At 40.0% G+C, this 576716-nt stretch overlaps 2 protein-coding genes and 2 long non-coding RNA genes across 4 annotated transcripts; 3 read left to right on the top strand and 1 right to left on the bottom strand.

The window, feature by feature from the left end:
• Positions 1-235980: 235980 nt before the first annotated feature.
• Positions 235981-491849, top strand: LOC127440510 (heparan-sulfate 6-O-sulfotransferase 1-A). The gene is made up of 2 exons (XM_051697135.1): positions 235981-236782; positions 489468-491849. The coding sequence occupies exons 1-2, from the start codon at positions 236262-236264 to the stop codon at positions 490189-490191; spliced, it is 1245 nt and encodes a 414-aa protein (XP_051553095.1). The 5' UTR covers positions 235981-236261; the 3' UTR covers positions 490192-491849.
• Positions 264002-272416, bottom strand: LOC127440511 (uncharacterized). Its single transcript, XR_007897142.1, has 3 exons — positions 271400-272416; positions 270317-270490; positions 264002-264840 (listed from the first exon to the last, which is right to left on the bottom strand). It is a non-coding gene; the product is annotated as an uncharacterized LOC127440511 (long non-coding RNA).
• Positions 301510-359222, top strand: LOC127440512 (uncharacterized). The gene is made up of 2 exons (XR_007897143.1): positions 301510-301789; positions 357707-359222. It is a non-coding gene; the product is annotated as an uncharacterized LOC127440512 (long non-coding RNA).
• An 11118-nt stretch (positions 491850-502967) lies between the features above and the next one.
• Positions 502968-549001, top strand: LOC127440509 (UDP-glucose:glycoprotein glucosyltransferase 1-like). The gene is made up of 40 exons (XM_051697134.1): positions 502968-503002; positions 503865-504006; positions 504222-504301; positions 504407-504537; positions 504636-504748; positions 504885-505059; positions 505908-506004; positions 506159-506240; positions 506325-506425; positions 507055-507154; positions 511072-511132; positions 511999-512090; positions 512368-512518; positions 513388-513507; positions 513627-513712; positions 514191-514326; positions 520681-520812; positions 521005-521169; positions 523577-523697; positions 524260-524358; positions 525620-525714; positions 526434-526640; positions 526791-526922; positions 529571-529701; positions 533862-533957; positions 534293-534395; positions 534548-534627; positions 534866-535055; positions 536370-536528; positions 536618-536703; positions 539966-540050; positions 541785-541873; positions 541960-542064; positions 542497-542581; positions 543629-543811; positions 544624-544784; positions 544922-545036; positions 545556-545672; positions 546637-546793; positions 546945-549001. The coding sequence occupies exons 2-40, from the start codon at positions 503873-503875 to the stop codon at positions 546968-546970; spliced, it is 4578 nt and encodes a 1525-aa protein (XP_051553094.1). The 5' UTR covers positions 502968-503002; positions 503865-503872; the 3' UTR covers positions 546971-549001.
• The last annotated feature ends 27715 nt before the right edge of the window (positions 549002-576716 follow it).

Below are 576716 nucleotides of genomic sequence, written 5' to 3'. Positions count from 1 at the left end.
GAATATCAGGAATGTATCATATATGTAAACCCTGATATTACACCACATCAAGTTTTCTTTAATAGCTGTGCACACAGCATATACACATCGACGGATGGTCCTTATACTAAGACCGAAAGTTTCCCCCATTACTTGGTGCAGGTTGCCAGCTTGAACAGGGCCATGATGATTTGCTTTCAGGTCGGAACCGGTGACAACCTGCGATAGGCGCAATATCAGGACCAATATTACAGTCCTATCAGAAGGGCAACTGTTCCCTTTTGATTGCAATTCCTCCTCTTCTGATTGAATTTATTTGTGAAATTAAAATGACAGTAATCTGGCTATTTTCAATGAATTGTCTCAATACTTTCCCCATTTTACAAAGACTTCGGGGGACAGCGAAAGGTACACAATTAGCAATATACACACATTTCTGTATGGAAATGGCTTAAGGGCAGATTTATTTTGCAATAAACCAAAACTTATGTGACAAAGTGGGGTTTTTTTTAAGCAAGACGTCATCACGCACACCATTTTTATCGATAAAAGTCCATTTGAATGGAAACAAGCAGAAGACGGCAAACTTTGCCAGATTTTTTTACGCATTTTCACTTTGTTGATAACAAAGAGAGAAAAGTGGATGGAAACTAGGTTAGTGATGCATTGTCCTTTGTTAGTTGGCTGATAAAGGCTTTTGTTGGCAATTAATTGATAGTCTATGTATTCCATTTTAAGAGTGTAGTCCATCATTAGAACAAGGTGATGCAGGCAGAGATCAGTGAGGTGCATCGCAGTTCAACCAGCAGGTCATTTTGGTGAGGTCAGTGGCGTATGAAGTATCCCATGTCTTATGGTTGGGGCCTGGCATCAGTTCATCCTCTGAAGTCCATCATAATAGAAGTGATGTCTGGCTGGCACATAGCAGTGGAGTCCAACACCAAGCAGGAATGGAGCTGGATCTGGCCGGCTCTGGTAACCTCGGGATATGAATCCCGTGGTTGAGACAGGGAAACAAATAGAATAATATAAGCATAGATGTCATTCAATTTTTTGCAGAGTTATAGATCAAGATAAATGTTTCTGGTTCCAGCAGACCTAACTAAAGCAGCCTAATTGTGAGTTGATGGATAAATTAGGTGTATGCCTGGCTAAATAGATGAGTCTTTAGTCTAGACTTAAACTGCGTGAGTGTGTCCGCATCCCAAACAGTATTAGGGAGAATATTCCATAGTTTAGGAGCCAAATAGGAAAAGGATCTACTTCCTTTTGTGGATTTTGATATTCTAGGAACTATTAACAGGCCAGAATTTTGCAATCAGAATTTTGCGATCGTAATGAACGTGATGGAATATAGCATGGTAGAAAGTCACTTAAGTACTAGACCATTCAAAGCTTTGTACGTAGTTAAACAAAATTTAACAGGTAGCCAATTTAATGATGATAAAATGGGGCTAATATGATCATATTTCTTGGTTTTAGTCAGCACTCTGGCTGCTGCATTTTGAACCAATTGAAGTTTATTTATTGAACTTGCAGGACATCCTCCCAGTAATGCATTACAATAATCTAGTCTTGATGTCATGAACACCTTAATTATTTTTTCGGCATCAGCAACAGAGGGCATGTGTCGTAACTTAGCAATATTTCTGAGGTGGAAGAATGCTGTTCTACAAACACTGGAAATTTGATTTTCAAAGGACAGATTGGTATCAAATATAGAACCTAAGTTCTTCGCTGTAGAAGAAGATGTAACAGTACTAGGGCTGTCAAAATTAACACGTTAATAACGCATTAACGCAAATTCATTTTAACGGCACTAATTTTATTAACGTGTGATTAATGCAGCGCGCATTTTCTGTTTGACCCGTGGCCTAGCCCGTAGTTGGAGAAATGGAGATGCAGCCATAGACAGTAAAGGATGCAGCAGCAAACAGAAAAGGAGAAAGAAAAAGGTCTTCTGAACGGAAAATTCATATACAAAACGATGTCTGATGGTTCTGTTGACAAGACAAAAGTTGTCTGCATTTATTGTCGATGTGAATTAAGTTATCACCGCAGCACGTCGAGTTTAAAATATCACTTGATGGCGAAGCATACAACTGAAGCAGGTAGCTCACCGTTACAAGCAAGATTCACAACGTCTATGAAGAGGAGAAAGCTGAGGAGGCGTTGAGACAGACAAACACGGTTGCACTCACCAGAGACTACTGGACTTCCCTCAGTAACCATGGCTACCTAGGGGTCACAGCACATTATTTTGACACACACTGGAAACTTCGGTCGCACGCTTTGACCGTTATGAAGACAGACGAGAGGCACTATGCTGACGTTTGCGCTGAGCACTTTCTGCAAGTAGCCAGACAGTGGAACATTGAACTCAAAATTAGCACACTGACCACTGATAGTGCACGCAACATGATTGCAGCGGCCAGGCAGATCCCGTTCGAGCATATGCCTTGCATTGCACACAGCCTCCACCGAGCTATCACAGTTTCACTCCAGAACAGCCCGTTTGACAGCGTATTGGCAAAATGCAGGAAGGTAGTGGGCCATTTCAAGCATAGCCCAGCAAACGCAGCCGAGCTCGAACAGCAGCAAGTTGCACATCTTCAAAAGAAAGAGTCACTCACACAGGAGGTGTCAACTAGATGGAACAGCACCCTGGAAATGATAAAGCATGTTCAAAGTAATCAAGAACCATTGAGAGATGCACTGGCCCTACATGCAAGCAACATCAACATGCCAACAGCAGCTGTACTCAATAAACTGAAAAGGTTGGAGACTGTGCTGGAACACTGCAGGTAATTTATTGATACTCTCATTTATTATGTTTGTTTCTCAGTCAAAGTAAGGTTGTGTCAAAAGTGGGGAAGTGTGTGTGTGTGTGTGTGTGTGTGTGTGTGTGTCAGTGAGAGTGAGAGATTGAAACGCACACCTATAAATCGTAAATAAATAGAAACTGATAATTTGTGGATAATTTGTGTTTTTTTTCCAGAGCTGTATATGTATATATAAGATATTTATAATGTAAGAGTGGATTTCTCTGTTGTTCTGATGTGTCTCTGACAGTGTGGTGTGTGTGTGTGTGTGCACGTGTGTGTGTGTCGTGTGTTTGTACACGTGTGTGTCAGTGAGAGTGAGAGATTGAAAGTGAGTGAGAGATTCATTATGTCTAACTAAAGTGCTTTTCTCTATTATTGCAGGTAAGTGAGTGAACTTCTAGGAGGAGAGAAGTTTCTTTCTTGCTCAGTTGTGCTGCCAGCGTTGTGTCATCTATCACGTGTGATGGAGGTCTCAGAAGATGACCCAGCATACATGATTAAGTTTAAGGAAACTTTCACAACAGACATGGACAAACGGAAGGAAAAAACCAACATCACATGGCTGAGGGTTGCAACAGCACTGGACCCCAGGTTTAAGGACCTCAAATGTCTGAGCAGGGCTGACAGAGCTGAGGTGTGGAGTTCAATCTGTGCCTTGCTCCGGGAGAGGGGGGAGGGGCTTGCACAGCGAGATAAACCAGTGACAACTGAGCCACCTAAGAAGAGATCATATCTCATGTCTGTGCCAGAGTATTCATCTGATGATGAAGAGGACTGTATTGAGAAATGTGTGGAGCGCTACAAGGCAGAGCCCTCTATTGGCATAGAGGACTGTCCCCTGCAGTGGTGGTCCAAACATGAAGGGGCACACAGTGAGATGGCCAACCTTGCACGCAGATACTTATCAACACCTGCCACATCCATACCTTGTGAAAGATTGTTTTCACTGTCAGGGCATGTTGTTCAGAAAAAGCGAGCTGCCCTGTCATCTGAAAATGTAAACAGGCTTGTCTGTTTGAGCAACTGGCTCAGTGCAAAGAGAGAGAAGTAATGGGAACCAGTGGTTTTTCTATGTTCTTTTCTCCATGTGTTTAATAGACATGAACAAGTTCTTTGAAAAACATGTCTACCATCTTTGAAACATGTCTATGTTCTTTATGCTCTATGTTTAGGGTGGTTTCAGTAATAATAAATGTACATTTTGCATGTTCAGAAGATGTGAGCTGCCTGTCGTGCGCAAATGTAAACAGGCTTGTGTAAGTAAATTGCTCAGTGCAAAGAAAGAGAAGTAATGGGAACCTGGTATTTCTATGTTCTTTTTTTCATGTGTCTAACAGACGAACAAGTTCTTTGAAAAACATCTATGACCTTTGAAACATGTCTAGTTGAGTATGGTTTCACTAATAATAAACATAAATTTGCATAAAGCATCCATATTTGTCCATGCCCATGTTGATTAGAGTATTAAAAACTTGAAAAGTATTAATTTAAGGTACATTTAGAACAGATAAAAATGTGCGATTAAGTTGCAATTAATCACAAGTTAACTCATGACAATCATGTGATTAATCGCGATTAAATATTTTAATCGATTGACAGCCCTAAACAGTACATCTGAAACAGTTATAAAAGCATTTGTACTCTAACAAATACTTAGGGATAGGTTTATCTCTAGGAGAATATAAATGAAGTGGGCTCAGTAGTCTGGGAAAGAGTTAATAGCTGGCACCTTTATTAACAATGCAACAATAAAAATAAAGGAAACATCCCAGAGTAATTCAGTAAAATTTTCCTCCCAAAGTTTCAATGTCCATTCATTTCAGAAGGATTTCTCCAATGTCCATTGGTGTTTAGGTTCCCTGGTCATTGAAATGTAGTAAAAGCATGAAAAGGCCTTTTAGTTATTATTTTTTTTTCTCTCTCTCTACCTGGGTAGTGTGCAGGGTCGGGAGGTTTACTTTTGAAATGTATTCCACAACAGATTACAGAATACATGCTGTAAAATGTAATTTGTAATGTATTCTAAATACTTTGGATTACTTCTTCAGCACTGGTAGATTTTTCACTTGTTTTGACTATAAAAAATACACATGTTAAAAATACATTCTCTGAAAAACCTAAATATCTTATGCAGTGTTGTTTCTAAAACAAGAAAAATCAAACTGATCTTGTTTTAAGGATTTTTAGATATTTTTATAGGAAAACAATACAAATATTATTATCAAGAATATGATTTTTGCCCTAATATCAAAGGTCTTACTAGAAAAAATCAATTATGATCTAACGTGAATTTTCTTGATAAAAAAATATGATTGTGTCTGGTAACGTGCATGTAAAATGGATAGAAATCGTCCTGGTTACTTGCGTAACCTCCGTTCCCTGATGGAGGGAATGAGACGTTGTGTCGATGTAGTGACACTAGGGGTCACACTTGGGAGCCTGAGACACCTCTGGTCTTTTATAAAAGGCCAATGAAAATTGGCGAGTGGTATTTGCATGCCACTCCCCCGGACATACGGGTATAAAAGGAGCTGGTATGCAACCACTCATTCAGGTTTTATGCTGAGGAGCCGAGACAAGGTCCGGCCATTTCAACGGGTAGTTCAGCGTTGTGGCAGGAGGGACACAACGTCTCGTTCCCTCCATCAGGGAACGGAGGTTACACAAGTAACCAGGACGTTCCCTATCTGTCGCTCACTCGACGTTGTGTCGATGTATTGACAATAGTGGTTCCTATAAAATTGGCAACAACTCGAGGCAGTTGATGTGCCAATGCAGTCGCGGGCCCGTCCACAAGCTGGCGGCTGTGTGCCCATTGCAAACAGCGCCCCAGCCTGTTTTGGAGGCGTCTGTCATGACCACGACGCATCTGGAGACCTGTTCTAGGGGAATACCTGCCTGTAGAAACGAGAGGTCGGTCCAAGGGCTGAAAAGACGGTGACAGACTGGCATGATGGCCACGCGATGTGTCCCGTGGCACCATGCCCTTCTCGGGACTCGAGTCTGAAGCCAGTGCTGAAGCAGTCGCATATGCATCAACCCGAGCGGGGTGGCCACCGCTGAGAATGCCATATGCCCCAGGAGCCTCTGAAAGAGTTTCAGTGGAACCGCTGTTTTCTGTTTGAATGCCTTCAAACAGGCCAGCACCGACTGGGCACGCTCGTTCGTGAGGCGCGCTGTCAAAGAGACTGAGTCCAACTCCAGATGCTCTGGACCGGGAGGAGCTTGCTCTTTTCCCAGTTGACCCGAAGCCCTAGTCGGCTGAGGTGTGAGAGCACCAAGTTCCTGTGTGCACACAACATGTCCCGAGAGTGAGCTATGATTAGCCAGTCATCGAGATAGTTGAGCATGCGAATGTCCACTTCCCTTAACGGGGCAAGGGCTACCTCTGCGACCTTCGTGAAGACATGAGGAGACAAGGACAGGCCGAAAGGGAGGACCTTGTACTGATACGCCTGACCCTCGAATGCAAACTGCAGGAAGGGTCTGTATCAAGGTAGAATCGAGACGTGGAAGTACGCGTTCTTCATGTCTACCGCCGCGAACAAATCTTGATGCTGGACGCTCGCCAGAATGCGTTTTTGTGTCAGCATCTTGAACGGGAGTCTGTGTAAAGCCCGGTTCAGTACTCGCAGATCCAAGATTGGCCACAACCCACCGCCTTTTTTCGGTACGATGAAGTAGGGGCTGTAGAACCCCTTCTTCATCTCGGCCGGAGGGACAGGTTCTATCGCTCCCTTCCGTAGGAGGATAGCGATCTCCACACGCAAGGTAGCAGCGTTTTCGTCCTTCACCAAGGTGAAGTGGATACCGCTGAACCTGGGCGGGCGCCTGGCGAACTGAATTGCGTAGCCGAGTTGGACGGTCCGGACCAGCCATCGTGACGGATTGGAAAGCGCAAGCCACGCATCCAAGTTCTGAGCAAGGGGGACCAAGGGGACAATGTCGTCGGACGTACCAGATGGCGGGGCAGAGCTCGAGGTGCCACACCACGTCATGGCCATGCTGAGTCTAGGGACATCGAAGCACTTACCTGGCTCCTTGTGACCACCCCCGGAACAGCCTGGGATGGGGGAGGAAGAGGCCTGTCCTCGTGACCCGTGGAGACTGTCACATCGGGTGTGGATGTGTGCCACAGCAGGGCACTCAGGGGCGGGAAGACCACTGCTGGAGCGCCAATCCTGCAAGGAAAAACCCGTGGACGGTAGTCATGATGACGACTGTGCACACTGGGTATGTAACCCAGGGAAGAAGGAAACTGCTCTTTTGCTGAACTGTTGGGTACCGCAGCCACTTGGGCATGCGGCGAAATCAAACAAAAAGGCAACAAAAGATTCTCCACCCGGCCCTCCACCAGGGGATGGAGTGGTCTTCTTCTCTTGAGCCAAAGGTGGCACTCCTGGACCACGCTGGAGAGACCGCGCCGTGACCTTTGTTGCTCGGAGAACGAGGTCAGTCACCGAGCGCAGTTCCTGTATCAGATCTGGGGCGGAACTACCCTCATGCAGTTCTTTTAGCGCCTTGGTGGACCTGCAGGAGAGCCATGGCGTGCAGGGCAGAGGTGGCTTTTCCAGCAGCACTGTAGGCTTTAGCCGTCAGGGACGACATGAACCTACAGGGCTTGGACGGGAGCTTTGGGTGTCCGCGGCAGGTGGCGGCGCTCTGCGGGCATAGGTGCACCGCGAGCGCCTTATCCGCCGGGGGAATCGCCGTATAGCCCAGGCCGCCCTGCCATCGAGGGTAGTGAGGAATCAGGACCGGGCAGTAAAAGGTGCCCCCCACGATTTCTTCAGCTCCTCATGCACTTCCGGGAAGAAAGGCACTGGAGCGGGGTGTGGCTGCTTTGAGCGGCACCGCGAGCCCATGAACCAATCATCGAGCCGCGAGGGTTCAGGGGAGAGCAGAGGTTCCACTCTAGCCCGACGCTCACGGCCACCCGGGAAAGCATGTCCGTCATCTCTGCATCAGCCTGTGACTGGGCAATTGTCCCCGAAGGGGGGATCCCAGCTGAGGCTTCTGCATCTGACTGGACAAGCCTGCTCTCCGATGCTGCGCTCGAGAGCTCATCATCTTCGGGGGCTCCAAACAAGAGGCCAATTTTTTCCACACTATTTTAACAATACTGGTGCAGTATTGATGCAACATTTTGATATTTCATATCAAACTGCATGAAGTGTTCACTAATTAAGATTTATGAACATGAGCATGCTCAAAACACATAAATCAAGTAAATTTGTTTGTATGATGTTGGTTTTCCATCTAAAACACACATATTTTAAACACAAAACACTTTATTACAGTCACCAGCCTGCTACATATTTTTTTTGCACTCATAACTGCATGGATGATGCAATTCATTAAACAAAAGAACACATCCATTGAGAGTCAAATTATATTTTAGTGCAGGGGTCGGCAACCTTTTTGACATGTGCATGTATGTGATTTTGTGAAGTTTGTGTCCACTTGTGAAAATGTTTCTATTTTGCATTTTCTATTTTATTCATTTATTTTTCATTACAAATTATATTATCAGCATATAGTTTGAGTGAAAAATTTGTGCAAAACCTGATGATTATGATATAATCATGATCCTGCATGTGAATTTTCAGATTATCTTGTGAAAGTACTTTTTATATTTTGTCATGCATTTTTCAAACTCATGCAGAGGGGTAATCACTAGCACGCAAGCAACAGCGAGAGAGAAGCAGGCTATTTTATTTATATGACGTTTTTCACACCTGCATTCTAATGTACATCTTGATGTAATCCTTCCTCATGATCACGCAGCATGTTTTCATCAGCTGAATGGGAGCCTGAAAACTGAGCGTACGTTCGACACGATAGATCACGACATTCTCTTGAATAGGCTGGAGAATTATGTTGGCATTAGTGGACTTGCATTAGCATAGTTTATGTCCTATTTATCAGACTGCTACCACTTTGTATGTGTAAACGAGGAATTGTCAAATCAAACTAAAGTATGGAGTGCCACAGGGATCAGTTTTAGGGCCTCTGCTTTTCTCCTTATACATGTATAAGATATTATCAGGAATCATGGAATAAGATTCCACTGTTATGCCTACGATACCCAACTTCATATTTCTTCTAAACCCAATAAAAATTCGCAAGTCTCTAAATTAGCAAAGTGTATCACTGAAATCAAAGATTGCATGGCCAGAAATTTCCTTCTACTCAATTCAGACAAAACAGAGATACTAATTATTGGATCAAAAACCTTTAAAAATAAGCTACTAAAATATAATTTGACTCTCGGTGGATGTACTGTTACATCTTCTTCTACAGCAAAGAACTTAGGTGTTATATTTGATACCAATCTGTCCTTTGAAAATCAAATTTACAATGTTTGTAGAACAGCATTCTTCCACCTCAGAAATATTGCTAAGTTACGACACATGCACTCTGTTGCTGATGCCGAAAAACTAATTCATGCGTTCATGACTTCAATACTAGATTATTGTAATGCATTACTGGGAGGATGTCTAGGCAAGTTCAATAAATAAAATTCAATTGTTTCAAAATGCAGCTGCCAGAGTGCTGACAACAACCAAGATATATTATCATATTAGCCCAATTTTATCATCGTTACATTGGCTACCTGTTAAATTTCGTATTAATTTTAAAATTCTGTTAACTACATACAAAGCTTTGAATGGTCTAGCTCCAAAAAGTGACCTTCTGACACGCTATATTCCATCACGTTCATTACGATCACAAAATTCTGGCTTGTTAATAATTCCAAGAATATCAAAATCCACAAAAGGAGTTAGATCCTTTTCATATTTGGCTCCTAAACTATGGAATAATCTCCATAACACTGTTCGGGATGCAGACACACTCACGCAGTTTAAGTCTAGACTAAGACTCATCTATTTAGCCAGGCATAAACCTAATTTATCCATCAACTCACAATTAGGCTGCTTTAGTTAGGTCTACCGGAACCAGAAACATCTATCATGTAATATTATTCTATTTGTTTCCATGTGTCAACCTCGGGATTCATATCCTGAGGTTACCGGAGCCTACCAGAGCCGGCCAGGTCCAGCTCTGTTCCTGCTTGGTGTCGGACTCCACTGCTACGTGTCACTGAGTGATGACGACAAACTACAGCCAGTGCTAGCCAGACATAACTTCAGTCTTTTGACTTCAGAGGACGAACTGATGCCAACTCCAACTGTAAGACATTGGATACTTCATATGCCAATGCCTGAACCTTGGACTTAGGATGGACCTCACCGAAATGACCTGCTGGTTGAACTGAGATGCCCCTTATTGAGCTCTGCCTGCAGAGTCTATTGATGGCCTACACTCTTGAAATGGAATACCTAGTCTATAATTTAATTACCAATAAAAGACTTTGTAGCTGTCACAGATAAAAGTGTATTTTCTTTCTAAACATTTCAGTTACTTAATTTATGGAAAGGTATTTTGTTTATTATAAATCTTGTGTAATAATATGAATGTTCATTTGGAAATTGTATATTTGAGTTGCATAATAATAGTGACACCTACAGGTGAACAAATGAGTAGTGTTAGTTTGAACCTGTTATGTGATCTGGCTAGCTATGTGAATACCAGAACCACGAAGAGATGCACACAGACTGAGAAGTGTCTGATTAGAAAGAATATCTGATCGAAAAATGTCTCCTAATGTTTCTTGAATTTCTGATTGGAATGCGCACATGGTATGTTTGGTTATTTTTGGTTATCGTTCATTAATTTATAAGTTAATGTACTGTGTGTATTGATTTCAGTTTATAGGCTATAGGCTTGGATAAGCTACGTCATGGACAGAAAACTCACTCACATTATGTATCTAAAGGAAATTTTTATTTATTTTCAGTTTTTTCACGGTGTCCATGTGGTGTTTAGGATGTTGACTGTGCTGACCCTTTGAAAGAAGACATTAAACATAAAGGCATCAGTTGAAGCGTGGTTCTTCTGATCAGAAGAAATATTCAGGAGCCGTTAAAGTGAAAAAACATGTAACTACACCCCCCTGGAAGAGAAAGGGTGTTCACCCATGTGAAGAGAAAGATTGATGCCAGCCCTCGATGTGAAGAGCATAGTCTAGCCGTCCCCGGTGGAAAAATGCGGCCATTGGTGGAGGTGAGGACATTGCCATTCAAGTGAGCAACGTGATTTCATCGCATCGAAGACTCCATTACTACACTTCGTGTGCCTACATATCCAGCATTCCTTGCTGCACGGAGGTAAAACGCAAGAAGAAGATGGTCCTGCAGTGACCAAGGATAGCCGCAATGAGGCAACATTGTGCAGTTTTTGGGCAATTGTCCAATTGACAGTTATCAATAAGTCTCACTACCTTTGGAATTACAGGTCAAACTGTGTCTTTCAGTTTGAAATCTCAGTTCTTAGTTGATGTTGCTCTAACACTTATTGTAGTTTAAAATTGTCTACAAATGGTTGAAATGAAAATTTGCATTTGATAATTTTGTAAGTTGATAGAGGTGTGTAACTTGTTTAATAATTGATATTGTGTAATTTCCACATGGTGTTATAGCTTGCTATCAGTGTTTAATGTTTGAATAATAGCGCGGTTTAAAATAAGTGACCAACATGGATCAAGATAGATCAGATATTTGTGTATTAGATCAGGTAATTCAGGTTCTTGAAGATGAAAAGGCACAAATAGAGGAGAAATTGGAAACTGAAATTGATGTCTCAGTCAGACAAAAATATGAAGAACACATAGCTGAAATTAATGAAGATCTTGAGGTTAACAAGGTGAGGCTCCAGGAGTCATCATCAAAAGTTGCACAAGAGGTGAGGCGATCAGAAAGAGAAAGGCGTTCAACAGAAAAAATGCTTGAGTTGAGGCGAGACGAGTTAGCCAAAAGGGAACGAAAGTTTATGTTTACATATGTAAACTTTAAGGCTGAAGCTCTAAACTAAATTAAGAATGCTCTAAAACTGAGTTAGGTGAAATGATAGTGGCTGTGGAGAAATATGAGGAAGAGTTAAAACAATTGTATGAGAGTATATGTGCGCTGAAGTTATAAAGCATGTAGAGAGGAAACAGGATTGCATGCATGCAGATGAAAGGCCTGGGAAGGAACAGAAACGTCTCATAGCAGTGCTCTGGCGTTAATGCTAAGCCCATTTCAAGGAGCTTAAGTGCATCCAAAGGAGAGAAAGGTTCCAAACCCAGTCCTTCTGCCATTCAGGATAAAAGGCAAATAGAATGTGTCTGCTGTCAACAAAATCACTTTATATATAAATGTGAAAAATTTGCAGCAATGCCTCTTGAGGAAAAGAAAAGGTTTGTCATTAACAATAAGATGTGCTTTGGTTGCCTCAGACTCGGCCGTGTCTCCAAAAACTGTAGAAAGCAAGCCACTTGCAACATCTGCAGACATGGCCACCCCTCACCGCTTCATGAAGAACGTCTGCCAGGAGAAAGGCCAGAAGCTCCACCTGATGAAAGGGCTTCCACTAGCTTATGTAGTGTGGGAATGGACAACTGTGATCACACTTCAATGATTGTACCATTGTGGCTCTCTTGTGCAACAAAGGACAGCCCAGAAACCCTAGTCTATGCATTACTGGACATGCAGAGCAGTAATACATTTATGGATCTGGAGGTCTGTGACAAAATTCAAGCAAAACACCAAACCTGTTAAATTAAGGCTGCCAACAATGACTGATAGGGCTTCAATAGAGAAGTGTCGAAGTGCGGTTGGACTAAGGGTAAGGGGTTATAGTTTGCAAGAGTACATCGAGCTACCACCCATATACACTCAAGAATACATTCCCTTGGAACAAAATAGCATTCCCACTCATGAAAATGCTAAAAGGTGGACTCACCTACTCAGCATTGTAGACAAGATACCAGATCTACTGAACTGTCCAGTAAGGCTTTTAATTGGCTATGACTGTGCAAAGGCTCTGAAACCCAAGCAAGTGATATCAGGGGAAGACTACGAACCATACGCAGTCAAGACTGATTTAGGCTAGAGTATAGTGGGCTCCATAACACCTCATGCTTGCTGAAGAGATGTGACAGGGTTCTGCCATCACAATTCTGTGAAGGAACTCCCAACTATCACACCTGCCTCTGTAATTAAAATATTAGAAGCAGATTTTTGGGACACAAACCCAAGAGAAAGGACAATATCTCAGGAGGATATTCAATTTCTTCAACAGTTAGAGGGAAAAAATTCAACACAACAGAGAAGGACATGTGGAGATGCCCCTACCATTCAGAGAGCATCCTCAGCTACCGAACAATAAGCAGCTTGCTACAGTTCTGTGAAACATTTGTAAAGAAAACTGGAGAGAAGTCTCAAGTACAAAGAGAACTATGTGAAATATGGACAGTGTCTTTAGAGATGGTGATGCAGAAGAAGCAGATGCAACACCAAAAGAGGGCAATGCCTGGTACATTCCGCACCATGGGGTGTATCATCCCAGGAAGCCAGAAAAAATAAGAGCGGTATTTGACTGCTCAGCCAAATTTGAAGGCACATCTCTAAATGACCACTTACTCACATGGCCAGATTTAACAAATGCTCTGACTGGAGTGTTATGTAGATTTCGTGAGCATCAGATTGCAGTTATCTGCGATGTGGAGAAAATGTTCCACCGCTTTCATGTCAGTCCAGAAGATCATGATTTCCTAAGATTCCTATGGTGGGAAAATGGGAACACTGCAAAGGAGCCCAAGGAATATCGCATGCGAGTGCATATCTTTGGAGGGGCATCTCCTCCGGAATGTGCGAATTATGGCATGGAATATCTTGCCAGCAAATATGAAAGGGACTACCCGCTAGCAGCGAGCTTCATTCACAAAATTTTATATGTGGATGATGGACTTATCAGCGTTGATTCAGTCAAGAAGGCCAACAAGCTAATCAGTGAAGCGCAAGAAGTCTTAGCTAAGGGAAAATTGCATTTACACAAATTTGTGTCCAATAGCAGAGAAGTCTTAAATGCAATTACAGAGAGCGAACGTGCCAGTGTAGTGAAGGATGTAGACCTGAACTACAATGAACTTCCAATGCAGAGTGTACTAGGGGTAAAGTGGAACATAGAGACTGATGCGTTCTCATTTAAAGTCGACCTTACTGAAAGGGCAGCCACTTGGTGAGGAATTCAATCAACAGTTGCGAGTGTGTACGACCCATTAGGGTTTCTTGCTCCCTATATCTTGACTGGGAAAGGAGTGATCCAAGAGATGTGCAATCGGGAGTTAGGATGGGACGAACCTCTTTCCTCTGAACTGAAGCCAAAGTGGGATACATGGCTCCATGATTTGGAGAATCTTCAAAAAATCCAAATACTAAGATGCTTCATTCCTGAAAACATGGGCATAATCCAGAAAATAGAGCTGCATCATTTTTCAGATGCCAGCAGCAATGGTTACGGGCAATGTTCATATATCAGGATTGTTACTGAGGAACAAGTGCATTGTACATTGGTCATGGGAATGGCCAGAGTGGCCCCATACCATGCCTTGAGCTGACTGCAGCTATGGTTTCTGCCACAGTAAGTCGTTTTTTTTAGAGAAGAGCTTGATCTGAAAATAAATCAGGAGTTTTTCTGGACCGATTCACAGGTAGTGCTAGGGTACATCTACATAAGAGACTCTACAGACCCAAGACGGTGGTTCTATGTAGAAACAAGTCAGAATCCTGCAGATTGTGCATCTAGGGGTCTCAAGGTGGCAGACCTGATTGATTCAAGTTGACTAATGGGTCCTAAATTCTTATGGGAATGGGAGATTATCACCCCGATCTCCAGAGCTTCTTGTTGGTGACCCAGAGGTAAAGGTCCTGAAAACAAATGCCTGTGTAAGAGGCAGCTTTCTTGAAAGACTATCAAGATTCTCTGATTGGAAGCCCTCAATACTATTGCTCAGATCAAAAGTCTCGTGAATAGAAACAGGTCTGGGTTCATTAGTGTAGAGGAGAGAGAGAAAGCCGCTCTTGTGCTCATCAAGGCAGCACAAAGAGAAGCCTTTGAAGAAGTCCTGAAATGTCTTAGCCAAAGCCCTGCTAAACTACCAAATAATAACTAGATATACCAACTTGATCCCATCCTCCAGAATGAGCTGCTCAGGGTTGGAGGGCAGTTGAGAAAGCCTAACGCAGCATTTGAGTTGAAGCTTCCAGTAATCCTTCCCAAGGAAGGTACTGTCACACAACTAATACTTGACTACTGTCACAAGAAAACTCAGCACCAAGGCCGAGGTCAAACATTGAATGAACTCAGAGCCAGTGGATATTAGGTGCTAACAAGGTAGTGGCCAAGCACATCAAAAATTGTGTCACTTGCAGAAAGCTGCGTGAGCCAGTCGAAGAACAACCTATGGCTGACCTTCCAGTTGATAGAGTAGAACCCTCACCCCTGTTCTTGTACACTGGAATTGACTGTTTCGGCCCCTTTTTCACGAAACAAGGTCGGAAGGAATTCAAGAGGTATGGTCTGTTGTTTACGTGTTTGAGCTCCAGAGCTATACATGTAGAAATGTTAGAGGATCTCACAACCGGTGCATTTCTGAATGCTTTAAGATGCTTTATAGCCATCAGAGGAGCTGTACGACAGATCAGATCTGATCAGGGTACGAATTTCATGGGGACAAAGGATGAGTTGGAGAAAGGTTTAATGGAACTAGACAAAGAGAGGATGTCTACCTATCTTGCAAGTAAACAGTGTGACTTCCTTATGAATGTTCATGAAGCAAGCCACATGGGAGGTGATTGGGAACACCAATTAAGGACAGTCAGGAGTGTGATGAGCGCTGTTCTGGAACAAGCTAAAGGAAGATTGGATGACATCTCATTGAGGACATTTTTCTATGAGGCAATATCAATTGTGAACAGTCGTCAGTTTACCATAGCCACAATAAATGACCCAAAGAGTGTTGAGCCTTTGACACCTAATCATTTGCTCACGATGAAGACATCAGTGCCTCTTCCACCTCCTGGCAAATTTGTCAGTGAAGATTTGTATGCCAGGCAAAGGTGGCGGAGAGTGCAGTATTTGTCGGAACAGTTTTGGAGCAGATGGTGCAAGGAATACCTGGCCAACGTAAGTCTCAGATAACAGTGGCATACGCCTAGATGAAATGTTCAAGTTGGGATGTAATAATTGTCAAGGAGGACAATATTCCCAGAAATGAGTGGAAACTAGCTAGAGTTGTTGAGACAAGTGTGAATGATGATGATTTAGTGTGAAATGTTAAACTCCAAATAGGACAAAGTAATTTAGGAAATAAAGGTGAACACTTGGTGCAGACATCTTTTCTTTAGTGTCCAGATCAAAAATTAGTGGTAATAGTTGAGAATAATTCCTAAACTATGATTAAAAATACAAAAATAGATGTCTTAACATCTAAAACATTGTTGTTTAAATAGAAGCTCAAATAAAAGTAAAATAACACTGATTATGAAAGTGTTGAAAGATATATGGAAGTGACAGCTTATAGGAAAATTACAAGATTTATTTGATTTTGATCAAAATATTGCTGACATAAATCTTTGTAATTTTGGTGGCAGTGTTGCTGTCACAAATAAAAGTGTATTTTCTTTCTAAATATTTCAGTTACTTACTTTATGGAAAGGTATTTTGTTTATTATAAATGTTGTGTTATATTATGAATATTCATTTGGAAATTGTATATTTGAGTTGCATAATAATTGCCTAATTGGTAATAGTGACACCTACAGGTGAACAAATGAGTAGTGTTAGTTTGAACCTTTTATGTGATCTGGCTAGCTGTGTGAATACCAGAACCACGAGGAGATGCACACGGACTGAGAAGTGTCTGATTAGATAAAATATCTGATCGGAAAATGTCTCCTAAATTTCTGATTGGAAGGCGTACATGGTATGTTTGGTTATTTTTGGTTATTGTTCGTTAATTTATAAGTTAATGTACTGTGTGTAATGATGTCAGTTTAATAGGCTATAGGCTTGGATAAGCTACGTCATGGACAGAAAACTCACATTATGTATCTAAATGAAATTTTTATTTATTTTCAGGTTTTTCACGGTGTCCATATGGTGTTTTGGATGTTGACTGTGCAGACCCTTTCAAAGAAGTCATTAACCATTAAGGCATCAGTTGAAGCATGGTTTTTCTGATCAGAAAAAAACTTTCAGGAGCCGTTATAGCCTTCATCAGCCAACTAACAAAGGACAATGCATCTTTGTGAACTTCTGCAGTTAATCCAGGATGGACTTAAAAAACATTAGTCATTAATCTTATCATCTCATCTAATCTTGTTTTTTTAAACACTGGACCTTAACGCTTAATTTACAAATTTTAAACCATGACTTGCACTGAACACAAATAACTAATATTGCCATTATATTCATGTTGTTTAGACAGAGGGGAACTGGCCCCCACAGTGAGCTTGGTTTCTCCCAAGGTTATTTTTCTCCATTACCCAACATCTTATGGAGTTTTTTGTTCCTTGCCATAGTCACCTTCAGCTTGCTTAGAGGTTCTAAATACAATTATTATTCAATTACATTTTTATACACAATTTACAATCATATTTAATCAAACTACACAATGATCACTAAGACTTTATAGATATTACAGTTTCATTTTTTTGCATGATTTTCCTGTAAAGCTGCATTGAAACGATGTGTGTTTTGAAAAGCGCTACACAAATAAAAATGACTTGACCTTATGATAAAATCGATAAAATCCTTAAGAGGCAGACAATCACAGTTTAAAGGGACCAGCTCCCTCACAGTGTCATTAAGACCCATCTAAAAAATGGGCCTGAGGGATCTCTCATGCCAGTTCAGCAGTCAATTTACAAAAAAGAAAAAAAAAATCAAGCAGTTCTCCGCCACAGGAGTGGACCCTTGGAAAAGTTGCTCGATCTGTTCTGCTGGATCCATAATGAGGGGTTGGTTCTTCTGTCATGGTATGTGAAGGGAAAAGGTGGGAGAGTGAGGATCCAAATGCAGAACTTTAATTATAAACAACAGAAAAGGATACAACGATGACGGTAACATTTGAAAAAGAAGGTAATACAAACTCGACAGCAGTATGATGACTAACGACGCACTACATACAAACAAGAACCGACACAGGAACAAAGAACAAGAGGGTATATATACACATGGGTTAAAAAGAAGATGAGGAACACCTGGGATACAATCAGGAGGGAAACCAGACATGACAATGATACAAATCACTTTCAAAATATGAGTCCTTGGGGGGAAAACATAAGAATGATGTGACAACTATTGTGCTGCGACGGAATATCTGGTTCAAACGAGGCTTTATTCCTAACCGATTTAGACACAGTAGTGAATAAACACCTAGGATTGTTGTGGTTATTTTCTATGAGTTTGTTAAAATATGCTCACCTGGCAGCTTTTAGTGCCTGTCTGTAGCTACAGACACTATCCTTCCATGCACAGTGAAATACCTATAATTTTGTATTCTTCCACTTGCGCTTTTCCGAGCTGCTTTATTGAGAGCATAGGTGTAATCATTGTACCATGCTGTGGGGTTTTTTTTTCTTAAAATTTCTTTAATTAAAGTGGGACAACAATATCAAGAGTGCTAGAGAAGACTGTATTTATATTTTCTGTTATTACATCAAGTTCTAGACTTTTTGGCTTACTAAGTATATGAGATAAATCAGGAAGATGATTATTGAAGCTATCTTTAGTGGTTGAAAGAATAGTTCTAACTGAATGATAGCGTGGTGTAGATTGATTAACATTAGCTGATCGCAGCATACAAGAGACGAGGTAATGATCTGAGATGTCATTGCACTGCGTCAGAATTTCTATAGTATCAACATCAATTCCATATGACAGAATTAAATCTAGCATATGATTATGGTGATGAGTTGGTCCTGTTACATTTTGTCTGACTCCAAGAGAGTAGAAAATATTGATAAATGCTTATCCAAAGTGTCATTTTCATTATCTAGTATGTAAATGTTGGAGTCACCAACAATTAAAGCTCTATCCACAGTAACTACTAGGTCTGATAGAAAATGTGTAAATTCACCAAGGAAATCAAAATACAGCCCAGGTGATCTATATACTGTAGCAAGGGCAAAAGATGACAGATAAATGCATAAACCGGGCTTTCCTCGATATTAAAGACTTGATATTAAAAACTGATGTGGCACATTTTCATTCTAGTGAGATTTTCCTAATTTAAATTATATGGAGAAAGGCAACCCTCACAAACAGTAGACAGCCCTGAAATTATAAACAGCAATGAGGTGGAACAGAGCAACACAGTGCTATGCGCCAATATATATATATATTTAATTTACACATCATCAACCATACAAAACTGTTTCATGATTTTACAGTAGTAACAGTAACTGTGATATTTGACAAAAATGTTATAGTTTCATATTAAATAATCTGTTAGGTAGAATCTGTTATACCTTTTGTATCTATTATATTTTTATTACAACAGTGGCAGTTGTATTTAAAGTTTCTAAATGTGATTTGGCTACTATTTGTTTCATAAATTCAATAATTTATTGTTATTATTATTATCCTTATTATTTAAAGAGTAGCTACTTTGACCTAACCATGGTAATGAGGAGCCATCTGGTCTTACCTGTGCTTATATGGCATTGTACTGTATAAGGGCAAGTACATAAAGGGCTTCACTTTCTGGACCTCCAAGACTTATAGGCAAATTATGAACAATGTTTTCCTCTCGTGTAATATGTGTTCTGTTTGAATGATGTTTGAAATTAGGAAATAAACTGGAAAATAAATATAAAAGGCTCATAAAAATAAATAGGCTTATCAACTTTTAAAAGGGGGGAGAGAAAACTTCTGGTATCTTTTGTTATTGACATCAACAATATAAATAATGGCACTTGATACATGTTCTTATACTTGAAAACCATGAACGAAACTATGCTAGATAAAATTAAATCCAACCCAGGCTACATACAGTTTTTTTCCCATGGTGGGTCGCCACTTGATGTCCTATGTAAAATCTGGGTCCCAAAGCAAAACCAGTTGAGAACCACTGCTTTGAAGTACAATAACATGGAGTTGATTATATGAGGTTGTGTGTTGTACAAAGTTTTATACAGCTATTTGTGGTTGTGTTAGGTTTTCTGAGGCCATGCATGAGACAGCATGAAGATATCTGAGTGTCTGAAAGAACATCCCATGACCCGCTGTCTTCCCTTTGGCAGCCCACTGCCTGATAAATGATGATTTAGATCTCCACTGCTTGCAAGTTCTGCTTTTTAACTGTGAAATTAATTTTAATTTTACACCCTCCAATGAGAAGCAGTTATACTTTTTTATATATATATATATATATATATATATATATATATATATATATATAATAATTACACTGTCACTCTACATAGTATAAAGTGTGTGTTTGTGTGTGTGTGTGTGTGTGTGAGAGAGAGAGAGAAAGAGAGGCAGAGATGATGAGGAAGAAAAGGAAGATGCTGACAACCTGAACACTGCTGTTTCTTATGTTTTCTCTTTCCCATTGTCCACAGCTGTATTACCCTCGATCTAGCAACTTTACAAGACTGATTCTCCCTGTGGACTGCTTCTCTATAACAGAGGCTTTTGGGAAAAAAAGCAGGATTATTTTCTAAAAAAATATACTTAATGAGCATTAAACTGCTAAACAGAAAGAAAGATACAAAAATGGCACACAAACAAATGCAATCTGACAGCCAAAATTACTAACACAATACTGACACTGACTGAATTTTCTTACATTTTAAATCTGAAATGCAGGGGCTCTTATTATTTGGCTTTTGACAAGAACTCTGGGTGTGAAAACAGCAAGATACTGTTTGTGCCCTCATTATTATAAAGCAAATTTGCAACTTCCAATTACATATTCTAATCGAATTAAGGATCTATGACATAAGCAAGTGTAAAGATGGTCAGCTTGTCAAGAACAATAATTCAGATTTTGTATAATTTGGTGGATTTACATCAGCATTAATTACTGAGTCACTCTTATTCAAAACACCATTTCATCAAAATCATTAACATTTAAACATCCATCTTACTGGGTTAACAAATCATTTAGTTGTAATTATGAATTCAGTTTGATTCTGGCAAGTTATCTTCTTACTCTCTCTGTCTCTCTCATACATTTCTCGACTGAAGTTTTTAATTGAAAATGTAGTCTGAAGTCTGTTCCTAATTTCAGATACAGTAATGTATGGATAATCTAATTAAAATTAGCCTGTGCCATTTTACAGTGTAAAAACAATTGATCTTCTGTTAATTAAGTTTTAAACATCATTGATGGAATTCAAAATTACTAGTGAATCATAGACAGCCATCAGTGCCTCCCACAGCAGTTCGATATATAAAATGGCTCACTGAGTAAGACACATTAAAACACCTACCACCCCTTTCCTTTACATCAGACACTGTATAAAACTGTTTTTACAGAAAAAAATTTGCAAAAAGTACACTGTTCTGTTTCTGCTGTTCTGTCTATACAACACTGATTCAAATTACAGAAATGAAATAAAATCACATTAAAAAACATGCAGGTGTAATACTGGGGAAAATATCAGTAGTTGACAGGGAATTTATGATGTGATCTTTAAGAAAGCATACCGATTTTTAGTGAGGACTCTAAATAAGACGTTGTCCAACTAATCCTATTTGCCTATATACAATTATTTTTTGTATTTATTTATTATTTGTTTTACTGCACTATGATTTTTTACATTTACATTACATTTACATTTATGCATTTGGCAGACACTTTTATCCAAAGCGACTTACAGTGCACTTATTATAGGGACAATTCCCCCAGATCAATGGTGGTGGCTGTGGGGGTTGAACCAGCAACCAGTTATGTGCTTTAGCCCACTACGATTTTGGGTTATATGATGATTTTATGTTTTTTGTAAAATTATTTGACATAGCATTATTATTTATTGCACTCACAGACAGTATTTCATGATTTTTAAGACAGAGATATTGTAAGTATTAGTACATAAATATAACCACCAATATTTGGTGCATTTTGTATGATTACATACAGTATTATAGCAATTACCATACCTACATTTTTGCTAAATGTATGTGTTTATGTAGCAAAACATACATGCAAGAGTTTACTGGTGAAATAAACACTAGAGATGCTACAATAGCACCACAAAATGATGTGGTTGCTTCAGTTTACATTTGTTTTTATGACACTATCATTTAGGTTTAAGGTTTTGAGTAGGGAGGTAGGTTTTGTTGATTTAAAACTAAATTATTAACCTTAAAAGCCTCATCTGTTTGGGATCAAATTTAACTACTTTTTAGCACCACACATTGGACATTTCACCTTGGAACTGGTGCGATACATGTAATGAACAATGTTATATGATTTAGTGAAAATGTCGCCACAGTCACATCATTTTCATGAGAACAGCCTGCAATTAAAGGCACAGTGTGTAATATTGGCACCATAAGCCACACCAAACTGAATTGCAAATTGACTGTTTTCAATATGTTTTCCAAACACTCCATCTGTTGTCTGCTGGATTGTCCCACCCCAAATCAACTCTGGTTAAGCCAGTGTTGAGCTGGTTGGGATGCTCAAACAAAAAGAGCATGTTTTGATAGTGCCACATAGCTGAAGTTTTTAATTTTTTTAATTTTATTTAGGAAAACAACCTACGAATGCCTGTCTTATAGTGATCTGCAGATTAAACTTGGAAAGAAGATAATATTTTGGCATACATCACCTGTAAATACAGTAGGCCTACTCCAAGACATTTTCATACATGTCATGTTAAAAAAAAAAAAAAAAAGAAATAGAAAAAACTAGACTGTGTAAGTAGATGCATGCCGCAATTCGCGACTGATCAAATAATTCTTGACTTTTAGTTCAAATTTAATCCCTGTTTGGAACAAATATAAAAAAATTATCGCTGTGTGCAGTCTGTAACCTATACTGAGTTATACATAGCTGAATTACCTCATCTCAGACAAACACCCCCTCCCCTCAGCCACACACTAAGGTCCAGACAGACATTGAAACCAGAGCTTTGACAATAACTTCCAGCCCCCCTTTTGTCTCCTTCTTCACCAGTACCTGAATAGTTTAAACTAAGGAATTTATACTGTAGACAGACACTGGCAGACGGGAAACCTTGCTGTGTTGCCAGGCTTTGCCCAGAGCCCCACAGTTTCCAGAGAGATTATAGATTGAGATCCCCCCAGCACCGCTCTAACTCCAGAAGCCCCTGTGACCCTTTTAAAACCTTCTCTGGCTGCCAAGGCCCACTGGCACTCTGAGCTCAGGCTATGGGGTTCCTCTAGCCAAGAGGGCACCATCTGTCCTGCCCTGCTTGGTATTCGTTCAGGGGCTCTCTGACACAAGTCTTTTTTATCCAGACACTTGTTGTGATGGCAGCACACCTCTCTGTCTGTGGTGTGAAATGTTTGTGCTGTGGCCAGACCCAATGTTGTGAAAATGTCAACTGGCTGTGACAGAATTGTGAAGGCACTCTGTAGTGTGTTTTTCTCTCTTTCTCAATAGGATCTTGCACATGCGATTCTAGACCCTATTCAAGGGGACTTCAACTAGGGGATTTCCTCTTAGTCTCTCTAAAAGTCTGTGGTTATCTGATCTCTTTTTGTGTGAACCAAATCTTTCTATCACAGGACAGATAATAGTCTCTTCAACCTCAATTTGACAAAATTTGTGGTCAATGGAGTTTGCCTCCTCAGATTTCTAATACACTTACGGTATATAAGTATAATTTTTTTATATACTTATACTATATATCGTTGTATTTAAAAACAATAAAAACGTGCATATAAAGTAGTATTATCTAGCATTAGATACATTTCAATATCACCTCTAGGCCTAGCCAGTTTTGGGTTTAGCACCTTAACAGACACAGAAGTGACCTGTAGCAGTCAGATATCAGAGTCTTAGAGGCGAGTCTTGTTGGATATACAGTTATTAAAGAGTTTTTTGATGAAAGTGCAATCCGATATACCCAAGACAAATATATACAGTTTTGAATGGTTTACTAGAAAAAAGGTTTGTCAAGCAATATTTGAACCCTCGACCTCTCACACTAAAATTACAAAACATTCCTCTAGACCAGGGGTTTTCAAAGTCTTGGACAGTAAGCCCCCCAAAGGGCAAGTTGATTACTCAAACTCTGGTATTGTTTCTCCCTTGATATAACACATCTGCAGAGGCAGAATATGAATAAACAGAGGCAGAGCTGTGTTGCTTTATAATAGATTTGTGAATGCATAAAACAAATTTTGAGCACGCACACACCCTCGAGTGAGAGCAGGGAGATTTCATAGAGCAGCGTAGTATATTTGAGAGCACATGTCCAGTTTTGAGCGAGAGCCAAGGATGTCCGTGTGCTAGCTGGCACAGCCGGTACATGGATGCGCTCTTGCATTAACAGTATTATAATGCCATAGAACTATGGTCTATTAAGCTGGACTATGGTCCATTATGCCAATAATTTTCATTTATCTTCACAATACATTTTATTGTATTTATCTATCTTTTGATTTTACTTGGTGAAATGATCATCAATCTCCGCATCTACCCTGACATGCTCTGGCGCCAATTTGAAAACCGTGGCTCTAGACTAATATTTCCCCTTTAAGAATTAAATCCTGGATTCACCCCTAGTCTCTTGTCTTGTCTTCCTTTTCCTCAGTGATTTCCTTCTGTCATTATTCTCTCATATTTGGCCTGGTTAATAAGATAGCATTTTATCAAATCACATAGAGCAATGTAACTATAAACTGTAAACTAATCCAGTGCATTGCAGTTTGGTTAAAAACAACATCAAATTATTAACATGGCTCAGCTTGTGCATCTATTTATGCATCAAATTAGCAGGAAACATATTTAGAGTAGTTAGATCCCCAGAGATTGATGTGGTTTAATTCCTATGTGAGTGGTTGAAGCTCTTTTTTACATTATTTTTTCCCCCTATAACTTCATGTGTGATATCACCATTGTTTCACAAAGTATTATTTTTAGCTTCTGAGAAGCTGTTTGGGAGCTTATGTGGATGAAAAAAAGTCAGAAAGAGAGAAAGGGTTAGAGAGAGAAACAAACCAAGAGAGAGAAAGATAGCCTTCTGGCATTATTTTTACATCTGTTTTATGGAATATGAAACATCATATTTACAGCCTACAACTTGCTATGCTGATACATTAAAAAAATGGATTATGGATTATGCAGGAACAAAATGTGTTGTTATGATGCCCTAAGTTAGTGCAGGGGGGCTGGGCAGGGCACAGTGATCTGTCTGGGGGGGGGGGGTTGCAATGTTTTGATAGGGCCACATATAATGCAAACTTTAATACAGTGAAAAAGACACTCTATTAGCATAACATATATATATATACACACATATATATATATACATATATATATATATATATATATACATTTCCTACATTCTTTTGAATGTCCATGTACTAAAATAAAATATTTGATGCCATGAGTGTACCTTCATTTACTATTACTATTATTTTGAATGGCCATGGAAAATGATGCAATGTGATAACAGTTTTACCTGGTCGCAAAAGTAGTCGTTAATTTACCTGATGAACTTTCACCTTTTGCTGACCCTTTATGCTTCGCAGAGCTAATGTGTGCTTCTAAATCACTTGCACCTTTATTAGCAACTGACACATAAGTAACAGCTTTACATGTTATACATTCTGCTTCACACGGATCTCGACCTGGACGAAAGCATGGGAATTTTTTGTGCAAATCTTCTATAAATTTGCACTTTCGTTTGGGCATTGTCTCCACTCAGCTGTCATTTGCTGCTACTGTCAAGCAACTGTTTGATGCCGAACACAACAGCGCTTTGCACGTTCGTGGAGAGATTGACAGGCAGGAATTTGGCCAATAGTGGCATCGCTTTGCATTTTCTAGTCTTGTTTGTCGGTTGTCAGCAAGCCAGCGCCCACACCTGCCATGGTCAACGAGCCAGTTCTTGAAGCCTGGTCCGTCCCAGAGCCAGAGCCTGAAGCCTTGTCTGTCCCAGAGCCAGCGTCCTCAGTCATGAAGGCTGTTCCCAGAGCAGTGCTCCCGGCCGCCCGGAAGAGGAGGAGGAGAAGGTCTCCTACTCTCCAGTCGCTGCCAGCACTCCCGGCCATGGATGCCATTCCGCAGTCGCTGCCAGCACTCCCGGCTACGGAGGCCGTTCCCCTGTGGGGTGTGGGGGGGGGGTGTACTGTTACCTGTCTCTCTGTCAGTCTGGGTTTTTGTCTGACAGGACCATGCATTATTGTCCCATGTCTGTCTTGTGTTTTGTTGTCTGTCTCTGTGTGAGCACATAAAAGGGTGAAAGTCTGCTCGATCATGATAATATAAGAGACCTGAATCCACTCGGGGATCCCAGACGAATCTATTATGCAAGCGGGCCACACAGCGCATCGGGCTGACAGGAACAGTGTCTCCGGTAACAGCAAGGGCAGGGGGCTGTGCATCTTCTCTAATAATAAGTGGTGTACAAATACTACCATCACAGACAGACACTGTTTGCCACAATTAGAGTACGTAACACTGAGATGCCGGTTTTTTACCTGCCGCGGGAGTTCACGGTTGTTATTGTTATGGCTGTATATATCTCACCAAGTGCCAATACCAAGCTAGCACTGGAAGTTTTGTTGTCAGCCATTAACAAACTGCAGACTGCTTACTCTGATGGGATTTTTATTTTAGCTGGAGACCTGAAAACTGTCCTCTCTAAATTTTACCAGCATGCGATGTGTCCTACGAGAGGACAGAATGTTTTGAATCATGTTTACAGTAATATAAGGGACGGATACAAAGTCACTACTCTCCCCCACCTGGGTCACTCCAACTATCTATCCCTTTTTCTCACCCCTGTATACAAACCTCTCATCAGGAAAATAAAGCCATCTGTGAGAATCATAAGGACTTGGCCTGAGGGGGCTTCCATCCAACTTCAGGACCTTTTTGAGCAAACTCATTGGGATTTATTTGCATAACAAAACATAGAAGACTACACATTTACTGTCCTGTCCTGCCTACAGTTATGCATTGATAATGTCACTGTTGAGAAACACATTAGATGTTACCCGAACAACAAACCATTGATGATACGAGACATTAAGCTCCAGCTGAGACACCGTGACTTAGTCTTCAGGTCTGGTAATCATGAACTGTATAGTACAACCAGGTCCAACCTGAAGAGAGGCATCAAGGAGGCAAAAGTAGCCAAAAGGCAGAAAATTTAAGGACACTTCAGTAATGGAGACCCACGACGAGTATGGCAAGGTATCCAGCACCTCACAAACTATAAAGGCAGTAAAGCGGAGGAATTAAACCACTTCTTCACCTGATATGAAGTCATGATGGATGAGACCGGGTCTGCACCGCAACCATCTACTGACAGCCTGGCACCTTCTGTCACCACAGCTGATGTCAGGAAAGTGCTCCGTAGTTTCAATCCCAGGAAGGCTGCTGGCCTGGATGGTATTCCGGGGAGGGCACTCAGAGATTGTGCGGATCAGCTGGCAGAGGTATTTTGCAACATCTTTAACCTCTCCTTGTCAACCTGCACTGTCCCCAATTGCCTCAAGTCTGCCACCATCGTGCCTGTCCCAAAGAAGACAGTTATCAACAGCCTTAATGATTACAGACCTGTGGCTCTCACCTCCACTGTGTTGAAGTGTTTTGAGAGGCTAGTTCTAAGACACATTAAATCGACACTTTCTCCCGCTCTGGATCAACACCAGTTTGCATATAGAGAAAACAGGTCAACAGATGATGCCATCAACACAGCTCTTCACACTGCGATGAATCATTTGGAGCACCTGGGAACATCTGTGAAGATGCTGTTTGTGGACTTTAGTTCTGCATTAAATACAATCATCCCCAGAAGAATGGTAACCAAACTGCTCAACCCGGGTGTCAGTGACTACATATGCATATGGATTAAGGATTTTTTAACAAACCGAACACAGACTGTCAAGCTGGGGACCCATTAATGCTCCACTCTGACACTCAGCACTGGAGCTCCACAAGGTTGCGTGCTGAGTCCTCTCCTCTACTCACTCTACACCCATGACTGTACACCAACCCATAGCACAAATACAATAATTAAGTTTGCAGATGACACCACTGTGGTGGGGCTAATATTAAATGGGGATGAGTCTGCCTACAGGGAGGAGGTTGCTGAACTTTCAGAATGGTGCATCAATAACAACCTGGCACTTAACACCTCCAAGACAAAGGAGCTCGTTATTAATTTCAGAAAACAGAAGGAGGAACCTACCCCTCTGTACATCGGGGGAGAAATTGTGGAGAGGGTGACCACCTTTAAATTTCTCAGCACACACATCTCCCAGGACCTCACATGGACTGTAAACACAACATCTCTGGTGAAGAAGGCACAGCAGTAACTGTACTTCCTAAGGACACTGAGGGAAACCAATCTGCCCCAGCAGTTGCTTGTGAACTTTTACCACTGCTCTGTCAAAAGCATACTAACTTACGGCATCCTGGTGTGGTGTGCTGGCTGCACTGTGGCCGAGAAAAAGCTCAGCAGGGAGTTATCAACTCAGCACAGAAAATCACCGACTCACAGTTGCCTTCACTTGAGGACATTTACAAAACCAGATGTTTATGTCGGGCCAGAAACATAATAAAGGACTCTTCTCACCCCGGCAACCACCTCTTCACTCTGCTGCCATTAGGAAAGCGCTATCGGTCTCTTAAGACACACACCTCCAGACTCCTGAACAGTTTTTATCTGAGCGCCATCAAAGAATTGAACTCTAATTAATAAGGAGACTACACATTATAAGTTACAGGGTTGTGCAATAATAATACTGCTTTTTATTGATTGACTATTTATATTTTTATATTTTTGTATATTTTTATGCCTTTTTGTCTTTATTTGTTGTATGTATGTTTTCATGTATGTGTGTACCACTGAGGAGAAGCACTACATTTCATTGTACAGTTGTGCAATGACAATAAAGGTATTCTAATTCTAATTCTAATTCTTATTGACGTTGGTGCATCGTGCTTATGTCATCTTGGCAGCATGCACTCGCGTCAATAGTTTGTCTGTCTCTTATGATCAGGGGTGCGCCTCACGTCGCGCTTGCGTTGCGTGCCAAGGTCGTGAGCTGTCTTCATGTTGTGCTGAGGTTTGGTCACTTCGATTCATTTATATCACCTGTCTCCTGTTAACCCGTTTGATTTCTCTCTCTATTTTAGCCTCCTTGTGTGTGCTGTCCAGTGCCAGTTCATCTTGTTTGTTCCCCTATGTCGGTCCTGTTTGTCGGTCCTGTTTTGTCCCAGCACGGTCCAGTTGGTCCTATGCCCCATTCTCCTCTTCCACAGCCTGGATTGTCTGTTTCCCCTTCGGGATAGTTTATGTTTGTTTTTTCCCCCTAGTGGGAGTTTATGTTGGATTTAGACATTGTTTTTTTTTTTTAAATAAATCCCCTTATGTTTTAACTCTGCTTTTGGGTCCTGCCTCTGCATTCCTTGACACATGTTTGGTGGAAATTTGGGATGAGTGAATTGCTCTTCCACCCCACTACTAGCACAAGCCAAGGACTGGGAACAGAACTAATTACAGCAAAGAGGTAACTATAATGAATGAATAACATTTTTATTTAAGCTGCATAATGCATTCAGGAATTTGTCTTAAGTAGTAACACATTTAAAAAATAAATAAAAATAAAATAGCTAATTGTTTAGTCCCACTAGGGTCTAGTGCAAGGTCAATGCAGAGTAATGATGAGAATTTACTGTAAATAGCCTTCTCTCGTTCTTGCCATCTCTCTCTCTCACTTGGCTGTTATAACCTTGAGGCGTATAAATAGGTGCAGTTTGCTTTATGCATTACCGCTGTGTGCCGAATGATCCATTGCTTCTGATTTAACTAATAGAGGACACATTGACATTTTTAATGTATTTTTAGCCCTTAGTTTCATGCTGGGTTTCAATTAATGGCCTTACCGTGAGGTGCCACTCTTGGCTGGGCACAGGCAAAAAAAAAAAAAAAAAAAAAAAAAAAAAAATCCAAAAATGACCCGATATTACCCTCTTAATTTGTATGATAATTAGTGTTTCATTATCTTTTTTCCCTTTAATTGTTCTCACAAAAGGGGGTTTATTGAGATTTACACCAGGGGACTCTTACCTTTTTCTGTGCAAAGATTACATGAATCATATTCATGGGGTACAACTATTCTCCTTACAGTACTTGAGTAAATTTTTCACATTTGAATTTTTTTTTTTAAGAATAAGTAAATAATAGTACTTTTCCTTTTACTTGAGTTGATTAAAAATGAAGTATTCAACTTCGCTACAATTATTTTTCACCACAATTACAAAGTACAAAAAAAAACAAAAACAAAAAACATATTTCTTAATTTTTAGGAAGAAAGTTATAAGAGTTAAATCTGTTTATAAACTAAAACACGCTGTGCGCAGCACGACGGAAGCCGCAGGGCACAGCATCATGAGCACAGCAGCTGCTAGAGGCCAAAACTGTGCAAGGGATAGATATTATATAAAGATGGAATGAGAAATCACAAAACATAACGTAACCAAATGCTACAATTTACTTAATAATAATATCTCAATATGTTAAATAACCATAATGTTAATTAAGACTTTTATTATTACAACTGTAATGCAATAATACATACAGAACAGCCACTTTTAGTGTTTGAATCAATCATATCTCTCATTAAACACTGTGTAAAATGTTTATTTTTGCCTTATTTTATTCAGTTGGCATGTAGGAGTTGATAACAGTTTGCTAAATAATCTCATTCCATATCTGGATAATTGCTAAAATATCATTGAGGAGAAATTTCCTCCTCTATGATATTGCATTATATTAGTTTTGTACAGAATGTTAACTTAATGACCAAAATACTTGGACATACGTGAAAGAGAATAAACCTGAAATTGGAATGTGTTTCAGTCACAATGCACATTATGTAGTTTAGAGACGATTTAGAGACATTTAGAATGTTACAAATTACTATTTCTATTTAAATAAATGTTGTATTCTTAACATTTTCTGTTTGTCTAAGAATCCTCTTGCAGCAATACAGGCCTTTGGCATTTAAAAGCTGCTAGTTTAGGACCTGTGATGAGTCTGTTCCCAAACTATAGACTGTGATTTACTTGTCTTTTTGTTGTGCATCTGGCTGTCCACTTCCCTTTCAGTCTTGGTTAGAGATTATTTTTTCAAAACAGTACTGCATGGAATAGCCTTCATCTCTCTAAAACAATAGACTGTAGGAGAAAATAGAATTTCAGGTGAAATGTTTCTTTTTGCCTATTTTTTCAACCAAAATTTGACTCGTAAGTGTAAAGCAACTTGTAAGAACTTAATACCTCGGCAAATGGGGGAAAAAAAACCCATTGTATTATGATTTCTGCATGGTAGTGCAACCATTTTCAGTTGCTCTAATAATAAGAAAATTGTCTTGAGTACCAAATTACCACTTTAGAATGATTTTGTAAGGAATAGGTGACACAGTATTTTAAAGTACATTCTTTTTTAAAGTAGAATATAATAAAATATATGTGTGACGAGGAGGAGGCAAAGGTGGGCAAGGAGGAAGCGGGAACCGGCTGAGCAGTAAACGTATCTTTTAATAACATAAATAATCTTGAATAAACTTAAACACATACACACACAGCAGTGTGGCTCTCTGTCTCTCGAACTGGCACCTCCGGCTTGTCTTTATCCCCCTCCCAGCTGATTAGCGTGACTCAGGGCCGAGCGTGTGTCCTCACGGCCCGGCCCCGCCCTCCTCTTCGTCACAATATCATAGAAAAGAATATATAAAAACCTAAAAAGATTTTTGTATACTTGAGGATAGAAACATTTGAGAGACTGGGGAGAGGAGCCATGAGTGAATGGGCCAAATTTTTGAGAAAATCTTTGAAAATACTAAGGTCATGTGACTTTGTATAACCACTCTTGCATTAATGTGCAGTGTTTATTTAAAAGTAGCATGGCAGCATTCTTTGACAAGGCAGCTGACCTCTGAGTAATTCTTCCTATCTTTTCAATGAGTTATGCAAGCTGTAATATTTAAAATAAAAGCATTCATTTTGAAGCTATCTTTACGTTCTTGCCCTTTAAATATAATATAATATAATTACGTTCTATTTCTACTTTTTTCTATTTGTAATTGACATTTTTTATTATTGTTATTATTATTCAACTATTCTTGTACAATTTTTACAAAAATGTGACATAAAACAGTAAACCTCCTGACCAGCAGGAATCGCTATTGCAGTATGCACTAATATCAAATGCTGACCAAAATATTTTAAAGAGTGTAAACAGAGGAGGATAACCATGTTCATCAAAAGATAATCTGCATTTACACATGTCCAGTGTTTTCCTAGGCTCTGCTGAAATAAGTGGAAGTTGCATTAACTGTCATTAAGTAGACTTTCAATATTTTATATCTGTTTGTACAATCCTGTGTAATCCTTGATAAACTTAAACCTATGGCTTGTTTGAGTAAAGCCGACTAACAGTCTGTAAATCTTGACTTTTTGGAACCCTCAACCAACCTGAAACAGATATCTTGTGATTGTAACGTTCTTGATCTTGATATTTTAGTGTTTTGTTTGCATGGCAGTCAGAGAAACAGTAAAGTAAAAGTTAAAGCAGATGTATGTAAGGATGCACCGATCCGATACCTGGATCGGTATCGGCTCCCATACTGAAGCTTTTAGACAGATCGGGTATCAGTCCGACGAGCCTGATCCAAATCCGATACTGTGTGTTAGTCATGTTCGGTACTGTCAAGCTCCAAAAATGACATAAAAGAACCATAAAAACACCAATAAAGCAGTTGATATGACTCGTGCATTTTATGCAAAGCCACTTGAAGACATGCGATAGTTCTGTGAATCACAAAAGGCTGTGTTTAATAAGTAAATTTATAGTATGCGCAGCGCCAGTGCGTTAGTGAGTGCTCTGCTTACACAAACTCACACACAGGCTGGTGATGCACTCACGGCTATTTTTAGCCTTCACAGTGGTGCGCAATATTTGAACGCTACTCAAGAACAGCATCTCAGATGTAGATGCTCAATAGTTCGGTTCACTTATAATATGCATTTAGAACGGCACCGGAGGTGCATTTTACCAGAATTTGAATAAGAAGTGAATTAAACTACTGTGAACTTACCTACAAACAGACACATACAAGACTTCCTGGAGAGTTCAGAATGTCAAAATAAAAGCATGAGGGTTTAAAAGTGCATGATTTGAATATATTACTGTTGTATTTCAAATTCAAATTAAATGTCAATAATAATAAAAATATTAATAACAATTTATTATTATTATTATTATTATTATTATTATTATTATTATTATTGTCATCATTAGTATTTGTTTACAATTGATAACAATATTTAAGTTGAATGGGTTCCATAAAATAACTGTGTGAATGAACAAAAAAGAGACCTGAATCCTTTAAAGTCCAGATGCATGCTGAAACACTTTTGAAAAAAAATAAAAAAATAAAAAAAGAGGGGCAAAAATAAAACACTGGTTTCTTTTCTACTGAAGACTTGAAGACTAGAATTACTGTTAATTTTGCTGCTACATTATCCAGTATACTAGTAAATAATAAAGTGTTTCTTAATAAGCTATATATTTATATTGAAATAATGTGTAGTTAGAGGTTTGTGTGTCTTTACATATTAAAGAGTACTCCCAATTAGTTCCACACAATAATGTAAAAATATTCTAAACTGATTATGCAAAAAAACAACACTGGTATCGGCTTGGGATCGGTATTGGCCGATACTGAGATTTCCGATATCGGAATCGGAAGAGAAAAATTGGTATCGGTGCATCCATAGATGTATGTATGTTTTTCAGTGTTAAAATAAGTGCTTTCAGCGTTAACACATTAACACATGCGATTAATTTTAAATGTTTAACACATTATTTTTTTTAATCGCGATTAAAGCATGTACCGATTTGATATTAGATTATGACATTTTATTCAGCTCCGTGTGAGTTGAAAATACTGTTAGAGGGTAGAACCCTTGCGATGTGTCCAGCGAGGACATTACACTCAAACACACAACAGCGAGTCTATGCCAATGATCATGTGCTGGAGAAAGAACCTCTTATAAAACTAATGCTGAAGAAGGGACATTGCGGGATTTCACCGAAGTCCTTCACACATCTTTTGTAAGTCAGCATTTTACCACATAAGCATGTCAATTCTTACAAGCCTGCTGTGCAGATAGTTTTTCTCCTTATGTGCATTCCATATCTAAAGGGAAAAGAGAGCCTGCCGACTGATTAATATTAAATGATTTAATGCGCATTGCAATGAATACTAGTTCTTTCAATAGGTCATCATCCCACTTAGACTTTGGGAAATGTTTAATGTTATTCTAATTTGAGCTATTTTAGTGAATTTCTGTCTTTTTACTGTGGATTTTAGAAAATGTTAATAAAGCATTTTTGCTACATACTATATTGTTTTGTTCTATTTTGTTGTTCTTTCCAAAGAACAAATAAATGCAGTATGACAGGAAATAATTATACATAGAAATAGAATAAAATTTTACTACTTTTAAAATCTGAGATTTATTGCGATTAGCTATGAAACATTATGAGATTAAAATCTATTAAAATTTGTAATCTACTGACAGCCCTATTTAAAATACTTTTTTCTATCCTCCTTAATATGTTAACTATAAGTAAGCCATTTGTAGGTTAATGTCACCTATAGGTAGCCTATAACTTTGTGGCTCTATCAAAACATTGCTTGGCTCAACCAATGGTGAGAGTTTGAGGTGTGGCTATCTGTTTGCACAACCAATGGAAGACGAGGTGAGTTTTCTGTTATCTGTTCAAAAACAGTTATTATATTTGCAACTCTGTTTGTTGACGCTAATGGTGCAGAAATTTCACACTTCAGCTTTTATGCAACTTCTAAGATAAAAATATGCTTCATATATTAGAGATTATGTTTTTATGTAAAGCTATGTGTATGGTATTACATCTTTTGATATCTCCTCCTATACAAACATATTCACTAGGCTAAAATGTGAAAATAACTTATCCACACTCTCCAGTTACAGTCCATCAGGGCCACGGTTATTTATATCCATTCATTTCCCCTGTTAGAGAAATCGGCTGTGGCAATGATGCAGGTCCAGTCACACTTCATGAACAGCTTGAAGGGTCATCGTCTTCTCCCCTTAGCTTTCATCCTCCTCTTGATTAATAAAGCCTGATTGTGCTGGAGCACTTAGTGACCCAAAAAGCTCAGAGGAACCCATAAGAAAGTTTACAAATTACAAATAAGATTTTTTACATTTTCAGTCATGCATTTGGCAGATACTTTTATCCAAAGTAACTTACAGTGTATTCAAGCTACAGTATACATTTATCAGTTTGTTTGTTCCCTGAATCAAACCCATGACCTTGGTGTGGATAGCACAATACTCTACCAGTTGATCTATAGATGCCATGTTTAATATTTCAATAGTCTTAACTCCAATGTGACTCTCTAACTATACCTCAAATTAGAGAGTAAATGGAGACATTTGTCTTCAGATTTTTTATTTTTTTTCTTGAGAAAAAGTCACACGTATCCAGTGGCATAGCCAAGAGTGGGCCCCCAAATTAGACCCGGGCCCACCCAGAATATTAGAGATTATTCTTTGACTTCACATATATATTTATAAAATAGTTTAAAAAATGCATGAATTCTGATTTCTGAAAGTGTGAAAGAACTGTTTCAATGTGTTTTTGTTTTTTTTTTGGTTAAAAAAATGTGGCCGAAAACTCCATTTTTATTGAGGCCCAACCAAAAGTAATTTCCTGGCTACACCCTTGCATGTATCTTCAATAGAGTTTTTGAAGAATGCTCAACAATGTCACAAACTGTGCTCAGATTTGCTAAAATGTCAAAGATTTCAATATGAGCACAAATATTTCTGATTAAAATTTTCCAAGACCAAATTATCTGAGCTTTACTCTTACTGTATTTCTACGATTAACATTTTTTCCCCCCTCTAAATTATTTTTTAAAAATCACAAAGACAAAGAATGTTAATACATGATTGAAATTAATGTCAACTCCCTGAAGTCTCCTGAACTATGAACAAACTTGAATTGCCTGCATGAGCAATACAGTTTAATGTATAGTGATACTCAAGCTTTAAAAATATGGCTGTAACGTTTGGTTAGTGGAGAGGAAGAGAGGAGATGCAGGAGTATCTTTCAAGTCTTTAATAAGGAAGCGCGCTGGAGTGGAACAAAATATAATGCTAATCAACCAAATAACACATTAACAACACAATGTAACAATACAAGAACTGACAAGGAATGAATAAAACTGGAGGGTATTTATACACACAGGTGCTGATGAGGAAATGGAGGACAGGTAAGGAAGATTGGGAACAGATGGCAGTGATGAGGGCAGTGCATTATTGGAAGTGTTGTCCGAGGGAAACTAAGGAAGGATGACAAAACCAATTCAAAATAAGAGTCCATAGAACAAAACAGTGAATAACTGTGACAATGGCTGTACCACAGTGTTTTTTATTCATTACGGTTGTAATTATGGCAGTAATGTTCCTAGATAGTAGTGGTATTCGGTTCAACTTGGTTGTGAAGCAGCATTTGCGGCTCAGGTAATGGCATGTATCCGAGCCCAGTTCTGCAATAGGGGCTGAATATTCAAATTTCAGATTTGAATTTGACAGCCTTCTACTGCATGTGCATTACCTGCGAGGCCACAGCTCTTACACAGCCCCCCCCCCCCCCCCCCCCGTTTAACTGTTGTTAAAATACATTAATTAAAGAAGGCATTTAATGGGATAATATCACTGCCCAAATCATAACACTGCATATAAAATTAACCGAACCATAGTAAATGCCACACTGTTTCTCAAGATCATGATAGCCGCAAATGGTCGTTGCTTTTTTCCCCTTCCTTGTCCTGATAAAACACTCTCAAGGAGAGTTTAAAATGTGAAAAATTCTATGACAAAGAAGAATAACACTGAAAAAAAAAGAAAAGAAAAAAAACCCTGAATCCATTAGATTTCCATTCTCAACCACCAAAAGTACAGTGCAATCTGGTCACAGCACACTTCTCCTCCCACATCTGTTTATGTATCTGTCACAGTCACTCTCTGTAGTCTAAGATCTAACCTGGGAAGACACACACATGCCTCGTAATTGCCTACCAGACGGTGTAGTGTTCAGCCCAGCTCCCCATGTGTTCATTTCCTGCATACGCGCCAGACTTAGCTCTCTCATTCCATTGCCATTCCTCTCTGAGCAATCCATCCATGCATTATTTTCCCTTCAAATCCATGTACCCATCCATCCATGAATCCATACAGCTCAAAGCCCCCTTCCCCCCACCCACTTTCCAAACCCCTCTCTCAGTTCATCACAACCCTTGGTGCCCTCACTCTTCTGTGGAGTTGACTCCCATTGGGTGATGCTGTCATCTGTAATGACAGTGAGTTCTGAGGCTGAACCGGCTGTGTTTGTACTGAAAAACAGCTTGCATAAAGCCTTTTTTAGCCTGTAACCTGCTGTACAAACAGGCTCTGGGGCTGGATGAACTGTCTGTACTATTCTAATGTGCTTAGTGCTTAAAATGTGCAGTTTTCTTTGTAGTCGGTAATGATCTTTGAAGAGATAAGTGCCACTGTTTGAAAAGCATCATTGCACAAATGGGATTTCTGTGCATCAGGGACACCTGCTTATCTCAATGATATGTTTTTACTCTGTAGATCAGGGGTTATTTAACTAAAGTTACAAGAGGTCCAGTCTCTAAATTTCCTTCAGATATTCACAATGTTTCAGGAGTGAATACACTGTATGGCTATGAAATTTGATGAGCATTGTGCATTTCAAATACCTTTGTTAAAGTAGGATAAAAAAGTCCTAAATAGTCAAAATAATCTACCCAAGGCTGCTGATTTCTCCAGTGTAGTCTCATAAATAATTTTTTACAGTTTAATTCTGATTGTTTTGTTTTTTTTGTACACCACTTTTCACAATAGAAAAAAAAAGAAAATCCAAAGCAGGTTCAGAGAGGATAATGATGTCTTACAAGCTCCAGTGAGCAATCCAAATATGACTGTGGCAAGAGAAAAACTCCCTAAGTCAAAATAAATAAACAAACAAATCTCACTTTTTAAGAAAAAAATAGGAAAAGATTTGTATGATTGTAACTAGGGTTCCCTGTCTGTCACTCACTCGACATTGTGTCGATGTAGTAACACTAGGGGTTCGCTCTTGAGAGCCCCAATCACCTTTGCTTTATTCAGAAAAGGCCACTGAAAATTAGCGAGTGGAATTTGCATGCCACTCTCCACCCCTGACATATGGGTATAAAAGGAGATGGTGTGCACCACTTATTCAGACTTGTTCTTCGGAGCCGAGTGCATGTGTGTTCGTCCCGTCACATTACCTTCTGCTGCTGCTGGAATTTATGCCGCATATCAGCGGTCACCCTCGCACGATCGAGTGTTTTGCTTCCCCTGGGTGCTTCGGCGGCTGATTCCACAGGTGTTAAAAGAATATATTTCAAAAGACTATATTTCTCTAAAAGAGCTCGCACAAACGATTGCCGTCTTTTTAAAGATGTGCTTTCGCCTTTGTGCTACTGGGTGTGCCCGTTATCTCTCCCCACCAGATGGCGACAAAATCGAGTGCTTGGGTCGCCAGCATGCCGAGGCAGCTTTTGTGGAGGGGTCATGTTCTCACTGTGAGAACATGCCCATGAGAACGTTGCGGTCACGGCTCTCTTCCTTCTTCATGAAGCAGAGAGCCACCGCGGCTGCTTCCCGACCCGGTCCGTCCTGGGTTGAGACTCAGGCGGCTGCGTCGGCGAGCACCGCGGGCGATCTGGATGTGGATATGGGAGCGTTTCCGCCAGCTCAGTCCCCGCGGACCTCCCATCCCCCAGCACGTTCGTTCTGCCTGGTAGAGTTCACGAGCAAGGCATTCGGTCCGCCTCAGAGTGGATTTAATTCGTTCGGAGCTCGCGACGAGGATGAGTTATCGGTCACAGTATCGGAGGGTGGGCTTCTGCTTTCGGAAGCAGGCGAATCTTCTGAGCTCCCGCTCTCGGGTGGTAGAGCTCAGAATGAGGTGGACGATGAGTTGGCAGCCGTGCTTGCCCGGGCGGCCGCGAACATCGGCCTTGTCGTTGCTGTGTCCAGTTCACACCCTGTGCATTTATCTGGACCGCGCGCAGAGCTTTAGATGCTCGGAGCAGCTCTTTGTCTGCTTTGGAGGGCAGCAGAAGTGGAAAGCTGTCTCCAAACAGAGGTTGTCCCATTGGATTGTGGATGCCATTTCTCTGGCTTACCAATCACAAAACCTGCCGTGCCCTTTGGGAGTCTGGGTGCACTCCACCAGAGGTGTTGCGTCCTCCTGGGCACTGGCGAGGTGCGCCTCTCTAACAGACATATCCAGAGCAGTGGGTTGGGCTACACCCAATACCTTTGTGAGGTTCTACAACCTGCTCATAGAACCGGATTCAACCCAAGTGTTACGGGGTAACAACAGGTAGGCCAGACAGCCGGTCGGGTGTATCACTTGCATTGCGCCTTTCCCCTTTTAAGGTGATAATGTGTTCTATCTTGTCCACAACAGTTCCCCGCAACTGGTGAACACTGGACGCCTCTTTAATTCCTTAAGCACTATTCGGTGGTGAACTCGGCAGAGGAGTAACGCTGCCAGGCCCAATACTCGTGGTATGCCCCTTTTCAGGTGAGCCCCTGTACTTGGGCTCAGTGCTCTATACGTGGTGATTCCCCCCTTAGTAATCCCGTATGATGTGTTTCCACTGTTCAGTTTCCCCTGAGGTGAACCCTTTGTTTCCCCTCGTCAGAGCTCTGCTCTGCCTTGGCCACTGTTGCTGTGTACCCTCTGTAGGAATTTTGGTAGTATAAATGTACACGGGATAGGTTAAAATGCCCACGTACCCCCACCATTATATGTTAGGAAATTTAGTATGTGTGAGCTAGGAATTAAATTAAACTGTCCTTATCCTACATTATTATGTAAGGAAATTTATAATCAGATTACCCGAAGTATTTAACTAATACACCAGCACTTTGAGAAAAAGTCTGGAGATGTACTTGCGTGTCGTTGCGTTTCCTTGCGTTGCGTTTCCTTGTGTTGCTTTGTTCTTTGGCTCTTTGTCGAAAGTTCATTCCGTCGATGTTTTGGATCTCTGTTAGATCGCTGATAGTTTGTTGTCTGGATGAAGCTGGTGGGCTTTGAAACGAGGCCTTCTGCAAGGAAGACTCGTGACTCCCATAGGGTGTGTGAACCATAGAGCAGAGAGTGAGAGGCTTCCTCGGGACTTTGTGTCCCGAGGATTTCCTTGGACTCTACATGGCATGGAGGATCTGGAAGAAGTACGAGAGGATTTGAAGAGCAGGAAAAGGAAGAGAAGATGAGCAAGCAAATGGGACAAGAGAGGCCAAAGAGTAGTGAGGTGTGTTCTTCCTGTATAGGAACTTTTGAACTGAAATTGGCCACACCCCAAAGGCGTCCTGAGCCAATCAGAAGTGGCTTTTCAGAGTCACATGGTCGGCTGGTCTGTCCTTTTCACAGTTGATTTAAAACCCTTTGTGTGAAGAATCCTTACACTCTTCCCACTCCAAAAATAGTGAATGTTTAATCATGAACTTTTATATTTTGAAAGCAGTGCAAGAGACATCAAAATTCTCTATGTAAACAAGCAAGCATTTATATACTAAATGTGACATACTTTCATAAATATTACACATGTAAGTGACAAAACATGAAAATCCCTGGTTACAAATCATACTGGTTAATTCATTGGCTTTACAACATGGATAATACATTACAAGTTATGAGAAACCTGGTTGTCAGAGTATAGTTACTTGAATAGTTACCATTCTTAGTAGAATGAGATGAATAATACAAGATTGATGATTATACTTATTGATTTGTCAGTTAGAAGTGATTACAAATCACTACACATATTTTAAAAGGTACATCAGGCTATAATCATTAATTTGTCAGTTATGAAAGTAATCACAGGTCAAAGTAATTTTCAGAATTATCTAGCAAGGCTAGGTATAGTGTATATTGTAGGTTTAAATGCATTCTGTACATTTAAGAGGGTTAACTCAGTGAAGGTACAACGTTCATGGATTCCTTCACGAGTCTCTGTTTCCTGATATGGCCATGGACTTATGCATTTAAGGTCACAAGGTCTTACTTGGTCATTTGGTCTTACAGAGGGTTTAAGTTTGTGGAACAAAGAAGGGTTTTCCATATGGGTTAGCTCTGTCATTACAAACCCTAGTTTGAGATTAAGCAGGAATGGTGGAGACGGTCTCCTTCGGCAATTTAGGCACCATGGATTCATTTTTATGACTCTCTAATGGCTTGGTGGGGGATCTCTCTGATCTGTGGAATGTGGTGTTGTGTTCATTTGATGGCTTCGTTTGTGGATAATCCTACACCTCTCCGTAGATAGGGTCCTCCCCAGTGGCATCATTCCATATGTGAACTTCCCCGTCGGTAAGTCCATGTGAGGTATTCTCCACATGTTAACCTCCCTCTGGTAGGATGTGGTCTCCGTAGTGCTCTCCCTCCTGGAGAGGGAAGAGCACTTCCCCAGCACTATTCTAGCAGGTGCTTGGCTGGAAATTGCTTAATACAAGAATCAGGAAAGGCCACTGCCTGTAGCCTCCTCGGGTAAGTGCTTCCTCCCACCCTTATCGGGACTAGGGAGATGCCTTACCTACCTCGCTGGAAGGTCATGACATGGTCGAGCGCTCACTGTGAGGCATGCAGCAGCCTGCCCGTGTTCGCTCCTCCGTACCTCATGACACGGTTCAGTGCCTGCGGCATTTTGTATAGGAACCCCTAGTGTCACTACATCGACACAACGTGGAGTGAGTGACAGACAGGGAACATCTTGGTTACTGATGTAACCTCTGTTCCCTGATGGAGGGAACGAGACTTTGTGTCCCTCCTGCCGCGGCACTGAACCGACCGCTGACATGGCCGGGACTCTCTCTCGGCTCCTCAGTACAACTCTGAATGAGTGGTGCACACCATCTCCTTTTATACCCGTATGTCCGGGGTGGAGAGTGGCATGCAAATTCCACTCGCCAATTTTCATTGGCCTTTTCTGAATAATGCAAAGGTGATTGGGGCTCTCAAGAGCAAACCCCTAGTGTCACTACAACGACACAACGTCTTGTTCCCTCCATCAGGGAACAGAGGTTACATCAGTAACCAAGATGTCTCCTTTTATGTAACTGCAAACAATGACTAACATTTCCATTTGAAGTGATCCTCGGTGATTGGACTAGTGATGGATTAATTTAAAGGGATGGTTTACCCAAAAATGAAACCTCTGTAATTTTTTACTCATCCTCATGTTGATTTCTTTTTTCTGAGGAACACAAAAGTAGATGTTTGACAGAATGAAAGGCAAGTCACCATTCACTTTTAAAAGTATTATTGAGCACATACAGAGGTCTGCTGGTACAATTTATAGATCTATGCATGTCATTTGGCATCAGACCTTCTGGAACTCATTCAATTCATTTCAATAGAGGCTAGTTCAAACTGTATTGTTTTGCTGGGACAAAAGCAAAGTTGGCAATGGGACATATATAAATATTCTGGCATCTCACCCACAAAGAACACACAAAAGGTCTTTACATTCATTATTATTTTACTTAATTGAGAAGCACTGTTGCCTGTTCACTAAGAAAACCATGACAATATGGTGCTCTTCATCAAAAATGATAGACCCTGGAGTCTAGTCCAAACCTTGTGTAAAATCCACAGCCATTATAAAAATCTTAAATCTTGGACCAGTACTGTGTGAGGGGTGTCAAAAGCTGTTTAAAACTGTAACAAAACCAAAGCTGCTGACCTAAGCAACATTTCCAGCCATCATAAGTGCTTTCATGACACGAAAGCTGTACCAAACAGTAGGCAGCAAAATTGGTGCCTTTTAAAATCTAAGACAGTATTGCATGTACTGTATTCTTCACTGATCCTGCAACCCCAGAATGCATTGTGATGAATGCTGTCACGGTCCCTGTGAATTCGGCAGTTTGTTCTGTTTGTTTAGTTTTTCTCTCCCTCATGTCTCAGGTGCTGCCGGCATGTGTGATCAGTGTTTCCATGGGAACACTGATTGTTTCCATGGGAAAGCTGATCATGCCACTAATTAGTGTGCTGACAGCAACTGTTCTCCGTTAGTTTTCTGCCTACTTAAACCCTTCGTTGCATCATGATCTTTGCTAGATTGTTGTTGTGTGTTCAAGTAACTCACATCGCTCTCTCTGCCGCAGTTGGTCCGGTCTCGTGTATCTGTATTGGTTTCCTGTCTCTGCCTGTGTGTGTCTGGAGTGCAGTTACCTTCCAGTTTGCTGCTGCTCTTGTCCTTCTGCCCACATATTCTTCAACGGAGGATTCCTCACGGATCTGGTCCCTACTACCGTGACGCATACACTTTCATGAACACACTCTTCACGGAGGATTCCTCATGGATCTGCTCTCTACACTGCCATGACGCATGCACCTCTACTAACACACTCACGCCTTCCTGCTGCAGTCGGTGCCGGGTTCCCCATGCTTTGCCGGCCCTGCTGTGTTCTAATTTATTGTCAATAAATCATGTGAACTGTTCCTCTGCTCTTGGGTCTCTTGCTTTCTGACAGAATGCTGTGAGAATGAATCTGTGAAGAGGGAGGAGCCGAGCGTGCGTAGTCATGGCCCCGCTCCACCCTCCTCCTCGTCACATCATCCAAGATGGTTGACAGCCTCTATTGACCTTTTCAATTATGTAAACGTGCTACTGTGCATATCGGGTCCTGAAGCATTTCCGGTAGTGGCATTTTTAAAACCCAAAAATATCAAAACTATATGACTAGCACATACTGTAGTTTTCAACTAAAAATTAAAATTATTTTATCATTTACTCACCCTCATACCATCTCAGATGTATATAACTTTCTTTCTCCTGCTGAACACAAAGATTTTAAAAGAATAATTCAGATCTGTAAGTAATACAGTGCAAGTGAATGGTTCAAATGAAGGTCCAAATATTTCAAAGGCATCATGAAAGTAATCCACATGACTCATGACAGTGGTTAAATCAATGTCTTCTGAATCTATCTAATCAGTTGTGGGTGAGAATAGACCAAAATGTAATTCCTTTTTCACTATAAATCTTGACATCCGCAGTCTCCTTGACAATCATGATTTCAAGCTCCATTACACTTCCTAAAGCGCCTTCTAGTGTGCTGCGCAAGCACTAAGATGTGTAATCGAGTTTGAAATCGTGATCATGCCTAGTGATTGCAATGGCAAGATGAACATTGAAAAAGGACTTACATTTTGGTCTGTTCTCACCCAAAACTGACTGGATCACTTCAGAAGACATTGATTAAATCACTGGAGTCTTATGGATTACTTTAATGTTGCCTTTATCTGCTTTTTGGAGCTTCAAAAGTCTGGCCACCATTCACTTGCATTGAAATTACCTATAGAGCTGAGATATTCTTCTACAAATCTTTGTGTTCCACAGAAGAAAGAAAGTCATACACATCTGGGATGGCATGAATGTGAGCATGGGCGTCTCCAGGGCTGGGCTACCGGGGCTTAAGCCACAAATGTTTTCCATAAAATCCTGAAAGTTTTGATCATTTTTTTGTAGTGACGTCAAAAGTACCAGTGCATGGGTATCAAGTTGATATGAAAACATGTTACATTTTATTATTTCAATATACATTTCAAAGTTAGGGTAATATACTGTATATAAATGAATGATTCCTGTCTTTCTATGGTATTGACAACACCAAATACAGACTCAATTCAGTCCCCATAAGTTGTCTTGTCAGCAGCTCCTTTCCAGCTCTCATGTAACCTTTGTGTGCGCATGCAAGAAGAGAGCTTGCGGCACATGATTGTGGCTGTGTGTCTTGGAAACTGTAAGTTGGTCCATCCAGATGCAGTAAGTACCAAATATTTACATATATAACCCTGAAAACAAGGAGATATATATACAGATATACTCGAGGAATTTGCTAACTTTAAAGTCACGAGTCAGGACATTTGCGTGCTTAGCAAAAATCTTTATTAAGACACGATACAATAAACATAGCAAACTTTTGCAGATCTAGCTATTATTTTCATCTCTAGTACCTATTTAGCCTGATTACAACTTGCGTACTTGTACATTATTAACGAATCAGTGAAAACTGTATACAGCCATACACAATGTGTGTCAGACTACGGAAAGCCGAAAGGGACAAAATAGTGTTTCTTTTTTAATCGCGTTTTAAAGTATATGTGTTAAAAGCATGCAATTTCTGATCTTTGAGCATTTCTAAGACTAAGACAAAAGTTAGTGAGACTTTTTTATTTTACTGTTTAAATGGCACCTCATAGATGTATTAAATTTTTTATTCAAAAGTGTATTATATTCCAATATTTCATCAAAGTATGGCCCCATATCCACAGAGGTCTGGGCTTAGCCCCAAATATCCACTGACCCTAGCACTGCCCCTGAATGTGAGTAAATGATAAGAGAATTACAATTTTTGGGTGAAATATCCCTTTATGCCTAGAAAAAATAAAACAAATAAGATGTATACAAAAATTAGGTGTCATTACAAATGCTTTAAATATGATGTTGAGGCAGCAACTTTTCTCAAAGGACATCAACACTCAAAGGACACCATTACTTCATATGACACCCCAAAGTGTACCATTATTTTGTTGACACTGATTTTATTTAAAATGCGTCAAGACCAGAGAGGCGGTAAAAACGTATCACAGTTTAGATTAAATATTTGATCGCTCCCATTATAAACAATTAGATTTATAAGGTTAGAGCCTGTGAAGAAATACTGACTTAACTAGCCAGCTCTGACTCTACCTATCACACTTACAGTTAGTGAGCAAAAATTTCACTCACTTACCAGAGATAAAATGTATGCTACATATCCTACAGTTGCTAGTACAAATCCAGTTGTCTCTCCTAACTGCTGCAATCCAGGTATCCATTTTTGGTTTGTTTTTCGAAAGGCAAAACACCTTAGTTCTCATTAGTTCCAGGCTTCCAGGGAGCATCCAACCAAAGAACAACATGGTCCAAATTTGAATGTTGACATTTTATGACAATCTTGTTAATGTTATCGCCACGAGTCACTATAAATGAAGCGCCTCCCACCAGGGCCTGTTCTAAAATGGGATTATTAGTGGGTAATTTTGATCTTTAGGCTGGGCAAGTGGTTGTCTCTTCACTGGACCGCGAGGGGGGTGTCAGATGTTTCTGGGGGCTCTGCCCCCCTAAACCCCCCCCCCCCCCCAAACCATACCTCCCACTGTTGTTTTAAATGTGTTTACAACCAAAAAGAAGTGTTCTAGGAACAAAGATGTCCATTCCCAAACCAACGAATAGTTGTTGAAATGGTCTATAATATTAGTAGCATATTTGGTACTGATTAAAAGTACTGTTGTACTCAGTATTAGTATGTGTTTTGTTTTGTTTTTTCTCATTAATGTATTGACTAGTTAGCTTAGCAACATGCTAACATCAAAATCTATTTAAATCAACTGTGAGCATTAGATGAGTCTCTCGTGCCCTTCTTGTTAGTAATAACCTGATATATAGCTATCCATATTTGGCCATTTTGAAATTATCTGTCAATATCGGTGCCTACTTGAGGAATCAGGAAAACCAGCTTATTGTTTGCGTAATAGTGCCAAATCTACTAATAACTTTGTCAGTGGACAATGTCAAATTCAATTTAGTGAATTTTATGAAAATAAAGGTTCATTTTATATCAGATTTTTTTTTTTTTTTTTTTTTTTTTCATAAAATATTTATTTATTTTTTGTTCTTTTCAGCTTTATATTTTAAACTATTTTCAAGATATCGGTATCAGCTTTGGCCATTGAAAAAATTATAAAAGTCAACCACTATTTATGAGGTCCACTGTTTGTGTAGTATGCATGAGAAACCGGTATTGGAGTTGCTGCCCATGTAAAGCATTTCAGCATTTCAAGAGTCACTTTTATGATGTCCATTTTGGTTTGATGCTACCTTTGAAGGTAGCTTTCCTGGTAGACAGTTGACAACAAGCCAGTACACTAGGTTTTGGTACAAAGCTAAAGTTACTCTTTAATTTTTCTCTCTGACCTCATTTACTCACCCTTTCATCAGTTCTTACCCATCTCTCTCTCTCTCTCTCTCTCTCTCTCATGTCATCTTTAATCCTCTCAATACAGACCTTCTGATGATGCTAGTGATGAAGGGGATCACAGGGAGGCTGGTAACTGGACCCTGCTGTAATATGGATGAGGAATGACAATTTGAATTTGGAGATTAATGGATTATCTGGAAATGGCTTGTCACAGTGCCACAGCCAATGACCTTTTCAGATTGACGGATGACTCCATTTTACCTAAACGAATGCACCAGTCCAAGGGGCAGTATGGCCACTCTCCCTTCCCTTTTTAATATGAGAATGAGAGAAGCTTATATGTCTTGGAATGTTGGAGTGAATGTGAAGAGATTATCAAATTATCACAGATTATCAAATAGATTTTGTTGGTATTGTATAAACCATAAAGGTTGACACAAGAAGACGGTATTGTCTCTATCCACTGTTTGAATTTCACATAAAGGCCAATAGTACCTAAATGGTGAATAAAGAAGTGCAATGTATGTCGTATAGTGAGAGAGAATAAAATATGTCCTTATTCAGAGATGCAAATTCTCAGATTGCATCACATTGTGTAAAGGAAATTAAGGTAATTTGTTATATGTAAACATAATGACAATGTTTAATGTTGAGGCTACCGTATCTAATGATCCCATGGGCTATAAGCTATCCTGCTGAAAAAAAAAAAAAAAAAAAAACATCTCACACTAGTTTAAGATGGTTTGCTGGTCTTAGCTGGTGTCCCAGCATGGCCAGGCTGGTCTTTCTGCTGGTTTTAGAGTGGTTTGGGGCACATGTGAGCTGATCAGGCTGGGAAACCAGCTGGCTGACAGTTGAGCATCGGCTTGGCCAGGGTGGCTAGACCAGCTTAAACTGAATAAGATCAGCAAACAAGTCTCAGACAATGATAAAAAAAGTGGATGTGAAAGCAAATAATCCTGAGGTAAAAGAGAACATATATATTTTATGTCTTTGAATAATACACTCAAACCATCTATTAGCCTAGTTTAATTTTCATGGAAACAAACACCTGATACTGTCTTAGACATCAGAATACCTATTGCACAAGAAAGAATTAACATGAATGTGTAATGAAGGTCTCGATACATACCAGAGTAGATGTTGTTTTAATGAGGTATTTAAATATGCCTGCTATTCATGCAACATATCTATTTACATATTTTTTCCAAGAGTGGATTTACATTTTAATTAGCACCTATGACCTTGCATTGGTTTTGCACAGTCAGGAATGTACCCTCTAATGTATAAGCACATCAGAATTTCATTTCATGAGGTGAATGTTGGAAACTGATATTTGTTTTCTAAGCAGTCACCCTTTGAAAACATAGGAGTTAAAGTAAAGTAGTCCTTCTGGAGCGGTATCCTGGGTTTTCAGCCACTTGACAATTGAAAGGCTCCACCAGTTTGATATCTGCTATATGATTGATGATGTGTTATCTAAACTATTTCTGTCACGTATTCCCTGTGTTTTGCTTAGACTTTTATTTTTAAATTCTTGTTTTGTTCCCCATTCCTGTTTCCTGTTAATTTTGTAGTCCTTTGTAGTTTCATTTCATGATTGGGTTTCCCCTGATTGTTTTCCCCAGGTGTTCCTCGTTGCCTTGTTTGCCCATTTGTATTTAAGCCTTTGTTTCCCCTGGTTTCTTTGTCAGTCTTCAAATGTGTTGTCATGTTCTGTGCCTGGTTTTTGTTTTTGTTTTTGTTTTTGTTTTTGTTTTTGTTTTTGTTTTTGTTTTTGTTTTTGTTTTTGAGTACTTATTCTGAGTTTCCATTAAAAGCTGCATTTAGATCCTCATTCCTTGCCTGCCTCCTCACATAAAGACTGACCAAGGAATGGATCTAGCGGCTGCCAGAATTCTACTCCTTCAACAAGGTGACCGTCCAGTTGAGGCTCATGTCTGTGAGTTTTTAGAGCTGGCAAAAGAAGTGCACTATCCAGACCGCTCTCTGGTGGTTTTCTTCCGGGCCAGTCTGAACAGTGCACTGAGGGAACTGATGCCTCTGGCTGTTCCTCACTGGACCCTCTGCAAATATGTGGAAAAGGCTCTGGAACTTTGCGGTTCCCATTATACAGTGGATTATTGTGGGAACCCCGGGCCAAAACCTTCGTCTTCGGATCCCTTCGCGAAGCCTTCCACGGCCCCTGCCAACCTCGTCCGTCCCAGAGCCTGTGTTGCCAGCCTCGTCGGTCCCAGAGCCAGTGTTGTCAACTTCGGCCATCTGGAGAAGAAAAGTTTCTGTTCCCAAATCTCTTCCCGTGTACGCGACCACAGAGGTCATTCCCGAGTCTCCGCCCATGTTCTCGAACACTGAGGTTGTTTCCCATTCATCCAGGACTCTTTATCTCGAGCCTACCACGGCTTTGCCCCTCGAGCCTACCACGGCTCTGCCCCCAGAGCCTATATCTGCTCTGGTCTCCTGGCCGCCCGCCTGATCTGCTCTGGTCTACTTGGTCCTCTGAGCCTGCAGCGTCGCCCTGGCTCTCCATCCCTCTGGCTCCACCTTGGTTCCAAGCCTCCCTGACTTTGCCTTGTTCCTCTGCTCCCCTTGTGTCCCCATGAACTACCTGTTTTCCCCCCACACCCCATGGACAATTGTTTTTGTTTGTTTTTGGAGCATCTGGAATCTGCTCCTTAAAAGGGGGGGGCTCTGTCATGTATTCCCTGTGTTTTGCTTAGAATTTTATTTTGAAATTCTTGTTTAGTTCCTGTTTACTGTTAATTTTGTTCTTTTTGTAGTTTCTTTTCATGATTGGTTTTCCCCAGGTGTTCCTCGTTTCCTTGTTTGCCCATTTGTATTTAAGCCCTTGTTTCCCCTGGTTTCTTTGTCAGTCTTCACATGTGTTGTCACGTTCTGTACCTGGTTTCCCATGTTTTTAGTTTTATTCTGAGTACTTTTGTTTATCTTTGATTTCCATTAAAAGCTGCATTTAGATCCTGCCTCAATTTCTTTAGCTAAAGATTGCTTGTTGTGAGTGCAGTCTCTATAAAATGAGTTTTAAAAAAACCTTATCCAATAGTCATGAAAAGTTATTGGTCAAAAGATGTGGGAACCCTGACTGGCAAGGCACTTTGGAGCATCATTATACAAGCGCAACAAACTCCTTTGTGCCGTCCTTTGTAGCTAGATTACTGCGTTTCATAGCAAGGACATATTTGTTTCATTGTACTATTAGATAAGGATATTCAAAATGAAAATTAAGATTGGCTCTCATGAGCAATATCAGAGAAAAGTTTAAGAAGAACTTTAAGATAAAGAATGATTAAATGTCTTCTCATTCCACTAATTAAAAAATTACCAAAAGGCATGCACCATGTTTTTTGGGAAATCATACCATGGGAAAGCCATAGGGCATGTAATATGATAATTCCATGGTATTCCATGTACTATGTACAATGACTCATGAATATGGTAATAATTCAGTTGCATTGTATGAAATAAAATAACCATAGTATTACCATCTGAAATGGTACCTGCAAAGTTTTCATAAGCAGTCTCTCATTAAGGCGCAGATGGTGAATGTCTTTGTTCTTCGCTCAAAAATGGTCGAAACAGCTGAGCAACTGTTTGCGAACATTCTGACACCGCCCACGCTAATTGGGCTGGGGTATATAGGAGCATTTAAAAATGAGACGTACTCTTTCAAAATACAACATTAAAAATAACCAATGTGATCTTAATATGTGTTTCATTACTACAGTGTTCCCAAACTGGGGTACGCGAGGTGACAATGGGGGTATGTGGATAAAATTCTGAGATTTACTGTTCTTTTAATTTCATCACAGTCTAAAATAACATTCAAACCCAGTTCATGTATTTCTCTCTGGCAAAAATAATTTTGCGTGCCCTCTAGTGTAGAAACACCAGAATGGTTGTGTCATAAAGGTCAAATAAATATGCAAAGAAATAACCCTATCTTTTTCATAAAAAAAAAAGCATCTACTCATGCGTTGTGCATCACACAAGTATATTTTTTCACCAGCCCAGCACACTGCTAGGTGACGTAGCTTAGTGACAGCAAAAACAAATTAATACTTCACTGTTTTACCAGACTCGCACATGTCAGTCGTCCACGATTTTAGTTTGTCTGTTTTTTTTTCGCAGTTTAAAACGTAATTTGTATTAAAGGTTAGATGCATAGGGAGTTTTGATTCTGATGGTATAAGTTAATAAGCTTTGATGACAGGTATCAGACATCTGGTGCGACCAAATAATTTTCCACATTCACACGCAGTAATTTTCACGCACATTTGCTCGCACGCTAAAGACCTGTTTTTACATTGTTGCATAATGTTTTTTTCAGCAAATGAGCTCTCAACCTTGCTAACAGTGTCAAATGTGACAAAAAAGCACCTTGAGCTGACCGCGCAATTGCACAGGTACTTACCTACAATGCTCGATGTCGGCCGGCAATGCCAGACCTGCAATGAGTGTGGGGGGTTAAGTTATATCATTCCTAGCATACCCATCTCAATCGGTAAGCCATTTATCCAATATGTATACGATTAATATAACCTGTACAAAACATGTACAATTACAACATGTTTAATATAAGGGAGTTATTTTACAAAGATAATTGTGTTAAATATACATATTTTCAAAATACCTTGTGTGATTGTTGTCTATGCGTTAGAGAGGTGGCAAGCTAAATGATGTTGAATGTTTGGAGGGGTACGCCACTGTAAAAGGTCTGTGAACCACTTAATTACTACATGCCTCATTAGGGATGTGCATGACTAATTGACTAATCGAGCAATCGTTCTTCACCAGCTAATCGGCTTTAAAAAAACACTACTCAAATATTGCTAATTAATTTTCCTTCGCGCATTTGCCTGCCTTGAGAAACACTGAATTATATTGTACTTTCCCTTTGAATCTCTCACCAAATCTCGCAATTACAATTGAGTCCATTGGGGTGCGCTGTGGATGTTTGTTGTAGAGGTATTGGAGGAGTGAAGGAATTATGATGCTATCTTTGTCCGTCACTGGGTCCGAACATCTATACTACTATACTATATAGTATGCCAAAAACAGTACGCCAATGGATTAGAATGTCCGAATCCACTGTATTCATGAAGCAGTAAGCGAGAAATACCCAGATGACCTACTATTTCCGGTGAGATTCTGAAGTGCAGATTGACTGGACACTTGACGATCCCATAATCCTTCGGGAGCTGAGGCAACGTCACGTTCAAAACACTGGATTTAAAAGAACGCCGGTGAACCATGAGGTGGATGGCTCTTCTCAACAGTAAGTGCTACATATACCAAGATAATTGTTCCTTGTGCTTAAATGGTACTTGCTTAACAAAACCAGAGCAGATCATTTTCACATTTGTTGTTTTTCATATATTCAAGTGAAGGGTCAATGCCCAGGTCCCCAGATGAAGTATGTCCAAAATCTATTTATACTACTCACATGCTTACCTAAAAGAACTTACTGTTATGGCAGCAGATAAGTCTGTCCTTCATCAAATACAGTGCATACTGTGACAGTACGTGTTTTCGGATGCAATGCAAATGTGATGTCAAATGTGGCAATCCTTGTAATAATTTGATTCTTATTTAATTATTCTGTATAGGTATATAGTCATGCCTACCAACTGAAAAGGATCTGCTTTTATTGTGGAAAGAAAATGTGAAGCTGTACGAGAAACTCAGAAGCTCATCAAACCAGTGTGTGTGTGTGTGTGTGTGTGTGTGTGTGTGTGTGTGTGTGTGTGCGCGTTAAATCTCTGAACCCCGACAGAACACATTTTATTAAAAAGCCAACTTTCACCACTTGCTTTTCTTAATAGTAACATGTGAAATTATAAAAAAGTGATAGCCTTTATGTTGACTTTATACAGTATAAGAGGATTAGCTTAATGCCATCAGTAGTGGTTTCTATGTAGAGCAAGTATTTTTGCTGTTATTTATTTATTTTTGTTCATTTTTATTAATGCATATTGTTTATTTATTTATTTATTTATTTTTCCGGTAAAGAAAAGCATAGTTTGTTGAAGTTAGTTTATTTTGAAACCATTCTTAATACTACTACTGTGATAGACTACATATAGTAGGTCCTACTAGGAATAGAATACATCTAAGATCAAGAAGATAATGTGTAATTTATCATGTTTACATTCTGCATTCATGCCGCTAATGCTACCGCTAGCAGGCATGGCCATGATATGCACCAGTTACCATCTGTTATTGTATTTTATAGATGTTTGTAGACTTGATTGATAAAAATAAAATAAAATAAAATAAAATAAAAAAATCACATGACATGATTTTGGAAAATGTCTTTTATGCAAACTATTGTACAGATGCAGTTTAGATTGCACCAACTCGACACTTCAGTGTGTTCATGTTGACTGATCTCGAATGAGTGAAGAAATCTACCAGAAAAAAATGTTATCAAAGTAGCAATAATCCACACCCACTGGTGACATGGACCAAAGGCTGTTAGAAGGTGTTAACAGCCTGTAGGAAGTTTTCCTGATAGTTTGCTCTGGCAAGCAGTTTTGAACCATCTCAAAATCAAAATCACCTTCTATTTGGAAGGATTTTGTTCAAAATGACGTAACAATTGTTCTTTCTTTGATTTCGCTAGAAGTATATTGGCCCCTTTAGCATTCAGGAACATCTTGGATCAGACTATGAATTCTTTCACCTCATAAGTGAATATTTAATCTATATCAATAAAAAGCAAAGCATCAAATGATAAAACTAAGTGTATTAAATATTAGCAGTGTGATGTCTAAAGACTGTTGTAATAATAATTAGCGTTCATACTAAGCATTCTGATTGTCCGATTCTCTTACATGCAGACATGTACCTGTACTTCGGTTATTGAGCTCTAGTCAAAACCTCCTATCAAAAGCTCATACTTTGTTGTCCATCTGATGCTGTAATTGTTTTTTAACAAGCTGAGTCAACTGGCATTTATAGTTGCAGTTCATGCAGACAGGTCTCATGTTTTAATGGTTGCTAAGTGTGGAGTAGAAGATAAGATGAATTATATACTGAGGTTGTAAATGCCACTCACTGTCTCACAGACTGCTGCAGTTAGTGGTCATGTTAATTAAAAATGCTGCATGACAGTGCCATATGCACTTTACTGTATTGGGCTGAATTCCATCAGCTGTCTCTTGACGTATTGGTGTCATGACAGCCTGACATGGTGTTTACCTTTTTTCAAAAGCAACCCTGTAGGATTCTCTCTCAATTATGAGTATATTTTGCTAGGTGCATATTACAATTTGTGGTATCACTCAATGTAAACAAAGCAACATTATTTAGATATGACTCAGAGTACCCAGGCTGTAGCATGACACACGCAGTGCTGTCGTTGAAACACACAAACACATTAGCAGAGTTCCCACCTTAAATGTCTTGTATAGGTCACATTTAACATTTGATTAAGCCATCATGACCAGCAATGCTATAATAAGGGCAAGCCGGAATTATTTTGGTGGAAATTATTCATTCCTACAGTAAGAAACCAATTTCAAGTCACTCACTCAGCGCTAATAAGGCAAGAAGAAATTCTTCTAAAACTTTAAATGTGAAGAAGTGTGCACATTTTTCAATCTTAAAATACTTTCTTGTGTCCCAGGTTAATACACAGACAACTCTAAGTAAACCATTCGTAGGCTTCCTAGAAAGTGGAAATTTCAAAACATAACTGTATTTGTTTGAGAAGAGCAACTTTTCAAGTTCCAACTCAATGGCGTGAATTTTGGGTGGGACTGTGGGGCGGAAGGGGTTGGTAAGAGTGTTTGGGAAACCTGTTTTTACGATTCTAAAAATGTCTTTTTCTCACACCAAACTATCATATGAATTCAAAAGTCATATAGAACACTTTTATTATACTTTTGTTTTTGGAAAAAAAAATAAAAAATAATAATAATAATTGGCCAATGGGGTACGAAAAATAAACTTAATTCAAAAGTTTATTTCCCTTATGATTACAGTTCACTTGGCATTGCATCAAGCTGACGCATATGGGAAATTCCTTTTCCCACGACCTAGTTGAAACCCATCTATAATGATGCCAATTCTAAGATTGGCCATGGTGTTTAAGCCCCGCCCTTTTAGGCACGAAGCTCTCCGGTATATAAGCAGGCACGAAAACATCATTTCTCAGAATTTTCTTCCTTCAAGACAGCGATTCATCTCTCATCTTAGAAGCCTTCTACATTTGTTACCATCAAAATACATGAGTCAGCATACGTAATCTTCGCAAGCTTACAAGACTCTCCGCTCAACTGCAGTGTTCCGGCGGACATTCTACACCTCACCGTTAGACGCTGATCGTTGGTGAATGGGTCCTCGCTTCAGCGACACACCTACTCCATGCAGCACTTCGGCCTGAGTATCCTTTATTGCTATCTGCTATATTAAGTGTCACTTACGTGTTCGCGTCTTTTTAAAGATGCCGTTCCGTAAGTGTTCCATATGTAAGGGGCACATCCCGCCATTAGATCAACATGAGAGCTGTGTTCGCTGTCTGGGCCGCGCCCATGCAGAGGTAGCTCTCATGGAGACAGACTGCCCTCACTGCGAGGGCATGAGTCTCAAGGCACTTCACTCGCGAATCGCCCTTGTTCTGATGGACAATTCGGCCTCCTGCACCCGCCCGCCTCTTCTTTGACTCTCGAGGGATCACATGAGGAGGCATGGCAGAGCCGCGAGGTTGAGCAGGATAAATTTGAGGTGGACCTCATGCCGGCACACGCCCTGCAAGCCCCTCAATCTCCATGTATTGTGTCTGTGCTGGTACAGTATGTGTGTGACGAGCTTCGTCCCTCTGCAGGAGCGCACAACGTTACGTTCGGCAGTTCTGACATTGGGGATGATGCTGTTTCTCTCACTGCATCTGACACTGGCGAGTGGTCAATGGAGGACGTCACCACCACTTCCCCCAGCGAGGGTGAGGAGCACGCATGCACCACTGACAAGGAGATGCTTTGCGTCCTTTCAAGGGCAGTCAAAGAGTTCAGTCTTGAGTGGTCTCCTCCAGAGGAACCGAAAAATCTTGCCTGCAGTCCAGATGTTGTCAAGCGACCACTTCCAACAGATCTGCCCCGTTCTTCCCGGAGTTTCAAAACGAACTGACAAAAACCTGGCGTGCACCCTATTCCACTCGCTCGCACAGCGATTCCACTCTACTCACTAAAGTGGACCATGGGGGAGAAAAAGGTTATGCCCAACTACCCCCTGTGGAAGAGGCGGTAGCGGCACATCTCTGATCCATTCATCCTTCCAAGCCGTGCCGACTAACATCCGCACTGGCTGGAAAAGTATACTCAGCAGCGGGCCAAGCTGGTGGCGGTGCTCCAAGTTTTCCAAGCTAAGCTCCTCAAGCAAATGGACGAGCAAGGCTACGATCCAGGGACATTTAAAGAGCTTTCCTGATGAGATCATGGATCCGAGCAAACGGTACATTCCACAGAAGAAAGAAATTCATACAGGTTTGGAATCACATAAGGGTAAGTAAATGATAGAATTTGACTGATTACTGAACTATTCTTTAATCATGAAAATATACCATTACTCAAGGTTTTTTGTTTTGTTGTTTTTTTTTTGTTTTTTTTTTGCTCAAAACATTAAATATAAAGAGTGAATCATGGCTAAACAACATTTTCTACAGGACGTCAGTGGTCAGAAATTAAATGAATTGTACTGTATAGTCTATGCAAGATGGATTCTCACAATGCACTCTTTAAAATCTTGCCCACCCTTTTTGGAAAACAATCTATGTAACAGCTATACTTTAAGAGGCTTCTTGGATCATTGCGTTCTGAGTGTGGCTTTCAGGGGGTGTGGACTGTGAAATTAGAGCTGGAATCTTAAGGTGTCAGAAACTAAAGTTCAGAATGGTGGAGATGTCAAACTCTGAAAACAACTGAAAGCCTCTTAGGTTGTGCTATGGGACCTATGCAGCTACACTCTAATATTGTTCCTCTGTCCCTGGAGAAATATGAGATTATCCATTAGAGGACAGGCACTGGCATTGTTCTGAGATCGGTTAGACTTTGGACTGGTTAATGTCACCCACAAAATGATGGGAAAAGCCCCATATTGTGGTGCTGGGAATAAGTCCTTCCCACCCTGTTTCCATGCGATTCAATTTCCAACCTAGTCTCATTGAAAATTTTTTACTCTATATTCATTTTTGCAAACTGACTTGTACGTGCCGCTTTCCATGTTTCGCTGCAGTTTCTTGGTGCAATGAACACAAGAAGAGTTCACAAGAAGTGCTACAACAACTGTGTGGCTTAATCACTGTCACACAAATCACGAGTACAATTGCTGATTTTGATTTTTATAAAAATGTATTTTTCACTCTATTACTCACCCTATGTTGTGAAATCAAAACACTTTTACTTTAATTTCTTTTTCTTTTTATTCATTTCTAATTTGCATTTTAAAACACTATCGGTGAGGTCTTGGTTAAGGGTAAGGATGTCTGTTTTGTTAAACTATAATTTATCTTTTAGTACACTACTGGTTAGGTTTAGGGTATCATTTTAGGATATGGAGGTATGTTTTACTTATTAAAACCTCCATCTAAAATTCACCTTAAAAACCTTGTCTCATTACAACCTCATTTTGCTCAGTTTTGTCACCCCTCGCTGGACATTTCACTTGAAAACTGCAGCCAAAGGTGTAATGAAGCACGTAATTTCAATTTTGCAAAAATGTTGCAATGCTCATGTAAATTTCATGAGACCAGGCTGACAATTTCAGCATCAAAATATTTTCCTAAAAGTGGAGTCTTACCCAGGGTTTTAATAGTTTTGAAAATTTAACTAGTTTAGTTTATGTTTATTTCATTTTGTGTTTTGGTTTAAAATTTAATTTTAATGTTGCGTACTGTAAATAGTTTTTGTTTAGTTTGTATTTTTTTTAAATGACTACTTTCAGCATAGTTATTGTTATAATATAGCAACACAAATTGTTACAGGAGATCTTCATATGTCATGTATTACACTAAGCTTCCTCTAAACTTCGAACTCATTTATCGATATTACTTTTTAATGTAAATGTTTATCACTTACTTTGTATATCTCCCTGAGTGTGGACATGTTTGTGTGACATCATGCCCCTGCATCTTGGCGAAATCAGAGTTGAGAATTTCTGCATGAGCCTACAAGTTGTAATTCTGATTTCAAGATGCATTCCATTGCACTTTTCCTAGTAGGAAGTTGTAAAATCTGACTTTACGATGTTGAATGGAATGCAGCACTACTTTTCAAAACTTGATCCGACACTGAATGCTCAAACAGCCTAATTTACACTTAGAAGACTCCTGATGTTGCTATAACAATGCAAAAAGCACTTACCAATATACTTGAAGTGAGAATCAGTCCTCCCTGTCCTGTTTAATAAATTAAGCAATCACACAGTCATGCAGAACATCTCGTGCTTTTAAATCCATAAAGATCTCTTTCTCAGTGGCGATAGTGGCAGTGATGACGATCTCATGCTCTTCGCTTTCAAATTACGTACATCACTTAAAGCGTGATTGCGTCACTCAAGGCCAGCTAGAAGGCCTTGACCAGGACATATCCTAAAGATCACACCCACCAAGAACAAATAAATCAATCTGATTGGCTGATGAATCTGACAATCTGACTTCAGTTGCTCATTCATTTGCACTGTTGAGGGATTCTGTGGAAATTCTGAAGGCCTGAGGAGATGGAGCTCAAACTCACGTGCTGCTTTGGGCATGTGATATGTGAAACAGCTGTCACACTTCGCTTGTAAGCATCAAGGAATAAATTCTGACTGGATAAATTTTTCGTTTTTCTCTCTTTGTTTGTAGATTAATTAAGAGTGGAAAGCGATTAAAAATACATAGGCAAAAAGGTGATTGAGAATGAAAGGATGAAAAATATTTATTTATTTGTTATGTTAGGCCAGCAGAGAAGGCTTTGCTGGCCTTGAGAATTTGCCACTGAAATCAGACTATCCAGCTTTGATTGAAGATACGAAAACTAAAGGCTTTTTTTTTTTTTTTTTTACATTTTGTACACTGTGTAATTTTCATACAGGGCTCCAGGCTGCGACCAAAAATAATTAATTGTGACAATAATTTAAAATCTAGTCACCATAAGCGACATTTGGGTTGTGTGTGTTCATATGCGGTTTCGTCAGATATCATCTTGTGAGTTACTGAATACATCTTTAGAGCACGCACCACTAGTGTGTCTCGAGCCGCTTTTCACCCGTTCTGTTGTGATGAGCTCGCTGCACCTCACACTACAACAAACCCAGTGCGAGAGAGTCGTGAACAAATGACTCTTTTGATCCGGGCTTTTTCATGAATCACCAGAAAAGAACTGAGAGTGTGAACTCAGGAGCTCAGGTTAGCAGTTTGAATCAGAGTCACTTTTTCAGCAAACCATCCGTCAGTGTGTTCACAACTGGGAGCACAGACATTGCAAAATAGAGGTCCCATGTGTATTTCGGGCTTCTTTATAATTAAAAGTCCGGCACCACTTTTGTAAATATCTGCTTATGTAGATTCTGAAGGACAGTACTAAATAATAATAAAAAAAAAATGTATCTCTTATATTTGTATAAATTATGAAAGGGGTGTGAACATTTATGAGACAAAAGGGAAATACAAACTTACGTATCTTCTCAACTATATATACTGTTTATTAAACCTCCGATTAAAGGTGGAGTAAGCGATTCCTGAGAAAGACTGCTGATATTTGAACTCAACAGCCAAAAAAAACACACCCCTCCCTTCAGAAGCTCCGCCTCCCAAATTCATGCACACTAGAATAGCGTTGTGTGGATCAGTCCTATCCACTTTGTTTATTTTCCCATTTACAGAGGCAGGGCTGGGTACAAACACCAGATTTTTTTTCAGTGCACACACAGAACAGACAGCTAGTGGACCGTGAAGAGATATTCATGGAATCTGTCAAAAAGTGGATTGGACTTAAATGACTTACTCCACCTTTAATGGGCTATCTGCTGTCTTCCTTTTCTTCTGCTTTCTATCTTGTTTGTGAACAACAATCTAAATCATTATGAATTATATGATTTGGCGACTAAAAACAGCCATTTGGCTCCTTAATGTTTCAGTTAAGGAGTCAATGGCTTCTAAGTAATTTTTTAGTCTGGAGCCCTTTCATGTGTATTTTAGTGTTTTATTAGTTATTATTTGTTATTTGTGATTTATTAATATTAAAATGAAAAGCCCTCTAGCGTTACATCATATCCGAAGTAATTTAGCTTGCTCAAAGCCTAATGTGACCATTTATTTATTTCAATTTACGAAAATATTTTTTTCACTGCTTGGTTTTGTTTCCGTAATACTTTCAATTAACGATAATAACCTTGGTCTTACCACATATGCAAGCAGTTACAGTAAATCCATATTTGCCGTGGAGTCTTTCCCGTATGCAAGTACTGATGCAGCCCAAGTCCTCTGGTCTGCTGTCAGCATCGGTCTAATGATGCATGTCACTGCTTCATCAGTTAATCTAATGAGAGTGAAATGTCTTTTCTCCATAATCTATCATTCCTGTAGAGAAGCCCAAGTACTCATATCTAGTACGATTAAAGAGCTAAAACTTTGGTTTGCCTGATGGCACAATTTGCCATTGTGGCAGACAAGCCTCTTGTTCATCGTAAAGGAGGAAGCGGGAACCGGGTTATCAAACAAAAAGATTTGAATAGCCAAAACACAACATAAAACTGCTTTTCAGCAAAACCAAAACACACATTAACGCACACACACAGCGGCTGCAGCTCTCTCTCTCTCTCACTCTTAACAAAGCTAGAATATAACAGAACGCAGGTGTCTTGAGATGCACTTTTGATGTTCTTTTTAACCAAGCCTTTGCGTCACATACGCCAGTGATCAGAGGTTCGCCATATATAAATGGCTGTTTGCAAATGACAGAAAACCATTTGGCATTACGATTATCAAATGTTTGTGCATGCACTGCTGTTATACTGTATGTAGCTACACACAAAATAGTATTTCTCCCACAACTGTTTACATTCTTAAACTTATTGTTTATCAGTTGCCCCATGTAAAGGTTCAGCATCTTGACATTTTCAGTGTGCATTTTCCTGCTGGCCGATGCACTACCACATAACACAATTAATCAAATTACAGGTTGCAAGCTGTAAGACTGATTAGTTTTGAGTGTAACCTGAAATGAACCTGATTAAAATGTTTGGCGCTACGGGCGTCTGTGGGAGGGCTATTGCTGGTGGAGCTATACTCTCCCTCTCTCTCCCACCCCAATTCCTACTCATCATGGGGAAACCAAATTAAAGCTGACTGATGATGAGCAGCAGCTGAAATATTTGTGTATTCAGACATACAATCCCAATTGGAGCCCCTCCCTGAGATAAAAGTGAGAGAGGATAGTTCCGAAATGTTTTCAATAACAACCTGCATATTGTAACATTGAGTACGTGGAGTGGAAGAGAGGAGATGCAGGAGTGGATACTTTCAATCTTTTAATAATAGACTCAGGAGTAGAACAAACGCTGGAGTGGAACAAACAATAAAGCTCAACATCATAACATAACTCAACATAACACTTCAAGGACTGACGAATGAATGAACAAAACTAGAGGGTATTTAAACACAAGGAGCTAATTGAGGGAATGGAATACAGGTGAGGATGATAAGGAGCAGATGGAAGTGATGAGGGTAGTGCACTATGGGAGATGTAGTCCAGAGGAAAACTTCAAAATAAGAGTCCTTGAAGAACATGAGGGAGACAGACTGTGACACATATACAGTTAGGCAAACTTTTAAATTCAGGAATTGGCTTCCTTTCAATTGGCAAAATTGAATTGTCAAAATAATTAACACAGCCATCAAAACAGATTAAAATTTTTCCATACAGATCATTTAAAATGAGAGCAATGTGGAAAAGTGTTCTCCCATTCTAGTCCATGAAATTAATGTAATTTATACTGATATATATATATATATATATATATATATATATATATATATATATATCACACACACACACACACACACACACACACACACTGATCAGCCACAACATTAAAACCACTGACTCGATTAAGAGTAAATAAGTAGTTTGCTGAAAAACTACTCAAGTAATTAAGTTACAAGTTACTTTATGAAAATTATATTATATATAGTATATATGCTTCCATTTTTAGAACACAAATAATTTTTTTGTTCTTGAAAGAAACTTATGCTTCCTTTCACCAAGGATGCATTAAATTGATCAAAAATACTGTCAAAATCATTAATTGCCAATATTATTATAGTTTGAAATAATTGTTTTATGTGATATTTATTACAATTTTTCTTTACTCGTGATGGCAAACATATACTATGTTACCTATTCCTTACAAAAGCAATTGTAAAGTGCTAATTTGGTACTCAAGAAAATTTTCTTATTATTAAAACAATTGAAAATGGTTGCATTACCATGTGGAAATCACAATACAGTGGGGTTTTTCCCCATTTGCTGAGTTCTTACAAGTTGCTTTACACTTGCAAGTAAAATTTTGGTTTTAAAAATAGGCAAAAAGAAACACATTTCTCCTGAAATTCTATTTTCTCCTAAAGTCTATTGTTTTAGAGAGATGAAGCCTATTCCATGCATTACTGTTTTGTAAAAAGAATCTCTAACCAGGATAGAGAGGGAAGTGGACGGCCAGATGCACAACAAAAAGTAAATCACAGTCTCTAGTTTGAGAAACAGACTCATCACAGGTCCTATACTAGCAGCTTCTAAATGCCAAAGACCTGCATTTCTGCAAGAGGATTCTTGGACAAACAGAAAATTTTAAGAATACAACATTTATTTAAATAGAAATAGCAAAATGTAACATTCTAAATGTCTCTAAATCATCTCTACATAATGTGCATTGTGACTGAAACACATTCCTATTTCAGGTTTATTCTAATTCACGTATGTCCATAGTATTTTGGCTATTAAGTTAACATTCTGTACAAAAGTAATATAATGCAATATCATAGAGGAGGAAATTATCCTTAATAATATTGCAGCAATTATCCAGATATGGAATGAGATTATTAAGCAAACTGTTATCAATGCCTACATGCCAATTGAATAAAATAAGGCAAAAATATGATTGATTCAAACACTAAAAGTGGCTGTTCTGTATATGTATTATTGTATTACAGTTGTAATAATGAAGTCTTAATTAACATTATGGTTATTTAACATATTGAGATATTATTATTAAGTAAATTGTAGCATTTGGTTACATTACATTTTGTGATTTCTCATACCTTCTTTATATAACATCCAACCCTTGCGCACTTTTGGCCTCTAGCGGGTGAGACAGGGCAGGTAAGTACAGTACAGCACCGTGAGTGAGAGTGTTACCCACTAGAACAGTTTATTTTGAACAAGAGGGGCGAAGGATTACAGAATTGAACACGGGAGTACAATACCGAACTAATGCGGATTGATATAAGTGAGATCCCGTCTGTGTGCGCGATGGTGCGAGGAACCAGACGGTGGGAAAATAAATGACGTTCAGTGAAAAGTCAAAAGACGTTCGCAATGTATGTAATTGTAACTATATCAGATATTATTAATAAAACATGGGAACTTGTTGCATGGGCATTTTTTGCCCCCATATTTTGAATTTCTGGGACATTTTTGTCAATTTCGGTGGAATTTTTGCTCCGAGTCAGAATTTATTTATTAAATTTTTGTTTTATAATTAAATAAATGTATATGGTGGCACAATTATATTTTTGTTTACAAAACTAATTCAAACATTTAAGCATACACCTTCAGATCAAAAGATTTTTAAGATCATGAGAAACATTTCAGTCAAGTGTTTGAAAAGTTTTGACCGGTAGTGTACACACACACACACACACACACACACACACACACCACAACAGTTCAATGAACAAATACATTTAAAAAAATTAAGAAAAACTGAGTGCGGTCACAAAAAACACATTTGTGCATGGAACTACTTTCTTACGCCATGGATCAGAATCTGCCGTTGCTGGTTCAAACCAAATGATGTGGCCAAGCCTTTCAAAAACATCACTTAGAATTACTAGTATCACGCTTGGGCTGTTTCTAACATGTTATTGGAGAAACAAGGATGTGTGTGTGAGAGAGAGAGAAAGAAAGAGAGAGAGAGAGAGGGAGAGAGAATGTGCGATCACTTGTTGATGATGCTGTAGTCTGTTAGTCAGCTTTCTGAAGATAATGCGATTTTGGTGAAATGCATCTTATTTTCTCAGTGGAAAAATAGCCATTCAAGTGGGGGTATTTCTCTCTATTTCGCGGTAGCCGGTGCGCAAGAGTCTTTCACTACAGAAACCGCAATCTCCTCTGCCATTTTGTCCTCTCCAATGTGGAAAGTCCAGTAAGAGGTAAGCGCCTTGAGTTTGTGTAATTAATCAGTCTGTTGTGTCTCTCAGCTGTGATGAGCCTTAATACTGTTCACAACCCCCCCTCAGGGAGGAGGGGTTGTGGGGTTTAAATGTTGATTTTATATATATATAAAATCATAACACACATATATATAAAAAAACATTTCATTGTTATTGTATGATTTAATAAAAAAAATGTTAATTACAAAATGTGTTGTGTCTCAAGTTTAGTTAAGTGTTTATTTAGTAAGAAGAAGAGGACATAAAGTGGTTAGGGTGCGTTCAGCGCTCAAGCTGGCTGCTATGACCAGTCCACGGGAGGGTGTGGGTTTTGAGCAACTCGCACGTCGGCATGGAGTTAAGGTGCCAGTCGCCGTTGAGTGCTCAGTGGAAGACTGTAGTTTAGTGGTTGGAACTGTTGTTGGACACAGCAGTATAAGGTCCATGTCTAGGATGAACGGTGCCATTGTTCTGTTTTTGGACTCTGTGGAGAAAGTCAACAGTCTTGTACAAGAAATAGTGATAAAAAACACAAACATCAGTTTTTCCGCTTGTTAACCCCACGAAGAAGATTGTTTTGTCAAACGTGCCCCCATTCATAAAAGATTAGGTTTGAGAGCGCGAGTTAATTCGCCATGGTCAGATGGTGTCCACAATTAAAAAGTTTCCTGTTGGAAGCAAATCTCCACTGCCTAAACACATTGTGTCTTTTAGAAGACAAGTGTTTATGGAACTGAAGATTGGAACAGATAAGTTGAATGTTGCTTTCAAGTTCAAGGTTGACTGGTTTGACTATGTAATTTTTGTCAACTGAAACAATGAAATGCTTTAATTGTGGAAATGAGGGGCATTTAGTTTGGGCCTGTCTAGAGAAAAGGTAGGATCTTCAAACTGACTGCAGAAAATGATGTACAGATGGACGTGGCAGTATCGGTGTTAGAAGGAGAAAGTAAAGAGTTAATGGAGTTAAATGAATCTGCTTTTAAAATACCAACGACAAAAAGAAAAGCGGTGCAATCTAGAAAGTGGAAAAATTTGAGAGGTCATGTGAAAAAGCAAGCAGAGTTGAAGGAAAGTGCAACAGAGGGTGCTGTTTGTAGTGAGATGGAATAAACATCAGGCAGTGATAGTGAAAGAGATTTGTCTGATCAGTCAGTAACAGATGGACAAAGAACAGATGCCTATTATAGCTTAGAAAGAGTTCATAGTTTTTTTACAAGTGACTAAAGGGAAAATAAATGTTATTGTGGATGACTCTTTCCAAACAAACTTCTGTTTGTTGAATCCGGAAAACACAGGAGGGGAGGGTCTTAGCGAGACTGAGATTTACCGGTTAATGAAGAATTTTCAAAAGTTGCATTCTTCAAATGATTTTGAAGGATCTTAAGAATAGAGGAGTATAAAATCATGTCCAATGAGGCAGTTCTTGTTTCTGTACATAATTTTTGTTGTGAGTAATATCAGAATATCCTCTTTAAACTTAAAAATGGACCACAAGATGTCATGAAAAGTGTATATTATTAATTATTGAAGCTAAAGAAAATGGATATTGCTTTTGCACAAGAAACACATTGAGACGCTCTTAATGAGGTTGAATGGCAGAGAGATTTGGCTGGTTCTGTGATATTGAGCCATAAGAGCTCTATTAGTGCAGGAGTAGAAGTTTTATTTTCAAAAAAGTTCTCACCTCTATCTTCTAAAGTTTAAGATTTTCTTTTTTTTTAGGTAGATTAAAGTTTCAGCAAAATTTGACAATTACATTGCTATTGATAAACAGTGTTGGGTAAGTTACTCTAAAAAGTAATTACTAATTACTAATTGCATATACAGTGTAATTAGACTACTGTTGTCGTGATATAAATAGGACCCAGACACAGGAGTAAAAATATAACAATGTTTAATGAGAAAATGTCAGGTATATGATGGAAAAAATATGAAGTAGCACAAACAACGGAACAGTCCAGAAATTAGGTGGAAGATGAAGGTGGAGAACTCCGACGGCGGCAACTGCAGCGGGGAGAGAGTAGAGGAAATGTATATTCCAGGGTGTGAGATGGCGACGACTGGAGCAGAGAGAACCAGAGGTGGGAAATCCTGTTGTATGGAGCTGATGGTAATGGCTGGAGCACAGGAAAACAGGCAAAAATATCCAGACTAAAAAAATACAGAGAACACGAGTAACAAAGCACACAACAAGAGAACGATCTGATACTGAACTCACACAAAAAGGCTGCTTATAAGGGAGAGAGAAGATAGTGTGCAGGTGCCGAGCTAATCAAGCAGAGGCTGGTAGCCGCGATTAACAACACCAGGGAGACACACAGAAACAAACCAGCAGAATTAATCCTCCCATGACAACTGTACTAATACTCTGTCTGAAAAGTAATTGCATTACTTATTAGTAATTACTTTCTAAAACCCTTATCAACCTCGACCAGATGAAAAATACAAGGATAGACATGAAACTGTTCTTTTAATTCTTTCAAATAAATAATATAAAATCAAATAAATTATTTATGAACTGGCCAAACATTTAAGGGGGCAGCATTAATTTAGAAAACATATATTTTAACATTAGATGTTAAATTTCGATTTTGAATTCACTATTGTTTTATATAGAATTGTTCTATAGTCTATAAAGTATTAACACAATTACATCAGAAGTGACTGTAATTAAATTACTGAAAAATTAAGAGTAATCCTTTACTTTTTTCAATGAAAAAGTAATTTAATTAGAGTAATTAATTACTTAGTAATGCATTACACCAAACACTGTTGATAAATATATATGCACCGGTACTTGCTCATGAGAGGATGATCTTTATAGAGAAGTTATCAGATACACTTCAAGTCAAGTCAAATTTATTTGTATAACGCTTTTCATAACAGGAGTTGTTTCAAAGCAGCTGTACATGAAATTATGCTATAACAGAAAATGAATGAATATAATGGCAACATTAGTTATTTATGTTTAGATATATTAGTGGTTAAAATTAGTAAACTAAGTGTTGTGGGTCAGTGGTTAAACAAAATGATTTTTCATGAACTATAAGTTTTAGTGTTAAAGTCCTTGAAGTCATCCCGAATTAACTAAGGAAATACATGTAGATGCATTGTTCTTTGATTTTGGCTGATTAAGGTTTTTGTTAGTGGTTAATTCATTTTATACCATATGTAGTTCATTTTTTTTTTAAGAGAGTGTTGTCCCTCCTTTGACTAAGTTGATATAGTTATCATTCAGTGAGGACCATTGCAGTCCGGCTGGAAGCTTATGGCAGGTAATTTTGGTGGACTCCATCCTGAGCCCATGCTTCAGACAGTGGCTCATGAAGTGAAGTCTGGCTGGCACATGCTGCAGTTGGTCATCATCACTCAGTGACACAGTGGAAGCTGGACATCAGGCAGGACCAGAGATGGATCTGGCAGGCTCTGGTACCCTCAGGATATAATTTAGACAGGTAAAGAAATAGAATAAAATTAATGTAGATGCCATGCACTTTAAAGCAGGGTGTTTCTGGTTCCGGCAGACCAAACTAAAGCAGCATAACTATGAATTGAGGGATAAATTGCATGTTTGCCTAGCTGAATAGATAAGTCTTTAGTAGACTTAAACTGAAAGAGTGTGTCTGAGTTCCAAACACTGCTAGGAAGACTGTTCCATAGTTTAGGAGCCAAATATGAAAATGATCTCCCTTCTTTTGTGGATTTTGATATTCTCTGTATTATTAACAGGCCAGAGTTTTGCGATTGTAGTGAGCGTGATGGATTATAGTGCGATAGAAGGTCACTTAAGTACTTTGGAGCTAGACCATTCAATACTTTGTAAGTAATTAACAGAATTTTAAAATTAATATGAAACTTAACAGGTAGCCAATGTAACATCGATAAAATGGGGCTGATATGATTATATTTCTTGGTTATAGTTAGCACTCTAGCTGCTGCATTTTGAACCAACAGAAGTTTATTTATTAAACCTGCAGGACATCCACCTAGTAATGCGTTGCTGTAATCTAGTCTTGAGGTCATGAATGTATTAATTAGTTCCCTATCTGTCACTCACTCGACATTGTGTCAATGTAGTGACACTAGGGGTCACTCTTGGGAGCCCGAGACACCTATGTTCTTTGATAAAAGGCCAATGAAAATTGGCGAGTGGTATTTGCATGCCACTCCCCCAGACATACGGGTATGAAAGGAGCTGGTATGAAACCACTCATTCAGATTTTCTCTTCGGAGCCGAACGGTCATGCTCATTGAGTTGAATCCTACTGTTCATTCACCTCTACTGGATCTGACAGCGCATTTCAGCGGCTTCTCCCTCCTCTGCACTGGTGCACTGCAGAGAACGCCACTGGGCGCTTCGGCAGAGAAACAAGAGAGTATATTTTCTGAAAGAGCTTTTTTCCTCTAAAAGAGTATATATTTCTCTAAAAGAGCGGCACACACGGAACGTCTTTTTAAAGACGCGTCTTTTTAAAGATGCCTTTCCGATTGTGTGTAATTCCTGGTTGCGGTCGTTATCTCTCAACTTTGGATGGTCATGATCACTGTCTTTCATGTCTGGGCGCGACCCACATGGAGGCAGCGTTTGTGGATGGTTCATGTTCTTATTGCGAGAACATGACCATGGCAACGTTGCGGTCGCGGCTTGCTTTCGTAAGAAAGAGGTGGCTCCCCACCTCAGTCCTTCTACCTACGGGTATGAGGCCAGCGTGGCTAGCACTGGGGGAGATTTGGGGACCCCAATGGGATCGTCTCCGCCGGGTATCCCCCGCGGACCTCGCATTCCCCAGCACGCTCATCTGCGCCAATCGGACTTCCGGATGAGTTCGCCGGCTCATCTCACTGTGAGTCTGGCTTCTTGTTTGGAGCCCGCGAAGATGATGAGCTCTCGAGTGCAGCATCGGAGGGCGGGTTTGTCCAGTCAGACGCAGAAGCCTCAGCTAGGCTTCCCCCTTTGGGGACGATTGCCCAGTCACAGGCCGATGCCGAAATGACGGACATGCTTTCCCAGGCGGCCGCAAGCGTCGGGTTAGAGTGGAACCCTCCGCTCTCCCCTGAACCCTCACGGCTTGATGATTGGTTCCTGGGCTCGCGGCGCCGCTCAAAGCAGCCACGCCCCATTCTTCCCAGAAGTGCACGAGGAGCTGACGAAATCGTGGGAGGCACCTTTTACTGCCCGGCCCTGATTCCGCTGTTCCCCCTCTTTCACTACCCTCGATGGCGGGGCGGCCAGGGGCTATACGGCGATTCCCCCGGTGGACAAGGCACTCGCGGTGCACCTATGCCCGCAGAGCGCCGCCACCTGGCGTGGACGCCCTAAGCTCCCGTCCAAGCCCTGTAGGCTCACGTCGTCCCTGACAGCTAAAGCCTACAGCGCTGCTGGACAAGCTACCTCTGCCCTGCATGCCATGGCTCTCCTGCAGATCCACCAAGCCAAGGCATTGAAAGAACTGCACGAGGGTAGTTCCACCCCAGATTTGATGCAGGAGCTGCGCTTGGCGACCGGGCGGAAAATCTTTTGTTGCCTTTTTGTTTGATTTCGCCGCATGCCCAAGTGGCTGTGGTACCCAACAGTTCAGCAAAAGAGCGGCTTCCTTCCTCCCTGGGTCACATACCCGGTGTGCACGGTTGTCACCATGACTACCTTCCACAGGTTTTTTTTTTGCAGGATTGGCGCTCCAGTGGTGGCCTTTCCACCCCTGAGCGCCCAGCAGTGGCACACGTTGTGCGCCACCGATGTGGCAGTCTCCACAGGTTACGAGGACAGGCCTCTTCCTCCCCTTTCCCAGGCTGTTCCGGGGGTGGTCACAAGGATCCAGGTAAGTGCTTCGATGTCCCTAGACTCAGCACGGCCACGACGTGGTGTGGCACCTCGAGCTCCGCCCCGCCACGAGGCCCCACCTGCCGGTACGTCCGACAACGTTTTCCGCTTGATCCCCCTTGCGCAGAACTTGGACCCGTGGCTCGCGCTTTCCAATCCGTCGCGATGGCTGATCCGGACTGTCTGACTCAGCTACGCGATTCAGTTTGCCAGGCGCCCGCCCAGGTTCAGTGGTATTCACTTCACCTTGGTCAAGAGCGAAAATGCTGCTACCTTCCTATGGAAGGGAGCAATAGAACCTGTCTCTCCAGCCCAGATGAAGAAGGGGTTTTACAGCCCCTACTTCATCGTACCGAAAAAAGGTGATGGGTTGCGGCCAATCTTGGACCTGCAAGTACTGAACCGGGCCTTACACAGACTCCCGTTCAAGATGCTGATGCAAAAACGCATTCTGGCGAGCGTCCGGCATCCAGATTGGTTTGTGGCGGTAGACCTGAAGGATGCGTACTTCCACGTCTCGATCCTTCCTCGACACAGACCCTTCCTGCGGTTTGCAGGAAGGTCGAAGAGGCTACCCTTGCCCCATTAAGGGAGGTGGGCATTCGCATTCTCAGCTATCTCGACGACTGGCTATTCCAAGCTCACTCTCGAGACATGTTGTGCGCACACAGGGACCTGGTGCTCTCACACCTCAGCCGACTAGGGCTTCGGGTCAACTGGGAAAAGAGCAAGCTCCTCCCGGTTCAGAACATCTCTTTTCTCAGTTTGGAGTTGGACTCAGTCTCCTTGACTGCGCGCCTCACGAACGAGTGCACCCTGTCGGTGCTGGCCTGTTTGAAGGCGTTCAAACAGAAAACAGCGGTTCCACTGAAACTTTTTCAGCAGCTCCTGGGGCATATGACATCCTCGGCGGTGGCCACTCTGCTCGGGTTGATGCATATGAGGCCGCTTCAGCACTGACTCCAGACTCGAGTCCTGAGATGGGCATGGTGCCACGGGACACATCGCGTGGTCATCACGCCGGTCTGTCACCATCTTTTCAGCCCTTGGACCGACCTCTCATTTCTACGGGCAGGTGTTCCTCTAGAACTGTCTCCAGGCGCGTCGTGGTCACGACAGACACCTCCAAAATGGGCTGGGGCTCTGTTTGCAACGGGCATGCAGCTGCCGGCTTCTGGACGGGTCTGCGACTGCATTGGCATATCAACTGCCTTGAGTTTTGGCAATTCTGCTCGCCCTGCGGAGGTTCCGGCCGTTGATCCAGGGCAAGCACGTGTTAGTTCAGACAGACAACATGGCAACGGTAGCATATGTCAACCACCAAGGCTGTCTGTGCTCTCATTGTATGTCACAACTCGCCCGACATCTCCTCCTCTAGAGTCAGCAGCACTTCAAGTCGCTGCGAGCCACTCACATCCTGGGCAACCTCAACACTACAGCGGACGCGCTGTCATGGCAGGTTACCCTTGGGGGAGAGTGGAGACTCCACCCTCAGGTGGTCCAGCTGATTTGGAGTCGATTCGGACAGGCACAGGTGGACCTGTTTGCCTCCCAAGAATCCTCGCACTGCCCGCTCTGGTACGCCCTCACCAAGGCTCCCCTCAGCATAGACGCACTGGCACACAGCTGGCCCCCTGGCCTACGCAAATATGCGTTTCCCCCAGTGAGCCTGCTTGCACAGACCCTGTGCAAGGTCAAGGAGGACGAGAAACAGGTCGTCCTGGTAGCACCCTACTGGCCCACCCAGATGTGGTTCTCGGACTTCACGCTCCTTGTGACAGCTCCCCCCTGGCGAATTCCCCTGAGGAAGGACCTTCTTTCTCAGGGACGGGGCACCCTCTGGCACCCGCGACCAGACCTCTGGAATCTCCATGTCTGGCCCCTGGACGGGACATGGAAGACCTAACCTGCGGTGGTAGACATGATCACTCAGGCTAGGGCTCCCTCTATGAGGCGCCTGTATGCCTTTAAGTGGCGTCTGTTCGCTAAGTGGTGTTCTTCCCGACGCAAAGACCCCCAAAGATGCGGAATCGGATCAGTGCTTTCCTTTCTGCAGGAGAGGTTGGAAGGGAGGCTGTCCCCTTCCACCTTGAAGTTGTAAGTTGCCGCCATAGCAGCACACCACGATGCAATCGATGGTAAGTCCTTAGGGAAGCACGACCTGATCATCAGGTTCCTAAGAGGCACCAGGAGGCTGAATCCCTCCAGACCACGCCTCGTTCCCTCATGGGACCTCTCTGTAGTTCTTCAGGGTCTACAGAGAGCCCCTTTTGAGCCTTTGCAGTCAGCAGAGCTTAAGGTGCTCTCCTTGAAGACTGCCCTCCTGACTGTGCTCACTTCCATCAAGAGGGTAAGAGACCTGCAAGCGTTCTCTGTCAGCGAAACGTGCCTGGAGTTCGGTCCGGGTTACTCTCACATGATCCTGAGACCCCGACCGGGCTATGTGCCCAAGGTTCCCACCACCCCTTTTAGGGACCAGGTGGTGAATCTGCAAGTGCTGCCCCAGGAGGAGGCAGACACAACCCTGTCATTGCTGTGTCCGGTGTGAGCTTTATGCATCTATTTGGATCGCACGCAGGGCTTTAGAATCTCTGAGCAGCTCTTTGTCTGCTTTGGTGCACAGCGGAAAGGAAGCACTGTCTCCAAGCAGAGGATCACCCACTAGCTCATTGGCACCATAACTATGGCATATCTCGCCTAGGACATGCCGCCCCTGGTAGGGCTACGAGCCCATTCTACCAGGGGTGTAGCGGCTTCCTGGGCCCTGGCCAGAGGTGCCTCTCTAACAGACATTTGCAGAGCAGTGGGCTGGGCAACATCCAACACCTTTGCAAGGTTCTACAACCTCCGGGTGGAACCGGTTTCATCCCAGGTAGTGGCATGCAACACTAGCGGATAAGCCCAGGATAGCCGGCCGGGTGTATCGCTTGCACATAGCGCCTTCCACCTCCTTTTGAGCTGAAGACGTGCGCCATTAATTCCCAGTAGTGTTCACAAGTTTGTTCCCTGGTTGACTTCCTCCGAGCCCTGTGGCAGTCGAGTTTTCAGAGATATTAACTTCTGGCCCAGTACACGTGCTAACTAAGAGTCCTGTTCTGGGGTGGTGCTCCGCATGTGGCGGTTCCCTGTAAGGCTAACCCCATGCGATATATATCTTCCGCTAATTCGTTTTCCTGTTGGCAAACTGCATCTTCCTTGGGCAGAGCCCCTCTGCCCCAGTCTCCATGTTTGTAGTAACTCCTCCCCCATTGGGCAGGATCTACCTTGAAGACTCTCCACATGGTTGGAAAGACCATGTGATGTATCCTTCCACTTAAATATCCCCCCCTCTCTTTGGGTGAGGTGTGGTCTTCGCTGTGTCTTCCCCTTGGGAGGGACACCCCCGACTAGACCTGGCGGCCCAGTCAGATAATCCCCCTTCTTTTTTAGGGAGTGGAAAAAAGAGAAGGGGAAAAGAGGCCATGACTGGGTTAAGCCTGTCTCTGTCTTTTGGGTAGTCGACTTGTCCCCAAAAAGGGCCGTTCGACACTCATCACTATGTTGGGGGAGGTTATGTGTTGACTTGGTGTGCTGGCTATGAGGCACACAGTAGTCTGCCCACCACACACCGCCAGTACATGTAACACAGTTCAGCCATTTGTGGCGTTTCGTATAGGGACCCCTAGTGTCACTACATCAACACAACGTTGAGTGAGTGACAGATAGGTAACATCATGGTTACTTGTGTAACCTCCGTTCCCTGATGGAGGGAATGAGACATTGTGTCCCTCCTGCCACAACGCTGAACTACCCGCTGAAATGGCCGGACCTTATATCGGCTCCTCAGCATAAAACCTGAATGAGTGGTTGCATACCAGCTCCTTTTATACCCGTATGTCCGGGGGAGTGGCATGCAAATTCCACTCGCCAATTTTCATTGGCCTTTTATCAAAGACCAGAGGTGTCTTGGGCTCCCATAAGTGACCCCTAGTGTCACTACATCGACATAACGTCTCATTCCCTCCATCAGGGAACGGAGGTTATACAAGTAACCATGATGTTTTTCGGCATCAGAAACAGATAGCATGTGTCATAACATAGCAATATTTCTAAGGTGGAAGAATGCAGTTCTACAAATATTGGAAATTTGTTTTTCAAAGTTTAGATTGCTATCAAATATAACACCTACATTTTTTGCTGTAGAAGTTGACGTTACAGTACATCCATCAAGAGTCAGATTATATTTTACCATCATATTTTTTTAGGTTTTTGTTCCAATATTTAATACTTCTGTTTTATCGGAATTGAGTATAAGGAAATTTCAAGCCATCAACTCTTTGATATAATTTCTACACTCTGTTAATTTGGAAAATTGTGAAATTTCGTTAGGTTTCAAAGAAATATAAAGTTGGGTATCATCGGCATAACAGTGAAAATGAATTCCATGGTTCTTGATAATGTCTCTCAGGGGGAGCATATATAGGGAAAAAGCAGAGGCCCTAAAACTGATCCCTGTGGCACTTCATACTGAACTTTAATTTGATCTGACAGTTCCTAATTTACACAGACAAAGTGTTAGCGGTCAGAGAAACAGAACCTAAACCAAGCTAATGCCTGTCCACAAATGTCAACATAATTCTCAAGCCTATCCAAGAGATTGTCATTATCTATGGTGTTGAATGCAGCACTAAGATCTAAGAGCACTAGAAGAGAAATACAGCCGTGATCAGATGATAAGAGCAAGTAATTTGTAAATCTGATAAGTGCAGTCTCTTTACTATGATGGGGCCTAAATCCTTACTGAAATTCTTCATATATACCTTTTCTCTGAAAAAATTAACATAGTTGGGAGGACAATACTTTTTCTAGTATTTTCAGCATAAATGGGAGATTTGAAAATGGTCTATAATTAGCCAATTCTCCTGGATCAAGCTGTGGTTTCTTGATAAGCGGTTTGATAACTGCCAGTTTAAAGTTTTTTGGGACATTCCCTAAGGATAATGAGTTAATAATATTAAGAAGAGGCTCTGAGATTACAAGAAACACCTCTTATAGGAGTTTAGTTGGTATTGGATCTAACATACATGTTGTTGATTTTGATGTTTTGATCATTTTTGTTATCTCTTCCTGACCTATAACAGCGAAGGATTGAAGTTGCTTGTAGGGAATAATTCTAGTCTTCTGGGGTGCTGTGGCATACGGATGCATAATTCCAAATTTGTTTCTGAGGATTTCGATTTTAACAGTAAAGAATTTCATAGTCATTCCTACTATGTTGCAATGGAATATTTGGTTCAATCGAAGTTTTATTCCTAACCAATTTAGCCACAGTACTGAATAAACACCTAGGATTGTTGTGGTTATTTTCTGTGAGTTTGCTCATATGCAGTCCTGGCAGTTTTTAAAGCCTGTCTGTAGTTAGAGACACTATCCTTCCATGCATTGTGGAATACTTCTAATTTTGTATTCTTCCACTTATATTCCATTTTCCGAGTTGCTCTCGTGAAAGCATGAGTGTGATCATTGTACCATGGTGGAGGATTTTCTCTTTAACTTTCTTTAATCAAAGGGGGGAGACACTATCTGGAGTGCTAGAGAAGACTGTATCCATATTTTTTGTGACAACATCAAGTTCTTCTGAACTGTTTGGCGTACTGAGTATTTGAGACAAATATGGAAGATTATTAGTGAAGCTATCTTTATTAGTTGAAAGAATAGTTCTACCTGAACGATAACATTGTGTAGATTGAGTGACCTTTGCTAAGTGCAGCATACAAGAGATGAGGTAATGATCTGAGATATCATTGCTCTGCGGTAATATTTCTATATTATCAACATCAATTCCATATGATAAAATTAGATCTAGCGTATGACTTTGGTGATGGGTTGGACCAGTCACATTTTGTCTAACCCCAACAGAGTTGACAGTATCGATCAGTGCTAATCTCAGTGTATCATTTTTGTTATCTATGTGGGTGTTGAAGTCACAGACGATTAAAGCTCTATCCACAGCTACCAATAGATCTGACAGAAAATCAACAAATTCTCTAAGGAATTCAGAATGTGGCCCTGGTGGTCTATATACTCTTGCAAGAACAAAAGATGACAAAGGCTTTTATTTATATCTGACGATGTCACATTAAGCATTACCAGCTCAAAATAATTAAACTTATATCCAGACCTTTGAGTAAGACAAAAAGTATCACTGTAAATTGAAGCAACACCTCCTCCTCGGCCTTTCAGATGAGGCTCATGTTTATAACAATAATGTGAGGGAGTAGACTCATTTAAACTAATATATTCATCTGTTTTAATTCAGGTGTCAGTCAAACAGATTGAATCCAAACTATGATATGTAATAATTTCATTTACAATTAGTGAACTGGATAAAAGTAATCTAATGTATAGTTGCTCTACCTTTTATATGATATTTATCTTAATAATTTTTATAGTTTTTATTTTTATTTTTATTAATTTTTTTCAAGATTGACATCAATAAAAAAAATATATAAATGACTTAAAGGTTTTGTGTTTGGTAGTTAATGGAACAAACACAGTCTCTATATGATATATAGGTGATTCAGTCTCTATGTGTTGTAGTTTATGTGACCTGTGTAATGTCTCAAGGCAGCTAGCAGATGTTCTGATTAGCCAGTTTGTCTGCTTCCTGACCTGGGCCCCAGTTAGTTATAAATACTGTCACTATTAGTATTATGAGCCATATTACTAGAGAGGAGAGTGGCACCTTCCCTGGAGGGATGGAGTCCATCTCTCTTTAGCAGGTCAGGTCTTCCCCAAAAACTCTTCCAATTGTCTATGAATCCTTTGCTGTCACTCAGACATCCAGCCATTCAGTGACACCTATCTACTACAAACCTCATCACCACGAGGAGCAGGGAGGGAGCCAGAGCATATTACAGTGTCTGACATCATTTTTGCAAGTTCACACACCTCTTTAACATAATCTTTAGTGATCTACAACTGGCGAAGGCAGACATCGTTAGTGCTGACATGAATAACAATCTTAGAAAATCTATGTTTAGCACTTGTAAATTCGATCTGATGTCAGATGCTCTGACACCCGAAATGCATTTAACAATAGTGGCAAGAGTCTTTATTCCCATGTTCCTTACAATAGAGTCACCGATAACAAGGGCTCTTTGCCCTATGAGTATGCTGCCGAGATGTCACCCAAACACTCTGCTGCGGGGGCTCTACAGCTAGAATCAAAGTGTGTGTTGCTCGCAAGTAGCAATAACGTGAAGTAATGCCATGACTTACTGCTTTAGGTTTTTGATCAGCAGTGGTTTGAGATTGATGCCAAAAAAAAAAAAAAATGTGTGCGGTAAAGCATGCAGTTTAATTGCAATAAAAGTGTAAAGGCGGGTGTATGCAGTAAAATGCACGTAGTTGTATCACATTAAAAAGTATAAAAGCGGAAAAAACGGGAGAGATTAAAGATTAAATGCTGAAAATGGAAAGATAAGCAATGCTAAGCAGGCTAGCAGGCTACAAACATGAGCACTAGCGGGAATGGTAAACAGCGTCACCACCAAGGAACAGTAAACAGTGTCACCATGAACCTGAGCTTCAGTGCTCCATGAAATTCAGAACTGTGATTTGACTGATTTTTTTATTTTAGCTGGAGATTTTTATTGTACAGTTAGTAACCTGGATAGAAATCATATAGAACGTCATGTGGCGTCAAGACATACATTTAAATGTATTGTTGAGACATGATTTGGCTAGTGTTTGGAGAATTAAGAATGGGGAAACTAGGCAGTATTCATGGGCACATTCTAGGGGTGATTACATTTAGCTAGACTAGATAGAATTTATTGTTTTAAGCAGCACCTACAGATTTTTAATCATTTGTTTTAAGTCCAGTTGTTTTAAGTCCAGTTGTTATAACTCTCTTAAAATAAAAAGTTCTTATTGGCATTTTAATACATCTCTGTTGAATGATGATTTTTTTTTTAATTTTTTTTTTTAAGTTGATATTTTAGATATTTTTGGGAACATTGGAAAACACAAACTCAACAATTTGAGTCTTTAAATCAGTGGTGGGATGTTGGGAAAGTTTAAATTCAGCAGTTTTGTAAGCAGTACGCTTTCAATACCTCAAGAGATACCACTAGAGCAATCGAACATCTAGAAAATGAAATTACAGAGCTTAAATTTTTGGAAGAAATTTTAAGAAGTCAAGATAATTTGAGATTTTTTTTTTAAAGATCTACTGAGGACAAAAACACAAGGAGCTTAGTGCGTGCATGTTTTCGAAACATTAATGAGATGGACGCACCATCCATTTTTTTTTTTTTTTTTTTAGTTTAGTGAAAAAAATTGGCAAAGTAAGATCATTCATTGTATTCTTTATGAAGACGGCAAGGAGTTAACATAGCCTACAGAGATTCTGAGAAGAGCTGTTGAGTTGTATTCTAGGCTGTATGCTTGTGAGCATAAGGAAGAAAATGAGATGGCACAGAGATACTTTGAAGGTTTGCCTCAAGTGCCAGTAAGTTTAAATGCTGATGTAGAACAGCTTTGTCAGTGCAGGAATTGTTCACTGCAGTGCAAAGCATGACTAATGGTCGGGCTCCAGGTATAGATGGTCTTCCTATAGACTCTAAGTTCTTTTGGGGTGTATTGGGCACAGATCTTTTGGCAGTCATCAGTGAAAGTCTTGCTGAGGGGCAGCTGCCATTAAGCTGTTGAAGAGTTGTCCTTACTCTAATACCCAAAAAAAGGTGATTTCAGAGAAATAGGTAACTGGCGACCTGTCTCCTTACTCTGTGCAGACATGAAAGCTGTATGTAAGGCTCTTGCTCTCAGATTAAGAAAAGTAATGGAATACATGGTTCACATAGATTAATCTTATTGTGTACCCGGTAGATCTATTCTAAGTAATATTTAATTTGTTCGTGATTTTTTGGATTGCTCTAGTCATTTTGGATTTAAATGTGGTCTTATTTCATTAGATCAAGAGAAAGCTTTTAACCGCGTAGAACACCAGTATTTATGGAAACGTTATATTTTGGGTTTCTTTTCTATTTTTACTGAAATGGTAAAAGTATTGTATGGGGTATTGAAAGTGTCCTGAAAATCAAAGGTGATTTAAGTGCTCCTTTAAAAGTAGAGTGAGGCATAAGACAAGGATGTTCCCTATCTGGTATATAAATGGTTATATTTGAACGTTTGTTGATCAAATTTTGTGCTGAGTTTATGGGATTCAAGATTGCAGAGGAATATCCTAAAATTCACCTAGCTGCATATGCAGACAATGTTAAAGTTATAGTCCAAGGACAAGAAGATGCAATAAAATGTTTTAGTTGGAAAGAGAGTTTGAAATAATTACATCTGCAAGAATAAATTGGGAAAAAAAGCACAGGTCTCATAAAGAACCAATATTACTAGGTAATTTAATGTGGGAAAGAGATGGATTAAAGCACTTAGGAGTATACCTGGGTAATGATTTTATAGTAAAAAAAAAAAAAAAAAAAAATCTGGGAGGGGTTTTTGTAAAAAATAAAAGGTTGGAAAAATGGCAGTGGCTTTTGCCACATATGTCATATACACTGTAAACCCTAAAGTTGTCATTACTGTAAAAATCAAGTTGTCTTAAGTATTACTTGAAATGTCAAGTTTTGGACTCATAACTCAAATATTTAAGTTCATTGAACTTATTTTTCTTAAAAATCCATAGACTTAAGATTTGAAGTGTTAATAACTCAAACTACTGAGTACAAAATTGAGGCTACGGGGAATACCCACAATCCTTGTTGCTTGAATTATGTTTCCTTGTGCAGAGGGAACAGATTGGGGAATTTAAATAATTGTTATTAAGAATTCATAGATGTTTTAGCTCTTTTGTTGTATTATTTATGCTTTGTTGCAAATAGTTGTTTGGTGTAATGTCACCATTAGGGTGATCTGTGTCTCTTTGTTCAAGTTGGACCCTGGTCACACTATCTCAGTTCTCTTTGTGCATGTGCAGCTGAAGTACATATATGCACTTCTTTAAAGAATTATTTAATAACTGATCTAGAATCAGTTATCATCTTTATTTGAGCTGAGCTGTTTGTTGTTTGATTTAAAATTGAATCAATTCAATTAAAATGTACAACAGTAGAAACAACAATATTTAAATTAAATTCTAAGTCTACTTGCATGTAGTTAACTCAACTTAAATAGTTAAATTCACTCTACTTGAAAACCAAGTTAATTGAACTTAAATACTCAAGTTTTAGGAGACCCCATTACTCAATGGAATTGAGGGAACGAGTTTACTCAATCAAATGAGTGCAATGAACTTATTAAGGTTTTCAGTGTAGAGGGAGACTGCTAATTATAAAAAACTTGGTTGCTTCAACTTTATGGCATAGGTTAGCAGTACTAGAACCTTCTGGAGGAATTTTAGTAAAAGCACAAGCATTAATTGTGGATTTCTTTTGGAAAAAGTACCACAGAGTATTCTTCATTTGCCAAAAGATGAAGTGGGGCAAAGTCTTATTCATTTATTGAGTTGAAAAGCTGCTTTTCATTTGAAGTTCTTGCAGAATGTCTTGTATGGAAATACACATGCATCGTCAGGGTTGCCTGCTGAGTTGATTTTAAAACAAGTTTTTAATTTGGGTCTTAAACAAACTGTTTTTCTTATAAAATTGTTGGATGTGAAAGATCTGTTTTTAAAGCTCGGGATTTATTGGAGTGTAGAAAGATTATATGTAAAAGTTCTGGTTATTAGAGGAACCTATTGTTTATGGGGCAAGATTAGATGTTGCATGGGAAGGAGCCCCAAGATTGAATTAAACCTTAATTAAAGCTCAAGTTTTAACTGTGAAACATCTGATAGAGCTGGCAGGGGTTGATTTCACTAATGTGGGTGCTTTGGCTGAGAGACAGAATATACATTCTACTCATATAGTGGGACAGATTTTGGACAGATTTCGGAGAGTGCTTTCTGAAGAGGAAAAACATTTGCTTCTAAAATGGACTGATTGAGAAGAAAGACCTAATCCAATTGATTCCTTTCCTGATTTGGCTGTAAGTTCAAAAATGGAAGAAGTATCTTAATTGTTATTTAAAGGTAATCTGGGTGACACAGCTTTCAGATCTGTTGGGGAGAAAAACTGTCTATGCATTTTGTGTTAAAGTTCTGAATAAAGGAAAATTAAAGGATAGATTGGATAACCCCTGGAGAACTTATTTTGGGGTTGAGAGAGGAATAAAACCTGCACGTGAAGCTCTTTATAAGCCACCGTTGACAAAAAAAATATATATATATAATACTTTTATGGTGCTTTTCTAGGTTTCCTTTGTGGAATTTGATTGCCCGTGGTCACTGTGAACCATTGTATGGAATAGATCTATGCAAATTGTGTAAAAATAGGGGCATACAGGTTTGGAATGACATGAGGATGAGTAAATAATGTATTTTACATATTGTGTAAAAAAATATATATATATATTTGTATTTTTTATGAACTATTCCTTTAACATATGGACAAATGGCAAACACACAATCTGACTTTACCACATGCAGAATGACTGCAAGCGGCACCGAGGGAACTGAGTGTCAGAAAAGAGATGTAATCCAGGGAGCAGAAATCCAGCTGCTTCCAAAGCAGGTAAAGGCGCATTAATGTGCTGCCAGAGTGTGTAGAGCTCTGTTTATGAATTATTCATGACCACTGTGCAAAGGACAAGATTCTCACTTATGAAGTGGCATGACGGCCCCGCTCTGACAATTTGTCCTCCACACTCCCATTTACAGGTGCAGAACAGCAGCGGTTCAATCTATATTATGGCTCAGAAGTGTGTGGCAATAACTGCCTGTTGCACCTCTACAGGTCTGCACATCACTCAGAGGCTGCAAGCATGGCTGCCTGCTCACTCTCAACTTCAGCTTCAGTTAATGAAGGATTTCTATAATTAACAACACTAACTGGTTTTGTGATTTTCATAATTTATGATTAAAATAAGTTTGGAATATGGCCTGCATGGCATTTATACCACAGACAAATTTGATTCAAATTATAGGAATATTACAGGTTAAACAAAACTTAAAGGGATAGTTCACGCAAAAATTAAAATGCTGTCATCATTTACTCACCCTGATGTTGTTCCAACCTGTAATTTTGCATTGAAACTCTTGATGTGAGCACTATGAGAGAAGCTTGTGGCTTGCATGTTCACTCAAGAACTTGTTTTCAGCGCTACAGGTTTGGAACGGCATGAAGGTGTGTAAATGATGACAGAGATTTTTTTGCGTCTTTATTTTTCAGCTACAAAATCACAATTCTGCCACCATTAACTCACCTTCATGTTGTTCTAAACCAGTATGAATTAACTGTTTCCATGGAATACAAACAGAGATATTAGGAAGTATGTAAGTCATAGTCACCATTCGCTTTGCATTTTTAAAATGAAAATGAAAGTAAATGTTGACTGAGGCTGTCATTCTGCCTAACATCTTTTGTGTTCAGTAGTCTGTACTAAAAAATAGTATAAACCTTAAAAGGCAGATTTAAATAAATTTACAAAAAAAAAAAAAAAAAAAAAATATATATATATATATATATATATATATATATATATATATATATATATATATATATATATATATTTTTTTTTTTTTTTTTTTTTACTGAATAATTAATAATTAAGTGCATTAACAAAAATACTATCTTCACATTTCTGCTTTAAAACCCTCAAGTAAGATTGCTTCATACACTTTCATAGTAAGAGCACCAGTGTAAATGTAATTTTCGCTTGTTTTTATAAATAAAATTGTTTGTGGTAATCGACAGCATGATATAGATATTCAGCAGAGTTTAAGTGGTATTTTAATGTGCATGCAGTAATATTTTGTTTATCATCTTGGACTTAAACCAAAATCTAGGGGTATGGATGCAGCATAATTTAAATGCTACAGTTTTAATTTACTGATGCCAGTATAGACATTCAATGCTCACATTAAGCCATGGATCATTTAAATGTATTAACCCTCCTGTTGTCTTAATAAACTGCACCCTCTTTTTGTCTTCGGGTCATTTTCAATAGGTCTTTTACCATTGGGGGAGCTTTTAGCCCCATTGTACCCTATTATATAAAATCATGCATGTAAACTTATTTACTAACATTTTACCTGTTCAAAACTTTGTGTGTGGACATGTGCTTGTGTGCACAAACCCTGTTTTAGAGTTTAGATTATGCAACTTGTGGGAAATAAGATGTACCCAGTAGAGCAGGTGGGGAAGCTTGAGAAAAGTATGGGGCAGGGGCCAGAAAGTCCCAAGGTGAAAGGTCACAACTGGTTCTTCCCATACAGGTCAAAATTGGAAGGAACAATACGTTTTAAATAGTTCTTTCTCTTAATTTCAAACAAAAATAAATGTTCATTTTAATTTTTTTTGTTTTGATGGTCTTGACAAATTCACAATGTTTGGTGAAGTACCAAAAACTATGCAGTATTTTATAACGTATTCTCTACCTGTCCCGGGTCAAAAATGACCCTAAGACAATAGGACGGTTAAAGAGTTCAGTTGTCCAATAACAGGGCGGCTACTGAGATTAAGCGAGTAGTATTCAGCTGGTCACGTAATCCTAACATGATAGCCCCCATGTGGAGACCCTCTCCATGTTTTTTGATGAGGTAAAAAGATACTGAGTGTACCTTTATGTTTTTGTAGGAATAAGTCAAAGCTATGAGCCTAAAACTATATGGCAAATACACTGTGCTGTGCACACTGATAGATGGTCAAACTACTACTGCTCAAAAGTATCACTTGTTCCCTACTAGCTTTCACTGTACTGCCAAATGTCACATACTGGCCAGTAAGCAGTACTTATTCTGTCCAACAGAAGATTGTGAAAGAGCACTCTGCACTGTAATCAGTGACTGACACTGTCTGTCTTGTATGGCTTCGCCCACAGGTCATTCCAAAAAGCCAGACAGGCAGAACTCAAAAGTGGACTGTATGAGCAAAAAGCAATTTCATGCTTCAGGGAAAGGAATTGAGATGTGCCATTCATTCTGCAATTACCTCACACTTTATTAAGAACAAAAAAGGAGTAGATATTGAAATTAATAATCCAAATGAGGTGACGGGGCAATGGGTAATTGAGAAAGAAAAAGAGAATACTAAGAATTCCATTTTCAACCACAATCCCCAGTATCCCCTATCTACAGAAATATACGACAAAGATGACATCAAAAATCTTTTCATGGAAAGGTACCAAAGTGGTTCATGCAGAGTATCTCATGAAGCCCCTGGCATTTACTGCTAAATTGATTAATGACATTTAAATGTAATTGAAATATTATGTCTGTGGGATAAAAGGTAGCATGAACGGAAAATGTCACCAATCATCTTTTGTCAAACCCAGAGCTGACAAAAGAAAGAAAGAAAAAAGAAAGAAAGGAGAAAGAAAGAAAAGAAAAGCTAAAAGACAATGTAAGAGAACACATTTGTACGCCCCTTGATTGGATCCAACAAAGAAAGAAAGAAAGAAAAGCTAAAAGACAATGTAATAGAACACATTTGTACGGCCCTTGATTAGATCCAACGATGAAAGAAAGAAAGAAAGAAAGAAAGAAAAGCTAAAAGACATTGTAATAGAACACATTTGTATGGCCCTTGATTAGATCCAACGATGAAAGAAAGAAAGTAAAGCTAAAAGACAAATGTAATAGAATACATTTGTACGACCCTTGATTGGATCCAAGAAAGAAAGAAAGAAAGAAAGAAAAAGAAAAGCTAAAAGACAGTGTAATAGAACAAATTTGTACAGCCTTTGAATGGATCAAAGAAAGAAAGAAAGAAAGAAAGAAAGAAAGAAAGAAAGAGATAAAGAAAGCTAAAAGACAATATAATAGAACACATTTGTATGGCCCTTGATTGGATCCAACGCAGAAGTTGGTATTGCACTAAAATAAAAATGACCTCAGTCATCTAATACAACTTAATGGGTGCAGTCACTGCTATTGAGATATCCAGCTGGGTATTAATAGCTCAATTAAAGAAAGAGTATTGGATTTCTTTCTCAAATGCTACGTTAAAAGGAACATTGATACATGCAGGAGCTTCAGGGATTGATTTTACTTCTTAAGTCTAGAGATCACAATGGTATTAAAACTTCTGTGAGATGTAAGGATCTCTTTCTTTCTCCAAACTGCAGAGCCTCTGCAATAAAGGAAGGGGGCAAGTTTAGCGAGAGGTGCCGCTACTGTGCTGTAAAACTTAACTAACTTATGGTAATGTTTTGTCAGTTTTCTTTGCACATTGTTGTATCATCTTGATTAACATTCACTAAAGCCTTACTTAGTTTAGGGTCAGTTACTGTGCTCAGGTATTCTGCCAATTTATCTGCTTTGGGACAGATAGCATTCCAATTTACTATGTTGAGCTTTGCTAATATCCAATGTTTTAGATATTTTTCTTCTTGTGTTTTAATAATTTGATTTGGTCTAGCTGGTGTTTTGTTCTGGGGCTCAGCTGAACATGCTTTGGATTGTAAAGTTAGCTCTAAGATCAACTGGCTGAGGGAGCTTCTCTCTGGGGTCAGCTCTTGGTATCTTTGGACTTTGTTATGGAGGGTCTGTGTATCAGTTTTTTAGGTGGGTATGGATTTTGTCAGAGTTTTTTGCTTTAATGTTTTATTTTGGCCACTAGAGGCCCTCATTGTGTTTCATTTCAGTTTCCCGCCATTTTATCATGTGTTATTGTTTTCACCTGTGCCTCGTTCTGGACTGTGTATTTAAGTTGATCACTTCCTTTTGTTTCTTTGCTTGGTTATTGATGTTCCTAGCCAGTTACTGCCGTAAGTCTGCTCTAGTTCCAAGTACTAAACTTTGTAAGCCTTTTGGTTTGTTCTTTCCCCGTGTTTATTTTTTGCTGTTTTTTTATGTCTTTTTCTTGAGTTTTTTGGATATTATTTTTCCTCCTTTCGGATCCTTTTCTGGACTAAAGATTTTTCTGTTTTTTGTGATTGTCAGTAAGAAATTGCTTTTGTACTCTTTTGCTATTTTTGTTAATAAACTCTTCTGAGTTCTTTTAAGAGCGCGTCTGACTATTGGTTTCAACTCCCCTCTGTGGCTCAGTGGTAGAAATGAAGACTCTTGCGCCAGAGACCCAAGTTCAATTCCTGGCTCTGACAGAATAGAATAGAACCCAGAGACGCCTAACGCTCAAGAACTCCTGGCCACAATTGCTCAGCAGGAGTCCACAATCCAACACCATGAGTCAGCACTAGTCCAGCAGGAGATTGTGATGGCTAAACATTCACAAGTGCTGTTGGATCTCATGATTTCTGTTCGTCAGATCGTCCTGGACTGGCTGCCCTCTACCTCAGCTACTGCTTCTACTGCTGCCTTGGTACCCCTTCTGGATTCTTGAGTACTCTCTCCTCTGATTGAACCTCGCCTACCTCCACCACAACATTTCTCAGGTGATCCCAGTGCATGTGATGAGTTCCTGACTCAATGCTCTCTCACATTTGAATTACAGCCATCTTCCTTCCCCTCAGATCACATATGTTATCACCCTCCTTTCTGGCAAGGCTCTTTCTTGGGCAACAGTGGTCTGGAAGGCACAGGCACCCTTCTGTTCAAGTTATTCTATGTTTGAAATGGAGTTCAAGCGAGTCTTTGACCACCCCCTCAGTGGCCGGCAAGCCTCTAAGAGACTTCTCACCCTCTGACAAGGTAATAGCAGCGCGGCTGAATGTGCCATACAGTTTCGGACAGTTGCAGCAGGGAGCGGCTGGAATGAAGAGGCCCTCATGGTGTGCTTCCTGAATGGTCTGTCTGAGGCAATCAAGGATGATATGGCTACCAGAGAACCTGCTCGTGATCTCGAGACCCTCATGGATCAAGCAATCTGGCTGGATAATCACCTGAGGGAGAGAAGCCTGAACCGGCCATCTGTTTCCACATTGTCTGCCAGTCCAGCACTTGCTCCAATGCTACCAGTGCCCCACGAGTACTCGGAACCCATGCAATTGGGAAGGACAAGGCTTTCCCCATCAGAACGAGACCGTCGCATGAGAGAGCGCTGTTGTCTATATTGTGGAGTGTATGGTCATTTTCGCTCTGCCTGCCCCGAGCTTTCGGGAAACGCCCAGTCCCGTACAGGCAAGGAAGGACTGTAATGGGAGTTACACGCACAGCTTCACCTTCCAACTCTGGATTGTTCCTTCCCACCACACTCACTTGGGGAGATCAAAAACACCAACTCCAGGCATTGATTGATTCTGGTGCTGCCGGGAATTTCATGGATATTTCCCTTGCCAAAAGTCTCCAGATTCCTATTAATTCCCTTCCTGCTCCCCTATCTGCGACAGCCTTGGATGGAAGACCGTTAGCTCCAGGGAAAATAACCCACCTCACCTCTCTCCTTGGTCTCATCACTTACCAGCACCAGGAGAGAATGTGCTTTCACCTTATACAGACTCCAGAGTTTCCTATTATCCTCGGTCACCCCTGGCTCCTCCAGCATAACCCACACTTTGACTGGTCCACTGGCGCTGTTCTCAGTTGGGGTCCCACCTGTCAGACTACATGCTTGGCCCAGAATTCCCCTGATCTTGTTCTCGAGTCCCAAGAAACCCTAGATCTGTCTCAAGTCCCTGCTCAGTACCACCACCTCAAAGCAGTGTTCAGTAAAAGGAAGGCCACCTCCTTACCTCCTCATCAACCCTATGATTGCGCCATTGAGCTTCTCCCAGGAACCTGCCCCCCCAGAGGTCATATATTCTCTTTGTCTCCCCCCGAACGAACTGCTATGGACAAATACATAATGAATCCCTTGTGGCAGGTATCATCCAACCATCCACTTCCCCTGCTGGAGCTGGATTCTTTTTTGTTGGGAAGAAGGATGGCGGACTCCGGCCATGTATTGATTACAGGGGCCTTAATAAGATCACTATTCGAAACCGCTATCCCTTGCCATTAATGAACACTGCTTTCGAAATTCTGCAAGAAGCCTCCATCTTCACTAAGCTTGACTTGCGCAATGCCTACCATCTCATGCGCATCAGACAAGGAGATGAATGGAAGACCACCTTCAACACGCCCACTGGGCACTATAAATATTTGGTTATGCCCTTTGGTCTCACCAATGCTCCTGCAGTATTTCAAGCTCTCAATTAATGATGTTCTCAGAGACATGCTCAACCAATTTGTGTTTGTCTACTTGGACGATATCCTCATCTTCTCGAGTTCCCTCCAAGAACATGTAAAACACATCAGTAAGGTTCTCAGACGTCTTCTTGATAACCATCTTTATGTTAAACCTGAGAAATGCACGTTCCATGTGACCAAAGTTCAGTTCCTGGGGTTAATTATCAAGCCTGGCCAGATACAAATGGACCCTCAAAAGGTTCAAGCAGTTGTGGATTGGCCCTCCCCCTCGTCGGTAAAGGAAGTACAGCGTTTCCTTGGTTTCGCCAATTTTTATCGCAAGTTCATCCGGAACTTCAGTACTGTGGCGGCTCCTTTATCTGCCCTCACCAAGGGGAACACAACCAGCCTTAATTGGGGACATGAAGCAGAGTTGGCCTTCAGCAAACTCAAAAGCCATTTTACCTCTGCACCTATTCTCATTCTCCCTAACCCAGATAAACCCTTCATCGTGGAGGTCGATGCTTCGGACGTAGGGGTTGGAGCTGTGCTGTCCCAAAGAGGGGAGGACAACAAGTTGCATCCCACCGCCTTACACCGACTGAGACAAACTATCATGTAGGGGATCGAGAGTTACTGGCAGTTAAGCTAGCGCTTGAAGAGTGGAGGCATTGGCTTGAGGGGGCCAAACATCCATTCCAAGTATTCACGGACCACAAAAATCTGGAATACATTCAGCAGGCAAAGCGACTCAACCCCCGCCAGGCACGTTGGTCCTTATTCTTCAACCGTTTCCAGTTCATCTTATCCTACAGCCCCGGCTCTAAAAACCTAAAACGTGATGCTTTGTCCCGAGTATATGTAAACACTCCTCAGGAAGATTCTATTGCATCAATTATCCCCAATTCCAAGATAATAGCTCCTATCAGGTGGGATCTGGAAAATACTGTAAAACAAGCCCAAGCCCGAGAACCTGACCCAGGAGGGGGGGGGCAACCCACTGCCTGTTTGTCCCTAAAGCTGTCCGCTCCCAGATCCTCCAGTGGGGACACTCCTCTCATCTCACTTGTCATCCTGGTACCTCTCACACTCTTGAGTTCCTCCAAAGATGATTTTGGTGGCCAACTATCAAGGAGGATGTGACAACATTTGTGAACACATGTCCCACGTGCAACCAAAATAAGGTCCCTCACCGCTCTCCACAGGGGCTATTGCATCCTCTCTCCATACCTCATAGACCTTGGTCTCATCTTTCGATGGATTTTATCACTGGACTTCCGCTATCACGAGGCAACACCACTATCATGGTCATAGTTGATAGATTCTCCAAGGCCGCCCGATTTATTCCTCTGCCCAAACTACCCACCGCTAAAGAAACTGCTGAATTGATTATAAACCATGTCTTCCGAGTCTTTGGCATCCCACAAGACATCGTCTCTGATCGAGGACCCCAATTTCCCTCCCGATTCTGGCGGGCATTTTGTCAGTCTCTGGGGGCTACAGTGAGTCTATCTTCTTGGTTCCACCCGGAGTCCAATGGGCAAACGGAGAGGCTTAACCAAGATCTTGAGACTACACTGAGGTGTATGGCAGCTAACAACCCATCCTCTTGGTCTTCCTTCGTCATGTGGGCAGAATACGCTCACAATACCCTTCGCTCCTCTGCTACAGGCATGTCCCCTTTCGAGTGCCAGTTGGGATACACCCCTCCTCTATTCCCTGAGCAAGAAGTGGAGGTTGCAGTTCCCTCTGCTCAACAGTTCGTTAAACGTTGCCACCAGACATGGAAAAAAGCCAGACTCAAGCTCTTGAAGGTCTCTCAGCAGTATCAGCACCAAGCCAATCGTGTTGTCCAATTTGAAGTCATGATGTTGGTTTTGGTGACTGGGTCTTTTTAAGAATGTCATTATTTTTCACTTTTTTTGGTTAACTGACAGGGCTCATTTCTGACAGAAGTTGTGCAGGAGGTCCTGCTGTAGATCCTCTTGGGCGACAGGAGCACCAGATCATCTGCAAACAGGGGGGATTTGACTTCAGTGTCCAGTAGAGTAAGACCAGGTGCTGGAGACTGTTCTAGGGCCTTCACTAGTTTATTGATATACAGTATATTGAATAGTGTAGCACTCAGACTACAGCCCTGTCTCACTCCACAACTCTGAGGGAGGTAATCTGTGTGTTTGTTGCCAATTTAACAGCAAATTTGTTGTTAGTGTACATTGGTTGGATAGTACATTGATTTAAAGTCAACAAAGCATGAGAAGATTTTACTTCTGTTTTGGTTGATTTGCTTGTCAGTTAGGGTATGTAGAGTGCAAATATGGTCTGATGTGCAATATTTTGGTTGGATGCCAATTTGGCATTTGCTAAGGGCATTTCTGTCTGAGAGAAAGTAGAGGAGCCTGCTGTTTAGGATGTTGCAGAAACGTTTACCTAGGTTGCTGTTTACACATATTACACAGTAGTTATTAGGGTCATATTTTTCTCTGATTTTATGAATTGGGGTATGAGGCCCTGGTTGCAGATGTTGGGCTATACACTTGCAGTAACCATTCACTTTCATTGTATGGGAAAACAATGCATTGAATGATGACTGAGGCACATTCTGCCCAACATCTTTTGTTTTCCAAAGAAAAAGAAAATAATTTTTCAGTGAACTATCCTTTAAGTAATAGACTGCTGCTATTATATGGTAAGAGGACTTGTAGAATGTTCGTTGTCTGGGCAATGAAGGAGTCAAGAGGCAGCGAACTGTAAACGTGAGTGTTTTTATTACTGTTCAGCGTCGTTCATAAAAGATAAACAAAAAGGCACTCAGTGGCCAAGTAGTCACACACACACAAACAAGTAAAGGCTTTTATTGATCACACACAGGTACAGTCTCTCTCTCTGGTCTCTCTCTCACTCTGATGCCTTGTGTACCTTTTTATGTCTCCCTCCACCATCACTACAACAAGAAACGTGTTAGAGATAATGACAACCCAGGTGACGAGCCTTACCACTCTCTCTCTCCTGCAGACAGACACTTGACCATGCCTCCATCACCACAGGAGTGTTCCACCCATTTCCTTTGTAACCTCTTCATGTTTAGGTTGGAACTGATACTGGGAATCTCACAGTAACAATTTGTTTTTAAGGGAAATCCATCGTTTGACCATGAAGTCAGCTTAGGTTTATAAAAATGGTGATTTACTTTTGTCTCATCAATGTTTGGTCAGTATTGTGAGAGGTCACCAAAAATGGGACAGACCATCAGTAAGTCGACAAATCAAATATGTCAGTCAGGCCAATATGCAAGCGGGTTGAAATTAAGGTCAAGGTTACTGAAATGTTCCCAGACTGCATTTCGCTTGATTGAAATCATATTACCTCCAGCACTAACGGATGGAATGAAGCGGTCTCTTGTGTATCAGTAAAATACGCATGGATTTCAGACAAACACTTGGGCGGGGGTTCCATATCTGTCACTCACTCGATGTTGTGTCAATGTAGTGACACTAGGGGTCACTCTTGGGAGCCCAAGACACCTCTGGTCTTTGAAAAAAGGCCAATGAAAATTGGCGAGTGGTATTTGCATACCACTCTCCCGAACATACGGGTATAAAAGGAGCTGGTATTCTCTTTTCGGAGCCGAACGGTCGATGCTCACTGAGCTGAATTCCCACGGCTGTTCATTCACCTCTGCTGGATCTGACGCTGCATTTCAGCGGCTTCTCCCCCCTCTGCACTGGTGCACTGCAGAGAACGCCCCTGGGCGCTTCGGCAGAAATAAAAGACTGGGGTGGCTTGCTTTTCATAAGAAAGCAAGCCACCCCAGGTAGACCTGTTTGCTTCCCAAGAATCCTCCCACTGCCCGCTCTGGTATGCCCTGACCGAGGCACCTCTCGGTACAGACGTGCTGGCACACAGTTGGCCCCCTGGACTATGCAAATATGTATTTACCCTAGTGAGCCTACTTGCACAGACCCTGTGCAAGGTCAGGGAGGACGAGAAGCAGGTCGCTCTGGTAGCACCCTACTGGCCCACCCAGATGTGGTTCTTAGACCTCACGCTTCATGCGACAGCCCCCCCTGGCGAATTCTCCTGAGGAAGGACCTTCCTTCTCAGGAGTGGGGCACCATCTGGCACCCATGATCAGACCTCTGGAATCTCCATGTCTGGCCCCTGGATGGGACATGGAAGACTTAAGTGGCCTACCACCCACAGTGTTAGACATGATCACTCAGGCTAGGGCCCCCTCTACGAGGTGCCTGTATGCCTTGAAGTGGTGTCTGTTCGCTAAGTGGTGTTCTTCCCGACGCGAAGACCCGCAGAGATGCGCAGTCAGATCGGTGCTTTCCTTCCTGCAGGAAGAGGTTGGAAGGGTGGCTGTTCCCCTCCACCTTGAAGGTGTATGTAGCCGCTCTAGCGGCACACCATGACACAGTGGATGGTAAGTCCTTAGGGAAGCACGACCTGATCATCAGGTTCCTGAGAGGCACCAGGAGGTTGAATCCCTTCAGACCGTGCCTTATTCCCTCATGGGACCTCTCTGTAGTTCTTCAGGGTCTACAGGGAGCCCCCTTTGAGCACCTGCAAGCATTCTCTGTCAGCGAAACGTGCCTGGAGTTCGGTCCAGGCTACTCTCACGTGATCCTTAGACCCCGACTGGGCTATGTGCCCAAGATTCCCACGACCCCTTTTAGGGATCAGGTGATGAACCTGCAAACGCTGCCCCAGGAGGAGTCAGACCCAGCCCTGACGTTGCTGTGTCCGGTGCGTGCTTTACGCATCTCTTTGGATCACACGCAGAGCTTTAGAGTCTCTGAGCAGCTCTTTGTCTGCTTTGGTGGACAGCGGAAAGGAAGCGCTGTCTCCAAGCAGAGGATCGCCCACTGGCTCATTGACGCCATAGCAATGGCATATCACACTCAGGACGTGCTGCCCCCGGCAGGGCTACGAGCCCATTCTACCAGGAGTGTGGCGGCCTCCTGGGCCTTGACCAGTGGCGCCTCTCTAACAGACATTTGCAGAGCAGTGGGCTGGGCAACACCCAACACCTTTGTGAGGTTCTACAATCTCTGGGTGGAACCGGTTTCATCCCGCGTAGTGGCAGGCACAAGCAGGTAAGTCTGGGACAGCTGGCCAGGTGTATCACTTGCGCATAGTGCCTTTCACCTCCCCAGAGCTGAAGACATGCACTGTTGACTCCCAGTAGTGTTCACAAACTGTGTTCCCTGGATGACTTCCTCTGAGCCCTGTGGCAGACGAGTTTGTGGAGAAACTCGCTTTCGGCTCAGTACATGTGCTAACTAAGCCCTGTACTGAGGTTGGTGCTCCGCATGTGTTGGTTCCCCATAGGTAACCCCATGCGACGTATATCTTCCACTAATTCATTTCTCTGTTTGGTAAACTGCATCTTCCTTAGGCAGAGGCCCCTCTGCCCCAGTCACCATGTTTATAGAAACTCCTCCCCCGTATGGTAGGACCTACCATGGGACTTCTCCACATGACATACTTCCGACAAAGCTCAGCAAGACCATGTGACATATTTCCTCTCTGGGCGGGGTGTGGTCTCCGCGGTGTCTTCCCCTTGGGAGTGACACCTCCCCAATGTAGACCTGATGGCCCCAGTCGGTTAACAAATTTCACTCTTTTTTTGGGGAGAGAAAAAAAAGAGAGGATAAGAGGCCATGACTGGGCTAGCCTGTCTCTATCTTTTGGGCAGTCGACTTGTCACCAAAGGGCCGTTCGACACTCATAACAGCATTGGGGGAGGTTAGGTGTCGGCCTGGTGCACTGGCTACGAGGCACACAGTGGTCTGCCCGTCACACACCGCCAGTTCACATAACACAGTTCAGCCAGTTGTGGCGTTTCGTATAGGGACCCCTAGTGTCACTACATCGACACAACGTTGAGTGAGTGACAGATAGGGAACGTCCTGGTTACTTGCGTAAGCTCCGTTCCCTGATGGAGGGAATGAAATGTTGTGTCCCTCCTGCCACAACGCTGGACTACCCACTGAAATGGCCAGGAACTTGTCTCGGCTCCTCAGCACAAAACCTGAATGAGAAGGCCAATGAAAATTGGTGAGTGGTATTTGCATACGGGTATAAAAGGAGCTGGTATGCAAATACCACTCACCAATTTTCATTGGCCTTTTTTCAAAGACCAGAGATGTTTCGGGCTCCCAAGAGTGACCCCTATTGTCACTAAATCGACACAACGTCTCATTCCCTCCATCAGGGAATGGAGGTGTGGCAGCGGGGGCGTGGTCAAGCATCTCTCCGGAGAGAGAGAAAGCGGTAAGTGCGCTTACACCTGAGCTAAATTATGTCTAACACTGGTCTCTAATTTCAGTGAGCACGGGGAGCGCGGCATAGAAGAGCCACACCGCAAGTAGACGAGAGAGAGCCTGGGTACCAGAGATCATATTGTGAAGCTGAGAGTATATTATTGCGAAGTTGAGAGTTTATTATTGTGAAGTCGAGAAGTGATTATTGTGAAGCTGAGATCAGTGTGGTTATTAAAAAAGACCTTACCTGTGAGTAGAACAACCTGTCTCCCATGTCCTCCTTAAAGACTGTCCACTACACTTGTGCCGAAACCCAGGAAAGAGGAGGGATTCCCGTCGCAGAGTCCTCGACACTGCCATCCACCCAGGGGAGCACCGCTGCCATCCGATGGGGGACGGAGTAGCCCGACCACCCGGACGCGGGGAACGGCCGCCATCCACGAGGCGAGTGGGGACTGGACTCCCCGACCTAGTGGTAGGGCCGCTGCCAGGGGTGGAGGAGTATCCCCACGGGACGCTGGGAACGCGGAGGGGCGTTCTGTCCGCTGGGGGTCGGAGGTCTGACTCTGGTCTGCCCGGGGAGGAGCAGCTGCCGTCTGCCTGAGAGGGTGGAGGAGTGATCGAGGACCAAGCGACGGCGCATCAGAGAACCGGTGAGTGAGTTTCTTTTTCTCTCTCTCCTCTCTCTTTCTGTGTTGGCCTTTCCCTCGCCTATTTTGTTTTTTTTGTTGTTGTTTTTCCTCTCCTGTCTCCTCCCAGGTCGAGGAAGGCGGGGATGACCCGCCGGCAGTCGGGGCGCAAGGCACGCCCCCGGAGAAGAAGGGGGGATGTACGTCATGCCGGGGGCTCTCCGGCCTGAGGCAGTGCTGGGAGGAGTGTAGAGCCGAGGAGGGTGGGGCCGGGCTGGAATGACGCACGCCCGGTCCCCAATCAGCCTGATGGGGTGCACGAGGGATAAAAGCGGCCAGGGATGACGGTTCGAGAGAGAGAGAATTACAGGCAGCTGTACTGTGGGTGTGTTTATGGTTGTGTGTTTTTGTTTAAGTTGTTCATTAAATTATTATTGAAGTTGTCAAGCCAGTTCTCGCCTCCTCCTTTCCTCTGAACCCCCTTACAGGAGGTTACGCAATTAACCAGGACATTATTGATCATTCCTGCTGCCATGATCAATAACAAATGTACACAAATGTCTCCTTTAAATGAAATTTTGTTTACTGCCTGCTTTCCATGGGTGTTAATAGCACAAAGTTAATTACACAAGGCCAATAGCATTGTTTTTTGAATACATTTTTATTTCATTTATATAAACCAAGTTGTTCCTCAGGGCTCAGTTCTTGGTCCATTACTATTAATTATCTATATTATGCCTCTTGGACAAATTATTCGACGTCATGGTTTTAACTATCACTGCTACGCCGATGATATACAAATATATACAGCTCGCCGGGCAGATTCTATTCACCAGACTGCCTCGTTATCCTCATGTGTCAATGAATTGAAGGGCTGGCTTAACTCAAATTAAACTTGAGTAAAACTGAGATCATAATTATTGGTCCATCAACACTAACAAAAAATCTAACTAATGTCCCTAGCTGTGACATTGATGCTACTCTAATTTTCCCATCTGCCACAGTCAAAAACTTAGGTATCATTACTGACCCTTCACTGACCCTAGATGCCTATATTAACAAGCTCTCTAAAGCAGCATTTTTGCAACTACATCGTATCGCCCAAATTTGTCCCTACATTAGCCTGAAAGATGCTGAATCATTAGTCCATTCATTTATTACATCTCGCCTTGACTACTATAACGCTTGCAATATATTCATAATTCTGCTGCGAGAGTACTAACTTATGCTAAACGATCTGCACATATTACTCCCATCCTATTTTACCTTCACTGGCTACCTGTCGCATCCCTTATTGCATACAAAATTCTACTGCTTACATTTAAGTCACTCCACGGTCTAGCTTCTTCTTACCTTTCTGATTTACTTTCTCCCTATATTCCTATTCGCTCACTCCGATCTTCTGGGTGCGAACTTCTTCTTGTTCCTAGATTCCACCTTTCGTCAATGGGCGGCAGGTCTTTTTCTGTTGCGGCACATAAGATATAGAACTCAATTCCCCTGGCACTCCGAACTACTACCTCTATCTCTGAATTCAAAACTCAGCTCAAAACCTATTTGTTCTCTCAATATTATCAGTCATAATGTGTATATGCTTCATGTACTGCTCATTGTATTTTTATGCTTACTTGTACTGGATTGAAATGTCTAATTGTTTGCACGAACTGATATCTGCTATATGCAACTGCATATGTTTTTTTGTTCCAGACTGGGCAACTGTCCACTGTCCATGTGATTGTCTGTATGTTTGTTATGTTACTGTTCTTTATTGTGATACGTCCTTGAGCTCTGGAAAGGCGCAATATAAATTAAATATATTATTATTATTTTAATCTATAACAAGCCTAATTTGCATAGAAAGGATGTGCATTTGCACAGAATAGATTGGCAATGACTTACTTTGTCATTTCGCAACCTACATCAACTGGAAATGCAAGCTGAAATGCCGTGTGCAAAAGTGGCACAACTGTTTAGTGAATTCACCCCTTTGTGTTTTTAACAGGTGTGCTGGGACACAAATGCACATGCATGCGAAACACCACAAGACAGCAGCCACAGGATTTTCTTCACCTAAAATGTGTTGCCAGTATGCCAGATGGCCCCTGTATGTGCAGAAAACAGGTTCCCCTCTCCCTCACTGTAAGTGGAATAATAAAGAACCAAAGGCCATCAATCAATGACACATGCAGATCTAACCTGAGTACAAACACTAGACTGATCTGTTTTTTCCCAATCATGTCGTTAACATTTGGTCTCCAGTAGATGAACAAAGACTACTGGTTGTTTTTTGAAGCAGTCGAAAAGCAGGAGCTCTCAAATCACATCAGATGTTCGTGAATCATAGTCGGCACCAAAAAGTTCTTAAAACGATGCAGGAACATTTGATCCTGCTCAGACTGCTGAATTCACTCACCTGTGCTGTATCACAAACAACAAACACTCACCAGATCTGCAGTCCCTTTAAAGTTTCTGTATTTGAAGGTGTTAGAGCTAGTCATAGGACTGGTGTGAATGGACTAGTGTGCATCAGGGTTATTATAGTTTTTATTTTTAATTTTGTTTTTAATTTTATATTTGATTTTGTCCTATTAATTTTCATTTATTTTCACTCTGTAATTTTTAGTTTTAGTCTTTTAAGTGTTTTCTAGTTTCAGTTTAGTTGTAGTTTTTTATGTATTTATTTTTATTTTTATTTTAGTATTTTATGGCTGCCAAAGTTAAGGCGTTAAAGCTGATTTTTTTTTTTTTCAGTGTTAAAATACTCTCTCATATCCCACCTTGTTATGCAGAGACAAAGCCATTTGTAGGTTTATCTCCCCAAAAAGTGTAAACATGTGCTCTGTGGTGTTATTAGGCATCACTTTGTTATAGATACAGCAACACTAACCCCTCCAGTGGCATGCGTTTAGTGTGGGACTGTTTGATAAGTTGTTTGAAAACAATGATTATTTGTGCAATTCCATTTGGTGATGCCAGTGGTTCAGAAATTACACACTTTAGCTTTAATTGATTTCTCAGGGATGTCTAGTGTTATCGCTACAGTGTCATTTAAATTAATGCAAGTTTTAAAGGTTTTAAATTGTGTAAAACACTGAATAAAAAACAAAAATGTAAATTTTCATTCCTTTTTTATTTTATTTTATCTTAGTTAGCTACTATTGGAACTTGGCAGTGTGATACTGCAACTTTTGTTGACTTTTGTTTGACAAATTGCTCATGTTCCTCATTTGTAAGTTGCTTTGAATAAAGGCATCTGCTAAATGACAATGTAAATGCAGTTAGTTTTAGTAGAGTCATGGAAATGTATTTTAGTTTTAAAAAAATATGGATTAAGTAAAATACAATACAGTGAAGTGTTTTCATGTAGTTTATAACAACATTGCATGTAGCTATGTACTCTAGCATAGCCTGACAGTGCATGATAAACCTACCTTTAAAAGGCCTCATGTTGGCTTGCCTTTCTTTTATCCAATTACAGTTATGATTAACCCTCAGAGGAGGATCCTTTCTTGCTTGTGTAGGGTCTCTGCTATAATGTTAAGGATATAAGTGCTGCAGAGACATTACAGATACACTCTTGTATGGAAACGTAAGCCTCCAGACCAACCCTCCACCTCAAAAGTAACTATGATATCATATGTTTGACAGATTGTGTATATCTAAATGAGGGCATAATAGCCACCTGTTAGCTCATGCTGCAGTATGAGCCTTTCTCGGAAGGTAATATAACATGTTTCTCATAAAGGAAATCTTATGCAAGCCCTCTTCGCAATTTTAGAGTGGTCTGGATATAATATAATAGTAATAAACCTTGTTGCAAGTTTCTACCCTTAATGACATAATTAAATACTTTTGATTTTTATTTAAATGTACACACGAGTTGAAGATTTCAGTCATATCACTAGCCTAGAAAAAATTTATATTCTACATGGGGGTGTAAGCACCTTCTTGCCATGTTGAGATCACATATAGCAGTCATCTTGAACTTATACTTAAAGTTTCCAATAGTGGCTAACAAGATAAAATTGGTGGTATACTGCTGGCCATGTGATCTCATACTAATAGGCTACTGATATAACTGGATTCATTATTGTAACACAGTTCAATGGAAAGGAGGAGGCAAGAACCGGCTTGATGACTGTAAAGGAGGAGGCGAGAAGCAGCTTTCCTTGTTTAGGTAAGGATTTATTTTCTCTCTTTGCAGCACAATTTACAGTCTCACGTTATGCACTAAGTTAAACCACTATCACACACTGCTTCACAAAATAAACTCTCATTACTTGTAATAAAAAATCTTTGCTCTGGTTCGGGTCTGTCGTGCCCAGTCTCTCTCCCTCTTCTATTTGCGGTGTGTCTATTTATGCCGCTCTCCCCGTGCTCACTGAAATTAGAGACAGGTGTTAGACATAATTTAGCTCTGGTGTAAGCGCCCTTACCGCTTTCTCCCTCTCCGGAGAGATGCTTGACCACGCCCCCGCTGCCACAATGATATAAATAATATTTAGTGATTAACTAAAACAAAAGCACAAACACACACAGGTGTTGGACAGCTGTCTGTAACTCTCTCTCTGTCGCACTGCCATCTCCAGTCAGCCTTTATCCCTCTCGGGCTAATCAGCCTGATTAGGGGCCGGGTGTGTGGAATCACGACCCGGCCCCGCCCTCCACCCTGCCACATTCCTCCCCCGTTCTCTCAGGCCAGGGAGCCCCCGGCATGACATACATCCCCTCCGCTCTTTCCCCAGGATGGAACGCCCTGCTTCGTTTTCGGTAGATGGAAGGGGTCTCCCCCGCCCCTGGCAGTGGGTCTCCCACTCCAGGCGGTCGGCCAGGAGCCCCTACCCACTCGCGGTCGGCGGCAGTTCCTCCACTTTCAGGCGGCCGAGCTCCTCCGTCCCCCGGCAGATGGCCGCGGCTGCTCCATTGGGGTGGATGGTAGTGGCGAGGACTCTACTACGGCGCATCCCTTCTTCCTTCCTGGATTTCCGCACCAGTGTAACACAGTTCAATGGAAAGGAGGAGGTGAGAACCGGCTTAATAATATAAATAATATTTAATGATTAACTAAAACAAAAGCACAAACACACACACACAAACACACACACACACACACACACACACACACACAACACATCGGACAGCTGTCCGTAACACTCTCTCTGTCGCACTGCCGTCTCCAGTCGGCCTTTATCCCTCTCAGGCTAATCAGCCTGATTAGGGGCTGGGTGTGTATGCCACAATTATCTTGTGAGTGTATGTTATTTTAAACATATTGTTGTTCACAAGAACTCTTTCGGGGTAAATCTTTATTGTAAATCTTAGGGGGAAAAAAACTGAGTGCACTTTTAAACCCTCTTCTGCAGTTACTCAGAGTATACTGTATTTATGTTTGATGCAGTACAGATGGTAATGCTAGTTGCCTTGGAGAAGTCATTATAGGTACGGCAGTATGGCTGGTGGCATTGTCATGCTAGAGGGTCATGTCAGGATGAGACTGCAGGAAGGGTACCACATGAGAGATGAGGATGTCTTCCCTGTAACGCACAGCGTTGAGATTGCCTGTAATGACACAAGCTCAGTTCGATGATGCTGTGACACACCGCCCCAGACCATGATGGACCCTCCACCTCCAAATCGATCCTGCTCCAGATTACAGGCCTCGGTGTAACGCTCATTCTTTCGACGATAAACACGAGTCCGACCATTATTGCGACTTGTTAGTGAAGAGCACTTTTTGCCAGTCCTGTCTGGTCCAGCGAAGGTGGGTGTGTGCCCATAGGCAACGTTGTTGCCTGTGATGTCTGGTAAGGACCTGCCTTACAACAGGCCTACAAGCCCTCAATCCAGCCTCTCTCAGCCTATTGTGGACAGTCTGAGCACTGATGGAGGGATTGTGTGTTCCTGGTGTAACTCGGGCAGTTGTTGTTGCCATCCTATACCTGTCCCACAGGTGTGAAATTCGGATGTACCGATCCTGTGCAGGTGTTGTTACATGTGGTCTGCCACTGCGAGGACGAGCTGTCCTTCCTGTCTCCCTGTAGCGCTGTCTAAGGCGTCTCACAGTACAGACATTGCAATTTATTTCCCTGGCCACATCTGCAGTCCTCATGCCTCACGCAGATGAGCAGGGACCCTGGGCATCTTTCTTTTGGTGTTTTTCAGAGTCAGTAGAAAGGTCTCTTTAGTGTCCTAAGTTTTTATAACTGTGACCTTAATTGCCTACCATAAAGATCTATAAAGTTATTTGGATTTTTACAAAAGTATCTTTAAAATACAGTGTCCTGAAAAAGGGAAATTTCTTTTTTTTGCTGAGATTATATACAGTATAAATACAGTATATATATATATATATATATATATATATATATATATATATATATATATACAGTGCATCCGGAAAGTATTCACAGCGCTTCACTTTTTCCACATTTTGTTATGTTACAGCCTTATTCCAAAATGGATTAAATTCATTATTTTCCTCAAAATTCTACAAACAATACCCCATAATGACAATGTGAAAGAAGTTTGTTTGAAATCTTTGCAAATGTATTAAAAATTAAAAATGAAAAAAATCACATGTACATAAGTATTCACAGCCTTTGCCATGACACTCAAAATTGAGCTCAGGTGCATCCTGTTTCCACTGATCATTCTTGAGATGTTTCTACAACTTGATTGGAGTCCACCTATGGTAAATTCAGTTGATTGAACATGATTTGGAAAGGCACACACCTATCTATATAAGGTCCCACAGTTAACAGTGCATGTCAGAGCACAAACCAAGCCATGAAGTCCAAGGAATTGTCTGTAGACCTCCGAGACAGGATTGTATCGAGGCACAGATCTGGGGAAGGGTACAGAAAAATTTCTGCAGAATTGAAGGTCCCAGTGAGCACAGTGGCCTCCATCATCCGTAAATGGAAGAAGTTTGGAACCACCAGGACTCTTCCTAGAGCTGGCCGCCCGGCCAAACTGAGTGACTGGGGGAGAAGGGCCTTAGTCAGGGAGGTGACCAAGAACCATCTCTGCAGCACTCCACCAATCAGGCCTGTATGGTAGATTGGCCAGACGGAAGCCACTCCTCAGTAAAAGGCACATGACAGCCCGCCTGGAGTTTGCCAAAAGGCACCTGAAGGACTCTCAGACCATGAGAAACAAAGACTGAACTCTTTGGCCTGAATGGCAAGCATCATGTCTGGAGGAAACCAGGCACCGCTCATCACCTGGCCAATACCATCCCTACAGTGAAGCATGGTGGTGGCAGCATCATGCTGTGGGGATGTTTGTCAGCGGCAGGAACTGGGAGACTAGTCAGGATTGAGGGAAAGATGAATGCAACAATGTACAGAGACATCCTTGATGAAAACCTGCTCCAGAGCGCTCTGGACCTCAGACTGGGGCGAAGGCTCATCTTCCAACAGGACAACGACCCTAAGCACACAGCCAAGATAACAAAGGAGTGGCTCTGGGACAACTCTGTGAATGTCCTTGAGTGGCCCAGCCAGAGCCCAGACTTGAACCTGATTGAACATCTCTGGAGAGATCTGAAAATGGCTGTGCACCGATGCTCCCCATTCAACCTGATGGAGCTTGAGAGGTCCTGCAAAGAAGAATGGGAGAAACTGCCCAAAAATAGGTGTGCCAAGCTTGTAGCATCATACTCCAAAAGACTTGAGGCTGTAATTGGTGCCAAAGGTGCTTCAACAAAGTATTGAGCAAAGGCTGTGAATACTTATGTACATGTGAGTTTTTTTAATTTAGTTTTTTTTTTTTTTTTTATTTTTAATAAATTTGCAAAGATTTCAAACAAACTTCTTTCATGTTGTAATTATGGGGTATTGTTTGTAGAATTTTGAGGAAAATAATGAATTTAATCCATTTTGGAATAAGGCTGTAACATAAAAAAATGTGGAAAATGTGAAGCGCTGTGAATACCTTCTGGATGCACTATATATATATATACATAACACAAAAGGCTTTTGTAATTAAATGTGTACATGTCATTTATTTCTACACTTGCTTTCATATTATATCATATATATGATTTTCTACTCCCTATTTGCTGAATTGTTGTTGTTGTTAGGCAAATGTTAATTATAATAATAACTATAAAACCAGCAATGATAAAAATGATAATAAAAATAATGGAATCGGAGTAAATTTTAATTATGAATTTTATTGAATTCATCCATCTGCTCAACAGCAAGATTTGTTTGGTAGCAAACCTCAGAAAACAATTCACAAAAACAACAACATTACTAACTCTCTTCAAAGCTTCATTTGAACTTTTTTTTTTATCTTTCTCTATGTCTCAAGGGGCTGAGTGCTCTGACATCACAATCCGTGAGTGCTTTCTCCCATTCAATGAACACTGTGTGACTGTGGCAAATTTTTGCAAAAGAAAATTATGTGGTTCATTACACGTCTCAGGGCAGTTCTGAAGTGAAATGTCCACGTTGTGGCACTAAAAGTAAGTGAAATGTTCTCACGAATATATGAGGTTTTTAAGGTTAATGTTCTATCAAGATTTAAATCAACAAAACAGACCTGCCTACCCTAAACCTTAAAGGAACGTTCCGGGTTCAGTACAAGTTAAGATAAATTGACAGCATTTGTGACATATGTGTTTATTACCACAAAAATGTATTTAGACTCGATCCTCTTCATTAAAAAAAAGTAAATATTGAGGTTACAGTGAGACACTTACAATGGAAGTGAATGAGGGCAATCAAAGTGAACGTGGACAATTTTTGGAGGGTTTAAACACAGAAATATGAAGCTTATAATTTTATAAAAGCACTTACATTAATTCTGTTGACACTCATGTATTATTTGGCTGTAATGTTTTTACAGTAGTTTTAGGGATGTTGACATTACATTGTCATGGTAACAAAGTTGTCAAAATTGCCTATAACGTTACACAGAAAGGGCGAATAAGTGATTTTATCACAATAAAATCATGTTTACACACATATCCTTTATATCTTGAGGCTATACTTTTGAAAAAGTGAGTATTTTAACGTTAAACAATTTGGCCCTATTCACTTTCATTGTAAGTGCCTCACTGGATCCTCAATTTTTGCTTTTTTAAAGAAAAGGAGGAACAAGTTAAAATAAATGTTTGTGGTAATCAGCATTATGCCACAAATGCTTTCGACTGAGCTTAACTTGTATTGAACCCGGAACATTCCTTTAAACCTAAACCTAACCGATAGTGTCTTAAAAAGCAAATGTGAGATGAAAAACACAATTTCTGAAGCAACCACGTCATTTTGTGGTGCTTCTATGACACTTTCAGCTCACGTGTCGACTTGCATTCTCTTCAGGACTCGTACCCCAGTCCTTTGTATCGCATATGCAAAGCTCTATCAGTTGAGCTACCGTGCAATTTAATCACACTTAAACACTTGGTTATGTAATGCAAATGTTAAAATGAGTCATGTGGTATAGTAAAAGTGTTTAGATGTCATAAGATAGCATTGTGTGAGGAACAGAGCGAAAAGTATGTGTTTATGAACTGATAATCTGCCGTTTTACTCGGGATTTGAGTGAAAGGGGATAAAATTAATTGGTTTTTTTAGCATCTCTAGTGTTCATTTCACCAGGAAACTTTCACATTACGTACAACAGGACACATGAAAATCATTTTGCAAAAATGTAGTTATTGTAAGATGATTCCATGACCAGGTTTCGAATGTCACTGGGGGAGAAATACGACAGTCGTCAGAGACAGTAATAAGGTGACAACACACCAGTCTAATTTAACATCCCTCTCACACAATCTCCTCTCTTGATTTCATTCTAGCAAGAAACAAGTTACTTTTTACTTTTTTAATACTTTAGTACAATTTAATATGAATACTTGTTTACTTTCACTCAAGTATGGTTTTGGCTAGATACTTGGACTTTTAATTGAGTAAGACTTTCACTCAGTATCCATACGCCCTGGTAGCAAATACCTCGAGGAGTGACAAGTTGTATGGGTACATGTGTGAATATGCTGTTTTCAGCGCTCTCAGAACAGTTCATGTTAGAAGCTGCCGGGTTCAGGTCAGTTTATCAAGTAGGACTTTGGGTTCAGGTTTGTAATTTATTAAAAATGATATAGGCCTTCCGAACTTCACAGATACGCACAAACAGATGAGTTAGGGTCGTTCACCCGAATGTGTTTTTGTGTGCGTCTGCTCGGTTTTTTCATTGTTTTCCAAAGTAAATGTGCTAGACGAATGTCCTTGACTGCTGCACCGCATCTCGCTGTTTCTACAGTGCCTCATGCAGGTCTGAAAGTTGTGTTTGAGTTGTGCCTGCAATTTTGGTTGCCTGCTTGATGATGATTCTTGTGAGTTTTCCTTACTTTTCACTGTTAGAAAGTTATATCAGGATGCAATATTGAATGTGAGGACTGATTCGATGATTAACCAGTATAGTACTGTTAAAATATCCTGTCTAACATTAAAACCTTTCAACCTCCTCCGGAGAAACATGTGCTGTTGGGCCTTTTTGTTGACCCCATCTGCATGATGTGTGAAGGACAGGCGATGGTCGACCTAAGTGCCCAGGAACTTGAAGTTATCGACCAGTTCCACCACCTGCCCTACAAGCCTGAGTGATCCAGAGAGAGGGTGTGAGGTGTCAGGTGCTCACCGCCCCCCGCAACACAGCTTTTTGTTCTTGCTAATGTTCAGTTCCAGGGAGCTTTCCTGGAACCAGAGAACCATAGTGTCCACATACTGCCTGTATGTGGACAGAAAGCGCTCCTCTGTGAGGCGGGCCACCAAGGCCATATCATCAGCATATTTAAAAAGTGATAGTCTGTTGCTATTGGGGCCTCAGAAATCGAAAACCCGCCCCTGGACAGGGTTTGAAATTAACACCCACCAACCCGTCAACTGAAAATCAACAGTGGTGGGTAACGCTGTCAACTCACTAGCCAATTTGGCGGGTTAAAATTTGAAGTTCTATCACAATGCAGGCCATCTATCTCAGTGATTCCCAACCAGCAGTATGTGTACCCCAGGGGGTTCTTCTCATTACATCTCGATAACAGGTCAAAAGGGAAATAGAACAGAGAGAGAAATGGCAAAAATGTAGAACATCCTAAAGATTTACTTTTTTATTTAATTGCTTCTGCAGCAGTGCACCGTTTGACTGACAGGAGGCTTTGTGTGTGCGTGCGTTACATCGCATGTGCTTCGAGAGTGCTCATGGTGCAGATACGGTCAAATGCACTTCAAAATATGGCCAAAATGCCCATCTTGAAAAGCCTGGATGTAGGGAAAACATATGGGAACATCAGCCAGGCAAAGCTGTTAATGCATAGCAGAGGAGGAGAGAAGAAAGTTGAGGGAGAGTGTCCACTGTGAAATAAATTTCTGTGATGAAAGGATGTTTTTTGTCATTTCTGAATAAAAGGGAGAGCGGGGCTCAAACTAACGCAGGCTAGTTGTAACTCATGGAAGTTTCCACAAACACTGGTAAGATGAAACTTAATTTGTTTACATGTTGCCATATCAACACTTTGTAGAGAAAAAATGTGGGCCAAAGAAAAAAAAAAAAAGCTTTGAAAGATATCACAAAAAGTTCATTTCACAGTAGCAAAAGTAAAATTTCATACAAAAGTTATCACTTAATGTTCTATTTTCATCTCTGTTTTTAGTGTGTATTCAAAACGAGGCAAACTTGGTACAACTTTTGATACAATTGACCCTTCGCTAAGTTCCGCCCTCCTTGGTTATGGTTGCTCGCTCTGACAAGCTCTGCAGAACTCCCCATAGGAATGAATAGGAGATTGAGACACGGTTTTTGGCTAAATATTCTCATAAATGGAATGGATAATATTTCTACAAGGGTTGTATAAAGAGTGACATTGTAATGCATATTTAAGTTTTTCAAGTTTTTTGTAAAAGAAATTGTTAAATTACACTGTAATTTAATTAAAAACTGTGGAGACTGTGAATCAGAATCAAGGCAAACGATTATTACAGTCACTTGAAAATTTACAGTCATTTAATAGCGATAATACATCTAATAACATTAGCATAAGTGAACAGAACTGTTCATAATGTCTCATAACACTCATTTTGATGCTGTTTATTTACTATTGTTTTTACTATGACCTGAATCAATACATAAATGAATTAACGTTCAGTTATTAGCTTTAATTTACCTTGGAGCAAATTGTAAGTGTCGTTGCAGATGATATATGTTCATTTGGGAATGAGGGCTGACACAGTTTAATCTGTAACATGCTCTTCTCCAGATTTATTTAAAGATTATTTTTTAAAAAGAAAGAAAAATACTGCGGGTATCCTCTCTGGGTTACTCGTGTCACTATTACAAATGACCTGGTAACAACGTGTTTTACTTTTTTTTAATGATTATTTTGATAAAATCTCACTCAAAAGTACTCAAACACACATTAATTCCATAGGCTGTCATTGGAAAATAGCAAACGCGTGTCAGAGTAATGGCAGCAGGGCAACAGTTGCTAAGACAGGATTGGTCAGAAGTGCTTTTAAGGCAGGGTTTTGTCGAAGGGTCAGAGGGTTGTTAGAGGGGAATTTTATTCTGTCATATGGTCAGTGTCAATGTGGCCTGACTATGGGGCATGTTGTAACATTTCACTTCACTTCTTTCCAGGTAGATGACGAAAAAACTATATGCCGTATTCATGAAACAAAACCACATATTTGTACCATACGTGTAAAGTTAATGTGAAAACTCGGAATTAAAATTACTCTGAACCCCAAGAGTATTTACACAAACTTGAGAAAACCAAAAAGTGTTAGTTTGGGCCCCGCTCTCCCCCAAGACATACAGATATGCATAATTCACTTAGAGAAAATCATCAATACCATCACATAGAAACTGAAATGTTGCTCTGGTTATTCTGAAATGCCAGACACAAAGCTTGTCATCAAAATGCTTGGCTACTATAAACTCCCAGAAATCTGTGACATCAAAGTTCCTTTCAAGGCAAGACATTCCACTTGGCGGCCATCTTTGGAACGCTCCCGGGCAGGCTGGGCAGCTATCTACTTGAACGAGGAAAGACAGAAATCTCCAAAATGGTTGGTCAAGTTTACGATCAAAGAACTTATTTAAAGTCAGCAGTAAAAATCTGACAGCAATGGTATCATAAATTGTGCTTCTTTAGATCAGATCACTGTCAAAAATGCTATTTTTCAGGCTGGTTCAGGCGATGTCTTTATCTAAAAGGTGATTGGCTCTTTTACCTAAAAGGAGGGACTTCCTTTTCTACATCGGTTCTTCATCCAATTTCTCCCATTCATTTCAATAGCAGTCTCTGGTGACACACTTTCACTCCCAGATATAAGGCATCTGCCGCTGAACGCTAGCAAACATGAGGTTTGTTCTAAACCCCAAGTAATTCATTATGTACATTTAATAAAAGAGCCACTGTGGCTTCAACTTCCATTCCACTTTCTGTTTTGTGCCAGCTTCTCCATAAGTAACAATTTTGTTCTATTAAACAAACGCGTTGGAAGCGCTGCTTTATCTGCAAATAGTTTTTTGCGATATTTTCAGATTTTGCACATAAATTAAATTTGTAACTTGGATGGAAACATAGCTTGTGTCTTAAAAGTAGTCCATGCGACTTGTTCAGCATACTCTGAATCATCTGAAGGCATACAATTAGGTGAGAAACAACCTGAAATTTAAGTTATTTTACAGTGAAAATTGCTTTCCTTTGCACGTTCAAATAATCGGGCTGTTCACGTGAGAACTTGAACTGTTTTTGCTTTCGAGAGCCATTGTTTTTGAGAGCCATCGAGCTTAAGAAAACACATCATACTGTCTGCTGATGACCAACAATGCTAGTCTTTTCAAGAGAGAGAGCAGCTGAGGATAACTGCAACATCATTACGGATTGTTATATCTGACAAAATCTGATGTGTCCATGACATCTTGCTTTTGCTGTTTCCTGACTTCTGCCCTGACTGTTTCTCTAGATTGTGAAAGCAAGCATTTTCACATGGCTTCCTCCTTTCTCTCTTTCACTCCTGTGTGATTGGTTCAGAGCAGGCTTTGTCTCTGCAGGTCTGGGATCAGTGATTGCTTGTAGGTGTCATGGTGCTGGGCAGTGAAAATGCTCTGTTCTTGTGGAAATGAGACAAAGAGGTTTATAAACAATAACCCTGTTAACCTGCCTAGGCTAAGAGCTTTTACATGTGTACTTCAGGAAGCTGCAATGGATGCCTGTTCTATAGTAGGTTTAAATGAGAGGAAAAATGGAATCCTTTGTCAAGAAGACAGAATTGGCCAAATCTGATATAGTCTAAATTTGATAGGATGAGTGCTAAAAATATATGTAAATGCATGTTAGTACATATTCACATATATATTTAAATATAACGATAAGAGATGGAATGTCATTGGTGCTAAAATTCTACATTCTATCAGTTAATATTATAAGGGAGTGCTCTACATATCCCACTTTTAAGATTAATCTCAAACAATGGCTTAAAACAAACCAGATCTGTGATCACTTTAACTTGGCATGCTGCACAATGTATATTGCCCCTTTCTACTTGTGTATTTTACTTTTTACCATTTTACATATCAAATTCATCTCCCATGACCCATTTCAAACAAAGGTTTAAGGCAAACCAGATCTGTGATCACATTTAACTTGGCATGTTGTATAATGTATTTAGCCCTATTCTACTTGAGTATGGTGTATCTGTAACTGTATGTTGTCACTTATGTATTGTATATTTGTATCTGTATATAATCACTTGTAATGTCTCTGTTCCCTGTCTGTCACTCACTCGACGTTGTGTCGATGTAGTGACACTAGGGGTTCGATCTTGAGTGCCCCAATCACCTTTGCTTAAAATAGAAAAGGCCAATGAAAATTGGCTAGTGGAATTTGCATGCCACTCTCCGCCCTGGACATACGGGTATAAAAGGAGATGGCGTGCATCACTCATTCAGATTTTTTCTTCGGAGCCGAACGCATGCATTGTGTTCATCCTCTCACCTTTCGCTTATGCTGCTGGATTTTACGGCGCATATCAGCAGTCACCCTCGCACAGTCAAGTGTTGTGCTTCCCATGGGTGCTTCGGCGGCTAAGTCCGCGGGTGCTAAAAGAGTATATTCAAAAGAGTATATTTCATTCTAAAAGAGCTTGCGCAAACGCTTGCCGTCTTTTGAAAGATGTCCTTCCGCATTTGCGTTACTGGATGTGGCCGTTATCTCTCTCCTCCGGACAGCCATGAAATCTGTCTCAAGTGCTTGGGGCCCCATGCCGAGGCAGCTTTCGTGGAAGGATTATGTTCTCATTGCGAGAACAAGCCCATCAGAACGTTGCGGTCATGGCTCACTTCCTTCTTCCTGAAGCAAGGAGCCACCGTGGCTGCTCCCTGACCCGCTCTGTCCTGGGCTGATGCTCAGCCGGCCGGATCGGCAAGCGCCGCGGGCGATCTGGATGTGGATATGGGAGCGTTTTCGCCGGCTCAACCCCCGCGGACCTCCAATCCCCCAGCATGCTCATTCTATCCGGAAGAGCTGTCGAGCGATACAGGCGGTCCGCCTCAGGGCGGATTTAATGTGTCATTCGCGGCTCGCGACGAGGATGAGCTTTCGGTCGCAGCATCGGAGGGTGGGCTTCTGCTATCGGAAGTGGACGAATCTTCTGAGCTCCCACCCACGGGCGGTAGAGCATAGGATGAGGCGGACGCTGAGACGGCAACCGTGCTTACCTGGGTGGCTGCGAACATCGGGCTGAAGTGGAACACCCTGAGTGTTCGCGGTTGGATGATTGGTTTCTGGGCTCGGAGCGTGACTCACGGCTGCGCCCCACCCTGGTGCCTTTCTTCCCGGAAATGCATGAGGAGCTAACGAAGTCGTGGAAGGCACCTCTTTCTGCCCGTACACGCTTCGCGGGCTCGTCCATCCTGACTACCCTCAATGGCGGAGCAGCTAAGAGATATGTCGAGCCTCCCCAGGTAGAGCATGCTGTAGCGGTGCATTTATGCCCGCAGGGCGCAGCCACCTGGCGCGATCGACCAAGGCTCCCTTCCAAGGCCTGCAAGTTCTCTTCCTCAATGACGAAGGCTTACAAGGCCGCGGGTCAAGCCGCTTCCACCCTGCACGTCATGGCCAACCTGCAGGTTCACCAGGCCAAGGCGCTTAAAGATCTGCACGAGGGTGGGACGAGACCCAGGGCTGATGCAGGAACTGCGTAATGCGACTGACCTCACCTCGACCTGGGCTGGACGATGTCCACTCTTGTGGTCCAAGAGCGGCACCTGTGGCTCAACCTTGCGGAGATGCGTGACACCGAGGAAGTCCGCTTTCTCGATGCGCCCATCTCCGATGGGGGGCTTTTTGGTGACACTGTCGAGGATTTCGGCCATCAGTTCTCGACGGTGAAGGTGCAGACTTAGGTGATTGAACACATCCTGCTGTGGTGCGACCCGGCCGACTTCAGGCCACAAAGTCCTCCCCTTCGGTCTGTCCCTATCTCGGTTGGACTCGGTCACTCTCAAGGAAGACCTTCAGGCAGAAGGTAGCGGTGCCCGTGAAAAAATTTCAGAGGCTTCTGACACATATGCTATCCTCAGCGGCAGTTCTCCCCCTTGGGTTGATGCATATGAGACCGCTTCAGCACTGGCTACAGACTCGAGTGCCAAGGTGGGCATGGCACCCGGCGTGTGACCATCATGCCACAGTGCCGTCAGGCTTTCAGCCCTTGCTCGGACCTGCCGTTTCTATGGGCAGGTGTTCCCCTAGAGCAGGTCTTAAGGCACGTTGTGGTCATGACAGACGCCTCGAACTCGGGCTGGGGCACCGTGTGCAACGGGCAGGCAGTCTCGGGGATCTGGACAGGGCCGCGACTCCTTTGGCAGAGCATCAACTGCTTAGAGTTGCTGGCGGTATTGCTGGCCCTGCGGAGGCTTCGGCTGTTGATTCAGGATGAGCAGGTGTTGGACCGACAACACAGCGACCATAGCCTACATAAATCACCAAGGCAGCGTACGCTCACATCGCATGTCTCAACTCGCCCGCCGCCTCCTCCTCTGGAGTCAACAAACATTGAAGTCGCTGCGAGCCACTCACATTCCGGGTGTTCTCAACCATGCAGCGGACACGCTCTCACGGCAGGCGCTGCTTCGTGGGGACTCCACCCCCACGTAGTCCAGCAAATTTGGGAGAGATTGAGGAGGCGCAGGTAGACCTGTTCACCTCCCAAAAGTTCTCTCACTACCCCCTTTGGTACAGTGCATCCGGAAATTATTCACAGCGCTTCACTTTTTCCACATTTTGTTATGTTACAGCCTTATTCCAAAATGGATTAAATTCATTATTTTCCTCAAAATTCATTATTTTGGCACACCTATTTTAGGCCTGCCATAGCAGCTCACCACGATACACTGGATGGCTGTCCCTCACGACAGTGCAACCTGATCAACAGGTTCCTCAAAGGCGCGAGGAGATTGAATCCTCCTAGACCGCGCCTGATCCCCTCTTGGGATCTTTCTGTGGTCATAACTGTCCTACAGAGAGCCACCTTTGAGCCCCTGGAGGAGGTCGAGCCCAGCACTCTGTCTCTGAAGACGGTCCTCCTGGTGGCGCTCACTTCCATCAAGAGGGTGGGGGACCTGCAGGTGCTCTCTGTTACCAGCGAATGCCTGGAGTTCAGGCGTGCGCACTCTCACGTGATCTTGAGACCCCAGCCCGGTTCGTCTTGAGATCTACGTGCCCAAAGTTCCCACCACTCCTTTTCGGGATCAGGTGGTGAACCTGCATGCGCTCCCTTCAGAGGGGGAAGACCCGGCCTTGTCGTCGCTGTGTCCAGTTTGTGCCCTGCGCATCTATCTGGACTGCACGCAGAGCTTTAGACGCTCAGAGCAGCTCTTTGTCTGTTTTGGGGGACAGCAGAAGGGGAAAGCTGTCTCCAAGCAGAGGTTGGCCCATTGGATTGTGGATGCCATTTCTCTCACATACCAGTCTCAGGACTTGCTGTACCCCATGGGAGTCCGTTCGCACTCCACTAGAGGTGTTGCATCCTCCTGGACACTGGCAAGGGGGGCCTCTCTGGCAGACATATGCAGAGCTGCGGGTTGGGCTATGCCCGATACCTTTGCGAGGTTTTATAATCTACACATAGACCCGGTTTTGACCCGAGTGTTACGCGGTAACAGCAGGTAGACCGGGCAGCCAGTTGGGTGTACCGCTTGCATCAAAGGTGATAATGCGTGCTTTTTGTTCACAGCAGTTCCCCGTACCGGTGAACTCCGTATGCCTCTTTAATTCTTTAGCATTGTCTGGTGACGAACGCGGCGGAGGAGTAACGCCACCAGGCCAAGTACTCATGGTATTCCCCTTTTCAGGTGAGCCCGTGTGCTTGGGCTCAGTGCTCCATGCATGGTGATTCCCCTTTGGTAATCCCGTATGATGAGTTTCCACTGTTCGGTTTCCCCCTTAGGTGAAACCTGTGTTTCCCCTCATCAGAGCTTTCTCTGTCTCGGCCACTGTGCTGCGTACCCTCTCTGTAGATAGGGTCCTCCTGTGGTATCACTCCATATGTGTACTCCCTGTTGGTAAGTCCATGTGAGGTATGCTCCACATGTTAACCTCCCTCCGGCAGGATGTGGTCTCCGTAGTGCGCTCCTTCCTGGAGAGGGAAGAGCACTTCCCAGCGCTATTCTAGAAAGTGCTCGGCGGGAGATTGCTTAACAGCAAATTGAGAAAGGCACCACCGGTAGCCTACTTGGGTAAATGCCTCTCCCCCCTTAACGGGACTAGGGAGACGCCTTACCTAACTTGCTGGAAGGTCACGACGTGGTTGAGCACTCGCTGCGAGGCATGCAGCAGCTTGCCCGTGTCCACTCTTCCATGCCCCGTGACACGGTTCAGCGCCTGCAGCGATTCCTGTAGGAACCCCTAGTGTCACTACATCGACACAACGTCGAGTGAGTGACAGACAGGGAACATCTTGGTTGCTGATGTAACCTCTGTTCCCTGATGAAGGGAACGAGACATTGTGTCCCTCATGCTGCGGTGCTGAACCGGCCGCTGACATGGCCGGGACTCTCTATCGGCTCCTCAGCATAAATCTGAATGAGTGATGCACGCCATCTCCTTTTATACCCTTGTGTCCGGGGTGGAGAGTGGCATGCAAATTCCACTCACCAGTTTTCATTGGCCTTTTCTATTTTAAGCAAAGTGATTGGGGCTCTCAAGATTGAACCCCTAGTGTCACTACATCGACACAACGTCTCGTTCCCTCCATCAGGGAACAGAGGTTACATCAGTAACCAAGACGTTTTTGTTACCTGCCTAGGAACTACGGATGTAAATTAGCAGTGTTGCTAAAATCCGGCCTGTTTACATTTACTTTTCTACTGATGTTCATTAACGTGCATACTCCATATTAAATAAACAAACAAACAAATATCATTACATTGTACATATATAATAATGATATGAGCTGTCAATGTTTTTGAAATAATGTGTACAATTTACAAGTAACAATATTGAGTTTACATTGATTTGCATAGCAAGTGCTAAAATTGTACTGTCACTATGTACAGAGTTCAGCGTGCATCTCACAGTGCTCTGGTTTATTTTTAGCGCATCCATGCTATTTGTGATTAAAATTAATATTTTTTTTAACTTTTTTATATGACTGTAAAGAACAGAAAGTATATAAAAAGGTGCATTTTTCAATGATAGTGCAGTGTGGATTGTCATCTTTGATGGACACACATTACAAGGAAGAAATGTTCTAATTTAACCTCAAGAACTTTTCAACAAAACAAGGTGATTTTCCAGGTATTCCAGTACTTAAATTTCTAAAATCTGAAACCTGTTAACAGTTTAAAAAAAAATAGCAGTAGGGGTAAAATCAAGCAATAGAGAGATTATGATGTTTGTTGGGTCATTTCATTTATGATCACATGGACAGATTGTAATTTCAAAATAATAAGTTTTGCCTCGATATGGTTCGTCATTTTTTGGTTCGATATATCATCTCATCCCTAGTAAAGAGAGATGTCAATAGTCTGCCTAACATCTCCTTTAATGTCCCACAGCAGAAAGTCTTATGACTTTGGAATGACATGAAGGTTAGTAAATGACAGAATTTTAAAGCGATAATATACCCAAAAATGAAAATTTTCTCATTATTTACTTATCCTCATGATATCCCAGGTGTGTATGACTTTCTTTCTTTACCATAACACATTTGAAGAAAAATAGAAAAATATCTCCGCTCAGTAGGTCCTTAAAATGCAAGTGAATGGTGATCTGATTTTTGAAGCTCCAAAAATCACAGACAGTCAGCATAAACGTCATCCATACGTCTCCAGCTGTTAAATTAATGTCTTCTAAAGCAACACGATCACTTTTGGCAGGGGGTCCGCAAATTATTGTTTTATCCACCATTGCCAATTGTAATAATCACTCACATGCGAGCTATAGCTAGAGATAAGTGTATGTATTTTAATCCATCGATATGTTGAATTTCCTCACACCTGCATGCCAAAACTTCCTCTTTCTTTTTAATCCTAGCCTATATTCGTGCATCCTGTTGTATTTAGTTTTGAATTTATTGGAATGCTAATCACTATTAAAGAAAACTAAAAACTAAATTAAAGGAAAACTGAGCTAGTCAGCAGTGGACAAACCATTCACCCGCCCATGCTCATTATGAGCCGCTCAAAGTGCGACACACAGAGGGTCGCATGAGTAAACGCATCTGCTTTGCATTGTTCGTGCTGTGTGGTTGAGCAGATGACAGCCTACAGTTTCTTTTATTATTAGTTGTGTTTTGCTTTCAGAACAATAGCCTACTTGCATGGTGTAAATAAATAGTTACAGCTGAGATTATCAAGCTGGCATACATGGTCCTTAACGTTCCACACACAAAAGACTGCGACATAATTAAAGGTGTACTCAGTCATTGTTTTCCTCATTGCAAAGTTTAACTCCTAATTAAATTTTATTTTAAAATATATGTATAAAATGAGATGAAGACTCCATATTAGTAACTTTATAGAACTTGTTTTATTCTGCATGGACAGAGTCTGTCTGTCTGTCTGTCTGTCTGTCTGTCTGTCTATCTATCTATCTATCTGTCTGTCTTTCTGACTGTGTCTATCTGTCTGTCTATCTATCTGTATTTTTCTTTTTAATAAGGAGGGGCTATGGAACAGTGATTAACAAGGAAAATGAAAAATATCACTTCATTTCAGAAAAGTTGCAGACTCCTGCTGTGCGTTATTTAATGATTATTTAAAAATCTTTACAACATAAACATCATAAAGTATGTACACCCAATAATATGGTAGCCTACCATACACGTTTTTATAGGCATAAAACGCAATACTCAGTTTTACACAATATGTAACGGGGTCACGGCTCCGTCTCTCTACCCACCAAGAGGTCCCTGGTCTAAAAATTGTTGAAGACCCCTGCTCTAAATCAGGCTTCTGTTCAGAAGTGGTATGCACGTGTGACGTAATCACATTGGCATTTGAAACCAGTGAGAACTGACACACGTGAGTCACAGCCGGAAGAGCAGCGCTGTTTACAAGGGAGGAGGAGGAATGCTGTACAGAAGCTTGGTTGGTTTTGGTTTAGATCTGTATTTATCTGTTTCTTTACTCACAATGGTGCATTTATGTGCTTATCCTGGATGTCTCAACCGAGAGGAGAATGTGAGATTACGTCCGTATTATGGCAACGGTAATACGTCACATGAGAGACCGTGTAAAATTCAACCTTTCAGGAAGTTTACCCAAAGCGTTGGACTATAGTTAAAAAGTACTTACATTTGTTTGCTAAATTAGCTTAACAAGCTAAACTACCCTCATCAACCAGTTTCACCAGGTAATTTTACTGGTGAACAGCCCCAAATATGTACCATCCTGGAAAATTCATGCTGGTAGAAGTTGGTGTTCTCAGCAGGGGTAATACACCTGTAAAGAAACTCAAAGTAACCTTATAATCCCTATGACAAACACACACAAGAACTTCCCTCTTGATACTCACCCCCTGATGCCTGCCCTCTCAAAATAAACAAGTTTTGTGTTTGTAGGGGCACTGCGGAAAGATCTGGGCAGTTCTGAGTCTCAGAATGAATGTGGTTAGGTGATTGAGTCTCATGGGGATGAGGTGATATATAATGTATATGTCTGACAGCCGGTAGCTGGGACTGCTTTCGGCCCTGCAGCAGAGCTCTGATTCATTGTTGAAACATAAATAAAAGCCACTGGCTATTATTTAGAGAGAAGATGTTTTGAAGAAACCCTCACCCTGGGACATGAGATGGAGAGAGTGTGAGGAGAGAGGGAAGAGGGAAGAGAGAAGGATGTGAGGGAAATCTTCAATAACTAAATAAAATAAATAAATACAATATTTGTGTTGAATAGAAGATGCTCTTTTTTTCTGCTCAGGAAGGAAGGATCATTGGGGGCCATTGACCTGGGAGCCTCTTGGGTTGTTTGGTTTAATAGGCCTCCTGATTGGTTCTTCCAAAGGTTTTGGTAGTAAACACACTTAAATTAGTCACACTGTCTCTTTCTAGGTCTGTCTCTCTACACCACCAGCCTTAAGTAGGCTTGAATCCAGCGAGAGGCATAATTCATCATGGACATGACAAATTACAGAAGCCTACTTACCGGGAGAAGAGATTGAGTTGCAGTATCTTTGTGTGTAGGTGGGTGTGCGCTCTGTTATGTAAAAAGTGAGGGCAGTGATATTGGAAATTAGAAGGTAGATTTTGATTTTCTAAAGAGGAAAATGAAAAACAGTCAGGCAGAGGGGGAGGAATTCGAATGGTTTGTTTTGAGTGTGACGCCCACCCCGGGGACCCTCATGAGCCAGATGGCTAATAAGTCTGCTGAGGAGATTTGAGCTTTGCTTTGGGGCAATGGCTGAGGATGCTGAGATTGCGTGAGGATGGGAGGACCAGGTATGGAGGGAATTTGTTGGGCTGGAAACAGAAGGAATTTCTGAGGTACCTGGGGTGAGTTATGAACTCTGATCATCAGCGGTTTGCATTCCCTATAGGGCTAATAGATCCATGAGACATCCAAACCTAAATTACCACTGGGGAATTACTGTCAGATCAGCCTCTCTCGACATTGTCTACATCAATACATTTAATCTACAATTATGAACAATTTTACACAATGAAAATGGTCTTTTGTTTGCTCCTAAACCTCAGCCGCTTGTCTCAGCAAATGCAAATCTTGCAACTAGATGCATTCTAAAAGCCCCTTTAAGCTGGTGTGTATTTTTATTTTATTTTATTTTATTTTTTTATGTTAAAGAAACAGTTTAGCCAAAATTGATAATTCTGTCAATAAATTCTTACCTTCACGTCTTTCCAAACCCATGGGATGTTCTTTCTTCAGTGGAACACACAAACAGTGATTTTTTCCCATTCTTTTTTCTCTTTCACTCCATTAGCCTAACTGTAGGCTGTTTACAGTTGCCAAGCAACTTGGCGCATTAATATAGTATTCTATTGATCTGTGGTCACAGGTCAACTATTCAACGGCTTTGAAAGTGGCTTATCCAATCAGATTTCAGAGCCAGAACTATGAGTTTCTCAAAGTATAACTCTCAGCGGTGTTAAAGACTCTTGAGCGAGTGCCAGGCATGCTCTTTTGCTTCCGTAAACTGACTGCAACAGCAGGTGCAGGGTAATGGGAAGAGATCCCCTAAGGTGTTTGTGCACAGATTAAACTATTTAGATTCTTGGCTTTGATTGCATAGCTCACCCCTGTAAGTGCTGAGGGCTTCTCAAGAGCAGGGCAAGAAAAAGGAAATCTCGTCTCTGCAGAACTATTCAAGTGGCCAACTTTAGAAGAAATCTGTGACAGGATGCTTCCTCTACATTGCTAACTGACAGAATAAGGAAAAAAAACCTGCCAGTATAAATGCATAAAGGTGTGTTTATGGAGGTATAAAGAGACCTTGGTACAAAATGTGACCATCCGTAATCCTTTGTACATAGGCATTACAATAAGGACACATATGTTGCATAGCACAAGTGGGCTAAGGCTTACTAAAGAAGATATTGAGATGCATAGAATGATGGTCTCACCAACAAAATTCCCAGCAGGTATAAAAAATAACTAAGTGACACTAAGTGAAAGCTTCAGTTTAACAGGCTTGAGCAGAAGTTTTAGTATGATCCTCCTACGTACTTTAGCCACTGAAAAGTTCATTTGAAAACTATCAGTATTGAATGTCAATCTTTGTCAAGTCTTTTTCAAGCAAGTCCGTCCACTCTATTACCATGTTGGCAATGCCCCCGGACAGCTATTTCTAGTCATGCAAGTGCAGTTCTATCTACTTGAATGAGAAAAGACTGAAATAACATTACCATTGTTGTCAGATTTTATTGCTGATTTGACAGATGTTATTAAAACGTAATCTAGACAAGCAGTTTTGGATATTTCGGTCTTTATTGAAGTAGCAAAGCACTACAGATATATGCCTATTACATGAATAGAAAATAGCTACAATGATGGCCACCAAATAAACAGACCTGCCTTAAAGTGACTTGTGCATCCTTCAAGTGGAGTCGAAAATATTGTAATTACGAGATACGAGCACATGAACAACCAAACAAAGTCATATTTACCAGAGGAAACTCAAACTTCTTGATGATACCTAAGTTAGAAAGGGACTATTGTCATGAAATATAGTGGAAAAGAATGATTTTTCACAATTATTTAAATTTCAGGGCTTCGTTTCCATAATATTCATTTGTTATACAGTATATGACTTATCATATAGTCAACTAATCTAAAGCTAAGACTAATGCTTATTCACCAGTACAACAGAAAAAAAGAGCTTTTGCCGCCGTTCATTGTGTAATTTATTATGTTTGGCTTCTTCAGTATTTTGTTTCTGACTTGAATGCATGACAATGTATGCCTGACTCATAGAGGTCTGCATGGGCCTTAAAAAAATCCCTGAACCCGACCCATACCCGAGATAGTGTGGCCCGACCCTACTTGGCCCGAAAGGTTGAATTTTAAGCCCGAACCCCACCCAAACCTGAAATTGCTCACTCTCTTTATAATTGCTTCTCCAAGCAAGCATTGTGGCAATAGGCTGTATTTTATTTAAGCTTCATAGGCAACATTCCTAACAGTATTGTAACAATAAATATACACAGTTTTAACTAGGCATGGTAGCCCCTTAGCTCAAAAGAAAAAAAAAAAAAAAATTTACTTACGTTCAAGTGCTGAAACTGTGCTGTGGTGTAGAACAATCTGGAATCATATGAGACAATGTAACCTCACTTCTTTGCAGCCTTAACTTGTTCAGAATGTTGAATCTTTGTGACACCTGCGCTAAAAACAAGCTAAACGCAGCACAACAAATGAAAGAGAACAGTGTCTCGACATGCGTTTTTGAAACTTCTTTTAACTTGACACAGTATTTAAAAATGTGCTGGTCCTGTGCGAGATGCTGAAGAAACAGCGAGATGCATTGCAACAGTCAAAGACGTCCATCCAGTATGTGTTTACGTAGGAAACAATGGAAAAACAGAGCAGACGCGTGCAAAAGCATGTTCAGTGTAAACGGCCCCTAACGCAAGAGAATGTGAGCGAAACAAGTTAGGTAGGCCTGTTTTTTGTTTTTTTTTCTTTTTCATTGATTACAAACCCGAACCCAAAGTCATACTTGATAAAACCGTTCCAAACCCAGTCCGAAATCCGGCACTTTCTCAGGTCCCATCGGGCCCAGGTTGTGTTACAGACTTCTACTGACTCAAACATAGGAGCTTCCCAGGTGTACATGAAGGCAGCAATTCTTTCCATTCGTTTTTCGATGAGTTGCCTGTCACTTCTTTTATATTATGTGTCTTTAACCTTGTCCCCACAACAATCCAACTGACAGGAAGACAAGATGAGAAGGCCTTTAAACTAAGTTTGACCTGTAAGACAGGTGCCTTTTTTCCCTCTTCGTCTCTTTCTCTTCCGGTCATTGTACACCTTCCTGTCAGCTAATCACATCTCTGTCACCTCCTCCTGCTGGAATTGAGATCTTTCTCCTTGATCTTGTCTGATATTAAGGACGTCCAGCAAAGAGCTGCGCCCTGGCGTCACAGTGTCTGGAACACAGGGATATACAACCCAGGCTCTTCCTCCATTCAGAGCTCACCCTCTGAATTATTTAGATCTAAATCCCTCCACATTGAGGCATCTCATTGAGGCCTCCTTTCTACATATGTTTTCTTTTGGCCCAGCTGAGCTGGCAGCTCACAACTTGTTGTGGCAGCTTATCAGGTGCTGCCTTGTGGTGTGCATTGTGATTGCTTGTGCAAATCAAATCAAATCACTTTTATTGTCACACAACCATATACACAAGTGCAATAGTGTGTGAAATTCTTGGGTGCAGTTCCGAGCAACATAGCAGTCGTGACAGTGATGAGACATATACCAATTTACAATAAACTTCAGATTTACACAAGACAATTAAAATCTAATATACACATAATTACACACAACACAATATACAAATAATAACATACAATGTACATTATACAACAGCAGATGTAATCAGTGTTGGTGTGTCTGAGATGCTTTTTTTTCTCCGCATGAATGTGTTTACATTTTAAATTTTGCTTACTTCAGCAGCATGGAAATTTATGAGGGTAAGTGGGTGTAGCTGAACTGTTGATTTTGGCCAGATACGATAGAGATTTGAATACCAAGCCAAAGTTTTAAAACAATACATCTTAGTAGGGTAAGTAATTAGATATTTGATTTAGACAGTATTGATGCTGACAGTAGGTATCTCCTATTTCCTTTCTAGTTTACTGATGCATTCAATTAGAAGAAAGTTTTTGAGACATACTTGTAAGTAATCAGATTTTTATATCAAAAGCAACTTCAGTACTGTAACGTTGGGGTCTAGGAGTGGAAGAGACGCAGGAGCAGATTCTTTAAATCCTTTAATAATAATTGCTGGAGTAGAAACACACAATAAATCTTTACACTAGCAATCGCTGGAGTGGAACTAACAGTAACATAACACTTCATTTAACACAATGTAACACTTCAAGGACTGACAAAGGATGAACAGAACTAGAGGGCATTTATGCAAACAATGACTAATGATGGAATGGAGGACAGGTGAGGAGGATTGGAAACAGGTGGGAGTGATGAGTGCAGTGCACTATGAATGAAGTCTGGGGGAAAACTTCAAAATATAAGTCCTTGAAGAAAATGAGGGAGACAGACTGTGACAAGTACACTTATTATAGGGATAATCCCTGTAAGACTACAGTATATGCTCCCATTATAATCAGTGGAGCTGTTAGTTTTTCTTCAGTATAATGATTTTTATTTATAATATTTAATTTTATAATTATATTTATATTTAATCAGTTTTTATTACAATTTTGTTAATTTTTAATTTATATGTGAAAAATGTTTGCTAATTAATTTTATTTGTTATATATTTGAATAAATTCTGACAATTACATCAAAGCCAGCTCATGATGGCAGAAAGACAATCAATTAAATTACTTTGAATGAATAAAATATGTTGTCAAAAATTAGGAGCAAGTCCACAGGCCAGTTATGAGAGTGCGAAAACTCCGGCACCAACACTATTTCAATTGGTGTTATTTTTAATGGACCGACCCCTGCAGGATATGATTCAACAACCGATTGGTTAACAGCATAAACCTTTAACCAAGGCACCACACCACTCTTACTAGTTTGATAGTATTTTTACAGAAATTTGTGTGACCCAAATACTATACATCCTAAATATGCATTCACTTTTTATTTTATTTTTTTATCTTTTTAAATAAATTCAATTTAATATTAAATATCCCTTATAAGGAAGACTGACTTCCTTCCTTAGGGGTCCATTCACACCAAGCACGTCCTTCTGTCTAAAAAGGTTTGACAGAGTTAGAGAACACAGGTGTTTTGAAAAGCGTTGTTAAAGGGTTAGTTCACCCAAAAATAAAAATTCTCTCATGATTTACTTATCTTTAAGCCATCCCAGATATGTATGACTTTCCTTCTTCAGCAGAACCGAAATGAAGATTTTTATAAGCCCATTTCAGGGGCTGTTTGTCCATACAATGCAAGTAAACGGATGCCATCAGGCTGCTGGCTGTTTGACGGTCCAAAAGGCCATAAAAGTAATCCACACGACTCCTGTCGATCAATTAATGTCTTCTGAACCGAATCATTACATTTGTGTAAAAAATAAATAGATAATCAAAACTTTATTAACTTTTAAAAATCACTTCCCATTTATTTGCATTGTATGGACAAACAGAGCTGAAATGGGCTTATAAAATTCAGCCATGACAACTCTCGGTAAGGTTTGGCATGTTGAGGTAGGTAAGATAGATAAGATATCGGTCTTGGCAGACTAGATCTGTACACTGCTGCTGCTGCTGCAGCAGAGCAAGTAACTGTTACTAAATGAACATACTGAGTTAGCATGTGATCATGCTGCTGCTGCTGCTGCTGCTGCTGCTGCTGCTGCTGCTGCACAAAACACTGCAAAAGACATGCTGCATCGAGCATGAAAGACATGCTGCTGCACAATTAGGCATGCGTTAAATCCCATGTAGCAGATCTAGACAGGTGGGAACTGGGGATGGAGGTGGGTTTCAGAGCGAAACTAACTTAACTTACTAGTTAAAGTTTAGAAAATATGAGTGAAATTGATCATGTTAAATTTGACCATCTACAACAACTGAAATGAGTCCAACATGGTGAATTATCTAAATTTACCTCAGTTACCGGCTGCCTCACGGAAGGACACTGAAGGATAAAACAATTCAAATCTAAAGTGATATGCAGTGATAGACTGACAAAACATTGTGTAAAATGATGAATAAAAATACATTTATTCTTAACTTTTTCTACCGACACATCCACTGATGGTTGGCCTGATTCAAAAACGTGCATGCGCAGAACTCCGATTTCTCTAACCAAGTTTCAACATAGAACAAATGTTATGATTTTTGAATATTTGTTATATTTTCGACCTAACAACATTCTGATGTACTGACCAAATGGTGAATGTTGATTCAACATTGAAAATTGATCGACGACTGATCCCAACATCTTGCTATCTGGGTGGCCTGTCACTGAGATAATTGAGAGTCTGGCCTTCACTGTCAGATTTTCAACTCACACCAATTCACGCACAATTCAGGCATTAAAAGCTTAATCACAGCCCTCATTTAAGCGATTCCACTCTAGCACACTCTTGGTGCATAATTCATTGAGAGGATGGAGAGCCGTTTATGAACTGGCCATCATTTTCCCAAGCCAAATTTGACAATCGATATCTCCAGAGTTAAAAATAAAATACAAATGATCCCTCCCACCCTTCAAAATGCAATGTATCCGTCACCGTATTAGGTTTGGACCACAGTATACACGAGGATGCACGCCAGCAATATGCTGTGTGTTTCTTACTGTGGGCGACTGCTCTGATCTGCAGACTGCACAGTTCATGAACATGTTGCTAGTCCTCCCACATCTACTATATTTGAAGTGCAAGATCTATTATGCAAGTCAATACCAACTCCCACTAGCTAAAAGCAAAATCATTGATCATACAAATAAAACACACTCTTTATCTAATTCTCTCCTTCCTTCTGCATTCCACTTTTTTATGCTGTCTTTCCAAGAACAGTATTTGTACTATCAGTGCTTGAAAGAATGTACTAAGTAACTGTGTTCATTTCAGCAAAGACTATTTATTTTATTGAACAATATTAAAATGATAAAGTGTTGGCTACTTTCACCAAAGGCATAATTGTCTGTTTGATGCAAGGGGTCAAGGTTTGACTGGTTAGCATGGGCCAGTTAAGGCTAGTTTATACTTGCTGGGAGAATAGGCTACTTTTAGGCTACATCTACATTAATGCGGATACATCTGAAATGGCGTTTTCATTTTCAAAACGCTCTCCATCCACACTGCCGTTTTCAAGCATTTTCCAAAAGTTGCTCGTCCACACTGAAGCATATGCAAACGGTTAAATCCCCTTACTGCATATGCGAAAAATCACTGTTGCACGTATGGTCTGAAAAACAATTGTCCTCATGTTCCATCGCCGGACACCAAATCCAAGTAAACTTCCCATCGCCTTTGAAGGAATGCAATGTGAATGTTGTACAAAGTAAAATGTATCTTTAACAATCATATCAAACTGAATATCAGGCACAACAGTGCCACTATAACACAAATATGTCATTGTTTTCAGATATATCCGTTTTCCCAGTCCTCACTACAACGTGAAGACTGTGTATTCAAGGTGGAAAGGGTGGAAAATGATTATGTTTTACAAATATGTGACTTTTTTGTGCAAAAAACTTTACTAATATGATAAGTGAACCCCAAGGAACATATAAAAATAATAAAAAAGGCATGTCATGAGCCCTTTAAAGCTATAAATAAATAGGGTTACCTATCTTTACTAAAAAGTTTTGTGGCGGTACCATAGTATAATGAGGGTGTTTGGTGGTTGTACCTTGGTACTTCGATACAATTTTGCCATGTTATTTACATGGCTGTCTAAAAATCTTAAGAGTATACCATGAAATTACTATGTTAAGTCAAAAATAAAGTGGTATTACTGTGGTACCTTGTCCAAAAACATGGAAATATGATGTTACTTATTTAGTGTAGTCGAAGTACTATAATGCTTGATACCTTTCATATATACAGTCTAGAATCAGAAAATTAATTTCAAAAATCTTTTCTATATAATTTAGTCTTGAGGTATGAAAGGTGAGGTGTCAGTCATACATGGGGATGTTCAACTTCAGTTACTGTTTTAAATCTATAGAAAATGTTGAGTGGGATAAACCAATCTAACAATTTGTCAGACAAGGCGTTTGAAACCTCCCATTTCAACCAATGTGAAAAACAATACAGAGAACTGTCAAGTTATTTTAAGTCAAGCTATTTTATTTTTTATTTGCACAGCTTACACAGGGTACACTGGGCATTGAAATGTTTGGGACAAGGCTCAGGTCACAGAAACAAAGACAGTGCAGGACAATTTAACATACAGGCAAACAGCACAGATATAGAAGTAAATATAGGGAATGCAGATGCAGAGAGGTATTCGTAAAAAGACAGTACTGGGTCTTGAGTAGGGGTGGGATTCCAATATTAAACAATACTGAGTATTGAATATTCAGAGTGAATTTCATAAGAGACCTCAGTTTTTTAAACTCTCTGTAAAACACAAATCCTCTTTGATGGCTCCCACGGGAGCGATTCTGTTGAGTGAGCCTGGCTTCTTCCCTCTCATTTGAGAGTGCATCTCAAATCTATGCTGTCACTTCCATCGAGAATGCTCTCAGGGTAATTTTGACACTACACTTCTAATGCATTGAGCAATATACACTTTGTCTGGGCACAGATTTACCTCATTGCTCTCTGCAGGGGATACATTCACTTGCTGCAATGGAGGTGCTTTATTTGGTGAAACAAAAAGAGAGGGAAAAAAAGGGAACACCTTTTTGAATCACAACTAAAATAACAATTTTGCATCTATCTTTACAATTTATTCTATTCATTAAAGTAAATGTACAAATGAGAAATTTGAACATGCTGCCAATATTGACCTTCCAAGAGATTCTAAGTACTGAGAGGAGTTTAGAAGATTAAATTGCCATAGTAGTGACACTATATCATTTTCAACCCAATGAAACAGTCATGGTTTTGTTCACAATTATTTTGTCCAGCTATAGAATTGTGATGTGCCATTCCAAGAGGTTGTGTAATTGATATTTTGATGATGTACTCACAGTACTTGTGGCAGTTTCACAGGGTCTCATACAATCTTAGAAGTACATCCTGCAAGTACAAACATTGAATTCAATTTCAGGGCACTATTTGTGTTCAGTAAGGACTTTTAGAAATAAATTAACAGAACACAGTCAGAACACCAAAACACCTGCCACAGTACTTTTATACTTTTTCAGCTCTTGAAACACATTAATCTCTCCACAACCGTTCTTTTATGCATAACTATATCCTTCTATGAGTTAATGCATATGGATTGCAGGTTTGCACATCCTGATGTTGTGTGATTGCAGTTACTGATCAGGTGTTGACAGTTCATTAAAGGTGTGTAATTAATTAATTTAATGTATAAGTACTTTCTCCTATTCCATTTTAAAGTGCAGAGACTATACTGCAAATATGTAATTCGTAGGTTGATTTCCTCTCTGTGGCGCTATCAAAACGTTCCTCTGTTTGTTAGAGTATCCCAACTAGCATAGCAACATTAGCTGGGTTTCCATCCAAATGTTTCGCATTTAAGCGTATTTCTAAAACATTGACTAAAGAAAATGCAAATCAATGTGTGTTTGCATCCACTACATTGGAGCAATTGCAAATTGTTTTATTTAATGCTGCGAGGAGATACCATAAAATTAGTGTAATATCTCATACAATGAGGGCTGAGATGGCTGCTTTGATCATACGGATTGTGAGGACCCTCTTTGATGACGAGCTGTGGCTTAAACACTTCAGAATGTCAAGGACAGCTTTCGAAGAATTGTGTGCCAAGGTCAGACCTTTTTTTGGGCCAGTCACATCAAGCTATTGCACACCCATAACATGCACAAATGGTCAAAACACTTCATTGTTTTGCAAACAAACTGTTTCCATCACCTTAATGCACATTTTGACTTAAGCAAAACTCTAACTGTGCCTATACATACACTTTCAAGCTAATTTTGAGAGTTTATGTACATATCACATTTTTCCATTCAGGTTTTTTTAAGCACAAATTTGCATACAACTTGTTGGATGGAAACCCAGCTACTAGAACAATCAGTGGTGTATGTTTTGAGCTGGACTATCTGTTTGTTCCAACCATGGTAGAGAGGAGGTGTGCAATTCTGTTTGATGAGGCTAGTGACACATAAGATATGCACTTCACATTTAAATCTTCTGGTCTTCCTTGCATACCAGGATGTCATCCTTAAATTTTGCTACCTAATTTCCTAACCTGAATTTTGCAGCCTGAGTATTCAGACCTGAATTTCATGACCCAAATTTCTAGGAGGTGAATTCACACAAAATATTCACAAAGATTTAAAATTAACAGCAAAATTTCACAATAACATCCCCAGTTATGCATATACAGTAACCTCTGTTTCCTGAGATGAAGAGAACAAGACATTGCTATGGGGAATGTTCTTTCCTCGACGACCTAATTGAAACCCTTGTACAATAACGCAAATCTTCTGATTGGCAATAATATTTGAGCCCTGTCCCTTTAGGCGCACGTCAGGCATATATAAGCAGGTGCTCAAGCATTATTACTTCAGATTTTCTGACTGAGGGACAGAGGGCATTACTCTTTTCTCAAATCAATGAAGTAGTAGTGCAGCCAGCTTTCTCAATGTCTCGTTCCCTTCATCTCAGGGAACCGAGGTTACATGCATAACTGGAGACATTCCCTTTCGATTCAGTCCACTCAACATTGCTATGGGGAACAGAATCCCATCCCACCACACTACGTGACGTCACACCCCCAGTGGTAAAACACTTAAATATAGACATGTATAAAGAGTCACAGGCCTGCAGGCTGATGACTAGTAGAAATGCCTTAAGTGTATTTATATAATCAATAACCCCACATGGGTAATACTAGATGGGGGCTAATATAGTCTGGGAATCTATACTGTATACAGTAGATCACACAATGTGATTTTAACCCTTTCACAACCCTGGTTGGAAAAGTAGGTTTTATTTTTATAGGGAGTGCTTGAGAATTCAGATGGGGTATCATAACAACAGCTTACATATTGGTGGCTGTATTAATTATAACTGGTAGCCTACCCATAACCAAGGGTTTTGGCATACTCATTGGATATATAAAAAGTGCTCTAAACAGAGAGGACTTATGAAGAGATAGATGCCACGTCCAGGTTGTAAAACCTCGCAAACGTGTTTTGCGAAGACCAGAAAGTTGCCAGACATATGTCTTGTAAGGACACACCATTTGTCCATGCCCATGAAAAGGATATGCCTCTAGTTGAATGCGCTTTTATGCCAATAGGATAATTCACACCCTATGATTTGTGAGCGAGGGCGATCACATCAACAATCCAGTGAGAGAGCCTCTGTTTGGAGACGGACATGCCTTTCGTGCAACCTCCATAACAAATAAAGAGCTGATCTGACAGTCGAAACTGGTGGGTGTGCTCGACATACACTATATTGCCAAAAGTATTCGCTCACCCATCCAAATAATTGAATTCAGGTGTTCCAATCACTTCCATGGCCACAGGTGTATAAAACGAAGCACCTAGGCATGCAGACTGCTTCTACAAACATTTGTGAAAGAATGGGCCGCTCTCAGGAGCTCAGTGAATTCCAGCGTGGTACTGTGATAGGATGCCACCTGTGCAACAAGTCCAGTCGTGAAATTTCCTCGCTACTAAATATTCCACAGTCAACTGTCAGTGGTATTATAACAAAGTGGAAGCGATTGGGAATGACAGCAACTCAGCCACGAAGTGGTAGGCCACGTAAAATGACAGAGCGGGGTCAGCGGATGCTGAGGCGCATAGTGCGCAGAGGTCACCAACTTTCTGCAGAGTCAGTCGCTACAGACCTCCAAAGTTCATGTGACCTTCAGATTAGCTCAAGAACAGTGCATAGAGAGCTTCGTGGAATGGGTTTCCATGGCCGAGCAGCTGCATCCAAGCCATACATCACCAAGTGCAATGCAAAGCGTCGGATGCAGTGGTGTAAAGCACGCCACCACTGGACTCTAGAGCAGTGGAGACACGTTATCTGGAGTGACGAATCACGCTTCACCATCTGGCAATCTGATGGACGAGTCTGGGTTTGGGGTTGCCAGGAGAACGGTACTTGTCTGACTGCATTGTGCCAACTGTGAAGTTTGGTGGAGGGGGATTATGGTGTGGGGTTGTTTTTCAGGAGCTGGGCTTGGCCCCTTAGTTCCAGTGAAAGGAACTCTGAATGCTTCAGCATACCAAGAGATTTTGGACAATTCCATGCTCCCAACTTCGTGGGAACAGTTTGGGAATGGCCCCTTCCTGTTCCAACATGACTGCGCACCAGTGCACAAAGCAAGGTCCATAAAGACATGGATGAGCGAGTTTGGTGTGGAAGAACTTGACTGGCCTGCACAGAGTCCTGACCTCAACCCGATAGAGCACCTTTGGGATGAATTAGAGCGAAGACTGCGAGCCAGGCCTTCTCGTCCAACATCAGTGTCTGACCTCACAAATGCGCTTCTGGAAGAATGGTCAAAAAGTCCCATAAACACACTCCTAAACCTTGTGGAAAGCCTTCCCAGAAGAGTTGAAGCTGTTATAGCTGCAAAGGGTGGGCCGACGTCATATTAAACCCTATGGATTAAGAATGGGATGTCACTTAAATTCATATGCGTCTAAAGGCAGATGAGCGAATACTTTTGGCAATATAGTGTATGTGTGTAATGCCCGCACATGGCATAACAAATGCAAAGACTGCTCTTCATCTGAATTAAATGGTGGGGGACAGAAGACATGCTTAAAGGCATTGATAAAACCTTAGGCACGGTTTAATTGTGGCCTTTGAAAGACCTGGTCCGAACTCCAGTCATGAGCTGTCAGTAGACAGCGCCTGTATGTCACCCACCAGTTTAAATGAGGCCAAATGTAACAGGAGTGTGGTCTTTAATGAAAGCACACCCAACTCGACAGATTCCAATAGCTCGAACGTGGGGCTCGTGAGTGTGTTCAGCACTAGATTTATGTCCCAAGTCGGCACCATAGCAGGGCGAGAGGCGTTCAGTCGCCTTGCTCCTCTAAGGAATTTTATGATCAGATCATGTCTGCCTATAGAGGAACCCACCTCCGGAGCATGAAACGCCAAAATAGTCGCTACATAAACCTAAAGCATTGACGGGGTAAAACCAGCATCCAATCAATCTTGAAGGAATGTAAGAATCTCAGCTATGGAGCAATTCTCTGTGTCTTCGCTATGTGAAGAGCACCAGTTTGCAAACACCTGCCATATTAGTGCATAGACACGTCTCATGGATGGTGCTCTAGACTGTAAAATGGTGTTTATAACCGACTGAGCCAATTCCGGCTGGTTCGATGTGCTCTGTTCAGATGCCATACATGCAGGTTCCACAGCTCTGGCTGGGGATGCCAAATCGTGCCTTGTGCTTGAGAGAGGAGATCCCTCCTCAGTGATATTTCCCACGGAGGGCCATCCAATACTTCTGTCATATCTGGAAACCAGGACCGATTGGGCCATTTTGGCGCAATCAACAGAATTTCCTCATCCTCTCGGACTTTGCTGATGACAGAATGAAGGAGGCGTTCTGGGGGAAATGCATATTTGCGTTTCACAGGCCATTTGTCACATGTAGGGAGAGGAGATGACGCTCGCTCCATTGGAGGAGACGTTCTCATCCTTTGTGTTGATCAGATTCCGCCCTGGCGATTTATGTACACCACTACTGTCATATTGTTCGAATGAATCAGAATGTGGTGATTCTTATTGTCAGAATGGAAAGCCTTCAAGTCGAGAAAGACAGCCAGTAGTTCTAGGCGATTGATGTGCCATGCACTCTTCGCATCTGTCCAGGTGTCGAAAGCCGGGCATCCATCGCACACCACGCCAAAGACAAAGTTTGAATTGATATGCAGTTTGTGAACCATCCTGGCAATGAGCAGCGTGTGAATGTGTGCCTCTTGAATAGGTGCGATAAGTACATTTCTGATTTATGTGACATAGTTTATGTGAATACAGTACACAGAAACAGCATGCATGAAGCACATGTGAGAATGTTGCTTTTGTGAACAAAACACACAAAAAAGAAATTTATCTACAATCCCGGCATACCCAGCAGGGATAAGTAGTGTGCAAATGTGCGCATCACGGGCAGCGAGTGCATTCCTGTTTCTTGTGAGAACACAATACAGAAACACATCTGTCTACCTTCCTGCTGTACCTGGCTGGAATGAGCCGTGTGTGAATGCGCGCATCACAAGCAGCAAGCACACCTGTTTCTTATGAGAACACAACACAGAAACACATTTGTCTACCATCCCAGCGTACCCGGCGAAGATAAGTAACATGCGAATGTGCGTGTCACGAGCAGCGAGCCCATTTCTGTTTCTTGTGAGAAAACAAAGCAGAAACACATTTGTCTGCCATCCTGGTGTTCCCGGCGAGGATGAGTAACGTGCCTATGTGCGCGTCACGAGCAGCGAGTGCATTTCTGTTTCTTATGAGAACACAACACAGAAACACATTTGTCTACCATCCCAGCGTTCCCGACAAGGATGAGTAACGTGCCTATGTGCGCGTCATGAGCAGTGAGCGCATTTCTGTTTCTTGTGAAAGCACAACACCGAAATATATTTTTCTATGAGCAGTGTGTAACTGTGTGCATTTCGTATCACATTCATGGCTTAGTCAAGGCACATACTGCATCGGCTTGTGTCAATGGCTGGTTTGAACCACGGTCCTCTGACTCTAAGGCCAACACTTATAAGGCGAGTTAGCACGCAAGCCGGATCTATGTTTCCGGCTCGGCTGGAGGAGATCATTCTAAACAGAGCTCTTCAACCACCTGCAAGAGGACTCGAATCAGCTCTGTATCAGTGGCATGCGCACGCTCCTCACCCTCTCTGGGGGAAGGGATGGCAATATCCTCCATGTACCAGTCATATTTGATGCTGCGAGGTACACGGCGTCATCCCCATCATCAGAACCGGCAAACAGGATGAGGCTGTGTGCTCCAACAGAGGGCCGGAGCTCATCACACACATATTGTACTGGCTAAATCTGAAGTTCCTGGTACTCATGGGGCTTGCGCCGGCACAAGGTTCTCCCTGAAATCATCCAACTTCACCTTGCGGCCCCACCGTGCCCCCTCATGTGGTTCCTTGGGCGATCCTAGAGTGTAACATCTGGAGACTCTGTCTCATGGAAACTTTTTCCATGAGAGCTGCTTCTGCGTGTATACGACCCCGTCAACACAGCTCTCATGATCGTCTGATGGCGGGATGTGCCGATCGCATGAGGAACACCTGTGAAACGACATCTTTAAAAAGACACGCTGCGCACAAGCGGCTCTTTTTGTAAAAGCCCAGAGGCTTATAAAAAATATATCTTTACAAAAACATATATATATATATATATATATATATATATATATATATATATATATATATATATATATATATATATAAAGAAAGCATACAGTCGAGCGTCTGAAGCAAAGAACCCGTTCACCCGGGAGCGTCTTCGACGGCGAGGTGGAGAAAACGTATAATTATTATTCTGATTCATTTACATGGATCATTCTTATCAAATGTTACACATTAAAGGAATACAGGTGCATCTCAATAAATTAGAATGTCGTGGAAAACTTCATTTATTTCAGTAATTCAACTCAAATTGTGAAACTCGTGTATTAAATAAATTAAATGCACACAGACTGAAGTAGTTTAAGTCTTTGGTTCTTTTAATTGTGATGATTTTAGCTCACATTTAACAAAAACCCACCAATTCACTATCTCAAAAAATTAGAATATGGTGACATGCCAATCAGCTAATCAACCCAAAACACCTGCAAAGGTTTCCTGAGCCTTCAAAATGGTCTCTCAGTTTGGTTCACTAGGCTACACAATCATGGGGAAGACTGCTGATCTGACAGTTGTCCAGAAGACAATAATTGACACCCTTCACAAGGAGGGTAAGCCACAAACATCCATTGCCAAAGAAGCTGGCTGTTCACAGAGTGCTGTATCCAAGCATGTTAACAGAAAGTTGAGTGGAAGGAAAAAGTGTGGAAGAAAAAGATGCACAACCAACAGAGAGAACCGCAGCCTTATGAGGATTGTCAAGCAAAATCGATTCAAGAATTTGGGTGAACTTCACAAGGAATGGACTGAGGCTGGGGTCAAGGCATCAGTTGTCGTATTCCTCTTGTTAAGCCACTCCTGAACCACAGACAACGTCAGAGGCGTCTTACCTGGGCTAAGGAGAAGAAGAACTGGACTGTTGCCCAGTGGTCCTAAGTCCTCTTTTCAGATGAGAGCAAGTTTTGTATTTCATTTGGAAACCAAGGTCCTAGAGTCTGGAGGAAGGGTGGAGAAGCTCATAGCCCAAGTTGCTTGAAGTCCAGTGTTAAGTTTCCACAGTCTGTGATGATTTGGGGTGCAATGTCATCTGCTGGTGTTGGTCCATTGTGTTTTTTGAAAACCAAAGTCACTGCACCCGTTTACCAAGAAATTTTGGAGCACTTCATGCTTCCTTCTGCTGACCAGCTTTTTAAAGATGCTGATTTCATTTTCCAGCAGGATTTGGCACCTGCCCACACTGCCAAAAGCACCAAAAGTTGGTTAAATGACCATGGTGTTGGTGTGCTTGACTGGCCAGCAAACTCACCAGACCTGAACCCCATAGATAATCTATGGGGTATTGTCAAGAGGAAAATGAGAAACAAGAGACCAAAAAATGCAGATGAGCGGAAGGCCACTGTCAAAGAAACCTGGGCTTCCATACCACCTCAGCAGTGCCACAAACTGATCACCTCCATGCCACGCCAAACTGAGGCAGTAATTAAAGCAAAAGGAGCCCCTACCAAGTATTGAGTACATATACAGTAAATGAACATACTTTCCTGAAGGCCAACAATTCACTAAAAATGTTTTTTTTTATTGGTCTTATGATGTATTCTAATTTTTTGAGATAGTGAATTGGTGGGTTTTTGTTAAATGTGAGCCAAAATCATCACAATTAAAAGAACCAAAGACTTAAACTACTTCAGTCTGTGTGCATTGAATTTATTTAATACACGAGTTTCACAATTTGAGTTGAATTACTGAAATAAAGGAACTTTTCCACGACATTCTAATTTATTGAGATGCACCTGTAGTTCTTCCATCTTTTACTCACCCTCGTGCCATTCCAGAAGCTCTGTAGGCCCATACAATGCATGATGCAAGTAAATGGGGACAACATTTTTGAAGTTCCAAAAAGCACATAAAACAGCATAGAAGTAATCTGTATGACTCCAGTGGTTTAATACATGTCTTCGTAAGTGATGCTATCGGTTTTGGGTGAGAATAAACCAAAATGTAAGTCATTTTTTTACTGTACATCTTGCCATTACATTCTCTATGCACAATCATGATTTCAAGCTCAATTACACTTTATAGTGCTTGACACATGCACAGAGAACTAGATGGTGCAAGGAAGTGTAATTAAGTTTGAAATCATGATGGTCAAGGAAATTTAATGTGAAAAAGGAGTTATATTTTGGTCTGATCTCACTGCAAAAGATTGGAAAACTTTACAAGACATGGATTAAACCACTGAAGTCATATGGACTACTTTTATGCTGCATTTATGTGCTTTTTGGAGCCTTACAATTTTGGTCACCATTCACAACTTTATGGACCAACAGAGCTGAGATATTCTTCTAAAAATCTTTGTTTGGGTTCTGTATAAGAAAAGAGAGTCATACACATCTGCAGTGGCATGAGGGTGAGTAAATGATGAGAGAATTTTCAATTTTGGGTGAACTTTTCCTTTACTGATTGCCACCAATAATTATTCTTAATAATAATAATTGATCTCAACCCGTTCTTTGTGATTCTCCATTCCTTTCCCTTCATACTCTACCACTGTCGGTCCTACCACTCAGTTCACTCCTCATCCATTCGCATTGCATGTCGCATCTCAGCTTTTACCTCATGTCAAACCAAATGATGCTATACAATATGTGATTTAACCGGGATAAATACTAATGTAGTACATGTGTAGTTGACAGTATGTTTATAATTATGTTCCCCACCAAGCAAAGTCATGACATGATGCTGCATTAACCAGTCATCAGTTGATGATAATTCATTAGTTAACAATGAGTTTATAATTATGTTCCCCACCAAGTTAAGTCAGGACATGATGATGCATTAACAAGTCATGGATTCATGGATAGCTAATAATGAGTTAGCAATAATACACATGCACTAAGGTGAGCCTTACCCTTTTGCACCAGTGAATTAAAGACCAATATTTTTTTAAGAAATGTATATTTGAAAATACAAATCCACCAGCATATATGACATTACAAAACACAACATTTAAAGAGAAAAACACCTTTAATGTGAAGAAAAAAACAATACTGAAAGTCAAGTGTCAATCCTCCACCAAGATGCTTTAAATTAATGAAAATCCAAACATACCTGTTAAGACATACAAGACACTTTTAAATGATTTATAAGGTGTGTTTTATCTCTATCTCTCCTGATGTCAAATCGGAAATGCTAAAAATGCTAATGTTAATGCTTAATTCGTTCAATTCAAATAAAATGTATTCAAATACTGCACATAACGTCGTCAAAATTGATATTATGAACACTCTGACCTCAATCCTCAATTCAGCCTAACAAAACAACCAATAATTTTAGATTAAAAATCTCAGCATTACCATAGGAAATAGTGGCTATGTCTCGTTTAAGAGGCTGTGCACTCTGGAGGTTGCATTTGAAGGCCGGATGCGTCATCAAGGCTGTCTCGTTTCAGAAATGCAGGTAGGACACTCCAAATGCAGCCTTCGAATGCGACCTTCTTTCACTCAAATTCGGAGGATGCTCGAGTTGTATCCTTTGTGGGCACTCACAACCCACAATTCTTTGTTTAACAGAAATTAACATCATTTGTCTGGTACAAATGTCCCCAATTTGCCTGAAAATATGATGTTCAAATGCAAGTAATGTTAATTCTCAAGTTGAAGTACCTCAGTAGATGGGTGTAAATATGTATATGTAAATAATTACAAAATATAATGTTGGATGAAGTATTATACAGTAAATATAAATGTAGAACCGCAAAATCCTTTTTATTTTCCCTCTACATCAATATAACTCTCTTAAAGTTTACCTCAATTTCCCTTCTCACTTAGAGCGCTCACACAGCTTGAAAGCCAGTTGTGCGTGCCGTCATAGCAACCATGTTATGTTCTGTTTCCGTTTGTCCTACGAAGGCCATCTCGTTTCAATGAAGCCTGTTTAATCAAGGACGCTCCGTATACTGCAGCCTTCAAAGGACGATACACAGGCAGTGGCAAGTAGCCAGCCAATTCCAAGAGAGCGCCGCTTATAAGTGCCCCATCAGAAACAAACTCTCCACATACTGTAGTTCCAGGCAGAAATACTATCTGCACTTGAAATTGATGAAGTTCACACACAATAAATGATTGAATGTTTACATGCACAGATGTTAACAGGAATAATAAAAAAACAAATTATTATTATTAACAATGATGTTGATGATGATGATGATGATAATGATCCAACAATTTTCATCATTTATAATTTTGATTTTGAGTACTGATAAAACTCACAAAGTAATCAAGAAAAATACTGAGAAATATATATATAACAAAAACAAATACTGATCCTGCAACATAAAGACAACATTTCCTATTTCTATGGTCCAGATGACGAGAGAATTTAGTGATAGGGTGAGTATGAAATAAAAGGGACAGAGAATAATGTAAAATGGGTTGAGATCAAATTATTGTTGGTCATTATAATTTTTGTGTCCATTTAAAAAATGACAGAATTATACTGCATCATTCAATGACGTTTTGTTTGATTTAGTTTATTCCCTAATGTTAATTAATGCATTAACTATTGAACATGTACTAACATGTAATTGTGGTTAGCTCTTCATTAGTTTCTGATTAGTCCATTCCTTAACTCATCATTAATTTATGCGGAAGTAACTATTAATTCAGGTATACATTTATGATTATTCATGTACTGTTATTATAAAGTGTTACCAAAATACTATGGTATTACCATCTCATGACTCCATCACTATACCATGGTCACATCAGAATAATTTTTTGTAAATGCCGGCAATGACAGGTAGAGTGACTTAAAGCCAGAGTGTGAAATTTCTGTGCCACTAGTGTCACTAAACAGAACTTTTGATAGCATCACAGAGAAAGTGGCTGTTTCTCAATGTGCATTCTTTTGTGTTCTTACATTCTCGTGGATTCGTTCTACGTCATCATCCACTGCCGAAGTTCGATTCCAATCCTCAAGAACGCAAGTACAGAGAATGCAGGAAATTACCCGGATGTGTCCTTGAAATCAAGGATGCATCGGATGGTGACTTGTGGGCAAGAACTCAGTACTAAAGTGGCAGACGAAGGACATTTATCATTTTGTTTTTCTATTTTCCCCAAGAGTTTCCCGCTGTAAGCTCGCAAAAGTCTGATGGCTCGTGAGAGTCACTCCTTCAACATTTGTTGTTTTTTTGGGCATCATTATAATACAGTAATAAACATGGAGAAAACAAGTGTTTACAGACTTTATTCTTTTAACATGTCACTAGTCCTGCAAAACCTCACTGGTGTGATGATAATGCCAGTAGTTCTCTCACTGGATTCAAATGTGCTGTGATGGTTAATTACACGACAGGAAGATAGCAGCACGTCTCAAAGCTCGCAATAGATGCGTTCTACGTCCTCCTGTCCTTCCGAGTTTGTTCTTCCAAGGTAGCTTGGCAAAACTGTTCTTCATAAGAACACAAGTCCATTCTCTGTGTTCTTAGAATTGAGAAACACCCAGTGTGTTACAGTTTTAGACAAAATCAGCCTACGAATAGTCTAGCTCACTTATAACAGACTCTGCATATAAAGCTGCATTACAAGAAATAATTTTAACATTGAAATAATCACAAAAACCAGACTTATTCAGCAGTTTTCAAATTTGTGTTTGACAGTCTTAGCTATCATGTGCTAACTTCCTAAAATACAGTAGCATACAAGCTTTTAGTTAACAGGCTGGCTATCACCTCAGCTCTCCCGGATATAAAGCACCTCAACACTGCAGTCAGCTCACTCCAAGATTTGTGACCAAACTATGCATTCCTTTGCCTGAGGGAACTGGCTTTGCATTTATCATTTTTTTTTCTTCTACCTGTTCAATCACTCTGCGGCCAGTACGCTAGTCCATGAACACTGCATGTCTGTCCCGAACACTTTTTAGATTGACTGCATTCATTTTCATGGAGATTTTCGAACACTTCATTTATTCATTGTGGAATAGGCCCATCTTCTGCGATCTGTCATCTCTTTGACAATAAAGTAACTGGCAGGGAGTTTGCATACACACACAGATCACAAAGACGTTCGCTTTGTTCCACAAAGCAATCTCTTTGCCTTTAATGTTGTCTTTTTTTTTTTTCATCTGCTAACTTCAAAGTGGCTGTTTTTTTTTTGTTTTTTTGCACACAGCATGCAAAGGTCCCAATTCCCCCCTTTTTGTTTGTATCAAAGGTTTAATTTGGTTTGTTGTGAACAGATTTCAGATTCAACCTGGTAAGCAGAGTTTTTGTCACATCAGATTATTTTGTTCATGAAGATATGAGGCTCTCTTCAGTGGAATGCCGTGATTAGTCAGCCCGAGCAACCTGATTGTGTGTTGACACCAACTTTGTCCATATTTTCTCTAATTAATTGATTTCAGATGAATGAAAGAGCCTGATTCATTTGCATATCTCATGGGATGGATGTGTGCCACTTTGGAAATAGCTCTTTTTGTTATATCAACAAACTAAGACTGGACCATTTAGAACATTTAGCTCAAATCTAACTTGACAAGCTGATGATTTGAATTCCTGGAAATCATGTTTATCTGAAATAACTGTATTTCATTTCCTTTGACAGTAGGTCTCTATTTTAGTTTTAATAGCCTCTGCATGGTAGCTGTCACCCTTTTGTGCCTTGTTTTGCAGATTTACATTGGTCCTAAACATGACAGACTATGTGTATGTGGGGTGAATTTCAGCTTCTGCGCATAGGTTCACTCTTTGAAATGGTTAGTGAAAAGCTTATAGAATCCTGTCGATAGTAAGGGAACTGTCTAACCTTTTATTATTGGTGAGTCAAAGGTCTATTGCGGGGTGGCAGGACCCTCTAGGGTCTGGCCCTTTCCTGTTCCCAGGCATATTATACTCATGAAGTGGAAACAGAGCAGAGGATTTTTTTTTTATTTATTTATTTTTTATTTTTATGATCATTAACTATGATTCAATCCCTATCACTGAAGTAACAAAAGGCTTTTTTGAAAGGGAAACAGGATGTTCGAGATAATTACTTTGAATATTTGCATTGTATGATTTTTTTTTTTAAAGCCTACCATCACTCTCATTAATCATGGTTTTGAAGTAATACATTTAAAACAAAGAAAACAACTGCCTTTTTTTTATTCCAGTTTTAACATCCAAGAAGTTGAGTTTAATTGATAAGATCACAACTCTTATTAAGGGTGTTTTGCACAGTTGGTTTGTTTCAGTGGTCTAATGAATGCAAAGTGCTTCAGAGTCACTTTATTTTCACATTTATTCTTGAACTGCTTTGCCACATCAAAGTGAAGAAATTACAATATTAACATATTGCTTTTCCGTAATAATATTCTGATCTTTAATTTAATTAAAAAGTGCATTTAATTTAATATTTAGATAAAACAATTAATAATAAAGCTAGTATCATATTTATATACTGTATAGTGGTCTGTGTTCCAAACTGTCGCTCTGAGTTTGTTTGGAGCATTCATGTCCAAATATGTAAAAACACCCTTAAAAAAAAAAAAAAAAAAAAGAAATATCTACACAAAAATTGTGTTTTACTGCAAATTACCTATTATGAGGAACAAAAGCAAGACTGAGTCAAAAACAAGAATGAGAGCTAGGCCATCATCACTCTATTTGTGCCACATAATTGACGATTTAATGCTTAACTCTCTCTCTCTCTCTCTCTCTCTCTCTCTCTCTCTCTCTCTCTCTTACTCTCTCTACCTCGCTCTCTCTATAGAATGGAATCATATCAGGAGGAAACACAGTGGTGTTGTAGTTACGAGCGAATCATGGAGATGAATATATAAGCTCACTTGTCTGTTCCGCTGCTCTAAAGAACTGCTGAACTCTGCACTTGAAATCAGGGAACTGGTTTATGATGAACCAGAACCTCCCCCACCAACAGCACAGGGCGACATGTGGCCTAATCTCTGTCTCGGAGCGAGACACAGCAAATTATGCATTGGTTGGGAACACACACACAGGCTTGAGCGCAAAATCCACTTGTTATCTTAGTCAGGCAGAAGTGTCTTGATTTTAATGGCTGTCGGAGGCACAGTCTTGATGTGTGAAGAGAATGTGGCAGTAGAACTTTGTGACTAGACTGTGAAGTAACAGCTAAACAGTTTTAACTTAACTGAAAAGCTGATCAGTTAAAAAACGCATTGCATACATGGAAATGTGTGAACAACATTTTACATTTTAGTTAGTTAATCTCATAATAAAAAAAATTAATAGGTCAGAGTGTCATTGCAGAGCCGAGGAGGGCGGGGCCGGGCTGGAACGACGCACGCCCGGTCCCCAATCAGCCTGATGGGGCGCGCCAGGGATAAAGGCGGCCAATGACGAAAGTTCGAGAGAGAGAGAATTACAGGCAGCTGTACTGTGTGTTTATGGTTGTGTGTTTTTGGTTAAGTTGTTTATTAAATTATTATTTAAGTTGTCAAGCCGGTTCTCGCCTCCTCCTTTTCACTGAACCCCCTTACAGTCATGTAGTCTTTCATTACGTTTTAGCATTAACATCACTGTCTAATAATTTTTAATCAATGGCATCTCTGAACTGAAGTCAGTAATTTGAGATAATGACTAATTCTTGCTATGAATATTCACAAATCATGAAACATGATTATCAAGTAAACAATATCTGTGATCATGCACAGAATAAAAGCATTACGAAGATTATTATATATTCACATGCTGCTGGATATGATTATGCTTTTATTAAACAGTAAGTCTCACACCATTACTGGTGCTTGCTTAGGCAAGCATCACTTTTATTATTGTCAATATTTAGGGTTCGTGGTTTGTACAGAGGATTAAACTGTGGTGCGTAAGACAAAAGTATACTTTGGTCAGTACAGGACGCATGATGCAAATTTTGTCATCAGCAGAGTGCTCAAGCGCTGAACGCATGCTGCTAGATTTTTCTAACCACATGTACTCTGAACACACAGAATGCACATGCGCCTGCTGCCTGTGTACGCGCTCACAGTCAAATGAAGTATACTTTGAAAGGCTGACGTTTGACTGTACAAATACTCTAAATGTTCGCAACAAAAAACAAAGTATACTTTGGGCTTAAGTTGGCCCTCACCGTTTTCACAACGGACATGAATGCAACCAGGTTTCATAGAATCACGTTACTATACCTACATTTTTGCAAAATTATTTTTACGTGGCTCGTTGTACAGTATATATTGCAGTAGTTTTCTGGTGAAATAAACACTAGAGATGCAGGCGCTACAATCAGGGGCGTAGGAATGATCTGAAAACTACGGGAGATGCATTCTAACATCCTGTCTACACCAGACATGAGCAGCGCGTTGTGCCAAAAGCAATAGAACCCATTATAATCAATAATGCTGTCTACACTGGAAGCGTCCGTTGCGGCGCGTCACGTTGTGCTGACAAAACGGGTGTCCCATTCCCTTTTTGCGCTGCAACCACACAAATAAACTGTTTAGAATGTTCGTGACGAGTAGAGTACTTTTAGTTATTTCTAAAAGTGAGGGGACATGTACCCCTCAGTTATAATGGTTCCTACACCCCTGGCTACAACAATGACTTTTATTCACTTTCACACAAATCACGAGTAAACTTGCAGATTATCAGCTCTAAAACACCTACTTTTCACCCTGTTCCTCACACAATGCTATCTTATGACATCACAGCCCTTTTACTATAGTGCATAACTTGTAAGATGAAACATTTTAGTGTTTGCATTACATAACCAACAAAATTTACAAGCTTGTTCAAGTGCAATCAAATTGCGCGGTAGCGCAACTGATAACAACCACTTAGTAATGCCCTAGGAACCACCCAGGGTACCCTAACGACCGCATACCTGCAGCAATGCACGGAAAAGTACTTAGAACATCTTAGCAACTGCATAGCAATGCCCTAGCATTTTGGCAGCACGATTTGCACAAGTAAGTACCACTCAAATTTTCTCAAGAATTTCTATTTTTTATTTTTATAATATTTACTATGCGTGGAAGAAGATCTTTTTAGCCAATAGCAACTTATTTTTCATAAACTGAAATCTGGTTTTCAGATACTGTATATTTTTTTCTCTTGTCGTTTTAGATTCAGAAAAAAATATTCTGCAAGATTCTGTCCTGTTGTACCCATAAAATGCAAGCTGAGCACAAGTACAGCACAGTGTATCCATTAGTCAAAACAGCTTGATTCTGATGCTGTTGTATAACTTCAGTTACACTCTGCTAGAATTTGTGTGTGCCCTTGAATTCATTATCACAGAGCAGATGGCAGAGGTGACAATGTCATATTAGCTGTAAATATACCAAATGTCATTTTAAAGAATATGTTCTGAGCTGATGTCTGTTGCAGCATCCATGCAAAGCACAAGACACAACAGATCAAAAATCACAGGTAATCAAACCTTGTGGGATGTGATGAACAGTTCTATAAAGTGTACATGTCAACTCGAATGTGTTCGATCTCACAGAACCGTAAACGAAAGGTGTCACAATCAGCGTAGCAATAAATCAGACCTTATTTTATGTCAGAATTTTGACACAACCTGTGTTTCAGCTTTTAAAATGATTTGTTTATCCTAAGCTGTGTTCCCTATCATGAAAGAAGGGCTTGACATCATAAACAACAAATCAATCTGAATCTATTTTTTGGTGTTGTATTAGAAAGATCAGGCTTTCGGCTCTTTAAATTCGTTACGTTCAAATGTCACACTGACAAATGACAGTGATTTAGTCAGAAGTAAATAACATGCAGGTTCATCCAAACTTAATGTGACAGAGTCCCGATAGGCAGAATGAAACAGTGTGCATGGTGAATGCTCCTGTGAACTCACTGTGCCTGTTAGGCATTGTAGCTCTGTTCCAAAATCTAGATAGCTGCCTCACTGCCTGCTGTTTACATAGAGTTGAAGCCAGAAGTTTACATACACCTTAGCCAAATACATTTAAACTCAGTTTTTTCACAATTCCTGACAGTTAATCGTAGAAAACATTCCCTGTCTTAGGTCAGTTAGGATCACTACTTTATTTTAAGAATCTGAAATGTCAGAATAATAGTAGAGAGAATGATTTATTTCAGCTTTTATTCCTTTAATCACATTCCCAGTTGGTCAGAAGTTTACATACACTTTGTTAGTATTTGGTAGCATTGCCTTTAAATTGTTTAACTTGGGTCAAATGTTTTGGGTAGCCTTCCACAGACGTCTCACAATAAGTTGCTGGAAATTTGACCCATTCCTCAAGACAGAACTGGTGTATCTGAGTCATATTTGCAGGCCTCCTTGCTCGCACACACTTTTTCAATTCTGCCCACAAATGAGGTCAGGGCTTTGTGATGGCCACTCAATATGTTGACTTTGTTGTCCTTAAGCCATTTTGCCACAAATTTGGATGTATGTTTGGGGTCATTGTCCATTTGGAAGACCCATTTGCGACCAAGCTTTAACTTCCTGGCTGATGTCTTGAGATGTTGCTTCAATATACCCACATAATTTTCCTTCCTCATGATGACATCTATTTTATGAAGTGCACCAGTCCCTCCTGCAGCAAAGCACCCCCACAACATGATGCTGCCACCCCCATGCTTCACGGTTGGGATGGTGTTCTTCGGCTTGCAAGCCTCATCCTTTTTCCTCCAAATATAACGATGGTCATTATGGCCAAACAGTTAAAGTTTTGTTTCATCAGACCAGAGGACATTTCTCCAAAAAAGTAAGATCTTTGTCCCCATGTGCACTTGCAAACTGTAGTCGGGCTTCTTTATGGTGATTTTTCAGCAGTGGCTTCTTCCTTGTTGAGCAGCCTTTCAGGTTATGTTGATATAGGACTCATTTTACTGTGGATATAGATACTTGTCTACCTGTTTCCTCCAGCATATTCACAATGTCCTTTGCTGTTGTTCTGGGATTGATATGCACTTTTCGCACCAAACTATGTTCATCTCTTGGTGACAGAATGCGTCTCGTTCCTGAGCGGTATGATGGCTGTGTGATCCGATGGTATTTATACTTGTGTACTATTGTTTGTACAGATAAACGTGGTACCTTCAGGCATTTGGAAATTGCTCCCAAGGATGAACCAGGCTTGTGGAGGTTTTTTATGAGGTCTTGGCTGATTTCTTTTGATTTTTACCATGATGTCAAGGAAAGAGGAATTTAGTTTGAATGTAGGCCTTAAAATACATCCACAGGTACACCTCCAATTCAGTACACCTCCTATCAGAAGCTAATTAGCTAATTGTCTAAAGACTTGACATCATTTCCAGGAATTTCCCAAGCTGCTTAAAGGCACAGTTAACTTAGTGTATGTAAACTTCTGACCCACTGGAATTGTGATATAGTCAATTAAAAATGAAACAATCTGTCTGTAACAATTGTTGGAAAAATTGCTCATGTCATGCACAAAGTAGATGTTCTAAACGACTTGCCAAAACTATATTTTGCTAATATTAAATCTGTGGAGTGGTTAAATAATGAGTTTTAATTACTTCAACCTAAGTGTATGTAAACTTCTGACTTCAACAGTAGGTATAACTCTGTACCATCTAAGGCAGCTTCCTAACCATCATGGAACCACATATGTAATTGGTTTGGAAAGTTCTACCTAGGCAGCAACACAAAAAAGTTCTCTGCATGGGAGTATCAACTTACAATTGAGTTTGACCAGGGACAATATAAGATGAGACGAGTCACTAGTATACATATAAATGGGAGAAATCATAATGCTAAATATGGTGGCTGAAGGAAAGTCTCACTTTACTGTTAAAAGAGCCAATCACCTTTTTGATTGAGACTTCACATGTGTACTTGAAAATACACATTTACTATATCAGCCTGAAAAATAATTTTTGTATATGATTTAGGTGTATGACACGTAAATCCTTTTACTACTAGAAAATACTTGCCTGGAGGCATACTGAATATGGCCGCTGAGTGACCTGACTTGCCGAAAAGGGGTCATGACATGAGGAATCAAATTTTCCTTGATCTTGGTCATTGTACTATAAAAACATACTGTAAGTTTCAGAACTCAAGACTTCCTCCTCAGTGTATTTGTTGAAACCAAGCTGTCAAAATGACTCATTCTCTGCTTCCTCCACACTTTGATGTCACATTATGGTAGATATTTGCATCTGACCACCTCCACAACAACACATCAATGCCAACTTTATCTTATCACTTCCGTAGCTCCGTCCAGTAGCGGTGAGCAGTGAGATGGCAAGAAGAAAGCAGATCAATCATGAGCAGAGAGCCAATCATAACAGTGGGCGTTTACCGTTGAGTCTTAAAGGAGAAGTAGCACCATAACAGAGCATTTCTGACAGAGGGTCAGAATCAGTGTTGAAAATGATCATGTATACAAACATATGATTGTTTTTTGTGCAAAAAAATAGTAAATTCTTTATGATATTAAACGTTTTCTATCATTAGTTTTTAGTCGTATTGAATTAATTGTAAGTACTTTATGTTTATAATAGAACACAACAGTACCCGCCCACTTTTACATCTGGAAAAATCCGGTAGTATTTTTACCATTCTTTTTTCCATAATGCTGACTGAGGACAGAACCAAAGAGAGGATGGCTGAAGCCAAGGTCATCAATGCACAGTCAGCCACTTGTGAGTCGCTGCAGTCGAGATCTAGCGGGAGGATTTCACAGTTTTCAATTGTGCTGGGTAGACACAGCAAGGCAATAAAGGTCAGACTGGCAATCAAAGGGACAAATGGTGGCATAAATCATGTCAAGTGCGATTACAAGAGACTGACATCCTGACAGAAAAGGTCATAGTTGAGCCCTGTGCTGTGAAACAAAATGTTCCCTCAGGAAAACATATTTCCACTTCTGAAGTTCAAATCAAACTTGAAAATAAAGTTTTGTTTCATGACATTTGTCATTAGCATACAGCGGCCCCAAAAAGTATTTGAACTCACTTAAAAATGTTTAAATATCCTTGCATTAAGTAAGTGGCATTTATTTTGAAAAAGACAGTACAAGTACACTTTTTAAGCAAAAAAAAATGTTTGTTAGGTTGTAAATTATAAAACAATATATATTGTGTTGTTAAAAGGGAGAACAAAAAGGCCCGGCTCCTGTCAGCTACGCTAGGGTGGGCTGGGAGATGTCATAGACGATGATGCTGTCAACACACTAATACACCGTGTGTCCGCCAATACCACAACCCCTAATCATTGCAATTACAAGTTATCAGTTTGTTCATTCATTCATTCATATGGAATGTTCTGTGTGGTTTGCAAGGTTTTCTAAAAAAGTGAGTGCAGCTACAGGTTTCTGCCCACATGATGCAGCCTTTTCAGCAACTCATCATCAGTTATTCATTTTCATTATCAATAATAAATACCAATTTACCCAATAATACCCAATATCCAATGCCTATATTATTGCTAAACTTTAATTTCAAAAAGAGGTTACATGCTCTTTTACATGAATGAAATACAGTATGCATAGTCTACATGGCAATCGAGTACTGAATAAACTACTGTACATGCGCATTCTTTTCCCGCTATTCTCTTGCCATTAATTATGCTGCATTTTAGTCAGATCATTTGTTTTATTAACAATATGTCCTTAACAACAGCAGACAAGAGGCTGAAGGATGCATTGATAAAAAATGTAGGCAAGATTTAAGACTGTTGCGGTTCTTTTTAACCATCTGAATATTGATTTAGCTATGTTTAACTATAATCTCTTCTCCTCCTTGCTCCAAAAATGTGCTTGGCATATTACATACCGATACCGTGTATTATACCTGCCTGTGATTTCGTAGGTCTCAAAGTTAATGTATAATGGAAATGTGCAGATAGGGCTACAAATAGATATTTTGTTAAAGAGGATATCCAAAATAAAATATTTACATATACATAATCTAAATAAGACCACATTTCGACAAATATCGAAATATTCTAGTTCACATAAACATGCTCACTCATTTATTATTACATTCAGTCAGTCACTGACTCGTATTTGCGTCACTTAAAATCAAAAACTGAAGTCAGCGTGCACTGGCACACCGGAGCATAAGCACAAAAAACATTCGTACCCATGCTTGTCAGTTGACATACACAAAATAACATTTTCATGTCAGTTTCTGCCTTTGTAAATCCCAGTGTGTTCCTCACTTTTGACGGAGGATCAAATCAATGGAATTTACAATCAAAACTGATCGTACAGTACGTACGTTTTATTACTGAGGCCACCAGTCCAGTATTTCACTTACATCCACTGTGTGATTTTGGAGAGCTGAGGCGGAGAGAAAGGGAGATATATGCCTGTGATACATTAACAGAATCCACATGGTCACTGTTAGAAGCACCACCAGGCTTCTTTACGGGCACTAAAAATGTATGGATTGCACAAAAATATATCTTATTACAGTTGCTTTTTTGTGATTGGTTGGGGTGGTCTACAGCCCATCCTAAATGTTTGCAACACACAGCCTGTCCCCAAACTGCTTTTAACCAATGCACAAATCATAATTATTATTATTATTGTTATTATTATTATGTTTGCCAAATGTTTGATTGGGTGGGCAAGACTCTCGTTTGGGTGGGCTAAGCCCACCCTGCCCATGCCTGCATCCGACCCTGATTTGGACACTTTCTGGTCATCAAACATTAGTGGATCATGCCCATAGTTAATGTGCTGAACTTCACATGGTTACTCTGCAATGAACAGTGTTGGGTAAATTACTGAAAAACAGTAATCCACTACAAATGAAAAATTACTTCTAATTACAAAATGACTAATTACTTCTCTAAAATTGTGTACTTCAAAAGTTTACTTTACTGATTACTTATTTGAAAAAAATAATAACATTACCAATCACTTTACTTTTAGTGACAATTTTCACAAAAAGGTTTTTGTTTTTTCACTTAACAAATTCAAAATAATGTATATTTCCTTCTTGTTCATTTTTGAAAGAAGAACATTGAAGTTAGTTCTTGCATCATATGTTTGCAGATTCATATTCGCTTTAATATTTTGTTTCTAGTCCAATAAAATTCCTGCATTTTCAAATGTGTGGCTTAATACTTTTTGGGGCTACATTAGTAGATAACTAGCCATTAATCTTTTTTATACCCAAAAGGCAAAGTTCTAGACAGAGTTTAATCCACAAAATATTTTTTTTTCATGAGATAACACGTGTGCAAAACCATAATACTATTACGCCAATCAATGCTTGTAACTGCAAACAGATACACTGGTTTCATCGTGCACATTTCTATGATCTATTAGTCAGTGATAACACACGCACACCCGGATACATCACTTTTTGCCTCATAACCACAGACTCAATAGCCCATTGACTTTCAGTGGAGTGAAAGTGCCTTTTCTCACTCAACTCATACGTACGGAATTTGCGGTGCATATATATTTCTTGATTTGAAAATAATGACTAATTCTCAGGCTGACAGGACGTTTAGTTCACCCCAGGTACACAAACACAGATGTATACAACCTTGGCCTCAATGTAACTGTAGCCTACAAACTGAGTCTGACAGAAATGCACTGTAGTCGGGTTCACCTCAAATTTAGACAAACAAATTAGGTCTTAAAAGGTTAGTTCACAATCAACAGAATGTACTGTCATTTGTCACGGCTGGTTTGGACAAAAACTCTGATTAACTTAGAAAATATACCTTTTATCATGTGTCATTTGCCATCAGGTTAGGAGACGGTGTGACTGTAGCTGCCTTCAGCCTCCTCTGTCTATCTCTCTCAGTTTGATTGAGAACTCTGTTATGTTCTGCACCGATGAAATGGAACAACAAGGATTACGATGAACTCCGATTCTTTGTTTAATTCTGCATGCAACAGCATAAGCTTAACATGTTCACATCATCAGTACTTCTTCACTCAAAGTACTTCTCTACCTTTCTCACCACAGTGCAACACCTGGCATTCTGAATGAACATAACATATTCCCCCCTTACTTAAGAGCATTTTCCCATAAGGATTCTACATAAGCAAAATACATTTCACTTCAATATCAGAAATTAACTCTTACTTTACTCTGTTTGAACTATAGGTAAATTAACTATAATAACTATAATATAACTATACTATACTATACTATAACTATACTATACTATAACTATACTATATAACTATACTATACTATAACTACTATACTATACTATACTATACTATACTATACTATAACTATAACTATACTATAACTATACTATATAACTATAACTATAACTATAATAAGTAGATCACAATACAACAACAGTTGCAATTTCAAAGCACTCACTTTCAGTTTTTTCTTGAAGCAGCTGCATAAGCTAATCAGTCAAAGCAGCTTTAGTCTGGCTGTTATAAGACCGTGTCAGCTGTGAAGCATTGCCATTTCTTACTGTCCGAAAAAATGAACGTGTTCAGTCCCACTTGTTCTCTGATTTCCATTGGTTCGGAAAATCTTGGATGTCCTTTGGAAGCTTAACACGCACATTGTCCCCTCTTTTTAAGAGAGTATGGTGTGTTCTGCACTTTGTGTCAAACCACAGCTTCATTTTAGCTTGCTGTGAAGGTATTTGTTTGCGCACGGCATCTGTGGGTGCACTAAAAGTTAGAGAGGGCAAGACATCAAGGCGAGTGCACATTTTCCTTCCATGCAACAATTCGAAAGGAGTCACTCCCGTAGTGGAATGAGGAGTAGCTCTGTAAACGTGGAGGAATTCCGTGACAGTCATTTTCCATGGTATGGATTGAATGATTACAGACAGTACGCAACCTTTAAGCACTCTGTGAAAGCACTCTATTGCTCTGTTAGCAGCGGGGTGGTAAACTGCCGTGTGCACATGAGCAATTTCCCTCACTGTAAGGAATGCAGAAAATTCAGAGGCTGTAAATTGAGGTCCGTTATCCATCACTATGCACTCAGGGTTGCCATGATGACTAAACATTAAGGTGAGGAGATTAATCACTTGTTGCGTACTCACTGAATACACAAACGTAACTTCGGGCCATTTGCTATGATAGTCTACTAGAGTCAGCGCATAACGACAGTCCCAGGTTGCTGACTCAGACCACATCCATTGCGAGTTTTTTCCATGGTTCAGCAGGAAAAGGTACAGGCTGAAGTGGAGCAGAATGAAGATTTGTGGTTTTATCCAAAGTCTGGCACAGTTGGCAAGTTAAAACAAAGTGCGTAACGACTCACCCATGCGCGGCCCCAGTATAAGTCACGTAACCGTTGTTTTGTATGCACGATACCCTGGTGTCCCTTGTGTGCAAGCACCACCAACCTATGACATAATGACACAGGTGCGACAAGGCGTGAGCCCCTCTAGACAAATTCACCCGTTACAGACAGTACTTGTCTGACATTGTAGAATGGCAGCAGAAAGGGTTCAACATTTGAAGAAGGAGACGGCCAGTGTTTCTGTATCTGTGCGTGCAACTTATGCAACACAGGACAGGAGGAAGAAGCAGCGGCAAACTTTTTTGGAGTTACAGTGGTTAATGCAGATGTAAGCAAGGCAACTAGTTCAGACTCAATGTCCGAATAATTTTCCAGGGGTCCAGCAGGCAGAGAAAGATGTGACAGGCAATCTGCAGTGGAATTGTGACAGCCTGGTCAGTAAATCAGGTCGTAATTGAAACAAAGCAAGTGTGCAGCCCAGTGCATAATATGCATTCCTGCACGATCACCTCCTTTAGTGTTAAGTGGTTAATGCCTGATGACCCGTTTTCTTTTGCGTGACGACGATCGGTGAAACCCAGTGTGAAGCATCAATTTTCTCAATTATCCCCTCTTTGAGAAGGTGATTCAATTAATCGGAAACAGCAGAGCGTACCGACAGTGGCAAGCGGTGCAGTTTTTGCGAACTGGAGCAATGTTGTCCGTGACTTTAATCTTATGGACAAAGCAATTTGTGCATCCCAGTGCACTTGAAGGAGAGGCTGGTGTCGAAAGGCACATGACAGCAGCAGAGGAGGCCTGAGATCCAGCAGAAGGAAGAGGAGAAAGCAAGCGTTGGCCCTCAAAGCACAAACATAATCCTTTTATTAAATCCATGCCCAGCAGTGCAGTATCGATATCAAATATGAAGAGTTTCGCAGAGCAGGAGACAGTATCTCTGGAAACGGTGGCTGACAAGCAACCTAACACAGGGATCGGCGCACTTGAGTATGTGACCAGACGAGCAGTAGATGGCTGCATTTTATTTGCGATTGTTTGGTCATGCGGTTAAGGACAAGCTTCACTTGTCCTTAACTGTACTGCTTGCACAGATAAGGAATGGTCCCCAGCAACGCACTTTGCTTTTGCACTTGCGGCCTCAATCTGAGTGGCAATCATAATTGTTTTTGATAGGGTTAAATCCGAGCAACAGTCTCTCGCGTATGCGATGACTCGCAATGTGTTCAATTAACTGGTCCCAGATCATGTCATCTGTATCAGCTCCAAACTCACATTTAGAAACCAAGTCTCTTAAAGCTGCAACATAATGTAGCACTGATACACTGTGATCTTGTGTACGTTTGCGAAAAGTATGTCTCTCTGCTACCACATTGATTTTGGGGTTAAAGTATATTTGCAAAGCAGTAATTACCGAATCGAGCGTATCACCTGTATTGGGCAGTGTATAGAAAAATGTGTTGTCCCTCAGATCTGAGACAATGAAGAAGTGCTCTTGATTCGGGCCATTCATTACCCATCGCATTAATTACTTACAGGTAGTTGCAGAACATTTTCTCCCACGTTGTAAATGGTATTGCCAGCTCTCCCGGGCATAGAAGGAAAGGGCTTGGAAACGGGACATGTACAGCAGACATCCTTCTTCAATTCAGTGCATAGGCATTCAGATACCTCGTCGCCAATTTTGTTATGTACTGCACCGATGAAATGGAACAACAAGGATTAGGATGAACTCAGATTATTTGTTTAATTCTCCATGCAACAGCATAAGCTTAACATGCTCACATCATCAGTACTTCTTCACTCAACGTACTTCTCTACCTTTCTCACCACAGTGCGACACCTAGCATTCTGAGTGAACATAACAAACTCTGTTTCTAATAAATGAGGCTGAGCATAGAAATGCATCTATTCTCCGACTACAAACTCATCTCATCAGACATACTGTATATAGTAAGTTATGTTCTCTGGTTTATGTGCAGCTGTGTTGTGTTCTGTTGTTAATATTGTTGTGGCGGACCTGTTTTTAGATAAACAAAATGGGTTTTCACTTGAACACCCCAGCTTGCGACAGATTCTGCTCTCGTGGAGTCACATGAACGTGCAGTGGAGAGCAAATGTCGATCAAGAGTTTCACAAAATAACACATTAGATTTTGGTTTGTTTCTCAAACTGAACCTCATTGTATGCTTTCAAAACAATCATGAGTCTCACAGAATAATTTATTAGACTTCTGAATTATTCTTTTTCATGCTTTTGAAGCTTGAAGAGGTGGTCACCATAAACTGCCATTGTATGACATCACTGAGCAAAACATTTTTTCACAATTTCTCCCTTTATGTTAAGAAACATAAAGAATACCAAATTGGTTTATAACAACACATGGGTGAGTAAACAATGACTGAATTTTCATTTTGGGGTAAACCAAAATTTGCCTAGATTTATTCTATGCAATGGGTTTTCAAAGTGCATCATATGTTCCCCAAAATTGAACTGTTTGTGAGCCATGTGTTACTCCAGAAATTGTCTAGTGTTTGTTGGTACATATTTTAAAGGCAGCATTTCCTTAGGAAGGTGTGATGAGGAGGAGGGCGGGGCCGGGCCACATGCAGCTGCAGTTTTGTGTCTTTTTGTTTTCATTAAACATTATTTTGACGGTTCAGCCAGTTCCCGCCTCCTCCTTTCCCAACCTTAACCTTGTTACAGAAGGGTTTATATTTAAATGATCTTCTTAGGGTTTGGTGTAGCAGCAGGGGGCTGCATCTGTCGGACAAGTTGATATTAAACTGTGGAATATGGCAGACATCCTTTTTACTGATGTGAGAGAGCTATCTGCAGACGTGGAGCTTAACAGAAACTTTGAAAAATGAAATCTTGGTCTTTGTTTGAAGTTTTCCAGTTTCCTGTGCCCTGCTTAAACACTACTGATATGTGGAGCAGGTATGGGTGGTGTACACAAGGAGAGGGATATTTTAAAATGTTAAAGGGTTAGTTCACCCTAAAATGAAAGTTCTGTTATCATGTCTTACCCTCATGTTGTTTCTCTTATAAGTGGGATATGAAAGGCAATGGTAGAGAGAATGTTTACGCTGCTCTTTTCCATACAATAAAAGTGGATGTAGACAGACACTCCAAAAGTGACAAAAAGCACCACTAAAGTAAAAATGTGTCTATAAATTAGCTTTCTGCGAGCAACAGACTGACATTTAAGTCAATAATTGTTTAAAATATGGCTCTCAGATCTAATTTGTGTACAATATGGCTCCTTAAGATGTGCCATGACAGGCGCATTAACAGACTAATATCACAGTGAAATTGAAAACAGTAGGATGAATCATTCTGTGCTTACTGAAATGCGAAACGTTACCCCCAGGGGCCAAAGTGGTAAGTGTTGTTGTGCATATGGGCATGTGTGAGCTCCATTTTCTGGGTGAAATGTCCATGGAGTGGCGCCAAAAGCAAGTTGTGAACCGAGTTGTTTTCAGCTGTACAGGCTTTAATACAGTGAAGACGAATGCATATTTTATAAACTACCCCCCAACCCAAATCCTAAACCTAACCATCAGTGGAGTAAATATGTAATATTAGAGCGAAAAAAAGGTGCATCTTCTGAATCGCACTCATCACTGATTATGCAAACATGATTACTTTCTTGTTTCAATGCAGGATCTGAACCAAGGTGAACGGAAGTGGACAGAAGAAAGAACATCATATGGGAGATAAATTATGGCAGAATTGTCTTTTTTGGGGGAGATATCCATATTCTTTGATAACCAGTTCTTTAAAATCTCATCCGCATATATCTTAAGTGACAAAAAAAAAAAAAAAAAAAAAAAAAAAAAAAAAAAACAATATTAAAGAATCATAAGTAGTCCATCTCATGCACAATATTCCACGTATTCTGAAGCCATACCGTAGCTTTGTGTGAGGAACATACTGAAATATCTCACCTCTATTGAAGCCTTGGAGGAAAATGGATTTGAGAGAGTCTAAACTTCTCTTTCAAATCCACTTTCCTCCAAGGCTTCAATATAGTCAAAATCTAATTTCTAAAAAGAGTATATACACTTTGGTTTTCATAATTTACATGGGTGCAGAATCTGGTTTCAGGTTGCCAAGGTTAATGTGATTTAATTAATAACACAACATGCTTGATGTATTATCCCGGAATGCAGCTCCATTTTGGAGAAATTAAAGTATTTCTCAAATCCAGATTGTTTTAAAGGCAGTAGTTTTCCAGAGGCACATAAGTGTGTTATGTGATTTAAACCATAAAGAGGAAGTGTCAGGGCCGTTTTTGAGCACACGGAGGCCCTAAGCAAAATCATACTTGGAGCCCCCTACCCTCCACATTAAAAATAAATGACTGTAAATAACAATAAATAACTATATACAATGGGACACAACTGCATTGTGTTAGCTAACTAACTGTTGGAATTTAATGCATGACAATGAACAAACACCATCTAGCCTTACATTCATTTGTTTTCTCCCCTTTTCACCCCAATTTGGAATGGCCAACTCCCAATGCGCTCTAAGTCCTCATGGTGGCGTAGTCACTCGACTCAATCCGGGTGGCAGAGGATGAATCTCATTTGCCTCCATGTCTGTGAACATCAGTCCGCACATCTTATCACATGGCTTGTTGACCGTGTTACCGTGGAGACATAGCACGTGTGGAGGTTTCACGCTATTCTCCGCGGCATCCATGCACAACTCACCACGCGCCCCACCAAGAGCGAGAATCACATTATAGTGACCACGAGGAGGTTACCCCATGTGACTCTACCCTCCCTAGCAACCGGGCCAATTTGATTGCTTTGGAGACCTGACTGGAGTCGAACTCACGACTCCAGGTGTGGTAGTCAGCGTCTTTACTCGCTGAGCTACCCAGGCCCCCATACATTCATTTCTTACCAGTGATCTGGCTGCGTTTCTCCTTCTCCTCCTGTTTCTTTTTTCTTTTTTCCACTCTTGACTTATAGGTGCACTTCATGATGACAAAAAACCCTTTGGCCGTGTGCGTGCCTTTCACATCTAGCCAGAAATCTCTCCATGCAGTTATATTCTCCCTTCCCTCTCAGGCCACAAGGGGGCCCCCTATAACTGCCTAATTGAGCCAAAACAGCTGCCTGAGTCTTACTCGCAGCTTTTAGTATATTTAAAAATAAAATAAAATAAAAAAACACCCGGCTTTGCGGGGGCCCCTGGTGGCTCGGGGGCCATAATCCTCCACTTAAACTGCTTATAGCTAGAAATTGCCCTGGGAAGTGTTGTAAATAACAAACTGTATTGCTTCATGATTTCTTGAAAGTAAAACCACACGTTGTAAAAGTCTCCCTGTTTAAAAATGCCCATGTATCAATGTATCAAACTCTTATTAAATCAAGGCAAAAATATTTGGAGTCTGGAGCTATTTCAATACTACTGCAAACATAGGCTACTCCACAGAACCTTGAACTGTGGTCAACAGGGGAACCAAGCAGTATGGACAAACAAGTCATCTTACCATTAACATGCATCTGAGATTTTACTCTGACTCCATATAGGGCAGACATATAGAGTCCAGCATTCTGACAGCTCTTAAAGGCCTTGTTCTTACTACCATATAGCAGAATGCTAAGGTCAGTAACAGGTTTTTCATGTTGTTGTTGTTTTATGATAAAGTGGCTCTCTCAAATGAAGACATGAGGATTTCTCCTTAGGAGAGAAGGGGGAAAATTTGACAAGGTTGTGAAACCAGGTTTAGGGATGGGTCATAATTTTCAACTAGTCATCCTACAATGACTACTGTATAACAAGTATTTTTTCTTAAATATATATTTTTTTGCTTCAGTATTGCAAGCAGCATTGATTTAATTCAGCATGCCGTGCTTTAGCTTTTAGACAGTTCGCATGGTAAAACCCTCTCTGAAAAGCTGGCTCTTTAAAATCATTGCCTTTAAAGCACCACAGATATAGTACAGACATCTACAGAAATCTTTGCCTGTTGTGTCTCAAATTGTCCTGTTTTATGAACATCCCACCACTTGGGTTGTGTTTTTTAGATGCTGTGTCAGTTTAAAAATAGCATTCTTCTCTACTCCCATCTGATCCATCATGTTGTGCTCTGTCTAGCTGTTTTTGAATGCAAGAACATGTCTTATGTAAATGCCCACTATGAAACACATCCGGTTGTTTTCAGGAACCACAATCCCCTAAACCAGCATAATTATACAGGGCTTTCTGTCATCTCTTAATCATCCTAATATTGTTTCAAACCCATATGGCTTTCTTCCATTGAATACAAAAGGTGAATTTTCAAAAAAGGCTTAACATGGTTTATTCGTCGAATAGTAGTGAGTCAGGGCTGTTAAGTTTGAAGGACAATAAAACAAAGCAAAAAGTAAAAGTAATTGATACAACTCATGCACTAAATTCCAAGTCATCTGAAATTATACAATCACTTTGTGTAATGAACAGAATGAAATTTAAGAAATTATTCACTCTCAAATGCATATCATAATAAAGTAAAGTGCTAAAACCAAATATAGCAGCTGTTCATAACATCAAACCTCACTGGTACTCATAGCGCCTTGTGACCAAATGTCATGATGTAATTTTTTGATTCAAAAGTGAATATCAATTTAAATGTAATTCTGTTAATCACACAAAGTGATCTCATTGCTTCGGAAGACCTGAAAAATAGTGCATGAGTAGTATTAATTTCTTTTACTGTGGTTTTACAGTGTTTCTCTCTCTCTCTTTTTTCTTTTTTTTTTTTTTTTTTTGGCCTTTTTCAAGCTTGACAGACCTGAGTTACTATTCAGGTTTATCTAGTGTAATGGATGACAACCAAAATGCAAAGATAGACTTGTGATTTTTCATTAACACATTACTGTATGTCTTTGATAGGGAGCTGACAAGTGCAAAGGTTCGGGAAAGAAGTAGGTGATACCTTACATGGCAACATAAGGCTGCAGGGTGTCTCCAGTGACAGATCTCATGCAACTTTTCCACAAATATAGAATTTTTTCATAAGGTGTCACTGAAATTGCATTGCATTATAAATGAATAATATGACATGTCCTGGGTTTATGACTGGGCTGTGCCCCCTCCCTGGAGACTTTAGGGGAGGTTCAAACAGAGGAGAAAATGAATCTTCCTGCAATCTCTTTGACTTATCTGCTACCAGCCATGTTTAGAAAGAAACCCCTGTCAAAGTGGGTTCAACTGAAAGTTGATATGTTTTTGTAAATGGCAAATGGTGGCGAAAAGAATGCCAAAATGTAAACATTTTCTTTTCATCACACGGCCTGTTTAAATTGTTTCTTGTGCTCTGTAGACCTTCTAAGATGAAAAGGTGATTGAATATTCAAAATAGTTCAGCAGCTTTGCTAACTTCTGCCATTTCTATAACACATGTTTTCTTCAATGCCATGCCCTCAAAAGTCATGTCAGCAAACCTGATATCTGCAAACCCAAACATGAAAAATGATAGACAGGCAGGGGCCGTTTGTGAATGGCAAGTTCCCTATCTGTCACTCACTCGACGTTGTGTCGATGTAGTGACACTACGGGTCACTCTTGGGAGCCCAAGACACCTCTAGTCTTTGATAAAAGGCCAATGAAAATTGGCGAGTGGTATTTGCATGCCACTCCCCCAGACATACGGGTATAAAAGGAGCTGGTATGAAATCACTCATTCAGATTTTCTCTTCGGAGCCGAATGGTCATGCTCATTGAGCTGAATTTCTACTGTTCATTCACCTCTGCTGGATCTGACGGCGCATTTCAGCGGCTTTTCCCTCCTTTGCACTGGTGCACTGCAGAGAACGCCCCTGGGCGCTTCGGCAGAAAAAAGAGAGTATATTTTCTGAAAGAGTTTAATTCTCTAAAAGAGTATATTTCTCTAAAAGAGCAGCACACATGGAACGTCTTTTTAAAGACACGTCTTTTTAAAGATGCCTTTCCGATTGTGTGTTATTCCTGGTTGCGGTCGTTATCTCTCAACTTCGGATGGTCACGATCGCTGTCTTTCTTGTCTGGGCGTGACCCAAACGGAGGCAGCATTCGTGGATGGTTCATGTTCTCACTGAGAGAACATGACCATGGCAACGTTGCGGTGGTGGCTTGCTTTCATAAGAAAGCAAGCCACCCCAGCGGCTCCCCGCCTCGGTCCTTCTACCTACGGGTATGAGGCCAGCGCGGCTAGCACTGGGGGCGATTTGGGGACCCCATTGCGTGGAACTTGGATGCGTGGCTTGCGCTTTCCAATCCGTCGCGATGGCTGGTCCGGACCGTCCGACTCGGCTACGCAATTCAGTTTGCCAGGCGCCCACCCAGGTTCAGCGGTATCCACTTCACCTTGGGTAAGGACGAAAACGCTGCTACCTTGCGCGCGGAGATCGCTACCCTCCTACGGAAGGGCGCGATAGAACCTGTCCCTCCGGCCAAGATGAAGAAGGGGTTTTACAGCCCCTACTTCATCGTACCGAAAAAAGGTGGTGGCTTGCGGCCAATCTTGGACATGCGAGTACTGAACCAGGCTTTACACAGACTCCCATTCAAGATGCTGACGCAAAAACGCATTCTGGCGAGCATCCGGCATCAAGATTGGTTCGCGGCGGTAGACCTGAAGGACGCATACTTTCATGTCTCAATCCTACCTCGACACAGACCCTTCCTGCAGTTTGCATTCAAGGGTCAGGCGTATCAGTACAAGGTCCTCCCTTTCGGCCTGTACCTGTCTCCTCACGTCTTCACGAAGGTCGCAGAGGCAGCCCTTGCCCCGTTAGGGGAAGTGGGTATTTGCATTCTCAACTATCTCTATGACTGGCTAATCCTAGCTCACTCTTGGGACATGTTGTGTGCACACAGGGACTTGGTGCTCTCACACCTCAGCCGACTAGGGCTTCGGGTCAACTGGGAAAGAGCAAGCTCTCCCTGGTTCAGAGCGTCTCCTCCTCTGGAGTCAGCAGCACTTCAAGTCACTGCGAGCCACTCACATCCCGGGCAACCTCAACACTACACTGTCACGGCAGGTTACCCTCAGTGGAGAGTGGAGACTCCACCCTCAGGTGGTCCAGCTGATTTGGAGTCGATTCGGACAGGCACAGGTGGACCTGTTCGCCTCCCAAGAATCCTCCCACTGCCCGCTCTGGTACACCCTGACCAAGGCCCCCTTCGACATAGATGCACTGGCACACAGCTGGCCCCCTGGCCTGCACAAATATGCGTTTCCCCCATTGAGCCTACTTGCACAGACCCTGTGCAAGGTCAGGGAGAATGAGGAGCAGGTCGTCCTAGTAACACACTACTGGCCCACCCAGACATAGTTCTCAGATCTCATGCTCCTTGCGACAGCCCCCCGGCAAATTTCCCTGAGGAAGGACCTTCTTTCTCAGGGACGGGGCACCATCTGGCATCCGCAACCAGACCTCTGGAATCTCCATGTCTGGCCCCTGGATGGGATGCAGAAGACTTAAGTGGTCTACCACCCACGGTGGCAGACACGATCACTCAGGCTAGAGCCCCCTCTACGAGGCGCCTGTATGCCTTTAAGTGGTGTCTGTTTGCTAAGTGGTGTAATTCCCGACGGCAAGACCCCCAGAGATGCGCAGTCGGATCAGTGCTTTCCTTCCTGCAGGAGAGGTTGGAAGGGCGGCTGTCCCCTTCCACCTTGAAGGTGTACGTTGCCGCCATAGCAGCACACCATGACACAGTCGACGGTAAGTCCTTAGGGAAGCACGACCTGATCATCAGGTTCCTGAGAGGCACCAGGAGGCTGAATCCCTCCAGACCGTGCCTCGTTCCCTCATGGGATCTCTCTGTAGTTCTTCAGGGTCTACAGAGAGCCCCCTTTGAGCCTTTGCAGTCAGCTGAGCTTAAAGCACTCTCCTTGAAGACTGCCCTCCTGACTGCGCTCACTTCCATCAAGAGGGTAGGAGACCTGCAAGTGTTCTCTGTCAGCGAAACGTGCCTGGAGTTTGGTCCAGGCTACTCTCACGTGGTCCTGAGACCCCGACCGGGCTATGTGCCCAAGGTTCCCACGACCCCTTTAAGGGATCAGGTGGTGAACCTGCGAGTGCTGCCCCAGGAGGAGGCAGACACAGCCTTGTCGTTGCTGTGTCCGGTGCATGCTTTACGCATCTATTTGGATCGCACGCAGAGCTTTAGAATCTCTGAGCAGCTCTTTGTCTGCTTTGGTGCACAGCGGAAAGGAAGCGCTGTCTCCAAGCAGAGGATCGCCCACTGGCTCATTGACGCCATAGCTATGGCATTTCACGCCCAGGACATGCCGCCCCCCTGTAGGGCTACGAGCCCATTCTACCAGGGGTGTAGCAGCCTCCTGGGCCCTGGCCAGGGGTACCTCTCTAACAGACATTTGCAGAGCAGCAGGCTGGGCAACACCCAACACCTTTGCAAGGTTCTACAACCTCCGGGTGGAACCGGATTCGTCCCAGGTAGTGGCACACAATACAAGCAGATAAGCCTGTGATAACCGGCCGGGTGTATCGCTTGCACATAGTGCCTTCCACCTCTTTTGAGCTGAAGACGTGTGCCATTAATTCCCAGTAATGTTCACAAACTATGTTCCCTGGTTGACTTCCTCCGAGCCCTGTGGCAGTCGAGTTTTCGGAGAGACTCACTGTCAGCCCAGTACATGTGCTAACTAAGAGCCCTGTTCTGGGGTAGGTGCTCCGCATGTGGCGGTTCCCTGTAAGGTAACCCCATGCGATGTATATCTTCCGCTAATTAGTTTCCCTGTTGGCAAACTGCGTCTTCCTTGGGTAGAGCCCCTCTGCTCCAGTCTCCATGTTGTAGTAACTCCTCCCCTGTTGGGTAGTATCTACCTTGAGACTCTCCAGATGATCATCAAGACCATGTGATGTATTTTTTCCACTTAAATATCCCCCCCTCTCTTTGGGTGAGGTGTGGTCTCCGCAGTGTCCTCCCCTTGGGAGGGACACCCCCTGACTAGACCTGGCGGCCCAGTCGGATAATCCCCCTTCTTTATTAGGGAGTGGAAAAAAAGAAGGGGAAAAGAGGCCACGACTGGGTTAGCCTGTCTCTATCTCTTGGGTAGTCGACTTGTCCCCAAAGGGCGGTTCGACACTCATAACTATGTTGGGGGAGGTTACGTGTTGGCCTGGTGCGCTGGCTACGAGGCATACAGTAGTCTGCCCGTCACACACCGCCAGTTCATGTAACACAGTTCAGCCATTTGTGGCGTTTCGTATAGGGACCCCTAGTGTCACTACATCAACACAACGTCGAGTGAGTGACAGATAGGGAATGTCCTGGTTACTTGCGTTCCCTCCACTGATGGAGGGAACGAGACGTTGTGTCCCTCCTGCCACAACGCTGAACTACCCGCTGAAATGACCGGACCTTGTCTCGGCTCCTCAGCATAAAGCCTGAATGAGTGGTTGCATACCAGCTCCTTTTATACCCGTGTGTCCGGGGGAGTGGCATGCAAATACCACTCGCCAATTTTCATTGGCCTTTTATCAAAGACCAGAGGTGTCTCAGGCTCCCAAGAGTGACCCCTAGTGTCACTACATCGACACAACGTCTTGTTCCCTCCATCAGGGAACGGAGGTTACGCAAGTAACCAGGGAGTTTTCTGATTGGGTAAAAAAAAAAAAAAAGCATGGGCCATAGTCATGACAGCACCTCTAATTTACTTTTCATCATTACCAAAATGTGTTTAGCAAAGGCCCAGCCCACAACCTTATTTAGCTGATCAAAGCTTTCTATTGTTTCCAGGGACGACACTTTGTGGATCTCTCCTCACAGGGTTATGCAAGGGATGAAAACTGAAACCTTAAACTTAGGTCATGTAGAGTTTGGTTTATGCTGGTAGGAAAATGCTTGCTGCAGACTTTGCCACAGTAAACTCAAGACATAAGTTATGAATGAAGATGTGAGTCAGAGGATGCAAAACATACAATGACCGCTTAGTTTTTGTGTCTTTTACCCCATAAATGTATAATTTTTTTTCTTCGCCTTTCCTGTGTTATTCTATTTATTTATTTGTGCTGTTTCTTAGTTTGAATTGATATTGATTCTCATCCAATCATCTGGCTCCACTGGGATTAGTTTGGTCAATAGCACTAATTACATCCAGCCTTCCAAATCCTGTTCCTCTGCAAATTTGACACTGTCAATAAAAATATATTTGACTTGTGTTGTTGCATTGCATAAATATTAATGTGCCTTTGACTTATTCTTTATACATAATTGAAGTATGGACGTCATACTGGTTATGGGAATGACCTTGGGTTATTAATGACTTTCATTTATGGATGAATGAACGAATGAATGAATGCATGAATGAATGAATGAACGAATGAATGAATGTGTTAAGTTTTTATTTTTTATTGATTTTATTTATTTATTTGTATTTATTGGTAGAAACAGGGGAAGCCTGGGAGTCTCTTGAGTGTGTCAAAATGTATGCCTTAAAGGAATAGTTCACTGAAAAATGAAAATTCTGTTCTTTGTTCCTTGTTCAGAAATAATTTGTTTTGCTTTGCTTTGTTTTGTTCCTGTTTGGTCATTTACATGATTTTTGACCAATAAGTTATTTCATTGTGTATTTCAATGAAACTGTTAGGTGGATCCCCAGGAGGGATTCATCTGAGCCCAAATATTTCTACTTCATAGGAATGTTGTTGAGAGTTTACTTTGGAGTAGAGCAAACAGACGTGATAGGAACTCAGGTTAGCCAAATCCCTCCCTCACTGGAGCTAGCCAACATCACTGTGTTCCTGAATATCAGAGGGAGTTGCAGGAACCTCTTATTACTATTGAAATATATTGGAACACTTAGGAAAGAGTAAACATTAAGATAAGATTTTTCCAGCCCTGCCTCAGACCGCACAGTAAGATGATTAAACCATTGTGCTTTGTCTCCCCAACATAACAAGTTAAATGTATTCCAGAGGATTCATTCCAGCTATATTGAATTCATGCCAATGATCTGATTTGCACATGCTGTTCCTATTTATAAATGACAAAACAAGCAGGAAGGGGCATCAGGGTTTCTCTTTTTCACTTTTTTATTTTTATTTTTTAACTCAGTTATATTGCTCAAAATCATTACAACAATGCTATTTAATGTTATTTAAGCAATACCATGCATGTAAGATTGCTGTTTTACTGAATATCAGCATTGTTATTATTCGGTCATTATATAACAGTTCAATAAACAAGCAATGTATATTGAGTAATTTACATTATAGACACAATATGACCTGTTATTTTGTCTGTTTTTGAGGAATGGAACTAAATGTTGTATAACTATAAACGAAACTCATATTGAAATCAGAATGGGTCTTATTGAAGCAAAACTCGTAGTGGACCCGGTAGCTGCAAGCCAAAGTTTTAAAATTTTATTTGAGGATCATAAGGAGGGAGTAATAAGATGCAGTGTGCACTGTAACAAAAGTAGTCGCTCATTGGACGAAAGTTAAGTTGATCCCAAAATGAGGGAAATTGGTTTTCAGCATGGTGTACACAACATACAGCCCTGACTAGCTGAAATATGATGGTCATTACAGATTCATAAAACACTAGCTGTAGCTCTCATCAGCTGTGCCTTGCAAACATCTCAGAGGAGCCTTTCAACTGCCCACCAGCCTGGGAAGAGCAGCAAGGCGTAGAGAGAGAAGCCATGTGTCAAACTGAACTTTACAGTCCTTCCCATTTAAGCCTGTGTGGCAAAACCCTTTTGTTTGTGAATTAATCTATGTTTTGGCATATATAATTATTAATATTTGCCCTGTGGAATTTTTTTTCAGGGGCATTTTTTTTAACTTTATGGGGGCATATAGTATGTTCAATATTTCAGTTCAATCAATTAATTAAAATAAATTCTCAATCTAGACAAACCTATAAATCAACATCAACCCATTGAATGCCATAATGTAATGCCAGAACTTGGCCCAGGATATGATACTAACAAATATATCCGAATTTCAAATAAGAAATGTAGGATTTATGCACCCATTACAGCTTCACTGTTACTTCATGATATCTCTGAATTCAACAATGAAAACAGCCCTCTGGGCAATTCAAGCAAATAGATTTATATTTAATGATGGTGTTGATAGTTTGTTTTGTTTCATGGCTTTTGAGACCAAACTAAGCGTGATCAGCTGACTGTGAGACCACTGACCCCAAAGTAATTCTTAGTCATAGCTGACACTCCTTAAGGTCTGATAATACTCATCCAGTTATATAATACGTCTCTTGTCATTTCAAGGCAGGAAGTCTTAAGAGATGAACACCCAAACCTTCTGACTTGAAATTACACTTACATTTATGCATTTGGCAGAGGTTTTTATCTAAATTAATGGTGCATTTAAGGTATACGTTTTAGCAGTATGCGCTACCCGTTGAGCTACAGGATATCCACCATTTTCCTGGGGGGTCTTTCTGGGGAACCGAATATGGGTGCGACTTCCACCGGAAGCCGTTCTATAGCATTCGCTGTCATTTTAGACCCTGTTTACAGCTGGTATTAAGACGTGTTTCAGATGATCTGATCGCAAATGGTCAGCGCTATACAGTTGTAAATGGGGTGCAAAACCTTTTTGTGATTGGATAAGAAAAAACACATACAGTGGTAGTCAAAAATATGGCCACATCACATTTAAACGCTGTCCTGATGCGTCCTGGATGTCTCAAAAGCACCACCTCTCACCTATCAATCACCCGCGGCCTGCCAACAAAAGTTTAAATTTACGTGTGGATTTAGAAGGAAATTACTGTCCGATCGGACAACTTGAAAAAGCGATTACATACCGAATGATGAGAACTTCACGGCTCTTCCTCAGTGTGTCTGTCTGATATCAACATGTAAGGTGACAAGATGACAAGCACACACATCTGAAGCTGAACTAACAGGTACGCTACTACACTAAAACAAAGGACAATTTTGATCGAAATGTTGCGTTTGTGCTTATATTAAATTTAATCTGCATCTGGGAGAAACAGTGCGCCGGTTTTGTTCACATTTTCTTTGTCTTTATGACTTTTTTGCAGTTTATTATCATTCAGTAACACACTGACATAGTGATTGATGTATGTCATCATAAGATGCAGAAATGCAGCAACAACTGTGTTTACTTGATAACGGATGAAATGCCCACATTTTGCGCTAAGCATCACATGACATAGGAAAAAGGTGGATATAACTGTAATAGAACATATCACTTTATATCTTAAAGGTATAGTCCCCCCCCCCCCCCCCCCAAAAAAAAAAATCCATCATCATCTACTCACTCATGTCATTTGTTATTTCAATATCATATAGGTGTGCTACAACAAAAGCGAAAAAAAATCACATTTGCTTAATAATTAGTGATTGGTGTTACAGCAAAATGCCAAAAGACAGTAAACAAATCATAGATATTTATGATTTCACACTGGAGCAGTTTTAGAGCTTGTAATGGATATATTTTTCTTATTTTTGAACATGTGATGCTCTCATGGTTTTTATTGCTTACCAGTATGTCACAATGACCTTTTGATACTGACAACAGAACTATTCATAACTGTTTCAAAACAAATAAATGTTAGCAATTCACAATTCATGTAATTTTAATGTAATTTTGGTAACTTTATAAAAAGGTTCCATTCGTTATCATTAGTTATTGCATTAGGTATCATGAACAAACAATGAACAATATATTTTACAGCCTTTATTAATTATAATGTTAGTTAATAAAATTAATACAACTTTTGATTTAATAAATGTAATAGTATATGTTGTAACTAACATTAAGTTCATTAGTTCATGTTAGCTACAGTAGTGTTGTTAAATAATGGAAACTTTTTGTAGTGTTACAGTAATTTTACTGTCTGGGGCATAAACATATAACTGCACAATATAACTTGCACAAGTGTGGCAAAGGTCACTTCGGTTAAAAAATTGGTATCGGTACGGGCCAGACTGGCACATGCGAGATGGGCAGACCGCTGTGTGTCTCGTAGCCAACGCACCAGGCCATCACGTAACATCCCCCAACACTCGTCAAACGGTCCTTGGGGAACAAGTCGACTGCCCAAAAAATAGGGATAGGCTAGCCCAGCCATGGCCTCTTTTCCTCTTTTTTCTCCCCAAAAAGGGTGGATTTGTTAACCGACTGGGGGCCATAAATGTCTACGTCGGGGGGGTGTCACTCCCAAGGGGAAGACACTGTGGAGACCACACCCCGCCCAAAGAAAAGGGGGGGGGGTATTTTGAGTGGAAATATGTCACATGGTCTTACCGAGTCTTGTTGGAAGTATGTCATGTGGAGAAGTCCCATGATAGATCCTACCCGGGGGGTGGGGGAGGAGTTTCTACAAGCAGAGGGGCCTCTGCCCAAGGAAGACACAGTTTACTGACAGGGAAACAATTTAGCAGAAGATATCACATGGGTCACCTACAGGGAACCACCACATGTGGAGCACCTACCTCAGTTCAGGGCCTAATTAGCACACGTACTGGGCTCCGCAAACTCGTCTGCCACAGGGCTAAGGAGGAAAGTCATCCAGGGATCACAGCTTGTGAACACGACTGGGAGTCAAAAGCACACATCTTCACCTCATGGGAGGGGAAAGGCGCTATGCGCAAGTGGTACACCCAGCCAGCTGTCCTGAAACTTACCTGATCGTACCTGACAATACGCGGGACGAAACTGGCTCAACCCAGAGATTGTAGAACCTTGCAAAGGTGTTGGGTGTTGCCCAGCCCGCTGGTCTGCAGATGTCTGCCAAAAAGGCACCACTGGCCAGTGCCCACTCCTAGTAGAGTGGGCTCATAACCCCATGGGGGGCGGCACGTCCTGAGCATGATATGCCATCATGATGGCGTCAACAACCCAGTAGGCGATCCTCTGTTTGGAGACAGCGCTTTCCGCTGTCCACCAAAGCAGACAAAGAGCTGCTCAGAGCTTCTAAAGCTCTGCGTGTGATCCAAATAAATGCATAAAGCACGCACAGGACACAGCAACGCCAAAGCTGGGTCTGCCTCCTCTTGGGGCAGTGCATGCAGGTTCACCACCTGATCCCTAAAAGGGGTCGTGGGAACCTTGGGCACATAGCCCGGTCGGGGTCTCAGGACCACGTGAGAGTAGCCCGGACCGAACTCCAGGCACGTTTCGCTGACAGAGAACGCTTGCAGGTCTCCTACCCTCTTGATGGAAGTGAGCGCAGTCAGGAGGGCAGTCTTCAAAGAAGGTGCCTTAAGCTCAACTGACTCCAGGGGCTCAAAGGGAGCTCCCCACAGACCCTGAAGGACTACAGAGAGGTCCCATGAGGGGATGAGGTGCGGTCTGGAGGGATTCAACCTCCTAGCGCCTCTCAGGAACCTGATGATCAAGTCGTGCTTCCCCAAATACTTACCATCCACTGCATCGTGATGTGCCGAAATGGCAGCTACATACACCTTCAAAGTGGAGGGGGACAGCCACCCCTCCAGCTTCTCCTGCAGGAAGGAAAGCACTGATCCAACTGAGCATCTCTGGAGGTCTTCGCGTCGGGAAGAACACCACTTAGCGAACAGACGCCACTTCAAGGCATACAGGCGCCTCATAAAGGGGGCCCTAGCTTGCATGATCGTGTCTACCACCACGGATCTTCCGCTTCCCGTCCAAGGGCCAGACGTCGAGATTCCTAGAGGTCTGGTTGTGGGTGCCAGAAGGTGCCCCGTCCATGAGAAAGGAGGTCCTTCCTCAGGGGAATTCGCCGGGGGGGAGGGGGCTGTCGCAAGGAAGCGTGAGGTCCAAGAACCACGTCTGGGTCCTCATCCTCCCTGACCTTGCACAGGGTCTGTGCAAGTAGGCTCACTGGGGGAGACATGTATTTGCGTAATCCCAGGGGCCAGCTGTGTGCCAGCACGTCTATACCGAGGGGTGTCTTGGTTAGGGCATACCAAAGTGGGCAGTGGGAGGATTCCCGGGAAGCAAACAGGTCTACCTGTGCTCGACCGAATTGACTCCAAATCAGCTGGACCACCTGGGGGTGGAGTCTCCACTCTCCCCTGAGTGTAACCTATCATGGCAGCGCATCTGCTGCAGTGTTGAGGTCGCCCCGGGATGTGAGTAGCTCGCAGCGACTTGAGGCGCCGCTGACTCCAGAGGAGAAGACGGCGGGCGAGTTGTGACATGCAATGGGAGCATAGACCGCCTTGACAGTTGATGAATGCTACCATCGCTGTGTTGTCCATCCGGACCAACACGTGCTTTCCCTGGATCAATGGCCGGAAACTCCACAGGGCAAGCAGTACTGCCAACAACTCAAGGCAGTTGATGTGCCAATGCAGCCGCGGGCCAGTCCAGGAGCCAGCGGCTGTGTACCCATTGCATATGGCGCCTGGCCCATCTTGGAGGCGTCCGTCGTAACCACAACGCACCTGGAGACCTGCTCTAGGGGAACCCCTGCCCGTTGAAATGCAAGGTTGGTTCAAGGGCTGAAAAGGCAGCAACAGATCGGCGTGACGACCACGCGATGTATCCCGCGGCGCCATGCGGCGCCATGCCCATCTCGGGACTCGAGTCTGAAGCCAGTGCTGAAGCAGTCTCGTATGCATCAACCCGACGGCGTGGCCACCGCTGAGGATGCCATATGCCCCAGGAGCCTCTGAAAATGTTTCGGTGTAACCGCTGTCTTCTGTCCAAACGCCTTCAGACAACTCAGCACCGACTCGTTTGTGAGGCGTGCCGTCATCGAGACTGAGTCCAACTCTAAGCCGAGAAAAGAGATGCTCTAAACCGGGGAGAGCTTGCTCTTTTCCCAGTTGACCCGAAGCCCCAGTCGGCTGAGGTGCGTGAGCACCAGGTCCCTGTGTGCACACAACACATCCCGAGAGTGAGCTAGGATTAGCCAGTCATCGAGATAGTTGAGGATGCGGATGCCCACTTCCCTTAGCAGGGCAAGGGCTGCCTCTGCGACCTTCATGAAGATGAGAGGGGACAAGGACAGGCCGAAGGGGAGGACCTTGTACTGGTACGCTCGGCCCTTGAAAGCAAACTGCAGGAAGGGTCTGTGTCGAGGTAAGACCGAGACGTGGAAGTACGCGTCCTTCAGGTCTACCGCCACGAACCAATCTTGATGCCGGACGCTTGCTAAAATGTGCTTTTGCGTCAGCATCTTGAAAGGGAGTCTGTGCAAGGCCCGGTTCAGTACTTTCAGGTCCAAGATTGGCCGCAATCCACCGCCTTTCTTCGGTACAATGAAGTAGGGGCTGTAAAACCCCTTCTTCATCTCGGCCGGAGGGACAGGCGCTATCGCACCCTTCCGTAGAAGGGTAGCGATCTCCGCACACAAGGTAGTGCCATTCTTACCCTTCACCGAGGTGAAGTGGATGCCACTGAACCTGGGCGGGTGCCTGGCAAACTGAATCGCGTAGCCAAGTCGGACAGTCCAGGTCAGCCATCGTGACGGGTTGGAAAGCGCGAGCCACGCGTCCAAACTCCGAGCGAGGGGGACCAAGGGGACTATCACGTCGGACATACCGGCGGGTGGGGCCTCGCGGCGGGGCGAGGGGGCTCGAAACCCGTGGCCGTGCTGAGTCCAGTGACATCGAAGCACTTACCTGGTTCCTGACGCCCACCATAAGGTTGGTCAAAGAAGTGCTGAGGTGCGAAGAGGTGCTGTTGCTGCAGGAGGACGCCCATGGCAACTAGCAGATGGGGTGCAGGGTCTTGGGCCATGCCGGGGCAGGATGTGTTGAATAGCCTCCATCTGCTGCTTCACCGCCAAGAACTGCTGGGCAAAGGCCTCGATGGTGTCGTCGAACAGGCCAACCTGGGAGATGGGGGCATCAAGGAACCATGCCTTGTCAGCCTCTCTCATGTCGACCAGGTTGAGCCAAAGGTGGCGTTCCTGGACCACCAGGGTGGACATCGCCTGCCCGAGAGACCTTCGTCGCCCGGAGAGCGAGGTCGGTTGCTGAGCATCAATTCCTGCATCAATCCCAGGTCAGAACTACCCTCGTGCAGCTCTTTTAGGGCCCTGGCTTGGTGTACCTGCAGGAGAGCCATGGCGTGTAGGGCGGAGGCAGCCTGTCCAGCTGCACCGCAGGCCTTAGTCAGAGACAACGTAACCCTACAGGCGCTGAACGGGGGTCTCAGGTGGCCCTGCCAGGTGGTGGTGTTTCGCGGGCACAGGTGCACCGCAACCACCTTATCCACCTGGGGAATCGCCGAGTACCCCATGGCAGCCCCACCATCGAGGGTAGTGAGAGCAGAGAAGCTCAGAGACCGGGTCCGGGCAGTGAAAGGTGCCCACCACGACCTCGTGGGCTCCTCATGCACCTCTGGGAAGAATGGGACCGGGGCGGGGCACGGCCGTGAGTGGCGCTCTGGGCCCAGGAACCAATCGTCAGGCTGCGAGGGTTCAGGTGGGGTGGAGGGTTCCACTCCAGCCCGTAACACGCAGCCACCCGGGCAAGCATGGCTGCACGACTGGACGGCCCGCTCTCCAATGCTGCAATCGAGAGCTCATCCACTTCGCGAGCACCAAAACAAGATTGCGAACTCGCCCTGAGACGAGCCAGCGGTCTCATCCCAGCAGGGCAGATGAGCGTACTGGGGAATGGGAGGTCCGTGGGGAGTTACCCGGCAGAGTGGCTCCCATTGGGGTCCCCAAATCGCCCCCAGTGCTAACCAACGCGGCCTCAAACCCATAGGTAGAAGGACCGAGGCGGGGAGCCACTGGGGTGGTCTTTCCCTCTAACGAAGGAAAAACCTCGACTGCAACGTTGCCATGGTCACGCTCTTGCAGTAAGAACATGAGCCGTCCACAAATGCTGTTTCCGCGTGGGCAGTGCCCAATCGTGGCCATCGGAAGCGGAGAGGTAACGACCGCAAACAGGAAATACACACAAACGGAGAGGCATCTTTAAAAAGACGCTCTCCGTTAATGCCACTCTTTTAGAAGGGAAAATATACTCTTTCAGTAGGAAGAATATACTCTTTTAGCTGCTGAAGTGCCCAGGGGCGTTCTCTGCACTTCACCAGTGCAAGAGGGGGAGAAGACACTGTAATGTGCCGTACATCCAACAGCTTTTTGAGGTGAATGGATCGGCAGAGTAATTCAGCTCGCTGAACACAACCGCTCGGCTCCGAAGAGAAAATCTGAATGAGTGGTTGCATACCAGCTCCGGGGGAGTGGCATACAAATTCCACTCGCCAATTCCCATTGGCCTTTTTTCAAAAAGCAGAGGTGTTTGGGGCTCCCAAGAGTGACCCGTAGTGTCACTACATCGACACAACGTCGAGTGAGTGACAGATAGGGAATGTCCATTTAAGGTTTAGTTTGCCCAAAAATGAAAATTCTGTCATTATTTATTCACCCTCACATATTGTTCCAAACCTGTATGACTTTCTTTCAACTGCTAAACCCAAAAGGAGGCAAAATGTTATAGGGATTGACAGTCTCAGTCACCATGCACCTTTATGGTATGGAAAAATGATGCAATGAAAGTGAATGGTGACTGGGACAAACATTCTCCTTTTGTGTTCCACAGAAGAAAGAGTCATATAGGTTTGGAACACATGAGTTTGGGTAAGTTAATGGTTATAGAATTTTTAGTTTTTTGGGGAACTATCCCTTTAATAAAAAAGTTAATGACACTAGTTTGAACTCTTTTTGCACCTTGTGTCTCCATGACGGCATGTCTGCAGTTAATATCTGGAAAGGGCACTGCAAGAGCACTGAAACGCACTCGAGAGCCACACACATTGCTGACTTGTGCAGCTCTGGGCTGCTGTCACTGCTATGATGCAAATCATTTGTTTTGGTGAGTTTTTCTGCTCATCAGCACAAAAAAAGACACACTGAATGGAAAGGTAAAACAGGTGCAGCGGGTGCTGATGTTCTCCACAATGGCACAAATGCAGTACAAAAAATGAACAGGATAGGCTGGAGATTAAAATTGTGTTTTTGACATGTTATTAATGCATAAGTCTCACTTGAGTCCCACTGCTGTAATCTTGCTGCAAACATTCATCCATTATGATGCAGTTATGGAATGCTATAATAGAGCACTGACACCTGCCTGAGACGTAAATCTGAAAATTATTTTTGCTTGCATTTGTGATATTTTCTCAATCAGCATGCACAAACATATTCAGATATGTACAGTTTTATGGACATAAATTAATAAAATGAACTTAGAATAAATTATACCCACTGATAGTGTCATTTATTTGCACACGCTGTCTGCGATGTTTTGGCGCCGGATTCACTAAAGGAATTATGTAAATCAGGTATTGATATAAACATGCCCAGAAATCTTAAATTAATCAGTTTTTCAGCTTTCAGGTCGGTTATGAATGTTCAGTTGTGCAGGATGCAGTATTCAACTCTGATTCTGGAGATCCACTGTACTGCAGAGTTTAGCTCCAACCCTTATCTCAACTGAACCAGTTTATCGAGGTCTTCAGGACTATTTAAAAAATTACAGGCAGGTGTGTTTGATTAGTGTTGGAACTAAACTTTGCAGGACAATGGCCCTACAAGACCAGAGTTGAACTGCCCTGCGTGGAATCGACATGATCACATGGGAAGTCAGCATGTTGTTTCAGAGAGTTCCAGTACCCCAGTAGCGGACACATTATGCAGACTTACTGACAAGCAGCATCTTCTGACAAACATTTTAGCATTGGCTCAAGCATGTTTACCTTCCTTTGTGTCAATCATGTTTACCTTCCCTTGTGTCAATGTCGTAGGAGCCCCGGATTCATATCCCGCATTAAAAACCAGGATGTAATCGCATTTGCATTATCAGTGAAGAATGCAATTCAGATGATGCGTTTTTCCCTCTAACATTACACATATTTACTACACTGATGGTTAGGCTTAGGTTTGGGGTTGGGGTTGGGCTGTTCAGATTATAAAATTTGCATTCCTCTTCACTGTACACCATCCTGTACAGCTGAAAACAACGCACTACACAACTTGCTTTTGGCACCCCTCCGTGTACATTTCTCCCAGAAAATGGAGCTCTCACTTGATACGCCCAACAACACAGTTACCATTTAGTCCACTGGGTACAGTGTTTTGCATTTCAGTAAGCATAGATTAACTGTTTCCAATTTCACTGTGAGATCAGTTATAGAGATCAATGTCACTCCACCACTCAGATCCAGACACATAAATCAGCTTTTAAAATGCTGAAAGTGTGCTTGACTACACCACACATCTTATTATACAGTATGTCTGGTTATAATGCTATTCTTCATCATTTGATCATCAATTGATGAATTACTGCTGCCGAGACTGCCAAAAAATTAACACAATCATCTCTTTTAAGAGACTAATTTCATGAATATTACGTGACTGTGGCAAGCTTTTTGCAAAATTATATTATGTGGTTTATTACACGTATCACAGCAGTTCTGTGGTGAAATGTCCACTGTGTGGCGGTAAAAGCGTGTTAAATGTTCTCCCAGACAGATATGTTTTTTAAGGTTAATGCGCTATCAGTTTTAAATCAACAAAACTGACCTTCTAACCCAAAACTTTAAACCTAAACCTTATAAAGGCAAATGTGAGATGAAAAACTGTTAATGTAGCTGGAAATGCAATGTAAACTTTAAAATGTATCGCCTTCTTCTGCACTATTGTAAAAGTAAATTTGATGTCATAAAATAGCATTAGCATTGTGTGAAGAACAGGAAAGTAAGTGTTTATGAAAGACCAGGTTGTCTTCTAAATACAGTTATGTTTACTACCCTCTTTTTGTGTTCACCGCCAAAATAAGCATTATCTATCATGAGCCTAATTTACATTGAAAGCGGGCATGTTTGTGCTGAAAAGAATGACAGTGCCTTAAAGGTACATGTAGTAACTTTTTGTTTGTGTCGTCTTGGACTTACAGTGACACCAAGTGGTGTGGATGCAGCATCATTCAAAATCAATAGTTTTCAGTATAGATTCCATATTAGAAATTCACTATTCACAATCAGCCATGATTAATCCAAGAGTAAAAGTGTCCAATAAAAAAACGGTTACTGAGATTACGCAAGTATTCAGCTGGTCATGTGATTCTAAAATTGCAGCCCCCATGATAGCGCCCCTGCCCCATGTAGAAACAGCTTTTATATGGTTACTGATATGACTAGAGTCCTCATCTCATACGAGTGGTTATGATTTTATAGATATACTTCAAAATTACAATTAATTTCTTTAGGAGAAAACTTTTTTAATGGGGAAAAAATTACTGAGTGCACCTTTAACTTAAATACTGATGCGCTGAAATACCACATGCAAAAGTGCCGCAGTTGGTCTAGCGAGTAACGCGCATGCCAGTTAAACTATGGTGCCCACTTGGACAATGCGAGTTGCATTCCTGCTCGTGTCATTTCCCATTCCTCATAATTTCCTGTATTCTCTCTTTCTGCTGTAACTACTTTGTCAATACTGTGAAAAAACTGTGTTGGCTAAAAGGCCAACATTTTAAAAAATGTGCTAGCAATGCATGCAGTATACTGTATGTCACATGCACATGTATTCTCAATACGCACACTTCTAATTTGTCATAGCAAATGTTCTTTCACTGGCTATTAACAATTATACAGTGAGTTTAGAAGCATGAATAACATGTGTCAGTTTTAATTAGTATGCCACAAGGCTGTTTGTAGTTCAGTGCACATGGCAGCTGAATCCTGAGTATTCCTCATGAACTTTGCCAACCTTCAGTTCTGCCCTTCACATCAGCACATTCTTTGGTGAGGATATTCTCTAATTATCATCCACTTACAGTATTTCAATAAATAATTAAAGCATAAGCCATCAATCAACAAAGAAACATTGATAACAAGAGAGGGAAAAAAAATCCAATATCCACTGAGCCCTGCAACTCAATACCATAAATAAGTTGTGTGTCCTAATATTAACATAAATCATGCTGCAAAATATTATGGAGTGTGCTGTGAGCGATGAAAATGTTGTTAATCATAGCAGATGCTAATAATTCGAAGTGTAAAAATGACACAGCCACCCTCAAATTCTAAAAGGCCCTGTGCTCATTGCTTGTATAAGAGCTAGCTCATATTTCCCTGGCAGTAAAAGTAAAGAAAATGCCGGCTATTGGAGAGATTGATAGCTATTGATTTAGCCTGAGGCAGACAGGCTCGCTCCTGTGGTTCCTGCTCTGTGGCATCTGTGGTTGTGTTGCACATTTACGGCAAATGTGGACCACCTGCAGAGCTATGCAGACTGGCAGAGAAGCTTTATAAGACTCTGTGGCGGCGGGGGCGTGGTTGAGCGTTCGTCCGGAGGGAGAGAAAGCGGGAAGGGTGCACACACCTGAGCGCTATAATGTCTAACACCTGTTTCTGAGTGCAGTAAGCACTGGGGAGAGCGATAAAAAGGGACCACGCCAGAGACAAGAGAGAGAGAGCTACCTGTCTGAAAGAGACTGTGTGTGTTAAAAGTCAACGTCTGTGTAGACACATACCTTTAAGTCACGTCTACAAAATAGGTAATGACTATTTCTGCTGTTCTCTGCAAGGAAAAAAGACTTGGGCAGAGCTAGGGATGGACTACCAGAGCTTAAGCCCTGGGTGTTTTTAGTAAAGCTCCGAATATTTTTATCATCTTGTAGGGATGTCAAAAGTACCAGTACTTTGATTTCAGGTTGATAATTAATATATAATATATATTGTAATATTAAGTAATATTTACAGTATTTAAGTAATGATACTTCTACAGTATCGGCTATGCCAAATACCAACTCAGTTCAGTAGTCAAATGCTGTCTGGTGTTTGCATGCATGCAAGAAGAGCACTTGTGAGTCCACTAGATAAGTATTTAATATTTAGACAGCCTCCAAAACAAAGAGTAATAAATGCTCATGGAATTTCCAAACTTTAAGACACAATGCCATGAACTATTTTGGTAACACTTTTAAATTAATAGATGTTGTAAAAAAATAAAAAATAAATATATATATATATATATATATATATATATATATATATATATATATATATATATATATATACTGGTGGCCAAAAGTTTGGAATAATATTTTTTGCTCTTATAGAAATAAATTGTTACTTTTATTCACCAAAGTAGCATTCAACTGATCACAGTGTGTAGTCAGGACATTAATAACGTGAAAAATTACTTAAACTACTTAAACTAGTTTTCATAAAAAAATCCTCCACGTGCAGCAATGACAGCTTTGCAGATTGTAACAACTTCACAGCAGAAGGGAAGGAGAACACAGGGAAGCGGGTTTTCCAGGCTCAGGTAAGAGTTTTAATCGGCCACTTCAGTGCTTTACAACTTCACAAACTCATCAGCTTCACAGGCACGTAGTTACTTAAACACATCAGCTTTCATAGGCACGTAGTTACTTAAATACATCAGCTTCACAAATACAACAGAATGAACGTAACAGCTTCAGGAGCACTGTGGCCTTCCTTGTGCCAAACTCTCTCCCTCCTCTGCTGGTGGTGTGGCTGCTTATATGCCGCTCTCCCCATGCTCACTGGAATTAGAGACAGGTGTTACACATAATCTAGCTCAGGTGCAAGCACCCTTACTGCTTTCTCTCTCTCCGGACAGATGCTTGACTGCGCCCCCACTGCCACATATCCCCACCACCGGGGAGACATTGCAGCTAATGTACAGCACCGGGCGCTCCTCCCCCTCCATCACCTGCGAGAGTACGGCCCCCAGCCATCTGTCTGAAGCGTCTGACTGTAAGACAAAAGGGAGAGAGAAATCGGGTGAGTGTAAAAGCGGCCCCCCACAAAGTGCAGCTTTAACCTGCATGAACGCCTGTTGGCACTGCTCTATCCACTGGACCGGGTCTGGAGCTCCCTTTTTAGTGAGATCAGTCAGCGGGCTGGTGACATCCGAATATTTAGGCACGAATCTCCTATTATAGCCAGCCAGCCCCAGGAACTGTCTCACCCCCTTTTTGGTCTTGGGCCTCGGACAGGCCGCAATCACCGCAGTCTTGTCAATTTGGGGACGCACCTGCCCGTGGCCTAAGTGGAACCCTAGATACCATACCTCCACACGCCCAATCGTGCACTTCTTGGGGTTTTCTGTGAGTCCCGCTCGTCTTAGCGATCTCAGAACCGCCCTCAGATGCTGCATGTGCCTCTGCCGATCGTGTCATCTAAGTAGGCAGCGGCGTAAGCCGAATGCAGTCTGAGGATTCGGTCCATGAGACGCTGAAATGTAGCCGGGGCTCCAAACAAGCCGAACGGAAGCGTCACAAATTGGTGTAATCCAAACGGCGTGGAGAAGGCTGTTTTTCATGGGAAATTGGTGTCAAGGGGATCTGCCAATAGTCCTTTGTCAAATCCAGTGTCTAATAAAATCGAGCAGTGCCCAACCGATCAAGCAACTCATCAATGCAAGGCACTGGGTATGCATCAAATTTAGACACTGCGTTGACTTTTCTATAATCCACACAGAATCATGCAGACCCGTCGCTCTTAGGAACTAGAACAACCGGGCTGGACCAATTGCTGTGGGATTCCTCTATTACCCCTATATCGAGCATAGCATTCAATTCTTCCCGGACAATTTTCTTTTTGTGCTTGGGCAATTGGTAGGGACGGCTACGTATCACCACCCCCGGCTCGGTCTCGATGTGGTGCTGTATGAGGTTCGTATGACCCGGTAGAGGGGAAAACACGTCTGCAAACTCCTTCTGCAACTTGGCAACCTCTGCGAGTTGATACGGTGAGAGGTGGCCTCCGCAAGTGACCGGGGTGAAATGATTGTGTTTTGTATTCACCTCTGGCCCGAGCTCCACCCTCTCCGGGACTACCATAGCCAGCGTCACAGGGACCGCCTCGCTCCACAATTTCAGGAGGTTGAGGTGGTATATTTGACATGCGCCCCTTCTATCGGTTCACTTTACCTCATAATCGAGATCCCCCACTCGTCGTGTGAACTCAAAGGGTCCTTGCCACTTGATGAGTAATTTGGAGCATGATGTGGGAAGTAATACGAGTACCTTATCTCCCGGTGCAAATTCCTGCAGCCGAGTTCCCGTCATACAGTCGGCGCTGTCGTTCTTGTGCTCGGAGCAAATTCTCCTGTGTTAGTTGCCCCAAGGTGTGGAGTTTTGCTCTAAGATCAAGAATGTTTGAATTTCATTCTTGCTGTTTGAAGGTCCCTCCTCCCAAGCCTCACGCATAACATCAAGCACGCCACGTGGGTGCCGCCCGTATAGCAGCTCGAATGGTGAAAACCCCGTGGAAGCTTGCAGGACCTCTCATACTGCGAATAACAGGGGATTGAGCCATTTGTCCCAATTTCTAGCATCCTCGTGTACGAACTTACAAATCATATTTTTAAGGGTTTTATTAAATCGCTCCACCAGGCCATCTGTTTGTGGATGGTAGACGCTAGTGCGGATTGATTTAATGCCCAATAATTCATAAAGCTCACGTAGTGTTCGTGACATAAAGGTTGTGCCTTGATCGGTGAGGATTTCTTTCGGAATCCCCATCCGGGAGATTATTTTGAAGAGTGCCTCCGCAACACTGCGTGCTGAGATGTTGCACAGAGGCACTGCTTCCAGATATCGCGTTGCATAGTCCACTAGGACCAATACAAAGCAATGTCCGCGTGCTGACCGCTCTAATGGCCCGACGAGGTCCATTCCAATTCTCTCGAAGGGGACCTCGATCAGCGGAAGAAGGCGCAATGGCACTTTTGGGGCAGCCAGTGGATTCACCAGCTGGCATTCGCGGTATGCCACACACCAACTGCGGATATCGCTGCCAATGCCCAGCCAATAAAAACGGGCTATTAGGTGGTTCAGTGTTTTTCTTTCCCCTAGATGACCCGCCATGGGATTATAATGAGCCGCCTGGAGCACCATTTCCCAACGGCTCCGTGGTATTAAGGGCTGTGTTGTATCTTCCTTTGTTTGAGCATCCTGCGTCACTCTATACAACCGCTCGTTTATAATTGCAAAATAAGGATATGAAAGGGCGACACCCGGCTGAAGTTGTTGACAATCGATCACTCTCACTTGGTCAAAGGCGTGCTTGAGAGTTTCATTTTGTGACTGCTCCAAAGTGAAATCCCCTTCGGGAAATCCCCCGAGGACGGGAGGGGCTGCAGCCTCTACCCCCCACGTCATCCTGACGTGGAGCAGACGAAGACGGCCCTGGATCCGCCTCCCCTGCCAGAGCATCACACATCTCACATCTCATGGCTTTAGTGCAGGACCCATCTGTGCATATTCCCTTTAATACATTTCTAAACTCAGGCCAATTAGTACCCACAATCAGCGGATGGGTGAGGCAGGAACTAACCGCGGCCTCCACTCTATGTTTTGTTCCCTGAAATTTAATAACAAGGGTCACTACAGGGTAGTTATGAAAATCCCCATGCACACACTTCACCCTCACTGTTTTCGCTGTGCCCAAAGCCTTGCATTGAACCAAGCGATGGTGGATAGTGGTTTGATTACAACCCGTGTCCACCAATGCTTGGTGAGTACCCCACTTGACACTTACCGGTATCCGGTACGCTCCGGCCCGATCGGGGCAGCCTGCGGAGTGTCGGGGATCTGGAACACCGTTCCCAGCTCCATGACAGGGCACTGATCCCGGAAGTGTCCCGGATCTCCGCAACTCCAGCAGACCGGCCCAGGCACCACGCCCGCACCTGCATCGGCGGGCACTTCCACCTGAGGGGGAGAGCAGCGGGGCACTTTTGCTGCTGTGGGCGATGGGAAACCCAGCGCATGGGGAACTGGCTTTGGTGGCAGGACTCCTCACCTCCATGGGGCAGGAACGGGCTCTGGGGAGAGAGCAGAGTGAGAGAGAAGAGGGGAGGGGGAAGAGATCAGGGAAAACATAGGGGAGGGGGAGAGAGAGTGGGAGGGCTCTTCCGCCATCTGGTACGCCGCCAAATGGTCCTCCGCCAGTCAAACGGCTTCCTCCGCCAGGCAGTGGCACTGGACCCACTCCGCCATTCCACTTGGCAGTCGATGAATTAGCTGCTCCAGTACCACCTGGTCGACAACTCCCGTGAAGTCATGATCCCCCGCCAGCAGCCATTTCTGGCAGGCGTCTCGGAGCTGTTGGGTAAAAGCAAACGGGCGGTCGGTCTTCTCCAGCTTCATGGATTGGAAGAGCTGCCAGCACTGCTCTGGTCTACGACCAACCCGCTGCAGGATGGACTTCTTCAGGTCTTCGTAGGCCAGGAGGTTAGCCACCGGCAGTTTTTGTGCCGCAAGCTGGGCTTCCCCGGACAGCAACGGGAGGAGCCGGGCCACCCACTGATCTCACGGCCAGCTCCAGATCTCAGCGGTCCTCTCGAAAATGTCGAGGAAGGCTTCCGGGTCATCTTCCACCCCCATCTTTAGAAGTGTGGGTGGGGGCAGGGGGCTGTGGTTGTCCGGGGTCATGGACGGGGCTCTCTCCTGGCTGAGGAGGCTCCGGATTGCATGCCGGTCCTCTGCTTGAGCTCGTAGGATCTCAAAAAAACGCCGGTCTTGGTCTTGACGCAGCTCAAGCAGGGATTGTTGGTGCGACTGGTGTACGCTGGCGAGAGACTTGAGGATCTCAGCCAACTGCGAGGACTCCATGGGGCGTACTTCAGATCTCCCGGGTTTCGGCACCAGTGTAACAACTTCACAGCAGAAGGGAAGGAGAACACAGGGAAGCGGGTTTTCCAGGCTCAGGTAAGACTTTTAATCGGCCACTCCAATGCTTTACAACTTCACAAACTCATCAGCTTCATAGGCAAGTAGTTACTTAAACACCTGAGCTTTCATAGGCATGTAGTTACTTAAATACATCAGCTTCACAAATACAACAGAATGAATGCAACAGCTTCAGGAGCACCGTGGCCTTCCTTGTCCAAAACTCTCTCCCTCCTCTGCTGGTAGTGTGGCTGCTTATATGCCGCTCTCTCCATGCTCACTGGAATTAGAGACAGGTGTTACACATAATCTAGCTCAGGTGCAAGCGCCCTTACTGCTTTCTCTCTCTCTGGACAGACGCTTGACCACGCCCCGCTGCCACAGAGATCCTTGGCATTCTAGCTGTCAGTTTGTCCAGATACTCAGGTGACATTTCACCCCATGCTTCCTGTAGCACTTGCTATAGATGTGGCTGTCTCTTCTCATGCACCTTAAAGTCTAGCTGATCCCACAAAAGCTCAATGTGGTTAAGATCCATAACACTCTTTTCCAATTATCTGTTGTCCAATGTCTGTGTTTCTTTGCCCACTATAACCTTTTCTTTTTGTTTTTCAGTTTCAAAAGTGGATTTTTCTTTGCAATTCTTCCCATAAGGCCTGCACCCCTGAGTCTTCTCTTTACTGTTGTACATGAAACTGGTGATGAGCGGGTAGAATTCAATGGAGCTGTCAGCTAAAGACGTGAGGCGTCTATTTCACAAACTAAACACTCTGATGTACTTATCCTCTTGTTTAGTTGTACATCTGGCCTTCCACATCTCTTTCTGTCCTTGTTAGAGCCAGTTGTCCTTTGTCTTTGAATACTGTAGTGTACACCTTTGTATGAAATCTTCAGTTTTTTGGCAGTTTCAAGCATTATATAGCTTTCATTCCTCAAAACAATGATTGACTGACAAGTTTCTAGAGAAAGCTGTTTCTTTTTTGCTATTTTGACCTAATATTGACCTTAAGACATGCCAGTCTATTGCATAATGTGGCAACTCAAAAACAAACACAAAGACAATGTTAAGCTTCATTTAACGAACCAAATAGCTTTCAACTGTGTTTCATATAATGGGAAGTGATTTTCTAGTACCAAATTAGCAATTTATCATGATTACTCAAGAATAAGGTGTTGGAGTGATGGCTGCTGGAAATGGGGCCTGTCTAGATTTGATCAAAAATGACTTTTTTCAAATAGTGATGGTGCTGTTTTTTACATCAGTAATGTCCTGTCTATACTTTGTGATCAGTTGAATGCCACTTCGGTGAATTAAAGTACCAATTTCCTTCCGAAACATCAAAAACTGTACATTATTCCAAACTTTTGGCTGACAGTGTATATATACAGTACTATGCAAAAGTTTTAGGCACTTGTGAAAAATGTTGCACAGTGAGGATTTATTCAAAAATAGTGCCATAATTAGTTTTCATTTTTCAATTAACATCACCCAAAGTCTAGTAAACATGAAAAAAAGCTAAATCAATATTTGGTGTGACTAACTTTGCCTTCAAAACAGCACCAATTCCCCTAGGGACACCTGGACACAGTTTTTTTTGGTTGTTGGTAGATAGGATGTTCCAAGCTTCTTGAAGAATTTGCCACAGTTCTTCTATATATTTAGGCTGTCTCAATTGCTTCTGTCTCTTCATGTAACCCCAGACTGACTTGACTCTTGTGAACACATATTTAATGCAATTTAACAACATTTTGTGTAGAGTTTTACATTTACCCAAAGAATTATCAACCAATGAACAAAACCGGGAGCTCTTTTGCCCAACATACTGTATGTTAACGTTTTACACTTTAATTTCATTTTATCTTATTTATTTTAGTTGTAACAATGTAACATTTAAAACACATGACAAATTACTCCTATAAAAATAAATAAAAACTTGCTCCAACCTGACATTTATGAAAATACAGATCAATGTTCCGAGAACACAAATCTACCTTTATGTGGAGGTGGGGGCATGGTCGAGTGCCGATTTGTAAATGGAGAGCGAGATCGGGAGATGAGAGCGGTAATGAGTCCCACCTGTGGGTGTTATCTCTAACAGCTGTTTGTGTTTTGCAGTGAGAACGGAGAGGAATAAAAAGGGGCAGTCCAGACCGAGAGGGGAGAGAGAGAACGACACACTAATTTGGCTGTCTGTGTGTGCATTGCAGTAAAATTATGTGCAAAATAAAAACTTACGTGGATTGTTTAACCAGCTCCTGCTTCCTCCTTGTCAAGAGAGTTAAGAACCTTGTCACACTGGTGCCGAAACCCGGGAAGGAGGAAGGATACACTGCTATGGAGTCCTCACCGCTGGAAGTAGTCTTCAGAACCCTTGCCGGCATCCACCAGGCCCAACTCCAGGCCCTCATGGAGCTGCAGAAGGAGCAGCAACAACACTTCGAGACACTCCTTCAGGCTCAACAGGAGAGGGCGTCTGCCGCAACCCCGGCAACAGCAAACCTCTAAGCGAGGCTTTCTAAAAGGGGGGACTTGCTAAAACTCCAGTCATGAATTGTCAATTGATAGTGCATGTAAGTCACTGTTTTACTGAGACCAGAGCCAGCAGTAGTGCAGTCTTAATAGAGAGCATGCGAGTGCTTTTAGGATCAAAGTTAGGTCCCAAGTCAGGACTGTAGCCAGCCGAGGTGGATTTAATCGTCTTGCTCCTCTAAGGAATTTTATGATTAAATAATGTTTGCCTATAGTAGCGCCACTTAAACTTTGAGCATTGATGGAGTGAGTCCTGCATCTAATCACTCTTGAAGAAATATGAGAATATCATGTATGGGGCAGTTTATTGGGTCTTCACCATGTAAAAGACACCAATCAGCAAACACATTCCATTTTGGCGCATAGAGGCATCTCGTGGACTGTGCTTTGGCCTGTAAAATGGTGTTCATGACTGAATGCATCAGTTCTGGCATGTTTAGCGTGCTCCATTCAGGGGCCACACATGCAGGTTCCACAGCTTGCGCTGGGGATTCCAGATTGTGCCTTGCGCCTGAGAGAGGAGATCCCTCCTCAGCGGTATTTCCCATGGCGAGCCATACAACATCTCTATTATTTCCGGAAACCATGGCTGATTGGGCCATTTCAGGGCAAACAATAGAATCGTTTCCTTGTCCTCTCGGACATTGCATATGACAGGGTGAAGGAGGCACACCGGGGGAAAAGCATATTTGCGTTTCGCCGGCCATTTGTGGGCCATTGCATCTGCTTCCAGCGGGGATTGGGAGATCGAGTACCAGAGGGACAGTGGGCTTTCAGCACTGAGGCAAATAGACCGATTTCTGCTTTGCCGAATATTTCCCAAATCCTCAGGACAGTCTGACGATGAAGTCTCCATTCGCCTAGTATCACATCTTGGTGTGACAATAGGTCTGCACCGTAATTCAGATGGCCTGGGACATATGTTTCTCTCAGTTAAAGGAGAAGACGCTCACTGCACAGGAGGAAGTAATGCGTCAGTTTCATCAGTGGTGGTGAATGAATTCCACCATGGTGGTTTATATACGCCACAACTGTCATATTGTCTGAGCGAACCAGAACATGACAGTTCACTATTTCTGACTGAAAAGCCTTCAAGGCTAGGAATACAGCCGATAGCTCTAGGCGGTTGATGTGCCACGCCCTCCTCGCACCTGTCCAGGTGCTGAAAGCCGAGCATCCATTGCACACCGTCCCCCAATGTATATTGGAAGCATCCGTAGTCACCAATTTCTGCCTGAAAATCTGCCCCAGCGTGACACCTCGCTGATCAAAGGCAAGAGCTTTCCAAGGTGCTATAGCAGCTATACAGTGGCGAGATATAGTGATGCGCATTCACCCATGGCGCCAAGCATGTCATGGCACACAGCGCTTGAGCCAGCACTGAAGAGGTCTCATGTGTAAAAGACCTAATGGAATGATGGTGGATGCCGCTGCCATAAACCCAAATACTTTTTGAAACAGCCTCAGTGGAAGTGCTCTCCCCAGTTTGAACTGAGACAGACACTGTAGAATGGCCTGAACGCACTCGCTCAACAGTAATGTGCACAATGGTGCTCTTGGGGTGACCGGTGGATTCACCACCTGGCATTCGCGGCATGCCACACATCATCTGCGTACATCCCCACAAATGCCTGGCCAATAAAAGCAGGCCATTATATGGTGCAGTGTTCTCTCTTGACCTAAGTGACCCGCTATTGGATTATGCTGAGCCTTCTGGAAAAGTGTTTCCCGATGGCTCCTCGGGACTAATAACTGGGTTGTATTTTCATGGGTTTGAGTGTCCTGTGTCACTTGAAACAACCAGTCACTAATCATTGAAAAATACGGATATGTGAGGGCAACATCAGGCTGGAGCTGCTGGCCATCGATTACTCTCACTGGCCATCGATTACTCTCACTGGCCATCGATTACTCTCTTGTCACGTGATGATCTCCTTCTTTTCTAGAGGGAAATCCCCCTCCAGGAACTCCCTCAGGCCGGGAGTGCCAGAGGATTCCCCTCCTGTGTCATCCTGACGCTGAGCAGACGTGGACGGCCCGGCTCTGCCTCCCCAGCCATCGCGTCACACATCACACACCGAGATTTCGGTTTGCAGGACCCATCCACACACAATGCTTTAATAATCTTTTAAATGCCGGCCAATTGGTCCCAGAATCAGTGGATGGGTGAGGTGGGAATTAACCTCACTTTATCCTCCACTCTATGCTTTACCCCCCGAAATTTAATGACGGTAGTCACTACCGGATATTTGTGAACATCCCCATGCACACACCTCACCTTCACCTTGTGTTTTGTACCCAAAGCCCTGTCATGAACCAAACCATGGTGAATTGAGGTTTGATTACAACAAGAATCCACCAGAGCTTGATATGTACACCCCTTAATTTTTACCGGTATACGGTGCATCCCTCTTCGATCGGGGACAGTCTTTGGCATGTCAGGGACCCGAATCCACATCTCTGCCTCCATTACTGGACACCGGTCTTGGATGTGTCTCGGTTCCCCTCAACTCCAACAGACCGGCCCAGACTTCCAGGCTGCACTCATGGCGGCGGAGACATCAACCTGGGAAGGATGACGGAAAGGGGTAGGGGAGGGGGCCGGCGCATAGTGCAGCCCAGGAAGGCGGGGCACCGGTTTGGGTGGAACCACTCCCCGGGTATAGGGTGAGAGGGAGGGACAAGAGGAGGAGGAGGAGAAGCAAGAGGGGAGAGAGAGAGAGAGAGAGAGAGAGAGAGAGAGAGAGATCTGGACTGCTCGTCGGCTTCCGGGTAGGCCGCCATGTGGGCTTCAGCCAGCTGTACGGTGTCATTCACCGATGTGGGGCGATGGCACTGGACCCATTCTTTCGGTTAGTTGCTCCAGCACCATCAGCTCGATGACATCTTCCATGGCGCGGCCTTCCTTGGCTAGCACCCATTTCCAGCAGGCATCACAGAGCTTCTAGGCAAACTAGAACGGGCGGCCGGCGTCGCTCAGGGTGAGGGAGCGGAACCACTGACAGTGTTGTTCTGGGGTGCGGCCAACCTGTTGCAGGACAGCGGTCTTAAGCTTCACGTAATCCAGGCTGTCCTTAGCTGGTAGTTGCTGCGCCGCGAGCTGGGACTCCCCGGAATGTAGTGGCAGCATTTGGAGGGCCCATTGGGTTTGCGGCCAGCAAGAGGCGATGGCTGACTGCTCAAAGAAACTCACAAATGCCTCCGGCTCATCCTGGGGGCCCATCTTTGTAAGCAAGAGATGCGGCTTCATTGCTGCCTACGGGGTCACGGCGGGGAATCCGCCTGGAGCTAGTCATCTCCGTAAGGCCTGCTGATCCTCAGCCTTTGCTTGGAGGAGCTCCTGGAAGCAGTGTTCTTGATCGAGGAGAGCTTGCTGGTGAGTCTCCTGGATGCTAGCCAAGGTGCAGATGACTTCACCCAGCATTAAGGTGTCCATGACGACCAGTCTTCTTCCTTTTCCCGGGTTTTGGCATGAGTGTAACAGTTCCAGCAAGAAGGAAGCAGGAGTATTTTATTATTCAGGTTTCCAGTCACACTTTTTGCCTTTTCAGGTCTATTTTAGAGTATACTCATCAGCTTCAGTGGTAACAGACAACATAAACTCAGAAGTATTACATAAACAACTTTGTAGCATTCAGGTTCTCGTAGTATTAGGTCTGCATTTCTGGGACTCTCTCTGTCGGTCTTTTGCTCCAGTGGCCTTTTAAAACCCGTCTCCATCATCACTGAAATGAGACACAGGTGTTTAATATCAATAATCACCACAATACACACACAAAATATCACAATATAACAATTGCTTTTAAGGATACACAGCACCTGCTGAATCACCACGTGAAATCAGGATGCTGAAGCGGCCCGTTCACCAGCGAAGCATCAAGCGGCAAGGCGGAGTGATGTTCGCCGGAGCACTGCAGGGGAGCGGAGAGTCTTCTCGTTGTGGTGAAGATCCCTGCTGCTGACTCGTGTAGTCGACGTCGAAGTAGTAGAGGGCTTCTAGATGAGAGATGAATCGCTGTCTTAAAGGAAGAAAATTCGGAGGAATGGTGTTTTCGCGCCTGCTTTTATAGCGGACAGCTTCGCGCCTAAAAGGGCGGGGCTCAAACACCATAGACATTATTAGAATATTGGCATCATTGTAGAGAGTTTTCAACTAGTTTGTGTGGAAGGACACTCCCTATATGCGTTAGCAGAATGCAATGTCAGGTGTACTAAGGGAACCATTGCTAGAGAAAACACACATTTGTGTAACTGGACTTTTGACTCAAAACCTTTTACAATAGTTACTGAAATATAGCCCTTGTGTACATACCTGCAGACATGTGCATGAAATCTATAACTTTTGTCCAATAATTGTTGTTTTCTTGCCTTGGGCAGGTCTTGGATGAGCATGATTGGTTGATATCTGTTGTTGCCACAGTGATTTTATGATGCGCAGATGCCCTGCTAAGCTCCTTATGCAGGCAAGTTCTGATAAGATGAGTGAAATTTAAGCCCCCAAGCCTCCTAAAAAAGGCAGCCCAGGATTGTTGGGAAAAGTTCTGCCACAGAAATTACTTTCTCCTCCCGCTGGCTTTACAAGGTTTAACAAACTCATCTTTGCAAAATACAGGAGGTTGAATGTAATGCCCTGGCCTCATTCAAACGAGAGGGTACATATTCATTTGAACCGCCTCTGTCTAAGAGTCAATGACAGTGTAACTGAAGGCTCCACACCAACACCAATGGGCCCATTACTCCGGCATGATAACATTGTCATGCACTTACCATTTTAATAAATGAAAACATTTTAAGTTCTCTTACGATACTGTCAAAGGTAACAACAGAGAGGACAATTTCCTTTTTTCACTATTTCACAATTTTCAACATCAACTTGAATATATTATTAAAAGGGATAGCTCACTCAAAAATGAAAATTCTGTCATTATTTACTCACCCTCAGGTCATTCCAAACCCATAAGCTGTTATTATTATTTTTGTATTTATTTTTTCAGTAGAACACAAAGGGTGAATGTTGAAGAATCCTCACACAGGTTTTTTTTTTTTTCTAGGGATGGACTGATATGAACATTTTTGGATGATACCGATTTTAGCCAAAAAATAGAAAAAAAAAAAAAAAAACCTTTAGGTTGATACTATGCATTAAAAATGTACAAAGAGGTATAAAAGCTATTTGGTTATTATAAAAATAAATTATTTTCATTGAACATTGATTCTATTTGTTGAACACGTGACAGGCCAAAATTTTAAGATCCACAATGAAAGATGAACAAAATACTAAAAAATATTTTATATATATATATATATATATATATATATATATATATATATATATATATATATATACATATATATATTTTTTTTTTTTTTGGTGCAATTTTGTTTTTGCATTTCTGTACAATAGAATTAACAATTTATGATAGAACATTACCAGTTAATCTTATGCATATTCGACATGCTTTACTTTTAGAGAATTCATTTAATTTGGAATGTATTTAAGGTACAAGGGCCGTCACTGGGGTACCCTCAACCTATTGTGTGATTTTAAAGGGGCATTTATATGTTTTGTTCAACTGGGACCAAAAAAAATAAAAAAATAAATAAACGTATACCTTTAAAAAGTTACCTTTTTACATTTTTAAGGGTACATACAGTTGTGCTCAAAGATCTGCACACCCTGGCAGAAATTGTGAAATTTTGACATTGATTTTGGAAATATGACTGATGATGCAAAAAAACTGTTTATTATTTAAGGATAGTGATCATATGAAGCCATTTATTATCACATAGTTGTTTGGCTCCTTTTTAAATCATAATGATAACAGAAATCACCCAAATGGCTCTGATCAAAAGTTTACATACCCTTGAATGTTTGGCCTTGTTACAGACACACAAGGTGACACCCACAGGTTTAAATGGCAATTAAAGGTTAATTTCGCACACCTGTGGCTTTTTAAATTGCAATTAGTGTCTGTGTATAAATAGTCAATGAGTTTGTTAGCTCTCACATGGATGCACTGAGCAGGCTAGATACTGAGCCATGGGGAGCAGAATAGAACTGTCAAAAGACCTGCGTAACAAGGTAATGAAACTTTATAAAGATGGAAAAGGATATGAAAAGATATCCAAAGCCTTGAAAATGCCAGTCAGTACTGTTCAATCACTTATTAAGAAGTGTAAAATTCGGGGATCTCTTGATATCTATCACTATCCTTAAATAAAAGACAGTTTTTTTTTTTTTTTTTTTTTTTGCATGATCAGTCATATTTTCAAAATCAATGCCAAAATTTCACAATTTCTGCCAGGGTATGCAAACTTTTGAGCACAACTGTATATTTACCCTAAACATGGGTACCACCCCAGTTTTTTCAATACGAATGTTTGTTCCGAACTAACTTTTGACCGGTAACAATGTAATCCTATGGCGTTATGCACATCAGGTCTGACAAATCGTCCGCCGACAATCCAAAGTTTTTTTAAAAAATTTTTATGGAGATTATTCAGATTTGTTTTTCTTCAGACTTCGATGAAAACTGACTGAACAATGAGATAAGAGCATTTTGTCAGTCATTGCTGCTGCTCAATCCAGTGCTAATCAACTGGAAAACACCGGCATACGTGCAGCTGATACACACCCCTGAAAATTATATAATTAAAAATAGTGGTCGACTGAAATTGATTTTTTTAATGCCAACATCCAGAGAGCAGGGTGGCCGACTGGCCGATACAATGCAGATTTAGCACACAATTTAATATAGTAAATAACAAACATAAAATTGCTAAAAATAATATAAATATATAAACTCTGATTTAGCACTATATTTACTAAATTAAAAAATAATATTATATTTTACATGGTAGATAGCAGTTTCTTCAGATTTCTTTTTAGTCATAAAATTTTAGCAATTTATTTGCACATGAAGAAATTGTTAATATATTAGGAAGAAGGAAATAACAGTACACACAGTAGTCCAGCAACCATGTATGGCACATACACATTAGCAATCGCATTTACTCTAATGTATAAAAATACCAAATCAAATCAATTGTACATACAGTGCATAGTGAATAAGACATTTACTTATAGCACACCACACGTGAAATGCTTTATAACAAGGTTAAAATGGGAATGGAGGAGGTGGGAACCAGCTGAATAATATTTAATGAAACAAAAAGACACACAACACAAATGCACACACATCAGCTGCGTGTGGTTCTCTCTCTCTCGAACTGCCACATCCCGCTGCACTTATCCCTCTCCTCGGCTGATTAGCCCTCCTCCTCATCACACTCCTCCCTCCTTTGCCTCTGGGCGGGGAACCCCCAGCATGACTTTTCCCCACCTCTCTAGAGCTGGGGAGGGGCACAAGAGGAGGGAAAAACAAAAAAAGAGGAGAGGGAAAGGTCAAGGCAGAGCGACAGTGAGAGAGAGAGAGGAGAGAGAGAAAAAAACGTGCTCACCGGTTCCCAGACACGCCGTCGCCTGGTCCTTGATCACTCCTCCACCCTCTGGCAGACGACAGCCACTCCTCCCTGGTGGACCGGAGTAAGTCCTCTGACCTCTGGCGGATGGAACGCCCCTCCGCATTTTGGCGGCCGGTAGGGAGCCCCTCCGCCCCTGGCAGCGGCACCCACGTAACATGGTTAAAATGGGAAAGGAGGTGGCGGGAACCGGCTGAACGGTCAAAATAATATTTAATGAAACATAAAGACACACAACACAAACGCACACATGGCAGCTACATGTGGCTCCCTCTCTCTGGAACTGCCACATCCCACTGCACTTATCCCTCTCCTTGGCTGAATAGCCCGACTGGGGGCCGGGCGTACATAGTCACGGCCCGGCCCTGCCCTCCTCCTCATCACACGTTTTTACCTTGGGCTGCATCCGAAAACATTGGCAGCTGGCTTGCTACCTTGCTACCTAATCAGTTAATGGCTTAACTGACAGCTGTTTTGAATGAATGGAACTCTTAAGGAAACTGGTCTCCAAATAATTAAAAAAAAACATACTTTCATCGTACCTCCGTATACATCCTCCAGAGACAGCATTTTCCTGGTTTCGGACTCAGCCTTGAAGTTGCGTTCATGTTCTCGTGTGGGTCCAGCGCGAGCCTCAATCTCCTGACAGTTTAAATGGCCTGGATCGCCTGCTTGGATTGTTACAAAGTGACCGTCATAATTTGTGAATCAGAGGAACATTTTATCCTGATCCTGAAGTTTTTGATTCTGGCTGATAGAATATGTGCTTCAGATGAAGATATTAGATGAGCACTCAACGGGATGAAAATGCTGGATTTTCATGAGGTTTGAATTACTTCTGTTTAAACTAGATATCTGCATATTTGCAAATGGTATGTAATAGAAGTTTTATTGATATTTGCCTTTTATCATTAGAAAAGAAACCAAACAGTGGAAACTCATCATACGGGATTACCAAAGGGGAATCACCATGCATGGAGCACTGAGCCCAAGCACACAGGCTCACCTGAAAAGGGGAATACCACAAGTACTGGGCCTGGTGGCGTTACTCCTCTGCCGAGTTCGTCACCGAACTGTGCTAAAGAATTAAAGAGGCGTCCGGAGTTCACCAGTACGGGGAACTGTTGTGGACAAAAAGCGCACATTATCACCTTTGAAAAAGGGGAAAGGCGCAATGCGAGCAGTATATCCAACCGGCCGCTCGGTCTACCTGCTGTTACCACATAACACTTGGGTCGAAACCAGGTTATGCGTAGGTTATAAAACCTTGCAAAGGTATTGGGTGTAGCCCCTTGCCAGTACTCAGGAGGATGCAATGCCTCTAGTGGAGTGCACCCGGACTCCCAAGGGGCACGGCAAGTCCTGAGACTGGTATGTGAGAGAAATGGCATCCAATGGGCCAACCCCTGCTTGGAGACAGCTTTCCCCTTCTGCTGTCCTCCAAAACAGACAAAGAGCTGCTCCGAGCATCTAAAGCTCTGCGTGCAGTCCAGATAGGTGCGCAGGGTGTGAACTGGACACAGCAACGACAAGGCCGGGTTTTCCTCCTCTGAAGGGAGCACTTGCAGGTTCACCACCTGGTCCTGGTGGGAACTTTGGGCACGTAACCAGGGTCTCAAGATCACGTGAGAGTGTGCCGCCCGTACTCCAGGCATTTGCTGGTAATAGAGAGCACCTGCAGGTCCCCCACCCTCTTGATGGAAGTAAGTGCCACCAGGAGGGCTGTCTTCAGAGACAGAGTGCTGAGCTTGGCCTGCTCCAGGGACTCAAACGGGGCTCTTTGTAGGGCAGGAAGGACCACAAAGAGATCTCAAGAGGGGATCAGGTGCGGTCTAGGAGGATTCAATCTCCTCGAGCTTTTGAGGGATTGCCGTCCAGTGTATCGTGGTGAGCTGCTATGGTAGCCACATACACTTTCAGGGTAGAGGGAGACAGCCATCTCTCCAGCCCTTCCTGAAGAAAAGACAGCACAGACCCAACGGCACTTCTCTGTGGGTCTTCCCCACGGGAAGAACACCAGTTAGCAAAAAGACGGCACTTCAAGGCATACAGCCGCCTCATAGAGTGATCGTGTCTACCACCGCTGGCGGAAGACCTGCTAGGTTCTCCACGTCCCATCCAGGAGCCAGACGCGGAGATTCCAGAGGTCCGGCCGTAGGTGCTGGAGCATGCCTTGCCACTGAGTGAGAAGGTCCTGCCTCAGGGGAATGCGCCAGGGAGGTGCTACTGTCAGGAGCATCAGATCCGAGAACCAAGTCCGGTTGGGCCAGTACAGTGCAACAAACAGGACTTGCTGCTCGTCCTCTCTGACTTTGCACAGAGTCTGTGCAATGAGGCTCACAGGAGGAAATGCATACTTGCGTAGCCCCTGAGGCTAGCTGTGCGCCAAGGCATCCATGCCGAGGGGGGCCTGGGACAGGGAGTACCACAGGGGGTAGTGAGATGAGTCTTGGGAGGCGAACAGGTCTACCTGTGCCTCCCCGAATCTCTCCCAAATCAGCTGGACTACGTGGGGGTGGAGTCTCCACTCCCCACGGAGTGTTACCTGCCATGAGAGCACATCGGCTGCATGGTTGAGGGCGCCCGGAAGGTGAATGGCTCGCAGAGACTTCAAGGTCTGCTGACTCCAAAGGAGGAGGCGGCGGGCGAGTTGCAACATGCGACGCGAGCGTACGCTGCCTTGGTGTACATAAACCACCACGCTATGGTTGCTGTGTTGTCGGTTCGAACCAACACATGCTTGTCCTGAACCAATGGCCGGAGCCTCCTCAGGGCCAGCGATACTGCCAGCAACTCTAAGCAGTTGATGTGCCAATGGAGTCAGGGCCCCGTCCAGAGCCCCGACACTGCCTGCCCATTGCACACGCTCGAGGTGTCCGTCGTGACCACGACGCGCCTTGAGACCTGCTCTAGGGGAACACCTGCCTGTAGAAATGCCAGGTCCGACCAAGGGCTGAAAGTCTGACGGCACTGTGGCGTGATGGTCACACACCGGGTGCTGTGGTACACATGCCCACCTCGGGACTCGAGTCTGTAGCCAGTGCTGAAACAGTCTCATATGCATCAACCCGAGGGGGAGAACCACCGCCGAGGATGCAATATGCCCCAGGAGCCTCTAAAATTGTTTCACTGGTGCCGCTACCTTCTGCCTGAAGGTCTTCAGGTCGATGGCTGCGAACCAATCCTGATGTCGTTCTGACGCCAGGATGCGCTTCTGTGTTAACATCCTGAACGGACGCCTATGTAAGGCCTTGTTTAGGGCACACAGGTCCAAGATTGGGCGCGACCCTCCCCCTCTCTTGGGCACGATAAAATAAGAGCTGTAGAAGCCCTTGCGCAACTCGGCTACGGGGACGGGCTCTATTGCTCCCTTCGCCAGAAGGGTGGCAACTTCCTCCCGAAGGACGACGCATCAAGAAAGTGGACTTTCTCGGCGTCACGCATCTCAGCAAGGTTGAGCCACAGGTGCTGCTCTTGGATCACAAGCGTGGACATCGTCTGACCCAGGGTGCGCGCCGTGACCTTCATCGCACGTAAGGCGAGGTCGATCGCAGTGCGCAGTTCCTGCATCGGTCCTGGGTTGGTCCTACCCTCGTGCAAGTCTTTTAGTGCCTTGGACTGGTGGACCTGCAGGATGGCCATAGCATGCAGGGCGGAAGCGGCCTGACCCATGGCCTTGTAAGCCTTCGTCATTAAAGAGGAAGAGAACTTGCAGGCCTTGGAAGGGAGCCTTGGTCGGTCGCGCCAGGTGGCTGCGCCCTGCGGGCATAAATGCACTGCTATGGCACGCTCTACCTGGGGAAGCTCGACATATCCCTTAGCCGCTCCGCTGTCAAGGGTAGTCAGAGTGGACGAGCCCGCAAAGCGTGTACGGACAGTAACCAATCATCCAACCGCGAACGCTCAGGGCAGGGTGGAGGGTTCCACTTCAGCCAGATGTTCGCAGCTGCCCGGGCAAGCACAGCTGCCATCTCAGCGTCCGCCTCATCCTGTGCTCTACCACCCATGGGCAGGAGCTCAGAAGATTTGTCCGCTTCAGATAGCAGAAGCCCACCTTCCGATGCCACGACCGAAAGCTTATTCTTGTCGCGAGCCGAGAACGACTCATTCAACCCATCCTGAGACAGACCGCCTGCATCGCTCGACAGCTCGTCCGGACAGAACGAGAGTGCTGGGGGATGGGAGGTCTGCGGGGGCTGAGCTGGCGGAAATGCTCCCATGTCCACATCCAGATCGCCCACGGTGCTTGCCGACCTGTCCAGCTGAGCGTCAGCCAAGGACGGACCGGGTTGGGGAGCAGCCGCGGTGGCTCCTTGCTTCATGTAGAAGGAAGTGAGCCGCAACCGCAACGTTCTCATGGGCATGTTCTCGCAATGAGAAAATAACCCTTCCATGAAAGCCGCCACGGCTTGCTGGTGCCCCAGACACTTGAGGCAGATTTCATGGGTATCCGGAGGGGAGAGATAACAGCCACATCCAGGAAGGACATCTTTAAAAAGACGCCAAGCGTATACGCAAGCTCTTTTGAAGGAAATATACTCTTTCTAATATACTCTTTTAGCACCTGCAGACTCAGGCTGCCGAAGCGCCCAGGGGGAGACACAGCAGTCAACCGTGTGAGGGTGACCTCTGATATGCGCCGTAAGAATCCAGTAGCGTAGCAAAGGGTGAGAGGACGAACACACAAGCATTTGGCTCTGAAGAAAAAAATCTGAATGAGTGAAGCACGCCATCTCCTTTTATACCTGTATGTCCGGGGCAGAGAGTGGCATGCAAATTCCACTCGCCAATTTTCATTGGCCTTTTCTATTTTAAGCAAAGGTGATTGGGGATCTCAAGATCGAACCCCTAGTGTCACTACATCGACACAACGTCGAGTGAGTGACAGACAGGGAACACAGATTATATACTCCTCAAAATGCATCAACACCATGGAAAGAACATAATGAAACAGTTATACCAAATTAGTAAATAAATGTTTTAATAGCGTTCATTATATTAATCTCTAACAGCTGAAGGTACAGACAGGAGACTGGTAAAACAACAACACCACAACAGAGTGAAACAGGAGTGAAATAGTTTTTAGTTTCATTTTTTATGGACTCTGTGAATAGACCTTCCATCAGAGGTTCGTCTCGTAAAATAGTCATGGATTTGGTGTGAACAGGCCTTTAGCCGGTAAATATTTTTGGAGGATTCATCAATGCATCCCTAGTTTTTTGCCATAAAATGACATTTGTATTGAACACTCTTGATAAGTACACATTGGAAGTAAATAACATCAAACATCATTCTCGTGTGTCTTTTCACCAAAACTTCATGATGTCAAAGCTATCCGATAGCCATCATATTTGATTTGAAGGCTGCTCATAAACTGCAGAGATTATCAGTAAATAATGACCTAAATTTCCATCTGTTCTACACACAATGTTATGTATGGCTTCAGAAGACTTGGAATTGTAGTGCATGAGTTGTATAAACTAATTTTATGGTGCTTTTGAAGTGCTGTTTTGTCCATTTTGGAGTTTGAGGTTGAGTAAATGATGACAGATTGTTCATTTTTGAGTGAACTATCTCTTTAAAGAAGTTTGTTTTCCATACAGACATAATAAGAGCTTGCAGTTGCAGCTGGAAATTTTTCATAAGAATCGTAGTTGCATAAATTTGTTCCCCAATGAATTACAATGCTTCCTAATCAGAGTTTGCCTTATATCATCAGGGCCATGTCATTTTTAAGATCGCATTGTGATGCTGCAACACTGCGTTTAATGTGTGATCTGTGTTGCCATGTTTGGGAAGTCTCCCTGGCCTTCCTTAGTTACTGGTGGGTGAAAAGGCATCAGCGATGCATTGGTAAATGTGTGATTTATGTGGTAACAGAGATGCAATCAAAAGTGTTCGGAGTCATCAATCACAACTATGTTTTTCTCGGCTGAGCTTCTGCATAGAGATGGTGATGCCCGCACAGTCCATTGACATGCAAACCAGAGCCCACCAGAGACATGGAGAGGAGTATCAAACTGAGGACTGACTGTTGAATGACTAATGTTAGCTTAAAGGTTGCCATCTCTTCTCCTCTCTCTCATATCATTCTTATTCCCTCCTCCTGATTAATATGCCACTACATCTCTTTGATTAAATGCCATGAAATGACTTAGCGCATCTCACAGGCAAACACGCATACAGTACAGTAACATGACATGAATGTGCTATATTGATAATGATGTAATATTCTGCATGTCCTCTCATTTGTAATAATCACTCCTGCTCAATCACATGATCAAGCTGTCATTGACAGTTCTTTCCTGGTATTTAGCAGCCATTTTTTAAATTGACTTGACCTGGCATTTGTGTTGATTCAGCCATGCACTAGACTAAAGATGCATGTATTTACAAAATGCTGCCTTAATCCTGTCCATTAGATTTAGCCAATATAAAAATAGAATGTAATCACTTTGTTCAGCATACAAGGACCAATGGTAGTTGAAATGCAATAGGTCTAATTTTTTAAACAGCATTTTGCTAATTATTTTTACCATTGATATGCATGCAGTTTTTATAACCTTTTAATTGTGCGACAACATGGGATATGTGTAGGGCCATTTAAAGAGAACTAAAAAGGAAAAAATTCATGTTGATTCATGTCTTTTATTTAAGCCCTCGTGTGTTCATTGCCTAGTTGTCTAGTATTGAATGTGATGGTATGTGATTGGTACACTGTAGTCAAGTCAAGCCATAGTCAAGTCAAGTCTAGTCTAGTTTATGTCAAGTTCATGTTTATGTCAAGCCAAGTTTCAAGTTTATGATTGCTTCATGTTTGTAGTTAGGGTGTTTCACGTTTATTAATAAACTGCACTTGGGTTCTTCATCTTCACGTCTTCGTCATTGCCATCATTGCCGCAGCCAACAACGTTACAAAAGGTGAATCAAATTATGTACAGTCAAAGCACCTAAAGTATATTATTGATACAGTCATTTAAAATTTGGACTTAAATCTTGATGTTGATTTGTTGATGTTGTTGTCACTCAACAATAAGTATGGCCAGGGGCAAGTATGGGTATATATTATATACAAGTGGGTATATACAAGTATATATTTATAAATAAATAATTTGGCACCTTAAGTGAGATCACACAATTACGCATTAATTAAAATTAAACACAGTAATGAATAAAGTAAAAAACAAATTCATTCTAAATTTACTTGAGTGAGAGTAAAAAGTACCCACTATTAAACCTACTCTAAAAGTAATTTTTTCCCCAAAAAAGTTACTCAAGTAAATGTAACAGAGTAAATGTAGTGTGTTACTACCCACCTCTGTGCTCTGCAGTATTATGGGGCTTTTCCACTGATTGGTACAGCTCGACTCGACTCGACTCTGCTCGCTTTTTGGGGGTTTTCCACTGTGGATAGTACCTGGTACTTTTTTTAGTACCACCACGGTCGAGGTTCCAAGCGAGCCGAGCCGATACTAATTGTGACGTCAAAACCCTGCAGATCACTGATTGGTCAGAGAGAATCGTCACTACCAGCATTACTGGATTTGCGCCACGGGACATCAACCCGCTAGTTTTAAAGTTAGCAACAGCGATAGCAGTATCATTTGTTCACGCGACTTTCAAATTGTAAAAAGAAATGGCTGTGCGCAAAACCACGCCGTGGTCAATAAACAAGGTGCAGACATTCCTCTCGTTAGTAGCCGAGGAGAGGATCCAACGAGAGCTGGATGGGGCGACACGAAGAGGTGGCGCAACTATGACGATCAGCCTATAATCCCACCCATGTTGAGGCTGCACTAAACTGCAGTGGAAAAGCAAGCTCAGAAAAGTAAAGCGAGCAGAGTCGAGTCGAACCGTAACGTGCAGTGGAAAAGTGCCAATAGTGAATTGCGCATTGACCTCGTTATTGCCGCTCATGTCTACAAGAGCAATCTCATCATTGGTGATCTCATCGGTCCATAGTTTGGGGTGAGGGGGTGCTTACACTTTGGCACCCCCCAAGCTGGTGGCACCCAAGGCGACCGCCTAGTTCGCCTATGCCTAGAAATGACCCTGTTCATGACAAATTTTTTACAATTGAAGTTCATTTAACTTGACACGGTGTCTTACAAATCCTGCGCTCATGTGCAAAATGTTGAAAAAACGACGAGATGTGGTGCATCATCAAAGACGTCTGTTTAGAGCGTTTACATAGCAACATAGCTATGTACATGCTACAAAGTTTCTGGAGTTTCAACTGCATTTAAATGCAGGAGTGAATCCCCTTAATTTTTATTCCATGTGGTTAAGGACTACAGGACTTACTCCCACATTTGCGATGGTTGACAAGTGGTGATCATAACGCTGCAGCGTCTCGCACCTGTGAAAAATGAATGCAACCAGTTTAACCGTTTTGTGTTTTTTGTTTTTGAGCAAAGAGATTACTAGAGACATATTATCATCTGGCAATGGTTAATTAGCTGCCGTTAAAAGAATCGCCATGTTTTGTTTATGTGCTTCTCTAAGCAGCTGTTGTTAAACAGCACGTGCACTCTGGACTGTAATGGGCTACCCCAAGACCACAGGGCTGATGAGAGAAAATACAATGGAGAAAATATGAATGAATGAATACATCTCTGTGTTGTCAGATCAAGGGATATTGATCACGTCATTAATAACTAGTTATTCAGTTCGGTTCCATACACATTGCGGGGAGTTATTTCAGTTGTAGAATGCGGTTGTCACTCCCGTATTTTAGCGAACTGTGTGTGTACAGAATAGGATTAAGCACTAAAAGGTGAACTGACAACCTGTAGTGTGTACGTGGCCATAGAAAAATGTGCAAAAACACATTCTGTGACTAGAAAACAGCTAGTTCTCTACGCATTACAAATATGGCTGCCAAGTGACTTGACTTGCCTTAAAAATACTTAAGGGTGAATGCAGGTCATTTGGGCCAGAAGTGAATGCAAAGTGGCCAAATTTACCAGAATTCACCCCAGTGCTCTTCAAACTTCCATAGAGTGCATTATATGAACAAACCCAATGCAGGATTCCTGAAGTTTCATATAAAACCTATACAAACAAGACACCTAAAACTCTTCATAAAGAGATAAAATAACAATGTGCTGCTCCTGTGAAGTTCGCAAACATTAAACGAGTCAGACACTCCTGACAAAACACAAGTCGGCACTTCACATCTCTTTTTCCTTTGAAGCAATTCAAATATAGAATCAGGGTGACAGTCCTAAAGATGGATGACATGGTTCATTGTGACTCTGAAAGTTTCATTATTTTAGAATATTCTGGATCCTTTTCCTGTTTTCCCCTGATGAAATAAGTTAAGAGGGTGAAAACAAAGATGGATTGAAAAGTCAATGTGAGTCACTCAGGAATTTTCACCTAACAAGGTTTAAAAAAAGACTAACAGACAAGATTTAACACATCGGTAAGTGTTTTCTAAATCCACGTGGAGCAATTCAAGTGTTATACTCAAATCTTGAGATTCTGCAATTAAAGCATTCACACTTTATTGTCTTGTGTGTATCTCTTCAATAGCATTAACAGACTTTGAAATGTGATCCTCTTTGAGAAGCTTTGTATTCTTTTGGTCTCCTGGGGATCATGGTTAGGCTGCATAGAGGCTCAGTCACTTCCACCCAGTGACATTTTATTATGACGTCCATTTAAGCCCCAGTGACGAGGTCAACCCGAGACAGTCTCTTTCGTCACATACTAATTGAGAGAGGTGAACCCACAGCTTTTGTGGATACTGACCGCAAGAACGACTCCAATTTCCTCAAAAGAGATGCTTTCCAATTATGAGCGCTCTGACCTTTATTAAATATCTGACCCCAAATATTTTAACCATATTAAAAAGCAAAAACTGTGACTATGTATCTTTTTTATTTCAATGGGTAAAAAAATTGATCTCTTTAATGTCTCAAATCAGTTGTTTCTCCAAAACACCAATGAGAATGGAAAATGAATGGAACTGAAGTCTCCTTCTTCTCAGATTTTTCACTGGATAAAAAGACCTTAGAATATCTTGAGTTTCAGCAACAATGTCCCACACTGTGCACAGATTTGCTAAGATACTAAAGTCTTCAAACAAAAGTCAGAGATTCATATATCAACTCAAACATTTCTAATCAAAGGATGACATCCACATTCAGTTTACTGTGTCATACTCTTACTGTATGTCAGCAGTTGTCTCATTTGTTTCTATTTATATTTCTGCTATGGAATTTTAGGAGGAACATCTGAAACAAAGTTGATATTTCAACGAGACATACCTGAGATCTCCATTAAGTCTCTCGCACACCTCTACTTGCAAAACTACAAAACTACTTGCACTTGTCAAAAGATAATTTTCATGCTTTACGGGCTCATTTCTAGGGACTAGTAAATTAATTTGGAACTGAAATTAAGAGGCCTGGGAACAGCCAAAGAGAGAGAATCATAAAACTCCCATTGCTTACTCTTTTTTTTCATGAAGTTCGGTCAAATATTGTGCTCTGAACGTCATGTCTGAAGGCAGAGGCAATCTCACGGGTCACTGCCTGCTCGAAATTAAGATACACACCCTAACTGATGCCTGTGGCACTTAGAGCCAAAATATGGGCACAATAAAATGTATACATAACCTTTGTTTGACTGGCCTTGCACTGTTTATAAACTAATCTGCTGGTGTTGATAGACACTGCTTTTGCATGTAGAATTATGCTTGAATTCATTGCACAGCTTAATGTGTGTTTGTGATTTTTGTCAGTGTGCTGCCTTATACTTGCTCAGGCATGTTTCCGTGTAAGTGAAATGTTTCCACTTTGCACAACATGCCATTATTCCGCAGACTTTGGTTTATCTAAACACTGCTTATTTTCTTGTTTTCTTTTTTTTCACTGTAGTTGCAAGCGAACCACTCATTATCTCCTAAACAGCACAGCATTAAGTAAAGAGCTGTCAGTGGCATGGTGCAAGACTGCAGCAGTTTGAAAGAGGAAAGAGTCAGCAATAGAAAGATTATTACAGAATCTTGTGGCTATTCGCCAGAGAAAACATGTTTTTGTTTGTCTGCTTTGACCCTTTGAGAGGAAGGGATCCTAAATGTTTGGAACAGGGTGGCGGACTGTGGATACTTAAACTCCTCCTGCCTAATCAAGTTGGAAAAGACCAAAAACTCTGGACAGAAGTGCAGCCTTTCTTGTCCACCTTTGTCAAACATAGGAAGAGCAGAAGAGGAGAAAATGTCAAAGGGCCAGAGTTTCGAACCTGACTTGTGTACTTATCAAGACTAATTTAAGTTGCTATTTCCCAGCACCTGCTAGAATGTGAAATCAGAGTTGAGTGAGGAAAGTTTAATGTTGAATTAAATGTTATGTGTGAAAATTTCATTCTGCAGAAAATGGTCACAACTGAAAATAATAATTAGAAGCAGGGTTGGGAAGTAATGGAATACATGTAACGGGATTACGTATTTAAAATACGAAATATAAGTAACTGTATTCCACTACAGTTACAATTTAAATAATTGGTAATTAGAATATAGTTACATTAAAACAGTATTTTGATTACTGAAGAGATTACTTTGCATTTATTGTCATTTGTTTCATTTAATATTTAGTCCTTTCAGATGGAAAACATTTATACATATAAATGATGCTATCCAAAGTGCATTTGAACAGTGGTGAAACACTGTCTTATGATGTGTTACATTCGTATGAGCGACAGAGAAGTAAGTTTGAAGTAAGTCTGGAGCAGAAAAAATTAAAATAAACCTTGTGTCAACTTTACGCTAACTTAAAATGCTATTTCTAGCCATTTTACATGCACATGTTACCAGGCATGATCATATTTTTTTATCAAGAAAATTCACGTTGGATCATAATTTCTTTTAAAATCTCTAGTAAGACTTTTGATATTAGGGCAAAAATCATATTCTGGATAATATTTTTTTTATTGTTTTCCTGTAAAAATATCAAAAAATCCTTAAAACAAGATACATTTATCTTGTTTTAGAAAAAACACTGCATAAGATATTTAGGTTTTTCAGAGAATGTATTTTTAACATGTGTATTTTGTCTTACTGTACTGGCAGAATTTTTATAGTCAAAACAAGTGAAAGAAGTACTGCTGAAGAAGTAATCCAAAGTATTTAGAATACGTTACTGACCTTAAGTAATCTAACGGAATATGTTACAAATTATATTTTACAGCATGTATTCTGGTATCTGTTGTGGAATACATTTCAAAAGGAACCCGCCCAACCCTGATTAGAAGAATGATTAATAAACACAAAGAAATGTTATGTTATAGGTTAATCACTGCCTTAAATGCATCTCAACATGGTTATTACATTTTCGTTGCACTAACAAAAGAGTACTATGGTAAGACCGTTTTTTGGACATGTACTTTGGTAATACCATGGTATTCTTTGAAGTACCTTGGACAGCAATGTCTGACCAAGACACTCTAGCAAATAAACCATAGTAATAATTTACTAAATATAGCAATTGATGCCAGCCATGATCACTTTACAAAAGAGTATCATGGTATTAACAAATTTTTGGACACTATCACAGTGGCAATACCATGTTTATAAAGTTTCTTGGAATACCATGGACTGTAAATACAATGGTAAATGAATACTGTATGTGAATCATTCAGTCTCATGATATATATCAATGTATTATGGTATTACAATTTGATATCATCAATGTACCATAATAAGGGTTGGGCCCAATAATAGAAAGAGCACTGTTGTAAATATAAGCTGAGGCCAGTTAAATGAATACAATATGTTTTTCTTCTTCAGTAAACAACCACTATCACTATATTAAAATATCTTGTGAAGTTCTGCTGATATAAAAACATGTCTTTGAATGGATTCGTTTTACTGCAGTACTGGCTTAATACCTCAATGCATTTTAAATGATGTCCTGTATCAGCAGTTTGACACTAATACATGACTAGTACACAGTGTCCATAGAAATGATGCTGTGCTTGCCTGCAATATTGTACAATAGGTATTTGTACTGATGATGTGAGTGAACTTTCAAGTGTACACTGTCATCATTTCTGTAGAGATCTATTGTACATAACACATTTAATTCCAATATAGGTACCCTTACAAAAATGTACCATGGTAACTAGAGTTTCCACAAAATACTGTATTGTTTCTAAAACAGCACTGTTTTGTTACAAATACAGTTATTGTTACTACTGGGATTAGACCTTCTGTTGAGGGTCAGAAATTGGAAACAGTGGTTGCCTTTTCTTTAGCTGAAATCGATTTTTGCCTACCAAAATGTGAAACACTGCCCCCAGTGGCCAAAATGGTAACTGTTTTTGGGTGTATGGGCACGTGCGAGCTCCATTTTCCAGGTGTAATGTCCAGGAAGGGGTGCCAAAAGTAAGCGGTGAAGCAAGTTGTTTTCAGCTGTGCAGGCAGTAATACGGTGAAGAAATCCTTGCAAAATGGAATCCGTACAACTCTTCCCCCTAACCCAAACCTAACCATCATATATCATATATATATATATATATATATATATATATATATATATATATATATATATATATGATTAGACAGACTGATTGATTGATTGATTGTTTGATAGCTAGATAACAAGACACAAATTGTTACAACATTATTCATGAGAAGATTTTAAGTCTGTAACAGCATAAGGATGGGCAACGAGGGGGCGGGAATGGGCTGAATAGTAAACATAAAGTTTTAATGTCAAACTCTTAAAACCAACATATACAAACATGCAGCACGGCCGTGTGCGTCTCTCTCTCTCGAACCGGCACCTCCGGCTGCCCTTTATCTCGCTCTCCTGCTGATCAGCTGATTCAGTGCCGGCCGTGCTCCATCACTGCCCGACCACGCCCTCCTCCTCGTCACACTCCTCCCTCACCCGATTCAGGCCGGACCGCCACTGGTCTGACTAACTCCCCCCCCCATTTCGGGAGGGGGAGACGCTGCCCTTCCAGCCGTTCTGTCAGCCGGTGGTCCACCCCACCTCCTGCAAACCTGGGGGAGAGACGAGGGGAGGCATGGGGAGAGGGAAAGGGCGAGCGGAGACACACAGAGAGAGACAGAGAGGAGAGAGAGAGAGAGAGAGAGAGAGAGAGAGAGAGAGAGAGAGAAGAACTTGCTCGCCAGATCCCGGACGTGCTGTCACCCAGTCCTCAACCGCTCCTCCGCCCTCTGGCGGATGCCAGCTCGCTCCTCCTCCAGCAGAAGGCAGCGAGTCCTCTGGCCCCTGGCAGACAGAACTGCTCCTTCCCTTTTCCAGCAGATGGCTGGCAGCGACCCCTCCGTCCCCAGGCATACGGCCATGGCTGCTCCCCTGGCAGATGGCAGTGGCGAGGACTCCACGACAGCGCATCCCTCCTCCCTCCCTGGTTTCAGCACCACTGTAACAGTGTAAGGATGGGCAAGGAGGAGGTGGGAACCGTCTGAACAAACTCAAACTCAACTTAAAACCAACATAAACAAACAGGCGCGGACTGGCCATTGGGAGAACTGGGACTTTTCCTGGTGGGCCAGCCACGAAATGGGGCCGCATGGGCCGCCGTGTTATGCAGAACGCGTAAAAAAACGGCGCCATGATATGCGGAAGGGGGCAGCGATATGCAGAAAAGGACAGCAACCCCCCCCCACTCAACAACTTTTGGGCCAGTTTCTATGTAAAATCCCAGGCCAAATTTTCTTCCCAGTACGCCCCTGTAAACAAACATGCAGCACGGCCGCATGCATCTCTCTCGAACCGGCGCCTCTGGCTGCCCTTTATCTCACTCTCCCGCTGATCAGCTGATTCAGCGCCTGCCGTGCTCCATCACGGCCCAGCCATGCCCTCCTCCTTGTCACAAGTTCCTTATGCTGATTTCTGTAACATTAATTTTACATATGTTGTTGACATCAATATGCATCTTATTCTGTGTTTTGCTGCATTAAACTGGCACTGTGTGTGTCTCTTTGTTCTGAATTGATATGCTCCTGTAATCACCAGCAGTTCTTCTGTTCATTAAGATGGCATTATGTGACATGACAGATGAGGTGATGATGTTGAAGTCTCTCTATGCTCTAAGACATCATTCCTATTTACCCAAATCTGCACAGCCCTGTCAGATATTTATGAGTTCAGACACTGTCCACTCACCTCTAAATATAGGACAGGAAAAACACACCTCACCCCTGGCACATGGAACTGGCCAGATGCCCAGCTACATGGATGTTCAGAGGAAATTTTACATCATTGCCATGTGGTGGACTTCTGAAATGCCCCTTTTCTGTGTTTACAGTAGGTGTTTTAAGTCCAATATAAATTTGTGTTCCAGTTCCATTTGATCTTAATACATTTTCCAAATACTTAATATTATTTATTAAAACCAAGACACATCAAAATCTCATTAAGATTATATGCTTTTAAACATTAACATTCCTTAAACTTAAAGGACTGGGCTCCAGAGCTTGTTAGGTGTGATTTGTTGGTTGTGATTCTCTGATTGGTCAATCTTTGTTGATCTCTTGGCTTGAAAAGTTGGAACCTTACTGTTGTGCTCTACTGCATTGACAACTAATCAGCCAATCACAATGTTGTAAAGGCACTGCCTCTCCTCATGTGACATTTTGCCTGAATTTCACAGTTCCCCCCTCACATTCATGCCATGCTTTAGGACCTCAAAAGTTGCCTCCCTAGTGCTGGTCTAGATGGTGGACCAGTATATAATTTATGCAGTTTATATGGAGTTTTCAGCAAAAGTTGCTGAGGCTGGTGCAGGGCGTGAATTAGTGGGAGTTATTTTATAGACCACTAAAGCATGCACAATGTGGCATTATTTTCTTTGTTGTTGCCTGTTCTTGTGATAAATGTAGAAATAGCAGTGTTTCCCATTAATTACCTAGACTGTGGCAGCCCGCCACAAATCAGGCTCAAATCAGTTTTGGATATTTGATTTGCTATTAAAAAGTGATGTTTGAAATATGTATTATTAGTTTACATATTTACATATTATTTTACGTATTTGTCTTTGAAAGAATTGAGAATTGTGGCAGAGGAAGCTGAGAAAGGGAGTTTCTGGCTATGGTTAAGAAGAAAGGACAAAAGTGGGGGGTTCAGATGTAGAAAACTGAGGAATAGGGAACCTGGGTCATATGTGGTGAGGGCTTGTGCTGAGGTAGAATGCCATATGGAACCTGTGACTCTGAGTTACCAAGAGATACAGTGCCAGTGCCAGTAGGGCAATGAGCTGGCGCATATGGTCGTGTTGAGGTATTATGACATATAGAACCCTGATTGCAAGTAATTCATGAAGGAAAGATGTCTGGATGGGAAGGCAAGGATGAGAGGCATTGGAGGGGATCCAGTGTCCAGCTGCGGGGGGTGGCAGGGAGACGTCCCTGACCACTGCCCCACCACCAGGAGATGTTCTCTCTGCCCTCCTCAAGACAGGGATTAACAGGGAGAGATACTGAAGATGGTGGCTCCTGGCTGATGACCCTGCTGCTGGGCTGAAGGGATTGGTGGAGGTGTGTCAAGCAATAATGTCCAGTAGGTTATTATAGCTACCTGTGCATCTGTTTAGTTCTCAGGGAAACCAGTGACTACTGTGAATAGGGCAGTTGGAGTCCAGGGAAGACTGGAGGATGGTCAGGAAAGACTGGCTGACTGCAGGAAATTCTGCACAGGGGTGGGCCGGACAGTTACCTTACCCACAGGTCCATACACAGGGGACACCCTTACTAATTACGAGTACAACTAAAGGAAAACAGCCCAGTGGTCCTCCGAGAGGCGGGATGGAAGATGGACTAATTTGGACAGACAATATGAACATGACTGGAATGGCCAAGTATAATGAGCAAAGGATCCTTAGAAGATGCAGTTGCGGGTGGATGAGGGTAACAACTTACAAAGGGCTGCAGATTTATCAAGGAAGGATGAAGTGTGGTGGGAGCAGCCAGACACAACCTCTTAATGGAAGGGTGGAGGCCAAGCTTATTATGTTTAGCGATATTGTGTACAAAGTATTCATAGGTAGATTTGGTGAAATAATAGTAAGGAAGAGTGTTCCCAGGGTGATGGGTCGGAGAGAGAAGGAGATACTTCAGCTTGTGAAAGAGTGGAGGCTGCTTTGTAAGGCTTAGAGAAAGGCAGCGGAGCAGGAGAAGAAGGGCTTGAATGTATTGTGGGATGGCATTAGGGCTAGATTAGCTGTCTTGAGGAGGCAGAGAGAATCCAACAGTGGAGAAGGAAGACGGAGTGTGAAAGGGCGAAATTAATCAAAGATCCTTTTAAGTTTGCCAGAAACCTTATGGAAGAAACGAGGAGTGGGAAGCTGGTGATGGCAAAAGAGGAACTAGAAGACCACATGGAACAGCAACTTGGTGACCCCTACAAAGACAACCCGCTTGGCTCCCCTGGATATGTCCCACGGCCAGCAGAGCCAGTAGTGGAATTTGACATAGCTCAGCTATGAGAGTGAGATGAGAAAGGTGGTAGAAAAAGCCAGGGCAACTTCAGCCCCAGGCCCGAATGGGATACCATACAAGCTGTATAAGAAGTGCCCCATGGTTCTCAAAATGTTGTGGAGACTGTTGAGGGTTGCTTGGAAGAAACAGTGCATACCTGCGGAGTGGTGAAGGGCAGTGGCCATCATCATACCCAAATAACAGCGATCCACCAACATTAGTCAGTTTAGGAGCATTGCTCTATTGAACGTGGAAGGAAAGCTTTTCGTTTCGGTGGTAGCAAGGAGGATGTCTGACTACCTCCTGAAGAATGGATACATAGACACAAGCTGCAAGAAAGCAGGTGTACCAGGTTTTCCTGGGTGTGTGGAACATGCATCAATAATATGGGAGCAGATCCAATCTTCCAAAACAGATAAGAAAGATATCCACATAGTCTGGCTGACTTGGCAAATGCCTATGGATCAGTTCCACACCAGCTTATTAGCTATGCACTGGAAATTTTCCATGTATCAGAGTGCATTAAGAGCTTGGTAGACAGCTACTATGGGGACTTGAAGATATGTCATGCAACACAGGACTAAACAATGCGATGGCAGTAACTGGAAAAAGGAATAGCGATGGGATGTTCAATCTCTGTTCACGGCTGCGTTCGAGATCATCCTAATTGGTGCAAGACAAATGGTCCAAGGAATCCGTGCACAATCTGGGGTGAGATTGCCAGCTCTGCGCAGTTATATGGATGGTGACACAAGCATCTTCCAGACTGCTGCATGTACAAACCGGCTCTTGATTGGCCTGGGCCAAAGTGAAGATTTAGAAAATCACATAGTCTTTCTATTAGAAAGGGGGTGAGGGACGATCAGATTTAATTTGAGGTGGAGGGGGAAAGAATCCTGGTTGTGGCAGAGCAGCCTATTCAAAGTTTAGGGAGAGAATACACAGCAGATCTTTCAGACAAACACATGGCAAAGTTGGTCCTGAAGCAACTGAAAGAGGGCCTGGATCAGACAGAAAATTGTCATCTCCCAGGCAAATTCAAGGTTTGGTGTTACAAATTTAGACACTAACATCACCTGATGTAGCCGCTAAAAATGTGTGAGATTTCTGCAGTGGCAGTGGCAAGGATGGATGCCAAGGCCAACAATTATATGAGGAAGTGGCTAGGCCTGCCATGTTTTCTTTCAGATGTAGCATTGTTTGAAAGAAATGCTTTACAGCTGCCTCTAAAATCACTCACTCTGGGCTACAAGCAGGAAAATGCCCGGCTTGTTTAAGAGCTATGGGAATCAACGGACCAGGCAGTGAGGGCAGGTCAAGTTCAAGTCTGAACAGGCAGAACTTGGAAGGCAGAGAAGGTCATAAACCAGGCGGTTTCAAGACTAAAGCATCAAGAGACTATTGGAAGAACACAGTTAGGAAAAACAGGCCTAGCATGGGGGATGGCTCCCAAACTGTGGTCAGCAGCCTCCCGAAAACAGAGGAAAGCAATGGTAGTTACGGAAGTAGCTAAGATGGAAGAGGAAAGGTATAAGGTTAGAGCAGTCAGCCAGCAGCAGCAAGGGTGCTGGACCATATGGGAGGGGACATCTGATAGAGTGTTAGGATGGGCTGACCTGTGGAAGGTGCCCCAGGCTAGGCTAAGTTTTCTAATAAGATCCACCTATGATACCCTGCCAAGCCCTGGGAATTTGTCTCTGTGGTATGGCAAAGAGGAGATTTTCCCCCTCTGTGAGGCCCCAAGAGCAAACTTGCAGCACATATTGGTTGGGTGCAAGACAGTCCTGGCACAAGGACGGTACAGGTGGTGGCATAATCAAGTCCTGCGGAAGCTGGCAGAGATCCTAGAGGTGCATAGAGTGAAGGCAAACAAAGGCAACCATGCTCCCCAGAGGCAGGATGTTGATTTTGTTAAAAAAGGGAAGTGTCACACAAGGCACAGTACGGAGGGAAGCCAGATCAATCTCAAATCAAAATCAAATCAAATCACTTTTATTGTCACACAGCCATATACACAAGTGCAATGGTGTGTGAAATTCTTGGGTGCAGTTCCGATCAACATAGCAGTCGTGACAGTGATGAGACATATACCAATTTACAATAACATCAAATTAACACAACACAATTTAAACATCTGTTATACATAATTACACTCAACTTAAAACATCACATTAACACAACACAATTTAAGCATCTGTTATACACATAATTACACTCAACTTAAAACATCAAATTAACACAACACAATTAAAACATCTGTTATACATAATTACACAACTTAAAACATCACATTAACACAACACAATTTAAACATCTGTTATACATATAATTACACTCAACAATATACAAATAATAACATACACTGTACAGTATACAATATGCTGTTTTTTTTTGTTTTTTTTTTACTATATAGATACTATATAGATACACATTCAATAAAAATTAAAAAATAAAAATATATAAAAAAGTGTATATATATATATATATATATATAGAATGTACAGTATTGTACTGTATTGACATTCAGGCTGTCGGTTGATAGTCAGTTGTTAAGAGAGACATAATATAATAACAGTAATATAATTTATGACAGTCCGGTGTGAGATAAAAGAGGAATAAAGTGCAGGGCTGATGTATTTTGATCGTGGGAGATCAAGAGTTCAGAAGTCTGATTGCTTGGGGGAAGAAGCTGTCATGGAGTCGGCTGGTGCGGGTCCTGATGCTGCGATACCGCCTACCTGATGGTAGCAGTGAGAACAGCCCATGGCTCGGGTGGCTGGAGTCTCTGATGATCCTCCGAGCTTTTTTCACATACCGCCTTGTATATATTTCCTGGAGGGAGGGAAGCTCACCTCCGATGATGTGTTTGGCAGTTCGCACCACCCTTTGCAGTGCTTTGCGGTTGTGGGCGGTGCTATTGCCGTACCAGGCAGAGATACAGCCAGTCAGGATGCTCTCCACAGTGCAGGTGTAGAACCGTGTGAGGATGTGGCGGTTCATTCCAAACTTCCTCAGCCGTCTCAGGAAGAAGAGGCGCTGATGAGCCTTCTTCACAACGACTTCAGTGTGGACGGACCATGTGAGTTCCTCAGTGATGTGGACACCCAGGAACTTGAAGCTGCTGACTCTCTCCACTGGTGCTCCATTGATGGCTATGGGACTGTGTTCTCTGTCTTTTCTTCTGAAGTTCACCACAAGCTCCTTTGTCTTACTGACGTTGAGGGAGAGGTTGTGCTCCTGACACCAGTGTGTCAGAGTGTGCACCTCCTCTCTGTAGGCTGTTTCATCATTGTCAGTGATCAGACCTACCACCGTCGTGTCATCAGCAAACTTAATGATGGCATTGGAGTTATGTGTTGCCACACAGTCATGTGTGTACAGGGAATACAGTAGTGGGCTGAGAACACAGCCCTGCGGGGCTCCAGTGTTGAGGGTCAGTGATGAGGAGATGTTGCTGCCTATTCTAACCACCTGGCGTCTGCTTGACAGGAAGTCCAGGATCCAGCTGCACAGCGAGCTGTTTAAGCCCAGAGCCCAGAGTTTCTCATCTAGCTTGGAGGGCACTATGGTGTTGAATGCTGAGCTGTAGTCTACAAACAGCATTCTCACATAAGTGTTCTTTTTTTTCCAGGTGGGAGAGAGCAGTGTGTATTGTAGATGCAATGGCATCATCAGTGGAGCGGTTGTTGCGGTAAGCAAACTGCAATGGGTCAAGATTGAGTGGCAATACAGAGCAGATGTAATCTCTGATTAGTCTCTCAAAACATTTGCTGATGATGGGGGTCAGAGCAACAGGACGCCAGTCATTTAAACACGTTATTTTTGATTGTTTTGGAACAGGCACAATGGTGGATGTTTTAAAGCATGTGGGGACTACAGACAAAGAGAGGGAAAGGTTGAAAATGTCCGTAAAAACACCAGCCAGCTGGTTCGCGCACGCTCTGCACATACGCTACAGAGACGGAGTGTGAACTAACCTCTGTAGCTTCAGCCGCGAGAGCTCTCTCCGCGAGGGCGGTGTTATTTCCCTCGAAACGAGCATAAAAAGTATTTAGCTCATCCGGTAGAGAGGCAGCGGTGTTCATGGCGGAGTTTTTATTCCCTTTAAAGTCCGTGATGATGTTAATTCCCTGCCACATGCTTCTAGAGTTGGTGGTGTTAAACTGTCCTTCAATCTTGCTCCTGTACTGGCGTTTTGCTGTTTTGATAGTTTTTCGGAGGGCATAACTGGCTTGTTTATGCTCCTCCGTGTTCCCGGAATTAAAAGCGGAGGTCCGCACATTAAGTGCCGCGCGAACATCGCTATTGATCCACGGCTTCTGATTCGGATAGATTCGCACAGTTCTGGTCGGAATCACTTCCTCTACACACGTTCTGATGAAACACATTACGCTATCAGCGTAAAGCTCGATGTCGTCATCAGAGGCGGACCGGAACATCTCCCAGTCTGTGCGATCAAAACAGTCTTGTAGCGTAGAGTCTGATTGGTCCGACCAGCACTGGATCGTTCTGAGGGTGGGTGCTTCCTGTTTCAATTTCTGCCTGTAAGCGGGCAGAAGCAGAATGGAAGAGTGGTCCGATTTGCCAAATGGTGGGCGGGGGAGGGATTTGTAGCCATCCCGGAACGGAGAGTAGCAATGGTCCAAAACCCGGTCCCCTCGTGTGTTGAAACTAATGTGCTGGTGATATTTTGGTGCGACTGATTTTAAACTGGCTTTATTAAAGTCCCCGGTCACAATGAACGCGGCCTCAGGGTGCGCGGTTTCCTGCTCACTTATACTCCCATACAGTTCCTTGAGTGCCCGGTCTGTGTCGGCTTGTGGGGGAATGTACACAGCAGTGATAATGACCGCTGTGAATTCCCTCGGTAGCCAGAATGGTCGACACAGAAGCATAAGAAATTCCAGATCAGGAGAACAGAAAGACTTGATGGAATGTACGTTCCTCTGATCACACCAGGATTTGTTGATCATAAAACATACACCACCTCCTCTAGTTTTACCTGAGAGGTCTTTCGCTCTGTCCGCTCAGAGCATGGAGAACCCCGCGGGTTCAATGGCTGAGTCTGGAATCTCCGCAGACATCAAAGTTTCTGTTAGGCAGATAATGCAGCAGTCCCTCGTCTCTCGTTGGAAAGAGATCCGCGCTTTCAGCTCGCAGAGCTTGTTTTCCAGAGACTGAACATTTGCCAGTAGAATAGTGGGTAGCGGGGGTCGATTTGCGCGGCGTCTTACTCTGATGAGAACGCCGGATCTATTTCCCCTTTTCCTCCTGCGTTTCCGCGGCCGTGCTGCCCAGACAAAGGGCTCCGCTTGCGTGTTTGTAAACAGCGGGTCGGCATTGAGGAATGTGAAGTCCGGTTTTCGGTGTGAGATCGCTGAACCAATGTCCAAAAGTGTTTGTCTGTCGTAGACAATAAGGCAGACAACATCCAAGACAAAAAACATAAGAATTGTAAACAAAACAAACAAACCATTGCTATGTTGTGTCGGAGCTCGCAACGCAGCAGCCATACTCGGCGCCATCTTGAGTCCATGTATCCAAGTCCAATCTTTATGCCTGGAAGTGATTGGTCAATGATGCTCGTCCTTGGCCAGCAGCTAAAATGTCCTACCAAGGTTGCCATTATCTTCTTGAGGCCGGATGTAGTGTTGTGGTCGACTTCAGCTAGGAAAATAGCAATGATTGAGCTTACTGTTCCACAGAAAGAGGGTCTGGAGACAGCCTATGAAAGGAAGAAGCTCAAATATGCTGATCTGGCCGCACAGTGCAGGAAAAATTGATTGTAAAATGGACTACCACCTACCCTGTGGAGGTTGGGTGCCAAGGATTTATGGGAACATCAATGCAGCACCTTTTTAGAGACATTGGTATCGTAGGAGCAGCTTTTAAAAAGTCTTTGAATGAATTGGCAGAGGACGATTCTGGCTATGGTTAAGAAGGAAGAACAAAAAGTGGGGTGTTCAGAAGTAGGAAACTGAGGAATAGGGAACATGGGTGATATGTGGTGAGGGCTTGTGCTGAGGTAGTATGTCATATGGAACCGGTGGCACTGAGTTACCGAGAGATACAGTGCCAGTGCCAGTTGGGCACCGAGTATGCATCTCTGTGCCAGTTGGCCAACGGGCTGGCGCATAAGGTTGTGTCGAGGTATTATGACATGTAGAACCCTGGTTGCTAGTAATTTGTGAAGGAAGGATGTCTGAATGGGAAGGCAAGCATGAGAGGCGTTGGAGGGGATCCAGTGTCCAGCTGCAGGGGTTGGCAGGGAGACGTCCCTGACCGCTGCCTCACCACCAGGAGATGTTCCGGGATTAATGGTGAGAAACATTGAAGATAGGTGGCTCCTGGCTGATGACCCCACAACTGGGCTGAAGGCATTGGTGGAGGTGCGGCAGGCAAAAATGCCTAGCAGGTTATTACAGCTACCTGTGCATCTGTTTAATATATATATATAATAAAATTAAAGCAAACTCTCTTTCTATTTGTTTTGTTTGTCTGTGATTAGACAAAACTAAATCATATTTATCTCCATTCGCTGTCTCTCTCATCATTAATGCATGATCTGCATGGCAGGCTCTTTAATCTGTTGGCTTGTTGAGGCACAGTTTTGATTTCCCTCTCGCTGCATTTTTCTGCTGCCAGGATTTATTGAAATTGAGAGATAATTCGTTTAAACAATCTCAGGCACAAAGAGGCTCTCCTCACAACTCACGAATGGGCCCTCCCCATCTTCCTGAACACCACTTCAAATTAAGATGGGTCTCAAATTGTGGCTTAGAATCCCTGACTCCATCTGTCATAACAAAAAGGGATGCCTGATATTTGTGATATTAATTTGTTTTTGAAGGAATAGTTTTTAGAAATAAATAAATTTCATTCATTTTTCAATCATTATTTACTCACCCTCATGTCACTCCAAACCTGTAAACTGTTATTTTTTCATGGACCACACATGAGTAGTTTTATAACAATCTTTACAGCTGTTTTCCATAAACCAAATGTCAAGCTCCAAAAAGGACCAAAAACCCTGTAAAACGAGTGGGAAACGTCAGGCCTCAGGTCCATAAAAGGCCCGCAAAACCATTTTACCTGGTCCGCGAGGCCATTTGAGAAATAATTTGAAAAGCAAAAAATGCCCTTGATTCCATTATCTTAAAAAAAAAAAAAAAAAAAAAACAACAGTAAAATGATGAAATATTTAAAAATATATATAATAATAATAACAATGCAAAATAATAATATACACACCTTTTTTTTTTTTTCTTGGTGCATGAGCATGTAACGGAATGCGTACATTAATTTCAACCCACAATCAGAAATTGCAAGCAGCCAGAAGTTTGGAATAATGTATAGATTTTGTTCTTATGGAAATAAATTGGTACTTTTATTCACCAAAGTGGCATTCAACTGATCACAATGTATGGTTAGGACATTAATAACATGAAAAATTACTATTACAATTTGAAAAGAATGTTCATAACTTCTTAAACTACTTCAAAGTGTTATCATCAAAAAATCCTCCACCTGCAGCAATGACAGCTTTGCAGATCCTTGGCATTCTAGCTGTCAGTTTGTCCAGATACTCAGGTGACATTTAATCACACGCTTCCTGTAGCACTTGCCATAGATGTGGCTGTCTTGTCGGGCACTTCTCACGCACCTTACAGTCTAGGGTTAAGATCCATAACACTCTTTTCCAATTATTTGTTGTCCAATGTCTGTGTTTCTTTGCCCACTCTAACCTTTTCTTTTGGATTTTCTGTTTCAAAAGTGGCTTTTTCTTTGCAATTCTTTCCATAAGGCCTGCACCCCTGAGTCTTTTTCTTTACTGTTGTACATGAAACTGGTGTTGAGCAGGTAGAATTCAATGAAGCTGTCAGCTGAGGACATGTGAGGCATCTGTTTCTCAGACTAGAGACTCTGATGTACTTATCCTCTTGTTTAGTTGTATATCTGGCCTTCCACATCTCTTTCTGTCCTTGTAAGAGACAGTTGTCCTTTGTCTTTGAAGACTGTAGTGTACATCTTTGAATGAAATCTTCAGTTTTTTTGGCAATTTAAAGCATTGTAAAACCTTTATTCCTCAAAACAATGATTGACTGACGTGTTTCTAGAGAAAGTTTCTTTTTGCCATTTTTGACCTAATATTGACCTTAAGACATGCCAGTCTATTGCAAAATGTGGCAACTCAAAAACAAACACAAAGACAATGTTAAGCTTCATTTAACGAACCAAATAGCTTTCAACTGTGTTTCATATAATGGGAAGTGATTTTCTAGTACCAAATTAGCAATTTAGCATGATTACTCAAGGATAAGGTGTTGGAGTGATGGCTGCTGGAAATGGGGCCTGTCTAGATTTGATCAAAAATGACTTATTTCAAATAGTGATAGTGCTGTTTTTTTATATCAGTAATGTCCTGACTATGCATTGTGATCAGTTGAATGCCACTTTGGTGAATAAAGTACCAATTTCTTTACGAAACAGCAAAATCTGTACATTATTCCAAACTTTTGGCCACCAGTGTATGTCCTGTGAATAATTTTGTAAATACTCAAATGGCCCTTTATTTGAAAAAGGTTCCCCACCCCTGCAAAGAATAATATAAGTAATCCATATTACTTGTGTGCAATATTCCAAGTCTTCTGAAGCCATACACTATTTTACTGCGAGGAACAGTCAGAAATTTAGGTTGTTACACAATGAAAATTATCTGATCACTATGAACTATGAATATACATAAAAGAGCTGTGTAAAAAAACAAAATGGTTGCTTACAGTATAAAATGACATGAGGGTGAATAAATGATGACAGAATTTTCCTTTTTGGCTGTGCTATTCCTTTAACCCTCTTTTATAAAGTGTCTAGATGGATTTTTAGCCGCTCTTGTAATTGCTGGGAATTTTGAAACACCTGCATACACAGCTCATCAGCTTTGTTTACTTTACTAGTCAATTTCTCAAAATACAGTCATATGAATGGAGTCAGCATTTCCCAGTGCTGGGATTTCAAAGAGCTTTGAGATGAATCTGCATCGCATCCTGGGTGATCTTTTCTAAGAGCAGTCACTAGCGTTTCTCCCCTCATGACAGAGTCACATTTTATATCTCTATGCTAATGTGATGAGCCTTCACTGGGCTGGGCTCATTAATCTCATGGATGAGTCTGCATGCTCTGGGCCTGAGCCACAAGTCAGACCACAGTGTGTGTCCCCACCCCTCTCTGCTCACAACCTGTTCCCTGAGGAGTCATGAGTCAAATCAAGTCATTTTTATTTGTATAGCGCCTTTCACAACACACATCGATTCAAAGCAGCTTTACAGAAAATCATGACAGCAGAATTCACACATTCCATCTTCCTTCAGTGCCAAAGAGATGCTGGGAGACAATGCAAAGGCTGCACAGAGGAGTTCTGTACTATATAGTCCTGATTCATATGTTTTGTGTTTAGCATAATGATGGAATGTAAAAACGAAAACTGGAAAAGAATCATAACAAAGTCATAATGTACATTAGAGTGTTTATGTTATAGTAAAAATACAGTAATGGGAAACATGAGCTGCAAGTGTAATTGTATTTTAAATTTTTTTACAAAATGTTTATTGTAAATGCATTTATAATTAGTGGTGCTTGCATCACTATTTCTATTTTTCATATAGTTAGATGCTTTTTCAAAGGGTTGTTCAAACCATAAGTGTTTTTGGATCTGTCTGCGATGGTTCATTAAATATTTGATTTTATCTAAAAACTGAGAGCGGACACCTTGATTGTTTGCCCGCAGGAGTGCCACGTTCTTTAGACACTGTGTCAAATTAAAGGTTCTGTAAGTAAAACTATTTTTTTTTTAAACAACATGCAGAAAACGTTCCTATTACTTGTCAGATATCATATTTATACATTTAGCAGTGACTTACAAAATTAAGAAGAATACAACATAAGCGAATTATCTTAAGGAGTAACATGAAATTAACATGAAAAGTGCTGCAATACTAAGTTTCAATTGTTTTAGGAAAGGTCTAGCCAAGACAGAGATTAGAGTGCAAACAAGATTTATTTTGTATTTTTTATTTTTTTGTGAAGAGCGTAGGGTTAAGTGCGCATGGAAACGTTGTGACTTTTACCATGTTTAGAAGGCAGAGAGGGAGTCTGCTTCACAGATGGAGTTGGGGAGGTCCTTTCACCATCGAGGTGCAGTCAAGCCGAAAGCCTGGGAAAGTGATATGGTGCCTCTTTGTGTTGGTATCACAAGGCGCCGCTCATTTGCAAACCTCAGCCTTCTGGTGGGAACGTAGCTCTGCAGGAATTATTGTAGGTAAGCTGACACAGACCCAGTGACTGTTCTGTATGCCAGCATCAAGACCTTGAACTCGATATGTGCAGCAACCGGCAACCAGTGTTGAGAGACAAGGAGTGGTGTAACATGCACTGATTTGGGTTTATTGAAGACAAGTCGTATTCCGGATGCATTCTGGATCATTTGCAGAGGCCTGATTGCGCATGCAGAAAGGCCGGCTGAAAGAGCATTACATTAATCCAGTCTTGATATGACAAGAGGGTTAACAAGGAGTTGTGTAGCATGTTCAGAGAGGAAAGATCTTATTTTCCTAATGTTGTAGAGTGCAAATCTACATGATTGGGGTGTTTTTGAAATGTGGTCAGTGAAGTTGAGCTGGTCGACAATGGTTAACCCCAAGTTTCTGACCGTTTTGGATGAATCCAGCTGAACGGTGATGTTGTGCTCAACAGCTGAGTTTGCTGGAAAGACAAGGAGCTCGGTCTTCGCTAGGTTGAGTTGAAGGTGGTGTTCCTTCATCCAGGCCGAAATGTCTGCCGGGCAGGCCGAGATCGAAGCAGTCAACGAGGCTCAGTAAACAGCAGGGAAATGATGACCACGGGTTGCGATCAGATCCTTTGTTAAGTCAATCATAAGACTTTCTGCACTTTCTGCCTGTCAATCATTGTGCATGTTAACAGGGCTGCCAATATGTAAGTGCAAGTACAGTGTCCTGCTCCCGTGAAATGCTCAGGGGGACCCTTCCGCCCTTCATCTTTTCCATCTCTGATGACAACGCTCTCCAAGTGTGTCTGTGTGCATGTCTTTGGAGTGTGGAGGCATGGCTAATTCAATGGCTGAAGTCTGATGGAAGTTCCAGAATGACTAAAATCACTTAGAGTACCTTTAAAAAGAACTTTTAAAACCTCATCTTGAGACACCTTCAATTTGTTATATTCATTGGGCAGCATCTAGCTTTTTTAGTGCAATAACGAGTTTAGTCTGAACAGCCCCTAATTATTAAACTTCAGTGTGAAAGGGGCTGTTCAGGCTGAATGCTTACTTGTGCTAAAAAAAGCAAGTTGAAATGAATGAATGCAGATGTCTGATATTTTAAAGGTTAGAGTTCCTTTTAACATGATATGGCAAACACATTGTGCTCTTGCATGAGACACTGAAAAAAAAAACAGCAAGATGCGATGCAACGGTCAAAGATGTCAGTCTAGTGCATGTTTACATAGAAAAATAATAAATGTTTTGTGCAGACAGACACAAAAAACTTGTTCGGTGTGAATGGCTGCTAACTCGTCCCATACAGTGTTTGTGTTACAGACAAGAAGGAGACCTCAAACCATGTGACTTGTTGATAAGAGTTGTTCTGTGACTTTCTAAGTAACTGGACTTGAATTTTGCCTGGTAGACAATAAAACAGGGATAGAATATTTAGGGATGAAAATAATATGAAGTCTTGGAGGTGGGCTCTTTTGACTGAGGTCAGAAAGTAACCATCCAGAACACCATAGCAACCATACAGCAACATGTTAACAACAACAATAGTTTATTGTGCACAATATGTTGTGTGTCATTAGGGTTGCCACCCATCCCGTAAAATACGGTATCATCCCGTATTTAACGATAAAATTATGTGTCCCTTATCTAATCAATACGGGATGTGATTTGTCCCGTATTTAAGCTGGTCAGATGGCGTCACGTGAAATCATTCCAGATCGCTAATTTAACATTGATATAAGTTGGAAAATGTGCCTATGGTGGGTAAAGGACTGTACAAAAAGTCCACAAATGGTGCTAAAACTGTGGATTTGTTTCTATATAAATGTTCAATAAGATCAAACAATGTATGAATACAATCACTAAGTCATAAAGACAAGTACAGGTGAAGGAAGAAGAAAAAAATACATATAAACCAACCAAAATGTATACATAAATAAGATAAAGGAGACAAATAATCGAAAAGATAAAAATTAATATATTTTTAACATATTTACATTTATGCATTTGGCAGATGCTTTTATCCAAAGTGACTTACAGTGCACTTATTATAGGGAACCTGGAATTAAGTGCCTTGCTCAAGGACACAATGGTGGTGGCTGTGGGGACTGAACCAGCAACCTTCTGATTACCAGTTATGTGCTTTAGCCCACTATGCACTCCACTCCACTCCACTCCACTTCTAATTCTAATTTCAGCATACAAGAAAGGGTATACAGTTTTTATTAATAATGCATATTAACTCAACGCATTTATTGCTAAAACTATGGAGGATGTGGTTAGGGGTCATGTCATGTTAGATTGCTAATTCAATGTACAGTAACTATTAAGTGTTCTCTGTAACATTGTATGATAGCGCTGTCTCTCTTAACCAGACAAACGTCATCACGAAAAGTTCACTGGGGTTACTGAAAACTTAAAAATCTCTTGTGCAGCACAATGTGACCTTGGAGCACTGACACACTTATAACCCAATATAAACTATCAGCAACTTGTAATATGACTTCTCTTTAATAAATAAGACCACCTGGGTGAGCTACAACCACTGATTTCTTTTTCATTAGTTCAGTACAGACTTGTTTGGACATGGATGCCACTTTATTCATATTTGTTTTTCTCTTTTTCTCATTATATTTTCTCTCTTTTTCTCTGTTCTCCAAATGGAGTAGATGAATAATTCATTTTATAATTAATTCATTTAACCAGCTTGATAACATTTCAAATTAAATGAAAAACCTCTGGGAACAAAACAAGGGTCCTTTATGCATTGAACAAAGTATTGTAAATACCCTCGTTTGAGCAGGTGCACAAAAACTGTCTTAAGAAAGATGTTAAAAACCAAGAGGAAACAATGACTCTACAGCCTTGAACAAGTAAACCAGCAAGGGAAACTTAAAATCACACACTGTTGGAAAGGCAACTACTATTATATTGACAGGCACTTCTAATTTTTACACTGTACTTTTCAACAGCAACTGCATTTTGCATCTCTCCTGTGCAGAGTCATGGGCCACCCATGTGAGCGGTGAACAGGGTTGGGGATTAACGGAATACATGTAACGGGATTACGTTTTTAAAATACAAAATATTAGTAACTGTATTCCACTACAGTTACAGTTTAAATAATTGGTAATCAGAGTAAAGTTACATTCAAAATGTATTTTGATTACTGAAGAGATTACTTTACTGTCATTTGTTTAATTTAATGTTTAGATTATTCAGTTGGAAAACATTTATCCATATAAACGATGCAATCTGAGGAGCTTTCGAACAGCAGTGAAACACTTTCTTAAGATGTGTTACATTCATACAAGTTCATACTGTTGTGAGTGAAAAGGTGATTATGACGTCATTGAAGAATTTTCCCTTGGGAGCTTAATAGAGGAGCTACATTACGTTTCTACAGCTTGAAAAGAAAACAGTTAGAATCGCTTTGACAGATGAAACATAAATCCAATAAATACACGATTACACAACTTGTCAATGTTTTTTTAAGATGTTAGGGTATTTTTACAAGAAATGCTAACCAATGTAGCCTTTAACATCATATAGAAAGCTACAACCAATATATCTATGACGAAAATGCACGTTGGAGCATGACTTTTTTTTCTCTAGTAAGACCTTTGATATTAGAGCAAAGATGTAATGCAAAAATCTTATTCTTAAGGAGAATTTAAATATTGTTTTTCTGTAAAAATATCAAAAAAATCCTTAAAGCAAGACAAATTTAAGTGAATTTTCATACTTTATTTACTTGTTTATAGTCAAAACAAGTGGAAAATTTGCCAGTACTGAAGAAGTAATCCAAAGTATTGAGATTACATTACTGACTTTGAGTAATCTAATGGAATACGTTACAAATTACATTTTACATAATGTATTCTGTAATCTGTAGCGGAATACTTTTTAAAAGTAACCTTCCCAACCCTGGCAATGAAGTACATTTAGCTGAAGTTAAATTTGATGCAGTGCCATTAGTGTGGTTTCTTGGCTAATAAGTAGCCAAAACTGTCTGTTCCACAGGAATTATGGAAAATAAATGCTTTTATATATATGTGTGTGTGTGTGTGTGTGTGTGACGAGGAGGAGGGAGTGGCCGGGCCGTGATGGAGCATAGCCAGTGCTGAATCAGCTCAGCAGGAGAGCGAGATAAAGGGCCGGCCGGAGACGCCGGTTCGAGAGAGAGAGGGAGACACACGCAGCTGCGCTGCACGTTTGTTTATGTTGGTTTTAAGTTTACCATTAAACTATACGTTGACTGTTCAGCCGGTTCCCGCCTCTTCCTTGCCCATCCTTGAGCTGTTACTAATATATATATATAAACAACTGAAATTGTTGAAGAGCATCACTGATGTCGTGAATTACTGGAGTAATGCTAAATTATGATCGCAGCCCTGTTTTTTGCAACACTAAATAATAATTAAAAACAAATAGCTAACCCAAATTTTCATAACCTGCATTGTTAGTGCAGTTTTATGAACAAAAGATGAATCAATATTATAATTTCCTCCACATTCTGTTTACAATAATGAGCAATTATTTATCTGCAGCAATTGGACTAATTCTAAACAATTAGAATAATTTGGTATCTTTTTGTAAATAGATTAAAGGAAGAAACATAAAGGATGGCTTTTATAACCTGTTCTAAAATGTAAACAAAGAACTTGAATCATGAGTGTGGTTCATACATATTCAAAAGGCCCTCTTTCCGTCATTTGTCAATTTCAGCTGGTCTGATTTGGAGACTAGTTGATCACTTAGCTTAACCAGCAGAGCACAGCTTAGCCAGGCTGGAAGAGCATCTTGGGCTGATTAAAGCTGTTTTTATTTATTTATTTATTTATTTGCAGCAGGGGTGTCTAAAAGGATTGTGACCCAAGAACTGTGAATATGAAACATTTGTTTCCCTCTTAGTTATTCAGAGCTTTAATGAAGATGATCAATCTAAATATTAAAGGTCACTTACAATCAAATTATTTTTTTAGCCAAGGTGAATGTGTGTGCCATGCAGAAACTCACTGACTTGGCAGTTCTCGGTTTCTATTGCTAAGTTTCCCATTTTCCCCACAACAACACTTTCCCAAATGAGCACAAGTAACTATATGAGATGATTCAGGACTTACAGCAGAATTTATCTCCATTCAAACTCACAAGGGCCAGGAATTCTGTGTCTTATTCTCTGTGGGGTAATAGTGCTCTATTTACTTACACTCCAATCCTGTCCATCTGAGGTAAGCAATACTCACACAAACTGCTGAAACACTCAAACACCCCTTATCTATTTAAGTCCACTGATATTACGAATTCAGCAACTCCACAGGCATTAAAAAATAGCTGCATAACTATGACCCAACACTCTTTTTCTCTCTCTCAATTTTGCTGGTCTTAAAAATGAACCTCATAGCTTGCTGTCACTGTGAGTGTCAAAACAAGGAATAAATAACTCCCACGTGTATCCGTTAAATCCGTGCACACCATTAATTTAGTCAAGGCTGCTGGGGAAATCTAAACCAAGGAGGTGATGGGAAAAGGTGAAGCTCTATGAGACCTGAAACATGCTCTTTGTAAGTATGCAAGTGTGAACGCTTGGTGAATGTACGTAGTGCATTTCATACCAGAATGGAGCTATAGACTTGAATGTGAAGTTGAAGTCGATTGAGAGGACTGCTCTCCCCTGACAAAATAACATAACCCACTTTGAGGAGGTGTTTTGACCTGAATGTGCAGGCTGAAGTTCAAGAAGTTCCTCAAGAGCATTTCAATGTATGGCAATGTTTCTTTATCAAATCCGTTGTTATTTTTGTTAGAAATATGTGCAAATGTAATTATTAACCTGTTGATGTGCATGCCCCCCTTATATAGATATTTCCTAGTGATATTTATTCAATTCAATTGATAGATTTCATTTCATTGATTTATTACACAGAACTGATTATGCCACTGTGACATTCCAAAGGAAATCCTCACTGATCAAGGCACAACGGTCATGTCATGTACACTTCGCAAACTATACAAATTATTAGGCATTAAATCTATTCACACCAGCGTTTATCACCCACAAACTGATGGGTTGGTCGAACAATTTAATAAGACTTTAAAAAACATGATTTGTAAGTTTGTACACGAAGACGCAAAAAATTTGGGATAAGTGGCTCAAACCCCTGCTGTTTGCAGTACGAGAGGTCCCGCAATTCTCCACAGGGTTTTCCCCATTTGAGCTACTGTATGGGCACTGGCCGTGCGGCATGCTTGACGTCATATGGGAAGCTTGGGAGGAAGGACCTTCGAATAGTAAAAACCAAATTCAATACGTTCTTGACCTTAGAGCAAAACTCCACACTTTGGGGAAGGTAACACAGGAGAATTTGCTCCAAGCGCAAGAACGTCAACGCCGACTGTACGACAGGGGCCCTCGACTGCGGGAATTCACACAGGGAGATAAAGTGCTTGTATTGCTGCCCACCTCGAGCTCCAAATTACTCGCCAAGTGGCAAGGACCCTTTGAGGTCACACGACGAGTCGGAGATCTCAGTTATGAGGTTAGGTGAACGAATAGGAGAGGGGCACGTCAAATCTACCACCTCAACCTCCTCAAACCATGGAGGGAGGCAGTGCCTGTAGCCTTGGCGACGGTAGTTCCGGAGAGTGCGGTGCTCGGGCCGGAGGTATCTCCCAAATCAAGTTCATTCACACTGGATTCACACCAGCATCTCACTGTCGCAGCTTACAGACATTGCCTGGTTGCAAGTGGAATCCGCAGACGTGTTTTCACACCTACCCGGTCACACAGACCTCATAGAGCACCATATCGAGACCACCCCGGGGGTGGTGGTTCGTAGCCACCCCTATCATCATCCTGAACACAAGAAAAATATTGTCCAGGAAGAATTAGAGGCAATGCTTGAAATGGGCGTAATACAGTAGTCGCACAGCGATTGGGCCAGCCTGGTAGTTCTGGTACCGAAGAGCGATGGCTCGGTCCGGTTCTGTGTTGACTACCGGAAAGTGAATGTGGTGTCTAAATCTGATGCTTTTCCAATGCCGCGAATTGACAAGTTACTCAATTGGTTGGGCGCGGCTCAATTTTACACGCCGCTGGACTTTACAAAGGGTTATTGGCAGATCCCTTTAACACCAATATCCCGAGAAAAAACTGCTTTTTCCACACCGTTCAGATTACACCAATTTGTGATGCTTCCGTTCGGTTTGTTCAGAGCCCCAGCCATGTTTCAGCGCCTTATGGACAAGATCCTCAGACCACACATGGCATATGCCGCCACATATCTGGACGATATTATAATTTATAGTGATGACTGGTGGCGGCATATGCAACATCTGAGGGCTGCCCTGAGAGCGCTGCGACAGGCGGGACTCACAGCCAACTCGAAGAAGTGTGCAATTGGGCGGGTGGAAGTTAGGTATCTGGGGTTCCACTTGGGTCACGGGCAGGTGCATCCACAGATTAACAAAACTGCAGCGATCGCAGCCTGCCCGGCGCCCAAGACCAAAAAGGGGGTAAGGCAGTTTTTGGGGATGGCTGGCTACTACTGAAGGTTTGTGCCTAGCTACTCTGATGTCACCAGCTCGCTGCCTGACCTTACTAAAAAGGGGGCTCCCAATCCGTTCCAGTGGACAGAGTCCTGCCAACAGGCTTTCCTTAAGGTAAAGTCCAAACTGTGTGCGGGGCCGCTTTTACATGCACCTGATTTCTCTCCCCTTTATTTTGCAGACTGATGCATCTGACAGGGGGCTGGGCGCAGTGCACTCGCAGGAGTTGGGAGGGGAGGAACGGCCAGTGCTATTTATTAGTTGCAAGCTCTCTTTCAGGGAGACAAATTATAGTACCATCGAGAAGGAGTGTCTTGCGATTAAGTGGGCTGTTCTTGCCCTCCGCTACTACCTGCTGAGGTGGGCCTTCACCCTTTGTTTCCGATCATGCTCCTCTGCAGTGGCTCCACCATATGAAGGATACTAACGCGCAGATCATCTGTTGGTATCTGGCTCTTCAGCCCTTTAAGTTTGGGTGATCCATAGACTGGGGGCGCAGATGCTTGTGGCTGACTTTCTCTCCAGAAATGGGGGGGGGGGGTAGGCAGGCCGGATGTTACCCCGGCCTGAGTCAGCAGTGGGGGCATGTGGCATGGGGGGCATGGTCATGTGTCGGTCTGCAGGAGAGGGAGAGCGGTAAGGCTCGTCACCTGGGTCGTAATGATCTCTAACACCTGTCTCTCATTATATTGATGGTAGAGGGAGACCTGAAAGGCATGCCAGAGTGTCAGAGAGGGGAGAGAGTGACCAAGAGAGTACGACAGCCTCGAACCGAGAGAGAGAGTGTTTATTATTTAGCGAGTGTTTATTATTATGAGTGTATTCATTTATTTACTATTTAGCCAAAATACATTTAAACTCAATTAAACACCATTAAACACAATTCCTGAAATTTAATCGTAGAAAACATTCTCTGTCTTAGGTCAGTTAGGATCACTACTTTATTTTAAGAATGCAAAATGTCAGAATAATAGTATAGAGAATGATTTATTTCAGCTTTTATTTCTATCATCACATTCCCAGTGGGTCAGAAGTTTACATACACTTTGTTTGTATTTGGCAGCATTGCCTTTGAATTGTTTAACTTGGGTCAAACATTTTGGGTAGCCTTCTACAAGATTCTCACAATAAGTTGCTGGAATTTTGGCCCATTCCTCCAGACAGAACTGGTGTAACTGAGTCAGGTTTGTATGCCTCCTTGCTCGCACATGCTTTTTCAGTTCTGCCCACAAATTCTCTATCAGATTGTCAGGGTTTCGTGATGGCCACTCCAATACCTTAACTTTGTTGTCCTTAAGCCATTTTGCCACAACTTTGGAGGTATGCTTGGGGTCATTTTCCATTTGGAAGACCCATTTGCGACCAAGCTTAAACTTCCTGGCTGATGTCTTGAGATGTTGCTTCAATATATCCACATAATTTTCCTTCCTCATGATGCTATTCATTTTGTAAATTGCACCAGTCCCTCCTGCAGCAAAGCTTCCCCACAACACGATGCATGTTTGGCTTTTTTATGGCAGTTTTGGAGCAGTGGCTTCTTCCTTGCTAAGCAGCCTTTCAGGTTATGTCAATATATGACTTGTTTTACTGTGGATATAGATACTTGTCTACCTGTTTCCTCTAGCATCTTCACAAGGTCCTTTGCTGTTGTTCTGGAATTGATTTGCACTTTTCGCACCAAACTATATTCATCTCTAGGAGACAGAATGCGTCTTCTTCCTGAGCGGTATGATGGCTGTGTGGTCCCATCGTGTTTATACTTGCATACTATTGTTCGTACAGATGAACGTGGTACCTTCAGGTGTTTGGAAGTTGCTCCCAAGGATGAACCAGACTTGTGGAGGTCCACAATTTTTTTTCTGAGGTCTTGGCTGATTTCTTTTGATTTTCCCATGATGTCAAGCAAAGAGGCACTGAGTTAGGTAGGCCTTAAAATACATCCACAGATACACCTCCAATTCAATACATCTCTTATAAGAAGCTAATTAGCCAATTGTCTAAAGGCTTGACACCATTTTCTGGAATTTTCCAAGCTGCCTAAAGGCACAGTTAACTTGATGCATGTAAACTTCTGACCCACTGGAATTGTGTTAGTCAATTAAAAGTGAAACAATCTGTCTGGAAAAATTACTTGTGTCATGCACAAAGTAGATGTCCTAAACGACTTGCCAAAGCTATAGTATGCTAATATTAAAGCTGTGGAGTGGTTAAAAACTTAGTTTTAATGACTTCAACCTAAGTGTATGTAAACTTCTGACTTCAACTGAATCTGTCCATATAATATGTTGACGTTAGTGTTTTGAATGTTTCTCAAAAAAAATTAAAAAAAGAATCTGTTCACTCTGTCGTGAAATAAAAATAAAGATTTTGTGTTTTAGTCCTGACCTTGGGATTAATGTTACCTCAACGATCAGTTAATCTTCAATCTTGAAGTCCACTCTGAGCAAAAATAAGAGAGATTCATTTACCTTTAAGTTTGACTGCTGCACAAATTAAAACCAGTTGCTGCGGAAGCCGCCTCAAAAAAAAAGTTAACAATCTTTGAACGATTCATAACAGATAGTTGTGGCAAACCAGTACTTTCATCAGTATTGTCACCATGCAGTGCGAAACCCCCTGGCAAACCTTACCGACATTCAGGATGTCTTAACAGTTCATTGGATCCTGATTTGACCTTGTTTGTGTCACCCTATGTTATAGATGTTAAAGATAAATTGTGTAATTTATACTGTTTATATACTTTTGCCCATCCCAGTTTAATGTGATGAGACTACTGTGAATGTCACAAAAAAATAAAATTAAAAAAATTTTATTAACATTGATTACTGATTGACTATAAAAAGTTTTTGAGGCATCAATATATTAACATAAGCCAACATTAAAATTAGAAGCCTAATTTGTGTGCTTTCCCATTTACAGACAGTTGGCCTTCCGTTTAATGTATTCTGGTGTAATAGCTTTGGGAGACCCTCAAGGGGGTGATATATTTCCTTAATACTAAATTATCGTCACCTCTGGCACCCCTAAATTTGTGCAGCTGATGTTTCACATAGTGTTAAGTTGTGGATAATATTACGCAATAGGGGATAAGTAAATTGGGGAGTTCTGGGGAAAGGGTAAAGGAGGCAAAGTTTGGAGTCATTTTGGATTGATGGAGGTGGCCAATATCCCATATGAACAGATATCATGGCGAATGGCAGGTATGTGCATCAAAAGGCAATAAACAGGTATAAACTACAATTGCAGAAGCTTTGAACCCTAGGAAAAAAATTATCAATTGATTCGGCACAGGCCAAGAAGCAAACAAATTGTGTAGCTAAATTTATAGTCTGCGATATGCAGATGCTTAAAGTGGTGGAGAGTCCCTTTTTCCCAAACATGTAAGAGGAAATTTAACTGGAGGCTACCACTCACACTTTACTAACGTTGCTTTAAGAAATACAATATGCATCAAGAAAGAAAGACTATTATGCAACGAGTAGCCCTAATTTTCTGATTATCGATGTGTGAAAAAGGCATAGATTCTAAGCCTAGCAGAGACAATTAAAAGTAATTCATTTGTAGGTTAATTTCCCCAAAATGTGTAAACAGGTAGAGAATCGTAATCACATCGAATCGTTACACCCCTAGTAAACACTGTTTTCTGTGGCACCCTGTTTGTTTGAGCATCCTGATTAGCTCAACACATTTACTCAACTAATGACATGAGTTTCTGGTGAGACTATCCTTTTTATGACCAAAGGAAAAAGTGTTCGGGAAACCAGACTGAAAACTGTTTGGAATGGACCACCAGCTCACTACTTACTGAATACTTCACAGTTTAGACCTTACTCACAGTAGTGCCATCTTTGAATAAAAATGAGGATGTGAGGGATACACATACTGTCTCTTCAATGGCATCCACTGTATCCTGTCACATCTAATTTTCTACAACTCGTGTTGTCTGGAGTGTTCTGTCTACTGAAATTTATTGGAAAGATGTTTTTTTAATGTTTCATCAGTGGAATGATCCAAAAAACACTTTAAACAACTGCACAACCCATTGAAGAGACTGTATGTCTATCCCTCACAGCCTTGCTTTTATTCCCAGAAAAAAATCATAGATGGTGCTGCTGTGAATAAGGTCTATATTCTGTCTGTACTACCTACTACTTTTTAGGAAAAGTATGTGAAACAGAATGCAATATTTGCAACAATAAATGTTTCAAATTGTAGTATGCTACATTGTTGTCACATGATCTCAGTACATTGTATGTTTCATTCAGAGATGCTATTCCAGGAATTGCCTTCATTTATGCAATTCCATTTGGTGCCTCTAGCAATACAGAAATTACACACTTTACATTAACCACATGTCAACTAACCTGTGTTTCCCTACAAGAAAACTTTAACACATAGCATCAGCTGTGCGTTGATTCTACTATGACAGTGGGGAAATGTGCGTAAGTGAAATAGTTATGCATGGTGGAGCCCACCTTGTGATACAGGAGTTGTAACTGCATAACAGAACCAGAGGGCAAGACTCACTTTACCATTCATCTCAGTGAAGCAACACAGCAACAAATGATCAGCCACAACGCGGCATTTCCATAGCTTCATAATGCAGTGGTTCCCCAGGCGCAATGATCGTGATATCAAATGACAGGCTTTCTGGAGGCCGCCGCTGCCTCTCAGTTGTAAATAAAAATATGTTAATTTGGCTTGCAGTATTTAAGCAAGCGAGTTGCAAACATCATTTGTTTGAGCTAATTTGTACAAGATCAGGCCGTTCTTGGAAGAGAAATATAAACTGGGGAATTACTGATGTTAGTGAATTCGCTTAGGAATGTACACATAGTACTTTGACAGATTATTAAAGCTTTGGATTAAATTGTTCTCAAGAAAGTTTTTTTGATTGAGTTTCACTGAGTTTACTTGGGTTTGCATTCATCTGCCATTGTGTTTGAAGTGGAAGAGGCAAATATTATTAAGGCAACATGCAGTAGCATTTAAGTATGAATAAACTGTTTGTGTAATTCTACTATTAGCATTTATACATTTTAATAATACAATTAATTAATTTTTTGTAATTTCAAGTAAATTTGTATGTAGACCATGCAATCCACACAAACTACAACAAAATATAGCAGATAATATTTTTTTGCTAATGTGGTACATTCTATTATTTTATAAGATACACTTTTATGAGGCAAAACACATTTATAACATAATTTATTACTACATTTCTCAATGCACAACTTCACACAGCTCTCAATACTGCCCACTAGCTGTGGAGGAGGAATCCAGCAGGACTAGCTCAAGCCTAAAGTTTTCTGTGTTGGTTTTATGTTTCACTGTTTTCCTCAAGAAGGGAAAAGGGAACTCTGATTCTGCACTATATATATATATATATATATATATATATATAAAAGATGATTTTTAACTTATCAAAGTAAAAACATGTATGGAAAAAATTCATTGTTTTGCTATTTATGTATTTTTTTTTTTTTTTTTTTTTTTTACTTAATGGGAAAACTAGCATCTGGTAAAAAAAAAAAAAAAAAAGAAAAAAAAAAGATTGTTTTTTTTTTTTTTTTTACTAGAAAACAAAATTTTACCTGTACTAGAAAAAGGATATTAAAGGAATATTGCAGGCTCAATACAAGTTAAGATCAATTAACAGTATTTGTGGCATAATGTTGATTATCACAAAAAATAATTTAGGCTTGTCCCTCCTTTTCTTAAAAAAAAAAAAATTAAATAAATAAATAAAATGAGGTTACAGTGAGGCACTTACAATGGAAGTGAATGTGGTCAATTTTTGAAGGGTTTAAAAGCAGAAATATGAAGCTTATAATTTTTAATAATTTTATAAAAGCACAAATTAATTCTTCTGTTAAAACTCATGTATTATTTGAGCTCTAAAGTTGTTCAAATTGTTGTTTAAATTTAGGGTTTTATGGTTTGTTGACATTACATTGTCATGGCAGCGAAGTTATAAAATTAGCTACACAGAAAAGGTTAGTAAGTGATTTTATCACACTAAAATCAAATTTACACGCATATTGTTTATGTCTTATGGCTATACCTTTGAAACAGTGAGTATTTTAATGTTAATAATTGGCCCCATTCACTTCCATTGTAAGTGCCTCATTGCAGATTTATTTATTTTTTTAAAGAAAAGGAGGGATGAGTCAAAACAAATTTTTGTGGTAATCAATATTATGCCACAAATTATGTCGATTGAGCTTAACTTGCACTGAACCCGGAATATTCCTTTAAGAAGCTAAACACAGAAAAAATAAAAACAGAAAACAATGCATTGTTATGTAGATGTTTTCACATTAAATTTGACATCATGAAACTAAATGTAGAGAGGAGCTTAGTTTAGAAAAATATATTTTGAAACTGTACTGTGACATTTCAATCGAAACTGAGGGCGTTCGCTAGAACCTTAATATTTATAGCTGTATAATTTAATTTGACATCATGTAACTACATGTGTAGTGGAGCTTAGTTTAGAAGAAAGAAAAAAAATGTCTTGAAACCAGTGGTGTAGTAGTGTCTGAAGAGGTGGGTATACTATGAATTTATGAAGGACCCCCCCAAACAAACAAACAAAACAAAACCATTTTTTAAAATAAAATAAAACAGGCACCTGGTCTCTAAAACTAATATATATCATAAAAAAAAAAAAAGAATATTGGCTGTTATAATTATAGTCCCACATGAACATGAAAATGTATATCAGGGTAATTTTCTTGTTGGCATGGTGTACAGTACACTCAGGGGCGTAGATTCCAGGGGGCGAGGTAACCTAATCTAATAACCATGGTATGGTAACTTTATGTTAAATATGTACTTAAATTAATAGGTGTCATTACTTTTCCTTTCATTAAGCTACTATGAAAATTGTTAATACTTTATAATTACTCTAATTAATAAACTAATACATACATAATATGCAATAAACTATTACGCATTGTATAGCTAATAGGAGTGTAAAATATTTCTTATATTATGTCATACATATTTCAAAATCACACAGAGGGGTAACCACTAGCATGTAAGCAACAGCAAGAGAGGAGCAGGCTATTTTACTTATATGAAGTTTTTCGCACCTGCATTCCAATCTACATATTAATGTAATCCTTCCTCATGATCACGCAGCGTGTGCAAGCCATTCGCACATCACAAGCCGATCAGCTATTTAACTCTTTTCGGTGAATTGCACCTGCAAAATCCTAAAACTTTATTTCCAGGTTTAATTTATATTTTGAAAAGACTTCGATTTTTTTAACCCCATGATTTGGGTTTATGTTTTCTCTTTTAATCGTTTAATGTAATTTTGAGTGTGACCATGGTTTAAGCAGAGTGTACCTGTATGCGAAATCTCAAGAATTAATAATGGTGTTACCCTTATTACATGACGTGTTGTTCTGAAAGCAAAAAGAAGCAAATGAAATATGGAATGTAGGCTGTCATCCGCACAACCTGACCGAAGCAAAGTGGGCACGTTTACTCGCGTGATTAACTGAAAGTGAAGTGCTGCCAATGATGCGCGAATTGCTTGCGCGCTGCACGAATCTGTTGGGTATACTGCAGTCTCCTCACATTTTTACTTTTTGTTTAGCCTCCCATTCAGCTCATGAAAACACGCTCATGAGGAAGGATAACATCATGATATAGATTGGAATGCAGGTGCGGAATTTATATAAATAAAAGAGTCTACTCCTCTCTCACCATGTCAGTGATTACCCCTCCAAGTGCCAATGCTGGCACGCCTGCCATAGGTTGCTGACCCCTGCCATATAGCCTTCATAAGAATTATGGTTATTTGTTTTATTTGTGTACTATAGTGTGCTTTTCTGTGTATAGTGAAATTGTTTTCCTACTTAGAAATATAAATTTTAATGATCTGAAATCACGAGAAAAAGGCACCACCAACAGCAGTACAAGGAATCTTTTTTTTTTTTTTTTTTTTTTTTTTACATTTTATATAATTAAGGGACACATAGTTGTCTAGCATCTGTGAAGAGCATCAAAAACTAGCACTTGTGCAAAAACATGCAGAATTTTCACAACATTTGATTGCATGTATATATTTACTTTTAGCAGGGAAATACATTTACAGTGCAAATTATGGTTACTCCAGGGATGCTTGTGCTTCAGCATTAGAGGCTGGAAATGTCCCGCCCATTACTGAAACGGAAAATATGATTGGTTAGCAAATATCTAATCGTGATATACATCATTTTTTTATTTATTTATTTTATATATATATATATATATATATATATATATATATATATATATATATATATATATATATACATACATACATACACATACAGGTATATCTTGAAACGTATTGTGACATTTCAATAGAAACCGCGGGCGTTGACTAGAACCTTAATATTTAACTCATTTTTGGTTTTGAGCGAGTCTGGAGCGCGCGTGTATTGGGAAAGTGGGTGTCGCTTTGCACGCGGGTGGAAGAGCTTCACATCGATGTGTCGAGGACTTTAAACACACTGTAGCCTGCACACACACACTGTGTCATACAGTGGTGGAAGAAGGGAGATCGTGCTCTACTGGATCTTACCCTGCAACATCCCTGATACAATGTGTCCGATCATTTACTTTCTGCCATAATGTGTTTGATTATTCACTTCTCGCGCGCGCTGCTCTGATCGCGGTGTGTTTACATGGAGACTGCGTATCGGTACCTTCAAAACCAGTCAACCGGGAAATGGTAACACATGAACCTCCTCACTGGAAGGAACATGGTTGAGAGGAGCAGCAAATTTCTGTTCATCGTGGTCGGCTCGGTTCTGTTCATGCTGATTTTGTATCAGTACGTGGCTCCGGGGATGATGAACTTCGGCTCTCCGCACGGGTACATGCTGGAAGACGATGCGGATCTCTTCCCGACTCCTGATCCACATTACGTGAAGAAATACTATTTCCCCATCCGAAATCTGGAGCGGACGGTGGATTTTGAAATCAAAGGGGATGATGTGATCGTGTTCCTCCACATCCAGAAGACCGGCGGCACCACGTTCGGCAGGCATCTGGTCCAGAATGTGAGGCTGGAAGTGCCGTGCGATTGCAGACCGGGACAGAAGAAGTGTACCTGTTACCGACCCAATAGGAAAGAGACCTGGCTCTTCTCGCGGTTCTCCACCGGTTGGAGTTGTGGCTTACACGCGGACTGGACCGAACTGACCAACTGCGTACCGGGGGTTTTGAACAAAAAGGAGAACAGAATGAAAAACCAAAGGTGATGCTTGTTTTTTTTTATTATAACTGGATGGCTCTTTAACAACATAGACAGCTGTCTACCTAGACAGCATTTTTGGGCATCGTTTGCTCGTTCAGGATTTTTGGGCACCATAGTGCAGCCTACCCACAAACGCTGTCTAGATAGGAACCTTAATAGGTTTTGATAACCAGCCCGTGTGTATTAGAACTCAGTTCTTCAATTTTAGTGAGTTACAATCATCTGCAGTATGTTCATGCTTTATACACAATTATAAAGTAGAATTGTCATTTACAAACCGGCATATTCCATCTATAGTAATGTTAGTTTCGTTGCATTTCTATGTTTTTATTTTTTTATTTTTATGAAACCATACGACAACCTTACAGAAATTTATCATGGCAACCACCAAAGTACCATAGTAATTTACTATCTAAAAGCATAGTATACTATATATATATATACTATAGATAAAAAAAAATATTACTGTTATCACTGTGAAGTCATAATTCTTTAAAATTGGATCTTCAAACAATGTAAGAAAATTTACATTTGTGAGTTCTCTCAACAATTGTCTTAATTGTCTTCAGTAACATTGCTTTGTTTAGTCAATTTGTTTGTTCACTAAATGGAAACATTCTTGTTGAGTGAACTACTAATTTCTTGTTCAGCCTACTATCAATTCTCAATATGAGAACTTTCATTTCGTCACCTTTTGAGTCTTATGTATGGTTTTTAAATTACTTTTACATGAAGTTAACTGCATTCTTTGCCTCTAAGAAAGGTATGTTTTGCATTTCAAGACAGTATGTACAATTGTTTGACATAGACTCATAATAAAGCTGACAATTAAAAAACTAATTAAGTTAAAAGATGAGCTCTTAACATCACCACACGACAATTAACAAACAGTGGCGACAAAAAACAACAACAACAATAGCAGCATAAATAAAGTCAACAAACAGCAAAACATAAGCCTATGACACTAACCGCATTTTCTTCATGTTGCAACGCATGCTTCAGGAAACTCGCAAATCAGCAACATTGTTCAGTATGAAATTGTTCATTCAGACAACTCTGTTAGGCTTGTTGGGACAATATTTGGGGGAATATTGTTGGTCTACCATGTGTTTTTATGTAGATACAAAGTAATTACCATTTTGTAGTATCTGTGACTCAAAAAACACCATAAGCTGTATAAAATGTAATATATATATATATATTTTTTTTAAATGGCAATTTTGGTTGAAACTATGGTTCCTATGATACATTTTTGGAGAAGCTCTTATGGTGTCTATTCTTTGTATTATCACAGGTGGGAAACAGTTGAAAAGACTTCGCTACACGTTTCCTTTTAGATTACTCCATATGTGTGTGTTTTCTTTCCAATGCTGCTGGTGGAAAATTACTGCGTTTTAAAACTGGTACTTGTAAACATTGGAGTAAGTTCTGCCAGGATAGTGTTTATGGAATATATTCCATATATCCCTGTACACTCTATAGCAAGACTCTGTGTAAGGAATAGCCAGCTATTGGTAGACAGTGCCATTTTGTTGCATGTTTGATATGAACTGTCTAAATGAGTTAACTATCTTTCCCCACTTACACATGATGGGCTCATAAAATTGTTGAATCTGATTCAGTCAGATAAAAAGGCACTGGAGCTGTTTGCAAAGCATAGTAAGTGTACTGTTGGAATAATGAAAAACCATTGCATAGCCCTGCACATAGACTATGTTTTAGTTTTAATAGGATTTTCTGGATTAAATTATCTAAGCCCGGCAAAGTCAAATACATCAGATCAGATTTACCAAATAATCACCAGCCCAACTCCTTTTCCTAAAAAACACATTCTACATCCATCATACCCTCGAATAAAAAAAAAAAAAAAAAAAAAAAAAAAAATGACATCACTGGTTTGGATATCCCGATATCACAGAGATGTCATTACTCATGTTGCTTTTGGCAACCTTAGGAATGCAATGCTGATATGGATGCACATTCCTCTCTTTGATTAATCTCTCCTGTGATCAAGGCAGACAGACCACACCAGTGTTATTCTTCTCTAATTCATCACACATGTGTACATGGGCACATTGTGAATTTTACACAGGTCACCAGTGAGAGGAGTTTGATCATTTCTCGTTTTTTTGAAATCTGCATTATTCTGATAATTAGATGACAAATAATGTGCGTAGATAATTTTAATTTGACACGGTGCTTTGTTGCGTAGGTCTAAGCACTCTTTTTACATTAGTCTCATTGTAGGATGAATTGAAGGATAGTAACCTTGCTCATCATCATTTCTCAAAACCTTAAAACTAAATTATAAGGGTAACTTAAAGACATTGCATTAGGCATTGATTTTGAGCACTCGAAAACATTAAAAGTCTACTTATTGGGGGCCTGGGTAGCTTAGTGGTAAAAGACGCTGGCTACCACCCCTGGAGTTCGCTAGCTCACTAGTTCAAATCCCAGGGCATGCTGAGTGACTCCAGCCAGGTCTCCTAAGCAACCAAATTGGCCCAGTTGCTAGGGAGGGTAGAGTCACATGGGTTAAACTCCTCGTGGTCGCTATAATGTGGTTTGTTCTCGGTGGGGCGCGTGGTGAGTTGAGCGTGGTTGCTGCAGTGGATGGCGTGATGTCTCCGTGGCAATGCGCTCAACAAGCCACGTGATAAGATGCGCAGGTTGACGGTCTCAGACACGGAGGCAACTGGGATTCATCCTCCGCCACCCAGACTGAGGTGAATCACTACGTGACCACAAGGACTTAAAAGCACATTGGGAATTGGGCATTCCAAAATGCCCCCCCCCCCATAAGTAACTTTGTTTGATGCATAACAAAATATGCTTTTTGATGCATATTTTGAAATGGTATTTAAAGGGATAGTTCACCCAAAAATGGAAATTGTTATATTGCAGAGGCTGATAAATCAGCCAATATTCTGACTTTTTTAATTATCGGCATCAGCCAAAACATTTTCCCGTTTGGCCGATTTGTTTCTTGAAAATCACCTGCTTGCATGTGAAGTGACCAGTCATGGTTCATTTTGTTGTTACATGCCATCATGTTACTACAATAATAGACCGGGTTTGCAACGCAGTCTCATTTATACGGTCTGTATTACAGACGCGTTTGAGCTCATAATGTTAAAGTGCTCGCCTGTATCATTCTCCCTCTCTCTACTCAGCAGTTCCCTGTAACTTTTAACTGTCTTGTCTAATGATAAAAAGGCAAATATCAATAAAACTAATATTATATACCATCTGCAAATATGTGCATATCTCATTTAAATAGATATAATAAACAAACCTCACAAAACTTATGCAGATCCAGCATCCTGTGGAGCGCTCATATATCTTCCTCTGAAGCATGTATTCTAACAGTCTCTCCTGAGCAGTTCACTGTAAATTTTAACTTACTTCTCTAATGATAAAAGGCAAATATCAATAAAACTTCTATTAAATGCTGTTTGCAAATATGCACGTATCTTGTTTAAACAGATGTAATTCATGAACCTCACGAAAATTCTTCCCGTTGAGCGCTCATCTAATAGCTTCCTCTGAAGCGCATATTCTATCAGCCAGAATGAAAACTTCAGAATCAGGATCAAAAGTTCCTCTGATTCACAAATCATGATGGTCAGTCCATGACAATCCAAGCAGGCATTCAAGTAGATCTCATTCCATAGAAGTGTGAGCACCCCTGCTGTAAATGATGGGGGTGGAGGATTTTCTTTGACCACCATACGTAACATTATATAACTACCATATGACAAAAACCTCCATATGACAAAAGCCTCCTTCCCTACCCAGTGCAGTTTACATTTCTGTCCCATAGAATCGAGTTGATTGCAGAGCTGTACTATTGGCAGGGCCGTTTCTAAGCATATTGGAGGCCACCCACAATAATATTATTTACAACTTGGACATTGTGGAGTCCAGCTATACGATTACACAAACACCTGTTTTCCCTATTCTCCAATATCCCTTAATATAAATACTAAAACTAAAATAAAAACTAAATATACTGAAAAACTAAACTTTTCAACAAATTACTAATGAACAAAACTAAAACTAAACTAAAACTAACAAAAAACTAACAAGTAAAATGAAAACTAAACTAAATTGGAGTGAAAAATGTAAAATGAAATAGAAATAAAAACTAAATGAAAAATTCAAAAATATTATAACCTTGGGTAGTAACTGGTTTAGAGATTTGCATTTGCTACCAATATAAAGTTTACATTTTCCACTGTAAAATTCTCAAAAATGAAATCAAGAACAGCAGTACCACAACCCATAATAAAATGCTCCATTAGTGTGGCTAACGCTATCTAACAATCTACCACGCTAATGTTAAAGAGCTACCTGGCAAACCATCGGTCCAATAAAAGATCTTACTTGTCAAGTAAGAAAAAAGCCATCTCTGTGTCTGTTTTAAATCCTTTTCCCGACACCTCTGAAAAACCAAACCGATGTTGATTCATGGTTTATTACGGGCTCTGTCGCTTTCCCTTTTTGCTTGAAGATTCTTCCCGATTCGAGGTTTCTTTATTTTTACAACGGTTGATTCCCCAAAGGTTTGCCTTTTTGAACGATCCCTAGTCACTCATTTGTTGTGACTAAAAGCTTTCAGCTTCAAGCTACTACCACACCTTCCACCGCACCATACAAGCATCAGACCTTCTTTTCTTTATTTACGGACATGACGTAAACACACAAGGATGAATGTCAGAAGTATCCAATTTCCAATGAAATCCATCCCAACAGCTCTTAAATATAAATCATTATTATAGGCTTACCATGGTGAATCGAGGTAAGAAAAAAAACACTGTTTGGAAGATGGATTTTTGGTGTACTCGCTCATTAATGATTTATTTTTATTTTTATTTCTAACCAAAAATTTTTTACATAGTGTAGCTTTAAAGTTTATTTGCCACATTCTTAGTTGGAATGACAGTGAAATGCTTTGAATCATTTTGAGATGGTTCAGGATCCTGCTTGCTTAAGCCTTACCTTCTTAAGGCTTGACTGTGCTCCTTCAGATTAGAAGCATGCTGGGTGGCCAAAGCACAGGCCTGTTGTCAGTCTAGTGAGTTACATTTACATTTATGCATTTGGCAGACAATTTTATCCAAAGCAACTCACTTATTGCAGGGACAATCCCCCTGGAGCAACCTGGAGTTAAGTGCCTTGCTCAAGGACACAATGGTGATGGCTGTGGGGATTGAACCAGCAACCTTCTGATTACCAGTTATGTGCTTTAGCCCACTACGCCACCACCACTCCGCGGTGCTTAGTTACAGTTCTCAGAAGCCAGCAGCATTTCCTGCATCAGGTGGGAAGCCAACTGACAGCTGTGTCAATCTGCTTGTTTGTTAGACATGTTTAACAAGGTTGTTTACATTTAAATCTCCCAGACGACAGGACTGTTTCTTGTGTCGTCTCATGTGCTCTTCATCGCCCATTAGAGTAGGGAAGGACAAGCTTTTAATTACAAATAGGTCACATTCGGATTGGCGGGATTTCCAGAGTCACATTTTCTGAATCACATTCACGGTGGGTGGCTCTCTGGGGAACTGGGAGACGTGAGAGCGATGGGGGCATTTTAATTGCTTAACTAGATGTGAATCACTGCATTCTCATTGAAGCACCAGTTTGAGTCGGCAAGCCATCTGGCATGCGGTGTGTGTTGCTGTCAAGCATGAAGCACAGGGGTTGCAGATAGACCGGTGAATGGAGGCCAGAGGAGAGTGGCTGTTTGTGTGGGTGTGAGGTGGGAGAATATGCTTCCCACAGCGATAGGCATGTGTAATCAGCCACCAGCGATTGTGTGCCCCCCCCCCCCCTCCATGGAGTACCAGGCACTACCCCTGCTGCTCTAGGCTGTGTATAATCGGTTTAATGAAGGGTCGGCATCTGCTCTTCAGGCAACACATTCAGTGGAACAGTAGAAATGGGGCCCCTATCTTTCAGACACCCTTAAAGAGTACATTTAATAACACATGTTAAGGCCAGTTCACACTGCCCCAACAAACACCAACACTTCAAACATGCAATAATTGGCTGTTGTATTTAGAATTTTGAGAAACATAACTCGTGTTCACACTGATCCAAAAACAAGGTCGTGTCTAGAAGGTAACCATCTCATGTCAAGATTCTTGCGCATTCGTGTTTTGTTGATGCTTTCGTCGCTTTCATGGGATGCGAAGTGGGGAAACTCATGAATATTAATTAGGTTATGCACAGTAAAAGATTATTATTATTATTAGTTGTTTTTTTTTTAAACAATTTATTTTCTCCCCTTATTCTCCCCAATTAGGAATGCCCAATTCTCAATGTGCTCTAAGTCCTTGTGGTGGCGTAGAGACCATCAATCCACGCATCTTATCACGTGGCTTGTTGAGCGCGTTACCGCGGAGACATAGCGCATGTGGAGGCTTTACGCTATTCTCTGCAGCATCCATGCACATCTCACCACGTGCCCCACCGAGAGCAAACCACATTATAGCGACCACAAGGAAGTTAACCCATGTGACTCTACCCTCCCTAGCAACTTAGGAGACCTGGCTGGAGTCACAGTAAAATATTATTTTAAATTTTCTGTTCTGAGTGGCTAAATAGTCGTTCTTGATGACAAATTTAAATAAAAATTTCACATAATTAATTTGATAACTTCAGCTCTAAATCTGCTACTGTCTGTCATGGGATATTGTTAGCAAGTGGTAAAATACATCAGTTGGCTCCACTGTTTGGAGTTTGACTGGTTGGGAATGAAGCCAAACATGCACGATTTACAGTATATATATATATATATATATATATATATATATATATATATATATATATATATATATATAATGTGAGATTGATTAAACATGTTTAGCGAATGTGACATTAGGCTAAAACACAGTAAATACAACTACATTGTAAAAACGTTTTGTGTTTGCTGAGAACGTATTTATTCGGAGAGTTCTGTCGGAGGACAGCAATCCAGTGGTAAAAAAAATATTTTACACATGAGATTATGTCCATAACATTTTGGGAAAGTTGATATTTTAAATTATTTGCATTTTCATTTTCTATGATTTGATGGCATTTGAGAAATAAAGAATCTGTGTTTTTCTTGCAAGTTAGAAGAGCACTTCAGCACAAATCCCTGTCCGCTTCTTGGCTACTTGTACAAATTCCCTCACAAGTTTCATCCACACAAACTGCTGAACCCAACACACATATAATTTTGTTTTCTTTAGAAGGGAACGGAATGCTTTATCAAATTCTCTAAATGTGATTGACTGCGTTTCTCCTGATCTAACTATGCAGTCGCAGCCACGCACATTCATTTTCTATGATTTTACAGGGACACTTACGTCATTGTTATGGCAATGGTTTGTGATGAAGTCCGATTATGTCAAAGTTTATTGGAGTTTGATGGAAATCATACCAAACTGCTCAAACATTCCAAGACCTGACAAACGCAGATTGAGCATGTTCAATTGGTGAAAACAGACAGCAACGAATGCCAACAATCAGCAACAGGGTAAACACATTGATCTGACAAAACCCAACAACTGTTGGATGTTTTTGTTTGTTGGAATTTGTTGGAATTTGTTGGGGCAGTGAACTGGCCTTTAGAGCTGCATGTCGGAAGAGATTGCAAATGTTTGATTAGTGTCAACTTGAAACGTGCTTGCACCCTGTTATACTTCTGTAATGTTATGTATTACTGAGTGAAACTGTATATTCAATGAGAAAATGTAAGGAGGGACTTAATTTTATCCATCAGGAATTGGGCTGCACAATTAATCAAATAAATAATAAAGATTACAATTATAGCTGCCACAATTATCTAATTGTCAAAAGGGTCAATTACAGCATTCCATATACAGTAGGTCTAATCCTGTTGCATGATTAAATCAAATGTGGGTTTTTTTTTTTTCAGCGTTTGAGCAATGTAACCAATCACAGACAGCCTGTTTCAAACTTTCTGCGTACAATTTATTCAAAATTTGAAACACAATTTTGTTTATCAAGTTGCTAAAAGAGCCACCATTCACTGTTTAGTCAGTATTTTGTTCTACTGATGTGTAAAACAGCTATAAAATAGTTCAGCAACAGTTGTCAGCTTGTTTTAAATGTGTAGCTCACATTATATATAAATATGTCATGAGGATGCCCCAACAAAATAAGTATTTTAACACCACACCTTGTGTGTTAATTCTAATAATTAATGGCAATTACATTGTCAAGAGAAATAATCGTTAATCTTCATTTTTGTTCTAATCGTGCAGCCCTAATCGGTAATTGATCGGATTATGATAAGTGGTCTCTAGGTGACAGGTGGTTAGAAGGAAAGGGTTGAAAAATAAGAGTGAATTAGTCATTTTAAACTTCATAAGGAACATATATAAAGAAAGTAAATCGGATCAATTTTGATTTCATGTTGACTTTAAAGAGGAAGTTCACAAAAACCCTCACTCAGTTTAAACCCCTATAAAGGACAAATAAATAACAACAAAGAAGTCCACATGACTCTTCTCTTTCACTTCTTCGAAAGTCATATGATAGTTGTGTGTGAGGAACAGTCTAAAATGTAGCCTAGGTCACTTTTATGACAGACTTTTCTTTTTTGGGTGAACTGTCCCTTTATGTATCCACATAATCTATTTGATGTGATTTATCATTTCTAGCCATTATAGACAAGGATAGAATCAGGATTGGGGCAGCCTGGTCAGGAGGGCTGGCGCAGTGATCAAGCAGACATAAATAACTTGAAATGGCAAGTAGGGTTGCAACGGTATGAGATTTTCATGGTATGATAACCGTCTCAGAAAATATCACGGTATACAGTATTACACAATTATTATTATCAGTTACAATGACCCTTTTTTTTTTTTTTTGGTTGAACAAATGATTTATTATAATTGAAACTTGAACCCATTTTTTTAAATTGAAGTATGTGTAAAAAAAAATCTCCCTTTTGAAAATAAATAGAATAAATAAGAAAGCTAACAGAATTATAATAATAAACCGAATTAGAAACATGATAAAAAAAAATAGCATGTAACTATAACATGTTATATAACTAAAGCATGTTAGTTTACATGTTACAGTGCATCCGGAAAGTATTCACAGCGCTTCACTTTTCCACATTTTGTTATGTTACAGCCTTATTCCAAAATGGATTAAATAAATTGTTTTCCTCAAAATTTTACAAACAATACCCCATAATGACAACGTGAAAGAAGTTTGTTTGAAATCTTTGCAAATGTATTAAAAAAAAATCACATTTACATAAGTATTCACAGCCTTTGCTCAATACTTTGTTGAAGCACCTTTGGCACCAATTACAGCCTCAAGTCTTTTTGAGTATGATGCTACAAGCTTGGCACACCTATTTTTGGGCAGTTTCTCCCATTCTTCTTTGCAGGACCTCTCAAGCTCCATCAGGTTCGATGGGGAGCGTCGGTGCACAGCCATTTTCAGATCTCTCCAGAGATGTTCAATCGGGTTCAAGTCTGGGCTCTGGCTGGGCCACTCAAGGACATTCACAGAGTTGTCCCGGAGCCACTACTTTGTTATCTTGGCTGTGTGCTTAGGGTCGTTATCCTGTTGGAAGGTGAACCTTCACCCCAGTCGGAGGTCCAGAGCGCTCTGGAGCAGGTTTTCATCAAGGATGAAACATTTCATCAAGCAGTACATTGCTGCATTCATCTTTCCCTCGATCCTGACTAGTCTCCCAGTTCCTGCTGCTGAAAAACATCCCAACAGCATTATGCTACCACCACCATGCTTCACTGTAGGGATGGTATTGGCCAGGTGATGAGCGGTGCCTGGTTTCCTCCAGACATGACGCTTGCCATTCAGGCCAAAGAGTTCAATCTTTGTTTCTCATGGTCTGAGAGTCCTTCAGGTGCCTTTTGGCAAACTCCAGGCGGGCTGTCATGTGCCTTTTACTGAGGAGTGGCTTCCGTCTGGCCACTCTACCATACAGGCCTGATTGGTGGAGTGCCGCAGAGATGGTTGTTCTTCTGGAAGGTTCTCCTCTCTCCACAGAGAAATGCTGGAGCTCTGTCAGAGTGACCATCGGGTTCTTGGTCACCTCCCTGACTAAGGCCCTTCTCCCCGATCGCTCAGTTTGGCCAGGCGGCCAGCTCTAGGAAGAGTCCTGGTGGTTCCAAACTTCTTCCATTTATGGATGATGGAGGCCACTGTGCTCATTGGGACCTTCAATGCTGCAGAAATTTTTCTGTACCCTTCCCCAGATCTGTGCCTTGATACAATCCTGTCTCGGAGGTCTACAGACAATTCCTTGGACTTCATGGCTTGGTTTGTGCTCTGACATGCACTGTTAACTGTGGGACCTTATATAGACAGGTGTGTGCCTTTCCAAATCATGTCCACTCAACTGAATTTACCACAGGTGGACTCCAATCAAGTTGTAGAAACATCTCAAGGATGATCAGTGGATACAGGATGCACCTGAGCTCAATTTTGAGTGTCATGGCGAAGGCTGTGAATACTTATGTGCATGTGATATTTTTCATTTTTTATTTTTAATAAATTTGCAAATATTTTAAACAAACTTCTTTCACGTTGTCATTATGGGGAATTGTTTGTAGAATTTTGAGGAAAATAATTAATTTAATCAATTTTGGAATAAGGCTGTAACATAACAAAATGTGGAAAAAGTGAAGTGCTGTGAATACTTTCCGGATGCACTGTAGCATAGCATGTTAAATTAACTACTAAATGAAAAATAACATCAACTGTTTGAGCTTTTAAAGTAATGTCCTATGATTATTAACAATTATGATATACTGTAGGTGCACGACAGTGCAGCCAGACTGCTCCTGTCTGCTGGTTCTCAACTGGTTTTGCTTCAGGACCCAGATTTTACATTGGAAATCAAGTGGTGACCCACCATAGTAAAAATGTAACCTGTATTTCATGTATCCTGGGTCGCATTTCCTTTTATGTTGCATAGATTTGTTCATGGTTTTCAAGTACAAGGACATGCATCAAGTGACATTATTTTTGTTGTTGACGTCAACAACAAAATCTACAGGAAGTTTTCTCTCCCCCCTTTTAAAAATTGAAGAGCATATTTACTTATATGAGCCCATTATTATCCCATTTGTTTCTAATTTCAAGCTGAAACATACACTATATTGCCAAAAGTATTCGCTCACCCATCCAAATAATTGAATTCAGGTGTTCCAATTACTTCCAAGCCACAGGTGTATAAAATGAAGCACCTAGGCATGCAGACTGCTTCTACAAACATTTGTGAAAGAATGGGCCGCTCTCAGGAGCTCAGTGAATTCCAGCGTGGTACTGTGATAGGATGCCACCTGTGCAACAAGTCCAGTCGTGAAATTTCCTCGCTACTAAATATTCCACAGTCAACTGTCAGTGGTATTATAACAAAGTGGAAACGATTGGGAATGACAGCAACTCAGCCACGAAGTGGTAGGCCACGTAAAATGACAGAGCGGGGTCAGCGGATGCTGAGGCGCATAGTGCGCAGAGGTCGCCAACTTTCTGCAGAGTCAATCACTACAGACCTCCAAAGTTCATGTGGCCTTCAGATTAGCTCAAGAGCAGTGCGTAGAGAGCTTCATGGAATGGGTTTCCATGGCCGAGCAGCTGCATCCAAGCCATACATCACCAAGTGCAATACAAAGCGTCGGATGCAGTGGTGTAAAGCACGCCACCACTGGACTCTAGAGCAGTGGAGACGCGTTCTCTGGAGTGACGAATCACACTTCTCCATCTGGCAATCTGATGGACGAGTCTGGGTTTGGCGGTTGCCAGGAGAACGGTACTTGTCTGACTGCATTGTGCCAACTGTAAAGTTTGGTGGAGGGGGGATTACGGTGTGGGGTTGTTTTTCAGGAGCTGGTCTTGGCCCCTTAGTTCCAGTGAAAGGAAATCTGAATGCTTCAGCATACCAAGAGATTTTGGACAATTCCATGCTCCCAACTTTGTGGGAACAGTTTGGGGATGGCCCCTTCCTGTTCCAACATGACTGCGCACCAGTGCACAAAGCAAGGTCCATAAAGACATGGATGAGCGAGTTTGGTGTGGAAGAACTTGACTGGCCTGCACAGAGTCCTGACCTCAACCCGATAGAGCACCTTTGGGATGAATTAGAGCGAAGACTGCGAGCCAGGCCTTCTCGTCCAACATCAGTGTCTGACCTCACAAATGCGCTTCTGGAAGAATGGTCAAAAATTCCCATAAACACACTCCTAAACCTTGTGGAAAGCCTTCCCAGAAGAGTTGAAGCTGTTATAGCTGCAAAGGGTGGGCCGACGTCATATTAAACCCTATGGATTAAGAATGGGATGTCACTTAAGTTCATATGCGTCTAAAGGCAGATGAGCGAATACTTTTGGCAATATAGTGTATCTTGAAACTTTACAACTGTCACTGTTGATATAAAATAAGGTCTAATAGATTCTACCTTTAGATTATTTCATATGAAACTATAACATTTTGTCAAAATATAACAGTTACTTTTCCTCATGTAAAATCGTGAAACAATTTTGTAAAGGTGATGATGTATAATGAAAAAAAAAAAAAAAAATTGCGCATAGCACAGTCTTGCTCTTTTCATCCTAAGTGCTGTTTGGCATGTCAAGGCTGCCCAGTGTTTGATGGGTTTGATTTGACTTCCTCTGTAACGCTTTAAACTAGAGAAGTCTCACTAGAATTGAAATTGGTCACATCAGTTTTGTGGTCTGTGCACCGCACTATCGAGGGAAGCCCGGTTGTTGCACGTGCGCGCCAGAGAGAAGAGCAGATCATGATCGTGAGCTGGTTCCGTTACACTCGTGCGAAAGTGGAGATGAGAAGCCTTTAGCTGATTGCGAGATTATCATTAAATCTGCCTCGGCAGTCCTAAATAGGCTATCACTTGGGAGGCCGCCGAAATATCTTCAATGGGAGAACTGTGGCATTGTTTTTTCCCTGCTGGATGCGACTCAGTCCAAATAGATCTGCGACCCACCAGTTGAGAAACACTGCTTTAACTCACACACACACACACACACACACACACACACACACACACACACACACACACACACACACACACACTCACTTATGTCAGACACCTTCGCCTCGCTTCTCTCTGACATTTTCTCCACTGCATGTGTGTGTGTGTGTGTGGCGCAAGTTGACTAGTCTGACAGGCAGACGAGGAGGAAAGGAGATGCGCATGCGCAGGTGAGATTCTCCATCTGGTTGCATTTTTTTTCTCAATACCGTAGATAAGCAAATGTACATGGTATGATAACCGTCAATTTTCATACCGTGGTATACCGTGAAACTGGTATACCGCTGCAACCCTAATGACGAGGTGCTGATGGGGTACCAAACCTCATTGTCGAGTTGCTGTTTTTACTATATATTTATGGTGATTATTTCTAGAAGTAAATGAAGTGGTACATTTTATTACCATTCAGTTGTGAGCTTCAAAGAGTAATTTGAAAATAAACCCATCATATTAGGCCTATATGAGTGAGAGAAGATCTATCACCAATATAAAAAGATTAAAGCACATAAAATAGAAATAAACATGTTTATTTGAAACAAAATCCTTGCCTGTGTATGTTTGTGTACATGTGTTCAAGGGATGAGAGAGAATGGGCTGTGTAACTGTCACTTTTATTCCCCTGTCCTGTCAATTTAAAGATATTGTGGCAGATTTTTAATCCCAGTCCAATAAACTGGCATAGAAAATCCTGCAGTACTGTTGTCACTCTTTTCTTTTAATTTTGTAAATATGTTCTCTCTCTCTCTCTCTCTCTCTCTCTCTCTCTCTCTCTCTCACTATCTCTCTCTCTCTCTCTCACCATCTCTCTCTTTTCCTGTTCCTTTAGTGGCGTCAGTCTCTAATCAAACAGACAAGATATTTTTCCACACTGTGGATTTATATACCCCAGGCATGACTAAAACATTAGAAGGAATGTATTTTCATGGAACATTTACTGTAATGTTTAAAAATGGCAGGTCTTACAAATGGACAGCAGCCTTCTATAAAATGGATAACAATACTTGGTGTACACTGGCATATGGGAGACCACTACAACCCAGTGCGGGGGCCCCTTTCATGGGGTTATGAACCAATGAGTTCTAGATAGATTGCCCATGTAGGAGTGTCTAAGAGTTTGTCAGCTGCTTTTCTGTGAGAAGAAAAGTTTAGAAAAGTAGCTCATTCTTAGCAGCAAATTCTGGTTGGTCCTTATTAGTCCAAAATTTCATATTTCAGGCAAGCCCACTGGAGACCTGCCACATTGAAACCTTCTAAATCTACAAAGATAAAAAGTAAATATCCCAATGGAGCATAGTAAAGGCAAAATAAAAAGAAGGCTAAAGATCAGAGAGCTAAATTGCCCAGAACAACATCACTGTTTCCATCAGTAAAGCTATTTTACTCCTGCTACAAACCAATGTAATGTTTGTACATTGACTACATAACAGTCAATGTACAAACGCTGTAAATGTACATAGGGTCCCTGTCAAATGTTTGGAAACACCTGACTGAACGTGTTTGTTCCTCATGATCGTAAATAGTCTTCCTTTTGTTAAATAGTTTACGTCATGAAGATAAAGGTTGGCTATTTCAAAGAATATAAAATGAAAGATTAGTTTTGAAATAACATGTTTTGACTGGTACTGCTGTATAGAAATTGAGTATAGGAAAAAAAAAAAAAAAGTAGTGCAAGTAGACACAAGGTAGTGCTACAGGAGAGCTGTGAGGTTTCAACCAGCATGATTGTCAGACTCCTGTTTGTAGTTCCTGAATGTATGTTTGGAGATCCATTAAGATTGGAGATCATTGTGTGTAATATATGGGAGTAGGTGATCAAATAGGGCAAATGTGTGAAGTGCAAAACACCATTGGCCTGAGTAATTTAGCAAGAGTTCTCAAGTAGTGCTTGATATTCGAGGGAGATGTTCTCCACTGTGGTCAATTATTGAAGATGTGTCCTCCACGTCTGGCCGCAGGGGCTAAGGGGCCACACTGTCATAGGTCTGGCTTACTGCTTAAGGGTGTGTTCACACTTGTAGTTTGGTTCTCTTGGTCCGGACCAAAAAAGAAAATGATACATTTAGTCCTGGTTCGCTTAGCGTTCACACTGGCATTTTTAACCGAACCTAACGATACAAAACCAAAGGTATCAGGAAAAAGTCACAACCTGATTGGACAGCTTTTATGATGTATATTTTTTAAAAACCAAGATATGCTGAATGGATGGCTGACAGCAGTTCCGACTCCTGTACCGAACTGTAATCGGCAACATAGCTCCTATGATGAGAAGAACCAGGTATGCTTGAGGTCAGTATTAGGCAAATTACTTCCTGTTTTTGGTCCGTTTAGATGTCTTTGGTCCATGTTGCGTTCATATATCAATCGAACCACACCAGAGTTCGTTTGGAAGCGGACTGAGACCCACTATTCAGGCGGTCTCGGTCCGCTTGTTTGGTGCGCACCAAGGTTCGGATGACAGCGTTCACACTTGTTAAAATGAACTGCACTAACAGAGCAGTCGCACCAGAGTTCGTTTTAATCGAACCAAACCTGCCAAGTGTGAACACACCCTAAGATTTTGTGCGCGTGCTGGTGTGGGTTTGCACACTCCACAAATTATAGTCTGATGTGGTTAGTGGTTGAGTGATCTTTGTGGTCTGGAGGTCAGTAGGTCTGAGCTTATAAAGTCCTGCAGCTCTCTGTGTGAATCCAAATTCTGGCTCTGGAAGTGTGAGCCAGATGCCTTGGCGGTCTCCAGATCTGCTTGGAGCAAAGTGTGTAGGTTCTGACGGGCCAGTTTTCCCAGGCCGGTAAGAAAAGAGTTTGGAGCCAGGCCTGGTAGCAGCAGCCTGACCTCGATGTGTTAATCCCATCAGATCAGTGTGGATTAAATACAGGCTGCTCAAAGCCCGTTATGTGGTAATGCAGAATCAGTGCTCACCCACCACAAAATCAGTAGGAATTATTCTAAGAACAGACAGGGCCCTATTGTAAGAGTGCTAGTGTTACGCGCAGCGCTATGCCATAAGTCATAAGTGCAAAGTCAGTGGGCATGGCCATGAAATTTTGGTATTTTCGTGCAAGCATGCACTAAGTCTAGGCACAAGTAGGTTTGGCGAAATCGCACTTGGGAATAATTGCAATTTAATTCTGAGGTTTTCTCTGGTTATTATTCCACCGTCTGCATCCTATTATAAGCTAAAATGTATTCCCTCAAGCACCAGCGATATAAACCAAGACTGCACATTCATAAGAAGTTGGTAGTGTAAATGGACTGTATGCAGTGAATTAGAAGAATTGAAAATTACGTTCTTTTGTGCATTAAAATGAGTCCTTGATGATTGTTGGGCATATTCCTATGATAGTGTCACACTCTTTTTATATGCATGGAAAATGTGATTCTCGTCGGAATTTGGATGTAGGCTCCATTAAATAAAAGAGAATGTAAGTATTATTAATCATTTTCATTTACTGACACACAAATCATATTAATAGTAATTTTATTGGCACGCACTTCACTTCTACGGTTGATTTTGATTTTAAAAAATTGTATTAATTTCTTGTAACATAAAAACAAAAAAAAAAGAATCCAAAAATATTTCTAAATTTAAATTGCACTTCAAACTAAATTAAAATATAATCAAAATAACAAAGTGGTCAAAAAAATCATAGCCTACCAATTCCAAACACTTCTTCCACCGGCCCATTTTGCAGTGACTTGAAAATCACTCTATGACAACAATTGGAATTTACAGATTCCAATTGATTTACAAATTAGACCATGAATACAATTGTAAATTTACACATAATAATAATAATTGAAAAATAAACCATGACCTATATATAGTTTAACACAAATCTCATAAATATTTTTTTTTCATATAAGACTCATATAAAACTCTGATTGTCAGGGACATAATTTGATGATCCAATATATTTTCATGGTTTGGACATGAACTTTATTACCACCTGCTGGTGGAATATCCAAACTGCAAATACAGGAACTGAGTTTAAACTTTGCGCTGAGTTAAGACGTGGTTTTAGTGCAACAACCTATTCACAGGAAAATAGAAAATTGCGCTTTGCACCACTTCATTACCATACAATAGACCCACAGTTTGCACACATACACCCACAATAGTGCAAACACTCCCACCCATGCCCACTTGCGCTTTGTGCTTGCATGAAAATTGTGATTAGAATTAGTGCTCTCATGAAAATTGGATAAGATGTTGCGCACGGTTGTTGCATGTAGCGCTGTGCTTTGCACGCTCACAAAAATAGAGTCCTTCGTTTCTATGTATGTTTGCATTCTTTCCTCATTTTCAATATAAGAAGAATTTTGAGAAACATATTAGTCTGTTCATTATTTCTTTGATTAATCAATTAATTGGATTTTCCACATATGCTTGCCTTCAATAATTGGCAAATTAAAGTCTATATAATGTATGCAACATATTGTATTGAAAAATTGGTTAAAATAAAGACTACAATACAAACTTTTATATTATATGCTAAATGTTATACATTTTACAATATAAAAGTTTGCATCCAACAGGTAATATTGTTTTGATTGAAATGATTGCACTTCCTTTCTCTTTTTATCTTTGATTGATTGACATGCCTGCACACTCACAAAGTATTTCATAGAAAGTAGTGAGAAGTAAGTTTTAACGACAAAAGCCGACAAAGAGCAAAAATCTGGCTAATTGATTATGAAATTTGTTGTCAACTATTTTCATTAGCAAATTTTAGCATGATTGTCGATTATTTGTTTCAGCCTTAAATAGAAGACTTTTATAAATAATTAATTTTAGGGCCCAAGCACTGAAAGTGCAAAGGCCCTACTGTTCTTCTAAGGATTATTATTACTATTATTATTGTTATTCTTTCCAAGGTTTTGGGTACTTTTGGGACACTTAACATGCTTAAAAACTCTTTTGCACACATCAGAGTTGTCGAACATTTGGGCTGGGCAAAAGTTGTAGCAGGTGGTGTGTGTGTGTGTGTGGGGGGGGCTCTGTAGCACCCCCTTGAACATGGGCGTGTAAGGGGGGGCTCTGTAGCACCCGCTTTTTTACCACAATTTATTACTACTATTATTGTCAAGGTTTTGGGTGCTTTTGAGGCACTGAACATACTTAAAAAACTCATGAACTGTTGCACACACATAAGAGTTGTCGGCCATTAGGGGGACTCTGTAGCACCCTCTTTTTCACTTACAGTCACCAAAGTTGGTACATTTATAGTTCTCATCAAGCCAGACAACTTTCATAATTACAGTCATTAACCCCACAAAATTGCAGGCTCTGAACTTTTAAATACTCCTCCTAAGGGATTCATGTGACTGTCACCAAATTAAGGCAACATTATGCCAAGACATTGAAGATGATAAATTGCGAACTGATTTTTGATATATTGAACGGTGTTGCCATGGCGAGGCAATAAATTAATGGAAAAAAATTGGAAACAGGAAGTGTCTCATATCTTCTGCGTGCATTGTGTGATTTAGGTCAAAATTGAGCTGTATGTTTGGTAATGGGGGCTGATCATATGGATGTGGCTATTGTTGTTCACGGTCATAGCGCCACAACATGGCAGCAGGAAGTGTGGCACTTACAACATGCTTTGAAATAGTCCTCTTACATTTACCCAAATTGCTTCAAAATTGTTTAGAATAATGTCTGATGTAAAATTGTGAAGGGTTACTTGATATCTTAAATCGTGTTGCCATGGCAATGCATTAAATGTTGTTATTATTCTTTTCTTTGTATATTCATGTGTTTTTGAGGCATTTGTCTTGCTTTCCTCAACAAAATGCATGTGTCCATCATGCATTGTTTTCCGAAAGCCACCGGGTGGATAGCTTGCAGCTGTATTTATAATTGTGTTTGTAATTTGCTAATAGTGAACACTTGGAGCAATGAAAACATTGTGGCCAAGAATGTATCTTCCTTCTGTTTCTGTGATTGGATGAAAGACAGTTTTCATCTCAATGGCTTTGACTGCTGAAAAGCTTCTTGTTTACCTCAGTCTTTGCTGACTATCTTGGCCCATTTCTGCTTGTTGTCTGTGGAGGTTTGGTAATTGCTCGACTGTGTTCAATAGTGTTTCTGTTAGATAATAAAAAATAAAAATAAATCTTTTTTTCCAACAAAGAATGCCTTGCGCTAAGACGTGCTATCAATCACATTTCAGAGACAATGCATTTTCTATCTCACCTCCACTGAATGAAGACAAAGTGCTAACAGAGATTGTAAGTGTGTATGAGTTGATTTAGGGCAGTTCAAGGAAAGGTGGTGACATGGGCTGCCTGTGTTTTAGTATCGGCATGTTTAGCTGAGGTCCAGCAAACAATCGTGTTTACCCTGCTTACCTGGAGGGGTTCAAAATGCTTGTGTGTGTTTGTTGTAAAGCTACAGATGTTAATTTAAATATATAAGCTTAAATTCCAAGTGCTGAATAGGAGTGTGGCAATTCCACCCATGCTAAAATATGTTAGCATTGATATTTAAAATACTGTTTTTTTATACTAAGCTAAGGTCAAGAATTTTTATTTTATTTTTTGCATTAGAGAGGGGATAATAATTTATTTGTGAGAGATAAAAGGGATCAGGGCATGTCGCAGACTGTGCTTGAACCCATATCATCTGTGTGAGCACCAGGGCTGTGTCAACCACTAGGCCACAGCTCCAAGAAGTCAATCAGTTCTATCCTTCATATGGGGCTTTTCCACTGCACGGTACAGCTTGACTCGACTCAACTCTGCTCGCTTTTTGGGGGTTTTCCACTGTGGATAGTACCTGGTACCTGGTACTTTTTTTAGTACCACCAAGCGAGCTGAGCCGATACTAAATGTGACGTCAAAACCCTGCAGATCACTGAGTAGTCAGAGAGAATCGTCACTACCAGCGTCACTGGATTTGCGACACAGGACATCAACCCGCTAGTTTTAATGTTAGCAACAGCGATAGCAGTATAATTTGTTCACGCGACTTTTGAATTGTAAAAAGAAATGGCTGTGCGGAAAACCACGGCGTGGTCAATAAACGAGGTGCAGACATTCCTCTCGTTAGCGACCGAACGAAACGACGCAAAACGAAGAAGTCTTTCAAGAAGGGTCTCAGCTATTGGCCGCACACGGACCACAACAGCCAGAGTGGTTCAAACAGAAGAAAGTGGAAGTGGTTCGACCAAGTGGACGCCATCTATGGCAATAGACCGGCGAGCAATGGGAGGGAGAGTGCCCTGCCACGGCGTTGTTGGAGTCCACGATGGAGGATGGTAAGTTTTGTAACGTTAACTCTATATTCTACTTGAAAGCTTAACTTTATTTAGTTGACCAGCTACTGGAAAGCTTGCTTCTAAAACAACCAGGCCAATTTAACTGTGTAAAATCACCATGCAACAACTGCTTTATGCAGCACAATGAGCTAGTAGCTAACAGCTAGTGGTTGTGTTATTGTTTATGGTCAGTAATGTTTGTGTCGTTTTTAAGATGATGTCACGGCAGTAGAGGCGGCGCAACTATGACGGTCAGTTTATAGTCCCACCCATGTTAAGGCGGCACTAAACTGCAGTGGAAAAGCAAGCTCAGAAAAGTAAACCGAGCAGAGTCGAGTCGAACCGTAACGTGCAGTGGAAAAGTGCCAATAGTGCATACATATGAGTTGCATATGACACAACTGATCACTTATTTGTTTTAAAGTAAAAAAAAAATAAAAATAATAATCTAATTTGAAATTATTTAAACTGTAAAAAGTAAAAAAAAAATGTTAAAGCTCAACATTTAAATCATCAGGTCAGGTGTTGTTCTTTGTTTCTGTTGTCTTACCCCACGGCCACGACCTCTTTATGGATATCATTGAGATGAAGGAAGGGCCAGGCTGCCATACGCAGTCGCACGATAGTATGGATCTCATGGCCTGTAAAGAGAAGTGTCCGCTTGAGCTGGACTCAATGTCTGCACTGCATGAATGACTGCTTCAGTGCCTCCTCTATCTCTAATGGCTTTTTGATAAACACAGACCTGACCACCCTTAAGCCTGCCCTTTGTGTTTTGCATAAATGAATACATGAACAACTCTACCTCTAATGCTCGAGCGAACATGTGCTTGCTCTGGTCCTCTCTCTCTCTCTCTCTCTTTTCAGCTATCTCTTCATATGTGTGCAGTTTTCTTTATCTTACAGTGTTGTTTACTAAAACACTCTTGCTTAAAAATACTCTCACTGCCTCCCTTCCTCTCGCTCACTAACTTTTCCCTTGTGATTTGGAATCTTATTTTAAGATTCCAAATCAGTTTGGCCTCTGCCGAAACATTCCTGGCATTGTTCTTATGATGGACGTTGGCTTTGAAGTCTTGTCGTGCACCGCACTGCCAGGTAAATCCCTTAACGATGGCACCAAATTGATTTCTGAGTGCTGTGGACAAATTGCTGTGCAGTGACTAATTAGCAATCATTTTTATAATTCATAATTAGGGCTTCCACGCTCCCTGTGTGAGCTGGCTCACAGCCAAGCTTTAATTTGTAAAGCTATGAATTCCACATCAGAATTGTAAAGCCTTACACACCTCCCCCCCAATGTATAACTGAGGCAAATGTCTTCCCTCCTTACCTAAAGGAATAGTTCAACCAAAAATAAAAGTTCTGTTATTTTTTACTCACCCTAATGTTGCTCCAAACCTGTATGACTTTCTGACGTCCATGGAACTCAAAATTATTTGATTAGGGAAAAATTAATTGATTGGGCAATGCAAATGGGAGTTGATCAATGATTTGTTTTGAGAGAAAATAACATAAATCTGTTATTACAGTCTGTTCATCACACAGAGTAATTGAATGGTTTCAGAAGACTTGAAATATTGACTACATTTACAGTGGTTTTATGTAGGGATGTGCAAGACTAGTCGACTAAACAGTTCTGATGCTGCTAGTCAACACTGGAATTACTAGTCGAATAATATTTTTCCCCATTAAACTGTTCAACATTTTTACACATTTACGTTTGGCTTTATATGTTTACAGAGGCTGCACGTTAATGACAGGCATATTAATGTTACACATTTTAAATAGAATTAATAATACAAATGTTACTTAAGAGGATATTCTGGAGCAGATACAAAGTTTCATTTCACTGCAGGCTGCGCGTGCTTCTTCCCTCTCTCACTCGCAGCGCGTGCAGGACAATGTCCTCTTGCTAGATAAGCAAACTCAGCAAAGTAGCTATGAAATCACTTCTGTTTTCGATTTTAATAAAATAAATAAATAAATAAAAAAATGATCCCCTTTTGTCCCAATATGGAATGCCCAATTCCTACTACTTAGTAGGTCCTCGTGGTGGCGCGGTTACTCACCTCAATCTGGGTGGTGGAGGACAAGTCTCAGCTGCCTCTGCTTCTGAGACATTTAGTCCACACATCTTATCATGTGGCTCGTCGTGCATGACACCACTGAGACTCCGCATGTGGAGGCTCATGCTACTCTCCGTGATCCACGCACAACTTACCACAAGGCCTGTTGAGAGCGAGAACCACAAATTGCGACCACGAGGAGGTTACCCCATGTGACTCTACCCTCCCTAGCAACTGGGCCAATTTGGTTGCTTAGGAGACCTGGCTGGAGTCACTCAGCACACCCTGGATTCGAACTCGCGACTCCAGGGGTGGTAGTTAGCATCAATACTTGCTGAGCTACCCAAGCCCCACATTTGAGTCTTCTTTAAATATGTGGATGCTTTTAAATTATTTTCCTGCCGAGCGTGCTTTTTCAAGCTCAGGATTGTCATCTCAGGTGAGTCAAGTCCCGTCTTTCACCGGACCATGTTGACATGTTAATTTTGCTCATTAAAAATGTATGCTTTTGAGTAAGTAGCCTAGAAAATGACTGTTTTAGGCTAGGAATGCCTTTTTTTTTTTTTATCTGCTGATTAAGAAGGCTATTTGAGGTGCCAACTGCTTAACAGGTTAAACTGTCTTTTATTCTGTGTGCACATAATGCTTAGAATACATTACGTTTATTGTACGCTACATCACAGGTCTATTTTTTTCTATCCTATAGCTTTTTCTTTTTTACATCGTAACTGTTATTGGTTAACGTTCTTTACACAACAGCTGTCATATTAGATCAATGGCTAATGAAATGCATGCAACTTTTCATCTTTTTTCTCTCTCTCATAGATTTGGCTTAGCCTACCTGTTAATTATTTTCAACAATGTCCTGACTGTTTTAATATGTTCAGTAACTTTTACTTGGTGAATTCCATTTAGAACAGACTATTAGGGTTGCGCAATTGGTCCTGCACTATTCATTCAGTTGTTTTCAATAAAAAAACCTGTATTCACTAAAGATGAAAGCGTGTCATGTTCTATAATGTACAATGATGATAATGCAAGGCGAGCACATCATAGTTGCCCCTTTTCAGCTGAATTTAGCGTCGGATTTGGAATAGATTAAGTATTTTAAATGGGTCACATAAACAATTTTTTTTTTTTTACTGTTTTCTGAAGGTTGTTTTCTTTTAAGACTATTCAACTCCAAAAATTTATTTTAAACATCAGTGAAATAAGTAGTTCCGCACATCCCTAGTTTTATGGTGTTTTTTTTTTCTTTTCTTTTTTTTTTTTCTCGCCATTCACTTTCATTTTCCCTTTTGTTTTCCATGGAAAAAAGAAAGCCATTCGTGTTTGAAGGACATTAGGGTGCAAATAATGACAGGAGTTTCATTTTTGAGTGAACTGTTCCTTTCCTCCTTTGTGAGACCTTCTGACTAATGTTAGGAGGCTGTTGTAGTGTCCACATCTGTGAGAAAACTCTAAATAATCTTAAGCTGTCTCTGAAAAATGTCCGCACCATGTCAAAAAGACAATAACTCTGAGAAACCATTTGAGTAACTGTAATAGGAGAAAGTTCTACAGATGAAAGTGCAATTAAAGACAACCTTCCACTGGACTGAATGTGAGGTGAACGTTTGAGAGCAATAGCACATTGTCGATGGAAAACCTTGTGAATGAAAGACAAGTAAAGTTTCATTTCGATTCATTTGCTTTTTGTTGAGTGGGCTATAACACCACAAGTGTTTTAAAGGAATATTCCGGGTTCAATACAAGTTAAGCTCAATCAGAAGCATTTGTGGCATAATGTTATTTACCACATAAAGTAATTTCGACTTGCCTTTCTTTTACAAAAATCAAAAATCTTGGTTCCATTGAGGCACTTACAATGGAAGGGAATGGAGGCCAATCTGTAAACGTTAAAATACTCACTGTTTCAAAACTATTGCCACAAGACATAAACAATATGCATGTTAACATGATAATAGTGTGATAAAATCACTTGCTAACCTTTCTGTGTAAAGTTATATCCAATTTTACAACTTTGTTGCCATGATGATGTAACAAACCCTAAAACCCTAAAATGACTGTAAAAATGACCATTTAAACAACTTTACAGCTCAAATAATACGTGAGTTTTAACAGAAGAATTAATGTAGGTGCTTTTATAAAATTATAAGCTTCACATTTCTGCCTTTAAACCCTCCAAAAATTGGCCCCTTACACTTCCATTTTAAGTGCCTCATTGTAACCTTGATTTTTGCTTTTTTAAAGAAAAGGAGGGATTAGTCGAAATTAATTTTTGTGGTAATCAACATTATGCCACAAATGTTGTCGATTGAGCTTATCTTGTATTGAACCCGGAATATTCCTTTAAGCGTACGAGTAGGGTTGCTCCGATACCAAATTTTTTGCTTTGGTATGATACCAGCCCTGGTACCTCGGTATCGATACTGACTCGATATTTAGGCAACAAAAAAATAAATAAAAATAAAAATAAAAAACTCAGATTTTTGATGAAATTACACTGAAAATTACTTGACTAAAAGAACTGCATAATGTCTTATAGATACAAATTATGCCTTTTCTTTTTTAATTTTTCTGGATTCCATGTTAAATGTTTTAATTAAATGTTATGATCAAATAGTGTTTAATCAAATACATGCTGTACAGCTTTAATCAAATGAAAATATAATCATTTTCAAAAATATAGAGCCAATAATAATATTTCAACAATTATATATATTCTGGTAAAAAACTAAAAAGATGCACAGCAGAGTTGTACTGTATTAATGACAACATTAAATGAAAACAATCTGATTACCTGAGGCAAAAGGCTGCCATGGCTGAATCACAACATGCTGATATTCAGTACACTTGCTTTTGTGATATTGCTTACAGATAATAATAATATAACCATTTAATATTATATTATTGTTATTATGAGTATTATTGCGACTACTTTGAATATTACACTTTTATACAGTAGCAATATTTCCCTGTCATAATGTCTTCTATTTCATGCATCCTGTTGAATAGAGCTCTTATTTCAGCGGGACTTTTATTTTGAAAGACCTTTGAAGTTCTTCCTGTTTGTGAAGGGTTCATTATATCAAGCTTCCGGTGACTCGCGAGCTGAAATCTCTGAGCTGCAACGGTGAATACGGTCATTTGAGAGTTCACAGCTGATTATACACTAAACACACTGCTCTGCGGCTGGATAGTATTGGACACACTGCATGAAAATCAAGCATTAGTAGTGTGTGCACCTGCTTCTGTGTGTGTGAAGGACAGAGCAGGACGGAGCCTCTAATTCATTCTGTGGCATGCATGTGACTATATTATTTCATTAAATGACATCCTTCTGCTGTTTAATGATCACACTTGGGCATATCGAGACTTTTTTATGATTAATTTCAAATGGTCTTTGATTTCATCTCAAAACTCTCACATTACATTACATTTTGCTAATAGCAGCATACTTTAATATGGTACCGAAATTAACAGATGATATCGTACCGTTTAAATTTTTTTGGTACCGTGATATTTCGTTAATATCGGTATATTGCGCAACCCTACTTACAGGTATCGTTTATGATTGGGGGTGAGATGGGGGTCAAGAGACAGTCCGTAAGAAATTATTTTAATGAGTGTAATTCCTCATAAAGCAAAACCACTGTAAAACGCCAAGTTTTTAACCTTCTATAATGCACAGTTGCTCCCCTTTACAAGTATGATGCAAGTTAATTATCTAAACCATTATAAAAGCTTGTTTGTAAATGGTTAGGTGCAAAACAAATGAACAGAAGTTTCTCAATAATGAGTTTATACTTGCCAGTTTGCCTTGTGGCTGTGGTATTTTGTTGTATAAGGTGTCTCTTGCTTAACAAGTTTCTATTTAACGAGAATTTGCCTTCATATAACCACATGTAAATTGTATTCTTAAATGAATTTAACAAGTTCAAACTTTGCTCATAAACAAATGCTATAAAAGACTATTTTTCAAAACATTTAAAAATGCATGCCCCACTTTTAAGCAGCTTCCATGCATTGCAGTTGTTTTTTGCTTATCACTTCTTTGAAACTATCAAGGATTAAAAGATGTTGAAAAATCTTAAATTATAAATATTGAGTGTTGTTTCCTGTATAATTTTCTGTATTTAAATATAACACTGCAATATTTTACTTTATATATGTAAGTAAACATTTAACATTTAAATAAGCATTTAAATATGTATGTTATTGTTATTTTGCTTTTTGCGAGAATAAACTTTAATTGCAGATTTTCAGGAACAACATTTGCATGCTAATGCAGGGTAAATAATTCTCTGAAATGCTTAAAATTGGATTGGGTGAAGTACTAAGCATGCAAGAGCTACACCTTCATAAACTTTGGAAAATGCATTGATCTTGATTTAAAGATGACTCCCAGTTACCTACTGATGCCCTTTGATAATGTTTATAAGAGAAATCAGAAGTCAAGGATTTATCTTATCATTTCTGAGTTTTAGAGGTGTATTCAGATTAGGGCTATCAAATTAAAATCGTCAAATTTAAGAAAATAGTGCACATTCAAATGCAAAAACTGTGCATTTGAATTTTAGATGTGTGCCAAAAACTGACGAAGACGATCGATCATATTCTTGCGCTAAAAAAAAACTAGACACAGTGCAACAAATACAGTTTAACAGAAATCAGGTGTTTCCAGATGCTTTTTAAATCTCTTTTTAATTAGACACAGCATCTAAACAGCAGCGGTCCTGCACGAGACGCTGAATAAACAAAAACAAAGCTAAAAAAAAAGACGTTCATCTAGCGCGTGTTTACAAAGAAAAACAAATGGATAGCTGCTAAAGTATTCGGTGTGAGCAGGCCCTTACAGTTGGTGGAGGTCTTTGGCTGTTGTGTCTTGCTCTCTTATAAGTGTTTCTCAGATTAAGCAATGCGTTTGTAACAAAGGTTTGTTGTTGGGCAAATAAAGGAGGAAGCGGGAGCCGGTTTCCATTTGAGTCAGTTTTTAATTTATCAACAAACAGAAAACGCTTTTCAGCTTACACACAAAGGGTTCGCTTCTCAGCTTATACAAATAAAGATCCGCTTTTCAGCATGCATAAACACTCATTAATAGACATGTAGTCTCTCGTGTGCCCCTCTCCCTCTCTCTGTTCACCGGGCCGTTTTTATCTCACCCGTCTCTCACTGCAAACACAGAAACAGTAATTACCAGCAAATTAATCTCAGGTGAACCTCCTTACCGCTTCCTCTCTCCCTAGACAGGTGCTCGACCACGCCCTCGCTTTCACATACCCCCAAAACCCGACTCGGGCTGGGGGAACTGTCTGGTCTGCCCAACACCCCCCCCTTTTTGGAGAGGAAGTCCACAACAGCCATCTGCCCCCCGGTCTGTGGACCACCTCAAACTTAAACGGCTGGAGTACCAGATACCAACGGGTGATCTGGACGTTGGCATCCTTCATTTGGTGAAGCCATTGGAGTGGGGCATGGTCTGAACAGAGGGTGAATGCTTGTTCCAACAAATAGTAGCAGAGAGTATGGACCACCCACTTGATGGCCAAACACTCCTCCTCTATGTTGATGTACTTCATCTCTCTCATAGAGAGCTTCCGACTAATGTACAGCACCAGGCGATCCTCCCCCTCCTAATGTACAGCACCCAGCCCCCTGTCCGATGCATCTGTCTGTAAAACAAAAGGGAGAGAGAAATCAGGGGAGTGCAGAAGCGGCCCGCCACAAAGTGCAGCTTTTACCTGTGTGAAAGCCTGTTGGCACTGCTCCGTCCACTGGACCGGGTCTGGAGCTCCCTTTTTAGTGAGATGACGTCCGAATAATTAGGCACAAACCTTCGATAATAGCCAGCCAGCCCCAAGAACTGTCTCACCTCCTTTTTAGTCTTGGGACTCGGGTAGGTCACAATCGCTGCAGTTTTATCAATTTGGGGTCGCACCTGCCCATGCCCCAAGTGGAACCCCAGATACCGTACCTCCACTCGGCAGTTGCGCACTTCTTTGGGTTTGCTGTGAGTCCCGCTTGTCGCAGCGACCTCAGAACAGCCCCCAGATGCTACATGTGCCGCTGCCAATCATTACTGTAAATTATAATATCATCCTAATAAGCAGTGGCATATGCAGCGTGCAGACTGAGGACTCTGTCCATAAGACGCTGAAACGTAGATGGGGCCCCAGACAAACCAAAAAGAAGGGTCACATATTGGTGTAACCCAAATGGTGTGGAGAAGGTCATTTTCTCTCGGGACATCTGCATTAAGGGGATCTGTCAATAACCCTTTGTTAAATCCAGTGTCGAATAAAAGTGAGCCATGCCCAACCGATCGAGAAGTTCATCAATACGAGGCATTGGATACACGTCAAATTTCGACATCAAGTTGACTTTCCTATAATCCACACAGAATCGGACTGAGCCATCGCTCTTAGGCACCAGAGCCACCGGGCTGGCCCAATCACTCTGGGATTCTTCTATTACCCCCATATCGAGCATGGCCTTTAATTCTTCCCGTTCTACCTGTTTTTTGTATTCGGGTAACCAGTAGGGCCGACTACGTACCACTACCCCGGGATTGTCTCGATGTGGTGTTCTATGAGATTAGTGCGGCCGGGGAGAGGCGAGAACACATCAGAGATTTTTTTTTGTAATCTGGCAACCTCCGTACATTGTGATGGTGAGAGGTGGTCTCCACAAGGGACCGGGGTGAACCGATTGGCTTTTAGACTCACCTCCAGACCAAGCTCCTCCCTCTCCAGAACTACCATTACCAAGGATACGGTGACCGCCTCTCTCCATGGTTTTAGTAGTTTGAGGTGGTAAATTTGATGAGCCCTGCCCCTATCCATATGCACTACCTCATAACTGACTTCCCAAACTCACCGTGTGACCTCAGAGGGCCCTTGCCTCTTCACAAGTATTTTCGAGCAAGATGTGGGCAGTAATACAAGTACTTTTTATCCCAGTGCATATTCCCATAGCTGAGCTCTGCTGTTATACAGCCAGGACTGACGTTCTTGTGCCTGTAGAAAATTCTCCTGTGAAAGACACCCCAGTGTGTGGAGTTTCGCTCTCAGGTCAAGAACGCATTAAATAAAATTTTTGCTCTGTGAAGGTCCCTTCTCCCAGTTTTCCTTCATGACATCTAACACGCAACGGGGCTTATGCCCATATAACAATTCAAACAGGGAAAACCCCGTGGAGACTTGCGGGACCTCTCACACTGCAAATAACAGGGGCTCGAGCCACTTAAACTAATTCCGAGCATCTTCGTGCATGAACTTACGAATCATATTTTTTAAGGTCTTATTAAATCGTTCGGCCAAGCTGTCTGTTTGTGGATGGTACACGCTTGTCGAATCGATTTAATACCCAATAATTCATACAGCTCGCGTAGTGTACGTGACATGAAAGTAGTGCCCTGATCAGTGAGGATTTCTTTCGGAATCCCCATTTGGGAGATTATTCTGAAGCATACTGAGATCGCATCTGGGTATCACATTGCGTAGTCCACCAGATCTAGTACAAAGCTGTTCCCACGTGCTGACCATTCTAATGGCCCGACGAGGTCCATGCCAGCTCTGTTAATGGCAACCTCGATCAACGGAAGAGAGCGCAATTGCACTTTTGGAGTGGCCAGCGGATTCACCAGCTGACATTCGCGGCATATCGCACACCACCGGCTAACATCCCCGCGAATGCCCGGCCAATAGAAACGGGCCATAAGACGGCTTATTTTTTTCCCCTGTCCCAAGTGACCTGCCATCGGACTATGATAAGCTGCCTGGAACAACATTTCCTGATGGCTCTTTGGTACTAACAACTGAGTTGTATCTTCCTTTGTCTGAGCGTCCTGCATCTCTCAATACAACCGATCGTTTATAGTTGAAAAATACAGAAATGTGAGTGCAATGCGTGGCTGAAGTTGTTGACCATCAATTACTTTAACTTGGTCAAACGTGTGCTTAAGGGTTTCGTCTTGTGTCTGCTCCAGAGGGAAATCCCCAGAGGGAATTCCCCTAAGGGCTTCCCCCTCCTTTACGTCATCCTGACATGGAGCTAACGTAGACGGCCCCAGCTCCGCCTCCCCAGTCAGTGCATTGCACACCCCACACCGTCCCTCTGTATTACAGGACCCATCCACACACAACCCCTTTAACAACACTGAAAAAGCCAGCCAAATAGTACCCAAAATTAGTGGATGGGTGAGGCGGGGACTAACCACAGCCTCAATATTATGCTTTTGACCCCGAAATAGAATGGTGACGGTCACTACAGGATAATCGTAAATATCCCCATGCACACACCTCACCCTCACCCCATTATTTGCATCCAATGCCCCATTTTGAACCAAGCATTGATGAATGGAGGTTTGGTTACAACCTGAATCCACCAAGGCTTGGTATGTACCCCTCCTAATACTCACAGGTACGTGGTACGTCCCTGCTTGATTGGGGGCTACCTGTGGAGTGTCGGGGACCCGGATCAATGCCTCCACTTCCAACAAACAGAAAGAAACAGAAAAAGTAATTACCAGCAGATTCATCTCAGATGAACCTCCTTACCGCTTCCTCTCTCCCCAGACGGGCACTCAACCACGCCCTCACCTCCACAGCATTTTTAAACACTTTGTCAAGAAAGGAGTTCAACTTGGAAATTTTTGTCTTGAGATCCTTGCGTTCAGTTCCATTCTGTTGTGTTCTGTCTGATTGAACAGCCCCTGGCCTGGGCTCATAGCCTGAGCCGCTTTCCCACCGAGTTCAGCCGAATACCACAGCTATCTGGGAATATTGCTACCATACATGCAACTGTAATGAATAAAAAACATTGTGGTATATCGCTGTTATTATAGCTTGAGTTTGGAGTAGTATACTGTGTGCAAGTGTAACATCATGTGGACTGCCTATTGAAGCCCCCCCCCCCCCCCCCATTTTACTTTTGACTTAACATTTGAGAATATGGACCGACTAAAACTTTTTATTTATTTTATGCACATTAGTTGAAAGGGGAATGCTCTTTTTTTTTTTAACAGCAATGTCCTTTGCAATAATTTGTTGATGCATGGTTTATGTATTCAGTGTGCCTTCTTGTGGATTAAGGAAACAACGTCAATTTAAAAAACAGCTCACTATAAAATTGTAATATTATTTGAATTTTGAAAATATTTAAGGTAAAAAATCTAATAAAGTTTCTCTGCTCAACTGATAGCCCTAATTCAGATGGGTATTCATTAGATCAGAAGTGTGAGTGCCAAACATGATACAAGGAGGAGATGTAGAAATTTGTTTGACATCACTCAGGGGTAGAGTGGAATCTGATTGGTTGACTTATCGTGCCCCTTATGTTTAGTGTTGGCTTACCCATTTGTGTTGCAGTGAGCCCTGGCAAGAAGTGTACAAACATCAGAAAATTGTGCCTAGTACCGGCTGGACATCTGCTTAAAGGCACTTTTTACTTGAACTGTTGGTGGATTCATCTCAAATGTAGTTAGTTTGGTTGATTTTAAATGCTGCTTTCTTGGTCCTCACAAAATGAGGGGTATGATTAATCTGGACTCCTGTATAGTTTGCAGTTGGTGTGAAATCCATAAATCCAGACTAACTTGTGGAAGTTAATCAATATCGATGACGTTCAGACCAAACTGGATCTTGCGTTAAAAAAAGATATATATAGGGCAACAAATGGAACAGCTTGCAGGTGTTCTTGATAACTTAACACAACGTCTTAAAAAGGCAGCGTTCGTTTGGTGTGAAAGGCCCCATAAGGCCAAAGTACTAAATAATTTGGTTTTCCACATGCCGATACATCTTGTGCAGTAGGACTGGATATCACCAGCCACCTCACGATACAATACATATTGCAGTACACATGTCGTGATTCGATATATCGCAATACACCACAATAGCTTTTAATTTCAATTCATTTGGGTATATTTCAGTTATAATGAATTAATGATAATTTTGCTTACAGTATGAAAGAAATTCTCTCAGCTAATGCTGTTATTCAATATACAGGGGACCTACTAACTTGTTAAATTATGGACATACAGTATACATTTTTTTAAATGTCATCATTTTGGTGACATTTTTGCTTTTTTTCAAACATAGTCCATGTATTACATCAGTAAACATGATGTATTGAAATTGCATATATTATATTGGATATATACAGTATATTGTTACATTTTTGTTGTTTACATGCCTAATTACCTAAATGTACTATTTGCAAGTATGTACTTATATGGACTTTGACAGTAGTGTTTGCTTGGTCGAACGGCTTCTTTGTAGCATCCATGCTATGTGTGATTAGAATTAAATGTTTCTTTTGTTGTTTTTGATAAATAACTGACTGTAGAGAACAGAAAGGATATTAAAGAGACATTATTAAACAACAAATGGTTTGCTTGGATCTAGTCTTTGGACTCACATTACACTGAAAGAGTCAAAACTTTTACTCTCAGCATGCATTGAAATGATCTCGGTGCGAAACTTCTTCACCACTACACCACTCAAACACTGCTGAGTGAAATCTAAAAAAATTACCTGCCAGTGGATAATTACATACATTTTTTTGTAGCATATGGGAAGTATTTATGCACATATGATTGTAGGGGATTGCAGATAGAAAGAAAGAGTGATCTTGGCATTTTAAGAATCGACATTGGGTTCGTACAAATGAAGATTATGTAGAAAATCCATATTTTTGCCCGGCCCCAGATCCAAACACGTGAATCCTGCAGGATCAGTTTGTCTCTTTCGTGCCTCATAGAAGCATCTCAGACTGCACTGAAAATATCACAATATATCACAATACATGGATCTAATTATTGATACAATATCGTGAGAAAAAGTATCGCGATATATCGATATTTGATTGTATCGACACAGCCCTATTGTGCACAGTGTGCATGATGCAAATTACATCATCAGCACAGTACACACAGACTTCCAGTGTGCAGCATAGTTTTTCTAGACACATTGTCATGCATGAACTTGCCATTGTCTTTGCTGAAAGAGTATCACAAAGCAGTCATAGTGTGCATGCGTAAAACGCGTCCGTACGAGCTCGCGGCCAAAATAGGATATTTTCAAAGACTGAGCATTTGATCATGCATGAAATGGAACGGCACACGAAAAAACAAAGTATACCCTTTACTTTAGATTCCCAGCCTCCCCTTGCCTGTGTCCTGTGCTGTCCCACTCCACAGAGCACTGATGTGGGGAGGAAAGTTTATTTGTGGGGGCCGTATGATGGCACATAATGTTCCTGTATTATATGCTTTTCTGCTGATACGGCCATGCTGTCAACAAATCCACTGAGCTGGCAGCTCTGTGAAGAAGGGAGGGAGGGAGAAAGAGAGATTTGATAAATTTTTGAAAAAAACCTTATTTACAGTAACTCCACACAAAATCAAAGAACAAAAACAGAAAAAAACATTACAAGTAACCCTTTTTAAAAAAAATTACATTAAGTTCAAGTGAAATAAATAAATAAAATAAAATTACAAAAAAAATATCAAATCACCTTCATAAACAGTACACAGTGCTTCATGACTACACCAGATCATCTCAAAGGTAGACAAATTTTCCATGGTTTCATAAAATTTGAAATCAATCAACACACTTTATTTCACCAAAGTTGAAAAACAAACAGTGATGCTTTGACAAGGCTTTTGCTCAATTTTGTTTTTTCTACTGATATAAATTGCCAGTTTTGCTTGTCCCAAAATAAAGTTCAACAACTGACAAGCAAAACGCTTGTTCTAATTATACTTATAACCCAAAAAAGTCTTTACAGAAAAAATTTAATTAAAGCAGCTGAAAAGTCCTTTTAAGAGCATAAATAATGGTTCTAATCTAAAACATTGCATAAAAGCATGAAACACAGTTTTCCTTTGAGAACAAAAAAGACATTCAGAGCTAACTTCTGGATTTAAAACAGAAATAAAAGAGTTAACAGCAATGATACCATGAAGGATTCTCCACTGTATATCCCCTACCCTCTTAGATAATGGTGGCTTATACAAAGATCTCCATTCAGGTTTTACATTCTCATTCAGCTAAAAAAAAAAGAGCGCCACGGTATGTCAACCTTTCTGTCAAAACTTTTTTGTTAAAAACCATAACACAGGCTCAACCACACAGATTCCCAATTAAAAAAAAAAAGACATGTACACCCATCTAGATTAGGTAGAAGTGTTAAACAAGGAAAACAGTCTTGAGCATTGGGAGTGCTTACCCCCGAGTAATAGTCCTTCAGCATTTGGTTCTCTTCAGCTGTGAGAGCCGACTTCAAATTAACCACAAAAAAAAAAAAGAGAAACCAAACGAACAGATCTGATTCCCAAATGCTGGGATGTTATCTCTGCATTCTTCAAATTTGAGCCAGCCAAAGTCAACATCTGACCCAAGATGATGATCCTGGATTTTTGGAGTAAAGTACTAAATCCATGTAAGTTTCAACTGTTAGTAATGTCCAGACGGGCTCCGAGTATCAAAGGTTCCTCTAACAACCAATGAAGAGAGTATGAGCTTTCAGTCTTTTGAATGTGAAACAAACTCCACACTTTAAAAAGGTTTCGATAAAAAGAAGGCATCTCTGACAAATCCATTTTCAGAGGGTTCAATAAAAAAAAAGATGTTTATCCAACCCAAACCCCCCAAATATTTGCAGTATGACACAGGCAATAGCTCTCCAGCTAAAATCAGTTGCACCATCAAACAATCTCTGTAAAAACTGCAAACGAAAAGCAGCAGCTCTGCTTTGTAAATGTATCAGTCCTTGCCCTCCTTCTTCCTTAGGTAAGTGTAAAACACTCTGTGGAATCCAGTGCAGTTTATCCCAGAAGAAGTCCACAAGAACAGCTTGAGTTACAGCTAAAAGGTGTAGTGGAGGATCCACACAGGCCAGCCTGTGCCATAGGGAGGATGCAACCAAATTGTTTACAACAAGAGTGCACCCTCTGTAAGACATGTTTGGTATCAACCATCTACATTTTTCTAGAGGCTGATAAAATGCACTCGTGCCCCACAACTTCTCCAACAGCCATGCGACATTCCTCAACACTTGCCGCAGATGCCACTTTAACTGCATGGCGCCGCATGAGGAGACTTGTACTCCCCACACCTGTGGTCGCCATGCTTCCTCCAAACAAAGTGGCAGCACGCTGCCCAAAAAACAAGTGCACACTCCCAATTTCCCCAAACCCTTTGTGCACAACACCCCAAACAAAAAAATATATATAAAGATAGATAGAAAAAAAAATTATGCTCAACACAACAACCTCATACACACTCACCACGCTCCACTCGCTCAACAGACGCTCACTCATGCGCACGAGAGAGAGAGAGAGAGAGAGAGAGAGAGAGAGAGAGAGAGAGAGAGAGAGAGAGAGAGAGAGAAATCCCAGGCTTGATTTATTGCCTCTGCAGAGGAGAGCATGAGAGAGGAGGGGTGAAGAGTGAGAAAGAGAATTCTTTTTTTGATTTGACTTGACGAGTTTGAGTTGGAGACTGACTGTAGGACAAATCCAAATAAATGAAGAGGTGATGATTTATTTTCTCCCATAATCTCTAGGAGACTTTCCTCCAATTCTTTCCTCTCCACAACCTCTGTTGCCTCTCTGTCTCTCTCTCTTGGGAACCTGCTATAGACCTCATCTGACCAATGCTTAACAAAAGCCTCTTGGAAATTACCCAGCATGCCTCTAGGTAGACAGAGAGTTCTGCCTTGATGCTTTTCTGGTCTTGGAGTGAGCGAGAAAGAGTGAGTGAGAGATAGCGAGAGTGAGAGATACAGAGAGATAGAGCGAGACAGAGAGAGAGAGAAAGAAAGAGAAAGAGAGAGAGACTGTTTCACTCTGCTGAAACCCCTGCTGTGTTATTAAGCTCTGTTAGAATCTGGACTCCACAACAGCTTCTGTGCAACTTTTCCCAGTTTATTGCTGTGTATACACAAAGTAATTGCATAACACATGGATTAAAATTCTTATAATAAGTTACACATTACCAATGTCTGGTCAAGACACTCTAAGCAAATAGACCTTAGTAAATAATTTACTAAATGCAATGAATGATCCTGGCACTGATCACATTGCAAAAATGTGCTATGGGATTCCTATAGGTTTTTGGGCACTACAAGTTATGCCCTATAGACTTCCATCGTAAGTCTATTACTATAAACATGATTTAAGGACAATTTGAAATTATTCTGTAATCTACAGCATGTCAAGGATACAGTCGATAACCACACAAAATAATTTCAAATTGTCCTTGAATTTGAACAAACAAGCAAAAATTGTGTTTATATAACGCACAAAATATTATGGATTGCACAGATTTGAAAATTTTTGGTTGATACAATACCGATATTGATATTTTACCGTATTTTGTCATCCGATTACAGTTCTGCTCAGGAATTATGTTTTAAAAATATACAAAGAGATACAAAAGCTTTTTATTGTTCTAACAATAAATAATTGCCATTGAACATGGATTGGATCTGTTGAACACTAACTAAATTTCCATCCAAAGATTTTTTGAGAAAAAAGTTTTAGCGCATCAAAATAAAGCTGATAGAAACGCAAATTATTGATAAATTTTGCAAGTGTCGACATAATATTATTTTTTTTAAGTTTAGCGCATAAAGCCTATGTCGACACGTCAGTTGTCATGAAAAACTGGCTTGGAAACAATTTTTGTCAAGAAAAATGGCATTAACGCAAAAATGTAGTGTCACATGACAGAATTTACATCACATTTGTCCTTAAACAAACAGCATAATGGAGAGGAACTCTTGAGTTTTCTTCAATTTCTTTAAAAGACACATTACCTTTATTCCTGATGGAAGTTTTTCCAGACTTTTTACGGACTGCGTTCCCGAGTCGGTAAATATTACGCCGTGTTTTACCAAAACGTTTAAACGTATAAAACGTTTTATCAAAAGGAACGAAACACCGTTTTACGTTCTATAGTTGTATAATGGATATAGACGTCCAGACGCTAGAGGGCGCAGCTTGCTTACACAATGCTGACTGAAGCGCTGATTGCAGTCCATTTTTAAACACAGCCTTTCATGTTTTAATAATCGTGTAAGAACATATTGCGATTTCAATCTTAACTCAATTAATTGCGCAGCCTTAATGGATACCATACCAATGACTCAGAAGTCAATGTTTGCTGGTTTCAAAGCATTTTGGATGGTTTTTCCTCATGGATAGGTAAGTGCCGCTTTCAAAACTGTCATGTCTGTAACAACGGTTTTTCCTCATTAATTTGAGAGCGAGAATGATTACAAATTATTACATGTTCTTTGGAGTGCCAAACCTTCTATTTTCTGTGGCTATCATTAATTTTGTATTGTGCATTTGAATTCACAGAGTTTTTATAAAGTGTGTTGATAATTAATTATAAATGAGCCATCCGTTTTTCATATCTGCATTTTTATGCTTAAAACCGTTTTGCCAATGGTTTTAATTTGGTCAGTAATTGACCCCAGCTTAGCTGGAATATGTGAAAAAAAGAATTTCACTGTATATGTGCAAATGTATAATGTGTGATAAATAAATATAATTAATTATTAATTATAATTAATTATTAATTAATTGGCCGATAAATATTGGTGGCTGATACATCGGTGCATCCCTACTAACAATGGAGGTAGGGGCAATGCAAAGAGTTTAAAAGCAGAAACATGCTGCTCGTATTTTTAAGCGCTTACATTAATTCTTCTGACAAAAATGTTTGACGTTTGAGCTATTATAGTTATCTAAATCGTCCTTTTATGGTGGGATCATTGTTCTATGCAGTTTATCTTTTTTTTTTCATTAATGAGTGCATATACATGCACACCATTCCACTGAGGACTAACAAAAATCAGCTTATTTAAAGGAATAGTTCACCCAAAAATGAAAATTTGCTGATAATTTACTCACCCTCAGGCCATCCAAGATGTATCTGAGTTTCTTTCCTCATCAAAACAGAATTTAAGATTTCATTTCAGGCCTCCTCCTCTAAACAATGCAAGTGAATGTCCTCCATTTTTGCATCAAAATAATCCACACAACTCCAGTCGACAAATAAATTTCTTCTGAATGCAAACGATTGATTATTTTTAGAAACAAAACAATACTTATATACTTTTTAACTACAAGTGTTTGCTTCCATACATCTCTGTGACGTGCGCTCATGAGAGGGATGATGTAAGCGCGTTGGTAAGATCATGCGTCACGTGGAGGAGCAGTCAGGACATGCGTCTTGGATGGCCTGAGGGTGAGTAAATTATCAGCAGATTTTCATTTTTGGGTGAACTATTCCTTTAACACGATGTTTGCCTGAGACTTGAAATCATTTGAAAATTATCAGCTTTTGACGTCAAAATGTAAACAGGCATGCACCATTGCACATAACACTTGGGCATATTGGATAAACCGTTAAAAACAGCTGTAAATGTGTTTGCATGCAACAGGAAATAAGGGTAATAGGCAAAAATATTTGTGTGCTTAAATGGTTTATGACCTTAGCCCGATTTAAAAAAAAAACAAAAACAAAAAACAGGACTGTACACGTTGTCTGCTTTTTAAGCATAATCAGTGTAAGAAGAACATGCATGTTAGCACACACACACTGACATACTTTCAAAACTGAGGTTTTTTATGTTTTTTCCGATGCAATGTTTTGCCCCATATATTTCTATTGTAAGTGCATTACTTAAAGTATGAATTTTGTTTGATTTTACAAACTGATTAAAAAAAAAAAAATGCTGTGGTAATCAACAACGTCACAGATGCTGCCGATAGTGCTTAACTTAACTTATAGTAATCATATAGTACCTTGCTATTTATTAAAGTAACATCATAGTATTACCATCTAAAGCTTTCAGTTAACCATCAATATAACTGCCACAGTATCTTTTTTGTAAGGGCATTTCCTGATTCCATTGCTCATTTAAATTTTAGCCATGTTTGTTCACAAGTGTCTGTTTCCTGAACATTAGAAAAACCATACTCTGTATTGACACAAAAGGTCTTTATGTTTGGGGATGTTTATTTAATGAAGCATTCATTTGAAGCACATAAATCTTTCTCTGCGCTCAGCTGTGCCCATTCAGACCGTCAGTCATCCTGTGTTAGTGGCCCAAGGAGGGAATCTCTCTCTCTCTCTCTCTCTCTCTCTCTGAGCAGTAGGAGGAAGATAGGATCTGTGCAAATGGGAGGCCTCTTAAAAACATGCTTCCAGATCTCTTGTGTTTTCCAGAGAAAACCAGTAGGGCCATTGTTTATTAAAAAGACCTCACCATACACATTTAACAAGCTTGGATTGACGTTTGGAAGAATCTGTGTAAGTCATGCAACTTTAGCTGTATTTATTTATTTATTTTTTTCCTTTTCTTCCCAATTTGGCATGTCCAATTCCCAATGCGCTCTAAGTCCTCGTGGTGGCGTAGTGACTCACCCCAATCCGGGTGGCGGAGGATGAATCTCAGTTGCCTCCGCATCTGAGACAGTCAGTCCGTGCATTTGATCATGTAGCTTGTTGAGTGTGTTACCACAGAGACATAGTGCCTGTGGAGGCTCACGCTATTCTCTGCAGTATCCACGCACAACTCACCACGAGCCCCAACAAGAGCGAGAACCACATTATAGCGACCACGAGGAGGTTAACCCAACATGACTCTACCCATCCTAGCAACCAGGCCAATTGGTTGCTTAGGAAGCCTGACTGGAGTCACTCAGCACACCCTGGATTCGAACTTGTGACTCCAGGTGTGGTAGTCAGCATCTTTGCTTGCTGAGCTACCCAGGCCCCGCAACTTTAGATTGTTATTGTTGGGGGGGTTTGTTGAGGAAACACTTTATTCTTTAGAACATTTTTAATGTTGCACCAGAATAAACGTTACATTTAGCATAAAGTTGGCTATAGCGATGTAGATTCAAAAATATTTTGGTAATACATAGAAAGAACAATAGACCAGAACCTGGTAATCCCACAGCTAAAAAGACAATTTTAGAGTGAGAGTGTTTTCAAAACTGCTTTGTTTTTGATGGAGGACACAACACCATTGTCGTGTAAATGAGAGTCGTACATGTAGCCAAAATATTGTTTTATTTATTTATTTTATTTTATTTTTTAAACGCAAACATAGTGTGGACGTGGCCTAAATCAGTCACAGTCACTTATGAGATTTCAATTCGATTCCATAAGCAGCTGCCCATAGGCAGTAAACAGTGAGCCATCTCGCTAGATTTTGGTTCAGAGCTATAGAAAGGACAGATATCATTAATATTTGGGTCCATCTGTATTTAAAAACTGGGCCTTGTTGGAGTCGTAGCCTAGTGGTTAGTGCAGATGTTTTGGACTCTTGCAAGTGATCCAGGATCGAATCCGACTTGCAACGTTTCCATGCAATGATTCCATTCCTTCTCTTTCCTCAATAATGTCCTGTCCCCCGCCCATCTCTGTCAATAAAAAGTGTTGAAAAGCCCAAAAATGACACAAAAATGGGGACTTAAGTGGCAAAAGCCACCATGATTCACCCTTCTGGGTTTAAACTGACTCCAGTGATAGACTGACTACTAACTGCTTCACAGACTTTTTTCGGGGGTTGACATTTCAGAAGATGTTGATACACTGGTAAACATGATGGATGACTCACAAGAGCTTTGTTGACTTGATAGTAGTTCGCACTATAGCTTTTTGTAAAAGCAGGTCTGTGCAATGACTGAAGTTAATAGTTACACAGTCATGGGCCAGACGTGTAGGCACGGATTCATGCTTATGAAAGATGGGATCAGAGTGTTAACTGCACATTTTAGCTGTCAAGTTCTAGACCATATTTCATACTTTTTGGTGTTTGTGTTTTAAAAGTCCCAGTTTGAGTTACTACAAGTAAGAGGCAGCCTTTGGAATTTAAGTAATTCCAAAGGCTTTTTTTCTGCATCTCTTGCAAATTTCAAAGCATGTGTGCTGGAAAGACAAGTAGGGCTGTGTGTCATCAGCGTAGCGGTGGTAAGAGAACCCATGTGCTTGAATGATGGGTTCCAGTGATGTTGTATATACAGAGAAGGGAAGTGGGCCAAGCACTGAGCCCTGAGGTACTCCAGTAAGTAGCTGATGTGACTTGGACACCTCACCTCTCCAGGTTACCTTGAAAGACTTACCTGAGTGATAGGACTTGAACCAGCCAAGAACAGTTCCTGTGATGCCCAGAGTAGAGGTGGTGGACAGGAGAATCTGATGGTTGACTGTGTTGAAGGCTGCAGATAGGTCCTGCAGTATAAGGAAAGGTGATCTGGATCAAGCTCTCGCCTGTCTCTGTGATTCGGTGAGAGACAGCAGGGCAGTCTCGGTGGAATGTCCACATTTTGCTGGACAAGCCATAAGATATCAGTATTTGTTTTCTTATTTATTAAAAGTTCCATATTCTAAATTTTTGTAGCATTTAATTGTCTATTTATTAGTGTTGGCAAGGTTTCTAGCACCAAAAATCAGTCATTACTTAGTTTTATGTTACCATTTTCCAGCCTCTCTTTGACCCTTAATTAAAAAGGCAGTTTTTCTATATGTAAAACTATATGACTTCTATATGTAAATGACATCTAAAATTACTTTTCTTTTTGGCTATCATCAACAATCTGTCTTACCATCACCAGGCTCCATTCACGAATGGAATCCCCACTTTTCATGATTCAATATACTATATCCGATGGATAAAATCAAGTCCCACCCTGCATTTTTCTCATTTAATCTTCTGAAATACATCAAAGTCTTTATAAGGCAAGTCAGGTCACTCTATGGCCATGTTTGTTACACTTCCGGACAGCTGTTTTTTATCAATACTAATAAAGCTTTTATCTTCTTAGATGGGGAAAGACCGGAATCTCCAAAATGGTTGGTCAAAATTACAATTGAATAACATATTTCAAAAAAATAAATTGTACATTTGTAAATTGTGCTGCTTTAGCTCAGATTGTGCAAAAAACAGAACACTGTTTTCAGGCTGGTCCAGCTAATGCATACTCTCAAGTAAACATACAGGCAGTGGATAGCTCTATTAAAAAGGTGATTGGCTCTTTTAACTGTGAGGTGGGACTTCCATTCCTAGAGCCTCCATATACAGTACAATGTTATGATTTTTCCCATTCATAAGTACACCAGTAACCCGTCTCATACCGTCTCTGAATACATAAGATTTCGGAAATAAAATTGGTTGCAATGCAGAAAGCGTTTTTATGTTGACTTTAAGCCAAGAGCATGTCGCCTTTGTCAGACTGCTTTTTTATTGAGGGCACACTGGGGTGAAACTCTGAAAATATTAATATTCCCTAGCAGCACTCTACATTTTAGTATGTTTGTTTGCTGATTTACTTAGTTTTGACCAGTTTATGTCATTTGCCTACACTATATATATATTTATATATAAATACAGCTCTGGAAAAAATTAAGAGACCACTGCAAAATTATCAGTTTCTCTGGATTTACTATTTATAGGTATATGTTTGGGGGGGGGGGGGGGGATGAGTAAAAGAGCAAGAAAATGAGTGAGGTGAAGGGAGGAAGTGAATAATGAAAGGAATGTTGGAAAGAGAAGAGAGGGTGAAGTGGGGTGGAGGGTAAACATTCCGTCATAATCCAGCTGTTGCCGTGACATTAATCAGATGACCTTTGGCTGTCAGCATCTCAGTCTATTACAAAATATGATCTGACATCAGCGAGGGAAGAATAACACTAGAGCGGCTGCAGAGAAAGTGGAAAATATGTGTGCATTTCACTGACAGAAATCCATAATGTAAAAGAGGGAGATGAAGAGAGAAGGAAATGAAGAGTGAGGGAATGAAAGAGTGAAGGAGTGCAAGCACTTGGAAGGAGCACCATGAGATGTAATTTCCCTCTCTTTTGTATGGTGATGTATTGAAAGGATTTGTCAGACTGCCATGAGTGTGAGTGACCCCTGTGCTTTCCTGTTGTCTGTATCACTTTTCATTTTTTACACACACTGTAAACCCCTCCTGATGTCCACACACAAACACACACACACACACCTGGACCAGCAGGCATTCATCTTGGTAAATGGATCATGATAACATTGGGTCGCTGACAAATAAGGGTGTTCAAGATTTAAAAAATGAGAAGTTTTTAAAAAATCCAGTTTAAAACATGTCAAGTTTGTAGTGTCCATGTTGCTTTCATACATTTTTGAAAAAATAAATAAATTATATGTATACAGATGAAGTCAGAAGTTTACATACACTTAGGTTGAAGTCATTAAAACTCATTTTTTAACCACAGATTTTATATTAGCAAACTATAGTTTTGGCAAGTTGTTTAGGACATCTACTTTGTGCATGACATGAGTAATTTTTCCAACAATTGTTTACAGACAGATTGTTTCACTTTTGATTGATTATATCACAGTTCCAGTGGGTCAGAAGTTTACATACTCTAAGTTAACTGTGCCTTTAAGCAGCTTAGAAAATTCCAGAAAACTTTAGGCAATTAGCCAATTAGCTTCTGATAGGAGGTGCACTGAATTGGAGGTGTACCTGTGAATGTATATTAAGGCCTACCTTCAAACTCAGTGCCTCTTTGCTTGACATAATGGGAAAATCAAAAGAAATCAGTCAAGAACTCAGAAAAAACATTGTGGACCTCCACAAGTCTGGCTCATCCTTGGAAGCAATTTCCAAATGCCTGAAGGTACCATGTTTATCTGTACAAATAAGAGTATGCAAGTATAAACACCATGGGACCACGCAGCCATCATACCGCTCAGGAAGGAGACACATTCTATTTCCTAGAGATGAACATAGTTTGGTGCGAAAAGTGCAGATCAATCACAGAACAACAGCAAAGGACCTTGTGAAGATGCTGGAGGAAACAAGTGGACAAGTATCTATATCCACATTAAAACGAGTCCTATATCGACATAACTTGAAAGGCTGCTCAGCAAGGAAGAAGCCACTGCTCCAAAACCACCATAAAAAAGCCAGACTACAGTTTGCATGTGCACATGGGGACAAAGATCTTACTTTTTTGGAGAAATGTCCTCTGGTCTGATGAAACAAAAATTTAACTGTTTGGCCATAATGACCATCGTTATGTTCGGAGGAAAAAAGGTGAGGCTTGCAAGCCGAAGAACACCATCCCAATCGTGAAGCATGGGGTTGGCAGCATCATGTTGTGGGGGTGCTTTGCTGCAGGAGGGACTTGTGCACTTCACAAAATAGATGGCATCATGAGGAAGGAAAATTATGTGGATTTATTGAAGCAACATCTCAAGACATCAGCCAGGATGTTAAAGCTCGGTCGCAAATGGGTCTTCCAAATGTACAGTGACCCCAAGCATACCTCCAAAGTTGTGGCAAAATGGCTTAAGTAAAATTAAAGGTATTGGAGTGGCCATCACAAAGCCCTGACCACAATCCGATAGAAAATTTGTGGGAAGAACTGAAAAAGCGTGTGCGAGCAAGGAGGCCTACAAACCTGACTCAGTTACACCAGTTCTGTCTGGAGGAATGGGCCAAAATTCCAGCAACTTATTGTGAGAAGCTTGTGGAAGGCTACCCACAATGTTTGACCCAAGTTAAACAATTTAAAGGCAATGCTAACAAATACTAACAAAGTGTATGTAAACTTCTGACCCTCTGGAAATGTGATGAAAGAAATAAAAGCTGAAATAAATCATTCTCTATACTATTATTCTGACATTTCACATTCTTAAAATAAAGTAGTGATCCTAACTGACCTAAGACAGGGAATGTTTTCTACGATTAAATGTCAGAAATTGTGAAAAACTGAGTTTAAATGTATTTGGCTAAGGTGTATGTAAACATCTGACTTCAACTGATATATATATATATATATATATAGTTGTGCTTAATAGTTTGCATACCCTGGCAGAAATTGTGAAATTTTGGCATTGATTTTGAAAATATGACTGATCATGCAAAAAAATTGTCTTTTATTTAAGGATAGTGATCAAATGAAGCCATTTATTATCACATAGTTCTTTGGCTCCTTTTTAAATCATAATGATAACAGAAATCACCCAAATGGCCCTGATCAAAAGTTTACATACCTCTGAATGTTTGGCCTTGTTACAGACGCACAAGGTGACACACACACACGTTTAAATGGCAATTAAAGGTTCATTTCCCACACCTGTGGCTTTTTAAATTGCAATTAGTGTATGTGTATAAATAGTCAATGAGTTTGTTAGCTCTCACATGGATGCACTGGGCAGGCTAGATACTGAGCCATGGGGAACAGAAAAGAACTGTCAAAAGACCTGCGTAACAAGGTAATGGAACTTTATAAAGATGGAAAAGGATATAAAAAGATATCCAAAGCCTTGAAAATATCAGTCAGTACTGTTCAATCACTTATTAAGAAGTGGAAAATTCAGGGATCTCTTGATACCAAGCCAAGGTCAGGTAGTCCAAGAAAGATTTCAGCCACAATTGCCAGAAGAATTGTTCGGGATACAAAGAAAAACCCACAGGTAACCTCAGGAGAAATACAGGCTGCTCTGGAAAAAGACGGTGTGGTTGTTTCAAGGAGCACAATAGGATGATACTTGAACAAAAATGAGCTGCATGGTCGAGTTGCCAGAAAGAAGCCTTTACTGCACCAATGCCACAAAAAAGCCTGGTTACAATATGCCCGACAACACCTTGACATGCCTCACAGCTTCTGGCACGCTTTAATTTGGAGTGACGAGACCAAAATAGAGCTTTATGGTCACAACCATAAGCGCTATGTTTGGAGAGGGGTCAACAAGGCCTATAGTGAAAAGAATACCATCCCCACTGTGAAGCATGGTGGTGGCTCACTGATGTTTTGGCGGTGTGTGAGCTCTAAAGGCATGGGGAATCATGTGAAAATTGATGGCAAAATGAATGCAGCATGTTATCAGAAAATACTGGCAGACAATTTGCATTCTTCTGCACGAAAGCTCTTGGACTTTCCAGCACGACAATGACCCTAAGCACAAGGCCAAGTTGACCCTCCAGTGGTTACAGCAGAAAAAGGTGAAGGTTCTGGAGTGGCCATCACAGTCTCCTGACCTTAATATCATTGAGCCACTCTGGGGAGATCTCAAACGTGTGGTTCATGCAAGACGACCAAAGACTTTGCATGACCTGGAGGCATTTTTCCAAGACGAATGGGCAGCTATACCACCTGCAAGAATTTGGGGCCTCATAGACAACTATTACAAAAGACTGCATGCTGTCATTGATGCTAAAGGGGGCAATAAACAGTATTAAGAACTAAGGGTATGCAGACTTTTGAACAGGGGTCATTTCATTTTTTTTCGTTGTTGCCATGTTTTGTTTTATGATTGTGCTATTCTGTTATAACCTACAGTTGAATATGAATCCCATAAGAAATAAAAGAAATGTGTTTTGCCTGCTCACTCATGTTTTCTTTAAAAATGGTACATATATTACCAATTCTCCAAGGGTATGCAAACGTTTGAGCACAACTGTATATATATATATATATATATATATATATATATATATTAGGGGTGTAACGGTTAAAATATCTCACAGTTAGGTTTGTATCATGGTTTTAGGGTCACGGTTTCGGTATGGTTCGGTATTTGTTATGTTCAGGGGAAAAAAAAAATATTTAAAATATTAGTATAAAGTTAAAATATTCTATTTGGTAACAGACACTTCAAGAGATTTGCCTTCACTACAAATCACCATGGTTTTACTACAGTAACCATAGTTTAAATATTGTATTTATAGTAATCACAAAATTACCATGGTTACTTTCATGATTACAATACTATAGTAAAAACAAGATTACTATATGGAAACTACAGTATTACTGTTGTAAAACAATTGTATCAAAACTATTATTTATGCCAAGAAAACAATGGTGACAGCAGTCCCCACTTCAGTCATGGCTACTACAATATTACTATAGTAAAACCATGGTTACTATATGGCTACAACAGTATTATTACATAAAACCATAGTTAATTCTATCAAAACCATGATTTCTGCTAAGAAAACCATGATGACAACAGTCCTTGTTATTGCAGTCATGGTTACTACAATATTACTATAGTAAAACCATGGTTAATTTTCGTCGTTTAACTAAAAAAAAAAAAAAAAAAAAGCTTTAATTACTAACTCAATATTTTAACTTAATACCTGCATTATTACGGTACATGCGTCAACGTAAAGTGCATTTCAAACTCAACTCAACGTATATTCAACGTTCGGAATCTGTACATCACTATAGAAAAAATAAACTTGTTTTTAAAATGAATATGAGAATGGATGTCGTAACGCGACTCGAGTATTTTAATCATACGCGGAAATCCCACATCTTCATCAGCGGAGTAAGGGCAACATAACGTTGGCTATGAACACCCCAATCGCTTTAGTTCTTGTTCCATGTCTGTCCGAACTAGCACCAAGTGCCTGTTTAAAGATGGAAGGGAGTGTGTCTGTGTGCAGTTTCGGGCTCACCTGCGGCTCTGTGTGCACCGCGTGCTATATATCCTCAGGTGATGTAAGCTTAAATAATCAAACATTGATGTATTACTAGTATATGGCACTCATGTCGAGCAATGTCTGCAAACAGCGCTTGTTTTGTAAACGTTTTTTGACCATGGCAGTTGTAATTGACTGCATAAAGAAAAAGTTCCCAGACAGGAGACTTAAATGACACAGGGGCTTCTCTCTTGCGGCTTGTTTTCTCAGCTTGCCATTTTGCCAACTAATGCATGCGAACTGTGATGTCATCAACTGATTTAACATACTAACAGTTAATAAGACCTATGTGAAACACAGGCAGAGTGTGTCCATCTACAGAGCCATACAGGTGCATTAACAGAGGTTACAACTGCGCATGTCTATTTGGCACTTTATTTTCTTTGCCAAACAGTATGATCCAAATGGGTTATTAAACTACAGATGAACCGCGGAGCAAATGCTTACCAAACCGTGGTTGGCGAACCGTACGTTTTGTTTTTTTAACGATAACCATTACACCCCTAATATATATATATATATATACATACATACAGCCACTGCAAAATTTTCAGTTTCTCTGGATTTACTATTTATGGGTATATGTTTGAGTAGAATGAAAATTTGTGTTTTATTCTATAAAGTACTGACAGCATTTCTCCCACTTTCCAAATAAAAATATTGTCATTTAGAGCATGTATTTGCAGAAAATGACAACTGGTCAAAATAACAAAAAAGATGCTGTTTTCAGACCTTGAATAATGCAAAGAAAACAAGTTCATATTCATTTTTAAACAACACAATACTAATGTTTTAACTTAGGAAGAGTTTAGAAATCAGTATTTGGTGGAATAACCCTGATTTTCAATCACAGCTTTCATGCGTCTTGGCATGCTCTCTACCAGTCTTTCACATTGCTTTTGGGTGACTTTATGCCACTCCTTGCGCAAAAATTCAAGCAGCTCGGCTTTGTTTGATAGCTTATGGCCATCCATCTGCCTCTTGATCACATTCCAGAGGTTTTCAATGGGGTTCAGGTCTGGAGATTGGGCTGGCCAAGACAGGGTCTTGATCTGGTGGTCCTCCATCCACACCTTGATTGACCTGACTGTGTGGCATGGAGCATTGTCCTGCTGGAAAAAGCAGTCCTCAGAGTTGGGGAACATTGTCAGAGCAGAAGGAAGCAAGTTTTCTTCCAGGATAACCTTGTACGTGGCTTGATTCATGCGTCCTTCACAAAGACGAATCTGCCCGAATCCAGCCTTGCTGAAGCACCCCCAGATCATCACCGATCCAAGTATATTTATATATATATATATATATATGTATATATGGTGATGTATATATAATATATATGAAACCTGTGGTTACTCTGCTAGGGCACTTTTGTAAACTTCAGACTTTATACATCCACTAAAAATTACCCCAAGACTAGTTGGTTAAAAGTAATTGTAAATATATGAGAAAATGAAGGTAGTTCTGAGAAAAGATCTTGCACTTATTTTTAGATTTTATTCTTTAATACAATTACATTGATACGTCATCATGTCCATATACACTTTGGGGCCACTGTACATAATTAGACGAAAACTAAGAGAATTATATACTTGGAAGAGGCTCTGTTTGCTTGCTGTAGCTGGAATTCAAACAGAGGCATGTGTGAACCCACCCCCTGTGCTTGACAAGCGTGCTAATTGAATTGTGGGAAAATGCTAATCATGTGCTGTTTCTATACATGTAGGGGAATGTTGGTTTCTTTCTGCGCTGCTTATGCAACAGATTCCTGCAAAGCACAAAAGCCCATCTCTGTTGTTGAGATGCAGAAATGTTTCTATAGCCTGTTTTTTGTGTGTAAATTCTATCAATTTATCCCATTAAGACATGGGATCAAACATGCTCAGATTCTGAGAATTTTATATGTACAGTGTTCCATGCTAGTGGGTGGTACGTAGAGGTGTAGTGGTTCAGCCTCAGGGGTGGTAACCAGAATGTTGCTGATTCAATCCCTGGGGAGCGAGCAATAAGCCGTCTCCATAGTGTACTTGAGCATGGAATATTTGACCAAAAAATTATTTCATTTACACTCACTCTCATTTAATTCCAAACATGTATGTTTTTCTTTCTTCATTGGAACACAAAAGGAAATATTTTGCAGAATGTCCAAGCTTTTTTTTTTCTCCATATCATTCCATTTCTATCCCATTTAAGCAAAAATAGACAGTGATTCACACAACCAAAAAACATGGTAAAAGTGCCATTAAAGCTGTGAGGCACAAGATTTGAATGTGTGCGAGTTTGAATGAAATAAATAATGACAGAATTTTAATTTTTGTGTTAACTGTCCCTCTACATCCCTGTATTAAGCTTGTGATGCTGTTCAATTACTTTTTACAGTGTGCAGCCTCATGTAACAGCACTGACCCAGAAATCAGTGGTTTAAAAACAGCAAATATTGTTACTGTTCATGTTTCAGAATGTTGTTAGTTGTCGTTGTCCAGTTTTAATTTCTTCGTCAGTGCACAAGACAAGCACACATTGAATAAGCTGGTAAGAATACAGATTAAAGTGACATTAAATCAGGGCAAAAATCTACCTGTGTCGATTGGTTTATGCTAAAAACATTCATGACCTTACCCCAATAAAGGAACGCGATTTAATACGTTTACATGACCACACATGTTGTTGGCTTATTATGCAAATTTGCCGTAAGATTGTGCATGTAAACACGCACAGTGTTTCTCAATGCTTGTTCTGGAGTCCTCCAGAACCAGAATTGAGAAACTCTGTCTTACGTAATAAGAGTTTGGACAGGTGATGTGAAGTTCTCAGCCGTAGCTAAGGTGGTCTTGACGGTTACCAGCTGAGTTGTGCTCTACAAGCTGATGCCAGTGAAGATAAAGAGGAAAAGGTGTCTGACAGAAGGACCAGAGTGTGGCGAAGTGTTTCTCAGATATACACCATCTCCGCCCTCATAGTCACTTAGCATTTTGACAGAGCAACTCGAGCTTTTCAAGCTTCAAGACTCTAAAGTGTACTTAACAGCTTACTATAACAACATGTTTTTGCTGTGCACTCGAGGCCTGCACCAAAGAGCACTTCCTCAGATGTGGGGTCGAAGATGATGCGCTTCTTTCTCTTTAACTCTCTCTCACTCCACTGTGTTTATTTTCACATCGTCTTCATTCACTCGCATCTGATTGACAAGCCTGCTGAATCATTGGGAGATGGTTAATGCACATTTCATGTCTCGCCGAACATTTGAACTGCTGAAAGTACATGTGGTAAAATTCGCAGTCGGAGTGTGGCTGACTTGTTTAGCTTATCAGGAGTAATGACTCTAGAGTGTTTGTTTTCACACAGCTTTGCAACTTATTCTGAGAGAGATCATTATGGGTAATTATCATGTATGCATAATGCAGCATGGGAACTTCTACCTACATGAATTATAGCCACTCGATGTGTGTGTTTAAGTGCATTTGAGAGATGTGAAGTATGTTTTTTTTTATTATTATTTTTCACTTAGAGGTAGGGGAAAAACTAATGTGTCTAAGTATTTCCATTTGACACAATACTATATCGGCATCCTAAAGCCAAGAATCAATATTTTTAATATATACATTTTTTTAACATTTATATTTTGGGGGAAAAATGGAGCTGAGTTAAGTCATTGCACACTAGATTTTTTTTTCTATTGGAGCAAAATGGAAACACAAAAATAGCTTAGTGTCAGCATGAACAAGGAGAGAGATGTTAGTGAACCAAATTGCAGTTTTTAATGAAGAGGACAATGTACAAATAGAAATCGCACAAGGCTTAATACAACTTAGCTCTATGCCACTATAGACGATGAGTGATGAAACAAGAGGGAATATATACAGACATGGGAAATCACAACACAAGGAACAGCTGGGAACACTGATGGGAAACAGGTGAATGTAATGATGACGGTGCTTGCTGGGAAATGTAGTGTGGGGAAAAACTACAACATAAAAGTCCATGAAAGAGTTAAACTAAGAGTTTGTGATTATGAAGGGATGGTGACAAGAAGGGATGTGACACTTGGAGTATAAAACCTCAAGTCTATAACTTGTTTAGTTTGTAAGGATCCCAGCCCTTGAAACATGGTAGATTTTTTTGTGACACTGATGTGCCTATGCTCTATGTTATTACTACAAATCTACGATGAAATAACAATTGAGTAAAATATTGCAATATAATGTTTTGATTCGCAAAACATTAAACTATAGGGCTGGGAATTGCCACAAACCTCATGATTCGATATTACAACAATATTTCCTAGCCGATTCGAGATGTATTGCGATATCACGATTCTGTAAGTATTGCGATTTGATGGTTTGAAATAAAAACTTCATCAAAGATCAAAACGTTAACTCCTTTTTCTCAGAAAGAAATGTCTATTGAAGAACAGTTGTGTCTGAACTGACAGTTGTTTTCACCGTAATATATAATTTGCATGTAAAAGGTAGGGATGTGCAAAACTTTTGGTTATGGTTGTAACCTGGGTTACATTGCGTCGCTGATGCTTATGTGAAAAACTCCTTTTCACCGATTTCTGAACTCCTATTTGGGTCACACCAATTCAGATGCAACTGAATTGAGCCAATGGCATTCGTGCCCGCTCAGCCAATGACATTGAGCGTGCGGCGCTCAGCTTTCTATATAAGCAGGCGGCATAACGCCATCAATCAGAATTTATCTCCTTCACTCCTGGCTTTCACCGTCGAATCGCACTTACCTGCAGTGGATAGTGCTTCCCTTCCTGAAGATGACCGTTCCCCTGCCGTGCTCCGGTGAGCTAAAATAGTTAAATATTTCCACACTTGCGCTGACTGGACCGTCTTTTTCAAGATGCCATCACGTAAGTGCAGATGTGGGAAACCCGTTCCCACGTCTGATTGAATATATATTTACCGTGTTTCCCACACAAATACATTAATATACTTGTGTCTCGGTCATGCCTTAGACACTCATTCTCTGGTTAAAAGATAGATATGCGCTCTGTTCCCTGAGATGTCGGGAACGAGACATTGCATAGCTAGCCGTGCTACTGGACGTCACTATCAGGCGGCTCAGCCGCTGCTTTCAGTCGATAAATTCTGACTGATGGCATTATGCCGCCCGCTTATATAGAAAGCAGAGCGCCGCACACTCAATGTCATTGGCTGAGCGGGCACGAAAATGCCATTGGCTCAATTCAGTTGCATCTGAATTGGCGTGATCCAATAGGAGTTCAGAAGTCGGAGAAAAGGAGTTTTCCCATAAGCGTCAGTGACGTGATGTCTCGTTCCCTACATCTCAGGGAACCAAGGTTACATACGTAACCGGATACATTTTACAACCTGCCCCTTATTGACTGACAGTATTAAAATAGTCAGCATTTGACTGATACTAAACAGTACTGATGTTTATTTAGCTATTTATTGTTTTTTTATTTATTATTTATTTAAATAGTCAGCAATTGACTGATACTAAACATACAGTACTGATGTTTATTTAGCTATTTATTTTATTTGAATTTATTCTTTTTTTTAATGGTCAGCAATTGACTGATACTAAACATACAGTACAGATGTTTATTTAGCTATTTATTGTATTTTTATTTATTCTTTATTTAAATGGTCAGCAATTGATATACTAAACAGTACTGAAGTTTATTTAGCTATTTATTGTATTTTTATTTATTCTTTATTTAAATGGTCAGCAGCTGGCTGATACTGAACATACAGTACTGATTTTATTTAGTTATTAATTGTATTTTTATTTATTCTTTATTTAAATGGTCAGCAATTGACTTACACCAAACAGTACTGATGTTTATTAAGCTATTTATTTTATTTTTATTTTTTTTTTATATTCTCAGTGTTCATTTTATTATCAGAATTTGTTGACAATGTATAATAATAATGTCAAATATTCTTTTGACTGATCCACACAGGCGATAAGTGTGTGGGACAGCACTCAATGCGTTTGATCAACACAGGGGATACGTTTGTGTGACAGTGCTCTGTGCATTGACTGATCCACATGGGATAAGTGTGTGTGACAGCACTATGAGTTTGACTGATCAACACAGGGGATGAGTGTGTGTGACAGCGCTCTGTGCATTGACTGATCAACACAGGCGATAAGTGAGTGTGACAGCACTCTTTGCATTGACTGATCCACACAGGTGATAAATGTTTGTGACAGCACTCCATGCGTTTGACGGATCCACACAGGTGATAACTGTGTGTGACAGCATTCTATGCATTTGACTGATCAACACAGGGGATAATTGTGTGTGACAACGTTCTGTGTGTTGACTGATCCACACAGGGGATAAGTGTGTGTGACAGCACTCTATGCGTTTGACTGATCCACACAGGCGATAAGTGTGAGTGACAGCACTCTGTGCGTTGATTGATCCACAATCAATTCCCAATGCACTCTAAGACCTCATGGTGGCATAGTGACTCGCCTCAATCCAGGTCGGGGAGGACGTATCTCATTTGCCTCCACGTCTAAGAGCGTCAATCCACGCATCTTATCACGTGGATTGTTGAGCGCATTACTGCAGAGACATAGCGCGTGTGGAGGCTTCACACTATTCTCCGCGACATCCACACACATCTCACCACACGCCCCACCGTAAGCGAGAACCACATTATAGGACAACGAGGAGGTTACCCCATGTGACTCTACTCTCCCTAGCAACCTGGCCAATTTGGTTGCTTAGGAGACCTGGTCTGGCCCAGATATTGATATAACAAAGATTTCCACCCCAACTGTCAGTGTCTATTGCTTTGAAGTTTCCCTATGACGGGAGGAAGTGATGTGTCAGGAAGAGAAGGTCAGTGATCAGAAAAGAGATCAGATCTCTGTCTGCGATAGGGCAATAATTGGGCTCAAATTATGTCATGTGATCTTCATCTTGTATCCTCTGAGATATATTTCTTCATATGCAGATACCCTTTGTTGGAGGTCATTGAGCTACTGTGCTATCAGAGATCAGGAGTCCATCAATAGGGTTTTTCAGCTGACACTTTTGTCTTTCACTATTATATTGATGATGGAGCACACCTGCAAATGTGTGGTTTATTTGTTTGTGAAGTGAGACAGTTATTCTTTCTGTATTACTTTTTGTCCTTTTTTGTATATGAGAAAGGAAAATCTCTTTATTATCTCATTGGTTTCTCCAAGATTGCATTGGAATTAAATGGAGAGTAAATGGAGACTCTTAACCTCATCTGGGTTACAGTGAGGCACTTACAATTTAAGTGAATGAGGCCAATCCATAAACGTTAAAAAAACTCACTGTTTCAAACGTATAGCCAGAAGACGTCAACAATATGCATGTTAACATAATTTTAGTATGATAAAAAATGCTCAATAACTTTTTCTGTAAAATTATATACAATTTTACAACTAAAGTTATGGCCAATTTTAATTCATTGCCATGAAAATGTAACGCCATAAACCCTCAAATAATCCATGAGTTTTAACAATAGTAATATGTCCTTTTATATAATAATGCATTTTTGCCTTTAAGGCTTCCAAAAATTGGCCCCATTCACTTCCATTGTTAGTGCCTCACTGTTACCTCACATTTTTGTTTTTTAAAGAAAAGAAAAAAGTGATGAGTAAAAATTTATTTAATTAATTAAATTAATGGTAATCAAGATTATGCCACAAATGCTGTCAATTGAGCTTAACTGTACTGGACTTGAAATATTCCTTTAAAGTAATTCTCAGTTGTGTTTTGTGAATTATGTAAAGGGTCAACTTTGTCTCATATGTTTCACCTAAAATTCCTTAAAAGAAATAAAAACAGTCAATTGTCAATGCTAAAATAGAGCAAGAGATGGATAGCATAGCTCAAATATTTACTCATTCTTAATAAAAGTTTGTTAAAAAACGCTATGGGATGTTATTTTTTTATTTTTTCATTTAATAAAAGTTTTAAGAATTAATTTGATTAGACACTATTTTGATTGAATTAAGATTAAAAACATGGAATTCTGGGATAAAAAGGAAAACTGGATTTGGGGAAAAATAAAACAGATTTCAGACACATAATTGAGAAACACTTGAAGGAAACAAGCTTTTCTTTTCATGTATTATTTACATTGAAATTTAACCTTACATAGGCTAATGAAGTATGTTCAATAGCACATTACCATATTAGCACATTTTTGCTGTGGTATGGAAATTAGTATCGAGAAACATGACATTTCATTGGTAGTCTGTTGGTATGGAATAATGACATTTTGGTAGCATGAGGATACTCTAGATTAGACTTGTAAAATTACAATTCTGAGAAGCAGGAGACTTAAGCATATTACTCAATTTGCTCTCCATTTAATCTCATTGCTATTTTGGCAAAACAATTGAGATTAAATAGATCTCAGATTAGGCCTAAAACTATGTTCAGATTTGCAGAGAGTTTCAGATGAGATCTCAGTATCTCAAAGTATGCTTAGATTTACCAAAACATCAAAGTGTCAAATTAAAGTCAAAAAGATTTTAAAATAAACTTGAATATTTCTCATTAAAAATGTATCCAAGACCAAATTATTTTAACTATGCTGTCCACAATAATTTTATAACCCTATACTCCTACTGTATGACATAAATGTTTAATGTGTGTCTATATTTAAATCTCCTAAGGAGTCTTAGCTGAAACTTATGATAAAAAGTAGATGCTTCGATGATACACAACATAAAATTCCATTAAATCTCCTAAACATTGAAAGCAAAGCTTCTGAACAATAGAATTGTCCTCTTGGATTCTAACTGGAAGGAAACCCTGACAATGGCATTCCACGAAATGACCAGCTAATAAAAAGAGGTTGATGATTGTGCTGGAGTCCTCTTCACTCCAGTATCTCATCTATCCGTCTTAACTCTGCTCCTTACGGTGCACAGAATGGAATTCTATCCCCCCTCAGCCCTATGGAGGGCTAGCATTTGTGAAAAATTGTTAAGCAGCTCTCTTTCCCTCGCTTAGTTCAGCTCTGTTCTTTGTGCTCAGGCAGGCGTGTTCCAAACTCTTGACATCAAAAGAAGGCGTAACTCATCAGTCTCTCACCGGGGAGACTCTTTTCACTGGGCTGCAGAACGGGGAACACGAGCGTAAAAGGAACTGTTTAGGGGCCATGAAGAGCCATGGGGGTGATTTGTGGTCCCTTTGTGTGTTTGAGGGGGGCGGAAGGGACAAGTGGAAAGTGAGTGTGCAGTAGCCTGTCTACACTGGGGCACTGGAAACATAAACACAGGCTCATAATCTCTACGCTGATCATACAAACACACATGGCCCTCATTCATCAGTTTTTGTTCACATTTGCATCACGTGTGTGCCTTCCCGTTTTTGTTTCTTCCTCCAATTCTGTTATATTTTCACAGATTAACTTTCTTCTAAACACTTCTGTTGAGTTTGAGTTAACTTCCACTTCTGCATTTAATGGAACATTCTGGGTTAATACAAGTTAAGCTCATTCGACTGCATTTGTGTCATATTGCTGATTCCCACAAAAATAATTTCAACTCATCCCTCCTTTTCTTTAAAAGAAGTTAAAAAAAAAGTAACTTAATGGGGATAATTTTTGGAGGGTTTAAAGGCAGAAATGTGAAGGTTATAATTTTATAAAAGCACTTGCATAATTCTCCTGTAAACCCTTGTGTATTAGTTTAACTGTAAAGTTGGTAAAATCATAGTTTTTCAGTTGTTTTAGGATTTTAGGGTTTACTGCTTTACATCATCATGGCAATGAAGTTGTAAAATGGGATATAATATCAAACAAGTGATTTTATCACACTGAAATCACGTTAAGGCTATACTTTTGATGCAGTGAGTATTTTTATGTTTACGGATTGGCCCCATTCACTTTCATTTTAGGTGCCTTATTTTAACCCAGATTTTTTGCTTTTGTTAAAGAAAAGGAGGGACAAGTCTAAATTAATTTTTGTGGTAATAAGCATTATGCCACAAATGTTGTCAATTGAGCTTTGAACCCATAATATTCCTTTGTCAACCTAATTTGCTCTTCCCTTTTTCTGTTTTCTGTCACTTTTTTACTTTCTGTTTCATTTATTCATTCATTCACGAATTCAATCATTCAGTCACTCATTTATGCATTAATCGACTCACTAATTGCTCACACACTCATTTATTCTTTCATTCATTTGCTCATTAACTCACTAGTTTATTCACTCTCTAAAGCGCTAATGTGTGCTTACTCAATGACTAACTCACTCACTCTATTCACCCAATCACTCACTCATTCATGAGGGTTCTTGGGTTTTATATCTGTTAAATAAATAGCAAGCGAACTGCAAAGTTTGAGCCCTGTTATTTCTTCAATTGATATTTACAAAATGTTCCAAGTTAAAAGGTACCCTCTATAATTAACACCTGTAACCCTGTAACCAAATTAATCAGAATCGAATCAGATACTATCCGAATGGAATCAAATCAAGAGCTTAGAATCAGATTGGGAAATCTGTATCGTTACCCAGAACTATCACTCACTCACTTGTTTATTCAATTGTTTATTCTTTTGCTCACTAATATACATTAATTAATTCACTGACTTGTTTATTCACCCACTCACTCCAAACTTCATTCTTTAAGTTCTTTAAAATGATCTCCTCGCTATATCACACTTTTTCTCTCTGCCTCTCAGCCAGTCATCCTGCAGTGTGAAATGGGTCCGCCAGTATAATTTGCATAGCTCTTCTGCAGCAGATTGTATAACATAACTTTGGCAAAGAGCTCCATATGGCTCCCCGTTCACTCTCTGGCCCTGCACACTGACTAATACTTCTCTCATTGAGCCTGAGTGCTGCATTAACATAATTAAAGTGGCCACACACACACGGATGGACACACACACACACTCCTTTAGCCTTGGCCTGTGTTCAAGCACCCTGCTCTGATCCATGTCAATATGGCATCTTGGTGTTCAGTTTGATTAGAGCAGTCCACGTCTGTTATTGTCATTAGATATTTTTTATCTCTCGAACCCAAACAGATGGTTGCCATTTGATATGTCAGTTCAGCAGTGGATTATAACTGTAGTTCAGAGTGTAAGATAAACCATGTAGACCCCGTCAGCTCATTTTATTGTTTGCTCTTATATGAAATGGCAGTGTAATTATTCATATATTCCTGTGTGCTAGGATGTTATCTACTTATCATTAGTTTCATGAAATGAAATGTCAGTCCACATGTTGACTTAAGCTGAACAATACTGGATTTATCATTAATGTACGATACTGTAAGTGACTTTTATTGATTCAGTGGTCCTGTATGATTTTGTCGGACATGTAACAGGTTAATGAATACACATCCTTGAATATTTCACACACTTTGAAAGTACCAGCAATATGGATCCCACTTTATATCTGGTGTCTTTAACTACTATACTTAAGCATTTGATACAATGTACTTGTTTTTGCATTGTACTTGTATTTAAAGTACCTGTGTTTAATTACATTTGTAGTAGGGCTGTCACTGTCGATTATTTTGGTAATCGAGTAATCTAACAATTTTTCTGTAAGTGAGTAATCGGAAAAATGATATAATAACTCAGATTGCATAAAGTTGTCGAGGTGAAGTCACGTAATGCTAAAATGCATTAATTAGCTTAAGTTTTGATGTATTTTATGATTGAATAACGACAACAACAATATCTAAAGCCAACAGACACCCAAAGCAGTTCTATAATCTAAAAATATGTATATTCAAACTGACAGAGATTGGCTTCTCCAAGTGTGCCCAACTTTTTAAATGCTAAATCTACCTTTTTCTTTAACTAGTTCAACATGATCTACCCATTTTAGTTTAGAACTCAAATATGGAAAAACAGGCCATGGAAATAAAATATTTTATCTTTTCAGAAAAAAAAAAAAATGTCTGCCCACCAATCTTGTTTGAGGATAAGTTATATATGTGGTTAAACTATGTTATAGAGATATAAAGCCATTTTATTAGTTTTTTTAAACAATCACCTGCACGCAAAATGGAATACAATATTCACCTGAGATACATTTTTTCACTCTTGCGTTGAGCTGCAGTAGTTGCAGGCATTGATGTGCGTGTGCTACATGCAGTTAGTGAAAGCTTGTCGCTTGTCACATACCATGTATAATGCCCTTAAGCATCTGGACATTCAGTTACTTGCTGAGTAAAAACTTAAGAATTTCACATGTGGAGATATCCATTTCTCCCTCAGGTAAGACAAAGTTTTATATTGTGTCTGTTGGGCGCGAGACGCGCAGCTGTGACTTTAACAGCAGAATCACGTTGAGCTTTGAATGACAGCATACAGACAGACCTGCAATTTTACTCAGTAAATAAAGTTCTCTGGATTCCCACACTGAGTTTTACCTGTAATAATGGCCATAAACTATAGAATATTTATCTGAAGTGGGGCATTGCGGTCTGTTTTTTAAACAATCATCACAGAATCTAATTTACATGAGGAGAAAGATTGCATTACATTCAAATGGTAATTAATTTACACAACAGAACTCAAATGATAATTTGCTGAAAATAACCTTCTTATAGCTCATCTTGATTCAGTCAGATTTATTGAACAGAATGTATTTGTGCATCCGTAACTGCGTGTACATGTAACTATGTGTCTATGTAACTTTAATCAAATCCGACGGACATCTTTTCATGACATTATTTTATGTTGCTTCATAAAAGCCTATATTGCAAAACGTTTATGTAGATAAATAGGTTTAGATTGCAGATTGAGATTTTTCCTGAGTTCAAGCTGTCCTGCGCAGCAACGAAGGACTCAACTTATCTTGTGCATCTGGACACGCAGCACCGCAATCGCATGCAGATGAGCTTACCGTTTGTGTGTCCCCGGCGGGTTTGTGAAAACTGGATGATATCTTTTCAAGTGCTGTTGCATTGCTGAAGTGATGTTTTTTAGGTCCTCCAATCTCCCGAGAAAAAACAGCATTTTCCACACCGTTCATTTTACACCAATTCGTGACCCTTCCGTTCGGTTTGTTCGGGGCCCCGCCACATTCCAGCATAGACAAAATTGTCGGAGGACAAGAACTGTCTTTGGGACTACCATACCTGGACTTTGGGACTAAGTTTAAGTTTTTTCCTGTTTTCCTATATTTTTTATTAATAAATAACAATTCATGACTGTTGTGTGATTATTATTCATGATATATACATTTGTGGGGCTACATAAGCAATCAACTGTGCAAACGAACACTTAGTTGTTCTGTATATTTGTTCAGACAATGCAAGTACAAATACAGGATTTCTGCTGCCCTCCCTGACCACTGTTGTAATATTACAACGTGTCATTAAAAAATTACTAAAACGTAAAAACTTTTAAAAAACGTTTTTTTCTGCATCAGAGGCCTCCTACAACAACATCTGAAAGGTAAAAAAAAAATGTCTGCTCATTTATTTTAAAATTTAGGGTTAAAATACACAGGGTTAAGGTCCTGTTTTTCAAATCTAAAGTGAAGCTCTGTCACGCAGCTGACACCTCTTGTCGTTATGTGTTCGCATCCTCATCTGTGTACTGCATCACTTCCACCTTATTTTCAGTTTGTCGATTCTGCAGTTTTGTAATCGAGGAATTTTTTTAGTTGAGTAATCAAATTAAATCGAGTAATCGTGACAGCCCTAATTTGTAGTTACACTGTTAACCTTACCCCTAACCTTAAACCTAACCCAACCCTTACCCTAAAACCTAACTCTAACCCCTAACCCTACTCCTAAACCTACCTCAAACTTAGTAGCAGCAAATGTGAATCCTGTGAGAATTTTAAAACAACATGTAGTTACACAGTAAATGCATTAATTTGTAGGTATTTTAATGTTAGTACATAGTTAAAAAGCACCTAATATAAAGTGTGACCTCAATATGCGTACATTATTGATCTTTATTATTATTATTATTATTATTATTATTATGAATAATAATAATAAAAATAAAATGCTGCTTAAATAATTGGTCCACATACATTAGCCTAAATAATAATCATTTACATTTTCAATATTCCAAACTTTTGGAAATGGGGTGTTTCAGTTAACAAACAGCACTTTTGGGGCATTTTCAACAAAATTTGACTGAAGTACCCATTTAAAGCAGTTCTTTTCTTGTATGCCAAAGGAACCCGAAAGTGCCGCCACCAAGTGTTTGTTTGTAAACAGTAACTTCGTCTATAGACATTGGGGACACATCCCAATATTCAGATTTGTAGTCAACTACTACTAATTAGTAGTCAACTAAGAAGCAAACAATTTGAACTTTCATTTCAACTGTTCCTCGCTGGTGGAATGACCTGCCAAACTCCACCCGAGCAGCTGGTTCTCTAACATCCATCAAAAAGCATCTAAAGACACAGCTTCTCTGTGAGCACTTGACCCAATCCCTTTAGTGCACTGTCTTCTTATTAAAATTAAATAAATAAATAAATCTCTCATCCTCCTTGCTGCTATTACAGCACTTGTGTTACTACTACTGTAATGAAACAATGCAAAATACAGTTCCATAGCTGATACATTTTCTCATTCACCCACCATTTGCTGGTTTGGCAGAAAATGGTTTTCCACCATTGTTTGTGGAATGTGCTTTACAGTACTGTCCTAGACTGACTGGCTCAGACATATGAGCAAAGTTGGACTACAGGGGAGCATTGGTACATTTTTTTTTTTTTCAGCCACGCCTTTAGGACCAAAAACCAGGATGTCATTCGTCTTCCCCTTTCTTCTCCTCTTTCACGCTGCTGACAATTCTCTCTTGCTGTTCCTCTGATGACAGTAAGTATGTGTCACTACGTTTGATTTATGAGACAGTACAAACACTCGCAGATCCCAATATGCTCCCTAACAAGACCCTAACCCCTCCCTCCACCTTCCCTCCTCTGTTTATCCTCCTTTTCTGTTCCCCCCGTACCCCCAGGGAGACAAAAGTGGTGAAGAGGGTCTGTCCCTTCGCCTAATCCCCACCTGGAGGCTTTGTCCAAGGCCCCATCTTTTCAAATATACACACACCCTTTTGTATATTGTTGCATATGCCCCTGCTTTTCTGATACATTTTTGAATCTATTGAACATATTCATGAGTATGACCATGCTCTCATTGTGTATGCATACACTTTTTATATACATCAAGGCATATAAACACATTTGTGTGGACAAGTACCCCTTTTCTTGCACTGTATCAGTTTAATCCTATTGGTTGGTGTGCGTCTTATAGACTGGTTGTATTCCCTCAGCGGCTGGAGTCTATATCCTCTCATATGTTGAGAGGGGGAGAATAAGAGGCCAAATAAAGGGTTTAACCTTGGTTTAAAAGGAAATGGTATGATGCTTTCTAGACAGCCTCCCACCGCTGATACATTTACATGTAGTTGAGTAGGTAGACATGTCCTCTGTTTGCTGTTTTTTAGGTTGAGCATTGAGAGTTAGGTTTTATATATCAGCTTAACATCTCATAAGACAAATTACAAGAATGTTTTTTACTCATTTCATTTTGTAGATATGTTTTACTAGGGGGACAGTCATGCAATTGGCCAAATCTTTTTTTGGTTAGCTGAAAACAGGCTGTGGTTTATAGTTGGGTTCCACAAATATAGACATTTAGACACTAATAGGGCTGAAAAATCATGCCATAAAAATCTGGTATAAAAATTGGCCTATATATATGTTTTAATAATTTTCTTATTAGTATAAACACATGTATTTTGCAATTTATTAAGACAGTTTTGTTTTTCATTATAAATTATCTGCATAACAATTTGAGTTAAAATTGTATTTATTTAAACATTAACATGAATATCAGAACTGTGTAGTATTTGGGTTGTTTCCCTTTTCTTTAATGACACAAGTTTGTAGAAAACCTAATCCATTATCCATGTTTTTCCAGCATGATTTGAGTGTTTCAAAGTGCATTTTTTGTGCTTCAGTGGAAGCAAGTGATCTGACCTTTTGTACCAACGAGTTTACATTGTCAGTGTCACTAATTTGCATGTTTGATTTCAAACCTTGAAATAGTACATCTTAAATGTTTTTATATCTCATTTTACATTATTACATTTCTTCTTTTTTTTTTTTTTTTTTTAAATCCTACAACTTTTTGTTTATTTCCAGGTTTAAATTTAGATTTTTAATCCCAGATTTTCAGTGTTGACATTTGGACTCCACTGTGTATTGTGCACCCATAGTTTATAGCCAGTTTATCTTCCACTTCTGCTCATTCATCCAGGCCCTTTGGGCTCTGCTTCAAGGTGAGGGGTGCCACCCACCTCGGTTTCACTCACTATCAGTGAGGGTCTGGAGCTCACCTGCTCCTGATAGGATAATTCATCAATGTTAAGGGGTAGTGGTGGCCCCAGCACCACCAAGATGCCACTGTTGGGCCTTTGAGCAAGGCCCTTGACCCTATCTACTCTGACCCCAGCTTAGCTGGGATATGCAAAAAAAAAAAAAAAAAAAGAATTTCACTCTATATGTTCAAAATTTGTAATGTGTGATAAAAAATTAATAAAGGACCAAGTCTTTGACTGTAAACCAGGGATTATTATAAACTCAGATTGCAGCTCATCTGATTTGGAAACCGGAGACAATAATCCTATTCTTTAAGCCTAATCAAATATCTCTCTTATCAGCTGTGTGGTTCACCTTCATGCCCTTTATAATGGAGCACTGAAGGCCCAGTTAATCTAACTCTCTGTCTGCCGTGCAATTCCGTGATGGCTCAACACCGACCCACAATGCTTAAATATTAATAAAAGCATTCTTCCTCCCCAGCACTCCTTTATCATTGCTGTCACTCTCAGGGGCACAGCAAGTGTGCGTTATTGTCACACACTTTTGATTTCAATTAAATTGGGCACACAGGGATAAAGAAAGTGTCGACAAGAGAGGAGAATATATATCTGTTAAAACGAGATGCATGTTTGAATGTGTGCTGCGGGTTGATAAAAGATTAAAAGCACAGAACATTAGTTTGTCGGCACTTTGTTGAACAACCAGTTCAGCCATGCCGTTCAGCTGAGAACCTCTCTGAAACCTGCTGTTGTCTGTCTTGCTGTAACACACGATAAAGGTTCGGGTATGGAAGGAGGAGACGGGGAAGCAGTGGCACACTTCAGGTAGGCTTTTATTTTCTGCTTTCAATATATTTGAGGGCAGACTTCTCAGCGCTTTTCTTTTTCAGTCAGTTCAATGTAACAAAAACTCTCAGTTAACAAACATCTCAATCTTCAGCTTCACAATAAAACAATAAGGCACACCAGTCGCTGCACTCGTGTTACTCTCTCTCAGCTCTCTGGCGTGTTTTGGATGCTTTTGAGGTCTCTCCCTGCTATTACTGTAACAAGAAACAGCCATTAGAAATCATGTCAACCAGCTTGACGAGCCACACCACTCCCTACATCTTTGATAATTATTAATTATTGCTAATAACCAAACCCGCTCCTAAATGTAGCGCACTACATTTACTGGAGCCCCATATGAGGATTTAATGAGTTAGATTATTAGATTATTATTTAATTTTAAATATTAATTAACTAAAGAAATAATTACCAATTATTTCTGATAGTAACACTGATCTAAACAACCAGTAAAGCCCTACACTTGATATGAATAATACAAAAAATATCAGTTATATGAAAGCTTTTTCTAAGGAGAGGACTATAGGTGTTTTGTTTTCTTCATAAAAAAACATAAATTTGGGACAGTATATACCAGTAGACATGATAAACTTGTAGAAATTTGCTTACCAGTATACATTTTAGATTATTATCTCTATTGCGGTAACACAAAATTGCTACACAAGAAATGTGTACAGCACATAACACGTACGCACTATGTCAGATAAATGGAGTGAGGCGGTGCAATTGCTTATTCCTCAAATTCATTTCAATGAGAAGATGAGAGGAGATTATGAAGGAAAAAGTGTGTCTTCAGTTGTGTGGAATTGGTTTGACTTTAGAAAACAGCATTTTTCAAAGTTTGTACATTGTGTATGTCGATATATAGTATAAAAATATCCATGTGCGTGTCTATCAGTGGTCAGGGCTTCATGTGAGACTGAGAAAAAAATATGAAACACATGGTTTTTCACTGATAGCTGCACATGTCATTAGATGAAAAGCATGTCTAGAACGCAAGAAAATGTCACTGAATCTGCTTCTGAGACCGGAAATTTTGCTTGAGCAACCACCAAGTCAAATTCAATGAGATTCATCCCGTGCTCCAAACATGCCTCCTATTCAAACACGCGCAGCTGTTTTGTGCAAGTGTTGCACGGACGCGCAATCTGAAACACGCAAATGCGTTTGAGTATTGAAGTCATTCCAGTCCCTTCATTTGTGCTCCTGTGACAGAAAAAGTGCAGATCACACCACTACTCATTCTGGTTTCTTTCAGTGTCATGTGGGTTTTTGAAATACACATCAAAACCCTTTCTAAAATTCAGATCGAATGATGTTTGATATTAGGAAACAAACCATCCAGTTCGAATGATGTTTGATATCAGGAAACAAACCATCCATACCGTATTTTCCTTCAGATATTTTATATTATCTTTATATGGATTACTAAAAACATCAAGAACCTATTAAATGTTTATTTATGGATACGTTTTTATTTATATGTTATTTTCTTTGTTGCTTTGCTTTGAGAAGATGTTAAGTTTCTTGAGGAAAGTTAATAATAATAATAATAATAATAATAATAATAATAATAATAATAATAAGTATAATAAAAATAAAAAGAAGACGATTAGTGCACATCATCAGACTGAAACGTGGCATTTTTTTTTTTTTACTTTATGTTTGTCAACTTGAAAATAAAGAGAAAATTATATAAGATGAAGTAGTTTTCATTTATAAAGTATTTAATTCACTGACTGCAATACTTAAAATTACACATTGCGACATAATATCTAATTACGGCTTAATATCTTATACAATTTTATAGATTTTTCAGAAAAAAAAAAAATCTAAATTCAAAATTGTTTAGAATAATGTCACATGTCAAATGCATGTGTCCACATTTCATTGTTTTCCTAAAGCCACCGGGTGGAAATGGACCCATGGTGCTTGGGCCTGTCATCGCTGCTTGCAGCTATATTATATTTTATGCTTTCTTTACCAAAAAAAGTAGATTTACAATTTACAATAATGAACACTTTTCACATGTTGTGGTAATGCTTTTCTTGCTTTTTTACCAGCATAAATCTAGTAAACTTAATTTGTTTTTAATTTATTTATTTATTTTTATTTTATTTTATTACATTACTTTGTGTTATATTATTGTGACATTCATTTATATATATATATATATATATATATATATATATATATATATATATATATATATATATATATATACAGTTGTGCTCAAAAGTTTGCATACCCTTGGAGAATTGGTAATATATGTACAATTTTTAAAGAAAACATGAGTGAGCAGGCAAAACACATTTCTTTTATTACTTATGGAATTCATATTCAACTGTAGGTTATAACAGAATGGCACAATCATAAAACAAAACATGGCAACAAAGAAAAAAATGAAATGACCCCTGTTCAAAAGTCTGCATACCGTCCTGGTTACTTGCGTAACCTCCGTTCCCTGATGGAGGGAACGGGGAACGAGACGTTGTGTCGATGTAGTGACACTAGGGGTCACTCTTGGGAGCCCAAAACACCTCTGGTCTTTGAAAAAAGGCCAATGAAAATTGGCGAGTGGTATTTGCACACCACTCCCCCGGACATATGGTATAAAAGGAGCTGTTATGCAACCACTCATTCAGGTTTTGTGCTGAGGAGCTGAGACAAGGTCCCGGCCATTTCAGCGGGTGAAATGTGCGATGTTTTGGCAGGGGAGGTGGAGCCAGGGCCATCCTTGACAGCTCCACGTCATAATGACGAGAGAGGGGGAGAGGCTGCAGCCCCTCCCCTTCTCAGGGAATTCCCTGAGGGAGATTTCCCTTTGGAGCAGTCGCGAAACAAAACCCTCAAACATGCCTTCGAACAAGTGAGAGTCATCAATGGTCAACAACTCCTGCTGGACATCGCCCTTTCATACCCCTATTTTGCAATTATAAGTGAGCGGTTGTATAGAGTGATGCAGGACACTCAGACAAAAGAAGATACAACCCAGCTTTTGATACCACTGAGCCGTCGGGAAGTGGTATTCCAGGCGGCTCATTATAATCCCATGGCGGGTCACTTAAGAGAAAGGAAAACACTGAACCGTCTAATAGCCTGCTTCTATTGGCCGGGCATTGGCGGCGATGTCCGCAGGTGGTGTGCGGCATGCCGCGAATGTTAGCTGGTTAACCCACTGGCCACACCAAAAGCGCCATTGCGCCTTCTTCCGTTGATCGAGGTCCCCTTTGAAAGAATTGGAATGGACCTCGTCGGGCCATTAGAACGGTCAGCATGTGGACATCGCTTTGTATTGGTCCTAGTGGACTATGCAACATGATATCCGGAAGCAGTGCCTCTTCGCAACATCTCAGCATGCAGTGTTGCGGAGGCACTCTTCAAAATAATCTCCCGAGTAGTGATTCTGAAAGAAATCCTCACTGATCAAGGCACAACATTTATGTCATGGACACTACGCGAGCTGTACGAATTATTGAGCATTAAATCGATTCGCACCAGTGTGTACCATCCACAAACAGATGGCCTGGTGGAATGATTTAATAAAACCCTTAAAAACATGATTCGTAAGTTCGTGCATGACGATGCTAGAAATTGGGATAAATGACCCCCTGTTATTCGCAGTACGAGAGGTCCCGCAAGCCTCCACTGGCTTCTCCCCATTTGAGCTGCTGTATGGGCAATGCCCACGCGGTGTGCTTGATGTATTGCGAGAAGCCTGGGAGGAGGGACCTTCAAATAGTAAGAATGGAATTCAATACGTTCTTGATCTTAGAGCCAAACTCCACACATTGGGACAACTAACACAGAAGAATTTGCTCCAAGCTCAAGAAGTGCCGACTGTATGACAGGGGAACTCAGCTAAGGGAATTTGCACCGGGAGATAAAGTGCTTGTATTACTTCCCACATCAAGCTCTAAATTACTCGCCAAGTGGCAAGGGCCCTTTGAGGTCACACGACGAGTGGGGGATCTCGATTATGAGGTTAAACAAACCGATAGAGGGGGCACACATCAAATATACCACCTCAACCTCCTGAAATTGTGGAGGGAGTTGGCCCCTGTGATGTTGGCTACAGTAGTTCCGGAGAGGGTGGAGCTCAGACCCGAGGTGAATTCAAAACATAAACAGTTCACCCCGGTCACTTGATGAGACCACCTCTCACCGAGTCAACTCGCGGAGGTTGTCAGGTTGAAACAGTAGTTTGCGGATGTGTTCTCCCCTCTACCGGGTCGTATGATTTCCCGTGAAAAAAACGCCTTCTCCACACCATTTGGATTACACCAGTTTGTGACACATCCGTTCGGTTTGTTTGGGGCCCCGGCTACGTTTCAGCATCTCATGGACCAAATCCTCAGACCACATTCAGCTTACTCCGCTGCATATTTAGATGACATCATCATTTAAAGCAATGATTGGCAGCGGCACATGCAACATCTGAGGGCGGTTCTGAGATCGCTGCGCCGAGTGGGACTCACAGCAAACCCAAAGAAGTGCGCGATTGGGCGGGTGGAGGTACGGTATCTGGGGTTCCTCTTGGGCCACAGGCAGGTGCGTCCCCAAATTGATAAGACAGCAGCGATTGCGACCTGCCCGAGGCCCAAGACCAAAAAGGGGTTGAGACAGTTCCTGGGGCTGGCTGGCTATTATAGAAGATTCGTACCTAACTATTTGGACGTCACCAGCCCGCTGACTGATCTCACTAAAAAGGGAGCTCCAGACCTGGTCCAGTGGATGGAGCAGTGTCAGCAGGCGTTCACGCAAGTTAAAGTCGCACTTTGCGGGGGGCTGCTTTTACATTCACCCGATTTCTCTCTCCCTTTTTTTTTACAGACGGATGCTTCAGACAGAGGGCTGGGGGCCGTACTCTCGCAGGTGGTGGAGGGGGAGGAGCACCCGGTGCTGTACATTAGCCGCAAGCTCTCATTGAGGGAAACTAAGTTCAGCACCGTAGAAAAAGAATGTCTTGCCATCAAGTGGGCGATCCTCACTCTCCGATACTACCTGTTGGGGTGGGCCTTCACCCTCTGTTCCGATCACGCCCCGCTCCAGTGGCTCCACCACATGAAAGACACCAACGCGCGGATCACCCGTTGGTATCTGGCTCTTCAGCCATTTAAATTTAAGGTGGTCCACAGACCGGGGGCGCAGATGGCTGCTGCCGATTTCCTTTCCAGAAATGGGGGGGGGGGGGTCAAGCAAGAGGAAGAGGTAAGGGCGCTTGCACCTGAGCTAGATTATATCTAACACCTGTCTCTAATTACAGTGAGCACGGGGAGAGCGGCATAAAAAGCCACACTGCCAGCAGACAAGTGAGAGAGCCTGGGTCCCCAAAGTTATTACCGTGAAGCTGATTATTATTGTGACACTGAAGAGATTATTATTGTGAAGCTGAGAATTTATTATTGTGAAGTTGAAGAGATTATTATTGTGAAGCTGAGAATTTATTATTGTGAAGTTGAGATTAGTGTGGTCATTAAAAAGCCTTACCTGTGAGTGGAGCAACCTGCCTCCCGTGTCCTCCTTAACGACTGTCTCTACAGGAGGTTACGCAAGTAACCAGGACGTTCCCTATCTGTCACTCACTCGACGTTGTGTCGATGTAGTGACACTAGGGGTCCCTATACGAAACGCCACAACTGGCCAAACTGTGTTACATGAACTGGCGGTGTGTGACGGGCAGACCATTGTGTGCCTCGTAGCCAGCGCACCAGGCCGACACGTAACCTCCCCCAACACTGTTATGAATGTCGAACGTCCCTTCGGGGACAAGTCGACTGCCCAAAAGATAGAGACAGGCTAGCCCAGTCGTGGCCTCTTTTCCTCTCTTTTTTCTCTCTCCCCAAAAAAAGAGTTAACTGACTGGGGCCACCAGGTCTATGTCGGGGGGGGTGCCACTCCCAAGGGGAAGACACCACGGAGACCACACCCCGCCCAGAGTGGGGGGGCGGGGGTATTTTGAGTGGAAATACATCACATGGTCTTTCCGAGCCTTGCCAGAAGTATGTCATGTGGAGAAGTCCCATGGTAGGCCCTACCATATGGGGGAGGAGTTTCTACAAACATGGTGACTGGGTCAGAGGGGCCTCTGGCCAAGGAAGATGCAGTTTACCAACAGGGAAACTAATTAGTGGAAGATATACATCGCATGGGGTTACCTATGGGGAACCAACACGTGCGGAGCACCTACCCCAGTACAGGGCTTAGTTAGCACATGTACTGAGCTGGCAGCAAGTTTCCTTGTAAACTCGTCTGCCACAGGGCTCGGAGAAAGTCATCCAGGGAAAACAGTTTGTGAACACTACTGGGAGTCAACAGCGCACGTCTTCAGCTCAGGGGAGGTGAAAGGTGCTATGTGCAAGCAATACACCCGGCCAGCTGTCCCGGACTTACCTGCTTGTGCCTGCCACTAAACGGGACGAAACCGGTTCCACCCGGAGATTGTAGAACCTCGCAAAGGTGTTGGGTGTTGCCCAGCCTGCTGCTCTGCAAATGACTGTTAGAGAGGCGCCACTGGTCAAGGCCCAGGAGGCCACCACACTTCTGGTAGAATGGGCTCATAGCCCTGCCGGGGGTGGCACGTCCTGGGCGTGATATGCCATTGTTATGGTGTCAGTGAGACAGTGGGCGATCCTCTGCTTGGAGACAGCGCTTCCTTTCCGCTGTCCACCAAAGCTGACAAAGAGCTGCTCAGAGACTCTAAAGCTCTGCGTGCGATCCAAATAGATGCGTAAAGCGTGCACCGGACACAGCAACATCAGGGCTGGATCTGCCTCCTCCTGGGGCATCGCTTGCAGGTTCACCACCTGATCCCTAAAAGGGGTTGTGGGAACCTTTGGCACATAGCCCTGTTGGGGGTCTCAGGATCACGTGTGAGTAGCCCGGACCGAAATCCAGGCACGTTTCGCTGACAGAGAATGCTTACAGGTCTCCTACTCTCTAGATGGAAGTGAGCACAGTCATGAGGGCAGTCTTTAAAGAGAGTGCCTTAAGCTCAGCTGACTGCAGGGGCTCAAAGGGGGCTCTCCGTAGACTCTGAAGAACTACAGAGAGGTCCCATGAGGGAATGAGGCGTGGTCTGAAGGGATTCAACCTCCTGGCTCCTCTCAGGAACCTGATGATCAGGTTGTGCTTCCCTAAGGACTTATCATCCACTGTGTCGGGGTGTGCCGATATAGCGGCTACATACACCTTCAAGGTGGAGGGGGACAGCCACCCTTCCAACCTCTCCTGCAGGAAGGAAAGCACCGATCCGACTGCGCATCTCTGGGGGTCTTCGCATCGGGAAGAACACCACTTAGCGAACAGACGGCACTTCAAGGCATACAGGTGCCTCGTAGAGGGGGCCCTAGCCTGAGTGATTGTGTCTACCACTGCGGGTGGTAGGCCACTCAAGCCTTCCGTGTCCCGTCCAGGGGCCAGACATGGAGATTCTAGAGGTCTGGTCGCGGGTGCCAGATGGTGCCCCGCCCCTGAGAAAGAAGGTCCTTCCTCAGGGGAATTCGCTGGGGGCTGTCGCGAGGAGCGTGAGGTCCGAGAACCACGTCTGGGTGGGCCAGTAGGTTGCTACCAGGACGACCTGCTCCTCGTCCTCCCTGACCTTGTACAGGGTCTGTGCAGGTAGGCTCACTGGGGGAACGCATATTTGCATAGTCCAGGGGGCCAGCTGTGTGCCAGCGTGTCTATAACGAGAGGTGCCTCGGTCAGGGTGTACCAGAGCGGGCAGTGGGAGGATTCTTGGGAAGCAAACAGGTCTACCTGTTTCTGCCCGAATCGACTCCAAATCAGCTGGACCACCTGAGGGTGGAGTCTCCACTCTCCCCTGAGGGTAACCTGTCACGACAGCGCGTCCGCTGCAGTGTTGAGGTCGCCCGGGATGTGAGTGGCTCGCAGCGACTTGAGGTGCTGCTGACTCCAGAGGAGGAGACGGCGGACGAGTTGTGACATACAATGGGAGCGTAAACCGCCTTGGTTGTTGATGTATGACACCGTTGCCGTGTTGTCTTTCCGAACTAACACATGCTTGCCCTGGATCAACGGCCAAAACCTCTGCAGGGCGAGCAGAATTGCCAACAACTCGAGGCAATTGATGTGCCAACACAGCCGCGGGACCATCCAGGAGGCTGCTGTGTGCCCATTGCATACAGCGCCCCAGCCTGTTTTGGAGGCATCTGTCATAACCACGACATGCCTGGAGACCTGCTCAAGGGGAATGCCTGCCCGTAGAAATGTGAGGTCGGTCCAAGGGCTGAAGAGGCGGTGACAGACCGGCGTGATGGCCACGCAGTATGTCCCGCGGCATCATGCCCATCTCGTGACTCGAGTCTGGAGCCAGTGCTGAAGCGGTCTCATATACATCAACCCAAGTGGAGTGGCCACCGCTGATGATGCCATATGCCCCAGGAGCCTCTGAAACAGTTTCAGTGGAACTGCTGTCTTCTTTCTGAACACCTTCAAACAGGTCAGCACTGACTGTGCGTGCTCATTCGTGAGGCGTGCCGTCATCGAGACTGAGTCCAACTCCAAGCCGAGAAAAGAGATGCTCGGAACCTGGAGGAGCTTGCTCTTTCCCCAGTTGACCCGAAGCCCTAGCTGGCTGAGGTGTGAGAGCACCAGGTCCCTGTGTGCACAACACATTCCGAGAGTGAGCTAGGATTAGCCAATCATCGAGATAGTTGAGGATGCGAATGCCCACTTCCCTTAATGGGGCAAGGGCTGCCTCTGCGACCTTCGTGAAGATGCGAGGAGACAAAGACAGGCCGAAAGGAGGACCTTGTACTGATACGCCCGACTCTCCAGTGCAAACCGCAGGAAGGGTCTGTGTCGAAGATTCGAGATGTGGAAGTACGTGTCCTTCAGTTCTACCGCCGCAAACCAATCTTGATGCTGGTTGCTCACTAAAATGCGTTTTTGCGTCAGCATCTTGAACAGGAGTCTGTCTAAAGCCCGGTTCATTACTCGCAGGTCCAAGATTGGCCGCAACCCACCGCCTTTTTTCGGTACAATGAAGTAGGGGCTGTAAAACCCCTTCTTCATCTCGGCCGGTGTGAAAGGCTCTATCGCACCCTTCCGTAGGAGGGTAGCGGATCCCGTGCGCAAGGTAGCACCGTTCTCGCCCTTCTCCGAGGTGAAGTGGACACTGCTGAACCTGGGCGGACACCTGGTGAACTGAATCGTGTAGCCGAGTCGGACGGTCCGGACCAGTCATCGCGATGGGTTGGAAAGCGTAAGCCACGCGTCCAAGCTCTGGGTGAGGGGGACCAAGGGGACAATCTCATCGGACGTACTGGCAGTTGGGGCCTCGCGGCGGGGCGGAGCCTGAGGTGCCAGGCCGTGTCTTGGCCATGCTGAGTTCTGGGACATCGAAGCACTTACCTGGCTCCTTGGGACCACCTCCGTAACAGCCTGGGATGGGGGAGGAAGAGGCCTGTCCTCGTGACCCATGGAGACCGTCACATTGGGGGTGGATTTGTGCCATAGCTGGGCACGCAGGGGCAGGGAGACCGCCGCTGGAGCGCCAAACCTGCCAAAATGGAATGGTGGACGGTGGTCGTGATGATGGTCGTGCGCACCGGGTATGTGACCCAGGGAACAAGGAAACCGCTCTTTTGCTGAACTCTTGGGTACCGCAGCATGCGGTAAAATTAAATGAAAAGGTTACAAAAGATTCTTCTCCTGGCCCTCCACCGGGGGATGGAGTGGTCTGCTTACCAGCTCCAGAGCAGCAGGTTTCATCGTCCCTGGGTCACCAAACCATCAGGGATGACGTAAACCTACAGGCCTTGGACAAGAGCTTTGGGCGCCCGCGCCAGGTGGCTGCACCCTGTGGGCATAGGTGCACCACGAGCGCCTTATCCACCGGGGGGATCACCGAATAGCCCTTGGCCGCCCCATCATCGAGGGTAGTGAGGGCGGGGGAGCTGAAAGATCGGGACAGGGCAGTAAAAGGTGCCTCCCACGACCTTCTCAGCTCCTCGTGCACTTCTGGGAAGAAAGGAACTGGGGCGGGACGTGGCTGTGAGCGGCGCCAAGAGCCCAGGAACCAATCATTGAGCCGCGAGTGTTCAGGGGAGAGTTGAGGGTTCCGGGAAAGCATGTCCATCATCTCCGCGTCAGCCTGTGACTGGGCAACTTTACCCGAGGGGGGGAGCCCACTCTAGTGCAGTTGTGTCACTACATCGACACAACGTCGAGTGAGTGACAGATAGGGAAGCTTAGTTCTTAATACTGTGTATTGTCCCCTTTAGCATCAATGACAGTGTGCAGTCTTTTGTAATAGTTGTCAATGAGGCCCCAAATTCTTGCAGGTGGTATAGCTGCCCATTCGTCTTGGAAAAATGCCTCCAAAATGCCTCCAGGTCATGCAAAGTATTTTGTCGTCTTGCATGAACCGCATATTTGAGATCTCCCCAGAGTGGCTTGATGATATTAAGGTCACTAGAGTGTGATGGGCACTCCAGAACCTTCACCTTTTTCTGCTGTAACCACTGGAGGGTCAACTTGGCCTTGTGCTTTGGGTCACTGTTGTGCTGGAAAATCCAAGAGCGTCCCATGCGCAGCTTTCATGCAGAAGAATTCAAATTGTCTGTCAGTATTTTCATTAACATGCTGCATTCATCTTGCCATCAATTTTCACAAGATTCCCTGTGCCTTTAGAGCTCACACACCCACAAAACATCAGTGAGCCACCACCATGCTTCACAGTGTGGATGGTATTCTTTTCACTATAGGCCTTGTTGACCCCTCTCCAAACATAGCGCTTATGGTTGTGACCATAAAGCTCAATTTTGGTCTCGTCACTCCAAACTACAATGTGCCAGAAGCTGTGAGGTGTGTCAGGGTGTTGTCATTTGTGACATTGGCGCAGTAAAGGCTTCTTTCTGGCAACTCGACCATGCAGCTCATTTTTGTTCAAGTATCGTCGTATTGTGCTCCTTGAAACAACCACACCGTCTTTTTCCAGAGCAGCCTGTGGGTTTTTCTTTGTATCCCGAACAATTCTTCTGGCAGTTGTGGCTGAAATCTTTCTTGGTCTACCTGACCTTGGCTTGGTATCAAGAGATCCCCGAATTTTTCACTTCTTAATAAGTGATTGAACAGTACTGACTGGCATTTTCAAGACTTTGGATATCTTTTTATATCCTTTTCCATCTTTATAAAGTTCCATTACCTTGTTAGGTCTTTTGACAGTTCTTTTCTGCTTCCCATGGCTCAGTATCTAGCCTGCTCAGTGCATCCACGTGAGAGCTAACAAACTCATTGCTATTTATACACAGACACTAATTGCAATTTAAAAAGCCACCGGTGTGGGAAATTAAACTTTAATTGCCATTTAAACCTGTGTGTGTCACCTTGTGTGTCTGTAACAAGGCCAAACATTCAAGGGTATGTAAACTTTTGATCAGGGCCATTTGGGTGATTTCTGTTATCATTATGATTTAGAAAGGAGTGGTGGTGGCGTAGTGGACTAAAGCACTGAACTGGTAAGCAAAAGGTTGTTGGTTGGATCCCCACAGCCACCACCATTGTGTCCTTGAGCAAGGCACTTAACTCCAGGTTGCTCCAGGGGGATTGTCCCTGTAATAAGGGCACTGTAAGTCGCTTTGGATAAAAGCGTCTGCCAAATGTATAAATGTAAATGTAGAAAGGAGCCAAACAACTATGTGATAATAAATGGCTTCATATGATCACTATCCTTAAATAAAAGACAGTTTTTTTGGATGATCAGTCATATTTTCAAAATCAATGCCAAAATTTCACAATTTTTGCCAGGGTATGCAAACTTTTGAGCACAACTGTATAGTTGTGCTCAAAAAAAAAAAAAAAACAAAAAAAAAACAAAAAAAAAAATATATATATATATATATATATATATATATATATATATATATATATATATATATATATATAAATATTTGAGCTTGCAAAGAATTAAAACACATCTACAGGGCCAACAAATGTAAGATATAGAGACATCTAGAGGTCGACCAATAGTGGAATTAGACAGTACCGATAACTAAGGTGCTGGAAAAGGCAGATAACATGATATGATAGTTGTTTAAAAATGATTTATTGAATGTTAATAAAAATTAACATTTTAGTCTTTCCTTAATATTGAAGGGTGCAGACACAGAGGCTACAAGAGTCCAAAAATGAAGAAACTCCCAGATGCAGTTTAATGTGCAACCAAAATCCCATTAAGCAGGAAAATTACGATTTGGTGCATAACGCTGAACTTTTAACAATCAAAAGCCCCAAAACCACTGGGGACACTTATTTTGAAATGACAGAGGCTTAGTTCTGTTACTGTGCTCTAAAGTTAAGTAGGCTATTTACCAAAATAAGCTTTTGTTGCCTAAGGCTATATATTTCACCAGCTGAGATTTAAAGAAATATTTTTCTATGCATGCCCTCACTTCTAATCCAAATATGCATTGAAGTGGGAATAAAAATATGGATAAATATTGTTAATGATGACAGATTTAGATTTAGTAAATCTCCATGAGGTGTCAGTGATTGTTTGTATTTCGCCTCTAGAAGCCGCTGTTATACTGTGGAACCAAGCCGTTCTAACTTTAGAATCCTCTAGTAAGTTCATTTATCTAGTAACAGTTCCAAAAGCAACTGTTGGCACCAATTAATTGGTAAACCCAATATATCGGTCTACCTCTTGTGACAACGAAGCACTGGCCCAATAGGGCAAGTGACAGTTCCCACAATTAGCCCTGAACTCACTCATATTGGCCCCAGGCCATCCTTATTGCTGATCTCTGATATGGTCAGATGTTATATGTGTTTTATCTCACTAAATTGCTTCATTACATTTGGCTCTGACAAATGGAGCTTGTTACTTGTTACTTATGTTACTAATGGTGTTACTAAATTCCACTTCCCTTACACAGATAGCCAGTACCAAACACTTAGACAGGTCCACTAGTCATCACAAAAGAAATTGCATTTCCATCTTACAAAATCCACTTGACACTGAAGATGCACCATCATCCAAGCCTTTACTGAAAGGAACAAAATGTGGACATGCCTTTTTAGACGAAAATTGGTTTGGGGGGTAAAACATTTTATTTGAATAGAAATCGTATTTCAAGGCTATTCCTCACTTGAAGTCGGTGTAATTCTTATTTTCTCTCATAGAAGATATTGATTCAGTCATGTTACGAATGGCTGGGTAATTTAACTTGCGACAAGATGCTTCTAAGATAGTTTTAATGAATAAAAAGATGTCACATGCTTAAAAGGTTAGTGCATTTGATAAATACATGATTGTGGAACTTTTGAGAGCAATCTGTTGATGGCAAAGTCAAACCACGCTTGAGACTTTGTGCAAGAAGAATGTCTGCAGCAAGTTCAAAAAATCTATTTGTGGATTTACTGCCATTGGCATTTTGTTCCTCTCAGACTGGCTTCACACTGTTTCTCTGGTTCAGTGGACTGGGTCAGACCGTATGTATATAAAAGCACTGCGAGGAGATTCAGGTGAACAAAGTCCTCATTGGCACCATTAATATACCTTGCAAGCATTGTACAGCAGCCTTTCCGGCTCCTCATTAGTTGACTTTAACCTTTCACAGTGACCCATTATGGATCATTGTTGACCCCAGGATGGGGTGTCTTATAAAGTTACCAGGAAACTACGATTTAAAAGAAGACAGAGGCCTTGGTGCCAATTTAAGTGCTCTCTTAAACTCCAAGCTTAGGACCGTTGCTTGGAGACTAGTGCTGCCCCCTGATAGTCGACCAAAGGTTAGTCGATGAGAAGAGTCTTGGTCGACCAAGTTTTGATTGGTCGGTTGGTCGCAGAAAAAACTACACATAAAAAATTACGAACACCGGTATTAGCGCTGGTCGGATGCTAGGTGGTACTATGGGGTAATTTTCATTAAGCAGGGTTGGGGTTAAGCCTACACAATAAAGCAAGACACCTTGATTTCAAACTTAGAACTTTATTTTTTATTTATTTTTACTAAAAATTCAAATGAAACTGGATAAGTGCAATTAAAATGTGTGTGTGAAAAGATGGTTTTACAACAGTTGTCAACATCTCTCTGGCAAAGAACCTACTTCATCTGTGCATTCTCTACCAGTTGGATATTTCGTTATCTGGGAACATACATCATGTGTGTGAATACATTTGTTTTGTTCCCTCCTTCACGATATAATAAATAAAGTGAACTGAACTCAAAACACCTCCTGAGCTGAGATGTCGGAGGTCATTTGCAGCACTCATAGACCTTGGGGTAAGCATACCGCCAAAGCTGTGGCAAAATGGCTTAAGGACAACAAAGTCAAAGTATTGGAGTGGCCATCATGAAGCCCTGACCTCAATCCGATAGAAAATTTGTGGGCAGAACTGAAAAAGCGTGTGCGAGCAAGGAAGCCTAAAAACCTTACTCAGTTACACCAGTTCTGTCTGGAGGAATGGGCCAAAATTCCAGCAACTTATTGTGAGAAGCTTGTGGAGGGCTACCCAAAATATTTGACCCAAGTTAAACAATTTAAAGGTAATGCTACCAAATACTAACCAATTGTATGTAAACGTCTGACCCACTGGGAATGTGATGAAAGAAATTAAAGCTGAAATAAATCATTCTCTATACTATTATTCTGACATTTCACATTCTTAAAATAAAGTAGTGATCCTAACTGACCTAAGACAGGGAATGTTTTCTACGATTAAATGTCAGGAATTGTGAAACAAACTGAGTTTAAATGTATTTGGCTAAGGTGTATGTAAACTTCTGAATTCAATTGTACATATTTTTTAGTAAAAATATGTACAATTGAATTCAGAAGTGTACATATTTTTACTAAAAAATGTAAAAAATGTAAACTTCTGAATTCAATTGTACATATTTCTTGTATATCGCCCAGCCCTTGGAGGGAACAAAACGAATGTATTCACATACATTCAAAGTCATTAACCTTCCGAAGCAGCAAAACTGTGTCTTGGGATGAAAGGTAATAAAACACCAACATTAAACCTGCAACAACCCACAATAAGTGATGTATTTGCCCGGACAACGAAATACCCGACCGGTAGCCCATGATGGAGAGAATGCACGGATGAAGCAGGTTCGTTGCCAAAGAGATGTTGCCCTTCACAACTGTTGAAAAGCCATCTTTCAAAAAGTTACACACATTTTAATTGCACTTCATTATTTTTTTTTATTTTTTTATTTTTTTTTTCAGTTTCATTTGAATTTTTTGTTAAAATAAATAAAAAATACAGTTCAAAGTTTGAAATCAAGCTGCCTTGCGTTATTGTATAGGCTATTGTTTAATGAAAATTACCCTATAGTACCACTTAGCATCCAACCAGCAGTAATACCAGTGTTAGTCGGTTTGAACGTGAACACTGCACCGGTATGAACATTTATATATCATGGCAACTTCTGACAGTATAAGAGTTGACTTAAGATCAGATTTCAGGAAACACAGAGACATACATAGTCAAAATGTGCCAGACAGGAACCATAAACCTTGGCTCCACTGTTGAAATATAACAATCTTAAGTAGGGATGTGCAGAACTAGATATTTTCAACTACATATTAAAAACTACATGGGTGGTTTTGGGTTCACCTGACCCCAATGGGTTTTTTAAGGAGTGTTTATCCAAAAAAAATAATCCTTTGTTTGAACTTGATTCAATCATGGACAATAGTTCCACATGTTTAAAATTAATTTTCTTAAATTAAAATGACCATGTAATTTCAACTTAAATACTACAAGTAGAGGGATCCTAACTGAATCAAGTAAACCCAATTTTATATGTCAAAATAACTCAAATAAAACTTTTTTAGTGAAGTGCAAGCTAGTGACAGGAAATGTTAGCACGCTTAATACATTCTGGCGGGAAGCACTACTTAAGTGCAACGTGGACACTATGCTATGGTTAGTACAACGTTTGCTCAATGGATAAAGCAATAAGTAGAATACTCAAAATTAGTGCCCGACCGATATATCGATATTAGCCTTTCACCGATATATTGGTATCGGCATATATTTTACTGATATGCGCCGATATGAAAACTTTTTTTTCGAAAACAATGCTTTAGAATTGGTGTCATAGCGTGGTTTGTCCAGCAGAGCACACTCCATCTCCATTGTGTACAGAGCTGACTCTGATCTGACGGTGGCTCTGCAGACAGGGTGGAGTTGAGCGGTGTCTCGGTAAGTTAACTAGTTTGTGAAATACATACTGGAAACTTAATAAACAATGACCCTATCATTTTCCCTTTTTAATATAACTAATATAACATTAACCTTGTCCCTGACAGCCATGTCACTCATGTCTGTTTGCTGTTAGCCAGCTATAGTTTGTCAGTGCAGTCAGTAATGTAGTAGATTGAAAGGTAAACATCAGAGCATCTTTTTGCAGCTCAACAGACAATGGTGCGGTGGTGAATTGTGTCTGATGAGTGTTGATTTCATGCTATGTTGTTACCTAGTTGGTGAGACACAATGCTGGAAAGTAAAATAAACCACATTTACTCTCCATGACGAGCTTATAGCTAACTAGCTAATCACGGAGCTACATTCATTGTTGTCAGCTGAGTGGAAGCTAATGAGTAAACATGTATTCACCAAACTGTTTTGTTCAGGATTCACAGCTTGGTACCCCCCTCAACCGAACAATTCCAGTCATTGCATTTATAAAATGTAATACTTAGAATTCTGGTTTTCCACCATTGAAAGTTTCCCCTGAACTTGTATAGCAGAATACGGTGTAACACTGCTGCTTATCTGTTTATCTTGACTCGGCAGTATTAATATAGCCAGCATTTGACATACTAAACAGTACTGATGTTTATTTAGCTATTTATTTTATTTTATTTATTCTTTATTTAAATGGTCAGCATTTGACTGATACTAAAAAGTACTGATGTTTATTTAGCTATTTATTTAATTTTTATTTATTCTTTATTTTAATGGTCAGCATTTGACTGATACTAAACAGTACTGATTTTTATTTAGCTATTTATTTTATTTTTATTTATTCTTTATTTTAATGGTCAGCATTTGTCTGATACTAAACAATACTGATGTTTATTTAGCTATTTATTTTATTTTTATTTATTCTTTATTTAAACGGTCAGCATTTGACTGATACTAAACAGAACTGATTTTTATTTAGCTATTTATATTATTTTTATTTATTCTTTATTTTAATGGTCAGTATTTGACTGATACTACACAGTACTGATGTTTATTTAGCTATTTATTTTATTTTTATTTATTCTTTATTTAATCGGTCAGCATTTGACTGATATTAAACAGTACTGATTTTTATTTAGCTATTTATTTTATTTTTATTTATTCTTTATTTAAACGGTCAGCATTTGACTGATACTAAACAGTACTGATTTTTATTTAGCTATTTATTTTATTTTTATTTATTCTTTATTTTAATGGTCAGCATTTGACTGATACTAAACAGTACTGATTTTTATTTAGCTATTTATTTCATTTTTATTTATTCTTTATTTTAATGGTCAGCATTTGACTGATACTAAACAGTACTGATGTTTATTTAGCTATTTATTTTATTTTTATTTATTCTTTATTTTAATGGTCAGCATTTGACTGATACTAAACAGTACTGATGTTTATTTAGCTATTTATTTTATTTTTATTTATTCTTTATTTAAAAGGTCAGCATTTGACTGATACTAAACAGTACTGATGTTCATTTAGCTATTTGTTTTATTTTTATTTATTCTTTATTTAAATGGTCAGCAATTGACTTATACTAAACATGCAGTACTGATGTTTATTAAGCTATTTATTTTATTTTTATTCTTTATTTTCTCAGTGTTCATTTCTAGAATTTGTTGACAATGTAATAATAATAATGTCAAATATTCTTTGATAAAAATATTTAAGAAAGCAGCCTTCTGAGTACCTTTGCATAGTCATATCGGTGAAAAATCGGTGAAAAATCCACATAGAAAAGGTCTGTTTTCATTCCAACTCAAAAATTAAATATATCAGCCACCATATCGGTAATCAGTGAATTTTCCCTCTCTAAAATCGGTAACAGTCGGGCTCTACTCAAAATGTATTGGTCCTCAACCTAGACTCAAGCTCCACTCTTCACCATGATGGTAACCCCCGAAACTACAATATTTCAGAAATTCTTCTAAATCTCAACATAACCAAACATTAAACACTAACAAGTGTCCCCCTTTATATTCATCTTGCACAAAGACACATCAAATAAAACTTAATTTTAACTTTTACTGTCCCTCTGGAGTACCATGCAAAGCATGCTGGGAACTAGAAATCCTTTGCCCAGTTTCAGTGTGTGTGTATATATATATATATATATATATATATATATATATATATATATATATAGATAGATAGATAGATAGATAGATAGATAGATAGATATATTACACTGCTGGCCAAAAGTTTGGAATAATGTACAGATTTTGCTGTTTCGGAAGGAAATTGGTACTTTAATTCACCAAAGTGGCATTCAACTGATCACAAAGTATAGTCAGTACATTACTAATGTAAAAAATAGCACCATCACTATTTGAAAAAAAGTCATTTTTGATCAAATCTAGACAGGCCCCATTTCCAGCAGCCATCACTCCAACACGTGCAAGTAATCTTGCTAAATTGCTAATTTGGTACTAGAAAATCACTTGCCATTATGTCAAACACAGTTGAAAGCTATTTGGTTCATTAAATGAAGCTTAACATTGTCTTTGTGATTGTTTTTGAGTTGCCACTATATGCAATAGACTGGCATGTCTTAAGGTCAATATTAGGTTAGAAATGGTAAAAAAAAAAAAAAAAAACAGCTTTCTCTAGAAACTCATCAGTCAATCATTGTTTTGAGGATTGAAGGCTATACAGTGCTTGAAATTGCCAAAATACTGAAGATTTCATACAAAGGGGTACACTACAGTCTTCAAAGACAAAGGACAACTGGCTCTAACAAGGACAGCAAGAGATGTGGAAGGCCCAGATACAACTAAACAAGAGACAAGTACATCAGAGTCTCTAGTTTGAGAAATAGGTGCCTCACATGTCCTTAGCTGACAGCTTAATTGAAAACACCGGTTTCATGTACAACAGTAAAGAGAAGACTCAGGGGTCCAGGCCCTATGGGAAGAATTGCAAAGAAAAAGCCACTTTTGAAACAGGAAAACAAAAAGAAAAGGTTAGAGTGGGCAAAGAAACACAGACATTGGACAACAGATAATTGGAAAAGAGTGTTATGGATCTTAACCCCATTGAGCTTTTGTGGGATCAGCTAGACTGTAAGGTGCGTGAGAAGTGCCCGACAAGAGTGGGGTGAAATGTCACCTGAGTATCTGGACAAACTGACAGCTAGAATGCCAAGGATCTGCAAAGCTGTCATTAGCCTAGTTTCCATCCACTTTTCGCGCTATTTTGTTATCGGCAAAGTGAAAATGCTTCTGCCTGTTTCCATTCAAATGGGCTTTTATCGCTAAAAATGGTGTGCGTGATGACATCATGCCTAAAAAAAACTTTTTAAGCATAAGTTTTGGTTTATCACAAAAAATAAATAAATCTGCCCTTAAGCCGTTTCAATAGAGAAATGTGTATTTATCGCTAATTTGCCTCCCAGATGTTTTGGTAAAATGGGGAAAGTATTGAGACAATTCACTGAAATTAGACAGCTTACTGTCATTTTAATTTCACAAATAAATGCAATCAGAAGATGAGGAATTGCAATCAAAAGGGAACAATTGCCCTTCTGATAGGACTGTAATATTGATCCTGATGTTGCGCCTATTGCAAGTTGCCAACGGTTCTGACCCGAAAGCGAATCATCGTGGCCCTGTTCAGCTGGCAACCTGCACCAAGTAGTGGGGGAAACTTTCAGTCTTATTATGAGGACCATCCATTGATGTGCATATGCTGTGTGCACAGCTATTACAGAAAAAGTGATGCGGTGTAATAAGAGGGTTTACATATGATACATTCCTGATTTTCAATTGGTTGTTTTGAACAATCATCATTGCCATCACAACTGCATTATGTCTCGCATATTTGTCCAGCAACCTTTAACGACCAACTGAACTTGATTGTCATCTAAAATTAATTTTAGTGTCATAATGCAATTTACATTTTCTGAAGAAGCTCAGCAAATGTGATCCGAGGTAAAGAGGATTAGATTTAAAATATTTAAATGTTTTAAAATGTTCAAAAGCTCATTTTCTGAAAGTGAACTCAGCATTGGACAAATAGTTCTGATAGTTTATAGTCTTGAAAAAAGTGCAGAACATTCTGATAATGTAATTCAGCCGACTTTTTTGTCTACAGAACAGGGTAAGGCTAATTTAAGTTTGTGTAAAGAAAAGGCATATATAGGTCTAAAAATAAAAATACAATTTTGTTTGGTTATTTATTTTTTTTTAATTTAATGTTTTTTCGTTTGGTAATTTATTTTATTTAATACAGGGAATTTTGCCGGCATTTTTAAAAAAATAAGCTAAACAATAATTCTATAGAATTGGGTTATATGTTAGTGTTCCAAAAATGCACATTGAAGCTTTTCTCCTAGTATTTTGTATTTATTTTTTTTTATTTAAAACATCTCTTTGCACAGAAATGATATGTTTTTTTATATTGTAGACTAATTCCATGACTGCCGTCTATTATTTTGAATGGTATGTAAAAGCAGCTTTCATAAATAAACGGATGGCTACCGCGATTAAATGAATCATAAACAGTGGCCATTCATTTGTTCTCCGTGCACTTGTCGATGTGCATGATACGAGATATGTGTTGGCACTCCTGGAAGTGTCATGTTTGCAGCATCGGATCTATATGCCGTTAAGATCAATCCACAATCACGTACAATAAATTGGCTTTCAAGGATGTATACCTTGTCGTCATGATTAACACAGGCTAACGATTGGGGTAAACGCTGTCATCTGACACTACATTTTTGCGTTATTGCCAATTTTCTCAACAAAAAGTGTTTCCAAACCAGTTTTTCACGACATTTGATGCATCGACAAAGAGTTTATGCGCTAGAGTTAAATGGAAAAATATTATGTTGACATTTGTGAAATTTTAGCGATAATTTGCATTTCCATCAGCTTTATTTTGATGCGCTACAACTTTTTCTGAAAAAAAATCCTTTGATGGAAATGTAGTTAGTGTTGCACATGGAGGATTTTTTGATGAGAACTCTTTGAAGTAGTTTAAGAAGTTCTGATTGTTTTTTTTATTTTTTATTATTGTAATAAAAAAAAAAACAGTAATTGTGTAGTATATTGGTGAATTACTCAGCAGTGAGATGCTTTCAGTGCGTGTTGAGAGTAAGTTGTTCCGTAGCGTTTCCAAAGATGAGATCCACGTGACCCATTTGTCATTGAATTATGTCTCTTTTAATACCATTTCTATTCTCTACAGTCAGTTGTTGATCAAAAACAACAAAAAAGAAACATTTAATTCATAGCATAGCACAGATGAGATAAAGCAATTTGAGTCCTGTCTCGTTAACATGCACTCCTTACAGAAATACCGGCTTTGTTAAGGAGACAGTACCGGTTTTAGAACGTGTTCATTAAATCAGTGTAAATACTTGTAAATAGTATAAATTATGCAATTAAACAATAAAAGTAAAATAATAATAATAATAATAATAATAATAAGATATGTAATACAATATCTTATTTATTATTTTTTTTTTATAGGAATTTGATAATTTTTAAAAAGCCAAAATGTGACCAAAATGATGAAAACCGAATAAAATATAAATAGTACAATTAATATTTTCATGCTGTACCTAGTTAGAAGGTCCCCTGTATAATTAACAGCATTTGCTGGGAGAGAATTTCTTTCATTTGTAAGCAAAATGGACATTATAACTGAAATATACCCATATGAATCGATATCGAATCGAACCGAAATTGAATCGAGAGCTTAATCGGAATAAAATCGGGAAAACTGTATCAATACCCAGCCCTAATTCTGTACGCCACTCCTTTATCACTTCAGTCCTTGAAGTTATTACAAATAATGCAAAACAAATGAAAAGATCATATATGTAAATAAATAAATTCACTGTGCTAAAACAAAAGCCAAACCAACCCAACTCAACCCAAACAGCTATCTTAAAATGCTGAAGTTTTTTATTGGCTGTTCAAAGAGGAAGCAGTATTGTAAGTGATAGACACAATCCAAACAATGAACCTGCTTGAGAAATAAATAAATAAATACATCACGGTTAGTTAACCCAAGTAATACATGCATCTTCTGAGATTAGAATCAGAGGATGGGATTTTGGCCAATTACCTGAAGAAAATGCCTTTGCAGCAGATCAACAGCAGTGCCGGTGGCCTTGTCAGAGGCCCAAATCTTTCCTCCAGACTAATCTCAAATCTCTTGGCTTAAATATCCCCTCTGGGTGGGTCATGCCCTATAGAGAGCACCTGTGTGTGGATGGGACATGAGAAGATGGACAGGCCTTTGATACTCTGTGGAAGAAACAGTCACAAGATGACTAGCTGTTTGTTGATGGGCATTATTAGTGACTGCAATTTCCTTTCACAAAACTGGCATGCCTCTGGACTGGGTCTTCCAACAAGTGTGTGTGTGTGTGTGTGTGTAATATGCCTGCTGGTACAGTGTTTATTATGGTCTCTTTTTGAGGAAAGTACTGGACATACTGTTTGCCCAGCTGCAATGTGCCAGCTGGTGTCGGCACTCTGAAAATGTCCTTTGGTTATCTCTTACACACACACACACACACACACACAATGATGGAGAAAAAGATTGCTCCTTCACTGGTGATGCTTCAAGTCCAGATTGTAATTATGAAACCACTGACAATCACATTGTGGAACATCCAGGGCATTAACTCATCCAGTTTTGGATGTAAAACCAAACATAGACAGTAATATTACAGGAAACATGATGCAGAACTGATGTCACTCTTTGTCCCCCAGGATATTGTGAAATATCTTTATCATCCCGAAAACATGAACAATTTACATTCATGAGATTCAGGGGGCACAATAATTTGGCACAAACTAGAAATTGATAAATATATCCAACTAGTCAAAAAAATAAGAATCCCATATCTGGCTAAAAATCAATAAACAGCTTAATCACGGGGGCCTGGGTAACTCAGCGAGTACTGATGCTGACTGCCACCCCTGGAGTCGTGAGTTCGAATCCAGGGTGTACTTAGTGACTCCAGCAAGGTCTCCTAAGCAACCAAATTGGCTCGGTTGCTAGGGAGGCTAGAGTCACATGGGGTAACCTCCTTGTGGTCACGATTAAGTGGTTCTCACTCTCAATGGGGTGTGTGGTAAGTTGTGCGTGGGTCACGGAGAGTAGCATGAGCCTCCACATGCTGTGAGTCTCTGCAGTGTCGTGCACAGCAAGCCATGTGATAAGATGTGTGGATTGACGGTCTCAGAAGCAGAGGCAACTGAGACTTGTCCTCCGCCACCCAGATTGAGGTGAGTGACTGCGCCACCACCAGGACCTAGTAAGTAATAGAAATTGGGCATTCCAAAGTTGGGGAGAAAAGGGGATAAACAGCTTCATCAAACAACAAAACATCTATTCTCATGTGCTCTTTACATTCCTCCCTCTGAATCTCCTTACTATAATGAAGACATCTTTGAGACTTTCCGCAATCAAATCAACCACTTCCAGGCCCAGGGAATTGTGCTGGTGTGTGTGAATCTAAATGCAAGAATGGGATCCCTACCTGACTACACCACAGCCAGTGGGAATAACTATATATTCGAACAGAGCTTACAACAAACCAGTGTAAATTTTCCAAGGATTAACTCCGATCCCCAAATGAATAAAAACGGGAAGCTTCTAATTCAGCTTTGCCGAAGCCTCAGCCTGTACCTCGTCAATGGCAGGGTAAGAGGGGATTCTCTTGGAAGATACGCCTACAGTTCATTTCATGGTTGCTCAACAGTTGATTACATGATCACAGATTTAGATCTATTCTCTTTCAAAGCATCCATGGTCAAACCACTAACACCCCTATCAGATCACAGCCAAATTACTGTGTATCTAAAAAGGACAAAAATACTAACATACATCCACGACCCAGTAAGCTGTATAACATTAAACAGCATTACAGATGGGTCCAAAGCAGCGCTGAAAAATACCTGACAGCAGTTGGCCACCCAAAGTATGTTCACTCATAGATAACCTTATAGAAACCATTTATCCTCACAATGGAGATGGCGTAAATCTGGCTTTAGAGAATATATATTACATTTTTGATTATTTGGAAACAATATCTAACCTTAAAACCACTTAGAAAATTAATAAGCAAAAACAAAAGAATGAAAAATGGTTTGATTCAGACTGTAAAACGATGAGGAAAAATTTAAGACAACTCGAAAATCAAAAACATAGACAACCATGCAGTGTAGATTTACATACACTCAGAAAGAAGAGAGAACAGTGCATCCAAAATCAGCTCAAAACAGTTGAAGAATCTATACATTCAAACAGCTTCTGGGATAATTGGAATCTCCTGAATAAAAAGCATCATGAAATAACCAAACAAAATGGAGATACCTGGAAAAATCACTTTGAACAACTTTATAGCAAAATAAACATGAATACAGAACAAACCCAAATAGGCCTGTATGAAAAACTAACCATATGGAATACACAATTGGAAAGTACCAAAACCCAATTAGACTACTCAATCACAGAAAAAAAAAAAAAAAAAATAAAAATAAAAAAAAGATAAAATACAGGCCCTGCCAGCCAAAACGGCAAGTGAATCAGCTCAAAAATACAAATCACAAATTTAGATTGGCCATATTAAAACTCTTCAATTTTGTTCTGAGTGTTGGTCATTTCCCTGACACCTGGAATAAAGGACTCAAAACACCCATATTCAAGAGTGTAGACAAATCTGACCCAAACAATTACAGAGGCATTTGTGTAAACAGTAATCTGGGGAAGTTGTTTTGCAGTATCACCAATACAAGACTCTTACACTTCCTTACAGAGCACGATGTCTTAAGCAAAAAGCAGATTTAATTCTTACCAAATTATTGAACATCAGACCATATCTTCACCCTACATACCCTGATTGACAAATAAACCAACCAAAACAAAACCAAAATATTTGCTTGCTTTGTAGATTTCCAGAAGGCCTTTGATTCAATTTGGCATGAAGGTCTTCTGTCTAAACTTGTATGGGTATCGGGGAAAAACATACAACCTAATAAATACAATGTATTCAAACAATCAATGTGCAATAAAAATTGGCAATAAACAAACAGGTTTCTTCACTCAAGGACGGGGTGTGAGACAGGGCTGCCCACTATCACAGACCCTCTTCAATATATACATTAATGAATTGGCGAAAATACTACAACAATCAGCAGCACCTGGCCTCACACTGTATGACTATAACATAAAGTTCTTGCTGTTCGCAGATGATCTGCTCCTGCTGTCTTCAACAGAAGAGGGTCTACAGCAGAACCTAGACATCTTGCACAAGTTCTGTCAGGCCTGGGCCCTGACTATTAACCCTAAAAAATCTAAAATACTAACATTCCATAAAAGACCCAGATGTCAGGGAAAGAGACACAATTTCACCCTTGGTATGACCAAAACTGAACAAACTACACATATCTCGGGTTGAAAAAAGTGAAACTGGAAACCTCAGCTTGGCCGTGAATGAACTGAAAGAGAAAGCAAGAAGGGCTTTGTAGGCCATCAAAAAATCTATACAATTTAAAATACCAGTTAGAATCTGGCTCAAAATATTCCAGTCAGTCACAGAACCTATTGCATTATATGGCAGCGAAGTGTAGGGTCCTCTTCTGAATCATGAATTTGACAAATGGGACAAAACCCAGATTGAAACCCTGCATGCAGAGTTTTGTAAGAGTATTCTCAGAGTTCAGAGGAATACACCAAACAATGCGGGGCGGAATTAGGCCCGATACCCTCTATTGATTCACATTGAGAAACAAGCCATCAAATTTTGGAAACATCTAAAAAATGAGCGACCCCAACTCTTATTATTTTAAAGCCCTTAAAAACCATGAAATGGATATTGAAAAAAGCCCCCTCATTTAGATGGTTCTGAGGCTGCAAAATCAGACTAACACGACTAACATGACTAACAACAGTCTGCCTCAGGACACTGACACCCTCATCCACAAAATTCACCCTAACCAAATTATTAAAGCACAAAAAGAAAATTATCTGACTTATTGGACTGAAAAAAACACAAAAACTAATTAAAATTTAATGTTATTTGGCCCTAAACAGAGAATATACAACAGCAGAATATCTGAGCACAGTGAAAGACTGCAAATTAAGAACAATTATGACTGTAGCAATCACACTCTGGCTATAGAGACAGACAGATATCGACAGGACTGGCTGTCTAGAGAGAGCAGACTATGCCCATACTGTAGCCAAGGAAATGTAGAGACAGAGCAACACTTCCTCGCCATTTGCCTTAACTATACGGTAATTCAGAAAAAAATACAGTATATCCCAAATTTGAAAAATTTGCCCTGACTTCAGAAAGTTGGACAACAATACATAACTTCAGTATTTGTTAGGTGAAAGAAGAGATTACATTTTACTAGCAGCATGGTAAACTGATGCCTGCAACAAAAAGAGTGAGGAGTCGACCAATCAGTGATACACACTCACACTCACACTCACACACACATGCATGCACACACACACACACACACACACACACACACACACACACTTAGATTCTATCCCCTAACCCTACCCCTAAACCTAACTCTGACAAAAAAACTTTCAACATTTTTATATTTTCAAAAGAAACATAATTTAGTATGTTTTTTTAAGTGATTTGAATTATGGGGACACTACAACTGTCCTCATAAACCACATTTATAGCATAATGCCCTTGTGATTACCAGTTTGTAACCTAAAAAAATTTAAAAGCACCTAAACCCGCCCACACACACACACACACACACACACACTTCTACATTATATGTTCATTTATCTTTTATTTAGTCATTTTATGATTTGTTCTCATCTGTTCAAGATTCATTGTAAACATTGTAAGTGCTTTGGCATTACATTGTAACATTTGTCATGCCAAGAAAGCACATATGAATTGAATTGAATTGAATGATATCCTCTAAACAGCAATTCCCTCCTCATCTCCCTTTCTCTCTCTTTTTCCTCTCTATCAGTGGCCAAACCTCTATGATCATGTTGGAGAAAGAATCGCCGTTGGCTAGTACATTTTTGTTTTTACTCGCCAGACCTTTGACGACATGTAGGCATAATGCAACTGAAAAGATATTAAGCAAACAGAGAAAGGGGGCCTCTTCATATACAGTTTATGACTTCACGCAAGATAGTATCTTATACATTTTAGTTTTATAGTACGCCTTATCATTTTAATCATTTTAGTCATTTTAGCTTTTTAAAAATGGACAAATTTCACATTCTATCAATTTATATGTCAGACAGTTGCATTTTTAATAATGCGACAAGCATTACGGTTTGAAATTTCATGCATGTTTTTAACAAAAATTCACAAGCTTGGAACCTAATAAGGAAAATTAGGGCTGTTACGATAATTAAATTAGGCTGACGATTAATTTTCAAGCAAATAATTTCGAATATGATGATTAATTGCCTGTTTTAGGGCTATGACGATTAATTGTCTGTTTTAGGTGTTTCACGAATATGACGATTCATTGTCATACAAACTGTCACCATGTGTGATTCACGCATGCACACAACAAAGTAATTAATAAAAATTTATGAATGTATGAATGACAATAAAATATAAAAGTATACATTTTAAAATAATAAAAATAATATTTTAATTATCAAAATATTTCTAAATAACTAAAATATATATCTCTTATTTGTCAGGTCCATTTATGTTTTCACACTTTTGTTTTGTGTGTGTGTGTGTGTGTGTGTGTGTTTTTTTTTTAACCCAGCCAACCTTTATAGCTATTTTGTAAAGCCAGTGATTTACTCGCAATGTAGAGGGCTGGTGGATTATATCTTCTTTACGCCATCAGCTTCTCTCTTCTCTTCTCTTCTCTTCTCTTCTCTTCTCTCTCTTCTCTTCTCTTCTCTTCTTGCAAGATCTTGTTTTTTTTTTCTCTACTCACAAACATCTGGTCTCTTCTAGTCTATTCTCTTCTTGTCTCAAGATTATCTTGTCTCTCGTCTCATCAAGAGCTTGTTTTTTTCCTCTTCTCACAAACATATCGTCTGTTCTCTTCTCATGAACATCTCTTGTCTCTTCTAGTCTGTTCTCTTCTTGTCTCAAAAAAACAACTCATCTCATAACTTGTTGGTTCTAGTCTCTTCTCTTCTCTTCTCTTCTCTTCTCTTCTCTTCTCTTCTCTTCTCTTCTCTTCTCTTCTTGCAAGATCTTGTTATTTATTTTTTTTCTCTACTCACAAACATCTGGTCTCTTCTAGTCTATTCTCATCTTGTCTTAAGAAGATCTTCTTGCTTCTCTTCTCATCTCCTCTTCTCAAGATTTTGTCTCCTCTCTTCTCACAAACATCTCCTCTTTTCTCAAACTTCTTGTCTTTTCTGGGCTATTCTTTTTTACCTCAAGAATACCTTGTCTCAAGAAGATCCTGTGTCATCTCCTCTTCTCTTCTTTCTCCTCTTCTCAAGATCTCATCTTGTCTTGTGAACATCTTGTCTCTGTTTGTCCATTCTTTTCTTGTTTCAAAAATATCTCTAATCAAATCAAATCAAATCAAATCAAATCACTTTTATTGTCACACAGCCATATACACAAGTGCAATGGTGTGTGAAATTCTTGTGTGCAGTTCTGATCAACATAGCAGTCGTGACAGTGATGAGACATATACCAATTTACAATAACATCAGATTAACACAGCACAATCTAAAGTCTAATATACACATAATTACACACATCACAATATACAAATAATAGCATACACTGTACAGTATACAATACACACAATATAGAATACACATTATACAATAAAAAAAAAAAAAAAAAGTATATATAGTAGTATATATAGAATATACAGTAGGTTGTATTGTACTGTATTGACATTCAGGCTGTCGGTTGATAGTAAGTTGTTAAGAGAGAATATAATATAATAATAATATAATTTAGGACAGTCCAGTGTGAGATATAAGAGTAAGATTAATAAAGTGCAGTGCTGATGTATTTTGATCGTGGGAGATCAAGAGTTCAAAAGTCTGATTGCTTGGGGGAAGAAGCTGTCATGGAGTCGGCTGGTGCGGGTCCTGATGCTGCGATACCGCCTGCCTTATGGTAGCAGTGAGAACAGCCCATGGCTCGGGTGGCTGGAGTCTCTGATGATCCTCTGAGCTTTTTTCACACACCGCCTGGTATATATTTCCTGGAGGGAGGGAAGCTCACCTCCGATGATGTGTCTGGCAGTTCGCACCACCCTTTGCTGTGCTTTGCGGTTGTGGGCGGTGCTATTGCCGTACCAGGTGGAGATGCAGCCAGTCAGGATGACTGCAGCTCTACGTTAGTCTCCTCTTGTCTCAAGAAGATCTGTTCTCTTCTTGTCTCATCTCCATACACAATGCATTAGAGGAATAAAACGGTTCTGAAAAGCCCCATCTAATTTCTTCTCCAACTTCTCTCTTTCTGTTGAAACTTGCCACAAACCAAGCCACAAGCAAAGGTGTCTGTTTGAGTCTAAAGTGGGAAGGGTAACATATTTCATCTGTACACAATGCAAACTGACTCGTTGGCCATCATTTACCTAGTCTTAAAGGCTTCCCTTTTTCAGACTCTGCAAAGCTGTTGTTCTTTCTTTATCTCTGTCTTTTGATGGACCTTTTTTTACTCATTTATCTTTCATTTTTTCCTCTTGCACTCACATTTCTATTTCTGCCCTCCTTTCCCTGCTCCATCTGCGTGCTTTTGTCCTATTCTCTCTGTCTCTCATCCCCTTATTTCTCTCTTTATCTTTCGTTTCCTTTACTCCCCCTTTCCCTCCATCTGCTGCCTTGTGGCCTGCGTGAGAGCTGTCAAGTCTTCTGAAGGTTCCACACTGGGGGGTTTTCTTTCTGGAAAGCAACAAAAGGATTTAAAAATAAGTTTGGTCTTTTCCTTATTTTAATGATTTCCCTGCATGTATTTTATGAGTATTTTGCCCTGTCTGGTAGCATGTGGATTCAAGATGAAAAGAAATCAGAAAATATTTCCCCCGTGTAACCTGTTGCTGTTGTACGAAAGTAGTTAGAATTTTAGCTTTGTTGAATGGATTAATTTTAATTGTCTGGATTAGATTGTTGTCCATAAGTAGAATGAGTCATTTGATGTATAATTTCTATTATTTAATATGGATGCTTTGAAGTTTTGACAGAGTGTTTTCACATCTTTATAATCTTTAAATTGTTTGTATTGCGTTCAGAAATGTCCTCTCTTGGATTCTTTGTTTAGATAAAGCAGCAGCAGATTAGATGTTATATGATGATATAATGCTAATTAAAGACACATATTGGCTTTATTTATCTAATTTACCATAGTAACAATAGTGTCCACCAAACTAGGGATGCACCGATACCACTTTTTTCTCTTCCGATCTGATTCCGATATCTGAAATCTTAGTATCGGCTGAAACCGATCCCGATCTGATACCAGTGTTGTTTTTTTGTATATTCAGTTTAGAATATCTTTACATTATTGTGTGGAAATAATTGGGGGTGCTCTGTAGTATGTAAAGAAACACAAACCTCTAACTACATATTATTTCAAAATAAATGAATAGCTTATTAAGAAAAACTTTATTGTTAACTCATCTACTGGATAGTGTAACAGCAAAATTAACATTAATTCCAGTCTAAATGTTCAGTAGAAAAGAAGGCAGTGTTTTTTTTTTTTTTTTTTTTTTATCTGGATTTTAAAGGATTCAGATCTATTTTTTGTTCAATTTTGTTATAAGATATCTATCAGTAATTTTTTGGAACACATTCAACTTAAATATTGTTATAATTTGTAAACAAATAAATAAATATTATTATTATTATTATTACTATTATTATTGACTTTTAGAATTTTAAATACAACAGTAATATTTCTCAATCGTGCATCTTTAACTTTAAAACCCTCTGGCTTTTATTTTGACATTCTGAACTCTCCAGGAAGTCTTGTATGTGTCTGTTTGTAGACAAGTTCACAGTAGTTTAATTCACTTCTTATTCAAATTCTGGTAAAATGCACCTCCGGTGCCGTTCTAAATGCATATTATAAGTGAACCGAACTATTGAGCATCTACATCTGAGATGTTGTTCATGAGTAGCGCTCAAATATTGCGCATGCTTGAAGGCTAAAAATAGCCACGAGTGTGTCAACAGAGCAGCAGCATTCACTAAAGCGCTGTGCGTGCATTGTTTTATATTGACTTATTAAACATAGCCTTTTGTGATTCACAGAGCTATTGCATGTCTTCAAGTGGCTTTTTTTTTCTCCTCTTTTCTCCCCAATTTGGAATGCCCAATTCCCAATGCGCTCTAAATCCTCGTGGTGGCGGAGGACGAATCTCAGTTGCCTCCGCGTCTGAGACCATCAATCCGTGCATCTTATCACGTGGCTTGTTGAGCGCATTACCGCGGAGACCCACTGAGAGCGCGAACCACACATTATAGCGACCACGAGGAGGTTAGCCCATGTGACTCTACCCTCCCTAGCAACCGGGCCAATTTGGTTGCTTGGGAGTCCTTGCTGGAGTCACTTAGCACGCTCTGGATTCAAACTCGTGACTCCAGGGGTGTTAATTGGTTTCAATACTCGCTGAGCTACCCAGGACCCTTTGTCTTCAAGTGGCTTTGAATAAAATGCATGAATCACTAATTTAATGGTGTTTTTATGTCATTTCTGGAGCTTGACATTAACGAACTTAACTAACACGCAGTACAGGATTTGGATTGGGCTCGTCGGACCAATACCCGATCCGTCTAAAAACTTCAGTATGTGGGGATGTTTTTCAGTGGCAGGAACTGGTTGACTAATCATGATCGATGGAAAGATGAATGCAGCAATGTACAGAGACATCCTTGATGAAAGCCTGCTCCAGAGCGCTCTGGACCTCAGACTGGGGCGAAGGTTCATCTTCCAACAGGACAACGACCCTAAGCACACAGCCAAGATAACAAAGGAGTGGCTCTGGGACAACTCTGTGAATGTCCTTGAGTGGCCCAGCCAGAGCCCAGACTTGAACCCGATTGAACATCTCTGGAGAGATCTGAAAATGGCTGCATCCAACCTGATGGAGCTTGAGAGGTCCTGCAAAGAAGAATGGGAGAAACTGCCCAAAAATAGGTGTGCCAAGCTTGTAGCATCATACTCAAAAAGACTTGAGGCTGTAATTGGTGCCAAAGGTGCTTCAACAAAGTACTGAGCAAAGGCTGTGAATACTTATGTACATGTGATTTGTTTTATTTTATTTTTTTTATAAATTTGCAAAGATTTCAAACAAACTTCTTTCACGTTGTCATTATGGGGTATTGTTTGTAGAATTTTAAGGAAAATAATGAATTTAATCCATTTTGGAATAAGGCTGTAACAACAAAATGTGGAAAAGTGAAGCGCTGTGAATACTTTCCGGATGCACTGTATGTAAGGAAATTTATAATGGAATTAGTCGTGTTTGACAACCATTATAAATTAGATAAATTACAAATAACTAGATTATTTGTCTAAATAAAATTCTCCACCATTAAAATCATAATACAACGTCTCGTTGTATCCGCTCACAATTTATATTGTAAGGAATTAGCTTTAATAAGGGAATTATGATTAATTCACTTATTGGAGTAATATTATTCTCATGGCTTATTGAAAATAATATTACACATATTTAGGTAGAGCTTTGAAGTGAAATCTTTTAAAAACCGGGATGAGATTATTTATCAGAATATACCACAGTCAAATTATCTTTAAAATGGAAATATGAATAATTAATCATAACTTGTTATAATTAATTATAAACATTTGGATCAGTTAATAGAATTAACTTGATGTAGCTGAATTAACATTACAATCAATTGGGGCCTGGGTAGCTCAGTGGTAAAAGACTCTGGCTACCACCCCAGAGTTCGCTAGTTCGAATCCCAGGGTGTGCTGAGTGACTCCAGCCAGGTCTCCTAAGCAAACAAATTGGCCCGGTTGTTAGGGAAGATAGAGTCACGTGGGTTAACCTCCTCATGGTCGCTATAATGTGGTTCGTTCTCGGTGGGGTGCATGGTGAGTTGAGTGCAGATGCTGCAGTGGATGGCATGAAGCCTCCACACGCTATGTCTCCATGGCAACGTGCTCAATAAGCCACGTGATAAGATGCGCAGGTTGATGGTCTCAGACGTGGAGGCAACTGGGATTCATCCTCTGCCACCTGGATTGAGGTGAATCACTACATGACCACGATGACTTAAAAAGCGCTCTGGGAATTGGGCATTCCAAGTTGGGTGAAAAAAAAAACAAAAAAACATACAAACATTACAATCAATTAATCTGTTCATCCATCAAACACTCAGTATTGATCGTCTATCAACTCTCAGAAAGGATATTTTTCATGGCCACAAAAATAACTCTTTCGTAGCATGTAGCTGTGATCACATCGTTAAATTGACATTGATTTACAAGCAGACCAGAATCAACTCGCAAGAATGTACACAAAAGCTTTATTTAACTAAATCATGAACACATAACTAATTTAAACAAACACATACACACAAATCACGCATACATGGGAAATGGAAAAGTGAAAGTGAATGAAACAGGAACAGAACAGGGGAATGAAGCTATGAAAAGAGTCATTTAACCACCTGAAAGAACCATCAGTTTCTTACTTCAAAGCACCTTTGTTAACAAAGGGGTTCACAGCTTATACCAAACCTCTGTTTAGTTAGTTAATTGTACGATACTTGCAATGCCTTGACGGTTGAGAGAGCACCCGGATGCAGTCTCAGGAGAAAGTCTTGATGGTTCCTTGAGTCGATGGTGTTGAAGTTGCAATCAGTTTCATCCGCGTTGAATGAAGAAATGATGATGAACTTGCGGTGTTAGTTTGACTCCGTTTTGGTTGAGGAAGTTACACATGGCTTGATGTGTTAAGGCTTGTCGGCCTACGACCTCGCGGTCGGACCGGGTGTTTCTGGTCCCACACGAGCAGTAACCATGAGCAGAAGGGAGAAAGAGAAGAGGGAAGAGAGGGAGAGAGGGAGGTCACTCCGACAGTGCCCTTTAACTGCTGAGGGAGGTCACTCCTCTCGAGTTTGGCTTGACCAATGAGAAAAGTGTAATTTTCCAGCGGGAAAAGTTCCTTTGTTTGGAAGCTGACTCATTTGCATGATTGGAGTAAGCTAGCAGTTTGTGCCCCTTTATGCTCTGATTAATATAACAAGCACACAATGCATGCTATAAGGGGGTGCTATACTCCAATGTTTAGGGCATTACACAAGGATTAATTTGATAGGAAGCATGATACCAATAATTTTACATTATCTTATGGTTCTGTCATAAAGCATGCACAAAACAGTATACAGTACAAAAGACACTATACGAGACAGTAATAATCATACACACAATGTCCTGAGGATATGCATGTTCATTTATAGAACAGTTTGTCTATAAATTATTGAAGAAAAGTCTGTTTTATGGGCTTTATGTGTCTTTCCTATGGGGAAATGGAGTGAGTTTCTTCTCAGCCACATTCTTTTGCTTTTGCATGTGGCTACCTTCCCCCACCTGGAATGTCTCTGAGGTCCACTAGTTGCTGGACCAGTGTCAGCAAAGGGGGAGTAAGAGCTGATAATGATTAGTGGGAGAGCAGACATCTCGGAGTCTGCTTGGGCCTACTTGGACCTTTGCCTGTTACTGTCTTCAGACGTCTGTTGGATTATTCATTAAATAATGAATAATTATGTGTCTGATTGGTCCAGATGCTACACCATGGTTAAAATCACATAAGATAAAAAAATGTTCCCCCATTCTGATGGTTGATGTGACCATTAACTGAAGCTCCTGAACTGTATCTGCATGATTTTATGTTTTGCACTGTAGGGGCTGGGTATATACAATTTCCCGATTCAATTCGATATTTCAGTTATAATGTCCCTTTTGTTTTCATATAAAATAAATTATCTCCCTGCTAATGCTGCTAATTATACAGGGGACCTTTTATCTAGGTACATTAGAAAAATATTAATTTGACTAATTATAGTTTATTACTTTTTCATAATTTTGGTCACATTTTGGATTTTTAAAAAATGAACAAATAAATGTATTCTATCATTAAATAAGATATTATATTTCATATATTATTTATGTTACATATTTATATATTATAATTAGTATTATTTACAAGTATTTACATTGATTTGTTGAACACATGCTAAAACTGGTACTGCCTCTTTAACAAAAAAACGGCATTTCTGTAAACAGCACATTTAAATAAGCGCATGATAACAAGAGAGGACTCGAATGGCTTTGCGATGCATGATTAGAATCACATATTTTTTAGTAGTTGTTTTTGATCAACAACTTACTTTAAAGAACAGAAAGGGTATTGAAAGAGATAGTATTCAATGACAAATGGGTTGCGTGTATCTCGTCTTGGACACACATTACACGGAACAACTTTTACACTCAACATGCTGTGAAAGGATCTCACTGCTGAACACTTCACAACTAAACTAGACAATCACTGGTGAGTGAAGTGTAAACATTTACCAGCCAGTTGCCAAATATATTCACTTTAGTCGCATAGTCCAAAATTTGGTTGCAAATGCAGTTGATTTCCTCTCATTGTTGTGGAGGGTTGCGCATTGAGTGAAAGATCGATCTTGGGATTTAAGAATCGATATCGTTCAAATGAAGATCACAATTAATCAGAAAAACAATATTTTTACCCACCCTTATTGCACTGCTTGCCACATGATTGGCTGATTAGATAATCGCATGAATAAGTAGGTGTATAGGTGTTCCTAATAAAGTGCTCGGTGAGTGTATACTCCAACATTTCTCTTGTAGCAAAGAGTGATCTCTGGTCTCCCAGAAATCACTCATTGCTTATCAAGAAATACAAGAGCATCACTGAGCAATATCTGTCCTGTAGACTACTTACTGCTTTTGTTGATCCTGATCAAGAGGATTAGCGAGGACATCAAATTAGAAATAGGGGAGGGGCTGTGTCCCCACAATCCTTTTCTGTCCCATCTGTTTGGACATTGAGCAAGACGAGTGCTTAGATCATCTGAACAGCTCTTATTTTGCATTCTCTGAACACTACAATGAGTTTGTGTTTTTCCTCTCTGATTTGTAAGCAGTACAGTTTAGCAAGCATCATTGTGACAACACAAATTAGCAACACTGAGAAAAAAGCCCTTACAAATCACAAACAGCGACCGCACAGAGTGCTGAGTGTTGCTAACCACTAACAGGGATACTATGGCGTATATACACATTCAGCAGGGTTTTATATTGTTGTCTGGCTGTTTTTTTTTTAATCCTCAGTGTGAGTGGAGTGTGTAATTGGGTGCTGTGATAGGTGATGAACAGGATGAAGTGGACAGGAGGTGAAATCTGAGTTTATTGTAGTCATACATTTGACTAGAGATCTCACTGTTAGGCTCTGCACCTACATAATCTGTACTCAATCCCGTTAGCATTGCGTGAACTGTGATCCTAATGAGGAACAGCTTAAACACAGGTCACGGATTTTGTACAAACACACACACACAAGTCAAACAACATTTAAACCATGTTTCACAGAACTGAAATTAAAAGCTTTCAGAATATTCTTTTTTATTTATTCATATCATGAACATTATGTTCGCAAGTCTGTTCATTATGTTGCCGTGTCTGAATTTCATAGCTCGTGTTTTTTTTTTGTTTTTTTGGTGAACTGAAAATTCACAAAAAAAGACCAGCCTGATCACATGAAAATGATGTGACTGTGGTGACATTTTGGCAAACATTGTGTGGTTCATTACACTTACATGGCAGTTCCAATATGAAATGTCCTCTAACTGTGTAAAAAATGAGTTTAAGGTTAATGCTCTGTCGAGTTTTAAATCAACAAAACCTACTTCCCTACCCTAAACCTTAAACCTAAACCTCACCAATCATGTCATTAAAGCAAATGTGTGGTAAAAAACATAATTGTTGATGCAAGCACATCAATTTGTGGTGTTTCTATGACACTTTTGGTTCAAGTTTTGATTCCAGGACTTGGACACATGTCCTTTGTATTGCAACTACAACACTATCAGTACTACCGCAAATTTGTTCGCGCTTGAATAAGCAAGTAAAAGTATTGGTTTTGTATTGCAAATGTTAAAATGAATCGCATTACAAGTCATCCGCTCTCCTAAAAGTGTTTTGATATATGCAAGGTCAAATCAATCAAATCAAATCACTTTTATTGTCACACAACCATATACACAAGTGCAATAGTGTGTGAAATTCTTGGGTGCAGTTCCGATCAACATAGTAGTCGTGACAGTGATGAGACATATACCAATTTACAATAAACATCAGATTTACAACACAATTTAAAATCTAATATACACATAATTACACATAACACAATATATAAATAATAACATACTATGTACCGTATACAATACACACAATATAGAATACACATTATACAATAAAAAAAGTATATATAGTATATATAAAATGTACAGTAGGTTGTATTGTACTGTATTGACATTCAGGCTGTCGGTTGATAGTAAGTTGCCAGTGTGGTGTTAAGAGAGAATATAATATAATAATAATATAATTTAGGACAGTCCGGTGTGAGATATAAGAGTAAGAGTAATAAAGTGCAGTGCTGATGTATTTTGATCGTGGGAGATCAAGAGTTCAAAAGTCTGATTGCTTGGGGGAAGAAGCTGTCATGTAGTCGGCTGGTGCAGGTCCTGATGCTGCGATACCACCTGCCTGATGGTAGCAGTGAGAACAGCCCATGGCCCGGGTGGCTGGAGTCTCTGATGATCCTCCGAGCTTTTTTCACACACCGCCTGGTATATATGTCCTGGAGGGAGGGAAGCTTACCTCCGATGATGTGTCTGGCAGTTCGCACCACACTTTGCAGTGCTTTGCGGTTTTGGGCAGTGCTATTGCCAAACCAGGCGGAGATACATCCAGTCAGGATGCTCTCTACAGTGCAGGTGTAGAACCATGTGAGGAGGTGGCGGTTCATTCTACTTCCTCATCCGTCTCAGGAAGAAGAGGCGCTGATGAGCCTTCTTCACAACGGCTTCAGTGTGGATGGACCATGTGAGTTCCTCAGTGATGTGGACACCCAGGAACTTGAAGCTGCTGACTCTCTCCACTGGTGCTCCATTGATGGTGATGGGACTGTGTTCTCTATCTCTTCTCCTGAAGTCCACCACAAGCTCCTTTGTCTTACTGACATTGAGGGAGAGATTGTGCTCCTGACACCAGTGTGTCAGAGTGTGCACCTCCTCTCTGTAGGCTGTTTCATCATTGTCAGTGATCAGACCTACCACCGTCATATCATCAGCAAACTTAATGATGGTATTGGAGCTGTGTGTTGTCACACAGTCATGAGGTATGAGTTCTCTTGTTACTATGTTCTTTGTGTACATTGTTGGCAAACTGCCATTTTTCATGTTGGCTTAGGTCAACATTATGTAGCATTCAAAACCAATTTAACTTACTGTACAGTACATATTTCTTGAGTAAAAAGAAAAAAATCTGTGGGAAATAAAGGACAGGACTTTTACTGCTGAAGGTACTGTTTCTACATTGCAGCCTGTCTATGTATCACTAGTCTCTGAGAACCACTCACTGAGCCCAACATTTCACATCTTTTTCTCTCTAAAGTGACACAGCTCATCTGTATGTGCTGATTGAAGTTATCATGCAGGCTGGTAATGGGCTATCACACACCAAGTGCCTCAGTCATTGTAACCTCTACCGTCTGCTTGGCCATCCCCTCTTCTGTCGTAATTGCATTTCTAACTGACTGCTTTTAGCTCAGAGGATCCTACTCATTTTTCCTCCTTCATCTTGGGTTCCATTACAGCTCTGTACAATTAGTCAAGGCTGGCATTTAGTGAGGAGCTCTGGCTCGGCTGAACCGTGAGCCTATGTAATTGAATTTGGCAGGAGGGGCAGCCCAACCGGCTTGATTTCACACCTTTCAAATGCAAGTCCATTTACAGGCAAACAGATTCAAATTACAGCTATGGGAATCAGCCGGGGGACCGTTTGGCCTACCCCGGACCCCCTCACAAGGCCTGCTAGCGAATTGGAGAGTGATTGAAAGGGGTAAATCAGCCTAATTTTTACCCAACCACATTTCCGGAAATAATGACAGGTTAGATATGGTAATGGAAATGAAAGTGTTTGCTTGTCATAACAGAGTTTTGACATTATCTCTACATTAGCTTGGAGGGGTTGGAATCAGCACCTGGCGATACAATATTATGTCGATATCTTGGTTGCAATACGATACTATTGTGATTCTTTGTTTAGTGCATTACAGTTTAAAAACATGATATATTGCAACATTTTACTCGCTTTTATCTAATTCGTTTTTTTGCGCAAAACATGCCAAACTTTCTGAGAGAAAGGAAACAAGGATGTGGAAAATGAAGCTGCTTAATTACAGAAGCATTGCTGACTCCTCACATTGAGTTCTTCACAGAAATGTTCACACAGGTGTAAAACATTGACTGGTGTACTGTGAACAGATTGAGATAATGTACTTAATGCAATGCATTATTAGATTATTAATGGTTTTCAATGCTTCTACTTGTTTACTACATTTCAGAGAAGAAATAAGAAAAGGAAAATAGTGTTCAACATCACTAAGTATCATCTTTAAAACAAACAGGATCAGCTGAGGCAACAGTTTCTCTCTGCAGAAAAACGTCATGCCTACTGATGCTTTCCTGTAATTGCAATACTTTATTGGTTTCAGGGTGTTGGCCACAAAAGCCAGGGTTTCATTCTAGAGGGTTGCTTACGCTCAGTGTTATATTGTTAATAGTAATGTTTCTCTCTTTCTCATAGTCTGAGTCAATACATCTTTATTGGCATGACTGTAAAGGATTGCAACAACCAAAGCTTGGATGTTCTTACATGGTGCTGATATATGAAACAGTTACGTGGAGTATGTTGATGTGTTACAGTGACAAGGAATGGGATAATTTAATGGAATATTCCGGGTTCAATACAAGTTAAGCTCAATCAACCATTTGTGGTATAATTGATTACCATTAAAATACCATTAAAATACTCACATTTTCAAAAGTAAAGCCATAAGTCATAAACAACATGATTTTAGTGTGATAAAATCACTTACTAACACTTTCTGTGTAAAGTTATTGCTAATTTTACAACAAACCCTAAAATGACTTTAAAAATTACAGTTTAAACAACTTTTCAGCTCATGTAGTACATGAGTTTTAACAGTAGAATTAATGTAAATGCTTTTATAAAATTATAAGCTTCATATTACTGCCATTACACCCTCCAAATCTGGCCCCATTCACTTCCATTGTAAGTACCTCACTGTAACCTCAATTTTTGCTCTTTTAAAAGAAAAGGAGGGACGAGTTGGAATTTTAGCAACATTATGCCACATTATTAAATGCTGAATGATTGAGCTTAACTTGTATTGAACCTGAAACACTCCTTGAAGTTCAACACGAAATGTCCTCTTTTACGCTGAAATCTATCATTTTACTTCGTAATGGGTTGTAAATGCCATTTCATGTTTATTTTTTATAATGCATAAGCTGCATTTTAACTATCGACATGTTGAATTTTTTCATAAATATCTGCACAGGTTGGTAGTCTTTGTCCCATATTTATATTTTTTTTTATGGCCAATGGCGATACCGATATCTAGAGAGCAGGTTTGCATATGTGGGATATAATGACAATATTTTCAAACTAAAATAACTGAATATAGAGCAATATCTTTTGAATAGGCTGTCGGTAGATTTTGGAACTGAGACTGGATGGAATGAACACTTCTGTTAATCGGCCAGTCGGCACAGTAATCAGCCGATGCCGATAATCTCAAAATGGGCAAATGCTGGACATCTGTATTTGACTACAGATTGGATCTTCTTGCATGCATGTAAACAGCAAAAACACATATGAGATCAGATTTTTTCATTACCAAATTAGGCCAAATGTGGTTTTGAATTCAATATGTATCTGAAATCTGGTAATTTGACCTACAAAGAAACACTTGTGTCTGATTTTTCTCTTAATTCTTAATTGAACTTCTATATGTGAATCACAGAAAGAGATTGGTGAAGACAAAAGTCTGTTTCTCCTTTCATTACTACTAAAAAGATAACTAACAATGCTAGATACTGCTGCTGTTCTCCAAGTGCATCTTAGCGAGGTATTCATGTAAACACTGTCAGTTATGTCTCAAGTGAATGTAAAAAAAAAAAAAAAAAAACAGGACTTGGTTTTTTAACAAAGGATATGAGTCAAAATATTAGATGTGTGCATTACGTCTTGCAGTGTAAATGCAAAATTGTAGGCACACACAGGTGTTTGTGTTACAAATTGTCCCTCTGGCTACAGTACGTAGTTAATTGCTATGGGAGCTGTGTGACCTTTCCCAAAATAATTCTACAGTAATTTCTCTTGTGCATTCTTTTTCTGTTTTCTCTTTCCCTTTCTCACTCACCATTAACTTCAAAAGGAGTGAAAAGGCCATGGCCCAGCAGTAGCTGTTGTTAATACATCAGCCCCTGTGTTTTTCACTGTAATTATGCTGTAAAGTCCAGGAGGTCTGGCTAAAGCATGTGTTTGCTTGGCTCTGGGCCAAACACAGAAGGGGAAAGCGAGGTATTTTCTCTGTTTATAAGCATCATAGCGCTGAGGCTTCACTTATTGGGGTTCTGTGCACTATTTGTGTGAAATGTAGAGCCACCCACATTAAGAAAGAGCTGTTTAGGGTTTTTGTAATTACTGTTTTGCTAGTTTTTGTGTGCAGATGACCTGCAACTGTTTTGGAGATTTATGGGGTGGAGCTGGAGAATGAAGTATTGACCTGCTTTGAAAGGAAACTCTGTTCTCTGGTGTTTATGAGAATACAATCCATCTATGTTTGCGCAAAAAACAAAAGAAAGGAATAATGCAAACCTGGACCGAGGCCCCTACATATGGAAGGCATAAACACTATTTCCAGTTCATGCACTGAGATTGGCACCCCAGTGACACTGCTCCACAGCGGTAGCAGTGCATATTTATTCTTTTTAGATGGTTAGAGAGTAGCTCATAACTAGGCATGCACGAAATCTGCTGCCGCAAAACAAATTACACACATCACATTTAAATCCATTCCATATAATTCTGCAGATTTTTCCCCAACTATCAGCCCTTAAAATGTGAAAAATGTGAACAGATTCCGTGTGGGCTTCAGCATCAGGTGCAGCTCTCATCCGTGTGTGTGTGTGCTGTGTTGGAGCAGTGACAGGACATCTCGCTGTCCTGCTGCCTGTCATAGAAGAGGGCAGACAGCTGTGCTCTGCTGAGCTAATAGTGCTGTGTGTATGAGGATTCACGTGCTGACAGAGACAGATGACAGCTGAAAGGAAGCAGCCTGCTGGAAGAAAACCTCCATATCTCACACTGCCTCTCCTAGACCACCCCTCACTTACTAGATGCTGTTATACACTTTTATTATATTTTATTAAAATCAGTAAAAATTAAAGGCAGTACTCCGTAAGTACTATGATGTAGAAATACTTTAGAATTTAATACATCATATTTTTCACATTGCTGTAATGAGAATTGAGGGGTATAATGTGTGTAACTTAATGAAAATAATGTCACAATGTAAAACAATCTTAATGGCCTAAAAATAGGCTTCATTTTCTACATTCAAAATGTAATGTCTTATTTGTTTCTTTTGATTTTGGAGTAAAATGGGACCAGGACATTTTCTTGACAAGTTTCCTAAGATTCACCCAGTAGAGTTACAAATGTTATAAACAAGTAAAACAGAATAAAAGAAAGATAATTAAAAATAAATAAAAATGTAAGCAAATTAAAATACAAAGAAGCAAAATTAAACAGTAAGTTTAAAATAATAATAATAATAATTATTATTATTATAATAATATAAATCTTTAGGTGTGTCCCAAATCACATACCTCTGCACTATTGTACACCATTTTGTAGTATAAGCAGTGCAAGTAATATGTTCAAACTGAAAATGCTCAAAAAAGAATTGTACTAAGAGTACCTGCATGCGAGTGTGGAATGTTGCACACTTCATGCACTCAGTGGTTGTGGCTTTCATGAAGCAGCAGAAGGGGCAGGATTGCCTTGCCACAATGTTGGACAGTTGTAATTAATGATGAATATGGCAACTAGCAAATTTTTTGTGAATACAGCACCTTCCAAATTTGAGTTCAATATTGTTCCATAAGTAAGTGTTGAACTGAGTTTGGCTAACGTGCTAAAGCTAGCATCAACACATCGTGTGCGTTTGAAACGTCACTTCAGATGGCTGAAAAACAGTGAATGCATCTGTGTAGTAAAAAAAAAAAAAACATTAGTTTTCTATTTGGGACAGCAATACACTTTGAAAAAAATTAGATGGCCGAGTGCAGTGTAAGTATGTTGTAGGCTATATAACGCATCATTTGGGACTTCTCTCTGTCCATATTGCCAAAACAAATTGCAGCTTGACTTTGTAAGCAAGCATTAATAACAAATAAAACAAACAACAAAATTAGATTTTAAAAAAGTAAAAACAAGTGTCTTTTCTTTCTCATCTGCATTTTTCTCCTTCCATCTGGCAGGAAACTTGCATTTTTTCAAATTGTAGTTTGTTTCAGTGCCCTTGCACTGTAATAAATAAAGTACATGATTCATACTTGTCTTTCTGCTTGGCTGCATTTCATTGTTTTGTTGTACTTCAAGTTGCTTCAAAGAATTCCAGCAATTGATTATAAGCCTTGTGTTAAACCATTAACTTTGTTTTTTCTTTCTTTTTTTCTTTATGTCCTCCTGTCCTGCCCACTTCTGCTTTTGGCCCTGGGCTGACTCACAGGTAAGCCTCTTCATCCTTGTTTCATTAAATACCGCTGTTCTATGTCCTTGTCGTTTTGAAGTCTGAATTACTTCTCTCATCATAGCTTACTGATTCCACCCACAGAAACATCGAGATCTTTCTGAAAGTGACCAGAACTTTCAGATATTTTTTATAGAATAACCTCCATGGACGGGGTCATATAAGTGGCACTTTAGGTGTGGGCTTGTCTCATCTGAGTTTTTGTCGTATTGCAAACATTTTCAGACCTACGCTATTTATTTATGTATTTTTGATGGAGAAATATGAGCTGAAAGAGGGAAAAAATTTCAAGAAATAAAGTAATGGTATGTGCTTTTATATCAGCATGAAATGTATTCGGTATGCTGTTGGCTGACAGTATATTACCTTTTGCTGTAGCAGGGCCTTGCAACAATGCAGTAGTTTACTTGCAACAGTTTTGTATTCCATCAGAATTATTTTGGCTTCCCTCTCAACTGCTTCATCCATTCCTCACGTAAATTAACCATGGCTTTACTACAGTATCAACAGTTGAACTAGGATATTTGTAGTAAAACCATAACCACAACATTTACCATGCTTTTACTACAGTAACCATATTTTTTACCATGATATTTGTAGTGGAACCGTGTACTGTAATACAGGAAAGCCAAAACTTTGATAATAAAAATTATAGTCATTCTCATAGTCATGGTTTGAAAAACCATGCTACATTTTTACTTTGGTTTTACCACAAATATCATGGTTAAAATATGGTAAGTGTAGTAAAACCATGGTTAATGTTTGTAAGTATTTCCACTTACAAATTCAATGCTATTGAGAGGGAATCCAAACTAATTGCAAGTAAACACAAAACTGTTGTAAAAAATTCCCTCCCTGTCCCATAAGGAGCTCCATACAATACTGTACATAGTAAAAAATATATATATTTACCTACATATACCAACAATAAGGTCTGAGAGGCTATAATATATTGTGAAAATTGTCACGGCTAAAGGGTGTTGTTAGGCACGAAACACTGCGACTCCAGCCGATACTGTATTCACAATATTGTTTGGCCTCGCCCTCGAGTGCCTTTTGCTTTTATACAACGGCAAATACATAATAAAGATGTTAAGGATACAAACGTTTCTAAATCATAAAATGTTTTAGTAAGCAAATTTATTAAGTACCATTCTTCTGCAAAAGAGATAAAATTCCTGACTTCCTTTGCAACAAAAATAACAATCTGCTATGTGTGCTGCGCAGTGATAATGGTTAACAGGTAATGCACATCATGGCTATTACGGTAACACTTTACAATAAGGTTGTAGTTGTTAACATAAGTAAATGCATGAGGTATTATGAACTAACTAAAAACAATATATTTTTACAGCATTTATTAATCTTTGTTAATTTATACAAAACAATCAATTGTTAATTGTTAGTTGATGTTAGTTCATAATTAACTAATGTTAACGTATACAACTTTTAATAAAAAAATAAATAAAAAAATTACATATATATATATTAGTAAATGTTGAAACTAACCAAGATTAATAAATGCTGTAAAAGTATTGTTCATTGTTAGTTCATGTTAACTAATGTAGTTAACTAATGTTAACAAATGTAACCTTATTGTAAAGTGTTACCGCTATTACTATATGTTTGCAACATGTAAGCCTACATTGCCAATAAAATAATATTGTATAAATTATAAATATTCAATTTATTGCCTAGTCCTATTACATATTAGAATTTGGGATCATAACAGTGTTTTGGAAGTTTTTTTTAACCTATTTCACTAAAGATGCTGTATTCATGTAATTTGTTGTTCTCTTAGATTTTTGGGAATAGGGGTCATAAAAACACTCCTCAGCAGTGTCTGATTTTGCATGTGAATCTGATAAGTGTGATAGGATGCTGGAGAGGAGAGAGGCAAGACAAGGGGGCATGAGCGAGGAGTAGTGGACGATGTGGATACTGCAGCAGAATACAGTTGTCAGTCCTATTTGCAGTGCTAAATGTGGTTGTTCATATGCAGTTCATACAAAATAGCAGTATTGTCTTCCAAAACTTCTGTTAAGTTTTTAGGCAGAGGGTGCACTGACAGTGAAAGTAAAAACGGTTAATACGGTGGTCTATCCCAAAACACTGACTGTGGAACTGTGGTCTTGTGTGTGTCTCATAAAGTAGTAAACCAGTTCATGTTTTACTAATTATGATCTACATATGGTTTAGTCAACAGTGATCATGCTTTCGCATTAATGGACTGCAGGGTGATTATAGTTTGAGTGTGTGTTTGTTAAGTAAATGATGTCTTGAATGTAATCCCTCCCTTGGGTGGCACTCTGTGCTCAGCAGGTGTGAACTAGTCAAACAAGGGAATCCCTACTGATGTGGGCTTAATAGTCAGCCAGGCCTCTCACCAACCGGCTCCTCCCTTCACAACATGTTTCTCTCATTTCTTATTCCATCCCTGTGGCTGCTGTGAGACAGCTTATTCTCCAGAGTGATCTCCCTCTCAGCGAGTAGTTAATTGCTGCAGTCCGTATGTTCCCAAATGATCTTCACTTCCTGCATTGTTGTGGCAGAGCAGGTAGTCGGCTGCAGGATATGTCCATCTCCCTCTGGTACCTCTACCTCATCACTTCAAAGATTTCCTTCCCTTAGTCTTTCCTGCTCTCTCTAACTTTAACACTTGCACTTTTGGTGCACACCTGGGTTTGAATGACCTCAAAGTTCGGTTCATTTGGATGATGTGAACGCTGTTTTCTGAACTCGTGTGCGCTCCCGTAAACCTCACCCGAGTCATGCTTGAAAAGGTGGTCTGAGGTACGGTTTATGAGAACTCCAGTACGGTTTGCTGCTGATATGAATGCAGTCGTACCAAATCGCTGAAGTGAACCGCTTGTGATGACAAATAATCTGATCGCAATTAAAATGGTAAAATGTATTTATCATACCTGTTTGTCTTTAAATAAATCCCCTTCAGAGAGCAGCTCCCATTCTCCACATCTTTTGCAATGCATCTGCAAGCTCATGGCAGACAAACGCTAACATTTTTCACATCATTGCACATTCAATGCATCTGGGGCAGACAAACACCAGTGTCGTTCTGTGCTTGTAATGTTTTGGTGGTAAATCCAAAGAGATGAATACTTGAATAACACAGTAAAGCTGATGTCTTCTTGAGTTGTTATCTAGTTACAGTAGCAAACAGTTGCCACTTGTACGCACGTTGATGGTGGAATCAGACTGCGGTTCGGACCCAAATAATACAATGGGAACAGAGACCAGAGAGGGCCGGGGGCGGAAACAAACTTTAAATCAGTCCAAGCAATCAAACCAAGTGTACATTTTGCAAATCCTGATTTTAATGTTAAATTTTATGTTTTTCTAGTATTTTCTGTTTCTGTCTTGGGATATGAGTTTTTTTTTTTTTTTTTTTTTCTCTCTATTGAAATGTATCATCAGCCACCAAAGCAATATTTCAGCTGCCAAAGCAAATTTAATAACAAAAGATGCCATTTTTTGATGTGCCTTTAAAAGTCTGAAGGGGAGCAAGTTGTATATTTTGGAAGTTATATGTCTTCCACCTGTTGTTTGGCAAGCAACTGGTTAGTGAATTACAGATGTGTATGAAGTAAGCTAGGCCATTAAACTTGTCAAATAGTCAAAGACTCTCAGTCAAATAGTGTCAGACAAACTGTCAAAGTTAGTATTATATGTCAAATTAAATGCAATAGTTTACAAAATAGTTTACAGGTTCCAAACCTGTATGACATTCTTTCTTCTGCGGAAAACAAAAGGGGATATTTTAATGAATATTCCGGTCTGTCCTTTTAGTACAATGGCAGTGGATTGCGATTCACTTTGATGCTTCAAAATGGACACAAAAGTATCATAGAAGTGGTACATGTGGCTCTTGCATAATATTCCAAGTCTTCTGAAAACTTCATATGATAGGTTTTGGAAACAACATGAAATTTAAAGAGCCCATATTATGCTAATTTAGAGGTTCATAATTTTATTTTTATTACTAGAATAGGTTTACATGATTTAATGTTCAAAAAACACATTATTTTTCTTATACTGTACATTGCTTCTCCTCTCTCTTCATAATCTGGCTCAAACACTCTGATTTAACTGCTGTCTCTTTAAAGCCCCCCTTTCCGAAAGGCCCAGTCTGCTCTGATTGGTCTGCTGGCCTAGTCTGTTGGCTTCCTTAACAGCTGTAAACACTAGTGTAACTATGGTAACAGTGGTGTCTGTTTTTGCCATACCAGTTTGAGTCTGAGTCAGATAATGAAAGTTTGGAAGAACAAGCTGGTCGACCCGAACCACCTTCGCAAGCACGACTTGAGCAGGACGTTTCACAGTGGTAAGTTTTAATTTTGTGGCTTTTACAACACTGTTGATTATTGTGAACCTAACAAAGCTTCAAGTAAAAGACACGTAGTGCATCTAGGCTAGTCATCTTTGCTGGAATGGGTGTAGCCGATCTTTTTCTGAGATATGAATGGAGAACAGAGGCTTAGTCCCGTTTGGACATTACAGGCGGTATTAGAGATTTAGTGAGCAAGTTAGCCGTGGACTACCATGGATAGCAGCCGTAACATTACAGCTTGTAATTATATAATTATATAAGGCTCTTGAGATCAACCATTTTGTTACACAGTTTTAGGTAAAAGCTGGCCCACAGCTGAATAGTAAACCCTTACCAAAACAATAACATTACATAGCAAATAAGCCGAGCACTACCATGGATTGCAGATGTAAAATTACGATTTGTAAAAATAAATCCATCTCCACACTTGATCACTATTCATGATAGTAAGAACAACAAACAATCTGCATAATTCTACACAATTATAGGTAAACGTGGGCCTGCAGCTGATTAGCAAAACTATTTCAACACAATAACATTAGCTAGCAGAGGCCTACAGCTGTGCACTGGGTGTACACCATAGCTACAACACAAAATTCTGCATTAAATAAATCCACAAATAGTCAAGCGTATTTACAGGTTACTCACATTTCAGCCGTTGAAGTCACGAAGAAACACTATAAGAAGACATAATCGCCAGTAAATAACAGGAGACGAAGGTAAAAACAGCAACAGTAGAAATGCACGTCAGGAGCGTGTGTATGAGAAGGTCAGGAGATACCTGCATTTGTATTACTCGAGTCTGAAGGAATATAAAGACATCTTTATGGATCTACACTTATGAAGAAAAACTGTCTGGCATCTCATTAGCAGTCATAGCGCGCATGTGGCAACCACCTGTGTATACGCACACCGTCAAATTGAGTATACTTTGACAGGCTTGCATTCAACTGTACGCAGACGCTGAGTATTCATGTCAAAATCGAAGTATACTTTGGGCTTAGAATATCAGCTTTGACCATGGTAGAACCCTGTAAATACATCTACACTCATTCACCCACACACACATTTTTCCCCAGCTGTATAAAAGGGTACATATCATAAGCCTCTATTGTTTTTCAATCAAATTGTTTGAAAGCAAATTATTGTTATCTTTATTTAAGAAGCAAAATTGCCCTCAAACTATAGCTAACAAAATTGCCCCCAAAATATAACATCATTGCGTAAAACATTCATGCACATGCATGTTTGCGCGCGCATACACACACATTGTCTTGTCCTTGTCTCCCCTCAGCAGCAGCAGCTCTTTTCTCACTGTGGTTACCTTGTCATTTCATAATAAATTCATGCAGACTGCTTCAGAGGAACATTTGGCGAACAGCTCCAGGTTTCTGAGCTTATGGGAGTTTTAAGTGTTGAAACAAAGATGATCCTTGTGTTTATGATTGAGGGAAACATTAAAAGCCATATTTATATGCAAGGTGTGTGAGCAGAAAGCTTGGAGAGAAAAACCTTTATGAGAGCTGAATCTAAAGAGACATTTTGCATGAGAACGAGTGAATGACTACCTGTATTAGCACATAAATTCTCTCAGGTATGCACACCAATTGTTTGATCTCTTCTCCTTTCTGAGATCCTTAGGGAAGGTGTTTAGAATTTGCACAGCTTGTGTACTTTGATAAAAAACATGGATTTGGATTAGTTTGATGAGCAGCTTTTATGGTGGGAAGGGAAAATTACGAGATTAGTCCAAGTGTTTGATGTTTTGTTTTGAATACTCAAGGTAAAGCCTCTGTTGGGTAGGAAACATGTACTTAGCGTGTTTATACCTCATTATATTTGGGTGCATGTCCGTATGTGTTAGCAAGGCATATTGTGTCCAGTTAGCTCTCATGTGTACTTAGCAGAAGTGAGTCCATTTCAGCAACAGCTGGTGTGCAAACAGATGAATGTTTAATTGAGGTCCAGAAGAGAGATGAGAGATCTTGCCAAAGTCTACCCCACCCAATAGGAGCAACATCTAAGCCAAGAACTGAACAGCTGTGGGGCTCATTACTGTGTGTGTTTGTGTGCATTCCCATTTGCAAAGAACACTGTGTGTTTTATGCAGATGTGGGTATGTGTTAACAGGTGTGAGCAGTATTTTTAATAGTCTTCATTTGAGGATTTCAGCTTGGGTAGATTGTGATAACTGCTGCACTAGTCTCAACCTCAGACTGCAAGACAAAGGGCCATGCATTGGCTGTCTGGTGCATAATTCACACAAAAATGGCAAGAGCTAGAGATGCACCGAAATTTCAGCCACCGACAATTTGCTGACGAAAAAGCCATTTTCGGTTTCACGCTGAAAGACTTCAAGAGGCTGAAAATCTTGGGCAAAAATCTGAACAATTACTTTAAAATGTAAAAACAGAAGCATTTGCATGGAGAAAAAGCAGCATTCATGTGAAATGATCCTGGTTTAATTAAATTTAACGTAAACGGCGGCTGATGATGAATGATTGGGCACTCGCGTTCTTGCGCATTCCTACAATTTGCAGTTCTCAGCCCAGTTTGTCCAGAAATTTCAGTTTCGGCCGATAATTTTCATTTTTGCGCATCACTGGCAAGATTGTTCTTAAGGTGGGAAACTCAGAACTGACTGGTTGGTTCACATTGGAATTGATCTGCAATAAAAATAACAGCAATGGCAACATGTAATGGATCCAAACCAGAGATTATTTAGCCTGAGACAGAGCACTTGTTTTCAAAGGAATGGAAGAAATTGGAACACTTAATATGGCAGATGTAGAATAGGAAGTCCTGCTTGACAGGTAAAAGAGCCAATCACCTTTTAGATACAGACATCATCTGTCAGTCAACTCGAGAATCTGAGTTTAAGAAGGGCAGATTGAGACTTTACTGCTTATTTGAAATGTGTTCTTTGATCTTGACCAACCGTTTGGAGATTTTGCTCTTTCCCCATTCAAGTAGATAGAAGCTGTAGTTTCATGCCGCTTGTATCCATTGAAAGTAGCGTCCCGAAAGTGTTCCCAAGATGGCCGTTGAGTGGACTGACTTGCTTTAAATGGGACTATGACCGAGTGTAGGTTTTTAGAAGGTGCTTTTTTAGAAGGTGCGAGACACAGCACAACAAACGAAGGCGTCCATCAACATATACATAAACCAACAACATTAAAAAGTGATTTTTTTTATTGGAAGAATGTGACCTGTGAGAACATCCTGTGATATGATGATTCAAACCTGTGAGAATGTACACTCAACGAGCACTTTTTTAAGAACACTATGGTCCTAATAAAGTGCCCAACATGGTCTTCTGCTGTTGTAGGCCATCCACCTCAAGGTTTGACATGTGCATTCTGAGATGCTATTCTGCTCACTACAATTGTACAGAGTGGTTATCCGAGTTACCGTAGCCTTTCTGTCAGCTCGAAACAGTCTGGCCATTCTCAGTTGACCTCTCTCATCAACAAGGCATTTCCGTCCACAGAACTGCTGCTCACTGGATGTTTTTTTTTGTTGTTGTTTTTGGCACCATTCTGAGTAAACACTAGAGACTGCTGTGTGTGAAAATCCCAGGAGATCAGCAGATACAGAAATACTCAAACCAGCCTGCCTGGCACCAACAATCATGTCATGGTCGAAATCACTGAGATCACATTTTTCCCCATTCTGATGGTTGATGTGAACATTGCACTGCTGCCACATGATTGGGTGATTAGATAATTGCATTAATAAGTAGGTGTACAGGTGTACCTAATAAAGTGCTGGGTGAGTGTAATTTCCGGCAGTCAGGGGTGCAAAAGTTTTTATTCATCCACTGGTAAGCAAAGATCCCAGAATACTGCAATGAGACAATTTTGGAGGTTCATTGCATCACAATTTTGAAAAAAAAAAAAAAAACAAGTAAACAGAATATGCTTGAGGAAAAACATTAATCTTCACATAAATGAAATTGGACGATTAATTATCAGTCAGGCAGCTTCTTCCTGTCTAAGTGGGTGGTTCTCAGTTGTTGTAAGCTACAACGTGGACCAAACTTGATGCTGATAGCCAAAGTCTGGCTACATGGGCCTGTTGCTCCGCTAACGCACACACAAACATGAACACACACAGATTAGAGCTGTGTGCCAATCTCTGTAAGACTGTAAGAGCTGCACTTCATGCAGTCATCATGGTTGAGCATGGTTTGACAGAGCTGCTTCAATCATGTGTTTGTTCATCCTCATTTAAAAAGAAACCATAGCACTCGGCACATCCTCAGGCGAAATGGAGAGAATTTAATGGGCAGGAAAGTGAGAGACAGTGTTGATTGTATCTATTCACCTCAATCTGTCAATCACATGCTATACCACTCGACACACACACATTGCAAGACTCATAAACTGCCTTCACATTAGACATAAGAGGATTGAGGGGACTAGGGGATAAATATTAAAGAGAGGGAGAGAATTGAAGAATGGTGACCTAGACAGCATTTCTGAGCATCATAGGCATGTTTGAACCCTGTTTTACACTCATTCGCCATTAATCTCTAGCCTCTGACATGAACAAGCAGGTCTAGTCCACAGAATACTTGTTTAAATTATGGACAAACACCTTATTATTGGCTTGTTGCGCTCAGTTGATAAATGTGTCTGCGTGTTTGCGCGTAGGCATGTGTGAGCATGTGCATGCATGTTTAAACATGTATGACAATGAGGATCATCCCTGAGGTGGCATCATTAGCTCCGCTGAAGCCCCTCTTTCGCCCATCCATTCAGGTTAGCGTCACTCTTGAAGCTTGTGACAGTTTCCTAGGCTCCCATCTCGGGTAGGCTAGACTGCGCATTCGAGGATGCTGCTTTGAAAAAAGCATCTTGCCTTTGAGCCACAGCATTGCGTTAATAGTTAATGCCCTGGCGGCCTCCACCCTGCCTGAAATATTCAGCCAAATATGAAATAATTATGAACATTGATGGAATGAAGCCTGCTAATTTGACTAACCCAGTTTTTTTCCGCAGAGCAAACAGCAAGTCTGCGACTGCTAGTCGTATACTCTGGGCAAATGCTGCATTGATGGGGCAGATCATAAAATAAGATATTGTTCTGATATTAGGGGAAGTGGGAGCACATGTCTTTATCACAAAGGTCTTTTGAGTTTTTATGAGCAGATTTCCAGATGGACGCATGCTCACAAGGATCGTCTGAAGTGGGTTTCTTCTAGTAGAATTTTATATGTAGGACAGCTGTTTTGTTTGAGTTACAGTGGTGAGACAGCCCTCAAAAGGGAAAGCGGTGGTCTGAAAAAGAGACAGACATAGAGATGTAGAGGAATAGAGAAACAAAGTATAGGGAACATGGTATGCTTGTTTACCTTTTGTTTGTTTGTTTGTTTGTCTTAACTGTCATTGGTTGCAGCCCATTTTGCTGATTGTGTGTATTTAGTGTGAGTTTGTATGTGCTAGTGTACATTTCATGGTAGTCTAATGGGAATAGAATAACATCTGGGAGTAGATTGGGAAAGCCTTATAAAGCACTTATCCCAGGTTCCTCTAGAGAGAGCAGTTAACAGGTGTCCAGTAATGTGGGATACCCATCTACAGTTGTCCATTACTCTTTATATATGCATTTACTGGGTGTTTCAGAGCCATGGGCACCATGCCACACTCCAAGCTCTCTACCTACCTTCTCATTCCAAATGTGTGTGAAACTAGATGAAGAGAGAACCGCTTTGCACTTTTTCTTTGGGGAAAAAAGAAGGAATGGGGATGAATGAATGAGAGAAGAATATGAGGGCTTGCTGACAACTTAGTGGGGTCAATAACATGACTGTAGACATCACTGTACCTCAGAGTCAGCGAGCCTTTCTGCTATCTTACAGGAACAAAGAATGTTCCACCAGAATTCTGCATGAGATCATTTTACAAATGGGCAAACAGGATTTAGTTATTTTAAGTTATTTATGTTTGATCTAGTGTTTTAAAAAAAGAGGGATTTGAACAGATAAAGCAAGCTGCCCCCTTATGAACTCAAAACACCTTGATGCACAACACCACAACCTATCGAATGGACTGCACTATACTTCTATACCTCACAGCCTTGTTTTCATTTGTGTCAAGTTAAACATGATGTCTACCCTAAAGTCTGTTATTTAGACCACTACTTAATATTTCGGGTTCAATACAAGTTAAGGTCAATCGACAGTATTTGTAGCATAATGTTGATTACCATCAATAATAATTTAGACTCGTCCCTCCTTTACTTTATTAAAAAAAAAAAAAAAAAAAAAGAGGTTACAGTGAGGCCCTTACAATGGGAAAACATATTTGGATGGTTGAAAGGCAGACATGCAAAGCTTATAATTTTATAAAAGCACTTACTTCTTCTGTTAAAACTTGTGTATTGTTTGAGCTGTAAAGTTGTTTAATTTGTCATTTTATGGTCATTTCAAGGTTTTAGTAAGTTGTAAATTGGATATAATTTAATGGAAAATAAAAAGGTTAATAAACTGTTTTATGACACTAAAATCATGTAAACACGCATATTGTTTACGTTTTGTGGCTACTTTGAAACAGTGAGTTTTTAACGTTTAAGGATTGAACCCATTTTTGTTGTAAGTGCCTTACTGTAACCCAGATTTTTCCTCCTTTTTTAAAGAAAAGGAGGGAAAAGTCAAATATATTTTTGTAATGAACAACATTATGCCACAAATGCGGTCGATTTAAACTTAACTTGTATTGAACCTGCTATATTTCTTTACTAAATCTCTCAATTTTGCTGTGATACAGTATCATTGAAACAGTAACCATCAGAAATAGATTTGAAGCTATTGACTACGTAATTGGAATCTTGTAAACAATATTTTCTATTTAATGCAAGAATTCACATGCAACTCTTTTATGCTTCAGTAAACCTCTCCCTTTTGCTATTATGTGATGAAAATGTGTACCTCTTGACTGTATACTTGGTGTATTGTAAAGAAACATATTTTTCATTTAATGCAAGAATGCTTGTGCAACTCTTTTATATTAGGTGATTTGGTGAGCTTAAAGTAGAATTTATCGAATGAAGCACTCAAATTTGGGATGAGTTTCAGGTTTATTCTGAATTTAAGATTACAAACAATTGGCATAATCCCAGAACTAAAATTAATCAAGTTCAAATCAGTTTAGGGGGCAGTGGTGGCTCAGCAGTTAAGCCTCTGGGTTACTGATCAGAAGATTGGGGGTTCAAGCCCCAGCACTGCCAAGATGCCACTGTTGGGCCCTTGAGCAAGGCCCTTGACCCTATCTGCTCCAGGGGCACCATATCATGGCTGACCCTGCACTCTGACCCCAGCTTGGCTGGGATATGTGAGAAAAAAAAAAAAAAAAAAAAGAATTTCACTGTATGTGTGCAAATGTATAATGTGTGATAAATAAAATTATTATTAATTATAATTGTTTGTCATTTGTATTCTGCTTGTTTGGGTTCAGGACTCCTCCAGACTGAATCAATGCTGACCTGAACTGAATCTGAAACTGGGCATGTGTTCCCTGCACACATGACCTCTATCAAAAAGCCCACACTGTCAATGTCACAGGCTAAGATGGTTGACATTTTAAAGTCTTACATGGACTTGACACCCACACTCATGCGTGCACATACGCTGATTTATGCCAGCACTCAACATCTTAATATATCAGAAATGTGTTTTGATCATTTGTGGTGTTTTTGTCCAAAGTAAGAGGTCATTGTGTTTTTTGTTTATTTGTTTTCTTGTATGTATTTTTCTGTTTAACATGTCTGTTTAATATATCATACATTTTCAAATAATGCCACAACACATTGTCATTTCAGTCAAATTACCTTTATTTCTTGAACATGCTACCAAACCATCCATTTTGCTGTGTTACATTTCCAGTTCACATGCTGTACAACCAAACATTGCATCTGCTCTCAATCAGTTCTTAAAGTAACAGCCATACCCCTCAAATTGGGCCGTAGCATTTGTTAATGTTGTCAGAGGGGGGGAAGTTAAAGGTGCACTCAGCGATTCCTGAGAAACACTGTTGATATTCAAACTCAACTGCCAAATCAAACACACCCCTCCCTTCAGTGCTCCTTTGGAAGCTCCAAGCCCCAAAATCATGCATGCAAATTCATTCCTTTTACCTCTCGGATGTCTCTCCACCGCTGAAAAGCCTCGCCGATGTTGACATGGCTCCTAGCCCTCGACTCATCATAATCCTTCTTTTTTAGTTTATATTCATCTGACCTTTTTCTCTTGGTCTGTTTCTCAGCCATTTGTCCTCCTTGGAGTTTAGAAAGTGCACATCAGCAGATTTGCCATCGCTCTTCTAATGAATTTCCCTCTCACTCTGCCCCCATCCTGTGCACGCGCAAGAACCACCCCCTGTTGCTGATTGGCTGGAGTAGCATTGTGTGGATCGGTCCGATCCACTTTGTTTTTGTCCTATTTACAGAGCCAGAGCTGTGCACAAATACTAAATTTGTTTTCAGCCCACCCACAGAATGGAGAGTTAGCAGACTGTGAGGAGATATTTGCAGAATTTTACAAATAGTGTATTGGATTAGAATTACTGAGTGCACCTTTAATAACAGTGGGTTTTTGTCTTTAGTTTTGCTGTTAAGTACTCTTTCTGTAACAAATCTTGTATTGTCTGTGTGCGTACTGGTTGGTTTGTCATTCTTTGTACTTTATTGTGGATATTTGATTGTTTTGTTTGTTTTCATTCCTCCTTGTGGAAATTGGTTCATTCCGGGGGAGGAGCTAGACCCTTTAAAACAGGGAGCTTTAGAGCTCGTGTGAGTTCCATCAAATTGAAACTTGAATGTTAACAGTGTTGTGAATTTGGGCCATTTGCTGGTTTAGCCATTGTTGCATTTTTTTGTTTTTGTACAGTTTTTTTTTGTTTGTTTGTTTCTATTTTATATTTTCACTGTAAATAATTTTTGGCACCTTAATAAACACAATTTTGGGATCCACTTCATCACTGTCTGGCACGTTATTTTTGCCTCTGACCATTGGGCCACTCTACAGTCAATACCTGCATCGGCTGAGATCTATAATCATAAAGTTAGCTGTCATGGGGCTAGTTATTCATCTGTATAGCTGTTAACCTTTGGCCACTGCACAAAGTGAAGATTCACTGCCTACATGGTGCACACACATACAGTACATTATACTGTATCTGCAAGATGCTTCTTTGCAGAATTGGCACAGAATATGCAAGCTGTTTTTTTTTTTTTATTTTATTTTATTTATTTAATACTGCCCTGATAAAGCCATTTGACATAACATATATTTGCATACAGTATATTCCACAATACAGAATGATAACTGATATTGCCCAAATTACTCTGTTCAAACTCTGTTCAAACGAGTCACGAATGGCCTCCTTGAGAATCAATGAGTGTAGTCTTTTTTGATAGTTGTGCACACACATTAAGAATCCAGGGAATGCCTAAATTTAATTTGTATAATTTCAGTTGCACAAACTTCGTAGCTGTTTCAGTTTTGTCTTGTGGTTTATACTTACAAATCTAGTATGTAGCTTCTCCAGAGCTCTAAAAAAAATAATACAAATAAAAATCTCTCATTTTTAAAAAGTACTAAACATCTTACAGATTCTGCAAAGGATATGCAATGAGAAAGGCAGTATGTAAACTTATGAGCACAGCTGTAATGCATATACCACACATTTGGTGGTATATGCATTATTCTGTGCTTTCCATCTCAAGAGAGTTCTAAACTATGAAACCAGAGATAGAGGCAAATATGAATAAAGGTGTTGAATGAGTTCAGTAAGGTCAGAATGAAACTATCAGGCTTTGCAGAAACCTTTTTATTGCTCTTATGCCTCCCTTTCTGTGATAAACTTTCTGAATAGCATGGTCAGATGTTGACATCCAATAGGTTTATTCCCTGTACGTTGTTTAATTTGTAAATGTTTTTTATTTTTTTATTTTATTTATTTATTTTATTGGGGCATTCAGTAGTTCTCTAGCTAGTGTTATCATTGCTCTTCTTCGTGTACTTTAAGTACTGATGTTACAGTGGTGTTAGACGCTATGCTGCCATCTTTCGACGTGGATCAGCATAATCGTCTCTGCTGCCCCGTCAGCTTTGGAATATCATTTGCATATGGAAAATGTCGCCGTTTGAGGTCATTTCTAAAGTTATTTATTACTCCTATAATATAATTGCTTTGCCTAAAAACAAATGTCAGAAATCAAGTGAACATGCTTCTACTGTAAAGGATAGATTATTATTGTCCCTCATATCAATAATCTTTGGAGACACCTCTACGTTTCACGTTATTTCTAAAGACAGTTATTACCTTTATTAGAGAACTGCTTAGCGTAAAATAAAACTCAATTATCTAGCAATACAGAATGTTATGGTAAAGGAAAGATTAGAATTGTTTTTGATTATCAAATTTAGCATGTCCATGAATACTGTATTTGAAGAACTCGTTTTATTTCCAAGCAACCAACATCATGGTTTACACAAAATCCACAACAATTGCTGTACCAAGCTACTTTGCACTAAACTAATGAAGATGTAGATGCCTTACCGTTACCGATGTTTACTCTAGTTTTTTTTTGCCTTTGCCAGTCTTTCTGTCTTCTTGCTTGAAGCAAGTTGCTTCAGACCTTTTTCTGCTTCTTCGGCAGTACAGCTACTCGATCTCCCGTTGTCTCCACTGCTAAAGCACAATAAATAAGTATGTTCCATTGTGTTCTGTCATCATGACAAATTTCTTGTGTGTATAAGCATTCTTGGCAAAAAATATCATTCTGATTATTTTCGCTCTTCGCGTCAACAAACAATAATATTCTAAGCATAGAGTATCTACACCAGCGGCAGCCAGTGAGCGCGAGGATTCTCTTCTTCTCCGTTTAGTGAAACACCGCGGGTCATGTGATTTCAACATGCCGAAACACATTGAAGGGGGTGACCCGCACCATGTAGAATAAAACACTTTTTATAGAAAACTATTATGAGTACAGTCCTCATCTCATGTGAGTATACACCATTCGGATCAAACTTCACAAAAACACAATCAATTCGTTAATGTGCAAAACTTTTTATATTGGCTCCAAACTACTGAATGCACCTTTAACTTTTCTTCCTCTCTCTCCACTCTCCTCTCTGGATTGGTGTATTTTTTCCTCCTTGCTTCTTAGTCAAAGGAGACTTGTTGTGACTTCAGTTACTTGGAGCGCTTGGTATCTCTATCAGGTAAACAAAGGCTGCATTAGAAATGGTGTCAGCTCCTTCATTAAAGATTAATCACATCAGGTCCCTCAGCAGAGCTCCTGAAAGGGCAAAGCTAATAAATGCTGCATCATGGGAACCATGTGAACACTTATGGGGGTCCCCTTATGAAGAAATGATAGAGGAATCGCTGAGCTCTTCTCTTCTCTATTAGTATGTTTGTAATCTGTTTCTGTTGGATACAGTGTTTGGGATTTGTGCCTGTCTGAGGAAAGCTAAGGTGTATTATACTGCATTACAAGCAGAACATTGCATTTGTATCCACTTTTGTTGCGTTACTGTATGTGGAACTAGTTGTCATTTTTTTGTGCCTCTGTAATTACTTGTGCATGTAAGAGTAAGTCTTTAGATTACCTCATATCTGCCATCATGCATGCTATTTTACAGATTCATGAATTATTCATTCCTCTGACTGCATGTGGTGTGCCAACTGCGTTTAAATGCAGAACCGGGGTCTGTTTGATTTAAAGACTGGCTGGCTGGTAGTATAAGTCTGTTATTATAATGATAGTGAGACTCTAGCAGGTGTATTGAGACAGAAGAGGAGGAAGCGTCCATGGGGAGGGCGTATGGCCCTGGTCAGTCTCTGCAAGCACATTCCAGTGTGGTGTGCTGGAGGTATCCGGGAGAAAACTTGGGAAATGAATTTCCCACTTCCAGAGCATAGGTGTCAGACAGATGCATGCTGGGATAGAGCTCACACTTATCAGATCCAGAACTTCCCACCACACACCTGGGTTCTAACTCATCACATGTGTGGGTATATCTGCTTGGTTGTATGACAGATGGGTGTGCAATAGTATGTGCCGTACAAATATTCATGTGTTGTATGGTAATGGTTGCTTATATCTTATTGTTTATCCATTCAGGATGCTTTTTAAAGTGCCATTTCTTATATACAGTACCTGCATGCTGGGCACATGCTGAATGCTTTTCCTTTTCTATCTGGTCCAACTTTAAATAATCATATTAATAATTGCATTTTAGCTTTGTAAATAAATTAATACTACAAAATGTTATTTTTCTTTTGTTTAAAAACTTTTTTTAAATCACGAGAAATATTAATTTAGTCAAATGTGTTCTTTTACTATGGGCTGTGTGATGCCTGTCTGGTTTATCTCCTGCAGCAGGTGCCACAGGAGAGGGCTGAAAATCATGTTTATATAATTGAGGGTGACTTCTGGAATGGTTTTGGGCTTGAAACACAAAGCAGATGTTGCTTGGAGGAATTCACAGGACAGTTACTCCAGAATGTATACATTCCATTGCTGCTCAGTCAGCCTGGGACATTCCAACCAAACCCATGCTAAGAGGAAACGAAAAAGATGCAGAGGGAATGATATCGTACTTCCCAGTGGAAGCACTTTGGGACTGTGACTTTGGATTTGAATATGTGTCTGCGTGTGCATTTTTACCTGTGATTGTGAAAACAATGCTTGAAATCTATGAATTCTTAAAGGGCTATTGGGTGATACATCTGTTCAATGTGTGTTTCTATCTGCACAGTGTTTTAAGGTGTGTCCCTGTCAAATGTTTGAATGGCATTTAGCAGATGTTTTCATGAGGTTCATGCAAGAATGTCTACACAATATAGTTGAGGTACTCCAAGATCAAATTTGGTCTTGTCATTTAAAATCGTTGAATGGATTTGAATATTTGGGACTCGAACAAAAATCTGTTTCGACCGGCCGAGTTCATGGCAGACCATATTTACTTTCGGGTCCTGGGGTGCATTTCCCAAAAGCACCATTAACCAACTATTGAAACTAAAGTTTCATCGTTAACAGCATAGTTTAACGCAGTACAGCCGCAATCTATACGCATATTACGCAGTCTCCGTAGGGCACCAACTACCTAGGGGGGCACCATCTTATCCTTGGTGGGCACCAGAAACTTCACCAGCTGCCCTGCCTCGCACATTATACTTTATTCTAGGACCTGATAGCAGTAGAAGAACACAGACGATCACCTCGCAGCTCACACCATGTCAAATTATTGCGCATTGACACATAAGTGCTATTCTTATATGTTCTTGAAGAGTGTGCATGTGCGTATGTGCTCAAGTGCATTGGGAGAACCCTGAAGTCTGATGTGGAGGGAAACCCTTCTATTGCAGCACAATGCATCGGTCCCATTATACAGTGCACGCCGCTTATGTGTCTTCAGCAGCTTTCAGATGCAAATGATATTTCAAAGCTGACGGGGGCAGCAGAGACGATTATGCTGATCCACATCGAAAGATGACAGTATAGCGTCTAACACCACTGTAACATCAGTACTTAAAGTACACGAAGAAGAGCAATGATAACACTAGCTAGAGAACTACTGAATGCCCCTATTAAAAAAAAATAAAAATAAAAATAATAATAATAATTAAACAACGTACAGGGAATAAACCTAATGGATGTCAACATCTGACCATGCATTAAACAGCTTTCTGGTGTACGTGTAAATGAGCTTTTGTAATTTAATATTAGCAGAAATTATTACTCATCCCCCTGTGTTATGTCATTAATGACAGCTCTATATTGTCGAACCAACTTGGTTCGAACAAAGGATGTGCAACGTAGTTCCTACGGTTTCGGGAAACAGTTGTGACTAGCTAGTTAATTTATACAATTATGCATCTTACTATGGTGGTTAAGCAGTGAGTTACACCATTGTATGGGAAACACCCTTGGCTGGTCTCGACGTGGACTCTGCTGTTATGGTCCTGGTCTTGAGTCTACCTACAACACTACTATACAATCAATAAGTGCATTTACATGCACACAAATACACTGATAATTAAAGCTGCAAGCAGCGATGTGGATTTCTCCTCAAAACTGCAAATTATGTAAAAATTGTCATGGTAGAAACATGTACTTCACACATGTACACATCGTTTCATTAATTTGTTATTAAACATTGCAAGAATCTTCATATGAACTGGTGATTGAATCAAAGTATCGGTTTTATGACTAGCGAATTTGTAAAGCATTATTTTAGCATTAGCGATAATAGTAAACTGTAATTCTGTCATCTTGTGACATATCAAGGTGAAATTTTGCACATTACTTCAGAGTGATGTCATCTTGAAGTCTGTTATGTTGGGAAAAAAACATTAGTCAAAATGGCATTAGATTTTTTGGACATATGGATATTGAGACAATGTGGATATTTACATAAATGCGCACCTTTCAGCCATTTTGTATTGTATTCATTTTTGCTAAATAACAAATTGAAAGAAATGTATCCTACACATATATACCAAGTTTCAAGTCAGTTGGAGCTATGGTTCAGGAGGAGTAGATTTTTGTAGTTTTGGAGAAATTTGTATTGTACAGGAAAATCCATCATGGTGGACTTTATGGGTTCTAGAGTCTTTTTTGTTCCTCGTGAGAAATGAGGCATATATACCAGGTTTCAGAAATTTTGGACTTATGGGGTGGAAATGGCATCACTTTGAAAATGGACAAATTGGTGCGTGGCCTGTAGCAACACCTATAGGCTCACGTGGGCCATTTTTGATATGGTAGTTACTTGTGGTATGTAGTATCAATGTGCTAAATGTAAAAACTTTTTACCAAGAAGATCTTGAGTTATTGGGCAATTTAGAGCTACAGGAATAATAATAATAAGAACGAGGGACTTGGGATCTCTGGGTCCGTCGTCATGTCCTTACTGGCCCCTTACTATTGATAGGGCACTCCACTGATTCCCTGCAATTCAGGATCAGCCTGATGAGAGGGCTGCTCTTTATAGTTAATATGTAATGTTATTTCATACTGCTTAGTAAATATTATTATATGTATATTGTTTTTTTTATTAATTTTTTTTAATGAAATTTGTAAGTAGTTCTTTAAATTACTATGGTGTATGAAATTTGTGTCTTTTGTTTAACCATAACTGTAATAAAACTAACATTTCATCATTATTCAATATGTCATTTATTATGCCTCTTGATGAAGCAGAGCCAAGTAACATAGTACTTCACATCGTGCAGACTACTTTTTGTACATTTACAACTTATAAGTGAATAACACTCCTTTCAGCATGTTTTTGTTCCTCTCCATGGATGAATCAGTGACAAAGTGGAAGGGCAGGCTGGCATTTCATCAGTTTACACCTGCAAAAAGAAACCGATTTCACATTATTTGTTTGTGTGTGTGACATGCACACTGAGTATTTGCAAGACATGATTATTTATATCAGATCCACCACAGACATTCACCATTATGAGGAGCTTGGTATCTCTATGTCTGATGTAATGATCTTACCGCCGCCTTATGTGAGGAAGATACTGGTATACCAGTCCCACATTCTCCCAGCCATGTTACAGAGCCTGTGGTACAGGGGGGCAAATAGGATGAGAATGACCTTGATCACCTGAAAAATGACCAAAGAGAAAGCAGAGTAGTAAAGTAGTATGGTACTCACCAAGTACATGAGAGCTGTGCAACACTCCCTTTTGTATTAGCCCATGTTTTGAGTACCGCACACTGAAGCATTACTGAGAACTATGAAATAAAATAAGCAAATGTTAGTTATGGTTATATTTCAGTTGTTTTTTTATTGTAAATTGTGTATTTTGTCCTTGTAATTGGTTTATAATCTATGGAATTTGTGCATTGTGGGCTTTTGTTTACCACAAATGCACTGTAATTGAATGTTATGAATGCTATTTAGTAGCCGTTATGGTTATGTTGCTTTTATTTGTTAAAATATTTATATTGTTATTCATTATATTGATATTTATAAATAAATAAAAAAACATTTTTTTTTTTTTTTATTATCTATAAACAAATGCATATAAAAAGCATAGATCAATAGATAAAATTAAATAAAATCTAATTTTAAGAATAATGGTAATATGGAACTTATCTCTTGTCTCTCACAGAGCAAATATACATGTTTTTTGACATCATGTGGCTATTTCTGTATATTCCCTATATACTCTTGTAACACATTTGAGCATCTAATGGTGATGGAAGAAAACGGTGTGACTATACTGCATTACAAAATTAAAAAATAGTAACTATGCCAACACAGAAACAAAAACAAAAATGGCTTCAAACTTTATTTTAATTGTCCAGCCAATTGTCATACTCTGTTTGTTGGAATATGAGCATAGTTGAGCGAAACCCATCTGACACAAGACAGATCATAATCCAAGAGACCCGATTTCAGTCATAACTCAATTTTGTAAAATGTGTATTTTGCCTTTGCATTAGAGTTTATTGCTGATGAATTACATATCTGTCAGAGTTTTCTGCTTTAATGTTTTATTTTGGCCACTAGAGGCCCTCATTGTATTTCTTTTCAGTTTCCCGCCATCTTATCATGTGTTATTGTTTTCACCTGTGCCTTGTTCTGGACTGTGTATTTAAGTTGTTCACTTCCTTTGTTTCTTTGCTTGGTTATTGATGTTCCTAGCCAATTACTGCCGTAAGTTTGCTCTAGTTCCAAGTACTAAACTTTGTAAGCCTTTTGGTTTGTTCTTTCCCCGTGTTTTTTTTTTTTTTTTTTTGCTGTTTTTTGATGTCTTTTTCCTGAGTTTTTTGGAGATTATTTTTCCTCCTTTCAGATCCTTTTCTGGACTAAAGATTTCTGTTTTTTGTGATTGTCAGTAAGAAATTGTTTTTGTACTCTTTTGCTATTTTTGTTAAACTCTTCTGAGTTCTTTTAAGAGCGCGTCTGACTATTGGGTTCAACTCCCTTCTGTGGCTCAGTGGTAGAAATTAAGACTCTTGTGCCAGAGACCCAAGTTTGATTCCTGGTTCTGACAGAATAACTAAGCCACACTATGAACCCAGAGATGCCTAACGCTCAAGAATTCCTGACCACAATTGCTCAGCAGGAGTCCACAATCCAATGCCATGAGTCAGCACTAGTCCAGCAGGAGACTGTGATGGCTAAACACTCACAAGTGCTGTTGGATCTCATGATTTCTATTTGTCAGATCCTGGACTGGCTGCTCTCTACTTCAGCTACTGCTTCTCCTGCTGCCTTGGTACCCCTTCTGGATTCTTGAGTACTCTCTCCCCTGATTGAACCTTGCCTACCTCCACCACAACATTTCTCAGGTGATCCCAGTGCATGTGATGGGTTCCTGACTCAATGCTCTCTCACATTTGAATTACAACCATCTTCCTTCCCCTCAGATCGGGCCAAGATTGCATATGTTATTACCCTCCTTTCTGGCAAGGCTCTTTCTTGGGCAACAGCGGTCTGGAAGGCACAGGCACCCTTCTGTTCCAGTTATTCTGTGTTTGAAAAGGAGTTAAAGCGAGTGTTTAACCACCCCCTCAGTGGCTGGCAAGCCTCTAAGAGACTTCTCGCCCTCCAACAAGGTAATGGCAGCGCGGCTGTATATGCCATACAGTTTCGGACAGTTGCAGCAGGGAGCGGCTGGAATGACGAGGCCCTCATGGTGTGCTTCCTGAATGGTCTGTCTGAGGCAATCAAGGATGATATGGCTACCAGAGAACCTGCTCGTGATCTCGAGACCCTCATGGATCAAGCAATCCGGCTGGATAATCACCTGAGGGAGAGAAGCCTGAACCGGCCATCTGTTTCCACATTGTCTGCCAGTCCAGCACTTGCTCCAATGCTACCAGTGCCCCATGAGTCCTCGGAACCCATGCAATTGGGAAGGACTAGACTTTCCCCATCAGAACGAGACCGTCGCATGAGAGAGCGCTGTTGCCTATATTGTGGAGTGTATGGTCATTTTTGCTCTGCCTGCCCCGAGCTTTCGGGAAACGCCCAGTCCCGTACAGGCAAGGAAGGACTGTAACGGGAGTTACACGCACAGCTTCACCTTCCAACTCTGGATTGTTCCTTCCCATCACACTCACTTGGGGAGATCAAAAACACCAACTCCAGGCATTGATTGATTCTGGTGCTGCCAGGAATTTCATGGATATTTCCCTTGCCAAGAGTCTCCAGATTCCTATTAATTCCCTTCCTGCCCCCCTAACTGCGACAGCCTTGGATGGAAGACCGTTAGCTCCAGGGAAAATAACCCACCTCACCTCTCTCCTTGGTCTCGTCACTTACCAGCACCAGGAGAGAATGTGCTTTCACCTTATACAGACTCCAGAGTTTCCTATTATCCTCGGTCACCCCTGGCTCCTCCAGCATAACCCACACTTTGACTGGTCCACTGGCGCTGTTCTCAGTTGGGGTCCCACCTGTCAGACTACATGCTTAGCCCAGAATTCCCCTGATCTTGTTCTCGAGTCCCAAGAAACCCTAGATCTGTCTCAAGTCCCTGCTCAGTACCACCACCTCAAGGCAGTGTTCAGCAAAAGGAAGGCCACCTCCTTGCCTCCTCATCGCCTCTATGATTGCACCATTGAGCTGCTCCCAGGAACCTGCCCCCCCAGAGGTCGTATATTCTCTTTGTCTCCCCCCGAACGAACTGCTATGGACAAATACATTAACGAATCTCTTGCGGCAGGTATCATCCAACCATCTACTTCCCCTGCTGGAGCAGGATTCTTTTTCGTTGGGAAGAAGGATGGTGGACTCCGGCCATGTATTGATTACAGGGGCCTTAATAAGATCACTGTTCGAAACAGCTATCCCTTGCCATTAATGACCACTGCTTTCGAAATTCTGCAAGAAGCCTCCATCTTCACTAAGCTTGATTTGCACAATGCCTACCATCTCGTGCGCATCAGGCAAGGAGATGAATGGAAGACCGCCTTCAACACGCCCACTGGGCACTATGAATATTGGTTATGCCCTTTGGTCTCACCAATGCTCCTGCAGTATTTCAAGCTCTCATTAATGATGTTCTCAGAGACATGTTCAACCAATTTGTGTTTGTCTACTTGGACGAGATCCTCATCTTCTCGAGTTCCCTCCAAGAACATGTAAAACATGTCAGTAAGGTTCTCAGACGTCTTCTTGATAACCATCTTTATGTTAAACCTGAGAAATGCAAGTTCCATGTGACCAAAGCTCAGTTCCTGGGGTTCATTATCAAGCCTGGCCAGATACAAATGGACCCTCAAAAGGTTCAAGCAGTTGTGGATTGGCCCTCCCCCTCGTCGGTAAAGGAAGTACAGCGTTTCCTTGGTTTCGCCAATTTTTATCGCAAGTTCATCCGGAACTTCAGTACTGTGGCGGCTCCTTTATCTGCCCTCACCAAGGGGAACACAACCAGCTTTAATTGGGGACATGAAGCAGAGTTGGCCTTCAGCAAACTCAAAAGCCATTTTACCTCTGCACCTATTCTCATTCTCCCTAACCCAGATAAACCCTTCATCGTGGAGGTCGATGCTTCGGACGTAGGGGTTGGAGCTGTGCTGTCCCAAAGAGGGGAGGACAGCAAGTTGCATCCATGTGCATTCCTTTCCCACCACCTTACACCGACTGAGACGAACTATCATGTAGGGGATCGAGAGTTTCTGGCAGTTAAGCTAGCGCTTGAAGAGTGGAGGCATTGGCTTGAGGGGGCCAAACACCCATTCCAAGTATTCACGGGCCACAAAAATCTGGAATACATTCAGCAGGCAAAGCGACTCAACCCCCGCCAGGCACGTTGGTCCTTATTCTTCAACCGTTTCCAGTTCATCTTATCCTACCGCCCCGGCTCTAAAAACCTAAAACCCGATGCTTTGTCCCGAGTATATGTAAACACTCCTCAGGAAGATTCTATTGCATCAATTATCCCCAGTTCCAAGATAATAGCTTTTATCAGGTGGGATCTGGAAAATAATGTAAAACAAGCCCGAGAACCTGACCCAGGAGGGGGGCCAACCCACTGCCTGTTTGTCCCTAAAGCTGTCCGCTCCCAGATCCTCCAGTGGGGACACTCCTCTCATCTCACTTATCATCCTGGTACCTCTCACACTCTTGAGTTCCTCCAAAGACGATTTTGGTGTCCAACTATCAAGGAGGATGTGACAACATTTGTAAACGCATGTCCCACGTGCAACCAAAATAAGGTCCCTCACCGCTCTCCACAGGGGCTATTGCATCCTCTCTCCATACCTCATAGACCTTGGTCTCATCTTTCTATGGATTTTATCACTGGACTTCCGCTATCGCGAGGCAACACCACTATCATGGTCATAGTTGACAGATTCTCCAAGGCCGCCCGATTTATTCCTCTGCCCAAACTGCCCACCGCTAAAGAAACTGCTGAATTGGTTATAAACCACGTCTTCCGAGTCTTTGGCATCCCACAAGACATCGTCTCTGATCAAGGACCCCAATTTTCCTCCCGATTCTGGCAGGCATTTTGTCAATCTCTGGGGGCTACAGTGAGTCTATCTTCTTGGTTCCTCCCGGAGTCCAATGGGCAAACGGAGAGGCTTAACCAGGATCTTGAGACTACACTGAGGTGTATGGCAGCTAACAACCCATCCTCTTGGTCTTCCTTTGTCATGTGGGCAGAATACGCTCTCAATACCCTTCGCTCCTCAGCTACAGGCATGACCCCTTTCGAGTGCCAGTTGGGATACACCCCTCCTCTGTTCCCTGAGCAAGAAGTGGAGGTTGCAGTTCCCTCTGCTCAACAGTTCGTTAAACGTTGCCGCCAGACATGGAAAAAAGCCCGACTCAAGCTCTTGAAGGTCTCTCAGCAGTATCATCACCAGGCCAATCGTAGACGCAGACCAGCCCCCACTCTGCGCCCCGGCCAAAGAGTCTGGCTCTCCACCAAGGACATTCCCTTGCGGGTGGAATCCCGTAAACTTTCCCAGAGGTTCATTGGCCCCTTCAGGATTGCCAGGAAAGTAAACCCAGTTACTTACCGTTTATATTTGCCTAGGTCTTTGAAGATAAATCCCACTTTTCATGTCTCGCTGTTAAAACCTGTTTTGTCTTCTCCTTTTTTTACGACAGGTAAACTTCCCCCTCCTCGTATCATTGGTGGCCAGCCAGCCTACACAGTCCACAGAATACTGGATGCCCGTCGAGTACGTGGGTCCCGGCAGTATCTTGTGGACTGGGAAGGATATGGCCCTGAGGAGCGCTCCTGGGTCCCTGCCAAGGACATCTTGGACCCCAAACTAATTCAAGAATTTCATGCTCGCAAGTCCAGTCATCCAGGAGGGAACGTCAGGAGCCGTTCCTAGAGGGAGGGGTCCTGTCAGAGTTTTCTGCTTTAATGTTTTATTTTGGCCACTAGAGGCCCTCATTGTATTTCTTTTCAGTTTCTTATGTGTTATCTTATGTGTTATTGTTTTCACCTGTGCCTCGTTCTGGACTGTGTATTTAAGTTGTTCACTTCCTTTGTTTCTTTGCTCGGTTATTGATGTTCCTAGCCAGTTACTGCCGTAAGTTTGCTCTAGTTCCAAGTACTAAATTTTGTAAGCCTTTTGGTTTGTTCTTTGCCCATGTTTTTTTTTTTTTTTTTTTGCTGTTTTTTTATGTCTTTTTCCTGAGTTTTTTGGAGATTATTTTTCCTCCTTTCGGATCCTTTTCCAGACTAAAGATTTTTCTGTTTTTTGTGATTGTCAGTAAGAAATTGCTTTTGTACTCTTTTGCTATTTTTGTTAAACTCTTGAGTTCTTTTAAGAGTGCGTCTGACTATTGGGTTCAACTCCCTTCTGTGGCTCAGTGGTAGAAATTAAGACTCTTGCACCAGAGACCCAAGTTTGATTCCTGGCTCTGACAATATCATGCTACTTTCAATTGCAACCCATTCCTAATATTAGCATTAGAATATAGGCTATACCTCACACAATAGCATTTGATTAAATTTTCACTGTACAGGAAAATCCTTCGTGGCGGACCTTATGGGTCTTTTTTGTTCCCCATGAGAAATAAGGCATGTACACCATGTTTCAGAAGAATTGGACAAATGCGGTGGAAATGCCATCACTTTGAAAATGGGTCATTTGGGCGTTGCCTGTAGCACCCCCTAAGGGCGAATGTGGGCCGTTCTTGGTGTTGGGGTTGCCGGTGGCCTGTAGTATAAATGTGCCAAATTAGAAAATTTTTTACTGGTGACTTTTTGAGATATTGGGGTGCAAGGAGAATAATAATAATAATAATAAAACCACCAATAACAATAGGTTTCCTCCTACCCGAGGAATCCTAACTACCAAAAAACATCTTATTCAAAAAATCTGACAGCACATTATTAGGTTATTTTCTGCTTTTGGCATCAAAATGCAAACAGTATTTCAACACTTTTGCTCATTGAATAAGCCAGTAAGACCAGTGGTAAAAGTGTTTATATGCAATGCAAAATCATATTTTTGTTTTTGTGATGTTTAAGATTTAGGATGCATGTGCTGTAAATCCACTCTTTTGTGATGTTTATCAAACTTTTGTTCACAAAAATTATGCTTAAAGCAGTATTGTAATACATTCTAGATGGTGCACTCTTTCACAGATAACTATGCATTGTATGTGTGCTTCCTTCTAGCATGGACCTTCTCTAATTTTATACCAAAAGGCATTTTTCATCTTATTTCAAACATAAAACTATTGAAACTTGGCAGAGACTTAAATAAAGACATTTTACAACCCCAATTCCAAAAAGTTAGGACAGTATGAAAAATGCTATTAAAAACAAAAAGGAGTGATTTGTAAATTACATTCACCCTTTGCTATATTGAAAGCACTATAACAAAACATTATATGATGTTTTACCTTGTGAATTTCACTGTTTGTTTTGTTTTGTTTTTTATGTACAGTAATTTCAAATCAGATGATTGCAAGACAGGGCAATTTAAGACTAATAACAATTTGATGAGTTAAAATAACAAGACAATGTGAAACAGGAGATGTTAAACAGGTGAGGCAATCATGTCAGTATATGGAGCCTCTAAAAACAGCCTAGACCTTCAAGAGCAAGGATCATTCAAGATTTGTCAATTTGCCAACAGATGCTTCAGCAAATAATCCAGCACTTTGAGAACAATGTTCCCCAAAGACAAATTGGAAGGATTTGGGGCATTTCATCCTCTACAGTGCACAATGTAGTTAAAAGATTTAAAGAATCTGGTCAAATCTCAGTGCATAAAGGGCAAGATGAAAACCACTTCTGAATGCACGTGATCTCTGATCCCTCAGACATCACTGTCTTAAAAAACATCATTCATCTGTAATGGATATCATGAACATGGGCTTGGGATTACTTTAGTAAACCTTTGTTAGTCAACACCATTTGCTGCTGCATCCACAGATGCAAGTTAAGACTTTACTATGCAAAGCAGAAGCCCTACATCAACACTGTCCAGAAGCACTGCCGACTTCTCTGGGCTCGGTCTCATCTTAGATGGAAAGTAGAACAGTGGAACCGTGTTTTTTGGTCACGATGAGGACAGATGAGTCCACATAGTCCAATAGTTTTTGAAAAACATAGCTGTTGTGTTCTCCGTACCAAAAAGGAAAAGGACCTTCCAAGCTGTTATCAGCGTCAGGTCCAAAAGCCAGTGTCTGTATTGGCCAGAGGTGTGTCAGTGCCCATGGCATGGGTAACTCGCACATCTGTGAGGGCACCATTAATGCAGACAGATATGTACAAATTTTTGAGCAGCATATACTGCCATCCATCACCGTCTTTTCCAGGGATGTCCTTGCATTTTCAGCAGGACAACTTCAAACCACATACTGGCCGAATAAGCAGAGAGTTTAGATTGGCCTGCCTGCAGTCCTGACCATCTCCAATTGAGCTGAAGACATGCATAATGGATGAATGGGGAAAAAGTCCACTTTATAAACTTAACAAACTTGTGTCTTCAGTGCATAAATGCTTAATAAGTGTTATTAGAAGAACTGGTGATGTTTCACAGTGGTAAACACTCGACTGTCCCAACTTTTTTGGAGTGTGTGGCAATCATCTGATTTTAAATTGCTGTACATAAAAAATAAATAAATAAATAAATAATTCACAAGGTAAAACATCATATAATGTTTAGTTGTAGCACTTTCAGTATAGCAAAGGGTGAATATAATTTACAAACCTTTTTGTTTTTAATAGCATTTTTCATACTGTCCAAAATTTTTCGGAACTGGGGTTGTAGATAACTTTTCTTTGAAGTCAATTCCCTCGCGGCGTTTAAACCGTAAATCCAGCCCAGCTCCATGGGCTCACAGCTAAAACAGTTAGCTAGCACAATAACATTCTTTTAACATGTCTCTCAAGGGCTATGGTGTGCGTGTCTCAGACAGTGGGCAATCCTGTGCGTCTCTCTGTCATCAGGTGCTTCTCCACTGGAGATCACTGAAGTTCGTTTAATTCACTTTCACCAATTAAGACTCTCAAAATGACTGTACTTTTTCATGGCTGTTGCACTGAGGTGCAATTCAAGCTCATATATTAGCTCTAATTTTGTGTGCACCTTTCAATTTGTCCTCTATAGTTGGATATATCAAGTTATTTTATTAACGGTGCTTGCTTTGGCAAGAAATTCTGTTGATCGTACTTAGGGTAAGGAATTTGAACAATAACCTAACCCTAAAGCCCAAAGTATACTTCTATTTTGGTGCAAACGCTCAACGTCTGCATACAGTCGAACGCGAGCCTGTCAGAGTATACTCCATTTGACGGTGCGCGCATACTCAGGCGGTTGGCACATGTGACTGCTATTAGACAAGAGACTATTTCTCTTCAGGAGTTTAGACCCATAAAGATGTCTTTATATTCCTTCAGACTCGAGTTATACAAATGCAAGTATCTCCTGACCTCCTCTCAGATGCCCTCTTGACATGCATATCTACTGTTGTTGTTTTTACCGTCATCTCCTGTTATTTACCGGTGATTACATCTTCTTCTAGCATTTCTTTGTGATAGCAACGGCTCAAATGTGAGTATTGCCACCTTGTAGATCCACTAATTCATGCAAATAATTCCAGGCACATGCGCATTCTGCACGTTCAAAGACACGTGGATAGAATCGGGCTGCACGCATTCATTGCTTGAGCACTCTAGCTGAGGACGAGATTTGCGTCACGCGTCAGGAATCACGTCTGACCGAAGTATACTTTGGGCTTAAGTATTTAACTTTGGCTGCAACTTATCTCATACCGTTTGTGCTATGGGCATGATGGACACCTCAAATTGTGCAGCTTATTGAGGAGGGGTGTGCTTTTACCTTTCTAAGTGATCAACATTAAATTTTCACCTGGCAGACAATAAAATGGCCAAACAAATGTACATCAATGGGGATCACGATATCATAGAGACTTGTGGCTGGGCTCTTTTGACTTGGGCCTGTGTGCAACCAGCCAGATCATCCTAGCAACCACATAACACTCATATATTCTTCAGAAATGTAAAAATCTAGTTATTTCTTTATTATTTCTGCCCACTGTTTTTCATGTCATACATAACTTAATAACTGATTGAAAAGAGACAACAAAGTGTTTTCTCTTATTCATTTTCACAGTGAGTTTCTTTTGTTTTTTCGAAGTTGAAATTAAAGAGAACTTTTTTGTTTGTGCTTTTATTTTTTCAAGGCTGTATCTATTATTGGGATCACAAAGGGATGCTAATGCAGCTATTGAATGCAAGTTCCAAGTCATATTTAATAATTTTTTCTATCTTTTTGCTCCTTTATTGCTTTGTTGTGAATTTGTATGGCTCATAAAATTGCAACATGAGTATTCCAATTAACAAAAAAAACAACAAAAAAAAAACTTTCTTCAGATTTGAACTAATGACTGGGTGTGTTTCCCATGACAGTACATCATCACCATTATGGCCTGTAATGAGCCCTACTTGTGTCTCGCTGTGACAGACAGTTTAATGATTTCTAAAGGGAGGGAAGCACGCACCTTCAATCTCTGAAACACTACACCTTCTTTTAGATGTCTCCGCCATGGCCTTGACAGCCAGATAAGTGCTGGCGGCTGCTTTTAGGCCCGAGAAATGATGTGGACTCGCAGCCCGTACCTCTTGGTACATTAACCTGCATGTAGTAGAAGATGTTGGTTGGAGTAATGGACCAGACTGCAGGCTGATTTTCCTAGTTCACCTCAACCCGTCAAGACACTCATGTGTGTCTGAAGAATATCTCAGCAAATCCTGCAAGATACATGTGCTGTCAAACACACGGTTTGACATATTATGTTCTGAATGTCATTGCATTAGATACAAAATATCAAACCAAGTTGCATCGGCAAACTAATTATTAGTGTTAGACCTACCATTAATATGTTTTACATTGTAACATTAATGACATTTATGTACATTTTACCCCCTCCCCAATTGTCATTACTGCAGTGTGAAAAAAGATGGCCATTGTGATATTCTTATTAACTAGAAGAAAAAAAAAAGATGTATATATATATATATATATATATATATATATATATATATATATATATATATATATATATATACATCTTTTTTTTTTCTATATATATATATATATATATATATATATATATATATATCAACAGGATATACTACTGTATTACAAAGGGAAAACAATGGAAATAGTAAAAGCAAAACATCTGGATGCATTATGGTAATGAAAATTGGTGGTAAAATGTGCCTAATTGTCCTAAAAATAATGTCACAATGCAAAAAATATTGCTGGTCCTAAATGTAGGCATCATTTTCTTTATGCCTAATATAATTGTTTGTTTGTTTGTTTGTTTGTTGGGGGGGTTGCACTGATTTGAAGTTAAATATGACAATGACATTAGTTTCACTGCTTTTGTGAGAATCACCCCTTTGTTCCTTTGTCTTATTTTTGAACAATTTAAAATCTAGAAGTCTTCTTTTAGTGGAACAGTTTGTTTAATAAGTGTATTGGTGCTATATTTATTCAAAATAAATGATTGGTTTGATACTTTGTGATATAATCCAAAGACATTAATACATACATTTTAAAGTCTGATTTAAGTGCCCAAAATATTTTTTGCGGCTACTTTGAGGACAGAGATACAATTTAGAGAAAAGGATTTATCTTTTCCCTCTCAAGCATGGTTCATTTTCTCCAAGAATAAAACAGACATGCTGTTGTAATGGAGGCGAGTGCATATGCATGTCCCTTTATAACACTCTCACTTAATGAAAGGCTGGTATGCTACATTTCCCTCCACGCTGCACCAAGCTAAAGCACCTCTTTGTCACGCTTTGGTGCAGTAATTAGGAGCAATGTTAAATGCTGTCTGGGACAGAGAGAGGCGTTCGGTTGCACTGATATGCTGTAGCCCTCTGCTGATTAGAGACCTGCTCAACAAAGCTCTTTTGTCTTTATTCAGGCCTCCTCGCTCAGATGTGCATTGTGTCGAAGCTCTGGCTCATGGTTGATCTGTTGTTGAAACATCCTTTGAAATATCATCTCACTCAAACTGACTGGGGAGACACAACAGCCAGGCAAGAGTAACGTGTCAGTCACATCAGACGAGAATTCTGGGAGGGGAACTGAAAATAAATATGTCCCAGACTATCCTATTAAGGATACTATTTGTGGACTTCAGTTCAGCCTTCAATACCATCATGCCTGATCTTCTCTCAACCAAACTGACCCAGCTCTCCGTGCCCACCCCAGTCTGTCGATGGATCACCAGCTTTCTGACAGATAGGCAGCAGCTAGTGAGACTGGGGAAACTAACATCCAGGACCCTTACTATTAGCACTGGTGCTTCTCAGGGATGTGTTCTCTCTCCACTGCTTTTCTCCCAGTACATGAATGACTGCACTGCAAAAGACCTCACTGTCAAGCACCTGAAGTTTGCAGACCACACTACGGTCATCGGCCTCATCCACGATGGTGACGAGTCTGCATACAGATGGGAGGTTGATCAGCTGGCTGTCTGGTGCGGTCACAACAACCTTGAGCTGAACACACTCAAAACAGTGGAGATGATTGTGGACTTCAGGAGAAATCCCCCTGCACTCCCTGGTTTGGTGGTTTGGTTCATCCACCAAATCAGACAGAAGGAAACTACAACGGACAGTCAGGACTGCTTAGAGGATTACTGGTGCCCCCCTGCCCACCCTCCAAGACCTGTACATCTCCAGAGTGAGGAAATGTGCAGGTAGAATCACTCTGGACCCCACACACCCTTCCCACTCCCTCTTTGAAATGTTGCCCTCTGGCCGGCACTACAGAGCACAGAGCGCCAGGACATCCAGGCACAAGAACATTTTCTACCCTCAGGCCATTTCCACATGAACAGTTAAACTGCCTCAGGACTCTCCCATAGTGCAATAATGTAAATAAATATCTCATGTACATATGAAACAAGAGTTAGGAGTACCACAAGGAAGCATTTTATCAGTTACCCTTTTAGTATCAAAATCAATGGCATTGCAAAAGCCATCGAGTCGGGTATCCATTGCAGTCTTTATGTTGATGACATCGGTATTTGCTACAGAAGCAAATCCATGAATAACATTGAACAGAAAATCCAGCTGACAATTAACAGAATGCAGTCCTGGTCAGTATCAAATGGTTTTTAGTTTTCAAAGACTAAAACTGTTTGTATACATTTTTGCCAGCTACGCTCTCTCCATCTTGACCCAGAAATATTCATGGATGGTGAAACTTTCCTTAAAGTTGTTAAGGAAACCAAATTCCTTTGAGTAACTCTTGACAGTAAACTGAATTTTATCCCTCACATAAAGATTTTAAAAGATAAATGTCTTAAAACCTCAAACATTTTAAAGGTTTTAGCTAAAACAAAATGGGGTGCAGAAAGTTCAGTTCTTTTAAATACAGAGCACTAATTCGATCACGCCTGGATTATGGAAGTATAGTGTATGGATCAGTCAGGAAATCATATATCCGACTCTTGGACACAGTACATCATAAAGGCATACGTCTGGATTTAGGGGCCTTTAGGACATCGCCAATTCAATGTTTGCACGTAGAAGCAAATGAACTTTCTCTGGAGCACAGATGCCTCAAACTAGCCCTACAGTATACAGCAAAGCTGAAGACCAATAAAGAAAACCCAGCCTACCATCCTGTTTTCTCAACCCCTTCTTCAAGCCTATACGAACAAAAACCAAGACATATCCGTCCTTTAGGACTACGAATCAAACCACATTTACAAAATCTCAAAGTAGATCTGAGCATACTGGAACAGACACACTTCAGTAAAATTCCCCCCTGGAACTTTAAAAAAAACAAAAATAATCTTAGACTTAACAAGAAACAAAAAATCTGAAACCCGCCCAAATGACTTTCAACAACAACAACTTTTCATTAGAGAAATATTTCCATCACATATCCCTATATATACAGATGGATCAAAATCTGAGGATCATGTATCATTTGCATTTGTGATCAACCATCAAAAAAAAAAAAAAAAAGAATATCCATCCCCAATCACAGCTAAATGTTTACAGCAGAGACAAACACAATCGTCTTAGCACTGGACTTAATAAAGAAATAGAAACATTCTGATAATTTCAGATTCAAAATCATGTCTTCATGCAATGTCATCTTTAAAAAAATTATCACCCAATGCTTGTAAATGTTTTATGCAAACTGCTGGATTTGTAGGCCCAAAATTTCAATATCTGCTTCTGCTGGGTACCTGGACACTGCGGAATCCCAGGAAATGAGGAAGCAGACACTGCTGCAAAAGAGGCTTTATCAGCGGATTTCAAAAAGTGTCCAATACCTCCCACTGACCTAAAACCCATAATAAATTAATATATTAAAAACAAATGGCAAACTGAGTGGGATCAATGCACCATGAACAAGCTCCATGAATTAGCCCTATTGTTGGCAAAAGAATTTCCTCTCTGTTTTCAAATCGCTGGGACCATATTGTCTACACCCGCTGTCGAATAAGTCACTCCAGGATAACACACAAGTTTTTAATATTAGGAGAAGATTCACCAACATGTACCTTCTGCCAGAATCCATTATCCCTGAAACATGTTTTATTAGACTGTACTAGTCTTAACCCCGTGAGAAACTTTTTTATTCAGTCAGCACTCTGGAAGAAATTTTAAAAAAAGTCAAACTGAACACAATTTTAGAGTTTTTAGGAAAAATAGATTTTAAAAACCTTTTATAGAATTCCTTACACATTTCTCGCCATGGAAATAGCCATAGAAGCTGGCATGGCATTAAAAACAAACAATTAAACAAACAAACAAGCAACAAACATGTACATATGTAAATCCACTCAGATTTAATTCAATAATTGTACATACCTCTACCTTGCACATACATTACCACTTGCACATGTACATATGCCATTCTATGTTATATATCCTATTATTTGTATGTATATTTATAATCTTGCCTTGTTTTATATTCTGTGTAATGTTCTGTGTGCACTTGTTTCTCCTATCTCCAAAAAAAAAAAAAATAAATAAATAAATAAAATCCTTGTGTATACAAGAACACTTGCCAATAAAGCTCATTCTGATTCTGACTAGTTAATGTTTCTAAATGATTAATGGTTTCATTACTTTCTTCTGTTAATAGAAAAGTTAGACTTTTTTTTTTTTTTGTGGGACAGAAATTAAGATATTTTAAAGAATATCCAAGCTGCTCTTTTCCATACAATGAAAAAATATAGTGACCAGGGGCTGTCAAGCTCCAAAAACGTGGGATAAAACTAACAAAGAAATAGCATATAATGGCTTTCTGCAAGGAACAGACTGAAATTTAAGTCGTTACTTACTGAAAACTTGCCATTCACCATAGCTCTCAGATTTCGTATGCACATGTATATATTCAGACTTGGTGTCCCATGTTAATTTCGAGACACGTAAGAACCAATGTTGTTGAAAGTCATTGCCTTGAAACAATGCATCTTGGCATGCCAGGTTCCAAAACTTGCATTTTGGTCAGCCCCTTACAAAAGCTTCAGAAGACTTGGAATATAGTGCATGGACTACTTTTATGGTTTTATTTTGTCCTTTTTGGAGCTTAGAAACCTCTAGTTACAATATTCTTTCATTGTATGAAAAAGATAAGCTTGGTGATTCTTCAAAACATCTTATTTTGTGTGTATAATATTCAGTATATACTGTATATATTTAAAGAAAGTTGAGTAAATGATGACAGCATGAGTATAATCGTGGAAATATCTTACATTTGGCATGCCATGAAATATCTTTACATTTGTCTTGCCATTATTATTTATAAAATGTTTTTTCTTACACCCAGAATATGTTGAGCTTCCTTTCTCAAATGAGAGACACAAATGCTCTTTACAATATTTGTTACATTACAGAGGTTAAAGGAATAGTTCACCCTAAAAAGGAAAATTCTCACATTATTCACTTACCCTGATGCCATCCCAGATGTGTATGACTGTCTTTCTTTAGCAGAACACAAATTAAGATTTTTAGAAAAATGTTGAAGCTCTGTAGGTCCTTATAATGTAAGTAAACGGGCGCCATCAGGCTGCTGGCTATTTGACGGTCAAAATCTTGTGTTCTGCTGAAGAAATACAGTCATACACATCTGGGATGGCATCAGGGTATGTGAATAATGAGAGAATTTTCATTTTTGGGTGAACTATTCCTTTAATGAAGTCAACCACTCCGGTCATGATTGGCCTGTGCACAATTGTGCCATCTTGCTCTGTTGCAATGCTCTCTGTGTTGACAGAAAAGCTGTGTGTGTGTGGGTGTCAGCTGCTGTCTGGCTGTGGATGGATATTTGAGCTTGTCCCAGTCTCTGCCTCCCCTGTTTCCCTTTTCCTGTGTGAATAACAATCACGCACACTGAAAGACTTTCTCCACAGTCTGCATTTCCCACACCAGGACAGACCCAAGGGGACACTGACAGGGTTGGGGAGTAACGAAATACAAGTAACGGGAATACATATTTAAAATACAAAATATTAGTAACTGTATTCCACTACAGTTACAATTTAAATCATTTGTATTTAGAATAGAGTTACATTCAAAAAGTATTTTGATTACTGAAGAGATTACTTTGCATTTTATTGTCATTTGTTTCATTTAATATTTAGTCCTTTCAGATGGAAGAATATATACATATAAATGATGCGATCCAAAGTGCATTTGAACAGCAGGTGAAACACTTTCTTATGATGTGTTACATTCATACGAGCAGACAGAGAAGTAAGTTTGAAATAAGTTTGGAGCACAAGAAATAGAAATAACCCTTGTGTAAATTGTCAGCTTTACGCTAAGCTAAAATGATATTTCTAGCCATTTTACATGCACATGTTACCAGAAATTACCACATAATTTCTTTTTTCTAGTAAGACCTTTGATATTAGGGCAAAAATCGTATTCTTGATCATTTTTTTATTGTTTTCCTGTAAAAAGATCAAAAAAATCCTTAAAACAAGATCAATCTGATCTTGTTTTAGAAACAACACTGCATAAGATATTTAGGTTTTTCAGAGAATGAACGTATTTTTCACATGTGTATTTTGTCTTACTATACTGGCAGAGTTTTTATAGTCAAAACAAGTGAAAAAATTGACCAGTGCTGAAGAAGTAATCCAAAGTATTTAGAATACATTACTGACCTTGAGTAATCTAACGAAATATGGTACAAATTACATTTTACAGCATGTATTCTGTAATCTGTAGTGGAATACATTTCAAAAGTAACCCTTCCAACCCTGGACACTGATATATGTGCCTTGAAGTCTTGACACTTTCACTTGGTTCTTTTTCATTCGTTCTGTATCTCTCCCTCTCTTGTTCTCTTTCATGTGGTAAGTCTATACTTCCTCACCTCAAACAAAGTTTCTGGATCAAGCATTTTCACATTATTTAAAGGGAATTTTCACCCAAAAAATGAAAATTCTGTCACACTCTCATTTTGTTCTAAACATGTAAAAGTAGATGTTACCAGAATGTTAGCCTCAGTCACCATTCACTTTCATTGTACTTTATGAAAAAAAAAAAAAAAAAAAGATGAAAGTGCATGGTGACTGAGACTAACATTCTGCCTTAAAATCTTCATTTGTGTTCCGTGGAAGAATGAAAGCCATATGGATGACAGAATTTACATTTTTAGTTGAACTATCACTTGATAAATTGTTGGCATACCAATTCACATACTCCTGATAGATACTAGCAATATGTACTTTGCTGGTGATGGTAAAGTACACACTTTTGAGTATGAGCTTGTATTGGAGCATACACGGAAAAACTGTGCAAAAACTTGCGAAATATAAATTAAATAATATTTTTTTATAATTTTGTTGTAACTAAATCTTAATGGTATAAAATTAAGTAAAATCAACTTCATGCCATAATATTGATTAAAGTGAGTAAATTCAACAAACATTTTAGTGCAATACAGTAACTTTTACTTACAAATATGATATGCACGGTACTTAAACATAGTCAAATTTAAAAGAACATATTATTTGAACGTCACATTTTGAATTTTCCTACAAACACGTTTAATCATGTACCTCCTGACATACAGAAGCCCCCCACCAGGAAGCTTGCTATGCAGTCTATGAGACAACATCACCTTGCATTACTGGCAATAGAAACAAGATGTAGAGCTGTGCATGCAGATCATTTTTTTTTTTGATCATGAACGGGCCATTTTGAACTTCAGACTCCACAAAACAAGAAGTTAACAAATATGCCAACAAAATGAAAAATAAAAACATTAAACTTGCAGTTAAACCATGCAAGCTCATTAAGGCTACATTCACACAGTCATTGTTTGGGATTGACAACCGTATTAACTTACAGGTGTGAGTCTTGAAATGTCCCGTTCATACAACATCGTACAGTAGCAGTCTGTATGAATGAACAACCAAAGTCACAACCATATTCTAACCGCTGTAACTATAGTGACGACTAAAAGATGGCGATGTCCATAATACCGTCATGTCTTATCACAATTGCCGCCACATTATTACATAAATGAGTCCAATCGAGGTGCGAGTTCATCCATCAGATCATTATTAACCATCAAGGATTTGAATGCGTTTTAACCACGTGCAGAGCGCAGCATTTGTGTTGTGTGGCTTGAGCTCGTGAGCAGCCGGTGGAAGCCAGCGGTTGATTTTTTAGATGACACGCAGCTACTTTCTCCATCTCAGAGAGTTAACAAAACCCCACATGAAACACGAGACACTTGCATGTACAGTGCAGCATGTCTCTCACTGTACATGACCAAACTAACAACTAGTTGTCCAGTGCGGTTCCGTTCACACAGCACAGGTTTGCCAAGAATGCGGTTGTGAGACCTGAAAATATGCGGGTGTCAGTTTGGTAACAGAATGCGATTGTCACACCCATAAATAACCATCCTGTGTGGACGTAGCCTACTTATTTAAGCCCGGTGCATGCTAGGAACACCAGCTTCGGAAAGTTAGGTAACATTTACTTATTTCATTCACCAGTAAAATTTGCTCAAATTAGCACATAAATATGACAAGGTTTTCTACTTTAGGATTGATACATGACGACACATTGTAAAGATAACAAACAACCATAAATATTATGTATTTATGAGCCAGAACATTCATTTTTATGAATGAATGTAGAATTTACTTAATATTTTCAAGTTCATGCTTAAACTGGCTTATTTAATGTAGAAAGTACATAATCTTCTACTGCTATACTTATTTCACCACAATGTTTTTTTTTTTTCAGTGTACAGTGTACTACCTTTATATATTATAGTATATTGTCTTGATACCACAGACCCCTTTTTGACCCTCTTTATTTGTGCAATGATTGTAATGAGTTATTGACAAAATTTGCCCAAAAAGATGCATACGTCATAAAATCACTGGAAATAGCATACTATACCTTTGTGAATAACCTGCTGTTTTCAATGCAGTAAGCTTTAGTATACACTGATACTATAGTAGCGTACTTTGTCAGATGGGATGCAGCTAGTGTCTGCTCAGTGCCTTAAATTGCCGTTTACCATCCACACAGATAAAGCACATATTTCACCTTGCTTTCTTTAGATGGTACACATGCAAAATAAATAACGCACAAACCTGAGTGTGTTTGTGTGTGTGTTTCGGATGGTGAGGAGGAGTGGTTATGTATAAATATGTCTCACTTTGTATCACCAGTCTCTTTTATTGCCCACTTCTGGCAGTTATAGTCAATCTTTTCAGCTAATGCTGATTTGAAATGACAAACCACATAGGGTTGGTTTTCCACAGCTCTGCGAGGCATCTGAGAGATTCCAATGATTTTATCAGGCAGATATTTTATCGGATGACTCTCCTTTCCTGTTTTTCTGCGGACTACATTAACTTTTTTCCCCACAGTCTGTGTTTGATGCAAGGGGAGGAAGCGGGCCACCTGCTCCAGAACCTCCGCTGCGGCACATGTGAGACTAATTCTGTCGTTGTGTCATTCTTGAGAAAAAAAAATAAAATAAATATTCATCAAAATATTGTCTCTCAGCTGAGTGTAAATTAATAAATTACAGCATCTGGCACAGATGTTTCTTTTTTGTCTTGGCAGAGCAGGAGTCTTTCATTATTGTTCAATTTGAATGTTGCTGTTTTTCTTTGAAGCATTTTTGATTGCTTGCTGAATGGAATATTAATGTCCTGGTTTGGTAATGTAGAGATGCATTATATAATGTAAACAAACACACATCAAATAATTTGTTTAAAAGAGAAATATCCCTGCTGGAGAAACTAGCCTAACTAATTTGCTGGTCCATACTGGTTTAAGATGGTTATGCTGCACAGTCTGGACAAGCTGGTCTTCATGTGGTCTTGCTGGCCAACCAACCCAATCAAGCCGATCCTGAGCTGGTCTTGCTGGTCTCTCAACCTGACCTGCTTATAAGTGCTCAAAAACCACACTGAAACTGGGAGACTAGCTTAAACCAGCAAATCATCTTAGACTGGTTGTTTTTAAGCAAGATTTCCCTTCTATCTGTGGAAGTTTTTGTAACACGTTTTAGGCTTTGCAAAATCAAGCATGTTCATAGTTATGCAACAGCACATAATTTCAGAAAAGGTAACCTCTGGTCATCTTTCACTGAAACGAAGAACTCAGCATGGGAACTTTGCTGTTTCCATTTACTTCCTGACACTTTCCTGCACTCTTCCTCTTTCTCTTCCCTCTTTTTCATGCAATTTTGTGTGTCTCTACTAAGTCAAGTCAGTTTTATTTACATATTGTTCCAAAGCAGCTTTACAGAAATGCCTTAATTCCGGGCCAAATGTGACTGAAGGGGTTTATTTAGCTATAACAACCAACTGACTGCACATTATCCTGGTTATTACATGGCTACTAACCAACAAAATAAATACATGGACATAAAGTAGCATGGAAAATATGTAATTTGAGAAGAAAGAAATCGCTGAACAGCTGGAATCAACCTCCAGTTCTGTTGGTTTATTTTGTGAAAATGACTGTCTGACTCCTCAAAAATCAGCCTATTACAAGACTACTTGCCAAATAAATAAATACATTTACATGAAACAATGATTTGCACTGAAATTCTGTAATTATGTGTAAGGAGATTTGGAAAAACTGTACGCAGTATGGATTAAAGTGGCCACGTACCTCCATCATTATGTAGGCAAATTTATAATGGAATTAGCTGTATTCGACAACCATTATAAGAAAGATAAATTACAAATAATTTGATTATTTGTCTGAATAAAATTCTCCACCATTAAAATCGTAATACAACGTCTCGTTGTATCTGCTCACAATTTCTTTTGTAAGGAATCAGCTTCAATAAGGGAACTATGATTAATTCACTTATTGGAGTAATATTAATTCTCATGGCTTAATGAAAATAATATCCCAAATATTTAAGATATGAGCTTTGAAGCAAGATCTTTTAAAATCACTTCTCTCAGCAAAGTCTGGAGAAGTACTTTTAATAATTTAATAATTTTCTTTATTTATCACACATTTGCACATATACAGTGAAATTCTTCTTTTTCACATATCCCAGCTAAGCTGGGGTCAGAGTGTAGGGCCAGCCATGATACGGCACCCCTGGAGCAGATAGGGTCAAGGGCCTTGCTCAAGGGCCCAACAGTGGCATCTTGGTGGTGCTGGGTCTTGAACCCCTGACCTTCTGATCAGTAACCCAGAGCCTTAACCACTGAGCTACCACTGCCCCACTTGTGTTGGGGCATACTTGTGTTTCCTTGCGGTTCTTTGGCTCTTCGTAGAAAGTTCTGGTTGTTCTGTCAATGTTTTGGACCTCTGTTAAAATAATGGATGTCTGTTGCAGGGATGATGAGGTGGGGTTTGAAGCGAGGGCTTCCACAAGGGAGACTCGCGACTCCCGTCATGTGTGTGTGTCGTAGCACAGAGAAGGCTTCCTCCGAGCTTTACTTTGAGCCTTCCTGGACTTCTACATTGCGCGGAACTTGAGGGGTGCCAGGGCGAGGCTGCAAGCCACGAGGGCAAGTGCATGGAGGCTGCAGAGCTGAAGAGGAAGTGAAGAACTGAGAAGAGAGCAGAAGAAGAGAGAGAGCTCCTCCTTGTAGGAAAGTTTTAAACTGAAATTGGCCACACCCCAAAGGTGTCTTGAGCCAATCAGAAGTGACTTTTCAGAGTCACATGGTCAACTCATTCCTTTCCAAATTTGATTTACAATCCTTTGTGTAAAGGATTCTTAAAAATTCCCGCTTTAAAAAGTACATGTTTTAATCATAAATTGTATAGATTGAAAACGGTGCAAGAGACATGACATTCATTAACATCAACATTATCTACGTAAACAAGCAAGCATTTATAGACAAAATATGACCTACTTTCATGAATATTCAACGTGCTAGTAACAAAACATGAAAATAGTTGGTTAATTCATTGGTTTTACAACATGGATAATACATTAAATGTTATGAGAAACATGATTGTCGGGGTATAGTGTCAGGTTAAGTTTGGTATATAAAATTATCTTGTATGCTTTGTCCAACATGCATAGAGTCAAAAGTTTGGTGCCTGTGTGGAAGTTCAGAAGGTCATGCTGAATCTGCCCCATGTCACTGTCCCGTGGATTGCAGGGCCTTTCTGACCAATGGCCCTTTTTATTTTAAATCATGCTGTTTTGCTGTTTTAGTAGAATGGTTAATCTCCTTGACCAGCAATTTGACATTCATTAATTATCTCAAATCAAAAACCTATAGGGAGCTTCAGCCTCCCAAGAGAGGACCCTTCGAGGGGAGTGTGATCTTGGACAAGTCTCCTTTGTTCAATTTATTGGCCAGATGTGGTTCATCTCATTTAGCTGGGCCATGCCAGACTTTAGGGTGCCATTTTGGCACTCTCTTAGTTTTATGGCTTTGAGGAATTCCAGGGTTAAAAGGTTGGGTTTTCCTGGATTCAAGTCATTTTGCATAGCAATTGTTTGTTCTTCTGCACCGAATATACTATATATGTGAGAAATAAATCGCTGAACAGCTGGAATCAACCTCCAGTTTGCATCGGAGTTCTGTTGGTGTTTACTTTGTAAAAATGACTGTCCGACTCCTCAATATTAAGCCTATTACAAGACTACTTGCCAAATCAATAAATAAATGTACATGAAACATTGATTTGAGTTTGAATTATTTTATTAGCTAACTTAAGCTGGAGAGACGGCTCTTAGAACCCGGATGAGCGGTCTGATATGTCTAAATCCCCAGATGTGCGGTAGTTACAGAGCAATATCTGACTGCTGGATGGCACCATTGATCAATCAGAATCAAGTATTCCAGAGAGCCATGTAATAATGAAAGATAATGCACACCCAAGCTGTTAATGCCACGATGTGCATTAATGTTCAATAATTCAACAGTCTGGACTAAATTATTCCACTTATAGCATCTAAAGACATTTGGTATAGAATTACTTTTTTCACCACTGATTACGGTTGTTATTCTAACTTGCTGCACAGTGAGCAGAAAGAGGATAAAGAGGCTGCTAACGGGTATAAAAATGAATTAAACAACAAATAAACATGCGAATACAAATCTGAGTACACGTGATGTAACGTGAGTCGTGACAATCAGATGTTGTGTTGAGCGATAGAGACTGTTTCAGCGATCATGAGCACTTTTAGCTTTACTCCCTTCAACATGAGTGCTCTCTCAATCAAACATGAGCGTTCTGCAGGTGCTCTTAATATCTCATCATCTGTCACTCATCTCAGCGCTATTCTGTGAGGATCCCAGTTTAAATTAGATTAATTTTGGTCACAATACCACTAATAACAGATGTTACCGTTTAACACAGTGTTTCCCAACCACTGTGCCGCAGCACACTAGTGTGCCGTGAAATATTGTCAGGTGTGCCGTGGAAAATTATAAAATTCCACAAAATAAATAAATGCATGAAAAAATATATATATATTTCAGGTTTTCGTTTTGAAACCATAATCGGTCACTTTTGGGATTGTGAAGAGCAATGATTAATGTGCAAAAGTGACTGATATTTATACGCGTTAAAGGTGATTCATATGACTCACGTCAGCGCTGCAGAATACATTGAAGTCTATGAAGTGACGCCACTTTACACCGAAGTGTTTTTCACACACACGTTTTTGCTTTACCAATAATGTCTTTGAGAGTATTAAGCAACAAGAAATATTTAAAAACTGTCCAAATTTGTGAAAAGACATTGAATTTGACATTAAATATTACCTTATCGTTTACGAATATCAGAGACCCCATTTATTGAACTAATTTAAATTCACCAAGAAAACGCTTAGACCTAAACATAAACAAGTTACTTTATTACTTTCTGCTATCAAAGCAACTTCAAGCTTTTTTTCCTCTCTTCCAAATACATGTTTTCAATGTTTATTGTGCAGACCTCCCGCTTTTTTACGTGGCAAACTCGTAAAATCGCCCCTCTGTGACGCTTTCTGCAACTCTTGTCATGTGGAGGGCAAAGCGCCGCGTGACGTTGGCGTTGAACGGAGCGTTGGCGCCTCGACTCATCTTATGTGAAGTGCACTTTACAATGATGAAAGAACATTATTGAAACTCAAAATTATTATTATTTGTCTATTATTGTGGTCTTTTCTGATAAAAGCCATGCTCAGCTGTTTAAATAGGTTACTGTAGGAAAATGATACCGTAGATCTGCTTTGTGTTTATAATTCTTATACTGAAGTCAGTAGATTTGTAGCCATGCAAGTTTTAATAAAGGAGAAGGTAAGGACGTTATTGAAACTCACTATTATTAGACTATTTTTGTTGTCTTTTTGGATGAAAAATAATGCTCAGACTGAAGGAAGACTATAGATCTGCTTTGTTCTTTTAATGCTTAAACACTATAAAGTCTCTTGGTAGATTTCGGTCATGAATGACTCAAAATGATTCACTGACTCACTCAAAGCACATAAGATGCTCATTTGTCACCACCTAGTGACTTTCCAGAAGGGGTCACTGAACTAATCAGTTAAAAAAAATTAGACAAATTTCTGAAACAGAAGAAAGCCTCACCAATATACTCTTTATTTTGCAGCTAATTCTGCACAATTGTAAACTTGAATAAACTTGAATCACTAAAATAGCTGGAATTGGTGCTTTTAGCTTATTCTTTAAAAAAAAAAATATCACCAGAAATAAATTTCGTGGACCAGTGATTGTCTTACCTTTTCGCCCCTCATGATTTTGCATCCCTGTAATTTGTTGTGGCATTGCAAGAACAAATCTACAAATTAGAAAAGAAGCAAATGATTTGTATTTCATTACCCATTTAGCACTCTTGCCACCTGTGACCTCACACAGCATAGCCTACCTATGTGATTTTTTTTTTTTTTACACTACTAAGACGGACAGAAAACATGGACAAGTTCTTGAAAAGGAATAATATTGATGATGGTTAGCCTTTGTGGGATAGTGGTGTGCTGTAGAATTTGTTTTAGTCCTAAAAAGTGTGCCATGGCAGAAAAAAGTTTGGGAAACACTGGTTTAACAAGAATTTGTTTTAGTCCTAAAAAGTGTGTCAATAATGGCACCGCGTCTTCACGCATTTGCTTAATAATTAGTGATTTGTGTTACAAAAAGATGCCAAAGACAGTAAACAAATCATAGATATTAATAATTTCTCACTGGAGCAGATTAAGAGCTTATAATGGATATATTTTTCTTATTTTTGAAAGTATCTCTTCTGTGTGTGATGCTCTCATGGTTTTTACTGGTTGCCAGTATGTCACAATGACCTTTTGATATTGACAACAGAACTATTCATAACTGTTTTCAATACAAATAAATGTTAGCAATTCACAGTTAATGTCATTTTAATGTAATTTTGGTAACACTTAATAAAAAGGTTTCATTTCTTTAACACTAGTTAATGCATAAGGTATCATGACCAAACAATGAACAATATATTAAATATATTATCTATTTATTATAATGGCAACCGCAGTGCTAATGGCCTGAGAGATAGGTAGGTTTGTTGCTCTCAGCTCTGAGATACTTGCACACTCCTCAGGTTCACTGGATGTTCACTCTCACAGCTGTCTGCCTCATTTCAGACATGTTTTTGTGCAACATTAGTCCACATGTGCTTGTGAAATAATCTACTGTCAAGCACAACCTTGTCTCATAGAATGAGCATTACTATAACTACATTTTTGCAAACTGACTTTTATGTGCCGTTTTCTACATTTTGCTGCAGTTTTCTCGTGAAATTAACACTAGAGACACTACAACAACTGTGCATTTTATTCATTTTTGCAGAAATCACAAGTACAAGGTCTGATTATGACTTTATAAACAACTTTCGCTCTATTACTCACACACTGCTTTATTATGATATCAAATTATACTTTGAAAACAACACATTTTAACGCTTGCATTACAGAGCCACCTACATTTACACTTATTCCAATATGCGTATCTTCCGCGGTAGCTCAACTGATAGAGTGTTGTATGGAGTCAATATATATTATATATTTGCAAAAAAAGAAAAAAAAAAGTATTGCAAAAGACAAAGCTGTGTTTAATTGCAAAAAACAATGTATGTTGTAAACAAAACCCAAGAATTGCGATCCTTTTTTTAATCAGCAACAGACTTTTGGCATCAATTTTTGTGCAACACAGTTTCACTTTGCGGAAAGTATTTTTTCTTTGCGATGCTCCTTTTAATGTTCATGGTACTTCTTTTTGTAAATAGGAGTTTTTAAAAATGTAGTTGAGGTAAAAATAGCAGACTGTAACATCAAACCACACAGGCCAGTGATATTAGCTAAAAAGCTACATGAAGCACAAAAGCACTTCACCAGGAATTTCACCCTAAAAATGAGCTTTTTTCAGGTTTTAACATTAAGTTGACACTTTAATGTAAATTCACAAATGAGACACCTTAAATCGAAGTGACATTTTTCCACTGACCATGTCCATTTGTTTTGAAGGGCATCATGGTTCATGTAAACTGCTTATGCTCCTTGACCTCATGAATAAGCCACACCCCACATGATGTCGTCATACTCGAAACTCCGCCCCATGTCAAAACAGTGCCACATAGTGAAGCACAAAGAGAAATAAAGCGCAAAGGGAAAGAGGTACTGTGAACATTAAAAGGAGCATCGTAAAGAAAAAATACTCTCTACAAAGTGAAACTCAAAGAAAAAGAAGTGTTGCAAACAAATTGATGCCAAAAGTCTGTTGCAGATTTTAAAAAAGGATCTCAGTTCTTGGGTTCCGTTTACAACATACATTGTTTTTTTATGCAATGAAACACAGCTTTGTCTTTTGCAATACTTTTTTTTTTTTTTTTTGCAGATATATAAGGCATCATGTCTCCATAGTGTTGGACTTTGAACTTGAAAGACTGCAGTGAGACAAAGGTATAGATGTGACACAAAATGACGTGGTTGCTTCAGAAAATATGGTTAGGTTTAGGTAAGGGTAAGAATGTCTGTTTTGTTCACCTCTCATTTATCGTTTAGGACACTATTGGTCGCCGATACGGTCGCCATTACATCATCTCTGACATTTGGATACGAAAGTCGAATTTTGCCCCCTATTGACAATCGTGATTAAATTTTAATTTGCTCGTTATCAATAATATTCGCTGCAAGGTCGAAGATATACACGGATCGCAAAATCAGAGTATCCACATCTACAAAACTGTCCACAGGTTGTAATGTAGGTAAGTAAAGTTGCAATGTCCTTTTCCCCAGACATTCTCTTTTCGGGATCTTAAAAAAGTCCTGCCGTGATTTCTAAATCATCTAAAGTGCCTAGGAGTTGGCTTTGTGTTCATATTGACATGCTCTCTAAAGTCACACATACATGCAATACATTGTCTGTATGTGTTTGTCATTTAAAAACCCTTTAAACCTAGCAAATCAGTTAAATTCTATCCATCTTCACTCCCTCCCTCCCTGCATGCTCCCTGTGTGTGTAATAGAGAGGGAGAGAGAGCATGCGAGCAAGACACAAGCTCTCTCAAGCAAGTCAAGTCAAGTCAAGAAAAAGGCACTTTTTGATGGAAAGTTTTATATTGATATTTGCAATACATATATCTGAAAATGTCTGTTTTGTCATTTTGACATTCTGTTCGCCACTAAAGTTAGTTAGAGCTACTGTCTGATATAGATATACATAGCTCACTTGGGCTTTTATTAATCAGGGAAAATTCCTGATTTATGTCGGAAAGTTTGCGTAATTACGATGTATAGGCTGATTTCAGATATAAAATCAGTGACTGAATGGCTAATGTTTAGTCTTTGAAATGAGAAGATTCCCTATTAAGTCAATAGGCACACTCAAATGTTTGGTCATACAAATAAGGCAGCACAGTGGCTTCAGTATTGTGACATCATCAGCAATTCAGTTCTTTATTATAAATCAGAATTCAGGACCCAGATTTTGGATTGGATGAACCAACACTGCCAAAATTGTTTATCGTACAAAAGTAAACAAGGATCCCTTAAATTCTAACATAAAAGTGTATTAATATTACCATTAACTGCATAAACCCAACAATATGCAGAATTATGTTCTGTATTATGTTCCCAATTGCAGGGAAAATGAGCAATTTTGGTTTCTAAATGTCTTGAATTTTAATGATTTTATGGCCTTGGCAGCCAATAATTCACAAAACACATGTGCCGTGCTCGACACAAACCATGTTTTTCCAGCGAACTCCTATTTAATGTAGTCAGAGTCATTTTTACGTTTACCTGTGTTTTGTTAATGGTTTTCAAGGATGAGAGCATGTTACACAACCTGTCCATGTTGGCATCTACCTAATTTGTCTAGCTTTTTCAAAGAGAATTTGCACCAAAATACCAGAGTAGAGTTAGACTGAACTCACAGAATTTGATGTCAACAACAAAAGATAGATACAAAAGATATGGGAATCACTGTTATTTTGCTATCCAAACTATGCAAAATTATATGGTTAGGTTTTATTAGTATTTTATTATTTTCATTTAGCATTTGTATTCAATGCTGTCCACGATTCTATTAGAACTGACCTACGACCCAGTTTTTGGTCGCAACCCACCATTTGAGAACCACTGGTTTAGAGGAAGGATGTTTCCATTTAAAAGATAGAGAGAGCTTCTACAGCTTCTGAGCTGCTATTGCACCAATCTCCAGACAACTAACATCTCTTAAAATCAAACACACAGCTGTCGTGGTCTCATTCAGTCATGAACCAAACCCCCAAAGCTCCCAAGGAATCGTATCTCCAAATGTCTCACCAGAGCCAACCCAAGGCATCTTTCAAGATGCAACTCTTGAGTGCACTTGAAGAGCCAGGATAGTGGAGGATTTCAGACTCTGCCCTAGTTTGAAAGCTTGAACAAGGGAAGGGGCCTCAGGCATACATGGAGAGCCGGGTAACATGCACGGAGTCCCAATTGTGATGTCTACCTCCGATGCCCGCATACATTAATAACCTCTGCTCTCTGATTGCCACAACTGTTAAAATCAGCTCCTTGACATAGTTATGCCATTAACATACAGTATATGGATTTTTGGGGTTTTACTGCTTTAGAGGATGAGAGAGTTAGAAGAAGCCTCCGGCTCAAGACATTGAAAAGATTCCTGGTATTCCTTCATTTGATTTTGCATTGTAATTTTATAAAAAAATATATATATTCAGCCACTATTCCTGAGATGAATGCTGAAACCTCTCCACATCCACTGTCTGGCATTAAAGTTTGATTAGACTGTATATTTCATGATGTACACTAGTATCCTGCACTCATGACATAATTGAAATATTTGCAGCAAAACAAAGATGTCAGCAAAGGCCTGAGGGACTAAGAGAGAAGTGTATCGACTTTGGATTTTACCCTTGGTCATCTCTCTTTCCTAACGTAGCTCTCTAAAGACATTCAGCTCTACAAACGCTGCCTCAAGATACAACGAACAAATTCGACCAAATGCTTTTTTTTTGTTCGCTCTGCACACCATCCCCACCCCTGTTCTCTCTCTCTCAATTTTTTCGTCTTTTTCCTTGTCCTGTATTTCTCCCTCAAGCATTGTCCCACTATGAATATAAATAAGGCCAAGAATATTAACAGTCCCTGCATTCTCTCATCCTCTCAAGCTTGACTAAAATAGATGTTTACATGGGTCGCAAATTTAGCTTGAGAGTGAAGAATACAGTATGGGGGATTTTTAACAGTAAATGCTCGGCTGGCTTCCACTTTAGAACACGCTGGTTCATTTGCATGTTAATATTTGTCTCACTCAAGGTTCCCATGCGACAGGGACCTACAATAATGTGCTCGAAAACGATGCACCACTGACTATTGTGAGGGAAAAACTCAGCCTTCGGATAATAACAGCTCACGGTATCTCTCTTTCTAAAGCACTGACAGTCAAACACCTCCACTCATTGTAGCATATATCAGTTAAAGACATTTTTTTTTCAAAGAAGCCTTGGAATCGATGCGAAAGTCCTTTTCTGCAAACGCTCGCCATGGGAGAGTAGATCAATACAGAGCATGCCATTATAGCACATCCTCGTTGTAAATGTAGAATGGAGTGCCCATCAAGCCGCACATCTCTTTTTATTTCCACTCAATTGATTCCCCGTTTCCCATAGCAAGACTTCTACCACTGTTTTTGGTGGAGTCGTTCTTTTCTTTCCGTTACTTTCAATGTATCATAGGTCCCAGAGCCTCTGTCTTTCTGCTCCCTTCATTAGTTCTACACTTTCTCCGAGAGACATGCTCTCTGAGGCCCTGGGGCCAGGACAGCTATATCTCCCTGCCCAGTATTTTTTATTATTTATTTATTTTTAATGAAGGATATGCATTTGTATTTGTTTTGGCATTTGTAAGTCCCCAGACAACAAACTTTGTGTCTCTGCATCTATCTTGCTGTCTCGTGACATTAGAGACCAGTGAGAGTTTCGGCCCCTTTGTTGCCGTCGTCAGGTTTCCGCTCTCTCAGGCTATGGGGTTACAAACAGCAAAAAGGTGATCGTAATCACTTTTGGAACACTCCACTCCAAATTTTAATAAAGACATTACTAGCTTGACCTGGAAACTGACAAGCAAGTAATTTCTGGATTTATTTTTGCCTTTTGCTCACTTTATCTCTTTGAGTTTGGTTCCAGCATTACCTCATTGGTTGTTCATTCTTGGAATGTGTTTGAGAGGCATTATGAGACCGAAGAATCTCGTCCTTATGCAGTAAAAATGAGGGAGGGAAACAGAGAAAGCAGGAGACATTTGTTTAAACATTATTCATTATCTTGTTTCCACAGAAACCTTGAGTTCCCTATCTGTCACTCACTTGACGTTGTGTCGATGTAGTGACACTAGGGGTCACTCTTGGGAGCCCGAAACACCTCTGGTCTTTGAAAAAAGGCCAATGAAAATTGGCGAGTGGTATTCGCATACCACTCCCCCGGACATACGGGTATAAAAGGAGCTGGTATGCAACCACTCATTCATATTTTCTCTTCGGAGCCGAACGGTCGATGTTCACTGAGCTGAATTCCACGACTGTTCATTCACCTCTGCAGGATCTGATGGGGCATTTCAGCGGCTTCTCCCTCCTCTGCACTGGTGCACTGCAGAGAACGCCCTTGGGCGCTTCGGCAGAAATAAGAGTATATTTCTCTAAAAGAGCGGCACACACGGAACGTCTTTTAAAGACGCGTCTTTCCGTTTGTGTGTTATTCCTGGTTGCGGACGTTATCTCTCGCCTTCTGATGGTCACGATCGCTGTCTTTCGTGTCTGGGAGACCCATTGCGAGAACATGACCATGGCAACATTGCAGTCACAGCTTGCCTTCGTAAGAAAGCAAGCCACCCCAGCAGTTCCCCGCCTCGGTCCTTCTGCCAACGGGTATGAGGCCAGTGCGGCTAGCACTGGGGACGATTTGGGGACCCCAATGGGACCACCTCCGCCGGGTATCCCCTCATGGACCTCCCATTCCCCAGCATGCTCGTCTGCCCTGATCGAGCTTCTGGATGAGTCTGCCGGCTCATCTCACGGCGAGTTCGACCTCTTGTTCGGAGCCCGTGAAGGTGATGAGCTCTCGAGCGCAGCATTGGAGAGCGGGCTCGTCCAGTCCGACACGGAAGCCTCAGCTGGGCTCCCCCACTCGGGTACAGTCGCCCAGTCACAGGCTGACGCCGAAATGATGGACATGCTTTCCTGGGCAGCCGCGAGCATTGGGCTAGAGTGGAACCCTCCGCTCTCCCCTGAACCCTCACGGCTCGATGATTGGTTCCTGGGCTCGTGGCGCTGCTCACAGCCACGCCCTGCCCCAGTTCCTTTCTTCCCGGAAGTGCACGAGGAGCTGACAAGGTCGTGGGAGGCACTTTTTACTGCCCGATCCCGATCTTTCAGCTCCCCCGCCCTCACTACCCTCGATGGTGGGGTAGCCAGGGGCTATTCGGCGATTCCCCCGGTGGATAAGGCGCTCGTGGTGCACCTATGCCCACAGAGTGCCGCCAACTGGCACAGGCGCCCAAAGCTCCCATCCAAGGCCTGTAGGTTTACGTCGTCCCTGACATCCAAAGCCTACAGTGCCGCTGGACAAGCCGCCTCTGCCCTGCATGCCATGGCTCTCCTGCAAGTCCACCAAGCCAAGGCGCTAAAGGAACTGCACGAGGGTGGTTCCGCCCTGGGATTGATGCAGGAGCTGCACTCGGAGACCAACCTCACTCTCCGGGCAACGAAGGTCACGGCACGGTCTCTCGGGTGGGCGATGTCCACCTTGGTGGTCCAGGAGTGCCACCTTTGGCTCAACCTGGTCGAGGTGGGAGAGGCCGAAAAGGCACGGTTCTTTGCTGCCCCCATTTCCCAGGCTGGCCTGTTCGGCAACACCGTCGAGGACTTTGCCCAGCAGTTCTCGGCAGTGAAGCAGCAGAAGAAGGCTATCCAGCACATCCTGTCCCGGCGTGGCTCAAGATCCCACACCCCGCCTGCTCGTCACCAAGGGCGTCCCCCTGCGGTGACTGCACCGGCTCCGCCACAGCCCGCCCCTGCAGCCCGGCCCCGGTGTGGAGCCCACCGCAGGAACCCACGAAAGGCTTCGATGCGCCCCTGACACGGGCAACCCAGGGACGACGAATCCCACTGCTTTGGAGCTGTTAAGCAGACCATTCCATCCCCCGGTGGAGGGTCGGGAGGAGAATCTTTTGTTGCCTTTTCATTTAATTTCGCTGCATGCCCAAGTGGCTGCAGTACCCAAGAGTTCAGCAAAAGAGCGGTTTCCTTGTTCCCTGGGTCACATACCCAGTGTGCATGGCCGTCATCACAACCACCATCCACCATTCCATTTTGGCAGGTTTGGCGCTCCAGCGGCGGTCTCCCCGCACCTGCACGCCCAGCTGTGGCACAAATCTACCCCCGATGTGACAGTCTCCATGGGTCACGAGGACAGGCCTCTTCCTCCCCCATCCCAGGCTGTTCTGGGGGTGGTCACAAGGAGCCAGGTAAGTGCTTCGATGTCCCTGAACTCTGCACGGCCACGACACGCCGTGGCACCTCAGGCTCTGCCCCGCCACTAGACCCCACCCACTGGTACGTCCGACGAGATTGTCCCCTTGGTCCCCCACGATTCAGTTCACCAGGCATCCGCGCAGGTTCAGTGGCATCCACTTCACCTCAGTGAAGGGAAAGAACGGCGCTACCTTGCGCGCGGAGATCACTACCCTCCTACGGAAGGATACGATAGAGCTGTCCCTCCGGCCGAGATGAAGAAGGGGTTTTACAGCCCCTACTTCACTGTACCAAAAAAAGTTGGTGGGTTGCGGCCAATCTTGGACCTGCGAGTACTGAACCGGGCTTTACACAGACTCCCGTTCAAGATACTGACGCAAAATCGCATTCTAGCGAGCGTCCGGCATCAAGATTGGTTCGCGGCAGTAGACCTGAAGGACGCGTACTTCCACGTCTCGATTCTACCTCGACACAGATCCTTCCTGCATTCGAGGGTCGGGTGTATCAGTACAAGATCCTCCCTTTTGGCCTGTCCTTGTCCCCTCGCGTCTTCAGGAAGGTCGCAGAGGCAGCCCTTGCCCCGCTAAGGGAAGTGGGCATTCGCATCCTCAACTATCTCGACGATTGGCTAATCCTAGCTCACTCTCGGGATGTGTTGTGTGCACACAGGGACTTGGTGCTCTCGCACCTCAGCTGACTAGGGCTTCGGGTCAACCGGGAAAAGAGCAACCTCCTCCCGATTCAGAGCATCTCTTTTCTCGGCTTGGAGTTGGACTCAGTTTCGTTGACGGCATGCCTCACGAACGAGCGTGCACAGTCGGTGCTGACCTGTTTGAAGGCGTTCAGACAGAAGACAGCAGTTCCACTGAAACTGTTTCAGAGGCTCCTGGGGCATATGGCATCCTCAGCGGTGGCCACTCTGCTCGGGTTGATGCATATGAGACCGCTTCAGCACTGGCTCCAGACTCGAGTCCCGAGATGGGCATGGCGCCACGGGACACATCGCATGGCCATCACGCCAGTCTGTCACTGCCTCTTCAGCCCTTGGACCGACCTCACATTTCTACGGGCAGGCGTTCCCCTAGAGCAGGTCTTCAGGCGCATCATGGTTATGACAGACATCTCCAAGATGGGCTGGGGTGCTGTATGCAACGGGCATGCAGCCGCTGGCACCTGGACAGGCCCACGGCTACATTGGCACATCAACTGCCTCAAGATGCTGGCAATTCTGTTCGCCCTGCCGAGGTTTCGGTCATTGATCCAGGGCAAGCATGTGTTAGTTCGGACAGACAACATGGCAACAGTAGCATATATCAACCGTCAAGGCGGTCTACGCTCCCGTTGTATGTCACAACTCGCCCACCGTCTCCTCCTCTGGAGTCAGCAGCACCTCAAGTCGCTGTGAGCCACTCACATCCCGGGGACCTCAACACTGCAGTGGACGCGCTGTCATGGCAGGTTACCCTCAGGGGTGAGTGGAGACTCCACCCTCAGGTGGTCCAGCTGATTTGGAGTCGATTCTTGCGGGCACAGGTAGACCTGTTCGCTTCCCAAGAATCCTCCCACTGCCCGCTCTGGTACGCCCTGACCGAGGCACCTCTTGGTATGGATGCGCTGGCACACAGCTGGCCCCCTGGACTTCGCAAATATGCGTTTCCCCCAGTGAGCCTACTTGCACAGACCCTGTGCAAGGTCAGGGAGGATGAGGAGCAGGTCGTCCTGGTAGCACCCTACTGGCCCACCCAGACATGGTTCTCAGACCTCACGCTCCTCGTGACAGCCCCCCCGGTGAATTCCCCTGAGGAAGGACCTTCTTTCTCAGGGACGGGGCACCATCTGGCACCCGCGACCAGACCTCTGGAATCTCCATGTCTGGCCCCTGGACGGGACATGGAAGACTTAAGCGGCCTACCACCCGTGGTGGTAGAAACGATCACTCAGGCTAGGGCCCCCTCTATGAGGTGCCTGTATGCCTTGAAGTGGCGTCTGTTCGCTAAGTGCTGTGCTTCCCGACGCGAAGACCCCCAGAGATGCGCAGTCGGATCGGTGCTTTCCTTCCTGCAGGAGAGGTTGGAAGGGCGGCTGTCCCCCTCCACCTTGAAGGTGTATTAAGCCGCTATAGTGGCACACCATGATACAGTGGACGGTGAGTCCTTAGGGAAGCACGACCTGATCATCAGGTTCCTGTGAGGCACCAGGAGGTTGAATCCCTTCAGACCATGTCTTGTTCTCTCATGGGACCTCTCTGTAGTTCTTCAGGGTCTACAGAGAGCCCCCTTTGAGCCCTTGCGGTCAGCTGAGCTTAAGGTACTCTCTTTGAAGACTGCCCTCCTGACTGCGCTCACTTCTATCAAGAGGGTAGGAACCTGCAAGCATTCTCTGTCAGTGAAACGTGCCTGGAGTTTGGTCCGGGCTACTCGCACGTGATCCTGAGACCCCGACCGGGCTATGTGCCCAAGGTTCCCACAACCCTTTTTAGGGACCAGGTGGTGAACCTGCAAGCACCGCCCCAGGAGGAGGCAGACCCAGCCCTGACATTGCTGTGTCCGGTGCACGCTTTACACATCTATTTGGATCACACGCAGAGCTTTAGAGTCTCTGAGCAGCTCTTTGTCTGCTTTGGTGGACAGAGGAAAGGAAGCACTGTCTCCAAGCAGAGGATCGCCCATTGGCTCATTGATGCCATAACAATGGCATATCACGCCCAGGATGTGCCGCCCCCGGCAGGGCTACGAGCCCATTCTACCAGGGGTGTAGCGGCCTCCTGGGCCTTGACCAGTGGTGCCTCTCTAACAGACATTTGCAGAGCAGCGGGCTGGGCAACACCCAACACCTTTGTGAGATTCTACAATCTCCGGGTGGAACCGGTTTCATCCTGTGTAGTGGCAGGCACAAGCAGGTAAGTCCGGGACAGCTGGCCAGGTGTATCTCTTGCGCATCGTGCTTTTCACCTCCCCTGAGCTGAAGACGTGCGCTGTTGACTCCCAGTAGTGTTCACATTCTGTGATCCCTGGATGATTTCCTCCAAGCTCTGTGGCAGATGAGTTCACAGAGAAACTCCCTGCTGGCTCAGTACATGTGCTAACTAAGCCCTGTACTGGGGTAGGTGCTCCGCATGTGTTGGTTCCCCATAGGTAACCCCATGCGACGTATATCTTCCGCTAATTTGTTTCCCTGTTGGCAAACTGCGTCTTCCTTGGGCAGAGGCCCCTCTGCACCAGTCACCATGTTCGTAGAAACTCCTCCTCCGTAGGGTAGGATCTACCATGGAACTTTTCCACATGACATATTTTCGACAAAGCTCGGCAAGATCATGTGACATATTTCCACTCAAAATACCCCCCCCCCCCCCCGGATGGGGTGTGGTCTCCATGGTGTCTTCCCCTTGGGAGGGACACCCCCCTGACACTCATAACAGCGTTGGGGGAGGTTACGTGTCGGCCTGGTGTGCTGGCTACGAGGCACACAGTGGTCTGCCTGTCACACACCGCCAGTTCATGTAACACAGTTCAGCCAGTTGTGGCGTTTCGTATAGGGACCCCTAGTGTCACTACATCGACACAATGTCGAGTGAGTGACAGATAGGGAGTGTCCTGGTTACTTGCGTAACTTCCGTTCCCTGATGGAAGGAATGAGACGTTGTGTCCCTCCTGCCACAACGCTGAACTACCCGCTGAAATGGCCGGGACCTTGTCTCGGTTCCTCAGCACAAAACCTGAATGAGTCGTTGCAAACCAGCTCCTTTTATACCCGTATGTCCAGGGGAGTGGTATGCAAATACCACTCGCCAATTTTCAATGGCCTTTTATCAAAGACCAGAGGTGTTTCGGGCTCCCAAGAGTGACCCCTAGTGTCACTACATCGACACAACATCTCGTTCCCTCCATCAGGGAACGGAGGTTACGCAATTAACCAGGACGGTATGCCCTTAAAGGGATAGTTTGCCCAAAAATAAATGTTCTGCCATTATTTTTCTCTCATGTTGTTCCAAACCCATTTGACTTTTTTTTCTACCATTCCCTTTCATTGCATGCAAAAAACAAACAAACAAAAGAAAAGCAAAAATATAAAGATGGAATGAAAGTAAATGGTGATTGAGGCTACCATTCTGATGTGTTCCAAATAAGAAAGAAATTCATATGGATTTAACATGCGGGAATGATACAGAATTTATTTTTTTATTTTTTTGGAAGAATTATCTCTTTAACAAAGGTTGGAATCCTTTAAAAAGACTGTTTAAAATCTACAACCTCTGGTTACCAGCCCAGATTTTTAACCACTACTAGGCTACACCAATAACTGAGCTGCCCAATATCAGGCTTCAGTCACATCAATTAAGTCTTCTTTGTCTATGACTTTATGCGACTATTTCTCGGGAAGAAAAGACAGACATATACTTTGATATCAAAGTCTCCACATTAATACTAGGATTTCTCATCTGCAAATAATGCACATGCATGCAGAATCAATGCTTGCCCAAAGGCTGGATCTATTTTTCAGCTTTGCGATAATCCCCCCTAATCATTCCATTAATGCAAGTGTGTAAACGAGAGCCACCCCTTCTCTAAACCCTCATTAACCCCACTGGATGGCAGTTGAGTGTCAGGACCTCTCCTTTTCTCAAAGACCTCTCAAAGCCAAAGCCTTTAGGAGAAGAATCTTCAGAGAGAGAAAGGGATTAGTTGGGTGATTCCCACGAAAGCTGTCAAGAAAATGTGCTGGTCCTATTTTACTCCAAAATAAAAGAGAAACAAATAAAAAGTTATATTTTGAATATAGAAAATGAAGCCTATTTTATGGCAATTAAGACTTTTTACATAATTTTCATGACAATTATACACATTTTACCTCAATTATCATTAAAAATTTGGTCATAATGATATTCTCATTACTGCAACATGAAAAGAAAAAAAAATCATTACTGAAGGTGTGAACAGTTATGCAAATTTAATTTAAATCTGTTAAATTGAAATTTATCAAATTTTACCCCCCAATTTTCATTACAGCAATGTGAAAAAAAGATGGTCATTATGATATTCTCAGTACTGCAGTGTGAAACAATAAATTATATATATATATAATTTATTTATTATTATTGCACTGATTTGGGGTTAAACGTGACTTGGATGTTTTTTTGGCAGGTTTTATTAGAATCGCCCTGGTATGAATGCTCAGTCTTTCAGTGAATGGCCGTCTTGACACTGAGATCTGGAACTTCGATACAGAGGAAACCTAGGACCTTGATTAGCCACAGATGAGCATCACATTTAAGATGTAAGGCCCTACCTGAAAAACATCAGCATTAACATTGACTGATCGGAGCAATCAAGGTCTATTGTAGTGTTTGTTGAGGACACTGTCTGAAGCTCTCAGCTCGATGTCCATCAAAAAGGTGGAGTTTAGGGATAAGAAAAGGCTCCAAAAGGCCAAAGCAGGCCAGGCCAGAGGCTCACAGGGGCTCCCCTCGGGGTGGATCTAAGCAACTATCTGGGCATGGCCTGGATCTGCATTTTTCTCTCTCTCTCTCTCTGTCTTTTTTTTTTTTTTTCTCTGCGAGATGCCTGGTCTGGCGTAAAGGAGAGCCAAGTTGACAGCTGCATTTGTGCTGGAATTCCTCAGCATCTAATCGGAGGTGGTGGGGGCAGCGGATGAAAGGGTCTGTTCTCCATATGTGCGAATGGAAGGGGTGTCTTGATGGTTACTGGCAGGCAGGAGGGTAGGAGGTCGTGAAGTTAAAGAATGAAATAGAAAATGGCCCCTAAGCTGGTTTATGTTTCAGTGGACTGAATCTGCCTGTCAGAGTCTGTCAGATCATTGGGATCGTCATATGAAGATGCAAAGGCTTTGCTCTGTCTTTCTCTTCCTCTGTTCTTCCCATTGTCCGCCTATGTCTTTTTCTTTTTCTCTCTCTTTTTCTGAGGAAAGTGATCCTCAAAAGATTGCCTCAAAGGATTGATTCATGTACATTATACAATTAAAGTTAAGTTTAGGGCTGCAATTATATATTTATAATATAATATTTATATATAGATAATTGATTAATCTTATATTTTTTCTACGATTAATCGATTAATCGGATAAAAAAATGACATTTTATTTCCTTTATTTTATTAAAATAAGATTTTTCAAAAAACTGATATGATAAAGGACGTAAGGATTTGGTTTGATTTACATTACTGAATTTATGATTCTATACTCTCACAAAACTTTGAACAAAGCCTGAATCATGAAAAGTTACATTTGAATGTATTATTATTATTTCTTTCAGGACATATGCGAAACAGTTCCTTTACTTGTAAAACTTAACAAAAAGTGCACATCATTAAAGAGTAAATGATCCATAGGGCATGGTGTGGGACAAAAAAATCAGCCCTGCAGAGGGCATGGTGACACCAGAATAGAAATATTAATGATTGCCCAACTGAAAAATACATAATTATGTTTGATACATATGTTTGAACACAGTCACTGTTTACATACATTTAAGTATATTTATATTATAGTTTTAAAATAATATTTTCACCGATTACATGTTTCTAAGCTATTCTTTAAAAAAAAAAAAATGTGTATGCTTATCCAGTAAAATAATGTTTGACATAGTATAAATTTACTAGTGAAATCAGACATTACATGTGGCATTATTAGGAGGACTTTCAAATACCAGGACCCTTATAATTATTATACATTATATTCAGCATTACATACAGTTTAATATAGTACAATCATCTGTAATCCATGTGCAAATTAACTCTCGCACTGAAAAGACTCATCCCGGTGCTTACTGTATTACATGAGCAGGAGAAAACACTTTAAAACCCGGCACACCTTGACTGCTGACACTTCAGTCTGATATCCATGAAAGCTGTACATTTGATTGCATTGAAACTTAAATCATGATGTTGGACAGTTTAATCAAAATGATTGTGCTCCCTTTCTCCATTGCGATCGGTTTGATTAACACGGATGCTCGCGCTCGCTTGCTCATTAGAGTTTAACGGAGACTCGCTTGTGGTAAGAACAAACGGTTTTGCGGAATACGCGGCTGATTTTGAATTCATAACATGTTTACATTATAAAACATTGAAAATAGCAGTAAAATGTAAGTGATGCGCTGAAGAGGAACAACTCTCGCGCATCAAACAAACAGCATACACTGTCAACGCACCTGACGCAGCAACCGCTACACATTAAACTGTATGCTTCTTATGATCTTCTTTGATTAGCCGGTCCCACTGCTCATCAATGCCCACAGGCCCATATGCACACTGGCACGGAGCTGAATTCCGACAACCAACTAGGGTTTTTCTCTAAAATACCGTAAGCTCCTTTAGGAACTTATTTGCTTTGCTACTATTATGTCAAGAAGTGTTTCAAATACAGGGAAACGTCAATGAAACTGTTTTTTCTTGTTGCAATTTCCTAATAACTTCCCGTAAACATCGAGAGTAAAGAATATTTCAGTAATCATACCTCTCTGACTTTCATTTGTAGGGCTTTACTGTTTGTTTAGATCAGTGTTACTATCAGAAATAATTAATAATTATTTCTGTAGTTATTAATTAATATTTAAATTAATTAATTGGATCTAACTCATTAAAACCTCATATGGGGCTCCAGTAAATGTAGTGTGCTACGTTTAGGAGCAAGTTTGGTTATTAGCAATAATTAATAATTATCAAAGATAATTATTAATTATTAAAATCAATAGAACATTGATGAGAATCAATGTTAGCTTTTTAAAATCCTTTAAATCAACAATTATCAGATAATCGTTAATTGTTAACATCGATGAAACATTAATTAAAATTAACACTAGCTTATTGATCCTTCAAATTCAATCATCAAAGATAATTATCAATTATCAAAAATCAATAGAATATTAATAAGGATTAACATTGATGGGGCACCACCCTGGAATTAGGGACTAATAACCAAATAGTAAAACAGTCTCAATATTAGATTGTTTTCTTAGGAAAATCGACATCCGAAGAATATCGATTTTCGGGAAAAAAAAAAACAATGAATGAAAGTTTGAATCCGAGCACTGACATCCCGTCAGCATGACACAGGCGTATGCAAAACAAACAAAAACACTTCTCTTTGTAATATAAACAAAGTTTATTTATGCAGTAATATCAATTAATAATTAATACAATGCAGTCAATAAACTTCCGACTTACAACTACAAACTAAACAGTGATATGATTAGATATGGAAATAAAAATAATCCTATAACACATAAGGTGTGTGTGTGACAGTGTGTGTGTGTGTGTGTAGTTAGTAAGAGAGAGAGAGAGAGAGAGAGAGAGAAGCGACAGCCCTAAAGCCGATTTTGCGATTGTGGGAGAGAAAACAGCTGTCAGTTTATCACTCAGAGACGCGGTGGATGGCTCGTAAACAGTCCCGCGTTATTTGACTCTTTAATGGATGAACTCAGTTGCTGTCTCACCCGCGATGGCGAAAATGCACAACAATCCAATTTGGTTGGACCACAATACAGCAAAACAAATTTTTGATAATTAATGCCCTGAGTATTAATAATGAGCAGACATGGTGGTCCGTAAACTGTACAAGCAAAAACCTTGAAACACAAGAATAACACACTATAATATTCTATCTCTGCCCAGACGTAAACCTCTTACTTGAATCGCATGAGGACACAGGTAGAATGTGTTTTCCTCCGTCCTTTAACTTTGACCCAGTTCCTTGAGGCTCGGGTGATGACGGGAGGCCGATTCCTCGCTCTGTCGGCGGGCGGCACGGCTGTTGATTCTCGGCAGGCTGGCGGAGAACTCAGAAATGTCGACTTGATTGAAGATGGAAGAGAAATCTTTAATCTCTTCACTTCTGTAGGCAAACGGATGAAGATGCGAATTGCTCGGCGGTCTCCTTCGGATCTGTTAGAGTGTTCGGTTGAACACAGAGTAATCTCAACTCGTCCAGCGAGATGGAGATTGTATGGCCACAGTTTCAAGTCGGACATTACTTCCTTGTGCCACGAGGTTGCACCTGAGAGCAGCAAAAAGAGCTACGTCTATATTCGGTGAACAAAGTCGCTGGAAGTAAATTCTGGAAGCATTTCAGAGGTATTTCAACTCCTGATGATGTCATGTTTGAGGGACGTTCTGTTGTGTGCCTCATCCAATAGGAGTTGAGAGTTCGATCCTTTAGTGAGCAAGGCTTCATGGATTTGTAGTCTGTTTTGGACTCCCTTTGTTTGATTTTGGCGTGATTTTTATCAGTAAATTTTATGACATGGAATGTGTTTTTCTTCATGAGTTAGGTTTTACGACTTGTGTTAGGCCTGCCTTTGTCTTCTATCTGAATACATGAGGCCCAACACATTAATGAGGGTAAATACAGACTTTTATTGATCTAAAGGGGAAAATAATGTTGAAAGACCAAGCAGGTCTGGCTGAGATGGCTGCCATTTTGCTGACTGTGTTTATCTCACATTGGCAACTTTAGCCTGAGGATATGTTATTGACATTATTTACATTTGGCAGACACTTTTATCCAAAGTGACTTACAGTGCCCTTATTACAGGGACAATCCCCCTGGAGCAACCTGGAGTTAAGTGCTTTGCTCAGGGACACAATGGTGGTGGCTGTGGGGATTGAACCAACAACCTTCTACTTACCAGTTCAGAGCTTTAGTCCACTACACCACCACCACTTCACATTATGAAAACAAATCCCTTTAGATTAAACCAATTTGTCTCGACAAAACAAAAATGGTACCTAGAGATGTAAAACCTGCTGTTGTAGTCTTCAGAAATAAAGAGTCTTGAATTTACGGTCTTTTTGCCACTTTTATAAGAAAATAAAAGAGTTAGAAAAGGACAAAATGGGAAAAGAGAGGTGCGGCAACGAGATTTGGAAACTGAATTTTTCACGAGCGGGTTTCAAACTTAAGTGTCTCACATGAGCACCATAGCTCATTTTGTTAACGTATGAGCACTATCTAGGGCTGGGTATTATCAGCTACCTCACAATATAACCGCTTTTCCATGGTTACAGTAGCATTTCCACTTCAGGTAGTTCGGCACAGCATGATTATAAACCGTTCTCGGCCCGAAATTCTCGGCAAGGTTAGCTAACTGTACTCAACCATTCTCAAGCGTGCTGGTTGAATGACTTTGTACGTGGTGACTCGTTTAGTGTCTTCATGATTTTATTATGACAGTTTAACTATTATTGTAGCCTACATTTATTTTTCTTTATGCCTTTTTCTTCAGGGAAGCAGATTACTAGCTCAAAATTTAATCTCAAAATACATCAATATATTCTCATTTAATATTTTAATATAATACTTATAGAATATTTTGTCAATAATTGTCCTTTTTAACTAGACTGGGTTAACCTTTCTGCCTGTTCGTGTCCGGTGGCAAACACCAGCCCTTAGCAAATGATGGTAAACCTCTCGCCTGTTTTTCTTTACTTTCCTTTTTGCAACATGTTCCGTGTCTTTGCTGTTTGTTAGCATAGTAAAACAAGGGGAAAAAGCAGTCTTAAAAACTGGAATATGCGATCATCCTCCATAGCACACCACACTCGCTCCAATGTTTACCTCTCACGCCGTCGCCAACAGACGAATCTGTTACGGACATTCTCCTGATTTCACCGCACCACAGTGAAAAAAAGAAACTGCCAATTTTCATGTAACAGTATGGTTTTGCAATGAGAACTGTTTGGCCCAATGGTGGAAAAATGGCTTATGATACACATCAGGACACATAGTATGTTGCATTTCGTTACACTGTGATCAGAGGCATGGAATGAAATGGGTCATTTGCATACATATGAATGGGAGAAATCATATAGCTGAATATTTTGGCTGCAGGAATTTAAGTCCCGCCTTACAGTTAAAAATGGCAATCACCTTTTTTAGAGACATCACCAGTAGCAGTCTAAAAAAAGTATATTTTTTTGTGTCATTTTAACAATTTATAACACCATTGTTGTCAGATGTGATTGCTGATTTGATTTTAATCTTGACCAGCCATTTTGCAGTCGTCTTTTCCCATACCAATAGATAGGAGCTGTACACACAGTCCTATCTCTAAGCAACTAGGCCACAACTCTAACATGAGTACATGACTACTTCAGACTGTCTTAACAAGACTTTTCCTTTCAGAAAACACAGACCTGTGGTGACTTAACATATTCTAAGCCATAGTTGGTCCATCTTTGAAAACTTTGGTCTTTTTAAAGGTCTTGGCTTCAGTCAGGAACTGCAATGCCTAAATAGCTTAAGAGAATGATTTAGCAGAGAAGAGAGTCAAAGCCCATGCTTTGTCCTCTAGCTTAGTGTTCAGACCTGCTGTGTTCTTGAATCCAGGAACTGCAGGATGAGGATTGAGCAGGTTGGTTACATTGTGGCCTCTAAAGCACCAATCTCAAACTGAGAGAGTGAATTGCGTCCTGAGAATGGCAGGGTTTTAGCATGAGAGAAAAAGGGATGCAGAGAGAACTGCTGGTGTAGTTGTGACTCTGTTCACTAATGTTATTAATAATTGAATAAAACATTGTCTTTTCCCAGAATACACATTAGCTATAACAGCACTAGTCAGAATGACAGTATATACCATGCAATGGTAGAAATACTGCTTGTCAACTGGTAGAGACTGTGCTATAGCATACAACTTTATAATATTTACATGTGAGGTAATGCAAAAATACAGAGCATCTCATCCCCCAAATAAGTCAAGTTCATCTTGGGGATCTCTTACCACAGGAATAATCATTACATCATTATGTCATAATTTACTCATTCTCATCTTGTTTCAAACCTGTATCACTTACTTCCATCTGTGAAACACAAAAGGAAATGCAAGGCAGAATGTCGATAGCCTCAGTCACCATTCACTTTCATTGCATCTTTTCTTACAATGAAAGTGAATGGTGACTGAAAATTCTGCCTAACATCTCTTTTATTATGTTTCCAGAAGAAAGAGAGTCATACAGGTTTTGTTAAACATCGCATCAAGGCATAAATCAAGATTATAAAAGTATAAAAATCACATTCTGAATGGACTGGACTAGGGTTGCTCTGATACCAAAATTTTGGCTTCGGTATGATACCAGCCCTGGTACCTTGCTATCGATACTAACTCGATACTTAGGCAACAAACAAAAAAAAACAAAAAAAATCAGATTTTTGATGAAATTACACTTTGCTAAAAGAACTGCATAAAGTCTTATAGGTACAAATTATGCCTTTTCTTTTTTTCTTTTTCTGGATTCCATGTTAAATGTTTTAATTAAATGTTATGATCAAATTGTTTTTAATCAAATACATACTGTACAGCTTTAATCAAATGAAAAAAAATTTTTTTCAACTATATATATATACAGTATATATATATATATAGTTATATATACTTTTCTTTTTTTTTTTTTACATTTTAGAATAATAGTAAGTCATCAAAACTATGGAATAACATAAATGGAACTATGGGAATTATGTTGTGACCAAACAAAATCCAAACAAAATCAAAACTGTGTTATATTTTAACATCTTCAAAGTAGTCACCCTTTGCCTAGAAACTCTTGACATTTTCTCAACCAACTTCTTGAGATATCACCCTGGGATGCTTTTTAAACAGTATTGAATGAGTTTCCATCTATGTTGGGCACTTATTGGCTGCTTTTCTTTATTATTTGGTCCAAGTCGTCATTTAAAAAATAAAAAAAATAATAATATTTTTTTTTTTTTTATTACATTTTAGTTTTATAATGAAATAAATTGATATGGTGGCACAATTATATTTTTGTCTACAAAACTAATTTCAAACATTTAAACATACACCTTCAGATCAAAAGATTTTTAAGATCATGAGAAACATTTCAGTCAAGTGTTTCAAAACTTTTGACCGGTAGTGTGTGTGTGTGTGTGTGTGTGTATATATATATATAATATATAAAAATATATAATTTTTGGTAAAAAAAAAAAAAAAAAAGATGCACAACAGAGCTTTACAGTATTAATGACAACATTAAATGAAAACAATCTGATTACCTGAGGCAAAAGGCTGCCATGGCTGAATCACAACATGCTGATATTCAGTACACTTGCTTTTGTGATATTGCTTACAGATAATAATACTAATAATATAACCATTTAATATTATATTATTGTTATTATAAGTATTATTGTGACTACTTTGAGTATTACACTTTTATACAGTTGTAAAAAACTTTAATATGGTACCGAAATGAACAACAAGATGATATCGTACCATTTAAAAAATGTTTGGTATTGCAATATTTCATTAGTACCGGTGTACTGAGAAGTGTTATTGCCCAAACTTAAGTTTAGTTTAGTTCAGTACATTTAGTCTGTTCCCAGAAAACTCATTACCTATAGGTTCCCCTGCGTCCGTATCTCATTATTATCCTCAGGAGGACTTTCCCAGAGCCATTATTCTTATTTACAACACTGATTTTGCTGTAAAACTGCAGTTTGGGGCTTATTACAGGAGCTAGAAAAGTGGGTCATCACATACAGTAGTTAGCAGATATCATTTAAATATCTTTAGCACTGTTACATTTTTTTTCAGGGCCGTCTAGTGTTATCGCTACATAATGGCATTTTCATGTTTAATGAATGGGGACTGTAAAGTTTTCACATTTTTCAGTGTATCAAAAATAAAACTATAATTAGTTTATTTTATTGTATTTAAGTTTGTTTTCGAAGCGTGAAAATATATTGTAGTTGAGTTGCAGTTTTTGCCTGATTATGTTTGTGGTCATTTTCTTATTTAGTTTTTTGTTTAGTTTTCGAGTCATGAAAATGTATTTTAGTTTAGTTGCAGTTTTTACCCAATTAAGTTTTTTTTTTTTTTTTTTCAATCAACGGAAATGTTTTTAGTTATTTATTTATTATTTTTTTTTATTAATAATAATAGTGCTGCCCCCCACAGCCAGGCAGAGCTGGTCACAAAAGGGCCAGTGGAACTGAGGTATCGGAGGCCCAGTTGGAAGCCCTGGGGGCTGGTCCTGTTCCCATAGGCTCTGGCAGTGTGGTCTCGGATTAATGCAGCTTGCTACAATGGGGCTCTTTCACCCACAGCTGTGTAGGAGCACATTCACTCTTATAATGAGCCCTCTGTGCATCAGGAATATTTCACAATGTTTTTGTACACTTGAACAATATTTGGTCATGTATCATTGCATGCCACTGTTGAAAAGGCAGGAGGGGTCTCTTAATGTGTTGTGTATGCATTTTGACATTGGAATTCTAGGTTGCATTTTTGCCAGAGATTGTAAGAAGCCTTGCCAAGATTAGACATTTTCCAATATTCAATAATAAGGTATACCGTGATAATTAACATGCACAATATTGTTATCGTGAGCACTTCAAAATAACGTGAAATGTTCTAGATAACCTATTAACTAAATTGTTTAGATTTTTCTGAATGCACTGTAGCATTTCCATCAATAAATCATCATTCCCAATACTCTAACTCTTACTGTAATAGGAAGACATACCAAATTACTAGGAAACTTTTTCAATTAAACTTTCCCCTGAAAATGTTACCATTGTTGTTACTTGTTCATTTGTAATGAAAATAAACTGTAATAAATTAGATAGGCCTAAATGCGAAATAGAAGCATTGGACTCTTTGAATCTTATATGATTTGATCTTTGCACAGTTTCTTTCTTTGTGATCTTTTAATTTAAAAAGTACAAAACAAGTAACTAAATCTTGTAATGAAGTTTATCTTTCAACCCGTTTTATAATTCAATACAATACCGTGATAATACCGTATACCGTGATAAATGCTTCAGCAATTATTGTGATATGAAAATTTTATACCGTCACATCCCTAGTCAAGATGTCGATTTTGAAGTAGCTACCCAAACACACAAACACTTGCACTTTTATCCCATGCCCAATTATACATGCAAATCATCTTCATCAGAGATCCTCCCATGCATCCCACCGGTCGCCAAACTATGACGTTAACAATAGAAAAAAATGGAAAGAGAGAAGTTAATAGAAAATCAGATTTAAAGGAAAAGCCTTGTTCATATCATTCCAAAATTTAATTACTTACGATTCAGACTGTTGTTTACTCACTATTGTATGTCTTCAGAAGACTTGGGATATATCACAGGAGTTGCATGGATCACTTTTTATGAAAATTTTATGGTCCTTTTTATGTTATTTTAAAGCTTGAGAGCCCCAGTCCTCATTCACTTTTATTAGATGAAAGAGAGTGGCCAGGATGTTCTTCAAAGTTTCACCTTTTGTGTTTCACAGATGAAAGAAAGTCATAAGTGTTTGGAACATCATGACATTGACAGTGAGTAATTGATTACAGAATTTTAATTTTTGAGTGAACTCTTCCTTTAAGCCAGGCTGAGTGGGATACAATTTCATATGGCACTTTTGAAAGGCTTCTTTGCACCAAATAATAAATTTGATTCGACAAGTGGAATTCTATCAAGTGGTTTATTTCACAGAATATTACAACTACATCTCTCTAATAAATAAGTAAATAAAGTAAATAAATGTATTTTGCAGATTTGCTGAAGATTTACTTATTAACTCTGCAATGAAACACAGATGTTTATGCAACATTGATCTTGTTTTAGTCTAGACTGAGCTAACGCTTATGCCTTTAGTGAGATTTCTCTCTAATGCATTGCTGATGTAATCCTCTGAGCTGTAATCCTGATGTAATGATTGTCAAACATTACCATAACATCATGTTGGCCCTGTGCCTCATTAACTGATGCTAAATTTAGTTCACTAAAATAAAGAGGTCTATGAAAAAGGAGGCGGCCCCCTGGATGACCCATACCCCACCATCTAAACCTTTCCCAGGATGAGGGATGGCTTTGCCATGCTCGCGGCCCCTTTCAGCCCTGCTCATTAGCACAAAAGCCCCTGGCATGCAACGGAGACATGTTTGGCAATATCCCCACCCTACCGATTCAGGATTAATTGGGCATGGAGCAGAGATTCGAACATGTAGCATGAAACACCCTGCCTCCCCTCCACTCATTTTACTAGCCCCAATGGGACAGCAGTCAGGGTGGAAAATAGACAGCCTTGAGCATCTTGGCCCAGCTTGGGTCTTTTGCAGACTTGTGGTAGACATTGACAAAGGCTCTGCTGTAGGTTTAAGCTTGTTGGTCCCAAACAGGCGTTTTATTTTTCCCCTTTAAGTTTTTCTTATGACAAGAAGGAAAATTTGTGGTAGTTTCATGTGGTGTGAAACCTGTTTACTTAAGTCATTCTCAAAGATGATCTAATTTACTTAGCCTAAATAATTTCCTAAATGGATAGTTATTGATGGAATGTGATTATAACCCTGGGAAAATTGTATTGCTTAAAGGGATAGTTCACCCAAAAATGAATATTCTGTCAACATTTACTCACCCTCATGCCATCCCAGATATGTTTGACTTTCTTTCTTCTGCAGAACACAATGAAGATTTTAGAAGAATATTTCAGCTCTGTAGGTCCATGCAATACAAGTGAATGGGTGCCATAATGTTGACGCTCCAAAAACCACATAAAGGCATCATAAAAGTAATCCATATGACTCCAGTGTTTTAATCCATATCTTTCAGCTTCAGCTACTCCTACACGTGCACTACAGTAGCCGGATCTTATTTTCTCTGTGTATGGATATGACGTCAACATGCACGGGCGAATGACGTATGTATGCAATTTCCCGTGAAATCTGTCCCGGCAGCTCTAAAATATTTATAATATAATATCATTATTATAGGTTTATCAAAGTGTATTTGGGTAAAGTAAATGCATGGTTTGGAAGATGGATTTTTTTTGCAGTCTCTCATTAATAACATTTTGTTATTTTTTTACAAAAAAAGTTACATTGTGTAGCTTTAACTACTGGAGTCTTATGGATTACTTTTATGCTGATTTATGTAATTTTTGGAGCTTCACAATTTTGGCACCCATTCACTTGCATTGCATGGACCAAAACAGCTGAGAAATTCTTCTAAAAATCTTAATTTGAGTTCAGCAGATGAAAGAAAGTCATAAACATGTGAGATGGCATAAGTGTGAGTAAATGATGAGAGAATTTTCATTTTTGGGTGGGTTAGGGTTATTCCTTTAAGGATTTCAATGCTCAGGGACTCTGAATTTCATGTAGAATCAACTTAATCTTGAAAATGTCTCCTAAAATTTCTTGGGGGACAAAAATAAAAACAAGTCAAAAGTAAAAGTTGACATACAGTAAGAGTATAGGACTCTAAAATTATTGTTGATTGTACATTCCAGATAATTTGATTTTGGGAGTATATATTGAGATGTTTGCCATTGCATTGCAGACTTGGGAATTTTGGCAAATATTTGCACAATTTGAGGCATTGTTGAGATCTCTTCTAAAACTCTGGAGACATGTTAAATTTAAAATGGAAGCAGAGCAAAAGTATCCATTTGCTTCTCCATTTAATCTCAATGCTGTCTAGGATAAATGTTATTTAAGAGGTCTTACTTGCTTAAATCTCTGTTTACATTGTTAGTCCCCAAAAATGCCCTGTTAATTCCTTGATTTACAGAGGAATTCAGAGCCATGTTCTTATCATTACCTCTTCCCTCACATCCTGTTTTGCCCAAACTCTACAGGACATCCTGTTACAGTGGGCTCAGTTAATCTGTTTTGTATGTTGCTTCCCATGTCCCTGATAATTTTCTTTGCAGAAAACCCTGGTTAAAACTGCACCTTAATGAGTGCCTCCTTAAAAATTCAACCTCATCATCGTGTGTCAGTCTTGGCAGTGGATGCTTGTATTGGGGACTATGTTTTAGTGCTTCACTGTGCCTCCCTCTTCATTTTTCCCCTGCAGGACTGCAGTACAGTGACATTCTCTCTCGATTCAAAGTTTGTGAGCAGTGCGGAGTGGAAGTGGATGGGGGGCAGATTTGCGGGATATTGCCTCGAGCATGAAGCATTTATTTCTCCATAAAATTTTGCACAGATACTGCTACATTTGCAAGCATTACACATTACCAGCAACAATGCAATGGCATTTCAGCAAAAATCTAACCATTTATTTAAGATAAGTATTAAGTATCTGATAAACTATTATCAGAAATACAATGATAAAAAATACACTCCATTCCGTTCACGTACTATGCTTTGAAGGTGTTGCTGTCCTCACTGTTCACTGCTCTACTGTCATTGTTCTTAGCCTTTGACCCTGTCCTTGTGTCATTGATCTCTGAGACTGAACTGTGACTAGTTGATACTCCAACTGAATCCAGCGATGGCCATCTTGGTCCACGGCCACATCCAATTAGGAAGATGTAATTACTGCAGTGAGGTGGCATGGTTTGGCCAATGCTCTGCGCCATCTGCTCCCAAACGCCTGGCAGGTATGGCTGCGATGTGTCCGTCCTGTAAGTGACACTTTATCGGATTGGTGGAGAGGATCATCCCTCAAGTTAATCAAACACAGTGTCAGAGCAAAGCCTTTGTTCATACAAACATGCACAGACATGAGCAGCTCAGAAGAAAATAAGAAGAGAAGTCCCCTGAGGCTGCACTATATCAGCAGAGGGCTCTGTGGTGACTTGTGCACCATCTCAAAGATGGATCCATCATGTCTTTGATTGCTGGAGGGGTCACAATGTCAGACCAATAGCTGTAGGTAACATTCTTGGGGAGGTTGTGCTTGTTTTTTTCTCAACTTTGGTGCTTTGATGTTTGAATATATGGCTGAGATGGCCAAATTAAACAGTTTCTCTTAGAGCTGGGCAATAAAACAATATTGATATTTATAGAAAGAATCACAGTCATGAAATTAGCGGGTTAGGAAGTATTAGCTGGCTAGCGGCTACATAAGCTCTGCTGTCATGTAAACTAGTAATGAGGCGAGGTAGACAGCACTGACAATGCAATACTGCAATTGTCTATACACAGCAACAACTTCAACATCAACGCCAGTGTTGTTTATTTATGTACTATTTAGTTGAAGTTTTTTCATGATCCAAAGCTTTGTCATGTCCGCTAATTTGACACAGGGTGCTTTTCAAACGAAAATTTGGAAACTAAATTAATAGTGAACCACTACAACTACTTTGTAGAAATGAAGGAAGCCACCAGGAGGGTCCACATCAGTTTGATTTGTTTTCTGATATTTTCTTTTACAAAAAATAAAATAAAAAATGAATAGTGCAGAGGATTATGGGAGATTGAAAGCCGCAAAGGATTCACCTGATGTATCCTCCAAAATTAGCCAAATGAAGGCTGCGAAACGAGGCTGCATTCCAAATGTCCTCACAATTGAGACGGCCTTCAACGGTGCTTGATGACGTGGCAGCTGAGATATCCAGCCTAACTAGGCTGTAGCCTTCTGATTGAGAGGCACCGGCAGTCAAGAAAATATTTCTTCTTCTTCATGTGATGTTAATTGGTAGTTGGCAGTCCAACTGTCCAGCAAGGCGATGCAAGATGATTTAAACTGTAATGTTTTGTGTATATTATGTTTCTGTGCTGAAGTGCCACCTGTAGCCAACAGAATCTGCACATTCCAGAGTGTTGTGAATGGTTTTCCCCTTATTATACAGCAAGTGCTACTTTTACTGTCACTGCTACGTTTGTAATGTCAGTTTTTCCATATTAATGTGAAAATGACAATGAATAAAAATTAAATAATACATGTTCTCTGGAGTGCCAACCCCTCTACATTCTGTGGATCTTATTATTTCAGGATTGTGCATTTAAATTCACAGATTTGACCAAGTGTGTGGTCACACTACTTTTTCTCTGTCTGATTTGGAACAGGCGGAGCTGCAGATCTAACGGCCCTTAGATCAAATTAACTGTTATTTTTTATTCTTCCAGTCAAAATTTGCACTGCAAAAACTATATTACAGCTGTAACTAATCAGTTCTGGCAAATGACCATGGTATAAGTGGGATAATCCATGGCTAGGTGTGTGTTAATCAATTTCAATTGCACTTTGCTTCGGGTGGTTCTTCGCCTCTACGCAGTGCATTTAAAATATTTTAACGCACACCTAGCCATGGATTATGGCTCACAAATGGGACATCCTCCATGGTGTGGACTCTGCACTTGAATCACTTTCCAATAAAAATTATATTGTAATAAAATATTGTGGTGTCTACAGTTATTGACAAAAAAATTAGGAATAGTGTGATGTAAACCCCCCACCCCTAAAAACAAGTACATAAGAAAAAGTATTTTTTAAACTAAGTTTGCACACAAAAATGCCAACACTGCACCTATTTTAACATTGTAGAATAGGAAGTAGTGTTGTCTTGTTCCGGCTTTCTTTGTTTTCCTTTTTTTTCTAGTGGCAAAGAGGTGGCTCACTGTTATGGTCTTTAACTGTGGGGCGTTCACTTCATTTGTGTACCTTGCATATACGAATTGCAAATGTAAGTGTTTGTGATAGTGTTTCTTTAGTACAGTGGTTCTAAACCTTTTTTTGATGAACGCCCCCTACTTCATTCCCTTACATTTTTGTAACAAAAATGTATTATATTCCCTCACTCCCCTAATATAGCCTATGGCAAATTTAATAGACCTGAAGTAGTGATATGATAATATTTATTATCAGTCTATTTCTCCCTAAATTACAGTTAGTGTTACTAAGGTAAATTCAAGGGTGGTGTTGTAGAATTCCGTGCTGAATTCAAATGGTTTCCGCTTCTCGCGCCTTGCTTCTCACTGATTCTCGCAAAGCTGCGAGTTTAAGAGCTTGAACTTTAGGAGCTTTGCGCTCGCGCTGCTCTGTCCAGTGAGCCGTATACATCTACAGAGCCATACAGGTGCAGTAGCTGAGGTTGTGCCTCTGCCTGTGTATTTGACACTGCTAAACCAGATAATTCAGATGCATCGCTTGACTTTAAAATCACGGTTCAAATGCTTACCATCCAGTATAATTGAGAACCAACTGATATACTCCAAGTCTAGATAAACATTTTAATGCAAAGAGGAACTTGATGATAGATTTGATTATTATGAATGATAAACGCCCCCATTTGTAACCTAACACCCCCCTCTCTACTAATTTGCTCTCAGCGCCCCCTGGCATCCTTTGAATGACCTCTTGGGGGGGCGGTACCGCCTCCGTTGAGAACCCCTGCTTTAGTAGATCGACACAATTCTCACTCTCTGAATGCAATTCTCTACATAGGAGTTTCACAAAGCCTAGCGACTCTCTTCATCGAAAAGTTTTAGGTTTTGTGAGAGTGAGAATTCCCAAGTGCGGTTGGAAGGTGATTAGAGCTACTGTGACTCAGATGGCAGTTTTGCCTTCCTCCGTAATAATCTATGTAGAACCCACATAAAGAGCTGAGAAATTGCATCTCCTCTTAACAGTACTAAGCCTAGCGGTATACCATGTAATTTCCTTTCTCCTAGTATTCCAAAGACCATTTTGTGATCTGATGACCACTTACATCGGTGGTGGAGTAGAAAAGAAACGGCAACCTGAAAAACATGATGTGGGAGGGCTTGAGAATCTTAAAGCGAGGCATTGTGGATCTTGTGTTGCAAATGTCCCCAGCTCTCAGAATCAAAGCCAAGTGTTAATCCTTTCCGGAAGGTTCCAAGTCTCTGGTCTCTCTCTAACAGCACCATCTGTCTCAGTATTGGCCTCATTAAAGGGTTGTTAACTATGACAAGGCTCACGTGGGCCACCAGGACACTCCCGTTTGTCTGTTCTCTCTTCGTCCATCCATCCTTCATCTTCTCCTTTATGCTCCATTCTTCTGGTGACCCCGGCCTGGTGGCTGGAGATGATGGCTGTTGGCAGGGTGCCCAATATTCATGAGATGTGATCACTCAGTTAGGGATAACGATTGACAATATGCTGCTTCTCTCCATAGTGGGCCACAACATGGCATTGTGCGTTTACTCTAGAAGATTCAGCATGTCGGGACAGAAGCTGCTATAATAACAGGCTGTTGGGAACTTTGAGCACTGGAAACTGATAACCTTGTAGTACATCATCTTTTCATAATGGGCGTACTGATAAGATTTGTTTTTTGTCTGGGGTGCTGTTTTTATTTATGGTCACACTATCAAAAAATGTATTACCCTTAAAAAATGGCACCCTCACAGTAGAAAATTACTGTAGTAGTACCAAGCTTACTTGAACATATACCATGGCAATAACATGTTATTTATTTATTTATGTATTTATATGTACCATCATAGTGCCATGTTTTCTGGACATGTAGGCTATCATGGGAGGAGTACCTTGTTTTTGTTTTTTATATTATATATAATTTTATTTTACATGCACCATAGTAGTACCATGGCGGTTCTGTAAGGGTGCATTTTTATACTGTTTATGACACAGTAACATGGAAAAACATGTTTTTATGTACCATAGTAATACCTTGTTTTTTTTTTTTTGTTTGTTTTTTTTAAACGTTCCATGGCAATACCATGTTTTTTGAACATGTACCATGGTAGAACTATGGCTTTTTGGACATGCACCATGGTAGTGCCACTGTATTTTTGGTACTGTGAGGGTATATCTTTGTAGGTGTGCCACGGTGTTTTGGACATAGTAACATGGAAAAACCATGTTTTACATCTACCATAGTAATGTCATGGTATTTTGGTCATGCTAGTCGATACTGGAATTAATATTTTTCCCCATTAAACATTTTAACATTTAACATTTTTACACAATTGTGTTTGGCTTTATATTTTTACAGAGGCTGCGTGTAAATTACTGTCATATTAATTTTACACATTTTAAATATAATTAATAATACATATATTATTTTAAAAACGAGGATATCTGGAGCAGATCACCTCAGGCTGCACGTGATTCTTCCCGCTCTCACTCGCGGCATGCTCAAGGCAATGTCCTAACTCAGAAAAGTAGTTATGAAATCACTGCGGAGGTGGTGCAGAAAGCGGATTTTCAAAACATTGGCTTGAAAGCCCCTATGGATGTTTTCACATTTGAGTCTTCTTCAAATCTGTGCATGCTTGTAAGTAATTTTCCCGCCCAGCACGCTTTTTCTAGCGCAGGATTGTCGCCTCAGGTGAGTCAAGTTCCATCTTTCTCCGGACCACGTTGACATGTTAATTTTGCTCATCAAAAAATTTATGATTTTGAGTAAGTAGCTTAGAAAATTACTGTTTTAGGCTAGTTATGCCTTTTTTTACCCTGCTGATTAAGAAGGCTATTTTCAGGATGTGCCGACTGCTTTTCGGGTTAAACCATTTTTTATTCTATGTGCTTGTCAACATTAGGTTTATTGTACATTTCTCACAGTCCTATTTTTGTCTATCCTATAGCTATTTTTTTTATTTTATTTTTTACATTGTAACTGTTATTGTTAACGTTCTTTACTGAACAACTGTCATATTAGATCAATGGCTAATGCACAATTGCACATTGCAAAATGCGTGCAACTTTTCAGCATTTTTTTTCTCTCTCGTATAGATTTGGCTTTGCTCTTAATTATTTTCAACAATGTCCTGACTGTTTTAATAGTAACTTTTAATTGGTGAATTCCGTTTAGAACAGGGCAGGCTATTAGGGTTGCTCTATTGGTCCTGCACTGTTTATACAATTGTTTTCAATAAATATGCCTGTATTCTCTTAGACTGATCTCACAGTGAGATCGGAAAGAGTAGGTTGACTTTTCTATAGCTTAAATCGGTGTATACTTACCAAAATGCATAACACTGCCCCCCGTGACTAAAGCGGTAAGTGTTGTTGGGTATATGGGCACATGTGAGCTCCATTTTCCGGGTGTAATGTCCACGAAGGGGCACCAAAAGCAAGACTTGAAGCGAGATGTACAGGCATAAATGCAGTGAAGATAAATGCCTGTTTAATAAAATCTACCACCCAACCCAAACCTATGCCTAACCCTAGCCATTAGTGGAGTAAACGTAATGTTAAAGGTGAAAATGCAACATCTGAATCCACTCGTCACTGATTATGCAATCGCGGCTACTCCCTGGTCTCCCCTGTTGCTGATGCGACATGCTTCTTTAGGCGACGCGCTTCTGGGTGCACCACAGGGGTAAGCAATGAATTTGAGCCAATGCAAACATATCTGATAGGAGATGACAGCTGTCCATGAGTCGGCATAAGGATGCCGATCCTAGTGTACCGGAACTATCAGAAACAACATGCTGACCTCCCGTGCGATCATGTTGCTCTCTACCTTTATTTCAGTGAATACGTGTCATGTTCTATATTTAATGTTCAATGATCATAGTGCAAGGCGAACATGTTACAAATAAAAGCCCCTTCTCAGTGGAATTTAGCGCAAGTATTTTTAATGGGTCGCATAAACAAATTTTTTTTTGACTGTTTTCTGAAGGGTTAGTTTCTTTTTAGACTAGTCGACTCTAAAGAATTTTTGTTTAAACGTCAGTGAAACTAGTCATTCAGCACATCCCTAAGATATACCATATTTGTTTTGAATATCTACTATAGAATTCTTTTAAGAAGTCTGAAGTAGAATGTAAATATCATGGTACATTAATATGGTAATCATTCAGTACCATGGTATCAATATGGCATGGTATTACCATCTGAGACCATCACTGTACCATGGTACCAACACAGGAATTCATTTTTATTTGAATTTATTTATGGAATGAGATCAGGACATGATGTAGGCCAAACTCAAACCTGTGTCCTCAATAGCATGTGCACTACCCACTGTGCCATGACTCCAACCTGGGGTGTTCTTTGACAGTGTTGAGGGTATGTAAGAGAAAATGTGTAGCCTATATCTTGATGTATATTATTATCAACCAAATTTTTAGAATATTGTGTTATAAATAATTCCTATAATGACAAGTGTAGCATGGAGGAGGGCGGGGCCGGGCGGAATGATGGACACCCGGTCCCCAATCAGCCTGATGAGGCGAGCAAGGGATAAAGGCGACCGAAGACGGCAGCTCAAGAGAGAGAGAGAATTATGGGCAGCTGCCCTGTATGTGTTTGTGTGTCTTTTTATTTAATTAAATATTATTTATATTGTTAAGCCGGTTCTCGCCTCCTCCTTTCCCTTGTACCCTCTTTACATTGGTGCCGAAATCTGGGAGGGAGGAGGGATGCCTGTCGTAGAGTCCTCAACACTGCCGTCCACCCAGGGGAGCGCCGCTGCCATCCATCGGGGGATGGAGTAGCCCAACCACCTGGATGCGGGGAACGGCCACCATCCGCGAGGTGAGGAGGGACGGGACTCCCCGACTGCCTGGAGCGATGGGAGTACGTCATGCCGGGGGCTCCGCAGCCTGAGGCAACGCAGGGAGGAGTGTAGCGCAGAGGAGGGCGGGGCCAGGCGGAATGACGGACGCCCGGACCCCAATCAGCTTGATGAGGCGAGCGAGGGATAAAGGCGACCGAAGACGGCAGCTCGAGAGAGAGAGAATTATGGGCAGCTCCCCTGTATGTGTTAGAGTAGGAAATATTGTCAAAATATATATATTTTTTATTATAACAAAATACAAATAAAATAGTTATAAAATTGATTCATTTTTGGCTCGCCACGTACTCAGAACACACACACACATTTCTGTTCTTCAAAATATGAACACTCATTTGTGTCCTAAACATTATTTTTTATTTTTTTTTTTAAGTTTACATGTTTCAGAACAGTTTTTTCTCACGATTCAGGAGAATTTGGGCAGATTAAACTCTCACCATCTTCAACCATTTTCAGTTTTTTTTTTTTCCTCATGTTTTTTTCTTTTTTTTTCTGTCACTTATTTCAGTGAGTTTTTTTTTTAGTTTTTTTTTCAGTGTCGGGCTGCAATGTCGGTTAGGTTTGAATGGTGAACTGTAGTTTGTGCACAACGTTCTGTGATTCTCTCTCTCTCGTCTGAACTATTGGAGGCAATCTTGCATTGAACTGGCCTGTCTTTCTCTTGCTTTCTTTTTTGCTGTGTTACAGGGTCCTTCATGTCTTTTTTCTTGTGTGACATTTAGCTTGGTATGACATGAGAGCACAGGTCCCAGAACATTCCAGAAAAGAAAACAGAGATTGGCATTGTCCTGCTTCTGGAAATAGCTGTTTGCCTATGCTGGATCTACATTCCTGCTTATACCAATACCTGCAGTGCACTGCCTGAACTCTTACTGCTACTGCAACACACATAAACCTATAGTGTGGATAGATAGTTACATTTTTGTAATCCTGTAATCAATGAAAAGCCTAATAAATCTACTGTATAAAGTTTACATAAGTACAGAATAAATGCAGTTCAGATAGCATGTTCTTTAAATTGATTGGTAAGTCTGAGCTGCATTAAGCCATGGTGCTCAAGCAGATATTAAAAATTTTGAATCTGACTTGCAACATTTCTTGATTATATTTCCCCTTCTTTTACACTTTTCCATTTTCTTCATTTACTGACATTGCTCTCCACTCTACCTACAAATGAATATTAAAATGTAATTCAAAAAATGCTTTGTTGCATTGACTTTGAGAAGTTCACATACATAATTTACTAAAGGTTAAGCCAAACTATTGAGTTTTATTCAAGGTTTTCAGCCAGAAGTCTGTGAAGATACTCAAGGTTGTCAGTGGAGAAGCAGTTTCAACAGTTTGAATTAACACTTGCCAATGATGTGTTATGCATCATATAATCTAGTAATATTAACAATATATATATATATATATTATCACTTGCACACCCTTATGTGTTTCTAAACCCATATGACTTTCTTTCTTCCATGGAACACAGAAAGAAAGTTGTCATACAGTGATACTATTTTTTTTAAATAAAATATAATAGAGTACCTTGGTTTGGTTGAGGGTCTGATTGGGGGGTTCCCTGGGTCTGTAAAGGGCGGAAAACCCCTAATTGTTATTCTTACTCCATGATTTTGACGCTCTCCTTTGTTAGGTGATGGGTGAGCATGGGGACTAGCTCAAAGTGATATCTTCTCACTGTTTTTAGTGCTCAATTACCTCACAGCAAAAGTTTATTATGTGAAAATACAGGCCCCGCTGGGTCACAATTGGCTTCTTACACCCCGAGGAAAGAGGTGAAACACAGTATCATGTTATCATGCACAATACAGCTTTCTGTACTCTTGTGTTAATTGATATCTCTTTCTTTCTCTTTTAATGTTGCTGTCTGCATGCCATTCCTCCCTCATCACACCATCTTTGGCTCAATGACAGGTAAGATTCTACAGCAATAAAACACTTCAGTGACCGATGACTAAAGCTTTAAAAAAAACATACATACACAAGCTCACATGCTCAGACTTAGGCCCAGTCATCAGTTTAAGCCAGGCAAACAAGTTTGCATTCTGCACGTTATTCTTCATTGTAAAATCATGACAAACATATTATTTTAAGTTTGTGTTATTTGTTAGAAGACCATTTAGTGTTTACTAAAAGACCTTTTGGTAAATTTGGTAGTACATTGGAGTAAAAAATAGTACTAATAATTTATTTAGATAAAAAATAAAAATAAAAATAGTTATTTGGGACTACAGTTAACAAAGCAAGGCTTCAGATGGCTTCATTGTGCAAGTCATTGTAAACTATTTTATGAAAGGTTCAGTGATTTGCTAGAAGACCATTAAAATTTGGTAAATGTGGTTTGTACATTTGTGTACAAATGATTACATATAGTTCATTTGGACAGAACAGTAAACAGTTTTTTATTATTTAATTTTTTTATTGTGGTCCCTGGGTCATGTGTGCGCTTGAAAATGAGAGGGGTGTTACAGGTTTAGTGCGGTGTGTGCACAATGTATACTCCCCTGGGGGATACAGAACAGTTTCAGTTCTTATTTCCATGAGGTGAGTGGTGATTTATTTTTTGAAGAGATCTCTGGGGGATATGGGGCATTCCTCCCCCCATCTCTGTTGTTTTTGACCAAAGCCATCTTTCTTTGCTCCATATAGAGGATTGGGTTGCTTTTGTCCCCATTTTTAAAAACCAAGTTAAAAGGACCATAATCTACTCTTTTGTAGTATTTTATTTTTTAAAGTCCACTTATAGGGTTTGTTCAAAAACTTACTGAGCTGCCTCGCTGTCTTCTACCTTCATAGGCAGCTGTCTTCTATTGCAGCATCTTTACTTAAATGACCGCAACTGATTTTTATACAGGTGACACGAGAGGAGCGACACAATACTCTAATGAGCATATATACACATAGCAACACATTTTGGGTAAAATAGTTTTCTATGATATTAAACTATTTTTATCGATACTTCAGTTTTGAATGAATTCGCTTCATCTGCTATCTTGGATTTATTTTTCCGCCGAGCTCATCACGGTGCAAATTGGGAGCACCTACCCCCAGATACATATGATGCTACCTTAGAATTTGGCCAAAATTACAAATCTCAAGAGGTAGCATAATTAAGATACCTACCTTTTGGAACAGCATTCGCGTCTGGAGCGCATGTATGATGTCTTGAAGTGCTGCCTCCGAAGGAAGCTCACTAGGTTTTGGAACAGACCTGTAATGTGGACTTTATTTCTTGCACCATAACTATTTGAAAATTAGTTTTACATGACACATTTTCAACCTCTATCTGAGCCTTAGAGTTAAACAGGCTTTTTTTCTCTACTGTATATTTAAAGGGATAGTTCACCCAAAAATTAAATTATCTTATCATTTACTCACCCGCACGCCATCCCTGATGTGTATGACTTTTTTCTTCTGCAGAACACAAATTAAGATTTTTAGAAGAATATGTCAGCTCTGTGTTGAAAGTGCGTAAATGGTGATCATTTGATCTGTTTCTCACCCACACCTGTTATATTGCTTCTGAAGATATGGATTTAACCACTGGAGTCTTATGGATTACTTCTAAATTCCATTGTGTGGTATTTGGAGCTACAAAGGACTTATCACCATTCACTTGCATTGTATGGACCTACAGACCTGAGATATTCTTCTAAAAATCTTAATTTGTGTTCAGCAGAAGAAAGACAGTCATACACATCTGAGATGGCATGAGAGTGTGTAAATGATGAGAGAATATTTATTTTTGGGTGAACTATCCCTTTAATAGTTGCATATGTAATGAGCTCAGTTATGATTGGCTAACCTCTTTGCGTGTTAAATAGGCAACAAAGTTTATTTTTGGATGCAGGTTTGCTGTCATCATTTTTATCACTCTCATATCATTCCAAACCTGCACAACTTATTTTTTTCCATGGAACACAAAAGGAGATGTTAGACTGAATGACAACTTCAGTGACCATTCACTTTGACTGTATGTGTAAAAAAAGGTGCAATGAAAATAAATGGTGACTGTGACTACCATACTGTCTGCTTCTTTGTTTCACGGGGACATGTCATACGGGTTTGGAAAAACATGAGGTGTGAGTAAATGATGACAGATAAAAATTTTGGGGTGAACTATCCCTTTAAAGCATTCAGTGCTGATGGAGCAGATGGCACTTATGGAAATTGCTGTGAATATATGAGGCGAAGTGGCGTACAGGGGTCGCAAACTCTCATTCTCTCTCTCTAGCTCACTCATACTGTCACACGCTCAATCTCCATTCTCAGGTTGCGAATTGTTCTGCTTTATATGAGGCTTGTAAGAGATTTTATCTCCTGATTTTTCCCCTGCGTTTCTTAGCAATTGCTGTCCGCCTCAGCCCAGAATAATGTCCTTGTCCTCCCTATTCACTGTCCTCGCCCAGTAAATAAAAGACTTAAGCTCTCACATAATACCTCCAAATGACAGATACAGATACAGTACTTCAAGAGAACATGTGTGCTGGTGACGTCGCCCTGCGAATGGTCTCTGCATGTAGTCAGTTTGTCAAAGGATTTAGAGGGCTTACCTGTTTATTCCCTTAAGAAAACGAAATAGTTTATTTTGAAATACTGTTTCAGTATAGATTGTACAATAAACTAGTTGTAAGTCATGCAAGGTTGCTGTATCCTGTGTCTTTTGGTTTAATTAACTAAAATGCCCATGTATTCAATGAAACCAGGACTATTATTAATCATATTATGTAACTAGATAATATTTGGCATACAGTATGTCCATTTATTGTAATGCCAGAGGAGGACTGTCTCCCCTAGCCTGGGTTTTTCTTGACATCTTTTTAATGTTTTTAAACATTATTTGGAGGTTTTTTGCTCAATAAAGGCGTAAAGACATTAAGGAGCCATTCACACTAAGCACGTTTTTGCATCTGTCTGTGCTGTTTTTCAGTTTTTGCGCTGTTTTTCTATTTTTGTGCTCTGTCTTGCTTTTTTGTAGAGAGAAAATGCATTTAGACTTAACGACCCCTTAGGCATGATACAAATAGAATTGACTTGACATTGTGAGTGGATTTTTTTCAGCATTAAGGCTGAAAAAGGAGGCAACGGAGGTGACACGATTAGGCTGACACGAATGTTCACTGTTAGCACATTCACAGCTTTACAATTGGTCCGCCCTCCGCCTATGATGGATGGGAAGAAGAACCACTTGACAGGTTTGCGAAACAACCTAGACAAGAAAACAAGTTTCTCTGCCAGCTGTAGCAACAATGATGAGTTTGTTGTTGATTTGCTCAGCGAGAATGAAAACATTCGAGACACTATACTATTTCAGTTCACCTGCTGGACAGGTTGACTGGCAGTATGATCATATATACACCGTCTGAAGGGTGATTTGGAAGAATCAAATGTAAAAATAATATCAACGGTTAAGACAGTTTATCATTTGGAACAAGAGTGATTATATGACATTGCCATACTGTATATACACTACCGGTCAAAAGTTTTGAAACACTTATTCTTTATTATATATATTATTTATTTATTTATTTATTTATTTTTTACATTTTAGAATAATAGTAAAGTCATCAAAACTATGGAATAACCTAAATGGATCTATGGGAATTATGTTGTGACTAAACAAAATCCAAAATAAATCAAAACTGTGTTATATTTTAGCATCTTCAAAGTAGTCACCCTTTGCCTAGAATTTGCAGACATGTACTCTTGACATTTTCTCAACCAACTTCTTGAGGTATCACCCTGGGATGCTTTTTAAACAGTATTGAATGAGTTCCCATCTATGCTGGGCACTTATTGGCTGCTTTTCTTTATTATTTGGTCCAAGTCATCACTTTCAAATACTTTTTTTTAATACTTCTGATTTATAATGAAATAAATTAATATGGTGGCACAATTATATTTTTGTCTACAAAACTAATTTCAAACATTTAAGCATACGCCTTCAGATCAAAAGATTTTTAAGATCATGAGAAACATTTCAGTTCAAGTGTTTCAAAACTTTTGACCGGTAGTGTACTTGTTTAAATCACTATATAAGAGAAGAGACAGAATAGAACTCACGTAAGATTAAATGGAAAGGCAAAAGATGCAGCAATAAGGAATGAATTATAAGACAATCTATGTGACATCAGACCGTTTTTAATAAAGGAAATGCAAGGTAGTGATGTTGCAATATAATTTACATGTTAAGAGAACCCATATAAGAAAAAAAAAGACATTTGATGCAATAAAATGCATGTGCTCACTGCTGATTTTTTCCTCAAGTTCATTCAGCTTTTAATGTCGGTTGTCAAAACAGCTTTCTGTGCTTTAGCGATACCAGTTGCTTTGGTTTTATAATGGCAGTGGCTCCTGTATCGTGACACAAAATGTATATTTATTGGTCAGAGCATTTCATCACCCGCTGAAGAAAAGAAAACAAAAACAAAACACGAATGTTCGCTCCAGGTATGAATGGCTTCACAGGAATCCATTGTTTCAATTCAAAATGTTAATTAAGTCTTTATAGTTGGAACTATTACACTGGACCATACAGTTAGGTCAAATAGCTCAGTTGTAAAGCCTTGCATGAAAGGTTAATGGAGGAGAGTATAAATGATTTTGAGTAATCAGCCATGGCAGTGGGTGCTGACGGTGCAGAGTCCACTGTTGCAGGCCAGCGGCAACACTGACTGCAAAAACATGCTCTAATCTGTGCTGACTTCAGAAGTTGACTTTCAGATTAGGATAGTGTTTGCATAATGCAAAAATAACAGAAAAATTGCATTTCAAAATTTAGAGTTGCGGTGATGTTTGCTTGCATGCATGCAGTTTGGTCCATTTGTCTGATGGTTGTTAGAGAGTTGTCCTTCTCGGATATATCGGTGGTCACAAATGACTTATTGAAGTCTGTGATGTTCAGAAATTATACCTCATACTTGTACAGTGTACTTCCACCCTAATCCCATTAAGCATTAATCATTGCCTACCTCTGTACTTTATTTTTGTCTCTAAAAATGGCAGAAATATTTTTCCCTTCCATTCCTTTACCTTCTTCACTATACTATGAAAAGAAATGTTAAAAAGGCAGAAAAAAAGAGCACTTCAGTTGCTGTGTACTTCTGAAATGACCTCTGGGCAGTTAAGTAAGTCATCCCAGCCTTCTCCTGGGTTGGATACAAGCTTTGATTTACTCTGGAGCTGTCTTGAAGACCAATCATGGCAGACAAAAGGCATTTTTTGCTGCTGCGTGAATGCAGCCGTGTATTGATTGGCTGTATTATGAAGTGCTGCAGCCACAATAGAGGCCCAGTCATCACCATAACTCTGGGCCGCTCGTCTGGATATATGGGTTGGGAAATGCAGACAATGTAGAGCACATGCATAATAAGAGGATTTTAAAAGAATGGATTTGTTGACAATGGTTTTATACAGATTCAACATTTAATAGTGTAACAAGGTTTCAAATGGGCAAGGAGGAGGCGGGAAACGGACGAAGCATCAAAGTAATATTTTAATGAAAACTTAAACAAAAAGACACCAAACACAAACACAAACACACACGCTGCATATGGCTTTCTCTCCCGAACAGCTGCATCCGGCTCGGCCTTATCCCTCTCCTCAGCTGATTAGCCCGATTGGGGACCGGCCGTGCGGACTCACGGCCCGGCCCCGCCCTCCTCCTCATCACAAATAGTTAAAATTTCTCTCCCCTTGTGTAAGTTTCTTCAAAGAATAATTGTATAGCAGTAATAGAGTTGTACATCACAAAACAACTGAAAGAATACTGCACAACACAGTAAGTACAAGTGCGTTGCTGAAACGTCTATGAAAGAGTGCATCATCGGAAAAGCATTGCATTCAGTTTTAAGCATCATATTTGTGTACAAACATCAAATAAATGTTATTCTAACGTCTGACAAGGAACATTCTAGCAAAGTATTTCAGTTGACTCGTGTGTTGCCAAGACATATTAGAAAATTTAGAAAGTATCACATTTTACTTTAAACACCATTAAACACTTTAAACACAAACATATCTGCTGAGCGTTATTCTAACAAGTGACAACAAAACATTTTAATGACATAATGCATATAAGTAAATGTTCTAAAAAAAAAAAATTCCAGATGAAAACATGTGTCTAGGTGAAGTACGTGTGATCTGGGAAAGGAAATGTATGCGTTTGAGTTATAAACGGCCTCCGAGATGTAAAAACATCTTTGTGTATCAACAGCAAGTGAATGTTATTCTAAAATCTGACCAGGAATATTCTAGCGATGTATTTCAATTGACACGTACTGTATGTTGCAGATGTGTCTTTGTAAGATCTGGAAAGAATCACTTTTACTTTTAACACCATATTTATGTACAAACATCATATGAAAATGTGTAAAACCAGATTCACAAGCATTTATAATCAGAAATGTCATAAAAACATCAGCTAAATGTTGTTCTAACATTCGACAGGGAACATTTTTAGCAATGTAGCCTATTGCAAGTGGCACGTACATTGCAGTGACGTCTTGGAAAGATCTGGAAAACAACACGTACTTTAAACTGCATATTTGTGTACACACATTGGATAAAACTTGTATTAAACAGATTCACAAGCATTCAAAATCATAAATGTCACAAAAACATTTGCTAAATGTCATTCTAACATGCAACAACAGAACAATTTAGCAACTTATTGCATTTAACACGTACATTGCCGAAACGCCTTGGAAAGATCTGGAATGTATCACGTTCTGCATTAAACAACATATTTATGTACAAACATTGCTTACTATTTTATAAAACACAGATTCACAAGCATTCAAAAAAAAATAAAAAAAAGTAACCAAAACATCTGCAGTATGTCGTTCTAACATGCAATAACCGAACATTTTAACATGTTGCTGATGAGCAAACGCTCTAAAAATGCATAAAAACGCACTCAGTAAAAAAATTTGTAGGTGACATTCGTGCATACAGGGACATGGAATTTTTGTGTTTTAATTGGCCTCCGAGATGAGTATAGGGCAAGTCTTTTCTCAGTGCCTTACAGGGAACATATTGTATGTGAGATTAAATCACTAGGGGTCTTACAGCCCTCATAATAGCATACGGCCACTAGGTCTTCGGTCTTGAGGGGCGCTGAGGTGAGAATTGGATTTCACAATGGTTTTTTTCACCCTTCTGCTTCCATTTTCTCTCTCTTCCTTGTTCTCTCTCATCACACTTTTTATTTCTGCACTCAGAACACTAAAGAAAAACTTGGTCTTCCTTTCAACACCTCATCCATCAGGCTGGTCCACTGTGGCCAGCTGGGGAAGAGCCACTGTTGATTCGGTGTTCTGTGGTCAGGAGGCCTATGGTGTGAAGGTGTGGGTGGTCTTTGCTTCTGTTAGAGTGGGAGTGAGGGGTATAGAGTTGAGTATGTAAAACAGGCTTCAAACTGAAGCCCACACATGCTTCTGCTCACTGAACCATACATCCACAAACTGTCTTACCGTAATAGTCACTTTTATTTATTTTCCTGCTCCTTCTCTTTCAGCTCTTTCTCATTTATTTGCTTTCTATTTTCTACTGCTTCTTTTCATTTCATTCCCTCAGTCTCACTCTTTTACCTCTTGTTTTTTTTAAACTCTCTTTCTTTCAGCATTTCCTCATTGCACTTCCGTTGTCTCCCTTTTCCCCCCACGCCTCCGTGCATGTTATTTTCATACCTCTCCTTCTTCCGAGAGCTCTCCCACTCTTTCAACGCTCTCCATTCCTCTGGTTCTCTCGGTTAACCCTGCTCGACTGAATCCTAAGGCATGATATCGATCTCACTGTGCAGATGCTTCTACAGCAGAGCTCAACGTGGGCCGGCAGTGGATGCCTCGGCAGATCCTGCTCCTTATAATGGCTGATTGCGAAAGTATCTGTCTCAGCAGTGTCTGAGCTATTCCTGTTCGTCTGTCTCATTAAGAGCTTGCTGCAGAGAATGAGAGGGCATCAGGTTCAGGAGTGATGGAACACAGTTGGCCTCAATGTTCTCTGGTACAAGATGGTGGAGAATTGAATGGAAAATGCCACCTTAAGGCGTGCAGACACACTTGGGAAGATTTGATTGACAAGTTTTTCTTGAAATATTTGCCTGGAGGTGAAAAGCAGTGGCTTAACAATACCAAATATATTTCTGGAGGAAACTTTAATATTTGTGAATGTTTTAGGTTTGTCTCTTAGGCTGTTCCACACTTGTTCTGATATTAAGTTTGATTCCCTCCTCCCCCTGCATATAGTATTGTGTTATTTGCCCTCAGACTGGGGTACTTTTGCATCATCAAGACCATTGTGAGTACCAGCGGCAGCTGGTTACAACTCGTCTATAACGGTTTACATTCATAAATTAGGCTGAATGGCTTTTATACCAAAAGAGTTTGAAGCTGGTGCACACCCAAGTTGGGGAAAATAGTTTCACACCACCAAACGAACAAACTCTGAAGTCAAACTGACTCGGGTTCACACCAGAAATTCTAGCATGTAAGCGCACTGTTACGGGCCATTCAAACAGTCTGTGTTCTTGCGCTAAAAAAGCTAGATATAGCACAACTAATACAACAGAACGCAGGTGTCTCAAGACGTGCTTCTAAAGATTGACGGTCTTTTAAACCTGAAAAATGGCACTTATGGAGGCAAAAATAAGTTCGGTGTCAATGGCTCTTTATACTTGCATGTCCTTGTGTTGTAGCATCTAGCACCCAAAGTTCTTACTTCAACAAAACTCTGTCATCTCACGTACAAGTGTCTCGTTTTTGTGCCAGTCCTGTCCTAGAAAACGTTTTAAGGCTTTTCAATTCCACCCTCAAGTTGCATTGTGGCCTTTTTCGAACAACTTTATTCAGCTCTAAACTCTGGAGCTGAGAATGACCAAGACTTTTCAAAGAAGCCACTGTCAGAGCTTGTTAAAACCAGTTGCTTTTGATGTCCCTGGACACAGGAACTCTTGAACATCACAGAATTTCACATGCTGCACACACTACAAGAGACAAAGAGAGAGAATGGGAGAATCAAGAAGAGATTAATGTGATTCTGAGGACAGGAATGTGCTTGATGTTCTTGCTTTCTTTTTTCTTCTGAGAAATGTGTAAAGAATAAAATTGTTAGGGTTAGGGTTGGTTGCTAGTAGGCATTCCTACTCAGAATGTTCCTGTGGCTCAGCTGATGGCACTAGCAATAGCAATATTCCCAGGGAACACACATACTGGCAAAAATGCACATCTTGAATGCACTATAATTTTTGTGGGGATAAAACTGGCTAACAAATACATAAATATAAATGTAAATGTACTTTAAATGTATTTGACTGCACATCACAGGAAATCATCTGTCACTGAAATTAATGACTTTCGGTTGCTTTGTTGCTGCAAGATGCTGTATATGTGAATGCCCCTTAAAGATTCAAAGCCATGTTAGAATATATGCTTATTCGCTTGAGTAACACTTGTGTCTTCGTGTGCTTGAGGCATAGCAGAGAGTCCTCTGAGAGTCTGAGGCGCAGGTGTTTCTGAATGGATTGGAAAATATTGGCCATTTTTAACAATCAAGATGTCAGACCTTAGTATTTTTGTTTTATCTGAGAGATATAGGCAGAAATAAAGCTGAGGTAACTGATAAAGTTGGGATTTCTGGCTCAGTGATTTTCAATGTCAGGCTTTGACTGTGTTTTCTTAAGGAGAGAGCGATTCATTCCTGTGAAAGCTATTTATTTGTTGATTTCTTTAGATTCTGCACAAGGATGTAAAAGCAGACTTTGGCACACTGCCTTGTGCTACGCTATATATATATATCAGTTTTCATAGAATCTATAATGTACCAGACTTTCAGTAAGATGGAGGGATGTTTTGAGAGTGTATACGTTTTTGTACATTATGTTTTCCATGATAGCATACATTATGTCTTGAGTATCTCTACTCAGTTTGTTTTCATTTATAAAGTGATGCTAAGATGTAATTTTTTGAGCACAAATACAATGCTTAAAGTAAAACTACTTTCCTGATGTCTTTCCAAAATGTGCATATAAGGGATGTGCAAAACTACATATTTTCAAAGTCTTCTAGTTGGTGGGTTGTCTGAATGACTAAACGGACACATTCAGACATTTTTCGTACTCTTAGCGATACATGGATGAAAAGTGCAGCTCTAAAAGATATTCAATAACTAAATAAATAGGCTAAATAACCTTTTATTGCACAAAAATAGAGACCAACAGATAATGCATGTTAACAACAACATTGCTCACAGCATATGATTTGAAGTCTGACAGTAATTGTCTTCAAATGTATTGGTGAAAGCGGTGAATTTATTACACAAGTGGTGCTTTGATGGCTGTAGCGGCAGTGCTTTAAAGAGTATGACCACCTTGTTTTGGCACTTAATCAAGTGTATTTGAGTTTTTAGGTTTATTTGTGTGTGATTGTGTTGAATGCTTGTGTGTCTCTCCAACAAACACCAATGGATGTCCTGCTCTTCATTTGTTTATAGCACATAAGTGGTTTTCAGTTGGCAATGCCTTCTGTTGCATTGTGGTGCTGCCAATGTTAACACTGTGAAAAGACCCACTGCTGTGTCTGAGCACCAGGCTCTTGCCAGCCTACAGCCCCCCTGGCACGACTGGCATCATCTCTCCCATCATTGCCCATATTCATCGTTGCATTTTGATATAAGCCAGTTTTCTCTAAATCTTCCCCTCACTCATTTCTGTCTTATTGTCTCATCCAAAAACTGGAGAATTGCCCTCCCACAATGCACTTTTGGGTGACCCATGAATGGAGAGCTGACATGCAATACTAATCCTTTTAGCGCTATGCCTCAACCAGATTGCTGCTTTTGTTGTCATTTTCTTTTTATTTCTTTTATTTTTCAGTGGGGGATTGGTGTATTGTGCTTTACCTTAAGGGTTAATGTGATGCACGGATTATACGAGACACTATAAAATAAGAAGGCAAATGTACATTGCTCGTTTACATCTATCTGTAAGATTTTACTGCACTGTTTTTATGAATATATGAATAACTAATGCATTGTTCGCATATTTAACAGTTCAACAGCCATGCATTTCTATTGTTTTCGGCATTTGTAAAATGTGTTTTACTAAAAAAAAAAAAAAAACCTTATGAAGAAAACAAAATGTCGAAAACATTTGATTGCCTAACTAATCGAACTAACTAAACTAAACGTTTTGATGCCAAGGTCCCCCAGCTATGATGATTCCTTTACGAGGTCCATTTTACATTTTACATTTACAATATTGTTTTTGGAACCTGTTTTCCAACCTGAATAGCTATTATGTTCTGTGTGTACTGAAAAGTTTCTTCATTATATCATCTCCACAGAAAAAGAGTTAGCTGCTCTCTCCTCTGTGTCACTGACTGTCATTAAAACAGCATGTAGTATGTAACCACAATGACCAAGAACAGTTGCCATTACATTACACAATCGTTAAATTAAAGTGAAACTGGAGTGCTTTGCAAGTCCTGGTTTATACATATGTTTATAATTGAATTTTCAATTCAGTTGACATTTATTTGTCGTCTTTTGAAAGCAGAATATAAAGGTAAGGGGCTGTTCAAACCGAAGACATTTTCCATCCATCTCTGCTGTTTTTCCAATTGTTTTTCTATGGAAACATGCTGTAGACAGACGTGTTTGACCGCTGTGACCACCCCATTGATTTTTTCAGTTTCTCACTTGGGAGAAATGTGTCTTGACAAACCTGCATTCTGTTCTATTTGTTGTGCTCAAGAACGTGTTCGGTCTGAACGGACCCTAATACTTTCAAATTTGTTAAATGTTGCAATATTTTCCTTATTGTTTCCTCTAAAATTTTATGTGGTCCCCAAAGTACCCTCTTCAAATGCTTGGACTAGTTGGTTGTTGGATGACTGGTCAACTAGTCAACCATCTTGACCCATAACTAGTGTTTATTGAGGTAGTTTTTAAATTACACTTTGTTTCATTGAAATTACCTGTTTAAAAAAATCTAATATGAAGTTTTATGATGTTAATATATAGATTTAAAATGGTGATAAAATAGTGTAATTGACTGGCGACGCTAGCAAGTTAGCTAGCGTCGCCAGTTAGGAAAGCCTAACGCAAAAAACGCTTGAGGGGTGATATGATGTTCTGAGTATACGTACGGATACGCTGTTGTCTGCGGTCTCAGAACAGTTCACAAAGCCGCCGGGTTAGGGTCAGTAGGACTTTGGGTTCGGGTCTGTAATTTATAAAAAATATACAGGCCTTCCGAACTTGTTTCTCCCACGTGCTTTAACTCACACAGATATGCACGAACGGATTAGTTAGGGGCCGTTCACGCCGAAAGTGTTTTTGCGTGCGTCTGCTCTGTTTTCCATTGTTTTCCTTTGTAAACACGAGCAGGACGAACATCCTTGACTCCTGCACCGCATCTCGCTGTTTCTTCAGTGTCTCACGCAGGACTAGCAAATTTTTCGACACTGCGTCAAATGAAAAAGAATTCAGGTTTTAAAAACGCACGTCGAGACACCTGAGTTCTGTTTCAGTCATTGCGATGCATCTAGATTGTTTTTAGCGCAGGTGTCACAAAGATTTAATGTTCTGAACAAGTTCAGGTTGCAAAGAGGTGACTGTTACAATGTTTAACATTATTCCAGATTGTTCTGCAGCAAGCAAAGTTTCAGCGTTTGATAAACAGCAAGGTTTTTTTCCTTCTGCTCTAGTGTGCTGAGGGGCCGATGTGCCTTGTATGTTTCCTGTTATGAATGTTGCCTACAGTGCTTGCATAAAATACAGCCTTTTGCAACATGGTGAACAATACACTGCAGCATTAGAATATAAGATCCAGGTGAAAGTAAATAAGACAGAAATATATTACTATTGTATACAACAAATCCTCAAAGAAATTATAATAATATAATATATAATGACAATATAATTTCATATTATAATGACAAACTGGACAACTATAAATAATTGTTGGGTTATAATATTACTGTAACAATGAAATTCCAAAATGTTACTGGGTGACACACCCTATTCACAAAAAAAAAAAAAAACTTTTACATTTTGCTTTTTTTATCACTGTATTGTGGAAAACATGCATTAATTATCTTTAACTAGATTTTTATTTCATTAAACATTTTGAATGTACTTGACTACAATAGCTGATAGGATGAATTTAAAATTATGATTTAAAAGAAATTTTATGTTGTTTTTTAAGCAAAAATTTTCAAAATGGGGCCCCGGGTTGGTTGTTTGCTTGAGGCCTCAGAAATTGTAAACCCGCCCCTGTATATGGAAGTAAGACGACGACAATGTGAGAGAAATGCATGATGGAGTGGGTGAAAATTAGAAAGAGGGGTGTGTTGGATAGGGAGGGAGGTGGAGAGGAAAAGGGAAGGTATTTTAGGGAACAAAGGAGGAAAGATTGTAAACAATGGAGAGAACGAGGAGAGTGCTTGGTGAGTGGAGCTGTGGCTTAATGGTTAGCAAATGCTCTGCAATGTTGAGACTTGGTGCTCATTTGGGTGATGTAAGTTTGAGCCTGGATCATGTCTATTCATTACCCCGTTTCCCTATCTTCTCCCCATGATTTTTATTTTATTTAGTTTTTTTTTTTCTTTGCGTATTTATGACTAACATGCAATATAGAAATTGTAAACCCGCCCCTGTATATGGAAGTAAGACGACGACAACGTGAGAGAAATGCATGATGGAGTGGGTGAAAATTAGAAAGCGGGGTGTGTTGTTGCATGTATTTTTGGTGTATTCACGTGCTTGTTGCGAAACCCTGCTTTAGCTTATCAGTCTCAAAGGCAATCATAATATTTTGAGATTAATTAAAATATTAATCGGGCATGTTCATCTCTTCAGCATGGTTCCCGACAGACTGCTGATGACAGCTGTGTTTCAGCCCTCTTAAAATGACTAGAGGCTAAGCAAGTTTGGCTGCAGACTCATCACCTCTCAAACAGCCGCTCGCACTCAGAGATGAGCGGCGGGGAATATGTGATGGGTACTCTTAAGTGTGTGAGTGCAAAAGAGAAAAACTGTGTTGGAAAATTATAGAAACAGAGGGAGGAGGGGTAGACATAGGATTAATGTATGGATAGGGAGGGAGATGGAGAGGAAAAGGGAAGGTATTTTAGGGAACAAAGGAGGAAAGATTGTAAACAATGGAGAGAACGAGGAGAGTGCTTGGTGGGTGGAGCTGTGGCTTAATGGTTAGCAAAGTGCTCTGCAATGTTGAGCCTTGGTGCTCATTTGGGTGATGTAAGGTGGAGACTGGATCATGTCTATTCATTACCCCGTTTTCCTATCTTCTCCCCATGATTTTTATTTCTCTTCAAAAAAAAGGAAAGAAAAGAAAATGCATACATTCACAAGAGGTCAAAATAAAATTTTTGTCACACCTGGCAATTGATGGTGAGTTGAGAAAATGTACTGGCTTGTAAATATTTAATACCGGCCATGAAACTGTTTTTTGCATATTATTATGTTTCAATTATTAAAAATGAAAGAGGTTTTTTTTTTTTTTTGACAATGGGATTTTGTAGCAGTTTTTTTTTCTTTGCGTATTTAAGACTAACATGCAGGTCATTGTGGCACTCACCTCATGACAGTCTCCAGCTTTCTTTGAAGCTGCAGCGGTCACAAAAAAAAAAAAAAGAATTTTGTTCCTCATATTTTGGACCATTTTGCATATTTCACCACATGGAGTTCTGGAGAAGGATTTTAGGAGTCCTAGATACATTTCCCACAGAGGTAAAATTTGTAGATGATTTAAATCACATATTTTCAAGTTGCATTACAGTGAGGGTCAAACTATCATTCTTACTTGTAAATGTAACATGTATTATGTTGCAGTCCATAATAAAGTTACCGACCAACAGGCAAGTAACTGCCGTTTTATTTACTAATGAAAGCCAATTTTTAAACACATTTGGCTCTTTGCAAGTGTCAATTTTGAATCCTGTGAGCACATATCTTGAACTTATTGAATTCTCCGCAAGAGGTTCTCTGACAAGCCTTTGCTAATGTTTGGTTTGGAGATATTAATTTATACTGTGAAATGTGTGAATATCACCTGAATGCCAGCCCAGCTTTTGACTGTGATTGAGGTCAGATGAACTCTCCATCTCAACCACTATTTCAAATAAAATCTAGCAGTGTAACTGAAGTTCCTTTGGTCGATCAACTCAAACATTCATATGCATGAAGGGGCAGGAGATTTTGAATCACTATTCTATCATCAGGAAGGGTGTACAGTAAATCACCAGCTGTAAGTCACACACAACCTGTCACAAACACACACTCTTTTATTCAGAGGGATAAACCTGTCGCTGTGTAATGCATGCAGACATGCTCTGTTTTGGCAGGGAAGTTATTTTACTTGCAAATCTCAAACACTGAATGATTAAACATAATTCAGTCCCCTGCTTTCTTTTTTTTTTTTTTTTTTTTTTGTACACTGTGCATGTGTGTGTGTGTTTACATTTATCTGTTTAAGTGTTTGTGTGTGTGAGTGCTCATCATTGTCCTGTTCCTGCTCCTTCCACATGCACTCGGGTTTACTTCGTCAAGAAAAGAAGTGATGATTCACATACGAGATGCAGCTCTATCAGTGAAGATTATGTTTTTTCCCCACTCCACAGTCCCTCTACCACAGCCCTTAAAAGTATCATAAAAGTAGTCCATATGATGCTATATTCCAAATCATCTGAAGCCATACAATAGCTTTGTGCAAGAAACAGACTGGAATTATGAAAGGAACAGACTGAAATTATAAAAATATTAAAGACACAAATTTTCATTAAAAAAAATGTTATCTTATTAAAGGACTGATCCAGGTTAAATAAAAGCTGATTCAGCAGCATTTGTGGAATAATGTTATTTTACTACAAATAATAATTCAATTTTCTCTTTTAATAAGTTTATTTATAAAAAAATATAAAATAAATAAAAAAAAAAAAAGGCAAAAATTGCGGTTACAGACTCTTGCAACGGAAGTGAATTGGGTCAGTCCATAAATCCTAAAATACACTGTTTCAAAAGTATAGCCTTAATTACTTAATTACTTCAAAAGTATAGCCTTGTAAAGGTTTCACGTTGAAGGAAGCGGGAAGCTGGTTGGCAGTCCAGGTAAATCAGCTTTTATTCAGCGTTCAGCTTCACAGACAAAGTATAGGCTTTTCAGCTTCATGTAACAAAGATCAGGCTTTTCAGTTTCACGTAACACTAAACAGTTCTCAGACACAGATGTGGCTTTCAGCTACACGCAACTCTCTCTCTCCCTCACTGGCATTCTCAGCGGCCTTATTAAGCCCACCTCCGTCGTCACTGTGACGAGAAACAGGTGTTACGCATCATTAATCACCAGGTGATGGTCCTTACCGCTTCCTCTCTCCCCAGTGACAAACACACGACCACGTCCCGGTCCACAAGCCTCAAGACACAAACATGATGTTAACCATCATCCACTCCTTGGTCGTTTCTGACTGATTTAAATTTTGTTCATGTAATACGAATGGTGTCCTTTATCTGATTGGTCTGCGACTTGGTGACTTTTTCTCTGCTGGCTATCTGATAACACACACACAATTATTATTATTTATTTTTTTTTACTTGATTCAAGTACAAGTGGTCAAAAAAAATTAAAAAAGTAACGTTCCATCTCCTTGGGTCAAAATTGACCTACAATAGGAAATGAATGGGAAAGACTAAAATACAGAGCAATTTTTTTTCTTTTATTGGTCAAATACAAACTATATATCTGCAACAATGCAGAAAAAACACAGAAATGAAGGGGTGAGACATCAAGAATGTAAATTTTCTCATAAATGAACTTACCAACTTATTTTGAATGTCTTAAGTGAAGATAACATAAAATCTGTTATGTATGAAAACTATATTTTTGACTATACTGTTGAATCAATGTTCATTTTAGAATTAATGGACAGACCCCATTCACTTCCTTACTGTAGCTGTGATTTGTTCTTTGAGTAAAAGAAGGGACAAGTTAAAATATATATTTTTGTAGTAATCCAAATCATGCCACAATAGCTGTTAATTGAGCTTAACATATCTAACCTAGAACATTCCTTTAAACAAATGAAACTTTAAACCTTTAAACAAAAATGAAAATTCTCTCATCATTTACTCACCCTCATGTCATCCCAGATGTGTATGTCTTTCTTTCTTCTGCAGAACACAAATGAAGGTTTTTAGAAAAATATCTCAGCTCTGTATTTCCATACAATGCAAGTGAATGTTGGCCAGAACTCTGAAGGTACAAATATCACAAAGGCTTCATACAAGTAATCCATTCAACTCCAGTGGTTTAATCAATGTCTTCTGAAGTGATCCAATCGGTTTTGGGTGAGAATAGACCAAAATGTTTCTGTTTCACTGAAGATTTGGATTATAGCTAACAAATTTATGGATTAATTTTACTGTTGTTTTATGCCACTTTTTGTGTTTTATTTTGTTTTTTGGCATATTCTGAAAACTCCTTTTGTGTCCCATGGCAAAAAAAAATATATATAAAATTAAATTCTATTTAATTTAAATTATTTTTTTATAAATGTTATTCATTTTTACATTTTAAAGTTGAGTCTTGGTTAAAGTGATATAATCCTTGCTAAAACATTGTATAGGGCAGCAGAAATCAAACAGAACTAAATGAAGCCATTAAAATGTCATATCATAATGTCATCTGCATTACATATACAGTTGTGCTCAAAAGTTTGCATACCTTGGCAGAAATTGTGAACTTTTGGCATTGATTTTGAAAATATGACTGATCATGCAAAAAAACTTTTATTCTTTTATTTAAGGATAGTGATCATATGAAGCCATTTATTATCACATATTTTTTTGGCTCCTTTTTAAATCATAACGAAAACAGAAATCACCCAAATGGCCCTGATCAAAAGTTGACATACCCTTGAATGTTTGGCCTTGTTACAGACACACAAGGTGACACACACAGGTTTAAATGGCAATTAAAGGTTAATTTCACACACCTGTGGCTTTTTAAATTGCAATTAGTGTCTGTGTATAAATAGTCAATGAGTTTGTTAGCTCTCACGTGGATGCACTGAGCAGGCTAGATACTGAGCCATGGGGAGCAGAAAAGAACTGTCAAAAGACCAGCGTAACAAGGTAATGGAACTTTATAAAGATGGAAAGGGATATAAAAAGATATCCAAAGCCTTGAAAAGGCCAGTCAGTACTGTTCAATCACTTATTAAGAAGTGGAAAATTCAGGGATCTCTTGATACCAAGCCAAGGTCAGGTAGACCAAGAAAGATTTCAGCCACAACTGCCAGAAGAATTGTTTGGGATACAAAGAAAAACCCACAGGTAACCTCAGGAGAAATACAGGCTGCTCTGGAAAAAGACAGTGTGGTTGTTTCAAGGAGCACAATACGATGATACTTGAACAAAAATTAGCTGTATGGTCGAGTTGCCAGGAAGAAGCCTTTACTGCACCAATGCCACAAATAATGCCCAGTTATAATATGCCCAACAACACCTTGACACTCCTTACAGCTTCTGGCACACTGTAATTTGGAGTGACAAGACCAAAATAGAGCTTTATGGTCACAACCATAAGCACTATGTTTGGAGAGGGGTCAACAAGGCCTATAGTGAAAAGAATACCATCCCCACTGTGAAACATGGTGGTGGCTCACTGATGTCTGGGGGTGTGTAAGCTCTAAAGGCACGGGGAATCTTGTGAAAATTGATGGCAAGATGAATGCAGCATGTTATCAGAAAATACTGGCAGACAATTTGCATTCTTCTGCACGAAGCACGACAATGACCCTAAGCACAAGGCCAAGCTGACACTCAGGTGGTTACAGCAGAAAAAGGTGAAGGTTCTGGAGTGGCCATCACAGTCTCCTGACCTGAATATCATCGAGCCACTCTGGGGAGATCTCAAACATGCGGTTCACGCAAGACGACCAAAGACTTTGCATGACCTGGAGGTATTTTGCCAAGACGAATGGGCAGCTATACCACCTGCAAGACTTTGGGGCCTCATAGACAACTATTACAAAAGACTGCATGCTGTCATTGATGCTAAAGGGGGCAATGCACAGTATTAAGAACTAAGGGTATGCAGACTTTTGAACAGGGGTCATCTCATTTTTTTCTTTGTTGCCATGTTTATGATTGTACCATTCTGTTATAACATTCAGTTGAATATGAATCCCATAAGAAATAAAAGAAATGTGTTTTGCCTGCTCACTCATGTTTTCTTTAAAAATGGTACATATATTACCAATTCTCCAAGAGTATGCAAACTTTTGAGCACAACTGTATGTGATGGCATTTAACTAATCTCAATGATTATAAATTAAACGTGTATGTTTCTATAGGTGTTAATATGTAAAATTATGACATTTAGATGCTGTCAACACGTCAGTATTGTATGTTTCATTGTCTATGCAAATGTAAGAGAATGTACATTTGCTAGAACCAAACTTTACATAAGAATACATACAAATTCTCTTGAGATCACGCTTGAGATCACACCATCCTCAGTCACTATTCACTTTCACTGTAAAAAAACATTCTGTACAGTGGTAGGGAATGGTGACGTAGGCTATGAGTCATGTAGTTTTGGAATTACATGAGGGTGAGTAAATGATGACAGAGTAAATGTGCAAATCTTAGATGCCAGTTTAATGAACTCATTAACAACTAGCTCTTCAGTTGGTTCTGTACACACAGTGCTGATTTTATGTAAATACGGTTATCACTACCTAATTTTTTTGGTAGGTTATTCGGTTGTAGAATGTTGTTGTTACTCCTGTAAATATCTAAACTCTGCATTTACAGAAAGGGATTTAGCAAAAGGAGTGACAACCATATCTAGCAGCTGCAGTATGCACGTGACTATATGGAACTCTGCACGAATATCCATCTCGTTACGAGTCCGTGCCCTTCCTGAACTGCATCACAGCAGAAGTTTTCAAGAGCTGTGACAGTAAAGTCAAGGAATAAGGGATCCCTCAGGCTGACATAAGCGTGCACTGTCCTACAGCAGGGACAGTCTTTTTTTAATCTGCAGCGAAGAAGAGACGGCATGTTTTCACATGATAAGTGATCAAATGTTAAGTAAAACTGGCAGGCATAATTTCACACACACACACACAGATCTTCATGGCTGGCACATTGGAGAGAGTGTGTTCTGAGTTGACAGGACTTTGCCCTACAGCTGTGCTGAGGTTCAGAGCACGGGTTAAGCTCAGAGAGAGGGAGAGATGGAGGGTGACAGAGGGTGTGAAGTTTGAAATGTGAGAGCTTTTGCTGTAGGAAGGCTCAAGAGTTTCCCATGTTCCCTCATGGCAAATTAAAAATGTGATTTCTGACTGAGCCTCCCTGCTGGGTTTAGAATAAGAGTGAAAAATAAGAATTATTAAAAGTACTGTACCATGGTACAGTAATGGTAATAGATGGTAAGAACATGGTGCTTTATTATTACCATTTTCATACACCATGGTATTTACATGATACTCTAATGTACTACAGAGTATACCATGGTAGTGTTAGTGTGCAACAAGCATAATAATAGCATGGTATTTAATTTTTGTAAAAAAAATTAATGAATGTTAGGATATAAATATGGATTTATCATGGTAGCCATGCCTATTATTTATTTATTTATTTGATGATAGTAGTGGCTAATACCAAGTTAAATAAAAATTTTTTAAAAAGTCAGGAAGCGCGTCATTGTTTACAAGAGAAACGTCATGGTTACTTTTGTAACCTCTGTTCCCTGATGGAGGGAACGAGACGTTGTGTCGATGTAGTGACACAAGGGGTCACTCTTGGAAGCCCCAAACACCTCTGATCTTTTGAAAAAAGGCCAGTGAGAATTTCATGCCACTCCCCTGGACATATGGGTATAAAAGGAGCTGGTATGCAACCACTCATTCAGGTTTCGTGCTGAGGAGCCGAGACCAGGTCTTGGCCATTTCAGCGGGTAGTTCAGCGTTGTGGCAAGAGGGAAACAACGTCTCATTCCCTCCATCAGGGAACAGAAGTTACGAAAGTAACCATGATGTTCCCTATCTGTCACTCACTCAACGTTGTGTCGATGTAGTGACACTAGGGTCCCTATACAAAATGCCACAACTACCTGAACTGTGTTGTGTGGACTGACGGTGCCTCGTAGCCAGTGCACCAGGCCGTCACGTAACCTCCCCCAACGCTCTTATGAGTGTCGAACGTTCCTTCAGGAACAAGTTGACTGCCCAACAAATAGGGACAGGCTAGCCCAGCCGAGGCCTCTTTTCCTCTTTTTTCTCCCCAAAAAGAGTGGAATTTGTTAACCGACTAGAAGCCATAAGTGTCCATGTCGGGGGGTGTCCCACCCAAGGGGAAGACATCGCGGAGACCACACCCATATCCCAAAGGTCTGGTCACGGGTGCCAGATTGTGCCCCGTCTCTGAGAAAGAAGGTCCTTCCTCAGGGGAATTCGCCAGGTGGGGGCTGTTGCGAGGAGCGTGAGATCCGAGAACCATGTCTTGGTGGGCCAGTAGGGTGCTACTAGGATGACCTGCTCCTCGTCCTTCCTGACCTTGCACAGGGTCTGTGCAAGTAGGCTCACTGGGGGAAATGCATACTTGCGCAGTCCAGGGGGCCAGCTGTGTGCCAGCACGTCTATGCCGAGGGGTGCCTCGGTCAGGGTGTACCAAAGTGTGCAGTGGGAGGATTCCCGGGAAGCAAACCTGTGCTCGACCGAATCAACTCCAAATCAGCTGGACCACATGGGGGTGGAGTCTCCACTCTACTCTGAGCGTAACCTGTTATGACAGTACGTCTGCCACAGTGTTGAGGTCACCCGGGATGTGAGTGTCTCGCAGCGACTTGAGGCGCTGCTGACTCCAGAGGAGGAGACAGCGGGTGAGTTGTGACATGCAACCTTGACGGTTTTATTGTGACATGCAACCTTGACGGTTGATGTACGCTACCGTCGCTGTGTTGTCCATCCGGACTAACACATGCTTGCCCTGGATCAACAGCCGGAACCTCCACAGGGCGAGCAGTACTGCCAACAACTCTAGGCAGTTGATTTGCCAACGCAGATGCGGGCCAGTCCAGGAGCCGGTGGCTGTGTGCCCATGGCATACAGCACCCCATCCCATCTTGGAGGTGTCTGTTGTAACCATGACACGCCTGGAGACCTGCTCTAGGGAAACCCCTGCCCGTAGAAATGCAAGGTCGGACCAAGGACTGAAGAGGCGGCGACAGATCAGTGTGATGGCCATGCGTTGTGTCCCGTGGCGCCATGCCCATCTCAGGACTCGAGTCTGAAGCCAGTGCTGAAGCGGTCTCATATGCATCAACCCTAGCGGTGTGGCCACTGCTGAGGATGCCATATGCCCCAGGAGCCTATGAAAAATTTTCAGTGGAACCGCTGTCCTCCGTCTGAACGCCTTCAGACAGTTCAGCACCGACTGTGCACACTCGTTCATGAGGTGCGCCATCATCGAGACTGAGTCCAAGTCTAAACCGAGAAAAGAGATGCGCTGAACCGGGGAGGGCTTACTCTTTTCCCAGTTGACCCGAAGGCCCAGTCGGCTGAGGTGCCGGAGCACAAGGTCCCTGTGTGCGTACATCAACTTTCGAGAGTGAGCTAGGATTAGCCAGTCATCAAAATAGTTGGGGATGCGGACGCCCACTTCCGTTAGCCTTCGAAGGCAAACCACAGGAAGGGTCTGTGTCGAGTTAAGACCGAGACGTGGAAGTATACATCCTTCAGGTCTACCTCCGTGAACCAATCTTGGTGCCGGACGCTCGCTAGAACGCGTTTTTGCGTCAGCATCTTGAACGGGAGTCTGTGCAAAGCCCGGTTCAGTACTCGCAGGTCCAGGATTGGTCGCAACCCACCGCCTTTCTTCGGTACGATGAAGTAAGGGCTGTAGAACCATTTCTTCATCTCGGCTGGAGGGAAGGGTCGCAATCTCCGCCCGCAAGGTAGCGGTGTTCTCGCCCTTCACTGAGGTGAAGCGGAGGCCGCTGAACCTGGGCAGGCACCTGGTGAACTGAATCGTGTAGCCGAGTCAGACGGTCCAGGTCAGCCATCGCGACGGGTTGGAAATCGCGAGCCATGTGCCCAAACTCCGGGCGAGGGGGACCAAGGGAATGATCACGTCAGACGTACCGGTGGGTGGGGCCTCGCGGCAGGGCGGAGCTCGAGGTGCCACGTCGAGGGGACTCGAGCCCCGTGGCCGTGCTGAGTCCAGGGACATCGAAGCACTTACCTGGCTCCTGCCACCCACCCGTCATGACGACGGCCGTGCACACCTGACATGTGACCCAGGAAACAAGAAAACCACTCTTTTGGCAAACTTTTGGGTACCGCTGCCTCTTGGGCATGCGGCAAAAAAATGAAACAAAGGATTCTCATCCCGGCCCTCCACCGGGGGATGGAGTTGTCTGTTCACCAGCTCCAGAGAAGCAGGTCTCCTCACCCCTGGGTCACCCGTCTCAGGGGCGCTTTGAAGCCTTCCTCGGGTTCTTAGCGGCCGGCCGTGAGACGGGTGGCATCTGCTTCCTGCGTTGGGCTCCACGCCAGGGCCGGGCCACGGGGGCAGGCTGCGGCGGAGCCAGTGTTGTTGCTGCAGCAGGATGCCCTTGACGACGAGCAGACAGGGTGCGGGGTCTTGAGCCGTGCCGGGGCAGGATGTGTTGTATGGCCTCCATCTGCTTCTTCACTGCCGAGAACTGCTGAGCTAAGTCCTCGACGGTGTCGCCGAACAGGCCAACTTGGGAGATGGGGGCGTCAAGGAACCGTGCCTTATCAGTCTCTCGCATTTCAACCAAGTTGAGCCAAAGGTGGCGCTCCTGGACCACCAGGGTGGACATTGCCTGCTCGAGAGACCGTGCCGTGACCTTTGTCGCCCGGAGAGCGAGGTCGGTCGCCGAGCGCAGTTCCTGCATCAATCCCGGGTCAGAACTACCCTTGTGCAGCTCTTTTAGTGCCTTGCCTTGGTGTACTTGCAGGAGAGCCATGACCTGCAGGGCGGAGGCGGCTTGTCCAGCGGCACCGTAGGCCATAGTCGTCATGGATGATGTAAACCTACAGGCCCTGGATGGGAGCTTTGGCTTATCCACCTGGGGGATCACCGAATACCCCCTGGCTGCTCCATTATTGAGGGAAGTGAGAGCGGAGGAGCTGAAAGACCTGGACTGGGCAGTAAAAGGTGCCTTCCATGATCTTGTAAGCTCCTCATGCACTTCCAGAAAGTAACTGGGGGTGGGGCGTGGCCGTATGCGGCGCCCTGAGCCCAGGAACCAATTGTCGAGCCGCGAGGGTTCAGGGGAGAGTGGAGGGTTCCACTCTAACCTGACGCTCGCGGCCGCCCGGGAAAGCATGTCTGTCATTTCTGCATCGTCCTGAGACTGGGCGACCATTCCTGAAAGGAGGAAGCCCAGCCAAAGTCTCTGCGTCCGACTGGACGAGCCCACTCTCAGATGCTGCGCTCGATAACTCATCGTCTTCCCGGGCTCCGAACAAGAGGTCGAACTCACCCTGAGATGAGCCGGCGGTTTCGTCCGAGCACCCGACCGGGGCAAGCGAACATGCTGGGGAATGGGAGGTCTGTAGGGGAATACCCAGCGGAGGTGGTCCCATTGATGTCCCCAAATCGCCCCCAGTGCTAATTGAAGCGGCCTCAAACCCGTAGGTAGAAGGACCGGTGCGGGGAGCCGTTTTCTTATGAAAGCAAGCCGCGACTGCAACGTTGCCATGGTCATGTTCTCGCAATGAGGACATGAACCATCCACGAATGATGTATCCGCATGGGCAGTGCTCAGACACGTAAGACAGCGTTCGTGGCCTTCAGAAACAGAGAGATAATGACCGCAACCAGGAGTAACACACAAACGGAAAGTCATCTTTAAAAAGACGTTCCGTGTGTGCCGTTCTTTTTGTGAATGAAAATATACTCTTTTAGAATATACTCTTTTTTTGCTCTGCCGAGGGGCGTTCTCTGCACTCCACAGGCACAGAGGGGGAGAAGCCGCTGAAATGTGCCATAAATTCAGCAGTTTTACGAGGTGAATTGGAGGAATTGTATTCAGTGCACTGAATGCAACTGCTCGGCTACGAAGAGAAAATCTGAATGAGTTGTTGCATACCAGCTCCTTTTATACCCGTATGTCCGGGGGAGTGGCATGCAAATTCCACTCGCTAATTCCCATTGGCCTTTTATCAAAAGGTTTGGGGCTCCCAAGAGTGATCCCTAGTGTCACTACATCGACACAATGTCGAGCGAGTGACAAATAGGGAACTTGTGCTGTTCACAAACCAAAACAGTCCAAAACTATTTCAAAACAATATAAAATAAAATAAAAAATCATTTACAAATAATAATAAAAAAAAACAAAACAATATAAACAATGATGCGCTTCCTGACTCCTCCGCCACGTGAGGCTCCCTCTCACTACATTTGTAGTTAAAAAGTATATAAGTATTATTTTGTTTCTCAAAATAATCAATCATTTGCGTTCAGAAGAACTTTATTTGTCGACTGGAGTCGTGTGGATTATTTTGATGCACCCTAAATATGCGTTTTGGACCATCAAAAAATGGAGTACATTCACTTGCATTGTTTAGAGGAGGAGGCCTGAAATGAAATCCTAAAAGTCTTAAATTCTGTTGAAAGAAAGAAACTCGGATACATCTTGGATGGCCTGAGGGTGAGTAAATTATCAGCAAATTTTCATTTTTGGAACTGAACTATTCCTTTAATAACTTTACCTGCATGAGAGCCCACTCTCTTTATTTTCTCTCCTTTCCCTTTCCTAAGGAAGCTCTTTTGTGAGTGTGAAAGCACATCTTGTGGTTAAGTGCATGCATATTGTACGGGTGGGATTAAATACAGTATGTGGGTCACAACTGGGATAAGCACTTTGTGGGATGGCAACATGTCTCTCAGTGTCTCTAGTGCTGATGGGACATCTCTTAAAGACGGTTCTGCTTTATAACCTTGTGGGGATGGACTTTCCCTTTCTGAGCTACACAACAGTTTTTTCTGTATTCCACTGCTGAATATGCAGTTCCACTGCTAAACAAAAAATATCTTGTTAATTCTATGTGACAAAGTAGAAAGCCATGAAATAATATATTGTTGATGTTACTTCCTTCTCCTCCTCAGAGGACAAAAGGTAATTGAGCTCCACTCTATTCCTTTAGCCTCATATTTTCCGAATCACACCACATTTCGGGAATACCTGAGAGCACATGTGCAGCATCACAGCAGGAGGGCCACAGCAATTTTCAACTGGGACCCTGCTGACAAATCAATGTGAGAATGTTTTAAAAAATAAATAGTGGAAGATATTCGTGTCATTCCACCACAGAGAAAGAGAAGAGAATCAAATACACGACATAAGTTTTAGAAATTCGAAGAGAACCTTGTCACGAGTGTCGGAGGGAAATCTGTTCAGAAAGAAGATCTGGTATCTGTCAGCATGAGGGCGAAGAAGAGAGAGAGAGAGAGATAGAAGGACAAAGAGATGGGGACAGACACATGAGTAGTGACTAGTCAAAATCAGAAACTCAAACTTCAAATGTAGATGCTGCTACACCAGTGTTTCCTGCAATACTTTTCTACACCCTAGAAACAACGGGTCCTAACTTTTTCCAACAATATAAGTCTGATAATTTTTTATTTTTTAAATAAAGCCAGTGAGTAAATAGACTGATTTAAACTTCACTAACCATACAAATTTTAATTGTTAACATTCTCTTTAAAAATGACATAACGATTCAGTAAAAGTAACAGATAGTGGATGAGCTCATTTTGAGTCAGTCATAATAACTGCGGTTCAGGCGCATCAGTGAGGGAGTTGTCTGATCAATTCAGTCCATGATTCAGACATTATTAGAACACTCTGACTCCTGTGCTTGATTCAGGCTGATTCAATCAGTTTGACTGATTTATTAAAAAGAGCCGCCCCAATCAAGTTCATGTTATGCTGTATGTTCATTTTCGCATGCAGTCAGTGAAGACAACCCAAGTTGTGTTAACTTTGTATAGTCAGCATAGTTCATTACAAAGTGTGAATTGTCATTACGTGCCCCTTTATCACTGTATATGTGTACTTTAGTCTTGGTTAATGGTATAAGTTTGTTTAGACTTTAAGAGGAGAGGTCTGAGAAGGGGATTAACAGTTCTTGTTGGTTGGTGGAGGTTGGATGTACAGAAATACTACTTAAGAGAAAGCTCCTGGGAGGCTACAACTGAGTCTCCATGGTGTCTGCTTATAGCCGCTGTATGTTATTTAGTAGTTTTGAGAGGAATGATCCTGGAAAATTCTGAGACATACCATCACATGGGTTGAATAAATATTGGAGTATAAAGGAATATAAGCTTTATTTAAAACAGGCTGGAGAGTCGTAGTTTCCACAATACTAGACTGTTTCAATTGGGTTTTCTCACAATTGTGATGGATCAGTAAGATTTTCAGGAATATAGTAACACAATATGATTAATTGGCTATAAAAGTGTGATCTAGTATAGTAATTATAAGTAAATGTAGAAAATGTAGTGACAAAAATGTTCATAGACAAAGCGTTTTTTTTTTTGTTTTTTTTTCGTCAACAATAACAAATATGAGATGAAAAAGACGCATCATGACGATAATTAAACAATTTCATTCAAACATACTGTTGACGGAAATATGGCAAAAAAAATAATACTGTAAGATATTAACAGCGCACAGACAGAAGAAGAAACATCTAGAGAAACATCTGTTTGTAAAAGAAGAAACATCTAGAAAGAATTGGTTCATATAGTCCAATAATCCAGTATGTTGGGGATTTCTCCGCTTGAGCTGCGTGAACAAAAAAAGCTGAAGGCTGGCAAAAAGAACCGCTTTATAAAAAGGTTAAAGTGTATAAGCTATTTATACATGAGAATAATCAATAATATTACAACTTCCGTCTGCACAGACAATGAAGCAAATGAACAGGTGAACTTGAACTAAGTAAGGTGTTAGTCAGCATGAGTAACTTGCGTTGTTTCACGCAATGCAATATACTAAACTGTCTAAAACATAGAAAAGTTGTAACAATCTCTAAAGCATGAAGAGTTTAGAAAACAGTAACGTCTAAAAACGTGCTAATACTTCAGTATATTATCAACTATTAGCAACTTATTTGCTTTTATTTCAAGAGCTCAGGTTTTCACAACAAAGGCAGTAATTTATGTCTATGTTTGATAAATATTTAAACTATTAAATGCATATACATTTTTCTAAATGTTTAAATATTTAATTACATTTGGTTAGTTACAGTTTGACCCACATTTTTTGTCATTTTTGCACATTATGTGCAAAACACCTAAAATATGTTAATTGTGTTGACTAAAATTATATGCCATTTATGCCATCCGAGTAAAACTGACTTAAATTAATGAACATGATGTGACAAATTATTAACTAAATTTAAAGGACATTTTCATCAAAAAACCAAAACTATCACAAGAACGAAAAAACAAAAAAAATTTACACTGTGTGCAAAATAAGATCCCATGGAACGTAAAAGACTCTTAAGTTGTTCCAAATAAATTTCAACCCATTATGTTACTTGGGATTTAAACCTGCACTTTTTGAGTTACTAGGGTATTGTAGGGTCTCAGAAGAACTATGGTTTGCAAGCCCAGTGCTGAAAATGGCATAGTGAACAGAATTGAAAATGTAAAAAATTAACTTATAATCTTATAAAAACATTTGCAGACTAAAAAGTAGTATTAATTCATTCAGTTGATGCATACCCAAGTCGTGCAGAGAAGACAGATGTTGCCCCACAGATAAAACCTACCTCAAATTGATCTCCCACCAGCCTGCTCCCTGCCTCGTTTAGTGTCCTAGTTGCCGGGGGCTCCCTAGATGTTGCAGTTTGCATGTATCTTTATCAGGATAGTTCATCGAGATGATAACAGCATGTGTCTGTATGCTGACTCCTCAGGCAAGCAGTGCCCACAAGCCGGGGCCTGTCACCTCTAACTACTGTCGTTCCTTATCCAGGTCTATGCTGACACAGAGAGAGAAGAGAGGGGGAAAAGTTCAAGAAATTAAAAAGATAAGGGGATAGAAAGGGTCAAAGTCTGCAAAGTGTATTTTTGTCTGTCTTTCTTACCCAGAGGAAAAATGTTCAGCTCACAGGCTCTTTGATATTGTGAGTTCTCAGTTATGTTTCATTTAATTCTCTCATGCAGTAAGAATAAAGAGCTATACATTTAAATGTGTGGATGGCATAGCTCAAATTTGGCCTTGGAATTATTTGATGGTAAAATGTTTGAGATTTTTATGAAATATCTGACTTTTGTAGACTTAAGTATCTTGCCAATTTTGAGCACAGTTTGTAACATTGTTAACAGATTACTAGGGTATTTTAGGGTCTCAGAAAAACTATTATTTAAACTAATTATGGAATGTAAATGCTTTAACAGACCTAAATAATGTGAAGTTCGGCTTTGTTTAGCATGTATGCATGTTAATCGGACCACAATCGACCTAGGCGTTGTGCTCATGCTCCGAAAGACAGAGGTGATGCACAATGTTTCTTGAGTCTTGTTTATGTTACTTAGGATCCTATTTTGCACATAGACACAATTCTAGATATATAGAGAATTACATCTCTATGCTAGCTCATACGTTCTCAGCTGACGTCCTTACTTAAAATAAAATATATAATAAAAATAATAGTCATTAAAAAATGCAAAAACCTGCTGTAGCTTGATTATAACTGTGCATGTAAACATACCGATTGATTGGTATGCATGAATGTGGCTGTGCATGTGTGCTTATAAACATGCCACACTTCACCTTAGTACTGCACGGTGTTCTGTCTCAGTTTTATCATAGCTTCGTGCTTCAGCCACAAAAGCCTCCCACACTGCAGGAACAGACTCAGGCAGGTTGCACGGGGACAGTCTTTTCCTCCACAGTTGGCAGTTTTTTAAATGCAAACACACAAACAATTAATATTGTAATAATGGATTCAGCATTATGAAATGCGGGCAGAGCAGAGTGCACGGGCCTGTCATTTAGCTCAGCTTTGAGACAAGGGGGTTTGTTGTTATGCCAATAGCATGACTGACTGTTTTGTTTACTTGCCATCCAAAAAAGGCCTTTTCCCTCCCCTGTTTGGTTTTAGATTGTCATTCTACAAAACCAGGCGTGTGACATGTTTTCTCATTAAGAGAAGCAATAACTTTGATAAATCATTCTGCCTGCTAGCCCAGCCCTACTGTTGATATTAGAAAAGCTGATTGAAATTCTCTCTCTTGCTCTCTCTCAATTCAATTCAGTTCAATTCAATTCAGCTTTATTGGCATGGCAATTGGAGTATAGTATTGCTAAAGTATTTTAAGGTTATGTAAATACAAACAGTTTTAAATAAGATAATATTACAATAATAAATACAACAATTAGTAGGAATGAAAAAAAAGACAATTTAACATTTAAATACTATGATTAAATATAATAAAAAGACACACACACACACACACACATATATATATATATATATATACACAGTGGCATGCAAAAGTTTGGGCACCCCTAATCAAAATTTCTGTTGCTGTGAATAACTAAGCGGGCAAAAGATGGCCTGATTTCCAAAAGGCTTAAAGTTAAAGATGACACATTTCTTTCATATTTTAAGCAATTTTACTTTTTTATATTCATCTTTTACAGTTTCAAAATAACAAAAAAAAGAAAAGGGCCCGAAGCAAAAGTTTGGGCACCCTGCATGGTCAGTACTTAGTAAAACCCCCTGGCAAGCATCACAGCTTGTAAAAGCTTTTTGTAGCCAGCTAAGAGTCTTTCAATTTTGTTTGGGGGATTTTTGCCCATTCTTCCTTGCAAAAGGCTTCTAGTTCTGTGAGATTCTTGGGCCGTCTTGCATGCACTACTATTTTGAGGTCTATCCACAGATTTTCGATGATGTTTAGGTCGGGGGACTGTGAGGGCCATGGCAAAACCTTCAGCTTGTGCATCTTGAGGTAGTCCATTGTGGATTTTGGGTGTGTTTAGAATCATTATCCTGTAGAAGCAATCCTCTTTTCATCTTCAGCTTTTTTACAGATGGTGTGATGTTTGCTTCCTGAATTTGCTGGTATTTAATCCATTCTTTACTTTACCTGTGAAATGTTCCCCTGTGCCACTGGCATCAACACAAGCCCAAAGCATGATCGATCCAGCCCCGTGCTTAACAGTTGGAGAGGTGTTCTTTTCATGAAATTCTGCACCCTTTGTTCTCCAAACATACCTTTGCTCATTGCGGCCAAAAAGTTATATTTTAACTTCATCAGTCTGCAGGACTTGATTCTAAAATGCATCAGGCTTGTTTAGATGCTCATTTGCAAACTTCTGACACTGAAATTTGTGGTGAGGATGCAGGAAAGGTTTTCTTCTCATGACTCTTCCATGAAGGTCATATTTGTGCAGGTGTCGCTGCACAGTAGAACAATGCACCACTACTACGGAGTCTACTAAATGTTCCTTAAGGTCTTTTGCAGTCAAACAGGGGTTTTGATTTGCCTTTCTAGCAATCCTACGAGGAGTTCTCTCTGAAAGTTTTCTTGGTCTTCCAGACCTCAACTTGAACTCCACCATTCCTGTTAACTGCCATTTCTTAATTACATTACGAACTGAGGAAATGGCTACATGAAAACGCTTTGCTATCTTCTTATAGCCTTCTCCTGCTTTGTGGGCATCAATTATTTTAATTTTCAGAGTGCTAGGCAGCTGCTTAGAGGAGCCCATGGCTGCTGATTGTTGGGACAAGATTTGAGGAGTCAGAGTATGTATAAAGCTTTGAAATTTGCATCACCTGGCCTTTCCAAATGATGATTGTGAACAAGCCATAGCCCTAACAAGCTAATTAAGGTCTGAGACCTTGGTAAAAGTTATCTGAGAGCTCAAATCTCTTGGGGTGCCCAAACTTTTGCATGTTGCTCCTTTCCTTTTTTTCACTGTAAAATTTTACAAAATAAAAATAATACACTAATATTGCTTAAAATGTTGAAAAGAATGTTTCATCTTTAACTTTATGCCTTTGGAGATCATCTTCTACTCACTTAAATATTCACAGCAACAGAAATTTTGACCAGGTGTGCCCAAACTTTTGTATGCCACTATATATATATATATATATATATACAGGTGCATCTCAATAAATTAGAATGTCGTGGAAAAGTTCATTTATTTCAGTAATTCAACTCAAATTATAAAACTCGTGTATTAAATAAATTCAGTGCACACAGACTGAAGTAGTTTAAGTCTTTGGTTCTTTTAATTGTGATGATTTTGGCTCACATTTAACAAAAACCCACCAATTCACTATCTCAAAAAATTAGAATACATCATAAGACCAATAAAAAAATCATTTTTAGTGAATTGTTGGCCTTCTGGAAATTATGTTCATTTACTGTATATGTACTCAATACTTGGTAGGGGCTCCTTTTGCTTTAATTACTGCCTCAATTCGGCGTGGCATGGAGGTGATCAGTTTGTGGCACTGCTGAGGTGGTATGGAAGCCCAGGTTTCTTTGACAGTAGCCTTCAGCTCATCTGCATTTTTTGGTCTCTTGTTTCTCATTTTCCTCTTGACAATACCCCATAGATTCTCTATGGGGTTCAGGTCTGGTGAGTTTGCTGGCCAGTCAAGCACACCAACACCATGGTCATTTAACCAACTTTTGGTGCTTTTGGCAGTGTGGGCAGGTGCCAAATCCTGCTGGAAAATGAAATCAGCATCTTTAAAAAGCTGGTCAGCAGAAGGAAGCATGAAGTGCTCCAAAATTTCTTGGTAAACGGGTGCAGTGACTTTGGTTTTCAAAAAACACAATGGACCAACACCAGCAGATGACACTGCACCCCAAATCATCACAGACTGTGGAAACTTAACACTGGACTTCAAGCAACTTGGGCTATGAGCTTCTCCACCCTTCCTCCAGACTCTAGGACCTTGGTTTCCAAATGAAATACAAAACTTGCTCTCATCTGAAAAGAGGACTTTGGACCACTGGGCAACAGTCCAGTTCTTCTTCTCCTTAGCCCAGGTAAGACGCCAGGAGTGGCATAACAATAGGAATACGACAACTGTAGCCAAATTCCTTGACACGTCTGTGTGTTGGCTCTTGATGCCTTGACCCCAGCCTCAGTCCATTCCTTGTGAAGTTCACCCAAATTCTTGAATCGATTTTGCTTGACAATCCTCATTAGGCTGCGGTTCTCTCGGTTGGTTGTGCATCTTTTTCTTCCACACTTTTTCCTTCCACTCAACTTTCTGTTAACATGCTTGGATACAGCACTCTGTGAACAGCCAGCTTCTTTGGCAATGAATGTTTGTGGCTTACCCTCCTTGTGAAGGGTGTCAATGATTGTCTTCTGGACAACTGTCAGATCAGCAGTCTTCCCCATGATTGTGTAGCCTAGTGAACCAAACTGAGAGACCTTTTTGAAGGCTCAGGAAACCTTTGCAGGTGTTTTGAGTTGATTAAATGATTGGCATGTCACCATATTCTAATTTTTTGAGATAGTGAATTGGTGGGTTTTTGTTAAATGTGAGCCAAAATCATCACAATTAAAAGAACCAAAGACTTAAACTACTTCAGTCTGTGTGCATTGAATTTATTTAATACACAAGTTTCACAATTTGAGTTGAATTACTGAAATAAATGAACTTTTCCACGACATTCTAATTTATTGAGATGCACCTGTATATATATGCAAAATAGGAGAATAAATACAATATGAATTAAATGTTTCAGTGAATTAGTCATGTCTAACAGTGTGAATGGCAGATACATATTTAGCAGCTATTGCGGCTGTGCTGTCGTCCTCTCCAAGTATATAGGGCATTTTCTCTGTATCACTGAGTATAAGGAATGATGGATTCAGTGTTTAAAATTTGGAGAAAAACTTTTCTCTTGCAGTGTGGTACTTGGGTCAGATGAGAAGAAAGTGTTTCTCATCCTCTATTTGCTTTAGGTCACAGTGTCTGCATACTCTATGCTCTCTCGGTGTCCAGGCTTTCTTTTGTCTTCCTCTCACTATGATCACTTAATCTGTATTTTGAGAGGATTTTTCTTTCTTTAAATTGTTTAATTGATAAGTAGTTCACCAATTTTGTTGTTCTATTTAGGGCCAAATGACATTGGAGTTTGTTTTAGAGGTCAAATTGAGTTTTTAATGTTTTATCATGAGTATCTTTTAGATTTTTCTCAATGTCTTTAATAATGGTTTTAGAGTTGTACCTGGAGTCAATCATGGGTTGAGTTTCATTAACTAGTTTAAGAGCAAGTGTATTTAGAGGATGAGACACTGGTGGGAACTCATTGGTGAGGAGGACTTTGTATTTTATAGACTCGGGATCAGACTGATGGAGGTGATGCCAGAATTGAAGATCTCTTCTGTATTTCAGTGTTTAGGGGATATAAGCCTAATTCAGTCCTGCAGCCGGTATTGGAAGTGCCTTTATGTACCCCCAAAATTTTCTTTGCAAATTCCAACAGAATTTTTTCTACTGCAGTTTTATCCCAATTTTGAAAATTTAAGACTGGTCCCCTAATTTCACATCCATATAATAGAATTGCTTTAATGATTGAGTTGTATAATTTAATCCATGTTTTAACTGGTAATTTCATGTGGCCGAATAGTGATTTAATTGCATAAAATGCCCTCCAAGCCTTTTCACTCAATGCTTTTACATCCAGACAGAAACCCCCAGATGAACTAATCTCAATGCCCAGATCACTGTAGCTGGTGCTGTGCTGTAGGACCTCTCCTCTGTAGGTGAACCAGCATTTGTTTCCCTGAGATCTGGCCTTCTTCTGGAATACCATGACTCTGGTTTTGTCCTGGTTGATCTGTAAGGGCCCATTTCTGACAGTACTCATCCAGCAGGGACAAGCTCTGCTGAAGACCCTCTGCTATGGGAGACAGCTGGACTAAATCATCTGCATACAGTAGACATTTGAACTCAGTGTCATGTAGAGCGAGGCCAGGGATACTAGACTGCTCCAGAGTTGCTGCAAAATCATTTATATAGATGTTAACTAGGGTTGGACTCCGGCTTCATCCCTGTCTCACTCCACGTCCCTGCTGGAAGAATACTGTTCTGTGATTTCTCATTTTGATTGCATATTTACTGTTTGCATACAGGGATTGTATAATATCAAATATTTTTCTGCCAATGCCAGTTTGAAGAAGTTTGTAAAGTAAACCATTGTGCCAATTTGAGTCGAATGCTTTTTTTTATTATTATTTTTTTTATCTATAAAACATGCATATATTTTTATTTGTTTGTCATTGATGTTTTTGTTAATCAAAGTATGAAGAGAATAAATGTGGTCTCTCTCTCTCTATCTCGCTCTCTCTCTCTTTCTCACTCTCGCTGACACCAAGGATTTTTTTCATTCTTTTTTTTTTTTTTTTGGTGTGCTCTGTTCCTTTCTGCTGTTGACACTTCAAAGGCTTATGAGCTAGTAGTTACAAGTCTGTGTGTGTTTGCCAGTGCTGAAGAGTGCAATATTTGTTCCCATAATAATAGCTTTTTCATTTGTGTATCATATTTGTATCATATTTAGGGAGGATCTGGTCAAGTGAGTTCTTGTAATGAATTTTGATAATTATGACAGTGATGTGATTTGTGTTTCAATATGGGAATTAAAAAAAATAAATAAATGTTGATTAAAGAAAATGAAGCTTTTAGTGTGTTTACAGGAAAATGTCTTCATGACATTTTGTTCCCAAATTATCATTACTGCAATACAGAAAATCCTCCTGTCCTGACACAAGTCAACAATAGTTAAATTCAGTACAACAAATGTAACAATGATGTATACTTACAAATTTAACAACAACAAAATTAACCAAATTGATTGGAGAGTAGGGTTTAAAAACCCTGTTGTCAGCCAAAATGGAAAGTTTTTCTTATTATTTATTTTATTATTATTATTTTTTATTTTTTAAATAACTGCACTGCGAACAGTGCACTGATGAATCATCTAATTAAGAAAGTAAATATGCTTAATTTTGACTTCATGTTTACATTTAGTTCTAAGGATAGGCTTAATTTCTTCATGCAGTATATTTACATATACTGTGCTGGGTAGTGAAGGATTACTTGTCTGCATGCGGAGTTGCATATGTATTGGCGCACGTTTCTGAAAGTCTGGGCTCTTGAATTACAAGCAAGTCTTTCTGAAATCAAAGGTGAAATTTCAGTCAGCAGTTTTCCATCATGCAATTCTGTTTTATCTCTTCTGTGTGTTTGTCGAGGTAATGGACAGGGTTCAGATTGACTGAGCAGAGATGTGAGTGGAAGACGTCGAAGCACATTATAAATGACAGCGAGCTTTTTAGTGGCAGGACTAATTCACACTCGAACACTGACTGCCTACGGCTAGCACGCGGCACGCCCCATGAGGCACAGAACAGCTGCGAGTTTGTGAGTGTGTCTGCGTGTTTATGTGGGCTCGATCAGCACACATATTCTGTTGAGGTTTATCTTACATAAGTACATCATGAGAGCTCAGTGCGGCAGAGAATATTGTACCGCGCCGAGATAGAATGGCCTCATGACTCTCTCTCAGCACGGGGAGGTGCAGGTGAGAGAAGATTTGTTTGAAGAAGAAACAGAGCTTCATCTCAATCCAAAATGTATTGAAAAGAAAAAAACGAGCACCTAAAAATGGACAAGTTGTTGTGTGTTGTTAATTAAAACAATAGGAATTTGAACTAGTGATAGACCAGTATGGGTTTTTAAATGGCTGATGCTGATATTTAGAGAGCAATGTGTCCGATAGGCTGATGTAATTCATATACTGTGTGTGTGTGTGTGTGTGTGTATGTGTATATATATATATATATATATATATATATATATATATATATACACACACACAATATTACAATTGCTGTAATTACATGAACTTTTATTTAGCATAATATTTACTCAAAATTGCACACAAAAACATTTTCGATTGTAGATTGCAGCTTCTCCTGGTTAAGTCATCCCATTTTAGTAATTTGTTCACATGCATATAAAGAAATTGTTAAAACATTAATAAAAGGAAGAAGGAAATAACAACATTACATGCAATAGTCCAGTAACCACAGAAGGTATGTGTGCATAAACAATAAAACATTTTTACAAAAAACAGAATCAAAGTAGTTGGACATGCAGTGCACATTGAAAATGACAATAATAGGGACCACTTACATATAGCACACTTAAAGTGCTTTGAATATGAAGTTGCACACTCGCTCTCTTGTGGTGGGTCCAGCAAGAACAGCAGTCTCCTAACCACCTCCAGTTACTCGGCCCAGATCACAACCTGCTTTTGTCACGGACACGTAAACATTTTTGATCCTTACTGATATAAAACATACTTCAGAGGAAGAATTCACTGGATTTAAGTTTGAGCACTCCACAAAAATGCACACTTGACAGGAAAAATTCACTTGATTTGCACAAGTTTTGTTCAAGGTTCTTGAATTAAATCTTTGAAAGATATTCAAAGATGTGCAGTGTCATGGCTTGCAAATCTAAATGACTAAACTGGAAAATGGATCGGTCGATGTGATAACTTTAAGGAAATAGTTCATGTAAAATTGATCATTTTCTTATCATTTACTAACCCTTATGCCGTCAAGTCATGATCACCGAGGAGACTGCAGATGTCAAGATTTATAGTGAAAAAGGAGTTACGTCTTTGGTCTATTTCTCACCCTAAACCGATAGTATTGCTTCAGAACACTTGGATTAAACCACTTGAGTCGTATGGATTACCTTTATGCTTCCGTAATGTCCTTTATGAAGCTTGAGAGTGTTGGATCCTGTTGACTTGCATCGTATGGATATAGACACATCATACATCAATGAAAAGAGCTCCGTTTGTGTTCAGCAAAAGAAAGAAAGTCATACGAGTTTGAGACAGCATAAAGGTGAGTAAATGATGAGAGACTTGTCATTTTGGGTAAACTATTCCTTCCCTTGACATCTAGTTTAAACAAAACCTTAAACTTTGGAGGGTAATCTAGCTGTGGTTGTGCTATGTACATGAATGATACCTCATATTAACAAATTATAAAATTGTGGGCATACAGTTAGATTATAGAGCTATATAAATGAATACTGAAAACGAATGTGTACATCTCAGCTCAGATCATTTGGTCTTGGAAGATTTGATGAGAAATGTTTGAGTTCATATTGAATTCCCTGAGATATGAACACAGTTTGAGACAGTTGAAATCTCTCTGGAAACTCTATAGGAGTCGCGTGAAATTATAAAGTTATTTTTCTCAGGAGACAGTTATGAAAAGCAGAAGACTTCAAAACCCTCCAGTTAAACCCACACAGTCAAGGAGATATTTGAGAGAAACAATTGAGATATTTAAGAGCTCTCCATAGTGATGTTTCTTTCCAATGGGTATGTGTGTGTCTGCGTGTGGCGGTAGGCTTGTGGGAACCTCATCAGCTCTCATTGTTACAGCGAGACTTCCCCTGCTCTCTGTGTCCACATCTCAATAGAGAGTGATGGGTGAAAAGAGACCTGTCACTCAAATGCAGTGGCGCAGGACTCGTGGCTCAGCCTTCGACAGTCTGCCATCTATAGCGCTGTTACAGAGATGCCTCAGAGTGTCAGCCTTCATTCACACTCTCAAAACTAGACTGGGTCTGATGCCAAGTACTGGATCCGATGGAACACTCCCAAGCTCCAATGGCTTCGAGTTCCTTCCAAATTGTGGCCTTTTGTTGCAAAACTTGGCTGCTTCTGAAGTGAAAGTCGTCGTTAGCTCTTTTCTCTTTAGTGTGAAAACAGACAGATTTCCAGAATTGAGTCAACCTTCTCTTTTCAGAAGCGTCACATGCACGCTCCTCAAATACGATTCAATAGGCTCTGTGTGGAGTTGAGAGGAATGTTTAGAGGATGTAAACACAGAGAAGAGGAGCTATGCTGAATGGCTGAAGAGTGGTATAGCTGTACACAGGAAGAGGCTATATGCGTGTGTAAGAGTGTGTAAGAGCTTTTAACTTCAGTCTAGCTAAAGTGAAGTGACTGTCAGTCAGTGAGTCAAGGGGCCGAGCAGTTGTCTGATTGAGATGAATGTGGGGAGGAAGAGGAGAATTGTAATGGAAAGATATCTGTCAGGTTTCCGTAACAGCTGTCGGATTCGTCAGGGATGAGTTGGTGCGCATCGATATGGCCCTCAATCTTTAGCCTCATGTTGGCGTGTCGTGAAAGCTCCTGTGGAGAGTCCTGTTACCTGTCACACAAACTCCTATGAGGCAGGACTGTGTGTTTGTGTGCATGCATGACATGCATGCATGTTCTTTGAAATATCAGTACAGTATTTATGCATTTATGTACTTATATCACCTTTAAAACTCCACTGTTCTAAAACCTAGTGAACTGCTTTGCTATCTGATATCTACATAGGCAGTTACCATGTCTACACTACATGTGACCAATGGGCCAATCAGCTGAAAGCCCAATGCTGGACTTCAACAACTGTAAAATGGGTTATTAATAGGGGTGTGATGATACACTTAGCTCACGAGATGATACACGATACTGGATTCACGAGAACGAGACAAGATGATATTTTAACACTATATACACTACCGGTCAAAAGTTTTGAAACACTTACTCATTCTTTATTATAATTGTTTTTCTTCACATTTAGAACAATAGTAAAGTCATCAAAACTATGGAATAGTGGGGCCTGGGTAGCTCAGTGGTAAAATACGCTGGCTACCGCCCCTGGAGTTCGCTAGTTCAAATCCCAGGGCGTGCTGAGTGACTCCAGCCAGGTCTCCTAAGCAACCAAATTGGCCCGGTTGCTAGGGAGGGTAGAGTCACATGAGGTAACCTCCTCGTGGTCGCTATAATGTGGTTCATTCTCGGAGGGGCACGTGGTGAGTTGAGTGTGGATGCCGCGGTGGATGGCGTGAAGCCTCCACATGCGCTATGTCTCCATGGCAACGCGCTCAACAAGCCACGTGATAAGATACGAGGGTTGATGGTCTCAGAAGCGGAGGCAACTGGGATTCATCCTCCGCCACCCAGACTGAGGCGAATCACTACACGACCACGAGGACTTAGAGTGCACTGGGAATTGGGCATTCCAAATTGGGTGAAAAAGCCAAAAAAAAAAACAAAAAAAAATATGGAATAACATAAATGGAACTATGGGAATTATGTTGTGACTAAACAAAATCCAAAATAAATAAAAACTGTGTTATATTTTAGCATCTTCAAAGTAGTCACCCTTTGCCTAGAATTTGCAGACATGTGCTCTTGACATTTTCTCAACTTCTTGAGGTATCACCCTGGGATGCTTTTTAAACAGTATTGAATGAGTTCCCATCTATGTTGGGCACTTATTGGATGCTTTTCTTTATTATTTGGTTCAAGTCATCAATTTATCTTATCATTTAATTTATTTTATACATTTTAGTTTTGTAATGAAATAAATTAATATGGTGGCACATTTATATTTTTGTCTACAAAACTAATATCAAACATTTAAGCATACGCCTTCAGATCAAAAGATTTTTAAAATCATGAGAAAAATTTCAGGCAAGTGTTTCAAAACTTTTGGCCAGTAGTGTATACAGTATGACTGGAAAAACAGTCTTTTATTCGACTGAAAGTCACAAAATGCAAAACAATGCAGGTGCATTTTGAAATGTTTATCTAATCATCTTGTAATGAATGTCACTTCAGTTCTACTTTCTGAGTATGAATTATCATATGCAGTAAAAGACAAATGAATATGCAAGCACTGTAAAAGGTTTTGCCACAAACTCAACTGACTGGCTTCTCTCCTGTATGATTTCACATGAGTCTATTCAGACCTGGTTGATTTTAGTTGAGAGCTGCGGTGGTTCTGTAGGTGTCTTTGCATAGTGCTTGCGTTAGCCACGGTGTACGGCACTATTTTCTTATAGTGCTTACATATTGGCTGTGTCTCGTTTGGAAGGCCGCGTCCTCCGGAGGTCGCATTTGTCGGCCACATACGTCATCGAGGCTGTCTCGTTTCATTTTTTTATTTTTGTTTTTATTTTTATTGTAAATGCAAAAAAGGTTAACAATTGTATAAATGTAAGTGCATATACATAAAAGGCATTGACAATAGATAAAAAATAAGAGAGAAAAAAAAATGAAACAAGACAGCCTCGATGACGTATGCGGCCGATAAATGCGACCTCCGGAGGACGCAGCCTTCCAAACGAGACACTGTCTTGTCTGTCACTCTGTCGCCGTTTATTGTTTCCACCGGGTACATAAAATGCTGCCACACAAATGATTTAAAAGTGGCGGGGGCATCTTCTATGCTAATTTCACCCTCACACTCTGTCATGCTGATATCGTGAGACAGCTTTTCACCTCAACGAGAAATATCGTCACGTTTTAATATCGTGAGATCTCGTGGCACAAGATCTCGTCACACCCCTAGTTATTAACCTTGGATCCAACTTTATTTTCAATGCAAATCAAAAATTTGTGTAAAAAGTTGATACATCTGCATACTGTATAGCTAAAGATGTTCTGAAACAAAAGATTTTTTAATTAAGTAGGGCAGAGAAAGAAAAATAACAAGCTTCCTTTGATGTATCGGTCAGATGTTTTTAAATATTAGAGGTGTCTATCGATAACATTTTTTAATCAAATTAAATACATAGGCCGATTAATTAATCAAATTTATGACATATATCAATATATATTTGCTGAGAAAGGCCCCCAAATAAAGATAATTCAATATGTACTGTAATAATCAAAATAAATATATACATATGTTATGTATCCTCGTTTAGAGGTCTGCACAGGCCTTAAAATTAAACCCGAACCCAACCCAACACGACACAAATATAGGATGAAGTAGTATGTTTGCATTTAGAAGTATTGCATTTTCTTTCAATACATTTGAGTAGTAAATAATGTACATTAAACTCCATTAAGGTTCCAATAACGTTCACAGTGTTTTTCAATGCCGTCTGACGTTATCATGTTGCTAATCTAAAAACTTGCGGCACAAATATAGGTTTGAACCAAAACCGTCAGGCACATGAACAGGTTTTTTCCTCGGGTTATCCATCTCATGAAAAGTTAAAACTGCCCCATTGTGCAATAATTACGTGCAATACACAGCTTTGTCCATTATATTTATTTAACATATCCTAACTCTTCTGCATTACATTCCCTTGCACTGTATATAACAGATTTGTATTTGTACACACACACACATATATATAAATATATATATATATATATATATATATATATATATGTGTGTGTATATATATATACTGTATATACATTGTCTTATTGTGTATTTCTATATACGTATACTTATATTTTCTGTTGCCTTTTTTTTATTTTTTATTATTATTATTATTATTATTATTATCTGTCTTGTAGCTGTATTGTTTGTGCACTGGAAGCTTCTGTCACCAAGAAGAATTCCTTGTATGTGTAAGCATACTTGGCAATAAAGCTCATTATGATTCTGATTGTGACATATATAGGCCATAAGTCTGTTTGTATTTAGAAGTATTGCATTTTCATTCAAAACTTTTGAGTAGTAAATAATAAACATTAATAATCAATTACCCCTGATTCTCTCTGCGATCATAGATGACAATGCTGCCTTAGATTTTGACCAAAATTAGGTGTCTTACTGGCAAGCATAACTTTGTTGACATAATTTAGCAGCCTTCATGTCTGGAGCATGCCTATTTTGCCTAAAAATGCTGTCTAGATTGGCAGCTCACTAGGGTTTGGAACAGAGCTTATGTCTGGGTATCTGTTAGCATATCATTGTTGGCCAAAAAATTGTTGCCAAGACATGGCATATAAGTTTATATAACACAGTTCAAATGGGCAAGGAGGAGGCGGGAACCAGCTGAACAGTCAAAATAATATTTAATGAAACAAAAAGACACAAACATAAACACACATGGCAGCTGCGTGTGGCTCTCTCTCTCCCAAACTGCTGCATTCGTCTCTGCCTTATCCCTCTCCTCGGCTGATTAGCCCGATTTGGGGCCGGCCGTGCGCACTCACAGCCCGGCCCCGCCCTCCTCCTTGTCACAGCTTATTATTTTGTCTTATTACGACCCTCCTCCAATGTGAATGGTTTGATGGCTCGCCTCCGTGGCAGAGGTAAAGTGGTATTTTCCCCATGTCGGATAAGAGTGTGGCATATCCTCAACTGGTTCCGCCAATTATTGAGAGTACCTGCAGTTCATAGCAGCGTGAAGCAGCAGAATCTCATGTACCTTCTCTCTAATAAGAACTCAGCAGGAGGGAGACCGCTGAGCTTTACGGACTTCAAAACAACAGCCTCCACACACACACACACACACACACACACCTGTAGACTCAGTGCACCACTTACATAATTTAAGTTCTTCATCAGCTCAGTGTCTTTTATGGGGTAATGACACCTGTTGTCTCCTTTTTTTCTTATCACATTGACAGATGTTTTATTTATGTTAGCTGAAAATATTTTAATATATGCTTAAAACAAGAACAAACTTTTTTGCCAATGAGGTAAGAAAAAACGTAATTTAAGATATTCTCTGAATAACGCATCTTACAAGTCTTAACAAGTCTTAATATCTTATACAGTTTTGCATCTCAAGTAAATGTACAGTATCTCTTTTTAAGGATGTTTAGATATTTTACTGGAAAACAAATATTAATTTAGGAAAAACATTTTAGTGTAATTTTGATTTTCTGGTTCTATAATGACTGGACTGTATGTACTGTAGATTCAGACTGCGGATTTGACTGTTATTGGTGTTTTAAAATGCTGAAAATTTTTCAGAGGAAAAGCAAACCAGTCCTGCAAGCCAGAATACCAACAGCTTTTATATTGCTATTCAAACCATAATGAGGCCCCTGGCGTATTTAGTGCATATAAGACAATTGAAGCAAGGTTTATTTTCCTTAAACTTTATAATATTACATCAAAATCTCTGTAGTGAGCTTTTTTTTTTTCTTTCTTTCTTTTTTTTTTTTTTATTGTGCAGTCTAATCCCTGTGGTGACAGCAGTTGGGAAAGAGTTTTTTAATAACGGGGGAATATTTGGCAGTCAGCAGGACATTTACATTGAGTTGAACTCAAAGTTTTCTCCATCCAAAACATTCCATGGTTGTGATACATGATCGGCCAGTGCTAATCTGTTTGAGATTAGAGGTTTTCCTAGAATTCGCTGTCTTTTTGCGCATGGGTGTGGATATTGGTGATAGAATGTACATAAATATGTGCATGTGTGTATCCTACAGTTAGTGTGTCCTGACTTGTCACTTGTGATGTCATTCCTCTGAGCCAGAGGTTGGGGAGTTTTGTGGCACAGCTGTGAGTTTTGATTGACTGTGTTGTATTTGGCCAAACGAGCACCTGCATCATCAGTCACTGGGGTAGAAATATTAATGCACCCAACCTGTTCAAACAAATCACAGTGCTGACTAAATCACCCTTCCACCAGCCAACCACACTCAGTAACACTAATCAAGACCAGGTGCTCTGAAAACAGTCCTAGAGTTGTTGTGGATCCTTTATAGAGTTACTGTGAGGAGCTCTATGCCAAACCCAAGTGAGCTGCCTTGCTGCCTATTGCCTTTATAGGCAGCTGCCTTCTAAGATGGCATCCTTATAAAAATAGGACCTAAAAGTGACCTTTCTGGAATGACCGACGTAGGTAACAACTTTTACAAAGGTAACCAATGCATCACGCATAACGCTTACATCGTACTAGCTTACAATTGATTCCAGTTGCGTTTGGCGTTAGGATGTTGCTAAGCTAATGACGTGATACTCTAATAACCACAAAAATACAGAGCAAGCACAGACATCAGGTCATTTTTAAAGGCTCAAATAATTGTTATATTTTGTACAGATTTCATAGCAATACATTATGGGATTGCCTCATGCTTAAAGGATGTATGGAATGCTGCCTTCAGCTGCGGTCACACTAGGATTTGAGCATGCAAAATTTCTTCAGAGACCACAACAGACAGGATATAACCCTAACCTAACCCTGTCCCTAGCCCTCTAATACATTTGAGGGCTTCTACTTTTAATTTAAAAAAACAGTATTATGTTAAAAATAACAATATTATAGTCAACATGTTATAATAAACCATCTACTCACTTATCTGCAACAGTACACACACACGCAGCTTAGAAATATGTATTTTTGTATTGAGCCAAGGGGTGAGTGTGTGATGTTTCAGTCTTCTATTGGTCAATTGTCTTCTTGTCATACGCATTTGAATGGAAGTGAATAGAGTGTGAAGTGTAGTGTGACCGCAGATTTAGGTTATGGCCAAATCACAGTATATGTTGCCTACTGTTTGTAACAGTCTTCACAATGGAAGTGTTCCTATGGTACATTAAAATGCTTTCTAGATAGACACCTAAATTAGGTTTTGCAACAGAACTATTGTCTTCCTCTCTTCTGATTAGAGAATCAATAGCGGGAATTCTGCCATTTGTTATGGTTATAGTGTGTAACAAGGTAAAGGTTGGGAAAGGAGGAGGCGGGAACCAGCTGAACAGTCAAAATAATATTTAATAAGAACTTAAACAAAAAGACACACAACATAAACACACACATGGCAGCTGCATGTGGCTCTCTCTATCCCGAACTGCCGCGTTCCACCGCATTTATCCCTCTCCTCGGCTGATTAGCGCAATTGTACGTAGTCACGGCCCGGCCCCGCCCTCCTCCTCGTCACATATTGTTTTCAGGTTTCACTCCAGGGAAGAAAACAAAAACAAATCAAAAACTCTTCCACCATCATACACAAACACACACCCAGAATTCAGGTTTGGGCTCAGAGGTTGGTTAAGTGGAAGCTCTAGTGCATGCTCCTTCCTCAGGAGGATTTGAAAAAGGATTTGAAAAAAAAAAAAAGTCCTCCTCTCCAGACAGGACAAAAACAGCCATTCTCTCAACAGCCCTTGCTCTTTGCCTTTCTATCTTGATTTATGTCTCTCGCACACATGCCTTTCTGTAGTACCCCAGTTTCCCATGACAAAATGTGTACTTGTAATTGTATACTGTATCAAGGTTTGAAATTAAGAGACAAGTGTTGGGGGCAAGGCATTACCAATAATGAGTGTTAGGTAATTCTTGTTAGCAGAGTAAAGTAACCTGTTTTTGAATTTGCACCATGATAACTGAAGTTGCTTTTCAAACAAACAGTGTGCATTACTTTTCCTTTATTTCCATTATTCATGACAAGTAGAAAAAAAAGAAAGGAAAAAAAAAACCTTCTTCCTTCCCTATACCTCACATAGGCCTACACAGTGGACATGAGCTTTCATTGGTCAGTCTTGTCTTTCACAGTTGCAAATGTTTAGGTGAAAAACGCAAAAAAATACCATTTCAAATATTAATAGTGAAAAAAATTTTTTTTTTGAAAAAAGTATTGCGCTACCATTCTAGAAGACAAAGAGACTAAAACTAACACAAATGAGTTACGTTCCATAAAAAGTAATGATATATTTTTATTAGGAGTATTTCAATTATCTAACATAGGGCTGGGTATGGATACAGATTTTCTTATTTGATTAGATTGCGATTCACAAGCTCTTGATTTGATTCTGATTTTGATCCAATATGATCCAATTCTTGTTTAAATGGTATATTTCAGTTTTAAAGGGATAGTTCACCCAAAAATGAAAATTCTCTCATTATTTATTCATCCTCATAATTAGTGGTCGACCGATATATCGCAGAGGCAGCCGAAAATCACGACTGAGACATGCAAACGACCAGTCACGGTTCGTTTTGTTGTTACGTGCCATCGTGTTACTACAATAATAGACCAGAGTGCAACACATTGTCATTTAAATGGTCCGCATATCAGAGCTGCGGCAGACGCGTTTGAGCTCATAATGTTAAAGTGCTCACCTGTTTCATTCTCCCTCTCTCTCCTCAACAGTTCCCTGTTACTTTTAACTGTCTTGTCTAATGATAAAAAGGCAAATATCAATAAAACTAATGTCATATAACGTCTGCTAATATGCATATATCTCATTTAAACAGATTTAATACACAAACCTTACACAACTTCAGCAGATCCAGCATCCTGTAGAGAGCTCATTTATTTACATCTAAAGTTCGTATTCTAACACTCTCCTCAACAGTTCCCTGTAACTTTTCTAATGATAAAAGGCAAATATCAATAAAACTTCTATTATATACCATTTGCAAATATGCAGATATATCATTTAAACAGATGTAATTCATGAACCTCATGAAAATCCAGTGTTTTCTTTCCATTGAACGCTCGTCTAATATCTTCCTCTGAAGTACGTATTCTGTCAGCCAGAATCAAAACTTCAGGATCAGGATCTAAAGTTCCTCTGATTCACAAATCATGATGGTCAGTGGTCACAATCCAAGCAGGCAGTCCAGGCTGTTTAAACTGTCAGGAGATTGCTGCTGCTCGCTGGATCCGCACGAGTGTGTGAGTGCAACCAAAGTCTTCAAATGTGTTCTGCTGAAGAAAGAAAATCATACACACCTGGGACATCATGAGGGTGAATAAAAAATGAGAGAATTTATCCCTTTAATGTCCATTTTGCTTATGCCCAAACTGTGCATTTCAATTGCTATTTATTTAACAGATATGATAATCAACAAATCCAAAACAGAAGTAAACTAAAAAAGTAAAAGATCAGTCTTGGGATTTTAAGAATAACTATCGAGATCGTTCAAATGATGATCACAATTCATTAGAAAACTTTTATTTTTACCTAGCCCTAATGTAACACTTCACCTTTAAAAAATAACGTTCCAAACACTTAACATAACAACCATCCAAATCTTGAGCTGTGGCTTTTTGAACGAGGCACAAAACAGACACTCACCAGAGATCCTCTCTTCTGATCTCCCACGCTGTTTCAACATATCATGTCAGAGTAGAGAGAAACTTCCACTTGTTTAGACATCGATCATTTTCTTTTTACAGCACTTCACTGAAGTCCATTATAGTATTTGATTACAAACATTGAGAGTCTGTTGCAAGAGCAAGAACGATGAACACAAGCGGTGGCTCGCAATCTGGAACGCTGTGCTGCCCAATCCCCGGGGACAGACAGTGGCTAATCAATTTCAGACCAATGGGAGATTCATTTACATCACAAAAGCTAATTACTGCAGCCTAATCAATCAGCACATCCTAATTAGCTCAGGGCTTGAGCTGCGAATGCCAGAAAGAAGAAAGGAAGGGAGAAGAAGAGACCGCGAGAGAGAGATTGCCCTGATGCACAGAAATGTTTTCAGACATGCTGTTATTACATATCCAGTCAAGCCTGAGGTTAGTTACTTTGTTAAAACCTATAGAGAGAGAACAAGTCGGACCAACTGACTGAAAGGAAAGATGTATGGATGAATGTTCTTCTTTTAATAACATTCCCAGAATCCCTTATTTTTTTCCTCCCTAAAGGGCCTCTTTCGTGGAGAGGATGAGTGGAGTTCTGATTAAAGGCATCACTCATTTTGTGTGTGAGTGTGTGTGTGTGTGTGTGTGCGCGCCTGCGCACTGCGGATACACTGAGACTATGGGTTCACCTTAATCAGATCTCTAGTTCACTAGGCAGAGCACTGACCATGGAGCTGGCCATTTCTAGGGCTGTCCCATTCTCAAAATTGTTCCACTGAACTGAAACATTTTCTTCCCTAAAATTCTCACAATGCACCATAAAAACAGAGAGCATCACTGCTCCTATGTTCACTTGTTCATCAAAAATTTTGTCATGACTTCTAAAGTCTCTCAAGTTGTTAGAAAGCGATCGCAAGTGTAAATAAATGAAGTAAAACCCTTGTTTTCTGTTTTAAAAAGATTTTGTTTGTAATTATCTTTCATCTCTATTGTGCATGAAGAGGAAACAGTCCACCCTTCTGTTATGGTCGGGTCATTTTTTACCCTGTTAAGAGGTCAAAAAGAGGTACGTTTTTTATTATACATTTCTATATTCAGTGATCAACCCTCTTGCTTTTGCCCAATTGTTCATGATATACTTCACTTCATAGGGAGCTAGGGAGTGGGATGAGATACAGCCTGGGCAGTGCACTTACTACTAAACCAAGGAATGGATTGAGACGTCTAGAGATGTCACTCTAGAGAGAGAGAGATATCTAGCTCACCAACTTTTTTCTCGTTAGACTAACTGACCATTAACTTGAGCATAACACACTGAAGGACTGCCTAGTGGCCTTGAGCTATTTCCAAACAAACTGACATTATTGAGCTGTACACATCATTAAACAGCCTCTACATAATCTAATGACATCTTCTTCACAGACATGGCCTGCTAATCCCCAGCAGTGATTTGACATGCTGATTTGCTCTGGGTTTGGTTGTGTGTCTGTGGGAGAACCATGTCCACATGTGGCACATAATATGGCTTGTAAACCTCTTTGGGGTTGGTACAGATGAAGACACAATTTTCACTTTTACATCTGAGAATTTCTGTTTTACATTTGAGTGGGCATGCTTGATAGCGCAGGGGAGAGGTCAGTAGATTTACATTTATGTTCTTAGTAGGTTTCTAACCAAAGTGGCTTACAACAATGTGGAAAAATTAGCACCATGTTCTGTATTTCAACTGATTGAGCATGGTGCTAGCAACATCAAGGTTGTGGGTTCCAATTCCTCAAGAACTTACATTGTGTTACATACTGTACACACAAAATGTTAGCTTGAATGCATTGCAAGTCTCTTTGGGAAGAAAAGCGTCAGCCACAAAAACATACATGTTTATGTTTTTTTTTTTTTTTTGGTATCTTTTGTTATTTAAAAATACAATTCAGACAAAACAATTACTTTAGTACACCTCTTCTATGATGAAAATGTTTGCAATTACTGATTTTAAAGTCATTCATGGTCAAAGATATTTTTTCAGGGGCTTAAAGTAACAAATGTTATGTGGTGTATCCATCTGGAGATATTAAAGAGGAAAAAAAAAATATCAAAACTATATTAAGAGCCAATATTAAACCAAAGAGCCTATAAAGAGCATATATTAAACCAATTTAACGCAAGAGTTCTCTGTGAGAGCTCTAATTCTAAGTGCAATCTTCATGCCAACGTAAAGCGCAAGTGGGCATGGGTGGGAGTGTTTGTGCTTTCTGTGGGTGTATACATTCAATTTATAGGGCCATATGAAATCATATATATATATATATATATATATATATATATATATATATATATATATATATATATATCATATTTTTCCCCAAATTCTGTTCCATTTTATTTTCTCTGAATTCTGGGTTTTAAAGTTTAATTACATTTTACCATTAAAAACTGTCTAATTAAATTAATTTATAGATTTTTAATAAAATGAAAACTTTTCAACATATCATTACATTATTTTTATTAAATGAAGAGCTCCTCACAGCACAATCCAAAACACAACATTTGAGATTTATGTATTTATTTTGTCAAATACAGTGCTGCACAGTAGAGCATCACAGTAGCAGTTAAAGAAGAAAATAAAATCTTGCTTGTGAGCTATTGCTTAGATGTAATGTAATAATTATTGATCTCTAATTATCATTATTATTACTACTACATTGAATTTTACATTTTACTATGCAAAATAAAATTGTGATGAGGAGGAGGGCGGGGCTGGGCCAAGACTACGCACGCCCGGCCCCCAATTGGGCTAATCAGCCGAGGAGAGGGATAAATGCAGCGGGACACGGCAGTTCGGGAGAGAGAGAGTCAGCTACCGTGTGTTTGTGTTGTGTGTCTTTTTGTTTAAATGAAACATTATTTTGACTGTTCAGCCGGTTCCCGCCGCCTCCTTTACCATTTGAACCCTGTTACACTGGTGCCGAAGCCCGGGAAGGAGGAGGGATGCGCTGTCGTGGAGACCTCGCCACTGCCATCCACCCAAAGGAGCAGCCCCGGCCATCCAACATTGGACGGAGGAGTTGCTGCCGACCACCTGGACGCGGCAGAACGACCACCGTCCGCGAGGGGAGGAGGGGCTTGCTGCTGGCTGCCTGGAGTGGTGAAGCCGCTGCCAGGGGTGGTGGAGTTCCCTACCGGCCGCCAAAATGTGGAGGGGTATTCCATCCACCAGGGGTTGGAGGACTGGCTCCGGTCCGCCTGGGGAGGAGTGGCTGTCGTCCGCCAGAGGGTGGAGGAGTGATCGAGGACCAGGCGACGGCGTGTCTGGGAAACCGGCGAGCAAGTTTTTTTTTTGTCTCTCTCTCGTCTCTCTCTCTCACACTGCCGCTCCGCCTTGCCCTTTTCCTCTCCTCTTTTTTGTTTTTGTTTTGTTTTTCCCTCCCCTCGTCCCCCTCCCCAACCCTAGAGAGGTGGGGAAAAGCCTGCCAGCAGGCGCTGCCAGAAGAGCAACATAGAATACATTTACAGTATGTATGTATTTATATTTTTCTCGTGCTTCTATGGTCATAATGACTAAAATCCTAATTAGGGCTGGGCGATATATAGAATATTATTCTATAGAATATTATTATACGAGATAATTTTGTTGACGATGTAAAATTGACCAGTATCATCATTATCGCAATGATTTTAATTCATTTGGCCATTAAGTTTCATAAAGAGCGCATCAATAGACTAATTTCACGATCCTTCAAGGCTGCACAATTAAACAAAATAACATCAAAATGGCAAGTTGGTCATATGTGAATATTAATCCACAAAAGTCTGTGATTTAAAGACAGATAAACATGGTCTGTGATTCAGAACAAACCAGTGACGGCTGATTTGTGTGCACACGCATGGTGGCGATCGTTTATTTGACTTAAAAATTAGGAGAATTTTCTCAACCCATTAAGGAACACTTAATCTTTCAGTTTATTACAAACATTCAAAATCACCACATTTGGAGATACATGGTTTTCACTGGACAGGAAGGGTATGAAAAATTGTAAACTGAAAAGTAAGTACTGTGGTAACTAAAGCTGTCAAACAAATGTAATGGAGTAAAAGTATTATATTACAGTATTACAGTACAGTACTTAAGTAAATGTACTTATTTACATTCCACCACTGGAAGCAGACAATGTCATAGGCCCCAGAGGAGACTGGGTCTTGAGTCGAGTCGAGCCTGTTGCTGCTGGAAAGCACTGGGAGTAGTAAAGAATAGTAAAGAAAGATGAAACTGTGTTAAGGTTAATACACTGAAGGACATAGATTAAATACACATCAAAAGCCAATGTTTACCAAAGATTTTAATGAGGTAGAGATTACATAAGTGTGAGTACACATCTACAGTTAGGTCCATACTTATTGGCATGATTTCTGTCCAGTACATTGAATCTGAAATTAAATGATGACTATGGACCTCAAGTGCAAACTCTCAGCTTAAATTTGTGGGTATTTTCAGATGTATCAAGTGAACCATGTAGTAATTATAGCCTTTTGACAGACTGCCAATTTCAGAGGACCAAAAGTTATTGCACAAGTTCCTATAAACCTAAAAAAAAATATCATATTTAGTACTTGGTTTCAGATTCTTTGAATTTGATGACCAAATAATACCCTCATACTAAAGCTGAAAGTCTGCATTTTAAACTCCTAATCATTGTTTCATTTCAAATCCAGTGTGCTGAAGGACAGAACCAAAAATTGTGTCACTGTCCAAACACATTGACCAATCTGTATAAATCACAAACCAACCATACACCTGTAGGCTAGCCCAACACCTAAACTTCTCCTTCCTACAAATAGAAGGCTTTGAACATTGTGGACATGGGATGTGTTCCTCACCATCAGGAATCAGGGGTTAATCCCTGGAAACATTTCAGCAGCTCCTTCTACTCGTGACCACTGCTAGGCAACACCATGCGGGTGTGCCTGGTGATAAACAATCTCCCTAATAACAAAAGTAACAACACAGAAACAATTCATTATCAGGGGTGCAAACTCATCAGGAGTCCAGGGGCATGGTCCCCTGTAAAGAAATATTTTTTAAATAGAGAAGAGAAGCAATTCCGATGCGTCGCACATTGATTTGACGATACTTTCATTCTGGTCTTTCAGCAAATCCGCTGAAATGTATCTGGTTACCATGGCAGTGACCTGTCATTCAGCGCAAGTAGAAATGCACCAATAAAAATTAGTTTTCAACAATGAGCTGAAAGAATCCGATCCATTTCTTTGTGCAAAACGTGAATATATAAGCAAGTATTTTTCTGTCACTGTTAATGTTCATTTCCCCACGAGCACGGAGGTAAATCAGACAATGTCACATTCAGACAGTTACACTGCACTTTTTACATAGTACAGGCACTTATATGTTGAGATGTGGGGCTTGTATTTTGAATTTTAGGTTACAGTGTTGTGAATTTTGTGTTAAAATGTGTACCTGACATGACAAGTAATTTCATAATTGCACATGCTATATGATATCATATATATAGAATAGGCTACATGGAATTTGTACATTAAAAAAAGCTAAAATGTGGTTACATTGTGAAAAAACTAAATCTAAAATAAAATATACATTTTCACAAACTGTATAGCCTATACAGTTAAGTGCAGAAATTTGCATACCCCTTTTGTTTTTATAAGTCTCCACACCCCTTTCAGAATGTATACAAATAGCCTATAAGAAATAAAATATTTTATTTTACCTTTTTGTCTTGTGGAATATATGTGAGGATCTGTTATGTCAAATAGCTTCTTCAGGGCAGACTAAATAAAAACAAAATGCAATTTTTATGATCTCTCGTTTAAAAAAAAAAAAAAAACCATAAAGTTATTTCCATATTCTGGTGGTTGGGAGAAGAGTTAATCAAGCCTTAAGATTATTAGTTAGAAAGTAATGGTGATCTATTGAAAGTTGCATTTTTAAACGTTGAAGTGTTGCTATAAATATGACCCTCCATGTGCTACCTAGACATTAGAGAACATATTGATGTATTGTGTTCCCTTAAAGATTCCTTAAATTGTCTTTAGTTGGTCTTAGAAAGGTCTTTAAAAAGTATTCAATTTAGCTTCATAAAACCTGCAGAAACCCTGTTTTTATGACTGGATTCCGCGATTCTATCCGTGTTTTCCGCAACACGGAAATCATAAGGCCCTAAATGTATTTCCTTAGATATAGGTCATTGAATGTCCTATTTCATCAAAACCTCAGAATTAAATTGCACTTGACCCAGCCCATTAGCACTTTGTGCGCACAATTTCACCAAACCCACTTGCACTTAGACTAAGCGCATGCTTGCACGAAAATATAAAAACTTCATGCCCATGCCTATTGACTTTGCACTTTAAACCATGTTTGAAAAAAACAAACAAACAAAAAAACAATATGGACCAATTTAGTTCAGGTCATATGGGGTAACCCTGAGAAAACATCTTGATATTCTTAACACAAAAATTCATGATTTTGTTATAAAATATGAAAGTTTGAAAATGTTTCAGAAATTAATGATTAGGTTGTGTACAGTCTTGTATTCAAACGTGCAAGGAAAGTATTTTAATGCCTTTTACTTGGTTACACCACATGACATTTCTAAAGTCATAAAAATCTCTTTGTGTGTTTGTAGATTTCTCATTTTTATCTCAGTGGACAACCTTATTTGTCAATGACCCACGTTGATGTTAATAATGTTAATGGCATTTACAGCACAATCCTACAGAAAATGCAGATTCAATACATTTCCAAATCATGCGGTTTGTAAACTTACACTCATCTAGGATGCTTATGTATACAAACATATGTCATAAGTCATAAAGAAAAAAAAATTGCTTTAGTAGATTATAATTGTATTTGCTTTTGCTATGGGCTTCTATGTAGCGATTGATGCATAGCTTAGAAGTGCCACATATTCACAGCTCTACCTTTCCTGGCAATTAGCATTAAAGTGATTTGCACGTTGGATTATAATTGAAAGTGTCTGCTATTAACATAAATTTAAATGACTCAAGGCACCAAGCATAGAGCTCCAAAATGGGAATAAACACGCCCACTGATAATGTTAATACACACAGTGATAGATGACACATAACTGTAAAGAGCTGGGATATTGTATATAAAAAATCTGGAATATTGTATGTGATTGTGCTGTAAGGTACTCCATTTGTAGTAGGACAGCAACAGACAAAAATGTGAGGATATTTGAGGTTGAGTGATGGACAACAGCAGATAGGGAAGTGAGGCAGTATGGGGTATTTTGAGTGGTGTTGAGATTCAGTAAGTTTGTGGGGTGTTTTGTTGTGAATTGTGACTCCTTCACACTGCCTCCCTCCAGGTGTTTGTTTTTGTGACTGAGGAAATTGCTCATAAATTTCAAATGACGGTTTGCGGAGAGACCAATTTCCCCAGTTTCCATCACAGTCAGATTTACGATACAGCAAAGAACGGGTGCTGATATTCATGGACAGCATCTGCTTCCACCTCTTTCCACACAAGATATACACACAAACACACACATGCAGTCAGTGGAGACTCACATACAATTCAATAGCTTAAAGAAAAGTATTGCAGTATAATGCTCTTATAGGAATCACAGCTACAGTAAATCTGGACCGTTTTACTGAGACCATAGAATTGTTTTCCAAGATAAAATACACTTCTTGGATAAGATGTACTTTTTCTGTTGTATAAATACAGTGTTGACAAGGACGATTGTGTAATTTGTGGACGGTGCCTAATCCCTTTAGAAAAAAACCCTGATTTTAGAAGAGTGTTTGATTCTATACTCAAGCTAATACACACTATTACTATATGGGACCGTTCATGTTCAATGCCCCCCAATAAATGTATGCTCACCTACAATTTAATCCGATATGAGTACTTATGGCTAATAATTAATATTCCTAGGCAAGCATCATTACTGCTGTGATTGAAGTGATTTGACTTAAGATTTCCACCTAGCAGAAGATAAAGTGGGCAAAAAAAAAAAAAAACCCATAGACTTTTATTGAAGGAGGGACCCAAGCCATATCTAGGGACCAAAATATCATAGAGACTTGTGGGGGTGGGCTCTTTTGACATGGGCCAGTAAGTAAATCTTAAAACACCTTAGAAACCAACTACTGACATCAAGCAACTATTCAGAAATGCCCTAGAAACCACTCGCAATACGTTAGCATTTTAACCGCAACACATTTTCTTTAGAAATTCCACGTTTCATTTCGGGCCTGCCCTGAATGTTATCACATTTGAGTATCTGTGTGTGTCTGCTGTAATAAGAGGGGGCAGTGTGTCCGTGACTTTGTCCTCTGAATGTGTACCATTTGGCCATGACTATGCAGGAAAGACTTTGTTACAGGAAAAGACTTGTTTAGTTTGTGTGTGTGTGTGTGGTGTAGTGATATGCTTGTGCCAGAAGTTTTGTCATTTTCCCTGTTGCACTAGTAGGACAGTGACAATGACCCTGACCCGCCACCACAGCCCTCTCTCTCCCCCTCCCGACCTCTCTTTAATCTCTCTCAAAGTATCTCTATAACCGTTGAGCTATTTGCTTCTCTTTAAAGACATTCAGCTCTGGTGCAGTGTACTTAAATGTGACTGATAATAAGGCTCTAAATTTGTGTTTTAATGGTAGTTTATGCAAGTAATATGTTCTTGTTTCAGAAGGATCACGAGGAATCCTGTGTGTATATCACCACCAAGTGTTCAAGATATGAACTGCTGTTAGTAATCTGCTCACGATCCCTCAATGCCCCAAAGGACTGTGGCTTTAGATGCATGATGATTGAAAACAGAGGAAAAAGGTCATTCGATAGGGTGGTGGTGAACGTGTAAACCAGGAGGAGGGAATACATTACTGAACAAAGAAGAGAGAAGGAGAATATAGAAAGCAAGCAGGAGGATATTTCAAAACGAGAATTTTTAGATTCTATAAATTGCTGGGCTGGTACGTATGTATTATGGAATGGAAATGCTGGTAAATGCTGGTTCTCTCTCTCTACTAGAATTATGATGAATGCTGCTGTATATCAAAACAGCTCAGCCTGTTTGAATTGACAATTGCAATCAGTCAGTGCTCAGAACTGTTTGTTTTAAATTTGTTCTTGCACCTGCTGACCATTTGTGAGAACATTAAACTGCATCATGCCATTGGCCACACATCCATTATGTGTGTTCAGTTGGGACAGTTTGAGTTTGTGTGCATGCATGTCTTTACGTGTGTTTGTGTGTACAAAAAAAAGCATGATGTGCCTGTTCTCTTTATATTCTGTTAGTGTTTCACATAGCATGTAGAGTAACATTAACTTTCAATTTCTCTGTAATGCTTCTTGTTGCATATTACAGTTCAATATAGTATTGCTTTCATTTATAGGTGCTTGGTCTCTATCTAATTTGACCTATAGACAATAGGGATGGACGATAATTTTATTTTAATTTTTTTTATTATGGCCAATAACTAATATGGTTGCTGATGTAAATCTATGGTGTTTAGCCTGTTATAAAAAAAATAAATAAAAAAAGCACTAATTGTAATGACATACTTTTAGTGTAATTAGGCATCAAAATGTTGTAAATATTAGGCATTAAGAATAAATACACTTGGTAAGATTTGTTTAAACAAGATACATAAGATAATATACGTTCTCTAGAAACAAGACTTAAAGGAAGTTTGACTGTGTTGACCATTAAACACTTAAGTCTATGAGGCAAGTGTACAGTGGTTGCCCCATAGACTTCCATTGCGATTGCATTTGTAAGCTCATGCTTTTTGTTTACCATAATAACCACAGAAAATAATTTTAAATCGTACCTTGGTTTGTAACAAAAAAACAAAAAAAAAAACATGTGCGTACAATTGCATTTAATGTACAATGGACATCTGTTGGGCAAGTGTACAATGGTTGCCCCACAGACTTCCATTGTAAGTGCATTTGTAAGCACCCGTTTTTTTTTGTTGTTGTTGTTTTTGTTGTTTTTTGTCCAGTTAACACAGAAAACAGTTTTGCCTTGTATCTAAGTTTTGTTTTGTTTTGTTTTTACAAACTGATGAACGAGTCAAAATTATTTTCTTTGGTAATTGGGATAAACAAAAAAGGTATGCTCACAATGCATTTACAATGGAAGACTACAGTATGGTGCAAGTGTATGACTGTTGCCGTGCATTTGTAAACACACATTTTTTGTTTATCCCAATTACCAAAGAAAATAATTGTGACTCGTCCCTCAGTTTGTAAAAACAAAACAAACCAAAAAATAAATAAATAAAAAAAATAAAAAAATAATATATATATATATATATATGCTTACATATGCATTTACAATGGTCTATAGGCTTCCATTGTAAGTGCATTTTTAAGTTCTGTACACTATTTTGTTGTTGTTGTTGTTATCCTTAGTTACCACAGGAAATAGTTTTGACCTGTACTTCAGTTTGTAAAAACAAAAAAAATCAAAATTTGCTTAAAAAAAAATCATTTACAATGAAGTCTATGGGGCAACCGTTTTACACTTGCCCCATAGTCTTCCATTGTAAATGCATTTGTAAACACATTTTTTTTTATTGTTTTTTAAACTGAGGCACAAGTCAAAATAATTTTTTGTGGTGATTGGAAACATTGTCACCTGCAGAATTTCATCTTAGAAAAAAACCTGACCAAGTAAATGTGACTTTAAGAAAAGCATTTTTTTTTTTTTATGTTCTTGAGTATGTGCAGCATTCATGAACAATTGGCTTAAGCATTTGTAAAATCAAGTGTTGAGGCCAAATGTGTTTTTGCTCTAAAAAAGCAAAACACAGCGCAAAAAAAACTGAATACAGTGTCTCAAGACGTGTTCTCAACATTTGAAGTTCTTTTTAACTTGTCATGGTGTCTGAAAAATGCAGCGCTCCTGTGAGAGATGCTAAGAACACAGTGAAACGTGGTGCAGTGGTAAAAGACATCCATCTAGCGCATGTTTACATAGGAAAACAATTGAAAAACAGTACGAGCTGATGCAAAAACACGTTGGTGTGAACAGCCCTTTATTCACATGACACAGCACTAATTGATGTTTTTCATTGATACATCTCAAAAAGGTCAAAATCACTTTTATTTTTATTGTCACACAACCATATACACAAGTGCAACAGTGGGTGAAAGTCTTGGGTGCAGTTCCGAGCAACACAGCAGTCGTGACAGTGATGAGACATATACCAATTTACAAAAACATCAGATTTACACAACACAATTTAAAATCTAATATACACATAATTACACACAACACGATATACAAATAATATCATACAATGTACAGCATACAATACACACAGTATAGAATACACATTATACAATAAAAAATAGTATATATGGTATATATAAAATGTACAGTAGGTTGTATTGTACTGTATTGACATTCAGGCTGTCGGCTGATAGTCAGTTGCCAGTGTGTTATTAAGAGAGCATATAATTTATGACAGTCCAGTGTGAGATAATAAGATTAATAAAGTGCAGTGCTGATGTATATTGATCGTGAGAGATCAAGAGTTCAAAAGTCTGATTTCTTGGGGCAAGAAGCTGTCATGGAGTCGGCAAGTGCGGGTCCTGATGCTGCGATACCGCCTGCCTGTTGGTAGTAGTGAGAGCAGCCCATGGCTCGGGTGGCTGGAGTCTCTGATGATCCTCCGAGCTTTTTTCACACACCGCCTGGTATATATGTCCTGGAGGGAGGGAAGCTCACCTCCGATGATGTGTCTGGCATTTCGCACCACTCTTTGCAGGGCTTTGCGGTTGTGGGCGGTGCTATTGCCGTACCAGGCGGAGATGCAGCCAGTCAGGATGCTCTCTACAGTGCAGGTGTAGAACCGTGTGAGGATGTGGCGGTTCATTCCAAACTTCCTCAGCCGTCTCAGGAAGAAGAGGCGCTAATGAGCCTTCTTCACAACGGCCTTAGTGTGGACAGACCATGTGAGTTCCTCAGTGATGTGGACACTGAGGAACTTGAAGCTGCTGACTCTCTCCACTGGTGCTCCATTGATGGTGATGGGGCTGTGTTCTCTTTCTCTTCTCCTGAAGTCCACCACAAGCTCCTTTGTCTTGCTGACGTTGAGGGAGATGTTGTGCTCCTGACACCAGTGTGTCAGAGTGTGCACCTCCTCTCTGTAGGCTGTTTCATCATTGTCAGTGATCAGACCTACCACCGTCGTATCATCAGCAAACTTAATGATGGCATTGGAGCTATGTGTTGCCACACAGTCATGTGTGTACAGGAAATACAGGAGTGGGCTGAGAACACAGCCCTGTGGGGCTCCAGTATTGAGGGTCAATGATGTGGAGATGTTGCTGCCCATTCTAACCACCTGGCATCTGCTTGACAGGAAGTCCAGGATCCAGCTGCACAGCGAGCTGTTTAAGCCCAGAGCCCGGTTGAGTGTTCTTATCAAGCTTGGAGGGCACTATGGTGTTGAATGCTGAGCTGTAGTCTACAAACAGCATTCTCACATAAGTGTTCCTTTTTTCCAGGTGGGAGAGAGCAGTGTGTAGTGTAGATGCAATGGCATCATCAGTGGAGCGGTTGCTGCGGTAAGCAAACTGCAATGGGTCCAGTAGCCTTTTGTTGATTGTAGGTAATTATCCACTTCATCCAGCGCTCTGTTTGTTCTTTGTGTTCTTAAAGGTGCACTAAGTAACTTTTTGTTTGTGTCATCTTGGACTTAGTGACACCTAGTGGTGTGGATGCAGCATCATTCAAAGTCAATTGTTTTCAGTTACAGATACCACTGTAGAAATGTACTATTTACAATCAGCCATGATTAATTTAATCCAAGAGTGAAAGTGTCCAATAACAAGATGGTTACTGATATTAACCAAGTAGTATTCAGCTGGTCATGTGATTCTAAAATGGCAGCCCCCATGAGGTCGCCCCTGCCACATGTAGAATAAAACAGCTTTTATAAGGTTACTGATATGACTAGAGATCTCATCTCATGTGTGTGGTCATGATTTTATACATATGTTTCAAAATTGCAATTCTTTAGGAGTAAAACTTTTTATTGGGGAAAAAATTACTGAGTGCACCTTTAAGTATCTCGAGTTTTATTGAGTGTGAAACCTCTCAAAAATAATCATTGAATGTGCAGTCTGAACAAATCTGTGGTAAATTGATCTTATTTAACAAGACAAAAATACTGATGACTCATATCTACAATCATAGAACAGGATTTTTTGCATTGAAGCTGAATGTGTTTGTGTGTGTACATGTGTGAGAGAGAGGCATAGTTTTTACTTGCGTTTACCCTAAGAGTCAACGTTGTACGTAATGTGCGAGCTTGTGGTTGACTTGTTGGCGTCTGCAGTCCTGTCTATCACAGATGAATAAATGAATGTTTTCCAGCAGAGCTGTTATAATAAATAAGCCCATTCTCCACTATCAGCCTACTACACTAATGTAGTCTGATGCGTTCGGCCTCCCCTCATGTGCACCACACATATCCACTCAAGTGCACAAGAGGGACGCATCCAAGACTTCACTAATTTAGTGTTGGAGTGCAGGTTCAAAATAGAAGAGAGGTGTTGTGGGACATGTTACACTCTTTTCATCTGCATTATGAAGTCTCACTGAAGCGTATCAGAATCAAGAGCTCTACAGTTCAATTCCCCTTTATGACTGGTTGTGTTCATACACGCTGAAATTAGTTTTATGCTGGAGGAATTATAATTCTTGCCTACCGGTCTAATGTTGGTCCTTTGCTGCAGCACAGACACTTATGGTCTGAATAATGGAGCTAGAGTTCTAGTTTATGAGAAAATAATTTACACTGCTGGCTTTTTAATGAGTCAATAAAACCCATACAAAACCATGTGCAGAAAATATTAATGACTCATTGAAAATGTTAATGACTCAGCAATATTCCTTCCTAGTGGACTGACAGTTACTCCAGGTGTTACAAATGAAATGATTTGTCTTGTAGGCATGTGCAAAATTACATTTCAAAATCGAGTTGTTAGGTCATAAGCAAGCCCTGTATAATTAGTTTTAGGGTCATTTATATATATATATATATATATATATATATATATATATATATATATATATATAAATCAAGGCTGTCAATCGATAAAAAAAATAATCAAATGTAATTTATCAAATTAATTACATAATATGGCGATGAATTAATCACAATTAATTGCATAAATAAATGTTTGCTGAGAAAGCCCCTAAAATAACAATTCAGTTTAAAATGATCAAATAATTATAAATAGTTATATTTATATAATAATATATCATATATTATAAAATAATAATTATGATAATTAAAATGCATTATATTATTGTGGCAGACGAGTAAAGCATTGATAAGACAAAAAGAGGCTTTAGAAGGCAATAAATTGTTTATTTCCATGATATTAGACATTAGCCTATCATTGACCTACGGTCCACAGCAATTCATTTTGCAATTGAATTCTTCAATCTGTCCAAGATAGATTTCTTATAAGGGTTTTTCTATGGACACGTAAATGTACACATGCATCAGATGAATGCTTTTAGAGTGCTTTGATCGTGCTGCATCATAAACACAGCATTTTTAGGTCACTGTTTCAAGTTAAACAGTTTGAAACTTAGAAAAACATGTCTCGAGATTCCTGCATTCGGAATTGCACTCCTACCAATAGTGTTGGAAAGCAACTACACATTCTCATCTTGTGCTATTGTGAAAGTCCGAGTGTGGTTTGTTTTCTGTTCAGCTGTGCGTTGCCTGTACAGCTGGAGTTTCGCTTACTACCCCTGCTGAAAACAGGTGGTACATCAAGCTTGAATTGCTCTGATGGTAGGAATATTCCATATTACGGTCCAGGGACATGATTTATTGTGTTAATTTGTTTAACACGTTTTTTTTTTATATATAATTAATCACACCAAATGAATGTGTTAAAATCGACAGCCCTAATATATAGTGTATATAATCTTAAATATATATACATTTAGATAAACTAGTTGGCCTCACTAGTGGACGCATTTTTCAATTATACAAACCTATCCCTATTTACTTGTGCCCTAATCATTTGTCTGTTTCTTTTGATCCTACAGGAAGTTCTACTACATCACCCTGTTACGGGACCCTGTATCTCGCTACCTGAGCGAGTGGAGGCACGTCCAGCGTGGGGCCACATGGAAAACCTCCCTGCACATGTGCGATGGGCGAACGCCCACGCCCGAGGAGCTTCCGCCCTGCTATGAGGGCACCGATTGGTCGGGCTGCACACTGCAGCAGTTCATGGATTGTCCATACAACCTGGCGAACAACCGACAGGTGCGCATGCTAGCCGACCTCAGCCTGGTGGGCTGCTACAACATGTCGTTTATCCCAGAAAAGAAACGTGCCCAGATATTACTAGAGTCTGCGAAAAAGAACCTCCGTGACATGGCCTTCTTCGGATTGACCGAATACCAGCGCAAAACGCAGTACTTGTTCGAACGGACCTTCCACCTCAAGTTCATCCGGCCCTTCATGCAGTACAACAGCACGCGGGCCGCCGGCGTCGACCTGGATAATGATACAGTGCAATGTATCGAGGAGCTTAACGATTTGGATATGCAATTGTACGACTACGCCAGGGATCTTTTTCAGCAGCGTTACATGTACAAGCGGCAACTCGAGCGAAGAGAGCAGCGCCTAAAGAACCAGCCCGCCCTTTTTCCTTTTCGTCGGATGCCCAGCACCGATCCTTCATCCAGGGATGACGCGACTGAGTCTGAGGCTTCGCGCTTGCCCACGGAGGACTACATGAATCACATTATCAACCGCTGGTAGCAGTGCTGGGGGGAGGGGAATGGGAACTACAGGCTGATGAGGAGAAAATGGCTTCAATCCCAAGTCAAGTTAAGCGGGAGACAAAAACAGAGACAGAGATAGAGCTTTAGCGCCGCCACCAACTTGTCCTTAAAGACAAGTCAAATATGGCCCTCCCCCCTTCTGTTATGCTCCAGGATATCTCCATCGCCGCAAGAGAGGACTCTAATTGCGGGAAACACTGGCTCTGTCTTCGATTTGCAAAGACTATATTTGCCAGATGACAGATATAGGACTGACTAACTTAAAGCACTGAGCCTAAAGACTTCAATGAGCCTAATCACCCACTGAAGAAAAAAGATAACATACGTAAAAATTATGGGAATTATATTCACTACAGATTTTAAAAGAATGAACAGAATGAAATTGTATAGAGGTATTTGCTTAAATGTTCGCTGCCATTTCAGCCATGAGTTTGTGACTATAACAGTCTGTCTCTTATTTGTTTTAATTATTTTAAAGGGATTTTACTTTCCCTCAAAGATGTATTCTCACAGCACTGAGACCAACAGATCTGCCTAACACTTATTGGATGCAATTTATTAGCTTTTCAGAATCAGTGATGACTTGAAAAGATCTGTTCTGTTGTCTTGTTTTGTATTTGTGCATCAGTCACAAATTTCAATGCACCAGACGTGGACCATAGCCATTATTTAAGATAAGTGTACTAATATAATCTTGCAGAATGTGAGAGCACACCCCAACTGGAGATATTTCTTTTGTCCGATCTGACAGATGTCTTGCGCAATGCTATTGGCCGAGAAGAATTCTTGGTTGACATGGCACCAAGCCTCAGCATCCAATCCAGGCAATTTCTCAGTAGCTGAGTCATGGATGTTGTCTTATGCCTAAAGGGAGCCAGTGTACACCCAAAGAGGAAACTTTATCTTATTTTACACTTAGTAGTAATTGGCTTTTTGTTTCTGAGCTTCTAGGACTGGGCGATATAGCTACAAATATCACCTTTTTGTGATATTCAATCCATTCTAATGCTATTTTGCTGCTAATGTTTAAATAAGAGGCTATTAAAAGATGTCTGAATGCTCTCACACTAATGAAATGTCTTTTAAAAAAGCTGAAGTGTGTAATTTTTTTCGTTGTTAAAAAACTTCCTGCTGTCCTAGCTTAAAATGCAGAGACAACTATAAGTAAACCATGCATAGGTTCATTTTCTCAAAAACTGTAAATACTTTGTCTCTATGGCACTTTGAAAAGTCCTCAGTTTATTTTGCCCATTCAGTTCAACACAACAGCATTGCCTCGACCAATGGTGTGAGCTGGGGGCGGGACCATTTGTTTGTTTGATCAACAGCAGATGGGGGCGTAGTCAGAAAACTGTTTGAAAACTGTTTTTTTTTTTTTTTTTGTAATTTTGTTCAGTCGCTCTAGTGGTGCAGAAAATTCACACTTCATCTCTTATAGTCAAGTAAAAAGTGTGTTAAAATCATTGTGATATTCACAATGTCGGTTAATTTTATATTGTTAGCAAAATCATCCCAAATATATTGTGGATATTCAATTATATCACCCAGCCCTAGTGTGTGAAATAAAGAGCTCATGAAACCCAAGTGCAGAAGGAAGAGGCCATAAAAACAGCCTTTATAAATGTTGCCACCATTTCCAAGTTCTATTGACTACTCATTATTTTTAATGCAAATAGATAAGGAATGTCTGTATGTGTATATACAATGAGTGTTTTAGCATTCTGTTGAGTACAACTGTTCTACAGTAAGTATGCAAATGTGTTTGGATGTTACCAAATCTTTTATGCGTGCATGCGTGTGTGTGTATGTGAGAGAGAGAGAGAGAGAGAGAGAGAGAGAGAGAGAGAGAGAGAGAGAGAGAGAGAGATTCATGACCAATCTCTTGCCATGGTCCTCAGGGACTGAAGCCAGTAAGGGGACAAGAATGATGTCACATGTCTCCCCTTATGCAAATCTTTGTTAACTCTGAGTTTGTTTGTTGTTAAAGGAATTGTTTGCCCCCCCCCCCAAAAAAAATCAGCATTTACTCACCCTTATGTCATTCCAAACCCATCTTACATTTTTCCTTGCATGGAACACAAAAGTAAGTGTTTTGTAAAATGTCTAAGCTGATATTTTACATATAATAGAAGTGAATGGAGACAAAGTCCAAAAATGACAACAAAAAAAAGCATCATAAAAGTTGACCATACTCATGTACTATATTTCAAGTCGTATTACAAGTCTTGGATGAGCATGAGCAGACGAGTCATATGAGTCATCTCTGGCTTAATTTTGTGGTGCTTTTTTTTGTTGTAATTTTGTAATAACGACAGCCCCAGTACCCATTCACTTTCATTATATGGAAAAGAGTAATGAAAACATTTGCCAAATGTCTTCTTTTGTATTCAGTGGAAGAAAAAGTTATACAGGTTTTAAACAACATGATGGTGAATAAATGATGGCAGAGTTTTCATTTTTGGGTGAACTGTCCCTTTAAAGAAATATTCTGGGTTCAATACAAGTTAAGCTCAGTCGACAGCATTGGTGGCATAATGTTGATTATCACTCACAAATAATTTCGACTTGTCCCACATTTTCTTTAAAAGAAAAACATCTGGGTTACAGTGAGGCACTTACAATGGAAGTGAATGGGGGCCAATCTGTAAATGTTAAAATAATCACTGTTCAAACATATAGACACAAGACATAACAATATGCATGTTAACATGATTTTAGTGTGATAAAATCGCTTACTGTGCTTATTTGTGTAAAGTTATATCCAACTTCACAACTTTGTTGCCATGATGACATAATGCTGGAAACCCTAAAACAACTGTAAAAACAACAATTTAATATATATGATTTAAAAGAAGAATTCATGTAAGTGCTTTTATAAAATTCTAAGCTTCACATTTCTGCCTTTATACCCTGAAAAAAATGAGCCCCACTCACTTCCATTGTAAGTGTCTTACTGTAACACTTTTTTTTTTCTTAAAAGAAATGGTCAAAATATTATGCCACAAATTCTGTCCATTGAGCTTAACTTGTAATAACCCAGAATTTTTCTTTAAAGGTATAGTTCACCCAAAAATGAAAATTCTCTTATCATTTACTCACCCTCATGCCATCCAAGGTGTGTATGACTGTCTTTCTTCAGCAGAACACAAATGAAGATTTTTAGAAGAATAGCTCTGTAGGTAAAATGTAAGTGAATGGGTGCCAAATTTATGAAGCTCCAAAAAGCACACATAGCCATCATAAAAATAATCCTTACGATTCCAGGGGTCTAATTAATGTCTTCTGAAGCGAAACACTATGTGTGTAAGAAATAGATTTTAAAGAAAAGTTTTAAATATTGACTTTTCATTTTTTTTGACTTTTATTGACTAAATATTGACCCATTCACTTGCATTTTAAGGACCTACAGAGCTGAAATATTCTTCTAAAAATCTTCATTTGTGCTCTGAAGAAGAAAGAAAGTCATACGCATCTGGGATGGCATGAGGGTGAGTAAATGATGAGAGAATTTTCATTTTTGGGTAAACTGTTCCTTTAAGTTGACAACTAAGCAACACAACAATGCTAGAGAAAACAAAATGTGAATAAGGTATCAGGAAGAATTACCCCACTGGAAATGTATCCTTCCTGTTTAACTGACTTTCAAGATGTTCTTATGGATGTCTTCTACTTAATGATCTGCAGTGGGAATATTTTTTTCTCAGTAACCATAAAGGCAGACTACTCTTCACTTATTACATATTTAACCAAGCCTAGAGTGTTTTTACATTATATAGGCGCAAATGTCTTATCATGAACGATCCGCATAATTCATGAATGATCCAAGGCAGCCCTTTATTACTATCTTAATGTGATACTGTCATTCCTTTCAGCTGAAAATAACTGGGAAATGCTCTTTATCAAACCCGCAGTGGTAATTCTTCAATGCAAAACTTACTCACTCATCTTGACTAGTTTGGTGACCAAGGCATCCACCCAGCCAATCAGAGTGTAAAGTGTTAGGTCAGAACCATACTGTGTGCAAGTATGCAAAAGCTTGGCTAACGCATTACAAGCGGGCAGTCCTTTTGTACACTAAACATGCATTCTTTCATTACTTTGTACTATGTGGGTTACACACCTCCGTATTCACAGGGGCCATAGAGTAACCCTTAAATGTTTGTACTATTTAACCCAATGTGCTTAATTTTGATCATTTAACTAACTTGCTCAGCAAGATTCTCTTTAAACTATTCTTGCTCTGCCATGACAGTTGTTCAGGTGAAAGAGAAAATTGGCCATAAATAACGCAGCTTACGCTAATGCCCACTATAGCACCCCTTGTGGAAGTACTGAGAATGCACCATGTTGTGTTGCATATTTCAGAATGCACCGATGCGTGAAATCAAGCTAGCTAGAGGCGTCTGCATTCACATACTCGCATACAGTATGTTTCAGTCCTTTAATGTGAGTCGAGCAAAGTGACTTAATTGTTTCTGAAAGAATGTGAGTGTGTGTAAGAGCGAAAGCAGCACTAGTGAATCCCTGAGCTCTGCAGAGAGAGCGTTCTGCCGGGTGCATTTCAAAAATGGATAGTCAAAGACACCAATAAAAATAATTTAAAAAAGATTTCATTTTAATATAAACATGTTGGTGCTTCCTGTCTTAATTGTTTGGCTTTGTATAGAGATTTTGTGTGCATATTCACTTTAAACTCACACAAGCAAAATTAAAGGAATATTCCAGGTTATTTTCTTAACTTAATGCCTATGGACATTGTTTACGACAGATTTTAAATTGGACTTATCCTTCAGTGAAAAACAACACATGTATTAAGAAAAGTTCACTCAAAAATTAAAATTCTGTCACTATTTACTCCCCCTCATGTAGTTGTAAGTAAATACTTTCTTTCATTACTGGAACAAAAAAGGAGATATTTAGCAGATGGTCCAAGCTACTTTCTCCACGAAATGACATTATTCACTAGCGATATTGATTTTTTTCTTAACAGATACAGATATTTGTATACGTCCGATAACCAAAACAAATTAATGATCAAGTCATGCATAAACCATTTCAAGGACTGTTCATTGGTGACGTCAAGTGACGTCATTGTTCCATGAACATTTCCTGCTTGTCAGAGACTATTTAGCAGAGTCTGGCCACTTCTATTAAAATGAATGGGAGAAATTGGAACGCCCAGCGGTTAACAGATGTAGAAAGGAAGTCCTCTTTTACAGGTAAATAGCCAATCACCTTTTAGATACAGAATTTGAAATTGCCTGTCAATCAACTCAAGAACACACATGCGCATTAGTTATACAAGACTGTAAAATTGTTAAAGATGCACAATTTATTATACCAGTTGTGAAGGAATGACGCCCCCGTGGATCATCTTCACCAGTGATGAATTTTCCCCGTTTGGAGGCGCATGATGACACCAGTGGTTAAATCCATATCTCAAGAAGCGATATGATAGGTGTGGGTGAGAAATAGATCAATATTTAAGTCCATAAATGTATTTACCATAAATTCTCCTCCCTGCCCAGTAGGTGGTGATATGCACGAAGAATGCATAAATACCAAAAACAAAAGAAGAAGAATGTAAACGTGAAAGTGCGTGACAGTAAAAAAAAGACTTAAATATTGAACTGTTTCTCATATAATATATTGCTTCAGAAGATATGGATTTAACCACTGGAGTCTTACGGCTTGCTTTTCTGCTGTGTTTCTGTGCATTTTGGAGCTTCAGAATTTTGCCACCCATTCACTTGCATTTTATGGACTTACAGAGCTGAGATATTCTTCTAAAAATCTTTGTTTGTGTTCAGCAGAAGAATGAAAATCATACACATGTGGAATGAAATGATGGTGAGTAAATAATGAGAAAAATGTCATTTTTGGGTGAACTATTCCTTTAATCTGTTCTGATATATTTACTGCACCCCAAATTATTATAATTTTTTATTTTATTTTTTCTGTGTGCAGAGCCTACATCAAACATGGTGAACTATCAATAACATTAAATCTCAATGGTTCATTGACGCACGAGTCGTACGGACTAATTTATGACATTTTTGGGTGCTTTTTAAGTTTTAAAGTGAGGCACTAGCCAATGTTATTGTGTAGAAACCAGTGACAGCATTCTTTAAAATATACTCCATGGACTTTATTCACAGTAGTGCGATCTTTAATTTTTGATGGGCATGAAAACGAGGCTGTGAGGGATATACTTGCAGACTTTTCAATGGCATGCACTGTCGAAAGTTGCAGAAAGCTCCTGGATCACATCTAGGGATGGCACTACTGTGAAAAAGGTTTATTATTTTCCATAGGTGAAAGTCAAATGGATTTGTTTAGGTTGAATAAGTAATGACACAATTGTTATTTGTGGGTGTACCATTCCCTTTATTCACTCATTAATTGAAAAAAATTCTAGAGGGAACCCAAGGCAAATAGACTTCCGAGTTGGCCTACAAAGCTGACGTCATGATGACTTTAGGAATTGCATAAATATATGTGTATTTATATATATATATATATATATATATATATATATATATATATATTATTTTTTTCTTTGTTTTTTGTTTCCCTCCATTTATCATTGTAAAACTATACAATGACAATAGAAGTTTACATTCCATAGAAAGTGACACTTGCCCCCCACACAGACAGCAGCTCTGCGGCGGAAAACAGAGACCCTCACCAGACATGCACCAGACAGCAGCCCCTGGAGCTGAGCCTATGCCACCGAAGCAGCTGACTCAGACGAAAACGCTCTCCCTGGTAATTACAAAATACCTCCTGGCACGGATATCAAGACACATTTCTTTGTCCTGTTGAATTGAAAGGCAGAGGATCACTGTATCAGCAGCCATTATTGTCTGGAATAGATGGGGGTAATCACTTGTGCTCCTCAGAGTTCTGCGGGGGTAATGAATTGCTATGCTGTGTCTCTTGGACAAGAGCCACACCGAGAATCACTTGTACCCATGGCCATTGTTCTGCCAGGGATATAATATGAATTCCCAGTATGAAAAATACAATATATCGAGAGAAGATGAAGTGGCTGCCAGAAGAATTAGAAGCATTTCTATAGCGCTGCACAATAAGTATTGAACCTGGGAGATGATGGACTACAGCAAACTTTCGTTTTGACCAAGACAATTGCCTCAGCAGGTTTTCGGGTTCTTTACAACAAAGAAAAGTGTAGACTGATCAACCATTAAAACAGAACATATTGGTCAACCATGAATCAGAATATTAAACATATATAAAGGGCTTTACAATGAGAAAATGTTTTTAAATATTTATTTGCCCTGCCAACATTTCCACAGGCCCAATCACAAAATGAATATACTGTGGTGTGTGTGTGTGTTGATAATTGAAATATTGATCACATCATAATTGATAGGTTTTCCTTAAATATTAAGTTTTCTTTACACAAAAAAAAAAAAAAAAAAAAAAAATTGCAACGTTTTAAATTTGTAATCATGGGAAATTAAATCACTATAATCAATTTCATCTATTCAAATACAGTACAATGCAAAACATTACTAGGTTATTCTTCTAAGACTATCAAATCTCACAATCTTGACAAAACCTCATCTATGTCAGGCACATGTAGATCAGCAAAATTCGCAACAATGTTCAATACATTAAAAAAAAAAAAAGTTTTGAAGGCATAAAAATGTGTACATGTGTTGATTGTCTTGCGAGATGCTCTAGAAGAAGCACTGGCCAAATTAGCTAAAGGCCATCCTGTGATCCTGTGAAAAAAATTTTTTTTTTTTTTTTTTTACTTAGCCTAAAAAATGTCTGAAATCTAGAAAGTTGAGCAGAAAACATTTTAGTGAAGCATAGTTAAAACACTTTTGGAAAAGAAAGTGCTAAATTGCCCAAATAACATTGTAGAAGAGCGCAATGAAATGGTCTGGTTCCAGAAGTAAAAATCCCATTCATTTTCTCCAAACACAAATTGATTTTTAACAATAACTTATAAACCTTTAAAGACAGACTTATAGTGAGATCTGAGGTTGTTAATCGATGGTATATACTTCTGTTGAAGCCATCAGTCCATGTTAATTCATCTTCATTTTTTCTTTACAAAAAAAGAGAAACAATTACTAACTAGCAATCCTAGCTGGAAATGAGTTATTCTTCTAAGAAAGTTATGCTTCTAAGAATATCACAAATAATTCCCACAATATTGACACAACATCTTTGTTGGGCACGTATCTGAGGTTGTTAATCAATAGTAGGCATATACATATATATATATATATATATATATATATATATACATATACATACACACACACACACACACACACACACACACACACTTCTGTTGAAGCCATCAGTCTGTGTTATTTCATCTTTCAGTATAAAAAAAAAAAAAAAAAAAAAAAAGAAAAAATCATGGTTAATAGTGGAATTCTTTGTGGAAAAACTACACATGAATACTGAAGAAAAAGATTCACCAAGTTTTGTCAGTCGCAGCCAACAGACTGCAGCAAATGAGCCCAGCAGCAATCGTCCACTCCCATGATGCACTGCATATGACACAATCGAGTCGGTCTCCCTAAACTCCTTAAGTATTTGTATATACAAATATACTGTATATTGTTTATGTACTTATAATCAACAACTTAAATTAACAGTTTTATATACTGCTATCGTTTTTAATTACTTTAATTCGCTATATGATTTATGGTATTATTATTTATTCTCTCATTAAAGACATGAAGTAGACAATTGTCAGGATACACTAGTAGCGAGGAGAGGACCTAAATGCAGGATGGCAAATGACAGGCTTTTATTAATCAAAATAACAGAAAACAAACAGAAACTACCTTGAAGTGGAAAAACACAATCCAGGGCGACAAACACATTGACGGGCTGGAACAGGAGAACCGACAGACATTCACACAGCAGGGAACATGACCGACTGGGACCTAACAGGGCATGTAAACACAGCAAACATCCACACAGTAAAGACACATGGCAAGGCAGTAAGACAACAAACTGGCACCAGACAGAGCATAAAGGGAGGTTAAATAAGGGAGCAAACAAGGAGGGTGACAAGGAGGGCAGGTGAAACTAATACCAAGATAACAGGGCAAATGAGGGGGAGGGGTTATCACTCAAGACAGAGGCAATGAGAAACCAATACAAAGCCACACACTCACACAAACGACAGACACAAACAATAGACATGAGTGCATGCTGCCAGGATGACATAAGAGCAACATGCACTCATGCAAAATAACAAGAACACAAAAGAACACATGACAAGACCAAAAAGGCAAGCCATGTATTCTCACACAAGACACAGACCAGACAAGACATGAGTGCACACCACAAGACAAAACACAAGTGCCTGGACTCAGCTACCAAGTAAATAAAACCAAAACCAAGCGAAGTGGCTGAATCCAGACACAAGACAGAAACAAACATCTGCAATCAAGATGGCTGAAAAGGTGGGTGTGCACTTTGCATGATGTCACAACTTGTGGGTGGCAGTGGCACTGGTTGGCCATGACTGTATCACAAAATTCACCTCAAAGAACTCTTCACAGTGAATTAAGTTGTAATAGCACTTATCTATAATCATTAGTCATCAGTTGCCAGTATAATTTACATTTTTGAGTGTTCTTTAAACCTGAGATCAGGGCTGATTATAATGTACAAACGGTGTGAAACGTATGTGACCATTTCACCTTTCTTATGCAGGTGATTTTTTCTTTTGTTAAACATATAATTTTACACTATGCAAGTCAGTGCCATGGAAACATGATGTCATATCCTCATCAAGTTTTTAGACTCAAGCATTATTCACCTCAAGAAAAGTTGCTCTTATAAGAAAACTATTTCCTCAAGTGTTTCCACAAAGCACTTCTTGAGGAATTTCATGGTGAGAGTCACAGTATGAAGACATTCATTTTCTGGACTGGATCATTTGCTAAAATGTAAGCCTTAAATATTAAATTCAGTGGTTGCATAAGTTATTCATTTTCTCTGTGAATTCCATTTCTAACTAATGATTACAATATCATTGTTGGCTTTAAAGTAATAGTTCTTTTGTTCCAAGCAAGAAAGAAAGTCAAACAGGTTCAATGGTGAGTGTAAATGACAGAAGTTCCAGTTGTGGGTGAACTAACCCTTTAAGGACAGCAATTTGGTTCTTAATCAGGGTAATTGATTTTTATTACTCAACACCTTTTGAAGCAGGCTACTGGTTTTACAGCCCCCCTCTGAGATAAAAGGTTAGCGCTCCAGTGGATAGGTTAACAGCCACTGCGGCAAAGCAGAGTGACTATGCCCTATGCTTTTCTCTTTTTCTGTCCACAAGCTAATGCATAATGGAGCACCACCCAGCCCCCCCAGAAGCCCACTTCAATCTGTCACACTTGATCTACAGTTTAATTCAGTCCCAGAGCATACCATAAGCTTATAAGAGCCATTTTTAACAAAGACAAATTATTATTATTATTTTTTTATTTTATTTTATTTATTTATTTTGTAAGGTTATATTTTGGTGCTGTGACTGGATACCATTTTTTTAAGCTTTTAACCATTTTAATAACTTTTTGTTTCCTTTATTCTAATTAGCTTCTTTTGCAGTTCAATTAAATAGTCCTGTGGTGTAGCAAATTAATATTTGAGAGTAAAAATGTTCCATGTAGTTTCCCAATTAATGAGGTCATAAAAACGGCATGTATGATAATTATACGAGAATTAGACAAACCTTGTTGAAAGCAGTTTTAGATTGAATATAGCATGTCTCACTGCAGGACACAGCTGCCTGTCAATGTGTGTGAAACTGAATGTCAAGTATTCATAAAATGGTAGAAACAGAGCAAATTCTGTTAATAAAAAAACTTCCCAACTAAAGTTTGTGATTTATGCCTGGGCAAATTCAACAACAAAGCATTTTCTGACAGTCTGAATCCATTTAGATGTTCTGGAATATTAGATAAGCATATGCATTAAAATTGTATTATTATTATTATTATTATTATTATTATTATTGTTTTATTTTTTTTTATTATTTTTTTTTAAGGGGAGATTTATTGATGCTACTACTGAAAGATTTAGGATGAAGGTCTGATGCTGCTTCAGACTGACTTAGATCTGTCAGAATTGTTTTAAAAAGGTTGCTACTGAACAAAATGTATTGAAAACATGTATTGCTCTTTGCCATGAAGGTGCACAATTCATAAACAATTAAGCCTCATTTGTTCCTTGACCTATTGTTCCATTGTTCAACTACATTTGATTAATTGTCTGAATATACCACAATATTAGTCACATATTACAACTTCAACAAAGCCCTTTTATTATTTCCTATTTTTGTTCTGATTTGGACATATTTTGTTCTCAACAGCCGTCACAAACATACAGTAATGGAAGTGGTTTGAAAACTATTCTACACAATGCATCTACCTACTGCTCATGTGTCCCTCATACCAGTTTAATGACTACAGATATAACATTTATCATAGTTTTCTTATTTTTATGTGATGAAGCTACAAAAAGTCAAATTGTGTGTCTGTGGTCTCATTAATTTTGTTAAAAATGTATTAAATTAAGATTTTCCATTAAAACCCCAACTTTTTTGTGCTAGCCCTTAACATATCAGGCTGTGCTGAGCAAACAATACATTGATTTTTAATTGTGTTTTCCATTTTAATAATCCAGTATTATCACTCTTGTCTCAACCACGTCACAACTCTCCAACCACTAGGCTACTTTCACCCACATATTTTTAACACATTTCATTAAATTCAATAGATAATTTGTAATACACAATTTATTCATTATTCCATATTTTTGTTACAATAATTATAAATGTTTTTTTTTTTTTTTTTTTTTTTTTTTAAATGGCCACTCGTTTGGTGTAGCACAGGCCACATAGCATGCATAGAATTCATAAACTCTTTATACATTTATAGATGCAAATATAATTTTGAAAAGTGGCTGATTTAATATTTTAATTTAATGTGACAGGGTTGAGTTGTTGAGATAATACCCATCTTACTATAATACACTTTAAAATATTAATACAAATGATGACATTTCTTACCTGTTTCCACACCATGCTGTTGAAGAAAGATGAATGATGTTACTTTTGGTTAATAATGTCACATATGGGTGGAACTAAAATGTTTATGGGCTGAAAATGGCTGGTGTAACGGGGTTGAGTTCAGGCTGAAGGACAAAACTTTATAGCCTGGTTTCTATAAAAATAATAATAATAATAAAAAATAAATAAATCATGCATCCTCAGCATAGGAACACATACTGTAAATATCTACATTAAAGACAAAAATTATAGACAGGGTGCACATTTTTATTAATTATTTTCTAGGTACAAATTCAGTGTAGTGCTTCAGGGATATAAATTATTGGGGAAAATGTTGAATTTCTTCATTATTCTCACGCATTATCGCTGTCAATCCAGTTTCAATATTTTCTATTTAAGTTAAATGCTCCTACGCTCTCGTCTTGAGCCAAGATGGCGTCCATGGTGAACAAGCTGTCCAATGTTTAGCCTGCAAGCAATGTTGCAGTTTGCTGTTCTTGTCACTCACATTACTGATATTTATTAACGAATCAGATTTTATTTTATATTAATTTGGTATCTAGTGTGACATGGATCAAGTACCATGAGACGTTTTTAATGTTTAAAGCCATAGTTTTGGAAAGGCAGGAAGAGTAGGTCCTACTCCTGACCCGTGGGATGGACAGTTATATCCGCCCAAACAAGGCAACTCTCGTGGCAGGTTCAGAAGCCGGTGCTGGTATGATGTTCACTTTTCTTTCACCATTATTCTATCGCATTGTTGGTTACTCTGGTTATTAAAACAATGTCTATCTAGTCTTCACACCATGCACATTGCAACATATTGAACATTTGATGGAAATTTTTTGGTGCGAAGCAAATGGATGTCTAGTTTAAATAGTCGTGCTAGCTATGAGTGTGAGTCAGGCTATTAACATATGGGCTACTGTCATTATTCTGTCAAAAGAAAAGTGAGTTCATTTTACACGCTGGATTCCTCTGTTTAGACTAACTTCTGCACATTATTTTTTATAATGGTGCTTAACACAATTCAATCCCATTTCACTCCCATGATGATTCTATAATTCGTATTGTACGCCTTATTTTTGTTATGTTTTTTTTAATTTCACCTCAGTGCTAGTTTGACGCAATCAAAATACTAAATTGCTTAAAATGTTTCGAAAAGAATTGTTCTAATGGCCAATGGAGGAAGTCAATGAGAACCCGGAACTCTTGCACGATGTTGACTCTGATTGGATACGGCTTGCCTTAATGTCCACGCTTAGCGCTCTGATTGGCTGAGGGTCAGGTCGAGTTCAGCTGTCAAATGTAGCGAGAGAGACAAACAGAGCGTGTCAAAGCCGTGATAAATAAGCAGTACAATTGTATGATTATAATTCAGAAAGTTGTCGAGTCAAAACTTAACCTAACAATATTCCTGAACTTTGCGGCAATAAATTAATGGAAAAAGGAAAGTTTCACTTTGTTTTCCAAAGTTTGACATGTTTGACTATACCAATTGCAAGTGTAACAGTAGGTTATGATTACCTTTGAGTCCTTTTGTTAATCAGACACTAACAGTTGCATTTTATCATGCTCAGGAGGAAAGATGTGGATCCTGTGTGCTAGACTGCTGGCTCTGGGCTCTGTCATCTCTGTCATCTCTGTCAATGGAGACTCCAAAGCTGTCACAACAACATTGACTGCTAAATGGCCCTCTACACCTCTCCTGCTGGAGGCTAGGTTAGCTATCCATGTGTCTTTGAAGCTTAGACACAATTATGCCACTTTGTACAATATTGCATGTTTGTTAAATATTTAATGCTGCAGTTTGCTTATTATTGTCATCAACTTTGTACCCTAGTAATATAAACCCCAGTTTATGCTGAGGAGATTGTATTGCAAGTCACTTTGGATAAAAATGTAAACCTTCTAATAATGTTGCTTTTGTGCCACAGTGAATTCCTTGCTGAGGAGAGTCAGGACAAGTTCTGGGACTTTGTTGAGGCCAACCAAAATATTGAAAATGAGCATGATGGTAAGGTTTAATCTGAATCTTGTCTTTTGCTTTCATTATTATACATGCCTGTATGTATGATATGAAGCTATCGGCCTTTGAGATCTTGTGTTTGATATGTTTCAGACACAGATCTGGCATACTACGAGCTCGTCATAAAGAGGGTCAGTGAGCTTCTGAGTCCAGTGCAGCTGAACCTACTCAAGTTCGCCTTGTCTCTGAGGGCCTATTCATCCACCGTTCATTCCTTCCATCAGGTCACTGATGCCTTTCACAGTAGACACAAAGTTGATCTGGAGTAAACCTGTTTGACTCCATGTGTTATTTACTCAACATGTGCTGTATGTTTGTGTAGATCGCATCGAATGAGCCTCCTCCAACTGGCTGTAAAGCTTTCTTCAGTGTTCATGGACAAACGTCTTGTGACACAGAAAAACTTCAAACCATTATAGATACTGGTTTAGAACGGTAAGTTAAAACCCTGTAGCCATCTTTACAACAACAATAAAATGTTATATATACACCAGACAGGGTCCCTGACTGGTTCATGTTTATAAATGCAGACAAACACGCTTTTTATTTTATGAATTGTTTTACCTTTCAGGCCTAAACCATACCTGTTCAAAGGTGATCACAAATTTCCATCAGCCAATCCAGATGCACCCGTTGTCATCCTTTATGCTGAGATAGGCACCAAAGAGTTCTCCAGATTCCATCAGCTGATGCTGGCTAAAGCCAACGAGGGCCTGATCACTTATGTTTTACGACACTTTCTCTCAGTAAGAAATCTAGACCAGAAACTTATAAGAATGTCATAACAATATAATCCTTAGATCATAATGAAAGGCTTTTAAAAGACAAATAGCTTCAGAATGCAGTAAAAGCAGACTTTTTATGTCATAATGAATGTGCTTAAAGCAATAGTTCACCCAAAATTTTAAATTCTCTTATCATTTACTCATATTCATGCTATCCCAGATGTGTATGACTGACTTTCTTCAGCAGAATGCAAATTAAGATTTTTAGAAAAAATATCTCAGCTTTGTAGGTCTATACAATGCAATTGAATGGTGATCAGACCTTTGTAGCTCCAAAAATCACAAAGGAAACATAAAAGTAATCCATATGATTCCAGTGTTTAAATCCATATCTTCAGAAGTAATAGGTGTGGGTGAGAAACAGAACAATATTTAAGTAATTTTTTACTCTAAATCTAAATCAAAGTCTAAATCAGATGTGAAAGTGAAACTAAACATGCACCACATGTGACTGAGATGTGAAAGTGGAGATTTAGGGTAAAACAAAAATACTTAAATTGTGATCTGTTTCTCACCCACACCTATTATATAGCTTCTTTAGATATGGATATAAACACAGGAGTCTTATGAATTACTTATGTTTCCTTTATGTGAGTTTTGGAGCTATAAAGGTCTGATCACCATTCACTTGCATTGTATGGACCTACAGAGCTGAGATATTCTTCTAAAAATCTTTGTTTGTGTTCTGCTGAAGAAAGAAAGTCATACACATCCGGGATAGCATGAGGGTGAGTAAATGATGAGAGAATTTTCATTTTTGGGTGAACTAGCCCTTTAAAGTGTTTTTATCTACTCTGCCATGCCTGCAGAATCCCAGCAAGAATAAAGTATACCTGTCTGGATACGGAGTGGAGCTGGCCATCAAAAACCAAGAGTACAAAGCGAAAGATGATACACAAGTTCAAGGTTTGATGGCATCCAGACTGGTCTCTATGTTGTTTTATTGTGATATATATATATATATATATATATATATATATATATATATATATATATTGCATATGTATAATTTAAGAACAGATGTTCTTATTAGCAAATAATTTTTTTCCACCTTTTAAAGCTGGAGCTGATGTGAATGCCACAGTAATAGGTGAAAATGATCCTGTGGATGAAGTTCAGGGTTTTTTGTTCGGTAAACTCAAGTAAGTGATTCACTCCATTGACTAAAATGAATTATTATATTTGAGCAGGATAGCACATTAGCTTGATTTTATTTTGTCTGTCAGGACTATTTATCCTGAGCTGAAGGAACAGCTGAAGGAGCTCCGCAAGCATTTGATCGAGAGCACCAATGAGATGGCACCACTCAAAGTCTGGCAGATGCAGGGTGAGGTTTCAGCACTGGATTACTGCTGGCGTGCACAACACTAACTTTTATAAAAATGGAAATTTCTGAATCTAAATTGTAAATGGATGAGCCGCTCTTGAAGCTGTTCTTAAAAAGCTGATATATGCACATCATTGATCGCACATTGTACAATCAGTGTTACTACATTGCTTTACTTACTTGTAACTTACAGCTAAACATATGAACTGTACAGTCCCCTTTAAAAAACAAAAGGTGAACTTGGCACATTTACAATAATGCTGCAACTTAAAAGCATCAGTTATGACTTTACCTGTGACTAAGTAACCACTCAGTTAGTTCAGTGCTCATTCTGACAGTCTGTTAATTAGCTGTGGTTCTGCTGGCCTTGTGTGGTTGTCAAACACGAGTCCCCCAGGCCCAGAGCTCATTGCTGCTCTATCAAGGTAAAATCAGCAGAGACTAGCCACAACTAGCAAAACTGAGCCGACACAGAGTCACAGTTGAAGGCACTGTTTCTGTCCCAGTGGTACTAAAATGGTGCTTTTACACGGAATGTATTAATGTTATGTGTAGAATTGCCATATACAGGTTATTTCAAGAACAGAACATTATTTTTTGAGCTTGACATGTCAGATGTTCTGTATCAGATCTCAGCTTTCAGACGGCCGCTCGTATCCTGGCAGCTCCTTCTGTAGATGCTCTCAATGTCATGAGGGATTTGAGCCAGAACTTCCCTACCAAAGCCAGGTAAAGGAGAATCTCTCTCTCGCGCTCTCGCTCTCTCGCTCTCTCGCTCTCTATTTCCGTTTTAAGATGTTTTATTGGCTTGACAAACATTTGTATTGCCAAAGCATTTCAAGTTTAGCTGCATATAAAGGGAATTGTGCAAAACTATGTACATGAATTAAAGGAATAGTTCTCTCATCATTTACTCACCCTCATGCCATCTGCAGAACACAAACAACATTTTTCGGAAGAATATGATAAGATTGCTTCAGAAGACATGGATTAAACCAGTGGAGTCTTATGGATTTAAATGTTTTTTGGAGATTCAAAGTTTTGGTCACCATTCACTTGCTTTGTATGGACCTACAGAGCTGAGATATTCTTCTAAAAATCTTAATTTGTGTTCTGCTGAAGAAAGAAAGCCATACACATCTGGGATGGCATGAGGGTGAGTAAATGATAAGAGAATTTTCATTTTTGGGAGAACTAGTCCTTTTAAGAGATAAAAAGGATACAATATACAGTGTAATTGACAAAGAAAGATAAAAGGGATGACATTTAAAAATAAAATAGAGGAAATAAAGGAAAAAAGAATATTAAAATAATACAAGTACTGAGAAGCAAGAATAGAATAGGACACAAGTCTCTCTCTTTGTCTTTTTTTCCCTCTAGTGCTGAAAACATACTATTTCTTCAATTCACTCACACAAAAACATTATGTCCTAACCAGATATGATGTGATAAAGCGACAGTCAAGTCAGATCTCTTCTATAATTACAGAAATAAATGATCTTTTCTATTATTACAGAATATAAATCCTCTCTGGGTTGTTATTATTATAATATTTTTTTTTCTGTCATAACCAACCACAAAGCAAAAAGACATGTTGACGGTGTTTTTTATTTTTGCAATGGTTGGATAGCCCCACCCACAGTGAAATCTCATTAGTCCAAAATCCCACTCCTCATAGCTGTATATCAAACATTAAATATGTTCTGATTGGCTGTGATTTAGTCATTTCAAACAGTATTTCACTTTCATTGAGAACAAGCATTACTTGATTCAGGAAACACGTGGTTAGGACACTTTCTTTATATCATGTGTTTTTTTTGTTGTTTTTTTTTTTCTTTTTCCTCTCTCTCATTAATTCATCATTGACCCTGTAGCTATAAAGCTTTATGTCAGTCTGGCAGTGAAATGCTCAAGTAATCAGAAAGTTATTATTCTTGCTTGTTTCATATCTAATGTTCTTGGCCTAAAGTGAATGTTTTCATAGTTGAGGTGTTTAGAAAGCAAACAGAGACAAAACTGTCTTCATAGATTTAATTAATACTAAGTTGAAAAAAATGACCTGTCAGCACTTATGATGAGATAATTTGCTTCGTTTATGCCTAAACAGCAGAGCCACAGCTGGGCTTTTTGGCAAATGTGTTTTAAATTTGCCTCCTATGCTAAAATGCAATTTTGTTGAAGTAATCATCAACATTATTGAGTATAGTACTCAGTCATGTATAGCCCAGTGCAGTTAACAGCAACTCTGACTCATCATATGTGAAGGGAGTGTATATACAGGTGCATCTCAATAAATTAGAATATCGTGGAAAAGTTCATTTATTTCAGTAATTCAACTCAAATTGTGAAACTCGTGTATTAAATAAATTCAATGCACACAGACTGAAGTAGTTTAAGTCTTTGGTTCTTTTAATTGTGATGATTTTGGCTCACATTTAACAAAAACCCACCAATTCACTATCTCAAAAAATTTGAATATATCATAAGACCAATAAAAAAAACATTTTTAGTGAATTGTTGGCCTTCTAGAAAGTATGTTCATTTACTGTATATGTACTCAATACTTCGTAGGGACTCCTTTTGCTTTAATTACTGCCTCAATTCGGCGTGGCATGGAGGTGATCAGTTTGTGGCACTGCTGAGGTGGTATGGAAGCCCAGGTTTCTTTGACAGTGGCCTTCAGCTCATCTGCATTTTTTGGTCTCTTGTTTCTCATTTTCCTCTTGACAATACCCCATAGATTCTCTATGGGGTTCAGGTCTGGTGAGTTTGCTGGCCAGTCAAGCATACCAACACCATGGTCATTTAACCAACTTTTGGTGCTTTTGGCAGTGTGGGCAGGTGCCAATTCCTGCTGGAAAATGACATCTTTAAAAAGCTGGTCAGCAGAAGGAAGCATGAAGTGCTCCAAAATTTCTTGGTAAACGGGTGCAGTGACTTTGGTTTTCAAAAAACACAATGGACCAACACCAGCAGATGACATTGCACCCCAAATCATCACAGACTGTGGAAACTTAACACTGGACTTCAAGCAACTTGGGCTATGAGCTTCTCCACCCTTCCTCCAGACTCTAGGACCTTGGTTTCCAAATGAAATACAAAACTTGCTCTCATCTGAAAAGAGGACTTTGGACCATTGGGCAACAGTCCAGTTCTTCTTCTCCTTAGCCCAGGTAAGACGCCTCTGACGTTGTCTGTGGTTCAGGAGTGGCTTAACAAGAGGAATACGACAACTATAGCCAAATTCCTTGACATGTCTGTGTGTGGTGGCTCTTGATGCCTTGACCCCAGCCTCAGTCCATTCCTTGTGAAGTTCACCCAAATTCTTGAATCGATTTTGCTTGACAATCCTCATAAGGCTGCGGTTCTCTCGGTTGGTTGTGCATCTTTTTCTTCCACACTTTTTCCTTCCACTCAACTTTCTGTTAACATGCTTGGATACAGCCAGCTTCTTTGGCAATGAATGTTTGTGGCTTACCCTCCTTGTGAAGGGTGTCAATGATTGTCTTATGGACAACTGTCAGATCTTCCCCATGATTGTGTAGCCTAGTGAACCAAACTGAGAGACCATTTTGAAGGCTCAGGAAACCTTTGCAGGTGTTTTGAGTTGATTAGCTGATTGGCATGTCACCATATTCTAATTTTTTGAGATAGTGAATTGGTGGGTTTTTGTTAAATGTGAGCCAAAATCATCACAATTAAAAGAACCAAAGACTTAAACTACTTCAGTCTGTGTGCATTGAATTTATTTAATACACGAGTTTCACAATTTGAGTCGAATTACTGAAATAAATGAACTTTTCCACGACATTCTAATTTATTGAGATGCACCTGTACACCATGTTTAAAAAAAAAAAAAAAAAACAACAACAACAAAAAACACCCCATATTTTAATCAAAGATTTATATCTGACTATAGTCAGTGAATGAATCTCATCTCTATCTCATTAAACAGCAGTGATTTAAACAGACTTTTTTAAATGCAGATTATACTAGACTATGTATTTAGGCCCTGATTAAATGAATCATTATGATTTGGAGTCTGGTTCCAATTCCATTACACCTAAGGATTCCAGTTCCTTGCATTAATGATTGCATTAATGATTTTTAGTACTTTTGAGGAAGCGATTAAATAATTGATATTAACTTGATTATACTACATACTGTATTTTGTTTATATTTATTCTAAACACAAATACTTAACGAAAACAGTATTATTTTCTGTAACATGTTTTTTTTTTTAAACCATCATTTATAAAAGTCTGAATATGTATACAGATTATATGAACAATTATTCACCAACCATGTCTATTTATTTTCTTTGTTGAATTATTTTGTGGTACTTATTCTTTCTCATCACATTTATACTGTAAGCACACAACTCGGCTAAAACATTATTTCTCGTGACTTTGCTGCTGTAGAAACGGAGCACAGAAAATTATGTCAGACTGCTTTAGTCCACATCAGCAGAAGAATGCTGATGTTCAGAAATCATTAATGGAAAAATCATTTTGTTTGAGTAGTTTTTATTTATTTTTTTATAATAAGAATCACTTGTCACTTCCCTGCCCTAATCATGATGAACCAATACATTTATGTATGTTCTATTTAACATTCAGTATGTCAAATTTTCTCTCCTTTTTCAGGTCCATAACAAAAACGGTGGTGAATTCAGAGATCCGTAAAGAGATTGAGGAAAATCAGAAGGTGAGGGGCAACATTGTCTTTTTTTTTTCTCTTGTTCCCAGAATCCATTTCTCAAAGATGTGGTGTCAGCAGGTATTGTCATTGACTGCATAAACGCCCTTACATCTGCACCACTGAGATAATGGACTGAAAGAAGAGGACCAGTCATGACTTTGTTTTTGCCACATAATTCATAGAGAAAAATCTTTATGATGATTCTTACTTGCAATATATATATATATATATATATATATATATATATATATAAATAAATAAATAAATAAATAAAATGTCTGGAATAAAAAGACAGCAGTTACAAACATCTGTTTTGGTTTGCTGAGTTAATGAAATGGAGAATCACACTTCCGCAGACCTCCATCCCTGTTTCTTCTCTCTCCTCTACGTCGGAATGTGTTTAAACGCTTTTGTTTTCACCGAAAAGGAAATGAATGAAGCATTTGTGCCAAATACTTCTTTCATTGTTTAGCCTGTTTCCTTTCTGTGATTAGTGCTGTTTCTTGCCTCTTGTACTGCTCCTCATCCCTCAGTGTAATTGCATGCTGGGAAACATGATGAATAGAGGTTTTTTAAGGTTCTCTAATGAGCTCACTTGCTCTAATGCATGTGCCTTTACCAAATAACAAACATGAGTGTGTGGGATAAAAGCATACATATATATACTGTAAATGGGCTGAGGTTCAAAGAAGTGTGTTTGAATTATAGATCATATTTAGCATCCCTTACCTTTCAGCTTGTGTTCTGCTCTGTGAAGTCACAAACGCATGCTTCATTCTAGAGATTTGCAACCCACAGTGCTTGGGTGGTTATAACAGGGCTAATAATAATTGTGCTGTACCTATTGTACCGTTCTCTCTTCTCTACTGTAGTATTTTAAAGGCACGTTGGGCCTCCAGCCTGGAGACTCAGCTCTGTTCATCAATGGACTCCTTGTTGACCTGGATGTGCAGGATATCTTTAGGTGAGCAGTCTGATCTGAAATAGTTTTTGTAATGAAGTAGTTTGTTTCAATGATTGGTTGGTGCTTACCTAAGTAATCCATTAAAAATTGGAATTGTAACTAATTTATTGTGTCTGTTGGAGCCACGCCCTAGCTGTTGGTGCATACCAACATGCCAATATGAGCTTAAATTCGGCTCACATTTTCTAGTCCCCCTTCATTTCCTGTTCTGTCTCTCAATAAAAGTGACTCCATCCATCCATCCATCCAATTAATTGACTGTTGTTTATCTTTGCAGTGTGTTTGATTTGTTGAGGAATGAGGCGAGGGTCATGGAGGGTTTACGCAGTCTGCTCATAGACACACCATACATCCACGACATCCTCAAACTCAACGTCCAGCCATCAGATTCTGATTATGCTGTGGACATCCGCAGCCCTGCAGTTAAGGTGAGCAATATTTTACGAGACTTGTGTACTTATATACTACAGAGAGTAATACTCTGCCCTGCCCCGCCTCCCTCTTATTCTTACTTTCAATTAGCATTTTTCAATTTTGCACATAATATTACCAAAGTTCCAATACACTTACACAATGAAACAATGACATATAAAATAATAATGTGCCAGTTGTGTTAATTATGAGAAAAAAAAAAAGAATAAAAGAGAATAGAATAGCAAGATATTAATAGACATTAACTGAATAGTCCAAAAAAAATAAAAATGTATCTCATCATTTACTCACCCTTATGCCATTCCAGATGTGAGTTTTTCTTCTGCAGAACACAAACAAAGAATTTTAGAAGAACATCTCATATTGAAGAATACCTCTGTTGGTCCATACAATGCAAGTGAATGGTGACCAAAACTTTGAAGCTCCAAAAAGCATATAAAGGCAGCATAAAATTAATATATAACTTCAGTGGTTTAATCCATGGCTTGTGAAGCAATCCAATCGGTTTTGGGTGAGAACAGACCAAAACCAAACCCATTTTTCATTGTACATCTTGCCATTGCGGTCTCTAGGCACAACTTCTTTTTCAGTACCATCGAGCACTATGCACATAGGAGTTACATTTTGGTGTGTTCTCACCCAAAACTGATTGGATCACTTTATAGGATATGGATTAAACCACTGGAGTTTTATGGATTACTTTTTATGCTGCCTTTATATGATATTTGAAGCTTCAAAGTTGGCATGAGATGGAGTAAATGATGAGAGAATTAACATTTTTTGGTGAACTATTCCTTAAAGGCTATTCTGTTGTACAGACAACCAATGAGCTTGTGAATATAACTCTTTCTGTCTCATTTTCTAGTGGATTAATAACCTGGAGACAGACGGCCTATATGCGTCCTGGCCCTCTAATGTACAGGAGTTACTGCGGCCCACCTTTCCTGGAGTTATTCGACAGATCCGCAAGAACTTTCACAACTTGGTGAGTTGCACATGTGCTGCATTCCATCTTTATGACTCTTTCTTTCAAACATTAGCTTTTGACAGAATCCTCACAAAGTTTTGCAAATCATTACCAGCAAGCATTTATCATTCATGCAGGTGATGATTCTGGACCCTACTCACGAAAACACAGCGGAGCTGATCGGCGTGGCTGAGATGTTCTACAGTAACAACATCCCACTTAGGTCAGTCTGAACATAGATATAGATGTAATTACAGGAATATGATTAATATTGACTTTTTTTTTTTTTATGTCAGAGCTGTTGCACAGTGGTATGCAAGTTCGATTTTGGTCTGCCCCATGACTTTGCTTTCCTCAACTACTTTCCTGTATCTCTCCACTGTTCTGTCAAATAATAAAGGCATAAAAAGGCCATAATTTACATCACATTTTACAGTTACCAAAGTGACTTGCAGTGCAATCAAGGAATACATTTTATCAGTTTGTGTGTTACCTTGGAAACGAACCAATGTCCTTGCTGTTACCAGTGCTGTGCTGTAGAAGCTACAGTACATGAACGCAAAAAGATAATTTAATAAATTGTGGCTACATTTATGCGGAAGGATTCTCCCATTAAAGTTAATAGGCCAACTGGGTAACCTGTGTGTGGAGTTGTTATCTTTCTGCTACTAATAAATGACTCAATTTTTGTTTGTCTGCAGGATTGGATTGGTTTTTGTGGTGGATGACTCCGATGATGTTGATGGAATGCAAGATGCTGGTGTGGCTCTACTTCGAGCCTTCAACTATATCTCTGATGACGTGGACAACCAGATGGCCTTCGATGCCATCATATCGGTAAGCCAACATCACCTGGTTCCATGTAGCTAACTTCACTTGCAACACTTTAGAAAAATGTCTTAAGGGCCATTTATACAGACTGTGATATTAGCACTACAGGTCACTAAGTTTGTGTGTTGTTTTGTAGCAGGCATTCCAGCTACTGTATAGAGGTGGACTGATATGTTGGATTTACTGATTAATCGTGGCCGATAGGTGCATTTTTAAAATTATCGACTACCAGAAAAAATCAGCACCGATAGTTCTTTTCGGTTTCATTTCTCGGTAGCTGGGGCTGGAGGATTCAACAGTCTGAACTCCTTGGTTCTACAACAGTGTTTCTCAACTGGTGGGTCGTGACGCAAAAGTGGGTCTTGCTCAAGATCTGCATTGCAAGCTCCGACCCAATGTTGCAGTTTTTTTATTTTTTTATTTTTTTGTCTAACATTCATATGGTTTTCATCTTGGATGTTGTCTGCCTTATGGTCTATGATAGACAGACACTTTTGGACATTGGTTCTGCAATAGCACACAGAAAAACCTCAGTGCCGACTTGCTGTTTTCAAACACGACAGCGGAACCCTTTGTCTGGGCAGCCCGGCCGCGGAAACACAGCTGGAAAAGGGGAAGGAGAGCCGGCATTCTCATCAGACTAAGACATCGCGCAAATCGACCCCCGCTACCCAGTATTCTACTGGCAAATGTTCAGTCTCTGGACAACAAGCTCTGCGAGCTGAGAGTGCGGATCTCTTTCCAACGAGAGACGAGGGACTGCAACAGAAACTTGGATGTCTGTGGAGATTCCACACTCAGCCATCGAACCCGTGGGGTTCTCCGTGAACCGAGCGAATAGAGCAAAAGACCTCTCAGGTAAAAGCAGAGGTGGTGGTGTGTTTTATGATCAACAAATCCTGGTGTGTTCAGAGGAATGTGCATTCTATCAAGTCTTTCTGCTCTCTTGATCTGGAATTTCTCATGCATCTGTGTCGACCATCCTGGCTACCGAGGGAATTCACAGTGGTCATTATCACAGCTGTGTACATCCCCCCACAAGCCGACACAGACCGGGCACTCAAGGAACTGTATGGGAGTATAAGCAAGCAGGAAACCACGCACCCTGAGGCCACATTCATTGTGACCGGGGACTTTAACAAAGCCAACTTCAAGTCAAAAGCACCGAAATACTACCAACACATCAGTTTCAACACACGAGGGGACCGGGTTTTGGACCACTGCTACTCTCCCTTCCGGGATGGCTACAAATCCCTCCCCCACCCACCATTTGGCAAATTGGACCACTCTTCCATTCTGCTTCTGCCCGCTTACAGGCAGAAACTGAAACAGGAAGCACCTGCCCTCAGAACGATCCAGTGCTGGTCGGACCAATCAGATTCTATGCTACAAGACTGTTTTGATAAAGCGGAGATGTTCTGGTCCGCCTCTGATGACGACATCGAGGTCTACTCTGATAGCGTAACGTGTTTCATCAGAAAGTGCATAGAGGATGTTGTACCGTCCAAAACAATACGGATCTACCCTAACCAGAAACCATGGGTTAATAGCGATGTTCGCGCAGCACTTAATGCAGAATTTAAAAATAAAGAATTTTTAATTCTGGGAACGCGGAGGAGCTTAAACAAGCCAGTTATGCCCTCCGCAAAACTATCAGAGCAGCCAAACGCCAGTACAGGGACAAGATTGAAGGACAGTTCAACATCACTGACTCTAGAATCATGTGGCAGGGAATTAATATCATCACTGACTTCATAGGGAATAAAAACTCCGCCGTGAACACCGATGCCTCTCTCCCGGATGAGCTAAATACTGTTTATGCTCATTTCGAGGGAAATAACACCGCCTTCGTGGAGAGAGCACTTGCGGCCGAAGCTACAGAGGTTAGTTCACTCTCCGTCTCTGTAGCGGATGTAACCTGATTCTTCCGACGGGTGAATATCCATAAAGCCGCGGGCCCAGACGGCATTCCGGGCCGCGTCATCAGAGCGTGTGCGAACCAACTGGCTGGTGTTTTTACAGACATTTTCAACCTTTCCCTCTCTTTGTCTGTAGTCCCCACATGCTTTAAAATGGCCACCATTGTGCCTGTACCAAAGCAATCCAAAATCACTTGCTTAAATGACTGGCGTCCTGTTGCTCTGATCCCCATCATCAGCAAATGCTTTGAGAGACTAATCAGAGATTACATCTGCTCTGTGCTGCCTACATCACTGGACTCACTGCAGTTTGCTTACCGCAACAATCACTCCACTGATGATGCCATTGCATCTACACTACACACTGCTCTCTCCCACCTGGAAAAAAGGAACACATATGTGAGAATGCTGTTTGAAGACTACAGCTCAGCATTCAACACCATAGTGCCCTCCAAGCTTGATGAGAAACTCCGGGCTCTGGGCTTAAACAGCTTGCTGTGCAGCTGGATCCTGGACTTCCTGTCAAGCAGACACCAGGTGGTTTGAATGGGCAGCAACATCTCCTCATCACTGACCCTCAACACTGGAGACTTGCAGGGCTGTGTTCTCAGCCCACTCCTGTATTCACTGTACACACATGACTGTGTGGCAACACATAGCTCCAGTGCCATCATTAAGTTTGCTGATGATATGACGGTGGTAGGTCTGATCATTGACAATGATGAAATTGTCTACAGAGAGGAGGTGCACACACTGACATGCTGGTGTCAGGAGCACAACCTCTCCCTCAGTGTCAGCAAGACCAAAGAACATGTGGTGGACTTCAGGAGAAAAGACAGAGAACACAGCCCCATCACCATCAATTGAGCACCAGTGGAGAGAGTCAGCAGCTTCAAGTTCCTCAGTGTCCACATCACTGAGGAGGTCACATGGTCCATCCACACTGAGGCCATTGTGGAGAAGGCTCACCAGTGCCTCTTCTTCCTGAGACGGCTGAGGAAGTTTGGAATGAACCACCACATCCTCACACGGTTCTATACCAGCACTGTGGCGAGCATCCTGACTGGCTGCATCACTGCCTGGTACGGCAACAGCACTGCCCTCAAATGCAAAGCCCTGCAAAGGTTGGTGCGAACTGCCAGACATATATACCAGGCGGTGTGTGAAAAAAGCTCGGAGGATCACCAGAGACTCCAACCACCCGAGCTGTGGGCTGCTCTCACTGCTACCATCAGGCAGGCGGTATCGCAGCATCAGGACCCGCACTAGCCGACTCCATGAGAGCTTCTTGCCCCAAGCAATCAGACTTTTGAACTCTTGATCTCCCACGATCAAAATACATCAGCACTGCACTTTATTAATCTTACAATGGACTGTCATAATTATATTCTCTCTTAACAACACACTGGCAACTAACTATCAACCGACAGCCTGAATTTTAATACAGCACAATACAACCTACCGTATATTTTATATATACTATTTTTATTGTATACTGTGTATTCTATATTGTGTGTATGTTTATTCTATATTGTGTGTATTGTATAATGTACATTGTGTATTATTATTTGTATATTGTGTTGTGTGTAATTGTGTATAGTAGATATGTAAATTGTGTTGTGTAAATCTGATGTTTATTGTAAATTGGTATATGTCTCAACACTGTCATGACTGTTATGTTGCTCGGAACTGCACCCAAGACTTTCACCCACTGTTGCACCTGTGTATATGGTTGAGTGACAATAAAGGGATTTGATTTGATTTGCAGAGGTCTATTCAGACTGGGTCGTGGATAGCAGGGAAAGAACGATGCCATGGTTCTCCCACTGAAGATTTGTTTTTGTCGGCCGCCCAAGTGATAGCCTATTTAGGACTGACGAGGCAAATTTAATGATAATCTCGCATTCAGCTAAAGGCTTCTCATCTGCACTGATCTGATATTTTTGCAGTGTGATTAAAGCTTTTGCGCGACTGTAATGGAACCAGCTCATGCTAATGATCCGCTCTGCTCTCTGGCGCACGCGTGCAACAACCGGGCTTTCCTCTATTGCGGCGCGCAGACCCCAGAACTGATGTGACCCATTTCAATTCTATTGAGACTTTTCTAGTTTAAAGCATTACGGAGGAACTCAAGTCAAACCTCTCAAACAGTAGGGAGCCCCGACATGCCAAAAAGCACTGAGGAAAAGAGCAACACTGCTATGCGCAATAATTTGTTTTAATTACATATACCTTTACAAAATTGTTTCAGGATTTTACATGAGTAAAAGTAACTGTTATATTTTGACATAATGCTATAGTTTCATATGAAATAATTTATAGGTAGAATCTATTAGACCTCATTTTTATATCAACAGTGGCAGTTGTAGTTAAAGTTTCAAATTGTGTTTGGCTAGTATTTTTTAAAATAAATACTATAATTTATTACTAACTTTTAAGATTAGCTACATTGACCTACCTATGGTAATGAGGAGCCTTTCCTCCTGTGTAATATGTACACTGCCTGGCCAAAAAAAAAAAAATGTTGCCACTTGGATTTAAATAAGCAGATATGGTACTTAAGAGCCTATGATTGGATCATTATTGCAGTAATTAATATGTTTCAGCTGGCAATAATTATTTTAACCCTAACCGATGCAGTGTGTAGCTTCTCTCTTAAATAACCATGTCGGAAGACGTATACCGTGGTCATGGAAAAGATGTTACTGTGTTTCAGAAGAGGAAAATTATTGGCCTGCATAATTTTGTTAGTTGAGGAATTGGGCACACGCATTATTAAAACCTGGATGGATATTGATGAACCGTCAGCATTGCAGAAGAAATGTAGTTGAATCACATCATAAGTCACATCATAAAAAATGGACAGAAGAACTCATGGCTATGTTTAATAGTGAAAGTAAGAGCATTTCCACATGCACAATGTGACGAGAACTAACTGTATTGGGACTAAACAGCTGTGTGACCACAAGAAAGCCACTTCTTGTTAGTGAGGCTAATTGGAAAAAAGGACATAAAGATTGGAGTGTGGAGCAATGGAAAAAGGTAATGTGGTCTGATGAGTCCAGATTTACCCTATTCCAAAGCGATGGTCGTGTCTGGGTAAGAAGGGAAACGCATGAGGCGATGCACCCGTCATGCATAGTGTCCACTGTACAAGCCTCTGGAGGCAGTGTTATGATCTGGGATTGCTTCAATGGGTCAGGTCTAGGCTCAGCAATGTTATGCAGCAATAAAACGAAGTCAGTTGACTACTTGAATGTACTGAATGACCAGGATATCCCATCAATGGATTTTTTCTTCCCTGATGGCACAGGCATATTCCAGGACGACAATCCCAAGACTCATCGGGCTCAAATTGTGAAAGAGTGGTTCAGAGAGCATGAGGAATCATTTTCACACATGAATTGGCTACAACAAAGTCCTGACCTTAACCCCATTGAAAGTCTTTGGGATGTGCTGGAGAAGACTTTACGGAGTGGTTCGATGCAACTCTGAATGGGAATACATTTTGTGACGTTGCATAAGGTTGTTGAAACAATGCCATGACGAATGCGCACTGTAATCAAAGCTTAAGGCGGTCCAACAAAATATTAGAGTATGCGACTTATTTTTGTGGCCAGGCAGTGTATGTTCTGTTTGAATGATGTTTGAAATTAAAAAACAAACAGGTTAATAATGGGCTTATAAAAATAAATATGCTCTCCTTTTTTTTTAAAGGGGGAGAGAAAACTTCCTGTAGCTTTTGTTGTTGACATTTGACAGGTTATAAACATGAGTGCTCCAAAGAGGTTTTAAGTAGATTAATAAATCAATTTCATGTAAATGGCAACCTTATGTGAAAATGCTGCCTGAGTTTTTGCTTTTCTCAGCCGTTCTCTTGCTTCAGGATGTTGCGAGAATGCACACAGGAAAAGTTTTATAGTTTTCTGTTTTATAGCTTTTTTTGACAATAAATTTGCTCAAAATATTCTCTGTCCTGACAAAATCAGCTTCTGTCTAAACTGCCTTTGTTATGGCGTAGTTATGTTTAAAAGAAACATAAGAGCATAGTCAAATATAGAAATCTAAAATATATATTTGATGTTCATGAGAGGGCACATTGTGATCTATAATATATTCTGTACAATGCCATTATAAAATTGCATTTAAAAAGACAAGACTTGAGTTTCATTCATTTCAGATGGCAAAGGCTTTGAAGAAAGTACCAGTGTGGGGGAAAATTCATTGAAGTCGCCATGGAAAGTGAAACTTGCTGAAGTTCAGCACTATTTTATATTAAGTGGAAAGTTTTCATTTATATTATAGATCGGCCTGTTTCCCCACCTTAGTTATTGGTATCGGCAAAACCCACTATTGGTCCACAACTACTACTGTGCATAGCAAGCCATAGCTATTAATGTCTGTTCAGGGCTATGTTATAATGGTATCTGGTGTTGTTCAGATGTTGAACAGAGTTCCCAGTGGAGGCAGACTAAAGGTGGAGCACGTGGTGGGTGTGTTGGAGAAGAGATATCCTTATGTGGAGATCAGTAGCATCCTGGGGCCTGACACTGCCTATGACAACAACAGAAAAGTGAGAACTTTTCTAACTCTCTGAATGAATATTTTGATAGTTTCCTATCTCAGATTGGCATATGCATGCATTTCTAAAGAATAAGCAATACTGTAGTAAATGTGATAATGTTAAGTCAATTTCCTTTGCTAAAAGCTCCTTTTGTCTTCCAATACTCCCCCTAATGAGGTCATATGTTCTGTGTCTCCACAGGAGGGAAAGGCTTATTATGAGCAGACTGGTGTCGGCCCGCTGCCTGTGGTGTTGTATAATGGAATGCCTTTGCAACGTGAGCAGTTAGACCCAGATGAGCTAGAGACCGTTGTCATGCACAAGATCCTGGAGACTACCAGCTTTTTTCAGCGCGCTGTCTACCTGGTGAGAATTGCGGTTCCATCATGCAAAGTCTTTACGGTGTCCTCTGCTGATGTGTTGAGAAATGTTACTTTTAAAAGTAACATTACATTATTGCATTACTCCTGTAAAAGGAAGTAAAGCCCTATTCATTCATACAGGACTAGTGTTCCCTGAGGAGATTAGGAAAATGTATGTTTCACAGACGTGTTTTTTGATTTTCATTTTAACTCCAAATCTGAGAAGTCTGTTTTTTTTTTTTTTTTTTTTTTTTTTACACTCAACCTCTGTAAAGTTTCAGAGCAAATTACCTACTATTTTTCAGCTAACTCAAGGGTCCTCTTAAGCCCTATTCATACGGGATTCATTTTTTAAACAACGCTTGAGTTAAAATTGTTATCACCCGATGTCTGTTTTTTCATGTACCGATTCGGACGGAACAAAATCTCCATGTTTATTACACAGTTGTGAGTGTCTGTTTTCTAGATGTTGGTGTTACAGAAGGTTGAACACATAAAATTAATTTAGGTGATAAAATTAAAGTATCTTTTGAACTTTATATGTTTAAATATAAAATTACTTATCATTTTAAAAAATATATTTTAAATAATTTTTACTTTAATGATTTAATTTAAATTGATTAATTCTACATTATAAATGACTTATTCTATTAAAATATACTTCACATGAGTTTATAGAAGTGGCTGCGTATAATAAACCCACTGAAATAAATAATACTTTCCTGTGAATTATAAAAATAATAACATTACATAATTGAGAAATTAAGGTGAGTATCTCACCTGATGCTGATATTGCAGTGGCCAGTCTTAGCTGTTTCCACATTTTAGCTCTCCTTCATTTTTATTTCCTTATTTTTTTCGTGAAATGGCAAAAAATCTACATCCAAATTGAAAGGCTCTCAGCAGGCAGACGATTGGTGCATGTAAGTACAACCTTAAAGATAGTTCAAGTAGTTTAAAATACATGAGAAGCGTTTTGCGAATTCAATATCATTAATCGCAGACATTTGCATTCAGAAGGGATCAGATTTCTCAGGGGACCCTTGAGTTAGCCTAAAAACAATAGGTAATTTGTGCTGGAATTTTTACAGAGGTTGAGTGAGAAAAACAGAGACTTGTCAGATTCAGATTCAAAGTACTCCTCAGGGAAACTAGTCCCATCCAAATAGGGCTTAAGAAGTCTATCCCCACCCGAATGCGATTGTCTGTGATTGCTAATATTTCCACGTCGCTTCTCCTCATGTATTTTTCACTACATGAACTACCGCTAAGATCTGACTTATGCACGCTAATCTTCTGCCTGCTGCACATCTTTCAATACGGATTTAGATTTTTTGCCATCTGACGAAGAAATAAGAAATAAAATCAACAAGGAGAGCCAAATTGCGGAAAGACTCGCCACTGGAATATCAGTATCAACTCAATGACGTAATGTTAAAATATATATTTCACAGATTAGTATTGTTTATTATAAGCAGCCACTTCTATAAACTATTGTAAAGTTTATTTTGACAAGTAATTTATTATGCAAAATCAATAAATTATATAATTATTTAAAATACACTTTTTTTTAAATGGTATGTAATTTTACATTTAAATATATAAAGTTAACAGATAAAGTTAAGTATATTTTATCACCTAAATTTATTCAATGTGTTCAACCTTCTGTAATGCCCACTTCTAGAAAACAAAAACTCCCTACAGTGTAATAAACACAGAGAATTTAGTCCTGTCCAAAACAGTACATGAAATCACAGACGTTGAGTGATGATAATTGTAACTCAAATGTCATTTAGCAAACTAATCCCGTCCGAATAGGGCTAAATATTATATGTTGTAGTTTTTACCTGTGGACAAATGTTTGCCCCCTGACATATAGGTATGCCTAGATATAGACATTTACATTTTACATTTATGCATTTGGCAGACGCTTTTATCCAAAGCGACTTACAGTGCCCTGATTATAGGGACAATCCCCCTGGAGCAACCTGGAGTTAAGTGCCTTCCTCAAGGACACAATGGTGGTGGCTGTTGGGGTTGAACCAACAACCTTCCGCTTACCAGTTCAGTGCTTTAGTCCACTCACACCACCACCACCAGACATCACACCACTTGCTGTATAGAAACCTTTATTGACTAACATTGGAGCTGTGATCTATTTTTTCACTGTCAATGCTTTGAGTATTGGATTTTAAAGTAATGGTTCCTGTTAAAAAAATATTTTCAACCTTTTTTCTCTTTGGGCTTAAAACCAAAAATGCCGTTTGTTCCCAAATTTCTGTGCATCCCTCCTCCTCTCCATCATAGAAGTACAGTTTAGGTTTGTTTCTTGTCAGTGGCAACTTTTGAAAAGGCTGGTAAGGGGTACCATGATGTACTGTGTTTGAATGATGCTATGGTCTTTTTTTTAGGGTGAGCTGAACAGTGATCATGATGTGGTGGACTTTATCATGAATAAACCCAATGTTGTCCCACGAATCAATTCCAGAATCCTGACCACCAGCAGGAATTATTTGGATCTCTCCGCCACTAGTGAGTTCTCCTCTAACATCTGACTCTATTCATATAAAAATAATATTTTCTCATTGTTTCACTGCATTTCAGTTCTTGAATCCTGAATAGCTTATCATTTGCGAACAAGCTAGTTTGAAATTTGGAAATAAAACACGTACACTCTTGTAGGCTCTCGGGAATTAATATCTGCCTCATTGTGAATTCTGTGCTAAATGTCTTGTTTGTTCTTGAAAGCCCATTTATTTACAAAGACGTACAAATGAGACCGCAGGAATGATATTCATAAACTGCTTTGTTTCTGCAAGGAATATGAAACTGAATTTTAAAAGCTTTTGAATAGGATATTTACAGTGTTCCAGAGAGCTGAGAGAAAGTCTCATTTCAATTTGAACTCAAATAGCACTCAATGTTCAGATATAGCTGCTTTCGAAATGGCTTTGTTTGGGTTCAATTATGAATTTGAATGTACCTTTTACCAATAACAAAGCACAACCTTATTTTCATATTCTCCCCAAGCATCTAAAGCCATACAACCCCCACAAAGAACAAGTCTTGATTTTTTTGTTTTGTCTTTTCCCAGACAATCATTTTATCGACGAATACGCTCGTTTTCTCTTTCTGGACACCAAAGACAAGAATGCAGCAGTGGCCAACAGTATGAACTACTTGACAAAGAAAGGTAAGATGATAGTAGACCTTGATCTCCGTGAGAAATGGTCTTCCTCTAAAAACACAATGGAGGAGGCCCTGACCCAACCAATCATGAGCTTGGCACCCACTGGGCCCACCCCAAGGATGGGCAAATGCAAACTAAGTTCAGTTTGCTCCAGATTTACATAGTAAACATTAAATTATGGATTTAAAAATAAATAAATGGCTTTATTCTCAGTTCAAATATTTTGAAGAATTCTTAACGAATAGATAAAGCCCTCTGTGTCTGTCCCGCCCCGAGAATTCTACGGCCCACCTTAAATCTTTGAGCGGGGCCTATTGGGTGGAGTTACTCTGTGGGACCTTGTTATAAAATCTGTCATTCCTGGCATGGTGTGTCCAGGTTACATTAATCATCCTATGTGTAAAACGCCAAAAATATCTGTCTATAACTAAATATGCCTATCTGCCTGTATTTTTCTCTGTTCTTTTATTTTTCCCAAATGGCGTTTTCAGGGATGTCTTTCGTCGATTTTTCTGGTAATTGCATTGCGCTGTCATACTCGCCATACTGACCTTCTGCTTTTCATAGATCTCATCGTAACATTTGGAGTTTTACTTAAATATTGTCAGACAATACCTACATAACCATTATTAACATAAGGTGAGCTGTGGCTTAAATAAATATTCCAGTTTGTTTAGAGCTTAATGTCTATGTACTGCATCTGTGGATTAGTACAGAAAATCTTTCAGAATATACATAAAATGCTTATAAAGTATGTACTTTTTTTTTTTTACAAACTGAATTATTGTCTGTGGAAGGCAACAGCATGCCACATATTCTATTGATAAGGCCTGAAGTTGTTAATAGCCCTGGATATTCCTTTTAGATGTTGTGTCAAGTTTAAAGATTAGAATTGTTATTATCTATTTAAAACCAAGTGAAGAAGTTTTCTTGTTTTTTGTATTGATTTAAGCAAAGCAGTGCATTTGTCATCTGTCACAACTGTCAGTGTGTGATGGATGAGAGAGAATCTCTTTCTGTCCTGTGGTCCTCTGGAATATCTTTCTTTTACAAACATTTACAGTTTTATATCTAGGTTGAAATTGAAAATCTTGACAGTTGGGATACTTCTTACTTATTTGGTCATTAAGGCTCAATACGAACAAGAGAAGCATTTCGGCTCGTCACATCATTTTCACTCATCTTTCAGATTGCATGAGGAAACTGTATGTCTCTGCTGTGTAATGTCTTTAAGCCCATGCGTACGTTGTTCTCTGACTTACAGATGATAGCATCATCCATCCAGTGACTTTCTGGGTGGTAGGCGACTTTGACCAGCCATCAGGAAGACAACTGCTGTACGATGCTATTCGACACATGGTAGGCCAGCATCACAGAGCCAGTTCTGTCAGTTTTGTCCTTAAAGGCTAAAACGGCACAACACAAGGTCCAAATGCAACTTTTTACCAATGGCAGGTGAATTGAGAAATATTACTTACTCGCTATGAAACTGTATTTTGCAATATTTCAGTGGTTCCAAGAAGTATTTCAACTCTTAAGCCACACTGTAAAATATATAAATTCCATAGTGTTTGAGAACAAAAGATCAAACCAAATGACATTTATTTTAAAGGTACATTGGACATGCACACTTTTAAGCAAAACGCTTCACAAATACTTCACAAAAAGATGTTTAAGTTTTATATAATAAAACAAATGATGTACTGTTGAATATTAAGAAAAAGTGTTTGGTCACACTTTGTCAAATCTACAGTGTATATATATATATATATATATACATATATATATATTTCAATTGATAAAAAAGCATGACAGAACAACAAGTAAACCATATGTATCTCTTTAAATAAAAAATTGCTTGCAAATTGTAATTTTGGACCCTGATCATACATAATGTAGTTTCAAGGGTTGGGATGTTGTTTTACATGATATTTCAAACATTAAGACAAACATGTTAATTACATTTTAGGGTTGGACTGATGCAAACAACTTAAAACATGAAACCTTTATGCCACAGAGTGAAGAAAACAAGTGTGAACAAATATTGATTTTGTAATTAATTTTTTATTTTATTTTAGAAAACCAGTAATACCGTGCGTTTGGGAGTGATCAACAACCCCAGCGAGAGCCCATCTAATGAGAACAGCCTGACTGCTCGAGCTATCTGGGCAGCCATGCAGACCCAAACCTCCAACAATGCCAAAAACTTTATTACCAAAATGGCTAAAGAGGAGACAGCGCAGGCTCTTTACGCAGGGAGTGACATTGCAGAGTTTGCTGTTGGGGTAAAAATGCTCTACTGTAATTTATTTAGAGATGTGATGGATTGTTAGCTCTGGGTTATGTTACTGTTGCTGCACCGAATGTCACTTTTAAAGTGGAGAATTTAATATAGAGCCACTTTAACCAGATACTTATCTCTCCCTTTGTTGCAGGGCATGGATGTCCCTCTGTTTAAGAGTGCATATGAGTCCCCTAAAGTTGACTTCCTGTTGGCTCACTCAGTGTACTGTCAGGACATCCTTAAATTGCAGAAGGGCCAGAGGGCTGTGATCAGTAATGGACGGGTGAGTTAGACAATCAGCAGACTTTAACAGAAAGTTTTCTTATTGTGTGATTAGGGATGCACCATTATTGAAATGTTGGCTCATAGTAATATATTTTACCATTGAATATGCTGTTTGAAATAGAAAAGTTAAAGTAATATTCTGGGTTCAATATAAGTCAAGCTCAATTGTTAGCATTTGTGGCATAATGTTGATTACCACAAATAAAATTTTTGACTTGCTCTTTTCTTTAAAAAAAAAAAAAAAAAAAGGAAAAATTTGGGTTTCAGTGAGGCACTTACAATGGAAGTGAATGGGGCCAATCTTTGGAGGGTTTGAAGGCAGAAATGTGAAACTTATAGTTATATAAAAGCACTTACATTAATCCTTATGTTAAAACTTGAGTATTATTTGAGCTGTAAAATCGTTTGAATCATTGGTTTTATGGTCATTTATGGTTTAAGTGTTTATGGTGTTACATCGTCATGGCAACAAAGTTATAAAATTGGTTATAACTATATACAGAAAAGGGGCATATGTGATTTTTATCTCACTAAAATCATGATAACACCCATATTGTTTACGTCTTGTGACTATACTTTTGAAACGTTGAGTATTTTAACATTTATGGATTGTCCCCATTCACTTTCATTGTAATTGCCTCATTGTAACCCAGATTTCTCTTTTTATAGAAAAGGAGGGGGAAGTTTAAATAAATCTTTAGGGGTAATCAGCAATATGCAACAAATGCTGTCGATTGAGCTTAATTTGTATTAAACCCTGAATATTCCTGTAAAAAAACTAATTGATTAGAGAGCTAAAACTGCTTTGACCAAAAGTTTTACCTGTATTAACTCTTTTTTTACTTAATTGGTTAAATTAAATAAAGTTATTACATAATAGGAAAATTACTTTAACTTTTCAATAACTAAAAAAGTATTATTGCAGTTTTATTCTCGTAAAGCAGGCTGTTCATTTTCAGATGTTATTGATAAATTATTTGGTTATTATTATGTCAAAAAGCAGAAATAAATGAATATTTGAAATTTGTTCTACTTTTTGGTTATCGTATACTTAAACATGATCGTTATCAGATGGAAAAAAACTCTCATCAATCTCTACCCCAAGCCTGGCAAAAATCAGAAATAAATCAAGACTTGGACACTTAAACATAAAAATTGTCATTATCTGACATAAACTATATCGATCTCTACTACCAACTGTCATTGATATACACTGGCGGCCAAAATAATAATGTACAGATTTTGCTCTTATGGAAAGATTTTATGTTCTTAAACTACTTCAAAGTGTTCTCATCAAAAAAATCCTCCATGTGCAACAACGACAGCTTTACAGATCCTTGGCATTCTAGCTGTCAGTTTGTCCAGATACTCAGGTGACATTCCACCCCATGCTTCCTGTAGCACTTGTCATAGATGTGGCGTCTTGTCGGGCACTTCTCACGCACCTTACAGTCTAGCTGATCCCACAAATGCTCAGTGGGGTTAAGATCCATAACACTCTTTTCCAATTATCTGTTGTCCAATGTCTGTGTTTCTTTACCCACTCTAACCTTTTCTTTTGGTTTACTGTTTTAAAAGTGGCCTTCCACATCTCTTTCTGTCCATGTTAGAGGCAGTTGTTCTTTGTCTTTAAAGACTGTAGTGTACACCTTTTGTATGAAATCTTCAGTTTTTTGTCAGTTTCAAGCATTGTATGGCCTTCATTCCTCGAAATAATGATTGATTGACGAGTTTCTAGAGAAAGCTGTTTCTTTTTTGCCATTTTTGACCTAATATTGACCTTAAGACATGCCAGTCTATTGCATACTGTGGCAACTAAAAAACAAACACAAAGACAATGTTAAGCTTCATTTAAAGAACCAAATAGCTTTCAACTGTGTTTGATATAATGGCAAGTGAGTTTCTAGTACCATATTAGAAAACACTCTCTCTCTGGATGGATGGATGGATGGATGGATGGATTTAATTGATTGATTAAGACATAGATAGATAGGTAGATAGAGATATGAAATTAGATATAGATATTAAATTAAATGAAATACACTTTATTGTCCCCAAAGGGAAATTTGTCTTGGACTCAAGGTGCGTTCACATTCACAGTGACTTGACGTTCCATCCAATCATAAATAACAAACAAAATAAAACAATAATACCACCATTTCACACTATAACTATAAACACGTTACAAGATGTAGCAAAACAAAAACATCAAAGATAAAAACATGTTTACAATAAATATAACAATTTATAACATTATAAAGGCCCTTCAGTACCTTACTCCAACATATCTCGGTATTACATTCATTCATAAAATGTAGTAGCTCAATAAAAACCTTAATAAAAACATGTTTACAATAAATATAACAAAGTAAAACATTATACAGACCCATCAATACCCTACTTCAGCTTATCTCAGTAATACATTCATTTGTAATTTAACATATTAATTGAAGTAGGTATAAAACAAATTTAAATGATTACCTATACACTGGTAACCTGTCTTGCGGAGGGCAACACCTCATACTCTGGGTATAATGTGTGTCATGGATCAGCTAATATCTTACGTGCTTCCTTGAGAACAGACTGCTCATATAGTGACTCCAGTCTTCATTGTGGTTAAATTTTTATTATTATTATTTGCTGCAGATCATTGGTCCACTGGAGGACGGGGAGGTCTTTAACCAAGATGACTTCCTGCTTCTTGAGAGCATTATCCTAAAGACTTCAGGGGAGCGGATCAAGGGCAAAATTCAACAACTGGGCATGGTAGAGGACAGGTAGAGTCCCTTGAGTTTCAGTGCATCCTATTGGCCAATCCAGTGCTTATCAAATCACAAATGCTTTTCATTGACAAATTTCAAAACGATTACAGTATGAGCCGGTTGCATACACAGAAGCTGTTTATCAGTGTCCATCCATGTTATGCTACATGCTTACTCTCTTTACAAATAGCAGAGCTCAATGATCAGTCTCCGGTTGCTGCCATCTCACTTGACGCCGAAAGGCGTTTGATATGGTAGAATGGGATTATCTTTTTAAGATTTTGGAAATGTATGGGTTCGGGAGCACATTTATTGGTTGGATCAAGTTACTTTATAGACACCCTGTAGCAGCGGTACAAACAAATGGACTAATTTCAGATTATTTTACTCTGGATAGGGGCACTCGGCAGGGTTGCCCTCTTTCCCCATTATTGTTCTGTCTTGCCCTGGAACCATTAGCAGCCGTGATAAGAGAGGATGATTTTCCAGGGGTGGTGGCGGGAGGCGTGGCGCATAAGCTTCTGCTTTATGCAGATTATATTTTATTATTTGTCTCTGACCCTAATAAATCCAAGCCTTGCCTCCACAGAATTATTAATTCCTTTTCCAAATTCTCAGGATACAAAGTCAACTGGTCTAAATCCGAAGCATTGGCTCTGACAGCGTACTGTCCAGTAACGGCCTTCCAGCGGCCCAAACAGAGCATTAAGTATTTGGGCATTTTATTCCCCAGAAATTTGTCTGATTTAGTTAGAGTTAATTTTGACCCCTTAATAAAACAGTTTTCGAGCGATGTGGGTAGGTGGGCTTCATTACATTTATCAATGATTGGGAAGGTTAATGTTATTAAAATGAACTGTATTCCAAAATTTAACTACCTGCTACAGTCTCTCCCGGTAGATGTCCCCCTCTCTTATTTCAAGCAATTTGAAAGCATAGCAAAGTCTTTCATTTGGAATGGTAAACGTCCCAGATTACAATTCAATAAGTTACATAGGCCGATTGACAAAGGTGAGCTAGGCTTACCCAAGATTTCATTTTATTATTATGCATTCGGTCTCAGACATTTGGCTCATTGGTCGCTTCCACCTGAAAGAGCCCCTCCCTGGTTTTGTATTGAACAAGAACTTCTTGCCCCTATCTTGCCATTGCAATGTCTTTCTACCAAGCTGCCCGGAGAACTAAAGACACATCCCATTACCTCACACATGCAGTTAGTGTGGACAAGGATTTCCCGCGTGCTCAATTCAGACATTTACCTGAACGTTGCCGCAAGTATTTGGTTAAACCCTAAACTGTGTATTAATTAATTTGCTGGACAGAATGGATTGAGAAGGGAGTTGCTACGCTGGGTGACCTGTATGAAAATGGAGCATTGAGATCCTTTGAAAATATTACACTCTGGTTTGGGATTCCCAGATCTCAATTCTTCAGGTACTTATAGCTGCGCCATCTACTTTGTACTATCTTTGGGTGTAGTACACAGCCCCCTAAAGCTGCAGACACTCTTGAGATAGAACTAGCGGCTTTTGGAAAGGGTCACAAGGCTTCAGCGTACTATTCCTGGCTAATTTAGAGTCTAGGGGATGGGGTTTTGACATCTCTCAAGAAGTTATGGGAGAAAGACTTGAATTTAGTACTGGAGGATGAAGAATGGGGTAGGATTTAAAAAAATGCCAAGTCTATGTCTAAGGATGCGCCTCATTCAATTTAAGATTCTGCAACGTTTTTATTGGACTCCCTCTAGATTGCATAGGCCTGGTCTTAAAGATACACCCACCTGTTGGCGATGCCAGTCAAAGGATGGGGATGTAGCCCATGTTTTTTGGTATTGTACCAAGATTCAAGAGTTTTGGTCGAGGGTTCAGAGTTATGTCTGTGAGATCCTGAGCACTCAGATTTCATTCTGCCCCAGACTTTGTATTTTGGGGGATGGGGCAGGGGTTAACTTAGGGAACACACACATTGAAAACTGGGTCCTTACCAGTGTGATGATCGGCAGGAAAGTGATCCTTGGGGGATGGAAGTCGGCTGGTGCACCCTCATTTCATAAGTGGTGCACCGAATTGGGCACAGTGGCGGCCTTTGAAAAGATGTCGCATAGGCGGCTGGGCAGCTTGGGTGCCTTTGAGAAGAAGTGGGGCATTTATTTGGCCTTTTTGGAGGGTGCCAGGGAGGAACAGTGGAGAGGGCCAGTTTAAATGGTGTGTATGTAATTGTTGTGTGGAACCCTTTTTCTTTTTGTTGGGCAATTTTTTTTGTTTTTTATATCTGAGTATTTTTTTTATTTTATTTTGCTTGTATGTGTGTCTGTTATTATTCTGTGTCTGACCACTGGGTTGTGTGTTGGGTGGGTGGGTGGGGGGAAGGAGGGAGGGAGCGGGGTATATTTTGTTGAAAATTGATTCTGTGTTTTCATGTGCTGTTTATGTTGATGTGAGTGTGAAATCAATAAAAATTGTTAATGACAAAAAAACAAACAAAAAAACAAATAGCAGAGCTCAAGAACTCGTTAGTACAGAATGTCCTCCTGTCTGAGCTCTGTAAAGGATTACGATGCATCACACATTACCCTCGCTTGCACTTTCTGCAGTAATTACTTCCTCTTAATGAAGTGTCAGTCTGCCTTAAAGATGCAATAAATGTTGCGTTTTATGTGTATTTGCTGGAACAGTAGACAGAGACAAGTGACACCGTTCATTAGCCTCTCAGTAAACTTTTAGAGGGCTGATTATTAAAGTGTTGCTGACAGTAGAAGAGGCATGTATTGTCATTGTCATTGCCTGAATCTGAAACTGGGCCTTTGCAAGAGTTTGAACAAACTTTGGCTAGTATGAGCCATGCCTTGCGTATGGCTCTGTCTCATTGAGCTTTGGTGCTCATTTGGGCAATGCAGGTTTGAATCTGGCTCACAACATTTCCAAATTTAGTTTCCTCTTCTTGTGTCTATCATTTCTGTCCCCTTGTCTCTATCTTGACCATTAAATTGGAAATAAAGTAAAATGAAACACACTTTGGCTTAAGCCCTATTCGGACAGCAATTGTTACTCAGGGTGATGTCTGTAATAGTACATTTTCATGGCTCCTCTGTGATAAAACTCATCCGTTCTGATGACAGTTAAATCACGGGGGATGAGCGAGACTATCTGTCAATCTGCGGACATTCACTGTGTACATTTCACATACGGCACGAGCCAAAATTCTTGCAAAGAGCAATTAAACGAATAAAAAAACTGTATGAACAAGACTGTTTATTAACGCAAGCCAAATAAATCTTTCAATGGGGGTACGCATTTTTTGTCACCCGCAACACTTTAGTTGCGCGCTCTCTCCTAAGCTCACGCAAGGAGACATAGAAGCTGCATATTAAGGACAGTAAAGATAGTTAAAATGAAATTTGAGGAGCTATGGTTAAAATGGTTTTCTTATGTTTTATCTATCAAAATGACGGACATCATTTGGAATTATCTGTAAGTGTTTAAAAAGTGGCGATGGAAATTAAACCTTTTAAATAAGATAGACATTATCCCGGCAACTTTTCTGGGACTAGTCGACCTGTATAAATGAGTAGTCATGCAAGCCCTATGTATGAATGTATTTAGTAAACGTTTCTATATTAAAATGTTCTATATTACAATTTTATTATATTGCTGCCATAATAATGGACTATTTCAAAAGTTTACGTGATCTGGCTCTCGTTTTTCTTTCCCTTCTAATTAACAGTTCCCACTCACTGTGGTGGAGCAGCGACGTCATTTTATTGTTGTGAATTATAAACAAAAATGTATTTTACACAATCCTCCATCTTTCAGAACTTTCCATTATCGGCAGAGCTGTTACCACGTACAACAATTAGCAGTGGTCAAAAAGGATTTTCAAAATGACTTTTTGATTATAAACTCAAAGATGTGGTTTCGTACAGTAATTAAATTACCACACGACTTTGGTGTTTGCCAGAAAACAGTAGGTAATTCGGCCGGGAATTTTCTCTCAGGAGGTGGAAGGAAAACACTGACATTTTGGTTTCGGACAGCAATAAAATCACTGACTAGCCTCTGTAAATGCTGGAATTACCTTATGTAAAATAATTAAATAATTATTTTATTATTAATTATGTAAAATAATTGCTGTCCAAAATGGGCTTTACACTCATTTTGTTTGTATGTGTAATTTAGAGCTAGTGATTTGGTCATGAAGGTGGATGCCCTGCTTTCCTCCCAGCCCAAAGGTGAGGCAAGGATTGAGCACACCCTTGCAGAAGACAGATATAGGTATGTAAATCAGTAACTACCTTTAAGGGATAGTTCACCCAAAAATAAAAGTTCTATCATCAATTTTTAAGTGGAACAAAAAAATGATGAATGTTAAGCAAATATTAGCCTCAGTCACCATTCACTTTCATTTTTTTTTTTTTTTTTTTGTTGCATACAATGAAAGTGAATAGTGACTGAGGCAAAAAGTCACTAAATTTCTGCCTAACATCACCTTTGTGAGGAAAGAACTTTCATTTTTGGGTGAACTATCCCTTGAACTGAAGCACATTTCTTTAAACTTTCTGAAGAGTTTTCTTATCAGTTAGTCCCTTTCCATTTATTTTTCTTTACAGTGCAGTGAAGATCAGACCAAAGGAACAAGAAGTATACTTTGATGTGGTAGCTGTTGTGGATCCAGTGACCAGAGGTGCTCAGAAACTGGCTCCCCTTCTCCTGGTCAGTCTGCATCAGTCATTACAGGACATCAGGTCCTTCGCAGTCTGCCAGTAGTCAATCTGGATTTGTTGGCTCTGTTGGTTAGAGTGGGTACCTCTGGTTGTTTGCACCTTAAATCATGTCACTTCCCGTTTCTCCGTGTACCTGCTTAGGTCTTGAAGCAGCTGGTTAATGTCAACCTGCGAGTGTTTATGAACTGCCAGTCCAAGCTCTCTGACCTCCCGCTGAAAAGGTTAGTCGAGAAACGGTCTCTGTGACGGCACATACTCGACACAGTCACCTTCAGATTTCACTGTTTATTTGGATATATAATGGGATATAACAGGATATAATTCACTTTGAAGCTGTAAATCATTTTTTTAGGCCTTTTTACATTTCAAAGTGTATCTTTTAAATCTCTTTTCTACTTTACCTGTTGCTTTAATCTTTGTGGTTCTGCTAAAACAACACCATTATCTGTCTTCTTTTAGTTTCTACCGATATGTCTTGGAGCCAGAGGTTTCGTTTCTGGCAGATGGCAGTTTTGCTCCAGGTTCCATAGCAAAGTTCCTGGACATGCCTCAATCTCCTCTGTTCACCCTCAACCTTAACACTCCCGAGAGCTGGATGGTTGAGTCCGTCCACACACGCTATGATCTGGATAACATTTACCTTGAAGAGGTCTGCATGTTCATTACTCTCATTCCCTCACTCTGTCAATTCAAAGTTGCAAATAGGGCTGCAACTAACGATTATTTTGATTATCGATTAATCTTTGATTATTTCTTCGATTAATTGAATAATCGGATTAAAAAAGTTTTCCCCCTCCCCCCTGTATTTTATTAAAATTATATATATATATATATGTATAAAACAAAAATGATAAAGGGTGTAAGGATTTGGTACGATTTACGGTACTGAATTCACAATTCGATTACTCTCTCAAAACTTTAAACAAAGCCCGAATCATGAAAAGTTAATTTATTTATATATATATATATATATATATATATATATATATATATTTAGTTAGTTAGTCATGGCTATTGGATTAAAACATACCACAAACTGATGCATTGCGGCTTACAAAGCCTTCATCAGGATGTGAAAAATTACCTGATTGGAGGTTTTTATAAGGTGGGGCTAATTGGTGTCATATGACAGTGTCACATGGTCTAACAAAAACATTATTTAAAGGTGAAGACAATGCAAGATATATACATTCGCACAGGCATATACAAAAACAAACTCTTCTTAATAAATATACATATACATATAAATATTATATACACCGATCAGCCACAACATTAAAACCACCTGCCTAATATTGTGGTGGTCTCCCTCGTGCCGCCAAAACAGCACCACACTATCAGAATAGCATTCTGATATGATATTCTTCTCACCACAATTGTACAGAGCAGTTATCTGAGTTACCATAGACTTTGTAAGTTCAAATCAGTCTGGCCGTTCTCTGTTGACCTCTCTCATCAACAAGCAATTTCCGTCAACAGAACTGCCACTCACTGGATGTTTTTTGTTTTTGGCACCATTCTGAGTAAACTCTAGAGAATGTTGTGCGTGAAAATCCCAGGAGATAAGCAGTTACAGAAATCCTCAAACCAGCCTGTCTGCCCCCGCCCCCCCCCCCCGGTGAAGATCTTACACCAAGTGCGATGAAAACATTTATATCTTCAGTAAAAGTAGCTCATTTGTTATGAATACAAGACCCCCGCCTCAGTGACAGTATGATTTTTTTCAAGCAAGCCTGATATGTTTTTTTTTTTTTTTTGAAGCATTAACTCAGCAGTGAGTCCTGACAGTCAAATGATTAACACCTCCTGCTGAGAGACACTAATGTGTGCTCCAACAAACATTTTGTCCAGTTTCAAGCAATGAACAAACAAATGCATTTTACTCATGCTACTGAAATTTGTGAACCCATACATTGGTGTATTGTGACCACTAATGGTTTCATCTTTGTTTTTTTCTCTGCAGGTTGACAGTGTTGTGGCCGCTGAGTATGAGTTGGAATATTTATTACTCGAGGGTCATTGCTTTGACGTCACGACAGGTCAGCCGCCCCGCGGGCTACAATTCACACTGGGCACTGCCTCTGACCCTGTCATTGTCGACACCATTGTTATGGCCAACCTGGTGAGGGGACGTCACATACTCAGCCAGGAAATAATTGGTTCTATTTTCTTGGAGGTGACTGTCCCTTACTGTGATGAATCTTTTAACAGGGCTATTTCCAGCTGAAAGCAAACCCAGGAGCCTGGATCCTCAGACTGAGGAAAGGCAGATCGGATGACATCTACAAAATCTACAGGTATGTCTGTCTCTCTTTGTGTCCCTCGGTCTGTTTGATTGATTGCTTGGGTCATTCTATAAAACGGTTGGCATTTGTGTCCCTCATGTACATGTGTGTAAAAAAAAAAAAAAAAATATATATATGTGTATATATACAGGTGCATCTCAATAAATTAGAATGTCATGGAAAAGTTCATTTATTTCAGTAATTTAACTCAAACTGTGAAACTCGTGTATTAAATAAATTCAATGCACACAGACTGAAGTAGTTTAAGTCTTTGGTTCTTTTAATTGTGATGATTTTGGCTCACATTTAACAAAAACCCACCAATTCACTATCTCAGAAAATTAGAATATGGTGACATGCCAATCAGCTAATCAACTCAAAACACCTACAAAGGTTTCCTGAGCCTTCAAAATGGTCTCTCAGTTTGGTTCACTAGGCTACACAATCATGGGGAAGACTGTTGATCTGACAGTTGTCCAGAAGACAATCATTGACACCCTTCACAGGGAGGGTAAGCCACAAACATTCATTGCCAAAGAAGCTGGCTGTTCACAGAGTGCTGTATCCAAGCATGTTAACAGAAAGTTGAGTGGAAGGAAAAAGTGTGGAAGAAAAAGATGCACAACCAACCGAGAGAACCGCAGCCTTATGATTGTCAAGCAAAATCGATTCAAGAATTTGGGTGAACTTCACAAGGAATGGACTGAGGCTGGGGTCAAGCCACCACACACAGACATGTCAAGGAATTTGGCTAGAGTTGTCATATTCCTCTTGTTAAGCCACTCCTGAACCACAGACAACGTCAGAGGCGTCTTACCTGGGCTAAGGAGAACAGGAACTGGACTGTTGCCCAGTGTTCCAAAGTCCTCTTTTCAGATGAGAGCAAGTTTTGTATTTCATTTAGAAACCAAGGTCCTAGAGTCTGGAGGAAGGGTGGAGAAGCTCATAGCCCAAGTTGCTTGAAGTCCAGTGTTAAGTTTCCACAGTCTGTGATGATTTGGGGTGCAATGTCATCTGCTGGTGTTGGTTCATTGTGTTTTTTGAAAACCAAAGTCACTGCACCCGTTTACCAAGAAATTTTGGAGCACTTCATGCTTCCTTCTGCTGACCAGCTTTTTCAAGATGCTGATTTCATTTTCCAGCAGGGTTTGGCACCTGCCCACACTGCCAAAAGCACCAAAAGTTGGTTAAATGACCATGGTGTTGGTGTGCTTGACTGGCCAGTAAACTCACCAGACCTGAACCCCATAGAGAATCTATGGGGTATTGTCAAGAGGAAAATGAGAAACAAGAGACCAAAAAATGCAGATGAGCTGAAGGCCACTGTCAAAGAAACCTGGGCTTCCATACCACCTCAGCAGTGCCACAAACTGATCACCTCCATGCCACACCGAATTGAGGCAGTAATTAAAGCAAAAGGAGCCCCTACCAAGTATTGAGTACATATACAGTAAATGAACATACTTTCCAGAAGGCCAACAATTCACTAAAAATGATTTTTTTATTGGTCTTATGATGTATTCTAATTTTTTGAGATAGTGAATTGGTGGGTTTTTGTTAAATGTGAGCCAAAATCATCACAATTAAAAGAACCAAAGACTTAAACTACTTCAGTCTGTGTGCATTGAATTTATTTAATACACGAGTTTCACAATTTGAGTTGAATTACTGAAATAAATGAACTTTTCCACGACATTCTAATTTATTGAGATGCACCTGTATATATATATGTATATATGTGTGTGTGTGTGTGTGTGTGTATATATATATATATATATATATATATATGTATGTATATATATATATGTATATGTGTGTGTGTGTATATATATATATATATATATATATATATATATATATATATATATATATATATATATATATATATATATATAATATTCATCAATAAATAATGAATAGCTGATGCCAACTTTTACACTGTTGATCTAGGCAATTTTTCAACAAAAAAAATCTAAACTTTTATTTTCATGTTGTTGTTTTTTGTTTGTGTTTTCTTTCATGCATATTGACATCTTTTCTGGCCTGTCCCCTGCTCTGTTTCCAACATCTCTTAGCACTTTGATTTTAGTTTCAAGTGTGTGTGTATGTGTCTATATTATAATTTAACATTTTTATTTATAATTTATCTAAAATATAATATAATAAAATATAATATTGACAATGTATTATTAAAAAGACTTGGTTGTGTCCCCAGGTAATGAGTTATATTTCATAAACCAAAAAGACTTTGTCATATTGATATCATCAGCCTGTTAGCAGGTGAATTCTTTAAGGGCAAGCTTAAGCTCCTCAGTCACTTTTTCCATTCTAATCTTAAAATATTAACCATGTTACCATAGTGTAGAAAATAATAAATAATTAAAATAACATATTTGTAGAAATATCAGCATGACATTTTTAAGAAGCAACATGTAGTTTCATGAACCTCAGCTTAAAGTTGTCCTCAGTAACTTTTTGTTTGTGTCATCTTGGACTTACAGTGACACCTGGTGTGGATGCAGCATCATTCAAAACCAATAGTTTTCAGTTAAAGATGCCATTGTAGAAATGCACTATTCACAATCAGCCTTGATTAATTTAATCCAAGAGTGAAAGTGTCCAATAACAAGATGGTTACTGAGATTAATTGAGTAGTATTCAGCTGGTTATGTGATTCTAAAATGGCAGCCCCTGTGAGGGCACCCCTGCTCCATGTAAAATAAAACAGCTTTTATAAGGTTACTGATTTGACTAGAGTCCTCATCTCATGTGAGTGGTCATGATTTTATACATACAGTTGTGCTCAAAAGTTTGCATACCCTTGGAGAATTGGTAATATATGTACCATTTTTAAAGAAAACATGAGTGAGCAGGCAAAACACATTTCTTTTATTTCTTATGGGATTCATATTCAACTGAAGGTTATAACAGAATGGCACAATCATAAAACAAAACATGGCAACAATGAAAAAAAATGGCCCCCTTTAGCATCAATGGCAGTGTGCAGTCTTTTGTAATAGTTGTCTATGAGGCCCCAAATTCTTGCAGGTGGTATAGCTGCCCATTCGTCTTGGCAAAAGGCCTCCAGGTCATGCAAAGTCTTTGGTTGTCTTGCATGAACCGCATGCAATATATATATATATATTTAGCTTGAGGTGGCATAATGCAAATTATCAGCAACTAGAATGTTCAGTTTTAGAATGTATTTAAAGCACCTTAAGAAGCTGGAAAAGGCACCTGTTTCATAGAAAGTTTTTTTTTTTTCCTCTCTCAGTCATGATGGCACAGACTCTCCAGCTGAAGCTGATGATTTAATTGTCGTCCTCAACAACTTCAAGAGCAAGATTATTAAAGTGAAAGTAAGTAATGGGTGTCTGCATGAGGTCGGAAACAAGTTCTTTGTCTTTTTGCTGGGTATTAGCAGAGTAAATTTTCTCAGGCAGCTGTATTCCTCATATTTCTGTTCGGAGGGAGAGGGATAGGGAGAGGGATAGGGAGTGGGAGAGGGAGAGGGAGAGAGAGTGTGAGAGAGAGTGTGAGAGTGAGAGTGAGTGAGTGAGTGAGAGTGTCCTGGAATATCTGACAGATTGTCACATCTCAGCTGCTGTGTGGGCGTGTGTCCAAAATGAGGCCTGCTGCTTCCTTTGGGGCTGTGGGTGGATTAAGAATGTGGATAGGGATGTGTGATGAAAATATACCTGTTTTTTTGACACTTTGCAGCTTTAAGTATACAGCCTTGGCTGTTGGGAATGTGTGTATTTATGCGACAGAGAATGGCTTGGGGTTTAGATTATTGTTTCCACATCAAAAGTTGGCAGCTGTGTTCTTGCCAAGAACCTGTCAACAGGGTTTAAAATTAAAATTTTGCCTCACCTGCCAATGGCTGGTGAATTGAGAATATTTACCAGCCAATGGTGATGAAACTATTTTGAATTATTTCATTAACACCTTTTTTGCACCGATGACAAAGGAATGTTTAAGCTGTTTTTCTACAAACAGTGTAGATATTTGTGTCATATAAATTTAAGTTGTGGCATGGCAATCACCGAGCTTTTCTTTAGTAGATCCCCTGTGTCTCATTGATTGAATTGCTCACATCAAGGAAACTTAAAAAAAAACAGAGTGAGTGGGAGTCGTACATTATTTTGCAGTTCCTACGAAAGTTATCGGCCAACTCGATAGTTACTCTGTTTACAAAGTGAACTTTCACTCTCATTTGCCGCTTGGTGAGTGCTAATTTAAAGGGATAGTTCACCCAAAAATGAAATTTTTTCTCATCATTTACTCGTTCTTTTTTCATCCCAGATGTGTATGACTTTCTTTCATCTGCTGAACTCAAATGAAGATTTATAGGAGAATTTCTTCTTTTGATCCATTCAATGCAAGTGAATGGGTGCCAACATTTTGAAGCTCCAAAAATCACATAAATCAGCGTAAAAGTAATCCATAAGACTCCAGTGGTTAAATCAATGTCTTCGGAAGTGATTTGATAGGTGTGGATGAGAAATAGATCACTTTCACAATCTTCTTGTGTTTTTGGTGATTCACATTCTTCATGCATATCACCCGCTACTGGGCAGAATTTCTAGCAAAAAGGGACTTAAATATTGATCTTTTTCTCACCCACACTTATCATATCACTTTTTGAAGACATGAACTAAACCACTGTAGTCTTATGTATTACTTTTATGTTGCCTTTATGTGATTTTTGGAGCACCCATTGACTTTCATTGTATGGACCTACAGAGCTGAGATATTCTACAAAAATCATAATTTGTGTTCTGCAGAAGAAAGAAAGTCATACACATTTGGGATGGCATGAATGTGAGCAAATGATGAGAGAATTTTCATTTTTGGGTGAACTGTTCCTTTAAACACTGGCCTACCACCCATTGCATAGGGCCAAAACTCTTGCATTTCATAATCTAAGCTGTGAACTATGTTTTTCAACAGAATCACAGCATTTGTTAAACAGTCTTGACATGATTATGACCGCAGTTGGCTCACAGAATGTTAAATGTGCTCAGTATTAGTGCTATGAGATCTGATGTAGATGTTTTAAACACTTAAAATCTGTCTGTTAATGTTCTCAGGTACAGAAGAAGCCCGAAATGATGAGTGAAGAGCTTCTCAGTGATGGAACTCTTGAGGACGACTCTGGATTCTGGACTTCATTGACCAGGTACAAACCCATCAACTTAATTCTGCTGTTGATCTCATTTAGAAGTGTCAATTAGAGTAGTCTGTTCAATGTCTTTACTCTTTCAGAGGATTTACTGGTGGTTCCAATCCAGAAGAACTCAAACAGGAGAAAGATGATGTCATCAACATTTTCTCTGTCGCCTCTGGTCACTTGTACGAGAGGTTCCTCAGGTAAACATCATGACTTATACCCTCAAATGAACCATGGCATTTCTGCTAAGACAAAGATATTACTTTAATCTTGTTCTAGTGCAGCAAAATTGCTACAACTTGTAATACTGGCAAATCCTCCTGTGTATATCCCAATGTGATATTTGAAAACGACACGTATATATCTTATTTCACATATTAAGAAAATGCAATAACTCTACATGACATCCTGGCTTCGGTCACATCTTGTCTTTTTGTTATATATGTTTTTTTTTTTTTTTTAAGGGTAAAAGCCTATTGTCAAATGCTGATTTTTGGACTTGCCGTGTCTTTTTAGCTGCAGTGTTATTGGTTGTGTAATGCAGCTCAGTTTAGAAGGTCACTCGCATAACTCTTGCAGCCTGTCACTGCAGCCACACTGTATTGAACTTTGCCCTCTCTCTGTCTCTGCAGGATAATGATGCTGTCTGTGCTCAAACACACCAAAACACCCGTCAAGTTCTGGTTCCTCAAAAACTACCTATCTCCAGCTTTTAAAGTATATATTCCTTTTTCTTTTTTTTTTTTTTTTACATTTTAAAATATTTCATTAATTTATAATATTTTTTATAATATTCTTTTTATAGTTACTGTAGATCTTTCATTATGCTTAGTTCTTTTAAAAATAATTGGTTAAAATTACTTTAACCTTTTAAAGTTAAATAAATAAAAATAACCCTTTTATTTAAAGGTGCCATATTCTATACATATTCTATTTTTTTTTTATTTTTTTTTATTGTTTTTGTCTTGGTGTTTACTTATAATTTTAAAGTTTCTTGCACCAAAAACAATATATAGTAGTTCACCCAATAATGAAAATTCTCTCATTATTACAGGAACTCACCCTCATACCATCCCTGATGTGCATGACTTTCTTTCTTCTGCTGAACAGAAACAAATAGTTTTTTTTAAGAATTCTGTATCTCAACTCTTTTGGTCCTCACAATGCAAGTGAATGTTGACCATTCAAAAAAAGGACATGAAAGTAATCCAAACAACTCTAGTGGTTAAATCCTCGTCTTCATAAGCGATATGATAGGTGAGGGTGAGAAACATTTAATTCTTTTTTTTACTATAAATCTCCACCTTTGACAAGCCCCCACCAGTAGGTGTTTAAATATGAAAGTGAAAGTGTAGATTTACAGTAAAAAAAATTACTTAAATATTGATCTGTTTCTCACCCGCACTATCAAATCGCTTCTGAAGATAGATATAGATTTAACCACTGGAGTCATACAGATTACTTTTATGTGGCCTTTGTGATTTTTGGAGCTTCAAAGATCTGGTCACCATACTTGCATTATAAGGACCAACAGGGCTGAGATATTCTTCTAAAATCTTTGTGTTCTGCAGAAGAAACAAAGTCATACACATCTGGGATGGCATAAAGGTGAGTAAATGATTGGAGAATTTTCATATTTGGATGAACTATCCCTTTAAAATTAAACAGGCTTTTTTGCTACTGTGCATTTTAGGGCATCTATATGTAAATTACCTCTGTTATGACCTGCCGATTTTGACTGATGTCTTTGTGTATTTCTTGCAGGAGTTTATCCCATATATGGCAGAAAATTATGGCTTCCAGTATGAGTTGGTACAGTATAAATGGCCACGTTGGCTGCACCAGCAGACGGAAAAGCAACGGATCATCTGGGGTTATAAGATTCTGTTCCTCGATGTGCTGTTTCCTCTCGCTGTGGAAAAGATTATTTTTGTAGATGCAGATCAGGTACAGAAAAGATGCATAACATAATCTACGTTTTTTTTTTTTTTTTTTTTTTAGTGATCACCAAGAATTAACCTGCCTTTGATTCCTAGACTGGGCTTGGAATAACATACTATCATCCTGCTCTTACTATTTCTGCAGTATATGGAATGTACTGTATACTGTGCACATTATGCAAATTTTCTGAATGTGTGGAATATTTCATTTGCTAAAATGTGCAGAATACAAGCTGAGGACACTGTGTGAGCACATTGTATTCCACAGTGCAATGCACTTGACTTTGTTTACACATAATGGGATTAAAATACAAAATAACCATATTTATATTCACAACTGAATGCCACTCCCTAAAATAAGCATGCAGGTGATAAAAATGTGATATGCTACTGTTTAAAATGTGTATCATGGAATAATGCCTATTTCACTTACTATTTTTAGAAAAGAAAAAAGTATACAGTATACACTGTGTAGTATTCAGTAAGTTGTAAGCTAGTATTCCATTTCAAACATAGTGCTAGTCACTTCACTGTAATCCAAATATAAATCTAAGAATGTTTTGCTTAAAAAAGAGAGTATCACACCCATTATGCATCAGATGTTACATTGCTGCCACCTTTGGGTAGTTATATACAGTTTGAGTTTAACTGGTGGAGGAAATTTTGCATTGTACTGTAATAAAGATCCTCAGTTTTACCACGTTTTAAACTTTATTAGACTGTCAAAAGATTATGTCAGTTTAATTAGCTAATTAGGCCATATCATTCTCTAGGGTTGTATGAACTGATAAAAGATGACATTGTTTTTTTGTTATACAGATAGTTCGCACAGACCTAAAGGAGTTGCGGGACTTTGACCTGGAGGGGGCGCCATATGGTTACACTCCTTTCTGTGAGAGCCGAAGGGAGATGGATGGTTACCGTTTCTGGAAGTCAGGGTATTGGGCCAGTCACTTGGCAGGACGTAAATACCATATCAGGTAAGAATGGTTCATGCATGCATGATTTGTTATGGATATGGAATTATGATTTGTTATGGAATTATGATCTACACCATTTAGTCTACCTTTGGCTGCCCATTAGCGTGCATCAAAGTTTTTTGTGGTGTGCTCCACAGTGCTTTGTATGTGGTGGATCTGAAGAAGTTTAGGAAGATTGCAGCTGGAGACAGACTGAGAGGGCAATACCAAGGTCTGAGTCAAGACCCCAACAGCTTGTCCAACCTGGACCAGGTGTGACATCCATTGATAGTCTGCTCACCTGTATCAGTTCCCACACTGAAGACCCTCTATCTATGTGTTCCATGTTTCTGAGTCATGCAACCCAAACACAAACTCATTATTTTTCTTTCAGAGCTTTAACTGTCAAAGCTTTGATGTGAATTATTATTGGTAAACATATATGGGTTTTTAAAGGCTGATACAATATCTATAGCCGATGGCTAATATAATGGTGAAATGTTTAAAAAAAATATCCAATATGACACATTCAAAAAATTGCTAAAAAATAAGCCTATTTCACATAATATTTACTCAAAATTCACTTCAAATATTTGAAATAGTTTATAAAATCTTTAATCCATTGGCAAGGCAAGGGGAAACTTACTGCCACTTCTCTTAATCAGCCAAATGGACATGTTGATAATCTCAAAATGGCCAAATATCCTCCAGTTTTTCAGACCAATGACCCATATTTTGGTCAATCATTTGAACAACTTCATTTCTTCCATTGATATTGTTTTTTTCTGTCAGGATCTGCCCAACAACATGATCCACCAAGTGCCAATAAAGTCACTTCCTCAAGAGTGGCTTTGGTGTGAAACCTGGTGTGATGATGCTTCTAAAAAGAAAGCCAAGACCATAGATCTGGTAGGTGTAAGAATGTATTTTATTACAAATGTATAAACAACTCTATGAAGCTCATTTTACAAATACACAGTACTCTATACTTTTAGATAGATAGTTCACCCAAAAATAAAAATTATTGGAAGCACTTTATTTTACAGTACTGTTCTACATTGACTTACTATAGAATTGCAACAACTACAGTACTAGGTACATACCTTAAACCTAACCCCAACCCTAACCTTAACCCATATTAATTACATGTAGTTACCTAATATTACTCAGAACTTTCTTGGGTAAGTACACTGTAAGTATACAGAAAGTACACGTACTGTAAAATAAAGTACAACCAAATTCTTTCATCATTTACTTCTGGTGAACACAAATTACATTTTGTATTAAAAAAGCTCTGTTGGTCCATTCAGTGCAAGAGAATGGGGGTCAGAACTTTTAAGCTCCAAAAAGCACAAAGGCAGCATAAAAGTAATCCATAAGACTCCAGGGGTTAAATCCATGTCTTCTGAAGCCATATTATAGGTGTGCGAAACAGATCCTTTTTTACTATACATTTTTTTTTTTTTAATTTAGAGTAAAAAAAAGGACTTAAATATTGATCTGTTTCTCACCCAAACCTATAATATCGCTTCTGAATACATTGATTTATCAACTGGACACGTATGGTTGACTTTTACGCTGCCGTTATATGCTTTTATATGCGTTGTATAGACAAATAGAGCTGAGATATTTTTTCTAAAAATCATGTGTTCAGCAGAAGAAAGTAAATCATACACATCTGGGATAGCATGAGGGTGAGTCAGTGATGAGAGCATTTAAATTTTTTGGGTCATCTGTTCCTTTAACAGCTGTTCATATTTCTGTTGGAAAAACAACAATGAACAACAAAACTTATGAGTTTCCTAGGGGCCATTTTTTTGGATTTTCACATTTAGCTTATAGTCAGTGATTTGAGATGCTGTCTCTGTCTTAGTGCAACAACCCTCAGACAAAAGAGCCAAAGCTGCAGGCTGCTGTCCGTATAGTAGCCGAGTGGAGTGACTACGACCAGGAGATTAAGAAAATCTACAACACCTTCATTCCAGGTGGCACAGCAGGCACCCATCAGACTACAGACAGAAAACACACAAGTGAGTTCTATCTGTCCATTTCTTTTTTTGTCTTGAGGACTAAAAAAAATATTGCATGGCACTGTACATGTTAAAAACTGTTTCTTCTTGAACTGGTAAATTTGAGTCTCTCTCTGCTCTTCCTCTCTCTCTCTCTCTCTCTCTCTGTCAGGTGGTGACGAGCACACAGAGCTTTAAGCTGAAGCTCTACCGCCAAAGAAGAGGGTACTCTGATTAAAGAGTTGTCTTTTCTTTACCCTTTTTAAACCAAGCCTATCCTCAAGGAACAGGTTGACATTTGTGCTGAACTTGAACTTTAACCGAATATAATGCAAATTCCCTTTTTGTTTCCTAATGGTCGCTGCTTTTGTTTGGAGGTTTGGGGCTCAGGGTAAAACACATGGAGAGGAGAGCAGTTGTACATTCATTAGGACAGAGGGCATTTCCAATCACCTGCCATTTTTAATGCTTAAAGGCATAGTTCACCCAAAATTAAATTTCTTTCACCTTATGTTGTTTCAAGCCCGATTGACTTTCTTTCATGAAACACAGAAGGAGCTGTTAGGCAGATTGTTAGCCTCAGTCACCGATCACTTTTATGATGTTTTTTTTTTTTTTTAATCATGCAATGAAAGTGAATGGTGACTGAGACCAACATTCTGCCTAACAGCTCCTTTTGTGTTCCACAAAAGAAAGTCATAAAGGTTTGGAACAACATGAGGGTGAATGCATGATCAAATTAATTTTTGGGTGAACTATCCCTTTTACTCCCAAAACACTTTGGGCTTGATAGACATCCGCATTTGTCACATTCAAAAGCAGTTCCACTGGAGAAAAAAGGCAAACGCAGTCTCTGATTGGTCTAGGTAGTAACCAATGGGAATAACTTAATTGAACAAGCCACAGAAAGTGCATGTGCACATTTTTAACATGAAAAAAGGATTCGATAAATGTCCCTCTTAGCTGTAATGTCATGCACTGACTTGCTCTCAAGAAAATGATTATCATGAAGAATGGCACACAGACTGTTCATTTAAAAGCCACCCATGGTTTTGAAATGCCACGGCAGCAAAGTGATTTCATAATAGGTGGACTTCAAAGCATAAATCACTTCCTGTGACACATCACATTTTAATTTAGAGGCTCGATGTAAAAAAAAACAGCCTTTTGGTAAACAGCCTTTATTTCTTTCTAGCCCAAGTCAAACCTGTCTCTTTTTGTTTGTGTTTGCAGTCTGTGAGTGGTTGATCCATTTTACAGATGATCCGTCTAATGTAAATGGTGACATAGCGTTGTGTCCAAAAGGCATTTTAAAAATGTTAATTCACATCACTCCTTTAAGAGACACGTCAAGAAGATCTTTTAACTCAGGAACAAGCTATTTGGTTGTTTTAGTCACAGCTGAGATTAATAAAGAAATTTTAATTTACTGACAGATTTCTGTGGGCATCGACAAGCTCCAGTAGTGTTGTCACAGCTTAATGCTGGCAGATGGTTACTCGACATTAAAATGATTCATAATGGCACATTCAGTTAATGAACCAATGTCAATAGTCCAGTTAGCCCCATAGGGTCTAAATGATGTCTTTAAAATGGAAGGGAAAAAACCCTGCTTGTCAGGTTTCCCTAGAGATATTGCTAGCAGGGAAAAAGTAATTACAGGTTGTATTTTTTTTTTTTTTTTTTATCTGGAATTTAGTTTTCTTTGGTATTCTTTCAAATCACTGGATTTCTTATGTAACTCATTGAAGTGGTAACCTAATATTTCTTTCAAGGTCAGTCACTCTGGCCTCGTCTGTTTCTGTGGTAATGCTTTTGAGGGTTTGAGAATGACCTCTCTTGACCACTAGCTCAATACATTTGATTATCATCATAATCATCATCATCATCATATGGCATGGGACTATAAGTAATATAGATGTAAGTTTTTCATCCTGGGTAATTACCTGGCAATATTACATGCATATTGGCAATAGATCTCCGAGTCCATTTGATGTCACACAGACCCTGAAGAGTGAAAGGAAAACAGGGCTTGTACAGTGCCTTGTGTTTCGTTATATCTGAGAGGTACATTACAGTGTCTTGTGGTTGTCTTTATCTTATGTACTTTGAGTACACTTAATATTGGGGGAAAAAAGGACTGATTTAGTCACTATGATGATGATGCTTTGGAATTACTGTAAGATTAATTGTGGGATGACAATATTTTGTAATAAAAGATGTACCAAATGGAAGCTTCAATTCTTTAAACTGTTAAACACACTTTTTTGTAGCACAGTCCTGTAAAGGACATACTGTATAAAATTACTCAAGTTCCATCACTTCTTTTTATTACAGGCATAATTGTGGTCTGTTTTGATAAAACACACTAGGGAGTTTGTTGTCCAGAAGTCAGAATTTCATAAAGATCTGGAATGAATAAAAATTCATTTTATTATTATTATTATTATTATTATTTCTTAAAGGAAATTCTTTGACTGTCCACTAGTTGCAGCACCTGTACCCTTACAGAAAATAACATGGCAGTGCCATGGTTTTGTTATGGTATCAGATGTCAAGTTACTTTATATATTCGGTAACACTTTACAATAAGGTTCCATTTGTTAACTTTAGTTAATGCATTAGGTATCATAAACAATGAACATTTTTTTTTTTTTTACATTTTTTACAAATCTTTTTAGTGTTATTTTATTAAAGCACAATTATTCATTGTTAGTTTATGTTAGTTTTATAATAGCACTCACTAATACAGTATTCACTAATGTTGACGTACAACTTTTGATTTAAAAAATGTATTAATCTATATTGAAATTAACAATAACCAAGATGAATAAATGTTGTAAAAGTATTGTTCATTGTTAGTTCATGTTAACTAATGTTAACAATTGTGACCTTATTGTAAGTGCTAACATATACTATATGATACTGCTGTAAATTATTACCATATTCACATACCATGGTATTTACCTGGTACCCCAATGTCATTCAAAGAATACCTTGGGATTGCCTTGGTACCATGTCCAGAGAACAATATCATTACCATGTTAGCATGTCCAAAAATGCCATGGAAGCAGAATGGAGCTTTAAGTTTTGTTAGCATATTAAACCTCTCTTTGGGGGAATTGAAACTCCTCTCGTTGCAATGTATTATTCTACCACACGATGGTAGCACAACTCAATTCCAGGAAAATCTCCTTGCTCTTGACCATACCTTGATGCAAGCTGATTTTTAGTTTCCTTGAGCAATTGTTTTAGATGCACCACCTCCTTCACCAGGGCACACTCCTTGTCTGACCATATTATGAGATCTGGAAGCCAGAATAACACAAACATACCCAAATACTTTTCCATTTTGGTAAAAAAATACTTGCAAATTTCAATTAATGTGAACACACTATTAGAGAAACACACACCAAAATGTAATACTGTTGACTGGACTTAATTTAAAGGTGCACTCAGTAATTATTATTATTATTATTATTATTATTCATTCAAAAAGTTTTACTCCTAAAGAACTGAATTGTAATTTTGAAACATATGTATAAAATCATGACTACTCACATGAGATGAGGACTCTAGTCTTATCAGTAACCTTGTAAAAGCTGTTTTATTCTACATAGAGAGGGTACGCTCAGGGGTTCTGCCATTTTAGAATTGAATACTACTCGCTTAATCTCAGTAACCATCTTGTTATTGGATAGTTATTAATTCATTAATATTTAATTAATTTTATTTATTTATCACACATTATACATTTGCACATATACAGTGAAATTCTTTTTTCCCCCCACATATCCCAGCTAAGCTGGGGTCATAGTACTTTCACTCTTGGATTATATTAAGAATTTCTACAATGGCATCTGTAAATGAAAACTATTGATTTTGAATGATGCTGCATCCACACCAGGTGTCACTGTAAGTCCAAGATAACAAAAACAAAAAGTTACTGAGTGCACCTTAAATTTATTTATTTTTTGTTATTATCATTATTATTATTTTACATATAGCATGAAAATATAATGGTATTCACTGAAGTAATCATTCAGTACCATGGTATCTGTCAAAGTACCATAGTATTACCACCTGATACGACCACTGTGTACAGGAAAGCAGGGGCTTTATGTTTTGAGAAAGATGTTTAATATCAAGATCACACACTTGTAGTGTTGACAACTTTATTATAATGGGAGCGATCTGGTTTTGTCACATCGCTCACTCTCAGTGTAGAGCAGGGCCGTAACCACCATAGACATTGACATTGAGGGGGACATATGACCCCCCTCAACGAGTGTAGACGTTTACAGGAATTTCAGTGCTGAAAACTCCTGACCAGGAGGCTAAAGAGTTAATGATTCTATTGAGAGATGCCTGAGGGAGAGAAAAAACAACAACTTTGTCACCATCAGTTGAGAGTAGGGCAGGGGAGCTAGAAAGTGGATCATTAACATGTAAATGATAGTTTTAGCCTGGATCCATTCTTTCTCCCATTCTCTCTCTCTCTCTCTCTCTCTCTCTCTCTCTCACTGTCTGTCTGTTCAGTAACCATGACAACTCTCATGCCATTTATTTCTGTACATTAGGCACAGACTACTTGTCCTCTGCCTTGGCTGCTTTTTTCCCAGACCTCCTTTTTAGGAGGATGAATTTGCATGTAGATGAGTTTGTGCTGTCTATCTTTAGCCCCTCTGTTTCTCTCACTCTGTGTCTGTCTGTATGCCTTCCCATGGTTTTATCTTTCCCATCTTTCTTCCATCCTTTTGTGATCTTTATTCCGATAGTTTATTCTCCGTCTCACTCTTCTCTCACTGCTGTCTTGCTCCTCTCTACTCACCGGTCATGATTATCTGGCTCAACTGAGACCTCATCGGTTTTATTATTGTTAACAAAAACTAAAACATTTTCATTAAAATTAATAGTTTAGCCAAAATAAAAACCATGTCATCATTCAGTATGTTGTACTGTATGTAAAAAGATGAAAGTGAAAAGACAAAAAGTACAGATTTGGAACAACATGACATAAAGGAATTGATGGTAAAAATTTCATTTTGGGGTGAACTATCCCTTTAAACACATTTTGTGACTGCAAGGTTAATGAAATAAGATAAAAATGAGCACATTTTAGTTTTACTTTTTGATATACAGTATTATAATATGGGGTTTCAAGGGGCACGCACCTGTCAAGGTGGGTGCGAGATTACAGTGTATTAATGTGATCGGGATTTTGTATCCGTTCACCTAAAAGATTCGTTCAGCCACAGTTCTGCATATTACAATCTTTTTGCCAGAAGATGGCAACAAATGAGCATTTCTTTTTTTTTTTTGTGATATGAGTGAGTCATTGTATCATTGATTCAAATGATTGGTTCAAAAAACTCTGAGTTGTCCATGACCGAAACATTGGAAATTAATGAGAATTAATTATTCACTTAAAAGTGCAGTTCAGCGGTTACGGAAGTAAGACAAATAGTATGGATTCACATGCATCACATTAAAGGTTCTCTCAGAAATGTTTTATGTATGTCGTCATGGATTTGCACTGACCTCCAGGAGCATAGATGCAGCATCATTCAAACGCAACTGTAGAAATCCATGAGTGAAAGTGTCTAATAACAGGGCGGTTACTGAGATTAAGCGAGTAATATCTGGCTGGTCATGTGATCATAACATCCAGGAAGAAAGGAATGGGGGCGGGGCATGGCTTTGAGTGGCTCCGCGTGCCCCATCAAGGGACCCTCTCCATATAGAATAAAACAGCTTTTATAAGGTTACTGTGAATGGTCATCAAACCACATTCACAGTGTATGCTTGAAGGTGCATATCAGTTCAAAACCTGTGAACTATAGTCACTTAAACCAAATACCCGATGTTCAAAGAGATGAGCTGCTTGACAATTTCCATTGTAAAGAGTCACTCTGTATAGAGTTGACAAATCGAAAACTAACAAGGACCAGTAAAAGCACAGAGCGCAGCAACATAATCCATACTCCCATTAAATGCATGGTTCATGTTCAGAAAAATCTACGCCCTTGCCCACCTATATCTGTGGTCACAAGCCACTAATGAATTCACCCCAAAATGGATATTCTGTCATCATTTACTCACCACCATGCCATCTTAGATGTGTATGACTTACTTTCTTCTGCAGAACACAAATGAAGATTTTTAGAAGAATATTTCAGCTCTGTATGTCATTTCAATGCAAGTGAATGGTGGCCAGACATTTGAAGCTCCAATAAGCAGATGAATGGAACCTTAAAGTAATTCATTTGACTCCAGTAGTTTAATCAATGTCTTCTGAAGTGATCGACTTGGTTTTGGGTGAGAACATACCAAAATAAAACTCCCTTTTCACTGCACATCGTGCCCTTGCAATCTCAAGGCGTGATCATAATTTCAAGCTCGATTACACTTCCTAGTGCTTGACGCATTGTGCAGAGCAATAGATGGCGCTATTGGAAATGTTATCAAGCTTGAAATCATGATTTTCAAGGAGACTTCTGTCAAGATTATTCTTAAAGTGAAAAAGGAGTTACATTTTGGTCTGTTTTCACCCAAAACCATTTGTATCGCTTAAGATGGTGTTTATTAACCTACTGGAGTCTTATGGATAACTTTATTGCTGCCTTTATCTGCATTTTGGAGCTTCACGGTCTGGTCACCTTTCACTTGCTCTGTACGGACCTACAAAGCTGATATATTCTTCTGACAATCTTTGTTTGTATTCTGCAGAAAAAAGAAAGTCTTACACATCTTAGATAGCATGATGGTGAGTAAATGATGAGTGAATTTTCATTTTTGGGTGAATGATGAACTAAACCTTCAACACTAGATGCCCTTGAAAAAAATATTAACTATTATATCAGTAAACATATTAACTTTGGCAGTCATTAGGCCCATACTAATACTATTTTAATTAATTTTCTTTATTTATCACACATATACAGTGAAATTCTTCTTTTTCACATATCCCAGTTAGGCTGGGGTCAGAGTGCAGGGTCAGCCATGACACAGCACCCCTGGAGCATATAGGGTCAAGGACCCTGCTCAAGGGCCCAACAGTGGCATCTTGGTGGTGCTGGGGCTTGAACCCCTGACCTTCTGATCAGTAACTGAGAGCCTTAACCGCTGAGCGTTACAACTTACAGAGTTAAAACTATACTGAATTAAATAGACAAATTAAAAATAAAAGACTAAATTGAAAATTAAAAACCCATGAGAGATAGAACTGATGTAACAGTATCATATTCAGATGAGACGGACACAGACAGACAATAAATGGGCAGCCCTCCTGTTGCCGGGGGAGACACCATGGCTCCAGAGTTGGAGCAGGGGGAGGGGGGTGTGGGTACTGTATGTCTGTGTCTCTATCCAGATGGCAGTGGTCAGCTATCCCTTACTCAGTGGGCATATTAAACAGATCACTGATAGTAATGACCAGTACCCACATCTGTTAAGCTACATCTTAGTATACTCTGTCTGAGTGTACGGGCATCCCGGTGCCTTCTGCCCTCTGCCCTCACAGTGCTGTCTGTGCTTTGATCTGACTAACGGCTGTCAGCCTGGGCCAGGAGGCGGCACATGGGCTGTACCCATGCCATCACCAGCCAAGCAGGAGCAGGAGAGATTTAGTTACACATTGCCAGCTTGGCCTGTTGCAGCTTAGAGATTAATCTAATTTGCTAAGATTTTACTGAGCTTATGAGAAGTATTAGGTAGTTCCTGCTTCAGACAGTCTGGTGCATATTGCACACAAAAAATGGCAAGAGCTTTCTCAAAATTGCAAGCTTAACTTTCATTGGCTGGCTTTTCTCAAATTCCTGGAATCAGAGTATGCAGCTTTTATAGGTCCTATTGTTAGAAAGTCCCACAAACTTCTCCTTTCGAACAGCTGAAAAAAGTGATTCAACTTTTTAACTTGTGTTGGATTTTGGGGGTGGCTTCCGAGCTGGTGGCACCCTAGGCGACCACCTAGTTTACCTATGCCTAGAAACGGCCCTGATTGGGAGTAATTTACACATAAAATGGACCTTCCCGAAAACTTTCCTCCGGATTCAAAAAACGCTGCCTACATCCCAGATTTGTATGTTAAATGTGTTCATGAAATTAGGGACATTTGTGTAACAGTAGCCAGCTTGTGTGTGCAGTGTGTGTAAGCCTCACTCCCTTTGCCTCAAGAGGCACACTCGAGGCTGTAGCCTTTAGCCTCCTCCTTAGCGCACTTGCCTCCCATGCCGAAGACCCTGGTTCAAATCCCATTCTGAGCAGGTTGAGCAGGACCAGTTACAGTAGTGCCATGACCCAGATGGGAGTGAGGTTAAGGGGGGTGAGTGTAACGGTAGCCAGCTGGTACGTGCTGTGCAGTGTGTGTAAACCTCACTCCCCTGGCCTCAAGAGGCACACTCGAGGCTGTAGCCTTTAGCCTCCTCCTTAGCGCACTTGCCTCCCATGCCGAAGACCCTGGTTTGAATCCCGCTCGGAGTGGGTCAGGCAGGATCGGTTATATTTGCACATTCATTCACAATTTACATAACCCACGACCATGAAAACGGCATACAAGGAATGCATCAGACGCGCTAGTAAATGAGAACAGGCATATGTGGAACAGTAATTAAATTAAATTGTTTTTATGAATGAAGTGCATTAACTTCGTAAAATTTTGATTTAGCAAACACAACAGCGTCTCAAAGAAAGTGAGGAAATTACTGTCATCACATGTTTTTGATGTCATCAGAGGCTCTTTTGGGAATCAAATCGTCTAAGTAGTCAATAAAAATGGTTTGACATAAAGCTTTAGTGTAAAAAAAAAAGTGTTTCACAAATGAGGCCCAGTGAAAGTTTGCAAGATTTATGGCGTAAAATCATTTATTTAGTTTGAGGCACAATGAAGACTTTGTCAGTTGTCAAAAGTCAGGCTCTGTAAAGCTAACAATCAGGTAGCGGTTGCTTTGAAGACCAACACTGAGCTGATGACTACCAGCTGGGGCAGATCTTGGGAAGTAAAATGTATTCTCCATATCCATAGCAGCGTTTGCTTTCATGCTGCTCCAGCCTTCCTGTTCAGTCTCTCACCCTTCCAGATACCTTGACCTTTTTGTTTCCAGCCTTCAGCTTCTAACAACCAGGGTCAGCAGGCAATCTTTTGTGGACCGTAGCTACACCCTTGCTGCACTCCTCCATAACCTTTCTGTTATTCTCACTATAGTGGTGCACCCCATGTAGTGAGGGAAAAAAATGCAATGAAAGTGAATGGTGACTGAGACTAAAAATAATGCCTTTAATCTCCTTTTGTGTTCCACAGAAGAAAGAAATTCATACAGGTTTGGAAACAACATGAGGGTGAGTGAGTTTTGGGTGAACTATCCCTTTAAGCTGGGATAGGAGAATGTATTATAACGTGGAAAGTGACTGATACATCAAATCTTTCCCACCTGTCTGAAAAGATTGTTTAGCAAACTATTTGGCACATTCACACTGCAGTCACTGGGTGAGCCATTGGGTGGTGCTCTTACTCTACGAGCCACTAATGTAAAAAAGGATCCCTTAGAATTTGAGCATGAAGTGTACTGCAGGTTTGAATAGTAAATCAGTCTTGTTTCTCTAAATGGCTCTTAGAGACAATGTTAATGGTGGCGGGAACAAACAGAATGTTTTAGAGCACTTTTCTCTTGAAGCCATGCAGTCAATTCTGTACTGCTACATTTCCAAATCATCAACACCACTTTTTCCTTCTAGACATTGACATCCTAAACAGGATGAAGAATGCCCATGTTGTTGTTTTTTTTTTTTTTTTTTTTTTTTTTTTTGCCAGTTTGTGTATCTGTTAGATAAGGGAAAGACTCTGTGCTGTGATCAGATCATTTGTGGTCAGCAAAGAAATCTGTGTTCCCACTCAGTGATTTGTATGTCAGGCAATTAATATTTGTGTGCTCACAGTTGATTAGTCAGCTGTTAGTATATGTCAGGGGTACTCAATTAAAGTTCCAAGAGGTCCGGTCTCTAAATTTCTTTCACAGCAAAGGTCCAGATAATAATATGTAGCTTACATGGTGTCAGTAGTTATATGGCTTGGAAATTATGTATCTTTTTCAAAATAGTTTTTTATAACTTACCACATTGGCAGCAATAGTACTTGTAATATATATATATAGCCAGCAGCCATATCACCCTGTAACTCAAGACCGGTTGCCCACTGAAGCTAAATAGGGTTGAGCCTGGTCAGTACCTGGATGGCAGTACCTGCATTGGGAAAACTAAGGTTTCTGCTGGAAGAGGTATTAGGGAGGCCAGCAGGGAGTGCTCACCCTATGGTCTGTGTGGGTACTTATGCCCCAGTATAGTGACAGGGACACTATACTGTAAAAAGGCACCATCCTTCGGATGAGATTAAAAAAATAGGTCCTGACTCTCTGTGGTTATTAAAAATACCAGGACACTTCTCGAAAAGTGTAGGGGTGTAACCCCGGTGTCCTGGCCAAATTCCCCCCATTGGCCCTTATCAGTGATGGCTTCCTAATAATCAGCATCCATTAATTGGCTCAATATCTCTACTCTCTCCTCTCCACCAATAGCTGGTGTGTGGTGAGTGTACTGGTGCACTATGGCTGCCGTCACATCATCCAGGTGGATGCTGCACATTGGTGGTGGTTGAGGAGAGTCCCCTGTTCACTGTGTAAAGCACTTTGAGTGTAATGTCAGAAAAGTGTTATATAAATGTAACATTCATTCATTCATATATTCCTAAACAGTCAAAATAGTCTCTTCAAAACTGAGCACTGATGATGACATTGGGGGCCCAGAGACAGCCAAAGTAGTGGGGTCTGAGAAATCTTTTCTACCAAAAGATTAAACTATTTCATCAAGCCTTCATCAGTCGAGGGCACTTGGATATGAATATTAAAAGATGAGATCAACAGTTCATTTTGAAGCTGAATGACAGTTTTTGTGTTTAAATATTTATATATTTGTATGAGACACAGGAGGCCTTTTGACAGATAAAAAACACTGTATGGGGGTTCAGAGATATCCCCTGAGAGAACATTTAAATAAAAATGTAAAAGTCTGAATGAACCATTTTTATATTTTCCTTAAAGTGAGAATCTATTAACAACAAACAAACAAACACTTTACATAAAAACAGTGAAGCATTAAAATACTGTTTGCATAATAAGTATAAACAGGCTTTCCTTGCCATGATGACTAATTTTCACAAAGTTATAACAAAAATATGTTTGTTTATTATGAAAGGCTCATAATATGTTGATTAATAAAGCTAAATTTAGATGTGGAAAAAAAAGTTATAGTCTAAAGGTGCCACGTTAACGTATTTTATGTTAATGTTTTTGATGTTAAAATAACCACACCTGCAACTCGAACAGTAAATTAGGCTTTATGCGGCGCCTTATGTCTATAGCGGGGAGAGAGGCATTGCGCTGAGCGGAAATAAAACGCACAGAACTGAATGGAATGTAGTTTTAAGATTTTTTTTTTGACAAGAATTTAGTTGTTTAAACTTCAAATCTGTGGTTGATTTATCAAGATAGAGCCTACTTGAAAATTTGCTCTGACGTTTTTGGAGATGTGAAGTCCTGCTATCTATCAAGATGACTGGGCGGTCAGAGCTCATGGTACCCCACCGAGAACAGCCTGATCTCAGCAAGTCCTTTTGAAATTTGCCGCTGGCTCTGATGTCTCTGTAGTCGTGGTTAAACATGAGATAGAAATCGTTTTGGGTATATCTAATGGGCAATCATTGGTCTCAGAGTCTAAATTGTTCCCAGGCAAATCGGTTTGGCTGAGGACAAAGTTATTTAAATTTAACATTGTACTAGAGAGCTGCCTTTGTACTTTTGACTGAATTGTTCGCTTGTCTTTATTCCTTATTGTACAAACTTGTTATACTTGTTATAATGGCTGTTATTGTGCATTAAAACTAACATTTAAGCAATATTTTAATCAAGGGATAACTGAGGAAACCCGGGCCCTCATTGACTGGTGGACGGCCAATGAGAGCCTTTTCACCGGCAGGCGAAATTCTCCAGAAAAGAACATGGCGAGGATAGGCACATGCTCATTCATTTGTGCATACATTTGTAAGGGACTTTGATCCTGTTAAAAAAAAAGAAATCTCTTTTTTTTTTTTGTGGAATTTTTTAACATTATTTATTAATTGTTGTTATATTTATTATATATTTATTGCTTAATTATGTGTTTTTACTATTTAATATTTATTCAGTTGTATTCTAAATATATTGTCTGGTATGAATGGTTGAAGTCTACCAGAATTAAATTCCCCTCTAACATCTGACCCGTTCGGTCAGGTACTTGATTATGCTTGAGAAAGTTTCTATTTCTTTCATTGCTTGATAGGCAATATAAGAGCACACCTGTCTTCCCAGGTTCTGAATCAAAAAATTACTGTAGCCTACATGATTACTGTATCATAGACATGAAATATCCTGTTTGTGCTGAAGTCTGTCCTGGTTAATGACTAATGATGTACGTGACACAGATGAGGTACAGGCACTTCTTGCTTTAAAGTATAGTGATGTTTGTGCACCTAACTGTACAAAGCCTGTCAGACTAAAAATCAACATCTTGATGCTTGAGTACCAAGAAGTCAAACGGCAGGTATGTATGTGGAATGTAGGCTAATCCATTTCAATATCATTAACTGTCAAACCTCCCCTGTACTTGCCAGTTTATAATAAATCTAACGTAGTCTAATACAACAGCCCTGCAATAATTGTTAACATTATAACCTTGCTAAGGTTAAGTTTTTTCATGTAATCTGTTTTTGAGAGGTGTTTGTCCATCCCATTTATATGAATGAGGATATACTAAATATTAGAAACACATCTCAGTATAACCCAGTACAGTTCAACGGCACCACAAACTACAGCTGACACACAAAAAAATCAACACCTCTCTAAAACATTAAACAAAGATTTAATACAATATTAAACTGCATTAGTTTTTATCTAGGTGTACCAAGTAAACTTTCAAGTCTACATATACACTGGCGGCCAAAAGTTTGGAATAATGTACAGATTTTGCTCTTATGGAAATAAATTGGTACTTTTATTCACCAAAGTGGCATTCAACTGATCACAATGTATAGTCAAGACATTAATAATGTGAAAAATTACTATTACAATTTAAAAAAAATAAATAAATAAATACTTAAACTACTTCAAAGCGTTCTCATAAAAAAATAAAAATAAAAATAAAACTCCACGTGCAGCATGGACAGCTTTGAAGATCCTTGGCATTCTAGCTGTCAGTTTGTCCAGATGCTCAGGTGACATTTCACCCCACGCATCCATGTAGCACTTGCCATAGATATGGCTCTCTTGTGGCAATTCTTCCCATAAGGCCTGCACCCCTGAGTCTTCTCTTTACTGTTGTACATGAATCTGGTGTTGAGCGGGTAGAATTCAATGAAGCTGTCAGCTGAGGACATGTGAGGCATCTATTTCTCAAACTAGAGACTCTGATGTACTTTTCCTCTTGTTTAGTTGTACATCTGGTCTTCCACATCTCTTTCTGTCCATGTTAGAGCCAACTGTCCTTTGTCTTTGAAGACTGTAATGTACACCTTTGCATGAAATCTTTTTTTTTTTTTTTTTTTTTTTTGGCAATTTCAAGGATTGTTAGCCTTCATTCCTCAAAACAATGATTGGCTGATGAGTTTCTAGAGAAAGCTGTTTCTTTTTTGCCATTTTTGACCTAATATTGACCTTAAGACATGCCAGTCTATTGCATACTGTCGCAACTCAAAAACAAACACAAAGACAATGTTAAGCTTCATTTAACGAACCAAATAGCTTTCAACTGTGTTTGATATAACGTGATAAAGTGATTTTCTAGTACCAAATTAGCAATTTAGCATGATTACTCAAGGATAAGATATTGGAGAGATGGCTGCTGGAAATGGGCCCTGTCTAGTGGTTTTTTGATCAAAAATGACATTTTTCAAATAGTGATGGTGCTGTTTTTTTTTACATCAGTAATGTCCTGACTATACATTGTGATCAGTTGAATGCCACTTTGGTAAATTAAAGTACCAATTTCCTTCCAAAACAGTGAAATCTGTACATTATTCCAAGCTTTTGGCCACCAATGTAAATGCGTAGGCAGGTTAACAAAAAAGCACAATGATTAGACAAACGTACAGAGCTAGAGAGACATGCTAATATGGCACGTCTCCTCTCCATCCTCCACCGCATCCTGGCTCTTCATTGACGGATTCTCCTCTTCATCTTCTTTATAAAGCATACCAATGGCAATCCAGGTCTGATCCAGGTCAGATGCTTTATGTCTCTCCTCATTTATTCATTCACCAACGTCCACAACAACAAACTTTTCCCATCACTGGCTTTTTATATGTAGGCTACAGATCTAGGAACACTCAAAATATATACATATTAATATTTTTAAAATGAAAACAAAAAGATGCAGGGTTGTGTTTTATATAATATTTCATTTTATTGTAAATATACATTACAGTGAAGATAACCGGAGTAGGCACGTATTGCTAAGACCAGCTGAGATAGTGACATCATCAAATATGCTGCTGTTCCATTTGCAATGACTGTACTGTGTCCTCCCGTCCTCGGGAGTTTGTACTTCCAAGTCGAACTTGCCAAGTCCGAACTTGGCGTACTTGTTATTGAGAAACGCCCTAGATCTCCCTCTCTGGTAAACCAGGATTCTCTGTAAACAGATGATTGCTTGTTAGCACACCATATTTGCAATGTGATTTTCCCATTAGTGTAACCAACATTTTACTGTACCTCTGCAACATGGTTACTAATTTCAAAGTTCTTATTGTTAATGTTTCATCAAAAGTGATCACATTCAATTCTATCACCCAGTGTCTTCTCTGCTGTTTGTGTATTTTATATTTTTTCAGTGCTATGTGATCTTTCTCTGATATCTCTTAAATGATGATGGTAACGGAGCTGTTAAACTCTTTCAGAACTGGTTCATGTTTCCATTCACTAGAGAGCTGAACAATAACGTAACTGATTATGTTACTGCATAACCTGTCCACAAACAAATGTTTACAAATCTTACTTCTAGTTTTGTGAACATATTGTGGAAAACACTGTTTTCCATAATCTATTGTTCTTTTAAACCAGCCTTATCTCTTTACTATACTGTAACAGATTGTAACAGGGTTAAAATGGGGAAGGAGGAGGTGGGAACTAGACGAACATTCAAAGTAATATTGAATTTAAACAAAATGACACAAACACAAATACACACATGGCAGCTACGTGTGGCTCTCTCTCTGCCAAATTGCTGCATCCGGCTCGGCCTTATCCCTCTCCTTGGCTGATTAGCCCAATTGAGGGCTGGGCGTGTGTAGTCATGGCCCGGCCCCGCACTCCTCCTCGTCACACTCCTCCTCGTCACACTCCTCCCTCCTTTGCCTCAGTCCGGGGAACCCCCTGGCATGACGGGCGTTGCCCATCTGGCTGCGCCTGCCGGACAGGGGGAGGGGGGGGGGGGGGGAGAGGAGATGGAAAGGGTAAGGCGGAGTGACAGTGAGAGAGAGAGAAAAAAATTGCTTGCTGGTTCCCAGACATGCCGTCGCCTGGTCCTCGACCACTCCTCCACCTTCTGGCGGACAACAGCCGCTCCTCCCTGGGCAGACTGGAGTGAGTTCTCTGACCCCTTGTGGATGGAATGCCCCTCAGCGTTCTGGCGGCTGGTAGCGAGCCCCTCCACCACTTGCAGCGGCTCCCCCACTCCAGGCGGCCGGCAGTGAGCCCCTCCTCCCCTCACAGACGGCGGCCATTCCTCTGCGTCCAGGCGGCCGGCAGCGACTCCTCCATCCCCTGGCGGACAGCCGCGGCTGCTCCTTAGGGCGGACGGCAGTGGCGGACTCTGTAGGGCTTTACTGGTTGTTTAGATCAGTGTTACTATCAGAAATAATTGGTAATTATTTCTTTAGTTATTAATTAATATTTAAATTAATTAAATCTAACTCATTAAAACCTCATATGGGGCTCCAGTAAGTGTAGTGCGCTATGTTTAGGAGTGGGTTTGGTTATTAGCAATAATTAATAATTATCAAAGATAATTATTACTTATTAAAATCAATAGAACATTGATGAGAATCAATGTTAGCTTTTTTAATCCTTTAAATCAACAATTATCAAAGATAATCACTAATCATTAACATCGATGAAACATTAATTAAAATTAACACTAGCTTATTGATCCTTCAAATTCAACAATCATCAAAGATAATTATCAATTATCAAAAATCAATAGAATATTAATAATATTGTCAGGGCACCACCCTGGAATCAGGGACTAATAACCAGAGAGTTTAACAGTCTCGATATTAGATTGTTTTCTTAGGAAAATCGACATCCGAAGAATATCGATTTTCGAAAAAAATAAAAAAATGAATGAAGGCTTGAATCTGAGCACTGATATCCTGTCAGCATGACACAGGTGTATGCAAAACAAACCAAAACAATTCTCTTTGTAATATAACAAAATTTATTTATGCAGTAATATCAATTAATAATTAATATAATGCAGTCAATAAACTTCCGACTTACAACTACAAACTAAACAGTGATATGATGAGATATGGTAACCAAAATAATCCTATAACACATGAGGGTGTGTGTGTGTGTGAGAGAGAGGGTGTGTGTGTGTATAAGGAGGGACATGCACAAAATGGCGGACGTGACTCTCGTGAAGAGTATGTCATGCGAGACTTCCGGCCAAAGAATATAGCCGCGAATGTGGGTGGAGAGAAACCAAACAATGGTGTCTACCAGTTTACCGCGTGTATCCGCTTGTACGATAGCTTAGGGACAAAGCTGAGCTTTATCACGAAGCTATCTACTAGCCAAAAATGTGTGCGAGAATGTTTGTGAGGGGGCGCATGTGTGTGTGTGGTTAGTACGAGAGAGAGAGAGAGAATTAAGTGACGGCCCCAAAGCCGATTTCGCAATCGTGGGAAAGAAAGCAGCTGTTAGTTTATCACTCAGAGACGTGGTGGACGGCTCGTAAACCGTCCCGCGGTCTTTGATTCTGTAATGGATAAACTCAGTGTGCCGGTCTCACCCACGATGGCAGAAATGCACAACAGTCCAATGTGGTTGGACTACAACACAGCAAATCTCATACGTGATAATTAATACCTTGAGTATTAATTGAATGAGCGGACACGGCGGTCCGTAAACTGTACAAGCAATAACCTTGATACACAAGAATAACACACTATAATATTCTATCTCTGCCCAGACGTAAACCTCTTACTTGAATCGTATGAAGACGTAGATCTCCTTTGGATCCGTTAGAGTGTTCGGTGGAACACAGAGTAATCTCAACTCGTCCAGCAAGATGGAGACTGTATGGCCACAGTTTCAAGTCGGACGTTACTTCCTTGTGCCATGAGGCTACACCTGAGAGCAGCGATGAGCTGCGTCTACACACGGCGAGCAAAGTTGCTGGAAGCAAATCCCGGAAGCATCTCAGAGTTATTTCTACTCCCGATGACATCATGGTTGAGGGCCGTTCTGTTGTGTGCCTCATTCAATAGGAGTTGAGAGTTAGATCCTTTAGTGAGCAAGGCTTCATGGGATTTGTAGTCTGTTTTGGACTCCCTTTGTTTGATTTTGGCACTGTTTTTATCAGTAAGATTTATGACTTGGTATGTGGGCCTGAGTTAGGTTTTACGACTGTGTTAGGCCTGCCTTTGTCTTCTATCTGAATACATGAGGCCCAACAACTCCATGACAGCGCATCCCTCCTCCTTCCTGGGTTTTGGCACCAATGTAACAGGGTTAAAATGGGAAAGGAGGAGGCGGGAACCGGACAAACATTCAAAGTAATATTTAATTTAAACAAAAAGACACAAACACAAATACACACATGGCAGCTGCGTGCGGCTCTCGCTCTCCCGAACTGCCGCATCCGGCTTGGCCTTAACCCTCTCCTCGGCTGATTAACCCGACTGGGGGCCAGGTGTGCGTAGTCACGGCCCGGGCCCGCCCTCCTCCTCGTCACACAGATGTTTGTATTTGGATCAAAAGGAGGAAGTGGGAGATGGCTTCAGCAAACCACGTGAGTTTATTTACACACTTTGAATGCAACTCAAACAAAAATAATGCTTTTCAGCAGCCAATGTAAAACTGCTGCTTTTCAGCCAGACAGTGACGCTTCAATAACACACACACTGTGCTCAGGTTCAGCTCTCCCTCTTTCGGAGGACTGGGCCATCTTTTATCTCCCCCGACTCTCACTGTGAATATAGAAATGGTAATTAGCCACAGTTCATCTCAGGTGGATGTCCTTACCACTTTCTCTCTCCCCAGATGGGCTCTTGACCACGCCCTCACCTTCACATATATATTGCTATTCGTATGTAACATTTAAACATACATATTTGTACTTTTAATATGCTGAAACGTAAAATTTGACAGCATCTAAAACAATTTTTTTTTTTTTTACGTATTTACAGTTTTAGAAATGTCATATATTTATGAATCCATAATAAATATACCTGTCATTTTTACAAATATTTTATTGATATTATAGATGCATTAACCCTACCTATACCCATAAACATACCAACTTTTCAACACTATAAAAGACGTAACAGACAGAATAATTTAAAGTGACAAAAATGTTGTTATAATATTATTACTTTTATATATTTCAGAGCCACTCCTACCCCTTAACCTAACCTGAACCATTTCTTAACCATTTTATAGATGTAACGGCCATAGATTTATTTACAGTAATTTATGCAGAACAATTGCTAAAGATAGTACAAAAGTAGTCCAAACAAAGATGTGCTGCATTCAAAGTGCTCCCTGATGGAATACAATACCTTTAAGTGAGGAAGAGAGTAGAACTGAAGTTATTTATTTCCAAAAATGTTTTCCTGATGCTCTCATTGAAGGTGCTGTCCTATATCATTCAAACAGATTCGTCACAGATTATGGCATGTCACAATTAGTCAAAAGACACTTGAGAGCCAATGAGCATTTGACATCACTGCTAAAAACCTGTGTTGTTTTTAGTCCCATGGCAAACAAAAGAAAAAATGCTTAAGGAATGATTAAAATGATTACAGATTACAGTTCATTTTAACATTTTTTTAGTTTAGCCTTGGTTGAAATTATATAATCCTTTAAAATGAGTTGAGGCACCAGAAATCACAAAGTAGAGAAGGAGTCAGCAGTAAGATTCTAAAATGCAGTAAGATTCTAAAATGATATGTTTTGTATGCTGCAAATATGTCAGTATTGTACATTTCGGTGACTATGCAAATTAAAGCAAATGAACGTTTGCTGGAACCACAATTTACATAAGAAGAAATACAATATCTCATGAGATCACATTGATTAAACATATTTTAATAGACAAAGTAATTTCTTATCATTGTGCCAGCACAAGCTTTGATGGAACAATCAAAATATAATGAAATATATGCATTACGAAAAATCAAAGGCATGGCGGGGCTCCTCAGCATGAATCCTATTGTCAGTCTCTTACTAAGGTACACAAAAGGACACTGCAAATGCATCTGGTGTTAAAAAAAAAAAAGATTAACATTGATTGACATCCCCTAAGAAGTGACTACCGTCAATTAACAATGAGTAAGAAGGCTGTGGCGTGGGATGTATTTTGCAGCCACACACCCAGCAGGTGATTGGCAACATTGCATGTGACCTTCAGCAGGTGTTGAAAGAATAAAAAGGTTTGCACTAACACGTCCACCATACACACACACACACACACACACACACACACACACACACACACACACACACTTCTATCCTCCAGCGTCCTGCCTGAAGCACAGTTGATACTGATAACTCAACTCTGAGCTTGTTTTTGCACGTTTTGCCTGCCCATGATCCCTTGAGTCCTCCCTAGTGAGTGCACAACCTGTCCTGCTTCCTATCTAAAACAGAGGAGCCAGGAGCCTCAGTCTAATGACTCCATCCAGACTTGTTGGCACAACAGCAGTTAAAGAACTGAAATGAAATATAGATTTTTTTTTATTTTTATTTTTTTGGACTTGACACCTCACAATGGAGGTGGGTCGAATTGAAAATCTTTTGGTTTCTTCACCACAGTACAGAGAGGAGGGATAAAACAGGTGTTTTGCATATCAGAGAGTTGAATTAAAGCATGTAACATGAACCATATCTTCAGAGATATACCAGTGTACTTGTCAGCTTAGAACTTGGTCTGAAAAACTGAATTAGGCAGACGGAGCATGGTAAGATTGACCCATAATCATAAACAGAGCTTAAAGGTGCAATTAAAAAAGTTTTACATAGAAATATTTTTTTAGAAATATGTTGAAAATGATGTACACTCACATGAGATAAAGACTCCTGTCAAATCAAATCTAATAAAATATGTCACCCCCTCACTGTTGCCAGCACATGACACTGTGTCATGCAATGAACTGAGTAACAACCGCTAATAATGACAATAATAATAACATGTTTACTTTATTTAGCATTTTCAGCCAATGCTCAAGCATAAAAGTACATGTAAAAAAAACAAGTAAACCAAACAATAAAACAAAAAACGTCCTGGTTACTTTCGTAACCTCCGTTCCCTGATGGAGGGAACGAGAAGTTGTGTCGATGTAGTGACACTAGGGGTCACTCTTGGGAGCCCCGAACACCTATGCTTTTTGAAAAAAGGCCAATGAAAATTGGCGAGTGGACATACGGGTATAAAAGGAGCTGGTATGCAACCACTCATTCAGATTTTGTGCTGAGATGCCGAGACTAGGTCCCGGCCATTTCAGCGGGTAGTTCAGCGTTGTGGCAAGAGGGACACAACAACTCGTTCCCTCCATCAGGGAATGGAGGTTACGAATGTAACCAGGATGTTCCCTGTCTTTCACTCACTCGACGTTGTGTCGATGTAGTGACACTAGGGGTCCCTATACAAAACCCAACACCTAGCTGAACTGTGTTGCGTAAACTGGCGGAGTGTGATGGGCAGACTGCTGTGTGCCTCGTAGCCAGCGCACCAGAGCATCACGTAACCTCCCCCAATGCTCTTATGAGCATTGAACAGTCCATCAGGAACAAGTCGACTGCCCAACTATAGGGACAGGCTAGCCCAGCCGAGGCCTCTTTTCCCTCTCTTTTCTCCCCAAAAAGAGTGGAATTTGTTAACTGATTGGGAGCCATAAGTGTCTGCGTCGGGGGGTGTCCCTCCCAAGGGGAAGACACCGCGGAGACCACACCCCGCCCTAAAAGAGGGGAGGGGGGGTGTATTTTGAGTGGAATACGTCACATGGTCTTACCGAGTCTTGTCGGAAGTATGTCATGTGGAGCGGTCCCATGGTAGGTCCCACCCAAAGGGGGAGGAGTTTCTACAGAGCATGGCAACCGGGGGCAGAGGAACCTCTGCCCAAGGAAGACGCAGTTTGCCGTCAGGGAAACAATTTTGTGGAAGATATCACATGGGGTCACCTTCGGGGAACCAGCACATGTGGAGCACCTACCTCAGTACAGGGGCTCATTAGCACATGTACTGGGCCGGTCAGCGAGTTTCTCGCAAACTCAGCTGCCAGAGGGCTAAGGAGGAAAGTCACCCAGGGATCACAGTCTGTGAACACGACTGGGAGTCAAGAGCACACGTCTTCACATCAAGGGAGGGTAAAGGCACTATGCGCAAGCGGTACACCTGGCCAGTTGTCCCGGAACTTACCTGCTCGTGCCTGCCAATACATGGGACAAGACTGGCTCAACCCGGAGATTGTAGAACCTCGCAAAGCTGTTGGGTGTTGCCCAGCCCACTGCTCTGCAGATGTCTGCCAAAGAGGCGTCACTGGCCAGGGCCCAGGAGGCCGCCACACTCCTGGTGGAGTGGGCTCATAACCCCGCAGGGGGTGGCACGTCCTGAGCCTGATATGCCATCGTGATGGCGTTGATGACCCAGTGGGTGATCCTCTGTTTGGAGACAGCGCTTCCTTTCCGCTGTCCACCAAAGCAAACAAAGAGCTGCTCGGAGCTTCTAAGGCTCTGCGTGCTATCCAAATAGATGCGTAAAGCTCGCACCAGACACAGCAACGCCAAGGCTGTACGCCACCGATGCTGTGTTGTCCGTCCAGACCAACATGTGCTTGCCCTGGATCAATGGCCGAAACCTCCGCAGGGTGAGCAGTACTGCCAATAACTCTAGGCAGTTGATGTGCAAACGCAGCCACGGGCCAGTCCAGGAGCCGGCGGCTGTGTGCCCATTGCAAACGGCGCCCCAGCCCGTCTTGGAGGCGTCTGTTGTAACCACGACACACCTGGAGACCTACTCTAGGGGAACCCCTGCCCATAGAAATGCAAGGTCAGTCCAAGTACTGAAGAGGCGGCAACAGATCAACATGATGGCCACGCGATGTGTCCCGCAGCGCCAATGCCCATCTCGGGACTCGAGTCTGAAGCCAGTGCTGAAGCTGTCTCATATGCATCAACCCGAGCGATGTGGCCACCACTGAGGATGCCATATGCCCCAGGAGCCTCTGAAAAAGTTTCAGTGGAATGCTGCTCTCGGTCTGAATGCCTTCAGACAGTTCAGCACTGACTGTGCGCGCTCGTTCGTGAGGCGCGCTGTCATCGAGACTGAGTCCAACTCTAGACCGAGAAAAGAGATGCTCTGAACCGGGGAGAGCTTGCTCTTTTCCCAGTTGACCCGAAGCCCCAGTCGGCTGAGGTGCCGGAGCACGAGGTCCCTGTATGCGCAGCACTTACCTGGCTCCTGCCGCCCACCATAAGATTGGCCGAGGAGGGGGGAGGAGACTCGTCCCCGTAGTCCACCGGACCCAATCCTGTGTGGGTGTGTTTGTGCCACAGCTGGGCGCACAGGGGCTGGGGGACCACCGCTGGGGCGCCATACCTGCAAAGACGGGACGGTGGACGGTGGTCGTGACGACGGCTGTGCACACCGCACATGTGACCCAGGGAACAAGAAAACCACTCTTCTGTTGAATTCTTGGGTACCGCAGCCTCTTGAACATGTGGCGAAATTAAATGAAAAGGAAACAAAAGATTATCCTCCCGGCAATTTTTTTTTTTTAAGATTTACAGCCCATGAGTAACCTATAAGATTAGGAAGGGCTAAACCTCCTTGTGACTGTTGCCTTTCAAGGAGCTCCCTAAAAATTCTAGGATTCTTTCCCCTCCACAAAAATGATAATTTGGGTTTATTCAGCAACTGAAAAAAAAGACTTAAAACCAGAAGAGATTGAAATATGTATAAAAGCCTGGTTAAAACAGTTTATTCTACCTGCCAAAGATTCATGAAATGCATGCCAGCTCTGAAAATGTGATTTAATTTTGCTTAATAGTGGTAAAAAATTATTTGCATATAACTTGGAAAAAGTGTGGGTGATATTAAGTATTTAGAACCAGATTTAGATATGCAAAATACATGCAAGTTTCCTGGATTTGTAAGGCATGGGAATTGTTTGGGAAACACTCACTTTTGGAGAAGTTTAATTTGTAACCTGGGAATCTGCCAAAGTCTGATAACTTCTGCTCTATTTTTGGAACATTTTGCACTGGATTTGAAATGTATAACAACAGGTCATTTGTGTACAGATAAACCCTGTGTTCCATGCCCATTCTATCAATGCCCTGTATAAGGACTGCACGGTTTTAAGCATAATGGAAAGTGGTTCTATAGCCAAAGCAAATAGGAGAGGGCAAAAATTGTGAAAACAATTTGTTTGTTACAACAGATGCTTTGGGAGTGGAATAAAGCAACTAAATCCATGACACACATTTTGTGCCAAAACCAAAGTTTTTCAATACCGTAAATAAATAGCTCCGTCACTCTGTCAAACACCTTCTCCACATCCATGGGTCCAGGATGCAGGAGAATGCAAAACACTGAGGAGCCTTCTGATGTTACTAAATAAATGACAACCCCTAATAAAGCCTGTCTGATCAGGTGAGACAGTGACTATGTTTACATGGACACCAGAAAGAAGCTAATTGCGAGAAAGCGGGTTTTTGCGTTCCAGTTTACATGTACTGGATAAGCGGCACACTCTTTACTCCCATATACATGTGTCTCTGTCAGTAAGCAGGCTTCTCCACAGCAACGTAATTTCCCCACAACGCTTGTGTAAATAAAAACATGAAACCCGAGGAAGACTTTACTATTTTATTCTCTGTTGCTTTGCTTTATTTCCAGATATTCCAGAATTGTTGCTGTGTTTGTTTCCTTCTCTTTCTATTGCGACCTGCAGCAGATTTGCAATGCAGTAGTGGGGTTTTCCTCTTACATAAAACTCCAGGATTTCCCCAATGTACAAGCGCATATACGCAAACGTAAGGCACAGTCAATAATTTATATTGGTGTGTATAAATGGGTATAGTTTATTGTGTATGTGATTTTCCCACTGAACTCCCCTGTACTTCTATGCATGTTAAATTCTTTACACTGCGTTGATATGTTTTTGTGCACCATCCTATGACGTTTGTTATCCCAGTCTGTTCCACGCACACGCACTCTTTAAACACCCATCAGAACGCCGCTTATGTATTTACATAACTACAATAAGCCATGTTCTCAGAGAGAAACCTAGGTGTGTTAAATCGCTTTCTCTTAATCCCTTAAGTGACGTAATGAAATCAGCATTGTATATGTACAGTTCACATGGCGTTTCAGAAAGCTGCTTTCTGCAAAAACCCTGGAAAAGTTTTCTTAAGTGCATGTAAACATGGTCAATGTCAAGTATAATGGTGTCAATTCTAGAGGCTAACAATTTGGCAAGTATTTTTGCATTCACATTTAGTAACGAGATTAGTCTGTAGGAACTACAATCAAGCGGATCATGGATGCTTCTGTAAAGAGAGTTGGTGATCTATTTTTGCTATGGAGTCAATTTGTTGTTGCAGTTTTTCATTCTTTAGTCTATTACTATATGCATAATAAGATATGATTTCACCTCTAATGACAACTTTAAATGTCTACCATAAAATCGATGGTAAAACAGATGCATTTGTAAAAAAAAAAAAAAAACATTATATTTTTTTATTTAAATTTTATTGCTTTTATTTTTTATTGCTGTTGATATAAATGTATGAAAATTCTTATCTGCTTACATGGAAGTCTTTAACCTCCAGGCAGGGCGATTAGTACGATACAGTGGAAAAACTTAGGTCAAGAAGCAAAGGTGTATGATCTGATATTATAAATTTATGAAAATTCTTATCAGCGTACATGGAAGTCTTTAATCTCTAGGCAGGGCAATTAGTACGATACAGTGAAAAACTTAGGTCAAGAAGCAAAGGTGCATGATCTGATATAATAATTGCAGAATATTTCTTCATTGAAGGGAGTAGTGTCTTGTCAATAAAAAAATTAAAAAATAGTCTATTATTGAATATGTAAAATGGACATGAGAGAAATAGGGGAATTCTTTCTTTTGTTAAAATGAACATCTCCACAGTCCAAACAGCCCACCTGTGCTATAAAAGTGGAAAGAGTCTGGGACATTTTAGGCTGGAATTTAGTTTTGGGGTTTGACCGATCTAAGACTGGATTAATGACACAATTTAGATTGCCACCAAAAATTAAACAGTGAGAGTTCAAGTTGGGTAAGAATGAAATCATTTTGTGAATGAAATTAACGTCATCCCAGTTATTGGATTACACGCATATCAGGACGACAGGGGTATAGAAAAGATTGCCAGACACAATAATAAATCGTCCCTAGGGGTCCACACATTTGGACACATTAAATTGTACCCTTTTATGAATTATAATAGCTATTCCTCTTGCATTACTATTCACTGCAAGTGGAAAACCTGACCAACTCACGGTTTCCTGAGTCTTGCATGATTGGCTACTTGTAGATGTTTTTCCTGCAAAAACGCTATGTCTGTATTCAGTTTTTTTAAGGTGGCCAAAAATACGAGCTCTTTTAATTGGTCTGTTGATGCCTTTAACATTCCAGCTAGTGAAACGAATGACTGATCCTCCCTCATTTCTTGATCCAAATGTGTCACCCATTAATTAGTAAATACAGTTCAGCCATATCTATTATTTCACCATATACAAGTCTTTTTAAGTATATATTATTCAGTAGCAAAAGATTTAGACCACATCTCCAGTGATGTGCAGACAAAAGAGAGCCTTAAAGGGGAGAACATTTGGAAAAATTTCCAAAGAAATCAAACATATTCTATATTTGTCTTGGGCCCCTCTTTACATATCCCCAGCAATCCCTCAACTTAATTAATGCCACTTCTACCTCAAGGGGTAGCACCAACCCTTTAAATGTTTACAGTGTATTCAAATGGTTGTAATTAAAAGTGTACATTTACAACAAAATACCAGTGAACATCACTGAGCTATCAGTTTGTATTGGTTACAAACAGTAAAACAAGTCAGAGTAAGAACTAAAAAGTACTTATATCTTCTTCTTATACTTTAAATTACGGTAAATCATCTAATTCAAGGCAACAGCCTCCATTCAGAAAGTCTTTCAACATATAAAGTCCCAACTTGTCTTAAGCAATGACACGTTGGTCGTACGTTCTTTGCCTCCTCAGGTGTGTTAAATGTGAAAGTTTCCTCCCTGAAAATTCCTCTCAAGCGAGCAGGGTAAAGCAACTGAAATCATTCGCTCTTCTGGCAATTCTGGTCACCGTAGCACTTGCTCCTTTTTTTAAATCAGTGAAAACACACCACAAAAGTTCACAGGTTACGGCCGTCCACCGGCTTTTGACCAGGAGATCGGTGTGCTCTTTCAAGTTTTGGCAGTTTGTAAAAAACCTCAGTGCCTGTCATCTTAAGCAACATTGTGGCCACAAACTTCACGGGGTCTTGATCACTTTCAGTACCTTACAGGACATTCACAATCTTCAAATTAGCTCTACGTGATCGGTTCTTCAATGCAATCTAGGAGAGTCATGTTCTGCGTTTGTAGGGTTTTGATAGTGTTTTAGTCAGCTACGAATTGTTTCGAAATTTTCCCCGAACTGGGATTACTTCACAAACGGCTCTGAAAACTATCCAAAGTCATTCGTCGTGCATTCACAGAACTTTTTAAAGGTTCGATATACTCCTGAATGAGGGCTGAGTTGTCCTCTCTAAGGCTGACACCAGTTTGTCAGTGAAGATGGATTTTACATTTTTCGGTCGCGGCATGTTTTTTGGTGCTAGAAATTGCGGCCATGGCTGCTAGCTTATGAGCGATGCTAGCTGTAAATCTAGTTGTTGGTGGAGCTGGAGCATGAATTTGTTTCTACTTAGAATTGTTGATAATATGGCCAGTGATGTTGTAAACAAATATATCAGTAATGTTACACATTGTGTGTGGAGTGAAAAGTTTGATTTTAAAAGGTACTGTAGGTCGGGAGCCCCTCTTCTTTATGCCTTGCTCCTTCACAGCCACACCGGAAGTCTGTGGAAAATATTTTTTTGTTTTGTTTTAGAGCGCACCATGTCATCCGGTGTGCACCCTCTTTTAAGTTCCCTGCCGCTTACACTTTACCATTTACCAGATGTGTTGTGAAGTATGTATGGTACTCCACCGAAAATGTAATAAAATGCCCTTCTAGTGTGGATGAGAGAGCATACTTTGAAAAAATGATAACGTAAGGAAATTGAAAACAGAGTTTTCAGTGGATTAGCGTGGATGTGGCCTTAGAATCACTATGATCCTGAAATAACATATACCAGGATATTGTTCTTCATTGTTTCTCTTTTGGTCTGTTTTAAGGTATTTTTACTAGAGTTAATCCTTTACGAAAATCTCTCTTCACCTGACTGACTGACTCACTCTGTTTCTCTCTATGTGTGAGTATCAGTAACTGCATTGATTAGTTGATGCTTGTGGACATCTCTTAGTGTGATGAAGAGGGAGGCGTTACAGCTTGAGAACACTTCTCTAATCACATTTTTATTTTGTTTTACCTAATGGATATCTCTTGTTCCCCTTATTTTTTGTGCATTTTCAGTGCAGCATTACGATGATTTAAGCGTTTCCTCTTGCCTTCAAACGGTCTGCATAGCATTTGCCTTTATGACTGACTTTATTTATCTTCCTGTTTTCAAAGGTAATTTCTAGTCTAAATTAAATGCATTGGGTTGTCTAAATGCCTTTTTAAAGGGGAGTGGATGGATTGATGGATGCTTGAAAGTGTGTGGCCATACGGAGGGGTGTCAATAACTCTATTAGCCTGATCACATTCAGCTCTGGCAGCCTGGCAAATATTTACACACATATAGTCGTAAATCCTTCTCTAATGCATAAAAGCAACCTTAAAGTGCCAATGATTCTCTAAAAGGCATTGCAAAAGGCGTCTCCACCATGACAAGAGGCATGACAAAATATCCATATGCTCATTTCCATTTCAAAATTATACTTTGTGCTGGCAAGGACCGGATGTTAGTCAGATATTTTAGATTTATGTTTTGTGCAAAAAACAGCAACAACAACAAAATAAAATAAAAAAATAAAAAAAAATAGTATTGTCATCATTGCTAGACAAATCATTACACATATACAAACCACCACTGAACAAAAGGTTTGTACATTCAATTCTATAAACTTCAGGGTGGAGGTGTGTGGGGAGGGGGTTTCTTATGGAATCTCACAATTCAATTCAGTTTTGATTCAGGGAGTCAAAATCCCTTATAACAGCCACACTGAAATACTTCGTCTGCTCTGACCCACCAATATAATATAGATTGGTAGGGTAACCTAATCTCTGCTGCTGTAATTCTTTGAACATCAAAAGAATATTCTGGGTTCAATACAAGTTAAGCTCAATCGACAGCATTTGTGGCATAATGTTGATTACCACCAAAAAAATTTGACTCGTTCCTTCTTTTCTTTAGAAAAAGCAAAAAATGAGGATACAGTGAGGCATTTTCAATGGAAGCGAACTGGGCCAGTTTTTGGAGGGTTTAAAGGCAGACATTTGAAGTTTATAATTTTATAAAAGTACTTGCATTAATTCTTCCATTAAAACTTGTGTATTATTTGAGCTGTAAAGTTGTTTATATGGTTGTTTTAGGGTTTACAGTGTTATTTTGTCATGGAAACAAAGTCTTACAATTGGATATAACTGTAACGTTGTTGGCTGTGGCAATGATGAAGAAGATGAAGAACCCAAGTGCAGTTTATTTACAAAAGTGAACCCAAAACCTTAACTATAAATGTGATTTAACAAAAACATGAACTCGACATAAACTAGACTTGACGATGGCATGGCTTGACAACAAAACAACCTCCACATTCAATACTAGACAACTACACAATGGAAAACATGAGGCTTAAATACATGGACATGGGGGAACATAAACCAATGAACAAACAGAACTGATAACAAGCTAATTAAACAATAAACCAATGAAAACATGACACATGAACATGGAGGGAAAACAGAAATCACATGACAAGGGAAACAGGAACTAAATATTTCAAAATAAAAGACATGAATCAACAAAATACACATGACAATAACTTGACACGGAAAAGGTTAATAATCACACTAAAATCATGTAAATACACATATTGTTTACGTCTTGTGGCTATATTTATGAAACAGTGAGTATTTTAACAATTATAGATTGACCCCATTCACTTGCATTGTCAGGGAGACCAGCTGACCTTGCAGCTAAGACCAGCTGAGTATCAACTTGGCCAGGCTGAGAGACCATCTTAAACCAGCTCAGACCAACCAACCAATCAGTTTAGGTTGGTTTTAACTTTTTTTTTTTTCATCTGGGTAGGCTTTTCAATAATTTGGATTATTGATAACTATTATTGGATTATTGGTAACAATCAAAAATCCACAAAGGATTCAGGCAATATAAATTTCCCCACACACTTTACAAACATGCCCTTTTAATCCTTTAAGGGATCAATCACTGAACGAACAGTGAAGCTATAAGAAGTTGAATCTGTAATGGAGGTGAG

Source organism: Myxocyprinus asiaticus, chromosome 5, assembly GCF_019703515.2.
Source record: "Myxocyprinus asiaticus isolate MX2 ecotype Aquarium Trade chromosome 5, UBuf_Myxa_2, whole genome shotgun sequence".
In the NCBI taxonomy this organism is placed as follows: Eukaryota; Metazoa; Chordata; class Actinopteri; order Cypriniformes; family Catostomidae; genus Myxocyprinus; species Myxocyprinus asiaticus.
This window is presented reverse-complemented; position numbering and strand designations above follow the sequence as displayed.

Coding starts and splice junctions, on each gene's coding strand:
- LOC127440509 (XM_051697134.1), top strand. CDS start 503,873: ATGTGGATCCTGTGTGCTAGACTGCTGGCTCTGGGCTCTGTCATCTCT. Junction 542,065..542,496: donor TTGTACGAGAGGTTCCTCAG/GTAAACATCATG, acceptor CTGTCTCTGCAG/GATAATGATGCTGTCTGTGC. Junction 545,673..546,636: donor AAGCCAAGACCATAGATCTG/GTAGGTGTAAGA, acceptor TCTCTGTCTTAG/TGCAACAACCCTCAGACAAA.
- LOC127440510 (XM_051697135.1), top strand. CDS start 236,262: ATGAACCTCCTCACTGGAAGGAACATGGTTGAGAGGAGCAGCAAATTT. Junction 236,783..489,467: donor AACAGAATGAAAAACCAAAG/GTGATGCTTGTT, acceptor TTGATCCTACAG/GAAGTTCTACTACATCACCC.